Source organism: Thermobia domestica, chromosome 11 (assembly GCF_964235325.1).
Source record: "Thermobia domestica chromosome 11, izTheDome1.hap1.1, whole genome shotgun sequence".
NCBI lineage: Eukaryota > Metazoa > Arthropoda > Insecta > Zygentoma > Lepismatidae > Thermobia > Thermobia domestica.
The window spans coordinates 36,019,826-36,506,844 of record NC_137464.1 but is presented as its reverse complement, the minus strand read 5'-3'; the positions used below and the strand labels follow the sequence as shown (position 1 = coordinate 36,506,844).

Genomic DNA, 487,019 nt, shown 5'->3' with positions numbered 1-487,019 from the left:
ACTTTCTTCTATCTTACTCAATACAAGAGCAAACATTTCAGCGAGTTCACTCACCTGCTCTGTCCCTTTTTCGCTTCTTTGCGGGGACTTAGGCGAAGAAAAATGCTTGGGAGGTGATTCATTCTCACGCTCCGACACTTCAGGAGAAGTATGTGCGTCACATTTAGGACAAACCCAAACAAAAGAATCTGAGCTAACAGCTTCGAAAACACTAGAAGTATCTTTTAACTTAACACAAACAAAATGTGACCATTCGTGACACCTGTCACAAGATATAGCACGTTTCTTATCAGAATCAATTTGTTCCACGGCAGCGAGAGGCTCGCTAACAAACGCAAATAATATCATCTCCATTAGGAGGAAGATTCCTCGACTCAGCCGACATCCTACTTACTTACTTAACTCTTAATAAACATAGACATATGTGAGCTCCATCCAGTATATCTCATCAACACCAACGCGACAGTCCGTATCACTCGTTTCTTCCCGCATAACACGACAACAACCAAATAGTGTAACATTTTTAGATAATAAAATAATCCTACAGCTGGGGTCGCCAACTTGAAACGAGCCAACTTAGTCTAAAAGGTATCCTGGCTGCGAAAGCCAATTTGAAACGCTCCTGGTTGGGTACGTCAACTTGAAACGATACATCCAAGGCTACGGGAAGTCAGCTTGAAAGAAAAAAAAACTATTTATCTTAAGACGTATCCGTAGCCGACGTTAAGGGAAAGGGAAAGGAAAGAAAGAAAAAGAAAAAAATTTGGGTCGCCGATATTATTCCTTTCTTACGCTGTAATTATAGAACAGTAAACACAACGCTACTTAACTCCAGATTCTTGTACACTAATGGCATCGTCAATGTTGAGGAAGAAGAGATAAAAAAAATCATTCAGGACAACACCATATATCTTGCAACTCTGTTTATTCAACTTTCCTTGTAATAACATATAATACTAGACTCTCATTAACATTTATGATCATGGACAGCTGGACTCAGTTGAAAAAAAATCATCTGTATTCAATTTAAGGGACTCTACAAACTTCTAACGCTAACACAACTTAAAGATGAGTAATAACAAGGTTTAAACAGTACCCTTAATAACAGTGGGAGAGTTGTTTACATCTTTCCAATTTAATATTAGCACAAGATCCTCGGTAGGTTACTTCACATAGAGAAAATTACCAATTACATTACTGCTCGTAAATATCTCATTGCAGAGAGAGAGTAGACCTACGGCTGTGTCGATTTACCTTCCCCCTTTAAGTACATAGCATCTCCACTTTGTCCGCATCCAACTGTTAAGAGGGCATTTCCCTCAACATAATTTACAATTAACAGCGGCGGTAATAACAATACACTGTAGAACATTGCGGGGAATACAAGACCAGCCAGTGAAATTAGACTCAACTCCTGACACTTTCGCATTGAAGTGCGAGCGGTATCGTACACCCACCGTCTTAGCGCGCCTCACTGAGCTAGTGAGCAACATTATAGCTAAAACATGACATGAAGGCAACTCGAGGATTTAACACAAATTTTGTGGTGTGGCGATTTAATACATGGATTGTAAACTATATATATATATATATATATATATATATATATATATATATATATATATATATATATATATATATATATATATATATATATATATATATATATATATATATATGTGGATATGAATAGACAATATGGAATACCCGCTACTGAACAGACATAAACTAGCCATCGCTAATCAATCTTTACTTTATCAAGTGAAGTACCTGAGAAATAGACAATACGGAATGCCCGCTACTGGACGAACATGAGCTAGATGGTAGCGAGTAATATGTTATACATCTAAACAACTCTAGGAAATGATTTTATTCAAAGCAAGAAAGAAACGGTGTTGATATCAGACTACCCCGCCGGCGTATGATTCGACTTACTGGATAGACTCACTTTCGTTTACTCGGACATGTTACTGACGAGACTCATTTTAGACAATATTATAGATATTGTGAATTGACGCAGATAATATATAAATGCACTGAAAACCAAGAATTATTGAATGTATATTGTTGTTTACTTATAAACGATCTGTATCAGTAGAATGAACACATGAAGATATTAATTTGACATTAGATATTGTGATCGGAACGATTTGGACGGATTATAAACGGTGGACAATTTTTCTTCCACAACTTCCTGGACGATATCAGTTTCTTCACGAGACGGAATAAAGAATAGTAGACATAATTACCTGGGTAACAGTGACCAAAGCTCACCAACAGCCACTTTCAACACCTACTGGTAGGTGTTGGCACCACAAGCCAGTTCAAAGAGCACAGCTTCGGCAGCATCTTCGGGCAGCGACCAGTCTCCAATGACCTCTCGGGCAGCTCGACACGTAGTAATCGCAATTCTAGCCACAGGTACAGATTGACCAAATGACGACCTTCTTCTTAGTTAACAGCAACTGGAAACACCTCATCAACGTTCACCAGATAGACACAATCGTACCGTATAAGTCGTTGTAGTACCTATGCTCACAACGACGACCACGGACGAAGATCCCACTAAACGATATACTTGGGTCCCACTGAAGCAGGCGGAGTCAGTCGGCAAAATAAAGGACCAAGTCCCAATCAGGAAGAGGAAGACGAGGAGTCACCACTTCAAGAGGACGAAGCCATACGCAATCGAATGCGGTTTGGAGACAATAGAGAAAGGCTATTAAACTTCAGATTCCATCACAGCAGTTATTAACGAGTATTGCTGCCAATCCCAGTAATACGTCAGACACACACACACGCTGAGCAAGTTTTAGATGAATCCCTTATAATTTACTACATGTTCATTCCTCCAACATAATGTTCAACCACAGCGATGCTTAAGAGGGCACTAATAATAAAAAAGCACGATCGTTTACTGCATAATTTGCAGGAAATGTTATGTCCAAAGACATGGACAAATTATGCTTCTCACCACGCTTCCGCCATGTTCGCTAAAAGAAGCTAAAACAAAAGGGGGGGCTCTCCGCAGCCCGCTCGCTTCCTGATTGGTCATTCCATACTACGCATCAGAGCATAGAACGGAAACGACAACTTTAATAAAAAAAAACAGATATAACTAAGTGGGAATAAAAGTTATATAAATAAACGTTTATATACTCACGTTTATAATTAATCTCTCTGTTTAAACGAAACACAAAATTCAAATTATTTTAAACAGTCAGAGCTATTCTCAAAGGCCGCTCAACGCAAAACAAAGACATACAAAGAAAAGTAGCACACTATAGCTACACACACTGGTCCAATTGTCGACCATCTTGAATCCTTCATGAGAGTCGAGAATTGAGAAATATAAAAGAAATAATATTAACTAAGAGCTAATTAAACATTTCCACAAATAATCTCTTTGAGAAAATGTAACGCTCAAAGAGGAACGTTACAATATTTTGGAAGAGTTTGTAACCTTTTATGGACTAACTTACGGTGGATATCAATTAGCCAATTATCTCAATATATGAATTTGAAAAATAGCAAAACTAAATGTGCAAATCTTTAGTTTGAGCCATACAGTGAAAGAGTGGCAAAATCTTTTAACATGTTGTATCAGGACGCATGTTATAATTTCGAACATTAATTGACAAGAGCCTTTTTAAGAAAGAGGTCCTGTTCAAGGTGAAGAGACTGTTTAGAGAAGAACCTCACCCAACAATGTTCTGCGCAAAGTAAAGAGTTAGGCGCGCTATACATTACGAGATCAATCCTAGGAAATATCTTAGGATTTATCTTCGGAAAAATGTTATGACGTATCTTGTAGGAAATCTTACCCTTGTGTGCCATACACGTGAAGATTTTTCCTGTCTGAACGAATGACGTATTGACGTATATCAACATTGTGAAATAGTTCTATTTAATAAAAGTATAAAGTTGAAGAATTACTATGCTAACCACACTGCACATCCCCCTGATATTAATATCAGGCGCTATATTGTTAAATTGGATACCTCTAAAAAGAAAAAAAAAGCATGTCAGAAGGGTGCTGGTATACTTTTGGTGCACCACATTTTAGAAGATTTACAAGTAAAATTTAATACTTTGCATGAAAAGACATATTTATAAGGAACAAATTTTTTGGTAGCAATATAATTAAATACAAAGTAATACACATGTATTTTATGTTTACAACTGTAGGGTTACTAGTGTAAAATCATTATAAATGTTTTAACGACGGTTAAAATAGGTGAGACAATGTTTAGCAGAAAGGGTCCAGCTATTTTTTCTAAGAAATGCCACAATTTCGGTAGTTTATATTCACATTAGTTTAGTTTAGGTTGGTTCAGGTTAGTTACGGTTATGTTACGTTAGATTATATTAGTACATGGGTCCAACACAATTTTCAAAAAGTGATAGAATTTTGCTTACTTCTATTAATATTAGGTTAGTTTAAGCTAGTTAACTTCATTAGGTTAGATTTAGTTAGGTTGTGTTAGGTCTAAGTACTTGCATCTTCCATTTCTCCTGTAAATTTTGTATGTTCTGCTTACTTCTGGACCCCTTCTGCGAAACTTTTACGTAAGTGAGTGCATATGAAAGTTGACCGGTGTTACTATTTTCCACCACCGGTGTATTTCTGCATAGTTTACAGAAGCTATAATTTATGTTTACGAGTGGAGCGCTACTACCACGATACCATGACAAGTGCTGTTCAAACTCGTATCATTGCCAAAACGCACTCGTTTTCACTACATCAACTGACGCGCCTGCTTCCTTCGCTCGCACCCCCTCACTGACGCTCGGGACTCCGCTTAGCCATGCTCTGACTCGGTTAAATAGCATTCGTACTTTCTAGAAACAACCTAGCACAACTTGGTTTGCGTTTTTTGCATTATAGTTTTTATACTATATATATATTGACCCCGTATTTGTACGCGAATCGTAAAAGAATTGTAGTTTATCAACAATTGCTTTTGTTGGTCCCCTTCAGGGATTTTATCTATGCTATGTAAGATATTTTCATGTCGGTCAACGCAAATCATTTAGGAAATAGTGACAAATTATAATTTTTCAACAATTATTTCGAGTGGTACATCTAAAGTAAACCTGCACGATCAGAAGATACCTCATCATTTGTGTTTTCATTTGTTTTGTTTTCACTTTCTCTCACCTGATGTCGCTTAAATCGAAATCTTACGAATTTTCTTTCCGAAATAGAGCGTGCTCTAAACAAGAGAAATCTCATAGGATCGTTCAGAACACAGGAAATGACATGGGATCTGTTGCCATACACGTTGAGATTTTGACTCTAGGATAAATCGTAAGAGATTTCCTAGGATCTATCTTATAGTGTATAGCCGGCCTTATTCTGAAAAATAACACAAACGACTTCAAACCATAGGATTAGTGATGTAACTAGGGGGGCAAACGGGACTTGTGCCTCGGGCGCTGGATTGGGAGAGCGCAAAATGGACCCAAAATTGAGCAAATATTTGGGGGAATGTTTTGGTTTGGTGGTCAGGGGGGATGGATGCTAAGTCGAGTTCTTGGCCCGAGCGACAACTAGCGCATTTAAGTCGCTACATAGGATAGTCTACTTACCTTGCATTTTAGCTACATTTCGTTTCCACTTTTCCGGGTGTCGTGCACGTTTTCTAGACATTTTTTGTGTTGTCTGAACAACAAAATTATGATAATCGCTGCCTACAGTATCGCTTTCTTTCGATGTTGCTTACCCTTGTCTTGTAATTATTAAAGAAAAGTCGATTAGCAGAGAAACATGTCACGAACAGTTAGGCTAAGATATATAGCGTCTCAATTCTCAGTCAAAAAAAAAAAAAAAAAAAAAAAAAAACCGAAAGCACAGACAGCAAATTTTGCCAAATAAAATTTCAAATGATTTACAAAGAGTTGCAATAAACATTCAGGCTACTAACTAAGAGTACGAAAACTCAACTTGTTTGAAATATGGAATTAAGCGGGTTTGATTCTGCTTTCCTCATGAAGTTATCTGATTCTGCTTTCCACATATTTCAATGTCAATTTTCAACTAGTTAAAATTGTCTTTTCTACTGAATACCATCTGGAAATAATAGCTTTCTAACTAAGGTTTCCGGAGCAACCACTGTCTCATTTTTTTAAGTGGATTTAACGGGTTTGGCCATTGGTCTACTCATATATACTCGTAAGCAAACAAAATATGCATCTGCACAAAAATCCGATGTCTAGTTATACCATACAGAAAGAAAAATAACTTTCATAAAGGTTGTTCTTTACTATTATACGAAATTACGAAAAACATTACTGAAGTTAGTTTTGCATTTTAGTTGCACAACATGTGTGTTTTTTAAGGGTCTTGAAGTGCAAGAAAGCATATAAGGAAACTTATCTCTAGGTAAGTTGATGTAAGTTGCTCTATTGTAAACTTTCAGAAAGATAAATAAAATTTTATTAGCTTTTTAAAATTATTGCATATTCGTAACATAGAATAATAGAGATTTGTTCATTATAAAGACACTACAACATTATATCAAGACTGTATTGCCGTAAGGATTTTGTACAAGAAAAAAAAGTGTATTCATCCTAGAAGTACATTTTAACAAGATTTTGCTCATGTGCATATTATGTATCCAAAACACATCTTCGGTACATGAATACGGATTTTCTTGTTATGAAGTAACTCATTAACTTACGTAGAGATAAGTTTCCTTATATGCTTTCTTGCACTTCAAGACTCTTTATAAACATACATGTTGTGCAACTAAAATGCAAAACTAACTTCAGTATTTTTTTTCCGTAATAGTCTTGGTAATAGTAGCAAAGAACAACCTTTATAAAAGGCATTTTTCTTTCTGTATGGTATAACTAGATATCGGATTTTTATGCAAATGCATATTTTGTTTGCTTTATGCATCTCTGTCAAACTTGGTAGGGGTTTCTAACAACAATAATACAGCTCGAATTTGAAGTTTTATAGTGCTTATAAATGCATATTTCAAAAGTTAGAGCATATGTTAGTGCTTAAGAGCATATTCAGCACATTCTAGAAGTTTTTATTTCAGATGTATGCTTATAGTATGCATAGTCTGTATTTTTACAGACAAATTTTAGTCTGTATTTTTAATGCATTTACATGTCTATGCAAAAGAACGGCTTTTTTCATGGGAGGATGGAAGAATGACTAATTTATCGAGGACTAATAATGTTAGAACCGATCAGTAGAGCAAAGACGCTTACAATTATCAAAACGTTAAGATGTTATATTTCACCCACAACATTTTGTCACAACTTTGCTGTACGTTTGAAAATGATCTCTTTTATTGCATTGTAAGTGTACATTTTAACACATTTAACAGCATGGTTGCTTGCATATTTCCTGAATTTTAAGCGCATAAAATTCCGATGTCTAGATGTAACTTCGGAACAAATACAGATATTAAAAGAAGAAACTGACATTTGAAGCGTGTTTGTGTATCTTTTTATCAATTTTAAAGCAGGCTTATTTTAAATTTTATATATGTATATATGTGTGTTTCGTATTATCCCCTGCTGAATTTATGGGGCAGCGGTGGCTCAATGGTAGAGGGTTCACGTCTGGTGCGTGGGGTCCTTGGTTCGATTCCAGCCTGCACAAAGTGAACTTTGTGGTGGACAAACACCGTGTGGGTGGGTTGTCCCAGGGTTCTCCCGTTTCCTCCCACTTTCTTCATTCCACCTTTTCATTCATTTTTCATCACCGTCTCCTTCAGCCTAGCCGGTATAACCGTGGAAGTGAAACGTAAAGATTTCATTTAATTTTTCATATTTTTCCTGCTGAATTTATCCAACCGTAGTGAGATAGAGTTAGAATTTCAAATTCTTACGGAGGCCGCGGTGGCTCAGTGGTAGAGCGTTCACCTCTGGTGCTTGGAGTCCTGGGTTCGATCTCAGCCCCTGCCAAGTGAACTTTGTGGTGGACAAACACCGTGTGCGTGGGTTTTCTCGGGGTTCTCCCGTTTCCTCCCACTTTCTTCATTCCACCATTTCATTCATTACTCATCATTACCGTCTCCTTTAGCCTAACCGGCATAATCGTGGGACGTAAAACTCAAAGATTTCATTTTATTTTTCATATTCTTACGTCTTTTTAAAATTATAAATAAAAAACTTTGTAGCCATAGTACTATCCACGTATACTCTGAGCTAGCAAGCTTATATATATGGGGTGTGTTTAAAAATAAACCTTATTTTTCCAGCGTTAACCAATGAAGCGGGGGAGACTTCCTTCAGTGGAAATGTAGAGGGGACACTCATGCGCAGTCGTTAATTTTTTCTTGCCCGCAGAAAGTGTAAGTCGCTGGCAGGTGGCCAACGTTAAAGACGTATAGTGAGCGGTCGTCGGATTTCAGTTTTTTGTAAAATGACAAACACTTGAGCAGCATGAGAAGTGTCCGCGAAATTTGATTCAGGCTTTCATCACCAAACACAACATTCCTGTGTGTCGTCAGGCTCCCTGCACACCCGACATGTCCCCATGTGACTTTTGGTTTTTTCACAAGCTGAAAATGCCACTAAAAGGGATCCGATTGGAGTCAAGAGAAGATATCATGCGGAATGCGACGGCACGGTTGCTCACCATTCCAGAAGTGTTTCCAACAATGGCATGAGCGCTGGGAGAAGTGTGTGCTAAGAACTAAGGAGACTAATTTCAAGGGAATTAGTGTTTCAGAATTCCAAATCAATAAATGTATTTTTGCCAACTAAAAGTTTGATTCTTTTTAAACATGATTTCGATCTGGCAGATCTAATGGCAATTTTCTTCTGTCCTTCTTAGAAGCACTATCTTCAAATATAAAATATGTTTTACGGAAGGTACTATAATTTTATCACAATAATTGATAAGTTTTTTATTTTTTTTCTCAAATTAAGAAAAGAGTCGTTTGAGTTTACATGTGCCAATTTCCTCTGCTCTTGACCTTGCATTCAACTAATATGAACTATTTTTCCCCTTCGCAAAAGCAGTGCTACTCTTAAACTTACTAGTTATACCTGCTAATATTTTCCTTTCCTGTGTTAGTTTAATTTTTAAAAAAACGTGTTATAAAAACATACCATTCTACAACGTTTTCTTAAGTTGGAAATTGTTTTAAATGTTTCAACAACTTTTTTTCTCGACCCCAAATATTTTAATGATCTACGTTACGTATATGATTCCGCACCTCGTTGTACCCACGTTTCTACTGACCTTTAACTAAGCATAATGTAATAACTTCGGTAATGAAATAGACTTCAATAATTACTAAATGTTAGCAATTGTTATGCTGTGAAAATAAATTTATATAACATTGAAGAGCTAATGAAAGAATCAAGAAATAATTCTAATCAATAGGTAAGTTGCATGGCTTATGTAAATTCATTTAAAAGTGACGCATGAACCATCAGTACAACCGAAACCACTACAATGTTTAATTACATTTTTATCTCAATATGATCATTATCACAAAAAATTTTAAAATATGCTCCAAGACTTTTTCTAATATATTGAAAAAAATAGTGAGCAATCTATTCCTGATTTATCATAAATTGATCGAGCTTAATATGTAGTCAAATTTTCTTCAGTGCCTAATAGTAGAACCAGCTCTTAACATGCCAATCACTATCAATAGGCAATCAAACGAGTTTATAAATTAAATATAAAGAAGTTACTATAAAATACAAGCGTCTTATTTAATGCTTGAGAGGAATTTTACTTCAGCATTTAATTAAGATTTTGGCTAAAACAATCATTAAACTTAGCTTTCTGAAATTACACAATGCTACTAATTAATTACTATGGTGCTATATAACTCTGAATAATAAATACAATATTTGTTTGAAGACTTAACAACTTAGATATTACAATATCATTTATTTTATATTACAATAACACTTGCATATAATTTACTATTCAGTTTCAGCAAGCATAATATATTGGAATGCAGACAATCAATCAAAAACGGTTTGTTCTCTGTTTTCTATTTTGCACATAAAATCACAATCCACCATTAAAACTGGCCATTTTATTCTGGTAATAAATATAGTCGTACGTGACGTTTACCTCCTACGTAAATGTACTATAAAAATCTCGAATATTTTATGGTATTTACCAAAGCCAGCACAAGGACGAAAAATGACATAAAATTATTTTCGAACGATATTGTAGTGACTATATGTTTTCAAACTGACTCCCCTCCAGAATGGCAAATCCTACAATTCGTATCTTTTTAATTGATCCTGATCCCGACTATTTCGGAAATATTACTTGTTTGCATTATGAATAGAGTGATAGTACCCATAACACTTGTAATTATAAGTGTGATTGTATCAACACACACTTTCGGATTACGTTCCATATTTCGTCCAGGTTAGTAAAAGGTTAGTTACCTAATTCGTCAAGATTAGTAAAAAAAATCTCTAAATTTCATTTTTGTAAATATTATAGACGTAACAGTGATTTAATTAAATGTTTTTCTTCGTTTAAAGTGAAAAAATGACAAATGAATTATTTATTGTCTATTATTTTAATGGGCTGAAATTAAAAATGGTATTCCACTAAGTATGGCAAAATATCATCTAAATATTTTCGTGTTTTTAAAAATTCTTAACATTATATCTCTGGTATACTATGGGTTACATGTAACCTTTTTTAGGTTAATTATTATTATTCTGAACACTTTATAATGGACCAAGTATCTGCCCAGAATGATAATGCAATTTCAAGGCAATTACCACATCTGAGCGAAACAGAAAAGTATACTGCTATCATCTGGTAAAAAAATCTTTGAAAATTATATAAATGTTATGGAGACAAACATAACACAACATAACAAACATAACAGAGCACAAACTTTCCTGTGCTAATTGTTTAAAAATCAGGTGCAGAAACACGAGAAGGCTCCTACTAGTGGCGTATTTAGGGGGTGACTATCAGGCTCAACCCCCCCCAAATAAATTTTGTTATATGAATTATTTCATTAAAATTTGTCGGCACCCAAATGTAAAAATTTGTGCTTAAAATTTTGTACACAAAATGACTAAAGTGAGTGGAGGTTGGAGTTATTAGAAATAGTAGCTCTTTCCTCCAGAAGGATTGTTTCCCTGTATGCCTAATACATAGTTAGACAACCAACATGATATGCCAAGATATTCCTCCACTTGAAGCAAGAAAGCATAAATAGTTCAGCAGCACTTAGAGAACCACGACATAGATAGGCAGAAATTCCATTAAGTTCTAGGAGAGGAATTCAGCCAAAGAAAAGAAAACGAAAATAGTAATATAGAAAGTATGAAGGGCTAGTCATTGTGCAGTGCAACAAATTTGTTTTGTTCAAACACACTCAGAGAGAAAGGATGGAAGAAAACGGGAAAAGAGCAAAAAGAGGAGAAAAGAAGGAATTAAAAATAGCGGAAGACATGGGAATAAATTAAATTTTAACGCCTAAGGATACACAATATAAATCTTTACCCCTGCTTTGTATTTTTCTCCCTTTACGGGATAAATCACTTTCAGTAGCAATCGTGAACATCATTTACAACGCTTATTTTCTTAAAGGAAATAATTGGAAATCACGGTCGGAATCGAACTAAGAATCTTCAGAATGAGTCTTATACGCTGTCCACTTAGCTACACAGACCATAACAATCGTTAGTTCTTGAAGGAGCCAGACTCACTAGTAATCCACGCACGAATGACATCTAGTAATGTTACGTAACACACGTGCAGTACAAATAAAAAATCAAAATTTCTACTTGCTAGCCCAGACTGTGGGTCGTTCGTAGTTTGTTGTGAGACGTGGTGTAGTGCACATCCATGGTGAGCTTCGCTGCAAATTTGATTCTGTGTTCGCCTCGATGAACTTGTGTTAGATACATATTTAGTTGTGTGAACCTCACTGTACTTTCTCAGCACTTATTCATAGTTTAGTGAATATCAGTTTTTGTCACTCTACGCCAGTTTTATGCCACTTGATTGAATACTTAAAATACAGACAGGATTGCGTTTGACAAGATGATGCGTAATATTAGGCCAAGTGTAACCAGGATCCAGGCTTTGTGAATTAATGAATTACAATTATAAATTAAAGATGTTGAGGCTATTCAAGTATATAATGAGGACTATATCTTGTACCTCAAGTTTAAATGTCAAGATCGCGTAGGCACCTTCCATCGTCACCATCCAGAAACAATGAAATTTTGAGTATGAAAATGGTATACAATATAGCCGTGTTCGCATTTTGGATCTTTCAATGGAAATCAGTAACGATGAAGTCCGTGCAGTGCTTTGCCCGTATGGACAAATGGTAAATATCGCGCAGAAAATGTGGTCCAGTGTGTTGCCATTTCCAGTTCACAATGGCAATAGACCTGTGGAAATGAATTTAAGGAAATATATTTTCTCCAAAATTGTGGTTCGTGGGTGTGATGCGAGTGTTGTGTATCAAGGTCAACCTCCAACATGTTTTATTTGCCTGGTGCTTACGTACGGAAAGCACCTATCCAAAAATGTTAAACCTCAGGTGATCTCTACTTCTCCCACCACTGAATTTAAGATGCCGCTACCACTAGTTACTGCCTTTCTTCCACGATTTAGGCTAGTTTTAGACGGAAGCATTTATCGTAGCATTTCTCGTACCAGATGTGCTGCCAAAAATCTCGTATAATATTCTATGGCATCAAAAGTATATTGTGCTTTTACACGGTAGCATTTTGATAAGCATTTTGTCGTGACGTAGCAAACAGATCACTGGAGAAGAGCGCAATTATGGCTCCAAAACTAAAAGCAGATATTTAAGTCACTATTTCTTCTGAAGCCCTTTTTCGCATATGCTTATTATGATACAAAGGACTTTTAACGGTGCAGTTATACTATACAGATCCATAGATTTTAAAATTTACAGAAGAAATTTCTAATATTTTAATATAGTATTGTATAAGTAATGGAAATGTGGTGTGCACTTACATCTGAGATGCGTATTTAAGTGGAAATATAGAAATTAAAGTCGAACCTGAAATGCACGTAACCTTCAATAAGCTGCCATAAAATTTTGGCAAGTCTGTAATTTCCTCTGTACCCACTACTGCTACTACTACTACTACTACCACTACTACTCCTACTCTTATTCCAACTACTATTACTATTACTAAGTACTGCTACTGTTACTATTACTAAGTACTCCTACTTCTACTCTTACTACTACTTACTCCTCCTACTCCTATTCCTACTACTACTATTTACTTCTACTATTATTACTCTTACTACTACTACTACTACTTCTACTTCTACTACTACTAATACACCTACTACTACTTACTTCTCCTCCTACTACTGCTACTTATACTATGGATCCATATAGTAAAACTACACGTTGCCACCTGTTAAAGTGAACCTGCACCGGAGAATGCAAGAGCACACCTCAGAAATGATTGCTGAAGGTACAATAAATGAAACGAAAAGTTTTCTTTTTTTAATGAATTTCTGTGGATCCGTATAGTGAAACTGCACGCTTTTAACTTTGTACAAACAAGGATGTTTCTCATATTTTTTAATCAACATAATAATAGTATAACTTCTCTAACTCATTTTTCTTTACTACAATTCAATTTCCCATACAAAACAAAGAGCATGGATATTTGAAACAAAATGTTTCGCTTCCTTTTAACACACCATGGCGCTGCAATCGGAGCAGAAATGCTGGGGAAAATGCTACGAAATAGAGCAGGTTCTATCGACAAGAAATGCCATAGGATATGCCATGGCATGGGAAATGCTATAGCATTTGCTACTTTACACGGTAGGATATCGATGATACGATTTTTGCTACGAGAAATGCTACGATAAATGCTTCCGTCTAAAACTAGCCTTACAATCACCAACGGTTTCTACTGCCCAACCTGGTTTTAGAGTCCCCGTCAACTAAACCTCTTAATTCACAGAATGAAGTAGTCTTCCTCCGCTGATTATCAAAATTGAATCTCTTTATTTAGCTGTATCCGAGAAGCCGAGTAAAGATGATAGTGCCCCTACTGATACCTCCAGAAAGCTTTCAATTACTGTTACAACCATGACACCTTACCTCTCGCCCGACTGCACGAAGCCTGAAATGTATGTTAGGCTACAAGTAAATTCGACATCACCTGTTGTGCTCGAGCCTTAGTTACAGCCAGTGCAAAGTGAATGCGAGTGCAAAGAGGAAAACAAAAATGTCTAAAGAACGGAATGCATAACAAGTGCTCTATCGGTGTGGTCTTCTCGCACAGTGTCTCCTCCAGTCCAGTAAATATTGGTATCAACGTAACCCAATTGAATTCGTAAAAAAAAAAAAAAAAAAAAAAAAAAAAGTTCCAAATTGTGTATATCTTCCTGCGATCTTAGACGTTTCTGACACGAGACCACCAATACACAGAACAGCTTTAGTTATTTTCATTTTTATCCTTCAAGATTCTGATAACTTCAAGATCTGGTGTAAATGTTGAATCTCAGGTAAGTCTTCCGTTATAGTGACTGCAAACCCACAACTTTATTTCCATTTTTCCCATTATATGAGGTTGTGTGAAATGTGCCATCTGTTAAGAAGCTTAATGGGAACACAATTCCCTCCCTATTATTTATCTTCTTATTGTGCGCTCTATCCATTCCGTGCAAGAAGTTCGTAAGTTCAATGTTCGATTGTACACTTCATTAAATCTGAATGCAATTGAAAATAATAGTCATCACAATCTATTACGAAGCTTTATAAACCAATCATCGAATGATTTCATTTTTTGCAAGAAGATGCGTTTACAGAAATTAGCTTTTTACCATAATATTTTGCTATGTAAATATAGGCCCAGCGCACCAGAGTACAGCTATTATGTAAACGAGGTATTAAATATTGTTTATCTGCCATCTGGGGTACTAGCATCATTTGCAACAATATTACCCTCATTAATATATATGTGTATTCTGGCACTAATAATCGAATAGCATGGGAATAATTTTATTCTACTGAAATCCTAGCACTGTTTTTCAATGTTCCGACTAACATAATCCTTGCAGCCGATTTTAATGTCGTCTCTAGAGCAATAGATACTACTGGAAAATTTATTCCCTATTCTGCCGCTCAAAAATTACATTCGTCCATACATCTCAAGGATGTTTGAGTACACCATCGGCGAGATCTTCAATTCATTTTTAAAATCACGAGTATGAATAGTAGACCGCATTTACGTGTCCCCTAATTTAATATAGTCTCTTACTAATATTAATTTGAGATTATTCCCGTTTATTAACCATTCTGCAGTAATTTGAACACGTAACTTTGCGCTAGATGTTTCTATGTCCTATGGAAGATTATCTTATAATCTGAATAATCAATTGCTTACGGACGCCGACACTAAATGTTTCTTTCTCAAAAATTGACGTATTGGCTTCGAAAACGTCACTACTACCTGACACTAAATGACTTAAGAGTTCAATATGTGGAATCTAAGATACGATTTTTTTAAACTCGGAAGTGTCTGAAAAGAAACACGAACAGCAGGAAACCCTAGCATATCTTTATAGAGCTCTTTATCAAATTTGGATCCTGCCCAACTCCCCACAAAATACGAATGCAATTTGCAAAACAAAAGCATGAGTAGAACAAATTCATGCTAACGATGTACGAAAGAACATGCTCATATCCTACCAGACGGGGCTTGTCTGCCTGATGAACACATTACAATTATCACTATATAGCACAATATAAACGTCGTTTTAGGAAGGTGATTGACGTCCTGAATCGTAATAATACCACACTTACGATTCTCTCTTACGATCCAGAAAGTATTTTTGATCATTATATGCCTTATATGCTGCAACAATGGACACTCCGAGCAGATACCAAGATAACTTAAATATTGATCCCAACACTATCGGCAGCCGATAATCAGACCTTAACTGCACCACTAACGGAAGCGGAAATGCTTCACATGCTTAAGCAATGTAATAGTATCTCTAGTGCAGGAAGTGACGGTTTAACTTATGTACTCTATCAATAGTATAGAGATATCATAGGAGTGACCATGGTATCTTATATAATGAAATCTATGCCAACACACATTCTTTCAAAATGATGGTCGTGTTAGCTTCATTCCCGGATATAGTATATAACAGTTCCTCATCATTTCCCGAGGACTCACGAAGTTCAGTCTTTTACGAATTATTCATTGAGGGTCTAGGAACTTGAAAATGGGGTAACAAAGCGACTTTCATTTACTTATCGACTGATATGAAAATAAAAAAGAACGAACCTGTATTCACCTTTGTTGTTCTTACGTGTTGTTTTTCGGTTTGGGGATCATTCCACACAGGTTTTCGTGAAGACTTCTACGTACCTGTTACTTTATGTGCGCCTCTGTAGTGCCCTTGTACTTTATATTTTACTATGTGTGTAGGGGGGGGGGACTTAAACGCATATTGCATGTCTGGTGCTCGTGGCTAGTCCTTACTGTTGTATTACGTACAAACGTGGTGGTATTTCATGTAGAAGTTGTAATGGCACACATAAGAAACGCAGATCACGGTGTACTTATACTGCATATTCCAGTGTGAGTAAACCTGATCTGGGTTTCTTCTGTGTTCTATTACCACTTGTACATGACGTACGACCATTTCTGTACGTGGTGCAAGAGTAAGAACTATCCTCGAGTACGGGACACGATGAGGAATGTTGTATACTATTACCTCATTCCCAAGTCTTCTGATGCCAAGAATGCTACGCAATCACCTAACTCAACACCAATCTTACCAATCAATATTTAAAAACAAAATTAGTTCACTTCAAACTGCTCTCAATCAACATAAGAATGTTTGTTACGCACTAAACAAGATTCGAGATGTAGGTTATTTTACCTTTGCTAGAAAAACGACTTGCGTGATATCACTTGATTTCCAAATGCATTTCATTGCTTATCCCATGCCATTCTTTTTGCTGTTATTTTCCGGAGGCCTTCCTTAATTTCCTTACTCATATTTATAGCACAGTCACGGCTGAGTCAAAACATTGTTTCGCTACTGCTCACACTCCACTACAGAATTGTGTGCGACAGGGTTATCCACTCTCCATGTTTCTTTCTGGTATCTCACCAGAACATTCATTATATAAATTAGCTTCGTATATACAACCGGATCTAAATGACCTTCAAAATATTTCAGTTACTGCCTTTGCAGATGACGTTACACTTAGCTGTACCATTCTATTACAATCTCAACATATTATTGATCATCATATAGCCTCGCTGATGAAAGGGACGTTAAAATCAACTCAACTCAATATTGTTGACCAATTACAACAATTAGCGCTCTTAGTGGCGAAATTCTTAATTTCCGAAAAACGAAAATGTTGCAATTTCATGCTTGAACTATGGATAGCGTAGCACTGATATTTACCAAAATGGAACTGGTTATTAGTGAAAATACTTGGCATCACATTTTCTAATTCGGGTAGTATATATTATGAACATATTTGGGGTCCTCTCATTCAAAATTTACGAATGCTGTGTAAGTTAGAAATTGCGCAAATTAAACCTAATCCAACGTTTTGGTATATCAATAGTTATTTATGTGTTAAATTATGGTACTACACTCATAAATATCCCATCACGAATTTATAAAATTCGTAAAATAAATTCTATTATTGGTTGATTTCTATGGGCAAGACATTATTTTCGTGTCAAGGACACTCTTACCCAACCACTTAACCGTGGGGTCCTGAACTTAATATCAGTTACGGTTAAATGCACTGCATTCTTTCTAGGTAATAATTATAATCAATTTCGAGTTGCTGACCAAATCACCCACCAACGAATTTCCAGTCGGATCTCTTCCCTCCCTGCATCTACTACCCGTAATATAATATACCTAAAACATGCTCGGGTGTATATTCAACACTTCATGTAAAGTTGGTCCTATGTACCTTTATCTGATCCTACCAACTACTCCCATATACGCTTTCTGCCCACACACTTCCACACCCCTATTTGCCACAACATAGTTCCGTGTATCCAACTGAAATTTCCAAAGAGATATTAGTCAAGAATTGGGTTCAATATTAATAGTCTCAAATATCAACGGTCGCGAAGGTCTGGTATACGATAGTAAATGAACTAGTATCTACCAAGGTTATTCTACAACATAGTGGTGTACCATCTACGGATATGTGCCCACACTGTAATTAGAATGATACGCTTGAACACAGAGTGATGTTGTGTGTTCACTCTTCTACTATGTGGGCTAAATTACAAAGCCTGTTAAGTGTGATTTGCTGAGAACCTGCACATATGATTGACCAAACTTATGCATCATTCGCAGAATACATTTTTTTCAATCACAGAAAACAACAGCGTCATGTGGCTACTTGATCAAACGCCTTTTTATTTCATGGATACATGCCCATGTGGAAACGAATATGCCTATATAATATTTCTTAAAACTGCTTGTAAACAATTTTCTATAATGTAGTCGACAAATATTTTGACAATTAATTACGTATGTTGTGTACTGAATATCTGTCCTAAGATGTACTAGATTACTGTAACTATTCTGCAAATGGCAAATAAAATAACTGGGAAAGTGCTTAATGCGCTGGATTATGGCGTGAAACAAGCGGGTTCAAATCCCCCGCGAATGCGAGTATTTTCTTTCAAAAATTTGTATTTGCATGTATTTATTTCTACATGTTCACATTTGTTATTAACAATTCCTTTCTTGTATTGTTCGTAGACTATTTTAAACTAATCTCAGTGGGTTAGTGAAAGTTGGGTTAGGTACGTTCATATCCCATCCGGGACGTGTTGTTAAAGGGATTGTAGTGTGTATAACACGCAGATTTTTTACGAACTAATTGACCGACTTAGATGACATATAGTTCCAACTTCACCTGTGTACATTGTAAATACAACGGACAAAGCAAAATTGGTTGTAGCTTTTGAATTTTACAATTTTTTGAATATTACCTACTGAATCTTCAACGTGAGGTATTTCACCATGACTGTTCATGTTAGTTACTTTTGGATTATTGGTTTGAGCATTTGTTTTCTCAGCCAACAACTCCTCTTACTTCAGCGGCCAGGCCGCCAACACGGACATGATGACAAAAAATGACAAGAACATGATGTGTAGGTGGCCCCTGGTTGGGAAGACGACGAATAAACTAAACGTTATATTGTATTCCTTCACTAGTTTCTACCCAATGACTATAGTTAGCGTAACACATGTGTTGTTGTGTGTTAAGGAGCTTCATAAACCAAATTAAAGTACCGCTAATGTTATCATTTTTCCGTAATCAAACTGAAAAAATAATCGAAAAATTGCTTTGTAGGAACAATAGTCAGCATGAGATACAGTCATCACGAGTAGGCTAACTGCTTTCGTCATGCAGAAATTTGTGCAATTCGCATTAACGAAAGTAGTTAGCCTACTCGTGTTAACTGTCTCATGCACACTACTGTTCCTACAAATTGATTTTTCGATTATTTTTTCAGTTTGATTACAGAAAAATTGTAATATTTAGCGGTACTTTAATTTGGTTCCTCCGAAACCTGGTCCTATAGACACAGGCATTTATTAATCCGTCTGCCTGTGAACGGATTTGTGGTCGTAAAAACCACAAATCGCTGACCAACTCCCGTGCGACATTTTGGCGGCGGCAGACACGTTACCGCTAAGCGGCCGCCTGCGGAGAAAGTAAAAAGTCGTTGGCGGACTGCTGTTGATACTGGCCCGAGGCCCGCTATTTGGGCACTCTTGGCCGCTGGCAACCCGCTCTCGGTCCGCCAGCGGATTGTCAATGGGGAAACTTATCTTCATCGTAAAGTAACATTTTATTCTAATGACATTTAAAATCGAAGAAGTCTATGTAGCTACCAAAAAATTGAAACCAAACAGATATCCTGGGACCCGGATAGAATCCCACAACATGTAATAAAAGGATGTGCTGTTGTTGTTAAACACCTACTCCCTATATTTTACTAAATTTAACCATAAAACTTAGTATATTTTCAGTATAATGGAAGGAAGGTTTAATATGTCTTGATCCAAAATCTCGAAATAATTTTTGATCAGTAGCTATCTTTTTGTCATTTGCAAATTTAATGAACATGTTATATATAACCGACTACTAAAGAATGTACAACCTAGTCTCTCAAAATACTAACGTGGCTTTTTGAAAAAGAGATCTACATCTACAAATGTGTTAATAATTACTGATTTCATTGCAAAGGAACTTGATAGAGGTGTCCAAGTTGAAATAATATAATCAGATTTTCAGAAACCTTTGACTTAGTTGACCACGATATTTTACTGAATTTTTCTTATAAATCCTTGATATTTTTGGATCCCTTCTTACGTAATCATAAACAATGTGTCTGAAAAGTTTACTACAATATCAGGCGTTCCACAAGGCTCAAACTTCTGATCTTTGCCATTCCTTTATTCAGTTATATTCAGTTAATGACATAAACTGAATATGAAAAACTTCATACGTTAGTATTTGCAGATTAATCTGAAATTATATACTTTAGTAAACTCAACTGATGATTGCATACAACTACAAATGAATTTACAAAGTGTAAAGATAAGGCGTGATATGAATAAATTTACATTAAATTCACTCAAATGTAAAACCCTTTTCTTTACTACAAAAGAAAAAAGTGTAAGTTATGACTATTTTATTGATGGAATAAACCTCCATAGACTTGAAACAATTAAAGATTTAGGAGTGTTACTTTAACTCAAAACTACTATGTCTCATCATATTGAACACATCACAACGACTATAAAAATCTTGGCTTCATCTATTGTTTTAGTAAGGAGTTCCATAATCAATCGACACTTTTGAAATTATATTATTCCTATGTTAGGTCAGTTAGAATATGCTTGTTTTATTTGAAACATGAATACTGAGAAATGTAAAATGGTAAAAAGTGTTCAGTGTAAGTTTTTGAAATTTTTATGTATATGAAAACAGGTCTATATCCTGCATTATGTACTAAAGTAATAAATATTGAATCGAAGCAGAAGTCTCCAGAACTTAGTATTTCTTCATAAAATCGTAAAGAGTAATATCGATCCCAATATAGTATTGTATGTTCCAACACCCAAAACTAGAATTAGTAATAGCAGTACATTTTCCTGCATGGAAACAAGTGCTCACATGTTACATAAATAGTTTTTATGGAGATTGAGTACTTTTTACAATAATATAGAAACAGTAGCTCAAGATATTGATATATTTGGAATGAGTGAAAATGTTTTTAGAACAGTGTGCACACTGATGAATTCAGACTAGTAAACAAACCAAACTAATACATGTAAAATTAAGTGTATCTAAAATCTTTCTTGTATTGAACTATTATATAATATTCTTGATTATATGCAACACTGTAATTGGATAGCATACCTGTTGTGTTGAAATAAATGAACAAATAAACAAGTACTTCTTATACCCGCAGCAAAGTTTATTACGTTATAAGCAGTAATTTGATTTTTATGAGTGAAATCGGCGTTTTTTCAGAGAGTGAAACACTCCATATTTAACAACCACTATAGCCCGTAGATCTTAAATGATAGGATTATTACTACTACGAAATAGCACCAATAAATCACTGCTAGCACTTTTTCTACTATTATTATTCCCCTGTGTACTTAACATATATTGCCATGTAACCATCCGGCACTGAACTTTATTGTCTAACTCTTAGAACGCCTACAGGGCCTCTCAACATCTCACATTCTGCATTATACTACATCACAGCCAATATTTTAGTTCTAGTTCTAGTAGTGATGGGTAGTTCCGGAATGATTCGTTCCGAAAGAACGAATCCTTAAGAGGAATGAAAAGAACGAATCTCTGAAAGGAATCAGATTTATTTGGGCGGACTCACTCACGGGGTGGATTCACTCAGGAAGTTTACGTATTGAATCAGTAGATTCGGTTAGTGGAACCAGATGGCGGAACCAAACAACAGACGAGTGGATTGATATGGATGGGACAAAAACAGTAGTAAAAAATAGGCCGACACTACACAACAGAGAAGCTAATAATGCACGTACTGCGCATGTCTGGAAACAAGCAATCTTTCCTACGCACTCTCCTGTACCTTTTCCGCAATATTCTGACCAACGCAACTGCTCACCCAACTGGAGGAGAGGGGGAGAACGGCTGCTAGTCTTACAACTTTCTTTTCTTTCTTTCTTTTTGTTTTTCACTTTTTCACAGGTGTTCAGCGTTATCAGGCCTATAGATTTTTGTTGCAAGACGGATAATAAAACTATTTGCTGTAACACACAAGCTCTTATTCAATATATTCTGATGTAATGTCCAGATAACTCTATACTAATATAAAATTCCCAATTGATTGTTTGATTAGGTTTTAATGCTTATTTCAACACCAAGATAATATGAAAAGAGAAATGAAATGAAATGAAATCTTTGAGTTATGGATGTTAGACTAAAGGAGATGGTCATGATGAGTAATGAATGAAATGGTGGAATGAAGAAAGTGGGAGTAAACGTAAGAACCCCGAGAAAACCCACGCACACGGTGTTGGTCCACCACAAGGACCACACGGCGCAAGCTGAGATCGAACCAGGGACCCCAAGCACCGTAGGTGAACGCTCTACCACTGAGCCACCCACCCCCCTCCGAACCACACGAGTTGCCACTGGAAATACAACTCGAGTCTCCCGCGAGGAGAACCAAAATTTCGCGTAACGTTTATTATTATTATTATTATTATTATTATTATTATTATTATTATTATTATTATTATTATTATTATTATTATTATTATTATTATTATACAATTTATTAAAAAATATGTAATTCTCAAAATCAGGGTAGGCAATTGCACCCTGCCCTCTCCAAATGACACTCTTACCAGTGTTTCTTCCATAAATGTTTTTTTTTGGGGGGGGTTCTGCTACCCGGAGCTCTGAGAGTGGCCCCCCGGAGGAGACCAAAATAATACGTCTATAATTTAATAATAAATAGAATAGTACCAGGAGTGCTCCCCGGAATACTAAGTGTGCTCCCCTGGAATATTTCTGAAAGAACGACTGACCCCTACACAAGGAAGCCCGAGACTTCGTTTGTTGTGGCTGGTATTACGTATTTAAATAAATAATAAGAATGAAAATTATAGAACATTTACTTTTTTGCGTTTAATAGTCATGTAAGAAAATTAGAAGAAGAAGAAGAAGAAGAAGAAGAAGAAGACCACCTGTTACTCTTTAACAGTTTCAACGTGCATTCTCAGCAACACGCTTTAATAAAACAGAAAACTTCAAAGAAACAAACAATATCTGTATCTGCTCTTGTCCTATATGCAATATTATCTCTGTCTTATCTGAAAAAAAAAAATGGAACCTTGTGAACATGTTCACCGCAATCCCTCCTTTTGCTTCTACTCATTCCAATTTCTCACACCACCACACTGCAGCAACTTCTCAGGCGTTAAGAGTGGTTTGACGACTTTGGATGAAATGAGGAATCGGATTCAAAGGAATTGATTCCGGGAAAGGAACCAAACTGCCCATCACTAAGTTCTACTTATCTCCCTTTTGGGAGATTTATAAAGTCCCGGCCTTATAGCCCAGTGGACTGCTTCGCTAAATTTGTTTTAATTGTTTTTGAAAACGTAGATTTGTATAAAATGGCGCGTTCCAACATGGAAGAATTCGCCTGTTCAAAGTAGATTTGTTTTCACACAATTTGTAAAATTACTTGGGGGTTAGAGGCTCAGGACATAAAAAAGATGTAGTAATGTATAAAAATTGTAAAGAAACTAAATTTGTCAAAATTTAAAATTATGTACAAATTCACAATTGCACAATTGAAGGAGCATGATACTCCAGGTGTAAATATGTCCGTCGCCATCTTGGTCTCCTCCAATATTCTCCTGCGTGTGGTCCATAGCATTCCAGTTATCAGTATAATTTATTAAACTACCTCCTCTTATGGAGTTTTATAATTACAAGTTGCAGGCTTCAATCCTTGTTACCGATAATGATTTACAAGTTTTAGTGAAATGTTGTTGGATCGGGTAGTATCGGACACTTAAGAGTATTCCAAAATATATTTCATAGGCTTTGGAGTAGAAACTGAAAACAACTAGTTGAATATCAAGTGCAAACTTTATTCTAACAATACATGTAATTTCCATATGGAAAACTTTCATTTGCACAAACGGGTAAGGAAAATAAAAAAAAAAGGCAAAATTCAAGTATTTCTAAACTTTTGCCGCGTAGTATCGGACACTATACTTACCTACAGTTAAGATCGTAAAACATAGCGCTATGCATTTCTAAGCCATTGATTCACAGTTGTCGCATACGTTAAGCTCTGGACAACGCTCTAGATTGGTACAGTTTTCATGAGCCCACCTACTGCAACGACAACATTGTATCCAATCTTCTTGAAATGACTCTACAAATTATGCAACGCGTATCTTCGTCATCTTGAGCTGTTTCCTGTGGTTCTTTCTGGGATCCATATCGGTTAGTGTGTTGCTTATTTACATTGACTTGTTTGACTGAAATAGACCTGAATCTACCGTTCTCCGTGTTTCGAACCTTTGTAGTTGCAAGACGGACTCTTGCTTCCAGTTGACGTTTATAAGGACTAGATGCCAATATCTTACTTTGCGCAGCACATCTCTTTCGTCGCTTCATCGAGTTCTTGGACGATGTTGGAATGGGAGATACTTTGGTTATGATATGTTTATATAACACAGATAAAGTTTCTACAGCATTTTCATGTATTCCGGCCTGTGAGAGTGAATGTTCACCATTTGTCAATAAAACAGACCCTTGATTAGAACTAATCTGCACATCGGATCCTGCTCTTGAGATGCTGTAGGTTCCTATTCCACTGATGTAGGCCCTGTATTAGAACAAACCTGCACGTCGGATCTCGTTGCTTGCGGTGCAGAAGGTTCCTGTTCCATGGGGTAGACGTTTGTAGAATACAAAAGTTTCAAGCAACCATTGGCGTTTGCGATGTTGAGGGTTTGTCGCCAGGAACATCAGATGGCCGTCTTGCATTCATTTGGTAGTGAGAGAACTTCTGGGTACTAGTAGTCGCAGAAACGTTCGTATTTTTCTTTGTAGCTGACATGTCACCATCTTCTTCAAAGATGTCATCATATGATTTCATTTCCTTGCTAGGTAAAGAATCCAGATCGGTAAAAACATTCGGATTGTATGAATATCTACCGGTTGTCTCAAATCCTTTCTTAGCTAATTCCATTCGGCATACCTTGCTGAATACACTATTCACAAGAGCACTTACTTCATATGCAGTTATTCTACAAAATGGATATTTCCTCATCCACAGTCCACAGGCTTGTTTATATGCCACTTTGAATGAGTGCATAAATGTCCTATGTAGTGGCTGTAGTTTGTGAGTGGTATGAGGGGGTAAACTCAGAAGATGTATTTTGTGTTCTCGAGAAAATTGAATTACTGCCAGTTCTTTGTGGCTGCTATAACCATCCACAATAAGTAGGGCAGGTCTTTCTTTTGGGGACATTGCAGAATTCCTCCATCCATTGCTGAAAAATGTTGCCTGTGATCCAGTCGTTTGGAGAAACTGCAAATAGGCTGGCTTCCAGTGCACCAATAGTCAAACGATTATTCATTCTTTGCCTTGGAAAGATCAAAAGAGGTGACATAAATTGATTTCCTACTGCGTTCATGCACAGTAAGGTGGTAATAGTACGCTCCTTTTCTCTAGACGTCAATTTCCCTGTCTGCCGTTTACCTTTCGCCGATATAACTTTACATGCATTTCGTTGCGCAGAAGACACTCCTGTTTCGTCGGCATTGAAAATTTGTGATGCTGAGAAGGCATACTTGGTTTGTAGGTCATTCAACTGTTGAGAAAACCTAGATACTTGTGCCTTATTAAAACCCATGACGCGCTGTATACTTGTAGGTTGTGCACGACATATGGTGGTTTGTGGATGTCGTTGAAGGAATTCGGCAACGAAATCTTTACCAACAAATTTCTTTTCCCTATTGAAGCGTTGTTTTAGGCTCATATTTTCAGGAAGATCAAACAATAGCTTTGCAAATTCTTAACGATTGAGAGAAAATAGACGATTATCAAGTTCTAATACATGTTTGACGGGCTGTTCCTCAAAACTCTGGGGAAAATGTTGGATTGAAATATCCCATATCAGGTCCCATCTTCAGTTGATTTCCGTTCTTGAGAATTGCTATACTGTCTCCAAGGGTGCTTCTTGGAACATCATGTGTCCTTGCGGCTTCGCGTAACGTCATTGTGTTATTTAACACACTGCCCACAGCGGTTTCCATATTGCTTCCTCCCATTTTCCCCTCATACGGGGTTTCTTCCACTTTTCTTCTCTTGACATTTCTCGTGCCTGTAAAAGAGGTTCTCACATTATAACAACAGCACAATGGGAATAAAGAACAGCACATTTTCAATAAATTTAATGATTTTCCTTTTGTCCGATACTACACGCCAATAAAGTGTCCGATACTATACGATTCACACTTTTGTAATTATTCATGAATTGTGTAGCACATATTAGTTTTGAACAAAAAGTTAATATCTTACTCAGACACAATGTGCGTTTTATATAATGGGCACAATACTCACTCTGCTCTTACCAGTTCTACACTCATGCTTCCGACAATTTCTTGAAAACACACCTCAAAACAAATGACTGCAAGAGTTCGACAGGGTAACAAGTGTTTACTTTTCGCCTGCGAGCAAACTCTAATTATATTAATTTCAGAATAATCTCTTCTGTCCGATACTATCCGACCCTTCTCTCTCTCTCTCTCTCTCTACATATATATATATATATATATATATATATATATATATATATATATATATATATATACTGGCGGATCCAGGATATGATCAAGGGAGGGGCTAAACTATAATTTGCCGTTTTATCCAGTGTAAAGCTGAATTGAAGCCCATTTTATCCAGTGTAAACTTGAGCGTCAAGGGGGGGGGGCTATAGCCCCGTAGCCCCCCCTTAGATCCGCCCTTGTATATATATATATATATATAGATAGATATAGATAGATAGATAGATAGATAGATAGATAGATAGATAGATAGATAGATAGATAGATAGATAGATAGATAGATAGATAGATAGATAGATAGATACTGTTCATAATTATTCTATTACCCGCAATGAACAAACAGTATATACCATCACATTGCAGGGTTGGCAAAAACCATGGGTTTTAATGAAAAAAAAAGCTTATTAGTTTTCCTTATTAGTCTGTGTTAGTAAACTTAGTGCTAAAGAAATTGATAGCTTACAGGTATATTATGGGAAAACAATCAGGAAAAATGTTGGCAGCCTTTAAGAAAGCAGTGTGAGCAACTTACTTTCATAAATATTCAACTGAGAAGCCAACAGATATGCTTTGTCCCAAAAGAGAAAATTTTGGTGTGGATATAACAGATTTCAAGCAACTAGAGGACACTATGAACATAAGAATCACTCCCTGCTGCAGTGATGCATACTGTCAAACCTATCTACAAAGCTCTTGTGGATCCCGCCAGCCCTTTTGGGAAAATGCATGGGAAAACACAGAACCCCAATGGAAGTTCGATGTACTGATACGGCAACGATGTCCAAAAATTACAGTTGCGGTTCTAAAGTCGTAGAAATTGCAGTTTATGATGATGTTCTGTGTTTTAATATTGGTCGTGAAGCAAGAACTAATGTTCTGAAAAAAAAAATAAAAAAAAAATAGGGATTTCAAGCGGTGAATGTACCTCCAAACGACTGCGAGAAATGGACAGAAAGCGAATAACAAAATTTGAGTTGGTAATCGTGAAGCTTACCAAGAAGTCAAGAATGAAGAAAAAAGTGTAGAAAGGATGAAGAAGAGACATCCGAAGACAAAATATCAAAATATATGGTTATGGTGCCTTCTCAAAGTTATGATCTACCTTGAAAATCCACTGTAAATTTTAAACTTTTAATTCCTCAAAATTGCATTTTTGGACATTCATGTACCATTTTCTCACAAACTATTAATGCTAACGTAGCCAAATTTCACATAAAGTTTACTTGTTTTAACAAAAGAGACACTGACCAAAGCTTAATACTTTACTTTATTTTAAATTATAATTTGTTACTGTTTCGGATATCTAGCATATCCTTCTTCAGACACGATCGAAATTAATGAAAATACAGACATATATATAAATGTTGTTATAACAGAGTTTAAATTCTTTAACCGTCGTATACATATTCATTGTTATAAATTTTTTTTTAAATTCTTTTAACAGTCATATATAGAGTCATTGTTGTACTTTTTTATTTTTATCTATTTATTTATTTATTTATTTTTCTTATTTACCTAGGCCTTCAGCCCATCCTATAAGTCTTCGTGTTCACTTTTCAATTAATCACTTCCTTTATTTTTGGTTCTTATAAGGGCTTTTTATTTTTTTTATTTTTATTTATTTATTTATTTATTTATTTTCTCTATGTTATTCAAACTTCCTTGCCATGATTCATTAATTGGTAAGCCCCCTGTCCAGTTCATCAGTTTATCTCTTCCTACCTTCTTTATCCAATCCGCTTCTTTCCACTTCCTTATTATCATTCTTTTCTCCATCTCCAACACTTCCGTCTTATCCCAATTAATTGCGTGATTCGTCTCCTTAACATGTTTGTATATGGCATTGGTATCTTTTTTCTTCCTAACATCATCTTCATGTTGTTTTATCCTTTCTTTCATTCTCTTTCCTGTCTCTCCTATATATGACATATCGCAGTCCTCACACCATACCCTGTAAATGACCCCTTCTTCCTCTTCATTAATCTTTTTAGTTCCTTTTCTATTCTTCTTCTTTATTGATCTTAATAAAGTTTCTCCACTCTTTCTATAAGTTCTGACCCCTCCTTTCTTCAATAAATTCTTCAGTTTCTCCGTTTCTTCTCCCATACTTTCTATACCATGCCATTTTCCACTCTCATCCTCTTTATTCTTCTTTCTCCCTCTCTTACTCTTCCTGCGTTCTTCTTCCTTCTTTAACTCTTTCTTGCTGTAACCGTTCTTCTCTAACTGTCTGTAGAATTTCTGTATGCTCTCCTTCCTTCCTTCCTCTTCGTCCTCCATCATTTCTATTCTTCTTATCATATTTGTTATGAAATTTCTCTTTGTACTCCTATCCACGTTAAAAGAATTAAAAAAAAATATATATAACAATGAATATGTATACGACGGTTAAAGAATTTAAACTCTGTTATAACAACATTTATATATATGTCTGTATTTTCATTAATTTCGATCGTGTCTGAAGAAGGATATGCTAGATATCCGAAACGGTAACAAATTATAATTTAAAATAAAATAAAGTATTAAGCTTTGGTCAGTGTCTCTTTTGTTAAAACAATTAATCCAAAGCCATGAATAGTCTTACTATCAAAGTTTACTTGCATGTATCTCTATTTACTGAACTAGATTATCGCATAGTTCCTTTATTTCTCTCAATTGTTCTGGTGAATGTAAAAAAATCACATTTAAAAAATTGGAAGATTTTTTAAATAAAATAATTATTAGCTTTGTATGTAACCTAGAAAAATAATCCTAGTTTGGTAGCATTACCAGCTAGTATAGGGTGCGTGGTATAAAAATTAAACTAATCCCTTCAGCAGTTTCCAAGAGAAAAAGATACTAAAACTTTGAAAGCGGTGCTTAAATATTGAGCCCATGCAGTATGCGTAGAAGTCAAAATAGAGGAGAAGAAATTAGTACAGAGATGCTGAACTTCAATACACATCTACCGACCAAAAATTAAACTTCTGAAAGCAATAGTAAAGCGTGGGTTGGCAAATTTCTCGTAAGCAACCAAACACTGACATCCCCCCTTAAAGTGGATGCTGCTTAAATGAAGAAAGTTCCATTTGTGATCCTGATGTTAGGACTCTTCTTTTTAGTTCCCTCAGTAAGCATACGAAAGCTTCTAGTTTTACTCCAGATGTAATTATGTATGCTTGTGTATGTAGTGCTTTATTACTAGCTAACTACTAGTCAAATATAAACAAAATTTGATGCGCAAGTACCCAATCATCTAAGGAATAAAGATCACTATATGTGATGGCCGAGCTCGGTCGGCGAAAGGCTCGGTTCGGCTTGCCTTGAATTTTATTTCTCGGTAACTACAGGCCGAGTATCGTCGAAATTTGGGGCGCAGATAGCCCATTGTCTAAAGAATAAAGATCACTATTCTTGGTGGCCGACTTGGCCAAGGACAGGCTCGCCTTTGCTTTGTTTGTATGTGGTACTTTATTTCTCAGTAGCTACTGGCCAGATTGAAATCAAATTTGATGGCCAAGTAGCCCATCATCTAAAAATAAAGATCACTTTATTTGGTGGTCAAGCTTGGCCATATACAGGCTCGATTTGGCAACAGAGGCAGTGTTCCACAGCTATGCACTCTGGGAGCTACCAAGCTCGGTTCACTGACTATGTTCCCCTTGTTATAATCTATCATAAAGAAAAACAAAGATTAGTCATGTTAAACAAATCCTGGAAGCTCTAGGTTTAATCCTACATAAGCTTTCAACAAGTTATTATATATAGTATCCTTCATCTTTTCGATCTCTTTCTCTGTGACATGTGTATCAAAATTTACTATAGTGCGTCCAGTAAGAGAACGTCTCTGACAGCTAGGAGTGACATTGCCACTACTCGCGTGTCAAGGTTTTCTTCGGTGCAACTGTAGTGGCAATTTAATTAATGGTATAAGACAGAGTGATCGTGGTTGGTAACACTGGTATCAAAGTAGGGGTTGCAATGTCCCGCCGCATGTGGTAAGAAACGTCAGAGACCATCTCTTGTTGGCCGTGCTATAACTTCGATTGCAAATAGAGAAAATTAAACAAAAAAATGTATCTTAAAATTAAATATAGACACTAATTTACATTACTGAGCTTGAGTTTAGCCGAATTGTTTGTGCACGCGACTTTGATGTGAAGGGTCGATTACTCCCAGTGGTAGCACTAAAATTATCCAGTGTTAATTCAGTATCATGAGGCAATTGGGGTGCTATCGGAATCAAGAGCTATGAAACTCCAGTGCAGGAAGCCAAAAATAATGGCGTCTGGGCGATGATTGGCTCACCACGCATCCCCGAGTAGAAAGAGTGCTTCTGGCCAGCCAGCGATCTTTATGGACTGTAGCGAAAGGAAGTTTAATACAACTTCTCTCTACCTGTAAGCAAATTTCATCAGTTTCTCAATACCGTGCAACTAAAGAAAACAATATTAGTCTAGCCAGCCACATGGTGCACATAAGTACCGGTGGGCTTAATTTAGCGCCTCGGCTCCAACCTAGGGCCACATATTTGATTCTCTTTCTCCCACCTTGTATATTACAAAACAAATTGATCCACTATATTAGAAATTTCCTGTGTAGGTGTTTCTGTGTTGCATATTATAATACACTGTTATATTTTAGGCTGATCTGGACTATAAACGTGCATTCAAGGTAAAATTTTCTGTGGTCGCGACTAAATGCAGAATTCACTGTGACAACAATTTGATCATTGCAATTTACAACATGAGAACTACGAATATATTTTCTTTGACGGAAGTAGAAAGGACGGAAGTAGTAGTATAGTCTTCGATGTGGGAATGTGTTCATTTGGCCCTATACATGGTCAGTTTTTCGCTTCAAACATCGTATTTCTGACCTTTTCAGGACGGTATATGTAATGACTTCTATATATACTGCTTTGCTCTATATTATGGGCACGTCACGAAATCTTAAGTCTGAATCCAGTAACAAGATCATAGAGTTTTGTTGCAAGATATAATTTATGCAAATGTTAACCGCCAAACTGAAATATCCAGTCACCAATGGCGACCTGGCGATCGAAAATTCCGAGCTGGCAACCAATTTGATACATAGGCGTACATGGTTTGGTCTTAAATTAGTTAGGCGCCAAATTCGTATTTCTAGTAGCCATATATATGATACTTGTGTGTGAGGTCCTCATTGATGAGTTTCTCGCTACGCCACTGTTTTAAAAATATTGAAAAAGTTAAAAGAATATATTTTAATGTTATAGTAATATCAGACCTATGTCTCAGTCACCTAAATCACTGACTTTAGTTATAAGTACGGTAATTTTTTTGAATTAGAACAATTTTAATGTAAAAATTATGAAAATGGTGGACAAATCTCAGTCCACATATTTCATATGAGCTGCCCGGGAGAAGATAATGGTAAGCGACATTTTTTTTAAAACTTTTGAATAAATTCTAAAGAAAGTTCAACATTCCTATGCAATACAATGCAATACCACATACCAAACACGTATCCTCTGCGATGTGCAGGAATGTTTTCGAATTTCAGCAACCTATATACTGTTCTATGATCCATCCCAACCCATTGAACCTAATAATTCGATTTCGATGGAGGTGGCACCTACCATCATCTTCCCTCCGAGCCACTCATATTTCAGAAGTCGAAGTCGCTTCTCGTGAAGAAATGCTTCGTTCCTTATCTTGGGCTTCCATTTCCGACACAAATTTTAATTTAATTCCTGTTTCTTCTTTTCTTTCTTCAGAAAAGATGCTCTCCGTACTTCAAAATGATGCACTTGGACTGGTCTGCCCAGAGCGTCCTCAATTCACACTGTTTAGTCAACCGTGCACTACAAATACTGATTGCCTTTTTGGACATCTTTGCTGCAACACAACTGGAGAGTCACTTTGCCAACAAGGAATACCAGGTATCGCTATCACTATGCGCAAATTATTAATTACTTAAAATATCTGATGAACTGCAGTACCTTACATGTTTTCCCTTAAATAACAATAGATAGGTCTAATATGGACAAGAAACCAAATTTGTCTTAATACGAAGTATTGTGGAATATAATATCGCAAAGTCAGAGTTTAGTGAAGAATAAGATTTATTTTTTCAAGTTATACGTTTCAACTCGTAGTACCTTTAACTGAAGTTACTATTTGTGTAATGTTACCAATGCTTATTTGACTGGAAAGGATCAAGCTCAAAATTCCTTTTAACTTGATGTTTTAATATTTAGAAATTGTTATCGAAGCATTCAATAATTTACTTCAAATTGTTAAGTTCAAAATCTACGGAGAGAGTACACTAGCAGAAGAAACGTTTTCCATATGATTCTTATAAAACAAAAATTAGTACTGGATAATATATTATGTAGTGAATACTGTTTACATAGCATTGGTTACAAGATATCAAGTCGTAGTATAAGAAGTGCTACAACTTTAGTACATGTACATTGCACAATGAAAATGCAAAAATTTTAAGAAGGTTGACCCATTCTCTTAAGAGGCTTCATCCAGGCGAAATTAAAATACCGATAATTTTATAGTAATTACCGGTATGTGATATCTTCAAATAGATAAATGATAATTGAAATGTGGAACAAGAGCGCCCTAGACAATATTATTTTGCGTGAGGTACCGTTATCACAAGTCACCTTGGCTTTCCGTTTCAGCCGGTTAGAAACGTGAAAATAAATGCCGATTTTCAAAATGGCTCGAAATCAAAAGCAGATAAGTGAGTCGCGATAACGGTATCTCGGTATAACGGTAACGGTATCTTTTTGAAGATATCACATAATTACTGTAAAATATGCGGTATTTTAATTTCGCTGGGATGAGGCCTCTTAATATATAAATTGATTCAATTTATATTAAACTAGTAGGCTAAGTATAATTTTATGAGAATGAACGAATCCGTTTGCTATAATATCCCTGGTAATATTCTACCAAGCGTAATTTAAAGATGACTGTTTTTATTTTATTATACCATAATTATTAACATAATTATTTGTCTCTTCGTTTTTATTCAGCTTGAATGTTATAACAATGCGACAAGGAACTTACTCTACTTATTTCACTTTCATTTTTTACTGTGTAATATTAGTTTTCTTCGTATGATGTTGTATAACGTTGTATATGTTTTATATTCTAATACCGTATAAAGTGCTCCATTTTTGCTGAAAGATGTACACGAAACTGAAATTATGATTATTAGGGAAAAGTTGCTAAATATGGATAGTTTAAAGAAACAATTTTCTTGTTTGAATGCAGTTCATAGAAGATATCTACTAGCTATGATAATGAAACCCTGTCTATCGAAATAATGCTTTAAAATAAGAACTGCAACAATAAGCATGTAATATAAAGCTAAGCAAGAAAGTTCTGTCGCTTTTTGTGGAGGTCTGTGTTCAATTGGTCCTCACACCATGAGTTGAATGCGAATGGAGGTAAGCCGAAGGTGAGTTGTTGGTGTGTGTATATCCAACATACTACCTGGTTGTGGCAGTTCAGTTACACCGTGAACTTGAGTAAGGACAGAGTGAGCATTGAACCTCCACAGAGCGTCATAAGAGCGTGTGCTGTACGAGTTCAAACTGGGGTCAAACGCCGCTGCAGCAGAACAGAAGATATGCCAGGCCTTTGGTGAGGGTGTCGTTTTTACATGGACAGTAGTGCAGCAGTGGTTTAACAAGTTTAAGGACGGTGACTAAACACTCGAAGACGCACCACTTGCCGGAAGACCAATACATGTACGAAATAAAGATCTCCAGGCATCAATTGAGGCGAACAGTGGCCAGACGTGTAAGCAACTAAGACTATTCGGCACCATTCGGCACCACCTCCATTAACTTGGGAAGCACTACAAGTTGAATCGATGGATTCCACATGATTTGACTCCGGGGAAGAAGGGAACGTGAGCAGACATCTGTGTTTCTTTGCTGTCCTCGCCTGAGGAAGGAGCCATTTCTGGACAGGATGTTGACGTGTGATGAGAAGTGGGTTTTGTACGAAGCTCCACGGCGCCGTCATCATTCGTTAGCATCCCATGAACCGGTTCCAAAATAGCCGAAACCAGCACTGCACCAGAAAAAGGTCATCCTGTATGTTTGGCGAACTGCTCGCGGCATCGTGCAACAGGAACTGCTACCGGCTGGTCAGAGCATCAATGCAGCTGTGTACTGTCGGCAGTTGAGCCTTGTACAAGAAAAACTCAAAACTCTGGAGCCAGCACTTCTGAATCGCAAAGGGGTCCTCCTGTTACAGGACAACGCTAAGCCACACGTGGCTAGGATGATACCGGACACCATTCTACGCCTTGGATGGGAAACACTATTGCATCCTCCATACTCACCGGATATTGCACCGTCCGATTATCACCCGTTCCATTTCTTGGACAATCACTTTAGAGGACGCCAACTCAAATCCCCAGTACAGGTGTAAAATGAACTTGATACCTTCTTCGCTTCACGGCCCACCAAGTTCTACCGCTATGGAATCCATGGCCTTCCAGAACATTTACAGAAGGTCGTCGATACTGATGGGAACTATTTTTGATCTTCCAGGTACGTCTTAGGTGACATATCGATCTTCAAGGTGGTGGGTGGAAAAGCGACAGAACTTTTTTGGTTACCTTTATAAAACGTCATTGCTAGTAAAATACTAAAGTGCTCTTTAAGTGAACTGATAGCTATTTGTTTTCAACTTTATATACTTTTGTACCCGGCAATTGTGTCGTCATAAACTGCCTGTGTACAAGGGCGGATCCACGACGGACTTTTGGTAGCGGTGGGTTGTAATACTTCTACTTAGAGCTACTTTTAAGAGTTCCAAACTCTGGGATGGGTTTTATTTATATATATAAAATAAGAAAGTTTCGTCTTCTGGGGGGGGGGGATCGCCTGGATCCGCCACTGCTTGTGTACATTTCTGACTTTGTAAGAAAAGTCATGAAAGCAATTATTGGTTTATTTTATAATGTTGTAAATGCTACCTCATTTACTTTCTATTTTTAAAAAGTACTCTATTATCTTTAATGTATTCATTACTTTTTCTTTTCAAAGTGCGGAGAGGATTGAGGACCCTTTAAAATAAGTTTAGTAGGCTGTTATAGCAGGCAGTTCATTCTAATATTTAATTGACAGGTATGCTTCGTGATATTCAACTTGGAGAAGAAATGGTATGTCCTCAGAATCCAGAAGTGACGCTTTTTACCAAAAATTGTGTAGAGCATACGGACTGCAATTTTGGGTTCTTGTGTTGTAACGCTCGAGGAATGAAGACTTGCTCCCAGGCTGTACCGAAAAGTCAAGGTAAAACAAAGTTAAGCAATTTACCACATTAGTTCGTCTTGTCCTATTGTTCAAGTAACGTGGTGCAATAGTAAATACAAGTTATTTTCAAAGAATTTCATTATTATGTCATAATGTATAATTTAGGTTAATGACAACTATAAAGAAAATCATTGACTGATTCGAAGTTCATATTCCTTTTCACCGCCGAGGAACGCGGGATTCGAATCCCACGACTTCTCACGCCGAAGGCTCGTATGCTAACTATTAAATACACGACAGATCTCTATGTAACATATTTATGTTCTTTTAGTATAATGGGGAGCTCTGATTAATGATAGTCTATCCTTGCGTCTTTCACAAGTAGTTTAGATGAGTATGAGATGGTGTATTTTGTGGACTACTAAAGCTACCGGTGGTAGTCCTGACACATTAAAAATGGAAGTTAATATAACACGTATAAACTAATTTAAAAGAGGCCTAATAGGTTTACAGATTACTTCTAATGATACAAGTTTCTATCTATGTTTTACGTAAACATGAATATGTACAGACAGTTATTGAGTTTTGCATTAATCCATCTCGCTTTCTTAAACTGGATGTATCAACGTTCTGTAATACCGCTCTCTATTTTCAGCAGAAAGAATCGCTAACTACTTACATATCCATTTATTTCGCCCTAATAATGTGTTAGCGGATAACGGTTTGGCAGACAGGCAAGTTACCTCTGAACTTATCGGTAATCCGTAGTTGGAAAGACAGAGTAAGTGGCAGCTTTAAACGAGCATTAACAGTCATTTCTGGGGCTATTTGGAACCGTGAAACCCATGCCATAAACGTCGCCAACACCTAGTGGCCCACTTGCAGGTAAATGTCGATCGTCGATATAGCGACGCGTCGAAAGATTGCCGCTAGCGTGCCACTGGCGGCAGGGTTCGTCGACTCGAAACAGATATCTACAGTCGGGATGTTGAAGTTACTACCGCGTAGCAACGAGGGCTTTATTTTGGTCCATGCTCCTTCGATTCGTAGGGGAGAATCGCAAAAGGACTAACACAAATATATACAGAGGTTGTTCAGTCTACATTTGGCCATTTGACTTACCTAAAAATTTTGAATGATACATGGCGCCAGGTCCGTAAGCTCAATGTGTTTCCCTTGGTTCCTAACAATAGCCCGATAGCGTAATTTCCACTGTAATAGGCTTCTCTGAAGAACTGGGAGGGGAATCTTGTCCCATTCCCTTTGTACAGCTTTCCAAAGTCCTTCCACAGTTGTCACACGCCGTTTTCCCAAAGCCCGCTTCAGCAATCCAAATCCACAATAGTTCATAGGACTTGCATCTGGAGATTTAACAGGTACCTCATTGAAAGGTATCACCTGTATACCACTTGCCACCTCCATCTCCTTGTAGAATGCGAGGGACAATCGTGAGGTATGTGATGAGGCCTTGTCCATGTGAATCCGTACCAGATTGGCGTCATTTCCGTACATTGTTGGAATCTCATGCTCGTAGATCGGCCGCATGATCTGCTCCTGAAAATACTGCGAATTTATTTTGCAGTTCTTCGTTACCCTACGAATCTTCAGTTTACTTCGATAACAGTAGCCAGTAACGACCATGAACCCTTTTGGGAAAGATTCTTTACAGACACGGACCCACCTTCTGAAGTTCTTGGCGCCTTTGTCTCGGTACATGATAGCTCGCAGTCGGAAAGGTAAACCCATGCTTCATTGAGCGTTACAACGTACATCCACCTTTGTTTTGCCAGATGCCGTTCGTACAGCTTCCGGGCGTTACACTTTCGTTCCTTTTGGTGGGCATCCGTGAGAAGATGGCCGCGAGCATTCATGATTTTTTTCCAGCTTGAGTTGATGGTGTAACGTCCGGCTTACAGTCCCCAAAGACACGTCAAGACGATTAGCCATACACCTTTTTGTTGGGGGATTTTCTTGCATTGCCATTTTGCGAAGTTTCCTCTGCATGGTGGAGTGGCTTTGGTGCATTCCCGCTTCTTAGACAACTTCGTTGGTGATCTAAATGGTGGAGCTTCGTTGCCCTCGTACTTTTTAATAATATTTTTTATTCCACTTAAACCGATGTTGCAACCATTCTTATTGCACTGTTTTCTAATGACAGGAACACTAAAGTGGGCGTCTTAAGAAGCCGCAACATAGCATTTCCAAAACCGGCTTAGTTTTTGGCGGCATTTTGGTCACAGAGCGGAAATCTACACACTTGGAAACAAATTTAACAATGGTCCTGTTTTGTGCGTTATTGTCGTCCGCGCGGAAAAACAACTCCGTTCCCAGGAAGCCACTGCACAACACTGCAGGACGCCACGAGCCAGGTCGGGTGAGTTCATTCTGCCCGGGAGGGGGAAGGAACGAAATCGGCCAAACGTAGGCTGAACAACCTCTGTATAAGCGATTTAACATATTTTGGGAGAGTAATTTTGTGGTTCATTGGCGTTTCGTCGCGTCTCTGCCGCTGGTGGTATAATTTTCGAAACGAAAGTGGGACCACCGTGGATCGTCGCTGCGAGTCCGCCAATTTTTGGCGAGATGTCGCCAGTTGCCCATTGGTGCTCCACCGACGCTTACGACATGGGGTAGGTTGTAGTTTCTTCAAATTTTACTGGTGTCTTATTTAATATTACTGAAATGTTTCTAATATTGATTCTTTAAACTTATAGCCAACTTCTTCAACGAACTGACGTGTCCAAAGTCATCTTCACTATATTCCTTCTTCAACTGGAAATGCCAGAAGCGTTCGGATTGCAGTTTTGGATATCTCTGTTGTCCTGTGGAAACTGGAGAAAAACTATGCTTGTTGGGGATACCAAAACAAGTTGCAGATGGTAATAACTTAATTATAAAGGAGCAAATTTTAATAGAAAGTATAAGTTTAATTTTATGCTTTTTATATATTGTTCAAAATATTAAAGCAATAATTTTACACAGTTCATTCAATTATGTTCATAAGTTCATATACATACAACTCTTACGTTATTAACAAAAATGGAGGTACTACTAGAGAATCCAACAAAATATATGACGTGACCCTTTTATCAGTTACAAAATGCTCTGGTTATTAGTCTCCTCGTTCGCAATTCTAGTTGCGAAGACAATGACGTAATCGCTACGCTTCCACTTCTTTTTAGTAGTTCTGTTCTAGATGTATGTGCTCCTGTTCTTCGATCTCATGCTATATGTTAAGGAGGCTGAATATTTTCTAGACTCTCTGCCAGATGGTACTTGTGTGGTTGTAAGCTACTATAAATATTTCCCTCAATCTACAAGATTTAGACTAAACTCATATATGATCTTAACTAGTACTTCTTAAATATTTTTTATCGGTTCATTGATATACTCCTTTCCTTTAAATAATAAATATGTAGTTGCTAATACGAGAATAAGCGAGGTGCATTGACTAATTTGAAAATCTGACCAATCTGGCACGAGTTAGCGGTTAGGACACGTCGTACCATATAATTCTTTATAATGCGAACTGCTTGTCTCCTCTTCTTACTGGCCTTTCTATTTACCAGAGATTATACGTAATAAACGATAACTCTCAGTTTCTGCGTTCAAAATGATCTGATACAAAAGCAAAGAATGAACTTGCATTTTGATTAAAACACTTTAACCGCCATCCCTAATTTTGAAATTTTGCCGTTCACGGCATGAGTTATAGAGTTGTGCTTGCATTAATATGGAGGACTGTTATAATCATTTTGAAAATTGAGCATCGGTTATTTTGAACGCAGTTATTTTAAGTTCTCAGCTTAAAAAGTACCTAGTTTTTATTATTATTATTATTTCTCCGAGCCATGCGTGATAAAGTCCTCCACGCCCGGCCGGTCAACCTGAACGAAAAATAAATCTACAACTATGACCACCGGCCTTACACATGTATCCAAAATGAAACCTTCAAACGCCGGTCACATATGACCGATGCGGCTTGAGCGAAAAGCTCTGTGCCGGTCCCAGATGACCCCCATGGCAGACAAAGTGTTAAAAATATGAATACATAATAATTATATATTCAGATTCGGATTGAATAATTATAATAGTTATTTGTCTAAGATAAGTAACGTCTAGGGTAATTACTTATGATATTAACATAAATACTAATACCTAAATCTATATGTTTTCCTAAAACTTTAGATTAATATAATTATAAAATTATAACTGCTATTTTCCTCTTAAATTCATTTTATTCAAGGAAATTGAGAATCTAATGAAATGTTCCTATAGAAAAAAAAATACTTGAGAGGTACCAACTGGGTAACCTTGTCTCTAATTTCGCTAAGATGGTCTCTACGTTTTTGGCTCTCTAAGGTTTCCTAAAATTCTTTAAATAGAATGGCCTGCGGAAAATAAGAGGGTTAGCTCTAATTAAGAGCGCCCTCTATCATCCTTAAATTTCAAAAGGATTTGATTTACTATATCAAATTCCTGGCCTAATCCTATTCAGTGTCTCCCTCAAATTGGAAGAAGCACTTTTAGAGGAAATCAATCTAAGTATTTTAAAAACATAGGTTAAGTCAGTTAAAAATTTCACCTTACAGCGAGGACCCTTATATAGATCCAAAAGGTGAGGTTAACAAAAACCAATTCTCCTATATATATCTAGATCTCGGCTATAAAAGCCGATAGCCCACATATCACAACAATTTTAATTCTGTGAATGAACGAGGCAACAAGCCTCTTCTCCGTCTGTTCAATGCAATTTTTTTTTTTTTTTTTTTTTATTTTCATGTGTAGATGGCAATGAAGGACACGGTGACATGTCGTTCTGGCAAATTTACGTATGGAAAAAAATGTAATTTTTTCTAAACATTTCCAATGTTCTTTACCGATGAAGCATGGGTCAATAATAAGCGATTAATCCTCATAGGTTGCAATGGAAAAAAATGTAATTTTTTCTAAACATTTCCAATGTTCTTTACCGATGAAGCATGGGTCAATAATAAGCGATTAATCCTCATAGGTTGCAAATATTTCTCATAAAATTTAGTAGAATAATTTCGACTTTTTCTTTTGTAAGATATAAATATGCGTTTTGTTTAAGATAATAATGCGTGCTTGAGAGCTACTCGTATAGTCATGGGGGTTATCAAATTAGTGAGAAGGAAGATCACTTACTTCAACAATGCATAGTACATTATAGAAATGAAGTCTCAAATATTCTGTTTCTTCTGAGCTAAAGAAAACGCGGAGATCAGAAATTGTTTTGAACGTGTTAATTATGTCTAACTTTGTTAAAAGAAATATATATATACATATATATATATATATATATATATATATATATATATATATATATATATATATAACTATGGGTTATTGCAGGTAATGATGATTTCAGACAATTTTCCCTGGAGTGCTCTGAATAAACAGAAAATGAAAGAAGCACTGGTAATTCGGGTTGACCACAATTGGAGAAATGCCCAGGAGAGAATTTTGTAGCTCCCAGAAAATTTCCTGGGTCCTCCTGAAATCTCACTAGTTGCAAAGATATTTGCAAATATCAAGTACTTTATGAAAAAACACTGTTATGGGTAGATCAAGAAAAAAAAATGTTTGAATCAGGACTAAAGTACATAACTGAAGATTATAATTCAGAAGATGTACTCTAAACTGCAACTGAACTCTAGGCCTTGGCCTGAAGGCCTTGACGACATAGCCAAAAGGCCGTTTTTCTTTTGAGTATCGCAATGTCAGCATGTATCGACTCACATCAATGTAAAATCGAACTTTCTAGACCGAGTTCGCTACCTCATAATTTACTAGCTCCTCAATGAATAGATCAAGTATTCGGTTGATTTTAAAGAAATTTTCTACATATGGAACTTACAATTATTATTATTTTTTGTAATGATATGAAACCATAATAAAACGAAAAGTTAAAGTTTTCGTCTAAATTACCCAGAATAAGTAGATCAAACGCAAGGTAACGTACTACTGACAATAAACGTGAATCATATACTACCAGCATATGTTCTTTACTTAGTAGGCACTAGGTTTAGAACTTTTGGAACCTTAATACTTTCATTGTCACCGGAAATGATTAAATTAATTGATCATCCATTTCCTCGCAAACAATAAGGAAAATTCTATTTCATAAATGAAGCCAAAATTGAGACCGAGAGAGCTAACCATTTAGTTACATGTGAACAGCCAGTACACCAATAGGAAAGCTGTAACTTATTTTAATTAAGCTCATTCATTGTTTATTGTTGTACGTATATCAGAAATTACATATACTTTCATAATATTTTTCAGTCCAGTGGTCTTTATTACATAGGACCATGGATTATTAAAAGTAGGTCTAATATTTTTTTTTAAATTTATTTATTTTTCCGTTTCAGTTACCAAAGAACGTGTGCGAAAATGTCCTACGAGATCATCTTTCCCTTCTGTCTTCACTAAAAGATGTAACTCCCGGGATGATTGCTTTTTCGGATATTTATGTTGTGGTCCTCCTGGTAAGAAGATCTGTGAGGAAGGGACTTTCGAGGAAGAACAATCACCAGAGGATACTCACAGTAAGTCAATTGCTTTCAAACTTAAAGGGGTTGTTGTTTTCTTACTTGGTGCCGAAGATACGGACTCGATTCCTGGGGCCTGTTTCAAGAACATTTTGTTGTATTAGTTTAAAACTAATGAAAATAAAAATTCCCTCAGTTGTATATAACAATGATAAAAACATATTTAAGTACTCTCAGTATATATCATCTCATTCGGAAGAAATTCACAGCACAAGACAACAAATCACCATACAGTAAAACCTGAGAACTTGGCCACCTGCTCATTTTGACCTGGTTCGTCTTGAACATGCATTTTCCCATAAGACATTCGCTACTTATTACTCTGTAAGTTGGTCACCTGTGTATCTTGGAAGTTGGAAGCATTGAAGCAATGTTTACCCTATGATGATAATGATAGGTTTACCTGTGTATCTTGGCCACGCAAAATACCGTTTTGTTATTTTTCTTAATTCTTTCGTATTCTTATGTGAGACAGATGTTCTGTATTTCTGACTGGAGACAAAGAAACATGGATTCACACGATTTGTCCTTGGAGGTCAATGGTCAGAACACTACCCTGATAAAGGGGTGGTGAAGGAAGATGTGAATGAGAAAAAACAGGTACAGGAATTCAGGAAATGGTTGTACGTATTTGTTTACGCTGTCTGTTTTGGTAAAACCATTAGCTATATCGGCTCCTTTTAGTAACTGCGGAAAATTCTCAAGGTTAAAGTTAACTATCTCAATTGTCAACTATTGGCATCTGACTACTTGTCGAAAGGTAGCGGAGGTGTTGAGATATGAATTCGCTTAAGATTTTCTCAAAATATCTTTTGCTCCGAGGGAAACACTTGTAGCTCATTATCAAAAGGTAGTTAACTACAAAATTAGAATGTGCATATGGGCCAAAAAGAATAAAAGAAATACGTCTAGAATGAACCACCATAAATAAATCTGTTATTAATAACTGATTCGCTATTTTTCGAAAGGTAATTGGTAAGCATCAGCTTACCGTAGAGAGCAGGCTGATCGTAATGTTCATCAGGACATGATCTCACAACATATGTTTCCTCCCCGTCTTCCGACGACTCAGAGTGCCTGGACAGAAAGATCATTTAGGCCACTGCATGAACACATTATCACTAAACAATGAATTGTTGGAGACCTGTGTACATTCCCGCACTATTCTCTTTACAGCTGCTCATCGCCGAGTGTCATTTCGGTGCCGGGCGTGCGCTTGTCTGTGAACATGTAAGTGTACCGGAAAAAGTAAATATTCTGTCCGCCTCTGACCTTCATACAGAGTATAACTGGTGCGGATTACATTTGTAACGTCATCAATCCTGCCTTTTGACATTATCTGGACGCTCTGCGACATTATCTGCTAGCAGGTAAATATGTGCATCACGACAGTATCAAGAGTAATGTAACGTGTTCTACTCAGCACACACCTTCTAACTTGATCTGGTAGGTACTCAGTACATGTGCGACGGTGCCTGAGTACCAGCCAGACTCTAGCAACGATCTTCGCAAAGCAACGGTGATAATAGAATACTAATTACGTAGACAGATGTTCAGCATTTATAAGACAACTGCTTGTACGACCACTTGGAGTGATTACATGTGCTGCTAAGTTGCATTCTTTTTAACGTGTCAAAGATGGCCTTGGGCGTCATGGTAGGATCACTATCACCTACTATTATATCTCCTTGTAAACAAGTTTCGACCGGAATCGTGAATTTCTACTAGGTGTTCCTAAATGCATTTCCACCAGTATACATTGGGTTGGTGCAATTGAAATGTTCAAGGATGTTCGTTACTTTCAAGGATAAAATAATAATAATAATCATAATCGAAAACAACAATATCTGGTTAGTCAAAGTAGTTTCAGACTGCAGCTACATTTTCACATTCGCTCAGCCAAGGATTGGATTCCATGACGAAAGAACTCTTTGAGATTTTCGATAGGAAGAAGTCCTCAATCACACGTTGAATTGTCTGGTCACCAGTACACCAGTAAAGAAGTTCTTTCCTGTCAAGAAGTAATCGAAATACCGGAAGTGATAGTCGTTGGGTGACGGTCTCATACTGCAACTCATGAAGCGTCTGCGCCGTCTTTTGGGCGTGCATTTTCGTGAAAGATGACAACAGTTTTTGCTAACATTATCAAATTCTTTAGTAAAACATTTTTAACGTTGAAAGTTAATCTAATAGATCTAAAAACAATTCGTTGGAAATTGTGTCCACCGATATCCTCTTTCTGTCCAATGGAATGACCGTTTAAAAAATCTCTTCAGAATGCAGTAATTATGTGTTTTGTGTGTGTGTTATAATGGGAAAACCAAATGGATCGCATTTTAATAGGCCTATATCTCTACTGAACTTGAAATATTTATCCACTAAACTAAAAGCCCAAAATTTTTCGGACAAAAAAGCCGCGAAAAAAATTTTAAAAAAAAGCTAGTTTTTGTACTCTTGCATCCCATCCCTATAATCGTAGTACGGTTAAACTAAAAAAAAAATATTTAATTTTATCTCAACAATACCTTCTGCGGATGAACGGTGGTTTTGGAAACAGTCTTGGATGTACGTAGATTACGATCCACTGTTCTCACCATTTACGATAGTCGTAGATCATTTTTCATCTCAAATGAAAGATACAGGAAATATTCACAATTACTCTGTACGCTCGCGACAGTGATCCTTCTTGTCTGGCGTATCAATTTATGTGGCAAACAAGAACTCAATTTTCCACCCAAATGCAGTGTTTATGTTTTCGTGGCTAAATGCGCAGAATATTTCAGTCTGAACTAGTAAAGAACAATCAACTCGCAATTGTGTATTCTCTATAGTGTACTTTTACACAACTCTGTTCAACAACACATTGCCTCCTGACTGGGCACCCCAACCTGTTTTCTAAGCATGTACAGAGTTGGTTTGTCGTTGTATGTGTGACCTCGTTCCATCCATTGGTTGCGTTACATAAGGTGGTTTTCCACCAGATGAAGAATTCGACATTTGAATCGCATCAACTCAAGATACATACTAGAAGTAACAGCACTAGTATTTAACTAGTATTTACTATTCTAGTATTTATACTTTAATCATAAATTTTGTTAAACGGGTCAGATGTGTGAATACACGTAGACCTAACCTGGAGGTATGTTTCGTATTGCTTTGGTACTGAAAAGTGAGTTAACTCTAACAATCTATTATCTGTTGCTCCAAGATCTGAGAGAGAGCTACTGTACAGACTTGTGACCAGTGTTAATTTCTTGAGCACATTAGGATTTCTCTCTGATAACGATGGATATTTTGTAGGACTCGAGCAGGTCTCGCCTACTTTATTCCAAATTATTGAGAATTTATTGTACTTCGATCGTACATTAAGTTTAATCCTGCAGTACGGTCATCAGTGTGGATTTGTCCAAAATAGGTATGAAGCAATATAATAAAAGAATATGTGTTAGTTTTAACAATGACTAATAATAATTAATATCTCTTCATTTTCAGGTCCTTCTTTGGATCGACGCGTTTGTCCACAGACAGCGCCAAATCCTAGTTTTAACAGGAAATGCAGAACAGCCGGTGACTGTTTCTTTGGGGATCTCTGTTGTAGATCATCTTCTGATGGTAAAAAATACTGCCAAGAAGGTGTTACTCAGCACAGATAAGAGTTTTTGTAAAATATCTACGATGGATACATCTATTACTGTAATATTATTAAGCTATCAAAACCTCCATTGTGCAGAATACATTTTCAGTGATATACTTTTTTTTCTTCTTAATTTCCGATCGAAAATTGGAAACTAGAAAAATATAGTACTTCTGACTCCAACAATTCTAACTGCTTATAACGAAGCACGTATTACTGAAGATTAGATGTTAAGAATACACGTTCATACAAACAGAAGACAGTAATTACGTTTTCAAATCAGAGGTCAAATTGCAAGTAAACTTCTGGCACTAGATCGAACACTAAATTACACAATACAAATTTTGCTAAACTAATAAGACAAGTACCTGCATGATCTCAGAACTAATGAAAATACAAATATCACAAACTTTCATATGTGAATATTTACTATACGATTTTAATGTTTTAATGTACTATTTTTCAATGTAATGGCGAAGTTTTATTTCCAATGATAATAAAAAATAAACACACAATGTCTAAGTTTATATTGTTTTCTATCGTATGTCAAGAAAAGAAAATAAGTGACTTTTAGGTGTATTCAAGAAAGCAGAGTTGCATTATCGCCAATAAATGCAACACATCCCTGATGCTTAAAGGATCTTGAACAAGGTTTGGATAATCAGATCACTGGAAAAATCAAATTTGAAATAAGTGGATCCACGGAGAAGAAATAACCGAAAAAAGCTTATCCATAGAAGTCAATAGAACGAAGCGACATCTAACATACGCAACAATTTATACATGTGTGTTAGCCAGTGTTGTAAACCTTCTTGGAATACGATGTTTCACGTGAGGATTTTCTTCGTCACTCAACGGAAAGCGCAGAAGCAGGGAAGAACAATTTCAGTATCGAAGGCGCACAAGCGAGCGCTATAAAATATTCGGGAAGAGCTGATGTGTGCAGTACTTACTTTTTGGGGGATTATAGAGAGACTGCATTATTTCTCCAAAAATTCAAGCTGGTTTTAATTCTAAGGTTTGACTGATTTTGTATGGTCTCTTTTCATAGCAAATATAGAACAACTTCCATTTGAGCATAATTTAACTCATGCTAATGTTAAGCCCGAGGTCTCGTGAAGCATGTAACTCACATGCATCTTTATCTCGTGGTGCGCAGGTGATTCACGTTACCATGTTGTAACGTATATCTAATCGGTTTGTTCTCGAAGTTCTTACTCTATTTTCGTAATAAAACATCTTTTTTTTCTTTTTTTTTTCTTTTCTTTTTTTTTTTTTTTTTGCCAGTGTGGCATTTAATATGTTAAAGAAATTAACCACTTCACTCAAACTACCTAATAAAATTTTTTACGTTTTTTAATATCATGATTTCGTCATTCTTGCCTTTGAAGGAACATTCAGTACACAAAGTAACTTAATAATTACGCATCAACATATTGAAGAATTAATAAACTGATACTCACCTTCTTTCATAAGTTTTTAAAGGCAAAACTTGAAATGATGATAAAACAGTTAAGGTGAGAATGTTTTAGAGACATCAGGAAATAAAACGAATAAAATGTCCAGCATAAAATTTATACTGTCATGATTGCATATCATATTACACAATTACAAAAGTAACTTTTAAACATCTCGACACGAGCATTTCCTTCATATTTTCTAACTATTACACGTAACCATAACATACAAAATTCCGAATTACATGATGCGAAGTTGTTACAAAACGTTTGCCCTGGTAGTACAATTTTACAATCAATGACTTTAAAATGGAGTCGAGATTTAGTAACTTCTACCAAACAACGTGTAGAATTTCGGTGGCCTGTTACATTTAGGATAGATGCATGTATCAGTTGGTTTCAGTTTGGCTGGTTGATCGAACGGGATACATAGCCCTTTAGCTCCCATTGCAGGTGCTCCTGGATCAACTTCCGCATCATCTCTAAAATAAAAAATAATTAGAATTTATTTACACATATTGCTAATAATATTACTAATAAGAATGACACTAACGAAATTATCAATGAACTAGCTGAACCTGCACTCTCCACACAGCGCATCATTCACACATGAGCATGAATCTCCTTGTCATTTCTCACAACATCTATACATGTTCCTCTACAGACACAAGTGAAAGACGTCTTGAAAGAAATCGGCAAGGGGTATCATAAAAAGGAGATTTTTGGGATTATTTTTTCAATATCTCGCACCGTTTGCAACATTTGAGTTACTTCAGATTGGATCCTATATGATCAGTGTTTTCTTTCTTCTTGCATGCAGTATGTAATGAGCAAATACATTACACACACAATTAATTATAACGTCAGTGATATATGGTGTTCATTGGGCAAATAACCCTAAACAATAAAGATTCATCTTAGACTGGAGAAATGGTTATCCTTCATTTTTCATTATCATTTGGCCGGAGATATACTAACCCCGTATACAAATGTGTGGTGTTGGAATGTATAACTCTCTGGATATGATGCTTTACTTTTTTAAAATTTCAACAGTTCCAGTGTACCCCTAAAAAAATGTAATACAGAAATAACAATTTTTCAAATATTCAATTAGAACTAATTAGAACTGAACAACCTATACAAAATTTGCAATCGATCAGTGAAAATGACATCTTTCTAGAGCTATGGTTCCCGAGAACTCACTGGCGAAAGGATTGGCCACAAACATATAAACTTTCACAAACATATAAACCTAGCATTTTAATAGATAGATTATTACATGACTATCCTATAACCATGGATGATATGGCGTTTTTCTTTCTTTTTTGTACACACTCATCCCTAAGATTTTTGATAAATTGTTATACATTCAACGTTATTTTAGTTTGCTTCAAAACCGGGAAAACTTCAAGGAAAGGAACTTCTCGTAAGTACAATAAAATATTTATACCTAATTTTAGAAATGCATTATATATATATATATATATATATATATATATATATATATATATATATATATATATATATATATATATATATATATATATATATATATATATATATAATCCCGAATTTGAAATATAGAAATTTACACCGTAATTCGTAAGATAATTCAACGTAGCTATAGTCAGCACATGAATTCCGCGTTCAGATAAAGAGCAACGTCTCATATATTATTCAATGCCTGAAGTGACGTTAAACTCCAATCCAACCAACTAAACTGTTAGCAAATAAAGAATAAAATCAATATTTATAAATCTTACACAATATATATAATCTTTAATTTATATAAAAACTGGACCGATTTTTAGAAAGTCCTAGATAATAAAGTAATCATATACAAAAAATACATCTAAAAAATCCTTTCAAAATGATTATATATTTAACCGAAGAAAAGAAAAATACTTCTTCATATAAAATTAATGAATCCAATATGGTATCAGTATGTAAGTCCTAATTAACACTATCACTACAAAAATTCATTAACGAAGTCAAAAATGTTCAAAACACGTGATGGCTGCAACAATTTATATCTACCTCTAATATTTTCTTTTATAAAAATTATAAAATAAAGAAGCAATTATAGCAGCTTACAAAAACTAGTTTTTTTTCTTTCATTTCACAGAAAAGTTACCAAATTAATGAACTTATTCCGAAGGAACGGAAGAAACGTTTATAAAATGGGATCACACTTCAGCTAGCGGCTACTCATATGCTAGTCATACAATTATATTTAAAAGAGCCCTAAAAACGAAGTATAGTAAGCAAATTCATGGCAATATTTACCGGTTGTCCAAGAAGTCCCTGTACTCCTAGGTTGAGTATCACAGATAACAATGTCAGTGTATTCAGTTGTAGTATTGTTAACACTGCTTTTATAGTCACCTCCAGCACTGTCTAGTATCCAGGGCGTTCAAGGTCATGTGGAGCATATTTCATTTATGAAGCCATGGCTGATGTGGGTGGTTGCAGTTTTACAGTTGAGGAACAATTAGTGCGATGTGTGTGGATGTGTGAACGACTGAGGTCGAATTAAGAGCAAGTTAAGGGCAAACAATGACACAGATAATGACTGCGTTTAGAGATCGCTTTGGCGAAGACCCACCTCGTGAAGCAATCCTGCTTGATTGGGAGAAACATACGTTAGCTTCAGGATGTCAGAAACAGGCCGCCTAGTGGACGTAAGAAGACGAGTGAGGAAAACATGTGCTGCCGTCGGTCAGTCAATTTGATGTCTCCAATTAAATGTTTTTCAAAAGAGCAACCGAACTGAACATATCGCGCTCAACAATGACCATATTTAAAAACAGTTTGAATGTGAAAGCATTTAGATCAATGTTTGCAAGAGAAGTATCTGAAAATGACATAGAACAGTGTTGCAACAGGTTATCGTGCTTTCTTGACAAATTTCCAAACACTGTTTCGTTCACAAGTACTATTTTCAGATCAGCAGTTCATATAGAGATAATGTGTTTTCTGATGTAGGAAAATCCTCAATATGTACTAAAGTTGGAAAGAATCCGAATCATGTTATGATATGGGCCGAGATGACATCACGATACTTGTTCTTTTTTTTTTTTTTTTTTTTTTTTTTGACATGTGAATGAACATCCTTATTTACAAATGTTGCAAATGTGGTTAATACCTCAGCTGCAAAAGAAGGATATCATGGATGATGTGTACGTACAGCAGGATAGAGCCCTAGCCCATTTTGCTCTTCAGGTGCGAGATTTCGTTAATGACCATTTCCAGGCAGCTAGATTAGGCGTGGTTCTCCATGTTCATCCCCACTGAAATGGCTCGAAAAATCCCGGGTGCAGTAACATTGCTCTTTGTGATACTCAAAACCTAGGAATACGGAGACCTCTCTGACATCCTGTAGTTTATAGTAATTCAAAATAGATCCCTTACGGTTAATGTAACAACGAAACCCTCTTTCAACTATATGTACGAAGTGTAGCAAATTAATTTCCAAAACGGTGTAATAAATTTTGTCTTGTGCTGATTTATTTGGAATTATGTGAGTAAGGATTTTCGTTTTAACTAATGCATGCGCAATGATCAAGACGATATAGCAATTCCTTAATTTGTTATTGCAAAAATGGAGATTATGAGTGAATACTGGGGTAAAAACGAGCGATCGAGAGTAGTAGTACGAATATTAAGACAAGTGTTTGTGAACAAGAAAAAACTTCACTTGATTCATCGTTTATTCACTTGACTTAGCCTCATAAGTTTCGGTTGTTTTCAAATTATAGACTGCGATAAATAAGTTGATATACACAAGAAATTACTTAAAAAAAAAAAAAAAAAGTAAAAATTATATTTCTTCGACAGTATTCACGAAATATTCTTAATGAAATTATTTTATATTCGTTTCATTCTTTCTTTATGCCATAATAAACCCCCATAAAATACATGTGTTTTTGAAATCCTGTCTCCGAACTTATCCATGTTTTATTAACATTTGATTGCTGCGTTCTACCAACGTAGATTTTAGTATCCGCCATACCGAATTTTATGTGACGCCATAAACACAATTTCACTCCTGAGATTATGATAAAACTATCAACAATTCATTCGTTAAATTTATCAAGTCCTTTCTGAATTAAGAAACTTATATAAGATGAAAAGCATTATCGTAACTATTAGCTTCGTCGCCAGGTACAAGAATGGAATTTTTTGATACTGCGGGTAACCACCACTAAACATATTCGCAGAAAATCATTTGGGAGGGGTCTAATTTTTTGGGGTGGGGTGGAGGAGGGGAGTCCAAATTCAATATAAGGATAAATTATATTAAAATTTGTATAGTAAGACTATTCATGGCTTTGGATTAATTGTTTTAACAAAAGAGACACTGACCAATTTCCTTATAAATAACAACATTTATATATAACAAAAGAATTTAAACTCTGTTATAACAACATTTATATATATGTCTGTATTTTCATTAATTTCGATCGTGTCTGAAGAAGGATATGCTAGATATCCGAAACAGTAACAAATTATAATTTAAAATAAAGTAACGTATTAAGCTTTGGTCAGTGTCTCTTTTGTTAAAATAAAATTTGTAGTAAGACTATTCATGGCTTTGGATTAATTGTTTTAACAAAAGAGAGAGTAAAGTATTAAGCTTTGGTCAGTGTCTCTTTTGTTAAAATAAAATTTGTACAATTACTCTTAAAATTAGACTAAATTTACAGGAAAGTCGGCATTTTGGGGAGCAGGTTCCGGACCCCTATGACCCATCCTTTGTGTACGTCCATGGCCACCAACATGATATATGATAAAAGAACTTAAGAACATACATGTAAGTTCGAGGCCCATTTCCGGAATTCGGAACTGTCTAAACAAAATATATGAATCACAAGGGGGTTAATTAGAAGACGATAGTAGCTACTAATAATTACGAACGTATGACTTTTACTAATGTATTTCGGGAATAAGATCGTAATACGTCAAAAATACATTGCTTCATTAAAAAGAATCCAGCCGCGTACCAAACTAATCATTAGTACTTTCGCCGCTGATGTTAATCACAGATCTCTTCTCATATGCTAATATTTTGTTGTATTTTAATACTTTTACATTGTTTTAAAAAGATATATTGGTTTTATAACAAATATATATGTGTGTGATGAAAATTCATGAACGGACGCTCAGGGGCGTCCGTCGCATATGCCATCAATTTTTGATGCCACGTGCTAAGAATATTGGCGGAATAATGATTGCCAAAAGCACAAAGCGCCAATCAGCATCCGCAGAATTAGTGAAATATATCAGACACCGATCGGCATCCTCCGCATTGAACGTGTTAAACATATACCATTTAATTTAAGAAAGTAAATTTAATTCTAACTGGGAGTTTAATGCATTATTTTCTACTGCTGAATGAGACAACTCATTAACTACAAATTTTCGGTATTACTTATTCAACTGAAATAATAATAATAATAATAATAATAATAATAATAATAATAATAATAATAATAATAATAATAACAGGTTTTTCTTTTATATTAAGCTATCACAAAAACTATAAACATCATCTCGTCAGGGACTTTTGGTACCACAGCAAATATATTAGAAGCGAAATGTTTTTACTTATTTAATAGATTTTATATTTAGGAACATACCTGGCACTGTCCTTCTTGATGTTTTCTTCACACGGTATTTCCCCACAGAATGGAGACATAATGATATTCTTGTTGTCAAGGTGTTTGCAGAATTCATTCCAATTGTGAGATATTACTATATGTTTCTTCAAATCCTCTTCAGCCCTGCAAAGAACAACGAATCTTATTTCACAAGATCATTCAGTCTCCATGTAAATGCTAAATTGATCAGTCTGTACTACGGTCGCAGCTCCCTCTGGCGTCTATTTATTAATACTAGTTTGACAGTATACTTAACTTTTGCTGCTGAATATGTGAATCAAAAGTGTGTTACCTCACGCATCCCCAGCCAATATCCGCAAAACAGCTGCACTTGATTTCATCTAGGTAACACAACGACAGATCGACAAAATTGAAATTACGTTTTCTTTTACATGTAATGAATTACTTACAAGAAAATAGTTAAAACAGCTACGTACACACACACACACACACACATACACACACACACACACACACACACAAAAAAAACTATAAGCATTTTCGACTTATTGATTGGTTAGTTTAATGGGGACGTCAGCACCAAGCCTTCTTGATCCCCGTCAAAGTACTTTTGATAAGAAGTTTCATCAGATAGACGGAAATAAAAAGAAAAGGTAACACCAGGGGAAAAGCAGGGCCGATTTTCTATTATGCTATATTCTCCATTGTGAAAATTCAATGAAATTCCGAGTGTAAAAGAGTAACTTGGCCTGAAATCGAACAAGGATATCTAGCTTACAGTGTCGGTATCATTACACTATTCAGTCTGTTTCCATTTTCACTTTTGAGATCAATGCTTAGCAGTTCAGACCAAGTTCTTGTCAAGCTTGGACCCAGGGTCTATGTGAAGGGTAAGGGAAAAAAACGAGGAATGTCCATGTGTGTGCTTTATCGGGTGCTTCGTCCTATCTGTTGGTAACTCTTGATACTATTTGACTGTATATGCCATGCATGTGTAGATGTAGAAATGTCCATGTAAAAAGGGGAAAAAGATTTAACTAACCCTATTCTTTTTACACGGTTTTCTATATTAAAACGATGTTTTCTCGAAAATGCAGTTTTGTGACATTCCTTCTTTTTTTCCCTTATCCTTCATGTATTAACAAACGCCCATTTATTGCTAATTCTGCGGTATATATTCTTAATTTCTTTCTTTTCACTCTCATTGACTTGGGTAATAGTAATCCAATATTTAATTGTTTTGATGGATCAGAAACACATTATTTTTCTCTCAAATAAAACTGTTAGCAATTGAAAAAATATTAGCAATGTATTTTTTTCAACAACTATCCTAATAAAGCCATTGTCGTTTTACACTGGAGTAAACGAATCAATATCTGAGAAAGTAACAACATTTTTAACGGTATTGAGTACCTGTGCTATATTTGGGGATATATATGCAGTTCGAATGCCACGTAAAATTCAAATCTTAGAACATCGCCTTAGTGATGAAATGTTATAGTATTCCTCTTATAGTACTGGAATCTAGAACGTCAATTTCTTTCGTACTCTCAACATCGCTCAAAACAGTTCACTAATCAAAACGTTGTACTGTATATTCTTTATATTAATCGGAACGGATTTAGTAGCAATAACTTAGGCTGCCTCACACCCCCAAGTCCTGATCGTTTGCTTAAAAGAAAGAAAAAATATACCCAATCACAATACCATATCTGTAAAGAAATTTATTTAATATATACGGTGAAGCATCCATGCTTACTCTTTAGAGAGAAATTATAATTAGCTGAGAAAAATTAATTTTCATATTGGATAGATCATCAAAATTACATCCAGATGAATATATTGAGCCAATTAATACAGTACTATAGCAGGGCCAACAAGAGATGGTCTCTGAGGTTTTTTACCACATACAGAAAGAAAATGCAGCCCCTACATTGGTGCTAGTATTACCAACTACGGTCACTCTACCTTACGTCATTAATTAAATTGCAATTATAGACGCACCGAAAAAACCTTAACACGTGAGTAGTGGCAACGCTGCTGCGGGCTGTCAGAGACCTCTTGCTGGCTCCCCTATAACTATATTTAAGTTTTGCAGAACAATATTCTCAGTTACACATATTTTTTTCTTTCCTCAAATATAACAATTACAGTATCGTTGTCAAACCCGTTTTATTTAATTTGTAACTTTGATTTTGAAAAATTTGCGAATAAAACAATAAGACTGCATGAAATTCATAACTCGCCGAATTCAATAACTTATATGTTTTCAAAACAATGTAGTTTTGCAGTATGATAAACCTGAAGCTTCCAAGCGAAGCAAAGTGAAGTATACATCCATACTTAAAAAAAACAACTTACTTTGTGAACATGCTTTGTTGAATAGTGTCCAACAATTTCTGGACATCTTGCACAGCCGAGTTTCGCTTGTATGTTATTTTCTCACCAGTGTCTCGACGGACAGCCACGAACTGTTCCTGTGCCAAATCTTTAGGCCCAAGCTCCACTCTTATTGGCACACCCTGCAACACAAAAATAAAATTTTCTAATAATGTTACAAATCGCCAAGTCGTGTATAAATATTGGTTAATTAATGCTCAAAAGTATTCAAATTCAAAAATCTTAAGAATCTGAGGAATTTAATGTAATGTAACATCACAGTATTAACAGTAAAACTGACAGCCAATGCTAATTACTATTGCTATCAATAAGGAGCAAACCACACATTTATAAGAAAAACAAGTAAAAGTATTAGATACTGTATTAGAAGATTTATACTCGCATTCCTGTTAGTATTCAGTCGCTTCAGTGGTAGTGACGAAATGAGCACATTCATCATATATTCATGCTCTTTGATATACATCATTAGCGATTCTTTGGTCAACAGGAACACATATAATTAAAAACTTTCAAGAAATTCACGTACCTTGCGCAAATGTTTAATGTAATCCTTTCCCCAATATTCCACTTAATATCCTTTAGGTCCTACATGTTTTATCGGAGAGTTTCATCTTATGAAGACTAAACCGAGAATTAATTCACATGTTGGTTATTGCTCTTTCCCTTACCAATATTCCACTGGATGCATTTCTAAAAATACAATGTAAAATTCCTGCAAACCTCGTTAATCATAAAATGCACATTTGTATTCTTATTAAGAATAGTAAATAATTCGATATTCATCTTTTGTTCGATATTATTCTTAATAAGAGTAAAAAATGTACATTTTATAATTGATTAACGAGGTTTGCTGGAATTTTACACTCTATTTTTAGAAATGCATCCAGTGCAATATTGGCGATGAAAAGACCAAAACTAACACGTGAATCAATTCTCGATTTAATCTTCATAAGGTGAGAAATATTAGGGAAAGGATAAAATTTTGATTTGATTTGATTTTAGTTAGCGTCTCTTTCAGCAGCGAGGCTATATGAGACGTGGAACTACAGCTTAATGTGGAATCCGAACCACATGAGCTTCCGCTGGGAAACAAACTTAGGTCTCCCACGCCAAAGGCGCGTACGCTAACCGCTTAGCCACGAGGGAACTCAAAGGATAAAATTAAACAACACTGGCGCAAGCTATGTGAATTTTTTATTACTCTTTATTATACAAAATTTGCGTAAACAATATGATGAAACTTTAACGTATTATGTTATTGCAATAGAATTAACAAACTAGCGCGAGAGATCCTGGTTCGATTCCCAGTGAAAGCTCGTGTGGTTCAGACCAATCATTAAGTTGTAGGTCCACGTTCCGTATCTTTGGTGCCGAAAGAGACGCTGATAATCAATAATAATAATAATAATAATAATAATAATAATAATAATAATAATAATAATAATAATAATAATAATAATAATAATAATAATAATAATAATAACAGACATCATGAAAACAGAACCCTGAACATAATGAAGGATAATCACCATTTTTTTTTTATTTATTTTTTTAAAGGGCTTTTCAAGCCTTTTCTGTTTCATATAACCTTGGAGCTTCGCTTTTTGCTTGTAATGCATCAGTACTTTTGCTTTTACGTTCTACGCCTCTATTCCACACAGTAAAAGAACAGAATGATGATAAAGTGATCTCTGAAATTTGATGGAGCTACGACCAAAATTACGCAAGTGAGCGCTATGCCACAGATATTCCGGCGGAAAACCACAATGATTCATGAATTTTACCTAGATACTTCTTCTACACCTTTAAAGAGAATAAGGTGAAACGAATCTTTTGGTTAAGGTTAGCTGAATATGTCAGCGACTAACCTTCAAAAACTGTCTCCTAATACTGAAATTTCAACCTATTGTAAAATTAGATAAGATTTCAGTTTTTCTTCCTGTTGCACAAGATTTAATGGACAAAATTAGTCTTTTTTTTTTCTCTCTATAGCAATTTTAACTATAAAATTTAAGAGTAAGAAAAATAAAACAGTAAAATGCCTTGTCATATAGTTATTCCTCTAACGGACTATGTTCGATTTAAAATACAACAAGATAGCTTGAAATGCATACAGAATAAAAAACGCAAGCGAAGTTAATAACAAACACAGAACATATACTATAATGAACTGTCACAAAAAGGCATACGAAATCAGATAATTTAAACAAAGGATCAGCACGAGTATGTGAAAAGCGATGTCATATATAAGCTGACCAATCTCCCATTGAAATCAATTACTTAATTCAAATCTCCTTTAGTTATATAGTCTCTACATGCACACACTTACGAAATATAAAACTAAAAGAAATTACCTTCAGTTCCCAATGGTTGAACTTCCATCCTGGTGAATAGTTGTCTCGGTAATCACCCTTCACTCTTAATCCAGCATTTGACATTTCTTTCTCAAGTTGTTCACAAGACTGCTGAAGACGATTTCGATCACTCTCTGACAGGTTGGCAGTGATTCCACATGGAACAATAACAACCTGTAATTCACAGTATATATAATGAATTTATATGAAATAAGAAATTAGCTGAGATTCCAATAACCACGTTTACTGAGACCCATTTAAAATAAATTATAATCAATAACTCTTTTATCAGACAAATGTAATTTTCAAATTACGTAAACGCAACTAACTTCTATTAGAGAGATATTTATAATTATAACCCACAGAAGGAAAACTTCAAATATGAGTGCATAGTTAATTTAATTAAAATTAACTAACATTTAAAATACAATATCTTTAATGTATGTAAGAAGTGCATATTAAAAGTTCGTATGGCTTTGCTCTCATTTAAGAACTATAAAGATTATAATGTCATGAATTAACTTCAGACTTGATCCATTTTTCCTACGTTCATTTGTAAGCGAAAGCCGCATCTGACATTCAGTGAAGTAATGATTTCAGTGCGGAGAAATAACATGCCGTGGTGGTTTCTGTCTGCAGTAATCACGATTCTATAAAACTCATATAGTTTTGTAAAAACGACTACAGGAGTCTGAGCAGTATCATTCAGTTACTTGTTTTTTAACAGATTTTAGATACTGAGTGAGCAATTTCCTTCCATTTTTGGTAACAACCAAACTATCGTACTTTCACTTCTCAATAAGGGATGGTGGAACTTCCGAAATATGTGTTAAATTATAAATCACTGAAAGAAACATAAAAATAATTGTGTCTTATTCCTTATCCTAATTACCTAATTTGACCGAAGTCTTCATGACGAGTTCCTCAACAGCTGAATGGGAAGTATGTGGCTTCCGCTAGGTAATTTATCTTCTGACAAAGAACCATGTTATCAATGAGCAATTGATAAAAAAGATTGAGATCACAACGAACAAAACCTTGATTCCAATCTTCAATTCATGTAAGAAGTAATCAGTCCAAACAAGGAAAACTCTTTTCTTTATCTATAACCAAAAAAGATCCAGAAACCTTAGAATGAAAGAATGGCATTTTTCAGGACCAAACGAGCTTAGTTCTTGCTGATCCTGTATCAAAAGAGCAAAGTTCAGGGGCATAGATTCAGTTTCAAATCAGCGAATTTCCTACAGTGCAGGAACATTGGTTAAACTTCTCATAGTCAAGATTTTCTCTTTATCGAATAACTAGCAGCGTTCACCCCGCTTCGCTGCGGTCACCCCGGAACGCAATAAACTTTGTTACTTAGATAATTTTTACTTTTTCGCTTTCAAGTGATATGATAAAAACCATAGAAGATTGCAGTAAATCTTAACATTATATCGCCTGTCATTTATGTTAACCCGCCCCGCTTCGCTGCGGTCATCCCGGTGCTGGCATATTGTAAAAGTGTCTGTAAAAATAAGCAAATCAATTAAAAAATTTTAAACAGAAGATTCAAGCTATTTTCCGCTGTATATCGCCTGTCATTTATGTTAACCTGCCGAGTGACACGGTCATGCGGGTTGCATATAAATACGTTTATTTTTACCTATGATGAACTAATAACAAAGGATTTGTACGTTATGGACACTTGAATGGTCAATTATCTCAAGACACTGGTAATTAAAAATTAAAGTGATATGATAAAAACCATCTAGGGTCCAAATCCTAATAACCCCCCAAAAATGAAAGAAATTGGTTCAGCCGTATTAGCGTGATGAGCGGACAAATTTTTGTACGTTCTCTTTTATATATATAGATTACTCACCTCGTAAGTCCAGAATTGTGCTAGACTTTTTTTTTTTTTTTTTTTTTTTTTTTTTTTTTTTTTTTTAAATTCAACGGCGTAAGAACATCTAACCACTACTCACCATTTCTTGAACCTACATTTTTCTGTTTTCAAAGTTAAATAATCAGTGCAAAGTACACGTTTATGTTCACAAGTGCCCTGAAACTGCTACTATTCTCCCTCACCCTATCCAACCCACAAATGATTTCTCAGAAGTATTTCATAGCTAGAAGAAGAAGAAAAAAAAACGGCGATGGTGTGTTGGCATAAATAGGATTATGTGGAAATGTAGCAGAGCACTTCTCACTCCATAAAGAAAAACTGGAAACATAGACTTCTGCTATACACCTCGTAGAACGTACAGCTCATATTGATATGCGTAATTATGGTTTGGAATTAAACGTCCCTTTCCAGTGAGACTATACCAGACGTGAAGCTACTGCTTACTAAGACATCGGAAGTAAACAAATAACACGGATCTAATTAGGTTAATTCCGCACCAAAAGTGAGAACCACCAGTTGGTCACAAGAGAGCTCTAAACCTATTTTAATTCGACAAAATCAATTATGCATAAATGACTCATTTGCTTTTAGTTATCTGTGAAGTTTACAAATTATTTTCTTCTCGAGTAATAAAACGGCAACTAAATGACAGATAGAAACAATATCAGAGGGATAATGCAATGGAGACCCAGTAGAATCTGTATCTTCGTACCTGAATATTGGCCACTCTTGGAGGAAGCACCAATCCCTGATTGTCCGCGTGGATCATTATCATGACTCCTGTAAGAAAGTAGGGAAAAAAAAGTTAAATTTTGACACTGAATACTGAAATAGATTAATTAATTTAGATATTCCAGAATTTACTAATGAACGCTATGAGATACGTGTTACATAAAAGACCTGGTTTATTATCTACTTAGGGAGCTCAAATTTATACAGGCACAGTAAACTCAAAGTTTTTGTCATGTATCTAAGGGACCTAGGTTAAACAGAAATTGAGAAATTTGATCAAAAATACTTTAAATGAAATGTATAATAATTTACTAATCTCATAGAGAAAGCCACAATTCAAACACCGTTTTAAAGGATAAAACTACAACTTTTATACTTTCTTTAAGCACATAAATGTCTTATATACAGAGATGTAGATATAATGATGATTTAACACTAACAGTAGCTTACAGCAAATACGTTAGTGATGCTCGTCATTTATAAAGTTCAAGTTTCTAAAAGCGAAACATTTGACGTGAAAAACGGGAACTTTCGTACATAAAGTTGTTTGTTGAAGTCAGCGTGTTTTTTATTATTATTATTATTATTATTATTACTATTATTTATTTATTTATTTATTTAAAGCACAAAGCTTGCATGAATCATGGTCTATAGTTTAATGTTGAGTCCGACCTCTCGCAGGGTACTGAAACCAAGTTTCTTGAATCAATTACGAAAACGTCAACTACTTACCAATCAAGGATCTTTTTTTTTTTTTTTTTTTTTTTTTTTTTTTTTTTTTTTTTTTTTTTTTAATGTAGGGATGAACAAAAATTTTCAAAGTTAGTATTGACAAATAAGTACAGAAATAAACTGACTTAGATAGAGAGAGAGAGAAATATACTATTCGCTAACATAAAATCTCAAAAAAAAAATTAAGCAATTCTCCCATTGGAAACCAATATTTTTCTTTTTAGGATACTAACCTATTGTCCTCGTCGTAAGACCCCACGAATTTTGATAAACAAATTTCTTCTCTTTTGTTTCTGGATCTTCATACACAATTTCGAACATCTTTGAAAAATTCTGTCCTAAGTGGTGGGAAGTACCTCCCTAAAAGAAGGGAAAATTGTATAATATGTACGAGCTACAATGAAATAATAGAAAATATACTAATTCTAGAACTGAATTGGCACAACATGTAATTTAAAATATAATCATAAGTGCTCTGAATTATCTGCAACAGACTGATATCAAATGTAACCACATTTCAAGATCTTCAAGACCAGTAACCACTGAAGTAAATATTGTGCGAGTAGTGAAGAAAAAAAGCCAAGCTCTAAAATTTAAGGAATATCGTCGGAGCAGACGAAGTACAGCATAGTAACAGTACGTCATTTAAGTACGGGCAAAGAGGAATTATTATGTAATTCTCTCGACTCCCTCACCTCTCTCTACACAAGTTTCTATGTAAACGGAAGTCAAGGAGGTAGGATTTCTGATTTTCTTATAAATGATTATTTTTTAAACTTTTCTCCTTTCCTTTTATTATTGACTGATGATGGTCCTTCCATCCTTGTCACAAATGCTCTATTTTCACACACACACTATTATATAGTAAGTTGACAAAATTTCACATGTTACAGGCTTGCAACAGTGACAGTTTTAAAAAAAAAGAAAAAAAAAAGACTATGCAGACAAAGACAAGACGACAGAAAGGATTATTCTCTAAATATCGAACAGCCGTTATACAGGGTGATTCTTTATAGGGTTTGTAACTTCACTCAGTTATAATTCTTTATTGGAACCACATACAGACTTGGTTTATGTGTCATTATACTGCAAAACACTTCAAGTTTTTTGTGACAAATTCATTATGACACAATGTGTGCACCTGCAGTCATCCTAGACACATCCCAACGATAGTCAATTTCCTGCCAAACAGTTACCAGCATTTCGGGGGTAACGTCCGCAATGGCTGTTGTGATGCGATGTTTCAGTTCATTAACATTATCAGGTAGAAAAGGGGTGTACACCTTATCTTTCACAAATCCCCACAGAAAGAAGTCAAGTGGTGTGTAATTTGGAGACCGTGGCAGCCAGGCATTTGGTCCACCACGATCTATCCACTTATCTGGGAAACGCTGATCAAGAAATACCTTTACGTCTATCAGGTAGTGCGGCGGGGCGCCATCTTGTTGCCACCACAAGCGGCCATCGTGGTCATCTTCATCTAACTGTGGAACAAGGAAGTTCTGGAGCATATCAAGATAGGCGATGACGGTGATGGTGCTCTAGCAAAGAAGAATGGTCCATACATCTTTGCTCTGGAAACAGCGCAAAACACGTTTACTTTGGGGCTGTCACGAACCAGCTCCACGTACACATGTGGATTTTTCGTGTCCCAAATACGACAATTGTGTATATTAACTTGGTCGGAAAGGTAAAAAGTTGATTCATCAGTGAATACCACATTGTCCAAGAATGACTCATCACTACTAATGCGATCCAACATGGTAACACAGAATTCATGTCGGATATGTTTATCCGCTTTACTCAGTGCTTGAACCAAGCACAGTCTGTATAGCTGCATGGGCAAACATCTAAGCAATACACACCAAATAGTGGTCTGAGGGATACTAGTTTCTTGTGATGCACGTCGTGTAAATTTTCGAGGACTGCGGACAAAACTCTCCCTAACTGCTTCCACCACATCGTCAGTCACGGGTGAGCGCCCTGGAGCATTTGCGTCGCACAGAACAACCTGTTTCAACAAAAGTCTGGTGCCATTTGTACACTGTTGGTCTGCTGAATGGTTCCTTGCCGTATTGTGTGCGAAACTCAAGCTGTATACTCGTTGCTGACTTCGTTTCTTCAAACCAAAGCACGCACTTAGCTCTTTCCGCTCCAGTGAAAGTCTCCATTTTCAACGACTAACCGATGGCGCCGCGTGTGGTCAACTCCGCAACTACTCACTTCGTGAGTCAAACTTGAAGTGTTTTGCAGTATAATGACATATAAACCAAGAATATAAACCATATTCCAATAAAGAATTATAACAGATTGAAGTTGTAAACCCTATAAAGAATCGCCCTGTATTTATTATTATTAATAATGACAGATGTTATTAAGTCATTTTTAAAGTTGAACTTACATCCACAACTATTTATTTGAATATGTATTCACGATGTTTATATTAGCGGTCAGAATACAACTGAATAACAACCTAGATACTATTGACACACCTGAATGCCTCTCCCACTGGCAGATATGAAAGCTTCTACTGTAGTAGTGTAGTCTCCGCCAGCAAATTTTTCTTTTTCAGTCTTTCTTCCTTTGACAACAGGAACTGCCAACAAGTCTGTGTAGATTTTGGCATACAGATCTGTAACGAAGAGACAAAACAATCTGACTTCGAAATGTTATTCTAATCATTAGCTTACAGATTATGTTATACATAACGCTAGCGGACTCTCACCAAACATGATATTGTTTTTAAAAAAGTCAAATAGAACTATGAAAACTATTGACTTTCAACGAAAATATTAAAAACTAACCTAATACAGAAAATTATCGGTACTGCAGAACACACGTTAACGTGCCTCATATCAACAGTTTCAGAAATCATAAGATTTTATGGTTAATTAAGTCATGCATATGAAATATTTCATTTGCTGGAATGCCGACTTTAACAACTAATTTTCATGATTTTCCCCATTTTTAATTACATCTATAGTCTTGACCAAAAGCACTAAAGAAAACGAAACACTAGGTAAAAAAAAAGACTAATTAAACTTCCTCTATCAAACATACTATACATACATACTTTTTTTTTATAGCACAATACTGGAAAACTGCAAATATTTTTGTTTTGATATATTACTAGTATTCAAATGTGAGATTTACAATTAATATATATTTAATAGTAATATGCACTAATTTTAAGTACTTCTTCCCTTATTGTTCTGTAGATTTCAAGAAAACTTCCCTTAAGTAAATAGTTACGTAAATGACCAAATAATAACCTACTACACGGTGTATTGAAAATAGAATATTACTATTAGCATTATTATTATTTGCTACTCTATTCAACCTTCTATAATATTAAAGCTCTTCACAAGAGGAAATGGATATACGAATAATTTCATTTGCAATACTGTAAACATAGACATGAAGAAAGGAAAACCACATATTAAACGCATATAAAGACAGAACAACTGAGCATATGTATGAGATTTAAAAATAAATTTCTTTTGGAACCACTGAAACTACCATATCACAATTAAATACCTAATATAGCATAAACTTCTTCTTCGGCTTCCTTGTAATCGGCAAACGCTGAATGTCCCTCTTGCCACAAAAATTCTCGTGTTCGAAGGAAAGGTTGCGGATGCTTGAATTCCCACCTCTGAAAATTCAGAAAAAGAAGTCAAATTGACAAAAGACTAAATAACATACAGGACTCCGATAATTCAATACACACTCTTGACAGGACAACAAAAATAGTCTGCTAGCGCTTGCGTCTTTCGTGTAGGTGGTCCAGGATTAAATTGGCGAACAAGTATCTGGTTGGTTTTGTTTATAGTACGTGCAGCTATCTGTCAGACGCCACCTGTCTTTAATCGCATACCAAGACCAACTGTCCTGTTAACTAATACGTTCTTGGTGTGGACTAAATGTTCTAATCTCCTCCCATCAACCTCTTAGTCTTGATGTGAAAATTATTTACTTCAATATGTATAGTTTATCAATTTAATAATCATCTCTCACTCTTGTTTTCTTTAATTACTTCATTCAGAAGACAATTCCTTCTCAATCATATAAACGTAAATAACTATAAAATTGATTTATAAATACGAGGTATGTATTATATAAATATGAGATGATTTATGGTATCTTAACAGTAAATACTACTGCTTTTTATTTTATTCTAACATTTCAGATTTGATCCACAAAACTCAAGAGAGTAGGAACTTTTATTTTAAAGAATTAAAAGACATTTTGTAGTATTGTTGTAGAACTTGAGAAACATTTCATTTACAACTGTATGTTTCACAAATTATAACAGTGCATGGCAAGTTACAAGTAACATCATTTGTATTTGCAAGTGATTTTTATAATTATATTAGTATTTGTGTTCTGTAATATTAACAAGTTGTAAAAAGAACTTGTTAACTACATTCATACTCAGAAAATCAACCAAAATCGAAAAAGGCAGTGAAACTGGTTGTCTTAACCCTTCTTGCCTCAAAACAATTTGATTTGTTCGCAATATACATGTTTTTGACAATATATACATGTTCTCTCTACTTTTATCATTATACTTACAACAACATTATTCCATTGATTTAACTTTATTGGAAGATCTCTATGTGACTGCACCCACTTTGCATACGCAGGATACATAACGGTTTCACTTGTTGGACGAATAGCAATAGGTTCTGCGAGGTCAGAATCACCAGATTTTGTTACCCAAGCAACCTGTAAAGCACAACGCATAACTCAATATGATAAAACATACATCTAGTCCTAAAACTAGTACTGAAACGTTAGTATCTCCATATAGGTTTAATTTCTGACAATGCAGCGAAACTTTACCATTGAAATTCGGTTACGCTGAACTAGCATTATAAGTAGAGTGACCATTACCACATATACAATGTAGTACTATAATTTTCTTAGTTTCTAGAAGGGCCGTAGCTAAAGTACAATCTGTCTCTAAATCTTATACACTCGTTTCCACCAATCTTCTCGTATCTTCTTTGGTCTATATATATGTAGCCAAACCCATCACTTAACTCAGTATGATATGCTTATTCCGTAGAAAATATGAAAACTCGATTTAGGAGCCGTTCAAAAATTTTGTGACCCCTGATTCGAAAACTAATTATTGGCCAAGATTGTAATCTTCTTTTGGATGAAAAGATCCAATATATTTCAATCAAAAATTTTCTTGTAGGCCTTATTTCTGGAGAACTACATACAGTGTAGCCAAACCCAAACTGTAGACAATACGAAAACTCGATTTAGGGGCCGATCAAAAAATTTGTGGCCCTTGATCCAAAAACTCGTTATTTGCCAAGATCACAATCTTTTGATCCATTTTTTGTATCTTCCTAAAATTCTTATAATGATATCCTTGAGGTGTCTACAAAGATAAAGAAACCTGAATGATGAAGCTCAGCAATGTTGAACTGCAACAATTGTGCTTTGTATTGTGTGATTATATTTTGAATTGTGTAACTGCTGCATTACGTTGTTATACAGCGTCCAAGTTATGAAGGACGGAACCTACTATTGAAGTGAGATTCAGATGAACTCCCCCATGGCTATATGGTTAGCGCACGCGTCTTTGGCATGGGTGACCCAGGGTCGATTTCCGGTAGGAGCTCATATGGTTCGGATCCAATATTAAGCTGTAAGTTCACATCTCGTAAATTTCGGTGCTGAACAGGACTCTAAACTCCGAATCATTCAACTATTATTCACGCGTTTACCTCATGCATCGTACCTGGTACTAAGCGAAACCGAAAGCAAGAGTGATAGCCACGAGGATTCCAATTATACTTTCTATTCAGCTAATGCTTGGGTGCCGTGTTATAAACTCGTTTCTGATTTTGTAGTCGGGGTTTGTGAAAAAGACTTATAAACTGTAAGATATAATACAACTTGCTAATATTATCAACCGATTGTCATCATGCCTGTACCGTCTCAGGAAAATGTACGATGTCAGAACCTCTACTTCTCGAAATTCTCAGGCTTATACGATATAAAATGGTAAGTATGTGTCTCCTTGTTTCTTAGAAAGGTATCGTTTTCTTCTTTCACACAACTCCCCAACCTTACCCGCTAACGAAATTTTTCCTTGTATGGAACACTCAGCAATAAAAATAAATATAAAACACGAACTATAAATAAAACACGTATGATATATATTATATAATTGAACATCAACGAATAATTAACACGTACAATGAAAAATGTAAAATGTTATATTAGTTTTTCAAATATCATATCATGACGACATTACCCACAACAAACAAGATTTTATACAGCAGATGATGACAAATCTATACATGGACTGTAAGTAACAAGTTTACCAGGTTCTTAACTTTTCTTCAATTCTTATCCATCTTCTTAACCTTTATCTTACCTTTACCTTTGAATCTTTAATAAAATTCATAAGGTTAATAAAATATTTGACCGACAAAATTGATCAATTCTGAAGACAACATATAATAAGACCTTCCTAACTTCTATTCTTCGTTTAAGAAGTCACTGCAGATATTTTACGATTAGTGTTTTTGGTTGTTTTTTTTTCTCGCCATATAATTCTGACCGCCTGTTGTACATTGTCATAATTGACAAGACAGAAAAATTACAGTGAGAACAATACCTCAAAGAGAGTAAACTGGTTTATTTCATGTCTACAGCTAAGAAGCAGAAAAATCTGATATTGTCTTTTAGATTTTATCGTTTGTAATAAATAAATAATAAAAAAATTAAATTTAAAATAAATAAATACATAAATAAATAAAAAATATAAATATTTGAAATTACCAACCTCTGGTGAGAAATCTGCAATATGTGTCTTTTCCTTTTCAAGCACACGACGAGACACAAAAATAGGGAAGTAACAATTTTGAACACCGAGTTTCTTTATTTCAGCATCCAGCCAGTCTTTAATTGCTTCCCAAATGGAGTATGCCCAGGGTCGGAATATATAGCACCCGCTGACGTCATGGTATTCAATTAATTCACCTTTAGTTATCACCTGTAAATATGTATGTAAAAGAAACATTCTAAATATACGCACATTTTCTTACATACATATTGAAAACAGTGGAAGAGAAATGTCAGATACATTATTAAGATGGATAACAAGTAGCATTTTTAACCAAACAATCGAATTCATTATACAAAAATCATTTAGAGAAAGTTTTACAAGTGGCCTTTCAAAACCTATATAAAGAACTGTATCCCACAAATCTTTTGAGGCACTGCAACCACTCACCACTATAGTTGAAAAGAGTTATGAAGCCATTTTTGGGGTCCGAAATCTTGTCGTAAACAACAGGACTTCGATCATTTTCACTCAACTACAAACAGTTCTCAATGTAATAGTATAATCAACTTTCATCCCCTATACATACGTCTGTCAGTCGTTTTGCACCATTTAATGAAAACAGTGAACAATTTTATTACACAATCCATCCTTTCTTTCTCATCTTCTGTTCATGAGTGATAATAAGTAACCCACTTTGAATAGATATTCCTCATATTCAAATGGTGGTGGTGTATCGTATGAATGCTATAAATATTAATTACGTCCTTTCAACATCTCCACAGTAATGTGATTCCCCCTCCCCCTGTGAATTTCTCTCTTTCTCGTTCAGAACTTTCCGAGGCCGATCAGTGCGAGGATCATCTTTCAAACTCTTCCTCCCGTGCTGAAATGATCGAATGAATCTGGCAACGGTATCAAAGGAATTATACTTACTCCCCATAGAGTCCTCAAGGATTTTCTTAGTTCACCTAGCTTGTAACGTGTGTACAAGATTCGTACCAAAAGTACATGTCATTTTGATGTAGATCTAAAACGCGTGAGAGCATTTTTAGTGAAATTGCACAAGATTGAAGGTATGACTGTACCAAGCTGAATTTTTTTCAGGTATGCCGCTGAAAAGAAGTCCTTTTGGACACTGATGTGAGATATGGATTTTACTGTGAAGGACAACGAGTTGTCATTGTATGAGATGAAAAGACTGTGAAGATTCATTAGCAGCTGAAGGATGTGTGCGGGGACAGTGTATCTATAAATGATACTGTTCAGAAGTGGGTGCATGAATTTACGGGAATGAGCGGATCAACAAATGATTTGCTAAGAATTGGGCGCCCAAGTTGTCCAACAATCCCTTAAAATATTGCCCATATTGAGAACCTTGTAATGGAGGACGGGCGGTGAACTGTGGAGGACATCCTCAACCTAACAGGATTCTCGCACGGCGTTGGGAAATGCATATTGGTTGACTACTTGAAGCTGAGAAAGATTAGTTCACGGCGAGTCTCTAGACAGTTGGACGAGATGAAGAAGACGTGCCATAAAACAATTGTCAGTAGCCTGCGGACAAGTAACAATATTACCAATAGACAATTGTTTTGACTCCGTGACTACTGTGGATAAAACGTTTATTCGTCTGCTCAATCACGAAACAAAACGGAAATCAAAACAATGGAAACATTTCTCCTCACCTCAAACTAATCCTGTATCAAAAGGATATATGATCAACGGGCAGTACCAAGAGTAACTTTTGGAGAAAAGATTGCTTCCTGGATTGCAAGAAAATTGATAAAAACTTGAAAGTTCAGAGTTTCTCCTGCACTGGGACAATGCATCACTACACAGAGCTGAGATCGTCCTAGACTAGCTACAACAGAAACAATCGAATCTCTCCTACACCTACTGTATTCCCTAGATTTTGCTCTCAGTGGATTCTGGCTGCTTCTTAAACAATTTCCTGGAAATCAGACATTTTTATCCAGAAGTTCCACCTGAAATCCCGTATACTAGTATCTGAAACACAAATCCCAAAAATATTTTCCTGATGCCTTTGAAAGCTGGATGAACAAACTGTGACGGTCTATGGAGATGAAAGGAGATCATGTTGAAAAGTGATGAGCAGGTCTCACCCAAATACTGAACATGACCGGAGTCATATGTAAACAGCACGTACTGTTGATACACTCCTCGTAAATTTAAAATCGAACGTTTTTCCATAGCGAAATCCACGTTTAACCTCTGTAACTAGACTGAACTCACAAGCCTGCCTCACTCAGAATGTGCAGGTTCGAATTTGTATTGTTAGATGTTTTCTACGCCGAAGACTACAGATTCCAGCTGTGCTAATTAAAATGCCATAACAGTATTATTCAACAGTGTGGAGAACACTTGTAAAATTATCTGAGCGGTCGTCGTAATGAAATTCTTGAATGCTTTGTACCTAAGATTGAAAACAATTGAAAACATTGTTTTCAACATCCAAACATATTTGAAAGTGCTGAAACACCACACTTCATGACTATCAGATGTTTTAATTTTCCACGTTTGAAAGAAACCGCTAGTTTATTTTTTAATAACTAATTTCATTAATTATTGTTGACCTACCTGTGAATACCATTCAGCCAAATTTTCTTCCTTTTTAACTTCAATTCCAAGCCTAGTCTGTTTCTTTACTTTATCGGCCTAGAAAGAAAGAACTACATGAGTTTTCTGTATTTAACAATAAGACTCAATAAGAACAGTATATGATTTTCTGACAGTTGAACAACACATTTAATTGAGAGTCGGCGGTGGCTCAGAGGTAGAGCAACCTCTGGCGCACGGGATCCATGGTTCGATTCCAGGTCTCGCAAAGTCCGTCTGCGTGGATTTTCTCATGTTCTCCCGTTTCCTCCCACTTTCTTCATTTCACTATTTCTTTCATCACCATCATTGCCGGCAATCTAACTCACGATTTCGCTCATAGGTTTTTACGGGAATAATTTAGTTCGGAAGAAGCAACACCAAGAATGAAAGTTAGCTTGAACTTTTTTCAAGAAATAAGTAAACATGTGAGTTTATATTTGCTGTCATATAAGACGCATCCCTATTTTCTATATTCAGTTTTGAGGAAAAAGTATTTCACTGCATATGGGATATTTTCAACTTAAAAAGTTCGTTACTGAATTATCTATGCCTGTGTGTGTGTCTATTATTTGCAAATTTTTCAATTTTGAACCCTCCATTCGATAGAGCACCAAAAACTATCTGAAAAAGTGATGGAACTTTTCGCGTCACTCTTACCGTTCTCGAGATATTGGCCCAAAAAGTTCAGATTTCGGGAGATTTAAGGAGCCATATCTCGGGAACCGTAAGTCATAGAGAGATCATATTGGTGCTGATCAATACCTAAGACAATGGTGAACATTTTGGTATCAAATAGCACCGGTAGTCACAGGCCAACTGGCTACCGTTCTCCAGATATTGGCCCAAAAAGTTCGGATTTCGCGAGATTTAAGGAGCCCGATCTCGGAAACAGTAAGTCTTACAGAGATGATATTTTGCGAATTTTTCGATTTTGAGCAGTGTAATGATTAATTTCATATTTTAAACAGCCGTTTTACATATTGATTATAAAATTCACCTCCTAAATCTGTTTGTATGTTAATCAAGAGAAACTTTAATTTTTTTTTTAATTTTTGTTATTGTTTTTAGAATTTCAGGACCTTTCTTTGTTTTAACGAAACACAATATCCATATCGTGAAAAAATATCAATACAACATAATATATATTTGTAATTATTATTATACTTTGCAATATTTTGCATATCTGCAAAATCTATTTGTAATGTTTGTTGTTTTCGTAAAATAACATATCGTAGAACTCTCAAATGAAACATGTGGAAAAAATTTAGTACTCAAGGAAATTGTAAATGGATAGATATATTACAAGAATGGTTTAATGAGTGTAATAATAAGCACATAGAACAACTGGTATAAAGCCTGTCGAAGTTAATAATAAAAAATAATTCTTTTCAAGTTCGTTCTGGCAATGCTCTTGGAGCACTCTGGTTATTTATTTTATTTATTATTATTATTTAGTGATATTTTAGCAAGAAGTTACCAATCCTTAACTACATGCAGAATTGCACGCGAGTCTGGGAACGTCTAAAGCGCGAGTCCAGAGTGAGTTTTTAAATTGAGCGATTGATTTGATTTTAAGTTGTAGTATCCCTTTCAGCAGTGAGGATATATGAGACGTGGACCTATAGCTTAACGTGGAATCCGAACTACATGAGTTTTCACTGGGAATCGAATGCGGGTCTTCCACCCCAAAGGTGTGTACGTCAACCGCTTAGCCATGGGGAAGCTCAATTCAGTGATTTATGCAAACTATATGAGTCACTGAATTATACGTCAATGGACTGCTGTTGTATATCGTACGCAAGTAAAGCATCAAACAACACACAACAGTACAAACTTATTGAAACCGCAATAATTAAAATCTTTGTATCGGCGAGTAAGACGCATTCCATTTTTTTTTCTTTCTGAAAGGGAAAAAAAAAAAACTTCGTCTTATACGTCGGCAGAGAAGGTAATTACTTCCATTTAGAACTTGGTGTGGCCCTTTCCTTTACAACTAATCTGAAAGTACGTGAACACTGATATAGGTGTATACTAAAAAAAGATAATCTACATATTTAATGACAAAAGATAACCTTGCATACTTCATAAAAATATAAAAATGAATATACACAACCCTACCAGAATAATGTGATTGCAAAATTATGTCTAGGATCACTTTTTTAGATACGTATATACGTCTTCGGAATACATAAAAGCTGCTTCAATAATTGTAATAAATTAATCCTGTTGTAGAAATATCTTAATGATGTTCGCTTTCAAGTTTTTTTTAGTAACATCTAAACACTCAAACTGAGAACCCTTAGTTTTATCTTCAAGAAAATAAAGGTTACAACTTCGATACAGGGTGATATTAATGATTTAAGATACAAATGATAAAACAGTAAAAGACAAATGAAAGCTGGTATTTCTTCTACAAAGTGATACAGTACAGAATGTATGAAGACTGGGGTTAAACACATTAATCGTTCTCTTTAATACAGACAATGAAATTATGGTTAAGTGGAAATGTCCCAAACTGTTTTTTAATAAAACTGCTCAAACACTTATCTACCAATGTTTGGTCTTGTCGTTTTTAATAACCAATCTTTGTAATTAGATGCTGAAACTCCTTTGAACGTACTGAAAGGCTTAAATAATTTCTGTGTAAACATTTCTTTTCGTCACCCCAGTGTATGACCCTTCCCACTCCCGAATTGATTCATAAACACAAGATGGTGTCGGATTATTTTGTGAAGTAACATACGCTGTTATGTTCTTCTTGATGCTCATGGTTGGAAAGGACACCTTAAAAATCTATCACTGTAGTGCTCCTTTATACCCAGATACTAACAGGTGTGTTTTTTATATATGTGATTTCAGGTTCGGATTCCAGTTTCAGCAGTAGATCACGTCTCCTGTAACCTCGAAATGCTAATTACGCTGAAGTCAAGCAAATTATGCTCGTTAAGCATGGATTTAAAAGGAAACATTAATTCACTTTTGATTTTGATATTTTATTTGTAATTTTATGAATAATCTTGTTCTATCCCATATTAAACAAAAGAAGGATGTTATCGCTATCCACTCATAAATATTTCTCAACTACTAAACGTATTGCAATAGAAAACTATCTCCAATATTTAAGAAAAATGAAGACCTAAAGAAAACATTTACATTCTTCCCTTTGAAAACTTGTGTTAAGAAATATCAAGATTTCTAAACTCACCTGTGCTTCTTGTTCCTTCGTAGGTGTTTCTTTTTCTTTTGGGGGTGTTTTGCTTTTAGTACTCTTTCGACTTTCCTTCTTCGATTGTTTTCCTGATGTAAGATCTTCACCTGTTAGATCCTTGTACTTTGACTTTAATTGCAAGAGAATGCTTACTTCTTTATCTACTTCTTCCTACAAACAAGTAAATAATACTTTCCGTTAATTACAACATAAACAATATTGTTTAACCCAGCTTGAACACAATAAAAATAGACTTCAAGAATAAAAGTAATTTACAACAAATTTCATTTATCAAGTTAATGCCCAGTTCTTTTAGATACATTAGCTCCGTGGTAGAGCGTTAGTGTACGAAGAATACCTGGTTCGGTCCCAGACCATGGGATCTGTGGTGGACAATATCGTATTAAGAGGGTTTTCCGGGATTCTTCCGTTTCCTCCCACATTTTTATTTCTCTCATTCTTCCACAATAATTCATTTTCATTAATCATCCGTACCTTTTAGTCTAAAGAGCATAAATGGGGGACGAAAACTAGAAGTTCCATTTCATTTCTTGATTTTACTATCAAGAAATGTGCTGCTTAAGAATATGTCCTACGTAACCGATCAATTCTGCTTGTTTAAGTGTAGATCTTAAGTTTCTCAACTAAATATTCACCTATTTATCTTACATATGATAATCATACAGTAACCAAATGATGAAATCTTGTTAAATTTTTCCGTAGTGAAATTTGTTATATCATTGTAAAGACGTCGCTACGCCTTGAAAAACTGCTATGTGATATTTCCGTCGAAAATGAATTACAAACTACTACGCGTCTTTTCTTTTATTCCTGTACCTCAATTCGTAATAGTTTTCTTGTAACAAGGGAACAAAAAAATGGCATTTGTTAATAATGTAAATAATGAGAATACAAGCTTTATGTTTTTCCTGAAAACTTATCAGTTCTGCATATAGCAGTTTTTTGAGGTGCAGCGACGATATGCAAAATATACTATACCAAAGCACACAAAATGACTCATTTCAGATTTTAAAGAAAATATATATATCTCAACCTATTCTATGTATCGATTTTGATCGACGTCAAATGAACAGTGATAGAAAGTACTTTACAGAAATCATGGCCGAGTGGGTCTTGTGTAACGAACTGAGTAACTGCAATGCAATTATTCCCCCTTGAACTACTCAATTGAGTCTTCATTTTCCGTTATAAAGTCACCTTACTAAAAATCAAAGAGCACAATGATTTCTATTTCAAATAATTCTAAGGTTATACTTTTCTATATTATCTATCGTTATATCATTACGTGTGATAGTTTCAGAATTAAAAAAAAAAAAAAAGAAAGAAAGAAAGAAAAAAGAAAAAAAAAGAAACATTCCAACAATTTTTCAGAAGTCGTAACTTCTAAACAAAGCATCAACAGACTCCTGTTGATTGGATTTCTCTTCTTTATTTTTGTCTGCACTATATCTTGCTATACTCTACGTGCCATATTTTATATTCAATCTGTATAAGGAAAAAAAAATATATATTGACTTTCTAGACGCATACTAATTTAATAAACTAAAAACAACTTTTTCATACCTTTGGGGCTCCAGATGACTTGAGTTGCCTTACTCTGTTACCCTGATCATCTATTTTCACTTTCAGAGCCACAGGGTCACTCGATTCGTTGGCTGCTTCGACTGGCATTGTGACAGATGAAGAATCTCCAGCAGCTGGCTGTTTGGAACTGGTTGGACTCCACACCTGACCAGTTGCAGATTTATACTCTTCTTTCAAAGCTAGCAATACTTTTACTTCTGCGTCGACTGCGTTTTTGGGAACTTTTTCGGCTTTCAGTGCTCGCACTTTATTTCCCTGTTCAACGATTTTCGCATTCAACTCGTCTGCACTTTTCGGTGCTCCTGACGTTGGCTGTGTAACTGTTTCCGATTTGGGAACACTTACTCCTGGTTTCCAATCTATTCCAGTTGCTGCTTTGAAATCATTTTTTAAACTGAGAAGGATCTTCACTTCCTTATCAATTATGTCCTGCAAAGGAAAGTAGATACGTTAGACAACTCAAACTTCAAAGTAATGACCTGAAATTCTCTTGAAAAAGACAAAGAGTGTAGACAGTGGGAAATAAAAGATAACACTCCACCTTTATGTAACCACTTCACATACTAACCACTATTCTCGATATATTTCTTTATAATGTCCTCAGTTCGATTTCTTAAAGGGGACACTGACATACAACAAGGAACACAACAAAACTGTTTCTTTATTTGTTATTTATGAACTATGTAACAGGGCAATAAATCCTTTTCACTTCACATTCTTAACTGCTTGTTTTTTCGAAGATACGTTTAGCCAATAGCTGAAAGTTTCAGGGCGAGAAACTAACGGTGGATGCAGTGAATAATAAGCTTCCATAGTCATTCTCTTGCTACGGGCCTGCTCTCAATTTATGTTATGGATCTTGATGCAACTATTCTTTGGCAGTGTATCTGATTTCACGTCTTTAATGCTTATCATGGTGCAATAACAGAGTTCCCGAGTTTAATTTCTAAAATAAGAAAACGCCAATAAAAGATATGCTTCTTTGTTAAATGCATCACACATCATTTTACACAAAAATGAGTAAAACATGCTAATTCAATGCAATTTGGTACATAAAACTGCAAGAATTTCATAATTATTTTTGAGTCAATTCAAAACTTCTCTACAACGTTTTGTTTTAGAGGAGGCAATAAATAATTACGGTGAATATCGCCCGCTCTAGCCTCTCCCTGGCTACGGGTCTGAAATGTCGCAAAGTATTTTGAATACTTTTCAACCGGAAGATCTATCACTTTCGGTTTCAATAACGGGATAAGGGCTTCTGGTTTCAACAGAAGAATAAGAATAGACATATAGAGACAGACTCTGTTCTTGGGATGCTTTTATATATACAAAAGTCGAAGTTTTGTACTAGACAATAGGGTTCCTACAGATTTCTGTAAACTGTTTTCCCTGAAACAGTTTAACTATTTCCTTGACAAATGTCAGTTTAATTTTTCTATTTTTTTCGTAAGTCTCACTAGTTAGATATCTAAACTGACGGTAAGGCACTAACTTCCTACAAAATGGGTCGGCTTAGAAAACATGCGTAACCAAATATATATATTCGGTCTACGCGATATGGAATTATATGTGAACATACGCACGGTATTAAGACTAAAAAGTCTTAATAGATCGAATTTTATGTCCCCTTAATCGATTATCCCCATTTGTTCACCGTGTCAAAAATAAATACATATAAAGACATATTCTAAAGACTAGCTGTATGGTCAAAATAGATAATTCTTATAGTATAGGTCGCTAAATTTTATTATTACCTTTTGTTTTACATTTTTTTTTTTTTTCACATTCAAGTTAAAACTGCGTACGTTATTTGAAATATTAATTTGCTTTTTAGTTATCTCAAACTAAAGTTTTTATTTATTTATTTATTCATTCATTCAGCAACAAAGCAAATAAGATACGGCTCGTTTGTTTGTAATTTGACAATTTGTTGTAAATGCTATTCTTAATTTCTTATTTTACTTGCGATTCTTATTTGTTTTATCCTGTCTCTTCCTTTCACTTCGAGGAATTACATATACCAATTCGAAAATTATTGACGACGACGAGTTAAGCTATTTTTATTCATTTATTTCTCATTACGAATGTGCACCACAAAGTCAGTTTTATTTGATGTTCCATGTAGTACAAAACTAAACGTAGTATTCTTTTTCATTACATTTACATAAATCATACCGTTTAACCTATGATGTTAAAAATGACATTTTTAATAACATCATTTCGCTACTGGCTTTATGACTTGTGCACTATGAGAAGTACAATAGCTCACCATTTTCAGTACAGTTATGCTACAAATAGCACCCTTTAATAAAATCTTACAATAAAATCTAATAAAACACTCTTGTACTTACTGCAGAAGTGCAATAAAAAATAAAATTAAATTTAAATAAGTCATATTCTTTGCTCTTTTCAAACATTTCTTACAAGATGTATCAAAAATGTTACCTTCAGGTACAACAGGCTTTCTATATTATGATGAACGCTCGAAGATTACATTACTAAACACAAATGGAAGAACATGGAACAAATCACAATTTTCAGAAAACAGCGTCTCCATCTTCTTCTCAAGTACGTGCCTATACAGCTTAGTTTCTGTGAATGTTCCTCTACAATGAACAATGAATAATGTATTAAAAACTATGACTACCATCAAATATTAGATATACTTACTTTCGCTGCCTTATCGGATTTCAGCTGCCGCACTTTATTTCCTTGTTCTACGATTTTTGCGTTCAATTGTTCTGCATTTGTATCAGTCTTTTCAGCAGGAACTGGCGCTGCTGTTGGAACTTGAACGCCAGGCTTCCAGTCAAGTCCTGTAGCTGTTTTAAACTCTTGCTTCAATGACAGCAAAACTTTCACTTCGGCATCAACAATCTCCTAATTAAAGAATACAATTTCTATTATTCACTTTCACTTATTTTCTTCAAGTGTAACGATAATAAACAATTGCTTACATGCCGTATCAAGATAATGACAAATTTTGTCACATAATTATTTTTACTATTTCATTAATGACGTCGAGTACTATTAGCCCACTGTTTTATATGGGGAATTCTTTTATTTTTTTAACGAACTACAATTTTAATGATGTGGTATTATACCGACTTTTTCAAGCCTAGATTTTTTTTTTTACACGATTTGTATTATTTATAAATTTAATATTACTTACACTGAAATTTGATTATTAAATATTAACATTATATTTAACGAAAACTAATTTTAACGAAGTAAGGGATACTTCAATAGAATTGAAGAACAAGAAAAAAACAATTATTAGAATTCCAGTTCATTTCAAAGAAAACAAACATAATTCCTCAGATAAAATGAATTCCTTCAATTTTACATCCCACGGTTATGTCGTCTAGGCTAAAGGTGACGGTGATGATGAGAAATTAATGAAATAGCGGAATGAAGAAAATGGAAGGAAACGGGAGAACACCTAAAAAAACCACGCATAAGGTGTTTGTCCACCGCAAAGCTCACCTGGCGCTCCCTGGGATCGAACCAGGGACTCGACGCACCAGAGGCGAACGCTCTACCACTGATCAACCGCGGTCCAATTCCCCAGGTAAATCAATGGGCTAAAAAACAAAGCGCAAGTATTCAATGAGATTATTTAGTAAGGGAAACATGAACAATAAAAGATGACAAGGAGAATCTGAATTAAATTTAAACGCTATAAACTCAGCATTTGTTTAGGTGGACAAGAAAACCCAGTCATGATATCCGAACAGCATTAAGGCCCAGATTTTAACTCATGAAGCAAGGATATTAACCACTGCTCGAAATTATTCACAAATGTAAAGCAAGTGTAAATGAACTATTAGTATTCCCCTTAAGCAATCGAAACATCTCTGGTTACAATTCCGCAATTGGTGATCCTGACTAAAGTTTTCTACAAAAGTTTTTCATCTCATCAGGCAAATATTGGAAAGGTATTTTAAATTAGCCCCTACCAGATTTTCTTCCAACATTCCTATCTATGTTTCATTGCTGTTTCCATACCAAAATGTTTCACATCTGTAACCGGAAAATAAGGCAATAAAATAGCAGAGAAAGGATATAATACAATCTTGAAGATATTAGGAATAAATTACACAGGGTATTTAGTTAGCTATCTAACTGCTGTGCATTGGAGAACAAAGTAGACAAACATCTTATTTCCAGAAAATAAGGTATCTTATCTTCTTTACTTTGATCATACCTTAGCTGCCTTCTCGCTTTTTAGTTTTCTAACTTTATCCCCTTGTTGCTTGATTTTATTGTCAAGTTCCTGTGCTTGTTGCGGAGAAGCAGAAACTGGTTGGGGAGCAGAAGAAACTTGAATACCTGGTTTCCAGTCTTGACCTAAAAACAAACAAGAAACAAAAATGGAACTATGTTTATTCTTATTCCTTGTCTGTATATATAATAATAGAAGTTTAAAGAATTTATTATTTCTGACATTATCAATGTTTTGAACGAAAGACAAAAAATACTCAGAAACATGTTCTCCGCCTCTTTGCCCGCTGAGGCCGTGTTCTCAATAAAATAACACGAATATTATATGAAAGCTCATTTCCGAAGAAGGAAATAATTTATCAAATTATTTACAAGCAGATTACAAAAGCAGTTATATAAGTGAGGTTTCGGAGATCCAAGACAATACCATATTTACAGATGAGGACGTTATACTAAATTTTATTGGGCAAAGTCCAGATCAATTTAGGCAAGCAAAGAAAACAATCTTACCTCAGATGTTATTGAATTTAACAGATGTTAAAATTCAGGACAAAGTAAGAAAGAAACGTTTCTTTTGTCCCAAAAAATTCCTGGTCCGAGATACAGACCGGCAAAGATGGCGTCATTTTTCACGTGCAAATTTCTGCAAAATACTAAACTGCTGTTATCTCTAGAAGGGTTGAAAACATTTTGTTGCTTTATGTTTTATTTTAAAGGTAATAATTTACTGATTCAAATTATATCCTCCATTTGGAAACATGAGCTGTAGCCTTCTGATTTTTTATTTTTTTAATTTTATTTATTTATTTATTTATTTATTTTTACAAAAAGGTCTAAAGGTCTATCTCAAAATTGTTTATTTCTTTTTACTGTTGATTACTACCAAACACTACTACACACCCTGAATAGAACTTCTATTTTTGAGTTGAACAAGATTTATAAGCAATTGAAAATTTTGCCATACATTAAACCAGTTTCCGTTACCATATTCTCACACATTGATATCAGATCTAGTCTTATTTGGCATGGCATTTTAATTTTGCATACAGATAACAGACAAAGTTTTCAAACGTATTAAAGCTTCCAAAATATATGTGAAAGATTCAAAACATATTGCCGGTTTCAAAGCATATCACTTCTATGCACTCCGTTTAGAACTGAAATCAGCAATTCAATGAACTAAAAATGTGTTCAACTGCATCAGTATCTTCCTTTGATATTGAGTGATATCTTCCTGTTGAACTAATAGCAACTGAGGCACCTACGCCATAATCTTTAAAACATCGTGAGGAAATAAGCACTGGTGGTGGTGTTGCTGTCTATGAAATTTATAATATCCAGCAGCCGGTCCTTGCGTAGCGTAAAGTTCACGACGATTTCATTTAACTCACAACTGATATCTATAACCTCTGCAAGCACCCAGTCATACACACAGGCCACAAACCTTCAAATATAAAATCATCATCCACACCACGGAAGACTTCTTGTTCACTTAGTGTCATTGTTGATATTCTGTCAAAGCATTTAGAACACAGAAAATCAATTGGAAACATTTTGACTTTTTGAAACAGTGTCATGAAATGAGCACTCTTATTCCCAATCTGAAGTTTTTCTCAAGTCAACACATATACTCTCCTATGGCCCCAGTCAGAAGACATTTTAAGCTTACTCCTTTCCACAAAACATCCTACAACTCAATGAATTAGCCTTAGAGATACTGTTGGATCACAAATTTTGTGAACTGCTCTCTTTGCCAGTTGACAACTCAACTGCGAATACGATGTTTCCCTTTTATATGCTACGCCGAACATAAAATTATCTGGATAGTTGCACATTGCTCCAGAATATTTATCATGATTTGGAAGGTTCTAAGTTAAGAATATCCAGAAGAATAAAAACATTTTACCACATAAAACTTTGTTCCATCGCATTACGTACACTGTGCTCAGAGTGGAATTTTTACAAAACCATTACGAAAAATTCGAGAACCAAAGTAGCGTGTACTTTTCAGGATAAATAGTACGCTTTGAGATACACCTACCATACAATTTTCAGAATTTGGGGATTGATGTTTCTGAGAAAAAAAAATGTACTGTATGGTACTTATCAATAGTAAGTGTCTATATATACAGGGTGTTAATGAACTATACCGACAAACTGTAAGAGGTGATTCCTCACATCAAAATAAGAGAAAAAGTTCATAACAAGGGCTGTCCAAAATCGCGAAAAAGCCAAATTTTAAGAGGCCCTATTTCGAATTCGAGAGACTGAATGGTAGTTCCTATCGGCATAAAGAAAGTCATGCATACGCAATCCAAAAATGCATATTCCATTAGTGTTCAATGGATGTACAGAGTATTCCCTGCAGGGTGAAATTCCCAGACATACCATCAACCGAATTTTGAGATATGCTCTGACTTTATGATTGGTCCAAAGTAGGCAAACGATAAGCCTTGATAGCAGTGAACACGGAATCCTTTGGTGCGATGTCGGAAATGTTAAAGATCGTCAGCAGCACGGTTTCTCGTACTCGGGAAAACGCATGGTGCGATGTTTTCTTTCACGCTTATAAGTGAAGAAATCGTGAAATATACCGTGACGAAATACATCGTATCACATATTATTCCGAACACAAAGGAACATGGAGCTGCCGGTTCCTAACACTTCCGCCTTCCCTCCGAAGCATTGGATGTCCATTGTTGTCAAAGTTTACGTCCTGCCTACTTTGGACCCTTCTTGGAATCAGGGTATATCTGAAAGCTCTATTGAAAACATATCTGAGAATTACACCTTGTAGGGAATATTCTCTACACCTATTGACAATTGATGAAATATGCACTTTTGGATTGCGTATGCGTGGCTTCCTTTACGCTAATAAGAACCACCATCCACAGTTTTTGGAATTCGAAATAGGGTCTATTGAAATTTAGCTTTTTCGCGATTTTGAACAGCCCTAGCTCTGAAACTATGCACTTTTCGCTATAGGTTCATATGAAATTTTTCTCTTATTTTGATGTGAGGAATCACCTCTTACAGTTTGTCGGTATAGTTCAATAACACCCTGTATATATGTAAAATTGGCATTGCCATTTTTGAAATATATATTTGAGTTTTAAAAATAAATAAATAAATAAATAAATAAATAAATAAATAAAATCAAAAGGTTACAGCACAAAAACTTGCCGACACACATTTCCGAATGGAGGATATAATTTGAATTAGTAAATTATTATCTTTCAAATAAAACAGAACGCAAAAGATATCTTGAACCGTTCCAGAAATAAAGCATTTTAATACTTTGCCAAAAATCGCACATGAGAAATGGGACCCCAGACTCCACCTTTGGCGGTCTGTATCTCAAGCCAGATTTAAAAAAAAAAAAAAAAAAAAAAAAAATCTTACTTTGTCCTGAATTTTCACATAACATCTAAGACTGTCAAGGTAAACCCACTGTCTGAATTGATATAAACTATGTAACTAAATGAAATGAAGGTGAGCACTTTATATATAGTTAATACACACAATAACAGGCAATTAGTTAAATACATGATTTTATGCTTTTTACTGTATTTTCATAACACCTTGGTAATTCTACATGTGGCATGAATACATTTTAGAAAATAGTTTTTTATTGCCTTAGGAAAAAAAAAAGTTTCCTAAAACATAATGCTTGAATTTCGTTTCATTGATATCTATAAGCAAGTCAAATAACCTGATAAATGAAGATACAAAACATTCATTCACATTGTATCAGGCATTTCATTGTAAATGGCTCGTAGTGTCGAAATAGCTAAGGGTTATTTACGAAGTATATAATGTGTATTTAACATTGCTATTATTAATACTATTAATTATTATTATATACCTGTAACTCGCTTGAAATCTTCCTTCAATTTTAGCAGATCTTTAACTTCTTTATCTATAATATCCTGAAAAGTGCAAAAAAAGTATTTTAGATTCTTTGTTAATAATATATTTCACGAACATACATTTAAGCAAACTTTAGTTCACTCAAACTATACTACAGAGACTGATTCATTTATATTGTGCTGACCATTGCCCAGCATCGGAGTTTCCACTGCAGGAGACTGCGTTACAGTTGGACCATGGGTATTTCACCCCACTTCTCTTTACGCTTTCCGCAAGCAGAAGACGGTGCGGACTCGACGATGGGATAGGCACCGCTTGAGAAGTCCAAAAAGCACAGCAGTCCATTGAGCTGGCATCTGGACTCTTGACAAGGATGGCGCAATTCCAGTTTCCTGTTCCATATGGCGATAGTATTCTAGCGATGTTTTCACCGTGTAGTTGGATGCTTTGTGCTGGTGCAGTTCAACCTGGTTCACGTCTTGTCTGTACAATGCTAGTACGAAGCATGATTTTGACTTTTTGCTTCACCTTTCGGAGTCGCAGTTTGACCCTGTACAAGAAACCAGCCACAATCATGAATCCCTTTGAGAGACACTGTGCACACTAGCGAAATAATATGTTTCGGGCCTTGGCATCAATAGGTCTGTAATGGTACGAACTTTACCGCAGTCTGTGGGGTAAATCTACGCCTCATCAAGAGTAACAACAAACTTCCGCCGATCACCCACGAGATAACGTTCATACAGCCTCCTGCAGTTCCTTTTCCGCTCAGCTACACACTGTTCTTGTGAACGACCGTGAGGCGTAAATCCCTGTGAATGGCACGGTTGACTGTCGTCTACAATGTGATATTTGCTGACCATCGCATGCTGTGTGTGGGGGGATTTTCGGAGGTTGCCATACGCCAAACCACATGCAATTGCGGCAGAGTCCTCTTCACGAGAGGCCGGTTTGTAGCTACTCGCGTCGGCGTAGTGGGCCCAGGATTCTGCACCGCATATTTTTGTATAATACGATTCACAGTGACACGACCTACACGAAAATTACGCTTTACATATTCTTACGATGTGCGACGCTGTGAACTTAGCGTCGGAAAGAAAGACAATAAACCTTTTCCAGAATCTGTTCAGTTTCGGTGGTATCAGACTACGCTCGACCATACTGCTCTACTGTGTGGCTAACGACATACTGTTGCTTGCCTTGTGGCAATCTCACGGCAAAGGGTCGCGCGTGCGCGGTACAGTTGCACATTGGCTTCGGCTCAATATAAATAAATCAATCTCTGTACTTAAATAATATAATGTGTATGAATTAAAGTAACTACTAGAGATGCACATGAGACAAGATTTGTGGCTGTCTCATCTCGAAAATGTGCTGTAAAAGTGATGTCTCGACTCGAAAAATGTATATTTCTCTATTGGAAGAGCCGTGTCTCGACTCGAATTTTGTCAGAAAAATCTTGTCTCGACTCGTCTCGTGCGCATCCCTAGTAACTACTGAAAAGAGTATTTGTCTTTTAGACAAAGACAAACATAATTAACATTGTTCTGTTGTTTACATTGTGATGGTTTGTGTATTTGTAGAAATAGAGTTTTTCTTATAATTACGCAAATGATTTTAAGATTAGTTGAAGTTCAAATAATTAAATATGAATTGAATTATTGGATGATCGTTTTAAAGTAATGACAAAAAGTTGAACCGTGTATAACATGGTGTTATGAATGAGGAATTGGATTAAGGCCTATCTAATAAGTTAGAGTATGACATCCCTAGTAGTATAAGAAGGGAGCAAGCATTCCACGTCATAATATAATACAATTTTAACATTTTATCATATAAGGAGCTATCTCCTATACGAACCTTCGCATGTTTCAAATTAAATTTTGACTATGAGCAAGATAAAAAAAATACAAAACAATTATTTTTAGTGAATTACTTTGTACTATACGTAACTCACGTTATCTTTTTGTAAAATGAAATATTATATATATATATATATATATATATATATATATATATATATATATATGGTTGGCTGGACCAGATTTTATCGTCCATTTTCAGCACCGAGGCTATATGAGACGTGGACCTACAGCTCAACATGGGATTCGAATCACATGAGCTCCCACCGGGAATCGAACCCGGGTGTCCCACGTAAAAGGTGTTAACGAGAAAGAAAACTTATGATATGCAGGTACAGGCGTGCACCCAAAAAGTTTTAAAGGAAAGTATATTATCTACTCGAAAAGTCGCAAGTATATTATTTAACTGGGAACGGACTCAGTGGACCTTCTGTATAGATACAATATATATTATATTACTTATTTTAATAGCAGTAGAAAACATACTATTGAACTTTACACGCCCATTGACTCAACTGCTGTGTTAAGGCTTAAAACCTCAATAACTTAGTCCCTAATTAAGCTAGGACGATAATTTTGGTATCAATGTGTTTCTGAAAGATGAAGCTTTCCACCGATATATAATTTTATGTATGTGTATGTGTGTGGGAGGGGGTAACACGTCGGAGAACGAATGGTAAAGTTAGTTTTTTTTTTTTTTTCATCTGGTACTTTTTGGAGGAGCTGAGGTAGTTCGGATTCCACGTTAATCAGTAGGTCCACGTCTCATATAGCCTCGCTGCTGAACGGGACGTTAAACTCAAAATCAACTCAACTCTTTTTGGGGGACCATTTTCCCCTTGGGAGTACACTCATACACACATATACGGCATCCCCATTAAATGGCCAGGTTCGATAACATAATTGCACAATAGGTGTTCATTGGTGACGTCCTGGGATTGCAAATACAAGCTGAGAGCCACACAAGAAGATTCGTTGGTTGTTGAACGACAAATTGTTAGCAGCTGCTCTATTCAAATGCCCTGTATAGACACACGTTTTGCAGTGCAGCTTTATTAGAATCGAACGGTGTTTTTAAGCGGGTTTCTATCGGTGCGTTCCCAACAATTTTACTATACTTATTAAATGTTCTCTTTCAGTTTCTTTTAAATTTCATTTTGTGAGTTATTTACAAAAATTTGGATCAAATTATGAGCTACATTATCAAAAGGACTACGATTATCGTATTACTACCTCAAATACATATATCTATCGACAATATGTATACAAACCTTTGGTTGTTTGTTAGCTTTCAGTGCTCTAATTTTATCTCCTTGAGCTTTTATCAGATCATTTATAGCTACAGCATCTCCACCACCAAGTGATAACGCTTCATCCTGAGGGGACTTCTCTGCAATTTTTCCTTTTGCTGACTGTTGTTTCTGCGAATAAAAAAATAAAAAAAACACTATTAAACCTATTTTTTCTTTCTTTTTTGAAGTCTAATTCGTATAACGTGTTTCGTATGTTTAAGCGTGGCTTTGGTTTTAATTAATATACTACTCTAAACTTCGCCTAGTCTAACATAAAAATCTCCATGCTAAGGCAGTCTTAGAAGAGCGCCAAAAATGTGCAAGTTATATTGCTCGATTTTTTCCTTCATAATTAAGACAATTAACTGCTTCTAAAGCATCTTTTTGTTGATATCTTCTGCGATTTTTTCACACTCGTTATTATGCCACTTTCTCCCTCGTTTTAAAGTAACTATTCCTATTATGTTGTTTGAGCATTAACATTTTTAAGAAGATATATATTAGAATTCCATGCTAATGATAATGATACACAAACTATACGTATTTTTATATTACGAAGGATCCGAATATACACAGTATTAATATTAATAATAAATAAATAACACTAATATTTGCAAAGATCTTGTACAGAGTATAAAAATGTTTGGAAGATGTCTGTCACTCAGAACTCTTATTGTAAATACTAGTAAAGAATATTTATTATTATTATTATTATTATTATTATTATTATTATTAAACAAAATAATTAGCATTAGCAAAAACCTATTGTGTACTAATTTAAATGAGCCAACATGGATGAAAGTTTAGCATTTATGCTTTGCAATCTAGGCAGTGGCGGATCTAGCCCGGGGCTGGGGGGAGGAGGCTAGGCCCCCCAGTTTTTTGAGTAACAAAAATAATTCAAGTATTATTCATGTATTTTTGAAAGTTTATAATGGACTTATGATTTACCTATCATAGTCTGGGCTCTTGCTGCCCCCCTTAGTTTTTACCTTCTAGATCCGCCACTGAACCTGGGAGTCCCATGTTTGAACCGCACAGTCAGTCGTCTTGATTGTTTTCCTGGAACTTTCCACCTCGAGAATGTTGACATGACATCTTTAATTATATGCATGATATATTTCCAGGTTGGCTGGTTTAAACCAGCTTTTTTTATTTTTTTCAAAAAAAAAAAATGTTTAAACCAAAAAACGAAAAATGTTCGTAAAAGTGTGTGTTCGTAAAATCTTGATGAACACACATTTGCGGGTTATCACGTTTCACTCCCATATATTATTCATATTATATTTAGACCTAAATTCCCCATTCATGACTCAAAGAGATTATACTACAAAAGCAACTTTCGTTTTTTTTTAAATAAGTTTATGAATGTTTCATTTGTGATTTTTTTTTTTTAGTTTGTTGTTATTATTATGCAATTGCAATCAACGAAAAATTCTAAATATTGTTTCGTTTTAATAATGTTTGCTATTGATAAAATACATCGAAATGGGGGGGAGTCATACAAACCTCACAAGAGGCATTATTGATATCAGAAATATTTTTGGTATCTAATTATGTATAAATGGGTCAGAGTCAAAGTGGACTCAAATAATTCGTATCTTTATTCACTTTTCTTACTGATATGCAAATTAAGTCGTCATATTTCCTTAACTTGGACTAATAAAAGTCGTAGTGAACTCGGACTAGATTAGTTCTTCTGTACTGTGTAGTGTTTTGAAATTGTCCATATGTAATTCTGTTAATAGTTTCTCTTGTGCAAGTTTTTATCTTTTTGTCCTTCTCAAATGACTTTTGACGATTATATTAACTATTGTAGTATGTAAAGATCAGCACAACGTATTTTTATCAGAAGTCCTTCATTGGTGAGTCGGCAGACTTATCCCATTTGTGGCCAATTAGTCCCGGTTTCGAGTTCAAATAGAGGACAATTTCTCTCGGATATAAGCCGAGAAGCGGTTTGGATTCCGCTTTAAGCTTATGTGATCCCTTCCAGCATAACCCGGTTGTTGCATAACACCAAAGCGAAGCAAACTTATTTCTGTCCATATGTGATGTAAATACATAGAGCAAGTTATTTAACCCTTTAAAATTCTTGCCTTTTTCGGCGTTTTTATTGAGTCTCAGATAAGTAGCGACAGTGTCTTCCCTATTTATCCTAGGATCATGGTTTATACCTCGTTTTTCTCAGAATGGAACACCCTTTCAAACGGTACCACTTACATGTCCCTATAATATGCCAGAAGGGAATTATTTGAGAGAAAACCGGGATTTTTTTTACCAAAAAAAAAACTTCTTCAAAGTTTGGGACCCCCCTGAGGCCCTACCGGGTCTGCGCACAAATCTCCAAAAATTTGGAAAAATACTATGTACTGTACTAATTACTTGTGAAAAATTCGAAATTCTTGTCTTCAATAGTAAGGGCGGGAAATTTTTTTACCCATTTCGAGAGAGCATCAAAAAACGCCCAAAATTTCTCTAACATGCACTCTAAAAATTTTTAAAAAATTCTGACACGTCCCTAATGATCGTAAAATTATGGTTCATACGTCGTTTTGTTCAGAATGGAGTAGCCTTTCAGATGGTATTACCCGCATGTCCCTCGGACATCCTTAAGGAGGGAAAAATTGAGGAAAACAGGGATTTTTGCTGAAAAAATCCCTTTTTCCCTGGTTTGGAAGCCTCTGGCGCGACCCTGGGTAAACATAGAGATCCAGAAATCACTTTCAAAATACTACGTAGTATACTAATTGCTTGTGCCAAATCCCAATCTCCTATCTTCAACACTAAGGACGGGAAAAATATTTTCCTCTTCTGCGAATATTCCCAGAATGTCCCAGAATACCCTATATAAATTTCAAAAATTTCTTGACACGTCCCTAATTATCGTAGGATCACGATTCATACACCATTCTCTTCAGAATAGAGCGAGCTTCCAGATTGTATTAACCTCATGTCCCTGGACGTCTCGAAGGAGGGACAAATTGAGTAAATAGGGATTTTTGCCGAAAAATCCCTTCTTTTCCGTTTTCGAGCCCTCTGGTGCGGCCCTGGGTAAACATAGAGATCTGGAAATCACTTTCAAAAATACTACGTAGTGTACTAATTACTTGTGCCAAACACCAATTTCCTATCTTCAATACTAAGGACGGGGTGGGGAAAAATATTTTCCTCTTCTGCGACTATTTCCTAAATTTCCCAAGGATACTATACAATCTTTAAAAATTTCCTGGCACGTCCCTAATTATCGTAAGATAATGATACATACGTCGCTCTCTTTAGAATAGAGTAGGCTTATAGATGGTATCACCCGCATGGCCCCAGGACGTTCCTAAGGAGGTTACAAGTGAGGAAAATAGGGATTTTTGCAGAAAAAATCCCTTTTCCCTGTTTTTAGGCCCTCTGGCGCGACCCAGGGTTAACATAAAGATCTGGAAATCACTCTGAAAAATATTGCTTATGGTACTAATTACTTGTGCCAAATACCAATCTCCTATCTTCAATACTAAGGGCGGGAAAAATATTTTCCTCTTCTGCGAATATTTCCGAAATTTCTCAAGGATACTATACAAACTTCAAAAATTTCCTGACACGTCCCTAATTATCGTAGGATGATGATTCATACGTCGTTCTCTTCAGAATCGAGTAGGCTTTCAGAAAGTACCACTCAAATGTCCCTATCATGTAGCCGAGCGGAGCAAGAATCGCGAAAGTGGGATTTTTGGTCAAAAAATATCCCTTTTTTACCCTTTTGTCCCTTTGAATTCCCCTTTTGTGTTGACGAAGAGATCTGAAAAAATTCTCATGAAAACTAATTGGTCCACTGATTGTTTAGGGAAAATGTTAGGATTCTAGGATTAAAGAGAAGCTCACCAAAAAATGTTGAAGTTAGACCTGGGTAAAAAAAGGGAATTTGTAAATTGATGACGTCATACCCCCCTATGTTCTGACGCTTGGAAGCGTATAGACCCTTCCAAGGCTTTCTTGAATGCCTCCTCTCTTGGAAAATAGAAAAAAAAAACCGGAACTAAATAGCATTCTTAGTTCTCTTTTAATCGAATCTTTAAGACACTACAATATCGGTCGAAAACGACCGAAAAAACTTATAAGGGTTAAACCAGAAAAACCTGGTTTAAACAAAAAAAAAAGGTTTAAACAAAAAAAAACTATTTTTTTTTGTTTTTCAATAAAAAACATTTTTTTTTTTTGCCAACCCTGCTTTTAACAATTTTTGGCTCGAGCCCAAATACTTGCTCCTCCGAACTCAAACCCAGAACCTCGTGAACGATTTCCTTTCCTCCTACACTTCACGACCGCCGAGCCGGCAGTAAATTAGTTTTTAGTATTCAGCTACAAACCGCCTATCTTTCATATTTATGCACTGTGTTGTAATAATAATAATAATAATAATAATAATAATAATAATAATAATAATAATAATAATAATAATAATAATAATAATAATAATAATAATAATAATTAGTATTAGTAGTAGTAGTAAGTATCAATGATAATAATTATATTGTCTCTGTAGGATCCTTGAAAAAAGTACTTAAAATTACACACAGCATTTGGCTCGATATGGCTTGTTTTGACTCGACTCGACTCGAAACTAGAGTGATATTCGAGTCGAGTTGAAGGAAATTTTTCAAGCCGAGTTCTCGAGTCGAGCTCAAAAATGTCTATTTCGAGTCCAGTTGAGTTTCACTGAAAACTCGCTCGAACTTGCTCGTACCTAAAGGCGAGAACATTTGCCACTTGTTCCAGGAAATCAAAAACAAAAGTGCCTGGCAATCCTTCCTTTCACTCCAAGTATGTATCTTCACGATAATCAGATGTGATAGGATCGGAATGCAAAGACTGTGTCAAAATCGTGGCAAACAACACGCCACCATACGATTACAGATGGTAAATGATAAATTTCATTACTATAAAGATACATACAAGAATTATATTGTAACATTTGTTAAATACCTGCGAACAAAGTATTTGAGATTTTCATTGCAGCTAGTATGAATGTGCGCTACCCTGATTCATCAGTGTACGAGAATCGATAAAAGATATATTTTTTTCGAACACAGTTTTACGGTGCTTTCATAGTCTTATGTATTATTATTCCTTATCTTTGATGTCACAGCTATTAATATTTTCAATGATAAGTAACTCCTTGAACAGATTATACAGTACTTCGTATGTCTAGACATTAAACCGCTGTAGAGGCCACGGTGGCTTAGTGGTAAAGCGCTCATCTCTGATAAGTAGGGTTCCTGGTTCGATCCTGGCTCCAGCCGAGGCGGCTTTATGGTGGACAAACACAATGTGAGTGGATTTTCTTGGGGTTCTCAGTTTCCTCCAATTTTCGTCATTCTAGCGTTATCATCCATACCATCACTGTCTCCCTGAGCTTCAGTACATAATCGTAGGACGTTAAAAAAAACTGTAGAGGTAATTTCATTTACATGAATAATAAAATATAATTAGTATTGAAATTTCATAGGGTTAAAGCACTTATTAAAGAGTGACACGGTCTATTTTTACGGGAACGACAGTATGGGTTGAGGGTAGAGTGGTATCTCTGGAACACAAGCTTCCATATTTCCATCCGTGGCCAAACATGACCTGAACTAAGATTGGATTTAGGTATAAGTCTAGGCTCACGTGGAGCATCCCTCTTAGAATAAATATACACGGTGACCCAATAAAATCTCGCAATTTTGATTGGTTGTAGTGCTGTCAATGAAGAGGCGAGAGACGTGTGGGTCGTCACTTCCGCTCACCACTCTCCTGCCGTTTTCAGTTCTTATTATGGTTTGGTCAGAAGCCCAAAGCGCGTACGCAGTCGAATTGTTTTTCAAAACCAACAGTTCTATGATTAGAGCGGAAAGAGTTTTCCGTTTCAAGTTTGCTAATCCACGTAATGAAAATGTTTCTGATCAGAATATGTCTTACAGTGGGTCGAGGATTTCCGAACAATGAGTTCAGCGTTGAAAATATAATCTGGCCGACCTAACAGCACTCGTACACGCCTGAGAGTGTTGAGACTGTGAGATAGTTTGTTTTGGGCGTCATTCACTTGTTCCGTCCCATTTGAATTTCGACACCACTCTTTTCCCCTAGAATTGTGCGCCACCGGAAGTGGGTCAAAATTACCTCAAACAGTGCCGAAAAACCATGGCTGTTCCGCTCCCATCGAATGAGAGATCGTTCCTTTTCTATCGTATTTTGTTGTTTTATGCACTACTTCCTCGTTTTGTGCAACACCAGAGGTGGATCAAAATGACCCATAGAGTGCCGGCGCACAATTTTAGCCTACTTCTGGTGGTGCACAAAACGTATAAATTGGTGTACAAAACGAACAAAATTCAATACAGAAGGAATTATCTCGAAATTCGATCGAAGCGGAATAGCATTAATATGTTCCGCCCACTTTAGGGGTCACTTTTGACCCACTTTTATTGGAGCACAAACGTGGAAATAGGCGCACAAAACGAGGAAAAATAAATAATGTCGAAATTCAGATGGAGCGAAAGAAGCGAATGACACTCAAAACAGACTGTCTCACAGCCTCAATACTCTCAGGTGTACAAGCACTTTTCGGTCGGCCAGATTATTTTTTCAACGCTGAACTCATTGTTCGGAAATTTTCGACCCACTGCAAGATATATATTCTGATCAAAAACATTTCATTACGTGCGATAACAAACTTTAAGCGAAAAACTTTTTCCGCTCAAATCATAGAACTGTTGGGTTTGAAAAACATTTCGACTGCAAACGAGCTTTGTGCTTCTGACCAAACCATAATGATGATTGAAAACGGTACGAGAGTGGTGAGCGGAAGAGATTACCCCCACTTCTCTCGCCCCCTTCATTGACAGAACTACAGCCGATCAAAAAGTGAGAGATTTTATTAGGTCACCCTGTATTACACATCAATGAAAAAAATTAGGCTGAAGTTTTTCAGGGGATCCTAAGCCCTATAGATCTTTGTATTGTACGCGTTTGAATAATTCCGGTCATTCCCTTCCCCCCAAGCATACGAAAATACCTTCCCCCCAAGCATACGAAAATACCTTCCCCTAAGAATTTTTGGCATGAAACCTGTTACACAGGCTATAGATAATTTTATGAACTTTGCATTCCAAATTTCTATTATCTCCCCTGACGACAAAATTCTGGATAAACTGCTGCAATGAAATATGGAATGTTTGAAAGGAACTGTGACACTGCATATGTACTAGGAGCAAGGATGGACTAGCCCGTCACGCAACCAGACAAATGCCCGGTGCGCCCTCCTATTTATGCTCCCCACAAACAACGAAAATACAATGAATATATTTCACTGAAATATTTACATTATTTTTTCTAGAATACACAAATAATTCCCGAATCTTGTGTATCTTCGTTGATAACTTTTCATGACGTGTACGGTTGCCTAAACTGAATTTACTGCTATTTTGCTGAGGAAGTCTACTAGATACAATCAAAAACTCCAACTAAATTTGTTATAGATCAACCATCGCTATAGATGAGATATCTCTGTAGCAACAGGCTTACATGATATACAGTACGTACCCCCTTTTTCAGCAAATCGGTGTGGCGCCCTCATAACATATTGTAATGAAAATCTAAGAACAGAGTTAGAAAAATAATACATGTATATATTTTATGAAAAACATGAAAAATTTTACTCTAATGTTAAAGGGAAAAAAACTCTAAAATTGCAAATATCATTTTTGTATTGTTATTTTGTGGCAATTTAAAAATGTAAATATTAGGTGATGGGAATCTAAATGAAACAAAAAAATTTTTTAGTCTCGGGCGATCACGTATCCTTTTCGTGTCATTTACTACCATCAGGGAAAAAAAACAAAGAAATTATAGTGGACCTCAGGGTTTAGAATGATGCAATTTATCAAATATAAAAGGTACGCGAGAGGACAAAGGGCGTTAAGGTTCACATTAGGACTCAAAACAAAAACTTCCAATAATCGTAACTCAAAAAATGGGTGGGCGTCGGAGAACTGGACTAAAATCCTGTTTAATATAAATTGTATTTTTCACTCACAAAACGCTGTTACTTTTGGTGACCCACGCTTTTAGTTTTGGTTTCCTGCAATAGAGTTAAGTCTCAGAATAATGGCTATCTTTTTCTATATGTAATCATAAAATTACTTTCTGTAATTACCTGTAAATAAAACATTGCATTTTGGCAAAAGGGAAAAATAAAAACACTTGTCTTTTGTTTTAAATACCATCCAATAACTTATTAAGTTAATAACAGGTAATAACACTCATGCTCTCAATAAAATGTAGCCACTATATTACCGCATTATTTAAACAATATGTACCGCCGCTCTTTTTATGGAACCAGTCCACCCCTGGTCAGTGGCTCTTTCAGAAACAATGTTCCCGGGAGGCACACTTAGTATTCCAGGAGAGCACTGCAGGTAATATTCTATTTATTATTAAATACGTATTATTTTGGTCTCCTCCGAGGGGGCACTCTCAGAGCTCCGGGGGGACTGTGCCCCCCAAACAAAAAACGTGTTTGGAAGAAACACTGTCCCTGATTAGTCAGCTGGTGCGACTAAGGAAAACTTCAGAAAACTGACGCATAGCCGGCCGCGGATTTCGAACACGAGACTTATTAGTGCGAAATGAAAATGCAAACTGTTTATATGCATTTATAGCATTGACAGTTGGCTGAAGCAACCTGTGATATAAAGAGAAATTTCTCTTGTAATCATACTGCATATAAACAGCGAAGAAGTGGAGGGTTCTTTCCCTATATTCCCCGTATCTTCGCTTACACTGTAAAACAATCATTACGTTTTCCGTTATGATGCTTTCGTTATTACGTAAGTGGCGCTCACTCCGAGATTTTCTTAAAGAGCTTTAAAAACGTACACGTGGCGACGTTTTCCCCAGATGCAGCAGACTAATTCACGAAAACCGAAGATATTTTATTTTGAATGCAGCACTTCATTAGATGTAACAAGTGTTTCTCTTTATTATCAGTAATTTATGACATACAAAAGGTATTAATTTCTTCAGTGAAGTAAGATAATCGTAATTCTGTAAATGTCACTTCAAAAGACTTAAATACCGTATTGCGAACTGTTTACATCATATCACGCCAATTAAATATTTACAGCATGGTTAATAATAAATTGTTAATAATTTATGAACTATCTAATCACTTTCTACAATGCTATAAAAGTTTTATCAAATCAACGTTATCTTTTTATCGCACATTATTACACACGCTACCTTGCATGCAATACCCAATTTGAGTTCCCAAGGTACATGCACAAATATAACAATTTTAAGTACAATAATAACTGTTAGAAAAGTGACTAGGAAATAAAAGATATAGCTACAGTACTTTCATTACCTTCGAGATAATGCTTTAATGATTAATTTTTGACATACGGTGATATCAAATCCATCGCGAGGGAAAACATACACAGCATGTAACAGCAGACGACTATTTCGTGTCCCGTTACGTTTCTGCTGCGTTGCCACATAAATAAGGTCACCAGAACTTCAGCCGAAGCAACAATACGAAAGGAAATGATGAAATCCTGGGACCAAGATTACAAGCTCTTTCCGTCAAAAGTTAAAAACGCATTAATTATGATCTTCCATCAATTACTTAAACTGTCGAGTCCAGCAAATTGGTCTGTCTCGCTTTTGCATAACGAAGAATAACTTCAGGATCTAGTCACGAAATGTTGTCTTTCACGAAGACTAGGATTACGTGTTGTTGCCTATTATATAGCTATTGATAAAATTCAACTGATAAATTTGTATAGACTTCAATATAATTAATAGATGTGTATCGTGGCACTCCTAGTTTCCCTGTTTTTTTCCCTGATGGTAGTAAATGACACGAAAAGGATACGTGATCGCCCGAGACTAAAAAAATTTTTTGTTACATGTAGCTAGAATGGAAGAAAGTAGAAACGCTTTCGAAGTCTTGACTGGTAGACCCATAGGAAAACGACCATTAGGAAGACCTAGGCGCAGATGGAAGGATACTATTAAGATGGATCTCACAGAGATAGGAATACAAAGTAGAAACTGGATCCAATTAGCTAAGGATAGAAGTCAGTGGAGAGCTTTTGTGAACGCGGCACTGAACCTCCGGGTTCCATAGGCCATAGAGTTAGTTAGTTAGTTAGTTAGTATCGTAGCACTGTATATTTGATATTAAGCGCACAGAACTTTGCTGCTACCGAAATACGTAAATTTTCCTTAACGAAAACATACAAATCTTCTCAGTATGTATTTAAGTTTATTTGAATAATCGATTCTAAGATATCAGCCTGGCATAAGTTTAAGATTAATATTAATCATAAAACTTTCTTCCGAGAAAGGAACATAAAAGAACCGGCCGCCCAACTACCTAATAGAAGGAGCAACTGAAGATTAGATGACCCGCTACTCCGGTCTGTTCAGTGACGTAAGAGCTGGCAAACGGGCTTGTGACTCGGGCGCCGGATTGGAAGGGCGCAAAATGGGGCAAATATTTGGGGGAACGTTTTGGTTTGGTTGGTCAAGGGGCGCCAAGATGAGTTCTTGTCCCGGGCTGGGTTTGCTGTATTTGAATACTGTATTTGCGTCGCTGGGTTTGTCCAATAATCCGGAGTTTTGAACTAGCGGACTTCAAGCATTAGAAGTGCTATTTAAAAAAAAAAAAGAAACAGGAAACAAAGTATTTTTTATTTACTTCAATTGAAAAATGCAATATTATTTTAGTTTAACGTCCTATGATTATGCACCGAGGCTAAGGGAGACGATCATGATGACATATGTGAAAATGATGGAATAGCGAAAGTGGAAGGAAATTGGAGGACCCCAAGAAAACCCGCGTACACGGTGTTTGTCCACCATAAACCTCCCTCGCTGGGAGCTGGAATCGAACTAGGGATCCCACATGCCAGAAGTCAACGCTGTACCACTGAGTCATCGGCTCCTAATGCAGTAATTTTCTTTATCTTCCCCAAGTATAATACAAACTTATTTTTGTTCTTATACTTTTGTGTTTATATTTGAAGTTACTTCTTTTCTTTGCTTTATTTGCAATTTTATTATGAAAATACAGTGAATTGCGAAAACATAAGCCTTCCGATAATCCGTCACTATACTGGTCTGATGTATGTTGGATTAGTGAGAATGTATAGTAATAGTCTTACTATAAAATAATTTTATTTAGAGCAATTCCCACGGTTATGTCCTTTAGGCTGAGGGAGACGGATGATTCATGAATCTAAATGATTATACAATTAATTTTTGTGCTGCTTCTTCCGGGAATGGAACCCAGGACCATGTGCCAGTAGACCAGTGGAGAGAGCTGCAGAAAAAATTTCAGTGAGTGTTGGTACAAAAACTGGCTCTGCACACAATAATTTTAACCAAAGAGTGTAAAATTTGCTCTGATATTTAATTTATATTTTAAATAACACGGAACATTTCGTTAATTTTTGCTTAAAAACAGGACAATTAGGCGCCCCTTTGAGAATCAGAAAAATCGGGACAACGGTTAAGAAAAAGGGAATGTTTCGGCTAAATCAGGATATTTTGATTTACTTGTGGATTATATTGTAGATCAGGGGTGACCAATCTTTTCAGAATTGATAGCTACTTGTCATTCCAGGAATCACTGACAGTCTATTTATTTGTTCACTAACCAGCAACCGAGAATCACAACAATAACAATGATTGATATAGACTAGGGATGGCCAACATTTTCTGGAATCCAGATTCCGGAAAATTTATTTTCCAGAATCGGAAATTTCACTTTCCGGATTTCGGAAAAATTATCGGATTTTTTAAAATTCCGCTTTTTTTCTGAATTCCGGGATTTTTCCGATTTACTTTCCGGATTCCAGAAAGTAAAAATTCCGGAATTGACCATTCCTAATATAGACAGTATGACAACGGATACCGCTGGCTACTTCTCACGACTTGCCGCTCGACGTTGTTGGTCATCTGCTGTACACGGTTCCATGAAAGTAACCTACAGCATGTACTACCATGAGCAAAATAAATGACGCGTCTCTTTATTCTGAAGTTTTTTGAAAATATCTCTGTTTTCTTTATATGTTCGAAATTTCGGAAGGTTTCCCGAGCAGGACGGGTTAATAACAAACCCGTTTTTAATATTTGTGTTAGATATTAGCTTATAATAAATAAATTAGAAGCAAAAAACATTAAATCGACAGAAATCTCGAGAATTACCAACTCTGCTAAAGTGGGAAATTTTCAAGAACGCGAGGGAATTCTGCAGTTCAACACGAAGCAGCGACATCTATATCACTGAGAGAAATGTGGATAAAATCTACAAACGAAACTTTTAACGAAATATTTCTAATATGTCTTATTTCGTGCATTATCTGCAAACTCCAAATATATGAATCTATGCCAAGTATTAACGTAAAGATAGAGCAAAAAGTGGAAATTGTCTATGGAAAAGGACGAATTGGTAGCGCGACCGTAATGAAAAATCGTCTTTACCGTAGAAAAGGGTTAGTTCACGTAAGGAAACAAATAGCTCAGTTAGTTAAAGCAACTAGTCTGTATGCCGAAGGTAGCGGGTTCGAATACAGATGGAAGTGACGTTTTCATTTTTATTATTATGGTTATTTTATTTATTTTTTTATGTGGGAAAGAATCAAATTGTAACATATGTGTAAAATTCATGACGATACCAAAAAAAGAAAAAAATGTCGTTGTCGCACTTGCATTAGCATCCCTAATTTTGTTTGCAAAAAGTTTAGTAATTATTTCCCCTGTGCTCACTGCTCACTATACGTAATGCTCGCTGGCGCGCTGTTTCCCAGTAAATGTTAATCCTAATTTGGAGAATTTTATAAAGTTCAGGGACGTGTAGTGCATATTACCGCTGTTACCGGCGGTAACGGTAAAAATATGAAAGTTTTCGTTGTTTTCATATGTCTCTAAATTTCATCATCAACGTGGGAAGATGTTTACATATTTTCCTTTTCTTTCTTTCTTTTTTTTTTAAAAAAAAAAAGTTTGGACGGCCTATGCCGCATTTACACTGCCAGCGTCAAATAGGAACATACTATTGTTGATACCGTAGATTTCAGAGGTAACGCGAACCCCGATACCGGTCATTCACTCCAGAAGCACCTTTCAGCGTGCCAGCCAGAAGCATCCTGCGCGCTCGTACTTGGATGTCTGGAATGGCCCTTATGTTACCGTTCGGCTGAATGGAACAGGAAAAAATAGGAACATTCCCTGTCAAAACAAGGAGAATCTAGAATATCAGCATGTTTATTCTACTCGCTCTCCTCTCGCTATAGAGGATCGAGCTGGCAGTGTGATTTAACTATACTGTTTCGTTTGCTTCCTAATCCAAGTATGGAAACATAGTTGTAATTTCCGTATTCGTAAAGTTCTTTCATTGTCTTAACAGTATACAATTTCATAGTAAGGATAATTAGAGAGAAGTAAAGATGTTTCCCGGCGCTCCTTCTAATTCGAATATTTATTATTATTTAGGATTTATGCTAATTAAGTTGGAAATATTTTGTTTTTAATTTAATATTTTCGATTCAGCAAATTTCCAGCTTTAGCCTCTAACCTACTATTCTAAAATTCACCTTTAGTTCGGAACAAAGCGGAAGTGAGGGGAAGCGAGTGCAGCGTTGCCGCTGCTTAACGCGAAGGAATGGTGTCGTCTGCTTCAGACCAAGGAGTTCCAATGTCGAGCACTGAACAGGCAGGAAAAAAAAAGAAGAGAAGAAAATAGTTTCATTGTTTTGTTTTCAGATACTAAACTTAAAAAAAAAAAGTCAAATAATATTAATTACGTTCACACTGTAACATTAGTTTCGTAGTAAGTTATCTAACGTGAACTATGAATTTCATAATTTAATTGCATACTGTGAGTTAGCAATAGTTGAATAGTTGAATTTGCACTTTGATGCAGTTTGATGTGTTGAAAGAGAACGGTGCAATTGTCTTCATCATACCATAGTTTGACTGTCCCAAATTGTGTTTGACAGTCTGACTCGTTTTCAATACGGAAAACTTGTTGCTCAAACATACGATGGAGCTTCGGTGAGCCAGTATCCAGGGGGGGTTAGGGGAGCCGGTCCCCGTAGATTTTTGCTACCCCCTCTAAAATTTTCACGGTTTGCTTGGAAATGAACTATAATATAGTGATGAACTATAATAAGGTTAGATAGGCCCCCCTAACTTCAGCCCCCTCTACATTTTTGGGCTGGCTACTGGCCTGTGTAGTCAACAAAAGTATCCCAACAGCCTCAAACACAAGGTGGAACTATAAAAGTAGGATAAATGATGTGCTGTATAGCTTGAAAGATGAACTGTTAGGACTCTAAATCCATGACAAAAACATCGACGAATGAGATTCTCAAACCAGAGTTAGTGCAACAAAATTCTACCAAACCCTTTAAAGTTTTGACTTCAATTTTTTACTTGAACTGTTTTATGTTATAGGATCAAGATAAGAAATCTTGTTCAATATCTTAGAGAAAGAAATTCATGATGTAAGTTTTTGCAGAAAAAAAAAGATGACTGAAGAATATCTAAGATCATTGAGAGACGGTTTCGATTATATTTAGTAAATAATTGAAGAACCTGAAGAGCCACACTTTTCAAAAAGATCAAGGTAAATGAAGTGGGATTTGACTCCCCCCCCTAAAAAATCATTGCCAATGTCTATAGTCTGAAATGATTGATACGCTTAAAGAAAAAAGTGCTAGATTTTCTGATATTGAAAAATTAGAGATACTTGTAATATCAACAACCGGTAACAATTGTGAAAGTGTCACTCCACGCCACTGATAAAGTTTCACAATATTTCTCACTAGATAGTCTTCTATCTACTTGTTTGGATATTTTGATAACAGATTTCCCTATTAAATGTTTAATTTTCCCTAGATGTTTAATTACGGAAAAGTTTTACAATGTATTTGTATTAAATTGAAATTGTTTTGAATTTACCACATGAGATAAGTAGCTCGAAGGAGGAAAACTCAAGTAATTGATATTCTACGTAAAAGCTACCTATTGTAGAATGATGATACTTCTTGCCATCAGCATATAATCTTCACGTTAGAGAGTCAGACAGAAAAAAAATCTGTTTTTTCCTCCCTATGACCACCCATCTTAAACCTCTACATTCCATTGTTCGTCTCACAAAATTTCGGTGCTCCAAAAACATTCATATAATAATAATAATAATAATAATAATAATAATAATAATAATAATAATAATAATAATAATAATAATAATAATAATAATAATCCTGAATATGCCATCCTTACATAATGTAAGGATATCTTAGTTTCTTAGTTTAAATCTTAGATATCTTAGTCTAAAGTGCTTTCTTTAGTAATTATTTGAACAACCATGTAGGAGGGGGTACGGCGTTTTATTTTGCCCCTCTCATTTCAGTACCCTTCCAACAGAAAGTAATTTCTCATAAGCAGGGTAGACAAAATGAATAAGAAATATATTTACAGCATCCTCTCCCCTTTCATGATTGGAATATCACGTAGCATTTTTTTATTCTACCAAAGATGGCCCTGTGCGGTTAGGGGTAGGTAACTAAAGAAATACCTAATATATAGCGCCCCTTGATTGTAATATTACCGCTTCTTTATTTGTACGAGGGAGCCCCAACAAGGTGATAAAAAGAATAGGAAAAATGTCTATTGAATCCAGTGGCGGATCCAGCACAAACTTCTGGGAGGGGGGGGTAGTGAAAGATTCTTTTGATGATGTGAAGCTGTCACAAATTACCACTTAACTAAACTAAACATAATAGTGGGGTGAACTGGAACCCAGTCAGTTTAAATTGATGTAAAAGTTTAATTTTTGGCTTCATATTAAAGTTTTGGTTTCAAATGAAAATTCCAGTCCCAGTGGTCAAGGATCAAATCTCGAGGGGCTCTTCAGTGTAGGTTAATACGGGCCCCTTATGAGAAAAGGCAAAAATATTAAAATGTTTTTAACGTTCGAATTTTTCGTCTATTTTAAAGAATTGTTGGGCTTTGTATTAAAGTGTTGGTTCCAAATGGCAATTTCAGTCCGATGGAGAATGATCAAATCCTGGAGTCGGGAGGGCTCATCAGTATAGTGTGCTACGGCTCCATTATGGGAAAAGGCAAAAATATGAAAATGCTTATAACTTTCGAATTTTTCGTCTATTTTAAAGAAATTATTGGCTTCATATTAAAGTCTTGGCTTCAAATGACAATTTCAGTCCTTGTGGACAATTATCAAATCTCGGAGGGCTCTTTGGTGTAGGGGTTTCGGCTTCTTTATGGGACAAGATTCACGTAATTGGTATTGCAAAATTGTTTTGTATACATTAGTGTAAACTTGCACCATTTGGTTAATTTTACCTCTTATATTTTGCAGATTTCAAATTCCAAGCATAGTTACTTCTCAAAGCTAAAAGGCACTTACTAGTTTCATTAAAAGGAAATGTCTTTTATGAAAAGTTGTCATGGAGTAGACGAACGAACAGGCACCCAAACATTGGTTGAGTCGGACGGTTGAAACTCGTTAAGCTCACTTCAATTATTATTATTATTATTATTATTATTATTATTATTATTATTATTATTATTATTATTATTATTATTATTATTATTATTATATTAATAATAATAATAATAATAATAATAATAATAATAATAATAATAATAATAATAATAATAATAATAATAATAGAGCATTCATGGGGTCCGTGGCTCGACTCCACTTCGCGCCAAGTGAAATTTGAGGTAGACAAATACCGTGTGCATGGGTATGTGTTTTCTTGGAATTTTCCACTTTCCTCCCACTTTCTTCATTTCATCATTTCATTCATCATCATTCTCCCTTAGCGTAGGTGCATAATCGTGCAACGTTAAACTAGATATTCCATTTAATTTTAATTTCAATAATAATAATAAACAATTAATTCAACTGAAAGAACTGTAATTTATGTTGACGGCAATTATCATAAATATGCAACCATTATAAAAACAATGCTTTGAGTAGAAAGATAATCCTTCCCAAGTGTTAACGAATGCGCACGAGATAAGACGTGTCTCGAGAAAGAGACGAGACGCGCTTTGTGACATCCAAAAGAAGACGTAACAAATGTTTTGGACACGAGATAGCTTTTAAAATGTCTCGTCTTGTCTGGAATGTCTCGAAAACAAAAGTCTAAGTTTTAAAATTATTTTTAAAGATCTATTCTCTCAAAAGTAGCTCTCTGCCTTAAAATTAATAACGGCATTTGTGATTTTTTTAAAAAAAATAAACAATGTCTAAAGTTAATAGTTAACTTTTCGAAAAGAAGCTTCATTAAGGGTGAACCTGAAAGATGTCCACAAACTTCGGGAGATGATTCGTGACATCAAAAGGAGACAAATAGCCCTCTTGCAGTTTTCGAGTTCAGCTTCGTTGTCGAGATACAGGGTTGCCAACTGGTCGTGTTTGAGAAACTCACTGGAAATAAATTCAACTCCAAGAATAAGCTACTACAGGTCAATTGACTTATACCATGCTGCAAGGTTAAATATTTGTTTATGAAGTGTGTACAAAATTTGCCAGTGGCCTTTCTGAGAACATCGTCGAGAAAAAGTCACCTCCAAGAATAAACTACCCCTCGTAAATTTTTCTAAGAGAAATATCTGATACTGCAATATAGGGTTGTTAATTAAATATTGATTAATGAAAAATAAACAAAATTGTTAAAACCATTTTGGAGAAAATAGCTTTTTTCGATTTTCGGCTGTTAGTAAACCACACTTATTTTAGGCGGTAGGAAAAAAATGGGAAAATCTCCTGTAGGAATACTATGTAAACCCTAAGTTTAAAATTTGGTGTAGATATGTTGAACGGTATGGCCTCTAGGCGAGTGCACAGAAAAGTGTACCGAACGGACGGACCGGAAGGACGGGTATCGAAAAATCACATTTCCGGTATGTAGACGCCATGAAGTATGTAAATCCGTTGAAATCTGAATTTGATATACTATTTTCACAATCACCATATTTTCTTCTCTCTTTTGTCGCTCGAAAAAGAAAAGCCTGAGTTTACCACAAAAAGCTAGGGTGTTTACCAAAAAATATTCAATTACAGGGCCACCGCACTAAACTTTTTCAATTCAATTTCTTAACTGTGTTAGGCCGCAGTTGTTACTGAAGTGTGTATTTGGATAATACGAAAAAAAATCATATTATTCAAATACATCGAATGTCAGATTATCGAATAAAAAACTTCGATTGAAGAAAATCCACACTACAAAACTAACTCACACTTTGAGCACATTTTCATTAGACATACAATAGAGCAATTAATGTAATAATTGTTTATGAATATGAAAAAATCAAATGAGCCATTTTCGAGAAAGTCGTTCAAAAAGAACACGTCAGAAGTAACCTACCTCTTGTGAATTGTTTCGAACAATGAGTTAAGATATACTTTTGCTTATTAATGAAATATTTATTTGCGAAATTTGAACAAAATCGCCTGTCGTTCGAGAAAATTGTTGGGAAAAACCTTGACCCCCAAAATAATCTATCCGTCGTAATTGTTTTTCATAGAAATGATTTATACTAAAATATAGGGTTATTAATGAAATATTTATTTATGAATTATCAATAAAATTGTCCACGTAAGTTTTGAGAAAATCGTGAGGGAAAAATAACTCCCCGAATAAACTATCTCTTGAGGATTCTTTCAGGGCAAGCGAGTTATTCCATATTATTAGGTTTTTAATGAAATATTTATTTCTGAGTACGAACAAAATTGCTTGATTCATTTTAGAGAAAACCGTGGAGGAAAAACACCCCCAAGAGTAAACTACCCCTCGTATATTTTTTTTCAGGACAAACGAGTTTTGCCATATTGTTCGGTTATTAACGAAATATGTATTTTTGAAATACGAATAAACTCTTTTGAGTCATTTTTGAGAAAATCACCCAGACAACACACTCCACCAAGAATAAACTACCCCTCGCATTTTTTTTTTTTTTAGGACAATCGAGTTATTTATGCCATATTGTTAAGTTATTAATGAAATATTTATTTATGAAATATGAACGAAAACACTTGAGTCCATTTTGAGAAAATCACTGAGAAAAAACTCACCCCTAAGTATAAACTACCCCTTGTAGATTTTTCTCAGATAAATGCCTTATACCACAAAATAGGGTTGCTAATAAAATATTGATTTATAAAAAAAAGAAAGAAAACCAGATCGTTAGAGCCAGTTATGAGAAAATATATTTTTTCTATTTTCATCGTACAGGAAACTACCCTTGTTTTGGGAGTAGGAGGGAAATAAAAGAAACTATAGGAAATACTATGAAAATCTTAAACTAAAATTTGGTGCAGATAAGTTGAACGGTTGGCCTCTAGGCGAGTGCACAGAAAAGTGTAGCGAACGGACGGACGAACAGATGGACATGTATCAAAAAATAACTTTTTCGGTATTAGGGGCTATAATACGTGTAAATTCGTTGAAATCTCAAATTTGATTTTTTTTTTTCGATCACCATACTTTCTTCTCTCATTTGTCACTTCAAAGTAAAAGGAACTCAGAACTACAGATAAGAGACACCTACTTTTACACATAGACATTTATTGATTTAAAACTGTTTTAGTTTGTCATTTCACTTCCAATTGAAAGGTTTTACCATGACTAACGGCATACCAATGACGAGACGGAAGTTTTGAGGAAGTAAATGCATTCAGAAGTCTAGACTACATTACGCCTATCAGCCTGTTTTTACTTGTTGTCAGTTGTAATTTCGTCCAAACGCTACATGAAATAATTCTTGGTTGACGTCATTGTGTTACTATTTTAGTATTGTTCTCTTCAGACTTGGTTGAAGTTTTGTCTTAACGGTTATACATTTTTTCTTTCTTATTTCATCGTTACACATAAGAATAAAATGTTCTGGTGAGTGGATAAATTCGAACCTACGAACATTGAGTTTTCATTCTTCCAACACATTACCAATGGACCAAGCTTTGTCTTCACTTTAACGCACGCTTACAGGGTTTATTACGATTTAAATAAAAATGGCTGGCTGTTAGAGTTTCCTGCCCAAATATTTCGATAAAAAATTTTCATTGCTTCGTAGATACGTAGGGCAATGTTTAGATACACATTTTAGGATAGTGCATTTTAGTGTATATAATAATTTCATGCCAGATAAAAGCTAGATAAGTTTTGATAAAATGTTTCATATGTAGTTCTCAATAATAGGCTTGCTGTTCGGGGTGAAGTTTCAAGGTTCAGCATTGACTAGCAGTTTTTGCTATTAATATCCCTTCTAACAATATTGGCAGTGGACACAAGTTAGCCCGTGTTGAAGCTTTTTGCTCCTAATTTAATTATTTTACTTTATTATTTAACGAATATATTGAAAATTGTCAGCAGGCACGTATACAGTAATTTATTTCGGAAGGGGCCCGACTTCAATATTAGGATAAATTATAATAAAATTTTAAAAGATAATCCCAAAAATTAGGCTAAATTTACAGAAAAGTTGGGATTTCAGAGGGGGTCCGGACCCCCTGTACCCACCCCTAAATGCGTCCTTGTTTGTCAGTAACTTTTCCTCATTTTGAAAGCCTCAAAAACTTCGGATATATAAAGGGAAAATAGTTATTTTCGATAAAATATCACTTCAAGGAGACGCGACAGTTTTATTGCACATGGTGGTATCCAACGTTCACAAGGGCAAGAATTCCTTCCCTTTTATTCTTTTGCTATTGTGCTCTATCGAAAGGTTAGGTTTGTAAAATATTACTCTTACAAACAAGCGTGATTGGCAGATAGGAATACTGAACAGAACTCCACAGAAATGCATGCTGAACAACAACTTATTGAATGCGTTTATAGCTACTCTTTGGTGATTTGGCCTCAAGGTCAGTCGAGTGGTAATTCAGTTCCGTCTCTGTTCTTGAGCCATGTTCGTATTACTTCGAACAGTTTTGCTAATGAAAAGCATGCCTCGTAATATAACAGACTTCTTTCGCGTAAGAAATCGAAACTCAGTTGGTCACAGCAACTTTTGTTACCTAACCATAACGGCCTAGGGTCGTCTTCAGTAGAATAAAAAATGTTACGTGATATTCCATTCACGAAAGAGGAAAGGTTACTTTAAATATATTTCTTATTCATTTTGTCTACTCTGCTTGTCAGAAATTATATACTTTCTGTTGGGACGGTGCTGAAAAGAGGGGGGGGGGAATAAAACTTCGTGCCCCCTCATACATTTTAAATTTTGTTACATGGTTGCTCAAATTATTATTAAAGAAAGCACTTTAAACCAAGATATCTTAAGTTACATTATGTAAGGGTGGCATATTCAGGAATAATAATAATAATAATAATAATAATAATAATAATAATAATAATAATAATAATAATAATAATAATAATAATAATAATAAATGTCTTTGGAGAGCCGAAATTATGTGACACGAATCATTACATGTAGAGCTTTAAGATGAGTGGTCATAGGAGAGGAAAAAACAGGGTTTTTCTCTGTCTGACCAACGTAAAGATTATGTGCTGAAGTTAAGAAGCATAATAATTCTACAATAGGTTGAATTTACGTAGAATATCAGTTACTTCAGTTCTCCTCCTTCGGGCTACTTATCTCATGTGGTAAATTCAAAACAATTTCAATTTAAGACAAATACATGTAAAACTTTTCTGTAATTAAATATATATAGGGGAAATTAAACATTTAACAGGGAAATCTGTTATCAAAGTGTTCAGAAAAGTAGATAGAAGACTATCAAGCGAGAAACATTGTGAAACTTTATAAAATTCTCCAAATTAGAATTAACATTTATTGGAAAACATTCGTTATGCACCAATGAGCATGTAGTGAGCACAGGGGAAATTATTACGAAACTGTTTGCAAACAAAAATTAGAGACACTAATGCAAGTGCGAGAACGGCTTTTTTTTTTTTTTTTGGTATCGTCATGAGTTTTACACATATGTTACAATTTGATTTTTTCCCATATAAAAAATAAATAAAATAACCACAGTAATAAAAATTACAACGGCACTTCCATGGGGTTCGAACCCATTACCTTCGGCTTACAGACTAGTTGCTTTAACTAACTGAGCTATTTATTTTCTTACGTGAACTGCACCTGTTCTACGGTAAAGACGATTTTTCATTACGATTGTGCTAAGAATTCGTCTTTTTCCATAGGTAATTTCCACTATTTGCTCTATCTATACGTTAATACTTAGCATAGATTCATATATTTGGAGTTCGCTGATAATGCATGTAATAAGACACATTAGAAATGTTTCGTTAAAAGTTTCGTTTGTAGATCTAATCCACGTCTCTCTCAATGACATAGATGTCGCTGCTTCGTGTTGAACTGCAGAATTCCCTCGCGTTCTTGAAAATTTCCCACTTTAGCAGAGTTGGTAATTCTCGAGATTTCTGTCGATTTAATGTTTTTTGCTTCTAATTTATTTATTTTAAGCTAATATCTAACACAAATATTAAAAACGGGTTTGTTATTAACCCGTCCTGCTGGGGAAACCTTCCGAAATTTCGAACATATAAAGAAAATGGAGATATTTTCAAAAAACTTCAGAATAAAGAGACGCGTCATTTATTTTGCTCATGGTAGTACCACATCGTTAACGATCACATCTCAATTCACACAGATCATTATTCCACACAATGCATTGTTGCATCGGTTCCATCTCCAAGGGACGATTACACCACTATCTCTTGTAATCCCACTCGTTTCTTTTTGAATTCCTGAATCCAGATAGACACTTCTCTCCATACACTGGCCGCATTTTACAGAAAATGCCTATTGACCACCATTTGACCTACAGACAACTCATACAGTTAGCCGCGCGCAATCGCCGACTAGTGGGTTGCTGTCGGATACCTTTTTGTGCCTTCTTCGCTGCTTTCTACTAGCGAAACACGCGTGCTGCATAACAAATGATGTTTGGTATTTCGAGTTTTGCAACCCCTATTAGTGCAATTCAATATTCATCAGATTTTATTTCACTTTTAGGGGCTCAATAACAGAAAAGCCGGTTTTACATTCGTTTTGGATTCCTTGTTTATTGTGTCTATGGAAAGAGATATTGAACAATCTTGTGATTCGGAACCAGCAACTTTGATTAATCTACCTACTTACAAGGGAACATTCCGATTTGGTTAATTCAATTGCTGAAAATGATTGCTAGCACTAGATTCAGCACAAAAAAGGGGGGGGGTACCGGCAGACCGTATATAGGGTAGGAGATAAGTGAGGGCAAAGTGCGAAGATATAACGTACAAAATGTCTAGAAATGCCATGTTAATTTTGAAACGAGTAGAGGGGATTGAGGTCAAATGTTGGATATGAGGAATGCATGTATAAAGCTCCATTGAATAGGCGTAATGTGAATCATTGGGGAAATCTGAAAAGCCGCCACCTTGGAATTACCGCAAGAAGAATATACGGGAAAGGGGGGTCATGTGACATATGGCTCTTGACGCACACCGTCTATTGAAATCAATAGTGGTCAATAGGGTTTGAGACCTCTGTTTAATTGAAACTGTTCTGGACCTTAAGAATGATTGTATGGTTGATACAAAAATGGAGACAAGAGTGGGCTCGGTTGTTTTTTGGATTCATTAAGTTCATATGATAAAGATACATATGGGCAGATCCTCTATTTTATAACATCCTTGGAATTAACACACAAAAAACTGGTCAAAAACCGAATGAGGATATTAATAATTTCCTGCAAGAAAACTCTCGACTCTCCTCGACTGTGAGGTATTCCAAACCTCGGGAAGATCCGTCCCCACAGCAGAGAACCCCTACATCTGCCAATGCTCAAAACACGGCATTTGTATGCATTGAGACAAGAAGACACGAACAATTCAATATGGCACATCAAAGTATAAACTAGGTGAACCTCTTTGGAGACATCTCATTTTAAAAACAAAAGGTAGGAAAAAATAAAAATGTTGGTGCTGTCAATTTAGAAATTATTTCTACATAACATATACATATAATATATATATATATATATATATATATATATATATATATATATATATATATATATATATATATATAGTGGCGGATCCAGGGGGGCTATAGCACCCCCTTGACGCTCAGGTTTATACTGGATAAAATGGGCTTCAATCTTGCTTTACACTGGATAAAACGGCAAACTATGATTTAGCCCCTCCCTTGATCATATCGTGGATCCGCCACTGTACATATATATATATACGTTCAAAGCTATTCATCAATTACTGTGCATAAAATGGATTTATTAAAGACATCTGCTTTCCAGTGACGGTATGTCTTGATCTCTGAAAAACCAGAGGCGGTATGGCATATCACCGCATACCGTCTCACTTCGACCACTGGTTATATATTTTACATTTTTATACGGGCGGAAGAAGAACACATCCAGTGGTTGTATGAGTGACGTGCAACCATCAGGGATAAGGAGTCGGGTAAGTTCAATAATATCCGGTTTCTGCATCAACTCTTCATCTTGATTGGTTCTCCATGAATCAACGAGGAGCAGCAGTTTTATCTGATCTGTAGAAAGCCAGAAAACGTCAGTCATGAACTCTTTCAGGTTGTCCTTAGTTATAATTGCACTTTTACCAGCATATGAACGAAAATTTGGTGGATCGGGACGTTTGTTGGCTGGGAAGTGGCCTTATTCAAGTTTGTGGTTGTTCCTCATTCACGTCACCTTTTCGACCGTATTACTACATTGCCATGGCGTGGAACACCTCCTGTTATAGAAGTTTCAAACTGTATTGGCCACTATTGATTTCAAGAGCCATATGTCATATGACCACTTTTCCGTATATTCTTCTTGCGCTAAAGCAACATCGAGGCTTTTCGTATGTCCGCCATGATTCACATCACGCCTATTCAATGGATCTCTACATGCATTCCTCATATCCAACATTTGACCTCAATCCCTCTACTCGTTTCAAAATTAACATGGCATTTCTAGACATTTTCTACTTCCTATCCACGCACTTTGCCTTCACTTATCTCGCACCCTGTATACGGTCTGCCACTAAACACCCTCTTTTTCTCTGTTTCTTTTGGTGCTGAATCCACTGCTAGCAATCATTTTCAGCAATTGAATTCACCAAATTGGAATGTTCCCTTGTTAGGATGTCATAAGCTGTTACTGGGGTCGTCAGAAATCTAAAAGAAGTTAAGATGGTTTTAGGCTGTGTGTGAGTGGCGAAGGAAGTTTGATTCTTTATTTGGATGTTGCCGAAACAACTACCTCTACCAGCGAGTCGCGAACACAGCAGTCGGTCTATTTTTTCTTAACCGTAATTTTATATCTATATATATAAAAGAGAACGCACAAATCCTTTGTTACCTCATCACGCTAATACGGCTGAACCAATTTCTTTTATTTTTGGGGGGTTATTAGGATTTGGACCCTAGATGGTTTTTATCATATCACTTTAATTTTTAATTACCAGTGTCTTGAGATAATTGACCATTCAAGTGTCCATAACGTACAAATCCTTTGTTAGCTCATCATAGCTAAATCTAACCGTATTTATATGCAACCCACATGACCGTGTCACTCGGCGGGTCAACATAAATGACAGGCGATATAATGTTAACATTCTTCTATGGTTTTTATCATATCACTTGAAAGCGAAAACTTCCGGGGTGACCGCAGCGAAGCGGGGCGGGTTAACATAAATGACAGGCGATATAATGTTAACATTTAATGCAATCTTCTATGGTTTTTATCATATCACTTGAAAGCGAAAAAGTAAAAATTATCTAAGTAACAAAGTTTATTGCGTTCCGGGGTGACCGCAGCGAAGCGGGGTGAACGCTGCTAGTTATTAATAAAATTTTTAAAAAAGCATGTTTTCCATCTATCTACACAAATGGATAATTATTTTTGTTTAGACCTTGGATGAACAACTGTTACTAAAACTTCTTTTTATAGCTTACAAATTAGTCTATAAAGAAATCAAAATTAGTTTGAAGACATATATAATTACATTATTAACACAGTCGCTTGCACAATATTTTAAAGTGGACGGCACATGTACACTATTACCTTCTACCTCGTAGGCACTCTATCCACGGGTTTACTTTTACGAACGTCTATAATTCTTGCTCATGAAATTATGATGACCAGTACCGAATACAGAGTCTGATCCGTTTCCATGCGAATAAACTCAAGTTGTTGCTTATCTAAAATACTTCTCCGCGCCACCGTCGATTATGCTCGACGTGCTAGCCACCGGTATGAACCACTGCACGACATCGTAGCTTCCACTGCAGCAGACTTCATTGAAGCTGTATCAGGGGGTATTTTCTCCAACTCCTGTTTGCAGGTTTTCCGGAAGGCATTTACCACGTGAACCCGAAGTGATGTAGGGCGTCGTTTGAGAAGTCCACAAACATATTAATTCATGAGACTAGCATTTGGACTCTTAACGGGAATATCTTCGAACGGAATAGCATAGATATCAATTGCAGCTGCCATGCGTCGCTAGAAGGCCAGTGATGTTTTGTTCATGTGATCTGAAATGTTGTTCTAGTGCAGTTCCACTAGAACATCATCACTAGTTTTACATGATGGAAGTCGTTGCCATACAATGTTGGTATTTCGTCTGTGTAAACTTGGTATAGAACACGTTCTTGGTGATAAGCAGTGAAATGAATGAAACGAAATTTCTTGTTTAATGAAACTGAATGAAATAATTGATGGAACAGGGTGCCTACTATGAAAGTTCGTGCTCTTTTTACCAAACCATAAAATTTCGTAACATTCAAAACATAATAACAGTACTTATATTCTTTAGCACTTATCTCTACTTCAAAGGCTGTTCCCTGGAGCGATAAAATCTTGGTGTCTTCTCATAGCTGAATAAACTGGTTGTTGGATGCGTAGGTTGTTTCGGCGATGCGATGCGATTTGCATCGCCACTGCTCAATGATTCCACCTGAAGGACAATCTCAAGAGCGAATTTGGGTGCAAATTAGGCCGAATTTTCATTCATGCGATAGAAGCACGCTTTGCTTGCGATTTAGTAGTATGTCTAAAGTCGACCATAGACATTTCTGGCGGTAAATTTTGACATTTTATTGAACAAAATTTTTCAGTCTCTGCTTATATTTGTACAGATAAAAAAAATCGTAACCCAAAAGCTAAATTTTGTGACTTTTTCTTCACTTTCATGACCGTTTTCTGATTTTATAACTTTTTCGTGACATTCGTGGCTTCCGTGACCGATAGACACCCTGTAGAATGAAAATGTGGGAGGAAGCGGAAGACCCGCAAAATCCACTGACACTATGTTATTCACCACAAAAACATGTGGCTGGGGTTCGAACAGGGGATCCCTTGTACCAGACATGAGCGCTCTACCACTGAGTTCCCGTGCCGCTAAGCACCATTGAGTTTGAAAGTCTCTACACTTATGAATCTTGAGTTTCCCTTCGTAGTAAAACCAGCAACAACCATAAAGCCTAGAGAAACTTTCTCTCCATTGACGCACAAGACATCGGTCTTTTTCGTAAGCACCTCTAGGTAATACCCAGTGACGACGCTAGAGGGGTCAAGGAAGCGTGTGCCCTCCTGGTGGTTACCTCTGTCCCCCCAACATGCATTGTAATATACATGAAGTAATATTAAACTATCCTTTTCGGTATAGAAAAGAAAAGCGCTCACCACTGGTGTAATGGCGCTCTGGTTTGAATCTTCACCACGTAAGTACCTGTATGTGGTGGACAACATCGTGTCGATGGATTTTTCCGAGGTTCTCCGATTTCCCCCGAATTTTTATTCCACAAATTACTTCATAATTGTTCACTTTAATTATTCGTCTTTGTTAGCCTAACAGTTGGATGTTAAATTACAAATTTTAATTTCATTCATTTCATTTACAGATATGCAAAATTCTGTGTTTAGGAACAGTGAGACATGAGTCAGCGATAATGACGGAAGCTACTGATATTTGTTACTTCTTCCATTAGTGGCACAACTGATGATTCCTTCTCCCTGTAGACCACAGTTTCCATAGCCATCTTGAAATTGCTTTGTTCCAGCAAATATAGTCTCATCAGAAGGTCTTCAGAGTACTTCGTAGGTAATCGAAGCGTTACTGTTCAAAAGTACACAAAATTTAATGGTGTAATTAGGTATCTTAAAAGTTTAGGGACAAGCGAACACACACGTGCGCTTCAATCAGATGCTACACAGTCCGCTGTTGTACGTTGTGGTTACAGAACTTCTAAAGGTTTCTGATGAAAGCATGTAGTTCATGCTCGTGCCAAAAAAGGCGAGAAAACTTACTACATATATTATGAGAATCGAGATTGGAGTCTTTATTAGGTTCCAGTGGTTCCTTGATACTTGGTCCATCAGGATCGTCCAAGAGATCATCCACGAAATCCACGGGCTCCAGAAAAGGAGTGGCGGCGCATATGAAAAAAATCCAGTTGGAAACAGGCATCGATGACCCGTGATATGAACATCTCCTAGAGAACCATGTTCAGGCTATTCAGGAATGATTTTGGTCTTTGAGTTTACCGACGGTCAACGGAACACTTTCTGACGTCGTGTTTGAACGCAAGAAAGGCGCAAAGGAAGCATAAATATGAACTTCTTCTTCAGTGGTACACGAACAATATGCACAGACAGATTCTTTTCACCAATTTGAAACTGCTCACTATCCAAGAGTTTCAATCGCCAAAGTAGTAAAATGTATACCTCATCATCTCGTATGGTGGAGAGTAAGCTATGCTCACATCACATATCTTCATTTTTGTAAGAAAGACGAGAAAACCGGGGTTCAGGTGTATCAAAACAATAGGCAGAAATTTATAGTGAAGGACTTGACCACCACCCTGTTGAGCATAGACTTTCCAGCGAGAACCAAGGAATGGCTGGACCACAATGTATCCAACTTCATATCCACTGATGAGTAACCCTCGAACACCCCTGACCTTAATCCCCTGGATTACGAACTGTGGACACTACCTGCAAGAAGAGTCACGCCATAATTGACAGTTCAAAGCTCATTTACTGGCTGCAATGGCGACATTTCTCAGGAACAGAGATACAATAGACGAACAGTCCTGTATGCGTCCTAACAGTGGACATTTTGAAATAAGATCGTTACAAACTGTTACCAAACCATGCATCCTACATATCCTTTATACATACTAAATTTCCTTTCATATTGCTGATTTCCACTTTTTCGTTTATAACTGTATTTATAACCAGAGCAGGTGTATGTCTGGGTGTGTGGGCGAATGTAATACTCATATTTCACCATTAAATGATACAAACATAATAATATAAAGGTAACCAAGAAAGTTCTGTCGCTTTTTGTGGAGGTCCGTGTTCAATTGGCCCTCACGCCGTGAGTTGAATGCGAATGGAGATAAGCCGAAGGTCAGTTTTGGTGTGGGTACAGAGTATATCCAACATACCTGGTTGTAGCAGTTCAGTTACACAATGAAGTAGCGTAAGGACAGTGAACATGGGATCTCCACAGAGCGTCATAACGGTCTGTATGCTGTATGAGTTCAAACTGGGTCAAACGCCGCTGCAGCGGGACGGAAGATATGTCAGGTCGCGGACAGTGCAGCTATGGTTTAACAAGTTTAAGGACGGTGACGAAACACTCGAGGACGCTCATCGTGCCGGAAGAACAATACATTTACAAAATGAAGATCTACAGGCAGCAATTGAGGCGAACAGTGGCCAGACATATGAGGAACTGGGACTACAATTCAGTGTAATTGGAGAAACCAATCTGCAGCACTTCCATCAACTTGGGAATCACTACATGTGGAGTCAATGAGTCCCGCATGATTTGACTCCAGGTCAGAAGGAACGCGAGAAGACACCTCTGTTTCTTTGCTGTCTCGTCTGAGGAAGGAGCCATTTTTGGACAGGGTGTTGACATGTGATGAGAAGTGGGTTCTGTACGAAGCTCCACGGCGCCGTCATCATTGGTTAGCATCCCACGAACCGGTTCCAAAACAGCCGAAACCAGCACTGCACCAGAAGGTCCTTCTGTGTGTTTGGTAGACTGCTCGCCGCATCGTGCATCGGGAACTGCTACTAGCTTGTCAGAGCATCAATGTAACTGTGTACTGTCAGCAGTTGAGCCGTGTGCAAGAAAAAATTCAAAACTCTGGAACCAGCACTTCTGAATCGCAAAGGGGTTCTCCTGTTACAGGACAACGCTAAGCACTATGTGGCTAGGATGAACCGGAACACCTTTCTATGCCTTTGATGGGAACACTATTGCATCCACCATATTCCCCGGACAATTCACTATCCGATTATCATCTGTATTATTCCTTGGATAATAACCTTAGAGGACGCCAGTTTAAATCCCTAGTAGAGTTGCAAAATACACTTGACACTTTCTTTGCTCCATAGCCCACCAAGTTCTACCGCGATAGAATCCATGGTTCCAGAATGTTGGCAGAAGGTCAATACTGATGGGGACTATTTTTGATCTTCCAGGTACGTCTTAGGTGACATATAGATGTTCGGAGGTGATGGGTGAAAAAGCGACTGAACTTTCTTGATTAGCTTATAATAATAGTCGGGCAGGGAACAAATAGTAGAACAAAACACAATCAGTTACTAAAAAATGTTTTATTATACATAGTTTCCTCCAATAAGGAATGCCGACTTGTGGCAGATATGCTTCAGCTGGGTTGCAGTAGTAAGAGTGAAGAACTGCTGGCTTTTGATTTTTGGAGGGTTGCTAGAGACGGGTCGACACCAGACACTTCGTGAGTTAATTTTAAAGACAGGTTATCGAATATGTCTGCCTAACAAGGAATGGCTGGGAATGAAAAATATTGAGCCGCGATAGGTTCCGCGCCACTTCATGGAAATGCAGATATTTGCTAGATATAACGCTGCTCAAACACACTTGGAGTAATATGAGAGCACTGAGTGCAAAAGAGACATTTTAAAGCCGTATGTGTCATCACGCTGGATTAAACATGGATCGTACGAGTCAAAACTGAAACGTCAAACAAGTGGCAACATTGCAGGTCAACACAAAATATCAAAAATTCGTCAGGACCCGAAAAATATGTAAAAGTTAAGGTAATTATCGTATGCGACTGTGATGGAGTTTCCCTAACGTATATCAAACCCCAAGAACACATAGTCAATGCCCCGTATTATTGTTCATTTTTGTAACAATCTGTGACCAGCGTTAAGAAAGAAGTGGCGACTTTCTGCAGAATATCCCATCATTTTACTGGACAATGCTTAGGCGCATATAGGGCAATCTACGTCAATTTACTCGCTCGACGGGGCTGGGAAGTGTTGTACAATTCATAGATTCTTCAAGCAATAAATAGATTGCTCCATTCACACCATAAACAGTACAGACGCTGGTACAAATACTACAACTTCTACTTTGCTGCCAACTAGTTGTATACAACAACGCTGGCAACTACACAGGTCAGTAAAAGCTGCACCGAGGAGGTATCGTTTCTATATAAATTATAAATAAATAAATAGTTGTCACTATTGAAGCTCCAACCCACGTAATTTAGAATAGTTATTAACATGTACGTATTTATTTTTATGTAAAGGAACTAAGTTCTTCTATATATTATTTTGTATTTATTCGTTAACTTATTGGGTTAATTAATTTACTGTTTATGGTTAAATTAGATTTTGGTTCGCTCTTCATTACTTTATACGTATAAGAGGCTGAATTTATGTTATTTTTATTATTTTGTTTCAATGGCAGAATTTATCTTTCCTGGTAATATCTTTAGCCAATTCTTTTTCTTCTTCAGAGGAAAAATGGAAGTTTTATTCTTTTATTTATTTACTTCCTTAAGAGACAGTCAATTATTTGGTTTCTTTCTTTTTTTTCTCTCTGTATTATACAAGGAAGCTAATCACTTTTAGATTTCCATTATTAGTATTAAATTCCCTTCGGACAATAGAGTTGGGTTCTACTGTAATTATTATTAATTTAAAGTACGAGGCACATGTAAATAATAATAATAATAATAATAATAATAATAATAATAATAATAATAATAATAATAATAATAGTAGTAGTAGTAGTAGTAGAAGAAGAAGAAGAAATTTATCGTGATTGATATACAAGTACATACTTTGCTTATTTTTCGACATAGTCACCATGAACCTCCACACATTTCTGGTATGCGAAATTCCCGTATACTCTCTGTATAAAAATCTGCCGCCCGAAAGTGCAGCCGCTCCAGAACTGATGTTTTGAGCACTTTACTGTCGTTGATGGCCGTGTGCACCAACGAAGTTCAATTGTTGAACGAGGGTCATAACCAAGCTTGGTAAAATGTCTGTTGCACCAACAAAGTTCAAGGTTAAGTCTCTGTTAAATGGTCGATAAACTTGGTTTTAGCTTGAACGGCTGAATTTGGGGGTTTAAACTTCAAGTCAATCTGTTTACATAATGTTTTGTATTTTTCCACTAATAAAATTACAATACATTTCTCGTGTCCAGAAAAAAAAAATCCTCATGGTTTCATAATTTTTCCATCACAATTACAATCACTGAAATTAGACTATTCATAACTCTATGCACATAATCTCGAAAGTTTAAAAGACCGGCAAGCGGTATGCTTTCTTCATTTGTTATTTTGTTAAACGAAGATTAAAAACAAAAGACGGCAACCAATCAGAGTCAATTTTACAAATTGACCGAAGTTTACTTAAACGAGATGTACTGAACTTCGACTTTTAATGGTGCAACAAAAGTCCTGGAACAACGTTTAAACTTGAAAGTTTAATGTTGAACGCGTTTGAGTGGACACTCGTTTAAACTTCGTTGGTGCACACGGCTATGAAACGCTTCGACGTAAGCCACTTTTTCAGGTTAAGAAAAATAAAGAAATAGCTGGGGGTAAGATCGGGGCTATAAAGGGGATTTTATATTACAGCAGCCTTTCATCTTACTCACAAGTACGCAACTCCACTCGGACGATTGGCGTAGGAGATTTGGGTTCGATTCCCGGTGGGAGCTCATATGGTTCGGATCTCACGTTAAACTATAGGTCCCTGTCTCTAGATAGCCTTGCTGCTGAAAGGGAAACTAAAATCAAACTAAATCATCAAATCCACTCGGATGATACCATCTTTGTTGCAAGTACCGAATACTAGGGCATGCTCTTGTGATAGGGTTGCCATTCGTCCCGGAAAATCCGGGACCGTCAAAGAATCGAGATCAGCGTCCCGGCGCAAGGGCGCCGATCCTCCCCAAAGCTCATGTCGGCTCCCTGTATTTTTATGAATATGTATTTTTATATGTACATTTTATTGTTATATGTATTGTTATACGTATTTTTTATGAATGACCCCTCCAAAGTTACAGAGAAATCGGCGCCCTTGTCCCGACATCCCAAAAATATTTCTCGGGACACTTAAATGTCCCGGATTTCTGCGAAGAAGAAAGGAAGGAAATATTTGCTTTTTTTCACAGAATTAAGTATAATCTATAATTATTCTCTCTAACTTCTGAGTATGGCAATTCAAAAGTTCAAAAACTTGAATACATAAAACATAGATTTAATTAAGTTCACGATTTAACTACTTTGACATGAACGAAGCGTTCTTTTCATTGGGTCAGGGACAAAAGGTTTTACTGCTCAACCTTATTGTTATCTTTAGTACTCTGTTTCAATCTACATCTTGCTTCTGAAATATTTTAATCAATAATCCCTGACCGTTATTTTTGGTAACTTTCCGCTAACTATTCACGAAGAAAGATTGTTTTAATTAATAAACTGAACAGACTACAATAGGAAAATGTTGGAGTAGTTTTAAAAAAATGTGGGGAAAACGTATGGGGAAGCTTATGATGTGGGGAAAACATATTTTTTTAATCATTTGCAGCAGATTTTTTTTCCTTCTTTTTACGCAACAATGGATACGCGTTTACGTTGCATCTTCTAAGCCACCACTTGAATGAGCCTTGAATGAGCTAAAACAGACTCTACAAGCCACGAAACATAACAGATCCTGAGAAATAAAAAAAATTAAAAAATAATTTTGCTTACCAGGAGGGAGGGGTAAATCATCTGCTTACGCTTGCTTAACTAGGAAAGATAAGGTCTACTAAAATGACTGAAAATGTGATGTAATACTTGAACTCTCTCTAATCAAAGAAAGTAAATTAGTATATAACACTTCCTTCCATTTTAAGCATTTCACAGATTCTCGTACTTTATTAGCGTCCCGGATTTTCATTTTTGAAATATGGCAACCTTATCTTATGATGTTCAACTTCCCTGCTTAAAAAATTAACGGCTCTTTTTTAACATGCGCTTCGTAATTTATTAGTAGAAACAACTTATTCAAAACACTGTTAACATGTACAAAAGATTAACCTACTTCTTTAAAATTTGTATTACTTTAAAAATACCGAGGACCACTAAAATGTCTGAAATGTTTCTACATGTCCAATTTTCCTTTTAAGTATGAGCATATTCTTAATATTTGGGACATGTACAGTACAATTGAATGTAATAAACATCAAAATATATTTTGAATTCCTATGGAAACATAGTTGCTCAACTGGAAGTAAACTAATAAAAGTTAGATTATATTTTAAATAGAGTTTTAATATTTATTTACCAAATTAATAATATAATTAGGTTATTACTACCTTTTAATGACACGGTTGAGCTTGTTGCCTCTTGTAGAGTTCTGGATATCTGGCTCAATATTAGTCAAATTTAGTCGAAGATTAGCACACGTCGATTTCTATATTTTGTTTTTTAGATCAATAAGCGATGAAAATCCCCTTTCACAAAAGATTGGTTGTTCAAAACTGCATGATGATTTCCATGCATCTTCAGATAATTCTAGAAATTCATTTCTCATAGAAAACGAGATCCAAAATCAAGATAAACAAAGATCACGAATTGTATTTTAAGTCCGCTAAAAGTTCAATTAAGGCCTGCTATACACTATGAGATAAATCCTAGGAAATCTCTTACAGTTTTTCCTAGTCAAAATGTCAACGTATATGGCATCAGATCGAATGCCATTTCCTATTTTCTGAATGATCCTATGATATTTCTATTGTTTAGAGCACTTTCTATTTCGGAAAGAAAATTCGGTGAGAGAAAGTGAAAACAAATTTGTTTTTTCCCCACCAGAAAAGATGCTATTTGCGCACTTATTAGTGCATACGAGGATCATACATTTTTATATAATACAAAGTCAACTCTCTATCATAACTGACATGCAAGGTAGAAGGCACTGGAAAACATTGCTGGCCGAATATACGCTGTGAGATCTGGCACCTCTTCGGAGGATGTGAAACAGGAAAAATCGAGTGTATGGAACAAAAGGGTAGGATTTCCTACGAGATATGTAACATTTGTCCTAAGATAAATCCTGAGATATTTCCCAGGATTTATCTCATAACGTATAGCAGAAGCAGACCTATCTGTTTTTGTTCGATAATGAAAGGATCATTCTCATAAATGTACGTCTCAAACAAATCACGAATTCACAGAAATTTCTCATGCGAGTTATTTGGAAAAATGTTTCAATTTTTGTTTTACAATTTTGAGGTGGTTACAAACCCTTTCAAGTACCTTAAGACTCGACAAAAATATTTATTAAAAAAATGAAATGAACTCCTTAGTTTTACGTCCCACGGTTATGCCAGTTAGAGCATTTGCACACGTCCCCGGCAATGCCGGAACCGGAACCGGAACTGGGGCTGCTTTGCACACACATCCCGGTAATGCCGGTGCCGAAAGGTAGTTTGAGTTTGAACGTGAGAGAGAATAGAGTCCAGCAATAAACAACCGATATCTCTTTGCCTTGCTGTACTTGCGGCGAAGAAAGAGGAAACAAAGCAGCATTAGAAAGATTTGGATCCATCTATTGCTGACAGTTCATCATGTGGAAGATTCGTTTTATACATTATATGACAAGCTGCGGAAATGTGATTCGAAATTTTAAAATTACTTTCGCATGTTTAAACAAACGTTCGATTTCTTAGTACTACGAATTAGTAATCATATTCAGCGCTGTTCAGAATTTTTTTTTTTTTTTTTTTTTTTTGCAAGAGCCGTGTAATATTACAGACTGACTTGAATAAATGGAAGGGTCGTTCAATATCTGAGAAATAGCTCAATGCAAAGAACAAGGTTAATTGTATTACGTCAATCAAGTGACATAGGAGCATTAACGTCTAAATTCCCAAATATCTTTTGTTTAGTACATAAAGGTATATTGTAAATTGGTCCGTATACAGGCCTAATCAAAAGCATTCGCAGAAAAACATGGCTAAACTAATAATTTTGACAAGTCACAATAGGTAGTAACCCTATACTTAAACCCACAATCCAATAGTGTCAAATTGTCAAGAATTTGCGAAAACTGGTGGCAAATTGTCCGCTTTGTCGAATTTTGGTGGCAAATTGACCGCTGGTAAATTGTCCGTACCCCGAAGAAAACATCGAAGTGGCCCATTTCTGTCTTCGATTGTACATTTTATTTTCGTTTACATATAATATACATTTTATGTATCAACTGTAAGTAAACAGAAAGCGTTTGAATCACTATTGTTTTATATTATCCTATACATATCTATCGCTTCTTGTTTCTTTTTGTCCATAGTGTCGAAGTCTTGTTCAAGGTTTGTATATACTTCTTTCAGGCTTTCTGCTTTTCGACCTTGTCTTTATATGAGTCTGTAGTCTTGTCCCATAGACAAGGTCTCATTTCCACTAATTCGAAATGAGACCTCATGAAATATCATGAAATTCGAAACATCGTACTGAAACACTTCAGTCATTGTCACTCGATGAACGATGAAATGAATTGTCACTGAAGCAAGACTTCAGTGCACTGCAGAAAACAATCCACTAAATCAAAAAGCTACTTCAAGCGGAAATAAGTAACATATAGCTACACTCACGCAGAAAGTATGGCACTTCTGAATGGTTCCATATAAATGATAAACGTCAGTTTAACCCTTTCGGCATCCGGGGTTTTTGGGGTATTTTTTAGACTTTCAGTGAAGCAGCTACTGCATCGTCACTATTTATCCTAGGATCATGGTTTATACCTCATTCTCTTCAGAATGGAGCTGGCTTTCAAATGGTACCATTTGCATGCTCATACCATATACCAGGAGAGGGAAAAGTGATGTCAAAGGGTAAATTTCGGGGGGAAATTTTTTTCACACTTTGGGCCCCTCTGGAACGGCCCTGTGTGAACGCAGAGATCTCAAAAAAAATCTGACAAATAGTACTTGGTAGACTGAATGTGTGCCAAATTTCAAGTTTCTATCTTGAATACTAAGGGCGGGAGAAATTTTATCAAGAATCCCTACAATGCCCCAAATTACCGCAAAACACCATGATCTCAGGTAAAAAAATTCCTGACACATCTCTATTTACCCTAGGACTATAATCTGCCAATCATTCTCTTCAGAATAGAACTGCCTTTCTGGCGGTACCATTCACATGTCTATATCATGTATCTAAGGTGGGAAAATCCCTAAAAAAGGGATTTTTTGGTCTAAATATCCCTTTTTTCAATTTTTAGCCCCTCTGGACGCCCCTGTTTTAACGCAGAAATCTGAAAAAAAAATCTGTTAAATACTACTCGGTGGACTGAATGTTTGTGCACAATTTCAATCTTCTAGGTGCAAAAATAAGCCTGCAAAAAATACCGAAAATGTCTAATATTTCCCTATACAGAAGTATATTTTGATAAAAATTCCCTGGCACATCCCTAATTACCCTAGGGTCATGTTTCGCCCATCATTCTCTTCATAATAGAACTGCCTTTCAGACGGTACGACTCACGTGTCTCCATGTATCTAAGGCGGGAAAATCCCGAAAAAGGGATTTTTTGGTCTAAATATCCCTTTTTTCAACTTTTAGCCCCTCTGGACAACCTCTGTTTTAACGCAGAGATCTTTAAAAAATCTGATAAATACTACTAAGTGGGCTGAATGTTTATGCACAATTTCAATCTTCTAGGTGCAAAAGTAAGCCCGCCAAAAAAATATATATATACCGACAATGTCCCATATTCCCGTATACAGGATATTTTGTAAAAATTCCCTGAGACATCCCTAATTACCCTAGGATCATGGTTTGCACATCATTCTCTTCAGAATAGAACTGCCTTTCAGGCGGTACCATTCACATGTCTCCATCATGTATCTAAGGCGGGAAAATCCCGAAGAAAGGCATTTTTTTGGTAAAAATATCCCTTTTTCAACTTTTTTCCCCTCTGGATCCCCCCTGTTTTAACGCAGAAATCTGAAAAAAAAATCTGGTAAATACTACTTGGTGGACTGAATGTTCGTGCAAAATTTCAATCTTCTACGTGCAAAAATAAGCCCGCCAGAAAATAATGAACATAGGCTTAATAAAAGAAAATATATATTTTAGAATTATGACGTCATCATCTCCTATGTCTCGACGCAGGAAAGTGTGAAACCATACGTAAGGTCTTCTACTATGCCTCTGGACTTGAAAAATAAAAAAAAACCTGGACGAAAATGCTCAAATAGGAGAGTTATAACGCAATGTACCATGAAACACCCGTATGGTACAGTCACAAACATTAATAAATGGAGACTGAAGCCATTATTTCTTATGGCTCCAACCTCCATTTATTAATGTTCGTGACTGTACAAATTCTACCATCGGATGCCGAAAGGGTTAATCAACTTGACCTTCTTCTGTCCTTGATCCCCTGCGGGCTTGCATAATTGCATATAGATAGACGAATCGAGTACATTCCTGGAATCGAACGGAGGAAACGGAACTAAATTATAATTTTCTTCAGCATAGGAGGATTTTTTCCAGGGGAGATTTTGTTCTAGATAGGCCTACATATGTAGTATGTCCTATATAGCATTCATAGATAACGTTTTGCAATGCATCTTGCACCTTGTAAAACAAAAACATAGCCTATTTCGGCTGTAGCCTGTTGTGTTGATAAGCATTAAATCAAATCATACTGCTATACAAGATACTCTTCTTTATGCATTCCTTTCTCTCTTTCAACAAACACCCCCCTTCCAAATTACGTACTATGATCTTGCAGGAGCCAAGAAAGATAATTCACACAAAAGGAAAATGCTTAGGAGAAACCTAATCGCTATCAATGATTGATGCAAGGAGTCTTGCAAACTATTTTTTATATTTTCCCCTCGGGGGAGACTAAACAGAAGATCGAAAAAACAAGGTGGTTTGCTCTTTGTGTGTGTGAATGTGTGCCAGTGGCGTATTTACGATTTTGTTTCGGGAGGGGCTTTGTCAACTTTCGGGGGGGGGAGCTTTGCCTGGAAATGTGAAAATTCTGCAGGATATTTCCTATACTTTACTATAGTAAGATTTCGGGGGGGCTTAAGCCCGGAAGCCCCCTAAATACGCCACTGATGTGTGCGCACGAGGTATATGGCCTTCTTTTGGTTTCTTTCTCTTTTCTTTTCACTTTTGTTGTCATAATTTTAACATCTATTTAAATTTATCAAAATTGAAACAGGCTGAGATCACGCTATTTATAATAATAATAATAATAATAATAGGTTCTGGAAAGGCAACATTGCGGCTGCTTATTCACCCAGTCCACAATCGTTCTATGGAACAAATGCCAGACAAGATGGATTTCTTGAACATTTTTATTATGATCTATAGGGTAAAACAGCATGTAACCACAAGAATGGAAATTTTCTTGTTCTGTTTGTGCTTTTTTAGTTCTTTCTGTAGTTATGTTGTAGTTTTTATTTACTTTTATTTTATTTACAACCTTTGTTATGCTTGGGAATGCCTACTTCTTCGATTATGATGGAGATTTAAACCCTTGTTTTCTTATTATGAAGGTTATTCATACTCTACATACTGAGTTGCATAATTAATAGGATAAACACTGGACAACTATCCTAGATTCATAATTTCTTCTTATCTCCATTTTGTTCATTTCCGCTATGTTGATTTTTTTAAATTATGACTTCATATATGCTAAGACATATTCTCTATCAAAACGAATCCAACGACCCCTTTGTTTAAATCGTTTAAGTAAGTTTCAGCTGTAGAAGATAAATTAATATACATACATACATCTGTGAAACTCACTTTCCGCGTTGCGTAGTTGGATAATTTAAACAAGATCCGAATTTCCCTTGCTGAGAATTTATGTAAATAGCAAGCAGCTATATTTGTGGTACTTCACAGTCATTTTGATTATTTCATTCTTCATTATATATTCATATGATGTGAAAAAAACAAAACAAAAAAAACTGAAGTAAACAAAAAATCCAAATACAGGAAAAGAAACAAGAATGCACAACGCCTTGCCACTCACTCACTGTAGCTAGATTGAAGAAACCTATCAGCAAGCCGGCTCCGTCTTTACCGGCTGCGTGTGCATCCACGCATAAGAAAACATTGCCGCCGACAAAACCGGAGCCGACACCGACATGTCGGCGGCTAGTACAGCTGCATTTGCCGGTGCCGGGAGTTCCACCGGCTTTTTTGCCGGGTTGGAAAGCGTGTGCAAGCTACCATTTGATTACATTGCCGCAGATTCCATCGCCGGCATTGTCGGAACCAGATCCAGCATTGCCGGGGACGTGTGCAAACGCTTGTTAGGCTAAAGGAGACGGTGATGATAAATGAATGAAATGGTGGAATGAAGAAAGTGGGAGGAAACGGGAGAACCCTAAGAAAACCCACGAGCACGGTGTTTGTCTATCACGAAGTCCACACGGCGCGAGCTGGGATCGAACCAGGGACCCCAAGCACCGGAGATGAACGCTCTACCACTGAGCTACCGCGCGTAACAACACTCGTCCTACAGTTGGAATTAGTTTTGCTTGCATCACTTGCTCTCCTTTTAAAAGTCTCTGTTCTAAGAAACATTTCCATTATTAAAACACTTTTTGAAAATACCTTAAAACTGGAGCCAGCTGAGAGCACACTTTGCCAACTAAGCGCTTCTGAAGATCTACTGAGCATCAATTGATAGAGGAAACATTACTAAATAACAATAAACAACAGTAAGCTTGTTGAAATGTAGATACCACAATTTACTTTAAATGTTTTTCTTCTTTCTGCAATATCAATTGTCATCGCCACGTACCGATGACATTTATTGCACAACGCTGGAACAAAATGAATGCCATTTCCAACGCGCGCACTTCGGACAAGATTCAGCGCAGCACTGACAAATTACTTCAAATTCTCGTCGTATGGATCAGGGTTCTGCCAGTCTTAAGTGCTGCCAACAGTGGTACACATTTTTTCCCCAAACGTACAAATGCGTTTGTATCTTTACTTACCTAACAAGCCTAGAACTTAGAAAAACTACCATGTCGTTGGTAACTAAGTATAAACTTAAGTGCACCGTAAAAGCGAAACTGGAGTTCCATTCCCTATCAATGTCAAGCTCCATCTTCTCCGCTAAGCGGTTAGAGTACGCGCCTTTGGCGTGGGAGACTTGGGTTCGATTCCCTGCGGGAGCTCATGTGGTTCAGATTCCACGTTAGGCTGTAGGTCCACGGCTCATATAGCCTCGCTGTTAAAAGGGACGCTAACCTGAAAATCAAAACAAATCAAATCCTACCAATGTCCTCGTAAGTTTTTCTCTTAACAATGTTCCACATGCAGCACAATGAGTGAAAATGAACACGGGCGGCTCCAGACTCCAGAGTTTTACAAGAGGAAAATTATATCACCGTGGCGGTAAAACTATAGCCCCGCGGCTTCGGCGTGATTTTCTTTTTTTTTTTTTTTTTTTTTTTTTTTTTAACTTTGAAGGTATTTTGTAAATTCAGATGTGAAGCATAAATATTACAGGAAAAATAACCAATATGACACTATAATCGAATATGGCACCTAATTTACTGAATCCCTCGTGAGTGTCCCATCCTTAAACTTATCTCCCGTACATGACTTCACAATTGACTAGTTTCTACTTACGGTATTTCATAATAACTTATTTGAATTACAAGTGTAACACTCATGTATATGTATGTGGCTTCGCATGTTTGCTTTCACAGTAAAATTTCAGGGGAAAATCAATTAAAAATTTAGTTCAAGAACATTCATTTGTTTCTTAAATGCTTGAAAAAAAGTTACATAAACATACATTAGGCGCAATTAAATTCAGAAATTATTACATGCATTAAGCAGGTATTTTATATCTTCCTTCACAATAATTCGTATACAAACGCCGCAAACCACGCACAATCTACTGCGGAGTACAATTCGTCTTTGAAACAATACGTGTCAATTATTTTTTGTGTGACAAGCAGAAAATCCCTCTAATCTTAATAGTGTGAAGCACGCGTCAGCACAGAGCTGAGGCTCCACCATATTTTCTTCTCTTCCGCCTGCTGCAAGAAGGTAGAAAAGTGAAATTTTCCGTCATGGAAAAGTGTGATTACATTTCATGTATAGGCAGGCATTTAAAGGTTTGGTCTATGAGGGTAACGACCACTAGAAACATCCAAGTCAGACCATGTGACCAGAGAGCCCGTGACTTACTCATGGACATCACTCAGAACTGCAGACTCCATATTAAAATAACTATATTTTTTTCTTTGGTTGTTTCTCATTCGTATACAAGAATAAAGTCCATAACAGTCTTTTTACTTCTTCATATTAATTGGGAAGGCACGTGACTTGGTGACTATATTACAGAGCCGCCCCTGACTGTACGTTTATGAAAACAAGCTACATGAGAATTATATAAGGCAAAAACATATTTCTGAAAACGATTGTCAAATAACATTGTTTAATTATTGGGAAAGGATTTTTATTTATTTTTCCGTTTCTAAGATACGCAATTGTTGAGAGCTCTAGTACGCTTATTACGAATTATACTAAATATCAGTGCACCTATATAGTGTCATGATATGCAGATCAAATCTCAAGACCGTAAAAGAGACGATTAGCATCAAAACATCAATGGTAAGTAATTTTATATACAAATACAGAAACAAATTAGAAATAAACTTTTGTTCCAGTGAAGGCAACCGCACCATTATAACAAGATGTTTTATAAGTTATTATATTAAGAATACATCATTACAGATTGCTAGTCACTGTGAACTTAATTTATTGTGAATTTAATATTCAATTTAATTTGATATATTAATTGAGTGAATTTAATATATTAACTGAATTGCTGGAATTAGTTTTATATCTATGTGAGGATACGTTGAGTTTTATTTATTATTATGTTCCTTGCTTAATTTAATGAATACATCGTACAAGAATTCTTTACCTACCCTTATGACTTACAAATAACGTTCTCAGTTTCTGCACGCGAACAATACAGTTTCAATTTCGGCGAAGATATACATATTGCAGAACAGAGATTGAGATTTATATTGCGCAGAGTAAAACAGTAGATTCGCATCTTATAAAACCTCGGTGGTGAAACAGAAATCCAAAGAAACAACAAAATTATACCTCTTTGATTCGAATTTTCAGTATTATATGAGAAAAGTCAGTTTAATACGAAATCTGAATCGGGAAGCGCGCACTGAAAGAGAACAGTTAACCAGGCGGGAGCTCCAAAATGTCACCTTGCTAATACATTTATTTTGTTAAAGGCTATTACGTCAAATTTGCTGTACAGTACTACATGTAATATCATTAGAATGTCTGTGTAAACAAATGGTTAATAAATTTATCTTTGGTGTGTATTAGTTCTACTTTTATTTTTGGGTAACAATACACAGTTTTTTCGGGCATTAGCTCAGCATTGTACGGCAATCGGGTAGCCACCTTCATTAAAATAATAATAAAACTAACACTGATTATGAAAGTCGAAAACAATGGCAATAGGGATAGAGTAAGTAGATTCAAAAGCAGTTTGAAAAGCTTAAGAACCTTGTAGATCTAATGGGCACAACCTTTAGTTTACTTTTATTAAAAACAACTACAGGGCCTTGGAAAAAGATGGTAAGGTTTCGTGGGGGCACTGTGAAGAAGTGATGGCACTAGACGGTTTGATTGGTAACTCCAATTGTTTATTCAGTGCAAATTCACAGCATGACACATGTCCAGGCGATAATCAGTTTCACACCCTATCGAGCATGTATGGCACAATAAGTGCCCATTGCCCCGCTGATTCTTCCTTTCAGGTAGTTCACATCATAGATTTTAACACCACCTATAGGAAAACCCCACATGAACCATACTAATATGCAAACGCATTTTAACTTGTATAGTGGATAGCACTGCATTAGTTTTTGCACTCAACTATTTGAGTTGCCACACAAAACGTTATCATTCAACCACCCAAGTACCATAATTTCAGCACAGCACCCTTACGAGACCCCACCGTTCTTTTCAGAAGACACTATATTTAGTCATCGTCATCCTGCCACCCTTGCCGAAAGTTGTGAGGTCCTCTGCTAACTATTTCGTTCTGACCTTAGTCGTTGCCTTTCTCTCCCTCTCTTATCCACTATCACATACCTAATAATATATCTTCTCAAAGAACGTGCTAATCAGTTTTCATCTTTAACTACTTCTTTCCCCAGCTTTAACTAATACTTCCTCAATGGCTTTTCGTTTCACCCAGTTATTTTTCATCACTATTCTTCAGGAAGCACAATGGCTCAGTGGTAGAGCGCCCTCCTTTGGTGCAAGAAGTCCCCGGTTTGATCTCAGGCCACGTAAGTGTGTGATGGGCAACATCGTGTCCGTGGGTATTCTCGATGCTCTACGTTTGTTTACACATTCTCATTCAACTTTCATCATTATCTTTCTTTTAGCTTCTAAAGTGTACAATCGTAGGACGTAGAATTAAAGACTTTTTTTTTTCGTTTCAAGTTACTTCAAATCCACATTCCAAATGATTCTAGCTGTTCCCATCATCCTGTTGCAATGTTCATGTTCATGCTCTGTACAGTAAAGTACAATATCCCGTCCAAGTACAAAACATTGGATCAGTTTTTCCCATAACTATTAAGACTTACACAATAAAATTTTTCTTCTTTCTAAATGCTTCTTTCGCAATTCCTATCATTGGTTTTATTTTACGTTTCCACTTCACGTACCTACTACTTACGTAACTTAAAACTAGTTCTTCTGTCTTACATTCCCCTCCAACTTCTATACCTGACACAACTTTTTTCGCTCCTATTTTTAATTTCAGATTCTGATAAAAGAATCATATTATCTAAAAAGCAAATATATTAACCCTACCTATCGATATACCGTTTTCCCTATATCTTTGCTAGCTGCTTCTTTGGAGTTAACATCTCTTTTCATCAATCCAAATGAGAAAGAAACTATTATTCGGGTTTGGACCCAGGCAAATACCCAATCGGGGATCGAACCTAGCACACAAAAATACAGATGTTAGCTACTTGACCATGAAGGAGTACTTAACTACTTCCTCGAAACAGAATCTGAATAATCTTATGCATGATAATAAACCTGTCAAGATACTATTTAATGCTAAGGAGATAAAATTACACAGATACTGTCACACAAAAATGGGCAAATTTTAAAATGTTCAATACTATCTTCACAATGAGCAAAAAACAGTGGATCTCTCTCCTGTAGTACTAGGCTGATGTAAAATTTTGTTCAAACAACACTCTTTCCCCTACATCCTTAAATACTTCATGCTCTGGTCAGTAGATAAAATTGTGTTAAATTCATTTTATTACTCTTATATACTTGTATTGAAACTTCAATGTCAAAATACTTACTTGCTAGTGTGAACAGACTGCTTCATTAAGAACCATTTTCACTAAAGAAAACTGTAGATGTATTTTCTATCACTTCTTCTCGTTCACAGCATACAGGTATGTACGTAGGTAAGTTCCTTATTGTCTCGTACAAATCAGTTTTAATCAAGAGGAAAAGATACTGAAAATTACCCTATTTTGTACAGCAACTATGGATTTGGTTCGATTGTCTTAAAAACGCTTTTTTATTTTGCCAACAGATGTCTGATATAATTAGCAGAGCAGTTAAAAACTCACTGGCAATAGAGTGCATTTCGTATACGAGTTTTCATTTTATGAATTCTCTCCGTTTTAGATAGGCAAAGCAGAATTGTCAACCATCATTATATTTTTCAAATATGAATTTACTATCAATATTGAAATAACTCGAAGATACCGAACAACAAAGAAATACCAAATGAAAACCAAAATATTCTGTGTGGAAACATGAGAGCTATTTCCAACAGCATAACTATCGGGACAACCCCACTCGCGAGATACGTGTGAGAAGAATAAAAGTTAAGACTGTGAATGGAGCTGTGATTTACTTCCCTCAGACTACAGGCATGGCGTCACAAAAGAAAATGCGAAAGTTCGGTAGGCTTTTCTTTATACTGGAAATTCTTGGAAATATAGCTCTGGGGCTTTAACAGAGAATACTGAATATTATAATCCTGAACATCTGCAGCAAAATGATCACGCAAACCCTTTCAATGTCCCGACATAATAATAGCCGTGAGTATTACCATACGATAAAATAATATGGCTTTTAGTTTGTGGTTTAGCGTTCCGTTCAGCAGCAAGCATATATAAGACGTAGACCACTCACTCATTTTCATTATCAACCGTCATATTGAAGACGCATGAGGAAGCACGATTTTATTGAAGCTGATTGTATTGAGACAGCATGAGATTAAAGTTAAGGCAAGTCAGTTCGCAAGCAATGTGAAGAACCAGAGTAGATTGTTCTAGACCCCTTCTAACATATCTGAGATCTCAAATTTTTGGTTAATATTTATAGAGATACTCTAGATAGAGAATTCCATGAGACTGAGGTTATAGCTAACTGGCTTTGAAGTGTCATGAGTATAGGTGCCAATAAAAGTGTTTGATAAAAGTGAGGTTTGAGCTCCACCAAGTTCGCTAAAATGCACTAAGCAGATTATTTACACATCTAGATTGAGATTATAATTCACCCCTTCGCCCTTCCTGCAACCATCGATGCTGTGAGCGGGGAGTCACCAAGTGACATGACATTCTCTTCCGTTCTTCTTTCTCACGATCTTACACAAATCACGTCGGGCAAAGATGATCAGCCTCTCGAAAGCCAGTTAGTAGTTGGTAGCTAAAGGCAAAGGAAGGTGAAGACCAGTTCAGAGTGGGCGGATAAGAATAAGTGGATAGCGCTGGCACGTTTAGAACTACAGTGAGGATCAGATTGAAGCCGGAGGGTGAAAGTAAGGAAGGTCATGCCAAATGTATCGTTGTGATAGAGACTCCTGAATACAAAACAACAATTTGAAATTGAGACAAATATTTTCTCGGGAAGTGCGCCACTATGCAAGCGCTTTACGATATGAACAAATGAGATATACCTCATGAACAATCAATGACCTTAAGCTACATTGTCGCATGTTACATTGTTGAGAGTTAACACGTGATGTCGAGTTACGTCGTGATTTCAATGTGGAATACACAAACAACAAAGTTCTGTGCGCACTTGAACAAAATGGTTACGGAAACATTTTGCATCTTGCAGCAAATATATGGCGACAATTGTTTATCTCGTATGCATATCTTTGAATGGCACAGGCGTTTCAGTGAAAGACGGGAATCAATTGAAGACGATGATCATCCGTATGCAGCAAGGGCCGTGGGAATACCGAAGCTGGTTGCTAAATAATGGCAATCATTACTGGAAACCGTAATGTTACACTTTGAATGACTGTTGAAAAGTTAAAAGTAAGCAATGAAACCAAAGATAAAAAAAATGAAGACTGGATGAAGAAAAAAGTCTGTGTTAAATTCGAGCCTCACTCCTTAAAAGTAGAGCAAAAAAGGACGCTAGCGTAGTTGCTAACGCTTCCGGCTTCGAATTTCGGTGGACACACTCGGTCGAAAAAACGTGTTAAAGCTTTTTCAAGCCAGCTATTTTGAGTGTTTCCCTCATTCGCACAAGGCAAATGCCGGGATACTACCGAACATAATGATCCCAGATCTTTCTTCCTCCCCAATTCCCCGGGTAGTATGATCCCAAGGGACATCACTCAAACGTGATGGGCTAACACAGCCATAGGTGCAGAAAACTCAGAAATCTAACCCTAAAAATTTAACATAATTGATCATTGTAAACAGGTGATTTCTACGGAAATTAAGAATTCTAATTTTATGTCTTATATCATGATAGAACGAAATATGGGTTTTCCAATTTGATCTATCGACAAAAATCAGTGCTAGTGAAAGTATCCTAACTCTCTACAAGCCGAAAAGTTGTGCCAGTCAAAATTAAAAATCTAGATTTTGTTCACTGTTTTTTATGGCATTGTGCACAAACAATTTGGAGTATAAACATGTAGGCTAATCAATTGTTTCTAAGTAGGAAAAATGAGTTTTTCCGTGATTTTTTCTTATATCTACGTTCAGCTTCTCGATCATAAATACATGTATCCTTTCGTTAACACGCGTGGTCCTAGATTCGATTCCAGGGGTAAAACCCTATTAGTGCTTCGATTCTCGCTTCAAGCAGTAAGTCCCATCTTATAAAGAATCGGCGTTGAATTCCAATCAATCAACTCAGACGGTCGCGCGCTCGCTTTAGATTATTTTAAAGATCCTTTATTTTAAAGCAGAAAATACTACTTCGCCTTAAATTACAAAAATAATCTTCACTTACCTCTTTTTCACTCATTTCCAGAAGCTTCTTCGGTGGTCCTCCTGTAGGCATTTCCTTCGTGTGGCCGTCAGGAATACTGAAGAGTATTACAGGGCTCTCTCTTCCCGAATGATTGCTGCAAAAAGAATAGCAATAATTAAATCATTGTTATCTCAGGTGTTGCAAATTGAAAAGCTTCTACGCACTACGGTTTCGTATCAATCCTTTTGTGTCGATGTGTGAATTATCTACTCTAAACCGTCCTTCTACTGCAGTCTTTTTCTCTTTTCCCCTATTTTCCTTCTACCTTTCTTCAATCATTTACTTAAAAACAGATTTCCTTTTCAAACCATGTCCTAACCACTCTTATATGGAGTCCTCCCGTAAGTAATGTAGTTTTCTTTAACTACGAAACGATTATCGTTAACAAAAAAAAAAAAAAAAAAAAAAAAAAAGCCATAAACACAATCGTCAGGAATCATAATAGTCTTTCCTTATTTCCACAACCTTCTGCTACCTGTCAACCAAGATATTGAATCCCTTGATGATAGAACACAGGAATTTTAATGTAAAGAACTCGGACACTGTGTGCGGCACAAAACTTCTGCATCCCGTTCTGTTTTTTTTTATGAAGATGTTTCGGAGACGGCGAAACAGACTGAAATTTATTGACATAAGGTCACCTGAATATGAAGCAGGGAAACTTTTCCATCCAAATTCCGTAAACTTGGCACAAGTCGTTCTTACAGTGCATTGGTGACATTGTTATCCTGGATAAGCACAACCTTTCAACTCATCAGTGAAGAACGTTCCTCCAGCAATGCAGACCACAGCTGCTATAGTGCATTAGACATCTGTCGTGACTGTTTGGTTTGGTGGGAAAAGTTCAAAATGGACGATATCATGTATTTCCCATATCACTTTGCGAGAGTAAAGGACATACTTCGCCACTGTCCCCGTTATTATCCCTTTTGGGTGCCCAACGACGTCTTTAACGCTGGAAAAGGATTGACTTTTCATCTTGTCACCATTCCGTCTAGAAGTAGCTCCCTTCTGTGACGGAAGAGCAGAAAACTGAAAATCTTCAGATGTTGCTATTTTTGTTACAAAATCAACTAATGGCATGCCCATTTTTCCGGTTTAGACACATTATCAAGATCCTGCAGATGCTAACGAACAGTCGAATGTACGGAATGGATTCTGTGGTTAGTTCTTCTATCTGATATGGATTGGTTTCAAGGCCACTCAGAGCATCATTGTCTGGATCATTAAGCCTTCCTTGTAGTATATCGGAAAACATTCCGACTGGTATTTCTGGAAATCTCTCTAATATCGAAGGTTTCCTGCCAACAACGGCGTTGATGTTTTCACCCTGCTAATGCTGAACAACTCCGATGGAACTCGTACAGAATTACATGCCGTATACGATTTTCTATCACTGTCATATTTTAACGCACGGCCCTGTTACATAACTTGCCACGAGAATCTCAATCTGCACATTGCTACACTAGGAACTATTCAATCCAACGATACCAGACAACCTTCGTCAACTTCGTCATTCGCTCTTAATATGGTGTTGTTTCTGCGTGCTGTTAGAAAACATCACTTATGGGATAACCCAATATAAGTCACTTGATGAGGGATTAGAGTTCAGATGAAATTTATTCATGGGCGCTGAGCCAATATATAGGCATAAATGCAAGTTCTTGCTATTTATTGCCTTATTTTATAGGGATTAATAGTCAAGCAGAAACAGTACCCCGGTGTCTCAATGGATTCTCAGGATAATAATAATAATAATAATAATAATAATAATAATAATAATAATAATAATAATAATAATAATAATAATAATAATAATAATAATAATAATAATAATAATAATAATAATAATATTTTTTTTTATTTTTTTTCTCGATCTCTTTTGTCGTTCTTTACTTTACAGCGATCAACACTGAAACTGGATTTTTTCCGGTTGCAATTGAGAGAGAAGGGCCGAGATAGAACCAATTCTTAGGGCGCTGAATCCTATCAGAAAAACATTTCTAACCGTTTTCAATCTCATACTGTCGACTTAAGGACACACAAGACATAACACGTTCTGTAAGATTTCTAATGCTTATACACAACATGGTTTAAGTCTAAAACTTAGAACATATATTCAGTACTTGAACAAAGTATAATATTAAGGTATAAATTTCTTTAAAATTTATAAAATCGCTAAGGGAATAAATATAAGTTCTTTCTTCACGCATATATTTTAATAACTGAAGTATTTTGCAGTTCTACATTTCTAAGAAAATTCCTTTCCAACGGGTAGGGTGAAGCATTAAACAAAATACTGTACAGAAGGTTGTTCGCTGTATATTCGACCATTTTGGATTCTATGCTGCCACCTGGCATATAATGCTGGAACTATGCGTTTGCTGGCAGGAGCAGTGTTGCTAGTGAGGTTATCAAATGGCGCCGAAAATCAACTGGTACTGAGGGGTTACGTAATGGCCCTTTTCCATGCTAAGTTTTCGCACGTAGACATTGTGAAACAGTGTCAGGACAATGGGTTAACACTCGGGGTGACTACTGCGAAAGTTATTGCGGCTCGTCACACACACACAACAGGTTCCCTTTGCGAAGCATTCAGCCACGAAAACCACCAGAAGAACGGCTGAAAGCGAAGTGACACCTGTTCTGCTGAGGGGGAATCCGTCGATCACGCAACGTGATATGGGCCACAGATTCCACCTCGCACCGTCAACTGTGAACAAAACAATTCGCAACAGCTTTAGGTTGAAGTGTGTGCGGAAGGTCCGTGTACACCACCTGTCACCGCGTTACATTGCCAAACGTAGGGCGAACTTCAGGAAACTGTTCGAAAAGTACATGGGGGGGGGGGGGTCAAAATGGAAGAAAATGATTACAATGGGTGAATCATATATACATCTCACTGCTAATGGCCACATTCGGGCGATCACATACCGTGACATTACGGCAAGGAACGCAGCAACTTCGTTCGTCAGTGCAGGGAAAGTTTCTCTTGTGGCTTTATGGTTGTTGCATAAAAATGTGAAGGTGAATGCAAGATAACTGCAAGAAATCATTCTGAGATGTATCTAACACGGAAAGACATCCCACAATTGTATGGAACGGATGCGAACTGGGTGATGATCTATATGGACAAGGTTAGAACCATACTACTAGAACATCATTACGTTCTTATCAGGAAATAATAGAGGAATTAGGAATTCGTGTCATTCCGTTTGAAAACATTACTGTGAAAAGCCCAAATGCCCGTCCAATGGATTTTTGTGCATTTAAACTGTTGAAACGACGTTTTCAACATCATCGCCCGCGCACATTGGATGGTCTATGGAAAGCATACAGGGAGAAGTGGAACAAAATTCCCATGCCTATCCTGCGCTGGAGCTTGCTGCAATGGGATCTGCGATGCCGTGTGATACTCCACAATGTTCGGGATCCAATAGAACATGATCGGTGGCGGCGGCATGGTATCTCTTAAGGTGACTACCCGTAGAAAAACGGCCGGATATAAAACGAACAATCTTTTGTATAACACTCATTAGGAACTTGAATCGAAAGATTTATAGATAAAATCAATATCTTACGTATGCTGGTCTCGACGTTTAGTTGCAATAACATTCTGTGTACAGTTTACATAAACGGAACAGGCTGTTGAAAAGCAGCCTACAAAAATAATTTCTTTCTCAATTTATTTACCTTGGTGGTGCATACGGAGAGTCACAAATGAAAAATCCTTTCCTCATTAATTGAATTATATCTGACTTCCGTAAATTCTTGAGTTCTGAATCACCTAGCATTTGCACCTCTATCTGAAAATAAACAGAACGATCTGCATTAAAAGTTATTAATTATTAAAATGTACAAATACGTTAAGCATCGCTAATATTTCCGGGAAATAAACAATATAAAAATAGCTATATTAAGTATTTTCTTAAGCTTGTGTTATAAATGAAGAGAAAGATATATTTCTTCGTGAAAATATCAAGAACTCAATTTTGCAGTAGGCAATAAGTACAGAGTGATTCAAAAAATACTTTACAACTTTCTAAATTCACATAAATTTATTCAGATCACTTACAGAGCTGGTTTTGGTGCCATTTTGCAGCAAAATAAAGTTTTAACTCACATAGTACATTGTATCAAATAGCACCACGCAAGCGTTAGCGACAGTTGTAGCAAAGATTGCTGCCTTTACAGGTCACTAACTAATTACAAGTAAAAAAAATTTGACATTTTTGTTACTCTATCTTTTCGAAGCACCCTGTGTGTTAAACGCATTCTTCATATATTTATTTCTTATTTTGTAACTTCATAAATTGTGCTGGAATTTTTAACTAATTATTAATCTGTTCTTATACATAACGTCTTGTTCAAGTTTTGGTTAAATATAAAAGAATTTTACCTTTGTATTCTTCCCAATGAAATCCTTGAAGTCTTCATCCTTGCCCAACACAGCTTTACTAATGATGTGGTCGAAATAAACACATATGCATGGTACAAGAGGAGCTTTCTCGGTTTCTGCGAGCCATGTAATTTTCGGAGGCTTCTTGTGGTCTTTGTCAGTCAAATTCGTTTCTGCTTCTATCGACACAACTTTGCCATTTTGTCTACAAAATAGAAAAGTAGCAAAAACAATGAACTAACAATCAAAATTTAACATTTATTTATTTTATGTCATAACGAAACGGGTGTTAGTCTATCTAAGAACTGATGGGATTAGAGGATGAAGGTGTTCTGTTACATTCTTGAAAACATGAATTTTGATGGTGGATGAGAATATTGTGTGTTATTCTTGCTACACACCACTTCATTTAAAGGAATTCCTCGTCTAGATGAAGAGGTAAAAAATTGTATATGTGCAGTGATCAACAATTAAAAGCAATCATAAGAAGTTTGACCTAAACTTTCTCGAAATGTATACTCATGTCCAAAATTATTGTCGCATATCTATAACTGTCTTAAGTAATAAGAATAGAATTTGATAATGATTTTGCAGGGTACTTTTAATACTGATACTATGTGTATAATCGGGAAATGTGTATTTGTGGTAAATTTGCCACATGCATGTCTTTGCCGATTATACAAATACTAACATTATAAGAAATACCGGGCAAATTCGTTATCAAATTATATTCCTAGAAAAACATATTTATAGACATGAGTGTACAATTTGTTACATATCGCCTTCATTCTCAAATTCCTTCATTTATTCACACATACAGCACTTTCAAGAGACAAACAAGATTTATATAAAATCAGACAAATGTGTCTTACAACAAGAGAGAAAATAAAAGTTAGCAGCATTATGTTTGGATAATATCAATATCAGGAAGCTTTTCTAAATGGAGAAAATAAAATAAAATCACGTAATTGATTTTGTCTTATCAACTCACTAGTTGTTATGCCATTATCAGAAGAAATGTGAAGACTATGCATCACTTAACTAATGTTCTTAATCACAAAGTTGAGTTCGTACAGCTATTCTACACTTGCTTGTGTTTAAATACATCTACCAGTCGAGTCTTATTTGAAAATGTAAAAAAACTAAAATTATTACAGTGATCGGTTAACTTACTCTGTGTGTCGATACATTCTGATAGACATTTTTGAAATCTACTGTATATACACAAGGTGTTAATGAACTATACCGGCAAACTGTAAAAAATGATTCCTCATATCAAAATAAGAGAAGAATATGGAACTGTGGTGAAAAGTGCACAGTTTCAGAGATAGGGCTGTCCAAAATCGTAGAAAAGATAAATTTCAAAACGCACTATTTCGAATTAGAGAAACCGAGGAATGGTAGTGTATGCCAGCGTAAAGAAAATCATATACGGAATCCAAAACTGCATATTTCATTAATATGCAATAGGCGTGCAAGGGATTCTCTATAGTATAAAATTCCCAGACATGCTCTCATAGTCTGATTTCAAGATAGATTCAAAGTAAACAAAAGTTAATCCCTGACAACAGTGAACACGGAACACTTCGGCAGGAATTTGGAAGTGTTAGGGACCACTAGCCCATGGCTCCTCGCGTTCGGTGCCAATATCTACCAAACCTTTTTGACGGAGTCCTATCAATTCCTCATTAAACAAACTAAAACCTTTTGTTAACATTGGATCAAGAAATGAGAAAAATCTTGCTGTTTTATTTTTCATGAAACAAAGCAATATTAAAAACTGAATTGCCGAGAAGCGACAACTTCCTGCAAATTCACTTGTAGTGAAAAAAAGAAAGAAAAAACAAACACAGAAAGGTCTCCTGGAAGATAGAAACCCCAGCAAACTCCAAACACATTGACTATATTTCCTTTATTATGTGGTCTTCTATTTACTTCGTTTTTTTTTTTTTTTTATTTATTTATTTTTTTTTTTTTTATCTAATCACTGACATTTTACAGTACATTGGCCATAATCCAATTAATGTAATTAACCAAGAATGAGGAGAGACTTAATGGACTTGTTTCAATAATAAAGACTGCCTCCTCCCCTAAAAATACTTTCAGCTGAAAAAAGAATCGCTACGTTACCTACAAGTATCTTATATATCTTTATCACTATAGTTTGATTGAAATACGCATTGTATTCCAAGGTACAAGGGACTTCAAATATTTTCCACGCACACCTATTGTCCCCGTGAGAACAACGGGGATTTCAGCCACAGTAAAAATATGGGAGATCCCTCAAGTATGACACTGACTAGGTCTAGTTCTTTGGAGAACCAAATCCAAGATTGGTTGTAATAGGTAAAAGTTTCAGATCTTGGGAACCTTTAATGTGGGCCTAACAAAAATAAAGCATGTTCTAAACTTTAGCCTTCAACATATTGCTGTTCCATGACAATGGAGACAATGGTTCATATTCGCCGTAAACCATTCATATGCAAATTATATATATATCAAATGACATACTGAACCATTTGCATTGAAACAGATTCTCTTTAAATTGCGAGTTACAAACAGTCTATTTTACTAATGTCTATAATACCGTATGACTTTTTGTACCAACTTTGGAAGTTTAGTTACTAAGAGTCCTAAGCTACGTTATGTTACCATTTGTCTAATTTTAACTTCCATTGTGATCCTCTAATTAAAATAAATTTCTACTTATACAAATAAAAATTAAATAACGTATTATGTTCCTTCATCACAAACAAATCACTAAACAGTTTTTTTTATTTATTTATTTATTTTTTTTAATAAATATATCCTCAGGCCGGGGTGTTTAAATTATTTCACTTTGGTGATGGATTATCATGTTCGCGATAATAGACTACTGAAGTATCCATTGAATTTCAATGGACAAAGGGCAGGATTTTTGTTTATGAGATAGTGAATATTATTAGTTTCCATTTGCCAACGCCTTAGCTGCACTGAAATTCATTTGTCGTGAGATCAACTAAGTTAAGCAGTACAGAATCTGGTCAGAAGACAGGTAACCATTCATACTTATCAGATGTTGTTGGCATTGTGACGTTAATCAAGCGCTGCGAGGGCAATTGGGGAGCAGAGGAAATTCCGGTCTACAAAACTAGCATTCAAGGTAAGGGAAGCCGATGAGGTGACTAAAATCACCCTAAAAGCATGAGTGCCACAAGCCGGCTGGTAGACCCAGAGGAAAATTGCAATTCTTTATGTACGAATTCAATATGGATGATAAAGTTTATTTATAAACGTAAAGTAATTATCGTGTTAAATTTTTAATCGGATAACAATTTATGGAAGCTGTTACAGCTACACCTTCCTTCAGATCGGTCGCACATTCTTCACGTTGCATTAATAGTTGAGTTTATAGGTCATGCAGCAGTCAGAGCTGAAAATGGTTGACTTTAATACACGAATGTTGTTTACAATGAATTATTCACTTCTATCGCTGATTGAACTTCAGTTTCAGGACATTTTTCTAACACTATAAATAATCATATGTTAAACTCACCGATTGATTTTAAGAATCCGTATGTTTCCCCAGTTGATGAAAGTAGCATTTTCTCCTTCTTTCAGAGTTTCAGCATCAGCTCCATCAATGAATACTTTTGATCCCGTCCAGAAGTTCCGAGTACCAACTTCTGGATTTTTCGGGTGTTTAGGTGCTGACAGCTGCTCTTCTTTCGCGTCTTTAATATGAACAGTCACTACATCATCTTTCTCAATTGCAACGTAGCGTGGAGCCACTGGATCTATCACCTAGAACGATAAAAATAAGATAGTTACAAGTTAGGTAAAATAGTTCAAAAAGGAAAAGGAATATATATATACAAATGTTCGCTGATTAATTTTCATAATACAAGAAGTTGAGCGAAAAAAAAACAAAGGCTATCCATTAGAAAAGTCAGATTATTTTTACATTCGTCGAATATAAATTAAATAAGAGTACCTTTAAATACATATTGATATTTTTAATCGTCCAATTGCATTTCGTATAAACTTCTGATTTTAAGAATACTTAAATGCTTCTGACCCTCGATAACTAACGAAGCAGCACTCAAAACAACATTATCTAGAAACCAAATCTTTCAATGTCAACAAAGAAATCGATTAATAACAATATTTCAACCAAAATGTTCTTCTAAGGTGGATTGATTATTTTTATTCTTCCTTTTCAATTAAATTTATTTTATTTAAATTAGTTTTATTAATTAAAATAATTAATAAAAGATACCAGTCCTTTACAAGTAATACATATAAAACACACAATACAAAGTGATACAACTCAAAATCATGAACTTTTCAGGAGAGCGAGTTGAAGATTGGCACTACTTCAGGTTCATATGGACAAATGACAACTGTCCCCTGAGGAAAGGGAGAGGATATGTATCTTTTACCTATTCGATGTTTTAAACACAAAACCTAGCCTATTCTAGCCTTTAGGACCATTTTCAACTTCATATATCTATAAAGGTCATTCCTATTAAAGAAACAATACGATGCATAAACGATAGGGTTAGCTGTACTCTGCACACAAAATCATAGTGGCTCCCTGGTTGAGCACTAGGCGATAGTGCTACAGATCATGGTTCGATCCTAGATTGTGAAAGTTTGTAGTTTTCGTATTAAGAGCATTTTGTCGGAGATTTCCCTCATATTCTCATTCTACCAATTCTTCCATAATCATACATTTTTATTAATTATACTCCATCTCCAGTGTAAAGAGCATAACTATAGAACGTTAAATTAAACATTAAAAATTGAGTTTGTGCATGGCAGCAGTGTCTATACCATAAAATATTTGAGGTATTACAATATTGTATAAGAAAGTAACATTGTTCTGCTCAGTATCTGTGTCTGCTGTGCTATTTGTTTTCTCCTCCGTAGGCGAGAACTCAAAATACGCTGACACACACCAGGTTAGCTACATAAGACACGTAAGGTTTTTTATTATTATATCAACATCGACGAAAGACTCGTATGAAACTAATTCTACTCTTGGCTGAAACAGAATTTATCATTATTAAAAGCTACTTTAAGTAGCAAGATGAATAAAAATTGCAACCTTAATTGAATTCATGTTGTAACGCACTAAAAAGAAAAAAAATCGAAGAACGAATACTGAAAAGCACAGAAACACATGACGTCAAGGTATTTCAATTATTGCCACGGGTACGGTCTCTTCTCGCCTATTAACAGGTTCAATTTGCAACAGTCTCTATTTTTTCTTACAATTTTCAAAAACAGAAAACAAAGAATCTAAAATAAATCATTCTAATTTATATAACCTCAGTATAATATCATGTTTTTAATTATTTCCCCGACGATTGTTTCTCGAGTCATAAGAGGAAATGCATACAACCATTTACTGTGATTAATACACTTAATCAAACTAGTCGCTACCTAACATTATTCAATAATAAAACTAAAAACACTATTCACTACAGACTAGAATACATATAAAGAAGCAACTTCCTATATGGGCTACTGAAATCAGTTTCGATCGTCTGCACAGCGAAAGAACCAATCAACGCTCTCGGTGGGCCGGATCTCTGTCGTCGTGTGTGGATGGCATCGGTCTTGGAACTTGACGTCATGGGTTATCATAGTAACCTGCGAATTGTTTTCGTTTGCTTCGCATCTCAGTGTTAGATGTAGTGCGTTAAGATCAAATAAGCTAATGTTCACTTTTTTTGTACTGTCTCTGGACTGGACGTCCCTTTCCAGCTTTATATATATATATATATATAATTCTTCCTTTTAAAAGAGTTCACTTTGAAAATATTTACATTCCGCGAAGTACGTCAACAGAAAAACTTTCCCCAAATGCAACTAAACGAGCGAAAAAGTAATAGTTTGTAATAAAAATATAGATATTCCTTCTGGAAATGTGATTTGACAAGTTCTTATCCAAACTTGTATCAGTATACACTTAATCCTATGTACATTAATAGACAAATGTGAAAAATATATTTCATATTTAATTATTAAATTTTGTTTTTATAGCAGAAAGATTGTATACAAAATATCAAAAATCTCTCATTATTTTTCTTGAAAGCTGCAATTACAAAATACTGCGTCTGCGTTGTTGTTTAGAAACTTCTTTGAAAGGTGAATACTACTATCCAATGTTACGATTGTATAACAAAATGGAAGAAAAATAAGAAGAAGAAAAAATAACCTAGTCTGTGATTACTTTTGAAATTTCCACGTAGGTGACGTCAGATCGACTGTTTAGTTTCGAGGGTCATCGTGTGTTAGAGGCGCTACTGTCGCCAAATTTCCAGTTTTTCGCTGAGTTGGCGGTCTGTATATTTTAGTCTGTGCTAGTCACGAAAATTCGAAATAACAAACATTAATAAGATTACATACATACCGACGCAGTATAAGTCTTAATCTTAACGCGGAAAACCTTAAGCTGAATTTTCACTTACGTTGCAACCATCGGCTGAGAATTCGTTAGGATTAGTTAAAAGTTTTTGGAACAATTTTTCAACAAGCAGATAATATTTGGAAGTGATCCTTCACAAAATTATTTAACTTTTACCTACAAAGCCTTACTTCAAGCTCCTTACCTATAAAGCCTTAATATTTATACACTACTATGAAGGTAGCAAATATTTTGAAAAAAATACGGTAAGGTAACCTCTTAATTTCAGCAAGTGCTTAAGCTGGCTCAGTAAATTTTAATTTGGCGACTTCTGTGTGGAACCATATGGATATATCCATTTGTGATCATTACTCAATTAGTTGGCCACTTCAAGGTGGACATTTTTTGTGGAACGAAAGGTAACAAACCTAGATTTCATTGTACATGGCTTCATAATTTAACTATCCACTTAAAGACTAAAAATCTGACATAAATCCTTCGTGTTAACGACTTCTACTAACCTTCTTATTAAAAGCCCATATTTTATCCCAATCCATAACTACGACAGAGCGTGATGAACCCTGTGCTATAATGAATTGTTTAAGGCCTTCCACAGTCATTCCTCTTCTCAACACCCCACGAACTGTTGGAAATCGAGGGTCATCCCTACAAAATAATAAAGATTAGTATCAGCCACAACAGACGAACACATTGTATTTTTAAAAACTTCAAAGTCACTTGAAAGAAACAAGTTTTCACGTGTATATATAGACGTGTTGATAACAAAAATCTAACATTTCGCTTCAAACCAACGTTGCCCTTCGCAGTTTTAGCCTGCAAACAAGAGGGAGCGCTCACTGTAACTAATGCGAAGGCCTTTTGTTCGCGTGGTCCTGGGTTCAATTCCAGATGAGAGCTAACATGGGATAAAAACTTAAGTAGTGGTTCAAATTTCAATTTAAGCACCAGATCCCGTCTCACTAACTGCTGAAAAGGAATTGCTGAATTCCCAGCAATCATTTGGAACCAAGAAAAAAAAATATTCAAAAAGAGAATGATGTAAAGGATATGATGGGTAACTGGGTTCTCTTATGCAGTGACACGATCAAACAGCGTGTGTGGATTATATGTTTGGCTAACAGTTGCAGGTAGAGCAATAAGAAGTTGTCGAATTCTTTAGATCAAGTTATTAGATCGGTAAGATCTTCTAAAATCAGGCTTTTGATTTTACTTCTTTAACACTAGAAGAAAAATCAAGTCAAAATATAGATAAATTATTTTATGTCAATACTTACAAATCCACCTTTTCAACCTGAGCTAAAGTTAGACCTGAGTCACTTGAGTCCCTTCAATACGAATTTTAACACGGGGTTGATTAATATTTTTTTATTCGTGAAGTTAGGCTGAACTAAGCTCGTTTACGAATAAGTTTGTTTTTTATGTTCAAAAGTCATGCAAAGTACTCTTCTGTTCCATTGACAGTGAACAGATCAATCTGCTACTTACCAGCCGTCAACCAATCCTTGTTCAACAAACCACGTTAGTTTTCTCTTAGACAAAACAGTATTCATCATATTCAATCGGCTGTACTCCCAAATACAAGGCTTTCTCAATCCTAGAGCATCGATAAACCAATAGAACTGCTCGTCACGATCGTGATATTCCATTGTTCTCAAAGCATGTGTAACGCCTTCAATGCTGTCAACTATTGGACAGGCAAAATCGTAGGTAGGATATACCCTAGAAAAAGATAGTTTAAAAATTATTCATTATTTGTTGTAAATCATTAATGAAAGAGTTACAGCCTATGCTGTCTATATAGCCTCAAATAATAATAATAATAATAATAATAATAATAATAATAATAATAATAATAATAATAATAATAATAAGAAGAAGAAGAAGAAGAAGAAGAAGAAGAAGAAACTTGTTACTAACTCCTCATAATATGCGATTCAAAACAAGTATACTATAGCATTTTGCAATAAATTTAGAAGAACAGCTGACTCCTAAGAACGTTATTTTACTTCGAAATATTCCTCCTCACAATTTATACATTTCCAGCCTTGAAACCTTTTCGAAATGAATCTTTACCAAGCCTTTTATTAAGAAAGAAAGAGAGAGAATATATAATCTTGCATGACAATGCAATCTTTCTAAGGGTAGTGCTCAACATGTCCCGTCCGACTGCAGAAAGCCTCGATTACTTGTTTCTCTACATTGCATCCCCTTGTTGATGGAGCCTCATTTGAAAGATCCACTCCAAAAACGCACATTTTCTTAGGTTTATAATAGCACATACACATCTTATCACTATAGTGATTTAGACAGCTCTCTTGAAGAAAACTTGAAATATACCAATTTCCCCACAAATATGCAACTAAACAAGGTCCCTAACAATTGAGGATTATCTAAATCGTTTTCTCGCCTCTGGAAATGATACGAAAATCTCCTTTTCGAGAGAAGTTCATACTTATTTCGGACCTATTTCTCCCTGCCCTAAAATTGTCCCTACGTAGCTAAATCATTTTCTTGCACCTGAAAACGGTACACTCTAACTCATTTCATTAAAACTCATTAGCCTTTTTCGATCCAGAAAAGTTTTCCAGCAGTCCTTCCTACATCAGAGTTTACAACGATAGTGTCTATTTTTGTATGTATTATCTAGTACAGCGTTTTCCAACCGGTGTGCCGCGGCACACTGGTGTGCCGGGAATGGGCCGCTGGTGTGCCGCGAGGAAATCGAAACAAATTATTAATTCTATAGGATCCAAATTCCAACATATAGGGGAAAATGTATATTTGTATTTCACATTACTATGAACCTCTACTCTACTATAAATCTACAATTTTAAGTTTCATATTGTGTTACTTTTTTGTACATTTTTAATGTTGAAAAACGTATTTATCATTGTCATGACCATTATTGCTTCTTTATTGTTGCAGGCTATTTCGTAACTTGAAATTTTAACATAACATTCAATAAATTCAACAAAGCAAACATGCATACAAATTACCTACATTTGTGTTTTAAAAGTATAGGAGATTTATTTATTTCTTCGTTATTTAGTGATCTTCCCTTTTAGTGAAAGGTTAGATACAGTTTTCGAAAGAGAAAGTGGATTTTTAAAAACCCGAGTCCTATTTCCATTGCAATTGTTTTCTATTTTAAAATTAGAATGAAAAATAAACATAATGATTTACCACGGGGCAAAATCAGTGATCCAGCTTTTTTTCTGTAAGAAGGAGATCAGTAATCACCTAAAAATACCACGGTATTTTATATTTAAAAATAATAATAGTAATAATTATATATATATATATATATATATATATATATATATATATATATATATGGGTGTGCCGCGAGAATTCAAGTTACACCTGTAGTGTGCCGCAACTTGAAAAAGGTTGGGAAACGCTGATCTAGTAGCTCAAGTGGTAGAGCGTTGGCTTTGCATTCGGGAGGTCGTGGGTTCGAATCCCTCTGCCGACCATCCTGACTGAGGTTTTCCAGGGTTTCCCTCAGTCCTACCAGGCAAATGCCGGGATGGTACCTACTAAACAGGCCCTGGCCGATACCTTCCCAAATCCTTTCTATTGTTGTTGTTTGATATCCAGTGTAAAATGGCCTCTGAGCTGTATCTGGTGATTGTTAAATAAATAAATAAATAAGTATTGTTAATATTTACGGGCAAAAGTGATATTTTAAGGACCCAAGCACTTAAGGAGAAGAAGAAAAATATAAAGAAACAATTTAAATATTTGTATCATATCGAGTTATTGTTAATCTCGTTGCTATGACAATTTGTTTATCTGTTTGATGTGGTTGTTATGGTAACTAAAAAACGACAGACAGAACGAAGTGCCATCTTGTATAGACTGAATGTATAATATTGTAAGGTGACAAACACGATATATGTCGGAAGAGAATATATATATTCGAAAGTGTATAACTGTGTTTTGTGATTCATGATAATCTCATGAACTGTATAAATATACATTTCGAATAGGGAATGTAACGTAACAGAAGATATATAGAAATAACGTTAGAAGTAGAAGCAAAAGACCACTCTCTCATCGTTCACCATCATCGTGCAAAATTTGTAACTCAGTCATTTGTTGGCTCAAAGGAATATCGAACTCACCTTATAGCAGCTTCGCATACGCTCAGCTCAGTTTCAGTTTGACTTGATTACTTATAATACAGTGGATGCCTCGAGTTATGACTGCCCCCTCATACAAGTAATCCAAGTTACGAAATATACTACCATGAGCACGATAAAATTTATATATGAGTGTTAAACTGCGTGTGTGTGTGTACATGTGGAAAAGCTTTCCGTATCTTCAACCACAATAATGCTCAGTGATGATACAGTCTGCTGCTCGCCTTCTCAGTAAGACGGGAAGGAGCTTGCATGTCATCTAACGTAATAAAATAAACTACAGGCGAACAAGAAAACTGACAGTATAATCGATAGTTTTGCAGGCATATTACTCATGGATTCATGATTGCACGTACATTGCTAAAACTTGCTCTACTAAGTTGTCTTTCCCGCATTTCCTAATTGTGTTTCTCTCACATTGTAAAACCACGCTTCTAACGTCATATATCAGCCAGTTGGAAATGATTGGGTTACTCACGATTTCATTTTTTTAGATGAAAATATGAACTGTACGGACAAACATTACGTTGTATTTAATGTGCTTTATTGATCTGCTTTTATATTACTGTACTGTATTTTTTATTATTTACGTATAAGAAAAAACATTTTTCTTCTACATAAAACATGTTAATTGACGTTTACATTAATATTTTTTAGGAGTACAAAAAAGCAATCTTAGGGTTGTAAATGACAGCGCTCGTTTTATCATGAGCTTGCTCGTTCTGAAAAATGTGAGCGTGATTGAGATCAGCTCGAAATACAGGTGAGTTTGAGTGTAAAACCACGCTCAATTTCATAAAATATTGTAATTGGCCATTCGTACATATGTCGTTGTTCTATCTCAAAGAAGAGACTTGAAATATTAGTAAAGTCACTAAACAATTGATGCATGGTTAAGAGGACAATGTTAGAAATAACTCGAGAAGACTAGGGGCGTACTTGTATGTGCATTTACTGTAGATAAAGTGACATTTGTTTAGTTGGCTGAATTTATCGTAAATTATTCATGATTGTGCAAAATTATAAGACGACAGTTATGTGTAAACTATATCCTGACTTGTTTATAATAGATATTTTACTTTTAAAGGCGCAAAGTGGGCTTTGTGTCGAACTAACACTGCGTGCTGTTTTTTTTTTTTTTGGGGGGGGGGGGGAGGGTTCTACCGTTTCCTTCTACTTCCTTCATTCTACCATTTTATTTATTCTCATCATCACCATCTCCATTAGCCTACAGGGCATAAAAGTGGGACATAAAGCTGAAAGATTTCACTTTCACTTTTAAGGAGGTTAACAATAATAGAGGTATTGTTTTAATTTGTAAATTTTGTGTGAAAAAACTCATCGGTATCAAAGACCTCACCAATGAATAGGTACTGTCAAGTCCGTAGCCAGCCACAGAAGTTCAGGGGAGGGCGAATACTCAGATCTTGTACGTGCAGTAACCATAATTTTCATTACGCCACTTCACTCTAGCTTCGTACTATATAATAATAATAATAATAATAATAATAATAATAATAATAATAATAATAATAATAATAATAATAATAATAATAATAATCTGTTATTTAAAATCGGTTATTATCGCACTATACATATAAATAGAATTTATAGTTTTACATTCCACGCTTATGACCATTAGACAAAATGAGATGGATGATTAATGAACTGAATGAACTAAATTAGTGGAATGGGATCGTATGACGAAACTTGAGAACCCCGGGACAATTCACGGACACAATGTTGTCCACCTTAGAAGACAGGTATTCTTGCAGGTTGGAAACAACCCAGTATAAATAGTATACTTGCAACTATATATATATATTTTCAAACAAATCTCTTGATACTTAAAATACATTTATTCTGTTAGTGGATTGCAATTTCGCTAAGTGTGTTGCACAAGGATATTTGTTTCATAGTGTATGTGAGTGGCATAGTGTAAGGATGACGTATGCGCAGGGGTGAGCACTATTCGAAGTGACAGTCTAACAGTATTTTAGCCAAGTGCATATTAGATGTCTGAGTACATATGATGTGTGGAATTCTCTTATGAATGCACATACGGTGTCACTTTCATATTATATATGTTATTTCCACCTTATTACTATAATTATAAATTTGTCACTTGTATTAACGAGTTTCCTTACACAGTATTCTTTCTTTGTAAAGTAATAGCTATATTTTACCCTAACATTTACTCAGCAAATAATTAGTGTGTACCTAAAATTTAAATTTTTGTATGCCGTACCCTTTTGAGTCTGCACCACAGTAAAGATTTTTAGTTACAAAATCATCAGACTGTTTTATACTAATCTTCCTAATGTTGAGTGTAGTTCATCTAAAAATTGAAGATGTGTTGAGCGCGCTGCTTATAAAAGAATTTCAGTTTGAGCTTGAGTTACACTCTGAGTTTGAGTTGAGCTAAGCTCGTTTCAAAAGTAAGTGTTTACAGCTCTGGGAAAATTTGATTTGGAGTATAGTATTATCACGATGTAAATAAATTTATGGAATCTCCATTATTTTATATAAGAAAATTTGATTCAGGATAGGAAATTTTCGACATACAAATTACTTTGTGGAACGAACTAATGGGATCTTCATTATTTTATATGGAAAAAATTCCATTCGCGATGTGAGATTCTCATGATACAAGAAACTTTCTTGAACGAATTAGTCTCGTTAAGTTCAGGTACTACTGCTTTTATTTATTTATTTATTTATTTATTTATTCAAGAAAAAATACTTTCTATTACTTACTTGTATTTGGTCCCCGTACGTGGATGAGGCTCGTTCTTGCATCGGTAGATTGTTGGATCTCTCATGCACCCATTCAAAGATTGCATATCAATTTTTGCTCGTACGCAACATTTCTGACCAAATTCTGTACCACGTTTCATCTCTTCCCACATCGCAAGATTTTTTTCCACAGCTGAAATATATAACAAGTAGCAAAGAAACGGACCAGATGTAACATACGGAATGAAGTTTACAGAAGTTTTAAAGTAAACTTTTGTGCATTACTACACCTTCGTTGTAATAATGTTTGTTCCCATCATGTGGTTATGGGGTTCCCGTCATGTATACGATGAAGGAAAGATGGTGTCTAACAATTGAACAAAACATTTGATGCGTTGATGCGTGGAGGCACTGTTGCCAAACGCTCTGCAAAATTAGATGGCCACAAACTTAGAATGTTTAACAAAAAATACTGTTAAATCGTAGAAAATATGACAGGACGATTTGTAACGTATGATTCCAAATAAAATCCCTAGTATTTGGAATATTCATAGTTCACATTGAAATTCTTATTTTGATTCCACTCAATTTTTATGACTAAGTTAATTTTCCTCGATCGCAACACCGCGAACACTATCATTTATGGATAGGTTAGAGAAAGAAACAGATTTTTTAAATCGGCCTCCAACATTTCCATAACAGTCCAAAGCTCTACTTTATATTTATTAAATACAGTGTAAGCTTACTTTCCTATTGTAAACACTTATTATGGATCAAATTTCCCGTATTTAGAATATGATAAAACACTAGTATAAAACAATAATTATACACTAAGGTATCTTTATTATCTTAGAAATCTGAAGATACTCATAAATATTATTATATGTAAACATAAAATATGATCTATCTCTTGGATTATTTACAACAAAACCTTTTTTTAATAAAGCATCTGAATTTATTATTTAATTTGTTCTTTCAAAGCTTAAGTTTTAACACCTTCCGGCATTTCTCAAGCTTCTTTATTTTTAAAGATATTTCTTGTTCAGCCTTTTTCTTATATTCTTTTTGAATTTTTTTATTTTTTTTATTTTTTTTTTTTTTTATTTATTTTTAAGGTGTTCTTCGCATCTTCTGTGGGCAGTTCTAATGTTTTAACATCGCTTAAATAATAGGAACTTTCGTGAAAACTGACTATTTTCCACTGTTCTCTAAGCAACTATATATTAAACGAGAATTACTATCAACCATGGTTAAAATTGCCCATCAGGATATGTACTACAAAGTATAATATTTCTGCATACCTTAGAAATGTGGAAAGAAATGAATTTTGCTTAGAAATCTGGACTCTAGTAATACCAAATTACTAAAACAAAAACAATTACACACTAATGGATTGTGACGATATCTCAGTTAACGAAACATTTACTGCTTACAATATCATTTAAATCATTATTCACAATTACTTACAATTATCACGATTTTTTGAGTTTACTCTCTGCTCTCTTTCCTGCTTCATTACTTCTGGGTCTGTATCATCTACAAAAGCTTTGCCTTCCTTCAGCAGCTTCTCACAGTATTCCAACATAAGATCAAAGTAGTTGGATGTATGAGTAAACATATCTGGCTTTATCTGAAGTAACTCCACGTCTTCGAGAATAACCTACAATATATTACTAAAATCAGTTTATTTTAGAAGAGAAAATCTTTAACAAAGTACATCATTGACAATGAATTGTATGTCCTAGACTACTGATTTGCAGTAATTTGATATCCTAGAACTAAGTGTAGGTGAAAGAAAACTTTATTTATTTTTCAAATAAAATAATTTAGTCCCCCTAACAAGACTTTCATTTCAAAAACAACAGAAAGAACACCTCTGAAGTATACTCGATCGAAGTATTATGATATTTTCTTATATTGTAACGTATGTACAAAAAAATCTGTCTGCAGTGATGTATGTACTTTGTTATCGTGAGAAAAATATATATACACACTTTTCAGGGTTCCCACTTATTTGGCGAGCACGGATTCCCGGACTTTCGCAGGTCAGGCTTTACAAATATACGAAAAAACAACTATAGTTTTCCCCACTAGGAGCTTCCTCATCTTATAAGCATATACATGTATATGGTTTGATGTGTAGGTAGGGAAGAATTGGAAAACAAATTAACTTATTTTATAAAATAATTCCTACCAAATAGCTGGGTAAGGTAAAAAAGAGAAGTGGAGTCTGAAAAGTAAAAATCTCTACCTAAATTCCGTGACGTTTCCAGGTTTTATTATTATTATTATTATAGCTTTTTTGTGAAATTATAGTACTTTTTACAAATAAGCTGAGTTTTTTGACTTTTCCAGGATTTCTAGGTCGGTGCGAACCTTGCTTTTGTCCTTGTGTATGTTATTTTATGAAAATATTTGTCACACATGAACGAGTTTAGGCTTTAACCTTCAACTTAACAGAGACATACAAATACACACCAGTTGTTGTGCTCAAGGGTCGGTCTCAGTTCTGTCGAGCATCGAGCGATACAGATGTGTTACAATATTAGCAAAGAAGAAAAGATTCGAAAGGAATCTGGTCACCACGATCATCCGATTTGTCATTGTGGGGTAGGCATATACGTGGTGTACTAGGATCGATCTAAAATTTATTCAAGAATTTCAGAACTCCATCACATATTACATTCTATCTATTGATCATCAAACTTTGAGTTTTCCCAAACATGTGTAGAACAATTGACCAGTGTCTTCAAGCTAAGGGAAATATTTTGCAACATTTACTGTAGTGGAGTGTTTCTCTCTGTAGGATAACTCACTGCACAGAGAATTTTCGAATGCGTTGTACTTAGCAATAGGCAATCCTCCGGAAGGTTTTACCTAGTCTGATCACAAATACTGTTACAAAGTTTCAGAGGCTGCAACACTGTCCATTCTAAGAAGAATGAATAAACCTTGCGATGGAATGTGCGATGACGCATTATGAGCCCTGCTCCAGAAAAGAAGACACGTAATCTGTACAAGCAGAATAGAACGTGATGATTACCGAGTAGCAGTGATAGTCCACAAAATTAGAAAACAAGTGAGTGAAATCTTGAACACGCTTTAAAGACTGAAAATCAGTCACATGTTTGTGTATCGCACAATCCAGCGGATCCTTGGTCCATTAAGGATAATTAGAGCGAAGGCTGTTCATGACTTGCAAGGAAGTGAGAAACTGTTAAAACACGGTGATAACGTGTGAGTAGAAATTCCGTACGAAAACAGGTAGTAATGGCCTGTGACAGGAACATCTCCATCCAATTTACACACGACCTTGGACTTCGAGCTACCGACAGTAAACGAAATACTTTCTGATGTTGTAGACACAAAAGAAGCAAAAATGTGAACGTCTATTACAGCAGTACGAGAACCATGGGCATAGAAAGATTCGCTTTACTGGTGAGATGTTCACCATCCAAGAATTTCAATCGCCAAATGATAAGCTCTCTCATCTCGTTATCTTAGGCAGTCAGGGTCGAAATTCTGAAAATCCAGAGAGGCCATCGTCTGATGTTAGTCATGATGTAGTGGAAAGTAAGCAATGATGACAGCATTGCTGTCATTTTTTAGAAAAGTCGTGAAAACCGGTGCTCGAACACACTAAAACATTATGCTGGAGCCTATAGTAAAAGACTCGACCACCACCCTGCTCAGAATGCTCCAATCAACTTTCCAGCAAGATTTTCTCCTGCCCACAAGGAGGAATCAACTCAGAGTGGCTAGAGCACAATATGCTCTGACTTCATATCCACTGATGACTGGCTCTCGAGCAGTCTTGACCTCAATCCACTGAATTACAAGCCATGGACATTGCCTGCAAGAAGAGTCACCCCATAGTTGACAGTTTGAAGCCCATTTACTGGTTACAACGGCGGCATTTCTTCTGGAGACGGTGTATGATGCGACAGACGTATGGCTCGCCAGGATCCGAACCCATATGCGTGTTAACGGTGGAAATTTTGAAATATGATTGGTGCAAATTGTCGTCGGACATGCATCCTACATATCCTTTATGCATATTATATTACCTTTCACTATATTGCTGAGTTTCACTTTGTTCTTTTGTAACTATTTATGGGCAGACCAAGTATAATATGATATTTCGTAGTGATTTGCTCTTCCGTAAGCACTAATCTACCAGTGAAATTTTAACCTGTGACACAAAATACACTCTAAATAAATTAGCTGCACATACCTTTTCGAAATCAACCTTCTCCTTCGCTGGATTTGTATCATCGAACCTCATAACCAGCTTTCCCTGGAAACTTTGCTGATAATATTGATTTAGCAACGCTGCTTTCGCATGTCCTATGTGAAGGTATCTGGAATTCATGAAAGAAAGAAAAAAAACTGTGTTTACAAATAGAAAGCTCGTAAGATATTCCGCATACTGAGCTAATTTTAAAATTAACAACATAATAATTTTCGTTTCTGGATCTGCGTTAAAGGATGTGCACACTGTTTCGTATCTTTCAAAATACAGTAAAACCTATTAAGCTGGCCACGCCAATTGTTCATATTTAAAGAAACGTATGTCCATACAATCATGTGTAATTACTACTGCTTAAGAGAGAATCAAGGATGAGCATCTTATAAAGTTTACATGAAACATACGAAAGATAAGGAAAAAAATGTTAAAATTTCAAGACAAGCTGTTTAGTAGTTATATTTTTTTGTTTGAAACATTGACAACGGTTTTGAAATAAAGTTAAATCTGTCGGAAGTAAGTCACCTTTGATTGTACAGAAAAGATACAACTTCCGCGAGTAATGAACTTAATTAGTAATTACTTAAGAAAATAATTATACATGATGACTTCATAGAAACGCAACAAAAGTTAAACACTGTCAAGCCAAAATGAAAGAAAATCTGTAATTGACCGTCCGCCAGTTATGTTCTGTAGCAGACGAATGGCAAAGCAAGTGAACAATGTTAGAATGGTTGCTGGAATAAAGGGAATGGGAGGAAATGGAACACCTCCAAGAGAAGTCGCAAACTTGTGAAGTACATCATAAGATCAGATAACCTGGGTTCGAACCAGGTATCTTTCAAATCAAAATTAAGCACTCTACTGCCAAGTCCCTTCACGACAAGTTAGAAATGAGGTCAACTTAATAGTCTATTTATTTTACCAATAAGTCAATTTGTTGAAACTGGTTTTATTTTAGAATCAGCAACAGCGATTACTATGTTACCTCTCAAACTCAATGACTTCTACATTAAAGACTTCCTATTAAGTTCTCGGCAACAAAATAAGAAGTATGATTATCATCAACTTTACTAGTAAACACAATTCAGGACTCACAGTGTTAGCGCATAATTTGTTCTTTTCTTATTTCAAAAATACATTTACTTGAATAGGGACACGTAAACTCCTTGGTTATTTGTTGATAAGTAAGCAAAGAGAACTACACTAACAGATTCATAATGTTCAAAAGGCAAAAACTATTCAGAATCATGGTCAGAAGATAGATATTAAGAGATCCGAGTCAAAAGACAGAAGTCAAGAAATGGCTATTCGTTGTTTGAAGTCTTACAGCCAATCGCTAAGACCTCTGACGCTTTGAAAGATAACGGTATACCTTTATAATTATTTCTATTAAGTTACTTTTCTTGTTCCTCGGAAACCTTAAAAGTAATTCTCATCCCCATCATGTCCTCGGACATAAGAACATTCTTGATGGATAAGACTAAAAAGAATATTTAATTCGATCTCTATTCTTAATTAACTAACTCATAAGCTCTCTCATTTAGTTTAAGCTATATAAAATCTACTGTTAAGTTCAACGAACTATGCACTTTCTTCAAAACCTTTTATTTCTCGATCCTTTTACATTATTACAATATGTACGAAATAAATGTTGTAGTTTGTTAATAATGAGAGGATAGAGGCATTCCAATCCATTTTTTAATGTATTAGTATCATTTATGTAATCTTTACGAACATAAACACTCACCCACTAGCTTCAGGAGGAAACCGTACAACTACTTTCCCCATTTCGGCTCCTGGAAGATCAATGAATTTTCCTTCCTCCTTTCTCGATTGCGACAATGCAGATTTAGCTGCTGCGGCTCTAGGAATGGCTTCCTCAGGTAGTGAGTCCACGACGGACGCAACATGACCGATCGATCGGATGAAATTAAACCAACGAGACACATTGACTGGTGCTTGTCCCTTTTCTACTATGCTGTTCCACTGAGGATTAGCTGCAACACAGTTTTTAAGTTATGAAAAAACACAGAATATAAATAAGAAAACTACAAAATAAAACATCCAGTACGTGCAGTTAACAGTATTTATAGCACATTCGTTTTGACCCACCAAGAAACATAAGAATCAAATTACTATTTTTACTGGTAGTTTCTTCTTGTAATCTATATAACAACTGTATGTTATATAAACATGTATTACTTTTGTCGGAAACAGAAGCTAAAATAAACGATGTTCACATTCAATCCTCTGACTCCAAGTGTACTGGAGTGATGAAACTATGAAAAACACCAGTTAAAAGTCATCTCAACAGGCAATAGTTACATCGGAAAAGTAGCTACAGATGTCGGGAGGATGTGCTACTCTGACTTGTGCAAGAGGCTAGAGAAATCTTGAAATGCAATTTTTAAATATTTACAGCTCACGGTTATGCCGGTTAGGCTAAAGGAGACGGTGATGATGAGAAATGAGTGAAATGGCGGAAAGAAGAAAGAAGGAGGAAACGGGAGAACCCCGAGAAAACCCACGCACACGTGTTTGTCCACTACAAAGTTCACTTGGCGCAAGCTGGGATCGAACCAAGAAGGACCCCATGCACCAGAGGTGAACGATAGAGAAATCATTTTACTGATTTACTATAAGTTTATTAGCATTCTGTTATGTCTATCAAACTCTACACAACAGATCTACAAGCCGATGCATGCACTTCGAAAAGAGAAGTCCATAGCTATCGTACTTCGACCAGATACCATTCAGATATCTATTATGGCTCATTATTTATAGAAACTTGTTTCGCAATTAGATGTTCAATGGATTTATCGCTTAAGTTAGTTATCGAGATTACTCTTTAATATTTGCTACTTGCATTTGTATAAATAAATAAATAACAGAAGCAAATTGGTACTATGAACAACACTAAAGTACTTACAGAACAGAGTACCCCAAACCACCAGATCTGCAATAGTCAACTTGTTAGCCACTAGGAAAGTGATAGGACCTAGCAGTTTATCCAAATACAGAAGAGCTTCTTGGAATTCCTGTGTGCAGGAGAGAGGCCCAATGCTAAAAGACAACCAATGATCGACCTGCAAGTAAAGACATAATTCAGTTGTTATACATTTAATTAAGACAACATTCGTATTTGATGCTTTTCAATAAAAGCATTTAGAGTTGAATCGGTGCGTGGAAAACGAGAACATTCCACAATAACTTACTTCTCGAAAACGAAAAACAAAATCGCCTACTAGAAATACCGTTGCTTATACAAAAATATTCGTCTGGCACATTTGTAGCATATATTAAGATCTTTCATTTCACAAAATATCAAAACTGTAATGAGATTCGATATTAAGTAGTACAAAAAAATCTATCGCTGAATGTTGTTCTTTATTTTTGGAATATTCTTCTTACACTTACCAATTCACTTACAACTTAAACCAACTATTAGTACAACCATCAAAATTACTATTTGATGCAATTTAAATGGAAAAAAACTTCATATAAAGGAATTTAAAGGGTACTTTTAAGCGTTTTATATTCATTAAATTTATATAATTTACTATACGAACCTAATTTTCACAACAGCCGGGAAGTAAACAATAATGTAAGTCCCATAATCTCCTCGTATTTATAAAGTATAAATTAGCAAACCGATGACGATTCGTCACTTCTACGCAACAGCCAATATTTGAAGAAATTAATTACTTCTTCTAACGGTATTTCCTTAGCACTGCATTACTATAATTTAAAATTTATGCAACAAAAAAAAAAAAAAAAAAAAAAAACTTGCGAGATGAATAGCAACACTGACGATGTCGTTTAAGTCAAGTTCATCCCTATCGGCATAGGAGTGAAAAATAAATGACCAAAATGACTCAGATTAGTGTCAATCCATAGTTTTCGGATCGCTAAGCTGATTGCTGACAGTTCCGATTACACTTAAGCCCTAGTTTAGGCAAGAATGTGTAGGTCTGCTACTCCGAGAATTGACTAGGGCATTCATCCTATTCAGTTTTTATTTTCGAACATTTTGTATAAACATGAACCTTCCCGTACGAAGCCGGGCACTTTTGCTAGTATATACATACTAATATATATATATATATATCGACAACCAATAAGCTTAGAGCTAGAAAGTCTAGAGGTGGCGCTGGTTTTCAATATGTAGTTGCTCGGTTCACACACACACAGGTGGCAGTTGTGTTCAAGATGGTACAGTACAAGAATGCGGCCATTCTGCTGCGAATGTTAAACAGCATAAATGACAATGTTCGACTAAAACATGGTGCTTTATTCAAACCGCGATCATGCCGACACGGTCCTGCAAATGGCAAAGGTCGTGTACCGCACGACTCTACCAGGAGCGTTTTCTAACAGACGCCAACCATCATACAGGATATTTGTAGCAATTTGTCGGGGAGTGTGTAAAACAGGGACCGTACTACCTGTCCATGTGAATGCTGGTCGACTCTCATCGTATACGAACACCTGTTATGAACGTGCGTTGGAAGCTGCGGACAATGAGCCAGGTACGAGGACGAGGAAACTTAGCCGTAAATGTACGTTAGTCACATATCTGTGTGGCGTTGGTTACATGAAAAAGCCTTGGGCTGACAGAAGCAGATTTCCAACCACGTGAAGGATTCTGCCAGTAGTTCATTCAACAGACCAATACCAACATGCTGTTTCAGCATCAGTAGTGTACACTGACGAGACCACCTTTGGAAGGGATGATATCGTCAATATGCATAACACACATAGGTGAAGAGATACCCATCCCTATGGTATAGTAAAATCGCTCAAATCGTCCCCACGCGGCTACAAAGGAAGCGGAACACCATTGAAGAAAACCACATGTTTCTTTGTTACATGGGAGGGATAATTCAACAAGTCGTTCCAGTTGAGGGTGGCCTTCGAGTTGACCTGCTGAAAAAGAAAGCGATGTTGCAATTTTCACCCTCTTGCTTACTGATCCTTCAGTAGTCTTCGCAGAAAGACAGACTTATCTAGTTTTTTCGTTACTCCTCCTTCCTACTCCCTTAGCTTGAAGGGCATAGTTATGGAACGTTAAAGTGAAATATTTCATTTAATTTGAATTCAATTTGGATATGTTGTAATGAAGAGGAAAAAGAAATCAATCATTAGTTTCAGTATATGTGCTTATTTTACTCTTAAATATAGTATATTATTAATATTGTGTAACTTCATAAGGATAACGCTTGTACGAACCAAACATAGTTTGCCCATTTCCCTCCCTCGTCTCCCCACGTAAGGCATCAGTGCCGCAAAAGCCCGATGAGAAAAAGATACAATCTTTCTTTGCCACCCCCAGAAATCCGTCCTTGACCGCCAATGTCCGTACTATTATATTGAATTCTTTTAATGATTGTATTATTATTATTATTATTATTATTATTATTATTATTATTATTATTATTATTATTATTATTATTACATAATGTATCCATCGATAATATAAGTTTAGCGATGGCAACAACGTATCAGTTCGACACCAAACACGTGCCGTTTATGGCTTATTTGGAATGTTATTTATGAGGGTGGTTAGGGCAAATTTTCTGCTTGAGTACAAAGGAAGCCGGTTGGGGACCAATAGAACGTCTCGACTATACGATTGTCACTTACCATTAACACCAATTTGATCTCAGTGTGTGTGGTGTGGTGTTGCCCATGATCAACTGATCGGCCCATACATGCTACCCCGAAGACTGAATGGAGCACAGTATTTGACCTTCCTGCAGGAAACACTGCTCGAATTACTGGGAAATGTTCCCCTAGCGATTCGCTACAACATGTGGTACATGCATCATTGGGCTCCAGTGCACTTCAGTGTGAATGTCCACTAGTGATTGAATAAACACTTTCGAAGACGTTAGATCGGGCGTGGCTGTCCAGTGCATTGGCCTGAACGGTCTCCGAACCTGAATTTACTGGATTTTTTTTTTATCTCTGGGGTCACATTAAAAAGTGTAGTGTATGTACTCCTGTCAACGACTTGGAACAGCTTATCCATAACGCCTGTGCAACTGTTCGCCTCGACTCAGGTATCTTCGAATGGGTTTGCCAATCCATGATCTGGCGTTGTCATACATGCATTGCAGTCCATGGCGGACACTTTGAACATCTCCTGTGACGCGCCCGATGAGCGTACGTTTGTGCCTCTCTGCACGTCGCCCTTCAAACTTACTGTTCCCACGCTTTCGGGTCTCACTAACTGCAAATGTACCCAATATACTCTTAAGTTCATAGGACTTGTTTTATCTCGGTGTCAGAAATCACTTCCGGAGGTTTGTTAAATTAAGTTACACTTCTTTCCTCCCTCCCTCCCTCCCCCTCTCTCTCTCTCTCTCTCTCTCTCTCTCTCTCTCTCTCTATATATATATATATATATATATATATATATATATATATATATATTTACCTTGATTTCTCTTCTTTCTTCTACACTAATATATACAAAAAACTGAAATTCCGTACCATGCGAATATCGATAGAATAATATTTGTTTGGCATACACTCTAATACAACCAGATTAACAGTATTATTAACCAAACATCTATTTTTCAATTAGCACTACGTCAGGTTATTACAAATTTGAAATCTACATGTAAAATAAATACTTACATTTTTTACACTTAGTTGCAAACTAAGGACGCTATACGCTACACAACATTTTGCAAGTTTCTACAATAGAAATAACGGACGAGGTAATGTATATTCAAAGTACCTTAGTGTCCAATACTACGGTTATCATATGACGTATTTCGAACAAGTAGTAAGAAAGTAACACGGAAGTGAAAATTTTACTTCCCTGAAGGAACTTTTATTTAAAAAATGTGCTTAGGTAAGTATCACATCCAATTACGTAGCTCATTTAGAATAGAAATAGCCACTGTTTTAATACAAAACATTTTCGTTAACTTAAAAATAATTGCCACATGTCAAGATAAATACACATAATATATAATATTAATCTATAATCCTATTTAGATTTTTTATGTAAAAAGTTGAAGAAAAAATACCAAAATAACGAATTATAAATAAAGTACACACCTCAGTTTGATCAAGCAATGATGTCCCATACAGATTGTGGGAAGAAGCAATTCTAGCAAAATAACGGCTAATAGTTGCACTTGTTTCGAATGTCACATTCTCCGTGACTTTCAAAGCTGTTTCACGTCCCCATTCAACTTCAACGGGATGGCTTGATTTGATCAAACTTGCAGTCAGCAAACCACCTAAAAATTACGAAAAAAGAAAATGGAAGTTGTTGATTATAAATATCCATCGCATACATGTAAATTGAATTAGACACTTACTCACCTTTCAGATTCTTTCAAATCAATCGGTTTTATCAAATACACGAATTTTTACAATACCGGTAAAAATTTTAAAATATAAAAACAAAATTATACACATTAATAGAACATTTATTTTTTATTACACCGTATTATTGTGTTGAATAACACAAGCTTTAACCATTTCTCATTTAAATATTCTTTTAAAATTATTTAACGCCAGGTAAGTTATGCTCTTTAGGAGCTTATTACAGAAAAGGTTAACCCAAGCTCTGCCCCTCCCCCACTATTATTTTATAATGAACATTATAGGAAGAAATCCTTTTATGCAAGTGGTATTTTGATTAGTTAATAGTTTAAAATAGTTTAGTTTGTCGTAATTCACCCAATTTGGTTTCTGGGTGCTGGACCTGGAGGGAGACCTGTGTTCTAGAACCTCGCCGAAATTCCTATTGATCGAGACATGATGTGTTTCAAAGAAAAAGATCTTCATATCTCATGCTTCTTTATAGTAAAGTAGCAGAAAAAAAAATACATGGTTACTAAAAATTTAATTTCTGCACCCTATATTCGTATACAATATGATAAAATGCCGTTTATCGGGAGAGAGAGAGATGCGTCTCCATTCTAAAGAAAATAAAGATCTCCTTCGAAACGCTATGACAGAAGAAATACTTTCTGCAGTAGCGATGCTCTCTATTCACAGAAACTTGACAACATTCCAGATTTCGGTTAGCAACAGGAAAATTTGCAGCTCGAAAAGAATGAAGGTTGGCGATCCTTTTTAAACAATGTATGGTTTATTTCATTAAATAATTTTGTTTAACTTGCTGAGTGTGTATATGCATTTTTCTTTTTTCCGTAACGATCTTATTCACCTTTCACAACGCGTTTTATGCTATATGAAGTTGTTTTCCCTATCCTAGTTTATACACATACTCACAGTCGGTGACGTCCCTGCTCCCTACGGACGCACATACATGCGAGTTTTCCTGCTGCACTCCTGCTCTGACTTATAACAATCAGACATTTTTAGCGTGGCCACCTAGCACAAGTTTTTTTTATTGTTTTTTTAAAGTTGGTTCGTGTTTTATGCAGCATAGTTTACACGATATATGTCTATACGCTGTATTACTTTTCAAACATGCAACAAGATCGCTCACGAATTTTTGGTAGCAGTTCTGAAGCCATATCTTCTATTGCCGTGAGAAGGTAAGGATCCATTATTTTCGTCATTTGTCAATAGTGAGTAATTTATACCCCTTAACAATTTAAAAAGCAAGAAAAGCAAAGATGGACAAAAATAAGAAACATTTGTGATTAACAGGCAGAGCTGAAGAATGGTAATGAAACAAAATTAACTGTAGCTAAAATAAATGAAAATAACAGCAAATTGTTAGTAATGAAAAATAGATTCATGTGGGTTTCATTCGGAGATCACAAGTAGTCCAACCTATGTGATTTTATGCAATACTAAGTGTTTTCTTGTACTATCCTAGTTTTTGAGGATACGCCCTCATCGCTGATGCGCCTGTTCCCGTGCGGACGTAGTCTTCGCTACTGCTCCCCCCTCCTGCTGCTCTCCTCCCTCGACTCGTTTAGACAGCATTCTCGCATTTCGTGGCCACCTAGTAAAAGCTAATTTATGGTTTGCACAGTCGATTTTATAGCGTACGTCCTAATGCGTAATAACACCAGTAAGGGGAAGTGAATAATGTTTAGCAGACGGGGTCCGACTATTTTTTCTAAAAACTGTTACAATTTCAGTATTTTTTGGTCACATTAGGTTAGGTTAGTTTATGTTAGATTATATTAGTGTAGGAGTCTAGCATAATTTTCTAGGATATAGTATACATGAAGCTGCATCAGTTCCCGAAGGAGCAGGACGCTCATACTTTTAGGGATTATTCATTGAGTATGTACTAACGGCCTATGTTTAGCAGAAGGGGTCCAGTTTTTTTCTCTAAAAAATGTTACTATTTTGGTAATTTCTGCTCACATTCGGTTAGTTTAGGATAGAGTTGGTTAGTTTAAGTTAGGTTAGGCTAGTTTAGGTTACGTTAGGTTAGTTTAGTTTATGTTATATTAGTGTAGGAGTCCCGCATAATTTTCCAAAAAATGATAGAATTTCGCTTATTTCTACTAATATTACGTTAGTTTAGGTTAGTTCAGGTTAGCTTACGTTAGTTTATGTTAGGTTAGCTAAGATTTGGTTACGTTATGTTACGTCTAAGTACTTGCATCACTCATTTCTCCTGTAAATTTTGTGTTTTTTACGTGCTTCTGGACCCCTTGTACTAAACATACTCCGTACTAACTTACAAAGGGGGTAACAAAGCGACTTTTATTTACTTATTGACTGATACGAAAATAAAAAAGAACGTACCTGTACTTTATATCTGCATAAGTAGTGTCCTTGTACTTTATCTATGACTATGTGTGTGGGGGGGGGGGAATTTAACGCATATCGCATGTCTTGTGCACATGGATACTTCTTACTATTACACTACGTAGAAAATGTATGGTATTTCATGTAGAAGTGGTAATAGAACACAGAAAAAACGCAGATCAGTTTTTACCATTTTCTAAAAAAGGACAGAATTTCGCTTATTTCTATTATTATGTCAGTTTAGGTTAGATTTGGTTACGTTGTTAGGTCTACGTACCTTCATTTTCCGTTTCTCCCGTAAATTTTGTATCTTTTTTACGTACTTCTGGACCCCGTATGCTAAACATTTACCGAACTTCGTGAAGAAATAACTGCCTATAATAGGATAGCAGATACTAGAATAACAGAAAGTCATTTCCAATGCACAACAGTTTGCATGCATATTATCAATCTGTACGCATTTAGGCACGCGCCAGCTTAGTAACTGTCCGGAATGCTTTAGAGCAGGGATGCAAATAAGCAAGAACATTTTACTAGCCCACATCCCATAATAGAAATCATTTACACACATTCGGTATGATGTTAAATAATCGCCCGCACCGATGAGCCACTGGTTATTTGCATCCCTGCTTTAGAAAAGTTAAAGAAAAATGTTCTTTTAATTTGAAGGACTATTCTTAATCTGCACTATTTTTTTTTTTTTCTGAGTTGTGCCTACATTTGACCTGCACGCAATGCTCATCTAACCAAACCTACCTTACATTTCTTGGCCTATGTTTAGCAGAAGGGGTCCAGCTCTTTTCTCTAAAAAAATGTTACAATTTTGGTAATTTCCGTTCACATTCGGTTAGTATAGGGTAGGGTTGGATAGTTTAAGTTAGGTTAGGCTAGTTTAGGTTACGTTAGGTTAGTTTAGTTTATGTTATATTAGTGTAGGAGTCCCGCATAATTTTCCAAAAAAAAATATAGAATTTCGCTTAATTCTACTAATATTAGGTTAGTTTAGGTTAGTTCAGGTTAGCTTACGATAGTTTATGTTAGGTTAGGTGAGATTTTGTTACTTTATGTTACATCTAAGTACTTGCATCACTCATTTCTCCTGTAAATTTTGCGTTTCTTACATGCTTCTGGACCCCTTGTACTAAATATACCCCCATTTCTTATAGCACACCTTTGTACACTTGAACTAAAATATTGTTTTGATGTCCTATTGTAAAATCTTTGGTTACGTTCACTCGTTTAGTACATAGGTTTCACGCGGCGGGAGCTTATCTGAACTTAACCCTTATATAAATATTTAAGGTATATGTCTTTCGATGCTGTTTTGAGTTTTAGTTTGTACACCGCATGCTTCTAGTTGACTTCTTAAGCAAGAATACTTACGCAATCGCTGAAAAATGTTCACCATAAATTAACAATATTCTTACCTATTGGAGGGTTTGACTTGCTCGCAATTAATTTTATTGTCATCTTCGTAAAACACTCTGATTAGCTTCTTCTCAACAAGTAATTGATTTAATATAATAATGCAACACCGGCTTTAGCAGACCGCACTAACGCATTGCATATGTGGACGTGCGACGGTGCGTTTACAGAGCTGCCAACCTATCAATTAAAAATTATTGTGCAAGAGAGTCAAAATTATGGTATTTTGAAAGGTATTATGGCACGCTTCAAAAGCTGAGCGTGACATACAGTAATTATCCCCCCCCCCTCCTGCTTATTTGGCAGATGAAAAGCTACTTATTCTCGAGCGCTATTATTTTTTTTTTCTGAATAGGATGGACGTTTTCTTTTAAGTATGGATATCATATCTGAATGTAATTAACTAAATATCTCATTCTTATATGATGCAGTAGGCTACACTGTGTAGCAAAATTTAATAACTACTAATATTCACGCATAGAACACGAGATATAATTCAAATTACTCTATTCGGGGTTCAGATACAAGGAAGATTTTTTTTTTTTTTTTATGTCTCACAGTATTGTAAGGAAGAAATGCTAGGTTCATTATATTCAACTTTTTCAGTTTTATCACGTTGTATTATGAGGAAGGCAAAGAGAAGACGTTAAAATACATGCACACACACGCACACTTTCACTGACAAGTTAACTTCGCATAAAAATTAAAAGTTGCGCAACTTATTTGTGATCCATTTCAGCGCGTCAAATTCTTGTTTCATACACAAAATTAGTACACAACTAACATTTAGTAGTTTTGGATACAACTAACCCCTCTCATTGTAAGTTTGTTTATTTATTTATTAACAATATTTTGAATATAGTAACTGAAAGGCCATTTTACATTTGAAACACAATCAATAAATAGGCTAACTAGAAAAGGTAAATTTCAAAGAAAGTCGACCAGTGTATCTATATATTTAAAGGTTCCACTCGACTATTTAGTTAAGGAAACTGAGGGAAAACGTGCCAGAATCAGTCAAAATGACTGGTTTGGGGATTTGAACCCGGGACCTTCCGATTGCGAAGATTCTACGCTTTAGCATCACCTGCACAAGCTCAGCGCCTATATAATGTCTTAGAAAGATCTTCGTGACTTAAAACTTGAACCTGATTTACGACGAGATTTCGTTAGATTAGGATCACGATAAAAATCCGTAGAATTATGTAGAGTTGTTTTGACGTATGATTAGCGTCATACTAAAGGCCTGACTACAGCAGGAAACATATGTTAATCGCACTCTTTAGTATGGCACTAATCACGGTTCAAAAAGACACTGCATGAGGCCCCTGTCTCTAATATTACCCACCAGACGAGGCGAGACAGAATTTTCGTGAGGAAATAATACGATATGAACAGGCCTTTTCCAATATGAAACAGCTCTTTCATTATACCTTTATATTTCTCTGTACTGAAAGGAATGAACTCCACAAACGTGCTATACTTTAAAAAAAGAAAACGTACGGGTAAGATTAGCATGAACGAAACTGAATGGCTGTACATGTGCTAAAAATATTACATTCTCAAAATAATCATAACAATAATAAATATTATAAAACCTCCTTCATATTACTATTGTATCGTGTCCACTACATTCGTACTTGTAACAATCTAAAACACATTTTAAAAAAATGATTTAAGAAAAAAATCTTGCAACGTGTACAATGGTCCACTTATATCGTTCTTCCCCTTCTCAAATTATATTGCGTCACAGAGCCAAGTAGTAAAGAACAGGGAAAATTCTCATCTGGCGGAATGAAAAACCACCCGTCAGTTGCTTCCTAAGAGCAACAAAGTGGTTCTTTTGGAAAACATGCGAAAAAAATTTAATAATAGTATATGTTTATAGTATCGTACTTCGAAAATTGGAGACAGAATACGTGGGAAGCGACACCAGGACCATATTTTTATCTTAATATTCTACGTGGAAAAGAAAACTATAAATAATCCATAATCGTAATTTTCCAATATTTAAGCGAAGGTAAAAAAGACAGTTGAATCTCCTGGATTATGCTACCTTTGCGTACCATAACGAAAATACTAATGAAAAATTGTAAAAAACACGACATTGAAATTATGGTGTGTCTACAATAATTATGGTATGGTTGGCAGCCGCATTCAAAATCGTGGCGTTAAAAATAAGAAACTAAGTCATCGAGAAGCTCTTTTCACATTTCAAATAATTGTGCATAAAAGTATCAAATGTCGTAACAATCACCTCATTCCGCACTGGTTTGCGGCAACGCTCTCCATCCGTATATTTTGTGAATATCCTTACGAAATGATACCCAAAGTACGAGGGTGCAGGGCCGGCGCTAGCAATTTTGTCGCCCTGGGCGGTGCTTTCACATGCCGCCCCTTTAATCCGCAAACCTTATTTTGACAGATGACGTTCAAGTGTCATTTAAAAACATGTATAAAATGGAATAGTAAAAAATTGAACTACCTTTCTGGAATGCTTACGTGATATTTAAACGACTCTATACTGACACAATATTCAGTATGCTCGATTTCACTGTATATCTGTAATATCTTGTCTACGCCGCTGCAAGGGAAATATTGAACGAAATATGTGTGGCTAGTAGTTTGATAATTGAAAATGAGGAGGAATGCTCTGAATTTCCTGAGAGAGTATTTTCTTGAATGTGAGTGAAGTTCGTCAACGTACCCTTGTGCACAGGTGCGTTGTTCTGGTGAAAGATGATTTTCTTCTTCTTCAAGCCAGGCCTCTTCTCGCAAATTTTGGTATCCAGCTGGTCAAGAAGGTTGGAGTAATATTCGCCTATGATTGTTCTCCCTTTTGCAAGATAATCAATTAACAGGGTCCCTTTCGAATCCCAAAACATACTGGCCATTACGTTTCGGGCCGATTCGATCGTCTTCGCTTTCTTCGGCGTTGCACCACCCGCTTCCACCCACTGCTTGGACTGATGTTTCATTTAGGTGCATACTGGTGAACTCATGTCTCATCCACTGTCACAATTCGCCGCACAAAATCGGTCGGATCCCTTTTGAATCGGTCCAAAGATTGCTGCGAAAACCGTTTTCGTACTTGCTTTTGGTCGGCAGTCAGAAAGTGCGGCACCCATCTTGCGCAGAGCTTTCGCATCCCTAGTTCTTTGTGCAAGATGTTCCGCACCCGTTCCTCCGATATCCCTACACACTCAGCTATCTCACTCACCTTCACTCGCTTGTCATCCTACACGATATCATGCACTTTTTCGATTGTTTCCGGTGTGGTTGCGGTTTTCGGCCTTCCTTCACGTGGGTCATCTTTGAGGAATGTGCGACCACGTTTAAATTCAGCTGCCCACTTTTTAACGGTTGACATGGAAGGAGCAGAGTTCCCGTAAACTTTTGTCAACTTCGGATGAATATCCGTAAGGGTTAATAAATCCAAAACGAAAAGTTTGATTAACGCACGATATTCAAGTTTATCCAGTTTTATAATTAACATGCAAGACGTCTAACTGCAACAATGCCTGCACACAAACTACTTGAGAGAATAAGTTGACACTTGTTATACGAGCAACTGAAAAGCGCTCCCAGGCAAGAACAATAAAATTTTGCTGATTGGTGTGCCATCTCTGGGTCAGGCCGAGAACATTTCACCCCGCCATCGTATGTTTTAAGTCCAGTAGCTAGCTAGGATTACAAAATATTGAGAGGACCATTTGTGTTTGCACACTTTCTATACTTGTATATTGATGTGGATATTTAAGAACGAAAGCGAATTTCACACGCTATGTCACTTCCAAGTGCCATAGACTGGTGAAACTTGAATCATACACAGACAAAAAAAAAAAAAAAAAAAAAAAAAAAAAAAAGACAACTGCAAAAATTACAGTTTCATACAGAAACAATAAAAAAAAACTAACTAATTCTGTGGCCTATGGAACCCAGAGGCTCAATGCCACATTCACAAATGCTCTCCACTGACTTCTATCCTTAGCCAATTGGATCTAGTTTCTACTTTGTATTCCCATTTCTGCGAGATCCATCTTAATAGTGTCCTCCTACCTGTGCCTAGGTCTTCCTAATGGCCGTTTTCGATTGGTCTTCCAGTTGAGACTTTGAAAGCGTTCCTACTTTCTTCCATCCTGGCTACATGATCTGCCCACCTGAGCCTCCTAGATTTGATCACCCCAACAATGTTTGGTAAACCGTATAAATTATGTAGTTCCTCGTTATGAAGTTTCCGCCATTCCCCATTCCCGTTCCTCTTGGGTCCGAAAATTCGTCTCAGGATCTTGTTCTCAAATGCTTTCAGTCAGCGGCGCAAATCTGTCTTCAACATTGGGGGGGGGGGGGCAAGAAAGTTTTTTTTTTTTTTAGCGATGCTCAAATAATTGTGAAGTTGAAAAACAATGCTGTGGAGGGTCAGGGAGCAGAGTTGTCTTCAAAATTGGGAGGCGGCAGATTTGAGGCTTATTCTGGGGGACATATTTCATCTCACGTTCCTTTGTGGCAATCGGACACAAATCATAACACTTTCCCAAAAAAAACACATTTCAAATCGGATTATTGGGGGCACAGTTCCCCCAGATCCAAGATTGGAGGGGACATGTCCCCCTCATCTCCCGGGATTTGCGCCAGTGCTTTCAGTCAATGTTCTTCCCTCAGAGAGAGTAAGCGACCATGCTACGCAACAATACTGAACAACAGCCTAGGACCATTATGTGTGGTATCATTCCAGCATTTGCCTGATGTGTATGAGAAAAACCCAGGAAATTCTCAGTCAGGATGCATGGCGTGAAAAAGCCTTCACACTCTACAACCGTGTGTCCCCACCGGGAATCGGAAACGGAACTGCTCGCACCAGAGAAGTGAGTATTAGCAACTACGCTGTGCTTGGCAAATGGAGTTTTATAACTCCGCTAGTGATGTTGACAACTGCTTAATGGTAGTTGGTGCAACTGGATATGCTGTAAGATGACTCCCATAGCATTCCAAACGCTCTTGGTGGGATTTGTATACGTTGTAATAACCGGTGAGTGTACTGCGTTCAAAAATTTGGGAGATCGGTATGCCCATGCAATATTATGTTTCCCAACACAAAAACAAAGGACCACCAAAATGATCATGTTCGACTATGTTCTTATCTTCATAGCAAGAAAATTATCTCCACCCATGCAGCACTGCACTATAGTGGACAAATAGTGAACCTCCTCATTAGAAACGTGTATTTTGGCGCGTTTCCCCTCCCGATCCAAAAGAATCCGTTGTTTCGAAAGCGTAGGGTTCTGGGTAGGTTTTCCATAGCAGTGTATACATAGCGCCATGATGGAAGCGTAGGCTTCTGGGTTAGATTCTACGTTCGTGGCTATTCTACTCCTACTGATCACTATTGCATTAATTATTATATTTGGAAAGTTTGTAATTATTATAATGTGATGTGATTTTGATTCTCTCTTTTTTTTTTTTTTTTTTTTTTTTTTGCCTTTCATATATATACTATTATATAAAAGAGCAAAAATGAATTACTCAACTCATTAACATAAAGCAGGGGTAAAAGTGAGGGGGAGCGCAGGGGCACGCCGTCACCCACCACCAAAAAATATGTACGGCGGGTTGAGTACATATTTTCCTTTAAAAAAAAATTACAATGTGCAAAGATAGGCAACGGGGAGACGTGTGTCATCATGCTGCCATCTACCGTCCCCCTACAGTTTCAGATCCACTTTTACCCCTGACATAAAGGCCATAGTACTATAGAAAGAAACATAAACATTTGGAAATGAAACTCCTTTTGTTATGAAAATAAGGGATAAGGAAGGATTTTGAAATGTGTCCTCGGGAGACATAAAGCGGGGCAAGGGTAAATTACGTTATCTTACGATAGGAAGATGAAACTCCGCCTGTGGGCTTCCCATGAAAAATAACTGAACACGAGTTTCAGCATTTTTTCGAGAATTCAGGTCTTAAATGGTGAAAAGAGGGCAATTTTTATATTGAAGATTTCGAATATTAAACTGCCAAATCTGAGGATTCACTCAAGTTTAAGGTGTGGAATTCAAAATTTATAATTACTCTTATTATTTTTAAATGCATGTTTCGACATTTTCGACAATTAATCTTCTAATGGGAGAAAAGGCAACAATTTCTACAATATAAAAATTTTCAAATTTTATTAGAAGAAAAAAAGCTCAGTTTGCTATTTAAGTTGGAGGTATGAGGTCCATGAATTGAAAATAGTCGAAAACGTGTTTCAGCTTTTTCAAAAATTGTACCTTAGCATTAAAGTTTTCAATTCTTTATTCAGAAAGTGCCTAATGTGAGGATTCACGCAAGTTGGAGGTATTTATATATATTACAAAATGAGTGAACATGTGTTGCAATGTTTCCGAAAATTCCACTTCTAAAGTGGAAGCGAGAGGAAATTGTTTTCAACTTTCTGGTTGTATTATATTAAACATCATTCTTCTTGTTCGAAGAATGGATACTTCTCTTTGTATTATAAAAAAATCCATTTGCTGTAGTAAATACATTCAACTACCTCATGCCGTAAGCGTCGGCGAACCACCGATGGGCATCTAGCGACATCTCGCCAAAAATTGGCGGGCCCGAACCGACGATGCACGGTGGCCCACTTACGTTTTGAAAATGGGGCCGCTGTGGCTCAGTGGTAGAAAGTTCACCTCTGATACAAGATGTCCTTGGTTCGATCCCAGCTCATGAACTTTGAGCTGGACAAACAGCGCGTGCGTGGGTTTTCTCGTAATTCTCCCGTTTCCTCTCACTTTGTACATTCCACCATGTCATTCATTTCTCATCATCACCGTCTCCTGTAGTCTAGCCGGCATAATCGTGGGACGTAAAACTCAAAAATTTCATTTCATTTTTCCGTTTTAAAATTATACCACCAGCGGCAGAGGCGCGACGAAACGCCAGTGAACCACAAATTTACTCCCCCAAAATCGCCTATATGCACATCGCTTGTGAGGGAATAAATCGTTGAGGTCTTTTTAATTTCGCTAGTCAGAGTGCTCCATTAATCGTGTATATTCGACGATAACAGTTTGGGATCAGAAAAAATCTGTTTGCTACGTAATTTTATAAAAATTGATGCTCGTCTATTTACTTTCTTTCATAGTTCTTTCATAATCACTTTCAAATTATCGACGACAGTTGCCATCTAAATTCCGCATTAATCTCAAGATTTTTCACTTTATGATGTAAAGGCAGGGGCAACTCTTGACTTCCGAAGCATAGATGTTCATTTTACTCCGACCTCACTCACCCTCAACCTCAAAGTGCCAGTTGGCCCTCGCCCTTTTTCACCCTCTTCGCGAAGGGAATTGTCCATCGCCCTCGCGCACCCTCGCTCTTGCAGTAACAGTTAGACCTCTCCCTCGTGCAGGAAACTTATCCTCGCCCTCGCGAAGGGATTGTCTATCACCGTCGCGCACCCTCGCCCTCGCAGTGAAAGTTGGTCCTAGTCCTCGTTCACCCTCGGCCTGGCGAAGGGAGTTGTCCATCGCCCTCGCTCGCCCTCGTGCTAAGACTTGTCCTCGCCCTCGCGAAGGGAGTTATACATCACCCTCGCTTGCCCCGCCCTCGTGTTGGGAATTTCTCCTAGGCCTCGCGCACGCTCGCCCTCACAGTGACATTTGGCCCTTGCCCTCGTTCATCCTCGTCCTCGCGAAGGGAGTTGTCCATCGCCCTCGCGTCATTGTGGGCGAGGAAATTTGAGGGCGAGGATGCCCTTGAGAGTTCCACCCTTGCGAGGATGAACATCTCTCTTCCGGAGCTCACTTTGGGAACAATTCGTCATTTAAAAAATAATATTATGATAAATACCGCATGCACATGACTGGCGATAGTTCGTGTTGGTCCCTTCGCGATTTTCCCCGACGAATCGAAAGAGCGAGGACAAAAATGAAGTCCTAGCTGCTATACGATGGTAACTTCAACACTCCGACTCTATATGTTTGTTTCGACTCGATTAAACCCTGCCGCCAGTGGCACACTAGTGGCAATCCTTCGACGCGTCACTATATCGACGATCGACATTTACCGGCAAGTGGGAAAGTAGGTGTTAGGGTAAATACTTAACAGACGAACACCGTTTGTGGGGGCAGGTCCTATTTGTCCCCCTACCTCCTATGGTTACATAAACTGGGGACGTGTACCCCTCAATATTTATGAAATAATTTTCGTCTCCCTTCCCCCCAATATCTCAAGTAACTTGGGTCAACTATGACCCAAGAGAGGCTCAGCTATGTAGGATTTTGCAACGTTCACAAAACAATGTTAGAAAAAGTAAGTATGAAAAAAGCAGTACAAAAGTATGTTTCGAATTGTGAAAAAAGGCAGTCAGTTTTTGACCCTATGAAGGTGGAGATGGAATAAACTGTAAAGTAACGAACTGTTTTTGTTTAGATAGTGAGTACCAAAGCGAGTTAAGTAAAAAAAAAATCAACTATTTTTTTTTAAAAAAAAAACTATACATTGTTGTGCCTCATTTACATTAGTTGTAAGCTTGTAGGCCTAAAACCTGTTTTCAGAACTGTATTGTTTCTGAGTATTTACTTCACTATCTTTTATTGTTACAGTAAACCCCCCAGTAACACGAATTCCAAGGGACTGAAAAATCAGGAGTTCGTGTTCAAAAAATTCGTGTTAAGCGGGGACCCAAATTTTATTATTTGAATACATTTTCTCCATACATACGCACTACAGTATACAGACTATACATACCACTACAGTTTATTATGTATGTCATAGAAAACACTAGATATGGTATCGAGACGAGACTGAATAGCCTCGGTCTCCTCTCGGTTCCAAATTCGAGACGAGACCAAGACTATTCTCCGTCTTGATACCATCCACAGAATTGTATAGAGACGAGACTGAGAGTTTCAGTCTCGTCTCGATTTCGAAAAGCATGACTCGGTCTCAAATTCGAGTTAAGATCGAGATCGAGACTAGTTTCGGTCTCGGCACCATCCTCTGAAAAGTGAAAATATTACAGTAAGTTTATTATTATATCTTCGAAGATTAAAAAGAAAAAAAGTTTCCACGCAGAAAATTCAGGTCAAGTTATAAAACTGATAACTCCGCTAGCAGGTTGGGCACCGCTAGTAACGGAAAGGCATTTATGACTGCTGTCACCAGTTTGGAGTTACAGGGGATAGAAGATGTTTTGTCTCGAGCTGTCGCCAGCAGCTCGTCTGCCAAGCACTTGCATGTTCAGCGCTTGACAGAGGACAGAATGAACACCTCATAAGAGAGGAAAGATACCTGTTTCTGGTTTTTCTCTTATTTACAAGGCAATTTTCGTCTGTATAAATACTGTATGATAAAAACCGACCTGGAGTGAAATCTGAAATAAAACAAACAAACAAAACAAAACAAAACAAAGGATTGAAAGTTCGTGTTAAATGAAAACCTTACTGACTGAAGGGACTAAAAATTAGTTCGTAATTCGTGCTAACCGAAATTCGTGTTAACCGATAAAACTTCCTATAAGATAACGTACAGTAATGCCGGGACCGAAATTTTGTCCGTCCTAACCGAGTGTTCGGCTTAAGCGAGTTCGTGTTAACGAGGTTCTACTGTATTTTGTTTTTGACACGTGATATCATTTAATTTTCAGTAAAATTGTAAAACAAGGTTGAATGTTACTGTCTGAATAAACGAACAAACTACAAACTATGTGTGAGTGAGTGTGTTTATGTGTGTGTGTGTTTAGTAGCACATTTCCCCTCAAAATGACTATCAAGTGGTAAAAACAAAACACAGAAGTTTATGTTTGCTTTGTAAGTCAAAAATGCTTTAAAATGCAATGTACTAAGATTTTTTTTTTTTTTCCGAGGGAGGACCCCGGCATTGCTTGGGGTATCCATAGTCCCTTTGGCAGTCTGTACCCCACCCCCCAAAAATGTATGTGCTGTCTGACGCCAATGATAGTGTCTCATCTAGACACGTTTCACGAGTACACAAGATACTAAATACAGTATTTCAAATTCGCAACTAATACTAGATTTTCTTTTGCATCTGGAATGATTTAATGTAGCCGTATTGTTTCGTATCAATGAGTAGATCTATGTCAGTGAGAAAATCTTTAAGAAGTGAGCAAAAATGATGAAATCACAGCCTCGCTGTAACTGTAGTTTTTTTTAACGGAATTTATCTAATAGTACTTAAACACATACCGTGAGAAGTTATTTGTTTTGATGTTTAAACTTAGATGAAAAAGTTCTTTCATAATTTATTCTAATTATATGGATATTAAATCAGTGACGATGCCAAAAGAGTGTAAGGGGAACTACGTCTATCCTCCCAGATGTGTTGTTTTGTACACTAAGAAAAATCCGTTTTCCGGACAGCGGTATATTGTACACATATACGGAATCCTCTTGTTTGCTATAGAAATCAGTACGGAGCATACGTTATCCATATGCTACATAGGCACTGGCCTTAGATGTTACATCATGCCGTTGCAGGATGTCTGATATCTAACAGTCTTCCTTATATTACATACATATATGTATATTACCTTCGTCAGCTATATGTTAAATACGTCCATTTATATGTGAGATCCTGACCGCCTAAATTGTTTCATACGGAAAGTACATACAGATGGAACACTTATACAGAAAGTATTATAAAACATGCGTTTTCAGTTATACATTTGCTGTAGGTGAAGTCCAAAAAGATATGCAAATGCAACATACGATTTTACGTACGCCACATACAATATTTTTCTCAGTGTAAGTCAAGTAATGTAAAACTATCCTTTCGGATGCAAAAGAATAGCTGCACATTTGTTTCCCCAACTTTTTTTCTGCTTCTCCTTTCGCCTCCCTTTCCCGAAGAATTAAAACTGACGTCGTCACTGTATTGACTCGTCATAGAGCAAAAATTGTCGGAACAAGAAATATTATATTCAACGTGCCAAGAATAGGTTTAATCTCTGCTCCTTTTACTATATTGCAGGATTTCTCAACCTGGGGGTCGCCAGAAAGTTTCATGGAGTCGCGAAGATAACCGGAAGAGATAATTATAATTGGAATTTAATACTGAAAAAAATAAATATTACTTTGAATTTTGTTCTGATAGGCATATTTTTATTTTTATACATACTATTAAGAACAAAAAAATAGGTCTACTAGACATTTTCAACAGGTACACAGTTGTTTAAAAAACCTATTTAAATGAAAGAGGTACGATATGAAACTAATAAGAACTGCATATTGAAATACCAGAAAAGTACAAATGCAACAAAACCGGCATATTGAAATACAAAAAATTGAAAGCAAATCAGATACCTGAGCAAAATGTGATTTCATTAGTGCGGCAATGTCCGGTTCAATCTTCGTGATGCACATTATCAAGTCATTTAAAATAATAACTTTTTTAACTGTCCAAGTTCATTTTAACGAAATTAGAAATCACGTTATTTTTTTTACCATATGGTCCAAAATTAAAGAAGTTATGAATTTTTAAAGTTTTCAAATGACCTTCATTTTGAAACAGTATGACGGATCGGATTCGATATTTGTAATAAAGTGTGTCCCAGAAAAAAATGTAACAACTTGTTAAAATAAGTTCTTGTAAATAACAAGTAGAACAGGACTCATTTCATTGTGTACTTGAAGCTTGCAGTTGCGAGTAGTGCTGTAGCTAGTAGACGTGTGGCGTTGTCAAACAGTCGTGCAAGATGGCATCAAAACAACTACAGACACGTAAACAAGTGATTTACAAATATGAAGAAAATCCTGAACGGTCATATGCATCCATAGCAAAAGAACTTAAATTGAATAGGAAAACCGTAAGGGACATTATTCTCCGTTTCAAGGATACATTAACGTGTGACAGGAAGAAAGGGAGTAGAAGGAAAGCTGGTGTAAGTGACAGTGCATTAGTGCGAAAAACTGTGAGTGCACATCGAAGAAATCCAGCACGTCTGTACGCAGAATGGCTGAAAGGTATAATACAACAAAGTCAGTTGTACAGAGGATTAAAAAACAGCAAGATTTAAAGTCGTTTCGATCTGTTAAAGTGCTGGACAGAAGCGAGAAACAACAAAATATTGCAAAAATGCGTGCACGAAAACTGTATGCGAATTTGCTTCGCAATTTTCGAGGTGTCTCATTATGGATGACGAAACTTATGTTCTGGCCGACAGTCAACAACTGCCAGGACCAAAATATTATGTGGCAAAGAGTCGAATGGACGTTTCTACAGACGTAAGAACCAAACGCACAGCAAAATTTCCACTAAAGTTCTTGATATGGCAAGCAATTTGCTCCTGTGGAAAGAAAAGTGAGGCGTTCATCACTTCAGGGACAATCAATCAGGATATTTACATATCAGAATGTTTAGAAAACCGGCTTTTGCAGTTTATTAGGCAACATAATGCTAATATTATTTTCTGGCCCGATTTGGCTACTCCTCATTACAGTTGCAGGGCTTTAGTATGGTATGAACACAATAATGTGAACGTTGTGCCGAAAGCTGCCAATCCACCAAACTGCCCTGAACTTCGCCCCATTGAAAAATATTGGGCAGCAATGAAAAGAAAATTGAAGGAGAGCAACGTAGCGGCGAAGAACGTGCAAGAATTCAAATGGCAGTTGAAATGTGCTAGTGATAAATTGGGCAAAAACTTTGTAAATCGCTTTATGTCGTGTATTAAAGCAAAACTCATTCGTTTTTTTTTTTTTTTTTTTCTGGAAGTATTGATTAGTGTTCTTTGGTGGTAGAAACGAACATACACACCCCAACATATGTACAGAACATCTTCTCACATCATTACAATTTTTAGTTTTTCTACTCATGAATGTTTTAATTGTTACAGTTTTTTCTGGGACACGCTTTATTATTTGATTTTATTTGATTTTAATCCATTCGCTTTCAAGGAAGTTACTGTATCCACTATATACAAGAAATGGATTCTACTATTATAGAAATAGATGGATATTGTGAGATCTCCGCAATAGGTATATTAAAAATCCCAGCCAAGCTTATTACAAGCAAGAAATTATAAGGGGGTCGCTGGCAAGAGGATGTGATAAAATGATGGTCGTGATAGGAATTAGGTTGAGAACCACTGCTCTATTGGAACCGGAAATTGTAAATTTCCCACTTCCGGTTTAATATTCCATCCCCATTGAGCTCAAGCAGCATGAAATAGTGACTGAAACTCAGAAGATTTGTTGTAGTTAGACTTTGAGGCGTACAGTGAAATTATGGAAAACAAATGCCGGAGAGGAGTAACCAATAATATCCACGTTCGCCTAAATTAAGTTTGAAGTCAAAATGACAGCAATGTTATCTTTAAGAGCTTACACAGTGCGACAATTAAGAAGGGATATTGATTATGAATTCAGAGTCTCAAGACTAAGTTCCATCTCCAGCTTTATCCCAGTATAGAAACGGACATGGTTCATCTATCATTTCCGATTTCAGTATTGGATCCCCATAAATCCACTGTATTTTCACACTGTAAAACAAAACTCGCTTGTTTTGAGACTGAAAATACTCTTTTCAATCGTAATATCAAATCTCATGAACTTTGCTCGCTTTACGTAATGTATTATATAGATAACGTCTGCCTTAACTCCGCGTTCTGTAATCACACTGTTGAAATGGAAGGTTATGTGAAATTGTGGAAAACAACACCTTCTGTAAATAATTTTATCATAAAAGCATAAGCATTCATGCAGCAATATGTATCCGAAGCTCGCAAAATTGTATTCGTTTACCTCCGGCCGAGGGATACGATTCTATCATACACACAAAGCTGTTTATGGATACAAACCAAAAACAAGACGTCCCTTTCAAGGTATGTTTACATTGTTCTAAAAGCAAATAATATTTTTGTGACTAATCTTTAATGTTTGCAGTTAAAGAAGTGAATAACAAATCTTGATTTTTATTATTTAATATATGCATTTCTAACTATTATACCCATAGTTTGATCTTATTTTGTAAAAATATCTTTCTACAAACTGAACTAACAAGTTCGTATTAGTTTATTAGGAACAAACTTGAAAAATAAACTTTTTAAAAAATACCTTGAAGCGGAGCACTTTTCAATGTGTGAAATGAAGGTGCTAGGTATGAGCTTTAGAGGGGGTTAAGTTCTCAAACTACGGGGATAGTGAGATCACGGGAAATTTCTGTCCTAGAGTTGGTCGATATACAGGGTGGTGCACGAAATGATTGACGATTTTTAAATACAACTTTTATTAGTAAGAACATGGCAATAAAACTAGTATCAAAAGGAAAAACATACTGTGTAGAGAAGTTTTAATGCAGAACATATCCAATATGGTTGTCATTTTGATTTCAAACTTAATTTAAGCGAATGTGGATGTTATTGATTACCTCTTCCCAGCATTTGTTTTCCGTAACTTCACGGTACGCCTAAAAGTCTTAACTAGGATAAGTCTTCTGAATTCCATCATATTTCGTAAAAATCTATTCCTTGAGATACTCTCACAGAAAATAGTCACATGGGTTAAGATCTGAACTGTGAAGGGACAAATATTGTCCGCAATGAAACCGGTCTGGAAACCGACCTGAAATTATCCACATGTTGAAAATCTCGAGCAGGGGTGTAGCCACGGGGGGAGGTGGCCATCGAGGCCAGGCCCCCCAAATGATTTCCTCGCCCCCTCAAATGACCAGGTTTTAGAACATCATCGTAAGATTACCTCGTAAGTTTACATATACTTAATAATTCATGGTAAAATAGTATGGAAAAATAAGATTTTACCATATCGATCAAAAATAGTATGGTATCTCTTCCTTACATCGATCGGAAAATAGCAAGGTGTACTTTTTTGTAACAGCAGATTACTCAATTTACTGCGACTTATATTTGACAGTTTGAAGACAAACAAGGTACTATAAATACTACCATAAAATAATGCTAATAATAATTTGAAAGTACATTATACTTTTTATGTGCTGTAACTAGTGTTTTAAAAAAACATATTTTTATCAGATGAAAATTTCGTGAAAAACAACGTTCTTATTCAGTTTTTCATTTTGGATTTCTTTCGCTTTTTTTCTACTTGGTGTAAAACAGGAAGTAAGATATAGCTGTTATTAACGTAATTGAATCGTTGAGTTCGAAAACCGGCCATCTCCATCGAAGCTAATTTGAGAGGAGTGACAAACAAAATTAATTTAGTCAATATACATTATCGTACCGTACTATTTTCATTTTCTTACGGTAGAACTGACATTTTTCTACTTTCCAAAAGTGAAAATAACCCTATACGTGAGATACCTATTGATTAATTTAGTTTTGTTTGTCACTCCTCTCAAATTAGCTTCGATGGAGATGACCGGTTTTCGAACTCAACGATTCAATTGTTTTTTTTCTTTCTTTCTTTTTCTTTTTTTTTTTTTTTAGTCACGAATAATTAATAAATACTTTTGTCAGGAAATCTTAAAGAAATTAAGTGCAATTTCAATGAAAATCAATCTTATATAGAAAGGCTCTGTGTACAAGGGCACAAATAGTTATGCACAAAGCTATAATGTTTGGTCCTGAGCAGTAGTTCTTGGTTAACCTCGAAATGACAAGCTTATTTCATAACGAATAAGCTTGCGATATTTTATAATGACAAGGTAAGTCTATGAGGCTCGTGTGTATTTTCATTTACTATGCACGCGGATACCTACAGGTAATGTTTCTGTTTTATTATAATTCTGCGTACGTACTTGTTAATAACTCTATTCCTGATTACCACTGTTATAATAGAGTTTACTCGTTTCTTTGATTAAACTTCACTTTTAATGGTAAATGATAAAAATTAGCAATACGTCACATAAAATAATGTATAATGTTTTGATAGTATGCATGCTTTTGGTATATATAGTTTAGAGCAACCTAAAGTTAATCACTCAAAGAGAACGGTTCTCTTCTTTTGACAACGTACACAAATTCTACTCATCTTGCTGAGCTGTTTGCATATATTTTTCTTAGATATATCGAATATTTGTTGCTGCATTCTTGACTTTTTCTTATCACACACATGACAACTTCTATGCTTCTCTACCTCCGTTTCATTGTCACATATCTGGGCACTCTTGTCCATTACAGCAGAGTTCCATAGCCAATTTTGTATCATTATGTAAGCTAATGATGCTAGCTACGTCAATTGATCTGTTTTTATCAATGCTTCTGCTATTGAAATCAAAAACAGACACTTTTAGCCGGTGGTAGTTATATTCCAGTTTGGGTGGCTGTTAGTCCAAATCACGTATGCTCCCACTCCGCAAGCATCCAGAAGATTCATAAAATAAGCAAAATGATATCTATACATTTTCCTCCTGCATGTATAGTTGTGAACCATCTAATCGAAGGAATCAACCAGCCTTTTTGTTTCGTTGTAATATCAGGGTGTTTCAAAACAACACCGACAACGTTTGGGAGATGATTCCTGATACCAAGATAAGACGAAAAGTAAAGACAAACCTAGGTGCACAAATGCTTCCTTTCTGAGTTATAGGCTACCGAAAACGTGAAAAAATAAGGTTTAAAGGTCCATAGCTCCAACAGTATGGGACCTACCGTAGTCGGGTCAAGACTTCATTTTGGAACTACTTTGTGCCCTATCCAGATATCCATGTTTCAGAATCCTGCAGTATTTTCGCAAGTTTTATAGAGGTAGTTGATGAGTGCTTCAAATTATATACCCGTACCAAACTGCCTCTATAAAAATTGTTACGTGAGTACCGCAAGATTTCGAAAATGTATGTTTGGATAGCACACATATTAGTTCCTAAGTGAAGTCTTGACCCGACTACGGTAAGTCCCATAGTTTTGGAGTTATGGGCCTTTAAACTTAATTTTTTCATATTTTCGGCAGTCTATAACTCCGAAAGGAAGCATTTGTGAACCCAGATTGATCTGTACTATCGTCTTACCTTGGTCTGGAAAAAATTAATAATAATAATATCTGGCTTATTGTGTGGATGAAATATTCTTGTGTGGATGAAATTTATTGTCGTGATGCATACTGGATAAAAGTACAACTAGAAGATTTCCATCGGAACATAAGATACAAGTGTGAATTTGTCATTATTAGATATCGGATTTGTATGCACTTAAATTCATAAAATATGCAAGCAGCTATGCTGTTAAATATGTTGAAATATGCACTTAATATGCACTAACAATGCAATAAAAGAAAACATTTTCAAACATTCAGCAATGTTGTGACAAAGTTTTGTAGGTGAAACACAGAGTGGCCCAAAAGTAGGTATACAGTCCCGTACTGATCAATTCATTGCATTTTATATAATTTCTTATTGTTATCCATAAGGTAGACTTAGTTTTTTTATTATTTGTTCTTAATGTCTTTTTACTTATATCTTAAGATCGGAACAACTGAAGTAAATAAACCTATAAACTAGAATGTTTGAAAATGTACTTTATCTTTCAGGGATAGACAGTTACAGTTATATATTACTAACATTTTCAAAACGCACAAACTATGAGATTAAAATAACACACTGATATAAGAACACGATCTCTAGTTCTTCACATTTGTATTTTAGAGTGCATTTACTTTACATGAAATAATACAAGACTCAATTTTCTACACTTACCATTATATATATGATTTATGCCTTCCCATAATTAGCCTTGCAGTATATCACAAGATGCTTTTGTTCCTTTTTGGTGTCAGTTTGTGACATTTGTAGCTTGAAAATGACCTCTTAACATCAATAAATATTACTGGACAATATTTTAGAAAGGAGTAAGCTTAGTATCTATATTTTCTGGTAAGTTGAAATTTAACCCTTGAAGGTATTTCCCATTGTTTCAATTGCTTTGTATTAGGAGTTTCTGGAAATAACATCCGTCAATTTATTTTCCACAGAGCGCCCGAATTTACCAGAAACTGATTGGAGCTCGTGCTGAACATCATCAACTAAAGTTGAGCATTCACTGAGCAGCATTCCTCGCGTCTTTTGTTTCTGAACAGATGTGGACATGATATTACTTACGTCTTTATCATTATCGGATCTCTCTTAACGTCATAACAATTGTAAGCGTCTTTGCTCTCCTGATCGGTCGCTAACAATATTGGTCTTCCATAAACCATGCATTCTTTCATTCTCCCATTCAAAACGACGTTCTGTTGTATAGACATGTAAATGCATTGAATGTGCAAACTAAAACTAGATTTATTCCATACTATAAACACAAATATGAAAAACTTCTGGAATATGCGAAATATCCTCTTAAGCACTAATATATGCTCTAACCTTTGAAATATGCATTTATATGCATTATAAAGGTTCAAATTCGAGCTGTATTATTGCTGTTAGAAAGCCCTACCAAGTTTAATAGAAATGCATAGCTATATGCAAACAAAATATGCATTTGCATAAAAATCCGAAGTCCAGTCACCTCATTATACACAAATAAAGATGTGTGAGTCTCTCTGTGTTGCATAAAATATGGTCACTATCCCTTAGGTGAGCAAATATATACTGAACAGTAAACTAGTGAGAAATAATCTGGATTTTGAATAACCTGCACATAAAAAATACATTCACTGCAATAAGTTCATCTGCCAGTGTTGCCATCTAGTGACTACTGAATATTGTAATAATGAAGAATTTAAAAGAAAAGTACTGACCTTTCATTTCAGCTTCAGAGGCTCACTTTGTCATGATGATTAAGTAAGAAAAAAAAAGCTAGAACAAGTATTTAAAATATCATCCAAGCTGAATGAGGCATATCACGAATGAATATACAAAAGACGCTGTAAGAATTCATAAAATATTATATATCTCCAACTTTCATTAAAGCCACTTCTTAATAAAAATGGTGGTCATCAGGCTGAAACACTCACCTTGTCATTTCTAGGGTTAAACATAATAAGATCTATCTGGAATATAATTTATTGAAGAAAATCAAAATTATTATTATTATTATTATTATTATTATTATTATTATTATTATTATTATTATTATTATTATTATTATTATTATTAATAATAATAATAATAATAATAATAATAATAATAATAATAATAATAAAAATAAGACGAATATAAAAAACGGAAGGAAACTAAAATTTTCCTGTTTTTTCAGACCTCAAAAACACTAGCTGCAACATAATGTTTCTTGCTTTGCGAAAAATGACGGGCCCCTCCAACATAAACCTGCTGGCTACACCCCTGATCTCGAGTAAGAAATCCAACACAATATTGCAGTGTGAGCTTTCGTACCAAGCCGTTTACTAGTGCTTTGCCCATTAATACGTAGTAATTTTTTTCCAGGATTCCATACCACACTGGCGACCGGTCGAACTGGAAATTTCTGTAAGCGTTCCCAAGATCACACGCAAAATTCACTACTACGGAAAACTTTTGTGCCAAAACTAACTTCGCAGTAGAGAAAAATCTGTATCACTTCTTAATTGCCACGCTGTGTAGGTTACTAAAAAATAATGTCTTTTCGGTAGACAGCAGTGGGTTAATTGGATCGGAACACAGCACAGAGGTAGAGCCCTGAATTTCAGATTTTTTTGTTCAAGTGGAGAGAGTAGAAGCAACAGGTGTCCTTATTCCGTTAGATCGATCGTCTCGAGAATTTCTAGACCGCTTGTCACTTCCTCTGACCATGCGTTTGCCCCTATGAGGTCAATGAATGTGCAATGAGGTCAACAAGCTTTTTTATTTATTTTCACTTCATCGCTAACCAGGAAACCTTCCATCACTCTTATTTCTTAATCACTCAAAAAGGATCATTCTTAGGAATATTTTTTCACCAGTCATAATTTCAACAACAGTAAATTTAATTTGAGTGGGATCTGTCTTTAGTTTCATCCCTGATTTATGAAATACACAGCGTGTTGCATAAGTTTCGGGGCTGTTCTTTTTTTTACCGCTTTTCTACCAATGCAATTTTATGGGACATCAATTAAATTACGTAATACTAGGCCTATTTACAAGAATGTAATTCGGTGGTAGTGTAGTTGAAGTAGTTTAGAAGACAAGACGTGTGATTCACACCGTTGTTGTCAGTATGTATTAAAGTGTGAAATGGATAAGGACGAACGACGTGTAGCGAATAAATTCCACTGTAAAGTCAATACGTCTGCAACAGACACATTAAAAATGATTCAGAAACCTTATGGTGATGCAACACTAAGCGGAACCATTTTTGAATTGCACAGATGGTTTTGAGAGGGTAGGGAGTCAGAGACGGACGACGAGCGTAGTGGTTGGCCCACAACAACCCGAACCAATGACAACATCGTCGTCGTCACCAAAATGGTCAAAGAAGATAGAAAAGTGACGTCTCAGTCAATACATCGAAAACTGTAGTTTTTCAAATTTTAACCTCTCGTAACCTTCCGAGTCGTAACCTCTCACCATCACTCTTACTCTCCAGACCTGTCTCCGCCCGATTATTTTAAGTTCCCCAAAGTGAAGTTGCAACTAAAGGGTAAAAAATTCGATATCATCAAGGAGATTCAACAAGCTGTGACCGATCAGTTGAATATGATTCCAACAGAAGAGTTTTCCAAGACCATCTAAAGTTGGGAATACGTGCTCAGCAATGTATTGCTTCAAGTGGAGCCTACTTTGAATAACCAAAATAAAATATGATATTCTTCTTATTTTTCGTCTAATAGCCCTAATCTGGAAACTTACTGTGTATACAGGGTGATTTCAACAACTCAGTGCAAAATATAGAATATCATATTTTCAGTCTATAGAGGAAATTTTTCCATCAGTCAAAATTTCAACAGCAGTATATTTTATCTTGACTAAGATGCCTGTTTTCATTAGTATGATCTCTGTTTTATGGAATATACAGGGCGATTCCAATAAATGAGTACAGAAATATGTAATACTTTCAGTCGATAGGCAATCTGGAGAATAGACAATCCTACCAAAAATCTTTACCATTGGAAGTTCGAAGAGAACAAAATTATGATATTTTTCTAGGTAGACTATTCAGTGTTTTATAAAATTCCGGAGTGAATTATATTTTTGTTATTGAAGTGAAATCTATTGTTTTTACTCTCCACACTGAGAAAAAAATGTATGTGGCGAACGTAAAATCGTATGTTTCATTTGTAAATCCTGTAGTTTTTGGACTTAACGTACACCAAACGTATAACTGAAAACGCATGTTTTATAACACTTTCTGTATAAGTGTTCCATCTGTACGTACTTTCCGTATGAAACAATATAGGCGGTCAGGATCTCACATATAAATGAACATATGAGTAGTAATCGCCCCACTTGAGGCAAATTTTACCGCCCCTGGAGCGTGGCGCCCGCCGCCGCCGCCAAAATTTTGCGCCCCGGGCGCCCGGCGCCCATTTTTCGGGTTACATGGCCCGGGGTCAATGACCTAGGGGGCGCCCACCGCCGCCAAAATTTTGCGCCCCGGGCGCCTAGCGCCCATTTTTCGGGTTACGTGGCCCGGGGTCAATGACCTAAGGGGCGCCCGCCGCCGCCAAAATTTTGCGCCCCGGGCGCCCGGCGCCCATTTTTTGGGTTACGTGGCTCGGGGTCAATGACCTAGGGGTACATAGGACCACTCCTTTTAGATATTGGTAGGAGTACCATGGCCCACCCCCTAAATTTTGGCAGGGGTACATAGGACCATCCCCCTTAAATTTTGGAAATTGCCAAATCTAAAAATTTGGTGTGGTAGCCTAGGACCATAGTATGTACCTCTATCAGTATTGGGTGTCTATGTCGTTCCCTTTCATGGGTAAAAAATTGCCAAAAATTCAAATTTTGGGGGTTTTGACCTAATTTATCCCCTTTGATGAGGTATTATTACCCTATATAGTTATATGGGCGTATACAGGGGTCCATTACCTTTCATAACATATGGGTATATTAATGCACCCCTTGAAAAATTTGGGAGTGGTACCTTGGCCCACCCCTTAAATTTTGGAAATTGACCAATTTAAACATTGGGTATTATAGTACAGGACCCTAATATGTATCATGATAAATTTGGGCGGTCCACCTCGTTTCATTCTAGGGGTACAAAATTGCCAAAATATAAACGTAAGCAATACGTTATACCACGTGTTTGGTCGATTTTATCCCCTTTGATGAGGTGTTATTATCCTATACAGTTATATGGTCATGTATAGGAGTCCATTACCTTTCATAAGATATGGGTATATTTGTGCACTCCTTTAAAAATTTGGGAGTGGTACCTTGGCCCACCCCTTAAATTTTGGAAATTGCCCAATTTAAACATTTGGTATTATATTACCGGACCCTAACATGTATTATGATAAATTTGGGTGGTCCACCTCGTTCCCTTTTAGGGGTACAAAATTGTCAAAAATATAAACGTAAGCAATACGTTGTACCACGTGTTTGGTCTTTTGGCCCAATTTATCCTCTTGGATGAGGCCCTATTACCTTATATAGTTATATGGACGTATACAGGGGTTCATTACCTTTCATAAGATATGGGTATATTTGTGCACTCCTTTAAAAATTTGGGAGGGGTACTTTGGCCCACCCCTTAAATTTTGGAAATTGCCCAATTTAAACATTTGGTATAATAGTATAGGACCCTAATATATATTATGATATCCCTTTTAGGGGCACAAAATTACCAAATTTTACTACAACCACGTATTTGGTATTTTGGCCCAATTTATCCTCTTGGATGAGGTTCTATTACCTTATATAGTTATATGGACGTATACAGATGTCCATTTCCTATTATAAGACATAGGTACATTTGTGCACCCCTTTAAAAATTTGGGAGGAGTACCATGGCCAATCTTTTAAATTTTGGAAATTTTCCAGTTTAAGCATATACTACTGGACTCTAATATGTATCATGATAAATTTGGGAGGTTCACATCGTTCCCTTTTAGGGTACAAAATTGCCAAAATATAAACAAGCAATATGTTGTACCACGTGTTTGGTTTTTTGATCCAATTTATCCTCTTGGATGAGGTCCTATTACCTTATATGGTTATATGGTCATGTATAGGGGTTTATTCCCTATCATAAGACATAGGTACATTTGTGCACCCCTTGAAATTTTTTTGGAATGGTACCTTGGCCCACCCCTTAAGTTTTAGAAATTGCCCAATTTAAACATTTGGTATAATAGTACGGGACCCTAATATATATTACTATAAATTTGGGTGGTCCACCTCGTTCCCTTTTAGGGGTCATTTTGTTCCGCTTTAGGGGTCAACATGGATACCGTACATGTGGTGCAATCGTCCCGAGTTCGATTCTTGGTGCTAGTTTCAGGAAATGTTGAATTTAACGTCTCCGCAAAACGATGATGATAGGACGAAACATGAAAAAAACATGAACTTACTTGATTGAGGATTGAAGCAGGGACCTCACACATTAGTGACAAACGCGGCTGGGATGATGTGATTTTGGACCTAATTAGTAACTCTCGTTTCCGTTCATGGATTAAATAAAAAGATGACTCTTTGCTTAAATCTGATTAGTTCATTGTTCGAGCGATTTTTAAACGCCCAGCATTTATTGATCAGTAAGCGCTTCATTGATGGAAACAATGTTGCCAGATTTTGAAAATCTAAACTGCTCCGATTCTTTTTCGAAACGGTTCCGCTGAGTGCAAGAATTTTCAAAACTAAAAACTTTTCAAAAAAAATTCGAACTAAAAATTTTCAAATAAAAAAATTTAAACAAAAATTGTCAAACAAAAATTTTCAAACAAAATTTCAAATAAAATTTTGAAACAAATTTTGAAAATCTAAAATTTTTTAAACTAAAAAATAAAATCAAACTTTCTGGAACGAAATTTTTTTAAACTTAAAATTTTCAAACTCGAACCGAATTTGAAAACTAAAAAACTTTTCGAACCAAATTTTCAAACAATTTTTTTCGAACTCAGAAAGTTTCAAACTTAAAACTTGCAAATCAAAATTTCAAACTAAAAAGTTTTCGATCTAAAATTTTGAACTAAAAAATCCGAACTCAAAGTTCTCACTAAAAATTTTCGAACTCAGAAAGTTTTAAAATCAAAATTTGAAACTCAAGTTTCGAATTAAAAATATTTTTGATTTACAATTATCAAACTCAAACTTTTCGAAAATCTTAACAGAGATTGAAAGTGATCACTCGTTTCGCGAGCCGTAAGCCGTAACTTTTAGTAATGTAACATAGTTTACGGTTTAAGATTTATATTGTCTTGAGAACGATTAAGTTCGTTTATGTAATGAACCCGTTGGCCAGCCATAGCCTGATTTCACATCGTAGCTCATGAAAGCAATCTTGTTGTAGTTGTGTAGCCGTGACCATTTTTTCTGGACATATAGCCTGTACGATCACCAGGAATGAAATACTACTTAGTTTAGCGACCATTAAGACGTGAAATAAGATTAAATCTGAACCATCAAATGTTAAGACATCCTGCGATAAAACAAACGAAAATGTGTGTTTCCTTACCTGGAGTCGAACCCCGGATCGATTAGAACTTTAAGAAAAGGACATATTTCGTTTAGCACAGCGATTCATATCTTATGAGCTGGGAACTCAGACCTCAAAATCAACGTCTGCTTAGTTGTTAAAAGCAATGAATCAATTTTCCATTTACATTGCCAAACACTTTAAATATTAAGTCAGCTTCTGTCATATTGAAATTGCATTTAAAAAAAAATCACATGCGAAGGCGAAGATGACGAAAGAGAGGAGCGGCTTCTTGCACAAGTTTCGTAACGAAATGAATTTCATTACTTCAGTATCATAGTTTCTTTGTCATAGATGAAGAATGCAGAATTTGCAGTTTTTCTTTATAACATCATTCAGCTCTGTCATATTGCATTCTCTCTCTTTAAATTGTGTTACTGTTGCTTAGTTACTAAGATATCAGTCCTGTGTTTGTAACATTGAACTTGTCATTTACTGCAATAGTTATTACCGTGTTACCTAGTGATGCTATAATGTTGCATTGAATCCAATTTTTCTGGAGCAAGAGGTTTTCAGTTCGATTCCTTTAGAGTGCTTCCCGTCGTTCTTATAGGATTATCAGTTACTTATTTCATGAAAGATCGTGCCAGTAGTGAATGATGCTACATTGAATTCAATTTACTATGGTGGAAGAGCTTCCCTCATAAGATTGTAAATGAAGAAAGAAAAAAAAAAACCCTGTTACGGCTTTCCTTGTGTAAAAGAAATGAACGATTTATCGTTTTGATCTCATATTGTTTTGTACCATGGTACTGTAATACGAGTGATTTGTATTAAATAACATTCACAAGAAGATCGATTCCGGCTGGAAAACAATTTCATAAAAGTGAACAAGTGCATCTAATGTGAAAAGGATTCTAGTTTGATTCTGCTGACGTTCACTATTTTAAGTGAAGTTTTTATACGATAAAAGTATTGCACGAACAGTCTGTGCCTACTGCTAAAACTTAATTACATTTTCATTGAAATCAACATAAGTAATATATTTGTATTTAAAAAATGTAATCAGTATGTACTGTAATAAACAACATTGTCTGTTTGTGTGTGTGTCATGTGTGTGTGTGTGCGTGATGTTAGTCTAAACAACAGTCTTTTTCATGAATGGTTTTTAAATTATTGCTGTGGTATTTGCTCCTCGAGAAAAAGCTGAGGCCTGCAAAATTATCTTCCTCAACTCAGTGACCTTGCTTGTTTCATGTTAAGTGTATCATTATCTGTTTTACGTCGTGATAACTCAATGACAGAAGTGTGTAAGGTCGCTGGTTCGATCTTAGCTAACGCCAAGTTGCTTTGTAGTGAACAAAAAGCCGTGTGCGTGAGTTTTCTCAGGGTTCTCCCCACTATATTTAATCCATCATTACATTTATTTCTCATCATCATCGTCTTCTTTAGCCTAGTTAACATAACTGTAAGACGTAAAACTCAAAGATTTAATTTCATTTCTCTGAATTACCACGAGTGTTTTTTTGTTCTCTTGACAGTACCGAGGACGTAAATCTTGTGTTCCTAGACTGCATAAGACGTGAACGATAAAATCTGAACAACCATAAATGTTTTATGTTGACTTAACAATATCGAGGCTGTATAGGAAGTGGACCTACAGTTCAAAGTGAAATTCGAATCATCATAAATGTAGCTATAAACACCAAATATTTGTTTCTATTTTACGTATAAGATGGAAAGCGTTTATGTCCTTAGGCTGTATAAGACTTGAACGTACTTCTGTGGGTTGTGTACTTAAACCCGTAATAATAACGCCAAAAATCGAACCTGGACTTAGCCACTGAAATCTCAAATGGACTTAAGGAAAGATTTTTTTTTATTGTAATGCATTCAACCTGGAAAATGCTGATTAGCACCTTGACCTTCAAGTGAGAGGTAAGGAAATACTTCCGTGCTAGACGTCACATGAATGAAATTCTGTCCATCTTAGCATTTTTTCGTTCTGTGCTTTGATCAGTAAGCTGTTATTCGTTTCATACAAGTTCAAGTGTTAATGTGGCTAATATTTATTAAATCACATCTTAATGGTCGCTAAACTAAGTAGTATTTCATTCCTGGTGATCGTACAGGCTATATGTCCAGAAAAAATGGTCACGGCTACACAACTACAACAAGATTGCTTTCATGAGCTACGATGTGAAATCAGGCTATGGCTGGCCAACGGGTTCATTACATAAACGAACTTAATCGTTCTCAAGACAATATAAATCTTAAACCGTAAACTATGTTACATTACTAAAAGTTACGGCTTACGGCTCGCGAATCGAGTGATCACTTTCAATCTCTGTTAAGATTTTCGAAAAGTTTGAGTTTGATAATTGTAAATCAAAAATATTTTTAATTCGAAACTTGAGTTTCAAATTTTGATTTTAAAACTTTCTGAGTTCGAAAATTTTTAGTGAGAACTTTGAGTTCGGATTTTTTAGTTCAAAATTTTAGATCGAAAACTTTTTAGTTTGAAATTTTGATTTGCAAGTTTTAAGTTTGAAACTTTCTGAGTTCGAAAAAAATTGTTTGAAAATTTGGTTCGAAAAGTTTTTTAGTTTTCAAATTCGGTTCGAGTTTGAAAATTTTAAGTTTAAAAAAATTTCGTTCCAGAAAGTTTGATTTTATTTTTTAGTTTAAAAAATTTTAGATTTTCAAAATTTGTTTCAAAATTTTATTTGAAATTTTGTTTGAAAATTTTTGTTTGACAATTTTTGTTTAAATTTTTTTATTTGAAAATTTTTAGTTCGAAATTTTTTTGAAAAGTTTTTAGTTTTGAAAATTCTTGCACTCAGCGGAACCGTTTCGAAAAAGAATCGGAGCAGTTTAGATTTTCAAAATCTGGCAACATTGTTTCCATCAATGAAGCGCTTAATGATCAATAAATGCTGGGCGTTTAAAAAATCGCTCGAACAATGAACTAATCAGATTTAAGCAAAGAGTCATCTTTTTATTTAATCCATGAACGGAAACGAGAGTTACTAATTAGGTCCAAAATCACATCATCCCAGCCGCGTTTGTCACTAATGTGTGAGGTCCCTGCTTCAATCCTCAATCAAGTAAGTTCATGTTTTTTTCATGTTTCGTCCTATCATCATCGTTTTGCGGAGACGTTAAATTCAACATTTCCTGAAACTAGCACCAAGAATCGAACTCGGGACGATTGCACCACATGTACGGTATCCATGTTGACCCCTAAAGCGGAACAAAATGACCCCTAAAAGGGAACGAGGTGGACCACCCAAATTTATAGTAATATATATTAGGGTCCCGTACTATTATACCAAATGTTTAAATTGGGCAATTTCTAAAACTTAAGGGGTGGGCCAAGGTACCATTCCAAAAAAATTTCAAGGGGTGCACAAATGTACCTATGTCTTATGATAGGGAATAAACCCCTATACATGACCATATAACCATATAAGGTAATAGGACCTCATCCAAGAGGATAAATTGGATCAAAAAACCAAACACGTGGTACAACATATTGCTTGTTTATATTTTGGCAATTTTGTACCCTAAAAGGGAACGATGTGAACCTCCCAAATTTATCATGATACATATTAGAGTCCAGTAGTATATGCTTAAACTGGAAAATTTCCAAAATTTAAAAGATTGGCCATGGTACTCCTCCCAAATTTTTAAAGGGGTGCACAAATGTATACGCGACTCCAAAAGTGCATTACCACCTGCAATTCTCCCTTTCCTGCAATAGCAGGCAAGCCAAAAAGCTCAGCGCTTGGGTTGGTTGCACATTCGAAAGGCGTTGGACCAAACCTCAATTTTGTTACAAATATATCAGTGTGGCAAACTGCAAATAAGAGAATAAAATAAATTGTTAAGACTTACCATTTTATTATCGTGATGGCAATGGATGACATAAAAGTTACAAAATCATCTTACCTAAGCAGTTCAAACAAGGTGAATGATAAGAAACACACATAAGAGGAAAGCAGTTTCTTTCCTTTTCCAAAAGAAAATATCGTAAAAAAGAAAAAGATTATATAATGTAAAGGTTTAATATAAAAGCCTAACACCCCAAAACAAACATCCACACGACACAGAAAGAGAGAGAAACACAGAATAAGGAACACCAATGGCTTAGCTGACTAGCGGGCCTCTCATACAAGATAAAGAGATGGGACCCTAGTTGTAAACCTAATTATAATAATAATAATAATAATAATAATAATAATAATAATTATTATTATTATTATTATTATTATTATTATTATTATTATTATTATTATTATTATTAAAAATCGTCTACTTTCCCAATCTCTGACTTACCTAAGAGCATGTCTGTATATAGCGGTCATGTGAGTACCTTTTGTCAATGAGTGCCCTAAAGGTAAAAGGGATGCAAATCTCTGAGAGAGAGGAACAAAAAACTTTCTTATGATAAATTCTAGGGGAAAGTTCGAGGAATTGCTTTTGTCGGGGGCGTTCTTGTTTTTCGGGGACAGAAAATTGTATCGGCTAAGAAATTACAGCATTTATTTACAATGCAATTTGAGGTAATAAAGAAATTGAGGACTTCGGGACAAACGACTTGTCAAGTCCAAAAAGTGAAACTATAAAGGAGATAGCTTCACAAGGATTTCTATTCATCTGATTTTCTTCAAACTTGGCACATATATACTAGACCGAAAATAAATGCACACATGTTTTTTTTTTTGTTGTTTCTTACGGAGAACAGGTTAAAGGAGGCAAAGGGTCCCTTTTAAAAAAGGGTACCTTTGATTTAAAAGGACCAAATTAAAGGTACGATGCTCTGCCGATGCAAAGATGACTTCAAAGTACAAAATACGGGTTTTGAAGTTTTTCACAGAGAAGTTTTGCAGAGGCAATGCTCCTTTGAAATGAGAAAGGACCCCGAACAATTTTTATGGAAATTGGATTTCGGTGGAATTGCTTGGAACCGTGTTATGTTGTACATATTATGTTCCTGAGAAAAAGTCTCAATGGACACAACCAAAAATCGTTGGCCGTTTGGCCACCATTAGGCCACTTTCTTAAAAAAAGAGCCGAAGAAAACGACATTCGAGATTTTGGACAAAAATACTAAAACCGTGATGTTGTAGATATTGTGATTCCGAAAAGGTCCTTATGGCCATAACCACCAAACACTGATATTTGGCCACTACAGGGTTACTTTTTTGAAAACAGCCAAACATAGTGATATTCTGGATTTCAATGAAAATCAGTAAAACTGTGATGGGTTGTAGATGCTGTGATCCTGAGAAAAAGTCTCAATAAGCACAACCACCAATCACTGACCGTTTGGTAACTACAGAGCCACATTTTTGCCAACAGCAGAACTTAACGTTATTTTGGATTTCATAGCAATTGCTTGAAACGGTGATATGTAGTAGATATTGTGATTCTGGGAAAAAGTCTTAATGAGCACAACCACTAATCACTGATCGTTTGGCAACTACGAGGCCACTGTTTTGAAAGTAACCGAAGATGGCGATGTTCTTGATTTCGGTAAAAATGACTAAAACTGTGATATGTTGTAGATGTGGTAATTCTGAGAAAAGGTCTTAATGGGCACAAACACTAATCAATGACCGTTTGGCCACAACGAGGCCACTTTCTTGAAAGTAACCGAAGATGGCCATGTTCTGGATTTCGGTAAAATCACTGAAACTTGATATTTTGTAGATATTGTGATTCTGAGAAAAGGTCTTAATGAGCATAACCACTAATCACTGATCGTTTGGCCACCACGAGGACACTATTTTGAAAGTAACCGAAGATAGCCACTTTCTGGATTTCGGTAAAATGACTGAAACTGTGATGTTGTAGATGTGGTAATTCTGAGAAAAGGTCTTAATGGGCACAAACACTAATCAATGACCGTTTGGCCACAACGAGGCCACTTTCTTGAAAGTAACCGAAGATGTCCATGTTCTGGATTTCGGTAAAATCACTGAAACTGTGATATTTTGTAGATATTGTGATTCTGAGAAAAGGTCTTAATGAGCACAACCGCTAATCACTGATCGTTTGGCCACCACGAGGCCACTATTTTGAAAGTAACCGAAGATGACGATGTTCTTGATTTCGGTAAAAATGACTAAAACTGTGATATGTTGTAGATATTGTGATTCTGAGAAAATGTCCTAATGGGCACAACCAATAATTACTGACCGTTAGGCCACTTTTTTGAAAGTAACGGAACATGGTGATGTTCTGGATTTCGGTAAAAATGACTGAAACTGTGATATGTTGTAGATGTGGTGATTCTAAGATAAAGTCTTAATAGGCACAACCATTAATCATTGACCTTTGGCCACTACAGGGCGACTTTTTTGAATGTAACGAAACATGGTGATGTTCTGGATTTCGGTAAAATGACTGAAATTGTGAAATGTTGTAGATGTGGTGATTCTAAGAAAAGGTCTTAATAGGCACAACCATTAGTCACTGATCTTTGGCCACAACCAGGCCACTTTCTTGAAAGTAACCGAAAATATTGATGGCCTGTATTTCGGTAAAATTGACTGAAATTGCGATATGTTGTAACCATTGTGATTGTGAGAAAAAGTCTTAATGGGCACAGCCAATAATCACTGTCCGTTTGGACACTACTAGGGCACTTTTTTGAAAGTAACGGAATATGGTGATGTTCTGGATTTCGGTAAAATGACTGAAACTGTGATATGTTGTAGATCTTCTGATTCCGAGAAAAGGTCTCAGTGGGCACACCCACTAATCACTGACCGTTTGGCAACAACCAGGCCACTTTCTTGAAAGTAACCGAAGATGGTGATGTCCTGGATTTCGGTAAAAATGACCGAAACTGTGATATGTTGTAGATTGCTGATTCTGAGGGAAGGTCCTAATAGGCACAACCACTAATCGCTGACCATTGGCCAGAAGCAGGCAGCTTTCTTGAAAGAACCGAAAATATTGATGGCCTGGATTTCGGTAAAAATGAAACTGTGATACGTTGTAGATATTGTGATTCTGAGAAAAAGTCTTAATGGGTACAGCCAATAATCACTGGCCGTTTGGACACTACGAGATGACTTTTTTGAAAGTAAGCTAAAATGGTGATGTTCTGGAATTAGGTAAAATGACTAAAACTGTGAGATGTTGTAGATATTGTGATTATGAGAAAATGTCCTAATGGGAACATCCAAAAAATTATTGACCTTTTAGCCACAACCAGGCCAATTGAAAGTAACCAAAGATGGTGACATTCTAGATTTCGGTAAAAATGACTGAAACTGTGATATGTTGTAGATATTGTGATTCTCAGAAAAGGATTTAATAGGCACAACCACTACTCACTGACCGTTTCGCCACTACAGGGCCAATTTTGGAAAGTAATCGAAAATGTTGATTTTCTGGATTTCGGTAAAAATGACTGAAACTGTGATATGTTGTGGATATTGTGATCCTGAGAAAAGGATTTAATAGGCACAACCACAAATCACTGATCGTTTCGATACTACAGGGCCACTTTTTTTTTAAAAGTAACGGAACATGGTGATGTTCTGGATTTCTTTAAAAAATAACTGAAACTGTGATATGTTGTAGATCTTGAGATTCCGAGAAAAGGTCTCAATGGGCACACCCACTAATCACTGAACGTTTGGCCACAACCAGGCCACTTTCTTGAAAGTAAGCGAGGATGGTGATGTTCTGGATTTCGGTAAAAATGACTGAAACTGTGATATGTTGTAGATCTTGTAATTATGAGAAAATGGTACAACACTTAATCAGTAACCGTTTGGCCACTACAGGGCCACTTTTTGGATAGTAATCGAAAATGTTGATGTTCTGGATTTCGGTAAAAATGACTGGAACTGTGATATGTTGTAGATCTTGTGATTCCGAGAAAAGGTCTGAATGGGCATACCCACTAATAACTGACAGTTTGGCCATTACACGGCCACTTTTTTAAAGTAACGGAACATGGTGATGTTCTGGATTTAGGTACAAATGACTGAAAAGTGATATGTTTTAGATCTTGTAAGGTCTCCATGGGCACACAAACTAATCACTGACCTTTGGCCACAACCAGGCCACTTTCTTGAAAGTAATCGAAGATGATGTTCTGGATTTCGAAAAAATAAAACTGTGATATGTTGTAGATCTTGTGATTCTGAGAAAAGGGCACAACCACTAATCACTCAACGTTTGACCACTACAGGGCCATTTTTTGGAAAGTAATCGAATATGTTGATTTTCTGGATTTCGGTAAAAATGACTGAAACTGTGATATGTTGTAGTTATTGTGATTCTGAGAAAATGTCCTAATGGGCACAACTAATAATTACTGACCGTTTGGCCACTACCGGGCCACTTTCTTGAAAGTAACGGAACATGGTGATGTTCTGGATTTCGACAGAAGTGACTGAAACTGTGATATGTTGTAAATCTTGTGATTCCGGGAAAAGGTCTTAATGGGCACACACACTAATCAATTTCCGTTTGGCCATTACAGGCCACTTTCTTGAAAGTAACCGAAAATGTTGATGTCCTGGATTTCAGTAAAAACGACTGAAACTGTGATATGTTGTAGATATTGTGATTCTGAGAGAAAGTCTTAATGGGCACAGCCAACAATCACTGGCCGTTTGGACACTACGAGATGACTTTTTTGAAAGTAAGCTAAAATGGTGATGTTCTGCATTTAGGTAAAAATGACTGAAACTGTGATATGTTGTAGATATTGTGATTCTGAGAAAATGTCCTAATGGGTACAACTAATAATTACTGCCCGTTTGGCCACAACCAGGCCACTTAAAAGTAACCAAAGATGGTGATATTCTGGATTTCGGTAAAAATGACTGAAACTGTGATATGTTGTAGGTATTGTGATTCTGAGAAAAGGGTTTAATAGGCACAACCACTACTCACTGACCGTTTCGCCACTACAGGGCCAATTTTGGAAAGTAATCGAAAATGTTGATATTCTGGATTTCGGTAAAAATGACTGAAATAATGGAGTGTCAGTGGGTCAATTGGATTAAGATTTTTAAGTGGGTTGTGGGTCTACAGGATATGACTCACTGCGACACACAACCCACCGTGACCCACTTTGACCAAACAATCCGTTCTGACCCACGCTGACCCACCGAACTACTGTGACTCACCAACCCATTCTGCTCGGTGCATTGTAGACAGCTTCTTCTGAGCACTGGTGAATTTGTCTACGTTTTACTTTCAAGGCCTTCTTTTTTCTTCTTTTTCATTTGTTTCTATTGAAGAAAGAACTTCAGGCACTCTTGCAGAACTTTAGGAAATTGATCATATTTGCAATTGTAATAATAGCAATAAAACTTACTTCTTGACTTTTCAGACATAGCCTAAGAGTTTTTAGAGGAGCTAACTACTTGTTTTATTTTGAATCACCTATAATGTATGAATTATTATATAAAAATTTAATATAACTATGTATGTGTGATCATCAACATCAAAGTCAACTGAAATTACATTTGGCATATACATAGTTAGGTCCTAATCTCAATATCATTTTTAAAACTCCCTTTTGTTGGGGGGGGGGGTATTTTCTATATATAGGATTGATTTCTAAAAATAATCGAAAACGATCGATATTAGTTGACTGCCTAATATTGATATTAGGCAGTCCTTGATATGAACCACCGTGACTGCCATGATATAAATTTAACTTCAACTGCTTCTTCAATGTTCTTCTTCTTTTTAGTTTTTACTTTCTATGGCTAGAGTCGAGGGTGAAAAAAATATGCTGTTCGGAAAATGCTGTTTACAATGCAGTGAGCAGAGTGGGTCATGGTGGGTGATGGGTCACGGTGGGTGGTGGGTCACATGCTGTTGACCCACGTCCCACTCAGAAAATTCGACCCACCGACCCACTCACCCACTCCAACTCTGGTTAACGTTTCGGCGTCTGGAGTAAACAAGTTCTGCCAGGGGAACTTTTTTCTTTCAAAATATATTTTTATATGTTCATATTTATTATTATTATTAAATACTTTCTTGTATTTTTTCCTACATTATCTTAGATTAGTGACCGCGGTTTGGGATAGATTATGTAAAGTCAAATACGGTTATGTATGTTTACATTTTCGTTTTTTTCTTTCAAAATGCACTCCTATCTGTTCACGTAGTCCAAACGTAGGCATACACCTCTGTATTGATCAACTATAACATTCTAGTGTATGAGTTTATTTGCTTCGGCTCTTCTGAGCTTAAGATGTAAGTAAAAACATATTAAGAACAAATAATAAAGAAACTAAGTCTACCTGATGGATAAAAATAAGAAATTATATAAAATGCAATGAGCTGATCAGTACGGTACTGTATACGTACTTTTGGGCCACCCTGTATATTATTAATAATTTATTTCTTGCATTTAATAATAACTAGCTGAAAATAACCACTTTTCGCATGGGTCAGATAAAATATCTATGTAAACAAACTGAACAACGAAACGAAAATATATCGGTAATTTTCTACTACTTTTACATATCGCGGGAAACGCCCCTTGAGACCCCCTGGTTCAAAATTTAAAAAGAACGCCTCTGGCTCCCAAGCGATGGGAGCTGTATTTAGAATGCAACACCTCTGTAAGAATCACCATTCATCTCAGCGACCGTGAAAACTAAGAATTTGATACTAATATAGGTCATTTTGGATTATTTTTACGTGTTTCTGTACATCTCCCCCCTCGCGGTGACCCCGGCCCGCACGCAGTGGTAGCTGATTTTGAAAGTCATTGCTAATTGAAGGGTCACCATTGATCTCAGTGACCGTGAAAACTATGAATTCGACACAAATATCGGCAATTTTCTAATATTATTACATGTCTCGGTAAACGTCCCCCTCCCCTGAGACCCCTGGTTCGATTTTTTAAAATAAAAACCACTTGGTCCTGGTCTGGGGCCTGGACAAAAGTATCTGTTATTAAAATTTAGTAACTTTTTGTCAACTCGTCTGATCCCCAGGCCGCACACAGACAGACACACAAGCAAACTCGAACAGATAGAACAAACAGCGTTCTTTCGCATAGAATGTTGTTGCTTCCACCCAGCCTAAGTGCCGGAGGGCTTCTTTTACACGTAAACATGTCTATTGAATCTTCCTCTCCTATCGAAGTAATGGGTCGCGTGTAGTGCTAGTATTAGCTATTTTGTTGTTATTGACCTTGAAGAACTAACAAATGGTTTCACATCAAGTCACAAGTCGCTTTGGTCCGTGAAGTTGATATACAGTAGAAATGACCTATGCATTACTCACCCGTTGTGAAATAGAAAGATTATGTTGGTGTTATCTGAACACCCACAAATCTGTTATAGCAAGAGGCCTTTCCACAACTACTTCCAATCTAGATTAAGTTTCACGGCTAACTTTTTGAATCATACACAAGAGTATCATTGATATGTTAGTGTTAATAATATTTATGGAACCAAAGACAGGTTTTAAACTACCAAACTGTGCTGTGCATAAAGTCGGAAATCTTATAGAGTGGTTTCATCCGTGTGTCTGTTGACAGAGACCAAAGCAAAGACAGAAAGTGATATAGAGACAGGGGTGGATCCTAGGGGGGGGGGCGATCGGGGCAATCGCCCCCCCAGAATAGGAAACTTTCTTATTTTTTTATATATAAATAAAATCCATCCCAGAGTTTGGAACCCTTAAAAGTAGCATTATGACAACCTACCGCCCCCCCCCAGAAGTCGGTCCTGGATCCGCCCCTGTATAGAGAATTGGTTTTCTGCTATTGATTCTGCATCCAATGAATAGAATAGGTTCCATCTCATCCGTTAACTTTATATTGAACCCAGAAGTGGTTCAAATTAGCAATTTCCGGTTCTAACATTTAACCCATAGATAAAAACGGTAACATACATGAAAAAGTTTTTTTTTTTTTTTTTTTTTTTGTAAACGATTGCGCGTGTATAGGCAACATATCATGGTCATTCAGAATCTCTACTAAAATTGAAAATGGTTTAAATGTATTATTACTTCCGGTTTCAACAACAGTTTCAACTTTCATCGTCATAGCATAAAACGGTAACATAGCGAGAACTGATTTTTGAAAACGAGTTATCATCTAGAGTCAACATCATGGGTACACAAAATATTCTACCGAAATTATAAATGGTTGAAATTTACTATTACTTCCGGTTTCAATTTCCAATTTCCGCCTAATAGAAATAGTAAATGCTTCAAGATGTGGTCTTTTGCAATTAATTCAGTATCCAAAGAATATATTTTATTTCCTCCGTTAACCTTCTACTCAAACCGGAATTGCTTCAAATTAGCCATTTCCGATTTCAACGTTTGTCGATATATAAAGAAAATGATAACGGATAGCGAGAAGTGGTTTCTGCAAACGATTTAGAGTCTAAAGACAAATATCTACAACACTAAATTCGGCTGTAGTTAGAATTTATTATAACTTCTGGTTTCAATAACGGTTTCAACGTTTATCGCTATAGAATGGAAACGGCAGCAGATAGCTAGAAACAGTTTTAAGCAAACGATTCAGCCTCTCAACAAACATATCGTTACTATCCATATAACTCTACTAAAACTGGAAATTGTTCAAATTTACTAGTACTTCCTGTTCCAATACTGATTTCCGTAGAGCAAAAATGGTAAAAGATATTAAAAAGTGGCTTTTTGCAATCGATTCATCGTCTCAAGAATAGCCTCCTCCATTTCCGTGGCAGCTTTGATCAAAGCAGAATTTGTTAAAATTAGCCATATTCTGTTTGAACGTTCCTCGCCATAGAGCAAAAACAGTAACAGATAGAACATTCTTGTCCAAACGATTTACCGTCTCTAGGCAACATACCATAATTATTGTCAACACCCTACCGGAACAGGAAGTGGTTCAAATTAACTATTACTTCCTATCTCAATTCTTTTTTCCATAGATCAAAACAATAGGAGATATCAGGATACGGCTTTTTTTTACGATCAACAGGAAATGGTTCCAATTAACTATCATTTCCTATTTCAATTCTTGTTTCCAGGAATCAAAACAATAGGAGATATCAAGATACGGCTTTTTTAAATATATCAGAGTCGTAGGGAAATGTTCCTCCAAGAATTCAGCATCCCAAGAATACTTTCCACCAATTCCTATTCAAAAAAGAAGTAGCTGAAGTTAGCCAAGCTCGGTTTCAACGTGTATTGCTACATTTTTAATCTATGACTAAGAGTTTCAACTTGTTGCATATATTAGAGGAGTTACCAGTACCAATACCAAACTAAAAGAAGTGAGATCGTTTCACAGTATAAAACGAAGATTTCCAAACAATATGAATTCAATAGTGAAACTTGAAGTAGTGTTATAATCTGTCACAAAAGAAAATGTACGTTTTTCGCGGGATAGTATGTTTCTATCACCTCTCGATTTAATTAAATGTTTTAAAGGACCAATCTCTAACCATAAATCGATAAACGTATTACCTCTCGTTTTGCAGCTCAGACAAGATACGATAGAAATATCGTAAACCTTGATAGAGAGACAAAACAGCTACGTTCTTTTACAAGCTTGAAACTTACGAATATTAGCAGTATATATTTACAGAGTAGGGAGTTTCTGCTACGTTATTCCGTAGTTCATTGGATCCGTACAGAACTACCACCCAGATGCTATGTGAGCTTTGTGGTGGACAAATACCGTGTGCGTGGGAGTTTCCGGGGTGGTCCCGCTTCCTCCCACTGTTTTCATTCCACCAATTCGTCCCATCATCATCCATACAGCATGAGCCGTAGTTACCTAAAGAACGTATGACAAAGTCAAGTACTTGACCTACTAAGTAGAATTTGGTACGCTACCTTTAGACCACGGAGGCCAAAACCGTGAACTGGCGTGCTCATAAGATCAGTGCAATTTGTAGTTATGTTCAATTAGCAAGCCAAATACCAAATGATGTTACATGTTCCTGTATTCTTTATATCATAGTATGATACTACAAATATAACAAAATATTATGATAAAATAAATCATCAAGACGCCAGGGCGGATTAGGTGTTCCTAGAACGGTGGCTCAGTGATTGAGCGTTCATCACTGGAGGATGGGGTCCCTGGTTCGATCCCAGGTCTCGCCAAATGAAATTTGTGGTGGACAAACACCATGTGTGGGGGTTCTCGACGTTCTCCCGTTTCCTCCCACTTTTTTAATTCCACCATTTCATTTCATTTATTCCACCATCATCACCGTCTCCTTTAGCCTAGCCGGCATAACTGTGGGACGTAAAACTCAAAGATTTCATTTGCATTGTTTTGTTCTCGTATTACTAGTAATAGCAGTAGTGGTATTCGCTTTCGTATTAGTATAGTAATAAGTAGTAGCAGTAGTTGCAATAGTAACAGTAGTAGCAGTGGCGGCAATAGTGGAATTAGCACTAGCATTCGTAATCGCAATAGTAATAATAGTATTAGCAGTAGTAGTTGTAGTATTCACATACGGTGTAGAAGTTTTACATATCTTCTCTGTTACTTGTAATGCATTAATGAGTGTAGTATAAGACTTTTACGTCCATGAGCTGTATTATTGTATAATAAACATGGCTGGACAGAGCAAGCACAAATAACAAATAGACAGACAGTATAGGGATATAGAAAACAAAAATAGACAGACAGTATAGGGATATAGAAAACAAAAATAGACAGACAGTATAGGGATATAGAAAACAAACCTTGGGTAACTTTTCACACGATTTTCCTATTTGAGGACAAATAGACAGTGCAATATTATGACGACATATTTCTCATTTTCCATTACATATTGAAGGATTGACTTGATTTATCAACTTGGGGCCGCGGTGGCTCAGTGGTAGAGCGTTCACCTCTGGTGCTTGAGGTCCTGGGTTCGATCCCAGCTCCCGCCAAGTGAACTTTGTGGTGGACAAACACCGTGTGCGTGGGTTTTCTCGGGGTTCTCCCGTTTCCTCCCACTTTCTTCATTCCACCATTTCATTCATTACTCATCATCACCGTCTCCTTTAGCCTAACCGGCATAACCGTGGGACGTAAAACAAAGATTTCATTTCATTCATTTGATTTATCAACTTGGTTGTTCTCAGGCCGGTTACGCCCGGCCCGTTTAGAGCCCGGCTCCTTTGTGCCCGGCCAGTTTAGAGTCCGGCCCATTCTCTGCCCGGCTCGAGATTCGGGCCGGATCGGGTCGAGACGGACACAGAATACAGATCCATCCGTGCCGTCTTCGGGCCTGGCTTTGCAGGGCTCTGGTCTACACACACGGATAAAACCGTTTTATAAGACTTCCAGCATTTATGCACAGCATAGGTTTGAAGGTCATTTCTATATTAACTTCATGAATTAAAGGGAACTTGTATTCCTCGAAAGGCATTTGTTGGTCCTTCAAGGTCAATCGAACAACGAAAAAACTGATACTAGGAGTATTTTAACACGCCACTCACTACAACGATATAACAGAATGCTGCCTCCGGCTGTTAATAAAAGGCCTAACTAGCTGGAACTCGCTAGTACAGGAGCAACGTTATATGCCAAACAACGTTGTACTGTGTAAGAAATGCTAGGGGTTGTTCTGTCTATGTGCGCCGCCTCCTTGGTGTTCCCTGGTTAAAGCACTCACACAAATAATCTTGTCAGGGCGCTGCAGGCAAGATTTTTAGTTTCGAAACATAATAAACATAATAAAATAAATATTTCTCCCTTGACACTATTAAAAAATAAACAATTAAAACATAGAGATGGGAGTTAAAATTTCTAACCTCTAAAACATAATTGATTGTTTCAAATGTGTTTTTGCAAAGGCAACCAAGGAACACACTAAATTAGTCACTTTATACTTTATGTCCACAACAAAATCCTTGCAGGGGGCGCGGTGGCTCAGTGGTAGAATATTCACCTCTGGTGCTTCTTATGATCCCGGGTTCGATCAGTCCCCGCCAAGTGAACCTTGTGGTGGACAAACACCGTGCTCGTGGGTTTTCTCGGGGCACTCCCGTTTCCTACCACTTTCTTCATTCCACCATTTCATTCATCTCTCATCATCACCGTCTCCTTTAGCCTAACCGGCATAATCGTGGGACGCAAGACTCAAAGATTTCATTTTCAAAATACTTGCAAGTTCTTTTTGCAATACCATTAAAATTATTTTCTTTTATGATGATATTTTCATTTTAATTTGTATGAATGTAGTATTTTCTTTTAGTAACGTTTGATAATATCACTGCCTCTTGCACTCATTGTGCATCATGTAAGTTGTTGAAAATATACACTAAATACCACGATTATATATGTTGGGAATATGCATTACAGGAATTAAACTTGAACCCGGGTTTCAACCTGTTTCTTTACGTTTAAGTCAGCCGTGTTACCAACTGAGCTAGGACAGTCCCAACTTATCCTTATATTACCGGTATATTTTACTTTATCACAGCACAGCCCTTTATGACAGTGTTCATAAAAGATTTTAACTAAAAAGAAATCAATCAAAAAATCGAGACTCCCCTGAAAACATATAACTCGTCCCGCCATTTATATGCACCCACATACATTTTGGAAAGTCGGCGCCGTTGGTTCTATCTGTTGTGTTTGAAATCAGTGTTTCTTTCAGAAACTATGTTCCGGGGGGGAGCACACTTCGTATTCCGGGGGCACTATCGATAACTTTCTATTTTTTATTATATTATAGATGTATTATTTTGGTCTCTTCCGGGGGGCACTCTCAGAGCTCCGGGCGGGCAGTACCCCTAAAAACACTTCTGGAAGAAGCACTTTTTTTTTTTTTTTTTTTTTTTTTTTTAATGCTCAGATCCGCCTCTTCAGTTTCGGCATCTGAAGACTTTAACCGAAACGGGCTATCATCATCGCATTTTATTTTTCTTTAGTCTTTTTTCATCATCCTTTATTTGCAATAATTGAAGGGAAAAAGGGAACAAGTAAAAGGGTGGGAAGGACGGAACCACAACACTCAACATCAAACAACAATGAACAACAAACAAAACAAAACATTTTGAAAAACAAAAAGAAAACGAAAAGAAAAACAAAATGGACTTGAGCTATCTCAACAATATTGCTAACTAACAAGAATTTAATTACTATCTAATTCCTACCAAATTTTATTATCATAATATTTAACAGAATTCGATTGCTATCTAGCTCCTACCTAAATCGTCATGTATATTATGTTGATAATTCTTTAATATTTCCAAAATCTACAATTTCTATTTTTGTCTTATTGATTTTAGAGTTCATTAAAATAGCACGAAAAAAATTTTTTTGTTATGCTCTGATCTCCAGTCAGATAATTTCGGTGTCTGCTTAATGCTGTTCTCTTCCTAATCTTGGTTTCTCACCTAAGTGATTTTCACCTAAGTGTGTGTTCCTCTCCTGTGTCATGGTTTCCTCTGTGTGGTTAATAATCACTATGTACACATTACTTCACTAAACACTGCACACACATCACTTCACTGGAAGAAGCACTGTTTGAAATACACCTAATCTAATATAAATAAAATAAAAAGTTTGTTTGTGTGTCTGTCTGTCTGTATGTATGTATCTGTGTGCTGCCTGGAGACCAGACAAGAGGACCGAGAGTTACCAAATTTTGATCTTGGGCACCTTGGCCCAGGTTCCGGATCAAGACGAAGCGTTTTTTTTAAATCGAACCAGGAAGTCTCAGGAGACGTTTACAGGGACATGTAAAAGTAGTAGAAGATAACCGATATTAGTGTCGAATTCAAAGTTTTGGCGGTCGCTGAGATCAATGGTGAAACTCCGATTGCATTAACTTCCAAATTAACCCCACTTAGTTGAAGGTCGGGGTACCGGAGATGATAACTGACATGTAAAAATAATCCAAAATGGCCGATATTAATGTCAAATCCAAAGTTTTCGCACTCGCTGAAATCAACGGTGATACTATAGAGGCGTTGACTTCCAAATACAGCCACCATGCGAATAATGGGTTTTTCTGATTGTTATTAATAAATGCAAGAAATAAATTATTAATAATAAATGGGAACAGATAGGAATGCATTTTGAAAGAAAGAAACGAAATTGTAAACATACATAACCATGTCTGACTTTACATAATCTATCCTAAACCACGATCACTAATCTAACAAGAAGAAAGTAGACTTTGGTAAATTAACTTCGCGGTCATTTTTCGCGAGGTAGTATTGCACATTTAAAATATGAATATTTAGGGATGCGCACGAGTCGAGACATGTCTCGAATCTGGACTGAAATTCGAGTTGACACACTTTGTAAAATTCGAGACGAGTCAAGACAAATTTATTTCACGACTCTAATTTTCGAGCCGAGACACGAGTCGAGTCGAGACTTTTCGTAAAAATCTCGACTCGACTCGAATGTGTCGAAAATCTTTCTATAATTTTTAATAGGGTTATTCCATTATAAATCGTCGAACACTCCCCAGGTGACCATCTGGGATTTTGATGAAATTTGGCACACAAGCACCTACATCCATCGTAAGAAAGTCTGTAATGTTTTATTTTTTAATAAAAACTTACTGGCTCTCTTACAAGAGATGTAGGTACCTGTGTGTCAAATTTCATCAAAATCCCAAATGGTCGACTGGGGATTTTTTTCTAATTTCGATGATTATATATGGACTGACCCAATATTATTTTGAAGAAAGTATTCAGTCAGAAACAGCCTTGAAACCAATTCCAGTATTTATTACTTTAGAAAGGTACCGAACGCATAAACTTAATGGTTAATCTTTCAAAATCAAGATTTAATTTTCAGCTCAATTCCGTTAATTAAAACTAATAATTAATGTCGTGATATTTGATTGTACTTCAAATATAATAATAATAATAATAATAATAATAATAATAATAATAATAATAATAATAATAATAATAATAATAATAATAATAATAATAATGCTCTGGGGGACATACACGTGAGCATGTATCTAGTATAGCTCGAGCAAGGCACAATGACGGCCGACGCGTATCGCACACTGCTTGCAGACTATGCACACCCCTTGATGACGACCATGTTTCCCAACGGTAGTGGCATTTTTCGACAAAATAATGCACCATGTCACAAGGCCAGGAGTGTGATGAAGTGGTTCAAGAAATGTTCAACAATGTTCTATATCTGTTGACGATGTGCGAATTACAAGGGGGATGAGGGAAATCCCCATTGGTAATACTATATGCTCCTATAGCCAAAGGAGATTTCCCTCCATGTCAAAGAACTATGTGCTGTGTAATTAAAATGTATGAGTTGTTTTATCTGTTGTGTGTATGAAATAAATTATTAAAAATGCAACAAATAAATTATTAACAATACATGTGATCAAATAGGAATGTATTTTGAAAAAAAGAAAAGAAACGGTAAACATACGTAACCGTATTTAACTATACATAATGTGACTAAACTAACCGATGGTAACTAATCTAGAATAATGTAGGAAAGATGCAAGAAAGCAATTAATAATAATAAACATCAATATATAGAAATATATTATGAAAGAACAATGTTTCCCAGAAGTAACTTTGTAAATTTAGGATTTAGATTTCTGGGCTTTCGGCATCTGAGACCATTTAACCCGTCACGTTCTAGGGATGACATCTCTAGGCGAACACACTTTCCGGGGAAAGGGAAGGAAGAAAGGATTGGGGAAGAAAGGAAGTGATCTGAAACCTAAGGTATCACCCTGGCATCTTCCTGGTGTGAATGTGGAAAACCAAGGAAAATCTCATTCAAGGTGACTGGCCTGAAAAACTTATAAATTTTTCGACCGAGTGCCCCCACCAGGAATCGAACACGGGACCGCCTTCATGTAACCATATAAACGTATGTTTGTCTATTCCATTACATTGCGAATAGGCGAAATTTGAACAGTGTTGCATCGGACTCAGTCAATTAGTTCGAATAAAATCTGTTATTCATAGCACAATCCCTTCGAGGACATTTCCAAGATCGAGGCAGTAACCCACATGGTCGAAAGTAGTGTTTCCACGAAATGAGACGAGAGGAGACTTCAAGCTGTCTAGTCTCGTGAGACGAGACACGAGAAATGTCTCGTCTCGTGGCAACACTAGAGCGGATGAGGCCCACAAAAAGGAGCTGTTATACAAAGTGGTTAAAATTACAGCTTTTAACCACTTTTGTTTGGTTATCAGCACAACACACAACACGACTACAATCTTCCAATCAGTGTTTCTTTCAGATAAAATGTTCCTGGGAGGGTATATTTAGGATTCCGGGGGTACTGCTGGTATTATTCTATTATATATGTATTATTTTGGTCTCCCCGTGGGGGGTACTCTTAGAGTTCCAGGGGGCAGCACCCCAAAAACATGTCTGGAAGAAACACTGCTTAAAACAACGACTACTTAGTTTCGACCACGGGCGCCCGAAGGGAGGGGGAAGGGGCCCGGCCGCCTTTGCTCACGAAAATATATGTGTAATATAGCAAACTACGTATATTAAATATCAGGCATAATATAGCAATCAAGGAGATGACCCCCTTAAAAATTCTTCGGGCGCCAATGGTTTCCAGTAATGAATTATTACGACAGGAATATTTGTCAATATCGTCGGTACAGTCGAAAGGCAAGCCTTCCCCACTTATTCTGAAATCTTTTTTTCAAAACCTCTGGCGCCACTTCAAAATATAAGAAGGCCCATGTGACTTTCTGATTTCAAAAATGACTGGTTCGAATAATATCATAAAACAATAAAATTTTATTGTCAAACCAGCATCCTTTCAAACTCAGTACAGGAAAAGGCCTACACGTTTCTGCCTTTGTTCGGAACGAGAAAACTCATGAACAATGGTTAGTTGCTGATAAAACTGGCATTAAGAGAACTTGTATTTCTATAAAGCATTTTTATACATAGATATAACCACCAGCCCTCGGAATGAAATATTCTGAAACACTGATCTCAAAGAATGGTTTAACATTTTACTTGAATCTGGATCGGTATCACTAAATATTTAAACTTGAATCGGTTGGAAAATAGAAATGAAAGCTGTTTGTAAGAATCATTTAAAAATAACTTTAGGTCTTCCTTGTTCTTTTAGGATAGTCCTCATTTGAAATAATAAACGCTGGTATACTTTCGAAGGCAATAATTTATTCCGAGTTAATAAATTTTTAAACAATTTCAAAAACTGTCTTTTCATTTTTGAGATATGAGACGATACGAGGCATTTCAAGAGACGTCTCGTCTCGTCTCGGAAACGTGACGGGACAAGTAGTCTGTCTCGTCTCGTGTCTCGTATCAAAGGTTTCTGTCTGGTCTCGTGGCAACACTAGTTGAAAGAAAGAAACTAATGAAATCTTTGGGTTTTACGTCCCACGATTATGCCGGTTAGGCTAAAGGAGACGGTGATGATGAGTAATGAATGAAATGGTGGAATGAACAAAGCGGGAGAACCCCGAGAAAACCCCACGCACACGGTGTTTGTCCACCACAAAGTTCACTTGTCGGGGACTGGGATCGAACCCGGACCCCAAGCATCAAAGTTGAACGCTCTACCACTGAGTCGCCGCGGCCCCAAGAAAGAAACAAATATCTAAGACACATATATGAGTACACACACACACGGATAAAGTAGTCATACATGTATTTTAATCTTCTGACTACTTAACCCCGACTAATTTAAGATTGCAAGAAAGTAATTATTAAGAAGAAATATAAACATATAGAAACGTATTTTTAAAGGGAAAAAAAGCAAACCGTACCAGCCGTGATATGAATCTGGGTTGCCCACTCAACAAGCAGACACCTTACCGAATTATCTGCGGCAGAACTTGCAATTTGTGGTTTTGAAGCTTTATTTATACTGTGTGTGTTACGTAACGACGCTACGGGATGTCATTATTAGTGCGACCACCTCATTCAAGACCCTTCTTGTAAATTGTTTGAGGAAAAAAGAGTGATTTCGTAAATCAACAAAACGGATTTTGTATATAGAGGTTGTAACTAAAAGGTACGACAAAACTTCATGGGTGGATTCCTTATTGGTAGACAAGCAAAAACGTTCCGATGACCATATGTCGGGAAATGCATCGTTCCAGAATTACGGCCTTTGAGCCGACTACTGGTGTGAAATAGTCACATTCTGGTCGCTCCTTAATGTGTCTCAATTTAAACCTCAATATATCAAACTCTGATTAAGATAGGAAGGTAATTTTAGTAGCAACGTGTTCTGCAAAAACTAAGCTTTCCGCTGATATGCATTTTATGAGTGTATCCCCAAGGAATGCCATCTCCAAAATGCTGATGCAAAAATCAAACGAAAAACAAGTAATTACCCTCCCATGTCCACCGTGGTACTCCCACACATACATAAAATATACAGGGTGAGTCAAAAGTCCTTGGACACCTGCATAAGTGAAAATCGACGGGAAAAGTAAAAAGTAATGATGGGAACAGAGGTTTGATGAGGGGCGGAAACTTTTGAAGTGTATGTCATCTTGAAATCTGCCATTTTGGATTCACGTCATTTTTTTAAATGGGAAGGGGGTGTATGACCCATCAAATAACACTAGCTTGAGCTCAGGAATTTAGTGGTGTAATTTGTTTTTCCTATCAAGTACAGTTTAGGAGTTATTAATGTTCAAAAGCGGGAAATTACCTTGATACTGAATGCTACAACACATGTTCTACGTGTTGACCATTTCGTGCAATGCACAACTGTAGTCTCTGCAACCTCTCTGACTGGAGTCTCACACGGAGGAGATGTCTCCTAATGTTTGGTCACAGGCTTGTTGGATGCGTTCCTGCAGATGTCTCAAATCACGGATTGTCTCAGCATATACTATCTGCTTAAGATGTCCCCATAGATAAAAATCAAGGGGCGTTAAGTCAGGGGATCTGGGCAGCCACTCCACGGGACCACGGCGACCAATTTACTTCCGTGACAGTTGTTCATCCAACCATTGACGGACACCAAGTCTATAGTGTGGAGGGGTCCATCGTGCTGAAAATAAGATGGGAAAATGCCGTCAGCGTTCAGTGTGGCAGGGAACACATAGTCCTGCAACAGCACCAGATACTGTGGTGCAGTTAAGGTGTTGTAACTGAAAAATGGCCCAATGATGCGGGTTTCCCATATGCCACACCAAACCATCACCTTCGCTGGACTATGTTCTCGACTCGGGTCGACCCAGATCGGATTTGCGTCACACCAGTGTCGACAATTATGTCGATATACCTCCCCGTTCAAAGTGAGATACGCCTCGTCACTGAACAGTATGCCCTTGACAAACGCAGGATCCAGTTCGTGTTGTTCAGTAGCCCACATGCAGAACTCCAACCGGCGATCAGGGTTATCCTCATTCAGTTTATGTTGCATGTGCAGCTTGTAAGGATGCCACTGATTGGTGTGCAATATCCGGATAACGGAGGATTGGCTTATTGGACATGGTAGGGACACACGACGGGTACTTCGTGTAGGACTTTTCACAAACGACGCAACAACCGCCGTTGCAGTTTGGTCATTGGTGGCAGTCTTTGGTCGCCCACTGCGTGCCCTATCTTGAACAGAGCCCGTCTCTCGGAATTTGGTGATCACGTGAGCCACCGTGCTGTGCGATACCGGTTCTCCATCTGAGTGCCGTCGGTTGTAGTCAGCTGCTATTGTTCGGTAGCTGCGTTCCACTGATATAAGGATGATTTCGATCTTCTGTTCACGTGTCAGACCTATTTTAGATCACCTGGAACAGAGAGAACTGGGTCAGTATCAAGGTAATTTCCCACTTTTGAACATTAATAACTTCTAAACTGTACAATATAGAAAAAAACAAATTACACCACTAAATTTCTGAGCTCAAGTTAGTGTTATTTGATGTGACATACACTTTCCCATTTAAAAAAAGACTTGAATCCAAAATGGCGGTTTTCGAGATGGCGGCCATGAATGACATACACTCCAAAAGTTGCAGCCCCTCATCAAACCTCTTTTCCCATCATCACTTTTTACTTTTCCCGTCGATTTTAAAACTTATGCAGGTGTCCAAGACTTTTGACTCACCCTATATATATAGGCGGAAAGCATCGTCCTTTAGAAATACATAGATATCAAAAATATCTTCCTAGGTTAATTAGGGTCTGAGTTATTGAGGTTTAAATTGAGTCACATTAAGGAGCGACCAGAATATGACTATTTCCACCATTAGGCGGCTCAATGGCCGTAACTCTGTAATGATACATTTCCCGACATATGGTCATATGAACGATTTTGCTTGTCTACCCATAAGGAATCCACCTCTGAAATTTTGCCGTACCTTTTTGTTGCACCCTGTATATATATGTGTTGGTGCAACAATAAGTTCCCAAGAATAGAGATTAATTCATTTTTGATTTTAATCTACACAACAAATGCTTTTTATGAAAGCAAGGAGCCTGCGAGTTAAAGATGGTTAAAGAACGTAAATAAAATTGAAGATCTGAATTGCAGAACATCCGAAGTCCACCGGAGTACTTTTTTGTTTTTAGAAGAAAGACAAGAAGATTATACTTGGAATGCTATTCTGTCTAGCTGAAATTATTTTGATTTTTTTTAAAGTTTTGACTTGGACTTACGTATTATGCAAGTGAATAGCCCTGAAACATAGATGCTAACATAAAAACAGAAAACGAAAAATACGAAGAAAAAGAGTGGACTTGGGATGTTTTGTAATTCAGGTTTTCAATTCAAACTTCAAATGGAACTGGGGTAACTCGCAGACAATGGCTGACTTAACACTTTGATAATAGCTGGTGTAATGGCTGGTTTGAGAACACAATTGATATGGCCTCTGTAGCTAAGTAGACTCCCACCCTTCCCCCTCAACATTGGATACGGAAATGAAAAACTTATTTAGAATTTGATTGTTGATTCCAGTATATTTCAAGCATCACTTCTCGGAATCTGGGCCTGTGATATGTCGATATATCGCTATCATCGATATCTATATTATCATATATCAACATTCGATATCGCAAATATATGGACATGAATATAATCATTCTAAATTTTCGATATCGATATTTGGGGAGTGGGGATGCGAGGTATAAAGGTCCCCTAAGACTTGCGATGGATGAAGAAATTAAACTTACTTTTTGCAAGATTGTTTTCTAATCATAATATCTTTATTATCAAACATTGCAATGTAAATACATCCACTTGCAAATTTGCAATATTATATGATGTAATTTCTTAGGCGCTAGAACTTTTTTGTTCCCTGAAGAAAGAAACAAAAAATCACGTGGAAAAGCAAGTACTTCGAACTTTGAACTAGAATTTACCGTAAGAAAGTTTTTTGTTTCTCTTCCTTGGAGATTTCCATCCCTTTTGGCCTTTGGGACCGCTAATTGACAAAAGGTGCACACATGATCGCTATATGCATTTATGCTCTCAGGCAGAGTCAGAGATTTAGAAAAGGAAACGACTTTTTAATAATAATAATAATAATAATAATAATAATAATAATAATAATAATAATAATAATAATAATTATTATTATTATTATTATTATTATTATTATAACAATGGGGTTTACAACTAGGGTATTGTCTCTTTATCTTGCATGGGAAGGCCGAAAGTCTGCTACGCCACTGGTGTCCCCTATTCTGTGTTTGTCTCTTTTTCGTTTCGTGTAGATATTTGTTTTTGTGCTGTTAGGCTTTTATATGAAACTTTTATATTATGTAACTTTTTCTTTTTATGAGTTTCTTTTTTTTGGGTGGGGCGGGGGGAAAGAGAGAAATGCTTTCTTCTGATATATGTTTCTTATCATTCATCTTGTTTGAACTGCTTAAGTAAGTCATTTTGTAACTTTTGATGTCATCCAACTCCATCACAATAATAAAATTGTCATTCTTAACAATTTATTTTATTCCCTTATTTGCAGTTTGCCAAACTGATATATTTGTGACTAAATTGAGGTTTTGTCCAACGCCTTTCGAATTCGCAACCAACCCAACCGCCGAGCTTTTTGGGTTGCCTGCTATTACAGGAAAAGGAGAATTGCAGGTGGTAATGCACTTTTGGAGTCGTGTATACCTATGTCTTATAATAGGAAATGGACATCTGTATACGTCCATATAACTATATAAGGTAATAGAACCTCATCCAAGAGGATAAATTGGGCCAAAATACCAAATACGTGGTTGTAGTAAAATTTGGTAATTTTGTGCCCCTAAAAGGGATATCATAATATATATTAGGGTCCTATACTATTATACCAAATGTTTAAATTGGGCAATTTCCAAAATTTAAGGGGTGGGCCAAAGTACCCCTCCCAAATTTTTAAAGGAGTGCACAAATATACCCATATCTTATGAAAGGTAATGAACCCCTGTATACGTCCATATAACTATATAAGGTAATAGGGCCTCATCCAAGAGGATAAATTGGGTCAAAAGACCAAACACGTGGTACAACGTATTGCTTACGTTTATATTTTGACAATTTTGTACCCCTAAAAGGGAACGAGGTGGACCACCCAAATTTATCATAATACATGTTAGGGTCCGGGAATATAATACCAAATGTTTAAATTGGGCAATTTCCAAAATTTAAGGGGTGGGCCAAGGTACTCCTCCCAAATTTTTAAAGGGGTGCACAAATGTACCTATGTCTTATAATAGGAAATGGACATCTGTATACGTCCATATAACTATATTAGGTAATAAGACCTCATCCAAGTGAATAAATTAGGTCAAAAACGAAACACGTGGTTGTACTAAAATTTGGCAATTTCGTGCCCATGAAAGGGAACGAGATGGACCACCCAAATTTATCATGATACATATTAGGGTCCTGTACTATAATACCCAATGTTTAAATTGGTCAATTTCCAAAATTTAAGGGGTGGGCCAAGGTACCACTCCCAAATTTTTCAAGGGGTGCATTAATATACCCATATGTTATGAAAGGTAATGGACCCCTGTATACGCCCATATAACTATATAGGGTAATAATACCTCATCAAAGGGGATAAATTAGGTCAAAACCCCCAAAATTTGAATTTTTGGCAATTTTTTACCCATGAAAGGGAACGACATAGACACCCAATACTGATAGAGGTACATACTATGGTCCTAGGCTACCACACCAAATTTTTAGATTTGGCAATTTCCAAAATTTAAGGGGGATGGTCCTATGTACCCTTGCCAAAATTTAGGGGGTGGGCCATGGTACTCCTACCAATATCTAAAAGGAGTGGTCCTATGTACCCCTAGGTCATTGACCCCGAGCCACGTAACCCAAAAAATGGGCGCCGGGCGCCCGGGGCGCAAAATTTTGGCGGCGGCGGGCGCCCCTTAGGTCATTGACCCCGGGCCACGTAACCCGAAAAATGGGCGCTGGGCGCCCGGGGCGCAAAATTTTGGCGGCGGTGGGCGCCCCCTAGGTCATTGACCCCGGGCCATGTAACCCGAAAAATGGGCGCCGGGCGCCCGGGGCGCAAAATTTTGGCGGCGGCGGCGGGCGCCACGCTCCAGGGGCGGTAAAATTTGCCTCAAGTGGGGCGATTACTACTATATGTAACATATAGCTGATGAAGGTAAGATACATATATGTACGTAATATAAGGAAGACTGTTAGATATCAGACATCCTGCAACGGCATGATGTAACACATAAGGGCAGTGCCTTTCTAGCATACAGATAACGTATGCTCCGTACTCATTTCTGTAGTAAGCAAGAGGATTCCGTACATCTGTACAATATACCGTTGTCTGGAGAACGGACTTTTCTCAGTGCATTTGAACCAACACCTATTTTAAAGTGATTTCTTTTTGTCGTTGCTTCTAAGTTATGAGATACTAGCATATATTACCCGCTTCGCTGGATTGAAATAAATAATTTAAATGCACATCTTTGATTCTCATTAATTTTATTGCCATTAATTTTTTATTGTTTGCAGCAACATGTTTACACAGTTTTTGTTAATGTTTGGGAACGTTATGATGTAATAACATTCTATCTTTTGTCTTTTGATTTTTAACCGTAACATATAAATTTTCGGGATTCCCAACTCTAGACATTGCAACATAAAGTTGCCCGTGTGAAAAGTAAGAGGTTGTTAGATCTATTCCTACTGTTCTGGATGTTTGTCCCTGAGATTTGTTGATTGTCATTACAAATGACAGTCTCAAGAGGAATTGAAGACGTTTGAATGGAATAGTGAATTCTGTTGGTGTTAAAGTTATTCTAGGAATGTAAGTTTTTCATTCTTAAATTTTCCTGCTATAATAGTGGTCTCTATCAAATTTCCCTTAGACTTTTCTACTCTTACGCTTGTCCCGTTGCACAAATATGGAGGATTCAGATTTCGAAGTAGCATTACTATCGCTCCGCGTTTTAGTATCACCGCGTTTTGGGGGGAGGTATTCCTGATAAATCTAATGAGATTAGAATTTCTGTACGATCCCCCAAGATGCGGGGCTGAATTTGGATTTAAACATAAACGGCATCAGAAGTGTCACTGTTCATCTCGGCGACCCCAAGAGCTATAGATTCAACTATAATATCGGCCATTTTCGACAATTTATATATTTCCCCTTCTCCATGTTGCGAACCATGGCATCGGAAGTGTCACCGTTCATCTCAGTGACCCCAAAAAATGTGGATTCAGCACTAATATCGGTCATTTTCGACTATTTTTAAATATATCTTCCTCACCCTCCCCCAAGTTGCGGGGTTGAATTTGAACTTAAACGGGATCGAAATTATCACTGTTCATCTAAGCGACCCAAAACTATAAATTCGACACTGATAGTGGCGATTTTCGATCATTTATATATATATATATATATATATATATATATATATATATATATATATATATATATATATATATATCCCCCTCCCCAAGGGGTAGGGCTGATTTTGGATTTAAACCAGATCGGAAATGTCACTGTTCATCTGAATGATCCCAAAAACTATGGATTAGACACTAATATTGGTCATTTTCGATCATTATTATCTATAGCCCCCTCTCCCTCCTCCGTGCTGCGGCACACGGGATCAGAATTGTCACTGTTAACCTCAGCTACTCCTAAAACTATGGATTCAACTCTAATATTAGTCATTTTGATAATTTTCAAATGTTTATCCACCTCCTCTACGTTGTACCCTCCCCCTCTCCAACAATCAGGGCAGAACTTGGATTGAAACAGCATCAGAAGTGTCACTGTTTCTCCCATCGAGCCCGAAAACTTTGGATTCAACACTAATATCGGTCATTTTTGATCATTTTAAAATTTCTCTTTCCCTCCCCCTCCCCTACGTTGCATCGTCAAAGTGAATAGCTTAAAGTAATCACTGCCCCTAAACTCGTGTATGTTGAAAATTTGATTGAGATTGGTTGAGTGGTTCAAAAGTTATTAGATTTTATTAGTTTTTATTTATACGTCCCCTTCCCTCCCTCTCCCCAAGGATCTACCATTAAAGTGAAATTACAAAAATGTTTCCAGATCAGAACCTCATGTATCTTGAAACTTTGATTGAGATTGGTCGGATAGTTCAAGAGTTATTAAGTTACAAACATAGTCACTTTCAGTCTTATATAAATTGATTTTTGTATATCTCCTCCTTTTTCTCCTCCTCTACGTTGTTTCGTCAAATTTAAATCATAAAAACGATCCCAGGTCTGAACCTCATCTATGTTGAAAATTTGATCAAGATCGGTCGAGTGGTTCAGGAGTTATTAAGTTTCATTTATTTTTTATACCCGCTACCTCTCTTCCACCCCTCAGTTCTATCATCAAAGTGAATATCCTTAATATCAGCCCAGCTTCGAACCTCATCCATGTTACAAATTTGATCGAGATCAGTCGGGCGGTTCAGGAGATTTAGAGTCACAAACATAGTGATTTTCCTTTTATATATATATAGATTAACAAAATTGTTTGTGTGTTTTGGCGATAGTTTGTGAAGATAAAAGCTATGGAGGATTTTGCTACGTTACTCCATTACTCGTTTTGTCTTAAAAAAAAGAAAGAAAAAAGAAAGAAAGAAAAAGAAAAAACTGAACAAGACTGATTTCAACGCTTTTTTTTTTTTTTTTTTTTAACAAAACAACATGAGTTTTTAAGCCTCGGGAGTTAAATTACCTTCACGTCACCAACTGTTTTGGATTGGTCCATCCAGAAAGGGTTAATGCAACCGGTCCACTTTCTATCGGTTCACATCTTGACTGTCATAGAAATTATCTTCTTCGGTGAGCAATTCACCTTGTACGAAAGAGAAATTCCGTTCATACTGGGCGTGCAAAACTCCAGACGTATCAGGGGTCCTTTGATAGTTGTTTTTCTATTCGGATCAGTGCCATATGTGAAAAATCAGCGCCCGGGGCGAGAGTATACGACGGTGTTCCCGTACATATGAGTGAGGTCGACAGACAAGCCGCGAAGCGTACGAAATTTTCAAAAATAAACTCCGCCTTGCCTTGATTTTGTGCACTTTTTATTACTTTTTTCTTCCATTTTATATATATATCTTTCCTTTTTTTTCTCCCGAATTTTGTGCCCCCTTACTTCGGGGCCCGGGGCCTTCAACCCGCTTCCCTTCCCCCTTCGGCACGGTACTGATTCGGATACTGAAAATGTGCTACTTTTCGGCATGAATAATCCGTACAATGGATGTCTAACTGATATCCCATTCGATCGAGAGATGTAGAGTTGTAATTATTGTTGCAGTATCCTCGTCAGTTGCACTTTTCTATCCTACGAGGACTATCTCCTATACTCCTTGTTTCGCGAAATTCAGGTATTACATGCGCTACAGCGTTATGTGCAATTGGTCATCTGTTACACATGGTGTTGGGCTTTTAAGTCTGCGGTTATGACATTGAAACTGAACCCACCAGTCTTTAAGCTAAACTCATTCTTCTCTTGTTTAATCAGTGTCATTTTGTTGGTTACCTGCAACATAGAGAGAATATATTAAGTTGTCATATCTATAACTTACAATACAAAAAAAAAAAAAAAAAAAAAAAAACTACTCTAATAGATTTCTGAACACATGCTAGTGTTGTTGTTTGATATACAACATGATCGCTTTCCTATTTTAAAAATGTTAAATTTGTGTCAATATGGCGGGTTTTAAGATGGCAGCCAAAGGATTATAAACGATAACCCCTTTCCAACTTGTGATGGACTAATATTTAATTTCTTTTAGCTTCCTTTAAACAAAAATGTCCAAAGACTTTTATCTATCTTTGCGGTAGCAAAACAGAAGTATGTTTCACATGAATTTTAATCATCGGACACAACATGCGGGGGTACAATGTTGGAAAACGGTACAGTTGCCGAAAAAAGAAGCAGCTCAAACTCCATTTGTTCAGAAATTATTGGTAAGAGAGCATACTGGTATAGTATGCACAGTATTAGCATATATTCACATATATTGACTATGAATCTAAAAGAAATATTAGTGGTATTTTCTCTTTCTTTTGTTTTAGTGTCTGCAGAAACACTACAATCACGAATAAAACAAAGCAACTTTTATAGATTGGTAACAGCGTACAGACAACATGCTCATAAACAAGCAAATATCAACCCCATTGACATATATGGAACAAGGTTAGTTTTTAGTATTATTATTTTTGCAGTGTTAATAGAATGTTATTTCTAGCGTTTGTTTTATAAAATAGTTGAAGTAGATGAAATAGATTTTGTAAGTTCAGAGATTTGATCATTTCCAACTCTGAGATGAGCTTTAACTATTACGTATTTTAGTCTGTGCTACTGAGAGCGAAATATGTGTAAAGCCTAGCAATAAATCAACAATATGAATCAGTTTGCTTAGCACCTCAGTAAAACGAAGTCGAACTTGAGGTTAAATTGGTTTTCTTATCGTCGAGCGATTTGAATTCCAAATAACGCAGGAAAAATGAGTAAATCTCGACTAACACACACAAGCCATGTTTCATTAAAATTATAAAATATTTTCGGAAGATAGTTTGAAAGAAACCTCGGACAAGAAGCTATTGTATCCCCTAAAATTTGATGAAAAGGCACTGTATGTACCCTTTATATTTCCTATCATATTAATGTACTGTCTTGACATAGTAATTACCTTCAATATAAAAGAATTACCTTTGTATTCCTCACCCAAACTTCCAACGTTTCTAGGTCCCTGTTGACAAAGATTTAAAAATCAATACATTTCGTCCATTAGTCAAAATTAAGCTTTCCTTGCTCAGCCGGTGACGCATGATCAGTATACAATATGTATAAATGGTTGTGTGCAATTCTTCGATATGGCAGTTTATTAACCCCGTGATGTTTTATTCTGACTCAGCTACTGCTGTAGAAGTATTAAGTTATTGTTTTATACAACTGTAAATACAATGTAATTTTCATTAAGCTTTATTTTCATATGGGAAAATAACGTTTGCCGCCATCTACATGCTTTATTGTTTTATCCTGTTAAATAGTATTACGTATTTAGTGCGCAACAACTTACAATGTACATGGCTGCTTCTATTAAATTTGATTCGGTTCAGCATATCCTTTTGATTTTCTTGAAAAACTCCATATGAAAGAAATCTCAAGTAACACTAATATCTCTGGCAACCCTGGCAAGTGACTGACGCTACTTGTAAACGAGAAAATTAGTTCTCAACTTTGTTACACGCACAAATAAATCAAACGAGTGATACTTATTGTAAGTTGCTTATAGTATGCAGGTTTCTATATTACATACAACAAACACGGTACAGTTAAACAAAGGAAAGACAGATTGTAAGTACAATACAACTAACGTTAAAAATTATACATGACACTTCATTCATAATTTCAATTTGGACAGTATTACCAAAAATGCTCTCACAAAAAGTTGTTTTAATAGGAGAGGAAATGACTCCAATTTTGAGTGAAAAGTTGCTAGAAATTATTCGTCAAATTCTGTCTATTCCATCTCTATCTCTCCCTCTTTCTGTGATATGACAAGTTTCAAGTCATAATCCTATGCATGTATGCTACAGAAACGAACAACTGAAAAAATAATCGAATGAATTATTGTTACTAACAATAAAATATGCTCAGTTTAGGATCATTTCCACTTTAATGAAATCGTAAATGAGTTTAGAACAGCCCAAAAGTTAAAAACTCTTCAAAGAAAATCTTACATTCACTTCATTTTAACTCACGCGTCTAACAGACAATCGGCTTGCTATTGGTGATGTTGTATGATTTCTGTCTCTCAACAGAAACTCTGTAAACTATAGGCAATTAAGGTTGCAATTGTTCTGCTGTAGAGAACAAGGGATAACAGAAAGCAAAGGGGACTCTGGGGAAGTTGTTACATACTACATACTTGCCGAACTCGTCAATGCTTCCGCTGCTTCAAACAAACAACTACATCTGCTTCTAACTAATAGAACTCCATAACAGGAGGACAAGTTGTTCGTAATACACAAGTTGTCAGATTTATAAGTGAGTCGCTAAATCGTAATTTAAAAATCACAAAAATTTTGCTAATTGGCAAAATTATTTCTTTCTGTCTCTATCCTGAGAATCAAATCCCTAAGATTTAGCGACTTATCCCCCAAATTGGCAACACTGATTCTGGGTTTACTTCCAGTTCATTTGTGTAATTACTGATGGAAATTACTAGACAATAATTTTAAGAATATTGCAATAGAATATGTGGTTTACTTTCAGTTCAGTGGAGGAGTTGGACATTAAAAGATATGGGTTAGAGAAGACTGATCAAGTTTCGTTCAAAGGAATATTATTTGCTCCATCTGAAGGAGGCTCAGTAGAGGAAGCATTACAGTTTCTAGAGAAAGCTTACTGTAGTTCTGTCAGTGCTGAATTCGAGTATCTTGATGTAAGTATTCATACGATATTCTCAGAATACATGCTCTACAATTGCATCTGAATATTTTTATTCCTACAGTATATCGTAAGGGCAAGTCGACACATGGAAACGTTTCAGCAAACCGGTTGCCAATTGTTTTTTTTTTTTCTCTTAACTAAGTTTTCAAATTACAGAAACACTGGAATAACGGCTGAAAAACCTTGTTGAAAAACACATGTTTCTACGATACTTTACATAGTTGGAGAAATTAACGAAAAATTTAACGAATTAAAATTAGAAACTAAGTTGGATAAGTTAACGACAAACTTAACGTATTAAAATTGAAAATTTAAGTTGGAAAGTTAACGAAAAATTTAACGGATTAAAATTTAAAATTTAAATTGGAGAAGTTAACGAAAAATTTAACGGATTAAAATTAAAATTTTAAATTGAAGAAGTTAACGAAAAATTTAATGGGTTAAAATTAAAAAATTAAGTTCGAGAAGTTAACGAAAAAATAATGGATTAAAATTAAAAAATTAAGTTGGAGAAGTTAACCCTTTCAGCAGATACCCTCGCAATTGTGAATGCAGAACACACTGCTTATAAATGTGATTTCCAATATACTCAACAAATGGCAATTTAATACCTGACAACTTATCATTCAGACAGTCACAAATGTGCTTGTAGCTAATTTGTGTACTAAAATCCTTTGATTGGAATTTTTTGACAAATGAAAGTAATATTCACAATTGTGAGGGTATCTGCTGAAAGGGTTAATAAAAAAATTAATGGATTAAAATTAAAAATTTAAGTTGGAGAAGTTAATGAAAAAATTAATGGATTAAAATTAAAAATTTAAGTTTGAGAGGTTAATTAAAAATTAATGGATTAAAATTAAAAATTTAAGTCGGAGAAGTTAATGAAAAACAATTAATTAAAATTAAAAATTCAAGTTGGAGAAGTTATTGAAAAATTTAATGAATTAAAGTTAAAATTTAAGTTGGAGAAGTTAATCAAAATTAACAGATTAAAGTTAAAAATTAAGTTGGAAAAGTTAATGAAAAATTGAACGGATTAAAATTAAAAATTAAGTTTTAGACGTTAATGAAAAATTTAACAGATTAAAGTTTAAAATTAAGTTGGATAAGTTAATGAAAAAATTAAAAATAATTAATTAAACTAAAAAAACTAACGTCAGAAAAAGTAAACAATGACGTTAACTATAAAATGTAAATATTAACTTCAAAATTAATCGATTAAAATTAATATAAAAAATGTCAATTTCCACTATTACCCAATGATCTTAAAGTCCAAACTATTTTACGAATGGGTTTTAAAATATTTCTTGCATCACATAATTTCAAATGGCACACACGAGAATAGAGGAAGTAAAACAAGCCACCGTGAAGAAGGAGGATTGATGAAACATGCTTGTCCATTCGAAACAATACCGGTATCCACTTGAAACAATAACAATAAAAAATGTTTCTTCCTCCGAAAACATTTGAACTTAATTGTAAAACGTCTCCAAACTGTTTCCATGTAAGAATATGGGTTAGTAATAATAATAGTAATAATCTTTATTTTGGTTTTGAGAAACATACACATTTTGTACGGTATCAGGTATGGAACATTGTAAAAGAAAAAAAAAGAGAAAACAAACATCACACATTATAAAGTAAAATAAGTTTCTTGTCGCGTTGTTTAGAATATTCATGCTGGTTAAAAGCAAGCAGAACAAATAAAGAATAATATAAAAATGATCACTTTAAAATTACATTTTGCAGAATATTACTAAACTTATCACACTGAAAGGAATCAAATGTCTTACACGCACATGTTCATACGCTTGACCTAAATTTACTCGTATCTATTGAAAGAAATAGTCAGTCTTGTTAAAATTTTACATTTCAATTGTTCAGAAATTAAAGTTGTACCATTTCTTATACTTTGACTTGACACTTTGAAGATAATGTTATGTAAAATATTCACTACAATATTATCCATTATTTTTTTTATTAAAAACTTTATCAAAAACTTCTCATTTGCTGATGAGGCTTTCTAATGCCCAATAATTGTTCCAATGCTCATAAGTATTAGAAAAATCATTTTATTTTCATTTTATAACATAAGAATCTGACAAAATGCTTTTTCACAGATTCAATTATGTTTGTTAAATTTATAGAAATACTATTTCATATTCTAGATTCGAATTCTAATTTTGGTCTTCCAAGTATCTTATACAGGGAGGCGCAATCAAAAGTACCTCCCATCTCATTTGAATGGAATGCAATATTTCGACTTATGAAATTGAGTGAACACCTACAACAATGGGCAGTTTATTCAGTTTTCGATTATTATTCCTTGAACAATCGATAATATACTGCAATCGACATACAAGAATTATCGATTGTTAGCATTTTTCGGTCAGTATTTAGTTTATTTCATCAGTGAAGTTAGACTTTTCTCTTTACGGTCTGCAAAATGACTTTCTTGATACAAGAAAGAATTGAAATTGTGGAAGCATACAGTATGTGAAAACAGTTCGATCAAGGAAACTCGCGAAATTTTCGAGGTCAAGGAACTGAAAGACAACATTAGTCATGAAGTTGCCGCCATCGATATCCGAACTTTACGCCGGGTGTATCTGAATATGCTTACACGTGCAGAGCTGTGTATTGATGTCGCAGGCGGTCACTTTTAACATCTATAAATGTATTTTTCTCTCTATTTTTCATTGTAAATCAATGGTAAATCCATTTCAGCTCGTCGTTTCTTTAATTTCACTCATTTCCTTTATCCTTATACGGGCTACTTTTTCCTGCGCCACCCCGTATAAGTATATACATGTTCTACCATTTTGAAATGTAGGCCATTCCTTGAAAATGATCCTGTTGCTCTTCTTGATTCTTGAATAATAGAATTTACGTATTGATAAAATTTTAACTGTCTGTTAAATTCCCAGATTCTTCTGTTTTCTCTATTTGAACATGATTAACTTCATAGTTACTAACAACATATTGTGTTTTGTTTGTGTGCGTCATTTTTTACCATTGAATTTCAGCAAATTATTTTTATACCATGCATTTATTATATTCAAGTCTTTCAATAGTAAGTAGTTATAGTCGTTATTAACTATTCTAAACAATTTTATATCATCCGCATACAAAAATATGCTTGAATTACTAATTTTATCTGAAATTATCATTTACACCTAAAGAAAATTAGAAGGGTCCTAAGGGCAACCCTTGTGGTATTCAATTTTTTACGTAACCTGCACTAGAATGTATAAAACAAAAATAGCTCTCAAACTAACGAGTGTACACTGTACAGATCGAAACTGAGTGCAATTATTTGCTTCCTATTTGAGATAAGTTGTTAACAACACCAAGAGAGAATTTGACATATATATATATATATATATATATATATATATATATATATATATATATATATATATATAATTTATAACTATACAGTACCATACATTTATTTTTTCCTGCAGACAGAAGAAGAAAGAGAATGGTTTGCAGAAAAAATGGAGAATCTTGTATATAAAGAATTGGATAATGAGCGGAAGAAACTTCTGCTTAAAGAAATGCTGAAATCTCAAACTTTTGATCATTTTATGGCCACCAAATTTGTTACAGTCAAACGATATGGAGGAGAAGGTGCTGAAAGTATGATGGGCTTCTATCAAGAGCTATTTAAAATGGCTGTTGAAGGTACGTGAAACGAAATTATTTATATGGTCTTGTACTGAACTTAGTGGTCCGCATTCAAAGTCTGCAAAGTTGATTAGGAGTGAATTCGAAAAATTCTATTGAATAAGTCATCGTATTACAAAATAATAATAATAATAATAATAATAAAATAAAATAAAATAAAAATACAAAACAATAAAATAAAAAATAAAAAAGATGATTTATTCAAATTTTAGAAGGGCCAAGGCTTACTGGTACTGGTATAAAGAATATCTTTCCTCTGGGTGCTGACAACCCTCTTTCATCTTATGTCTTTACTTAGAACTTAAAGGCTGGATTTTTGTTTCTGACTTTACACGTATTGGTTGAAAGGGATTTTTGCCCCCTAATTCGACCCTGAAGCGGTCGGTTCCAGAAATTAAAAGTGGTGCCATTGGACACAGCTAATCGAAATCTACATTTGAAACCCAAAAATGCTGAAAAATACGGCCACGGTAACTCTCATTAAACCCACGTATTTTCTACACTCGATGCTAAAGTGCAGTGCATGAAACACACTAAAGAGTCATAGTATTTGTCAGTGCATTTCTGCCATCTACACTACCCTTCATAATTACTCAGAACTTAATAATTAATACTATAGTAGTATCTAGTGTGGCAAAGTATAATATATTAGTTTTTAAAATTTATAAGGTAATAATTTTGAAGTCTGTTAAAACACGAAAAATAACATTTTCGCAAACAGAAATGATTTGAGCATTTTCCGTATTAAGAAAATTATTTAAGACTAATTTTTTGAGTTTGAAATATACAAACCTGTGGAAAAATTTACATTAAAAAAAATTATATATCAATTTTTTTTATCTTACTACAGCATTGCTTATTGGTGAACATTCGTAAGTTTAAATGGATATTACGGTGTTAAGCAAATTATTATTATTATTTTATTTCTTTATTTTTTGGTCACTGTTTTTCCAATATACGACTGTCAAGCTTGTCTTTATTCATAACGTCATCAACATCCATTATTGCTGTGCAAAACTTAATATCAGAAGCCTTTTTCGATTCTGAAACCATAGATAATGATCGAAAACCAAAGAGAACGCACACGAGCATCAATAACGCTCAAGTCAATAAGATATAATCAACAACATTGAGGAAGATGGAACTGGACTATAATGGTAGATAGATGGTTTGAATAGGTTTCTGAAATTCGAAAATTTTTGGAATATTTTATTTCTAATCTGTTTATTTTTAACAAGTTTATGTTAGCAAGATTATTTTATACAAATAATTGAGTTCAGAAAACTCAAGAGCGAGAAACAATAAAGCTACTATTTAAAGAGAAACAATTAAGTAAAGGAAAATCTTCTAGGAGATGGAAGTAACTTCCTCTAATACTAGTTACAATTAGTTACAAATACTATTATAGAAAAGTACCCTACTAAGGCAATTAGTACACGTGATTTCTTGGACTTGTATTATATGGGAAACATGATACAGATCACTATAACTGCGGTACGCAGACCAAAATAATGTTCTCTATGAGTTTTTCTGATAAATGGAGGGTCTCCAGGTATGCCAAAGGAAATGAAACTTCAGAGCTCCAGGCAAGTTAAGGAGTTGCGGTTAGGAACTCTCAGTGCTCCAGGCAAGCAAAGAGAGTGTGGTTAAATACCCACAGAGCTCCAGGCAAGCTAAATGAGCAAGAAACATCAGAGCTCCAGGCAAGCTAAGAGGTATAGGTGTGAAGAGCCGAAACTGATGCCTTCGAAGGTGTTGCTGGTTCTTATATAGCCTATCTCTTGAGTCCTCGTAGAACCTCGGGGTGGTGATGATGTTCGTCCTTTTCCGGATCACATGTTGATGATGATGATACCTGTCGTCTACTTACTTGTAATAATACTAAAGAAGTACGTGGCTTTGTTGACAAATATGAGGCACATGTAGGATATAACACTATACTTATAGACAACTTATATTTAATGCAATTGTTATATACATTAAATAAATTACAACATATTTAGGTCACATATAATGTGAAACATTGAAGAGTTAAGACCATTACTCCAAATAAACAAGATTTACTATTGAGAAGAAAAACATTTAAGCAAGAAATCTAGAAAAATACAATTTACACTAAGTATAATGTACAATTATAAAGAATATTAGTGCTACTGGTAAAACAGACAATCAGGTTTGCACCATTATAAAATACCTCGACTGAGGTGAAGAAAGAAACACTCAAGAAATGGAGCTACAATATTCCATTCTGTATGAAAAAGGAAGAAATAAAGAACAGTCAGATGATATGGACATCCTAATAATAGAAATATATGAAATATAATAAATTAAAATGGACAGGACTTAATAGTGAAAAAGTCTTCCAATATTGTCCTCTCCCTTGTACTTATGTGAAAACAAATAAGGTTTGGAGGAAGTAGAGGAAACATAATTCTTTAAAACTTGTCATAGAATATACTTAAGTGGACCATTAGATCCAAAATTATTGATGAAGTGGTGGAAAATGGGATAAAGAAAGAAGTAACGGAAAGGGCTTTAAGAGAAACAAGGAAAAAATAATCTTCATAATGTAACTATAAATACAAATCGATTTAGGCAACCAAAATTCATGAGGTAAATCTGCAAGAGAGATGGAGTAAATGAAGCTTCAGGAAGCGATCTTCTTATGACGACGAATGCAGTTATAAATATTTTTTTATTATTTTTAGCTTCTTTCGTTAAAGAAATGTTTCAATCTTTATCGTACTGTATTGTCTTATTTAAATAGAAATGACAACTTACTTTTATTTACGTCTTACAAAATTTTATTTCTTTGGTTTTGGAATAAAGCTCATGATTGCCTAAAGAAGATTCGCACTTGTTTGATTAAATACCATTTACAGGTAAGAATAGACGTTTTACAAACAAGTGGTGGCTAATTTAACAACAAGTCTGTACATTTCTTGAAACTTTGAGAGATACGAGGAAGATAAAATTAAGCTTTCAGAACATATTTTATGTTAGTTCTACTGGAACAAGAAACATTGATGATATATTCGTAATCTTTCTGTTAATTGTAATATATTAAATGATTCATTACTTTTTCCTATTAATATCTTTCAGTATTTTAATTTAAAATATCTTATGCATGAGTGTTATAAATATTATTATTTTGTTTCATTCACTGATAAAAAAAAAAATAACCTACTGACTATGTTCTTGCAAGACAATGGATTCCAAGTAAATATCAATATCAATTTCTCCGATTCGTCGTAGATAATCTTGAACAAATTGTTCTCAGTGTGAGTCACCGAGGTCGATTATGTCTTCAAACTGGAATGTTGCAGTTTCCCCCTGTAGCACTCTTCCGGAAGCTTAAGGGTCATTCTGAGTTTATTCCAGATGTAAAAGCAACTGGAGATGTAGTCAGTCATTTGAGTAAGTAAAACTTTGGTTTTCCTTTTCAGAAAACATCATTTTCTCATTTCAATAAGTGATCTATGACGTTGTAAAATACACGAATCTATATAATTCTTACCAACGGCGCCGACTTTTCAAAATATATGTGGGTGCATATCAATGGCGGGACATGTTAGCCTATATATTTTCAGGGAAGTCTTGGCTTTGATTGATTTTATTTTCAGTTAAAATCTTCTATAAACATCGTCATAAAGGGATGTGCTGTGTCAAAGTAAAGTATACCGGTACTATAAGGATAAGTTGGGGCTGCCCTAGCTTAGTCGTTAACACGGCTGTTTTAAACGCAAGAGAAACGAGTTTAAACCTGGGTCCAAACTAAAAGTCTTGTGGGTGCCAGAGCCCCGGAACAACCACGCAGTCGGCGCGCATGATTCTTACCTAAATTAGGTTTACTTAAGTTCTTTAAATGAATTTGATAAACCCTTTTCTTGATATCTCTGATTCAATATTTTATAGTAATAATTAACGTTGATATACAAGATGGACAACAGAAAGCTGAATTAAATAGCTCGTAGTGTGATCATAACTTTCACTTTAAAGAACAGAAGTTATAAAAATGTCTAGATTAAACAGAAGTCAAATTTATTCGATTCTCGAGTAAAATATAGTTGCTAACACTTAGATAAAGTTGCTTAGATCGCATTCACTATTAACAGCAAAACAATTTATATTCCAATTGTAATTTATAGACTAAAATAAATAAATAATTTAATGATGAAAAACAAAATGTTTTGTCCTAGGTAAGGATCAACAACACAACTAACCTATCTTGTGCTCAGTGTAGAACCTCTAAGTACGTGAATATGCTCTCTCCTATACACCAACGGAAAAAAAAAATGGCGAAAGTGATATTGATTAATTTTATCTAACAGGGCAATCTTCTATTTGCTTCAAAGATATGATTACTCAGATGTATGATTTAATTTGGATTTTACATTATTTAAATTAATTTAAACACGAAACCATATTTTGTGACGAAGCGTTTAAGAAAAGCTCTCTGAAAATACTGTGCCTACAATATAAATCTTTGAAGAGGTTCGTTTGGATACCACTTTAACACTATAGGCTGCTTTTTTATCATCTTTGTTGTTGGATTCGTCATGAACAAAAAAACTAAATCTCGAATATTATCCTATTTAAAGTGGGATTGGTTTATTTAAAATATTATTCATATCTCGACTTAAATCGGATGCCTCTAATTTATATCAAGATTAATTTTCTTTAAAATAGAAATAAAGCTCAGTAATACACCAAACTTTGATCTGAAAATAAAATACTGTTTCATGATCCCGATCTAATAATAATAATAATAATAATAATAATAATAATAATAATAATAATAATAATAATAATAATAATAATAATAATAATAATAATAATAATTCGTAAAACCGTTAGGCATAGAATTTCTTTATTTTTCATATATTAATATACATTTTCCAGTGCATTTTTAAATAAAATGGCATTATTTAATTTTTTTCTAGATCAACCTTGTGAGAATGATACTTGCTTTACATTCTTATGCAACAAAGTAATTATGAACTAGGAACCCATTATTTCAAATTTACTTATGTACATCCTGATGTACACTCATGTCCAAAATTATTGTTGCATATCTATAACTGTCTTCTTGTAAGAATAGAATTTGATAATGATTTTGCAGGGTACTTTTAATACTGATACTATGCGTATAATCGGGAAATGTATGTTTGTGGTAAATTTCATAGGAAAATAATTATAAATACGAAAATTAGAATGAGTAAAATAAAATGATGTTAATGGACAAGAAAGCTTTATTTTCGTTTTACTGTTCTTATTTACTGCTCTTTTGACATGAAATTTACCACATACATGTCTTTGCCAACTATACACGCACTAACATTATAAGAAATACCGGGTAAATTCGTTATCAAATTATATTCCTCGAACATATTTATAGACATGCGACAATAATTTTGGACATGAGTGTACATCATGACAAGTGTCAAAGTATATCAGAATTGTCATTAACAGTAAGCTTTGTTTTACCCGTCATTCTGTTGTTTGGCACATTCTGGCACTGATCGAGGCACAAGAATATTCAATATTCAACGTTTAAATTTAGTTTTGCATTCTATTGAATTGTAAATAATAAGAGTATTTTTAAGCCCGTAGTTGATAGAATGACGAAAAATATTTTGCATAGTAGAATATTTATATCGTCTGCACATGTTCGAAATATGTGTTATATTTTAATCGTTTGCACTTTGATCTAGTGTCATTTATCTTTGGTTTTCCTGTTAAAACTATTTTAGCATTCAATAGTCTGGCAAAATCATTAATCCTGTTAAAAGAGCGTTTACTATTTATATGTATTGCAGAAATTATTATTACTTAGCTTTTTTTAACTCTCTCTTAAACACTGACATTTTTCTATCAATTTTAGATGTATTGGGAAGTAATTATAATTTAATTCCAATGAATATCAACAACATTTGCTGCAAAGCTTCCTATAGATATCCTATCTGAAAGTGGAGTCTGAGCCATTACTTGAATTTTTATCCTCAGCATTATACTTCTAACGAGATTTGAACCTGTGAATATGTAGAAAAATAGCAAACAAGAAACTTAATAGCAGGCCACATAAGAAACATTGAATGTAAACTACTAATATTATTTTATGTTGGGGATTAAGAGTTGTTTGCGTTCAATGAATTGTAAACACGTTCTGAAATTGTACAGTTTTAGAAAATTGAATATTCGAAGTAATGCAAAAATCTTGTATAGGAATTTATGAAACATTAGATTACTATCGAAAATAAATATGCATGTGAAATTAGAAGAAAACTGGATTCAAAGAAAAAAGAATACACAATTTGATCTGAACAGAAAAGGGAAGTTCGATAAATCGTGTAAAAATTTGCTAAATCATCGAAGTACAACAATCCTGAGCATTACATTCGTATTTCTGAAAAAATTTTTGTCTTCTTGTGGCTACGAAAACTATCAAGTACACTAGAATTTTTCTTGCATACACATGAGAATTCTCGACATACGCGACTTTGAGTCAAATGTAGGCTTTACCTTTCCCCCTTAGTTTTTATTATGTGATATATGATGGCTCTCAGTTATACAGTATGGCGCTAAATTCGTTGTACAAAAGCAGAGGAGTGATTCCTGAGAGTAAAACAAACAAAAAAGTTCCATTAAACATGGGGCGCTTCTGTGCTTGTCCTTGGTCGGGTCAAGACTTCACTTAGGAACTAGTATGTGCCCTATCCAAAAATGCATGTTTCAGAATCCTGAGGTGCTTCTACAACAATTTTTATAGAGGGAGTTTGATTTCGGGCCTGTGATATAAAGTATTCTCCAACTACCTCCATAATTGTTGCTTGAGTACCTTAGGATTCTAAAACATGTATTTTTGGATAGAGCATATACTAGTTCCTAAGTGAAGCCTTGACCCGACTACAATAGGTCTCATAGTTTTGTAGCTATGGACCTTTAGAATTCATTTTTTCATGTTTTCGGCAACCTATAACACGTAAACAATGGGGTTTTCGCCCTATGTTTACAGGAACTTTTTTTGTTTGTTTTACTCTCAGGAATCACTCCTCTGCTTTTGTACAACGAATTCAGCGCCATACTATATATATAGGGATGATAATTTGTTAAAAGAAAAAACAACATAGAAATAAGAGAATGTAGTTATTGTTAACAAAAGAAAAATTTTAAACGTTACTCTCACGTTATAGTAAAATTGTTGATATCAATATCTACTAAACACACTAAAGTTACATAGTACTTAATAGTATATTAGAGTTTATTAATTATTTTATTTTATTTTATTTATTTTTTATTTACTTAAGTATTCTCTTCAAATTAAGTTTTTATTTTTTTATATTTCTTACCTACCTATTCATTATTCTTGTTTTCTATAGCTTCCTCTGTTGACTTGGATATCAATGGAAAATCCCTTCATGTAACCATGCTGTCATGTCCCTCACACTTAGAGGTAATACAGAAAATATCATATCCATGTTTTATAATACAACGGGGTACGTCAGCATTTAGGAACTTCGGGATAATGTAAAAATTGACTAGAACTTTTGGGTAACAATTCTTAAAGCTACTAGCGCTTCTGTGTTGTCCTAACTTTTCATAGATTTAAAAAATTAACATAATTGATAAACGTTGACAACTTGTATAAGATAGTAAATTAATTAGTGCTAGTGTTTGTACATACTAACGTTACTTTAATTTGAAACTTGAAACATACGTTATTTAAGTACTCTTACATATATGTCTGAAATTATGCCAACCAATGCTTTTAAATGTAGATTTTCTAACCGTTTTTCTACTACATACTTCATTTGTACTTCGTTGCTTCCATGAAAGTTAATACACGAATGCAAGTTTTGTGTAATTTTTCATGTTCACGAGTTCTTTTAATGAGTTCTATCTATTACTGTTTTATTGTATAGTTTTAGAATCACATTTTTCGATTTTAACATCTACGTATTTTATATGATAATTCAATATTTTATTCTAACTTAAAATAATTATATATTTTGCATAAATTCTTTTTGCTCTTTTATTCTTATTTGGATTTGATTATATCTCGGTTGAGTATTCGATTTTATGGTTTGTGTTGTATGCTGTGTATTAAGTCTCTTCTACTGCTTAAAAGAATTATTTGTTATGCATAAATAGTTTCGATTTTTGTATGCTTATTTGGGTATGGTTATATCTCGCTTCTTGAAAAAATGAAATCTTTGAGTTTTACGTCCTACGATTATGCCGGTTAGGCTAAAGGAGAGGGTGATTATTAGAAATGAGTGAAATGGTGGAATGAAGAAAGTGGGAGGAAACGGGAGAACCCCGAGAAAACCCACGAACATGGTGTTTGTCCACCACAAAGTCCACACGGAGCGAGCTGGGATCGAACCAGGGACTCCAAGCACCGGAGGCGAACGCTCTACCACTGAGCCACCGCGCTCCCACTCTCGCTTCGTTGAGTATACGATTTTATGTTTTGTGTTGTACGCTATGTATTAATATAAGTTTATTCTATTATAAATTAAAATAATTATATATCATACGTAAATTACTCTGTTTTCTTTAGTGTTAATATTTAGACATGGTTATATCTAGCTGGGCTGAATATTCGATATTATATTTTGTGTTGTACACTGCATATTAACAAAGTCTGATGTTATTTGAATATCTTCTATAGTAATGCAAATGCACAAAAATTGTTTCCCTGAAGTTCTTTCAAGTACAAATCATATACAAGTTCTAACTGAATGTTAATCACAAATTCTTTTATAATGTAAGATTGAGATTGGTAATTTTGTTTTATTTCAACGTTTTTTATGTTACATCTTAAATCTGAAGCACATAAGATGCAGACTTTTATTTGACAATATAAAATTAGAAAAAAAGATTAATCACACACACATACACTGCTCGGGGATATATATATATATATATATATATATATATATATATATATATATATATGAGCGGCTCGGGAAAAGACAATGCTAAATACCAATCAAGCTTCCTACATTTCTAAAATTAAACTATATACATAGTGTTCGGTGGTTCGATCCCACCCAGTTTCACCGGAAGTGGCGCGTACCATTGTCTTGTCCGAGCCACTTATATATATACAGGATGATAAGAATTTATTTGAACAAACTTCGGGAGCTGATTCCCGACACCGAAATCAGCAAAGAAGCCCTCTGGAATTTTGGTCAGTGAGGGATAACTCCGGCGATTAAGGTGCCGAAACCGTGGGAAAATGAACTTCAGAGGGTTGTAATTCAAAAACAACGTAACGTAGAGAGTGCGGTAATATAACACTCGAAGTCATTCCTGTTCGACTGAAAAATTAATGTTTCAAACCTCCGCAAGATGTGTGCGAGGGATTCTCCAAAGGATCATTGGGATTCCCTATAACCTGGCAACTAATCCTTACATTCCTTTAAGGAATCATCTTGCGGAGGTTTGAAACATACATTTTTCAATCGAGCAGGAATGACTTCGAGGGTCATGTTACCGCACTCTCTACGTTGCGTTGTTTTTGAAGCCCTCTGAAGTTAATTTTCCCAGGGTTTCGGCACCTCATATCGCCGAAACTATCCCTCACTGACCAAAGTTCCAGAGGACTTTTTTGCTGGTTTCAGTGTCCGGAATTAGCTCCCAAAATTTTTTCAAATAATTTCTTATCATCCTGTATATATGCTTGCATGTAAAGAAATCGTACAAACAAATTTTTGAAATCACACATATCCTTTTTATATTCTGAATTTTATTTATTTGAAACTCACTCAATATCTACAAAATTCCTTTCTATCTTTCTATAGTTTTAGAGCTTTTTAAAAATCTTTTTCAGTAGTTAAATTTTGTATCTGGAGAGTTCACAGTGATTTTTGATTTTTCATATATATATATATATATATATATCCATTTCAATGTCACAGGCTTCGGATCCAGTATCAATGGGGAAAACAAGAGGACGACAACAATCACTGAAAGATGGAGACTATTCAATGAACCCTACAAGTAGATGGAGCGATAAAGTGCTTAATGTGCAGGTAAGATTCATGCACAGTGAATAATTACATAACATTGATGGTGAATAATGTAATGTAATACATAACATGCACGGTGAATAATGTAATGTAATTGCATAACATTGATTTTCAAGTTTTTTCTTATCATGAAAATGTGAAAAGCCAATATGAAAACTGTATGCTTTTCAGAAATACCTGTATAGTTTTACGTCTTTTTCCTTTATAGATGACTTTCCTTTATTGAGAAACTTGTTTATTTCATTGTCAGTTACTAGCAGAAGTGGATATATACACTCTACATTTCCTTTTGTAAATAACTACCGAACTAAGTAAACAATTAAAATGCAGTTTCTGCTGTTATACAGAGAAGGAAATCAAAATTGCTGATTGATGTTGTTGGATACATAACTTAAATGGAACACTTTTACTTTAAATCTCGATTTTTGTCTCATTCTAATCATTTCAGTGTTCTTTGACACTTTCTTCAGTGATGTCTAAAACTTGCTAAAGTTGATGCATTATTAAGATTCCTTCCTTCCTATAAAACTCTTCTGAGAAAAAAACATAGACCTCACTCCTTAAGCACTATAGAAATAATATTCTACTTTACATATTTCACAAAATTTTCACTGAGATATCTATAATTTAAAAAAAAAAAAATCTTCTTGAAGATATTCGCAAGTATCATGGATTATGGATCCATGGATCTCATCATGGATCATTCGGATATCATCTCTTTGAACAAGTTTAATTCGCAAATGTACTGTTTCTCCTCAATTGTATATACCTCCAAAAAGTTATACAAAAGAAAGTCCACTACGATTGATTGTCTGTGCTATAAACTCAGCTATTTATACACTAGCAAATATCTGACTATGTTGCTGAGTTCAATTGTGGGAAACAACACATCATATTAAAAACTCTACAGAATTTGTTAATATAATCGATTCTGTGATAATTAGCGATGAGGATTTAGTAACACAATGATACAGAAAAAACTTATTATTTTTATTCAAATTATTGGTTCGATTCTTTATATATCATTTCAATGATGCTTACATACCATATCTAATTTGTTTTTGCACTTTTACATTTTTAATATCATTTTACTTGAACACGATGGGCGATTTCAATTTTATAAGTAACTCCGAATATATATATATATATATATATATGAACTATTTGAAGTTATTTATAACATTGAAATCGCCCATCGTTTTCAAAGAATGAAAACTACTTCGAATATGTGCTTGTTTTCAATGCAAATTATATCCATTTTTTATTTTTTATTTTATTTATTTATTTTACTTTTTATCTGTAGTATTAATATATATTTCCAGACACATGGTGACGCAGCGTTTATTGGTCAAGGAGTAAATCAGGAAATGTTAGCCATGACGGCTGTGCCACACTTCGAAGTAGGAGGAACAGTTCATCTCATTGTTAACAATCAACTGGGATATACAACACCGCCAGACAGAGGACGTTCTTCTAGATACTGCACGGATCTAGCAAAAATGATTTCGGCTCCAGTCATTCACGTGAATGGGGATTTTCCAGAGGTAATATTCAGTAGACATCACCAAATGAAATAGTTTCATTTCATTCAGGCTGATTTCAGTTGTTCAGTGCAAAAACAATAGTCACAATAGATAGTTTTAATACTTTTTTGTTCATTACGTGTGCCCCAGATATCGGACTCAGCAATAGATTATAAAATGTACGTCCAATTTGAAAAAGTATATAATATTCACGTAAAATAAATAATAAACATGTTGAACAGTTTCGAAACTTATTGTGCTCATCTTTACAAATGATTAGAACTCAGGAACCCAGGTGGATATGTCAAAATCAAAATAGCAGGTATGTAACATGATCGTTAGGATACTAACACACTGAAAGAACTAAAGACATCTATAAAATTTTAACTTTAAGAAAGCAAGAATTCAATGAGGATTTAGAGAGTTTAAAGTATTCATATAGATATTTTAATTATATACTTTAACTGTAACTTTGTATTACATTAAAAATTACATACTCATGCTCATGTGAGTATATTTGTAACTTACTTTCCTAAATTATAAAGTATGAAAATCATTAAGAAAATATTTTTTAACATTTAATTAATTGTTAATTAAATTTCTAAGAACTGTTCGAATATTGGATTTATCAAGATTATTATTATTATTTTGTTATAGATGGTTGTGAAGGCAACTCAAGTGGCTGTTGAGTATCAAAGGAAGTTTCGAAAAGATGTGTATATTGATTTAAATTGTTACAGAAGATGGGGACATAATGAATTAGACGACCCTACTTTCACAAATCCTGCAGTTTACAATATCATTAATTCAAGAAGGTAGGTTTACTAGTATAATTTTGTGAATTCAAAACCAAAGTTAAGAGTAAGATAAATATACTGATGCTGTATAATGTGGCTTTTCAGGAGTGTGCCAGATATGTACGCTGAAGAACTCATTTCCAAGGGAATCATTAGTCAAGAAGAAGTTAACACTATCATCAGCAGCCACGCAAGTTGGTTGAATGAAAATTTTAAACAAGCAGACAGCTATATTCCTAAGGTATCTTTTAGTGATAGAATAACAATACTAATATCTAATTTATAATACATACAAATACATGATTACCAAATTCCATGAAGTTAAAAAGAAAACATTTGACAAAAATATTTATTTACAAAATGTAAACAAGTATACGTACCTTTTATGTTTGAAATGACTTTTTTTTATACTGCTTTGCACAACTTTAAGATATTTTAAACAATAATCGTCAGTTCTCGCTATACACATCCACAGATGTTATTACTAAGCAAATTATAGCTGTCTCTTTCGTGCGCAGTATTAGCAGACAAGCATCTTCCAAGCTACGTTCAACTATTTATTATGCACTTCCTTTGTAGTCGAAGATGGTAGAATTGTTGGAAAACCCGGACAATTTCATTGTGGTAGGAAATCCAACCGATCGCTAATTTTCTTTTTTGAAAAAGAGTCATGTCAAGGAAAAAGAGGGCGTTTGGTAACCTTGTATAAACATTGATATAAACATATGTGTTAATATTTTAGGTTTTCGTTATTATGCATGAACGAGCAATGTGCCTGCATATCACCCAAGTAGTCAACATGCTCTGCTCTTTTCCCCGCGTATCTCTTTTTTTGTGTCACTTATACTGAATTCGTGCAAATAAATATAAATCTATTCTCTGTTGCAGAAAGCCCTCATATGTCAGACATTCTACATTTATATATCAATGAAAGGAGGAAACAACCGATTTAAACTCGCTTTTTGCACAACAAATTCTCTGTACGTGTGAATTCAATAAATTACAAAGAGTGAAAGCGATTTGACTAAACCGGGATTCAAACCCGGAATTTTCAGCATACAGTGCTCACGTGTTAACCACTACGCCACCCAATCCGCTTCCCAGAGCAGCCAAATACTCTCTCACTCCTGCATAAAAACTTGTACAAATTTCAAGTTTAGAAAGTAATTTCATAGTTCCCACTGCAAGTCATTTTTGAATATACTGAAAATTGATTTATCCAAGTTAATTCAATATTTATTTATTCATTTATTTTACTTTATTTCTAATTTTCCAACAATATCGAGTTAGTTTTAAATGGTATCCATGTTTTTTATTAAATTTGTAACAAAATTTTGTACACATATATTCTCCTTTTAGTAATTAATTTATAGTTCACGAAAGAACCTTTTTAATTTTTTCCATCTTTCGAATAACGTTAATATAAAAACACTTTTGACATAACTCGTGATTACCTTTGTCTATTTTTAACATTGTAAAAAACTTTCTGTTGTTTGAATTTATACATACTGTACGTTCTGTAAAAAATATTATATTGGAATTTTATTGCTGAAGTTGTTCCTTGCCACATAATAATAATCTAGAAAAGTGGATCATGTTAACCCATTAGAATCTTATTATTAAGAATATTGTAACAACTAACATTGTAATTTTACGAACATTGTTTAATTAATATAAGAGTATAATCTAATTATTTTTCACGTTACTAAGTTACAGTATGTCTGCTTGAAATCTTATAATTGACTTTAACATATTATATTTTTTATTATATAATAAAATATTTAATTTTCCTTAACTTTTATTAACAATAGACAACATTACATTAACATATGAGTACTGCACCACAATAAATACAAAATATATTGTTATAAATCACGGCACAATTTAGTTACATTTCATAACTTTTTAATTTTATAAAATATATTCTCAATTAACCAATTTTTCAACTTGTTTTGATAAATCTTCAAATGGTAACTACTGTATAAAAAAGTTTTAACTTTCTAAACGATTTTTGTCATATATGAACAACTGTTTGTAATGTTAAATAACCTATATTTAAAGGCCCACGCATACTTATAAAATCTAATATCTATCATAGGTATATTTACTCTGTATATTAGTAAGGTTTTTCATTAAGTAAAGAATAAAATAACTATTGCTATCTATATATATAAAAGAGAACGTACAAAATCCTTTGTCCGCTCATCACGCTAATACGGCTGAACCAATTTCTTTCATTTTTGGGGGGTTATTAGGATTTGGACCTTAGATGGTTTTTATCATATCACTTTAATTTTTAATTACCAGTGTCTTGAGATAATTGACCATTCAAGTGTCCATAACGTACAAATCCTTTGTTATTAGTTCATCATAGGTAAAAATAAACGTATTTATATGCAACCCGCATGACCGTGTCACTCGGCGGGTTAACATAAATGACAGGCGATATACAGCGGAAAATAGCTTGAATCTTCTGTTTAAAATTTTTTAATTGATTTGCTTATTTTTAGAGACACTTTTACAATATGCCAGCACCGGGATGACCGCAGCGAAGCGGGGCGGGTTAACATAAATGACAGGCGATATACAGCGGAAAATAGCTTGAATCTTCTGTTTAAAATTTTTTAATTGATTTGCTTATTTTTACAGACACTTTTACAATATGCCAGCACCGGGATGACCGCAGCGAAGCGGGGCGGGTTAACATAAATGACAGGCGATATAATGTTAAGATTTACTGCAATCTTCTATGGTTTTTATCATATCACTTGAAAGCGAAAAAGTAAAAATTATCTAAGTAACAAAGTTTATTGCGTTCCGGGGTGACCGCAGCGAAGCGGGGTGAACGCTGCTAGTGATTTCATAATTTTAAGAATTTACAATGATTATTAAATATGCATCAATAATCCATAATTGTTCTCTTGACAACAATAGAATGTAGTAAATATGGCAACTACTAATATAAAGTTTCATACACATTTAATCATTGCTTATACTGTGTAAAAACAAAAATACTAAGCATAACTTATTTTAACTTTATTAATATTTCTTTTGTTTCATATTCCAGGCTAATCACTTAAAGAAACAATGGTCAGGATTTGTACCAGCACCAGCAGCACTGACCGTGTGGGATACTGGTCTAGACCCTGATCTGCTTAAGTTTATAGGAATAAAATCCGTAGAATATCACAAAGATTTTGTAAGTAATGTTGTAGATGATATATTACTATTAATATTATTCTCATATCAGAACCATAATTTTACAATTTTGTATCCAATACTAGTACTTGATCTGTTTAAGTATATAGGAATAAAATCCGTAGAATATCACAAAAATTTTGTAAGTAATGTTGTAGATGATATATTACTATTAATATTATTCTCATATCAGAACCATAATTTTATAATTTTGTATCCAATACTAGTACTTGATCTGTTTAAGTATATAGGAATAAAATCCGTAGAATATCACAAAGATTTTGTAAGTAATGTTGTAGATGATATATTACTATTAATATTATTCTCATATCAGAACCATAATTTTATAATTTTGTATCCAATACTAGTACTTGATCTGTTTAAGTATATAGGAAGAAGATCCGTAGAATATCACAAAGATTTTGTAAGTAATGTTATAGATGATATATTACTATTAATATTATTCTCATATCAGAACCATAATTTTATAATTTTGTATCCAATACTAGTACTTGATCTGTTTAAGTATATAGGAATAAAATCCGTAGAATATCACAAAGATTTTGTAAGTAATGTTGTAGATGATATATTACTATTAATATTATTCTCATATCAGAACCATAATTTTATAATTTTGTATCCAATACTAGTACTTGATCTGTTTAAGTATATAGGAATAAAATCCGTAGAATATCACAAAGATTTTGTAAGTAATGTTATAGATGATATATTACTATTAATATTATTCTCATATCAGAACCATAATTTTATAATTTTGTATCCAATACTAGTACTTGATCTGTTTAAGTATATAGGAATAAAATCCGTAGAATATCACAAAGATTTTGTAAGTAATGTTATAGATGATATATTACTATTAATATTATTCTCATATCAGAACCATAATTTTATAATTTTGTATCCAATACTAGTACTTGATCTGTTTAAGTATATAGGAATAAAATCCGTAGAATATCACAAAGATTTTGTAAGTAATGTTGTAGATGATATATTACTATTAATATTATTCTCATATCAGAATCATAATTTTATAATTTTGTATCCAATACTAGTACTTGATCTGTTTAAGTATATAGGAATAAAATCCGTAGAATATCACAAAGATTTTGTAAGTAATGTTGTAGATGATATATTACTATTCATATTATTCGCATATCAGAACCATAATTTTATAATTTTGTATCCAATACTAGTACTTGATCTGTTTAAGTATATAGGAATAAAATCCGTAGAATATCACAAAGATTTTGTAAGTAATGTTGTAGATGATATATTACTATTAATATTATTCTCATATCAGAATCATAATTTTATAATTTTGTATCCAATACTAGTACTTGATCTGTTTAAGTATATAGGAATAAAATCCGTAGAATATCACAAAGATTTTGTAAGTAATGTTGTAGATGATATATTACTATTAATATTATTCTCATATCAGAACCATAATTTTATAATGTTGTATCCAATACTAGTACTTGATCTGTTTAAGTATATAGGAATAAGATCCGTAGAATATCACAAAGATTTTGTAAGTAATGTTATAGATGATATATTACTATTAATATTATTCTCGTATCATAATCATTATTTTGTAATTTTATATTCAGTGTATTATATGTATTTGTTATTCTAAATTCAATGCTTTCCCACCGGAAATCGAAACTGGGACCCTGTGTGCCAAAGGCTTGATCTAGCTACTTTACCGTCTGACACGGCAAGTTGAAATCAGCCTTGTTTCTGAGTTAAAGTATCGCATTATATGGTTAAGTAAACCAACTAAACATAATAACCAAATTTACCATTCTATTAATTAGGTTTGCTTTAGTGAATAAGCATATAAAATATATATTTTTTTAATACTTATACAAGGTGGCACATATGGCACGCATGGGTTGAAACAGTGTATAACGTTTGTGATTGTAAATGCAAGTAATTATTCTTGTCACAGGAAAGAAGTACATGTTTGGGAGATTTGAAAACACTATGTGTGAAAAATTATGTCCTTCAAATGTCTGCCATTTGCAGCCTCACAAAGATTGGCTCTTTTCAGTACATTGTCCATAACTTTACGAAGAGTTGCTGACTGTAACGCACGGATCTCTGCCCTTATGTAGTTTTTGAGTTGCTCGATGGTTGTTGGTTTGTTGACATATACACGTTATTTGAGATATCCCCAAAGAAAAAAATCTGGAGCAGTTAAGTCAGGCGCACATTGAAGTGTCGACGGTATGCTCTCTGGGTGAGTATGATTGATCTTTGATTTTCAAAATACAGTTCAATCAGTTTCGTGCGTTGTTCAGGACTCAATTTCTCCATGATGAATTTCCCAGGATTCCTTTACAATCCTGAAAAAGAAAAACTTCTATTAATAACTTACCAAACAAAATATGAGGCATTAAAACCCATGCGTAACATATATATGTCACCCTGTACTTTTATTGTATGTATATCTTAATTGATATATTGTTACTTTCACGTAAACTATAAAATTACATATATTGTTTTGTAGAATATTCACCCCCATCTTCTAAAAACGCATGTCAGTGCTAGAATAAATAAAATAGTTGAAGGAACTAAACTTGACTGGTCAACGGCAGAAGCTTTGGCTTTCGGATCTCTCTTATATCAAGGTATGTATTATTATCTTGTATATCAAGGTAATCCATTATTTAATTTAGTTTTTTTTAATTATTTTTAAGCTTAATAGACTAATACGGTGCAAGATGACAGTGTTTTATATTTAATTATCAATCTCGTCCAAATATAAGGTCTATTTCAAGTAGTTTTTATTTCTAAATTTTTACGTTTTATTAAGAGAGAAAAATTTCACTGTAAAGTACCGTCTCTTGGAGTGACTTTGGCATACTTCATGCATACTTTTTTCATAACTTTTTTCTGTGATAAAACTATTGCATTGTTTGTTATACATAAATACTGAGGGAAGGCTACTGTATCATTGGCTATCCGAGTCTTAAAAGTAGGACTTCTCATTACCCAGGAAAAGAAATAACTACACCATGCCAATCTTACAACGGTATTGGGGTGACTTTGGCACCCTCTCTTTTCTTTGCAGAAATGAACAGAGGACATCATAAGGGTGCCAAAGTCAAAACTCTCATGTAATTCTGATGGCTTACTGCAAAGTTATAGAGATTTTCGAATTTGGGGTGACTTTGGCACCTTCAATTTCATATCACTTATGACAATTAAAATTTAATGTACTGCACTGAGTGCTCTACTGTGCTTCTAGACAAATGTAGAAATGCTACAAAGGAATATAGTACATTGATAGGGAGGGAAAGAAAATTTCTATGCACAAAATATGTACAGAGATGTGGACCTTGAACTAAGGAAGGAAAAACAAAACAATTATTCTAGCGCATGGCTACAGCAGTGTACCCATCCTTTCTCCTCAAAAAAGTAAGTAGAACCCGGACTACAAAAGCAGTCACTTTTCTGCTACATCAATGTCCATTGGAAATTCATATCTTCCCCGTGCCAATCTTTGGTTTTGGAAAACTGGATCAGGTAATACTGTCAGTATATCATGTAGTCCAACTGTAAATTGATCTGATTCAACAATACTGAACACATTTTTTGTATGCTGGAATGTTATCCTGTAACCCTAAGTTCTTCGTCCTCAAGGGTCTCTCTGGTGACACAAACATACTTTTAGGTTTGTGCATTTCTTTTACCCCCTTTGAATGACACTAGAACGAATTTCCCAAGAAGATGATTAAATTCTGTTCGAGCTTCATACTGGTAGGTCTCCATGCTGTGGCTTCATTTTCAGTAGTATCATCATTTAACTGATTATCTGAAGATAAATTTAAATCTTCATCTTCGTCTGTGCCTGAAAAACTTGCAGCCATCACACTTTTCCCTGGATCAACAATGAGTCGTTTCTTTTTTCGTGAAGTTCTAAAACCACTTGAGTTTCCAAATCTTCTTTCTCGTAAAAACTTTACTAATGTAGACTCTACTTGCTCTTGAATTTATTCCTGACCTTTGTGGCTGAAAGTGCTACAAACAAGCAACATTAAAGAAAAAAATAGTCTAGCTAAACTTCCGAGGATGCTAAAGAAAAGGTTAATCTAGTTCAAAGGATACCAAAGCATCCCGGTTCAAAAAGTACGATGTACATGCTCACTCTTGTATGCAACAATTTCGTACTTTTGGGACTGTGAAAGGAGCAGCTAAATAAATAACCATGCAAAATTTGTAACGGATTTTTTTTTTTTTTTTTTTTTTTTTTGTGGTGTGACGTGTGGCTCTGAAGTTCGCAGCCATTGAAAAATGACGTTTTCCTTAGGTGTTTTTAAATAGTGTGTGGAACTGCAAAAAAAGCATCTTGATCCGTATAAATGCAGATGGTTTGTTAGAATAATATCTCTTTCACACACTAGACTCAGCAAGTGCAAAAAAATATGCTGTGTTTGGGAGTACGTTTTTGGTAAATGTGCCAAAGTCACCCCAACTGACGGTAATATATTCAAAAACAACTGTAACATCGCATACTTTAGTAAAAAAAAAAAAAAAAAAAAAAAAAAAAAAAAAAAAAAAAAAAATTTAGCTAAAGAATTTCCCAAAATCTAAATGAGATTAATTACTTTTTACCAAATTAAAAGTACTCAAATCTTTTACATAAAAGCTGGTAATAATATGTTGTAAAATATGATTGAGATCCATTACATAATTTTTACATTTAGATTTAAAAAAGAAAGGAAAAAAAAATTGAAATTATTCATGTGTCAGAGCGGATACTGGAAATCTCAATAAGATATCACATCTATTAGCCTTGAAATACTCAGGTATGAGTTTGCCTAGTTTTTAAAAATGAACTTTATATTTTAAAAAAGAAGTAACTAGCGTTGCCTTATATTTAAGTTTGAGTTCTTCAGTGTGTTTATAGCTAATTACTTCCGTACTAGAACAAGAAGAGGGATTCTCTCTGACGTAACACTATTTCTATATATTTGTTATTGCTTGGTAGCAGTGAGGTAAAGACATGCTAATCGGAGTTCGACAGTCAACTCGAAATAAAATTTTGTCAAGCTTGCTGCTTTCTAAATCATGTATTTATATTACTAAAAATTTCTTGTGCCTAACAAGTCAACATTGGTTTGAAGGATCATGCATATCTTTTTAATGAATTTAAATTTTTGAATGTTTTCTTCGTAGGCTTCAACGTGCGTGTAAGTGGTCAAGATGTTGGTAGAGGAACTTTCTCTCAGAGACATGCGATGCTAGTCGATCAGAAGACAAATGAATTGTATATCCCATTGAATGATTTAGTGCCAAATCAGAAGGGATATTTGGAAGTAAGTTTATTTTATTCAGATTTCTCTCTTTTTTATATTTTTCTTTATTGTTTATTATTCAAAAATATTGTTTCCTTTAATGAAAATTCTTTCGCTAATATATTTTCTATCTATCCACGAATTCAAAAATTTTCCTATTTTCAAAAGCAATATATGTTTTCCCCAAAGTTTTCTAACAAAGAACTGTATAAATGCAGCCTGAGTGTAATGTATAAAATAATGATATGTTGTTGAACTATTTAGCACGGTGAAAATTTAGTGAATAATATATTCTTGAACTATTTAGCATGGTGAAAATTTAATGATTGTACTGCCAATGTGTATTGTATATGTTCCTATTCATAAATTGCTTTTAGTGTGGTTTACTTCTTAAAAATTGTAACTTTTTTTTCATTTCTATCTTTTCTTACCGACCTCTGTGATAAAGTCAGAAAGTCAACTACAACAATTTGTTTGCTAATAACTATTAAGGTGCTGCCATTATTATCTACAGAAAATCAAATTTTTCGTAACACAAAAGAAAACGAAAAGTAATAAAACATAATTACTGTCATTTTTCTTTTAATTTCCAGATAGCAAACGAAGAATAAAATATAGTATTCAATATTTCTTTTCAAGGCAAGACTTTTGTCGCCTTTCTGATTAAGTTTGATCTAACCTTTCTGATTAAGTTTGATATCCAATTATCTAATTTATTTACTAGAACTAGCGGATTGGTGCTCTATTTCTTTCCCCTCCTCCCACATTTATTGTAAGTTCTGAACTCGATTATTTCGCGTTTAATGATACAGTAGATATACTAATTCTCAACGAGGCATAGTTATTGGAGAAATTTCAGAGTTTTAAGTAAATATACTTAAATTCTTGATGGAAATAAATATAGAATATATTGAATAATCTACGAGACTTACTATAAAATTTTTGAAATGACTAAGACTAGATTATTTAGAAAATAAATGAAACAATGACGACAAATAAAAAAGTATGTACGTATATATGTATATATATACATATAAAAATGACAAATATATATATATATATCTTTATTTATAGATAGATATGCACATTTTAATACATGTTAGCCATATGCTTCTCTTCCAAATGGAAGTGAATGGCAGTGGCAAGTCGCATTAAGATGCTCAAAAACCAGCAACACTGACAGAACTTCGCGAAGAAATTGAAACAAATGTGAAGCAGTTCCTGCAACAACTTTGAATAACGTCGCTCAAGTAGTACTGAGACATACTCAAAAGCGTCTGAACGTTCGTAATATCCAATTTAAGCCTTCTTTTGTAGCTGTAAACGCGATTGTAATTATATATATCTTTATATGTTTGAAGACTTTTAGTAGTAAACAATTTAGATTTGTGTTTTCCATTAGTGATTTCTATCTTATTTTCTTGACACTTTTTTTTTATGGGTATAACCTTATATATGAATCGATCATTATTAAAAGGGGATATGTGCAATGTATTTCAAATAGAACATATCTCTTATTACCAATGACCGATTCATATATTAAAAGCATTAAGAATATAGGCGAGAGTTTGTAGTTTTCTTTTCAAAGACACGTTAAACAAAACTAAACAAAGCAAACAAACAAAAATAAAGAAATTTGTCGTATAATCATTTTTGAGCATGTTTCACTGAAACTTCATTTAGCACAAATTAAAATTCTATAATTTTCTGTTAGATAGCAAACAGCATTTTGTCAGAGGAAGCTGTATTGGCGTTTGAATATGGTATGAGCATTGAAAGTCCGAACAATTTAATTATGTGGGAAGCTCAGTTTGGAGATTTTGCCAACGGAGCCCAAATTCCAATTGACACGATAATTACTGGTGGAGAAGGTAAGTTAGCGGTCAAAATCAATAATATTTTAATATTTGTAATTACATTATATATACATACATACATATACGAATACGTATGTAAGAAACCCTTAATAATAAACTGTTCTAAGTTTCGATTGTTTCTTGATCATCCTCAGACAGAAAGAAGAAAAGTAAAAGAAAAGAAGAGAAAAAATAAAAAAAAAAGAACTTCAATATCGTTGTAAATGCGAAACAGAGAAGCAGTTATTACTTAAAATGTACAGACAGATGTTAGTTATTAGTATAATCATTCAAATTTTCCACTTATACTATGATTATCTCACGCTAATTAAAAATTAAATAATAGCCAGGATTCCTATATATGAAAGCAATTAGATGAACGTGTTAAAGAAGGAACTTATCATGACTCGAAATGCTTTTCTGTAATTTCAATATAAATGAAACCTGAATTAAGTCTTATTCTATATTGAATTAATATCACAAATACACAAACATCTTCAAAATTAATTTTAACACAAATTTCTCCTTTTCCTTTTTGTAACTTTCGTATTCTCACCCATAACTTGCATTTTAATACGTCAATTTGCAAGACAGGTTTCAAAGGGATTGCAATAAAACTTATAGCTAAGTATACAGGATTTGTGAAAGATAGATGAGTGTTTTTATATTTTATTATTATTATTATTATTATTATTATTATTATTATTATTATTATTGTACGTAATTCAGCTTCTAATGTGTTTTGGTTAAGCATCTAAAAGACTACAACGATCAACATCTAAAATAAGAACAACTATTCTTTTGTAATTTTTTGTTTTTATATTTCCATTAGTGGCCCCACGTAGTCGCTAATGTTCTCAAGTTTGGTACAAGCGGTCCTGGGTTCGATTCTCGGTGGGGATACTTGGTCGGGAAGATGTAAAAGCCTTTTCGGGCCAGACATCCTGAGTGATATTTTCCTCATTTACACCAGGCAAATGACGGGATGGTACCTAACATAAAGGTCCCAAGCCTCTTCCTTCCTTCGCTAATCCTTTCTTCCTTCCCCACTTCCCCAGATCATCCCTCTTACTTGAAGGATTGTGTCCATAGATGCCGAATGCCCAGAAATGTAATTCCTAAATGAAATCTACATTAAAAATCGACCAGGATTTTCTTAACAATTCTTGGCATAGTCCTATCAACAATACGACTTCAGTTCGATTTATTTACTTATTTAAAACCTCTCGAAGTAAAATTCATATGTGAGATTGTTGTTACTTACTACGATGATTACTTAAGGATTACATACTAGTTTCGGTCACTTAAAAACACTATATTTCAAAATAATTATTAATTGCTTCACAGTAATTCAATATACTTCTATATTATATGATGTTTTGCTGAATTATATCTTGACAATTACTAACAAACAAACCCCTGGTAACGAAAACTGTTACCATGCAACAAGATTACTGTCCTAACGACGAATAAACAAACATTAACATTTAACGAAGAAAAATAAAACATTTACAAATCAATATTATTCATGACATTTCTTATAACATTTCTTCTTCTTCTTCTTCTTCTTCTAATTTGTAGCTAGTGCTAGACAAAATAACATTTCTGCCCTAAATATTAAATAAGATAAAAGAAGTAAATAGGGCCTACATGATAAACACATGTTACCGTTGTAATAACTTTTTAAAAAAAGAAGATTAAGACTATAGTCTTCGAATATTTTTGCCCTTAAAAGCATAACATAAATTGGCAACATTTTCTTCTTATTAACTTATTTATCTTTTCACTGCGTATTGGTATTTTTGCTTTAGTCTGGTAGGTTCATATTATCTTATACTTTTCGATTCTTCATTGATTCTTCATATTATTCTAGCTTACTTATTTTAACGTAATTTCTCGTCCCCGTATACTGTGCACGCATTGATTACATGCAACTTTTTCTACTCGATTTATTCGGAATCGTAAGTACAATGTTTTATCTTAAATGTATCTTTGGTTCATATCTTTTTATCATATAATGATTCCAAAATTAGTTCAATCAAATTGTACTTATAGATATAACTTATTAATGTGAAAACAGATAAAATACATATCTATAATTTGCTTGTAAGAAAATGTATAATAGATCTTTGGTTGTTTTCAGTATAATTTTTGGGACTCTGGCTAAATCACAATCTTTCCTGGGAAACTCAGATATTTTCACTTGCCCAAAAGCTCAATAAAATGTTCTATGCATTAAAATCAATCAAACATGTTTTACAACTAGACACGATTCGTAACTTGTATTTCGGGCTCTTTCAGTCTTTAGTTACATATGGCATAATCTTCTGGGGAAATTCTCGAAAAAGTAATATATTGTTCGTGATTCAAAAAAAGGCTTTTAAGAACTATAGCAGGGGCCAAATAAACGACACATGTAGACCAATATTTAAGGAATTTAAAATTTTGCCTTTACCCTCTCTTTACATATTTTGACTCCTGCTCTTTGTCAAAAACAACATTGACTTATTTAACACACCATCAACACATAAATATGATACCAGGCGTAAGGATAAAATCCCCAGCAAACAACACTGCACAAAGTTATATGAAAGGAATCCAATGTTTATGGGTACCATATTGTACAATAAACTTCCTCAGTATATTCGAAGGACAGAACAGAAAGAGTTCAAGAGGTTAATGAAAACATATCTGTTGCAGCACTGCTTTTATTCTTTTAATAAATTTTTAGATTTGTGAATTAATTTGTCTATTGATGGTTTGAGAAATATATATTGTTTTGTATTGCTTTTATATTGTAGATGTAGCATATTAGTTTAATCAAGCGGTATGTATTTGTCATTACTGCGTATTTTATATTTTAGTACCTTTGACGAGTCTTATTCATACGCACGTAATCGTGCAAAATGTATGACTTAAAAGACGAAATGAATGAATGAATTAAAATTATTAATAATGTTCTTATATTTTAGTGAAGTGGTTAGAACAAAGCGGACTGGTAATTTCTCTTCCACATGGCTATGATGGCGCTGGTGCTGAACACAGCTCAAGCCGAATTGAAAGATTTCTTCAGTTGAGTGATTCTAGTGAAACATCACCTGACGGAGATGATGTTAATATTCAAGTAGTAAATCCAACCACGCCTGCACAGTATTTCCATCTACTTCGGCGTCAGGTAGGTTATATTTTAAGTGACATTTACAGTTCAGTGGAGATCTATTTGTAATACACAGTCCGTTTAATAAGCTCTGGGACTACCTCGAAATAATATACTTATCAATTCCCGCAAAAGTGTATTACCACATTAGTTTCCTATATATATTTCTGCCAGCGCCACACACATGCGGGAGCGGGGACTTCATGCTCTTTTCTAAAGCTCAATTCTGCTTTTAATGTGCGGCGTTTTGAGGATGTTGCATCAATTTAAGCGAATGTTGCGGCAGTGCTGAACGTTTCAGAGCGTCTACGACTGTTTCTATGAGTGTGTACCATGGGGGAGGGATGTATGTAGGAAACTAATATGGTATCATTCTTTTCCTGGTATCGTTAAATGTGTTATTTCGAGGTAGTTCCGGAACTTATTGAACGCACTGGATATAAAAATAAAATTCTTCTTGTTTGTGATCGAATAACGGAAAAACGGCTAAACCGATTGAAATTATTTTTTTGGCGGGAGGAAGGGGGGGAAGAGGAGGGAGACAAAATTTACACAAATAATGAACATTTCCACTTTTTTATTGCACTATAAAATACTTTAGATCTAGCTGATTACGGAAAACACTTCCTTTTGCTCATGCGTTAATGCTAACTAGTTAAAATATGTGTTTGAATTTCGGTTACTTGTGCACTTAAATCAATGATCGCCACGTTTGTACGTCATCTTTCGGTTCAGAAAGAACTGTCTACGCCACTCAATAGGAAAACAGCTTAGAGAAAGAAACGATAAATGTTCTTCAACAGTGTACGACGTTGCAAATGAAACAAAGAATAAAAATGTTGCAGAATGTAAGACTTCTTTAACAAGTACACTATTTGTCTATTTATTTACTACCAAATATTTCATTATACTTGAATACCTAAGGACAAAGTTGCAGTATACTAATTTGTAAGATTATACAACCAAGTATCTAACATTTATCATTGCTTAGTAATAAAGTCAATACATTGGATTTACTAAACGCTTTATATATGTAACTAGCATTATCTTTGTTAGCAGGACAACACAATGAGTGTCTATGAATATACGTACTCATCCAAATTTTGCTGTTCTTTTAAAAGCTGTAATGTAAGCTACACGTGTAAGCACAGAGAGGCTGTTGTGATAGTAATTTTATTTAGTATCGTTACGTAAATGAGTATTGTTTGAAACTTGATGTCATGTTCGGGTCACAAACCGACCCCACGAGGCGAAATTTTATTCATACTTAAGATGATTTTTAGTGTATTTTAAACTAGGAAAATAGGTCTTAATAATACATTATTTTTACATACAATAGATATTTTATTTATTTTATTACTTTTCATTTTCTGTTCCACGAAATTTATTTGTAGTTTACACTAAGAAACTGCATTATAAAAGACTTCCCTGGAGCTTTCAATACGATTCAGAAAGGGGACCCGATATGTGACGTAACGCCAAAACAGCTTGGTTCTATTGCTGTGACCTGAGCAGTGCATTTTACATTGAAACTTTGTATCTTCGTAACTAAGTTTTTTTTTATAAGATTTTTGGTATGTGTTATATTGAAGACTAATTCTGCACAAATTAAATTAAAACTTTTGGTCAGAAAGAAAATGCCCACTGAATATCTCACGAACCAGACAAATTAGGAAGACGAAAACATACTATATAAACTTCTCATTAAAAATAAGGACCCTTGTTCCAGAGTTTTTGAGAATTCCCGTTTTAAGGGGGAAGGGAGGGGTCATTTTCTATAATTTCTTTCTTAACGTTGAAAGCGATGTTTTGCAGTTGTTTGTGATCGAATCATGGGGAAACGGTTGAACTGTTTGAAATAAATTTTAAAGTATGGTAGATAGCGACTCTGACCTGGTTTTTACCGTATCACTAGTTAAAGAGCCTATTCCATGGAGGTTAGAGAGGTTCAAAATTTATACAAAAAGTACAATATTTCACGAGCCTGTCAAGCTAGGAAGATGAAACTCGGTATATAAACTCAGAAATGAGGTGATACGTGCCCTGTGCTTGAAAATTTTCATTTTAGAGGAGATGAATGTTCTATAATTCCTTTCTACATCTTCAAGTGATGTTGCCTGTTGTTTGTGATTGTACCACAGGGAAACGTTGGACAGTTTGGAATGAATTTTGGGACATAGTTAGTACCTATCCTGAGCTAAGTTTCTTTTATCATGTTACTTCTTATTAAAAATAAGGGAAAACATGTCTCATTGTTTTGGAAATTTACGTTTTAAGAAGGGTGGGGTGTGGTATTTTGTAATTTCCTTTTTCATATTGAAATCGACGTTGTCTATTGTTTGTGACCGCACCGTGGGAAACAGTTAACCCGTTGGAAAGGAATTTTGGAACATAAGTAAGTACACTCATGTCCAAAATGATTGTCGCATATCTATAACTGTCGTGTTGTGCGAATATAATTGGATAATGATATCGCAGGGTACTTTTAAAACTTTTAGTATGTGTATAATTGGCAGAGACATATGTGTGGTAAATTTCATGTCAAAAGAGCTGTAAATAAGAACAATATAACGAAAAAAAACTTTTCTTATCCATTTTGCAAAATTTTGCTGTGCTCATTCTAATTTTCGTATTTATATATTTTTTTAATAAAATTTATCAGATATATACATTTCCCGATTATACACATAGTAACAGTATTAAAAGTACCCTGCGATATCATTATGCAATTATATTCGCACAAGAAGACTGTTATAGATATGCGACAATAATTTTGGACATGTGTGTACCTCTCTTAAGCTGGGATTTTTATCATGCCACTAAGATTAAAGGGCTTATCCTAAGGGAATATGAGTTCAAAATTTGTGGGAAAAATAAAGTACCTCATGGGTTTCTATCATTATACTTTCATTGAAATACGTTTCCTAATGGTGATTCAAATGTTTTTAGTAAATCTATTCTGCCCGTTCGAAATTATAAACCCAAGAAGTGATCGTGGGAATAAATTGGACCTAAGTACCACTCTTTGGAATAGTATTTCTATGGTAACACTATTATCTACTCTTTTTGCTAAAGATATTTCATCCATGAACAATTAGCGATCTTGCTTCGAAAGCAGAACCTCGGTTTAAATCATGAGATCGGCAACATAGTAATTACACTCTAAATCGATTATGGTATAGTGCCTTTATTAAATATAGATTCTGGAAAAAATCCTTCCGATAATCCTTCTCACTTTATGTTAATGTATACACAGTAAAATGGCCTAATTACTATATATGGATCTGTCTTAAATGAAGTAAATTCAAGTAATTTATTTTCACTTTGCTTTTCACTGCAGAATTAGCCAGTTCTAGATACTCCCTTAATTCAGTTGTGCATCGGTATATCTAATAAATACCCAAAATATAAACCACTCTTACCTGTAGATCATATTCTAATTATTCTTTGCAGATGGTGAGAAACTTCAGGAAGCCGTTAATCATCATTTCTCCGAAGACTCTTTTGAGATTTCCAGATGCAACGAGTTCTATCAAAGATATGGAGCCTAGAACTACTTTCCAACCTGTTATTGGTAAATATATACTTTGAACATTCCACACTAAAGGATGCTAGTACTGTAAGTTATTTTTGTTGTTGTATATGATGTTCTGTAGTGTATCTTTGGTGCACGGTCATAAGGGCTAAGGTCACTTTTTTGTCGTTTGCAGTTTGTGATACATTTTTGACCAGAAAAACACTATCTGTCATTTAATATTACGGACGTATGTCTGGATGCAATAAGGAAGGTGCCTTTAACCATATTTCGTAACATTTTGTCACTTTTATAACGACACATTTTGAATTTTTTGACTTATGCTCTTATGACCGTGCACCGAAGATATAACATTCTGCTGTAAATGTATTTAAAATGTAATACATATGTGTCACATGAAAAAGTAATTTTCATCATACTTTCTTTGCAGACCTTAAATTATAAACATATTCGACATATTAAAAATTACAGTATGTTTAACATAAACAAACTTGATAATAAACAAAAATGATTTATTTAGTACGCTTAAGGCAGAATGAACATGCTATTTAGACAATAAAGTAGCGCTAATAGATGTCGCTATTGCATTATCGAGCGGTAGGTAATTTGCCGATTTAGAACTAGTATTTTATAATACTACTAATAAAAACGAATCATATACTGTATATCAGTTACGACTTGCATTCACTAATCTTTTGGGTGCAGATAACGCAAATCTATAAATGAAAGACAAGGGTATTTTAAATTACCTACTTTTTGTAACCCTTTAAATATGTTACCATATATATATATGAGAAATGGAAGGAGTCAATCGATTTTTCCTTAGATTGTACCTTTTAGGTGCGCTGGTGGATACCGCTGTACTTAGCGCACCGGCATGGTGAGCCACAAATTGGCGAGAAATTCTCAGCTCATTCGTGATTTTTCATTCTTTAAACTTTCATTATGCTATCACAGACACATCAAAGACCTGATGGTATGACATTAGTACCATGGAAGAAAGGAAAGGCATTGATTTGGGATTTCACATGTTCAGATACTTATGCCCCCTCCAACCTTCAATATTCCTCAGTACAAGCTGGACTCTAAGCTGCTCGAAAAGCAAAAGAAAAAAGGAATAAATATAGTAATCTACTCGATAACTATTGCTTTGTTGCAATAGCAATTGAGTCTAGCAATTCTTGGGAAGGCGGCGGGTTTATAAATGAAATCGGCCACCGTCTATCAATTAAATCAGGAGATACTCGAGCAAAATCTTTCCTGATTCAACGCATTAGCATAGCCATTCAACGTGGGAACGTGTCGGCCATTATGGGAACATTACCCACCGGTAAAGAGCTAGAAGAGGCCTTTCTTCTGTGATTGCAGAGCAGGGAGGTTTTGAGTAGAAACAAATCATTGGTGCAACAATTTATGTAACAACCAAGCAAGGAGTAGGGAGAGAGAGCTCACAGTCCATAAGTTTATATGAAAAATTACGCCAGAATGCTGTACCGTACGTCAAGAAAGTGACATAACATGACCTGTTGGAGCCATTGAAAGCAGAAGATTTAGTATTACCTGCCAAACAGTATGGGAACAAAGGTGTGTATGCGAGCTGTGGTTTCTTGGAAAATATCTCCGATCATGCTGAACGGGTAGCAATTAGAAGAGTCATGTATGTTAGGAAGCTTTCTGAGACCAGCAAAACGAAACAAGAGGCACTACAACAGGCGAATAAGAAAGTAGAGACAGAGAAGAGTTTAAGCGTTCTTGATGTTAGTAAAATTGTAAATCATGAAAAATTATACTAATTACAATAAAAAAAGTTAAATAAATATTTTTTTAAGGAGATTTGTGATGTAGTGAATTTGTAAAGTTATTATTACATCTCTTAGAGCATAAAGTTTTCGTTCGACACCACTGCCAAAGACACAAACCTCACTGAGATGGATGTTTTTGGATGTTGCTAGATCCACTGCCGCATCAGGTAGAAGATAAAAGGGAAAAGAAAAGTAAAAGAAAAAAACAAAGACATAATCTATTTCTAGGCAGTGCTTCTTCTGGAAGAAAAGCTGCCGAAACTGACTATGAATATGCGAATATGTTATTCTTTTTAAAACACATCCTCCAATATATTTCCATTGTCTATAGATTGGCTCTTTCTTTTGATATCAACCGCAGAATGACGACATCAGAGCAATCATGAGTCCACATATGTACTACGGTTAAACTGTGTGACAAGCGATCTTACTATGCTGATGAACTTCAGCACAGAACTTGTCTGTACAGAGATGATCTAGATGAAGTTATTATAAGGTTTATCTGAGAGAACCCACTTTTATATTCGTTGCAAAATATTGCAATTGTACTTTACAGGAAATAATGTTTGGAAATTTATTTTCTTAAATACATTCACGGAAACTTAACGAGTGTAAAACAGTAATTTCAGAACATTTCTTCTCGTGGAGATACTTTCACTACACAGGGAGTGCAAGCAATACTGCAAAGATACTGGTAATCTACGCTAAGCACAATTGGAGTTATGGCCCGGGAAGGAATTCGACTCCACACAATTTTGCTAGTTCCATCAAGATCTCATGTCTTCCTCCTTCATCTCATGGATTCCCACTATTAAATAATTTTATTATTATTATTATTATTATATTTCTGGGAGTGAAATATTATGTCTCCTTTTATTCTTATGAACAATACTATCACATAACATTTTGATGCTTTTTAGGAAATCTAATAAAAATCCTTTTACTTCAGAGAAAAGTTTACAAGAATCATGATGCACATCTAATCGCATATTAATAAGTGAATTTATAAAACAATTCTGTTTACGTTATGCCAGCGTTTCTCGAAATATTTTTCAAATGATTGCTTTATTAGTCAGAATGTTTTACGGACCACAATACTATTGTCTTCTTTAAAAGCAAATTCAAATTTATCAATTCTTAAGATCTTTTGAACATATGTTAATATCGATTAAATTTTCCTTATTTCAATTTGATATTAATAGAAGAAAACGCAAGGTTTCTTTTATTAATTGAAGGCTATTAAGAATATTTTATGTCGTAGATAGGGTATCATAAAATATCAGTCCTGGGAGAAAAAGTGTAAGACGCTTGCTTATGTAATTTCCAAAATACGTGTATGTTTGATACGAAATTTACTTGAACTTTATTTATTCATTTTTGACTAATGTTTAATCTAAGAGGATCACAAAGACAGGAAGATAGTTTAAGGTACAATAGGGCATAACCAGCGATAGGAACAAGGAGGGTACAATTAATGGAGAACAAAGGCCTTCAGCTTTCAAGATTCAGATGGGCAGTTGTGCTGTTTTATAATCAGCAGAATAAAAATGGAATATTTTCTAACCCAAGAACATAATAAACATTTAGTGCTGCTTAAGTCTCGCTTTACCCTTTATATATAACGTGGTAGTGTATGTAAACGAGCACTATGCAGCGTGCAAGACACTACAGGATGTCTATTAAAATTCCAAAATAAAATTTCGTTACTAAGCCATAACATTTCGTAATCATTCTCAAGAGGGAATTTGGATGGGAATTAGGGCAAATTTTCATGCATGCGATAGAAGCATGTTTTGCTAGCTATTTGGCAGCGTCTAAATCCGAACATACACATTTTTGGTAGTGAATTTTGATGTTTTATAAAACAAAATTTTCCAGTCTATACTTATATTTGTCCAGATTAAAAAAAAAAAAAAAAAAAAAAAATCGTGACTCAAAAACTAAATTTCGTGGCTTTTTCTTGACTTTCATGACCGTTTTCTGATTTCGTGACTTTTTCGTGACTTTCGTGACCGATAGACACCCTGCACTATGTAAAGGAAATATACTTGGCTCATTACAATATTTTCTACAGTGTGTTCTTGTCAAGCAAGAACAGTAGATCTATTAAAATAGATAGAAAGATGCTGTGATAGAAAAATGAAACTACGTGTCACAAACGAATAATATCGAAATGTTTAAAAATTAAGTTTTTCATGATTCTAGAACCTACTCTCTTAAAACTTCTATATGTTTTTTTTCAGATCTCAGTTCTTTTTCGTTTATCGACGGCATTTTTAAAGTAAATTAAAATATATTTCATGTTCATTTTTCTTTAAAGTACAGAAAACTGAACATTCTTTTAGAGTTTCTAAATATACTGTTGGATTGAGGTTGCAAAAGTAAACGACTTTTTAAGCTAAATCGATCAATAGACTGCCTGAGAGCGTCACGAAGGCTATTTGTCCTGTCACAATATACCATAAGGCAAACTGGAGGCAAGTTTATTATAATACCAATTCAACTTTGGTAGGAAAATCAAGCGAAAATATACCAATATGTAAATTTAAACTTATGTGTTTCTTGTGTTATGTATTCTATGCTTTTTCGGCAAGATGATTATGCACTTTTTTTTTCTTATTTTCAGCTGATACGGAGGTAGATCCAGCAGAAGTGCAACGAGTAGTGTTTGTTTCTGGAAAGCACTATTACGCTCTGAGACAAAGAAGACGCGAACTTCGAGTGCAGGACATGGCCATAATAAGAGTAGAATCATTATCACCTTTCCCCGTCCACGATCTTATACAAGAAGTTGGGAAGTATAGGAAAGCAAAATGTAAGTACTGTGAAAGTTAATAATCTAAATTTATAAAACAAGCAACAGTGTATACCACGTGAAAAATTACTAATAAAACTCCAACTGACCAAAGCAGTATATATATTTTAAGATTATATATTTGTGTTACAATTTCGGCTATGTAACATAGCCTTCCTCAGACACATTATCTGTTACATAGCCGAAATTGTAACACAAATATATAATCTTAAAATATATATACTGCTTTGATCAGTTGGAGTTTTATTAGTAATCTTGAATTTTTCAAAGCTGCAATGAATAATTTACACATGAAGGAGTTTGGTTTGTATAGTATGATATTTTATCAATTTTTATTGAAACCGGTTTTAGTAAAGATATTAGAGCGAAGATAGAATATATCATTGGGACGCTTAACACGTAGACAGCCATGGGTATCGAATTCCATACATACAGCTCTCCCGTACAGCGCCGCGCGTACGATTTTCTGTACACAAACAATATATTGCATTTTTGTAGCGTTTGTTTTATATATGTGTATCCAACTACATTCATATGGTGTAAAAGTCAAAATTGAATGTCCACGCCGCGTTTATGCAAAATCATATATTTATGCACCTAAGCAAGTATTACTGGGATACTGTTGCCAGTAGTGCAGAGGTGATAACGGTCAACAGATATGGTGGAAGTCAAGGTGTTAATTGATAATAGAAAACCATGTCTCGGTATCTGTTACTGTTTTTATTCTATGGCAATCAACGTTAAAACCAGAAGTGGTTCATTTCTGTCATTTCCGGTTTGAATAGAGAGTTAAGAGAGAAAGTGGTACCTATTTTAGAACGATAAATTTATTCCAATAATGCTTCTCGCTCTCTGGTATTATTTTTGCAATATTTAGATCTATATATTGAAACCGGAAGTTGTAGTGAATTTCTACGACTTCCGGTTTTAGTAGAGTGTTAAGTATGGAGATGAAATGATGATTGCAGAAAACTGTTTCTCGCTATATTACAGTTTTTCCTCTATAAGGATCAACGTAAAAACCCGAAATAGTTGATTTCTAATACTTCCGGTTTGCATACCGCTTCCATCAACGAATTCTACATCTTTGGCAAATTGGTGGTGATACATTACGTAGTTCTTGAGATTTTTTTGTCTCCCGGATGGACACACGGACAGGGTAAATACATAAACGAGTTTTATAAACCAAACTCCTTAGAATCGACAAAGAATATTTGTATCACATATCACTTTCAAGGAGATTACAAAAATCTTTCTCCTAAATTTTCTATTTTTTTTTTTTTTTAAATAATAAATATAGTTTAGGCTCTTACATTTCTTTCATTGCGAGATTACATTCAGAAAAGTACTATTACTATACATTCTAACATTTCTACAAATATAGCATCAGTATTAATTTAATTGTAGAAAGAAACTTACCTAAGAATAGAGTATTGTCTTCCACAGTCACTATCCCAACAGGTATTCCCCAAATCAAGGAATCAAAATTAAAATTCAGTTCACTACACCTCACATAAATTTCATTGGGTTATATTGCTACAGCAACAATTGTATTATTATAGGTATGCTGAACAATGTATTGCTTTTTTGCCAACAATATGTATTTTTTTAAGGACATATATAAACACCTATGATTGATGATTGAAATCACTGAAATTCAAAGAGTAAAATATATATGGCTGTTCCGAGAATAGAACCCAGGTCTCCAACTTACCGTGCCACTACGATACTCATTCCGCTTCCTGGTCAGCCACACATTTTCAGTCTTGAGGTCGCTGCTCAGCCACCGTTGTGATCAGTTTTCAGTCAAGTGATTCCCTTGGCAGACCGTTTAGCAGAGATTGAGAGTTGGTTGGGTTGGAGTTTGAGCGCCGAGGCTATATGAGATGGGGCCCTACATCTTAACGTGGAATTAGAAACATGAGCTCGCACCGGGAATCGATCTCGGTTCTTCAAAAGCGAAAAAACATATACTAACCATATAACCACGAAGAATCTCTGGTAGAGATGGAAAAGTGAAATAAGCGATAGGACAGATGACTATTGTTCGTCCATCATTTTCATTCTTACTTCCCTCAATTTCACAGTTGTAATAAAATCTTGTTTTTTTCTTTTTTAATCTTCATTTATTCACCCTAAAGGAAATCCATTGATAGCTTGCAGTTATCAAGCTGCTACAATTCGGTAGTTCGTGGTACTTTCGTCCAGGTTGTGAAGATAAACCCTAGATTAACTGAGATACCTAGCTCGTCTGGGAAAAATCCAGAAGGTGTGGTTAATTCTTGGGGGAGTTTGTTCCAGTCGATTTTGTTCATATTGCATAAATAAATATTTCATTAGATAACAATACAATATAACTCTTCCCGTTTTCTTTTTCCCGGTCGATTTTCTCAAAATAATAAATAAATAATGTGTTTATTTGTATTTCATAAACATTTAGTTAATAACCCTAATATATAGCATAACTCATTTGTCCTGAAAAAATCCTCAAGAAGTAGTTTAACTCTTGAGGACGATATTTTTTCGAACGATTTTCTCAACGACTCAGGCGGTTCGTACTTCATAAATAAGTAACACTGTATCGCATATTGCGTAGTATACATCTTATGAAAAATTATCATTTTTTTAACACAAAATTTCTTGAAATATAACTCATACGATTTTGTTGATATTTCACATTAACTCTAATACAAGTAATATCTCATGAAATAAATCTACAAAAGTAGTTCACTTGTGGGGATGTTACCTTCGGACAAAGTTCTCCGGAACTGCCTAATAATTTTGTATGTACTTAAGAAATAAATGTTTCTATAGTAAGTGCAGTCCGTTCCTTTTATTTTGTATTATTCTGTAATATTTTAGGTTAATTAGCGGTCTTATGAAACATTTACATTGAGGTAATGTTATGTTCACCAGTTTTTCGGTTGATTTTCTACTATTTTTGCGAATAAGACACCACTGTACACGGTAGACAATTACACTCAGTACAACACCACAAATCAAATAAACAATTAAATTATTGTTCCTAACGAACTAATGTACACTTTCTTTGTAGCGTTTATTTGGAGCCAGGAAGAACACCAAAATATGGGAGCATGGACCTTTGTTCGACCAAGATTTGAAAATTTACTAGGAATAAAGGTACGTGTTTTCCATATTCATTCAGTGCTTACCACATAGATATCAATGTATTTCACATTATTTAAAACAAATTCACAGGACAGTATGAAGTTTCAGTTGTGGTATGAAAATCTGATTTACCGAATTAACATTATGTTCAATGATTACATTCAAGCTCTGACACATTTTGCACTTTGGGAAAATTCCTCCTGGCATCTTAGAATTTTGTTTAGTAACCTTCAAATACAGAACAACTTGTCTCGAGTGCAGTTCAATTGATAGAACTAACGCCCGACAAGCAGGAGATTGAAAAAATGAAATCTTTCAGTTCAACGTCCCATGATTATGCCTTTAGGCTATGGGAGACTATGATTGAAGCAAGTGAATGATGATGGAAGAATTGGTGGAATGAGAAAGTGGGAGAAAACCCACGGATACGATGTTGTCCACCACAAATTTACTTGACTGGGGACTGATTAACTCCACGTGCCAGAGGTAAGCGCTCTACCACTAAGCCACCATGACCTCCCCCCCCCTCCCTTACAGGAGATTGGAGTTAGATCTTCACTAGTCTGCGGCCAGATTTGCGTTATCCCATCGCTCTTCTACCGTATTTCCCCGAAAGTACGATTTTTTTTTTTTTTTTTTTAAAAGATTACTGCTAATATAAGCCCTACTCCAAGAATAACCTGTACCCCCCAAAATATCGTCCAGTAGTTGCACAGAAGCTTGGTGTTTGAATCAGTAGGCAAGAAAATAGCGTAAATTCAATCCCGGAAACGTGAGCATGCACATGTAATAAAAAGTATTTTCCACTACATCTCTTTTCTACAACTTTGAGGTGTACTAGGTTAGTAATTTCCTCATATTTTTATTGTGAATCAATACTGCTGCAATGGCGCCCACTTTCTAATAATGTTTATTTCCATGCATTTCAGTTGCGATATACTGGCCGAGCACCGTCCGCAACACCAGCTGTTGGAATAGCCAATATCCACAAAAAGGAAGCCGAAGAGGTCATAAGCAAACCGTTTCAACCACCAAAAATTGTTACAATCATGCGTGAAAGTTTTTCAGGATAGACTGACTTTTCTATGTGAATTTAAAACATGATAACTAAACAACTTCATTGTGACGAACTTTCTAATAATAAAAATTTTAATGCAATTACGGAATGAAGATTATAAGATCTAAACAATGTACACTGCTTGTTTCTACCCTACATAATTATTAAATTTCATTGCGCAAAGCGTCTTTTAATTCAAAACAAACCTATTCAAGCAACAAGGTAAATTAGCAAATAGTCAAGGTTGAAGTTTCTAAATTATTAAGTTGTCAAGTCGTTTGAGACTTAAATAGGATGTACGATGACGCAGAAATCTTAGTATACAATTTTAAAATCATATGAAGGATGTTAACTTGTTACGTGGAGATTTCAGTAACTGCACTGGCAACACTGTTTCGGTCCACAGCGAAGTAGATCTTAATGGCAGTTCTCAACAAGCAGTCATTATGTTGAGAGGAACTTATTCCGCATAATACTTTTCTGTTTGGAACAATCTGCAATGAATGGAACACAAATAATATGAGAGTATCCAGTTCTGCTATCAAAATTGATAAAATAAATCTAAGTTTTACGTCCCATGGTTATGCCGGTTAGGCTAAAGGAGACGGTGATTATAAGAAATGAATGACATGGTGGAATGAAGTGGGAGGAAACAGGAGAGCCCCGAGAAAACCCACGAGCACGGTGTTTGTCCACCACAAAGTCCACACAGCGCGAGCTGGGATCGAACTAGGGACCCCAAGCACCGGAGGTGAACGCTCTACCACTGAGCCACCGCGCCCCCTTCATCCATGTTTGACTTTCATTTTATTTTCCTAGAATAAAATCTTGAAGGCCTCCTATAATTAACACAAAACATTACGTAACTCTCTGCGAAGTAATGTATAATTTCTAATCGTACTCTTTCTTCATTGAGTCTAATATTTAATGTATTATTAACTGTACTGTCTCGTGTTCCCTGACAGTTTCTTTAGAAAATCGGATAGCTTACTAGCAATCTACCTCACTTGTCAGAATTTTCTCTTGCATTATTTTAATATACTGTAAATTTCTTGCAGTAAGATCTTCCTCTTTTGAAATCGTTTATTTCTGAAAGAAAAAAAAAGGCAGAAATTTTTTTACGAAGACTGTAATTTTGCGCTAGTTTGAAGAAATTTTGTTCACTTCTTATAGTTACTTTGTGAAGATGCTATTATACTTACATCTATGATAATCGTTAATTACGCCTTAAGTTTCGATGAGTACACACTTTTTTTTTTTTTTTTAACTTGCTGTAGCTTCAAAGCATAAAGATATTTACATTATATAGTAAAATACTCAGCTAACTTATTATAAGGTAGCATTATGAATATCTGAATATTTTATCTTCTTTTTGCTGGATTGACGGAAATATTTTTTCATTTGTTTGTGTTGCCAGGTTAAATTAAATTTTGGGTTGTAATTAAATCTTGACATTTCTTTTTGTTTTTAAACCTTATTCTGAGTTCGGAAAAGTGTGTTCAGCTTGCAAAATGACTAACATAGTCGACTTTTTTGTTTTGTTTTAACCTATGTCATTTCTGTGTGTTATAGAGTTAATATGCATATTTGAATATTAGAAGTTATTAATACTGATAAGGAAACTGCATTGCCTATCCAAAGTACTCCTGTCCAAATTCAAACCTGCGTTCCCTATTCTGATGAAAAATGACTCATATACATTTAACATAAATTGAGATGTTTCGCGAGATCTCACATTTGTATATTCGTTTTGTGCGTCTCTAATGTGTCCTTTAATACTGATTTCTATGTTCCTTTTGTCATTGAAACATAATATTCGGAACATTCACAATCTGCCTGATACACTTCTGAACTAGCTGAATACTAACCACAGAGTTTTTGGACTTCACATTATCATGTTAACAAAGAAAATGCAAGTGAAAATTCTGAGAAGTGAGGTGGATTACCATTGAGTTCCAATAAATAATATTTAGACGCAATAAATAACAGACTACGTTTATAATTATACACATGCGTTAAAATTTCATATCCTTAAATAATTGTTTCTTCTAATGTTTTTCTTAACCAATCACACTCTTTAACAAAATTATAAGGGTACATGTAAAAAGCAATATATTATACAATACTACTTTAATATGTTAATGTATTTTTATATGGACTTCGGAATTACAGTAAATATTATCTACATAAAAATTGCAGGTAGTTCGCATTCAAAGATAACAGTATTTTTTCTTTCTTTTTTGAGATTCGGTTAGTAAAACAGCTGCACTCATGTCTTGATTTAAGACCTCATTTAAAATTTTGCTTTTAGGTACAAGTCTACTACTCAGCATTTTCATTAACTGTCATGTTTTAGGATCAATAATGAAAAACCACATAAAAAATGTAAGGAAAACATAGCATTCTTGTTGCCTTGAGCAAAGCACATTCTTAAAAACGCCTAAAAAATCTTTCACATTTGACTCACCTAATGACTTTCGTACTTACTCAACAAATTTTAAAATGTGACCTTAAAACATGAGTACAAACGTAGTACTAGCTAAACGTAATATCTCAAAAGTGAAAAAAATTATATATATATATATATTATATTATATTGGCAAGTTTGGCAAAATGGATATTCACTTTCATGACAGCCAGGAAATTATTTTGATTACTTCCTTAAAAAAAAAGTTATTTTTTCGAAAGTGCGAACTAAAAAAAATGGATCATTGACAAAATTGTTTACTAACTAGATATTCATTATTGAAGACTCAGCCAAATATAATTTACAGGCTATTGTTTCAAAACAATATGGCACATAGCACAGAAAGACAATGTTCACTAAAATTTTCTTTTCTTTCTTTCTTTTTCTTTTTACTTTTCAAACGTATCAAACCATGTATTTTTTTTATTTCTTAAGAACTGGATGGATTTGGAAGGCATTCTTCACCCATCAAAATGAATTCCAAACAAAATCACAGTAAATAAAATATGAGTATTATGCTGCCACTGAAGTGATTTTTTTGTTACTACACAATAGACACACATACTAGGTCAGACACAAGTGTATACAAATTTCCAATAAATTAACAATCAGTTTCTCTTCGTCAACATCGTAATAATTCCTTTAGAAAGATTGGAGTCTCCAGCTGTATGTATATATATATATTGTAATTCCAACTAAAATTTTGTAACAATAAAGGTATGTATAGAATTTTCTCAACACAATACACGATAGCGAGTCAAAGAGAGAAAAAAGAGGTATACACGAAGTTTATCTTTAATAAAGCACAACACAGAATTTCTCAAAGTCTATATACAAGTATTTGTGTCACTCAAAACAGTCTTTATTTCACAGTTGATTATCAAATTAATGCCACAATCTGGCTGGAGTTCGAAATAATATACAGGTCAGTCAAAAAAGTTTTTTTTTTTTTTAATTCTTCCAAAACGTTTGCCACCACACAAAGTAATAATACACACATACTTTTTATTTGTACATACTCAAAATCTCACTCCGATCAGATCAGTCAGGGTTTTTCATATATATATAATCTTTATATATATATATTTATATATTTATGTACACAACACATACACACGGATGCACACATATACGCTTGTTAAAGTTCAGTATCGCATTTTCTTGTGAGCTAAGTTAATCTTCGTAAAAAATGAAAAGAAAATCCTTCTTCACGTGTTGCAACACATCACATACACAAGTATTCACACCTAAAATATTTTATGTAGGTCCACTTTATGATTGATTTAATTGACCATGAGTGTGTGAGATTCCATCGGTGCAGCTGAATCATATAAAGTGTCCGTATCTTGAGTTGGTTCTCCTTGTAGCTGGCACTGATTGCTTAACGTACCTGCACCACAGTCACAGAAGAACCTGCAACACACGATAAACATTAAGACTTGATACTGCTATCAATATTAACATTTCATGCAACAATTCAATATTAACATTTCGTATTTACTTTAGTCGTAAATCAAAAGTATCTACTTATTAAGCTTAAGTAATAACGAAACTAGTATTGAATTACACATGAAAGCACGAATTAAGTTTTTTTTTAATGTAAAATGTAATAAAAAAATATCTAAACTGAAATATAATACAGGGTGGTTCAAAAGTAGGTATACAGTACCGCATTGATCAGCTCATTGCATTTTATATAATTTGTTATTGTTATCCATCAGGTAGACTTAGTTTCTTTATCATTTGTTCTTAATATGTTTTTACCGAAGAGCCAAAGCAAATAGCAATTAAACCCATAAACTAGAATGTTATTCTAGATCAATGCAGGGGTGTATACCTACTTTTGGGCCACCCTATATTTAGCTAAATTAAAAACATAATTGCAGAGTGAGTCATAAGTCATTTGACAAAAATACACTTAATGAATTATTACCTACGAAACGTATAGAATTATTTATTATCAACTACATCATCACATAAGCTAATTTCCGAAAATGATATACTAGTTTACTGTTCACAGTATCCCCATTATTTTCAATACACAATTACCTCTCTTAAACACAGAAAACATTACATTACTAATGTTGGTGAATGATAATTTATCACCCAACCGTTAGGAAGATCCTCTATAGGCACAGTCTGTTCGAATACTTTATTCAGTTAAGGGTTGTTTGTCGAAATGGAGGTTCGGAATACTGGAGTTCGAAATGTATATGTAATAATTCAATCACATGTTGGTAATTGTTGTAACGTAACTACTACTTTTGAATTACGGGCATGTATTCTTCCTTTGACAGCTTTCTATTCATTGTAAATTTACTTAACGCTTGCTCCCATATCCGACCTTGGTCGAGTTTGAATTGAAGTGTATAACCTAGTCAAATTATACGATGTGTACAAAATTTCACAGTATTCTGATTTATCGTGAAGTGTAACTAATTTCAGTCAAAAGAAATTATAATTAGGAAGGTTGGTCATTTAAATACCTTATGCAACGGCTAACAGTGAACGTGTTAATTACAAATATCCTTTATAAAATTACTTCTAATAAGTTATTATTCATGAACATTATAACATATTGTTCACATCAATCAGCTAATACTGTTCTAGTCAACTAAGAACTTAATAATTGTTAGTATCAAGCGACCTATGGCCCAAGCGGTATTTCTTCCGATCAATTTTGAAGGTATTGGGCGGACCTCATTATGAAGGGTAAAAGGATATGGAAATTAAATTCTTCTCTATTATAATACAGAACAGGGTCTAGTGGAAATTGGGTATAAGGAATACACGTTTTGCTTTTTCGTTACGACTTAAGAACGAGTTGACCAATTTAAGATCTTTTTCAAGTAGCTTTCTGCATACACCCTCCATTCCAAAAGAAACCGAACTTTTGAAAACAAATAGTACCACTAGTGCCATCTGTTGTAATATTTTACCGGTAGATGGCGTAGTCCCTCATTGACAACTGGTATAAATGTCATGACATTTGGATGCACGGCAACAAAGTTATTGCGTTTCAACTGTCAGTGTGTTGTGTACATCGGTCGGAAAATGAGTTTCAAACAACGAGCTGCAATTGAGTTTTGTGTTAAACTGGGTAAAACTTTTAGTGAAACGCACCAAATGCTACAAAATGCATATGGTGATGAGTGTCTATCCCGTACGCAAGTTTACGAGTGGTTCAGGCGATTCAAATCGGGTAGAGAGACGCTGGATGATGACGAAAGATCAGGCCGTCCCAGAACCGGATTATCGGAAGAAAACATCGAAAAAGTGCGTGAATTCATCAAACATAACAAAAAATCGTTGGTGAAAGTTATTGAAATGGAATTAGGCATTCCTCAAACAACCGCATACCGCATTTTGACCGAAGTTTTGGGCCTTAAGAAGGTTAATTCGCGGTTTGTACCACACAAACTCACCGAAGACCAAAAAGCTGATCGAATTGCTCATTGCAAAGACATCGTTAAAAGTGCTCGGCAGGATCGAAACTTCTTGAAATCGATTGTAACTGGTGACGAGACGTGATGTTTTGAATATGAGCCCGAAACAAAGCGGCAAAGTGCTGAATGGAGAGCGCCGGATGAAGGAACACCCAAAAAAAAAGTCGCTTGGTGAAGTCAAAAGTTAAGGTGATGCTGATTTGTTTTTACGATTCAAAAGGAATTATCCACAAAGAATTTGTTCAGCCCGGCCAGACAGTCACTGGAGAGTTTTACTTGGGCGTCATGAAGCGTTTGCTGGCAAGAATTCGTCGTATTCGGCCCGAATATCGCGAAATCGGCAGTTGGACTCTTTTGGACGATAATGCATCATCACATCGTTCGCGACTTGTAACTGAATTTTTGGTCAAAAATCACATTATTCGGTTGCATCATCCGCCCTATTCACCAGATCTCGCTCCGTGCGATTTCTATCTGTTCCCGAAACTGCATTTGGCGATGAAAGGAAAGTGGCACGCATCGATTGATGCCATTGAGAAGGCGACGACCGCCGTCCTAAAGACCATTCCAATAAAGGACATGGAGAAGTCGTTTGACAACTTGTTGGAGCGTGCAAATATGTGTATCGATGCAGAAGGGGAATACATTGATTAATAAAAATGATTTGTTCCAAAATGTACATTGCTTTTTTGTTTTTTTAAAACGTTCGGTTTCTTTTGGAATGGATGGTGTAGTACTGAAAATTGTATTTCAATTGGTCAACTCCTCAAAACTTACTGAAGAAAAAAATTACATTCTACTGTTGACTGTAGCAATTCGAACTTGGCTCGTTCGGCACATAGGATACAATGGTGTTCTTTTGTTTCTGTACAATGAAATTCCTGAACCACAGAGTTGGTGAGTAAGACGATAAAAATTATAAAATACACTTAAGAAAAACAACTGACTCTTCACATAATCCTCATTTACCTCTTTTAACATTATTTTCATACTCTTCTACTTTGAAGTTGATGGACGCGCAGTTTTGTCAAAATGATTGAAAGACATCAACAAAACCGAGAAGTACTGTATCAACCTATTAGAATTTGTATAATCTTTACCTTATTACATAACTGTTGAACCTATACCTCTTTGTGATTCTTAACTATGGTATGTAAAACGTGATTCACTTGAATTTTATTTTTTCCGTCTTTTATATATATATATATATATATATATATATATATATATATATATATAAAGACTAATGTTCAATCTAAGGGAATCACAACGGCAGATTTTAAGGACTATAGCTTCAATAACATTGGTTTACAAAAAAATAACTATTAACACTTCATGAAACCAAACATACATATTCTCTCATCATGTTATTCACAAATCACATTGCTTCATCACATGCTTTCTGTGCACATGTTCCCACGTTCGATTCCTGATGGGAGCAGTTTCGGATAAACAACACCTCAATAATGGTTTGGATCCTTTTTAAATTAGTAGATCTCTCTCATATAGCTTCTGTGTTAAGGAGTGCTACACTCCAATGAATCAGTCAATCAACCTAACTTTTAGAAAAATTTTCTAGAAATTATCTAGAAGCAATGATAAATCGACTTTTCCCCCCTCTCATTTAACTTCAAATACACACCTATACACCGCAATTTTCACTCATATAAATAAACGTATGTATCTCTCAACTGCTTACCTATCATGTCTTATAAACTCCACGTCATGTCCTGCATGACAAGTTTTTATGCAATTAACGCATATTGCGTTTCGATCTGTGGTATTACACGTTTGACAGCGATAGAAATCATGCATTGGAAAGGAAGTGTAACTAGAGATCTTGTACAGACATTGCCCGTTTGCAACTGCCTTTTCAACTGCATCTTGGTTATTGAAAATTCTGTTCCCTGTAAAATAGGAAAGGAAAATATATTTATTACATCATGAATTAATAATTAAGTAAGGATATTTGGTTAAACTACTTAAATATATGTAAAATTATTATATATTCGAAAAATATTGCTCAGTTTTTCCGAACAGTCTGATATCCTTTGAATTTATACTGTTGGGGTCAATATTTCTTAATTCAAATTAAACTTCTAACTTTGAAATTCTACTAACACTTTTCGGGTTCGATTCCCGGCGGGAGCTCATGTGGTTCGGATTCCACGTTAATCAGTAGGTCCATGTCTCATATAGCCTCGCTGCTGAACGGGACGTTAAACTCAAAATCTACTCTACTCTACTAACACTTTTCCAATCACGCACTGAGAACAGAACTAAGCACATCATGAATGCTGTTACCAAGATATTTAAGAAATATTTAGCTCACGTGTTTTCTCGTATTTGAAACAGATCGATCGATCTATCTATATCTATATATATATATATAAGGGTAGACAATTACCTTGATACCAAATGAAAAATCTATACAAAGACATTATTAACACCCACATAACTATCAATTTTTGCATATTTCTTGTGACTATAGAGGCCTCCGCTCTCATTCACTTTATCCTCTCCCTCATTTTAGTAAATGATAGCGAGTATGGCAATTACAGTTTGTTACAAAAAAAAATAGCACTACTTTGAAAAAAAAAAAAAAAACTTATATTGTTAATTCCAGCCCTCGTTGGTCACATACTATTCAACTGATCTTTATCTAATGTTTATGATGTGCTACTATAGTACATGTATGAACATTACATAAAAACACTGAGTTTTATTCATTAAGGGACCTTATAATCCAAAAAATAAATTTAATGCATATCTTTTATTATCACACTCTTTGTGCAAAGTTTAACGCTAAACGGTAGGTAAATTATTGAAAGTAAATGAAAAAAGAAAACTGTTTACACCACAATCTTTATGACACTTTAGTCTTCTGTTACACCGCCACGGACAGCTCTTGTTCACAAGTGTTTCACTTAATGTAATATCCAGTTCGAGGAGACAGATTCTAACCAATTCTTCTGTGATGTCTCCTAGACTGATAAATCTTCCCATGTACTTTTTATGACATAATATACCACAAATTCTATATAGGATTCATATCCGAAGAATTTGGTAGCCACCATAATCTTTGGAAATTCATACTTTGAAACCAGTCCGCTACACTCCGCGCTCTGTGTCACGGCGCATTGTCGTCTTGGAAAATGAAACAACTCAAATTAGGACCTGAAAAATAGTCAACATATGGTTGTAGTAACTTTCAGTTCAGAATGTTAATGTGATATGCCGCATTAACTTGTTTATTCCAGATTTTAATTCATCCTACTCCATTTGAAGTAAAGCACCCGCAAAACGTAACACTCTCATCAAATTTCTTTCTTCTGGAAACGTACTTTGGCTTTACATTTTATCCTTTTCTCATTCAAAATTTCACTCTACTGTAATTTGCAACAATCACAAACTTCTCATCCAAGAAAATTACGTGCCACCACTGTTCATCACCCCATGCTACTCACGAGCTCTCTTCTAGCGTTTACAGGGTGCCTACTAAAATTCCAAAATGAAATTTAGTGACTTTTTCGTGATCTTTTCTTTACCAAATCATAAAAGTTCATAACACTCTCGAGAGGAAATTTGGGTGCGAATTAGGCTGAAGTTTCATCCATGCAATAGAAGCGTAGTTTTGCTTGCGATTTGATAGCGTCTAAAGCCGACCACAGACATTTTTGTTAATGAATTTTTACGTTTTATAGAACAAAATTTTCCAATCTGTACTTACATTTGCACGGATTAAAAAAAGATCCAAAAGCTAAATTTCTTGACTTTCATAACAGTTTTCTGATTTCGTGACCGATAGACACCCTGGTTTACATGTTTATCAGTTAAAAGTGGGTTCTTTCTTAGTTTTCTTATGTAACCCTTTTTCATTAAATCTTCTGACAAGTCATTCAGCTTATATTATAACCTGCATTAGAATAAATAGCCACTGCATTTCATGTCCCTGGAGACTCTGTCTGATACAGCCAAGCGAAAATCCTTTCGATCCAATCTTGCAGTTGTTTTCATTTTCTACCACACTGTTCTCATACCATGCTCTCCTTGCTTCTCTATTATTCTACCGAAGATAGTATGATGTATACCTAGAATTTTCGGAGATTTGTCTATTTGAGTAGCCCTCACTTCGCAGTGTCAGAGTTCGCCTTTTGTTTACAAAGGCCTGTGTCACACACTTTTCTCATATTTCGAGTTTCTAGGGAATAACGAGATTCTACAGTGTCTTATTATGTACGTGATGCACTTCCGTTTAGAACGTAAATAAAACATGCACTTTACACCGCTCCAGAAAAGCAAACAAAACAAACATTAACCTTAAGTCTCAACCTTACTTAAATTGAGTACAGAGACACCAAACGTAAGGCATCTGAACTACTGTAACGCAAAATACTGCTCTGATCTTCCTCAAACTTAAAGGTTGTTGGAAACACCAAGTAGATACCAGTATGTTACGGAATGGCTTATTTAAATAGCAAATATAATGAAAAGCTTGCGGTTGCTCGTGCTAATTTTTTTTTTTTTTTTTTTTTTTTGCCAGACTAATTTTGAGGGTAAGAATCCATTCTGAGAGCAAGTGAGGATCACGGATTAAGCCCACCTCTGCCCCAGACTGCCAACTTCCTACCGTAAAACATGGCGATGACTGTTTATATGGGCCACGATTTCGTTAGTACTACTGTTACTCTTGAGAGACAAATCATTGCCAGTGATTATGTCAATACTTAAGTGATCACGTACATCCTATGATGCACCCTACATAAGACTTAGGTGGTGACAGTCCACTATTCAGGGGAGGTTTGAGGAACATCAGAATGTCATCCACTGTTTTTTTTTTTTTTTTTTTTTTTTCAAACACTAAAATGTTGTACTCTGTATTTATACGAGGGGTGTTCAAGTCAATCCGGGACTTGCTTTTTGACAGGATTAAAATCAAATTCCAAAGGTGCGGTAGTACTTGCAATAGGAGCTGGCAACTGTGTCCTGTTACTGGCAGATAGTACTTTCTTTGCACGCCAGTCCGGAGACTGTTATTACAGATGGCGGTCAACAGTGGTGATGAGTAAATAAGGGTACAAACCAGCTGAAATTTACAGAAGACTTCAGTCAATACGGTGATAAGACACTCGGCCACAATAAGGGGTTCGAATCGTAGTCAATGGTTTGAAGGTACTTCAAAGATGATCGTACATCTACCCGTAATGATTACGGTCGTGGTAAGTTACAGCTCACAGCAGCCATTCCCGGGCACATTCAGCGCATTGAACAGCTTACCATTGATAATCGATGCAGAACCTTATCGCAAAATCACAAAGGTGTGTAATTTTTCGTTAGAAACAATAACACAATAATTCATGTCCATCATTTGTTCTTCGGAAAAGTAACTGCACACTAGGTTTCAAAACAGCTTTTTATTTTTGATTGGCACAGAAGATAGTTACAGTAAATTGGCTACGAGTTATTACATCTCTTTTATAGTCTGTACTTAGCGCCAAATGATTTCCACCTGTTTGGCCTCCTAAAAGAATTCTTCAGAGGTAAATATTTTCACAGTGGTGACGAAGTGAAGCACGCTGTTTCAAAATGGTTCCCATGCACTGACACATCTTTCTATGCCGAAATTTTCCTAGTATTAGTTACATATTAGGCTAAATGGTTACCTGTAGGAGGAGTTACGTGAAAACATAAAGGCCGTTTCCACTCCTTGAATGTAGTGCTTATTATTTTTTTAAAAAATGTCTTCGACTGTCTTGAGTTCTCCATGTAAATTCTGTAACTCAAGTATCACTGCGTCAGATTAAATCCTGAATCAATAACAAAGAAATCAATACTAACTTTTCAATGTGGCTATAAAATTTCCACTTACCTCTTACAATTGGTTGCACACCACTTGCAAGACATAGGCCACCAAATCGATTATTAAAGATCTGATTATATTCTAACGTTGCTGTAGCGTTATTGGTGATTTCAACTCCTGCCGCATGACCATCGAATATACGATTCCGCCTCAATATTGGATGACTTTGTGTGGAAATTAAAACACCCGCTTGTGCATTGCGAAATATGTCATTTTCCTCCAATATGCCTGGAACAGAGATCATGGAAATTTCAATTAAGTAATCACTAAATAAATATTTAGTATATATACATATAACATTGTCCAAATCTAACAATTTTCGATTGTCCTATGTCATCGGCAAAATAAAGGATATAATGCAATGAAGAGATAGTTCAATCATTCTACATCGAACGGTACATTTTGTAGTGTCATAAAAATTGATGTAAGGAAGATTTAAAAAAAAAAAGTTAGTTAATTGACATCTCTCTCTCTCTCTAAGATTTCCTGCACTTATTCCCCGACAATCTCTTACTGACATCTAAATGAAAACACTATTCCTAAAATTGAATGACAGTGACGGCAGATGCTACGATATATGAACCGCAGGGGAAATGAACTTGGAAAAGTCAACAGTACTCGTATGTACGGTGAAGTTCGACACTTAAATCCCTCTAACATTTTTTTTTTTTTTTTTTGGGCTAATAATTTCCAAATAAATGGATCCATTTTAATACAATATATAATTTAAGATACCTGATACATTTTAAAACTTAGCCATTTCACTCAGTTTCTGGCAAGAGATATTTCATACGAGTTTTGTCAAGTTTCCAACCTGAGTGTACAAATTTAGTTATCCCGAATTAAAATAGTCAATCGTTATCCGACCAGTACTACACTATTTTATGCTTCATTTCTCAAGTCACCTTAAAAAAATACAAAACTTCGAGTTCATGAAGGACAAGAACCATTCTTCCTTTGAATCACTACTCGTGTTTGTATCCAAAACGTTCTGTACCCAGCAGAGTTTGTATCTGCGACTACGATGAACAAAAATTGAGAGAACAAACCACGAAGCAACACGGGAAGAAGTTAAAAGAAACTTTCTAAAGAAGTTTAAAAATGATTTTCAACTCGTTTACAGAAAATTGAATCTGTTAAAAATATTGCAATATTCCAATGATAGTACTTTCTGACTGTAGGTGAACTGTGGCATTGAAGAAAGATGATCGAGTAAAGATAATTGTACCTGCAGACGAATGGAAGAACGAATGCAGACACTGTTCATTAGTTGTCCCCAGCTTTATAGCCGTTCTGCATTCTTTTACACGTTTAGGATTGGCAATTAGATTTCTGGGCTTTCGGCATCTACGGCCATGTTAGCCCTTCATGCATGAGGGATGACGTCCCTCGGTGACTATATTACCTGAGAAAAGGGAAAGAACAAAGCGGTCTGAGATTTGTATGTTAGGTACAATTCCGGCATTTGTCTGGTATAAATAAAAAAAATCCCACTCAGGACAGCTGGCCTGAAAATCATTTACATTTTTTCGGCCGTATCTTCACCGGGAATCGAACCCGGGACTGTTCGCAACAAAGACGAGAGCGTTAGTGACTACGCTACGTTGGGCCACCTTCTTTTAAACGAACGTTCAAAAAGAAAGAAAGAAAAAAACGCAAATTACAGCGTGGTCCGGAAGTAAGTGTAGCCTAATTGGTGTTTTCTGACGGTTTTAGGTTTTATCCACGTTTGTTTGGTAACGTTGCTTGGCATTGTCTGGTAAAATTCCTGGTCAAAGACACTGTTGTGATACAGCAGGACGGAGCACCAGCGCACTTCGCGATTCACATGTGAAATTACCTGAATCAGACGTTTCCTGGCCGCCGGATTGCAAGAGGTTGTGCATCTTCACCAGCTCCCTTTGCCTGGCCTCCCAGACAATGCTCTATGGGGTTTCACTAAGCAAAAAGTAAGGAACATTCGATATCACACAACGCAGGAGTTACGAGCAGCTATGGAACACGCCTTCACCCTCGTGACTCCGGAGTATTTCCGCAACACATCTGCGAGAACCTGGTGCAGAATTCGGCTGTGTTACAACATGGATGGTGAACATACCGATGCTTATGACTCTCAAAACTCGAAGGTAACTGTGTACAGACATTCTGCCAGTTTACACTTGGTGGCTCATTCAGTATCTTTTATGACACAGCTTTTTTTCTCTCGCCCAACCTAGCCTTCTATGTTCTGTTTACAAGGGGTTACTATTCATTTACATTATATGCTATCACTGACATTTAGTGATATCAACAATAACGCTGAATAGTTTGTATCCATCGTGTAACTGGACAATTTTGATTGTAAACTACTTATATACTGCGCAACGATCAGAGGAAAAGGGAAAAGACTTGTGTTTATAAACAAGTAAATTTCGTTTCACATGAAACTATGTAACTTTCGACCTATAGTTGTCCAACATTCTAGTCAGAACTGATAAAATTGATCAATTCCAGTTCCAATAGGAGCCGGACACTACTCTTAGGATACTGAATGGTATTAAAAACCCATTTCTCGCTCTCTCTCTTACTGTTTTTGCTTTATGAACATCCAATATTATCGACAGATTGCTACTACTTCTGGTTTCAATAGAGGAATTAAAGTCGAGATTGAACCTATTCTTGAGACATCGAATTCACCATTTCTCGCAACCTATTACAATTTTTGCTCTATGAAAATATGATATTAAACTAATTAATGCAACATCAAACTCATATCAAAGAAAAAAAATCCCAATCTATTATCGTTTCTCCTCTATTGAAACTAGAAGCTGTAGTAAATTTACTAACATTTCCGATTTCAGTAAATGGTCTAAGGTAGAAGTGGCATGTTCTTAAAATATAGAATCCATGTAGGAAAAAAAAAAGTTTCTCGCTATTTCTTCAATTTTCGCTTTATGCAATAACACTGAAATCGGACAGTAATTTCTGACACTTCTGGTTGCAGCAGAGAACAGAAATGGAACTTATTCTTGAGAGGCTTAATTCATATCAGAAAATAATTTTTAGTTATCTCCTACAGTTTTTGCTCTCATACCTGCCGACAAAAAGCCGTTCTGTAGGATTTTCTACGCTTATACATAGCATAGTTTAGAAGTCTAAAACATTGATTGATATTTTTCTTTTTCGTTTACTCATTTACTGTCATTCAAGAGAGTATCCCTTGTAATTGTGATACCAAATTAAATAATTAGATTACCTAATCTGATTGTGATAATTAATTATTATTATTAAGAACAGCCTTTAGCTTCCGTAAGTACATAGATTATTATTAATTACATAAAAAATGTATCTGAGTACTATCTTACTAACTTCACATATTTAATATACAATTTAAAACGACAGGACTGGCAATCCTGCAGAACAGTCAACGTCTACACTCGCTATTTGTAGTGAGTTATGGAAGTAAGGGGAGGGGGAAGCACAAAGTGTGTGGCTTTGACGGCACTTTTAAAGTAACAAAATATAGTAGACATCAAGAATATTACGCAGTCCACAAAGTTTTCACGTTGATCATGTCATGTCTGGCAGGCAAATAATGCAATCCTAACAGAAGCCTACTTCTACCATTGACCTTAATTTTGTATATTTACGTTAGATACACGATTTTCTACATACCTTTTCCACCATTGAAAATGCATATCCCTCCATCTCGTCCGTCGAAAATTTTATTACATTTTAGGGTTGGATTACTGTCAGTTTTGATCCAAACGCCAGCCATTGCGTTGTCGAAGATCTCATTTTGTTCTAACAGTCCAAGCCCTCCGTTGTAAACAAGAACTCCACCGTTTTGACCACCCCAGATCTTGTTGCCTCGAATAATAGGATTGCTTCCCGTCCTAAAATTTCAAAAAATGATTTTAATTTTATGAGCATTTTGTATTATACGGCTGCATGTAATACATGAGAAATTGTAACATTACATAAAACTAACAGTTACAGAAAAACTAAAATGAAATAAATTTTGGCGAGAAAGGAACTTGTCCAGTGATCATATGAAATAATTCGTTCACAATAACATACGCCATCTGGAGGCGTAATACATTTAGAAAGAGACTAATGAGAAGGTCATGCTAGAGTTTTTAGAAATGCCAATACGTTTTTGAAAGCTTTTTATCTAAGGGTAAAACAGATTACGAAAGATTATAAACATACAAAATGAAATTTAAACATTTTTTTAGAAATAATAATTTCAAAAGGTACTCACCTTTGCTCATCTGTATTCTATTACAAATTAGTTTAAAAATTTGACATTTGTCACCACTGTCAAGACATAAGTAAGAACAAAGATTTTGGCGAAAATAGGATGTACGGAATTAGATAGGTAGTAACTGAAAATATTTATCATATTTATACTAGTAAACACTTATTTTTTGAGGCTTCACATAAGTCTGAAGTCCTTGTGCTTCTTTGGTACTTAGTAAACAAGAGTGAAAGTTAAGATCAGGATTAGGAATTTGATTTCTGGGCTGTTGGCATCTATGGCCATCTTAGCGAGTCACGTAGAGGGATGACGTACATCGGCGATCACACTATCCGAGGAAAGGGAAGGAACTGGCCTGCGACCTATATGTTAGGTACCATCCCAACATTTGTCTGGTGTGAATGAGATTCACATTGGCTGGTCTGAAAAAGCTTTCACACTTTTTCGACCGTGCCCCCACTGGGAATCGAACCGGGACGACAGTGAAAGTTCCAATGATGTTATTCCAACTTATACCCCGAATACCCAAGTTGGATAATTTAATTGGACGGTGTTATGCATCAATTGACCAAGCGCCAAAACATGGTTCTGAGATATTGAAGGAAACACAAACGTGTTACCATTGCGATCAAGTTCTTGGCGTTTGGTCGAATAGCTTTTCCTGAACGTTTAAGCAAATAGTAGGGTTTCAAACTTTTTTTTTTTTTTTTTTTTTTAACATTATTTACAGTGTCTCCTACTCACTGATGTAAAACGAAAAATGGCGCCTGGTCAATTGATGCATAACACCGTCCAATTTTGAGCCGTTCACCCGAATGAAAGAGGTCTCGTATGCTTGCTTCTCTGAACGATGAAGACTTTTTGATCATTTCCACTTTATCGATGTTGCGCTTTGTATCTTTCAGTTGTCTTTAAATACCCGATGATGGATCATCGTTATATTTAACATCATGAATATATTCTTTCAGTCTATTACATGTGTTCCTTGTCTTCATGCCTATACAAGTGTCTTGCTACGTATGTAAAACTTTGTAGACTTGCAGAATCCAATGGATTAGTGAATAAATTCATATCCTGTTACGTCTTCTTTGGGGGACGCAAATGCCATTTTAAATTAAACTTCCTTCAAACTTTTTGAAACTGAATGAAAGACAGACACTCCTTATCCATCCTTTGGTTATCATCTTTCATTTTTAATACTGTCCTGTTTCAACGATATTTCAACCTGATGTAAGCATTAACAATTGTTAAATGTACTAATGTAACCACTTTTTAAAAGAAATCATTTTCCTTCCCATAGTTTAACAAAAGATTCACTCAGTTTTCCCTGCCATTATTGTTGGAATACAGAATTGATGCTCCGTGAAAGAAGTACTTCCAACGAATTTGTATGTACATATTGGGTGCCTGCTGTATCTTTGCGATAGAACTTGGTGTGAATGTTTAGTTTTCTATTTATGGTTAGATCAGAAACATTTCTGTTATTGTTAATTTCAGTTTACTTCTTTACTTTGATGTTCGCGTTTTGGAGTTTACTCTCTTGATTGATTAGTTAGTTGCTTAAGTTTAAAGGAAACGTTAGCAACGATGATATTTTGTCTCCGTTTTGATTATTGAGTATAAGTTCTAACAGAGTATCTTCCTTACACAAAAATTACGGATAATTCACGAAACGGTAGTGTTTTGTGTATTGTAATTCTGAAGATTTTAAAATTTCGGCTTCAAAATGATTCAGCACTGCATTTGCTAAGAATGAGTTTTCCATAGCTAATCCATCAGCCTATTTGCAAACTTTTTCCGAAAATTAGAGAGCGTTGAGTGTAAGAGCATCAAAACTTGTTTGATTCAAGTTCTTTAGATGCTTTAATCGTATTAAGAAATAATGAATATTCATTCATTCTGAATAAAATGTAGTAAAAATCGAGGTGATAATTAAAGGAAGATGGTTAAGTACTGAGAATTCAATGTAGTTACATACCTCTGAGGATACTAGCAACAAATAACCCGAAACGAACTTCAGTATATAGTATAAAATGCAATTTTATTGGGAAAATATAGAAATATTTTAATTATTATGATCGCTTTATGATGCTACACGACAGTGGTTACTATGTTTAGTTGTTCAAGGGGTAACAGAGTTGTATTAAAAGTTTCTGGACTTCTCATTTCTGAATTTACAGTAAAGTCTGCAGCGATAACAATAACAGCAAGAGTTAAAAATCGGAATCCACTATTGAGATTAATCGCACAGAACTGATTTTTAAATATGCTAGCTGAACCTGCGTTCTCTACACAACGCATCATTCACATATCAGTATGAATCTGCTTGTCATTTCTCACAACATTTGTACCTGTCCCTTTACAGACACAAGTGAAAGATGTCTAGATAACAATCAGCAAGGGGGACCATAAAGGGGAGATTTTTCGATTATTTTTTCAATATCTCGCACCGTTTGCAAGATTTGAGCCTACTTTCGGTTGGAGGTTCTAATTCATGTATAATCAGTGTTTTCTTTCTTCTTGCATGCAGTATGTAACAAATCAGTGATATATGGTGTTAATTGCGCAAAACACTCCAACCAATAAAGATTCTTCTTAGACTGAAAAATGGTTGTTCTTAGTTTTTTATTATCATTTGGCCATGAAACAAACGCCTCAGAGATATACAACTCCGGCATATAGTTATGTGGTGCTGGAATATATAACTCACAGGGTATGATCCTTTACTTTTTAAACATTTTTTAACTCACAGGGTATGATCCTTTACTTTTTAAACATTTTAACATTTTCAATGTATCCCTAAAAATGTAATAAAGAAATAACGTTTTTATTTTTTTTTTTTTTTATTTTTAAATATTCAATTAGAACTGAACAATCTACACAAAATTTGAAATCGACCCGTGAAAACAACACGATTCTAGCACTTGCGGTTTTCAAGATCTCGCTGTCGAAAGGATTGGAGACAAACATTTATAAACTTTTCTTTGGAGACAAACATATAAACCTAGCATTTTAATATATAAATCATTTTGTACTCCTTGAATTAACTTAAAAAGTTCAGTATTAGTTAAAAGATTTATACATACCTGGAAGGATGCAGATACAATACCTTCACATACCCTTACAATTAATATTGATGTGTTATTAGAATTGTCTTTTATCTCAAACCTAACTCAAACTTAAACTATGCTCAGGTTAATTAGGAACAATACTTTGGAATCTGCGATATTATTTTCCTCTCAGTTGTAATTCCTATAACTTCAAATCTGCAGACGTCTGGGCAAAACACGAATTTTAAAGGCATGATAAAGTGATCTTCTACTTCAGTTAAGTTTCTCAATACAATGCAGCGGGAGCTCATGTGGTTCGGATTCCACGTTAATCAGTAGGTCCACGTCTCACATAGCCTCGCTGCTGGATGGGACGTTAAGCTCAAAATCAACTCAACTCCATACAATCCAAAAATCAACTACGCAGAACGACGGAACAAACGTAGCATGACTAATTTTTACGGAAGTTACCTCCTAGTCGATGCAACGAACCTTGAATGCGAAACTGATCATAGTTAATAACCAAATGCTTACGATCTTACGAAAGTTCGAAGTCTGCAAGTTCAAACTAACATACTGTCTTCATGAATTTTCAGTCTGTAGGGAACAACAACTGGAATTTCAAGAAGAGATGGCTCGTCTGGTAATGTTGGTCACGTACCGGCTCCTATTCTTATTATTTTTTACTTCGTAGATCGAAGTTTACTTCTTAATTAAAATGCTGGCCTCAGAATGCAGGGTGAACATCGAAATTCCTCTCGCTAATACAACACGGGACGATACAGCTAGGAGCACTAGTTTGACAGTTATACACGATAGAAAATGCTGACGGTAATAGTAGTATTTATTATTGCAATCTTGAATTTTGTGCGTTGACGCACTTGATAAATCAATTTACTATATGCCAAATGATGAGTTCTGGCAGTAGCAGTGAATCTTCCAAAAATTCTGAAATTATTATAGCGATAGGAATTATGGTGAATTTTACATTCTGGTTTAATATCTTCTTTTGAACACTTTCACTGAATACCAAGACTTCTTTTATTTCTTTTTTCACACAACAAACAAATACATTCTAAATAAATTTTGATACGTGAGCAAGTCCTACTCTTGGGTCGAACTTTAAAACTAACTCTATGGCCTATGGAACCCGGAGGTTCAATACCGTGTTCACAAAAGCTCTTCATTGACTTCTGTCCTTAGCCAACTGGATCAAGTTTCTACTTTGTATTCCTATTTCTGTGAGATTCACTTCAATCTGCGCGGAAGTCTTTCTAACGGTCGTTTTACGATTGGACTTCCAATTAAAATTTTGAAAGCGTTCCCACTTTGTTCCATTCTGGCGACATATGCCCAGCTGAGCCTCCTAGACTTGATGACCCTAACAATGTTTGGTAAACGATATAAATTATGCAGTTGCTCGTTATGAAGTTTCCGCCAATCCCCATTCTCGTTCCTCTTGGGTCCGAATATTCGTCTACGGATCTTGTTCTTAAATACTTTCAGTTTATGTTCTTTCCTCAAAGTAAGTAACCATGTTTCACAACCCTACAGGACAACAGACATGGTTATCATTTTATATATTTTATGCTTCAAATTCCTCGACAGAATTCGCGACGACAAAAGATTTTGAACTAAATTATAACACGAATTCCCTGCTTTTAGTCGACATTTAATTTCTTCATGAATGGTTTTGGTCTGTTGCTATTGATCATAGATACTGAAAAATATTTACTTTATCGAAAGTATTATTTGATATTTTAACACATCCATAATTTGCAGTATTACGACCCTGACGAACTTTCATGTATTTAGTTTTCTCTGCATTTACTTCTAAACCCATGTCCCTGCAAGCGTTTAATAAGACTTCTGCATTTCTTTCTATTGTTCTCCTATCATCCCTTGTTATATTTATAATCAACATATGACATAATCTTGTGAATACGATCTTCTTGTTTCAGGCCATTCTCGACGTGAAAGCTCGTGGACAAGAATTTTCACCCTCGGATTTTACTTCGGGATTCATTTAAACATATCTTAGTTAATCTAACTAGTTTTTTTGGTATTCCAAATTCTGTAAGATTGTTGTACAATGTTTCCTTTCTAACTGAGTCGTAGGCCTTTCTAAAATCAATACATAATTTATGTACGGGGGTATTGTATTTCCATTTCGTTTGGAGTCGAAGGCAAGTATCTGGTCGATAGTTGATCGATTTCGTCTAAATCCAAACTGATAATCTCCAATAGTTTCGACGTCAAATAGATGAAACAATGTGCAACAGTAAGGGGAGATAGCATATATATTGTTCAACGCAATATTGTCAGATTTGGCACATAATGGGACAAAATACATTAGGATCAACATTTATTTATTGAAATTTAATGTTCTTCTCCAGCACCGAGGCTATACGACATGTGGTTATACAGTTCAAGGCTTACAGTGGTGCGTTCGAATTTTAATGTTCTCCCTTCAAGAATCGAATCCAGGATCATATGCGCCAAAGGCGCACGCGCTAGCCACTGAAGCAGCGGGGACGGCTATAGTCAACGTTAAAACAACACAAATTCTCTTATGGACACCATTTATCCATCACAATTTATACATGGCTTTAAAGGAGTCCTTACATATTAAGCTTTATTTTGAAACGTAGTTTTCTAGGCATTTATAAAATATACATATATGATTTCATGATATATCCTACTGTTGAGAATATTACACCCGTAACAGAATTGCGCACTGTACTAATCAACACTGATCACTTTCAAAACACTATTTTCTACTAGGCATTGAGAAAATATTCTCAACTGCAAAATATTCTTTAATTTCCGCAATCCTAATTATAAAAGGGATACTTCTCATCCTTCTCTGTCACGCTGTGTCTACGCTAGTAGATTTCGCAAGCGTCAGGTAATTTACAAATATGAAACTATTGTAACGATGTAATTGCAAGTTAAAAACTGTATTGTTTCACTTTAAATTTTTCAAAAAGGACAAGGGTCATAATCATATGCAGATTTGAACAGTAATATTTACGTAACTGCATGTTAGTTGATGGGAAAGCTAAAAACAATACGTAAAATAAACAAGTTAAATTAAACAACTAAAATTTTTTAATTAAGCATATTTTAACTTATACTGTGCAATTATTCATATTCTCTAGGCACGAATTTCGTAAAGGGTTATCCAGAAAGCGCGCCGGTTTTGGATCGTCTGGCAAATTTTTGTTTCTCGGTTGCCGACATTGTTTTCTATTGTTGCTCTACCCACAAACATTCCGATTGTTGCCTTAGTATGAATTTCTCGCATTTCTTTAGTTTGTGTCTAGACATGGAGCAGTTTACTATAGCCTGCCATGCTGCCCGCGAAGCAACCCAATTGTTCCAAGAGCGGTTTTCGTATCGCCTCATTTCGCGTAATGCTGATTAGCAATGGTCCCCGAGGTCATGCGACATAACTCCTTGTGACCTTTTTCTTTCGGGTGCTCTTAAATCATTGGTATATGTCAATGAACCCACTCCATCCGTGAATTAAAGGAGGAAATTCAGAGAAATTCGACGAAATCCACGTGGAAAATTGTCAGTCATAGCGTATTTCACGAACAATTATTGCATGCCAGCGCAGAACAGGAGGTCATATGCCCGACGTCATTCACCATACCTGAAATCGGAATGTGTGATGAACATATTTATGAATTTTGTTAGTGTTTTTTTATGAAATAAAGTTCATAATTTGATGTAACAAAACCGGTGCGCTTTCTGAATAACACTATAATACAAAATCATACAGACGTGGTCATAAAATGAACTATGTAATACAATTTATATTACACAGCATGCAATTTATTTCTTAAAAAGCTGCAACATATGATTAAACAAATAGAAAAAAATACGTGTATTCTTTTGTGAAAAGTGTTTTAACTATATACTTACAAAAAATTCTCTTGAAATGTCAGATCAGAATTATGAGCTTCTGAAACACACACACACACATATACATTTTACTTACGGCTGCCAACTGCATTCTTGACTCTGTTTAATACTTAGCAAAAATTTTCAGCTTTACATTCCCAAGCTAAAGCCCAACATGCTGTTACTTGCTACTGGATTACTGCTGTAATAATATCTACAATACAGAACATGCACATGTAATGAAAGCCACTTACACAATTAACAAACAACGGACGTATCAAGTTGGAAATTTTACAAGTGAATGACTATGAGTCAAAAGTGAATGAATCGGGAAGTCATTACAAAAAAGCTCGATCACTTACAAAAGTTCTTTCCTGATTGTAGAAATCGAGATACTTATAAAATTCAAAAACTATGCAGCTAAAGAGATCAATACAGTTTCTAAATGATGCAACAAAAAATGCTGAATTTATTCGAAGAACGGAACTTCTGTAAGCGATTGTACAATAATAAACAGAGTAGACTTCCTGTCACCCATTATTGAATAAACTCATCAGTAGCGATATCTATGTGTAAACTTAAATCTCACTATTTTTGGCACAAGGTACTATTGAAATCGGCACATTCACTTGTAAGCTGCTTTGAAAGAAAGAAAAAAGTCAAAGAATGCTACTGTATAGTGCTGAAAGTTAGTGTTAGTGGAAATATTAGAAGGATACGACTGTTGTCGAATACGGAGGATAAAATGGAGTTACAATTTCTTCACGTTCTTTTCTTCACTGAAAACTATTGAAATTAATTGTACATGCATATTTACTACAAAAACAGTCATAATTATGTAACTTAACTTGTAAATCATTCTTATAGACCTGGAAATTTACATATCTTATAGGAAAATGGAATTCTGAAGGTTGAATCAACAGCCAAGGTAGAACAACACAAACATGTTGCAATACAAATTCATCTGAAGTTTTATAAGAACAACTGCTTTATGGGCTCGAGGACGTGCAGTCATAAATCTGCTCATCACAAGAAGTGGCAACGGTGGTCTGTAATACACGCATATGGGCTGTATAATTTTTCTAAAGTGTGTCACAACCCACACCAATAGGCTTACGATAGTTCGTTTGCTTCTGTATAAAGAATAACGGGATTAGTACGGAAAGTACCAGTAGCTAGCCAAATGACTAGATGATGAACAGTGTCAAGTTGCTTCAGCAGAAGGCAACAATCAGATATATGTGGCTATACTATAACTGGACCAGATTAGACAACAGAATACGGTTAGCACCCCACGTGCGGTAGGAAAGTACAGAACATATTCAGAGCACGGAGACAAAAGTACTTAAGATTACGAATGTGTGGTAGCCACATTAAGCAGTGGTCAAAAGTCAAAAAAAGTCGAATTGAGAGATGAATGCCTTCGAGATAGAAGTGAATTAAGAAGGCAAATTTGTTGGTGGCAGAATGTATACATTGAGTTTTTTGGCCAGAAAACTGAAATACTGTCTCGTTCGAGCAACGAACAAGACGATTTGATGTCAGTCGAAGCTGTCGATCATACCGTGAAGGTATCTACAGTGGCAATAAATAACAAGATCGTTAATACAGAGCAGAGCACAGAGATGAACCTGGATCTGCGACAGCAAACAGTATAACATAGTATAACACTGAGAACACAGCCTTGGAAGACTTTTCCTCTGGAAATCGTTCAGGGAAACAAGCTATTACATCAATATTGTAATATAATGTAGATCGTAAAATGTAAAGCAGGATTTCTACTTTTGAACTTTAATTAATACAATATACACTCACCATGGAATTCTATTGGATAATTACAATCGAATCCAGTTTAGAAATTTAGTAACAAATGGTTCGGTAGAAAATTGAACATTCATTCATTTTCATTCTCCTAAGTCGTTTTTTTATAAACAATATTGTTTAAATAGGCTCTGAAAAGATGTGTTCTTCTCTTCTTTCTTTCTTGATATGGAGAAGATATCGCGCCATTTACTTGGTATAATATTCCCAATTCCCATTTATCTTACAAGGAGACTTATGGAAGTGTCACTGAATGAAACTGTGCACACTTGTAGAACATCGAAAAATAACCGACACGCATTTTTTTTGTTTCGGCAATGGTGAAGATTTAAGGGTGGAAACCACCCTTTGAACGCTAGGGGTGGTCTCTAAGTATAGACCGAAAACAACCATTTAATTTAGAAGAAAACATACTGCCAGAGGGTCTTTTAGGGCAGCTGATTCAGAATCTGCGTCAAAATTACAAAATTGAAAATGGCGGATCCAACACAATTACAATTACAAAATGTCTTTTGGTTTGTAAATTATCTGTAGTTAGTAAGAACAATTATAGTTGGCAGATTACTGCGAGGAGGTTGCAGACAATTTGAAACCCCTTTCTGTTCTCATTTTAATGGGATGCTTGATTGAAGTGAGTCTCTTCTTCTCTCACTACAGCGTTTACAGAGAAACGAAGAGTAGGAAGTGCGGCACAGTCAATAAATCTATGACTCAAAGCTACACCATACAGCCTTAAATTTCTGAAAATCGTGTTCTGTTATCACCGGTTAATTATTTTGCAGGAAAAGAACGGAACATTCTTGGCCCTACAGTCCAAAACAACCTCTTTTAATCTGAAAATGTCTTTGTGAAAGCATCAAATTCGGGAAAATTAACACCAGGTCTTCTGAGATCATGAGAAGGGGTCTTTCTCCCAGCGTCTAATGCAAAGTCGATTTTGTTATTGGGGGCCGCGGTAGCTCAGTGGTAGAGTGTTCACCTCTGGTGCATGGGGTCTTGAGTTCGATCCCAGCTCGCGCCATGTTTAACTTGTGGTGGACAAACACTGTGTGCGTGGGTTTCCTCGGAGTTCTCCCGTTTCCTTCCACTTTGTTCATTCATTTCTCATCATCACCGTCTCCTTTATTCTAGCCGGCATAATCGTGGGAAGTAAAACTCAAATATTTCATTTTATTTTTTTTAAAATTTTATTTATTTTTTTTTTCATTTTGTTATTAGATTCGCGGAGTGGTCACAATTAATCAACTTTTTAACCTATTTTACCTCAAAATAGAAACCATTCAGCACTGACAACTGGTAGGATTCAGCCTCTTGATGTGTTCGTCTTTAGGCCGTGGAAAAACTTCTTGAGACATTTTACTGATATTGTCCTCTACAATATAACATAAATTTACATCTCCGTAATAATATAATTTAGATCCAAATCACTGATTCATAATCAGTTTTCTTCTCCTAGATTTGCAGAAGATTGTGTTGCATTTTGTGATTTGTCACAGTTATTGCTGTAATAAGGTGAGCTTGGTGTAAACAACAATTATGCATCGTTATGCCAATATATATATATATATATTTTTTTTTTACCGAAATATCATATTGTGAAGATTTTTCTCAATAAATTCATAATTATAACAATTGAGGATATGTAAAAAAAATTCTAACATAGCGAGAGAACTTAGTATACATAAGCACGCCGAATAGGGAAAGGTACAGGGACTCACTTTAATCAAGCATTCCGTTACAATAAAGGGGTTTCAAATAAATAGCGGGATTTCAAATCGGTCTACAACCTTTTTGCAGTAACCCCTGCCAACTATAATTGTTCTTGGCTAAGTGCAGAGAATTTCAAACCAGAAGACATTTTGTAATTATAATCACTATATTGGATCCGCCATTTTGAATTTTGATGTCAAATTCTGAATCATCTGTCCTGAAACGCCCTTGGCGGTATGCTTTCTTCTATATTAAATGGTTGTTCTCTGTCTATGCTTGGAGACCACCCTAACGTACAACAGTTGGTTTCTACCCTTAAATCTTCACCATTGCCGAAACAAAAAAATACGTGTCGATTATTTTTCGATGTTTTACAAGTATGCAAAGTTTCATTCAAATCGGCGAGTGACACTTCCGTAAGTCTCCTTCTTAGTTATTAAAAACCATTGCTTACCATACAGCACACGTATTGGTCACTTCAGTATTAGAGTATGTTATCATCGGATTCAATTTAAACTTATCTACAATTTCCAGTTTGAGTCGGGATGCCCTCGAAAGAAAATTAACAAATACACAACTGCATTTTCACAAAGATGCTGTCTACAAAAATCCATGCATTGAATGAAAAAAGTAGCATGCAAACGGCATTACACACGTAACAAGCAAGCGTGTATGAAAATGTATTTACAAACAGCAACAAATAACACGAATATCCACACATTAGCAATCCCGTGCTTTTGTTAAATTAATCACACAAGGTAAACGGTTTATTACCTAATCTGTACTCCTGAGTATAGATGATTGAAGATGTCATTTTCTTCTAGTTTGCCATGACCATTATCGTAGAAATATACACCAACTTGCTTTCCACTATGAATGCGATTCCGCCGAAGTACGGGAGTACTACCCGTTGTGATCCAGACTCCAGCTAGCGTGTTGGCATATACCTCGTTCTCTTCAATGAGACCTTGTCCTTTCTCATGAACATATATTCCTCCGTGTTGGCCATGATGGATCTTATTATGCCTAACTATTGGATCACTATTCGTTCGAATTTGTATACCTGCTAATGCATTACCTAAAAAGGGAATAAATGTTTATTATAAAATATTAAAATTTGGTTAAAAAATACGATAAAAATAATGAATTTAAATGTTTTAATTTAGATATAGCACATATGTAGCACCACATGCATGATAGTAATGACACAATCATAATAGATGTGTGACACCATAGTACAAGATAATAGAGAAATGCAATGAATAATTCATTTTCCTATAATTCCATAAAGTTGCACACTAAAAATATTATTCAACGGGTTACTAATGATCCGTACAATAATTATATAGGACCTCTATATTCAGACGGAACAAAGCACAATTAAGTTTGACTTAAGACTATAAAGGTAACCATAAAAGTTCTGTCGCTTTTTGTGGAGGTCTGTGTTCAAGTGGACTTTACACTGAGACTTGAATGCGAATGGAGATAAGGCGAAGCTCAGTTCTTGGTGTGGGTATATCCAACATACTACCTGGTTATGGCAGTTCAGTTATACCGTGAACTTGCGTAAGGACAGAGTGACATGGAACCTCCACAGAGCGTCATAAGGGCGTGTATGCTGTGCGAGTTCAAACTGGAGTCAAACGCCGCTGCAGCGCGGCGGTAGGTATGCCAGACCTTTGGTGAGGGTGTCGTGACTATGCACATAATGCAGCGATGGTTTAACAAGTTTAAGAACGGTGATGGAACATTCGAAGACACATCGCGTATCAGAAGACCAACACATGTACGAAATGAAGACCTTCTGGCAGCAATTGCAGCGAACAGGGCCAGACATGTGAGAAACTGGAACTACAATTCAATGAGAGTGGAGAAACTATTCGGCAGCATCTGCATCAACTTGGGAAGCAGTACAAGGTGGGTCAATGGGTCCCATATGATTTGACTCCGGGCCAGAATGCAACGCGAGCAGACACCTGTGTTTCTTTGCTGTCTCGTCTGAGGAAGTAGCCATTTCTGGACAGGGTATTGACATATGATGAGAAGGGGGTTCTGTACGAAGCTCCACGGCGCCATCATCATTGGTTAGCATCCTATGAAGCGGTTCCAAAACAGTCGAAACCAGCATTGCACCAGAAGAAGATCCTCCAGTGTGTTTGGTGGGGTGCTTGCGGCATCGTACATCGAGAACTACTACTAGCTGGTCAGAGCATAATGCAACTGTGTACTGTCAGCAGTTAAGCCGTGTTCAAAAAAGTCTGGAGCCAGCACTTCTGAATCTTAAAGGGGTCCTCATGTTACAGGACAACGCTAAGCCCCACGTTATGGGACACCATTCTACGTCTTGGATGGGAAACACTATTGCATCTGTCATACTTCCCGGACATTGCACTGTCCGATTATCACCTGTTCCATTTCTTGGACAATCACCTTAGAGGACGCCAGTTCAAATCCCCAGTAGAGGTGCAAAATGCACTTGATACTTGCTTCGCTTCACGGCTCACCAAGTTCTACCGCGATGGAATCCCGGCCTTCCAGAACGTTGGCAGAAGGTCATCGATGCTGATGGGGACTATTTTTGATCTTCCAGGTACGTCTTAGGTGACATATCGATGCTCAAAGGTGATGGGCGCAAAAGCGACACATCTTTCTTGGTTACCTTTATAATTTCATCAAACAGAACACTCCCAGCGTAGAAATGATATAAAAATAATGAGTCTCCTCAGGATCGTGTAGAACATATTCTTCAGGAACTGAATTTAGACATTTAGCGTCCAAACATCACACAGTTTGATACAGTCTTTACACTAAATGTATAAAGACGAGAAAAGACGAAAAAGGATAATGTGGGTTCGACTATGTGCAACTACCAGCCATTTTTATTGTTATATTGGAAGAGCAAAGCTATTATTGTCAAAATTAGGATTGGAGAGGGGAGAAAACATGAAAAACGGTTGTAACATGGCCCGTACATACGTCAGTGAAAGAAAAATAACTGGATGGATGGTAAATACAGAGAACAGAAATAGCTACTGAAAAGTTTTAAGTGAAATAATGAAGAATAAGGTGTTCAGTATATAGAAATACTGAGCTATATATATATATATATATATATATATATATATATATATATATATATATATAAGCTTAACAAAGTGTTTATGTTTGTATCCGATGTCCTCTTTGTCACGGTGCAAAGGTAAGCAATTGATATATTAAGATGTACCCTATAGTGTAGTCCCAGGACCTGCCGAAAGACAGAATACTTATTATTATTATTATTATTATTATTATTATTATTATTATTATTATTATTATTATTATTATTATTAATAATAATAATAATATCTATCACTTATTCCACTATTTGCTTGGCATATTTTGAGGGATACTCAAATAATCTTATTATCTGAGAATCTGGGCGACAGTCAGTGTCTTGAATCCTGAGTGAAATAGGGTATTTTATTCCTATCCTATATTACATAGAATTATATACCTGTTTGTTACTCTACAAATCGAAATATAAGCGAACGCTAAGCGTGCAAAGCGTGTCCTACAAAACGCGGACAGGGCTTTCCTGATTTCCTTCCTGCGATAAAGAAATTCTATACTTTCAAGTGTACAACTGTAATATGAAATTAAACGGGATTTTAAGTATAATACAGCTTTAAATGTATGTAGAAAATATAATAAAATCCAATTTTGCCCAATAAACTCACTGGGTTTCTCAGAATCCTGCAATAGTTGCAACTGCTAATTCAATGTGTACACGAAGTTCAGGTAAATTGTTAGGTAATAGGCTGATGCGTTTTATTTTTATTTATTTTTTTAATATATATATATATATATATATATATATATATATATCCTACAAAAAAAGCCACACGGGATGGTAAAATGAAATGAAATATTTGTTTTACGTCCCACAGTTATGACGGCTAAGCTAAAGGAGACGGTGATGATGAGAAATGAAAAAATGGTGGAATGAAGAAAGTGGGAGGAAACGGAAGAACCCTGAGAAAATCCAGGCACACGGAGTTTGTGCACCACAAAGCTCACTTGGTGCGAGCTGAGATCGAACCAAGGACCCCATGTACAAGACATGAATGCTGTACCACTGAGCCACTGCGTGCCCCCACACGGGATGGTATTCGGCAACCGGAAGGGCCAAGGGAGCAGAACCTAATCTTCACAACTAACCCGTCATATACGCCGTTTTTTTTAAACCTTCTCTTGAGTTCCATCCTGACATCCCAATGCCAATGTGAGGGTGCACCACCCTGTTGGAAAATAAGATTTTCCACGTCCTCTTGCAGTTGCAGGAAAAACCGTATGTGAACATGTAAAGGCAGGAAAGTTCGTTTACACTGTTCTCGTAAAAACATAGAGATATATACTATTTTTTTAAAAAAACTAGTAACTACATAAAACACATTCACCTTGGGAGAATTAAGGATATGTTCTTTTATAACTGTATATATGAGGATTTTTAAAAGCCAAGTTACTTACATATTGTTTATTTACTTTCACCGAAAGGTGAAAGGTGATGGAAAATGATCTGATGGTGGGCCAGTGTAAAAATTAGAAAATGAATGTACTGGTCACTCTGCGGACAGATTCGAATTTTTACATTATATTTCGGACATAAAAGCGTTCCTTCTCAAAGGGGAAAAGAAACTGGTTTAAAATAAAGATGAATACATGAAAGTCATGTACAAAATGAAACTGTAAATGAGCTTTAAAAAAAGTACAACCGTAAAATAAAAAATAAATAAATAAATAAATAAATAAATAAATAAATAAAAAAAAAGTAAAGAGCTCTTCTCGCTACAATGCTATGTATTTATTACTTTTCGTATAATGAATCGAGTTTTTGATAGTTTTAACAACACACACGTAAGAAACAGGAGTTAATGGAGATGGGATGAATGGGAATCAAATATGTATATAGTGTAACCCGTATGATAACATATAACTTATAAAGCACAAGCTGTTTTGAGGCTTCGAGTGAAAGTTTTCCATGGTGTAAAAATCTCCAACCAGCTTTTAACAAACCTTTCTTTATCCGGTAGTAAATATGATCTTATTTCTTTGCGTTTCACGTTCGACTAGTTGATAATCCACTCTATACCTCTCCCTTCTCTTCTGCTCAATATAACGAAGTTCACATTACTGAACAAACATAAAGATATGGAACTAATACCATAAATTATCGTATCCAGAACAAACTCGACTGTTCTGAGACACATGAGTCATGCAGGGATCACACTTGTGTTTCATGAAAGCTGACATAGTTGAGTAGGACCACAGCCTCCTGGTTTTATACATAACACTCATCAGTTCTTGGCTTTCATTGTTAGTGAATGCAATTCCTATTAATAGTATGTTTTCGTCAGCTACAGAGAAAATCAGTCTGAAAATCAAATATGAGTGAAAAGCAAAGCCTCAAAGCTTGCGAAATTCTTCCGTTAATCTTTCCTGTTTGTGATAAGCAGGAAGTATACCCGCCTCCTTAAAACTAACTAACAAGGAAACGAACAACGTAAATAGAAAGACTGGGAATCTTATGTATAACATTCCGAAATTATTAGAATTTAAAATACTCAGACAGCGACGAAATATAAACTGACAGACGATGATGGCACATCAGCAGTTCTAGTAGTGGTGTAGAAAGCACTTCTGTATTCCTAGCATGCTCAGTAATAACATGATTAATATTATAAGTAATAGTGTCAATACTTTTGTTGTAACGTTAAAGGTTAAGTCTACACGCTGGCAACATTGCGCTAAAATTCACGTAACAGTGACTACTGTAGTGATCGTTTTTCATCTAAGAGAAAGCTGTAATGGTCCATGGATGAGCGGTAAGAACGTCTAATTTTACTTACCATAAATATTATTGTGTTCAATAAGTCCTCTTCCTTCCCCAAATATATATACACCTCCTTGATGGCCATTGTAGATCTCGTTGCGTCGTATAGTTGGGTTACTATTCGATGTGATCCAGACACCGGCAAAATTATTTGAGTGAATTTTGTTGTCAATAAATTGTCCCAACCCATTTTCGTGAACGTAGATACCTCCCGTTTGTCCATGATGAATTTCACAGTGAACAACTGTGGGATTGGCACCAGCTTTGACTTCAAATCCTGCTATTCTATTGTTGTGAATGTCGTTAGCTTCGAAATAACCCTGTAAAAGATTTGAGAGAGTGTAAATACAATGCGATTCACATATTGCAAATACCTAGTGCTCAATATTACTGACTTGGTTTATTATTTTTACAAGGTGACACAGAAAATTTAGTATATATTTAATCTTTACACATCGTAATTTATTATAGAGAACGTGGCTTTATTAAAACGGTTACAAGATTCTTTGAAAAAACTTTTTGTAATTTCTTGGCTGAAAATGAAATGAAATCTTTAAGTTTTACGTCCCACGGTTATGCCGGTTAGGCTAAAGGAGACGGTGATGATGAGAGATGAGTGAAATGGTGGAATGAAGAAAGTGGGAGGAAACGGGAGAACCCCGAGAAAACCCACGAGCACGGTGTTTGTCCACCACAAAGTTCACTTGGCGGGGGCTGGGATCGAACCCGGGACCCCAAGCACCAGCGGTGAACGCTCTACCACTGAGCCACCGCGCCCCTCAATTTCTTGGCTGACACAAATTTGGGTACATCATAGTAATGAATTTGATGTAAAAGAAAATAAGATTTAAATACACAAAATAGCTGAAGAGGGAGAATGAAAGTGAAGCTCATATGAGAAACAAAAAAATAAATGAATGTTCATAATGGAAAAATGAAATGAAATTTTGAGTTTTACGTCCCACGGTTATGCCGGTTAGGCTAAAGGAGACGGTGATGATGAGTAATGAATGAAATGGTGGAATGAAGAAAGTGGGAGGAAACGGGAGAACCCCGAGAAAACCCACGCACACGGTGTTTGTCCACCACAAAGTTCACTTGGCGGGAGCAGGGTTTGAACCCGAGACCCCTAGCACCAGAGGTGAACGCTCTACCACTGAGCCACCGCGGCCCCCAATGTTCATAATGGAATTAAACACATCACTACTGAATTGAAAAAAATGTCTGACTCACGATTCAAACGTGCAAGTTACAATTTCACGTTTTAGAATCAATCGGGCTTTATCATCAGGTGGAATATTAAAATATTGGTAAAAACAAATGGGAACAATACATATTTTTTTTTTTATTTAAACAGCATTACTCCAGAATGTGCCTTACACCTTCTGCACACCGGTCTATTAAAGATTTTACATTAGCAGGCTAATTTTTATCAATATATTTTTAATCTTTCCATGTGGTATTAAACCACCACATTCACTATCTTGTCATACAAGAGAGTGATTTTGAACAAGGGAATCCCAAGCACGTATGAAAAACAAATTACTTACCAGAAAATAGTGAAAAATCACACAACACTATAAGCGTTTCCTCTTATCGCTTCACCATACAGGAAGAAAAAGCAAGCACGAAAAAAGCTCTGAAGTGCCAGTTGGGTGCCATATTAGAATACATTAACGTACCAGTTTGCAAGAATTGCGGAAGGAAAGAAATGAGAAATTTATATATATATATATAAAAAAAAAAACTATAAAATAATGAAGTAATGACACTAACAATAGGTAATACAAATGAAAGTGTATAATAAATAATATAATAAATATGAGTGTATATGGAATGGAGTGACGGAAATTGCAATGGTCGGTTAAGATCAGATAAAGACTGAAGAACAGGAAAATATTTCCATCTTTTTCTGAAGGACGCGGAGAGTCTCTGAAAAGCACTTTGAAAATATTTACAAGAAAGTTATGGTCGAAAGTGCTGTTGTGCATTCTAGGCCAGGTACATGAGGAACTTGAGAGCTGCAGGAGTACTGGGGTTCATTGAAGCGGATCGAAAGAGACATTACGGCTTCTCCGAAACAAAAGCTGGATAGTATGAGATAATAGGATCATGTGTTTCCGAAATAAACGGACGATAATATGATACTGAGTGACATTCGGAATACACGATTTGGTAGTTTCTTTTCCCATAACTGAAATGTTTGTGGTTGAAGTTGAGAAGAGAGTTATTACAGACGTAGTCATTGAGAGACGATGTAATGAAACATGGTTTTCCAATAGTCAAGGGACAGAGTAGGACACTTGGATTTGGAATGGATGGGCACTGTCAAAGGTGAAACATTACATACTGGAAAAAAATCTCTACAAGCTAAAAGAGACGATGATTAATAAAAGGAATGATAATGAAAAAAATAACGGTATGGGAATGTAGGAGGAAACGGGAGAATTACGAGAAAATCCACGGATAAGATACTGTCCACCACACACACACTTAAATGACCTAAAAATCCCTCGGACTAGTGTAAGTGCTCTAAAACTGAGCCACAATATTCCAATACTATTACTCAACATAATTTGTACGTCAGTTTCCCGACATCCACATCAAGGAAGGTGCTTGAAGGACAACGTACATTTCACTAGGTATCTATAATACAAACGCATGTAAGATACTTGCACACATTCAACCAAGTTATTATTCTGCTGTGGGCAGTACTTACCAATCCATTATCAAACGTGAAAATTCCTACATCACGACCGTGATGTATATGATTTCTCCTCATAATGGGATTGGCATAATTTTTAACCCAAATTCCGGCTAACGCATTTCTACTGATTTCATTGTCTTCGTAAGTTCCTTGTGCATAATCAGTCACATAAAGTCCTACATTCTCACAATCACTAATATCACAATGTTTAATAACTGGATTCGCTCCAACACCATTTACACAAACTGCTGCACCAACTACAAATAAATTAATATGTTAGAAAAAAATACATGTAACGTTCCAATAACATATATAATCGCAATAATTCAATAAAGGAACTTTTTTTAAAAAAAAAAAAAATAGTACGTTATACACACACAACATCTTCCATTCGTTTACAATCACTGAAGTTCATGGAATTCGCATCTGTATTTTCCTCCTTAGCTCCTTTTAACACCCGTTAAACATTAAAATAATTCATAAATATAAATAAAATCTGAATTTTAAAACTTACAAATTATCTTCTTCATTTGATAAAGACAGTTTCATTTTTCCGTTAAGTTTCTTTTCTTATAGGATATAATCTATATTTTACTTTATTCTACAGCCAAACCAAACAGGTTTGCCAATGGAGCGTAAGGAACACATTTTAAATTAATAATCTAAGCAATGAACTTTATTTATACGTACTTCCACTGAATTCCTCAAATGGTCATTATTTTTCAAGTAGACTCAGCGACTACCTTTCATCAGGATGGAAAAATAGGCTTACATCATTCTGTGCAATAAGCTGATAACGTGCTTGATTATGTAACTCCAGTAGAAATATTATAGCTGATAAAAATCATTATCCAGTTACAATAATGAAACCCACCTACAGTGGGATTCCAAAACACATTCCTAGTCTTTCTTAGCTATTTACGAGTATTTCTAAAACAATTTCTCCTTTATGATGGTCCCGTAACACTTGACCATCAACCCCAACTAAATATAGTTACCAATACGCAACTGCTATAATGAAACCCAACTATAGGTAAAGTCCTAAAAACGCTATTCAACACTGAAATTACATATTTATATATTAACATATACTATCCTGGTCTCCCTTATGCCATTTGAATTGCGTCTTTAAAATTCCGACTATAGCCGATTGTTTCTATCACTTTAAAATAACTGCAACATTTGTACTGGATTTTAACATCAAGCATGTGATCAGCTTGTTGCACTGAATAATATACACCTGTTTTTCCACCCTAATGAAAGGTAGTCGATGAATCTACTCGTAATGTTGACCATTTGAGGAAAGAATCGCTACAGAAATATATAAAAGGTCAGTTATTGTTTATCGAGAGTTCTTCGTTGATAATTATGACATGTGGCTTGGATCTAAAAGGGTAAATATCACTTTTTGGCAAAAATGAGATGTTTGTCAAATTTTAACGTCTATAAATGGATATTTTCTTGTGCAAGAAAAGCAAATGTTAATATGAATGGTATATATACCAAACTATTTCGAGTTGACATTTGCTCTTCTTGCACAAGAAAACATCCATTTATAGACGATAAAATTGAAGAGTATCTCATTTTTGACAAAAAGTGACATTGGTCCTTTTAGACCTAAGCTAGAGTATATACATAGAACAGTTACTCATCAGTAATATACCTGTTATTTTAACGATCCTATTTTAACAATATGTGCTTAACGCTCTTCTTATTACAGAGAACATACATAATTTGTTTTCAAATTATTTCTGTTACCAGTAACCGTTGAGAAAATATTCCCATTATTATTATTATTATTATTATTATTATAAAAAATTAGTTTGACACCAATGGTATTTAATGGCAGGAATACAAACATAACTATGAGCCAAATTCATAAAATAAATGCAAAAGCCTTACCACGATTCACAAGAAAGAAGTTTTAAAACAGTGAAATATGAAAGTGGCATCACAAAGGGGTTTGATATATAACAAGACTGACTTTCATTCGGTGTGTTCCAGTCTAAATTATACTCAATAATGCCTATAATCAGGCCATACCGAACATCACACTGGTCAAAGATAGAACGATGGAATTTAGAAAAACGGTCACTTATGTACAACTCAGTGGTTTGAACACTTTTCCTAAAACTCTTCACTGGACACCAGAAAAATCATTTTGTTACTTACCTGGTAACTTCGATATTTAATAGAAGTACATAATTTAATATGCCTATTTCATCACTCACGCGAACCCTTCCCCTGATCACTTACCAACAGAGGTACTTCTAATAATGCAATGATCCACAGTTGGTGAGCAATTTTCTCCGATTTCCAAACAGTAATGTTTGTGATGGGGAACTGTTGAAGTAACATCAGGAGAGAACTTAAGAGTTATATAACCGACATACGCTTCCTTCGCTCCTTCCACGAACATAATCGTTGACTCACTTTCACGTTCGAGTACAACATTTTCGGCAACGTTCCCAGGAGCTGCACCCACTATTGACACATTCGAGTCTATGACGAGAAATTCACCGCGATAATTTCCGGCATGCAGGAACACTAATACACTATCCTGTTCGTCAGCATAGTCTAAAGCTGCTTGAACTGTGTTAAAGTACGCCAAGTTCCGACCTTGATATTGTTGTGGGAATTGCTCCTGGATTTCCTGATATCCTGGTCGCACATGAACACCACGATACAACTGCCGAAAACTCTCCTTCCATGGATTAGCGTGCTCTGAATCCTCTAGTGAAACGAACTCAAAGCGACAGGGTGCAGGGTTGAAAAGAGGAAGGTCGTACTCATACACATTCTGGTAGAGGTTTTTCCTAAAAAGAAGTTGAGAAAATATTAGTATTTGCTACTTAGCATTAACAGAAATATGATTGACTATAATCCTCAATAACACTTATGTTAAAATTTTATGTTAAATTGCGTAAAAATAGTATCTTACATTGTATGAATTATTTATTGCAGCTTTGGAAAACAGATTGCTAATAAAATTCCAACTGACCATCTGACCAAAGCAATATACATACTTTCTAAAAATACACATACTGCTTTGGTCAGTTGGAGTTTTATTAGCTAAATTGTGTATTTAGATAGTAAAAATAAATTGAAATAACTTTTTAATGTGTCTAATTCATAATCAGCGCCCGTCAATTGTGAGTGAAGCGTTTCTCTAGTTTTAGGAATATGTTTCTCTTTTAAATTATTTACTATTCTATATTCCTATGTATGTTACTGTGCCCACACACATATCTTCAATAATACTAACAATATTTGAGCATACAAAATTTTAAACGATTACTCAACTCCACATCTGTTACCTATTGGACAAATACACCACATTCAGTTTTGGTTTGAAGTACATAAAGGTTTACCTTGACTGGAAGAGTTGGGGAGTGTAATCTGTAAGTTTACTTACCAATTGGAAGTACCAGGTTCAGAAGTATATTCAGCTACTGTTAAATGGGTAATTAGGAGTGCGGGAAGACGGAGCGTAGTACTGCCTACATTATATCCCTACATGCCGCAATACTGTCAGGGGACTAATTCGCCTAACCCCATAAACTTCCTTCTTTCCACTGGAACTATATCAGTGACTTACAATGCAAGAACGTTTTTTAGAAGTCTCAATATATTTGTACAGAGCCTTCGAAAACGGTGGGGTTTTCGTGGTGCTGATGCAGATGCACTCGGGTGAATTTATGACACATTGTTTTGTATGGCAACTTTTAATAGATTATTCTGAGAGAAAAATGTAACCAGAATTCATTACAAATGGGACGAAACACGTTCTATCATTTTTTCTTGAAGACCCTATATATAGGTAAACTATAGACTTCATTTGGGTAATCTAGTGTTCATTATCATGTCCATAACTAAAATATTTAGTCAATCAACACATCTCATTTTCAATGTAAAGTATACCTCACCTTCCATGAATACAATGCAACTAGGAGACTATTACGTTTATAATTCTTCGCAAAAAACGCATATTCGGAACTACATAAATTACCTCATTTCAAACTAACATATATTTAAGACTGTAACTTCACCTATTCAGTGTTCTATCACTTTTGAGTTTCTTGTATTTCACTGCTTTTAACAGCCTGCCACCTCCTCAGAACAGTTAGAGAAGATCAGTTATTACAGAAGATAGACCACAGAGAAAGATAACTTCTCCTGCTATTGAAGCTTTTGCAAAGAAGAACTATCTTTCTGATTTACTTATTTTCTACAGTATCTAAAATTCTCTAACAGCTCTATCTAATTAAGGAGTCAGTGGTCTTGAAAGGTAAGCAGCTTATACTAACACAGAACACTCAACGGGTCAGTTTCTACCTCACATATGAAAGTTCTTACCTTGATTATTATTTCTAGTTATTTTTTTTTCAATCTTTGCACTTCTATAATTTTAACTGATGTAACTGATTTTAGAGAATTCTTCGTATTTTAGAGATTCATAACTTTTTCTTTTTTTAAAAAAACTAACCCTATCCAAACCAACCAGTAACATAGAACCAAGACGATTGAAATAACGTATAATGAAACTTCTATTAAGAGACCACCGCAGTTTCACTAAAACAACGCATTAAGAAATTAAATAGGAGTTAACATTTTAAAATACACCGTTGCAAAGGATTCAAAATACTCACAGTACTGTAATGTAAATGTGGATACCAATTTCCTTCGAACAAACTGTTTGAATTAAAACTCACATATTTTATTCCCACATTAACTACACTAACGTATGTTTGAGTAGTGGTTCGGATCTCACTTTAAACAGTGACTCTCGTATGCTGAAAGGGGATCTAAAGTTAACCAACCACTGTTTTTCACCACCTGGAATTAATCTGACTGTACAAAAACATCATATTAAGCTGTCTCGGCTTTCTACATTTTTCCCGAGTAACAACCCTCCCAAGTAAGTCTATAAGTGTGTGAAATACGTCAACAATACGCGATCTCTCATCGCAGTCATAAAATTGCCACTTGATGTAATTCCTCTACTTTTTTCAGTACGTCTGGCCCACGGGCACTCTCAACCCACTCACTCTCGAAGTCAATGCGTGAGATTGATAGACCAGGTGAGGTTAAAGGGTGATAACAGGTAGTGATGGTAGTAACATTGAGTAACTTTAAAGTGATCTGTCTTCACTATTCTCATTATTTCCATTTGACTTTCTCTTCTAAGGACAAGAAGAAAAATACAATAAGCATTCTCATTACTTAATTTTTTATTTTTTTAAGGAACTTCAGAGTTTGTATGGAACAATTATAACTCTAAGAAAAGATATTTAAGTTCGGTCTATTTCAGCTCAATTTACGAAAAAACTAATATTTGAATTTATTTTCATATTCTAATTCGATAATTTCTTACTTTCTCGACACACAACACTTTTCATCTTGCTGCAACACACTTTAGAACAGAGTGGATGAGTGACCTCCACCCTGTCATACAACTACGAACATTCATCGCTTCTAACTGTTCGTACGTGACTTGCTTGACCCGGAAGCAAAGCAGTTCCAGGTAACAAGCAGGCGGAAATTAGATTAAGTGGTGTTTCGACTTTGCAGAATGCATTTTGCCAAATTTATACATGAAACCAAGAAGTGATCACGAAACTGACCGGTGGTCGTTGAACATAGATTTAAAATGCATTAATCTTACATCGGTTCTTATTAAAAGACCGTAAAGAGAAGTGGTCGCCTGACAGAAGTTTCACTGTAATTTACGTCGTTTAACTTATTTTCCCGTAAATCATTTTACAGTCACAATTTTTTCCCCACAAAAAACTTCGTACAAGATTTAAAACCAGATTCTTATGTTCAGAAAAATGTACAGTTGAAATCAATCACTGGCATTAGTTTTAAAATCATTTTTTCTTTTACTGGACGAACGGAATCGTCACATTTTGTTCCCTATAGATTTATCACCATACCTGATCTTCTAATACTACCACGGAAATCCAGATTGATTTCACACAGTAAATCTTTCTTCTTTGCTTTGAGTTGGCCTCGCAAATCAAGAAATACCTACCAGAGTTCCGTATCATTGGCAATTGACTGGAACCTCTTACACACTTGACTTATTCGACACAAATCTTGTTCCAGCAAATAGCTGAAAATCGTCAAAAGAACTTCATCTGGCAATTCGTATTGTAAATAATGTGCTGCAGTAGGAGATGTGGTAGACGAGCCTAGAAATAGGAAGTGAATATTAAAGGATACGTACAAATAACATACCTATTTGGATCAACAGAAACAGAAAAAGTAATCTTAAGTTCCTTTACTGTAGCTATAAGAGATTTATGATCGGTAAAGGAGGAGATGTTTTGAGGAATTTTTTATAAATATGCATTGCTTCTTTCAAATTAAATACATATACTACTACCGTAATTTTAGATTAAAGGATTACTACTTCTTCCTGAAAAAATATTATAATATTTGTATATTATATTATACAAATTAAAGTAATAATAGCAGTTTATTTATTTAACAAAGTATCAAATTCAATGGAATATGTGACACACAGACATACTGTTCTAAGTCGTCAAAAGCTTTCAGCATGTGCATTGTGCAGCGTTCTCGTTAGTTGGATGCAACATCGAGGAGGGAACGTTTCCTTCGTTAAGGTGTAACTGAAGAATCTGTTCTATTGCACAATACTTTGCCTTACCCTTCTTGCACAATGTCTGATCTACTGTCAATTCAACACCTTCATTTTTACGATAGTATCTCTCATCCCGATCGTCAGTTTAATTTATGTAAGTCTTTTCCGATTTTTACCCTCCAGGTTTCGTTATGCGGTCTGCAGACGGGTAAATGTTTGATTTTGCTAGTGTCACGTCCGATTTGTGTGTTAAAATAAGCCGAATACATTCACTGAAAAATTTATGCTTTCGATACACTAGCAATTTACTTTTCAATAAGAGGCGATTCCTTTCGAATGCACTCCAACTTATCTTAATACGTCTGTTTATTTCTTTAAGTTGTATAATGTTAATAGGCATCTTCTGTCCTACGTAGATTTAGCTATCCACTTTCAATTCCGTACTGTAAACTTAACCTTGACTATCTTGCGAACATCACTTTCGTCTTTTTCATATTCAATTCGAATTCACTGCACTTAAAATTAAGTTGTTCTATTGTACCGAATTAGAAAACGGACTTACTCACAAATGCGTCATGTTTCATTAAGATTCAATACTGTTTCAACGGAAACTTCCACTTTCCACGGTTAGCAAAAAACTTGCTAAATGCTTCTCACATCTCAAGCGTATGTTAGCGTTGTTGGATAAATCGATTCTTTTTATGTAACAGCATAAATCAGTTACGTACATTAAAATATTCTTCTATCATATCTTGAAGTTTTGTGTTGTTGTTCATGAAGAGAACGATGTTATCAGCGAATCTCAGTTGGGTCAGATGCACCCTGCTTACATTTATCCCTTTGCTCTCTCAGTTGAGAGATCAAAATACACATCCAAGTACTTTTGTAGGAAGCTTAGAAGAATAGTATCACCCTATCGTTCTCCCTTCTCAATACCTAAAGCCTTTGTTCAGTCGAACAGTTGGATTTTTCCATTGGCGTTTTTGTGCATGTTATCCATGATTTTATATGTTTCTTGGACATTACTCAATTAAAGTGCTACCGAAGGCTTGACTGAATCGAAAAATACTTCACATCAATGAGCGTTGCTTATAAGGGTAATTCATACTTGTTTGACGACTTTATCAGTTCCCCTTAAGTACTAAATCCAGCCGATGAGTAAAGTGTGTTTTCCCAATCGGAGCGTTAATACCTTGTAAACATTTGTAAATTTCACAGAAAAAGACTTATAGGTCTGTAATTGTATAGCCTCAGGAACTCATCCACTTCATAAACATTTAGTATAAAAGCTGCAATATGAATTTTTCCACTTTTTTCATCAGCTTTCTTTAACACGTCTAATGTAATTTCATCATCTTCTGTTACTTTCTTTATATTATGTACCTCCTCTTCTGCAGGGCAGGGTACCCCTGTTTCTCCTTTATTTTTGCTTTCACTTCCGATTAATTGCTTGCCTATAACTTGCTGTAGAATAGTATAATCTCCTTCAATAATTCTCAGTAGTTTTTAATGATTGTGCTGTCCTCTTTCTTCAGCGCTACTATGTGCTTCCATTCATTGCTGAAGCTCTGCTTTGACTTCTTAAGGCCCATTGTCTTCAATAATACATTTTCATACTGTCTTGCAAAGTTTAAAATAATCTATTTAGTATGTCGCTACTAACCTGCACTCCTCATCTTTGCATCAGATAGTGTGTTTCTCCAGATTTTTTTTTTAAGTTGTATTAATTCCTACTTTCGCAGCTGTATCCATCAGAATTTCTGATATCCTTATTAGCTTCTGGAACATCCATATCTTCTTCAGGGTGCAACAAAACAAATCTTTCTTTCTACAAGCTTCTGTTGATCTATTTCTTTTCAGTTTGATTTTCACATGATAGGTTAAACTTTATCATTCGATGGTTATTTCCCGTGGAGAACCTGTTTAGAACATTGTACTCTCCAATCAAGTATCTTTTGTTCCATATGATATAATCGTTTTTGTTTGCTCTTTTACTTTACACTCATTCCAGCTTACGCGAATTCTACCTTGCATGTTCGTTTCATTCGCCATATCTGAAATTTCCTATTGATTTTTCAGCTGATCCTTGCTATCAGAATCTGGCATTGATGTCTCCTATGATAATCTTTCATGTTTTCTTTGTTATTACATTACACTTTATCCTCTTCGTAGAATTTTTCCTTTTCTGAATGGCTTCTGCTGGAACATATGTTTGAATCACTTGTTGTTGGTATCTCTGTGAACGTTTTATAACAAGTCTTGCAACTCTACTACAGTTACTATTTATCTTCACGATACTGCTTCAGTTTTTCATTGACAAGAAATATAACACTGCAGGTCTTGCTACATTCTGATCATCTGTTTGAGTCCGCTCTTCAATTTGATTGATTGTTCTAATTTTCTTCCTATTTCGCTCTTCCTCCAACTCCTGAAATCTTGCGTTATATGTAGCAAAGGTCAATTATAGCTGGAATAGAAACCCTGAAATGGGCATGGAAAACACTTACCAGAAAACAGAGAAAACTCACTCATCATAGAACATTATAGAAGGATAGAAGGTATACGATAACGCTTCGCAAATACGTTTGGGTCTTTAAAATAAGGTAATATACAGAGTGCATCGAGTAGCTCAGGCTAATTTTTATTTGCAAAATTTTAAGTGCTAAAGATAGTTGTTGAGTAGAAACAATTGATATGGGTAGAGAGGGATCTGTCAACATCGTCCATCACTTTTCAATCATTTTAGAGTTTTCAAACGGGAACAGGATCATGTCATACATGTTGTAAGATCAGAATTTAAGAGAACTCCTTAAGTGAAATTACTTCTGCAAATAACAAATTATCCATTACATAATAATTTGCAATAACAGACATGTCGTGCACTTATTCTCTTTTTATTGCGTCTGGGATTAAACTTGCTCATAAATTTAATTCTAGACGCAATAAGAAAGAACAGAGTAAGTACATAAGTTAATTCTATTATTACAAATTATTAATTAAATAAAAAGAAAGAAAAAATAAGTATCCTTAAATAAGTATCCTTTATATAGTTCTCTTACCTCGAACAAATTTCAAAACTGATTTTCTTATGTACTTCCTATAAATTCTAGCCCTCAAACATTTACCGCAGGACGTTTTCCCCGTTTCAAGAAATGAAGTGATTCGAAATGGTAAATCTTGTTGACTGTGCACCCATAAAATTTCCTGTCACCCATATCGATAATTTCTACATTATAACCATCCTTAACATTTATCATTTTTAAATTAAATGGCCCACTCCACACTTTCAGAAAATCCTGCATCTCTCCTTACATCTCTCAGATTGTATATGTATCTACAAATACATTATACTAAAATTATCTATCTTTACCTCACTAAATTTAATAAGTGCGTAAAAAAATATAGCTACCTTCGTTTGTCACAGAACATGTTCTTCTGGGCCTTTTCCGCGCAGGAAGCATGGAAGCCAAATATCCATTAGGCCCAGTACTAGTACTTGGCTGGGGTCCCTCATGATGAGGAGATTTCCGCCGTAGGTCATACGGCGGGTGATGACTCGTCCCCGTGTTAGAGTTGCCACATCCTGACGATGAAGTTGCTGCAGGTGTTGAACCCGAGGAACCAGCTGCTGGAATGCTCTGATTTGGCACTTGCAATGGCAGTTCACAAGGTTCTGCTGTAAAGAGTAAAATTCAATTTTTAGTTATCAGCATCTCATAGTTTTATCGTAATACTGTTTATTCTTGTTAAAAAATCAGACTTAAGCATTTGAACTTTACAACTTACTAGTTTTTGAGGAAAAACCTAAGGTAAGTCATGTTACCTTGTGTAATATTGTGACTGCATGAAGTTCCTATATAATGTGTAAGTTATAAGAAGATGCGACTAATATCAAAGTGCGAATAGTATCAAGTATTACAAGCAGTTATATAAAAGTGAAACTGATCTTGCGTGTGATCAGATCACGAGAAAACGACTAAACCACATGAAATAAAATTTTTGGATATGGTTATCAACTACATTTAACTGTTTTTATCATATTATTTTGATTAAAATGCATATCCTAAGAAGGAAACAGGTGGGCGAGTCATAATTTATGCGAAAAACTGAGTATCTCACGATCTCGTCAAGTTAAGAAAAAGGAACGGTGTGTAAGTTCTTCATTAAAAGTAAACGGTCATATGTTTCGGCGTTCCTGAAAATTCTTGTTTTATGGGGGGCATTATATATCGTGGGTGTTAGTAAAATTCTGTTAGTGCACTTAATTTAGGGAATTTACGAAGTGTTATATGTCGGAAATAAATACCTATACCACTGGAAAAGATACGCAGCTGTATATATCAAAAACTTAAGGATGAATGTTCAAGCACCACTATTGAGAAAAGAATACAATCTCGGCTCCCACTTATTTAGCAAGCAAGAATTTCTTAACTTTTCCAGCTCATAATTTACAAATTTCCACCTACATTTTTCTCGACCAGAGGATTCCTCATTTAGAATGCATCTACATGTATACGGTGTGTTGTGTGTAGGTAGAGAAGATTTACAAAACAAACTATTTTATAAAATAACCCTACCGAATAGCCAGTACGGCAAAAAGAGAAATAGGTTCTTCGAAGTAAGAACCTGTGCTTAAAATTTCCTTACTTTTCCAGTTATTTTGCAGCTTTTCAAGAAATTCCCTGAATTTTCCAGGTTGATGAGAATCCTGAGAATATAAGAACTAGTTGTAAGAAGGTCTTACTTAAGGTTCTGTATGACTCCGAAGAAAAATGACGGAGTGATTCATTCGATTTTTATATATGTATATATATATATCTTCGTATCTTGTCGCCACATTGAAAGGACGTTGTTGTCTATGATCGCATTACGCGAAAACGTCTGAACAATTTGAACTGAATTTGGAACATACTTATCTTGAGCAAGGTCTTTATCATGTTACTTTGATCAAAGGCTGTATCCTAGAAACTTTAATTTTTACGTAAATTGGAATCCTTTGGGCGAATCTTTATATCCAGAACGTGTGATCTATTTATTTATTTATTTATTTTTTTTAAAGTATGTTACAAACACGTCTAATTATTGTAAGTTTTTTTTCTTTTATATGGAAGAAAATAAATAATTGTTCTCGGATTTTATATATAGCTATATAAATATAATCCAAAAACAAGTAATTACTTTTATCTTTATCAACTGTTAACATTAATTTTCTGATGCATACTATATGAACTTCCTAGGAAGTTTTTTTTTTTTACAGATAATACAGTGTTCATCTACATTACTATATCTACATTACTTAACAAATGTGTTATTTAGGCTAATAAAACAATTACATACATTATAACGTAATATATATATATATATATATATATATATTTATTTATTTATTTACAAAAAAGATCCCACAGCCGTTCTTACCATTAAAAAAAAAATTGAAGTCTCTTCATACATTGACGCTAATGGAAATGGTGATGAAAACATTGAACAAAATAGTGGGGTGAAGAAGAAAATGAGGGGATCCTCTCGGAAAGAACCCACCCGAGAAAATCCACGCGCATGATGTTCGTCCACCACAAAGCCTACTTGGTGTGAGGTGGGATCGAATCAAGGACTCACGCATCTTACTGAAAATATAACCTGCCCACAAGTACACAGTAACTGTGTTTAAAGTTTTACATTGAAAACGTAAAGGCCAACGCACACACTTTCCTGTTCTCATTTCTTAAAATTAAATCATTTATGCTTCATTTTTTCTAATGAAACTGAAGTATACTAATAAAATTGCAACTAGCGGTATCGTAAATGTCTACCTCAAGTCGACTCATTTTACCAGTAAAAGCTCTTGATGGATTCTTCAGAAAGAAAAGAATTAATGCCATGTTCAAATGAAATCATCCATTAACTGCTGCATTCGCCCGTAAATGAGATTCTGTTGCAGAGAGGTTACTATTAGGTAGTCTAAAAATTGAGCTTTTTGGGCGCGAGATGACGCTAATGTCGCAAATCTCACAGTATGGGTCGTTGCGGCTCAAGCTTAATGTCATTTGATAGTTAATTGTAGGCAAGATACGTCAGCAAATGCCTACAGATGGTACAGCCGCTTTCGTTCTAGAAATTTCGATGTCCAAGGTGCTCCTGCTGTGGGCGACCGATCACAGTAAAAGTGGATGAGATTCTGGTAAGAGTCGAGCAAGACTGGTAAGCACGCAGTCATGACATCGCCAAGAACCTAAACACCCATCATCAAACAGTGTTAAATTATTTGGAAAAAACTTGACAACAAAACGAAGCTCGACGTTTGGGTGCCACAGTATCTGACTCCAAAACCTTCACTCGATCGAACTGCTATCCGCGATTCTCTATTGAAACCTAACGAAATTAATCAATCTCTGACGCAATTGATCATGAGTGATGCAAAGTAAATTACGACAACAATGTGCTAAAAAAGATCATGGTCAAAGCGAACAGAAGCTCCACAATCCGCGGCAAAACCCATACTGACGCCTACGAAGGTTATGCAATGCCTTTGATGGAACTGAAAGATCATTGTGAATTACGAGGTTCTGCTGTCAGGCAGAACGACTAGACTCGAATCTATACTGTCAACAATTAGCAAGTCCTAATAATAAAAAAAAAAAAAGTCGGAACTGCTCAACACAAAGTGTGTCTATAACACGCGCACAATGTCAGACCGCATACATCTTTGACAACCTGTCAGAAAATGAAATAACTTGGCTGGGAGATTTTATTGCATTCAACATATAGTCCGTATCTGGCACCGCCAGACTATCATTTGTTTCGGTCTTTTGCAGAATTGTCTAAATGGTGTTAAGTTAGTTTTAAAAGAGGACTGTGAAAACCACACACACACCCCTCCCCAGAAACCACAGAAGTTTTATAGCGACGTCAGTATTATGGTGTTGCAGAAAAATGGTAGAAGTCGTGGAACAAAATAGTGCATTTATGGTTTTGTAAAATATTTTCATATCACAATAAATGTATTTCCAATGCTGATTTCCAAAGGCTTAATATTCTTAGACAGCCTGATATGAAGTATTTACAACCTGATACCGTTAACGAAATACTTATTTGGAAAATTGACTAACACAGTAGTTTCCATTCTTGTATTTTGGTGTAAAGAAAATTCGAATAGTCCCTGGAGAATGTTTAAATTTCGCTACGATACACTTATCGACATTGTTCTGTACATAGGAACGAACAGAATCCTCTTTTTACGCATGTACAGTCTTGAAATGTAAATCCGTCTAAATCTTGAACCTAGTTTTCCTCTACGACAATGACTGACTAATAATGTGCCTCAAAAGTCGGACGAAAAAAATGTAACCTACTCTTTCTCGCCCTTTTCCACGGAAAATTATATATATGAAGTTATTAACGAAAGTATTTATTTATGAACAGTTGTCAGCTTAAGTTGCTGTCGAGAAAACTGTACGAAACAAATCACCCCGAGAGTAAATTTCTCCATCAAGTTTTCTTTCTTTGTTAGATTTTTTTCAAGATAAATGATTATTTTATATCGTAGGATTGTTAATGAAACATGAACAAATTTGTTAAGTTGTTTTTCAGAACATTACCGTAAAAAACTCAACCCCAAGAGAATATTATCCCTTCTGGATTTTCCCAGAAAAACGACTTATATTACAAGGTTTTGTCAATAAAATATCAATCTACGAAATATAAACAAAATCATTAAAGCCATTTTCGACAAAAACGCAAACTACCGTTATTTCGAGGGTAGGAATTCGAAATTCCAAATCCCGAGCCAGAATAAAAATATTGCAAAGAAAGCGATTTCATCATCATCGCAGATAATTCAAATCATTTATTTATTTAAAATAAAACAGAACTCCATTGTAACAGACAAATATCCGAACACTTTTGAAGCAATTTCAAATCTAAAAAAATCACGAATTCAGGGTGTCTACAATTCCAAAATGAAATTTCGTGACCCTTTCCTTACCAAACCATAATTTTTTGTAACATACTTAAGAGCGAATTTAGGTGCGAATTAGGTGCAAATTTTCATGCATACGATAGAAGCACGCTTGCTTGCGATTTGGTAGCATCTAAAGGCAACCATAGCTATCTTTGGTGGTGAATATTGACGTTGTATAGACGAAATTTTCCAGTCAAAAGTGACCCAAAACCTAAATTTCTTGACTTGCATAACCGTTTTCTGACTTTGTGACCGATAGACGCCCTGCGAATTGCATAAAATGAAATAAACATCCTCTTCGACGACAAAGCAGTGTTCTGTAAATTCCGTAATTTCTACTAGCTCTACGTTTGTGAAATATTGAAAGCAGCAATACACTGGAAATTTCCGCTGGATTTCAGAATGTTAGGCTATTCATAATTTTATTTCCTTTTACAACCAACAAACTACACGTCGATAGTGAAGAGACTTTCACTGTCTGAAATCCTGTAATTGTTCTTTTAATTAGTAAACATTAACTTATATTACTTTACATAATGTTCTTATGCTAACTGAAAATCACTTAAAATTTGGACATTTTCTCCAAAGCTACTACTCTGCTGCACTATTATGATTACTGTTGTATCCTAAATACCCAACATGCTAACACTTATCCTAAACGTTTACATTTATCCTAAATATCCAACTCCTCCTATCATGCTCATACTTCAATGTCAGCTAATCAAGATTTTTGTACAAATAATTACTACTAATCCACTGGTCGACTTGAGCCCTCCGACGCTTCGGGCTTGGAAAATAAGTTTAATTCCACCCTGGTATATAACCCGAAAGTAATGAATTTAGTGAGGGGGGGGGGGGAAGCGACGGGTCGACAATTGAATTCAGGACTCCGGCTTACCGTGTCGGTGCGCCAACCACTACACCACTTAGATTGACCCTTGCTCACACTCATATTTTCAGTACCGTATTGAGATCGCTCTTTAACAATTTATGTCAGCTATCACTTGGTTTGCAGCTCTAAATATTACAGTGTACGAAACAAGTGAGTTATTTTCTCAATTTCTTATATAATATGTAACACAGTATAAAATAATAAGAGAAAAAGTAACATACCTTAGCGTTATTGGATTTTATTGAAAAACCTATAGTTTTGATATCTTCAAAATCACTAGCATTTTTGTCGCGGCCAACAGTACCTTTGAAATTGTAAACAGAGTTACCAAATCTTACATATTCCGTCTATGACTTTCTTCATTAAAAAATAATGAACTCCACTTGAAAATTTAGTAACTCTTGCAACCGGGAATCACAATGTACTATAAAATATTTTTAAAGAAGTACTGTGGCACTGCATTGTGAGTTCTCAAGTTTAATATTTTTGATGGAGAAATTGAGATGGAATATGAAAATTTCGTACCGGTAACTCAATTCACAACTTCAAAGGTACTATTTGTCTCAAAAAGATGTCAAGATTGAGGACAGATTCTCAAGACATCGAAATTATGGTCTTTTAATACAATCCAAATACGCTGCAATACATTACTTTATTCTCGTTATTATTTTGCACAACAGTATATTATACAAGAAATGAAAACATTAATTTATTATCTAACATTATAGTTTTCACTAGAACAGTATTTAACTCCATGTCTAGGAAACAAACTACGACTCCAACAGTTACAAAATGTAAGGCTATTGTAAACGCGGGCTCGAAATTCGGCCCAGTCGTGCATTTTTCACTATCATTATGCACGAAGAAATTAATCATACTGATTTCAAGACTAAAGACAAATCAATTTTGTACATATTGTTATATAATTAGAGGTTAGTACGATAAACAAAAACAATATTGTTGCAAAAGATGGAGTCTATTGATGAACTTCGTACAATCAAAATGTAATAGCTTCATGTTAATAAAATAATAATAATAATATATATATATATACGGTATACATTATTTCAACAACGATAAACATTAAAGTACGGTATGTTTTATTAGGACTAAAAATACCTAATTTTGTTGTTCTTATGTAAGTTTTTTCACTATTCAAAATGTCTATTCAAAAATGTTTATTTATTTATAATGCATCAAGCGTACGCAACATCTTCACAGGTGCAGCTATTTCACAAAATTGCATCTACGCGTAGCAAACACAACAGTGTTGTTAACTTCCTGTCTGACAAAATTTAGCATATGTTGTTTTAAGAAAAAAATCAACTCTCGTTAAATTTTCCCCGGGTATTCTGTCTTCAGGCATTTTAGTTCGTTTATCGAAAGCAAATAGAGTCACTACGTCTGTTAACACCAAAAGTCTGATAGCTAGTTCCTTCACATTGGAGACCAAAAGAATAGACTATAAAAAGCTGATGCTAGGAGTCCCAGATTTAATTCCGGGGAACATGAGTTTGTGGAACCAATGGTTTTCACGGGGTTCTCCTGATTCCTCCTGCATTGACACTTTACCGTTTCAGAAACATTCACTTTCATTAAATTCCTATCTCCTTTAGCCTAAAAGATATATTGGTGGGACATAAAACTAAATGTTTTATTTTGGATTTTAGAAAGATTAATCGAAGCGATAGACTGGATATCAGGGTAAGAATACAATATTGGCTATGCATGTTTTTTTTTTTTTTTTTTTTTTTTTAACATACGTGTGAATAAATTAAGTGATTTTATTCACTCGATTGTGCATACTAACAAATACTGACTTTCCCTAAGTATATTACAGTATTCAGCCTTGCCTTAAAAATTTACCATATGCATTACGTCAGACACTGGAATCGTCAACCAATGTGAAAGGTGGATTTTATGTTAATAACTATTTATCTGTTAATCATAACATTTTAAAACAATGAATCCGTTCGGATTTATCGATCGCATACTTATTATCAAGTGAGTGGGAGCTCATATTACTGTTATCTTCCCACAACTGTAATCCCGTCCTTGGCTCATTCCATCAAGCCCGATATTCTATATTACGTAACTGTTATATATAACAGATCTAAAGCTGAGAACTATAGCCACAATTACTCTGAGAATCTCATCCTTAATAAACTCTTCTACTATTATTTCTTAAAAAATAAAATTACGTATTTGTTTAATTAAGATCTGAGGAATAGGTACTAATATTTGATGGATGGAAGGCAGTCCCCTTCAATCCATCAAAACAATTAACTTGGAAGTGATCGCTTATCATGGTTATTTATCCTTTTTATATAATTTTATACAAAACCTTTTGAGATTCTTGGCTTCTAAGGATATTTTTTTTGCATTCTTCTAAACTCCAAGGACAATTTCATTTCGCAATATCAACCCGAGCTCCATTACGTGCTGTTGTTATGGTTCCATCGAATGGAAAACAAGCCTCCCTTATCAAGCTTTCTTCGGCTATTTAACTCTAAATACCTACACTTAAAACTTATAAATATCGTAGTAGAGCCAAGCCACAAATAGGAAAACAGTATTATCAAATTGCAGCATGTCCTGAATTAGCATTAAGCAAAATAGCATTAAACAATGAGCTTTCATCGAACTATAAAATATTATGACTATGGAAGCCCACATTATCTATATACTTACCTGAACTTGTTCGGGATGGAAGAGGAATCCTATTAACTGTTTTTCTTCTTGATCTTCTAACATATGAACGTGATGACGTAAACGAAGCACTAGGCATCTTAGTAAAAGCTACTATTTTCACAAAATACGTATTCTAAACAAAGGAGACACTTCTCCCTGACCAGGCAGCCATTTTCTCATTCAGAAGACGGAAGCGGGACTAGCGAATGGGATGAAGTCATTTGATCACGTGATCAAAGTATCATGTCAGAATGGAAGAAGAAGAAAGTCTTAAAGAATATTCTTGTGTATCGTCTGTAGGAGCATGTTTATTATTATCCATTGTTTATGTTGCGAGTTTGTATGTATGGAATTCTCCTCACAACAGGTATACTAATATCGTTTTATTAGATATATTCCAAATATAGTGCGTATGTCTGTATGAGATAAGCCACTGTTTATGCCGTACAGTGTTGCCAAAAATAGCTTGTATGATTAAAACAAGCGGGCAATAAAGAACTTTTATTTGTTTGGATTTTTAAATAAATGGTAGAATTAAAGTGGATTTCTTTTAGCAATCTTATTCACATTATGCATTAATGATACTGCTTTCAGGAGAAATAGAAAATAATGCTGAAACATAGTCAGGTTTTGGCTCTAATGTAATATTTCTCTTAACGAAATTATAAAATCAGACCAGAGTAGTTCGTGAGATATCATATTAACAAGCATCTTACTAATAAATGCTAAACCAAATCGTAGCCCTATATGTAACGTCAAGTTATAATGTTGTTTTGGCAACTGGAGAAGAAACGTAGCGTGCAGCTTTACTTTACGGATTCATAGTAGAAGTAGTGATAGGAACAGGTTAGTGCCCCGCAGGGATTTGTTGGGTTCTGTTCTCGACATAAAATGTCCAAATTAAAGACTTCCCCAATTTTTTCCGTACAGTGTACAACCTGTGGATCCGTATAGTAGAACTGCACCAAACCTAGTTCTCAATATGAGAGAGAGAGGTAGTTTTATTCATCAGAAAACTATCCAATCATTTATTACTATATACCGGTTGCTATTTATGTGTTGACTGCTTGTAGCAAGTATAGATGTGTTATTTCTACCACAATAATAGATTAAGTGGATACCATAACTTTCGTACATGATAAATGAGTTATTGGAATGTGTTACCTTAGGGCACTTTATTGACCTACGCCATTTGGATACCATGTACGGAAGAAAAGTAAAAGCATTTATGTTCCATTAACTTTCGTTTTTAATTTAATATTTAAGCTTCATTTTCGTTATTCTTTCGCTAATTGAATATCGACTGCAAACAAAAACCTCGTTCTATTTCTTTGTGTGATTATTATATTATTATACGGGTCACAAACTTCAAAGTGAATGCTTGTGGGTACATCATCGTTATGTTCGTTTCACATCAGAATCTGTCGCAGCACGTTGCTGTAAAATGGCTTTTTGCATAGACTTTTACCATTTAGCCACCATAAATATTAAATGTTAATGCTTATCACGGCATTTATTCCGAAGTTGGGCGTCCGCTTTCGCCACGTTTTTTCGCTGTTATCTCCTTTGCACACTTTCTGCAACTTGTTATTAGGTTCATTAATCCGTGCTCTTCACAAACTTTTAAAAGATTTTGCTCGTTATCAACGTATTACTTCACAAATGTTAAAACTGTTAGTTCATTCCCCTTGTACATTCGCCATGTTGATAACATAAATGCTCGTTTCTTTCCCACAATACAACTGTTCGGTTACCTTGCGCCAAGTAGTTCCCTCCGCTTGCCGTATAGTCCCATGTTTATAGCCGCTTATATATAACAAATAAACAGATTTTTCGAGGCTCTTATATATTATCAAGCACACAAACGAACAAATTATCCATATCTTTCCTGTAAATTTTAAAAATTTTGCTGGAAACGGACGCCCAACTTTGGAACTTAACCCCTTATCACTGAGACTACTCTTTTTTTTGGAATAGTTAAGTCATTCCCTTACGTAACTTTTCATATCTTATAGGAGTGATAGTCAACGTGTCTGCTTTTTAGTAATAATAATGATAAGTTCAGTAAATTATTGATTTGTTACTTCTTAAGCTTAGGCGTTATTTTAAGAGCATGCTTAAAATAAAATATAATACAATCTTCAGATTAATGCACGGGAGCAAGGTGATATGATGATAGAGCACTCATCTTTGGTGCTAAGGTTTCTTGCTTCGAACCCAGACCTTGAGTTGATGGATTACATTAAACCCGTCACTTCCCAATCTCTTCGTTTTACAAATTCTTCTCTCACACTTACTTATTGTGTATCTATAACGATTTTTTTTTTTCGTTCTTTATCCAAGAAATTAACACTTCTTTTTTTCTCCGCCTTGCACTCAGAGTATTCTTTCTGTAATTTACGTAGTATTTTTTGCAAATACATCAATAAGTAAATATTTAATGGTTATTTTGTGCGAGTCATTTTTGTGGGTTAACTTTAGAAAACCTGCTCCAATTCGTATTTTTACGTAGGGACAATGGCACTACTTTTAACCATGACAACAGACAGTCGTATTAGCAAAGGTTTGAATAAAGAAATCTTCTTTTATGCGCATACCCACCTGTAAATGCCACACAGGCCTTCCTAGTGCTGTTATAGGTGGGTATAAACATTACAATCCACTAATGCGTTGACGCAGATTGGATGCAAAACTAGCTTGTAGTGATCACTTAGCAAGGTTAGTGGAAGTTTATCACTCGATTGCCTTATTTGAAAGATACAGCAGCACTATCTGTCGCAAAACTGATCTAAACCTGTTCTACTTTTTGCGCCTGTATAAGGACATCAATTGGAGCGTAAAGTTAACCTATTTTTATAAAATATTTGATGCTCAAGTTTGGTATTCCTAATACTTGACAGGAATATTTTTATTATTTATTTATTTTAATGATAAATAATCCAGAAAAAAATCATCGTTGCAATGATTATACTTGGATCTCAATCTCCAGTCATCGCGTATCCAACGGTCTTTTTTTTTTAGTTATTGCATCGCGTATATATATATATATATATATATATATATATATATATATATATATATCTTGTACTTTTTGTATCTAAAGTAAATAACTGTAATTTTCTGCAGGTCCTACGCAAAATTCAGTTTCAATCCAAATGTTGATTCAATTTTTTCTGACTAAAGTAATAAAAAAAATCTTCGAAATAAGTGGTCATGGTGGCTTGTAGAGCACCTCTTCTGGGGAAAGAGGCCAGGGTTCAATACTATGCTGTGTGAGTTCGCATACTGCACGTACCATTACGGAGCAGATCAGGAGATTTGGGTGGGAAACACTTCTACATCCTCCGTACAACCCCGACATGGCACCCTATGATTACCATCTTTTCGATTTTGTGAAGGAACAGATGCGAGACCATCGCTACGAGGCACTGGAGAATATTCGGCAAGCAGTGCGTCAGTGTTTACGTGCAGCTGGAACGGAATTCTATCGCAAGGGTATTTTCAGACTTGCAGAACGATGGGGAAAAAAAATAAACGGAGACTGTAGAAAAGTGAAAGAAAGGTCTGTAGCTTTGAGATGATATATTTGGTTTTACTTACAAATAAGGATTACGGTTGTGAAAAAATGTTGCTCACGACTTTCAGTATGCTCCTCGTATAAGATGAGTCCGTTGGTAGCAGTGAGGATGCATGTGCACCGTCCGGCTGTTTTTAGTGGTATGCTTGAAATCGTCAGTTATACGTCAGGTGAGGTAGAACGAAAGCGTGTTGAAGGAGCTGTGTAGCGGTGGACAATCTAGGAAACCTATATAAACAGGGAACCTAAATTATAGTTCAGCATCTCATAGTTACACCCTTTAGGCTGAAGTGGGTAATTATGAAATTAAATTTGTGGGAATCAGATAGCTTCTTCAAACCAAAGTGTATTGACCTCATGGAAAGTGTACAGAATAAAAAGAATCAGACAAAGCAAAATCACTCAGAAAAAGTCACCGTTCTCGTCTACAAAGCCTCAAGGCGGCTCCGAAATCTGAAGCAGGCAGCCTTCATGATATCCCGAGGGAGAGCTGCAAATGCCTCCTGAATCCGGTCGATCAGCTGGGTCTTTGTTGTGCAGGCAGTGCGGTTGGTTAGTTGCTCTACCACGCCCCACACATAATAATCCATAAGATTGCAATAAAGAAAGTTTGGGGGCCAGATGTCGAGATCGGTGAAGTCGTAAAAATTGTCAGACGACCACTTCAGGGTCTTCCCAGCAGTATGGCAGGGAGCACACTCTTGCTCTCAAGATCCTTGTTCAAAGCCACCTGCATGGTTGACGGGGCAACACCCATTTTTCGCGCTAGAGCCTGGATTCCCTTTCCTGGATCCTCCTTCACATTCTCCTGCAGTTGTTGCATGAATTCCTGTGTGCGGCGGCAATCAGACCGTCTTCTGTGCGCTTTTCTCGCAGCCACGGCTTCGTAGTCCCCGTTGCACTTCTGCATTTCACTGAAAAGGGAGCAGAAAATGATTACAGCTTAACGTGGAATCTGAACCACTTGTGTCCCCATCCGGAAATCGAACCCGGGAGCCTACGATCAGAAGGCGACGAGCGTAAACACTCATTCACGGGGGGGGGGGGGACTATGAATAAAAAGGCAGTAATAATTTCAGGGAATGGTATGCGGGGAGATTTTTCAAGTACGAAATTTTTCTCTGAGGTAGTTCAGTTTTATTAGGACTATTATTATTATTATTTAACCCAGCTACAGTCATAATTTATATCTGCAAAACTGTTAATTTGCTTTCTATTAAAAATAAACGCTAAGTGTAAAACTTCTTAGGCCTACTACTGTTTCATGAAATTTTTGTCGGTACATCAGAGTTCGATTTATTAATTAGATAGATTACTCGTCGAGAAGGAAGCTTCAGCGAGAATGGCTGTAGGACACATTTCATATTTCTTCTTTTATTTAATGTGTATTGGAATTTCTTTGAGAGTTCATAACTGACTGTGATTTGTTAGGTTTCATAAGAGCAGTGGTTTCAGAAACTACACCAGGAAATAGGGATACAGTTTGGTGTGGTGGGTGGGACCAATTGCTTACTTACTGTATCGTCTATTGTCTCGCTAAATGACTAATGTCGGACTCCAGATAAAATTCTTCTCTTTTGTGTTTTTGCTATTGTACAGAGTATGGTGGAGTATGGTCTTTGAGCATTCGGCGTTTTGTTGACGGTGTTTATTTACATACTATGCTGTTCTGGGAACAAAATCGCGTGTATCTGTGTGTGCGTAGGTTCGTGCGTATGTGTTAATATATCAAAACGGAAGAAGTTACAGCTAGCACCTCTTGTAAGCGTAAGAGTAGTCAAGTGTTGAAGAGCGGAGGAAGGGCTATTGTCATGAATGTATATAATTATTTAAACCAGAAAAACTCGGGTAAAATTATTAGTTGGGTCGCGAAGGAAACAGCTTGGACGAAAGACGACATGTGGCAGTGATTAACCTTGCACAATATTGAGTATGTTGAGGATGTGTTAAAGAAAGATTTGATAGATCTAATAAACGTTCATCGTTCTAAATATGAAAAATATAAGCCTGACGAATGGGCAAAAGAACTAGGACACATTGTTTTCCGATTGCCCCCTTATCACTGTGAACTCAACCCTATTGAACTCGTATTGTCTCAAGTAAAACATTATGTTGGGGCAAATAATACAACATTCAAAGTGAAAGACATTGAAAAATTAATTCATGAAGCATTTGAGCGTATAACAGCAGAAAATTGGCAGAACTTCGTGAGGCATGTGATAAACCTCGAAAGTGACATGTGGAAAGCAGATGAGCTGCAAGATGATGTTGAGCCGTTGATTATTCATTTCAGTAAAGATTCCTCTGAAGGAGAATCATCTAAAATCTTCGATGATGATGATGATGATATGTAAGGAAGTAATCCTTTGGAGTGCGATTGATTCAAAGTAGTTTATTATTATTATTATTATTATTATTATTATTATTATTATTATTATTATTATTATTTATTGGTGGATTTTTTATCTTTTACTATGTGAGTTGGCAACATCAGTCGGCAGTATAATAGAAGCGCCATCGGTTCTGCATTTGTTTTTGAATGCTCAACTTTGCATCGCCGTTTCCATAAGACTAGCAATTCATCTTAAGGCTGGTTTTAGACAGAAGCATTTATAGTAGCAAAAATCGTATCATCGATATCCTACCGTGTAAAGTAGCAAATGCTATAGCATTTCCCATGCCATGTCATATCCTATAGTATTTCTTGTCGATAGAATCTGTTCTATTTCGTAGCATTTCTGGTCCAATTGCAGCACCGTGGTGTGTTAAAAGGCAGCGAAAGATTTTATGCCAAGTATTCATGTTCTTTGTTTTGTGTGGGAAATTGAATTGATGTAAAGAAAAATGAGTTGGAGTAGGGATGCTATTATTATGCTGATTGAAAAATGTAAGAAGCATTCTTGTTTGTAAAAAGTTAAAAATTCTTTGTATCATAATAAGCATATGCGACAAAGGGCTTTAGAAGAAATAGCGACTGACACCTCTGTTTTTAGTTTCGGAGCCATAATTGCGCTTTTCTCCAGTGATTTGTTTGCTACGTAACGACAAGATGCTTACCATAATGCTACCGTGTAAAAGCACCATATACTTTTGATGCCATAGAGATTTTTGGCAGCACATCTGCTACGATAAATGTTTCGTCTAAAACTAGCCTAAGTCTGGATAAGCTATACTCATTGTTCTTTTAGCAGTGATTGCCCTGAATTGCTGAGAAATTTTCTTAAAAGAATACCACACTGTTTTTTCTTTGTTTTATATTTTTAAAAAAAAAAAAAAAATACGAGTCTAGTCTGTAGCAGGAACTTTATAAACTAGATTTGAACTTTCTTTTCCAATAATTGTAGTCAAAATTTAAATTAACATGATTAATTATCTTATTGACTATTAATCACCTAAAGTTTTCAGTAAATCTAATAGTCAATACGATAAGAAATCCATGTAGTTTTCTTTGGAACGAGTCTCTGTAGCGTTTCATAGATCTGAAGAAAATAGTAAGCCGTGGTACGCTACGAACTAAGTCGTAGCTCAAAAGGGACTTTCTTTACTATAGAACACAGTTCGACCACTAATGTCACTCCATGTGTGTCTAATTTAACCAAATGCTTGTTGTTCTATAAGATAAAAATGCTTTTTATACCTTTTCCTACTGCAGATTCTATTGCTGGAATATGTAAGCTTTCAGTAGTCATAAGTAAGTGCATTACAGTTTATCTTTAGTCTTTACATCATGGCTCTTAGTACTTGTACTCTACTTATAACCTGAGCTCCTTCGTGGCTAAACGGTTAACGTACGCAACTTTGGCGTTGGAGACCCAGGTTCAATTCCCGGTGGGAGCTCGTGTGGTTCGGATTCCACGTTAATTAGTAAGTCCACGTCTCATATAGCCTCGCTGCTGAAAGAGACGTTAAACTCAAAATCAACTCAACTCTATTTATAGCGTATGATGAACGCGTTTGAAATAAAAATTTTGTCTAGCTTTAAGTACAAGAATCATCAATGTTTATTTACGGTTGCAATTCTTTGATGTATGTGTAGGACTTCAAGATTTAGAACTTTTAGATTTTTAGACTAAACAACAAGGGCACCCTACGCAAATTTACAGTATATTCATAGTTATGTACTTGCTTTTGTTAGAAATGAGCCTACAAGGCTACGGCCATCCAACGTTACAGAATTCTGGCACGTGTCTCTAAATAGAATATTGGTTGCTAGGATAGATACTGTGAAAATAAATCATATAGGATTGCATTCAGATCACGATAGTTTAGGTAATCTAGGAATCTGTTGTGTGTTCTCATGGATTGGAATCTCTATCTCTAGGTATGTTAATATGGTCATGTGAGAATTAGGTGGATTATAATTATTAAAGGAAACTCTCGTGTGGAATTCGAAGTATAATGCAATAAATATCTCTGGAGTAATTTATGTATTCATGTTTGGTCTTGTAAGGTCATGTAAGCCTAACTAAGCTTAGGTACGTACTCTTATGAATGTGGAGGTACTCAGTTGTGAATGTAAGTTAAGAGTAATTATTGACACTTCTGAAGTTTATGCGTTCCTACTTCAAATCTAATATTGGCTTAGGTTCAGTTTATATACTCTCTTGGAAAGTAATCTCGTGTGGGATTAGTCTCTTTTTTTCTTAACTTACATATTACTAACAGCTTTATGCTGAAATATCAGAATTAATAAAGTAGTAGGTTATCAGTCACCACAAGCGAGTTATTCCTATTAGCCTAGTTAAATATTGATGACTAATCAAAGTGTTTTAATATCGCATCAATTACATTAATTTATGTTTTGGAGAGAAACTAGGACATTGAGGATTTTGATTTTTTCTTTGGGGGGGGGGGGGTGAAGATGTGAACCTGAGACTATCCTACGTAAACCTAGACGTCTTGGAGCTCCTTATATAGTGTTTTATATAGACATATTAGGAGGAAGGTCTCTCGTGAAGTTATAGAATCCCACAAAATTTGATGATACACGTAACGATAAATATGTTCTCCCCTTAAAGCTTGAGATCCCCCATCGAAACTCAGAAGACTGGATAAAACACTGCCTATGTATATGTGACCCTGTCAAAAGTTCCTACTGCAAACTACATTATGATCATTGATCAGTCGGTTGCCAAATATGACCAGGACCTTGTTGCTTTTAGCCATTCGTTCTTGAACCATCTGTGCACCGTTACATCGAGAATTTTCTTGTTCACACGAATTTATTTTGCCTTGGGGGTCGCGGTGGCTCAGTGGTAGAGCGTTAACCTCTGGTGCATGGAGTCCCGGTTTCAAACCCTGCTCCCGCCAAGTGAACTTTGTGGTGGACAAACACCGTGTGGGTGGGTTTTCTCGGGGTTCTCCCGTTTCCTCCCACTTTCTTCATTCCACCATTTCATTCATTTCTCATAATCACCATCTCCTTTAGCCTAACCGGCATAACCATGGGACGTAAAACTCAAAGATTTTTATTTTGGCTTGATTGGTAACTCATAGTTCGAAAATATAACGACCGCTGTGTGACTGCAAGGAGTTCATTTTAGCTCCACTGTGCTGCGCTATCAAGTTATCGTATTTTATTGAATACTTTGCACCTGTTAGCAATCCCACTTTTTTGTTATACACGTTGCAAGATCTTGCAGGCCATGTCGAAATTCATAACCATTTGGTGTTCTGCTTTTGTTAGTTCACACTAGCTTCTCTTCCTGATAGTAGTGTGTGATGAAACTGCGATATAATCGAGACAGTGTTGAGAGACGAAAGCCAAGATGCTAAAAAACCAAGTTATTGTTAGACATAAGAATGGAGCTCCGGTTAGATAGAGATAAAAACGCTACCTATTCATTTTCTTCCTGAATACTAAGTTGGTTGTGTTGTTAACAGTGTGTGAAAAATCAGTTTTTTTTTTTCATTAACTTATAAAAATATCTTTAAAGTATCCAGGGCTATGTATGTTTAATTAAAAAAAGGAATAAATCGTTTTACGAGAAAAGCGAGAATGTGTAACGTAAAACGTGCCAGAAAGGCTTAAAACTTATGGCAGAAACGTAAGATCTGGAAACCCTAGTTCTCTTAACAGTATACTAATTAGGGACCGGTATATCTAAAAATCCTAAATGTTCACTGTTTACTTAAACTCACGGAAGACATATTTAACGAGAAATATTCGTTGTTCTGAAGTTAACACCATTTGTGAGCGCACATGGAAAGACATAATCTCAATTGTTCACAGGCGATGGATACACAATGAACAGCGAAGATCTAGACACACCTTTTCGTCTTAAAGAGCACCAGCATAACCGGCTCGCAGAAACAAACTGTACACAACGCGGGAACATCAACCTTTGCAGAAAATATTACTCGTAGCGCACGGAGCACAATCGCTCAAAATTTGATAGTGTTTATATAGGTGTATAGTGAGTTTTTAAATGCACTAATATGAAAACAACAGGAACTCAAGGTGCAAAATAGACTCGCGCTCCGGATACAATAACTTATCATCTGTTCTTTTAGCTTACAGGTCATAACAGAAATTTAATTTTCCATATAAGTATCATACATATGTAATAAATCACAGTATTTGATACAGCTTTCATAATATATATATATATTTCTATTTTATTTACAGGAACCATCCGTCCACGATTAAGAAGAGATTCGTCAGTGTGTTTATAATGATGTTCATCTCACCCATGTTTTTGTATTACTTTTCACAAGAGAGTGTGCTAAAAAAGGTAAACAATATAAGTGTTTTTTTTAAGTACGTAAATACTTCTTGAGGTATAATTTTAGTTATAATTTACATAGAGCATTTTTTTCGACAATCTGAACATTTTTTAAATTAATAAAAGTTATCTATAGTTGTGAATCGAACAGGTGGTCGTGTACCTGCTCCAGTATTAAAAGAAAAAATAGTAAACTTCATGCTTTGCTCCGGTTTGTTGGGACTAGGGGAGATGATTTCCTTCACTTAAAACAATATTGAATTTAGAGTTCAAGAAATGCAATGTTCATTGGTCCAAATGTGGAGAATGAGGTGTTGAACACAGTATTCCGAAGCCTGTAAAAGTATAATTCTTTCCTATTAAGGATATTTGAGGAACAAAAGAGTGTTTAAAGAAAATTACACAATACGATTCATCGCAATAGGTCTACGTATAAGTTTGGCTTAAAGATACTATTGGTTGCATATTATATAGTTAAACAATTACCTCTAAGCATCCCAAAAATTTCTGTACAGCTATAATTCCGTCGAACCACTGTTGACTTTCTCAATGTAAGTGAAAAACTATAGCTTCTGCATCCGTCACATGCATGGTTGCTTCCAACTAAGAGACTATAAATAAATATAGAGAAGTAGAATGAATTAATCCGTGATACACTGTATAAACACGAAAATGTTCAACGTTCACGATCAAAGAACATCCGAGAGACATTAAGGGGACAATCCTCTTCTTTACGGCGGCCATGTTATTTTCAAGTTTCAAATCCGAAAATCAAGGAGATTTTTTTTTAAATATATATATATATATATCAGAGCTGGAAGTCAAAGTTAAATGTGGATAACAGGAACTTTGATAACAGACAGTAAACCAGCAGCGGCAGCTTCGTCAAAACACCCAAGGAAGTAAATAATACAACATATAATATACAGTATTATTGCTCATTTATTTAAGTTTGGAATATTAAAATTATTAAAAATTATTTTAAAAATAAAAAAAAAAAAAGCTGTAATTTGTTAAATAACAGCTGATTTTGTCATCAAAAATCGAATACTTACTGACTTTAAAGTTCGATTTTTCTTTAATTCAGACTTGATACGCATTGGTTGTTCCGTTGCTTTTATTTGAAGTGCTAATGCAGGAGCTTCGTTCATCGATTCTGGAGATTTTCCATCTATTGTCTGCGAAATTCTAATGTTTTACGTCTTATAGAGCTTTAGTTGACTACATAATTTTTAATTCAACGTTACATGTAAACAGAAAAAGTTTCTTGGAGGTTTTTTGGTGATAAAAAGTAACAGTTAATTTTTTTGTAATTTCTAACTAATAGATAAAATAAATAAACACACTGAAATTTTGTACGATACAAACATCAATAGAGGGAAAATTCTGCATTACCTCCGATTTCTTACTTATTGTCTTTCATTAATTGCTTCATTGATTTCCATGTTTCTTTATTCCCCCTATATTACAAATTGTTGTCTTCGTTATTTTGTCGTTCGCTTGCACTTCTACTAACTGTCTCGTTAGTTTTATTTTCATCCACACTATATCAGCTTGATAACACTATCACGGACCACGTGCCCATGCATTCCAATGTGGCGCCCACCTGGACTCTTCTCAGATTTTTCTCTGTTTGATTTTATTTTAGTTACTGATTTTTTCAGTATTTCCTCCTCTTCCTATCTGCTGCATTTATTCAAACTGCTTTATATTGTACTTTTCTTTAATGTCATAATAGTATTTTTACTTCTGATAAGTATATACGAGGGGAGTCCGAAAATAAGTTTCCCCAGGCGACTGTGAACAGAGGTGGGGATGCAAGACCGAAAATAGCATGTGACATTAAAGATCAGACGTATCTTTATTTTTCCACATAAGTACCAGGTACATTGAGACATTTGTCATACCGGTCGATAAGCTTCAAAAAACCCTTCCAGGAAAAATCAGGGCTCTGCATACGGGAGAAGCGTCGAACAGCTTCTGTGACTTTAGCATTGCTTCCAAAGTGCCTGCCGCCTAGAGTCTTCTTCAAAGCCGGGAACAGGTGGAAGTCACTGGGTGCGAGATCAGGACTGTATGGTGGATGGACAAGGCGCTCTCACCCGAGAGTTGCAATATAGTTTTGCGACGCCGTCGCTGAGTTTGGGCTCGCATTGTCATCCAACAACAAAACACCAGATGTGAGAAAGCCAGGCCCTTGTTCCGAATCTCCTCCTTTAATTTCGACAGAGTGTGACAGTACCGCGCAGCAGGGATGGTTCCAACCTCCAAAAACCCCAGCAACAACACCCACATGTCATCCACCATCTAGACATTTTCGTCTGTAGTGGCCGTGCACGTCCTTCCAGGTCTCAGTGTGTCTAGCACTTGCTGCCGCCCCTCGCTAATTGCCGACACCATCTCCGCACCATTTGTTTCGACATCAAATCAGGCCGGTAGACATCCACGAGGCGGTTATGAATTTCTGCTCTTGATACACCATGTGCTGACTCATAGCGGACAACCGCCCGCACTTCTTCCTGTGACAACGACGTCAAAACACGCCTTCTCTGTTTAGCTACCAGACTAAGACTGAGAGATTCGTCTCCGCTTTGCACAGGCGCTGCGGCGGGCGAACGATACCCAGTTGTGTCTGGGTGTATTGCACGTGCAACCGCTATCTTGTTTTCTTCATTGCTGTTCGCTTTCCTGGGAAAAACGAGAGAGGAAACTTATTTTTGGACTCTCCTCGTGTAGTATTTTGGTATAAGCTGGTTATATACTTTTTACGTGCGAGCGATAGTAGGGAGAAGAACGTATGGTAATAGTGAAAAAATCGAAAGTATGATGATAGTGAAAAAATAAAATAATAATAATAAAAAAAAAAAGAACTCGAATGCGAGATTTCAACGGATTTTACACGTTTCATGGACACTACATGCTAAAAAAACGGAATTTTGGATTCTATCCATCCGTTCGTTCCTATGTAAAAAAGATGTTCACTCGCCTATAGGGCGTACCGTTCAATTTATCGAGACCAAATTGTAAACCTAAGATGTTTGTAAGATTCTATAGGTGGCGTTTTTCGAATTTTCTTCGTACCCTCCAAAATTAAGGGTAGTTTACGGAAGGGTGAAAATCAAAATTTGCTATTATTTCGAAAACTGATCAACGATTTTATTCATATTTTATAAATCAGTGATTCAAAATCGCGTAAGTCGTTTTCTGTGAAAAATCCAGACAGGTTAGTTTATTCTTGGGGCTGAGTTTTGTCCAAAACGACTCAGGCGATTTTCTTCATAGTTCAGGAATGAGCGTTTCATTAATAACTTAATAATAATGGCATAACTTATTTATTCTGAAATATTCCGCAAGGGATGGCTTACTCTTTGGTAAATTTTCTCGGGCGATTTTCTCAAAAAACGACTCAGGCGATTTTGTTCATATTTCATTACTGTTACGCAAATCTCACGGGGAAGAAAATATCCACAAGGCTAGTTTTCTTTTCTATGATTCTCCCGAATTCTACTCGTGTGATTTGGTTGCTGTCTCAAACAAATATTCTATTAATAACCCTAACATATGATATGTCATTCCTCGTGAAAAAGTCTATAGAAGGTAGTTTACTTTTGGGGCTGAGTTTTCTTCAACGAAGTTTTCCCAAAACATGATTTTGTTCGTATTTCGTAAGTAAATGTTTCAGTAGTAACTTGATCATGATATTTAGCTAAAAATCTGGAGCGAGAAAGTTTAGTGCTGTGACCCGTACCTTTTTATTAATGTTGTGATTATGCTTTTACTTTTTTCTGGTAAGTAATATAGTATTTTGTTATAAGTTGTTGTTTGTATGCTTTTTTTCTCCTTCATTTTTTCAGGCACCATTATGGCATTTGTTAGGTTTCCGAATATGTGGCCTCCTACCGGCTACATTAATTCCTCTTATGTTAACAATGGTTCTTTTTCTTGGACCTATAGTTATGCAGGGCGTAAGTGGATTGTGGAAATTATATGCCGGTAAGTGTAATGTGTAAACCATGTAATTTCTTTTGTTTAAATATGGTATGAGATTACATTTCATCGAAGCACAGTGGGATTTGACAAAATAATTCTTTTGATTTGAATTATTTTATTTTGTCCTTGTTTCTTGCTTCAGTGACTTACTTTGTGGGCAAGTGCTTAATGAAGTTTCTTTCTTTCTGTTCGAACTTAGAGCAGTTCAGTGTTACATATAAATAAAGTAAACATAACCACAGACGTGGGAGAAGTTATGTTTGAAGGAAAAGGGAAAGAATAATAGAAGAATGCCATTAGTATATATAACTTGCACACAAACAAAACGAACTTTTCTGTAAAAACTAAGATTTAGAAGTTTTTTTTTCTTTCTTTTTTTAATGGAAAGAGCAAGTCAATCTTTCTATGTCAGCTGGTGACAATCGCAGGTGGCTCTCCCTTTGTAACGGTGGGGAAAAAGCTGAGTCATTAACTGTCAGCATGTGGCCTTCACGCCCTTTTAACAGTTTTACTGCTAAAAAAAAGAAAATTGTTTTAGTTTGTAATTCTACTTTAGCTTTAAAACAGATACTTTTACATCAAAGCGAAAGTGTTAGTCACGTTGAGGCAAGTGATCTGCATGGATAATAATAATAATGACGATACACTTAAAAATTACTAAAGAGTAAGGTTGTTTAACTGTAATGATCACTTCGGCGTAGCCATTTGGTCAGTTATATGTAAGGAAATTGTCATCCAGTTATCGCTTATCGTAGATCTTAAGATGTACTGTTCTGTGAAGAAAGAAAGAAACGGAAAAGCAAGACATAACTACAATAGAATCACACTAAAGTTTACAATGTATACGGCTCATCAAACATTGTACAGATGGGAAGACCGCGTTGCTGGTATGAGAAATACACGCACGAATAAATTAGGTTCGAGAGAACGGCGGTAGCTTACCAGTGATGCGCGGGGTTTTGGTTCGATTCCAACTCGTGCCAAGTGGGTTTTGTGGCAGACAAACACTATGTATGTGAGTTTTCTCTGGGTTCTCCCGTTTCCTCTTTCTACCTGCCCATTCATTATCATCACCGTCGTCTCCCTTACCTCGGTGCATAATTGTGGGACGTTAAACGAAAAAATTTCGTTTCAAGTCTGGTTCTAGATGGGGAAATTAGTATAAAAATAGTTTTAGAAATGTGTGTAATATTATCTTAACTGGATTGACTTGGCATAGAATAGCATCCAATGGTGAACTTTTGTTTGAAGTGTAATGAATCGAAATCAGCGCAAGATGGGACCAGAAGTCTAAAATGTGCAAAATAAGATGAAATTAACAACCATTAACCTTTTATATGCCCTGGGTCGTTAGTGGTTGTTAATCTTAACAAAATGTGACAGATTGTATCTGTGTTGAAGATAGTTTCTAAATGTTTATTGAGATTATGTACACTTGCATGTATAGTAACAGATTTTATTTCAGTATTAGCGTGTAAACTGCTAGCAGCTCATTAAGTTTATCACCATACACACATGAACTTGAAGAAATTAGATATTAATAAAGGAGTATGTCTTTTTCCTATCTCTCTCGTAATATTTTGTTAGGATCTTTCACATATGTTTGTATATTACTACACTTGTATGTAGAGTTTAGCACACATAAACTTTAGCACTTGTTAGTTGCTTTTCCCCAGCATACATTAGAGCAAAAAATGTGTTTCGTTTATAAAATATGTACTCTAAAAAGTATTGTAGGCCTGTAGCTCAATTTCCTTCTTGTAGGCTGTATACAGGTCCTGTAATTCCAACCATGGACCCGTCCCCGCTGGTCGAATGGCTAGCGCGCTCTTAGTCTCGGTACTGAAAAGGGATGCTAAACGCCGACAAAGAACAAAGCGGGGAAAGGAGGAATAACATCAATAAGTCACAATAGTTCTCGAACTGAAATAATGTAAAATGCCTTTTTTATATTTCATTAATTTTCATACCTCCATCTTGAAAAAAATAGTGATTTGCTTTTTTTTTAATTTTCTCAAATATGATTAAAATAGTCCTGTTAATGGATGGATTTACTACTGTAAGTAGGAAAGCAGCGTGGTTATTTACATAAGAAGAGCGTTTTCTGCATTAACAAACGTCCTGTCATTTTTTCTTATTTCATATAACCATGAGAGATACCAATGATAGTGTTGTACTAAACTGAATATAATTAATGTACATTTTATTCATTTTAGATTCAAAGAAAAAGGAGAGAAAAGTCCTAACGTAACCTCTAACGCCAGGGGTTACTTATTGGCTGTTTCAATGGCACAATAGAAAGAAAATGCGACTGACAATAGAGGATTGAATAGCGTTCTTGTATCTAATCGGGCCCGCGATTGCCCAACCTAAGTATTTTTCTTCTGTTCCATTAGGCAAATGTTAGAATGGTACCTTCACATTTAAACCTTGACAGATATTTCCAGTATAAAACAGCCTCTTTTTATCTAGAAGTTATTAAGTAAATAACATAATATACCTAATTGACAAATGACTGTTTAAATGATTCAGAACTATAAGATAGCATCGGTAGTATGTGCCAAGGTTTAAATATGCTAAGTTTGTTTCTTCAATCGATTATAACAATGAAACCACGTGGCGGACATAGCTGAAACTTTAGCAGAAGTCTAGTTCGGAATGACACTTACTAAAAGGAAACCTTTTTCGATAACGACTCTCTTATTATACTCAATACTGTATAACTATTGAGGTTAAATGAAAGATTTAATTTTTAAGATTTCTTTATGAAATATTAATTTTCAGCGATACAAAATATATTCTACAATAAGAAGAATAATGAAGTAGTTAAATTTAGTGAGGTTTTTGGCGGTAATGTATGAAAATATAAATATCTCGAGTCTACAAATAATAATGATCCTGCTTTATTAATAAACAAGAACTACATTTTTTTTCCTGCTACAATTGACTGCTGTCTTATATGAAATATTCAAATGGGATGGTCAAAACTCAAACACTAAGTAATATTTAAATACGAATAAATCTTAAACGAATCTTTAACAAATCTATGCGAATCTAAACTCAAACGATTTTTTTTTTTTTATTTCATAGTAACACATAACAATATTTTTAGTATGCCAGTTAAATCTACTCTGCAACTCTTCCTTACAATAGACTTGATTAAAATTAGACTTGATGGTGCTTCCAGAATACAGTTATATAAAGTATTTAAGAAATTATCACATTTAACCTTCAATGTGGAACACACAGAGCCATGTAGCAAATATTTTAAGCCTTCAAGAGAAGGAAACTGTATACATTTGTCCAGCAAAATAATTGTATTTATTGGCGTAACAACACATTCAAATTCATTCGATCGACGTAATATTAAACTCAATCACAAATTCACTGTAACATGATGCTCGATATGAAAGATGAAAATAAGCACAATAAATTGGATACAGTTTCCAATACTCGAATTTGAATATACAAATATGTACTATTAAGAAACACATACTAGAAAATCACTATAAAAGTCACAGTTCGTTGGTTGCTATTTCTTTTTATCTTTAAAAGCAATATTAAATACTACTTCATAGACATCATTTCAATAATCCCTTTTGTACTATATCGTTACCATTGCCTTTTGGTTTAAATGTCAACTACCTGTCTGTTTTTCTTCCAAATATGGAAGCCCATTCTACTTACATGTGCAAGCTCATTACCGTAGTTCGGAACCCTACCGCTACAGCTGATTAACGTTGGTCTACAGATATGCTGGCATAACTATTCGATAATATATATATATATATATATATATATATATATAGAGAGAGAGAGAGAGAGAGGGAGGAATAACTTGATTCCATCTGAAGACTCTTTTATATGGATTTCGATCAAAATAAACATTACACTTCTTGGTTATCCGATCCATGCATACTTGACTTATCTTGATTACATTTCCAGGAATCCCTTACACCTTCTGAGGAAATCCTTTCCGCCGCCATTGAGTGATTTTGAAATGTGAATTTTTGCATAGAACGGAATAGTATGCTTTACACATCTAGGACGGGAACATGCTACCTGAGCTATTCGGGTAGTAGAATTAGAAATATTCAGTTCCAAAGTTTCTTTATTTCACGTTTCGGAAGTCTCTAAGAAAGCGGTATTTGACCTAATTTCCTAAGAGTATTTTTTTTCTTATGATGAAAGCTACCACCTCTTCAATTTATTATTATGGTTACGGATGCTTATACGAAAGTAAGTTTAAAAAAAAAAAAAAAGAACCAAAAGTGGATAGAGGATACTATACTCACATTCACACCCCGAAATATATTTTATTTTTCGGCTAATCGCCCTGTACATTTAAGCGCACAATCTTAACGCCCCTATGTATCTCTCTTCTGTGTGGGTGGGCATTTTCATCTAAGAGAATCATATATGATGACAGGAGTTCAGGATGTTTGTGACATAGCCTGTAGCAGTTTCTGCAGAGTCCCACAATATGATGTCTTGCACGTTCCGGAACACGGTCAGCAACACCTTACTACTTACCCAGCACGGTTGCACTACTTTGCGTTTCTTGACAGTTGGGAATGAGAGATTTCCATCCTATGAAAGATCGCTTTGATTAAGGTTGACAATGGTGCACAACCATTTCGTCTCCGGTTCCGATCTGTACCAAGATAATCCACCCGTTAGCCTTGTAACGAATGAGATGCTGCACGGAGAGACCCATTTTATTTATTTTGTGTTCATCTGGCAGCTGTTGGAGAACAGATTGGGGATACAGTTTATAGAATTTAAGCTGCTCATAAATGATGTAGGCTGTTTCATGAGTAGAACCTCCAGCACGGATTACCTCGTCATTGGTCACACGTGAATTCACATGCTTCATTCTTTCCTTAGTTCCATATTCCACAGAACTCGATGTTTCTTTTTCCTTTTTTCTTTTCTTTTTTTTTCTTTTCTTTTTTTCTTTTTTTTTTTTTTTTTTTTAATTCCTGAATTGAGTTATACATGGTTTCCGTGACATGAACTTTTCACCATACACTGTTCGCATTTCACGATGTGCTATTTCCGAAGACAGCCCTTCGGCCCATAGAAAACGCTTAACCGCGCACTGTTCTTCACTCATACACTCACTGAACGCAATTACCATCTACCATTAACTAATCCCGGGCTATTGGATATGGCCTCTTCGTTCGCGCCCAAGAACTCTGTAGAAACTATATTTGCCTCCGCCGCAGGAGATCCGGGTTCGATTTCCGGTAGAAGTTCATGTAGTTGAGATCCCATGTCTGTTGGTCTACGTCTTACTTAGCCTCGGTGCTGTACAGGAAGCTAAACTCCAAATCAACCAATCTTTCTCGCCTATATACTAGCTCTATATATAATGCCATTCGGCATTTTGAGATTCACGACTTATGCATTGACGTGCCCTTGTACATACAAATCTCATACTTCTTTTCATGGAAGATGTCATTCAAGTTATAGCTTACAAAATCATAATATTTTTCAAAAAACAGGAAAGTAATTTGTGTATCTTTTTTTTCTATCTTTCACTGTTTATAAAAACAATCATTTATAAATTGCTTTGTTCAAAATTTGTTCACCGCTTTCTTAAGCTGTGTATTGTTTTCACAGAACCTATGTACTGGCTGATTAATGCAAGAAACTTAATTTGGCTTCGCAATCACGTTGTGGCCCCATTATCTGAAGAATTCACCTTCCGAGCATGTATGCTACCTCTGCTTCTTCAGTGTTTTCGACCTATGATAGCCATTTTCATCAGTCCTTTATTTTTCGGTGTTGGTAAGGTCATTATTTGTTTCTGGCTTTGTGAGATGGTTTGCATGCTTCTATGTTAGGAATCTGTTATATGGGCCATTTTTGGTATGTGCTTGAAAACGTCAAAAATTTTCTGTATTATGATTTAAATTATGTCACATTACTATTGTTAAAATGAAAATCGTTGTATTGGGGAAGATACAGATCAAATCTTTGTCATTTGACATTGAGTGCACTGAACACACTATGAAAATTATAGCGATACTTATTGGAATGTTTCAAAGAAACAAGAAATTGAATTCTTCACTGCTAATATTTCAGAAACATTAGTTTTCATTGTCCGAACCATTGAAGATATGAGACGTTCAATTTATTACTACTACTATTAATTTTATTTTATTTTGTTTTACATCCTTAAAGAAAAAGTACTTGACCGCAATTAGATAATAAACGATTTTTGTATATTTATTTTTTAATTTTTTTTTAAAAAAACATTTGGCAATTACTCCTTGCGTAATTCATTTTTGTATGGCTTATAGAAATACCTTGCTAACGGGTGTTACTGTTAAAGCTTCGTGAAAACACCGATGTTGATTTTGTTCGTATTAACGTTTCTTATGACACAACACTAGCAATATATAATAAATACTAGTGGTATATAACAAAAGTAAATTGTTAAGATGATATTTTTACTTTGTAAAAACTTTTGTTGTGCGAAAGGGGGAAGAGCAGTGAACCTCAGCACACCGGCTCGTTGGCTTAAGAAATTTCGTGTAGATTGTAAAAATGTGAAAGATCAGTCAAGCTCCAGTCTCTCTAGGGTAACAGATTCTAAGGTCATACGGCACGTCTTTAAGGAAAATCCATCCACCAGCAGACGATGATTGTCAAACCATCTCGGCATATCCGAGTCCACTGTAGTACGTCAACTTCATGAACTTGGGAAAGCCATGAGAAGCTGCCGCATGTGCCACGTAAGTTGACCCTAGGCCCAGAGGAGAGTGAATGTGTGCAAACTTGTCGTGATATCCGTTTCTAGAAACGGATTGTCATATGCGACGAAAACTGGATGTTTTTCCGAAATCCGAATGTGCAAAAACAGTGCTTGAGCAAGAACAAAGTTCCAGAACCGGTCGTTCAACAGAGCCGTTTCGAGCATAAAGTTATGCTGTCTGTGTGGTGGAGTTTTATGGCATCGACCTGATGCCACACCCAGCATATAGTCCTAAACTTGCTCCTTCGGATTACTGCCTATTTCAGTCTATGGCGCACTTCTTGAAATCACAATGTTTTACCAACCAACAGCAGCGACTGACTTTTTGCTTCTAAGGACAGGATCTGGTATCGACGTGGAATTGAGGAATGGGCAGGAAGGTGGCTGTAGGCAGTGCGATACGAGGGATTATACTTTGAATATTAGCATGCTTTCATTGTAGTGTAATAAATAGAGGTATATTGTGTACCAAAATATTGAAAGACTTGTGACTGACCATTGTATTATTATTATTATTATTATTATTATTATTATTATTATTATTATTATTATTATTATTATTATTATTATTATTATTATTATTCCAGTGACATTTTACTGTCATTTATTTTTCTTCCTGTCGTTCTTCCTTTACTCCCAAAAATGGGTAGGAAGCATCTCCTTCCTTCGTTCTTTTCTCTCTACTTCTTCCACCAGTATTGTATTTCTTGCTCTCTCTTTCTCTGTCATATTTCAGTTTTATCTTCCTCTCTTGCTATATCTTTCCTCTAAGTTTGAAGAAAGGAAAAAAATATTTCACCTTTCTATTGACATGAGATGGTTCACTGTGGGTCTCAACTCTTTAGAAAGGAAGGCTGAAATTTTGCTTAGATTAATTAATAATAATAATAATAATAATAATAATAATAATAATAATAATAATAGTAGTAGTAGTCTGAAAATATTTGTTGTTCTGAGAGTACATACCAAAAGAAAAACCCAACTTACAATACTATAATTTAATGGGCTTATATGGATTGGCGCGAGTGAAATGTCCGTTGCGTGTGTCACTTTCAAAGGCCAAAAACAGTGTAATTGTAGTACCTGGTTGATCAATGATTGTATTCCATAAGGAAAGAAGTATGGAATCTGCGAAGAACTCCTCAACCACACGTTGCACCCTCCAGCCCAAGGAAATTCTTTCCTGATAAGAAGGGATCAAGATGTCCAAAGTGAGGTTAATTGGTGGGAGGGACATCAGGAAAATAGATGGACGAGAAAGGATTTCATACTGCGTATCATGGAAAGTTTGTACTGTTCTTTAAGCAACATGTAAACGTGCCTTGTTCTGCAATATAAGAATATTATTGGTAGATGCTTGCGGTCAGTGGTGCATTTTATGAAGTACAACACTATAACGATCCACATGATAATTTCGTGTGATGGATCACTCTACATAGGCCACCATACCAGCAAAATGGCTGCGGGTGGATGGGTGGTTTGGAAACTATTCTCCATTGTCCTGGTAGTTTACGATTGTCGTACAAATCCATTTTTTCATTCGAAGTGGAAGTGTGATGCGGTAAACCTTCCCTGTTATTCCACACACTCAGAAAACTCCAGACCTATAGATAGCAGTCTTTCTTGGCCGATGTCAACTCTTGCTGCATCCATGAGTCCAACTGTTTTACTTTACCGATTTCACGGCGCCACAGCGAGGGGTGTTCAGAAAGTAAGGTTACAAAGCCTGCAGTTAAACGTGTATATATTATTTCATACAACCAATGCAGCCAACAGATAGTACATTACATTTGGTCATTTTTCTACATAGTCTCCATATCGAGTGAAGCTTTTGTCGCATCGAGGGATGAGTTTGAAGATTCTCTCCTGGTAAAGTTTGCGTATTGAGCCACGTTGTCACGAAGTGTTTCATCTCCTCTTCTGAAGCGAAGCGACAGCCTCCTAGGTGCTTCCGAACGACTTTTTCAACTCTATAATTAGCTGCTGTAGCGTGACCCTCCTGTTGTCGTGAATCAGTGCCTCCACACGCGCTTGTTCTAATATGGTGATGTCGTTTTGGGTCGGCCATTGCGCTCCTCGTCGGTGACGTTTTCTCTACCAACCTCAAACTTTCGACACCGTTCTGCGACTTCTAATGATACATTACAGTCTCTCCGTAAACCTCTACCAGCTTCCGGTGAATTTGAGCCGTGATTACATATTCCGCTCAGAGAAATCGAATAACTAAGCAGACTCCTTCGCGAGACCAGTTTTCCAAACGACTCGCCATTTTTGTTTACCCTACAACTAGCGTTGTAGGTGGCAAGTGGGTGAAACTCTGCACAGTTGCCAACTGCATGTATTACAATTACCGCAGTCCTCATATCTCTATATACCAGCAGACGAAACTTCAGAAATGTCGGTCTTGTAGCCTGTTTTCGACCCCCTCTCGTATATGCCTAACTTTCTGGTATTGCACGGACACTTTCGTGAGGATCTTCTTCCACAGTGTTTCTGAGGAGCACATTAGAACATGCTGATCATCAGTGGCCGCGGGGATGATTTTTGCATGTTTGTCACTGACACGAAATTTTAAAAAGTCAGCACCACATAGTGTATTCATTCACCACTCGACTTAAATGCACTGTTGATGTTTTTCGTTGCTACACGTGCGGAATGTCACAGTGTGATCTCGTAGAGAACAAATATTCTCAATTGTGTGTTCTCCATGTGCATTTTCACAGAACTCGATTCAGCAACACACTTCCTCTTGACTGGCTGGGCACTTCAACCTGTTTTTCTGAACGGAATTTGTGACATCGGCCCATTCATTGATTGCGTTATACAGGATACTTGTAGTATACACCAGACGTAAAACGGATATTTTAATCTCACCAATCCAATATAGTATACTTCACTAATAGTGATATTTCTTGTAGGGATGTAGATAATTTACTATTGCACCCTAGATAGAAAAGTCTGTTTCTATAACTTAATGAATTTTCCTTGTGGGGATCGATTTTTGTAGCTTCTTGTATTAGTGAAAATTCAGGTGTATTTTCGTGTTTGTTTTGAAGTTAATCCTGTGAATCATGTACTCTTTTGGCATACAGGTATGTAATGTTATAGCGACAAAGATGCATGTAATATTATTTTTCAGTTGACTAATATTACACGTATAATGTCCTTCATAAAATTATAATTTAATAATGTATGAATTGTTACTTTATTTCAAACTTCACATAAGTGTAAATCAATTTCTCATACTTCAATATTTCTATCCTTTTCTGTTTTAATAATTACTTTTATTTCAAAATGCTGCTTGTTGCGCGTATGCTTACTATCAAATTTCTTTTAATAATTATTGTTTCTCTGTGTGCATTGGTAAAATATGTTAAAATATATTTATAATTTGCCAGTCTCGTAGTTTTGGGTTCATAAAGAGTACTTATAAAATAATGTTATATTACCTCCAGGAGTTGACTTTTGCAGCAACAGAAAAGCGAGCAATGTATTAAAATGTATATACAGGGTGTTTCAAAACAACACCGAACGTTTGGGAGGTGATTCCTGACACCAAGATAAGACAAAAAGTATAGACCAACCTGGGTGCACAAACGCTTCCTTTCGGAGTTAAAGGCTGCCGAAAATATGAAAAAATGAACTTTAAAGGTCCATAGCTCCAATACTATGGGACCTACCCTAGTCGAGTCAAGACTTTATTTAGGAACTAGTATGTGCCCTATCCAAATATCTGTGTTTCAAAATCATGCAATACTTCTGCAACAGTTTTCACACATGTAGTTGGTGAGTACTTTAAATTATATACACTTAGCCGAACTCTCTCTATAAAAATTGTTGCGTGAGTACTGCAGGATTCTGAAACATGTATTTTTGGATAGGGAAAATATTAGTTCCTAAGTGAAGCCTTGACCCGACTGCGGTAGGTCCCATAAGTTTGGAGCTATTGACTTTTAAAGTTAATGTTTTCATCTTTTCGGCAGGCTATAACTCCGAAAGGAAGCATTTGTGCACTCAATTTGGTCTATACTTTTCGTCTTATCTTGGTGTCAGGACTCACCTCCCAAACGTTGTCGGTGTAGTTTTGAAACACCCCATATATATAGGGTGTCTCAAAAGTCCCCTGACATAGAGTAACTGTTATTATCAGAGTTACAGCAAAATGTAAGAGAGGAAGAATATGATGTTTGTAATAAGGATATATTTTTTTTTTTTTTTTTATCGGACGAGCTGTTTGGCCTGTACACTGTTTATGCGCCCAATATTAAATGAAAATGCAACGTTGCTATTTACTTGGACCTACAACATAAGTGAACATAAGTTACTGTCTTGAACACTAACGTGTCGATGGCCAGTCCCCATTTCAAACAGTAACTTCATTCACTTATGTTGTGGGTCCAGGTAAATGGCAACATTGCATTTTAATTTAACATTGGGTGCATAAAGAATGTACAGCTGAAATTACTCGTCCGATAGTCCATTTTTAGCATCGAGGTTATGTGAGATATAGACGCATAGTTTACATAGAGTGCGAAGTACATCCTACCACTGGCAGTCGAATTCAGAACACTTTTGTCAAAAGTGAGAATGTTTGTTATTTAGCCACAAGGAACACAGCAAGCTATTTGTTCTTTTATATATATAATATGTACTTCTCTATTTTAAACGACAGACATTTCGCATTTAACTCATTTTCAGTGTATTTATTATAAATAAACATTTTAATGTCTATTATAAGAATACTCCATTGTTGTCTCTAACAATATGATAAAATCTCTACAGAAACATCTTAGGTTTATTGCTAATAGCTGCTGTAAACACCTATTGCTTTTCGTACATCAATGGTTTTGTAATGAGATTCGAAGTTCTGTTTACCTAGTTTCTTGTTTTAGTCAAAACTTTACTAATTTGTGCTTATCTTCAATCATCCTAAAAGAAAAATAGCATAAGTATATTCATAATAAAGTGTAGGAATTAATATGGATTAAAATTAATTTGAAAATAATATAGTAAAATATTTTATTACCAGTTTAAATTTCTATTTTCAGCTCATTTTCATCATATGTTCGAAAGATTGAGAACCGGCTTGGATTTTAAAAGAGCATTAATGATATCATGTAAGTGATCCAAAATAATATTGGTGTGTAGATACATTACTGTTTTAGTAATAACATTACATTCGACAGGTGACCATGAAGGGTTCTGACCAGCTAATGGCTCAGATGATCAATACGTGGTCAAATTATTGTTTTCTAACTTCTATTTTTCTTTTTTCGTTTTATTTTCTTGATCCACAATTCGTTACATTTTGATTCAAATAGTTCTACAACACACAATAATGAGTTAAAACCAGAAATCTTGTATTCCACAATCGATCACGGGGCCAACATTTTCATTATTATAAGTTTGATACTATATCTGAGGATACTTACTTACCTGAAGAGAGTTTTATCAACGCAATCTCCTTATATCAGTTTTATATTTTTCTTTGTATAATGTTGAAAAATTCTATTATTAAATATTTTATACGATGTAAAACTAGAGTAGTGTAGATTAAAAAAAAAAAAATACTACTGATTTGCGTGGTAGTTTTCCATGCTACAACAATTTTATACTACCTTAAAAGTGATACAAATTTTTATTTCAGGTTTCCAGTTTTTGTATACAACACTTTTTGGAGCATATTCGGCGTTTTTGTTCGTGAAAACAGGTACGTTTAGTGAAGTAATTCGTTGATCTTTTGTTGTTATTAAGAATATTTGTTATTAAGGAAATTCATAATTTATATCGTTTACTAAACATTGTTAGGGTCATCAAGTCTAGGAGGCTCAGGTCGGCAGGTCATAAGCCAGAATGAAAGAAAGTAGAAGCGCTTTCAAAATTCTAGCTGGAAACCCAATCAGAAAAAGACCATTCGGAAGACTAGACGCAAATGGGAGGACAATATTAAGATGGATCTCGTAGAAATATGAATACAAAGTAGAAACTGGGTCCAGTTGGCTAAGGATAGAAGTCAATGGAACTTTTTTGAACGCGGCATTGAACCTCCGGGTCCCATAGGCCATAGAGTTAGTTATTAAGAATTTTTAATGTAAATAGTTGAAATATAATTCAAAATACACACTAATGTTAAAAATGGATTCCCTTTTTTAAAAAGTTATTCTTACTAATTTCTTTCGAATATACATAATATTGATCGATAAGGAGTTACGGACGAATTTTTGGTGTTGAGAGAATCCACATTTGAACAGAACTCTATAATCAGGAACAAAAGCCCGTTCGTGGCTAAATGGTAACGCGTGTGTTTTTTGTACATTTGGTTTCGATGAGGACACAGCCTCGTATAAAACCCAGATAGTGGTAGGGATCTCAAAGAGTCCATTAGTTTCTAACTTTTTCATCTCTCAAAATATAGTAGAAATATATATATATATATATATATATATATATATATATATATATATATATAAGAAAATAATATTGAAGTTCTGTGTTATCTTTTACAGAATATTACGTAGTAAATTAATCGTGTGTTTGATAACCTGCATGCTTCCCCCGTTCATCGCTTAAGCTACGCCGTCGTAATTGATTTAAAGAGCAATCCTTGACAATGAGAAACATATCAACACCGCAACTATCTCATTTAATAGTAGTTTCTAAACACTGAACAACTGCAAAAGAAATTTTATTATTTATAATTAAATAAAAAGTTTAACCTTTCTTGTGCGTAGATTGTTTTATTCCACCAGATATTTCGCCTATCTTTTTTTAGCAAGCTTCATCTGAGGATCAGAGTACTTATGTAGGAAAGTACATCTCTTTAAATTAGATCGTAAATTGTGGGGGGGGAAATGAATAATATTACTGACTGCGACTACACTCTGTAAAGAAAAAATAGCGACATCTCAATTCTCAAAGTAACTTACACAGAAAACCATAGTTGCAGCCGGCTAGAAGAGGAATAGAAGGAAATTATGAGTGTGATAATTCATTTCCATTATTTGTGACACGTATGGTGTACAATGGCGCTTACTAATTATTTATGTATCAGTAATATTCTCTCCAGATGGCACCTGATAGTGTCTCGTAAATTATTGGGGTGAGAATTCTGCATTGCATTTGTGATGTGTAAGCCCAGGTAATTAGCATTTTGTGATTGTTCTATGCTTTGTAATTGTTTGAACAGTGTCAAGTGGCAATATTGTTGTATTGTTGTTATGCAGTGTTGTTTTTGTATGAAATTGTTGCTACATGTGAACTGTAAACAAGTATGATTGGTAAGAAATGTGACTTGTCGTCACGTGAACAAGACATACTTCTTGCTTTGCACAGCTAAGTTACATCTCTAATGGAGATGGCTGGAATACTCAGAATTTACCATTCGACGGCAGAAAGAGTAATTCACAAGCAAAAATAGTATAAGAAATCATCCCTTCGTCAACAGTGTAATAGAAAAAAAGAAAGCATCACCCAGAGCTGATCGCCAAATAAAATCAATGGCACTGCAGAATTAAGGAATGACTTCCCCAAAAATCATTTTGATCTTGGAACTGCAGTCAGTCGTACGACTGTATTGTCTTAACTGTATGAGGAGGATATTACGAAGAAAGAAAGAAAGAAAGAAAGAAAAAAAAAAAACGCCTGGAAAGTCGAAACTAACAAAAACACCGAAGACTTCAACACGTACGTTTGTGAGGCGATATGCTACTTGGACTTATGACAACTGGAAGCATGTTGTTTTCTCCTTTGAAAAAGGTTTAGAATAGTTGGAAACGATAGTGGTGTGAAGTTGTGGATACGAATGAGCGAGAAACTTGATACGGATTTTGTTTAAGAGATGCAAATATTCAGTTATTGAGTGATTGTATGGGCTTGCTTCACTGTCAAAGACGTCAGAACAATGGATATATGTGAAGAGTCATTTGATGTACAAAAATGTCTTCAAATTCTGGTACGTAAAATTCTTCAAACAGCTAAAGGTAACTTTCCTGAAGAAGATATGGACTACTTCATTTTCCAGGACGTAAATGCTTCACGTCAATGAACGAAAATCGTTAATACGTGGTGCAAGAATATGACTATTCAAAGACTCATGTGGCCTCGAAACTCACCTGACATGAATCCAATTGTAAAGTTTGGGTCGATATGAGCAGAAGACTCAATAGACAACTATCTCGGATAGAATGGAACTCACGGAACAGATAATCCGGGAGTGATTCCATGAAATCAAGGTTGCATTTTGCAATAGCCTTGTCACCAAAAGGCCTCGACGATTCTTCTGCAAGTACTAAAGCCCATGGTCCACATACGAAATCTAGTTTGATGTATTGTACCTTTCAATGTTCGTACACAATATGTCACTCTTAAGAAATTACTTTTTTGTTTTGTACTATTATTGTTGATTTTTCATACTTTTATGTATAATTCTTCCCACAGCCATTTTTGCTGAAAACACACACAGCTACTAATATATGCATATAAATTCATTATGTGCATATAAAAAACCTGAAATTGCGGCGCAAGTATTAAGAATGAACTGCTCATTAAGAATATGCATCGTAATATTATCAGCAATTCATGTAAAAACTCATATTGGTTAATGTATGTTGTGAAAACTATATCCGAGCGGGTGTCGCTATTTTTCTTTACAGAGTGTATAAATATAGGGAAAGTGTGCTTGGCGTTTAATGTCTTTTATATCCACTGTTGCCAGCTACCTCATCTCTTTATGTGTAAAGCATGGCACATACAATCATGTAACGTTGGAGCATAATCGTGGGACGTTAAACTAAATAAAATTTATTGATATGTTAAGCTTGCTACATACAAAAGAGATGAGGTAGCTTATATATATATATATATACTGTTTGACTGGTATTACGAACATAAAGAATGGACATTAAATAAACATTTAAAAACTATATATATATATATATATACTTACATAGACTTACCTCGATAAGTAATATGATCCGCAGATGAACCCCGGTATAAGAAAGGTAAGCGAACTATCAAGAGCAATAGCACAATCATACCACAGAAAGGTGCAACTTTTTAATTATATGTACAATTTGCGTAAAATTGAAAAGTGTAAAATTTTAGTATTTTTCGATTTCAGCAAATTTTTAAAAAATGTGAAGTTAATTTTAAAGAAAAAGAAAAGAAAGAAAAGTGGATGAACATCTTCAAGTAGTAGTAGGTCTCTTTTTGTAGCCTCAGTACTGAAAAGGGACATTCAACTCGTCAGTCAGTCAATCCTGGAGAGTAATTCCTTTTAAGATTGATATTTATGTTAATTTTGAGTTAATAAGATTTACCTGTCAATGCTATGTTTTCAAATACTACTATTTGTTTTACTATTTATTTTTATGTAGAAAAATAAGTGAATGTAAATAAGAGGTTTTGGATAAGGATTTTTCTTTTTTAATCCAAGAATGGGAAGAAAATCTCAAGTATTTTGCATTGGGAGATATAATTGTGGCGGTAAAAAACTGTTGTCTTAGTTTCCAAATTCTGAGCGTTGTTAAATTGCTCCTGAAATTAATCTGTTTTAGATTAACTTACTGGTCCTCAAACATGTGATTGTAAAGAAGTTACTTTCGAACTTTCCAATCAATAACATTAGGTTAAATACTTCAGTATGATATGCACATGAATTTAGATTTTAGAATAGTCAAATCTTTACTAAAATGTATTTAAATCGTACTTACAGATCTTATTTGTTCTTCTAAATCATCTAATTATATTAAAACTATAGACTACTCCAAAAGTTATTAATTGAATTCGCGAATGATGTATTTTCATTAAGCATTTCGTCATGCATACAACTTGAAAATTTGTCTTGCTGTCTTCCTTTGGTAGAAAAGTATATATAGTCCCGTTATAAAATAATAATAATAAATAAAAAAAGGAAATAAAAGAAAATATATGATTCTAGTTGATTCTAGTAAATGTAAGACCTATACCGTTCTTCTTCCCGTCGAAGATTTTTCTTTTTAAGGACAGAAATCATTATTTAGCTAGATTATTGTTAAAAATATATTTATTTATTTTTTCAGGTCACTTTGTGGCTCCATTTATAGTTCATGCCTTTTGTAATCACATGGGCTTCCCAGATTTTACCGAGCTGCTCACGTACAAAGATCCACAAAGAATTATCTTAATGACAATGTTCGTAGTTGGTTTAGTGAGCTGGTGTTTGCTACTTACACCATTGACTAATCCATCATTATATAGTAACGATATTTATTCGAAGATTCACTGACAATAACCAGATTTAGGAGTTGATGCTGGTGAATCAAGGAAAATGTGATAATATTCGAGCAGAATTAACATTAACGTTACTTACGTGATATGATTTTGTTATATGTTATTGAATGCACAATCATACCACCATAAACTTTGTATGTTGAGAAATGCATTTCGTTACTTTCCAATGAGCACAAAACGATTGAAAGAAATCATATCAGATGCGGAAAAACGTTGAATATATTGTATGTATTGTAAATAGTGTAAGAGTTAACGTATTTTTTGTAGATTGTACAGTGTTACTAGAGTGATTGTATGTGTTAGATCCATTTTTACTAGTTTTGACTAAAGGTAAATTTGTACATCTAGATACTTGTTTCCATCGTTAAGCCAGTCGTATTTTTATTTAAGTAGTATTAAATTAATATCGATACGTACACGTAAGATATAATTGTTAGGTACTTCGTCTTAGAGGAGCAGAAGTTCAACGTTTTGTATCCGTCTAATGCTATATGCATTTCAGGAAATAGACTGCATAATGTAAACCCCTAATAATTTTGAATCTTTTTTTTTTAAAGCATTTATTGAGCGTAAAGAAGAACGTAACTTTTTGTTCATTAATATATATTTTGCATAATGTTAAATATGTAATGTTCTTAAAGGTGAATTTCTGTATAATTAAAATAAACTACTCCTTATTAATGTTAAACCATTTTGTTGATCTGTATGTAAATCTAAAGTACTCTACTTGCTCTTCGCTGTTGAATTTATTAAGCGGTTGTAGATACTCAAATCTATAAAACCATTACCATGCCTGTTGTTCTGTGTGGTTGCGAAACATGGTTGCTTACTCTGAGGGAAGGACGTAGACTAAAAGTATTTGAAAACAAGATCCTCAGGCGAATATTCGGACCCAAGAGAAACGGGAATGGGGAATGTCGGAAAGTTCATAACGAGGAACTACATAATTTATACCATTCACCAAACATTGTTAGGATCATGAAATCAGGAGGTTCAGGTTGACAGGTCATGTAGCCAGAATGGAAGAAATTAGGAACGCTTTCAAAGTCTTAACTGGAAATCTAATCGGAAAACGACTATTAGGAAGGCCTAGGCACAGGTGAGAGGACAATGTTAAGATGGATCTCGCAGAAATAGAAATACAAAGTAGAAACTGGATCCAGTTGGCTAAGAACCAAAGTGAATGGAGAGCTTTCGTGAACGCGTCATTGAACCTCCATAGGCCACAGTGTGAATTAATTAGATAGTCAAATTTAAACACAACGTGGGCGCTCTGGATTCTAAACCACCATTGATATCTTCACTCGCGCTACCAAGAACGAAAGAAGAGATTAGCTTATAATTTTGCACTGGAAATCCACAGAAAATTAGAAGGTGTCTATGGTTAAGTTTTGTGTCCTAGTATACAGTTGCCAACAAAAATGTGATTAACCGACATCATTTCTTGTCTACTTACTGATATTATGATAATTATTGATACTATAGGATACATTACTATTACACTGTAAAAGGTATTATTCCACCTAAAGCATCCAGTGAAAACAAACTCCAGTAGACAATTTTGAAACATTTCTCCCTCCGTCGTCGGCGCACCAAAAGAAAACTTTCTGCTACATAAATAATGTAATATATGAATTTCTCTCCTTACCCATCGTATGCGATGAAATAAACTTGTAAAGTGTTAGTAGATTTTTCTCCTCTTCCGAACATTTTGACTAAAAACGTCTTGATAATGTCCATCATCCGCTGGATTATGTAGGAGATACTCTAGCGTGTTTAACCTGCGAAAAATTAAACGGGTAATCCTAAGACATACATAGACACCAATAGGTTCATAATGAAGATACTTCTAATATATACTTTATGTAACAAAGACGCACAGCGTAGTCTTCGTTAAGTTACAGCGAATTATACTCAGATTGGCACATTAGAGATTTTGAAGAGGTGCATATTAATTCTCAATGTTAAAGAAGGTTGTGTTGGAGTGGAAGTGTCGAAGGTTCATACAAAACATGTGCATCAACGTGTAAGAATGAGAATAGGAGAAAAATTATGGAATAGGTGACAATTATGGAATGAAAATAAATACTAGAAAGATGAAAGCAGTGGTGATTGGAATGAAAGAAACTGTACCAAGCGCAAAAGAGTAAATGATTAATGTTCGGTATCAAGGTAGTTTTGTGAGTAAAGATCTGAAATGTGGGCGGAAAATTAAAGCAGAGATAGGAAACCGTGAGTCATATGAATCGTTAAATAGATACGGAAAAGACGAGTTAAATGTTTCATGTGGGAAGTGTTTGTACTGTATGGGACAGAAACATGAACATTACGAAAGAGTGACGAGAAAGCGTTCGAAACGGGCTTTGGAGAAAAATGGAGATTAGCTAGATGGAATTAAAATTCGATAAGGAAGTGTCTATAGCAATACCACAGTAGATTTACAAAAGTAAAATAAGCTGGTTACAATATTACTTAAAAAGAATTGTCTTATTAAAGACGTAATAGAAAGTATAAGAGATGAGGGGAAGTAGATGATTAATGTTGGAAAGGGACAAGGAGATGAGTGTAGCGAGCATAAAAGTTCCTACTTTCTGCAAATAACCTGTTCGCGATGCAGATATCCCATCCCACTAACTCTTGTTTTGAAAGTACCACCAGTGAAGTAAACAAAAATTTGACTATTTATGATTAGTAAATTCGGGGTCGAATAAAGGAGCAAGGTGAGTATTTTTGGTTTACAAATAAAACAAGTAGTTTCATTGTGGGAAGAAATACACCCGTGTTGAACAAAATACGAAGAATTCTCATTTGATTTGAATACTGCTTTAATAAATTCTCTTGCACGTTATTCTAGCCGGAACTAGTTTTCTATAATTTATTACACTGGGTACATTAGGAAATGTACAGGAGTAAAAGATATTTAATATTTGTATGTACCTAGCCTAGGGACAAGTGATAAAGTATAAGAAATTCTTAACGTAAACAAATAAATAGAATATTTTAAATATACGTTTGTCGTCTCTGCAGGAATGAGGAAAAGAAGCGGAGTTACTTTTTAGCGAAGTTTTTTTTTTTTAAGTATGCGTGTAGCATGGCAGCAATTACCAACAGAGACTTCAGAATCCATATATGTAAATTCTGTTTTATGAAAGTAAGTCACAGAACTGCGCATTTGCAATCATAAGGGAAAATGAATTAAATTTCGTTTCATAATGCAAAGTTAAAGGCTCTTCTCAGTAGTATTTATTCAAGAATCATGAGGCTGTAGGATGCCTTGTTCAATTGAGAAGTCGCAAACTCCAACGAAAATGATATCAATATGTAATTCGTAAATGTGCTAACTTAAATCACATACTGGAAGGCTGTCTTTCATACATCTGTAATGCCACAAGAAAATTATGTTCAGAATTGTATAACATATTTATGGTATTTCCAAACGACTGCCTTTAATATTGAATAAAGAATTAGTTCTTCCTCTAATACAGTTGTGCAGTATGGTGTGCATATCAATAAGAAGATAACACTCTGGAGAGTTGCTTTAAATCCTTGTTACGTAACACAATGCATTCTTATAACGATAAGATTCAGTAAAGCTGGAGTTGTAAGTGTACCATTACGCACTATGTTTGTGAATTTAATCATTTATGGTTTTGACATATTTTAAATTGTCCATTGTTCTCAAGGAAGTTCGTAAAAAACAAATGTATTTTTCTTGCGGGGGGATATTAGCTTACAATAGAGAAAAGTTTCTCTAGCTGCATTAGAATTATCAAACTTCTATTATACACTTGATAACGTATACATTATAATAATATCTAATCTGGCTTAAGAAAAAATTAAATTGCTTTCATTCATAAAGTGAACGATCTAAATTATGCTAATGTATCTCCATTAATCTGGAAAATATAATAGTAGGATGTAAAACGGAATAGTTTAAAATACTCCTATACTTGTTTTGAAATAATACTTTTTGCTGTCAAAAATATCTAAGCAAATATACAAATAAAAATGTAATTTTTAAATTACTTATCTAATGCTAATATGCGTAGCCACCTCTCAGCCAAAGACCACAACGCGAAGAGACTAGATAGGAAGTATACCAAAATTTGGGAGTAACTTTATAGTGATATTTCTCAAGAAATATGGTTTAACAACAGCAACATATCCTGTATCTTTTCACCTTTTCTCAAACTTTACTTATTGGTTGGGTAGAGTGGATGTGGGATTCATTGATCTTGTGTAACATCAGTTGGTAAATTGTTCAAGTCAAACCCTGCGATGACATTTTTTAAACCGAAGTTGAGGTGTTTAAAAGATATAATTTTTAATTATCATTGTTAGAGGGCAAGCAGATTTCATGTTAAAGTCTGAAGAGTAATTGGGAATTTTGTACAAATCAAATATGTGTAATTTTCAGAAAGAAAATTAGAATTACACAAATATTACTTGAAAAAAAGAAACGGTGTATAAGTGAACATCTGTATATTTTATTGATTCAGCAAATAAATGTTTTATTCCCAATGAAGAACAGTAGTAATGAACAGTTGTGGTCATGACTTATCTTGCATAATAATAGTATACGTAATCAATTAGTCTAAATGCTGGTCAAAGCGATTTTACCGTCATGTGGCCATGTAAAGAACATTTTAAAACTATTTTAATTGTTTTCTGTTGTTGTTCTACTGTAATTTTTTAAAAAGAAACAAATGAATGGAAAGGTGACCTGTTATTTCTTTTCAGAGGTTTTGTAATATTGTATTCTTTTTAATATTTTTATGCATAATTTTAAAGATATTTATAATTTGTATATATCATTGATATTGTAAACATGTTTATAACAAATTGTACAAAAAAATGTTACCACAGTGTTCCTATTTGTGGAAAACTAATGAGTCATTGTCTAAAAATGTTGTTTTAAACTGGAGTGCAGTGAACTAATGAAGTAAAGTTCATGTTATGTAAAGAAAAAAATATTTATTAATAGTGTTAAATTCTGTATTGCTCGCGTATTTTACCCACTAGTTTATAAAGAAATATTTTAATTTTTGCTTTTGCTTCGTGTATTGTACAGACTTCTTTTTTTTTAAAAAATACTTCTAATTCGACCACTGCCTATGGGATTGGTAATCATTCTTCTCGATAAGGTAACTTCTATTCCACGTTATTGTTCGCTTACCAGTAACTCCACTATCTGCTTCAGAGAAATCCTAGATGCCGTTGCTGCAACCTAGTGCCTGCGCTAAGGGCAGTAATGACAGTAAATACTTCAAGATGGAAGTAATAATTATACAGTTTCGTACAAATGAAATGTGCTAAATTTAGCGGAATAGTTTTGCAGCCGTGCAGCAGAACGAGAATTCGGAAGTCTTAATTCCAATGTTCGTTATTGGAAGGTCATACCTTTGGCACTGTCATGGTCCGTTCCGACTCGTGGTAATTTGCGTCTTTCTATGTTCAGAATAGACACTGTTCAATTTAACACGTTACAACTAATAAAGGTTAAATAGAGTTTCGTAATAAAAAGACATTCGTTCAACTTTTCACATTACAGTAGCGTCATTGCCCTGTTATTCATGACTTTCGGCATAAAGGTAAATCTTAGTTCAAAATGGTAAATATTTATGACACAACTTATTTTTTACGTATGGAGTTTTTTCAGCTAAATCCGTGCTTTTTCTGGAGACGAAGACAGTGTTTGTTCTTTCACGGTCAATGTATGTGCCGATATTTTCATATTATTAGCAGGAACTCGTATCTAAAATAGCTGGTATTGGAGAACACTAACTTTTGAGAAACAAAACAAGCATAGCTAGCCTTCATAAACGTTTCTGTAGAAGAAAAATTTTTTTCTTTATTTATTGAGAAATGACTTAGAATGCACACACACACAGAAAATAAATAAATACGAGTAGTTTTCACATTGTGAAACTACGGTAAGACTTGTACAGTATGGGGTTCCAATAAAACTTTAAATACTATTACGTGATTAAAGCAGGAAATGGGATACAGTAGAGATGGAGCCTATTGGGACGCCGAATCCCTATTTTATATACATATATATATATATTAAATGGTTTATTCAACAGTTTGCTTCGACACCTGTCGGCAGACAGACAGATTTGTCCATACTTGTAAGGTTACGCAGCCTGCAGTGAAATGTGCATATATGTTATTTCATTCAGCGATTTTTCGACATATGCTCCATATCGATTGAGGCACTTGTCGCATCGTGAAATGAGTTGAGTTGATTTTGAGTTTAACGTCCGTTCAGCAGCGAGGCTATATGAGACGTGGACCTACTGATTAACGTGGAATCCGAACCACATGAGTTCCCACCGGGAATCGAACCCGGGCCTCCGCATCGTCGAATGAGTTTGAAAATTGCCTCTAGGTAAAAATTATGTCTGCTGGTTCAGCCACGTTCACAAAGTGTTTCACCTCCTCGTCTGAAGCAAAGCAACGTCCTCCTAGGTGTTCCTTCAAGTGCGGGAACAGATGAAAGTCGCTTGGAGCGAGGTCCGGGCTCTAGGGTGGGTGGTCGATGATGTCCCAGCGAAACTGCTTCAACAGCGTGATGGTCTTCTGGGCTGTATGCGGGTGAGTGTTGTTGTGAGGGAAGATGCCCTCAGTGAGAAGTCCTGACCGAGAAATTACAGTATCTCCGTAAACCTCTACCAGCTGCCGGTGGATTTCAGCCGCGGTTACATGTTTCGCCCACAGGAATCGAAGAACTGAGCAAACTTCTTCGCGAGACCAATTTTCCAAACTAGTCACTATTTGTGTTTACCTACAACTAGCGCCATAGGTGGCGAGTGGCTGAAACCTGCACAGTTGCCAACTCCATGTATTAGAATTACCGCACACACCACATTTCTCTATAAGACGAAACTCCAGAAGTATCAGTCTTATAACCATAGCAGGGTGTCTACTAAAATTTCAAAATAAAATTTTGTGACATTCTCAAGTGCGAATTTGGCCGAATTTTCATACATGCGATAGAAGCATACTTTGGTTGCCATTTGACAGTGTCTAAAGCTGATCATAGACATTTTTGGTGGTGAATTTTCACGTTTTATAGAACAAATTTTCCGGTATGCATTTATATTTGTACAGATTAAAAAAAAAATCGTGACCCAAAAGCTACATTTCGTGACTTTTTCATGACCGATAGACACCCTGCTTAGTTTCTGATCACCCTTTGTTCAAACTGAATAGCGAAAATAACCACTTATAACTGGAGGAATAGGTTAAGAAAAATACTCATCTCACTAATACCCATTTTTATCACAATTTATGGATAAAGGAACAAATTTACAAAAACTTCTCAAAACTTAAACTTACAGCATCTATCAGACAAACATTAATCTACTCAACTTGAGTACAAATTAGATTAAAAACCAAGCATTGACCTTGTATTCAGAAAGATTATTTCTTCTTTTTACATAATTACGACCCTCCCTGGGGCCTTCCTGAGTCACGTAGAGAATATTCTTGAAACATCACAACCTTATCCTCACGCATCTTTACTTGTGAATCCAATCTGGTGACTTCAGGAGAGTTGAGTTGATTTTGAGTTTAACGTCCCATTCAGCAGCGAGGCTATATGAGACGTGGACCTACTGATTAACGTGGAATCCGAACCACATGAGCTCCCGCCGGGAATCGAACCCGGGCCTCTCGCGCCAAAGGCGCGTACGCTAACCGCTTAGCCACGGAGAAGCTCATGTGACTTCAGGAGAGTCCATAACAATCGATTCATCATAGCTGCTTCATAGTAGGATTAAATGATAACATTGTTACGATGAGTCTTTGTGACCATGCATGCAGGTGGCGTTCCATAGTAAGATATTCAAACTCTTGAGTTTCTGAAAATTCGATATGGAACGCCACCTACACAATAACAGCGTAATTTTTTACTTTCACTATGAAGCAGCTGATTGGATCAGTCATGTGCAATCTCCGTGAGTTTATCTACAAGTAACACTAAACATTTACTGGATTTTCGCCGCATTCTGTGTTCTCATGTTTCAAGGATGTCCTCTACGTGGCTGAATAATTAAGAAAAGAAAAATAGCAGCACGAGAAAATCGAAATCATGTAACAAGAAGAAATTTTCTTTCTGGCATTCAAGATCATTGCTTATTTTTTAATCTATAAATATTTACCTTGTAGCATTAATTAACAAGTATTGTAGTACAAATCTTACATCTGTAAAAATCGTATAACACCTCACGCATTCTCCACATACGATAAAGAGAAGACAAAAGTACGGTTGAAAATCTCCATTATAATCATTCTAGTATCAAATACATGTTATTACTGGAAAAACTAATCACCCAATAAATGTATCCAAATACCTGTTTTTTCCATGTACATGTTTCAATAAAGAAATTGAAGAGAAAGTATCAGGTTAAATACACTCAGTATACACAAATGATACATTTCAAAAGAAAAATAGACACTTATCACGTAAGTGCATATGTATTTGTGTGTAATAAATCCAATAATCAATACTCATAATCTCTGAACAATTATTTAAAAAAAAAAAAAAAAATCAAAACGCCAGATGATGTATATTCAAACACAATGAACACTTGACACTGCCGTTTATTCACAGCCGTATGGAATCTTGATATGCAGATGTTACGGAAGAGTTTTATCAGCACCTGCATAAAAGGTAACAAATGGTAACATGTAAATATTCATCACAGCGAAATGTATACATTCAGTTATACGTAACACCGATTAGTTATCTCCAAACTCCGTCATAAAGACACGCACCAATGTCTTTGGTACAAAAATTATAAATATATATGCAACATATTTTGGTTTTATCATCTGTAATGTGGTAATAATCGTTATCACAGTTGATAGACTACACAATCTTTTTAATTCCATTGTAAATCAAGCCGTATCCATAACAGGAATTATAGGAAACATCCCCATAGAATGTGGGAATACAAAATAATGAATGAAATGTCAAATGATATGCTAACAATGAACACCATGGCGATCGTCTGTTTCTGCCTCAGCGGGTTCTTGAGATTGATTTAGAAATGCAACATTCGAAGCCTTAATTCTCGCAGCAGCGCTTCCAGCCATTGACGGACAGGGAGAAATACACGGCGTTGAGCAATGAGAATTACTCAGATCACACTGATCTAGAAGCTTCAGTAGTTCTTCTGCTGTTGGACCACCAGACGTTTGTGTGGCTGGAAACAGAGTGATTTAATTGTAGTACATTCACAAAATAACATTATTTCGTGTATAATAAACTATAAGTATTAAATTATCACAAACTTCTATACACTAAGTTTATCAGCTAACATTTTTGTCGTGACGCAGGAGTTTATTTTAATACCAACTATCAATTGAATCAGTGAGTAGAAAAAGGAGAATATTCCCCAACACGTTACTTTTGAAAAGCGAAAAGTAAAACTGCTTACCGGAAATACCCTTGCTTACGTAAAAATATCTGTATGGGAGATTTGTAGCCTACGTTAAGACCTTTCATTTCCAAAAATTCCGAAAACATAATGGGAGTGGATATTTGGTTATAGAGAAATTGTTATCGTGGAATGTTATCCTTTATTTTTGGAATGATCTTCTTTTTCTACTCACCGATTCAATTCTAGTTTTCGTTCCATTACGCCTTCTATCATGACTTTTAGAATATAGTTTCTCCTAAAACAATGTCCTAATTATTGTTCATGAAAACCAATTGCAGAACTGTCTGCTAAATAAACCTTGCCCATCCCTATCCTTATACTGATTTTCTGAAATAATCATTATTTGCCGAAATTAAATCTTTAACAAGGAAAGAAGTTGGATATTATCGATGGGAGCTTAATTACAGAAGAAGCATAATGGTTTATGCGTTGTATACTGTAAATCCAACACTAAAAGCTTCAAGTGTGTGTGTTTGGAAGTGATAATATGTTGGTGTACCTAGTCTCGCATGTGGAATCAATTCCCATCCATCCTATCTTCGTTATTCCTATTTTTCTTTTCACTACGTCTTGGCATAAAATTGACGGTATGACTAGAGAAATTGAGTAATTATTAGGATCAGACTAAACACACCTAGCAAGGCTGTATGATACAAATATATAAAAACACAATCACGTAATAATTTCAACACACTAGCTGTGTCTTCATCTGACTTCCAATCCTCCTCTCAAAAACAAATATAGTAAAATGAAATCTTTAAGTTTTACGTCCCACGGTTATGCCGGTTAGGCTAAAGGAGACGGTGATGATGAGAGATGAGTGAAATGGTGGAATGAAGAAAGTGGGAGGAAACGGGAGAACCCTGAGAAAACCCACGAACACGGTGTTTGTCCACCACAAAGTCCACACGGCGCGAGCTGGGATCGAACCAGGGACCCCAAGCACCGGAGGTGAATGCTCTACCACTGAGCCACCGCGCTCCCAAAACAAATATAGAGTATATATATATATATATATAGTCTTTCTCAGTGTGTTGTGTTTAGTTTGTCAACATGGAAACAAGGCCTGGTAGTTACTAGCATCAGCTGAGAGATAATTTATAAAATTGTGCTGTTACTGTCCGTCCGTTACTTCGTACGATAGCTCTTGAACGGATGCGAAATTTCTATTTTTATTTTATTTATTTATTTTTTGTAATAGATATCTAAAGCGATTATCTCGGCCGAATTCGTTAATGGGGTAAAAATCGCTAACGGATAACGGCGGCTATATATAGCTCATATCCCATACATGTAAGAGATTATTTTTTTTTTTTAGTTTTGTTCCTTGCAACAGATAGCGAGCAATTATTTCGACTCAATTTGTTAATGGGGTCAATCCGTTAACATATTAACGAATAACGGCGGCTATCTGTAGCATGTATCCCATACACTTTTTTTTTAATAGATAGCTAGAGCTATTGTTCCAGCAGACTTTCTTACTGAAGTCAATCTGTTAACATTTTAACGGGTAACGGCGACTTGACTTTAATGGCGGCTATTTATATACGTATGTACACCGAGGTTTGATGCTCTTCCACCGGGAACGAACGCGGGACCTCATACACTAAAGGCACCTGCGTTAGCCACTGCATTAGCGAGGAATGCTATTTCTATTCGTAAAGAAAAAACATGCTTGGAGGCTGACTATTCTGTACTCGTTCAGGTATTTTTTAGTCAAGTATCACATCTCGTTTTGCTTATAGAAGTTCTCTTCAAACATTTCCCTTTATTCCTATTACTAACTGATGAAGGTATTCCACTGACACCGAATGCCCTCATGTTTATATAGACATTCGTATGTGGAGAGCTGCGAGAATTACATAGAACTATACGCGCTTAGTTCCATGTTTTACTTTACATCCTTATGCAACATCGACATGAAGTACCGGACGTCGTAAGTAATACACGCTCCGCTATGGAACTTAAATCCAATGCAGTTGGCCTGTTGACAGACAAAAGTAGGCGATTATCTCGTACATAATACACCCTTTGCCATCACCTATCTCGCCACTAAACAGATTGAATTATGAACTACAAATCTGATTTTCTTTATTAACTCACAAGACAATCATCAATAAACTAAAGAAAGAAAAAAGCTTGAATATTTAATAATAATAATAATGTGGTCACTAACAAATAAAAACACAAGGTAAATATATTGTAAAACTATTTCCATCTTTACCTGGTTCACCTTTAGCCGCCAAATCCAACGCTGTGGTAAGGTCCCACATTTGAATGGCCCCATTGCTATGGCCTGTAAATATGAAACGCCGAGGACGAGAACCCATGCGACTTGAGCCTTCACATTCATGGACACAAAATGATGTAATCGTCGTATTGTCCACTGACTTAATCACACACACACTGCAATAAAGAGGAAAATATATGCAGTCCTGTTTGTGAAAATTGCAACCGACATGAGCATATACATTTCAATGAAGAACAACTACACACACACACTGCTGTTTACGAAAATTACAACAAAAAAAGGAATACCGTGAATTAACAAGGTTTGCACGACAGGGCATGGCGTACGAACAATTACGCGTGTGTGGGCCAACCAGTGCCCTCGGTTCGGTATGCAAAGTATTATTGCAACTGTCAGGTAGTGCAGTTACAGTTAGTAGCGCGTTACTGTCTCCTCAACGTCAAAAGCCACAACACAAATAGACCACTGTGTATGATCGGGGCTGCATGTTCCGTCTACAGGAAGGCGGGTTCTCGCACTGCGAAATCTCTGCGTGTATACGTTATGTCGATACGACAATGAACTGTATGTACAACCAATGGACAGAGGAGAACCATACACGGCGACAATCAGCTAGTGAACTGTGCAATATCCCCACGCCGCAGGATGACAGACATCCGCATCGCCATGACGCACCGTACAGGTCCACTGTATTAGTTCGACATTGGAGCACGTTAATGAGTTTCGATGTGTCTGTATCAACGCTTTGAAGGCGTCATAGCGGGCAAACAGCATTATGATAGTCTGTCATCATTAGGTATAACATGCCATCTCGGCTGCTACACAATGAGGTCAACCTCGCCAATGGCCCTACATCAGCGAAATTCTAGAGGTCGAGGTAACAGCCTTTCTTCAGACAACTCCGGTCAACATATTTCAGCAAGACAACGGCATATCGGTCGGAATGTTCAAGCTTTTTCAAGAAACGATAGGTGTCACTGTTTCCTGGCCTGCACGGCTGTCTGACATATTACCCATTGAATGTGTGGAATTGTTGGTTGACATCTTATTCATCGCAATCTTCCAGTAGATAGTTGTGATGTTTTACGGACTTGCAGTTCCTCAGGAACACACCGAGAGCTTGTTTGATTCACCACCACGAAAATACAGGCTTTGATGGCAACACGGGAGGATTCACGCTATACTGATATCTAAAGGTTAGAGGTTTACAGTTTTTAAATTACAATCATTTCTGTATAGCCATGTAATGAATCTGTGATAGTATAAATTTTATTCCCGTTTCCCGGCGGGAGCTCATGTGGTTAGGATCCCACGTTAAGCTGTAAGTCTACATCTCATATAGCCTCGCTGCTCAACGGGATGCTACACTCAAATAAATAAAATTTTCATTCCATTCAAATGTGTCTTTCCCGGTGTGGCAATTTTCAGAAACTGCAGTGAAATGCTGTTTATTTCAACATTGTTCCACGCATACCGGTATTAAAATGAATATAAAACATTATCATATTTTAATTTACTTTATTTTACTTTAGACTTACACTGTAATTTAATCGCCAATTTGTTCAGAACATACAAATTGTTTAACAGAGAATATACTTTCCAATGAAAGTGTCAACAACGAATGCGAGTACTTTGGAAATAAGCTGTAAGTTTACGTATCACTGCATATTATAACGAAATGAAAGTTAATATATATATATATATATATATATATATATATACAGGGTGGGCCATTTTAATTAATCCACGGAAATATCTGAAAAATGATAAAACATAGAAGAAATTTTTGAAGTACACGTTATATATTGCTAAGGGGGAAAACTAATTCCGCCAAAAGTACCACTCCCGCCCCCCGTAAATGGGGGTAACGGGGGGTAACTTTGAAATGTCAAATGGGAACATGGGTCGAGTCCTCAAAAGGTCTTGGAAAACTAAGTAACGCTGTACCAAAAAATGTTTCATATTGTGCACCAGTTTCAAAATGGCCGCCATGATATGGTTCGGAAACTCCAGTATCCGTAGTATGAAAACCATGGAAGGTAAATAAATGGAACAAAATTGAAATACGTAAATATCATAGGGCATATCGAATGATGTAATCCCTGTGATCCCAGTGGCCTCCCTGAAGGGGTCTTGTGGGCTAACTTCAAAATTTCAATGTCCGACCGGACAACGGTTCGGGCGTACGCTTGACCTACCCAATGCTGTTTGGAAGGCAGACTTCATGCATAGAGATGTGATTTTTAGTTTAGCGTCCCGTTCAGCAGCGAGGCTATATGAGACGTGGACCTACTGATTAACGTGGAATCCGAACCACATGAGCTCCCGCCGGGAATCGAACCCGGGTCTCCCACGCCAAAGGCGCGCACGCAAACCGCTTAGCCACGAAGGAGCTCTTCATGCATAGAGAATTGGTGCACTAAGTTAATGCGAATGGCCACAGTTACATTTTGATTAACTATTAACATTCATGTCATATTGTGAGCTTGAGGGACGAAACGGTGTGTACGTATATCCCCGAAATGCTTTCTGAATAACCAGCACGCATTGCATAAAAGTTTCTCTTTTTTTAGTCACTACAGCGTCATCCTTACAAACAAATGTTTCAACCACACCATACCTATTTGTAAGGTTAGCCTTAATTTACGAATTAAAGTAGAGTTCTCGTTTGAACTTTCACTTTACTTTCCACCCCACTCACATACAGAGCGCAGGGAGAGATTATTTTGCAGGACTTGGATTTCTCTCTATACATCATGGCAATTTTACTCTAATATTTTTATCTCTGTTGTATTATTCTCGAGCCTTGGAACGCCTCCGTGGTTTTCCTATTTAATTTTCGTTATTTTCATTTATGTCTAACCGTATTCATACTATGGGCACTAGACGTTTTTTTAGACACAGTCACCATGTCTTTGCGATCATTTTGAAAACGGTGTCTCATGTCGAAAATTTTCTTACAGAAGCTGTTTGATATTAATTTGTCTGTGTAATGTGATGTTACTCGCTTCAAGCTGCTATTTGAAATTTTCAAGTTGGCCCTTGGAGTCACCCCGACAACACCTCTCGATGTGCCTTACGTCTGTTAGCTACTCCAGTTTTTCTTTTGTTGATTTATCTCCAATCGCTTTCATACTACGGGTACTAAACCTTTTCTCTGACACGGATACTATGTTTCGGCGGCCTTTTGAGAACACTGCCATTTCACATCAATCGTTTTCTCCTGCAATATGTTAGATTTCGCAAGATTTATCGAACGAGGTACCACTTGACTCATGTTACTATTTGAAATTTTGAAGTTAGCCCCCAAGACCCCTTTAGGGAGGCCACTGGGATCGCAGGGACCACACCGTTCGATATGCCCTATGATATTTACGTATTTCAATTTTGTTCCATTCATTTACCTTCCATGGTTTTCACACTACGGGTACTGGAGTTTCCGAACCATATTATGGCGGCCATTTTGAAACCGGTGCACAATATGGAACATCTTTTGGTACAGCCTTACTTAGTTTTCCAAGACCTTTCGAACGAGGTATTACTCGACCCGTATTCCCATTTGACATTTCAAAGTTACCCCCCGTTACCCCCATTTAGGGGGGCGGGGAGGGGTACTTTTGGCGGAATTGGGTTTCCCCATTAGCAATATATAACGTGTACTTGGAACATTTCTTCTATGTTTTATCATTTTTCAGATATTTCCGTGGATTAATTAAAATGGCCCACCCTGTATATATATAGACAGATCCGTTTTGTTAAAATTGTCCAATACAGTTTTGACAGAGCTGCTTGTCTTCCTCAATACGTTTGAAGTTTCTTGCTGAAAACGATCTTTTTTTTTTTTTTTTTTTTTAGTAACTCCGACCTAATTAGGAAAGGCAGCTTTGTCGAGTCAGTGGTGTAGGGCTCAGTGTAGGGCAATCTTAATACCAGATATTTACTGTTTTCTCTAATTATTTAACAAAACCAATGATAAAAAATTATTATTGTTAAGGATAACCAAATAACGAATGAAAACTAATAATTAAAAACCTATTATTACAAAACTTTTCCACATTGGATTCTAATTTTATGACGACCTCGAAGTTCCATCGTCGTAGAAATAAAACCCTTAGTATTGAATCCCATCCTGTATGAAGTCAATTTAATAAGGAAATGTTATTATCCATCCTCCCTTGATTAATCTTTATTATCCTCCCACCATTTTGGCAGGCTTCCAGTGTAAAATTATGCATTTTCCATACAAGCTATGTATCCCTCCCATTTCTGCCAATTTCCATATATTTATAAACAGCTTATTTCTGCATATCGTAAAGAATATCTGTTAATTTCTATTAAAGATTTACAAGTAAGCTATCAGATAGTCTAAAAAGCAGTGAATGAACAAAGCCAGAAACAGAGGGGTTGACAGGAATCCGACACCAAATTTTATCGTGCTCGCAATTTTTGCACCGTTTGTAAACTTATCCTACAGCCAGTAACGATTATCCCCTGCAGTGCAGCAACGCAGCGATCAACATGCTGGAAATTGACAGTTTTCTGCTCGGCCTAGATTCTAACTAATTATATATTCTAAAGCCTATGTTGCTAACCTATTTATCTAGTGCTTGACACTTACTACTATCGTCTTCTATTATTAATGGAAATAATCTAATGCAAAGTTCCCACTCATTTGACGAACATGAATTTCCTGACTTTTCCGGGTCCATAAATGTAAAATGCATGTATATGTATATAGTGAGTGTGTAGGCAGAAGAGTTATGCAAAACAAACTAATTTATTTTATAAAATATCCCATACCAAATAGCCTGGTAAGGCAAATACAAAAATGGGTTCTGGAAAGTAAAAATATGTACTTAAAATTTCTTTTTTCTCTCTCTCTTTCTCTCTGGTTTCAAGACATTCTCTAACTTTTCCAGGTCTGTGGGAACTCTATAATATTCCACGTCTAATTATACAAGTTAAAAAAAATCACATTTGAACTCCGCACATTCTGATCATCTGTTCAAGAACGTATGTAATAGGTTCCAGCAAGAAATGCGTGGCTCGCTACTGTGAATTCAAATTCCATCCACCTGATCTGCTCCCGAATCTAGTACACTATCGAAACAAAAACTATAATGTGTACTAGCTATCATTGATACATGTGATTCCGACAACAAAACTTGATCTCAACAGGTCTTAGCAATTTTCTCGCTTTCTTTGCACTCTTCTAGAAAAATGAAACCTTAAGTCAAGAAATAAGCTTACCAAGACTAAAATATAAATTAAATAAAAATAAAGCTTACTAAAATATCACTTTACCGTTTTCCATTTGAAGCTAATCTCACAAAAAGCTGATCAGTCTCAGGAACAACTTTTTGTACGAACACTTGTTCATCATCTTGTTCACCGAAAGGACCTGAAAAATATTTTGTTTAGTTATCAATTATAAAACTTGTTTTAATGAAATTAACACTATAAATACACATTTTTACATATATACAGAATAGCCGGGAATTAACTCCCTATTGAAAATTGTTTGTAACTTTTTTAATACTTAACCAATTTTCAAGAAATAAAAAGCATTTTGTTCCTTATAATGGTAGAATTGTTATGCACTGCTAAATTTCCACATAAGCACTACCATTATCCATCAGTTTTCGTAAACAGTTCGGGATATTTACGACAACTTTTGCAGATAATCCAGTGGTACCTTTGCAAAAACTTGGCAAATTTACTCCTCCAATTCATAACAGTTTTTGGTTTTGTGCAATAAAATTCCTCTTTCGCCCACCCCAGAGGAAGAAGTTGCAGGCCGTTAGGTCAGAACTCTCCGCTGGCCATTCAAGAAGGCCACGACGCCCCAATCAGCGTCCTGGAAAATGGGTATCGAACCACATACAGGTCGTGCGATATGAAGCGGGACCTCATCTTGCACAAAGATTAGGTCGTTGTAATTGTTTCACGTGGATGACACAATACCGTGAACATAATCTTCATAAGCATAGCGAGGTGCCATTCTATATTCAGTGTCCCGAATGACGTACAGACCCACAACTTTCGAGGATGTCATGCCGCACCACGCTGTGATCTTTGAGAGATGGAGTTTTTAACAACCGCCCTCGGATCCTTTCCTGCCCAATAATAACGATTGTGCCGTTAACAAACCTCCAACTTGAAACATAGTTTCATTTGACCACCGAATATTACCGAAAAGCTCGGACCAGTCTTCATATCAAGCAAATATCATCATCTCATAGTCCAGCCGATGATCACAGTCTTCTGCCGATAATTTCTGGCAGCAATGTGGTTTCCATGGATGGAAATTCACCTCTTTCTTCAGAACAATTCGGACGGCATTGTCTGGTTAAACAAATTTCACGAGATGCCTGTCTTTGTGATTTCTACGGACTTCGAGTGAAATCTCCTGGATAACGTGTTGATGAAGGCGATGTTACCCTACCGAAACGGTTACACAAGTATTTATGTTTGGTCCTTTGGTTAGTTTATTATTATTATTATTATTATTATTATTATTATTATTATTATTATTATTATTATTATTATTATTATTATTATATCGTGAAATAATTCCACAGCTATAATGAAAAGATACAGGCAAATACTTCCTTCAAGGAATAGTAATCGTTAATATCGTTACGAACTGGCACAGGATTAAGTGTCGTTACAAACTGGTACTTAATGATTAGTGGGTTCAATTCGTCATAAACGCAGCTGTGGCTTTAGTTTGACAATCAAGACTGTACTGTTTAAGACAAAAAGAGAAATAAGTTTCAATATTCCTTGCTCCTTAAACATACCAATTTTCACATGACATAAAGAAATACTATAAAAAACAATTTTTAGGTTCGAAAAAAATATTCAGTCCTTTCCGAAAAATACTTGTGGAACCGGAAAGCAATTGTAGAATTTCCGATTTTTTTTCCTATATGAATTACCAACTCATGAAGAGATCTCATTCGAAGCACCCTTATCCTTGCACCTAAAAGATATATGCTTCATGAAGCGAATCGATCTTTGTGTGAATGTCTTAATCTAGTGAGAATGATCACAGAATTAAGTGGTCGATACCGTTCAGGTAAACTGTTATAGACACAATAAATATGATAAAGATATACCTTTCACGGTTAAAAATTAGTAAAAGAAGGAACATTACAGAAAATAGGTGAAACTTAAGAATCGCCGCTACAATGCATTGACAGTTATATGATCCGTTTTCATATATATACATATATATATATTCCAAGAATAAGTTCTAAGGCTTTAACATTTTTAATCTCTTTCGGTACTAACCTTTTAGAACTAATTTTCCACAAAATATAAGTACATAAAGGTGGATAAAGGTATTTTTCATTTCAAGAAGAAATGAACAAAAAGAAGAAAAGGCTTCAAAATGTTTTCGTTGCTTATTCACTACTAACGAAGGCTTGACTCACTTTAAGCCAGTTTTCTCTGTTGATGTGCAGAAACAAGAGCTAACGTAGCACCGCAAGCTCAGCTAAGAAGAAACATTTCGCCTTATTTTTTGTAACATTTTTCATAATTTTATCTTGTGTGGGCTAAAAACTACGTTTCGAACAGCAAATTACTAATTTGATTACTAATATACTGCTCCATAATGAAATTGTATACCATATTCTTAAATTAACTCCATTCTTCTCTGAATGAAAGAATAGAAATAAACTAGTATTCTAAACCTGCGCGACACAGTAAGTCGAAATATTTAGTATTTACTGTATACTTCAAGTACTCACCACAATCATTTCCCGCGGAATAACTAATATTCGGCTCTACTTCTTCTAGTGACACGATTTTGAATGATGCCACAGGAGTTGAACCAGGCTGCGTCGATATCATTCCTCGAAAACGTGTAACACTCCAAGTTCTAACGTGATTATATTCGCTACACACAGACACAAGGAATTTCTCCGATAAAGTGACCTATGAAAAAATGTACCTTTAGTATATAAACATATAAAATGGAAATTATCACATCTAGATCAACTATTTCTTCATTACCTCTGAACTGATTACTCCAGTACAAAGAATAATACTTAAAGAATCAATACTATCTAAATATATTTATAACACTTATGTTTAAAGTATTATTCTCGTTACTAATTATGCACGAACTTACTTTCGTAACCGGGCTTTGGTGGACAGTGAACGTTTGGAACAACTGAGGACCATGCCCAACTGTTTCTGGATGTTGTACTATCACTCGAACTGTTCCTGAGCTCGTGCCGTATGCAATTTCAATCCAATTTCCACACAAACCTGCAAAACCAAATGAATCATGTTTATTATTTGTCTATGTTTATTTATTTTTTGACACTTTTGACTTAAAACAAGTTCCCATGCTTTCCTTAAAAAAAAATATATATATATATAGTTTTCAAGGACCCTTTCATGGCTTTTATATTTTCTACGTCTAAATTATAAATTAGAAATATTACATTATTTAAAAAGCCACATTATAAATTGAGTATTCACTAAAGTGCGACTATTGGTACACACTCCACTAGGAACTGATATATATCGATAGAGATACTGGATGGTAGCCCGTAACGAGCCGACCCAAGTCAAAGCAGGATGTATGTTCCGAAGGGTCCTTTCAAAGTACATTAATGCCTGGAATTACCACCGGGTACTATAGAAACCAGTTCATACGGACATTCATTGGAATGTTCCTCCACCCCATCAAGCCTTGGTGATACTGCATGTTGGCTTCCTGAATGAGGCTGTCCCATGTAGATAGAGGTACCGAAGTCGTCGTGGAGTGTACGTGATACCTTAAGGTCTTACAAACACAGCAGATGTTATACAATGTTACACACACATATTATTGGTCCCAGTCCATACCAACACAAAAAGCACTTCCACCTAATGCAATCGCACCCACGAGTCTATTTATGGCTGTATGTCCACGTCTCAGATAGCCTTGCTGCTGAAAGGGACGCTGAGCTCCTATCGGTTGTCCTGGGTATTTATACTCTACTTTTATACATATACTTTTACTTCCTTTAAATTCGACTCCCCTACCTCCAAGTTGAAAATCGAAAAATGAGCTTCATATGTTATTAGTTCTGGTGAAGGACTATCTGTGTACAGAATTTGATGGCCCCTAGGTCGTTCCTTTCTATGCGAAATTCTGATCACACACGCACCCCCATTATTTTATATATAAGTAAAGATGCCCACCATATCTGATCTACCACACAGCATCTCCGAAGCTTTCCTAAAACTATATGACTAAATAATCAACAATATTTTTCTTTCCCTCGCAAATTCAGCTACACCATATGTTGATGTTATAATTCTTTAAATAAATAAATAAAAAACTTTAACATCCCGCAACTCTGCCCAAACTAGGACGACCATACGTCCCATTCACCGGTACCGTCTCGTCAGTAGACGGAAAAAAGTAGCATTTGTCCCGTTTCATGCAACTGAAAGAAGTAAATAAACTAAGTACCTGTACTACTCGTAAAGGTATTAATAATTAATAATAAAGAGGCAAGAATTGAACTGAAATTCCCTACATTAAACATGATCTATAGTTCGCAGTACTGCTCGAAAGGCAACAGAGGTTATACGGTTGCTTGTTTGTTGAACAAACTTCAACGTGTCTTTTCTTTTTCATAAGTATAGAATTACTTGACCCCACCATGCAACAAAGAGAGAGAGAGAGAAAGGAGGGGGAGCTCTGATATCAGGACGCTGATAAGAACAAAGGTAGGCCTAAAAGTCTAGGCTTGCTAATTCAGCACCAATAGCAATCCTAACCACATTATTTTCACTTCTAGCCATTTTATAGCCAATTTTCATAGTCATTCTTAAGTATCTAAAAATATAGTCTATATTTTATAGCTTATACACCCTCCATTCCAAAAGAAACCGAACTTTTGAAAACAAATAGTACCACTAGTGCTATCTGTTGTAATATTTTACCGGTAGATGGCGTAGTCCCTCATTGACAAGTGGTATAAATGTCATGACATTTGGATGCACGGCAACAAAGTTATTGCGTTTCAACTGTCAGTGTGTTGTGTTCATCGGTCGGAAAATGAGTTTCACACAACGAGCTGCAATTGAGTTTTGTGTTAAACTGGGTAAAACTTTTAGTGAAACGCACCAAATGCTACAAAATGCATATGGTGATGAGTGTCTATCCCGTACGCAAGTTTACGAGTGGTTCAGGCGATTTAAATCGGGTAGAGAGACGCTGGATGATGACGAAAGATCAGGCCGTCCCAGAACCGGATTATCGGAAGAAAACATCGAAAAAGTGCGTGAATTCATCAAACATAACAAAAAATCGTCGGTGAAAGTTATTGAAATGGAATTAGGCATTCCTCAAACAACCGCATACCGCATTTTGACCGAAGTTTTGGGCCTTAAGAAGGTTAATTCGCGGTTTGTACCACACAAACTCACCGAAGACCAAAAAGTTGATCGAATTGCGCATTGCAAAGACATCGTTACAAGTGCTCGGCAGGATCGAAACTTCTTAAAATCGATTGTAACTGGTGACGAGACGTGGTGTTTTGAATATGAGCCCGAAACAAAGCGGCAAAGTGCTGAATGGAGAGCGCCGGATGAAGGAACACCCAAAAAAAAGTCGCTTGGTGAAGTCAAAAGTTAAGGTGATGCTGATTTGTTTTTACGATTCAAAAGGAATTATCCACAAAGAATTTGTTCAGCCCGGCCAGACAGTCACTGGAGAGTTTTACTTGGGCGTCATGAAGCGTTTGCTGGCAAGAATTCGTCGTATTCGGCCCGAATATCGCGAAATCGGCAGTTGGACTCTTTTGGACGATAATGCACCATCACATCGTTCGCGACTTGTAACTGAATTTTTGGTCAAAAATCACATTATTCGGTTGCATCATCCGCCCTATTCACCAGATCTCGCTCCGTGCGATTTCTATCTGTTCCCGAAACTGCATTTGGCGATGAAAAGAAAGTGGCACGCATCGATTGATGCCATTGAGAAGGCGACGACCGCCGTCCTAAAGACCATTCCAATAAAGGACATGGAGAAGTCGTTTGACAACTTGTTGGAGCGTGCAAATATGTGTATCGATGCAGAAGGGGAATACATTGATTAATAAAAATGATTTGTTCCAAAATGTACATTGCTTTTTTGTTTTTTTAAAACGTTCGGTTTCTTTTGGAATGGAGGGTGTATATATATAACGCTATATTACAATATAGATGTATTAGGTGTTGCTATGATAAACAGGAACTAATTTACGCACACTGACTTCTTTTTCATTTCTCATGATTTTTAAAAAGCCGGAACCTGTCCCGTTCTCAGCTGAAAATTTTATGGTCACTCTAGAGTCCAAAGCAATCCAGCCAGAAGTTCAGATGTACAACTTGTCTGACTTGCCAATGTCCCACAACTAAGGAAACATACTTTACACCAATGGGGATTGCGATTCTTCACTCTCTTTATATTCGCTTTCTATGTGACTACGCATGCTAACTGCTCGTCTTCACATCAACAATCACTAATGCTTCTGCATCATAAAATTAATTTGACTATACCCTTCGCCTAAGTTTCCTCATAATCCTTCCCCAAAACTCTTCCACATTCCTCAGAAACAAGAAGAAACCTACAATACCATAAGCAAAATCCTCCCCCAAACCCTACACACACACACTTGTCTTATCATCACCTCAAAAACCTTCCCGCCAGTTTAGTGGCTTGCGCGTATGCCTTTAATGCACTGGTCCTTGGTTCTATTCCCTGTGGGAGAGCAAAAATTTAATTTCATAATCATACACTTTCATTAATCATCAGTGTCTTTCGGCCTACCGTCTCCCTTAGCCTAATGAGCATAATTATGGGACGTTAAATTGAAAGATTTTCTTTTAGCCTAAAAGAAGTAACTGTCAGACGTTAAACTTAATAATAATAATAATAATAATAATAATAGTAATAATATTTCATTTTTTCCGCCTTCGCCTTATTTCATCATTCGGTTTTATATATATGTATTTATACCATTTCTTTTTACTATTTAAAATTACTTTTATGTCATTAATTCATACTTCGTACTTTTCAATTCTTTTTTCTTCATTTTCTCTATTATTTTGCATAATTTTGCTCTCTATTACTTACGGCGTAAGGGCCCGTGACTCCCTCAATTATAAAGATGAATTCTCTCTTAATCTATTCGTTCTCCTGTATTGTTATCGGCCACCCGGTCACTTTAATTTAATTTAATCTTCCTCCACTTAACTCTTTCCACTTTGAACATTCCAACACTATCTTTTGACTGTATTCCAATGTTGTCCACAACTGGAAGTTTCACATCTACTTTCTGTTCATTTTCTACCCTTCTTTCCTTCTCTATCTCATGAAGCATTTAGCCTAATTTACACTATCTAATGCTGTTATATATATATATAGTATATATATATATATACTAGCATTGATTACTCGCTTCGCTGGGTTGAAATAAAATGTCATCGGAAGTGTCACTATTCATCCCCGACCCCGAAAACTATGGATTCTACATTAATACCGGTCATTTTCGATATTTTTTTATATATCTCCCTCTCCCCTAAGTTGTACCGTCAAAGTGAAATGATAAAAAAAACATCCCAGGCCCGAACCTCAATTATGTGGCAAATTTGATCGAGATCGGTCGGGTGGTTCAAGAGATGTGAAGTCACAAACATAGTCACTTTAATTTATATATATATTCTTATGAGTAATTTGCTATTCATGTCCATCCCGGTATGCATAGAATCTGAATTTTGCAATTAATTCTTAATTTCTTCCAGTAACATCTATAATGAACAACATGTAATTAAAACCTGATATGGGAAAAACATCTAAATTTACTATTTCTATTTTAAAACAAACTGTTGATGATTAGGCCTATGTAAGTTAATTTTGTTAGATACAATTTAATTAAGAAATAGGAGTTTATTATTAAGATCTTACGTATTCCAATATCCTAACAAAAATACATTGAGATTTAAAAAAAAAATGTGAAATAAAGAACGTAAGAAATCTACTTACTTGTTTTGGGTGTGAGATATACTGATATGGCAGTAATTGGATCATTTGATGGATCCCGATATAGCTCTGTAACCAGTAGATCGTTATCCTTCATTCGTAGCGGAAATTTTTGCATATCTGGCAATGAAAAATAATCCACATAATTATTTTCTTATTTGTACAGAGGAATAAATATATACATAAAATCAATATAATCGTTAGTTGGAGTATTACTTGATTTAAACGATAATTTTTAGTATACTGTTAAATTACATAATTAGATGCACAAGTTCTTTCCATTACATTAATAATTACTTAGTAAGTTAGATTTATATATTTTTTGTGTATTTCTATATAAATACACGCTGTAAAGAAAATTGAGATTTTTCTTTCTCTTAGCCGCCAGCAAACAATAAAATGTTCTCGAACTTTAAAGCTGAATTTTTAAAAGATTTTGTATGGCTTTACTGTTCAAAATCTTGAAATGTGGCCACTAATTTATTGACGCCTATCACGGATAAATGATAACAATTTCGCTTTCCATTCCAATGAGAAACCAGTGGTCCGGATCTCATGTGAAGCTGTCCACGTTTCCAATAACCTTCGTAGTGAAACAGTATGTTGAACTGGAAACAAGCTTACTTTTACGATTTAAAAAGAACATTTCACTCAAAATATACATAAACACAAAGCATATCAGTGACAGCTGGGATGGTGGGAAGAATCGGAATGCGTAGTAGAAAGTTCCACTATGTCATTTCTCACTGGAACTTATCACAGTCATTCTTTAACGGTTCAAACGTTATTATTTTAATTTACTCCTGCAAGTAGACATGGTATAATAGAACTTTTTTTTTTTTTAAAACAATGGAGGGTAATAGTAATAAGCGACACGCGGTACATCAACAGGTTCTTAAGATTGTACTTAAAATGTGTAATTATTTTAAATATGTATTGTGAGCGAGGAAAAATCTGCGGGCGGGTCCACGTCAAATCTCCTGAAGCCGGTCCGCTCACACGATATACACTTGGAGCCCTCCATGTTGGTCTAGTATCGAGCGTGTGCGTCTTTCGTGAATAGAGTCCCAAGTTCGATTCTCAGAGGGAAAGCCTTGAGAAATTTTGAGCGAATTTCGATTGTTCGAATTCCATCTTGAAACTGTAGGTTTAAGTTTCATACAGCCTCTGTGCTCAAAGGAGACGCTAAACTTCACTAAATGAACAAATACAAATTTGGAAGAAATATCTTCACTTTTATTCCATTTTCAAATCATTGTAATAATTAAAAATAGCATTAGCATTGAAACTAAACCTTTTTCGTTATTGTTTGTTTAGAGCCTCGGGGACTTGAGCCTTTTTAGCCCCCATGAATTGCTTACGACATTCCGAAACATGCGTGCAAGGGAACAACTATCATTTAAGTTTTTATATATATAAAAGAAATATTCCTGTGATGCTAATGTATACACAATACATAATGAACAGACCGTCATACAACAATGTACCTAAACTGTTAACTATAGACTCCATTCGTGTATTTTTTTAATCTACTTTTTTTCTTTGTTGAACAGTTGAACCTTGAGAGTCTTCATCCCGGCGAAATTAAAATAACGCTAATTTTACATTAATTATGTGATATCTTCAAATAGATAAAGATAATTGAAATATGGAACAAGAGCGCCCTAGACAATATTATTTTGCGTGAGGTACCGTTATCACAAGTCACCTAGTGGTTTTCCGTTTTCAGTTGTTTAGAAACACGAAAATAAATGCCGATTTTCAAAATGGCTCGAAATCGAAAGCAGATAAGTGAGTCGTGATAACGGTTTCTTATGTAAAATAATATTGTCTAGGGTGCTCTTGTTCCACATTTTGATTATCTTTTATCTATTTGAAGATATCACATAATTACTGTAAAATTAGCGGTATTTTAATTTCACCGGGATGAAGACTCGTAATAAGAATTACATAACTTATAGTTAGGATGTGAACGTGATGTAATGTACTCAATAACAATTTTGAGAAAATATAAGATGGAGGCGTGGAATGGAGGCAAATATTATGGTTAAAGGATCAGTTCGACTTAGAAATGCATTTTTTACAATTTATTTCCATCTGTAGAGTTGAAAATGCTAAAAGGAATGGTGTTTGTTTGATCGCGATACGTTCAGTCATTAGCGAGTAACAGAGGAAGAAAGATTTTGTGATTACGTCATAGGTGGGCAAGGAGCGAGAGCAGGCTTACATATGCATACTACACAGTGCTAAGCATTTCGTTTGTGAGCAGGGTTTGCTCAAGTGGGCCCAGCCCGAAAAAATCCGGTGGATTTTTTCGGGTTGGACCCACCTGAAAAAACCCACTTTAAAACCCACCTGGGTTTTTGACCAATTTGTTAGTATATTATTGATACAACTAAGATGATTACATTGTAAGTGATTTTTATCACATTTTAGACTTTCCTTGGGTGGATTAGAGGCTTTCACGTTAAGGTATACAACAACATTCAACATAAGACCTTTATAAAGTTCTGAATGCACTGAATGAATTTATATATATATATTTTTTTAAAAAACTTACCTTAGCTTGCGATAGTTATAGAACAAATTAATGTATTTATTATGCTTATAACCTATTTAAAGTAAAATAACCAATTTTGTACTTTGGAAACTATTTTCCGTGAATAGTATGCTTGTCGACTTGGCGACACCGAGGGACATTATCACTCATACGTTTGACGGGTTTAAGGTCATAGGTGCCGGTACTAATAGTACATATGTAAATACATTAGTAAAACTATTAGTATTATTTCTCACCTTTGATGTAAAACACAAGGTTCTTCAACTAAAATTTGGTTTTCCAACAATAACAGTTTAATTCAACCATTTGTTGCTACTCTTAAAATAAGCATTCTGTAGAATCAAAACCAGCAATAGCGTAAAAATTCTTGTCAAATTTAAGAAGCTTAATGCTTGGGGTTCCGAAGATTATGTAACGCTTACTATTTCAAGTGCTGAGTTTAAATTTCCGTACTAGTGAAGTTTTGATGTACACGCCGTGAAAGAAGTGGTCGGGAAATTCCCAAATTAAACGCAGAAGGGTCGGAAATGAATACTTCAACAATAAAACTATTTATTTTACGCTTAAGTCTGCCATACGCATCCCGTTTTTGAGCCCGAGTGTCCCGCGTCCCCGTAAATTTAGTCGGGACAGGGAAATGTCCCGTATTTTAACTCCGTTCCATTTCTTCTATCAATATCAGCTTATTCGAAAAGTGAAAAACAAAAAAATTCTGACATTGGCTGGGAATCCTCTAATTAGTGAATGAACAGTGCGCTGTTGCATGTAACAGTTTCGAGGAAGTTATAACACCACCCTGTTCGACTTGATAGCGAGCGAAATTTGCAATGCTACTTTTTCCATTGCACTTGATGGAAACTAGGATACTCTTCGGAACATAAAGAAGATGGCTTTGATTGTTTCTACATTTACAAACACAGGAAAGATGACTAACCTTTTCTTCAGCAACACATTAGATCAGTTAACAAGAATTATAATCTTTTTCAGAGGCTAGGGGCACAGAATTGTACTTTGGTCCACGTCTTAGAAAAATGTAAATCTGGTCCTGATAATTACACACAAGGAGGAAAATCAGCTTTTCATCAGATTAAACTGACGAACGTAATTTTGGCAGATACAGCCATGTAAATAAATATTGCTCAACGCGCCAAAAATATTGAAAGTAGATTGTACCACTGATTTAAATAATTTGCATATTGTTTTCCTGTAAAGCATTTTTATAGCACATCTGAAGTTTTTAGGCATCTTCAGTCTATACAATTAATTGCAGGGTACGAACAGAGAAAAGCAGCTGCTGCTTAGTGAACTTTCGCCTATTATATTATTGAAAAAAAATAAATAAAATGAAATCTTTTAGTTTTAGTCTCACAGTTATGCGTGCTATGCTCAATGTAACGGTGATGATGAGAAATGTTTGAAATGACGGAATGAAGAAAGTGGGAGGAAACGTGAGAATCCCGAGAAAACCCCACACAAGGTGTTTGTCCACCAGAAAGCTCACTTGGCGCGAGCTGGGATCGAACTAGGAACCCCATGCACTAGAGTTGAACGCTCTACCACTGAGCCACCGCGGCCTATTATACTTTTGTCCAGAACCAGACTACAGTTCATTGCATTGTGTTGGAAAGTTGAGGAAGGGGGGGATCTGAGGTAGCCCATATTCTCATCGAGAAAATATGACAGGTTTATTTACACTGGAAGATATTAATTTCATATAAGACATTTTAAAACATTTATTTATTTCATACAACATGAATTGTATCTTTGTTTTAAATTAATAGACCCCTTTTGGTATTCATATTTGGCGAACGTCAGTCAGGCTTCTGGATGACTTGGTCTACATTTGTTCGTTTGTCTGCCGAGCTCCTTCATGGCTACGCGGTTAGTGTACGCGTCTTCGGCGTGGGACCAGGGTTTGCTTCCCGGAGGGAGCTCATGTGGTTCGGATTCTGCGTTAATCAGTAGGTCCCGTCTCATATAGCCTCGCTGCTGAAAGGGACGTTAAACACAAAATCAACTCAACTCGTTTGCCTGCCTCTACCACACACACTACAGGGTACAACTTTCGACCTTTTAAGTTAAAATTTTCAGAATACAAGCACGAGACACTAAATTTCCTTTATAGATTTTGGCGCCATACCAACGTAAAATTTCAAAATGGCAGCCATTATTTCAAAACAGCGAGTATCCACGCTACGAAGCGCGATTTTCAGTCTTTTAAGTTGAAATTTTGACGGTGGAAGCACGAGACATGTTAAATTTGCTGTATAGATTTTCTCGGCGATCGAATGTAAAATTTCAAAATGGCGGCCATTTTTTTCAAAACAGCAGTAAGTAGAAAATTGTTGCAAGTTGTGACAATGACAATCTTGAAATATAAATCACATTTTAACACTTTTACCCCAAAGACATTGAAATATTTCGAAAAAACCCGATTAAACCCGAAAAAACCAATTAAACCCGAAAATACCCGAAAAAAACCATATGGGCCCAGGTGGGTTGGGCTTTTTCAAAAAAGCCCGGGTTTTTTCAAACTCTGTTTGTGAGAGGTGCGGTGGCACGTTTGAAGTGCGGTTTCCTTTTCCAGAACTGATTGCAAAGACTTACAAATATCATCTGCATGTAGAAAATGTTATCTGATGGTGGGCTGTACAAACGTTCTTATAATATTATAAAACGTATCCTATAAAGAATTAGTTCAGCGTTTAAAAAAAAAAAAAAAAAAAAAAAAAAATCGAAACCAATATGTAAATAGATGGCGGACGAGATTGCTGCAACACCTAAGTACCTTTTCTTTAAGCATTCTTCCGATTCCCAAACATAAATATGTTCTTTTCCACGTTTTGTTGCAATTTTTAACGCTGACCCTATAATTTTGTGCTTCAAGGTATGTACAGGAGCGCAACATATGAGGCAAAAATGAAATAATATCTGTAAAGTTTGTCAGAATACGAAAAACACTTCACCGGTTAAATTTCTTTTATTCGCATAGCTGACCGCGGAACAACTCTCATCACCCATTTCATCATCATTGTCACATTATACAGAGAAATTAAACGATGAATCAATGTCTTGAGGAACAGTCATCGTCACTGATTCCTTCTACAAGCCGATATATTTCACTCCTTAATTCACATTGTATAGCTTATTTCTAAAGCAGTATCTTCAGAATCATGAGTGACATCGTCTCTATTACCCTCTAATGCCTCGTCTTGACTACAACCGTCAATTGCGTCTTGTACGAAATTTGTACGTTGGTAACTGGACATAGATCGGTGCTTGTTCAATGGCTCGGATTTTAAACCTTTCAATAATATGTATACTTGGAACAGCATTCTTTCTCAGCTTGCGTGTAAATAATTCTCCTGGCATTAGCCAGAAGTGAATCTTGACGGTAAAAACTCAAGGGGGGGGGGGGGGGGGTCAGAACCAAGACTATGATATGTATATCATGTTTACTAAAAACTTTCAAAAATATCTTAATAATGGCTTAAATCAATTTTGTCACTCAAAAACTGGGGGCCCAGGCCCCCGGCTCCAGCCTAGATCCGCCACTGGCATTAACTTTTCTTTCAGTGAACTTAACTTCTCGAAGACAGGCTCTTCAAGATGTTTCGAACACGAGTGATTTTATTTGGTACATTTTTTTCACCCTTGATTTTCTTGAGCCATAATTTATATCGATCTGGTGATTTCTCACGACTTAGAAACGTAAGAAAAGATACTTTACGTCCTCAGCTTCAATTGCACAAGAATTACAACCGAAAACACAGCAGGTGTTAGGCATTTCTACTTCACTTCACAGACACAGCACGCGCTGTACTAACACGTGTTTTCTACTTCACACTAGCGTTTCTTTCAGAAAGAATCCGGGGGGTGGGGGGTGGAAGGGACACTTAGTATTCGGAGAGGAACATTATTTTTACACAGTACTATTATATTTATTACATTATAGACGTAATATTTTGGTCTCCTCCGGGGGAATCTCTCAGAGCTACGGGAGACAGTGCCACCCTAAAAACATGTCTGGAAGAAACACGGTTTCGCACAACAAACGTAATTATTGCTCTCTCTCTACTCTTTTTTATACTAATGCTATAGGAAAAACAACTAACAAAAACTTCCCTCAAGAATCAACACAGAGCAAGACTGCTAACAAATCCAAAACACAATCTATTAAATCCAATGCACTATTAAAGGTTTATCAGCTGCGTACAAGGGAGTGGTTGCTGACTCACATTGAGTTTCTCGCGTATCCCACCAGTGACGTCACTATTTACGATTCATCAAAACCAAATGTCTGTAGAAGCTGAACGAGACTGCCTATCAAGATATAAAAAAATACGGGTCTCTTACTTTTTGTTACTCTTTCTATTGCACCAAACTTGCTTTTAACTCGAACTGCTCCTTTAATTTGATCTCTGTTGCTTTGGTATTTCTATTCGTAAATCCATGAGCTGAAGCTTTCGTACCCTATAGCTACTTAATGTGGCAATATTGGATCAAGTTCTCTCTGGCATACTGCACAGCGCTAACAAACGATCTGCTTCCAACTCTAACGGATTCTAAATGCCTCTACAAATCAATGGGAAAAACTGCAACAAATATACATACCTATGTAATAAATTGCTCCATTATTACAGCCAAGTAAAAGAAACGAGCCAGCAGTGTCAAAGGAAGCAATCGGAACTACATCTTGAATCTGCCAGTGCTGCGTCATTGCATGCCACACACCTATTTTACCCGTTGGAGACAAGGCCACCAACTGACTTCCAATGAAGAAAAGATATTCCACTCGTACATGAAGATTAAAAATACCTAGACAGAAATTAATAACATATCATAATTTTTAACATATATAAAATATGAAGTACACGAAATAATAATCATATCAGAATTTAAACGTCAGGATAACAGCGAACAGAAAAGTATTGAAAATATTGTAAATATCTTCTCAAGTCTCTCTGAGAGCGCACAAAAATCTGTGGTCTAGAGGGATCTTGAGAACTTTTTAATGGGATGTATTCTCAAACTGTAAAAAGGAAATCTGGCCTCAACACTAGAATTGAAACTCCGTTATAGGATGACAAAAAGTCACACTGGGGTAATAAGACAATTTTGCACCAGAGTTTCTATCATTTCTTTGGCGGAGATGAAGGGCGTTTCAAGAGACCAGTTCTGAGAATATGTGCAAGTTGTGAATATAGAATGAGCAAGATTTATGAGTTTCTAAGATTTCAGATTTCTGAGCTTTTGGCATCTAAGGCCACGTACATGAGAGATGACGTCCCTCGGCGAGCACACTATCCGGGGAAAGGGAAGGAAGAAAGGATGGGGGAAGGAAGGAAGCGGCCTGGGACCTAGAAGTTAGGTACCATCCCGGCATTTGCCTGGTGCGAATGAGGAAAACTAAAGAAAACCTCATTCAGGATGGCTGGCCTGAAAAGGCTGTTACACTTTTCCGATCGAGTGACCCCACTGGGAATCGAACCCGGGACTGCTCGCACCGAGGGCGAGAGCGTTAGCGACTACGCTACGCGGGGTCCTATTTATGAGTTTCTGTAGAAAATGAAAACTTGATAGTACTAAATGAGGAAGTTTAAAAATAGGAAGTTTTACTTCTTTTTCCCCTATAATTGAATTGTTTGTTAATAGGCCTGAACTTAAAACATCTCACCTCAAGGACAACACCATATTCTACCATTCTGGTATACTTCGAACACACTGTTCAGTCTTGTTCGTCAGAACTCTTACCTTCTCTTCCAAACCGCATTGTTATTGCAGATACTACTTTTAGTTTGTCTGTACCAGTAACTCGTAACAAAACACGGTAAATCCAACCAAAACTTCCCCTTCAATATTATCAAGATCCTTCCTAAAGACTCTTTTACAACCTCTTCACAAACAGACGGAAATACACTTCCAGTCTATACGCAAATCACATCCCTGGTCTTAAATTGTATATAATGATCCTATCTCACAATTCTTTAAGTTTCCCGTATACTTATTTAATCTTTTATTATTTGAGATTAACTTTATCTTTTATCCATTTTATTTTCTCAGTCGACTATGAAGGTGGGCGAGAATGGGGATGTGAAGATGAAAGAGACGGCAGCACTAAGTCTTTGTATACTGAGATTTACCATTAATGTAACGTAACTGCTGCGCAGATTCACTTAATTATGTATCTGCTGTTTTGTTTCGATTCGCTGAAAGTTTTCAACACTTATGTATGATGCGCACCAATTATATTACATTAATGAAGAACCACAGTATACAGTGGCTTTGTACAATTTTTTTAAGGTAAAAAGAAACACTGTGATTCCTGAAACCTTTGGATGAAAAATTAAATAGCATCGATATATACTCTAATTGATCATATATATCAGGACACCATATTAGAAGTCTGTCGCGCATAGTAGGCTACAATGTGATAGGTGAGCAAAATGAGGGACAACAGCAGGCAACAGTGTGGAACAGTAGAATAGGTCGGCCCAGGGAAATTACAGACTTGAACGTGGTGAAATTACCGGTATTGGATGCCACAGGTGTAACAAATCAGTGCGCGAGATATCTATCCTCCTAAACATATCATCCCGAAGTCCATTGTAGCGAATATTACAATAGAAACATGATGGAACCTGTGCAACTGCAAAACGTTCGGCACTCGGGTTGACAGTCAGAGACCACAGAGTTATGAATAGAGTAACACGCAGCAACTGTCAAGCACTGATCACCACTATCACACAGAAATTATCCACTGATCACCACCATCACACAGAAATTATCAACAGCGGTGGGATATAATCCTTGCAGCATGACTGTTCGACGTGAGGTGCGAAATATCGGATATTATGGACAAGCGACAGTCCACAAGCTCCACATCATAAATATAAATGCGAAATGCCACCTCGCATGGTGTACGGAGCGGCGCAACTGCTCAACGGAACAATGGCAAGCCGTGACATGGAGTGACGAATCTTATTGTACCATGTGACGATTGGATGGTCGAATGGTCGGCATGTTCCTGCTGCTTATCGTGGGGAAACAATTACGGGGGCGATGATTGTGTGTTTCAACACAATAATGTACCTACAACACTTCGGGCCGTGTGCAAGAATGGTTTTAAGCCAATAATGTCCCACTTACGGCCTCGTCGGAGTAAGGTCCCGACCTGAATATCAATGAACATCTCTGGGACGCCAACTTCGTGCCAGACATACCGATCTTCTTATTTTGGCACCCCGCGAAGAATGGGCCGCCAGAGCCCAGTATGCTTGCAAGAGTGGAGGCTGTCATCATGGCAAGGGTGGCCCCACACCATTGATCCCAGTGCATTCGATGGAGGACAGTCTCAACTTCACGTCCAAATTCAGGTGGATGGCCAGATATTTCTATTGTTATTGTGAATTTTCTTATTATTACTTGTACTGAAGAAAGGGTCGTATGGGAGCTAGCAAAAAGGGGGTCTTGGTGTTCAAAAGGCTAATAATTACTGTTCTAGGTTAATTCTAAGAAAACGCAAATTGAATGAATCGAGTATAAAGTCATTTAGTACACTGGATTTACGAGTCTTCAGCATTATTAGCTGTTTTATGGATAACGAAGTAATTCAGACAGTTTTCTAATAATGGGAGGACGGAAAAATAGAATTCTACGATAGAGTCAAGAAGCTCATAGCCAGATGGAAAAAGAAAACTGTTGTAGTGACAATAGATTGTCAAGAAATGGTACAAGTAACTTGCAATTCATATCGATAAGACCTAGTCTATGTGACGATATTCACTTTACACCCTTCGTATTTGTGTATTTCATATTATGATGTGAAGCATTTAACAGAAGTTTTAAATTCAATTCTACAATGGAATTTACGACTACAATAATAGGCATTCCCTTTTACCCTCAATTTGTCCTCGCGTTATGACTGTGAGAGAGAGCAAGGGACAGAAAGAGAGAGAAAAGGAAAAAAGCAAGGAAAGAAAGAAGAGAAAAGAATTAACACTTTGAAATCGTCCATAACACTTCAAATTTATTCACGTCCCACAGAGAGAGACACAAATGGATTACCATGCTATCCGCGAACCGTCTCCTCGTCTTAACAGTCTATCTCGACCCCAATCTCATTTCACCAACTATGATCTTTTTAGACTCATTTTTATTTTCACCATTATTTCTTAATTTTTCTGTAATTTTAATTTTTTTGCTTTATTACTTCCTAATTGAGGGGTGTGGTAAAAAAACACGGCAACCTACAAGAATTAAAGTGTTGGATAAAGGCGTTTGAGGTTATAAATTATTGAACAAAACTGCATCTTCTAACGACCTATTCAAATTTTCCTTCTTAATTGCTCTTTACACAAATTGTTAATTATTATTACAATGAGAATAATGACGGTTATCAAAGTTTTTCGACCACAAGCTTAAATTTATTCGTTATTAAATTATATTTTTTAGTTTATTATTATTATTAATTTTATTCGCATATAATTCTCTCTCTTCATTACTCACTGTTCTCTCTATATACGCTTTGCAACCACCCACGCCATTAGTTTTATCTTCTACAAGTTCTCCCCACTTGCAACTTGGCAACACCATCACGAGACTGTTTTAAAATGGCGCCAAATTGAAAGTTTCACAGCGACTTCTTTGCTCTTTAAGTTTGGTTTTCTTCCGACTTCTTTTCCTCAGAATTTGACAACATTGTGTGTTAATGTTCTTGTTAATGTTACGTTTATATCAGATTGATACATTTCAGAAAAAGTTTATCTCCAAACCTATATATTTGAATATTTGTTATTTGTAGCTACAGGATACAAATCGAATAACTCAAGAGATAAAAAGAGCTCAATGATAAAACCTGAAAAGGAAAAGTAATGTCTACTTCAAGTTTTTCACTGGTTTTCTTTTCTGTAACAACATTCATATTTTATTTCTCAACAGGAACATAAGTGTGCCATTTATTACGAACACAGAAAAATATTTAACTCAACCTTCAAAGTAGTAAAACGTCTATCCATATTATACGTACTTTTTCATAAGGCCACGTTCAACACAATTTATGAAATAAGGATTTTATTTACTGATTTCTCTTAATAAAGGATACCCACAAAATGGTAGAAACCTATCTTCACGCTACGATTTCCCTTAATAAAGGGTACCCACAAAATGATAGGAACTTACCTTCACGCTATAATCTATCACCGCAGTGAAGACATCGATAAAGATGAAAGACATTATTGAAACAAGTTTGAAGAAATACTTACTCCCCAGATATAAGGACAGGCTTTTACCTCTAACTTATACTCGAGTAAATTTACTATACGTATATTCATCTGGTTTCTACATACTTTATACACTATATGTATAGTCATCTAGTTTCTAACAGGATCAATTTTGTTTTTCAAAAACCACTGTTTATGGTTCACTTTTCGATAGTTTGTTCCACAAGCAAGAGACTCTGCAGACTTCTTGTTATGAACAGCACCAATTAACTAGTTAAATCGTGACTTATACAGCTGACAGCAGAAATTCCTTCTTATTTCTTGAAACTGTAAGGCACACTTAGGTTAGCCATTCTTCTCAGTGTTTTATACCATTTCAGTAAAATGTACGACGAGAGTTTTAACAACTGGCTGACAGAAGGTCGTGGTCGATTTCTAAGATGATTGCTCATCGTAAGACACCATCAGAGGATACAAATGTCAATTATATTACTTGCTGTGGTGGTAAGAACACAAGACACCTACCTACGTTATTCCTTGTACCATCCTCGGATACAGCCCACAGTCTAACTTGGCTCCCATACGAAATAGCTACCATTTTCGTTGACGCTTCTCCTCCTGAGCCTTGGCCCATTTTCGCATTAATGGCGACTCTTTCGATACAGCTCTCAATATGAGGACTTGTAAACGCATGTTGCCATCCACTGGAATCTTTTAGCCTAGAGGAGTAAAATGAAATTACACGGTAAGTAATACATAACGTGGTTAAAATCACTAAAAAAGAATGTTTTTTTCTGGGAAGTATACACTATCTGATTAAATTCCATTGTTATTGGATCGAAACACACAAACCTACTTCATCTATTGTAACTACGTAAGTTTACCACTGCTTAATCTTAAAACACTTCAGTTAGTTTCAATTTTTAATTTCTTCGAAGATTTTAATGTTTATTAGTATTTAATATAGAAATTACACTTTCTGTTGCACGTAATACAAATTTCAAATGATTGATCATGTGAGATGTTCCGGGTATTAAGGGCAAACTCAACAAAATGTTCCTATCAACTAATAATAATAATAATAATAATAATAATAATAATAATAATAATAATAATAATAATAATGATAATAATAAAAAGTGAATAAATAAGATAAAATTTTAAGAAAACCTGATCCACTGTTCAGTTCGCCCTTACTATCAGAAACGCCTCATATGTCTGTCGAGAAGAAACATATAATGGTATAATATACAGAAAACTCGATTATTTATTTAGAAACAGAGGATATAGTACCCAAAAGGCTAGCGTGCATAACATTTCAACTGTAAGACGGTAAACAAGGACGCATATTAAATACAGCTACTAAATAAAGAATGAAAAAATATAATTTTTATCACTTTGGAGCTTACCAAGTAAGTACGTAGCACTTTTTAACACATTGACTACCATCGTATAACTGAAGGTTTACCTTTTCTATGTCACTGTTCCTTTGTCACTATGAACGAAATGAATATGCATAATATATCAAAACAATTAAATCTACGCGAATTTTTCAACTTTTATCTACACGTCACGGCTGCTTAATGGCCATGTAGTTTTGCTTGAACTGCATATGAATTTTTACGCACAAGGTCCAGAATAAGGATAATGCTTGTGTGTGGAATGGCATATACGCAGCCCAAAAGCAGGATGCCATGTGTATGAAATGTCATACAGATAGCAGTCAATGCGATTCCATTCCCAGATTAAAATTTCTATTTACCTGTAACAAGCTACAAAATGAGCATATGCAGCAACTATCCAGTTATGGTGGGCTTTGATTATTTGAACACGAAGAGGATCAGTCCAACCAGAAACTGAAAAATATAGTGAATTTCACCTCAAATTAAGGATATGGTAACAAACTGGATACAATAAATACATTTTTTTTTTTAAAAAGTATATAATTCTTTTTAAATATTGGAAGATTAAAAAGTAAGTCGGAAAACTTTAAGTTTCCTGTAAAACTCACGCGCAACGAGAAACTTAAATTTAGATACTGCGACATTTTTCTCATCTTTCTGATATATTGTTGTCTCCAAATAAAATTCGATTAAGCTATTCCAAACGCGAACGTAAGAAAGTCAAGCTTTCTTAGATATAAATTCTTAATATTTGGTCTAGGAATTAATTCGTGCGGTTGGTACGCACACATTGAAGCTGTAGTACAAACACAAAATACATAAATACCTTAAGAAAAATATTGTCCATCGCTAGCCACCACTTTCGCCCATCTGTCAGGCAATGTACGGATTCCGTGGCGAAAGAAGTCCTCATCCTTGGAAGCGATCCAGTCAGAGACCCATGTTTCGATATCTTCTGAAGAAGTAAACCGCTGTCCAATCAAATCGTTGTTCATGCAATCGAACAAGTAGTAGTCCGAAGGAGCAACGTCTGGTGAATACGGCGGGTGGGGTAAAACTTCCCATCCGACATTTTCTAAATAGGTTTTGACCGGTTTTGCGACATGTGGGCGAGCGTTATCATGTTGAACAATAAGTTTATCATGTCTGTTCTCCCATTCTGGTCGTGTTCTGGCCAGAGCTTGCTTCAAACGCATTAATTGTCGTCGATAACGTTCTCCATTCATAGTTTCACCCGGTTGCAGTAGCTCATAGTACACTACACCTTTCATATCCCACCATATGCACAGCATAACCTTTGCACAGTGAATATCTCGTTTTGGTTGTGATGGACCTGGTTCACCTGGTTTCACCCAGGCCTTTTTTCGTTTAGGGTTCTCGTAATGGATCCACTTCTCATCACCCGTAATAATTCGATGCAGAAACCCCTTTCTGCTCTGTCGTTGAAGCAGCAATTCGCAAATGGTTTTTCGTCTTTCAACGTCTCTGTCTTTCAATTCATGTGGAACCCAATGTGACATCTTTTGAATCATTCCCATGGCTTTCAAGCGTTTGGAGACTGTTGTTTGATCAACGCCTAATGCTGCTGCAAGTTGTTCCTGCGTTTGACACGAATCCTGCTCGAGCAATGCTGTCAATTCTTCGTCTTGAAATTTTTTTTGGCTGTCCAGCTCGCTCTTGGTCTGCCAAGCCGAAATCAGCATTTCTAAACCGTGCAAACCACTTCTGACACGTTCGCTCAGCTAGAGCATGGTCACCATACACTTCCACCAAAATACGATGACTTTCAGTCGCACTTTTCTGCATGTTAAAGTAATGCAGCAGGACACCCCGCAAAAACACTTTATCAGGCACAAATTGCGCCATGTTTACTTAACTACAAACTGGTGTTGTTGACGCTTTAATCCACTGCCCTATACTACGAACGATACGCGATGACAGGGGTTTGCAACACATGTGTGGATACACGGAACTGTGGGACGCTCCATTCGTTGCGCCATCTCTTGTCCACCCGCACGAATTAATTCCTAGACCAAATACATCCAGAATTCCTGTTCATGAAAGTATTCTGCATTGAGCATTGTTGAAAGAAACTGAATATATATATATTTAAAAAAAAATGAATTATTCTCAACAACAAAAGGAAAATAATACCAAAACTGTCGGACGAAAACCTCGGAACAAGCACAAATATACAAGAGCTGAATTACAATTAAGTTTGGAGAAATTATATTAAAATACGTTACCATCTAATGTAAGGATTACATTAATAATTTTACAGCATCACTAACTACAACAGACATTCTGTTTTCTATTCCATACTACCATAAAGTAAAATCATGCATGAACAGGAACAGAATCTTTACTTAGGAATTTTCTTGACTCTTTGTCAAATTAATTGCAGAATAAAAATTTAAGACAAGAAGGTTCACTATCCGAAATTTTACTAATCATTATTTCTAATAAATAATTACAGTTTTACTGTTGACGAAAGTCTCAACGATTTAATAAATATTTTAATAATTTCAGCATAGTAAAATAAAACTATATCGAACGAAACACATAATATTTAGACTAAATTAAAGAATGTGTTTTAGAAGTTAAGCAAATTACACGTGTTTCCGTTTACAAGAAAAATTATTGTAACTAAATGACAGTAAAATTACAGAACTGCGATATCCCTAATAATATGTATTTTATATTAATAAACAACAAAATTGAATACAGGCTGTAAAATGTTACCTTGTTGTCCCCCAAATAACAATCCCACATCATTTCTAAATAATTTGTTCAGATCTGCTGATGAGTTACGAGCATGTCGAAGATCTAGTGATGCCGTTCGGGAATGACTTGCGCGTCCCATATTTCGCAAGTCTTGTGAACTTCGTGAAACATTACCGGAAACTCGGAGGTCCAATGAAGAATTCCGTGAATGTGAGGGCCGAGAGTGTGAATGGTTGTGACTAAGAGAATGAGATGGAACTGGAGTCAAAGATGGAGTAGGATTTGGAGTTGGAGCTGGTGCAGGCGGGGGAGGAGGAGGTGGTGCAGTAGCTGCTGGGGCTGTTGCTCCTGCAGGTGCTGATGCATTGCTACCATTATCAGGAACACGAACTATAGATCCTGGTCTTGCAGCGTCTGCGTTGCGCGGCGTATGCACATCACTGGAAGAACAAGCAACACCTGGGTCTTGTAAAGGAATGCCTATGAAAGAAAGAAAGAAAGAACATTTCTATTATCAACTCATGTTAACTGTCTACCCATTATCTGATTATACTTTCACCTCCATTACTAGATATTAAACAGACTAACTAAAACTTAACCGAATGGCGGCATAGAAATATAATTTGTCAGAGCTATATTTTTAATTGACAACAAATTTGTCACGGTAAACCCGGACGATATGAAAATAATAAATAAATGTTTCTTTTACGATGCTACAACTGTCCAGTAATTGAGAATCTAGACCATGTATGGAAATATCACATACTGCTTCAATTTTAAATTGTCTCTTTCTACAGTTACTTTCAGTATCTATAAGTTTACTCATTTCTTAATTTCTATCACCAAAAGCATAAAACAATGATATGATAACCTGAAGTCACAAGTTTGCCATATTATATAGTATTATATTGATCTTGAACTCATTTAAGGACTTGTTTCAACTATTTCAACCTTTCAAACATTCCTTAACGGATACGTACTGAAGATGTCGATAAGCAAGCGTTGAAACGTATACGGATAAGTTAAAAAAACACGGATTCTTCAGTAAGTTCAAGATCAATATTTCACTATTCAATATGTATTCTATCACTTCATCAAGAATTATATTCTTTCGCAATATATTGTAACTGAAAAATGTTAGCAAAATATTACTACGACGCTATATGATCACATTAAACTAAATGCAAGGCATGACGCTCTGAAAGGATTAAGCCGACCAGTTAGCGATTTGAAATTAGAGAAGTGTAGCCAGTGTATCGCATTGCTGCTTCTCCTGGTTCTACTGACCACTGTACGCAACTTTTCTCTTTCAGGTAGTTTTCTAATTGTTCTCACGACGCAGGGTTAATACCTCACTGCCAACTATCGCCCCCCCCCCCCCCTATCGTTAATACAATCTGTTTTCCTCCACTGCTAACACCACCTGGTTATCCCAACTGTTAACACCATTTGGTTTTCCTCACTGCTAACACCACCTGGTTTTTTTCCCCATTGCTAACGTCTCATCTGGTTTTCCACATTCCTAACACAATCTGGGCTTTCCCTACTTCTAACACCACCTAGTTTTCCTCATTACTAACACGATCTCCTTTTCCCCTCTACTAACAGTATCTGCTTTTCCCCAATGCTATCATCATCTGGTTCTCCCCACAGCTAACACCATCTGCTTTTTCCCATTGCTAACGTCTCATCTGGTTTTCACGAACAGTCAGATATCGAAGTACCGGTGAGATCCAGCACCGCTTGACTCAGACGACTTCATGGAAATAGGTAGACTAGTGCTATTGTTGCTATGGGCACATTTTTGATCAAGTTTAATTATCTGTTATAAAGAACAAAGAATGCATTGAATTTTATATTTTTTAGGCTGATATTGACCAGACATCCTAATTCTTACAATTATATTTTCTCAAAAAAGTCAATTAAATCAAATTTCAATTTATGTTTTTAAAAATGACGACATCTTCTTAGATGCCATAATGTAGAACGCTCAACAGAAGTCCTTCGTACAGGGATTTAAATGTTATTTTTATTTTTTTTTTTTTTAATACAGTCTTATTACGAATTTGTGAAATAATCTTATTTCCTACTTATTTAAATACAATAAAACTTTCTAGAAGCGGCAAATAGTACAGTACATTTATTCGCACTATTTTTTCAAAGCCATATAGTAATTATAACATTGATCTTATAATATGAAATGCACGAACGACGAGGAAATTTTATACAGGGTGAATTTTTTTGACTTGAGACAGCAAAAAATCTGGAGAAATAAGCATAAGACAAAAAAATAAATAAATAAAAATTTTTAAAAAATCGAAATAAGAAGTTAATATTTTGGAGAGAGAAATTAAACTATGATAAAATTAGCTCTACATTTAGATGAAGGTACCCTGACAAGACTTGGGAATATGGTTACCGAATATCTAATTTAAAGGAATAACATTAATTACCTCAGAATCAGGTAAAAAATGAATTGTGTACGTTGAAAGTTTTGTAGAATTTCTTAGTGTATCAGATCAGAATCCGAATTCTAGATTCAACAGAAATTACGACATAAGATACAACAAGTTACTTAACCTTCATGTGCCCTAGTGAAAAGGACATATAATCACGAGGTGGAATATACACACAGTTCACTATGTTTTAAGACTGAGTTTTCTGTACAAATGTCAGGCGCACTATCTGCCAACCGACGACGGAAACAATTGGCAATAGGTTTCGACGCAGTACAGACCGAGTTTTATGCGCGTGACTTTAGTGTTTGGAATGTGTGCGATTGAACAGACTTGTGCCAAATGTTCTCGCCATGGATTCGAGGGGAGGAAAACACAACAGCAATTAAGTTGTTTTAAAGGCCACGAAACGGCGACAAAAAATTATCGATATAGTTACGCGGATCAAGCATTGTTCCGTTTGAATGATTTCCCTGGACTGGACGATTTCGCATGGGTGAGACGACATTCAAGATGATCCTAGTAGTGGTCGACCAGTTGAGTGTCGAAATGAGAAACCACTATCGATGCAATTCAACCACTGCTGTTTCAAAATCGTCATCTTTCGCTCACAACAAAAGCGGACGAAGAAAATATCAGTAAGGGAACGGCGAGAGGAAATGTTGTGGGAGATAGCCTATACGAAAATGGAAGATTTGCTTGTGGATCATCCCACAAAAGGGCGGAAAGACCGAAAGGTTGCGACTTGTCAAGGTATGATCGACACAGTTAACCGCAATCTTATTAAAAAATAAATTTAAAAAACGCGCGATGAAATCTGGTGCTGCAAATACAATCCTGCCACTAAACGTCAAACGGCCGCATGGATTGCAGAAAATTCGCCATGGCCGAAAAAATGTTGGACTTGAAACTTTTTTTATAACTAAGAGGGCTTTATCCACAAAGAATTCGTACCATAAGGTCAAACTATGAATCAACAGTACTACAAAGGCTTAATGAGCAGGTTTTTTCAGAGATTTCGGCATGTCAGACCGGTCATGACTATTCTTTCTCCGCAACAATGGCCTTGCTCACAACGCAATTGCTGTGACGCAGATATTAAAGCGCGAATATATATAAGTCCAAAGTGAAAAGTCTTGACTCTGCTCCAGAAAGTCAGCAGTGTTTGTCGAATCAGATAAAGACGATTCCTAAAGGGGACTTCTATCGAAGAATCCAAAGACTGTAGGAGCATGTAAATAAGTGTATGAGCTTACGAGGGATGTATACTGAAAAGTAAACAATAGAATTGGCCATTTGTTCCAATAAGTACTTTAGTAGACGCTCTAGGTATCACATTTTACAAGTATATAAATGTCATATAAAATCGGTTATTTCCCCATTCTATGACTCAACTGCCAGAAGTATTCTCTAATGTAGACACTGGTTGTCTATGCACAGCAGTTGTGATACAGCCCAGGTGGTCTGAGTGGCTAAGTTGGACTTCAAGAATGATAGAATGTATGGCTCATGGAGCGGACTGGGTGCCGTACTAGCTAACATACTAGCATGCTAATCCAGAGACCTGGGTTCGAATTCCTGTCCAGTCCTGCATTTTTACTCTTTGTATAACAACGACGGCACCTACGCGTACGTGAAGGGTGAGTAAATGGTTTCACTTTAACAAAAATGTACCAGACACTTTCCTCAATCTTGAAATTAAAATAACAAATTAAAGATCACTAACATAGCTGGGCCAGAGTGCATTTTATGCCGAACAAATGATTTTATCACTGGATGTGGCATTGGAGGAATGGAATCACTGTCACTGGAAAAGGTACGGAATTGGTAATTTTGTTCTTCCTGTTGAGAATGTTGTTTTGGTGTTTTAGCGCTTGGTGGCACTGATATTATCTCCTGTGCTGTGGTTGGTTGGTTGTGTTCATGTCACTGATTGGTTGTAATGTATTCTTGACTGATCATGCTGTATGTTTGAATGTTTTACGTTGAAGATGTGTCAAGCGTGGTCAAGTGTGTTAAGTGAAGTCAGTTCCGATGTCGTTTCATTCCTTTGATATTGTTGAGGATTTAAGTAGATAATTTTCGAGTTTCGTTATTCAGATTCCTTTTTTCAAACATGTCTGCGATACTGAACTGAATTCGGCAGACGCAAATTTAATGTCGGTCGAATGTGCCGTAGTCAGAAGTGGATAGTATTTGCTGTGAAACCAATTAAATATTTTTCGAGTGTGTAGCGAGAACTCTCGCAGTGCTGATTCCCTTTTAGAAATTATTTCTAAGCAAGTATATCCTGACTCCGTTATTATTACTGATTGTTGGAAGGGGTAGGTGGATTTGGATGAGGGACAGTGGGCTCATATGACTGTGAACATTGATCGTCATGCTACATTGATTTATAATTAGGGGTGAGTGTTACTTTATTTTATTTATTTATTTTACTTTTTTGCATTTTTTCCTTCTCACGTTAGATTTACAGTAGTGGTTTTATTATTCATTGTTGTTTTTACTGGTTCTTGAGCGGGGGTTTTGGGGGGCAGAAGCCCCTTCCCCATTTAGATCTGAAAATTGATAGTCACCGTTTCACCTGAATTGATTTCTCGGAATAGTTTAGCATCAATTCTCAAGGATATTTCCATTATTCATACCAATTGAAGAGTAAATTTTTGGTGAGTGTGGTAGATCATTTGGTTATCAATCGTAATCTATTGTCGCTGTTGTGATACACCTTAGTTTGCTGGTGCGAAGTTAGATTACGATTGCTTATTAGGTGGTCTACAGAACTTGTCCAGAATTTATTTTTCGATTGCTTCGATTGATGTGATCATTTTTAGCAATTGATCTCTGAACTATTCCGAGGAATCGGTTCCAATGAATGTTCGGCATAAAGATGGATGTTTGACTCTTACCCATAATTGTTCCCAGAACCAAGAGCTCATTGTGTACGCTTTTCAATTCAAATTACAATAATATTATTTGATTACTTACATGGTGGAGGAAGGTAGCCGTAGAACAATACGTCTCCACAAGAAGATTGGCTCAAATCTTCACAAAGGATCAGTCTCTTTACTAATGGGGCAATTCCGTAATACTCAGCTTCATGTCGAAGTGCTCGAATATCCACGCTCTTCAGATCAATATCTCGTGTCCTCAGATAATTCAGAATAGTGGCAAATAATTTCGGATCACGGTCAATGAATATGGCCCCTGTTTCATCGCGAAAGCTCGATATTCGTCCACTGAGCAATGCTGTGAAAAATGAATCTGGAATCCACATCAAAGTTTGACGAGACGTAGAAAACCTGTGAAGTATATAATATTATATTACATAATTATTAATTCTAAATTGCACATATATATCTACAAATTATCAGAAAGCATCTACATACCGAAGCAGGGTTTCTCACTTATTTGGCGAACACGGAATTCCCTGACGTTTCCAGGTTATCATTTACAAATTTCCAGGTGTAAAAATTTCCAATAGGTGAGGCCGGGGTAATAAGAGACAAAAAAAAAAAAAAAAAAAAAAAAAAAGTGATTGTAATAAAAAAAAAATGAAACCTGCTGATGTACTATATTAACACATTTTTCCAGTTGCTTCTTCATGCAAAAAAAAAAAAAAAAAAAAAAAAAAAAAAAAAAAAAAAAACACGAAAAATTTTGTCAAAGTCAATAGGGGTAATAAGAGACAGGGTTCTCACTGCTCATACAAAAAGAACAGAAAATGGGTGAGAGTTTTAAGAAACATCTTCAGAGAATTCTTAATAATTTACTTTTTTTTCAGATCTGAAATATGTACATATGTTTCCGAAATATCAAGATTTAAAAAATGAAATTCAAAAGTTCGTTCCGAAAATTTAGTTGCCTGAGTATTAATCAAAAACCATTAAAACAAAGTATAGTTGAGTTTTAAGTAATATCGATACATCATGGAAAAAACTCACACTACTAAATAAAAAAGAATGCTGACAAGAAATTTTCTGGAGAATGTCGAAAATGAACTTAAAAATTGCCTAAATTCGCAATCAAGAAAAAGCACCGCATTTGAAAAAGTTTTAGATAACTTAAATGGATTGAAAAAGCTATTAAATTGTAATCATACAAGAATAGAACATTGAAAAATGTTGTAAACTTATTGTTGATCAAATTTTATGTAAAATGCAGCCTATGTAAAAAGAAAATACTTTTTTTCGAAAAATATCTAAGATGGGTAAACCTTTTACGATGTACAGTCGAACGAACATATGGAAAATGTGCAAAAGAGATTGGACATGTTATGCTAGCCTACGTAAACTCCAAGTTAACATTTAAAAACCTCATAAAAATGTATAGGCCAAAAACAACTGTTGGCATATAGGCATGGGTTTAACAAATGTTAAGAATAGTCCTACAAACACCTAGGCCTACCAAAAAAAGAGGAGTCATGTTTAATCTTTCTGTTTTGGTTTCAAAAGTCCTTTTTCACTTTGCTATAAACACAACGAATTTTTTTTGGAGCTATCATCTGGAAATCTGGAATGGCCCATTTCCATTTCCATCCACTTTGAAAGATCTATAAAACACAAATTTGGATGTCACTGTTTGAATGTCATTACAGCCAGGCCCATTGAAACCATTTAGTCTTTTTTTTTTTTTTTTTTTTTTTTTTTTTTTTTTTTTTCAAGAATTTAACTTTGCACGGTCCTTCATCTGGGAAAGCAATAAGCCTCCCAATATATCAGTCAAGATCATAGTACACGGCGTAATACATTTCTAAGCAAGATTCTGCTCTGGTTGGATCAATTTCTCCTGGCAAACTTTCACCAGTTAATGATGAAATTAGTTGATCCAAAGCATATTCTCCACTGTCACTACCTATGTACAGACTCTGACTGGATTGCCAGAGTAGGAATTTTCCTATTTTTTTCTATATACAAAAAACTAGCAGGTTATACTCGTCATATGCGCTAAATAAACAAAGCTGAACTGGGGTAATAAGATATGCCCTCAATTGACCTGAAATGCAATATTTCTGAATTTTTCAAAACTTCACATCAATCTTCATAATCTTAGTGACAAAGTTACATAGCGGTCATTTCCACATTTGTAACTCCCTTTTCACAATAAAATTTTATTTTAAAACAGTCACGAACTTTCGTGGTAAGTTTAATGTGAAGGTATTTTTGCATAGCGTAACAACAATATAAAAACTCATATTAGTTCATAAGTACAAGTGGGGTAGGAAAGTAAAGGTATTGATGGTTCCATTACTAATTTTTTTTTATATAATTTTGATTTGATATTTAGGGTATTTTTGGGCCGTGTCTCTTATAACTCCTGTCTTCCCTACAGTGTAAAAAAAAGCAACTATAATTTTTTTGACCAGAGGGTTCCTTATCTACTATACACGCACTCGTAACAAAAGCAAATTCGCCCCACATCCTTATATTGATAAGAAACAAAATTCCATCGTCATAAAATGAGCAATAAGAAAAAAAGATTACACAGATGGCGAAAGATTGCATTATGTTTTTTCCACTAATATATCCGTTATTCTTGTGTTTAATAATAAACAGTATTCTTAATAGTGGATAAGCAGAATTACAGCTAGGTGGGAGTCGCCCTGTAACTTTCTAAACTATTATTATTGTCTGGAAGAAATATGGTTTATGTGTCGCAGGGTAGATCCAGGCATGTGGGACCTAACCACTCTACTCTCTCTCTCTTTTATATATCTATCTATTAAAATGCTATAATAGCAACAAAAGCGCCTCAACTCCAACCTATAAACTTTGATTTACGGATATTTGTGATTTCACGTTTAACAGAAACAAATATTTTAAACTATGTGTACTTTAAAAAAAAATATTTGAGTATACCTTTTTCACATATAAAATTTATTCTTTTAAAATAATTGTTCAAAGCCTTTGTATTTTAATAAGTCTTTTCCAAAATCAATTCAAATGAATTGTGCTGCCATCTTTGGAGTTCTTTTAAACTATACGTTTGTGGGCGTGTATATGTTGGTGGTCAAACCTTTCGACAATGAGATCTCGGAAACTACAGGCTCTAGAAAGATAACGTTTTCAGTGATCGATTGCAAATTTTGTGTAGATTGTACAATTCCAATTCAATATTTTTTAAAAAAACATAGTCATTATTTCTTTATTACATTTTACGGTTACACTGGAAGTGTTGAAATTAAAAATGAAAAAACTAAAGCATCATATCCTACACATTATATATTCCACCACACAATTGTATACAGGGATTGCATAGCTCTAAGGCCAAATAATAATGAAAAACGAAGGATAACTATTTCTGCACTCTAACAGTAAGTTGAATCTTTATTGTTTGGAGTGTTTTGCCCAATGAACACCATATATCACTGACATAATTAATTGTGTGTGTAATGTATTTGCTTATTACATACTGCATGCAAGAAGAAACAAAACACGGGTTAAATTCCAAAGTTGGGCGTCCATTTCCACGAAAATTTTTAAAATTTACAGGAAAGATATGGATAATTTAATCGTTTGTGCTTGATAATATATAGGAGTCTCGAAAAATCTGTTTATTTGTTATATATAAGCGGTTATAAACATGGGACTAGACGGCGAGCGTAGGGAACTACTTGGCGCAAGGTAACCGAACAGTTGCATTGTGGGAAGGTAACGAGCATTTTTGTTATCAACATGGCGAATGTACAAGGGCAATGAAGTAACAGTTTTAACATTTGTGAATAGCACGGATTAATGAACCTAATAACAAATTGCAGAAAATGTGGAAAGGAGATTACACCGAAAAAACCTCGCGAAAGCGGACGCCCAACTTCGGAATAAATGCCCAAAACACTGATCATACGTGAATTAAAAACTCCAACCGGAAGTAGGCTCAAATCTTGCAAACGGTGCGAGATATTAAAAAAGTAATCGACAAAATCCCCCCTTTATGGTATCCCTTGCCAATTTTTATCAAGACGTATTTCACTTGTGTTTGTAAAGGGAGATGTACAGATGTGAGGAATAATAAGGAAATTCATGCTCGTATGTGAATGATGCGCTGTGTAGACAGCGCAGATTCAGCTAGTATATATGTTAGTCTTAATATGTCGTAACTTCTCTGCGGCACAAAAAACGAAAAAAAAAATGGCAACTTGCGAATTTATGACGATGTCACTTTAGATTAGGCGAAGATCACTATGAATCGTTAGTTTCAAAAATGAAATCTTTCAGTTTAACGTCCCACGTCTATGCCCGTTAGGGTAAAGAAGAGGGGCATTGGGATAAGTTTACAATGTCCGCTCCAGCTGGTATACTCACTAAGAAACGAGAAATCACACACTATTAATTTTCTGAAAATGGATCAAAACTTCCCTACGCTAACCCGTTCCTACCCCTACCGTACTATACCATTTTAAAGTGGCCCCACTTATCGATGCGCGGCAGGAGCGCGTATTGTAAGTTTACCCGGGATACTTGATATGTTCCGTGTGATTAAATGGAGGATAGTTTTCGAAACAAATATATAAAGGTTAATAACTATCTTGTTAGCAGAATGATATAACGGAAGTAAGAGCATATTTAGTGTTTGACCACCTCAAATTGCGTACACGTGATTACAATTGAGCTCAAGTTTCAGACTATTATTCAGCTAGCATTTGACCCAAAGGTACCACAAAAACCTTATCTGGTTAAGTATTTTGGTAAATTACTTGTATTTCTTTCTTCCAACAATAACCTGTTAATCTACACTCCGAACGTCATGTTTCTTTCGCTTAAGTTCAGCAAACATCTTATCGGTTTGATACTTTCCAGGTGATCAATGGATAACCTGTCTCCAAATAAATCGACTTCTTGGAATTTCTCATTCGTCTGTCCTTTAGTCTGGAATGAACTAGAAGTACATAATCAAAAAAGGAATCAATGCACCATTTTAGAAATAATAAATCATTCGATTTTCGATTGCTTCTTACTAAAGAAAAACTTATTTTGATTGTATTATTTATTTAGAAAAGTATTCCAAGTTTATCTAATTCAACAGAATAAGTCACAGGCGTACCTTGTTCCACCTACATTGAGGTGTACAATGTCTCCACTGTAAGTTGAATGTGCAGCCATTGGACGATGTTTACAGTTATTTTATTAAGAGCGGTAACACACTTGTGTGAAGTTCAGTGCAATACGTCATTATAACATGGCATATTGGGTTACCATCCAAGAATAGACAACTTTTCCATAATGTAATTTTAAAACATTTTCAGTAACTATCATACTCGACACAAAATTAATTTAGCTCTTCTTGATGTTTTTCTTATCACATTCAACAAACGAGCTGTTATTGATGCTCCACACTTTCTAATTCTTCCGACATTCCTTTCCTTCACTTAGTACTTCTTCTTCGTTTTCTAATGTTTATAATCCTACATAGTGTTGCCAGTCCTACTAAAATGAAAAAAAAAAGAAAGAACTATGTATTGAAATCTCTAACTGGCTAACTAGAGTGGAATTAATCTGATATTGGGCCATGAGAGTCATTCTGATTCCATTCGAATCAGGCACGTAGCCAAGGGGGGTCCGGACCCCCCTTCGAGACCAGAGGTGGAAAAAAAAATTAAGGAAGGATGAAACAAAATGAAATGAGAAAAAGGAAGATCAGCTTAAAAAAAAAAGAAACAGGAACCTTTTGGTTACTCTTTCTTATGAGGAGATTTGTATTATCTGAAATACATGGTGGCGGGGTGAGCGAGATATCCTGGAAGAGTCAGGGAATTTGAAATTTCTTGAAAAGTTACGGAATTCTCAGAGTTTCTGCTGCTAGTCAGGAAGATTTCAAGCGTCCGAAAGCATAGTGCCGTTGTGTAACAGCGTGGACATTTTTTATCATAATTTTTCGTCATCGCATTCTTGCAGTAATAAACATGTTATTTCAAAAACAATTTTGTACTGCTCCTTTATTAACCTGTCATTTGGAACAGACAGTAGTTGACGGAATAATAAAAACAAAACAAAAAAATATGTGGAAAGAAAGTTCTGTTAACATTTAATTCAACACAGAAAGGAACGGACATATTGTAAAATATTTTACAAGACATTATTGAGTATGTACTTTACATAATAGTTGAGGTCATAATGAAAGGAAAATTGTTATATTTGAATGGACAGAGGAACAACTTAAATATTGTAAGACCTTTTTCAATACTTTTTTTTATACTTTCACTCGAAATTTCTTCATAGTTTGTTATTAAAATACTTAACAACATATCCTCATTTTATTGTTCTAACAAACCAATATATGTTGATAGTAAAGTAGTTTAGATTTATCGAGCTCCTTGGCCTTCAGAGGTTAATGTCATGCCTCCCCCCGCTACGAAATCCTGGCTAAAGAACCAATATATGTTCCAGTAAAATAGTTTAGAATGGTCGAGCTCCTCGTATGGTGCCCACAGTATTTCATGTCACGGACCTTCCCCCTCCTTCACGAAATCCTGGCTACGTGCCTGATTCGAATCTTTGAAAAACTCTGCGTACAACAACGCAAATCAAAAAGTTCAAGAAGTTTCTACAACTACTATGCTGATTACATTAAACGAAATCGCCTAGTTTGTGTTGCGTTGACTCAAACTATTACTGAATAAGGCTCCATCGTTTTCCATAATAGAAACGCAAAATTTTATAACCTTATGTAGAATCGTTTTGACGTAGGATTAGGATCATACTAAGGTCTGACTACTGAAGGAAATATATGTTAGTCGAACTCTTTAGTATGGAACTAATCAAGCTTTAGAACGACTCTGCATAAGGCCCTTAGGCCGTGTCCAAAAGATACAAGTGCGCATTCGAAGTATGCGGAAGTGAGGTCACCTAGTGTGCGTCATAAGGTCCAAGTTCACAAGTGAGCGAGTGCATAGTGCGTAGTGTGCGAGGATGTACACTACGTTAGTATACTTGTGTGCTTAACATGGCGAATTACCTAATAAAATTTTAAAAGGCATATTCTTAATATTTTTGTTGAAGTAAATATATTTGTGGGCTAATTTTATAATAATTAACTTGATAAACATACAAATTAGTGAATTTACAAGTGGGGTATAAAAATATTACGCAAATAACAAATGTATTTACGTTATGTTCTTTGTGTATGCAATAGAATTTAAAATCGTATAGGGAAAACAACCAAATAGTTTCTTTAATAATGCTATAAAGACATTTGTGCTTAAATACTACATGGTTTATGTAGCTTAATTGAAATAATTACACTATCGGTAATGCGGCTATTTGCACGTAAATGACAAATTTTAATGGCGTATGAATTAAAATATTAAGCTCTAGCATAGAGCACCATATCATTTCTCTACGTAAATGACTTATTTTAATTTCGTATGAATTAAAATATTAAGCTCTAGCATAGAACACCATATCATTTCTCTATAGCTGCAGCTACAACAGCAACTGCAAATGTTAATTCGTACATAGTTTTAGTACATAATTTTATAGTTTTGATTCTAAACGAATTCGTTTCAAAGCTACCATATTTCCTTGCACTTGAAAGAGACTGTAATATACGAATTACCATACATTGTGCATTTTTGACAGGTACCGAAAATTGAAATACAGATCAAAAATTCCTTTCTCCACATCTATGAAAGATTTCACAAATTACTCCTGGTAAGTCTTTACTTTGGCCATTTCATTTTTTTTATTCTTCTATTAAGTGATTTGATCTCTCCGTTCCGGTTTGAAGAACTTGCCTCTTAACCCATATACTGTACATAAGTTAGTAACTAGGTTGGTTCCTTTCTGTACCAAAGTTTAATATTTAATTCACATAGTATTGCCAAGCGAGTGTTAGCAAGTGAAGACTGGTTAGAACACTGCAGAGCACTTTCTTTTCGGTCTTTGTTACGAATCGGTCTATTGAACGATTAATTGAAAGAAATGGCCAAAGTAAAGACTTGCCTTCCTCTTAATTCATATAATCCCATTACTGTACCCAGTATGAAACTATTATGAACAAATAATTTCTTCCGTATAGTTGAACAATGAGAGCCATTACATTACATACTGTATTTTTTTCATAAAACCGTCTCTTAATTTTCATAAAATTCTTATTATATTTTAGTAGTTTTTTATGTTTATATTTGGACGAAGGGATTTGTTTCGTTACTGAATAACCATTTTCGCAGTGGGAAGCATCTGGGAGAGAGAGCGGGTATATTTCAAGAGAGATGTAGGGCGCCGAAAGCGTAGTAAAGTGCACGTAAATGTTGAAGAGTATACAATATACAGAACTCCATCAAGCGAGCTTATAAGGTAGTAATCTTACATTTTTTGTTATTTTTACCATATTACTTTAATTAGGGTTATCTACCTTGAGTATACATTATCCTTATAAATTGGAATTTTATAGCGACAAATAGCTTTTTCCTGTAATTTTTGGTCCTCTTGTTGTTACCACTTCTTTCCTTGTCATCCTTCTATGTATTAACTTTTGTTGTAGATTAAGAATACGGAGACACTATTTCGATGATTTCCAGGTAAAATCAATAAATTCACAGTGAATAATAACATCTAAGGAACTTCAATATTAGCGCAATATGGTAGAAATAGTCCAATCAGTATGCCTGAACTGAAAGAATACAGTAAAACTACAACAATTACAGTGTCATTGTTGTGTGATCTACCGTACAGGAAGCAATTATACTCAATATGAACTCTCTCCCAAAGTAATTTTGAGCCACATTATTTTAAATACCGTTCCCCTCGGTGTCCTAACGCTCTTGTAAGTTGCCTACTTTCACTTGAAATAAAATTCCTAAGCTGCTTCACAAAAGTGTCGTCAGCGCCCTAACCACCAGTGCTACTCTTCTTTCAGAAGATTATTAAATATTCCCTAATAAAGTAGAATATCGCCAATAGTTTAGTGTGCTTTTTTTGTGCTGTTACGAGTTTATTGTGCACATAAGACAACACGCACACATATTATATATGTATTTCCTTTACGGTCCGCTCTTGTTAATCTGCGCATGAAAGACCCAAAATGACAAATATTTGCAGGCACGGCAAAGCTGAAGCTGTTGGCATACATGAAAGAAACTCGTAAGTCATTTTATGGTTACCCCATATTGTCAATCTGTACTGTATATTTATCTTTAAAATAATTGGTAAGTCATTCATCTAAAGAAAAAAAGTATGTTAATTTTTTCTAGTACGCGAAATTCTCTCTTCTTTTGTTATATTCCACCACAACGAGGCGCTGTAACAAAGTGGTGATCAAAAGCTAATTTTACGAAGTGTACACTATTTAGTGTGCACTCCATTTGTAGACTTCGAGTGTGTATCCTCAAAGTGTGCACTATGAACTTTTGGACACGGCCTTAGTCTTTAGTTTGCGATAGTCGGTATAGCAGGTACAGGATAATTACTTGTTGCATTATTGGATTAATTATACTTTACATGGTCAAGTTGCGCTTCGATAAGTGGGTTCACTCCAAAAGGAAAAAATGAAATCTTTAAGTTTTACGTCCTACGCTTATGCCGGTTAGGCTAAAGGAGACGGTGCTGATGAGAGATGAATGAAACGGTGGAATGAAGAAGAAAATGGGAGGAAACGGGAGACCCCGAGAAAACCCACGCACACGGTGTTTGTCCACAACAAAGTTCACTTGGCGGGAGCAGGGTTTGAACCCGAGACTCCAAGCACCAGAGGTGAACGCTCTACCACTGAGCCACCGCGGGCCCCTCACTCCAAAAGGATATAGTAAAGTAATGTAGGGTAGAGTATAATGAGATCGGAACTATTACGTAGTAAGGCAGAAATAAAAAGGGATTCGCAAAGAGGATACCTATTTTCAAAGCAATAGGAAATTATTTCCGTAAAAAATTACATTTAGAAAGCCGAAAGCTAATTTCAAACAATTGTCGGTCTTCTACATATAAGCATATGCCCATGCAAAAGTCATTATTCAATATTAATTGCTGCTTTTCCTTTTTTTAAATTTTAGTTGCTATTTAGCTCTAATAATCTTATTTTCTGCTAATACTATTCATTTCCTGCTTTCTACCATAAAAGAAGTGTGGTGGTGATGTTAACAGTTTAAAGATCAATTGTTACATTAATACTCAGTTGCACCAATCGAAGATTAATCCGTGGATAGGGATTAAACTAAAGATAATCATCGAGGCCAATCAAACATATGATATTACATGACGTCATGTCGTGAAAGTTATAGTTTTTTACAGCTTCCGATTATTCGTGGATAAGTTAATCTTTTCTTAAAAACTGTTGGTGCAACGATGTAAGATTCTTATCCAAAGATAAAAATAATCAACGGATTATCTTATTCGATCTTAATCCTCGCTTGGTGCAACCGAGCATTTGAAATATTAAGAATAATCAAGTTTTAACTCGTGTTGTTTTATTTAACTCAGGAGTAAGTGGCAAAGAAAAATAGTGAAAGTTGCACTTATCCAACGAGGGTGTGTGAAACGTAAGCTGTGAAGTTTTAGCAATTAATTTTTAATCACTCTTTGCATACATTTTTAAAAACTAGAATTTGTTCTTTACGTTGCTGATCGTTGTGTACGAGAGGGGGCTGGAATATTAATGAAATCACCCAGAAGAAATAAAAAATTGAAACATATCATTGTAGTAATTAGAAAGGTCATACATTGTGAACCTCTCATCCCGTATATGATCATTTTATCATTGTTATTTCCTTTGTTAGGGTAAAGTCATACCGAAGAGACCTCGCGGTCGAGGTCGAGGTTTAAGTCGCGACTCCCTCGATGTCTAGGTCGCGATGTATGAAAAGCGCACATAGCGAGAAGGTCGCACCCTCTCTGTAAATTCTCAGTTTGAGGAGAAACATTACTGTGACTCGTGTGAAATTATTCCGTTAGTGCATAAAACCACATTTTGAAATTGAAAGGACCAAGCAGTTTATAAATAGGAATGAACGTGAGATGAGACATGAGAAATACCAAAGTATCGTCTCTTGTTTCGCAAAAATATTTGAGTCTGATCTCTTATCCATCTCTATCAATAAATCAAAGACTTTTACATTTAAAAATAAAATCTGTGAAGAAATGCCCTCTTTCAGTACTCAGGCGAGAAATCATTTCCCAGTAAAACTTAAAAAAAATCAGGTATGTGCTTAGTTTTTGAGGTGGAGGGGGTATTAACTTCAGCAAATGAAGTTTCGTCATTGTAATTCCATTATTCGACGTTTCCTCCCTATGGATACATGCCTTCTTTACAGGTATTTCTTTACCTTATATCAGTAACGAATTTAGATTTTTTTTATTAATCTCGGAATTGGGGAAGGGGACCTGGACTATTAACCGTAGATATGATTAACAGTAGCTTATTTTTTCTTTAGAAATTCCACAATTTACGGACTTCAGCCCGAAAGCCCCTTCCCTGTAATCACCACTGCCTTGTATAATAATAAGCGACAGTATAATTCTCAAATAAATATGAATAACTTATCTGACATTCACATTTCAGTTGCTATTTTCTTCCATTCTCTATTTAAAACGCCTATTATGATGTTGTTTGTGCCTCTTATCCCATATTGTTCAAGTATCCACCAACTTCCTTTGAAGTACAAAGACAGTTGAAAATCCCGTGTAGTCTGTAATATGTCCTTAAAGTTGCAGTTCTTGCATTCTCAATTGAGCTTCTTCCCCAAGAAATTGTGTTGTAGGCAATGAATATGGTTAACACTTCCACCAAGGAATTTCGAAAATGGAGGAAAGATAAAGTGGAGTGAATCAATGTTAGCATTTTACTTTTGGACACTCATCAGAAAACCATCAGCAACATAATATAAGCTGCAGAAAGCGATTGCACCTTTAATGAACTTCCTCCGAGGAAGAACACGAAGGTAAGCACATAATACACTTTTAAGGGTATTTGTGAAAAGTCGAAACATTAAGAAATTAGAGCTAAACTTTATTTTAATGACCATTTTGGTGTTCAGCACCCTCGGAAGCAAGTAAGTGTCAGCTGATTTTATCTAACAGTAAGACACAGAGAAAAAGTGAGTTGTTGCTTTGTGTTACCTCTTGAAAATTGAGAATGACAATGATGGCAGAACCTGATAGAATTTGCTTCCTATGCAGGTGACAGCAGCATAACTTTATCGGATATCAAAATAGGATAATTTTATCGGATTGACATCATTCTTATAGTCTAAGGTAAGATTATATTTTTGCCTGTCACTCGAGCAAAATTATGCTCGTTGTAAACATATGCACCATAAATGCTCAAGCTTGTGAAAACTTTATTATATTTATTATAATCTTAATACACTGAAAAGAAAATATATTTCTGTGGGCATAATTAACGTATCATTTGAGTCTGGAATACGACTTGGTAAATCTGAAGCGTTAGGGATAAATTAAACGTAAACTAATGCAATAAACTTATCAGTTTGGCAGATCATGTTTCAGAATTTTCAGGTTCGAAAATGGAAGTGACATTTATTAAATCGATTTCCAAAACAAATGAACTTGTTTTAAAAGAATTGAATAATGAAAAAAATATTCTCATGCAGAAGAGCATTTTATGCACTATATAATTTTATTTAAACATTATGCGTTATGCTGTAAATGAAATCATTTTATGGCACAATGGATTGCACGAAACATAGTGTTGAAAGAATACGTGTGTGTTTCTAAAAATATTTTCAACTAGCTGAATATACCTATTCTTCGCATGGGTCAGATAAAACATCTATGTAAACAAACTGAACAACGAAAAAAAATATCGGTAATTTTCTACTACTTTTATATATCCCGGTAAACACCCCCTAAGACCCACTGGTTCGAATTTTGAAAAAAAAAACGCCTCACCCGATGGGAGCGGTATTTGGAAGTCAACAATTATGGGAGTATCACCATTCATCTCAGTTATGGACTGCGAAAAATATGTATTTGATAATAATATCGGTCATTTTGGATTATTTTTACATATCTAGATGACCCTTTATTATGGCCCCGTTCCTCAGCTGATGGGGCTGTTTCAAAGTAAACACGATCTTCAGTTTCACCATTGAGCTCAGCGACCTCGAAAACTATGGATTTGACACTAATATCGGTCATTTTGGATTATTTTTACATGTCTCGGTAACCGCCAGCCGCAGATGAAGCCCGGTCCGCATACAATAGTAGCTGAATTTGCAAGTTATCACTAATGGAAGTGTTAACCACTGATATCAGTGACCGCCAAAACTGTGGATTTGATAATAATATCGGTCATTCTTTGGATTATTTTTACATGTCTTGGTATCCGCCTCCGGTGATCCCAGGCGCGTAACCGAATAGGGTGAATGCGATCGGAGTTTCACCATTGATCTCAGTGACCTAGAAAACTATGGATTTGACACTAATATCGGTCATTTTGGATTATTTTTACATGTCTCGGTATTCCCCCGGTGACTTCCGGCCTGCAGCCGAATGGGGTGAATGCGATCGGAGTTTCATCATTGATCTCAGCGAGCGCGAAAACTATAAATTGGACACTAATATCGGTCATTCTCTACTACTTTTACAAGTGCTGGTAAACGTCCCCTGAGACCCCCCTGGTTCGAATTAAAAAAACTCTTCGTCTGGGGCCTGGACGAAGGTACCCGTGGCCAAAACTTTGAGACGGACTGATTTTCCGCCTTAGTTAATTATATATTATTGTTCTCTGTACGGAAGAATGCATAAATATTTCAGTAACTTTTACACCGAAATTTCCGAAGCTTGTAAATTCCATTGCAAATATTGCGATTTGCGTTATTCAGAATGTGCGAAAGCACCCGGCGCGAGGCTAGTTTGCGTTAGTCAGAACTTGCGAAAGCGCACCCGGCGCGAGGCTAGTTTATCAAGGAAGACGTAACAATATGAGTTTTTGTACAATATATTACGCACAAAATTACGCTGAAGCAGTGTTAAATAGATTTAATGTGAAGAAACAATAATACGAAAACATTTACAAGCCATACAGAGTTTATTGTGTGTTGAAGGAACGGAGTTACTTATATAATTACAACAATATCGTAAAATATAGAAAGCCGTGTAACATCGACATGTAGACACACGTGTTTATAAATTGCTGAAGTGATGTATCAGTGGGAGTTTGAGTTCTTGGTGGCTTGTTTTACATTTTCCGTCTCTTCTGCTTCATATGCTGGTAAAGTTTAGATAATAAGTCTATTGATATCCAAGGTGTTTTGGAAGAAACTCGTTTTATCTGCATGACCAGTGGGACGAACTGCATGGAAACACATTTCTAATTATATTTGAAATACTGTGGTCTTCATAGAAGTATAAAGAAGGAAATTCATCATCGAATATTCAGAAAGTGATAGTTTATAGTGCATATCATCATCTGGAAATTCTTGAACCAAAAGCCAGCTCTCAGGGGGCTTGTGATTTAAAAAAAAAATGGTAAGGTCCGGGTACTGCTGATTTTTTTTTTTTTTTCATATTAATCCAACGACTTCTTATTGGTGTATTGAGGTAATCTATTGCATGAATCACTGTAATTCAACAAGGGATCTATTTACATGTGAGCAGTCTCGTGGCAAAATATTACAATGAGTGCTTAATTATAAACGTGTTTTCCCGCAGTGAGCTCCCACAACTTCGATAATCTTCATTCCTATTAGCTTAAACGTCCGTCCTCAACCATTAAAAATTCAACAACCAAAAGTATTTGGAAGGAATATATGTATGTTTCTTGGTTGTGTATTGTAAGAATTTCTATATGTCTATTGGTACTTCTTGCTATTATTGGTATTTAATACAGTATATAATTTGCTTCGAAATATTTACGCTTTTATGTTAATAATGTTCTTTTGATTTTGTGTTTATCATCACTACTATTCCGTAAACAAAAGTGTGGTATGTTATTGGAGATGATACCGAAGAGCAGTTCCTCTCAGATAATTTGTCAGGTTCATTCTACGTATTTCAGTGCATTTTAATCAGAATTGGCTTCTGATAAAAGAACGTGTATCTCCTCGATACTCTCTAGTCAAAATTAGGAAAGTAAGCGTTTACCATCAGTTTCGGCGAATCTACCTACTTCAATCTGGAAAGTCATTACGAAATATTTCATTCACACCTGATAGTTTGTTAAAGTGCACCATCAGAGTACAGTGGAGTCCGTCAAGGCTATGGGCATAAATAGATGCTAATACAGTGGAGTTCCGTCTACACAGGTTACATTTTAGATGTATGAAAGGTGAGTGACGGTTGCTGAGTAAATTGAACGTATCACCAGTGAATATATTTGGGTGACGGTTGCTGAATAAATCGCACGTCCCGCTGTCAGAGTAATACTGACTTGTTTTGTATTTTAAAAGTGTAATCCCGTTTGTAGTGGTTCGGAACTAATTTTTGATAGTATTACTATTTATTGTAAGTCACAACGGCTGCGCTGATACATTAATGGTAAAGCAAAGAAGTAAATGTTATCACTCTTACTGCTAATTGTGTAATTAGAACAAATTTGTAGGTGTATTGTTTCACGCTCTTATCAGAGAAAACAAAGGTGTGTAAGGAAAATCATTAATTAATATGTCCAAATTTATAATTGAATGATGTAAAGCAGTATACTTGGCCGGTGCTATTATGTACGTCGTCCTTGTCTTGTGTCCCTGAGAGTGGGTTAGTGCGTCGTCTTTCTGAAGTTGGCTAGAGCTGCATATTATTCCCCAGGTGTCAAATTTAGTCATTCATCACCTTGGATATAACAGACTTATCAGGTACAATTACGTGGAAGAAGATTAAAGGAAACTCGAAGTCTGGAAACTGAGTTGATGCTCACGGACTGTTTTTTTCTTTAACGGTTAAAAATTGACTTTTCTCTTCATTTTATTTTCCTGTTTCTCCAAAGACATAACTTTGTATTATCGAAGATTTGTGAACAATAAACATATTCCAATTGATATATATATATATATATATATATATATATATGTTTCCAAAAATACCGATAGAATAGATAGACTGCCAACGGACTATCAAGGAATTATGTAGTAAGGTAAGATTGATTACATTTCTTATGATATTGTTTATTATAAGTTAGTAATTTCATTTGGTTGCACCAGAATGCAAGAGCCTTAAAAGGTTATTCAAGTCAAACATAACTTGTAGAACTTAAGAGAGTAAGTTACAACTTGGTAACTCTCGGTCCACTCATCTGGTCCCCAGGCCACACAGAGTCAGACAAACACACAAACGAACTGTTTAGTTTGTTTATATTCTATCCTGTGTGGAAAATATTTTTCAGAATTAATGTGAACAAGTATTGGACGTCGAAAACGATCATGGGTTCATGCATATCGAGAAAAGTTTATCAGTGATGATATAAGGCTTTAATTCTGCAGATATTGATATTGACCTGGACGCCACGACTACAAGTTGAAACAAAACTCTACTCCAAACATCTAGTTGTTCGTGAAATTCAAGATAAGTTGTGAGAAAAGTTTTCAATACCAGTATGGGACATGTATGTATATTGTTTAAGTTTGCGTAAGAAAAATATATATTCATATTACCATTTACATACGTATGTAGTTCTTTTTATTTCTGACGACAACACATTTAAAATTTTAGTCAAAGTACGAGGATAAAGGTCATTTTCAATTAAATTTTAAGGTACACCAAAATTTGAATACAAATACATATCTAATACATTGTAAGAGTACACGTATGTAAAACATATTTACAATGATTCATTACTCCCAAAACAATTTCAGAACTGTAACGTTAGGGACCACCTCTCCGAAAATGTAAGATAGTCCTCTCTGGAGCAACTAATGCTCTTATGAAACATCACTTCTAGAGTAAAATCTTTGAGTTCTGATGAAGACGAAAACATTCTCCTTCAAAAACAACAGTGTGGAGTTCGAAATTTATTTATGAAATTTTCTCATTTTTGGTGCTTTTCTAAATTTAAAAAAAAAACTTCCCATTCTGAGCGAAGAATTACAAAATTTAATACTTCCCACTTCCTGCGTCGATCCCTATTCCCTACAACTATCTTGGGGACAAGAAACAATACTATTTTTCAAAAATAAACATTGGTGCATTATAGATATGTTTATTCTTATTTATTTATTTCTTACATTGACTTAGCATATTTATGCTTTCCCAATATAAATATTCACAATACTTCATAAAACTGTATATTTTTTATGACTTTTATATAATCTGTGTACTCAATATTATGCTAGCTGTGAATTTAGATGCATAATTTTAATAACAAAAACACAAACGATTTAAAATGTACTTTTGAAAAGCATACAGAACCTCTCATACTGGATGTTGGTTAAATTACATATATTAACTCACCCTTATAGCTCTTATTTTGTCTTAGTTCTTTACTGTATTTTATTCAAATTTATTATTTTACAACTAAAACTGCAACTAAAGCAGAATCTACTCAAGGCGTGTAAGCAAATATTTATCACATGATTCCTTCTGAACTTTAACATTTGAATTAAGTATATTGTAAGAATTCTGATCATGCAATATAAGTGAATTTATTACATTTTACATATGATTACAAAACAACGGAAGATGGAAATATTGTTTCTTATGAAAATTACTTAGAACAACTCGACTCTTTAACATGTACACAATCGAATTTCGGCAGACGAAAACCATGATTTTCAAAAAACATTGCCGATTGAGAAGTGCTACTAGATCCCAAGATCCAATATTAATATTAAAACACAAAAAGAAAATTAATGGCCGTACTTCTCAGAAGTATAAGTGTACTTTATTCTTGTTGAAAAAAATATTTGAATTATGACTACTGGTTCTTTCCAATTCCTTTAAGGAGAATTCCTTTAATAATTAATTTCAACATTCTGATAGATTAGTCATGTAAGGCATTACCAATAAGAATATTAACAGTTCTAGATGGCAAGCAAGTTACAATAAAATAAAGGCAAAGTTTCACTTATTTTTATGGCAACAATTTCCAATAACTTGATCGAACCATTCCTTAAAGGCTAACAAAGTGAAAAGTGAGAAACTTGGGGCTAAGAAAATATATTTTTAAAAAAGTTTGTAACTTTTCAACTTTTCAAAGTTTGTATCAACTTTGTAAGTGCTCGTGATGTTATATCTACCAAAACTGAATGTTGCTTTTACAACATACAGAAGTAATTATGTTACCACTTTAATATTTCAGTATTTGACTACTTAACAATTGTATAGATTTTTCTTTTTTTAATGCTCTTAACAGAAGGAAAAACAATGTTTGAAGATTTTTTTCTTTTCTTTAAACTGAGTCCTCCTTTCTTTGTATCATTTTGTACAGTGATGTCCTGAATTTACTACTTTTATGTGTCTTAATACAAGTAAAACTAGCATAATGTATAGATAAACATGTTGACAAGAACACTTCCAGAACAGGCATGTCAAACTCAGTACCTCAATTGAGCTAATTAATCATCAACTTAGAATAGTGCGGGACAAAGAACATCATACTTAATGATGTATTTAAAAAGTGAGTAAATACACAAAATCTTACAAATACTGTAGTTCTTTTAAAAATTGAAGTAACATAAGGAAATCCAGATATTAGATAGATGTCTCTTGTTTCTTTCTCGACACCTGACCTCTTTTTCCTAGAACCAGTTTTTGGATGTCTAGTGGCATGTTCCACACATTACTCATTTTCAGAACAGAGGTAAGATGAAAGTCTGTTAATCTGGATATCCCTGGAGACTTGTTCCTTTTCGTAAGTGAGAAATGTTATTCACACTGTGATACGTATTTACTGAGCACGGGAATCACATAAGATATAAATTTTACGGTTTTCTTGGGTATCACGCAGGAAAATATTTGCAAAGTACGGGAATACTCACATCACTGAATTTTTGCTGTAAAGTTGAGCTGCACTGAATTTCTGATAATTCTATCTGTAAATGAGATGGCATTTTCTCAACGTTGGTACAATTTCGTAAATATGTCCAATTATATTGTTGTTATTTTCTCAGGGTGAAACGAGGGCATGCCTGTTCCAGAAGCCTCAAAATATCTTAATATCTATTTTTTGTAACGTTAGAGAAAATTTACAGTAATATTTTTCACATACACCATATTTATTTCGTATTATTCATTATCTTTATCATAAATGAAGTGTATTCAAACCGTTGAAATTAAAAAGATATCAGTTTGATTTTTTTTTGGGGGGGGGCTACCATCCTCACTCATTCTCTTATAGATCATGCAATAAACTATATATTTTAAACTCCAAAAATATGCGTTTTAAAAACTACAACTAAATTTCAGGATAAGCGCTGCCTATGTAGTTTCTACCCTTGTATCTTATAGTATGCGTCCTGACATTAAAATGCTTTCCATTCAAACTGATTGGGCAGTTTGAATCTGGTCTTGCAAGAAAGCACACTGTATATAAAGCCATTTCTAATTCAGGACTCGTTCCAATAAACATGGTTCCCACGTTTACAATATGCTTCCATTTAAATCGGTGCTTCAAAATGGCTCCTTTATGCTTTGGAGAAAAAGAAAAAATAAAACAATATAAATATTAGAAAAGGAAGTTATGAAATATTAATTTCTAAATACAAATTTGGCATTAAAAATATGATTGGAAGAACAAAGATGGATTAAAAATTGGAAACAGTGAGAACAGGGTTTATACAAAAGAAGCTACGAGAATGTACCATGGACTGTGATATATGAAAATCTTTCCTACATTTAATAAGCATAAGATGCTCCTTACGTCACTGTGTAACAAACATACTTGTATTTAATCTTGCATATGAACCTATAATCTGCATTAAACATACATCTTAACTCGAATATACAACAATAACACTAGTCAAAAATAAAAAAAAACATGTTAAACTTCCTTACTTTATACCCTTTTTCTAAAATTATACAGAATTTTAATTTACTAGTAGTACAACGATATTGTATATCTATGCGATAAATTACTTCCATTTTCGTATCTTGATTTTGGACAAAGGTGCATAAAAGTACACAATCTGTTGAGTAGAAGAAGAAGAAGAGAGATAATATGTTGTTGCTTCTACAATATAAAGAAATAAGATTTAATCGTAGTAGCTGAAAATCTATGTTGGTTTTAAATGTATAAACTGTACTCCTAGTTACCGTAACAGTAAATAGTTGTTTAAAGGTTGCTATGACGACCAAAAAAGATTATTATTATTAATGGAGTTGCGAAAAGAATAATAAAAATGTATTAGCGATGTAAGTGACGTGTCTGATTTAGAGTAATTTAATCGTGTTGACATATTTTAAAATCTACACGAAATGTGGGCTAAATGTAACGTGTAAGAATAATAAGTTAATAATCGTTACATTTTAGATGGTTCCTATACGTTACAGTAAACTATATGCAGTTGCTTACAAGTAATTTATGTTCATGTTTCTCTTCCTCGTTCTATGGCCATTTCATTTTGTGTGCTTTCTTTCTACTTTTATGTCAAGAAGGAAGTTCGACTTGAAGAAAATAGCATTGGTGTGAAAGATCATTTATGTAAAATTTGTGCGGTTCTCTAGAATTTTTCGAGTTTCTGGTATTTTTTTTCACATCAAATTTAAATATAAATCTTATCTTCAAGAACTAATATTGACGTAAAAACTGACAACAACATAAACAATCAACAACTAAGGTAAACACACCGGATTTCGACAGGTTAAGGACCTTTTTCAAAATCAATTGCCTATTGTGGCCATAATATTGGTCGGTGTTGGCCCATTTTTTCCCTTGAAATGTACAGTCTCTACTAATACTAAAAGTCATTTCAAGGCTCAAATGCTAATGTTAAATTTTTTTATGAAACTGGAACTCACCAATGGAACCCGAATTCGACACACTTCACCTGGTTTCGACAGTTGCGGTACCTGAATTCGACACCTTCAATTATATCCATGTAAAACATTAAGTCGGCATTATTATTAGTAGTAATCTCTTATCAGCTTCAAATATTGTTTTATTATTATGCAGAAATTATCAGACGGGCAAAAGAACACAACTTAAATTTTCTGAACTGAGTAGTTACTTCGATGATCCTCAATTCGACATGCAGGAACCTGATTTCGACATTCCATATCGAACTGAGGTTACAACTATCGGAGAATTATGCAACAAATAGCTTTATGAAAGACTTTGAACATACTTGTACGTTTTGATATTCAGTTAAAATTATATTTACACTACTGAGCATGAATTCGACAACCTTGTCGAAATCCGGTTCACGTTACAAATAAAGGCTCGTGTTTTCGACAACCCCCCGTTCATGTTACATCACAACCTTTGTTCTCACAGAAAAAAAAAAACAAAACGCACTGATTGAAACTCCTTTACAACATTAAAGTACCACTATTTGCTTGAAGCAAACCTAACTTTAATAAAAGTCTTAGAAAAATAGCCTCCCGTCTTATGATTTTCTTAAGATTATGTGTTTTTTTTCTCGAAGAGTGTATCACACACACAACAATGTACTTCTTTTCTCCATGCGTATGACTCATCTACTGTAACCGCACTTTTGACACGAGAAAAGACACTCCCATAATGTTGCCACTTCTATTCACGATCGCAGGGATGACATCTTACGCTTATTTTACAACATTTAAGCACAGGTATGTCGAATTCGGGTGCCTGTCGAATTCAGGCGCGTTTACCTTATAACTTAAAAAACAAGGAAAACTTATCAAGCAAGAAGAACTTCTGAATTGTGATATAACAAGCTTTAAAATATTATACAAAAACATGAACTATGAACGTCTATCCAACCTTTTAACATTATTTACTTACAGCAATACCAATTACATATAATTAATGTTTACAATATGAATCATTATAAACAGCGATAAATGTAGATTTTTTTTTTAAAAAAAATACTATAAATATTATTAACAAATGGAGGTCAGATTTTCTGTTTTTAGTTTAACGCCCAATGTTTAGGCTCCGAGGTTAAGGGAGATAGTGATTATGATAATGAACAAAATGGTGGAATATAGAAAGTGGAAACAAACAGGAGAATCTCTAAAAAAAACAATGCACGCGGCGTTTTTCCACCACAAAAAACCCTCTTTACGCGAGTTGGAATCGAACCAGAGACCCCACGTACAAATAGTGTCAAAGTTATAAAAATTCATTTTATGTAATGGAACTTATGCTTCATTATGTAAATATTAAGGAACACATGTAAACCATGAAATTATAAGATAATTAGTGAACATTAATTTATTAAGAATCATATCTTCCACTAAAAAAGCAACAACTACAAAAATATATGTTAAACTTTGGAAACTTCAATAGATATAATATTAGGGTCATTAGAAAACACTATTATAGTGCTAATTAGAATTACGACTTTTCTGTTGACATTGGTGAGTAATTTATTTATTTATTTATTGTTAACACAACAGGTTTTAGTCCAATTACAGTGTCGAGAATTATATAATTACATATTTATAACAGCATTTCTAAATTTCTTAGGCGACATATTACATATATCCACTTCATTGTTATTTACACACATTCTATTATACAAAGCTGTTGGTCTCCAGATTGGTGATTTCATCAATATATTAGTTTTAGATTTTTACAGTAATAGAGACCAGTTTTTTAAGTTTATAACAAAGGAACATGAACATTCAATGAAGAAACTAAGTAATGTCCAAAATATTTTGAGTTACTTAATCAGATATGTAACATTATGATGTAAACTTAAGGTAAAATACAATGAAGTTACCATTTGAAGAAATACTTTTCTAAATTATCGGCTTAAAATGCAGCTTGTAAATTCGAGAACTGCTAAAAAATTAGGCCTAACATTTCTTGCATTTATGCATTTCTTGAATATTGTATTCGTTACATTACAGTCATTTGGCCATGGTATCTGTGGGATTTCTCTCGGTTTTTGTCATTTCCTCTGACATTCTCATTCCACTAATTCTACCATGATCATTCACTTTCATTAATCATCTGTCTCTTTTAACTAAATAGAGTTGTTGCTATTTTTAGCACGTACATTGGAAAAGAAGAAGTATTCGTTAAGCTCAAGGTTACTTGTGTATTGCGTGCATACTATAATGTACCCAAGAAAATTATGAAAAATTGTCATTATAATTGTACAATTTTTATTACTCATTGTTAATCTAAATTTGCTTTTGTAACGATAACTTGTAGAAATATGTGTATATTCTTAAGGATAATGGTCCTATCTAATGGTCTCTTCTTTTCTTTTTTTCTTTCTTTTTTTTGTGTGTGGTCAAACATGTAGAAACTTGTTCTTTCTGTATAGTTATATATATAGTATGAAAGGAAGACATAGTGGATGTATGCAAGTTCGTTTATAAAGAAGATTAATTATAAAAACAATAAGTTGAATGCAGAAAATCCACGAAAAATACAGTAGTTCAAAGAAATTCGATTTCTTGTGTTGTCATTTGAACAGTTGGTATATGAATTATTTTTTTTTAAATATTTCCATAATTCTAATATAATGAACTCAGAGCTATTATATAACCTGAGTTCGTTATACTTTGATAAATGGGATCTCAGAGGCAAGACAGAAGGAAAATATAATAAATGTTTTCACTAGCTGCTACCAAGCAAGAAAGTTGAAGACAGAACACAATTTATAACCTTGCAGGAAGGTTGTTTAAAATCAATTTTTAGTTGATAAACTTCAGATAAGTAATGTCTGCAGTTTTAGATAGAAAAGTCATAAATCAGGAATATCTTGGGCAAAGAATAACATGCGGTTAACCCAAGATAACAGAATTTTCAAAATAGAAAGTTTAGTTAAAAATAAGAAAATAACAATGATTTTTAAAGTGTAAACACTAAGGTAGAAAATATTCAGTTAAAGCAATTGAATTTAGTTACAGGATGATCTCTGATTATAGATAGTGACGAAGATCAAGACGGTTCTCCGTCCTGTCTTTAAAATTTGTAAATTTTGCGCTTTTTTTTTTTTAAGCTTCAAGTAAATATTACAGCTACTGTATTTGGTTCAGTTGCAAACGTGTTTATGCATTTTCTAATACTGATTTGCAAATCAACTTACTTTGTAATTTAAACTAACTCAACCTAAATACAAATAAAATTCTAATAGGCCTATTCAGTTCCAAACGATGTGTCTACTCGGTAAGGAAAGCATAGACCGTTGTGGGTTTCACTGGTTTTTCTGTAAATATGTTTCCATATTTTCTTTACCTTTAATGCATTTGTCCTTTAAAATCTCTTCTTTCTGATATTCAACAAACATTGCAATTATCTCTTTTATTATAATATTTTTGTCAATACGAATCTTAATCACTGTAAGTTCCATATGAAGCTCGTCTTGGAATAAATGCTACCTGAAGTACTGCTTGGTCCATCAATTTCATAAAGTTTCATTAACTGTTGTTTCAAAATTGCTATACTATCGACATTCTTTAATTGTAACAATCAAATATTGCAATTGATATATTTTAATACATAATAAAAAAATGCCCATCAATTTGTTGATGACTTAGGGATCATGCAATTAGCTATTCACCAATTCATTTACTGATTTATTATCGTTATTGATTTGTATGTAAATTGCAAAGTATATTTCTTTTTATGAAATAAGTGACTTTTTAAAACTTCTGAACTTACAAACTATGCTATGCATAAGTGTCGAGTCTTATAGATTTTTTTTTGGCGGGGGGTGGGGGGTCGTCCGTCCGTCTACCGACAGGCATCAAAGCAAAAACGGTAAGAGATATCGAGATATAGTTTTCTGCAATCGGTTCAGCATCCCAAGAAAATGTTTCTTCTTCTCTATTAACCCTCTATTCAAACCGGAAGTGGTTCAAATTATCCGTTTCCTGTTTCAACTTCATCGTCATAGAATGAAAACAGTAACAAAGAGTTATTTTAATTTTATTTCATTTTATTTTTGTAAACGATTCAGCGTCTCATGGTAACGTACCATGACTATTTCGAATATCCTACCAAAACCAGAAGTGGTTCAAATTTATTACTACTTCCGGTATCAATACTGATCTTCGTAGAGCAAAAACAGTAAGAGATATCGAAATGCTGCTTTCTGCAGTTGATTCAGCGTCCTAAGAATAGGTTTCACCTCTTCCGTTAACTCTCTATTCAAACAGAAATAGTTCAAATTAACCATTTCTGGTTTCAACATTTATCGCCATAGAACAAAATGGTAATAGCGGAAGCGGTTTTCTGCAATGGATTCATGATCTCAAGAGTATACACCATGACAACCCACAACGCTCTACCAAAACCAGAACGGGTTGACATTTACTACTATTTCCGGTTTCAATAATAATTTCCATAAAGCAAAAATGGTAACAAATATCGAGGTGTAGTTTTATGCAGTCGATTCAACTGCCCAAGAGTAGGTTTAATCTCCTCCCTTAACCATCAATTCAATCCTGAATTGGTTCAAATTAACCATTTCTGGTTTCAACCTTTATCGCATTAGAACAACAATAGTAAGGCATAGCGAATAATGGATTTCTGACATGGACTCGGCGTCCAATTCCAACTAGTTATATATGTGCTATTTCAAGTTTGAGCATTTGAATGCCCATAGTTTTGAAGTCTACTGTAGTTTTACACTGTGAAACGAAACTCACTTGTTTCGTTTTCATTAGAATACAGACAAATGGGTGTGAAACGGGGTTGCTCTGAACATAATTTTTCTAAATTGGAGCAGGGTGCATGGATAAAAATTAAGGAAACTTCTGGCAGAAATGTAAAGGAATCCTCACCACCTCGCAAAAGACGATGGACTCGCTACATTCTTTCAAGCGACCGGGCGTTATAACTTGGAAGGAAGCTAGTTTTTGAACCAAGGGCCGGCTCTATCATACACAGTATGTAGCACGTGCATTTGCACAGAGCGGCAAGTTTCGAGGGCATAACTATAACTATATTATAACTAAACCTATCATAACTATATTATTTAAAGTAAATATTTCTTGTTCGAAACGAACTTCATGAAGATGGTAGTTAAATTTATTAACGTGGCCTATTTGAATACTACATTCATAAATCATGTTTAGGACTCATTAGTTTAAGGTCACATGGACAGTGCTAAAGCAAATGATCAAACAAATCCCAGTATGAAATGCTTGATTGTTATCAAATACAAGAACTCAATTCTCGAACAATAGCGAACACCTGTTACTTTTGGTTATTTATCACAGTTTTGATATGAAACCTAGTCTTGTCTTTGGCACAAATAAGTTCCTTATCATTGAAGATGGAAACAGTTTTCTTTTTCTTAAATAAAATAACAGGTGTAGAAGGAAAATTAAGAAATAAAAGAGCTAGTTGCACTTAAATTGCAAACTGATATATTGAGATTGAAGCTCGATATTGAATTGTATAAAAAGGATTACCATCTTTTTTCCGCATGTGTGTTTGCTTTATCTTTAGCTAACATAATAGATTATATTTTAAAGAAAAAATAGACACAACGAGATTGTATTTGTAGTATTTAGGTCTTTCTGAGTGTGAGTTCCTTTTCCCTGTCCTTCATTGTTCATGATGGGTTGCCTATTTAAAATCGTGGCTTAAAATATTTGTTATTTCTGGGTAAAGGGAAGGGGCGGCAAATAATGCTATTGCACGGGGCGACAAATTGCCTAGGGGCTCCCTGGCCGGACCGAATCATCAACATGGACGAAACTTGGATGCGATTACACTAGCAAGACTTGAAATGCCAGTCCACTGAATGACATTACGCAACGTACTCCTGTCCAAAGTAACTCCACCAAGAACACGAAAATCTGACAGTGATGCTAATAGCAGCGTATGTTGTAGTGGACGTCAAACTCCATTATGCGCTAACCCAAGTCAGATAGGAATATCGTGTACTACCGCCGCACTTGTTCTTAGAACATCATTTTACCCTGTTTTGCAGACGAAAGGACGGTAATTTCAAGTATGTCCATAGTTGTGAATGACAGTGTCGGTTTGTCCCAATGCTGCTCTTGTAGGCGATTTACTCCAACTATGGGTATGGGAAATTCTTGAACATCTACCATGCTGCCCAGAAATGAGCACCTATATCTTTGATCTTCCAACTGAAAGAATCACTCAGAGGACAGCGTTTTTCCATCAGAGACGCATTCAGTATACAATTGACAGCTCTGTCGTGAACATAAATAAAAACAGGACTGCTACTGTCAATGCTTTATACAGTCTTTTTTATTTCGGTGGGGCGGGATCTAAATCTCCAGAAGGAAAACCAAAATCCATAATCTGGATACTACACTTATATCTTCAAAAATTTGGCGGGTGATTCTTGAACTTTGGGAGAGGTTTTTCCTCCTGACATGTCTGGATTAAACGCTGGCTACTGGTGACTAACGTCTTCCAGCAGTGTGGCAGCGGATCATAAATGTGGCTGGGAACTATATTGAAAAAGGCATGTAAACGTTCATCCACGAAGGAGTTTATCAAAAGAAAGGATAACAGATCCACAAAATATAATAATTTTTCAATGTGTAATGTACGAGGCCTGTCTAAAGAGTATCCTATCTTGAATTTTTCCTCGCACAACAATTACGATAGGACGATGCCACTGTGCGCAGTGGATGGAGATAGTTTAATGAACATGCTTGAATTTTTTCTCCACGTTCGAGTGTGCCAGTAATGCCTGCTGTGCGCCAAGTGAGGTTCTGCTATACGTGTTCGTAAGGTTTATTTCTCTTATAATAGCTGAACGAATTGTGCAAAGAAACTGCATCAAATTTTGTCAAAAGCTTGTGATTCTCAACGCAAACAATTTGTAAGGGCCAGCAGGTGTTTAGAGATGATGATATGCGGGTAACACACATTAAGAAATGGTTCGACCGATTCAAAAATGGCGCACATCAGTGGAGACTGATCAGCGTTCTGGAAGGCCACAAACCACTCGGTATTCATCTGTTCTTGTGAGGATGGAAAATCTGATAAAGGAAGATAGTCGTTTGACCATACGAGAGATTGCCCAAGAGGTTGGAATCAGTAAAGATTCACAAATCAGATTTTGCATGCTTATCTGAACATCAAAATCAAGGTGATACTAACTGTGTTATTTGATATCCGTTTAATTGTGTATCACGATTTTGCAGCGGAAGGACAAACAGCGACAAGAGAGTACTACCAACAAGTATTCCGCCCCAAAATTTGATGCAGCATCTTTCATTGTTCAATTTGTTCAGTAATCGTAAGAGATTCCAAAAATCCGACGAACACATATAACAGAAACTCACTTGTCTCTCAGCAGTAAGCGACTGGCATACTCGAACGCAGAGAATAAAATTCAAGCATTCCCATTAAGTTATCTCCTTCGACTGTGCACAGTAGCACCGCCCTAGCATCATTACTACTTTTATCCACATCCATTAATATTTCCATGGTGTATCAATTCATTATTTTATTATTACGAGGGTTGTTACATAATTGCTAAGCCTAAGAAATACTAGAACTAGACATGCAATACTTTTAGCCCGAATTTATCCAACCTTCCTATGATGTCATTCCAAATGAAGAAATTGATGGTGAGATCTGTTATTGAATATCTCCATAAGGAAGGTTAAAGCCGCAGATCCACGCGGACATGGTTGCTACTTTAGGTGATAGTGCCACTTCATACGCCACAATGAAGAAATGGGCAGCCGAATTTAAGAGGAAGTAGAATCACCATTGAAGATGATACTCAATCAGGAAGGCCCGTGGAAGCACTAACTCAGAACATTGACAAAGTACATGAAATCACTATGAATGATTGACGAATGACCATCAGACAGATTGCTGAGACTGGATTTGTCTACTGCAAGCGTTACTGAATGATCACCCAGAATCTGAGAATGAGCAAGGTTTATGCGAGATAGGTGCCAAAACTTTTGACACCTGATCAAAAGCTCAGGAGAGAAGAGAGAATCCTCATTTCTTCCGGGCAAATCCAGGTGCCTTTCGCACTCGATTCATAACAATAGATGAGACCTGGGTCTATCATTACAAAGCAGAGTTTAAACAAAGTTTCAAGCAGTGGAAACACTCCTCATCTCCCTCCGAAGAAGGCCAAGTCGTGCCCTCAGCTGGAAAAGTAATAACTACAATTTTATGAGATTCAGAAGGACAGTGATGGTGGGTTATCTTCCAAAAGATCGAATAGCGACTGGGGGAATATTATACAGGTCTTCCACGACAACTGAGTGATAGTATTCGGCAGAATCGTCGTCGGAAACTGACAGCAGATATGCTTCTCCGTCAAGATAATATCCCTAGCCACAACTCAGTCATCGCAACGGCAGCAATTCACGATCTTATTCGCCTAATTTGGCACCTTCTGGCTTTTCTCTCTTTACAAAGCTCAAACGGAAGTTGGAAAGTACTCATTTTTACACTGATGATGACGTCGTGCATGCCGTACATGAAATTTACTCACCTTCGACGAATCATTTTTTACCAGCGGCATTAACACACTTAATCATCGATGGGTGAAATGTGTTGGCTTGTTAGAAGACTATTGTGAAAAGTATGTCATCTATAAACTCTCTCCTGCTTTGTTCATAGATAGGCTTAGAACTTTTGTAACAACACTCGTATTATTAATTAGCTGAAATACCTGCTCTTTGCACCGAAAGAATAGGGTTATGTAAAATATTCTAAAGGTATATTTGAACCTATCGAAATGAAATGTTTAAAACCCAACTCAACCCAACTATGTTCTAAGATTCATTTCAAGCAAATCAGCCCCGTTCCCCCTTACGATACGCATACGCATTCCATTCAAAATGTGATTATCAAAACACAGGTCAACCCATTTCTTAACTACTTTCAGAAATTCGTTTTAAACAGTTCGATTGTTTTCTTACTTCCGCCATTTTATGAATACAAAATGGAAAATGAAAAGATTAAAAAATTCCCTTCTCCCTCTTTAAAAACGGTGTTTTCGAAAACGCTGGAATCAAGATATTATTAATAAGGAATTTTAGTTATATACCGAGCTTCATCTGCCTAACTCCAGAGACTTCTAAGATACCTTTTTTGGGGTATATTTTTGAACCCCCTCTCTTTCCCCTGTAGGATATGCATTTTGATGAAAGTAACATATCGACTGTTTTCAAAAATTCATTGTAAACGGTTAAACGATGTGAGTTTGTATGGCAGACAAACAGACAAATATTCTGATATATATATATATATATATATATACAGTATATAAGATGATAATATTTATTAACTACAATAATAAACTGGCTGCAATGTGTACACAGAGTCGATATTGACGCAAGCTTACTTCAAATATAAACTAAACTAAAATTAAAATCAGGGATCTGAAAAGGTAAGGGGACGCATGACGTCATGCCGTTCCCCCGTGCCCATCTTTCCCCATTGTGATTCTTTTAGAAAGTAGGCGGACGCCATAGCTATTTTCTGGAAGTGGGGGAACGACATACCTCCGCATTCCCCCTCACTTTTACCCCTAATTAGAATATGATAGGAAAAAGATATACTTACATTTCCCAACTCTAGTTTTCGGATATATCCAAGATAATCTGCTTGTCTCTGCAGTTCTTGATTGTTAAAGTAAACCCAATTGTGAAGTCCTGAAATTTCACCCCTTCTCGTCTCTCCAAGAAAAACGTTTTCAAAACCACTTGATCCAAGAGTACGACCACCTCCTCGTGAATAAAGGTCAAACCATAGTTGCTTTAAAAGATTCTTGAAATCAACGCGTTCACGTCTTACAAAAGCTACAATATTTTTTAAATAAAAAAACGAATTTTTAAAAATATGTTAACGTATTAGAAATATATAAGGAATATTTGTGAATAAAGTGTTATACTGATGTTCATAAGAATAAAATATGGAACAAAAACATGATAATTGAAGTATTTAATGATGAAGTTATAAAATGCATGACCTACATGTGAAGTATTTATAATCTAAAACGAAATACCTTATAAGTAACTAGTCTTTTTTGTTAATACCATAAATTGTATGAAAACTATTCTCTTTTTCAGATTCAGGGGTGCCTCTTAAGTGCCTCTATCCATTACGACTCTGGAACTTAGTAGATAAATATAAATTTTCTGACCAGAGTGATATACTTATTTATTAAAACTCAAATAATATGTTATAGTTTTGACAACTAGCGTTGTCTTCCTCAGACGCTCAGTCTTCCTCAGATTGAGTGTCTGAGGAAGGTAATACTAAGTTGACACAATTGTAACACATTATTTGAGTTTTAATTATTTGAGTTTGAAGTGTATCATTCTGGTCAGAAAGTTCTTTTATTTATAAGATATACTTACGAGACAATGATTTTCATATCTGATGGAATTATTGCCAAAAATGACATACATGTCACTTGTTGCAATTCATAACTTACAACCAATCATAACATGGTAAAAATACAGTATTAAAGAAATGTGTTTTCATGAACCATGCTGGTACATGTGCCATTGTTACCACAGTTAATAATTTAGCTGTGGAATGGATAGTGCAAGATTTTTTTTTCAACTGAACAGTTGTTTGTTGTAGGAACAAGGATTCTGGAGCGAAAATTAAACTAAACCAATAAGGTATTAACAGCACATATATGGTAAATAAATATGTTAACTTATTACAAATATACTTAAGTTATTTATTCTAAAGCTTTAGTTTTCTTCAATAAAATTAAAACTAAATTATATTCTTTTAGTGATTTCTTTAATGACTTTGAAGGGAAATTTGCATAAAATATCTAAATTTATATAATCTGTATTATATATTTTTTGAAGCTAATAAGGAAGGTTAAAATAATTTATCATTTAACTATATTTTATCAAACAAAACTAAAGCTTTTGAATGAGAAACTGAAAAAAAAATGTTTCTACTGTTACACTACTAAAGCACTTAAAGCTGTTTGATTTACAAAAATAGTTTTTTTTCGGTTGAAATGAGATTTGCTTATAATTATTTAATGTCAATCACTTATTATGTACATGAATACATTTGTAAAAATCATTCAATGCATATTCTTTTCTACTTTTATAGCATTAATTTCCTTCGTATGTTATGATCAGCTTCATTTTAGGCAATAAACTCGACGTGATACTTGGAATTCGATTCATTGTGAGTAGCATAGTTATTCTTTAATAAGCATTCTCAAACTCACATTATTGACATAAAAGGTGTAATATGTATTGCAAATAGAAAACAGACACCTAAATAAATGTAGCATGTGGATGATTATTCAATATGACAGTATAGATGCAAAATTATCAGCCAGTAACAACATAGATTTATACATGCATGAAACAGCAAATTACACTATAAGCTAGTAAAGTTCCATCACGAATTTCATTATTTCATATTTGCAGTATTAGTAATAGAATCACAAGTGCAGTGCACTGTATCTTTACCACACAGAATAATAATAATATTAGATGAAGATGTAATACGAGGGCTGTCATACGTAATACGAAGATGTAAAAAGTAACCGACCTTTGGCCAGAAAAAAAGTTGCGAATACCTGACAGATTTGGGACCCTAATCCCCTTCAAAGTAGGCCCCTTGTGCTTCCACACACTTAGCCCACCGATCCTTCCACTGCTGGAAACACCGCTGGAAGTCTTCTTTTGGAATGTTGTTCAGCTCCGTCGTCGTGTTCCGCATTATGTCTTCTCTACTCTCAAAACGGGATCCCTTCAGAGGCGTCTTCAATTTTGGAAACAACCAGAAGTCGCAAGGAGCCAGGTCTGGAGAGTAGGGAGGTTGGCGAACGGTTGTAATTCCATGTTTGGCTAAGAACGTGTGGATCAATTGGGATGAATGTGCTGGGGCGTTGTCATGATGGACGTGCCAGTTCTTCGCTGTCCACATGTCTGGTCTTTTGCGCCGGACTGCGTCACGGAGTCGCCTGAGAACATCTTGATAGTACTCCTTTGTCACTGGTTGTCCTTCCGGTGCGTACTCGTGATGCACAATTCCACGGGCATCGAAGAAAACAGTCAGCAACACCTTGATTTGGCTTCGCACCTGCCGCGCTTTCTTCGGCCTTGGAGAATCGGGATGCTTCCATTGAGACGATTGTTGTTTTGTTTCTGGGTCGTACCCGTACACCCATGACTCATCTCCAGTTATCACGGAATTCAGATACCCAGGATCAGTGTTGGTGGTGTCCAGAAGGTCCTGTGCAACATCAAAACGGGTGTCTTTTTGTTCCTGAGACAACAACTTGGGTACAAATTTAGCAGCCACTCGTTTCATGTTCAAATCGTCACGCAAAATTGCATGTGCAGAATCTTTACTCACTCCAACATCTTCTGCAATCTCCCGCACTGTCAAACGGCGATCTGCCATCACCAAATTTCGCACCCGCTCAACAACAGCTGCATTCCGAGCAGTTTGGGGCCTGCCGCTACGCTGCTCACTCTCGACTGATGTGCGGCCATCTTTGAATCGGTTGAACCATTGTTTAATTTGTGTTACACCCATCGCATCTTCTCCAAACACCTGCTGAATCTTACGAATTGTTTGGCTTTGAGAATCACCTTGACAGAATTTGATGCAGTATCTTTGCTCAATTCGTTCAGTCATCTTGCGAGAAACACTAAATCCGACGAACACTACCAACAGCACCTCACTTCGCGACCACCAGCTCACGACTGGCACACGCGAACGCGGTGAAAAAATTCAAGCATGCGCATTAAGGTTCCTCCTTCCACCGTGCACGGTGGTGCCGCCTGAGAATCACTACTTTGCGTGGAAAAAATTAAGGTCGGATACTTTTTAGACAGGCCTCGTATAAGCCAGTCAACGTGATTGACTCGTCAATTCATCTAATTGTTATTTCACCTAACGGTTTATCAGATGTCATTTACAGCTAAAAGTCACATCTATCATTTTAGGCAAGATGCGAATTTACATTTGATCTAATTCTCATGTCGTCTAACGATCTTGTCAAGAAGGACCTCGTATTTAGATCTGACACTGTTCTCATACCTATAGAAGGCCTTGTTAACAAAGCAACAGTGAAGCCTGATGTAGCTTAAGCTTCCATGGATACGTCATATAGCATGAGAAAGATATTTTATGTGAACAAACATAATCGAATTTTTTGAGTTATTTCAAGAAATTTGCAGTTCGCTTTAAATTGCATTACCAGAGAATTGTAGATATAGTTTGATACTTGAGTTCAACCTATCACGTGGAAATCTCATGGCTTTGGTATGGTTCAGAATACGTCGTAACTGCTTTTGAAATATAACTTGAACAGTTAAACGGAAACCAGATTCGCCAATATTTTCATAAGATTCTGTAAGATGGCCGATTCAGTTTTTCAGCAATTCAATATCTGTGATTTTATCTCCGGGGTGAGCCAACATGCCCTCTATGGTAGCTAAATTGATTGACAAACTACCTACAGTATTTATGATTATGATTGCGAATCCCATTAAAAAAAAAAAAAAAGGATTCGGACGAGGGTGTTTATATCCGAAGCTCATCCTTTCACATACAAATTATACCTTTATTAAGTTGAATAGTCTAACTCACTCCAATGGTTTTCATGAAGTTTAGATTTTCTCAGAAACGCCTAAAACTTCTCTCTATTCCGGCCGAAGTCTTTGGAGGTTATGTTACCACTAACCAATTAGAAAAAGGAAATCTCGTAGTCAAGTTAATTACTTTATTGTTATAATTTTAAGACCTATGAAACTAAACTAACTTTATTGTACAAGAAAGTAATTTACACAAAAGACAGCAATTAAACAATTTTAAAAGTAAGATATGTAATGTTGAATGCTTGTACAACCAAGTTAAACAAATGGTTTTATGACAGGAAGGGTTTGATTCCTGTCTGTCCCTGTGCGGCAAAGCCATTCTTATGACACGATTGGATCGTGTTCCTGTTTGGGCAAGCCATTCTTATGACCGGTAAGTTTCGTGTCTTGTCTGGTACGCCTATCTGGTGACCCAACTGGGTATGATTCTTTCATTCGGACACTAAAAGTTTCATTTACAGTGTGTCTAACGGATGGAACGGAATGAGAAACTCTTTTTGTATAGTAGTGGTTAGAGGTTGTGGGACGAATTGCATCAGATCACAAGTTAAGACGGGTTCGATCCGAGGTGACATATGCGCGTACCCACCCTCGGTGACACGCCCACTTCACATCCATATAATTTTACAACACCAAGTAAAATATTCTTACCGTTCCAGTAGTGATTTGCGTATGAAACTGGTATGAAACAACTGAAATAAAATACATATATGAAATTGATTTACTAAAGCACAGACATTATACATATAACATACATACTTACTGCTGTATTTTGATTAACATGTATATTATTGATACCTTTTGAAGTTTTGTATTTTAGATGTTTCCTTTTATCATTTTAACATATTAAATTTAAGCCCACGAATTTTTATTGGAGAATAAAAAAAATAAAAAAGGAATTTCGAAAAATTAATTCAGAATTATATGCTATGTCGACGAAGCCGGCTCATTGCGTAAGAGACATGATTACTTTGCACATATTGCTCACTGAACACTAATTCACACAACACTTCGATTTTGGAGATTTCAGAAGAAGGGGGGTCAGCGGATATTTTGGAGGGCAATCCTTTTAGATTCTTCTTCCCATTTTTGGAGGGATTTTAGACTTTCTTCATTAGCTCCAATTTCCATTGTCCGGCTGGGTAGTCGACCGTGAACTTACTTATAGTGCCTCTGATTAACAATCTAAGAAGTAAATTTATCCGTCTTACCTACATTACTTTATCACGAATATAAGTAAAATTCAATAATAGATTTGGTATTTGTTCTTGAATAGCAACATTTGCAAGGAACTGAGACAACGTGGTTTTCCTTAATCTCAGATAAGTTAAGTTGTTTTAATGCATTTTCGTTGAAATTCACTTTAACTTACGTAGGTAACGAAATAACATAAGTTCCACAATTCACTGATACATATTTTAGCACAATAACATAAATGATGACCAAATTATCGATGGATTTCCTTGGTAAGTTGTTCACATAATCTCTTTTTGATGGCGTCCATTCGCACAATAGTTCTCGCGCTTTCTCTTTCTAGCGTCTGTATGCTTACGCTTGCGATGACAGAGAGAAATTTTAATAATATCTATACGAAATGTTCTTTACAAGGAATATATATATTAAAAGGTGTTAAATGTATTCACCATTAGAATTATATATCTAAAGTATTAAAAATAGTAAACATATTCTTCGATTAAACTAGATTTCAAGGGATTATTTTTTATAAAGTCACAACCACGTCTCATTCCTTTGTACGATGAACAAAAGATACAAGTCACCATTCACAGTACTGCCAACTCATTAAAAGAGATAAAACTAACAAAGTTTAAGTCGACGTATAATCCATGGAGCCTTATTCCACTTCAGCCAAGAGTAACTGGGAAAATTAAAATGAAATAGGAGTGAGGGGGGGCCACACGCTCACAGTTTAAGATCAGTTGTTAACTGGGGGGGGTCTCAATGCACTCACGAGTTTACTTTTTTGACGAATCATTAGTCGCAGGGAAAGAAGTTGTCACTCACGAACAACATTTTCGGGGTGCATTAATGAAACTAAAGCTAAGTGCTATATGTATTTTCTAGACACACACAATAAAATGTACATCACAACAATACCAACATAATTTTTGTTACTTTATTTAGTGTGTTCACACGCATTATTCTATATCACACAATATTAAATAAAGGATTTTTCTACCAAACTAAATTGAGTATTACTTACAAATGAATTCTCTGCTTGATAATGAGATTGAACACGTTTAATAGAACCTCTTTTTATCGAATGTGATTTTTTAGAAATTATTTAATTTCAGCTGTGTTAAGCAATGACTTTCCTACATCATACTGTATTTTACGGACTATAAAACGCACTTCTTTCTTCGAAAAATTGCCTCCAAAATTCAGGTGCTTTTTCTACTGGACATTAATATAAAAATGTCCAGAGTTTGATTTAAAATTCCCGCCAGTCTTAAAAATGACCATATATTCGATGCCGCGGCATACAGTATATCTCTATCTGGAAACATTGGATTCAATTGGCAGCAGCAGTGCATCGATACGACGAACATGAGTTGTAGGGGTTCACAACCTTCCTAACATTCTCTCTCTCTCCTGCCCCACTATCATAAATCCAGAACCACAGACTAGAATATACAGACCGTAAACTCTGTGGAAAAATTGGAAACAAGGGGAACCGTAGCGCCTCTAACATGCGACGACGGAACTAACCAGTTGATCTGGTAGCCGACAACCTATGACGTCACGCTCGAAAACCGATGTCAGCGCCAACTCACTTACGACGAAACATCGTTCCCCATCAAATGTGCAATCTAATAATAAAAATTGTAAAAACGTTTCGGTACTTTTTTAAAAAAAAAAAATGCTTAAAAAATAAGGTGCGTCTTTTAGTTCGTAAAATATTTTAAATGAAACGCATTATTATGTTGTTCCATTTAAAATTATCATTTTTATTGTCATGAATAGTCAAAAGTTCGAGATTCACTTCCTGGAGAAGAGACACAAATCAGAACCGTTATGCAATTTTGACGGAGGAAGCGGACTCCGATCTAGAATGCCGAAGCCCCGGCCATACATTACTGAGATATAACACTAGAGAATGTATTATTATTGTAATTATACTTACATTTTTGGTGAAGAAATTTGTGGAGTTTATCCATTACAGAAGTGGACAAAACAGCTTCAAGAAAATTGTTTTCTTCTGCTCGTTCTCCTGTTGTGACAAACTCCTCGGCAGAAGAGTCAGCAATGTAGTTATTAAAGAGAAGTCTCAGCTTACCTACAGATGGTGTCAGGAACGCTCGCGATTGCACTTCCAGTAAGCTTTATGGTGATTAAAAAAACAGAAAAAAGAATGTTTAGAACAATATCTTTGTAGTATTTATGAAACATGAGGTTTTTACTTCTTTAAATTCTATAGAAAAAAAAATGATCTATTTCAAATTATGAAGTAATACGCTTTTCGGAAAGTACAATTAACAAAACCCATGAGTAAAGATGCTGAATTGAAATAAGAACTGTTTTTCTTCACATGGCAAAACTAAGAATAATATCATTTGTCATTAAAAAAATAAATAAAATAAAATAATATATTACTGACAGGCAGTGGAGGCGATTGGACGTTATAAGTGGGACAGGGCATAATCTGAATATTTGTACATCAATGTTAGCTTTCCCGGTTATTTCTAACAGTTTTTTTTTTTTTGACGAAAGGTTGTATAACTAATAGGATATTATCTTTTTCAGTGAAAATATCGTATATATTTTATTTTATATTTTATTTGTAACTGTAGAATATCATAAATGCTGTAGACAAAACAATGGAAAAGATGGAAGTTGTTTCCTATTACTCTCCTTTTAATCAATATTCCTTACTATTAGAAAGAAGAAAAGAGATCTTAGAACTGTTAATTTTTGTACAATTAAAGAATAACTTGTGAAAGAGTTTTCTTTTCTTGCGAAATATTCTCTCAATTAGTTGCAAAGCGGCTGGCTAACATATCGAGCCCTTGTAAGAAGAAATGAAATTACGCTGGAATTGTTGCGCTCCAATAGGTTAATTTTTGGGCCATTTTCCGTGGCAATTAAAACGCAATTGCTGTAGCTTTCTTAACTCCACGGAAAGACAAATAACCAATACGTACTCAAGCAACGGCAAATATTATATGGCACTATTTTTTTTTTCTGTAAACCAGTAATACATACAAAAAGTTTACATTTCCAAATGAAACTAAATACATTAAGCAGTCACTTCAAAAAAGTGGGGGAAACTGCCCCCTTCTGCCCCCTAATCGCCGCGCCACCCCTGCTGACAGATAAAGTGGACCCAGTTTGCTCCCAAAGTTTTAAGTTACTTTAACTCTTTGCGCCACTACCGACAAACTGTAAGAACTGATTCCTTACAGTATATCAAAATAAGAGGAAAAGTTCATACGGACCTACGACGAAAACTGCATAGTTTCAGAGCTAGAGCTGTCCAAAATCGCGAAAAAGCCAAATTTCAACAGGCCCTATTTCGAATTCTAGAAACTGTGGATTGTGATCCTTATCAGCGTAAAGGAAGCCACGCATACACAATCCAAAAGTGAATATTTCGTCAATTTTCAATAGGCATACAGAGTATTCCCTATAGGGTTTAATTCTCAGATATGCTCTCATTAGAATTTTCAGATATACCCTGATTTCAAGGAGGGTTCAAAGTAGGCACAAAGTAAGCTATGGCAACAACGGACATCCAATGCTTTGGAGGGAAGTCGGAAGTGTTAGGAACCGCAGCTCCATGTTTTTCAATGTTCGGTATAATGTGTGATTCGATGTATTTCGTCAAGGTAAATTTCACGTTTTATTTTCACTTACAAGCGTGAAAGAAAACATTGCAGCATGCGTTTACCGAGTACAAGAGACCGTGCTGCTGACGGTCCTTAACACTTCCGACATCGCGCCAAAGGATTCTGTGTTCAAGGCTTATCGTTTGCCTACTTTGGACCAATAATAAAGTCAGAGCATATCTCAAAATTCGGTTGATGACATATCTGGGAATTTCACCCTATATGGAATACTCTGAACACCCACTGTAAATTAAAGAAATATGCATTTTTGGATTGCGTATGTATGACTTTCTTTACGCTGATAAGGACCATCACCCACAGCTTCTGGAATCTGAAATAAAGCCTGTTGGAATTTTACTTTTTCGCGATTTTGGACAGCCCTAGCTCTGAAACTATGCACTTTTGGCCATGGATCCATAGGTACTTATTTTGATGTAAGGAATCACCTCTTACAGTTTGTCGGTATAGTTCATTAACACCATATATATATATATATATATATATATATATATATATATATATATATATATATATATATATATATATATATGTGTGTGTGTGTGTGTGTGTGTGTGTGTGTGTTAAAATTAACTGGGTATATTTCTGGAGAGAAGTCAAGCCATGATTATACGATGAATGACTGAAAATATTTTGGCGTGTCATCTAGGACCAAATATCTAAACGATGTCGATTAAGTAATTGAAAAAGTAAATCATTGTGAAAGAACAAGTAGAACGCCTACCAGAGTGATGCAAAATCTGCACCACTATGCAGAATCGTTTTATAAAATTGAGATGCAAAAAAATGCATCACTACACAGTAAAGAGGCGCTTACAAGATTGGGTATTCGTTTCGTACTACACTTCCTCTCTTCATGACCTTGCGAGCATATCTGCTCCGAGAATACCAGTTCGTCAGTCATGATCTTTTACTACTTTTAATTTCAGTTGTGGACAATTTTTTATATGTAAAACTGAATAAATGCTCCTGATACACTTACGGGTTTGGAGCAGCGTCATGGTTGCTTGCAGGATTCGCACGACCCTGGTAGTTGATTCGAATATATTTAGCGACGTTATTCACGTCATTTCTCCATAAGGTTTCACTTAAAGACCGTAGTTCGTTGTCACTGATAGGTGCTCTTGCTGAAAGAAAGAAAAAAAGAAGAATACATTTAACATTACAGAAGAATTACTTTTGCTTACTATTACTTACTTAGCACTGTCACTTACCTTATGTTTATTCTATTATCTATTCTCTCTCTCTCTCTCTCTCTCTCTCTCTCTCTCTCTATATATATATATATATATATATATATATATATATATATATATATATATATATATATATATATATATATATATATATATATATGTATATATATAGTTGCAAAATAATCAACTCGTGGGAGGTGATTCCTGATACTGAGACAAGGAAAAAGTCCTCTTGAACGATTGACCATCGGCCATAGTTTCGGACCTGCAGAAAGCGTGTGAAAATTAATTTTGAACCCCAATATTGCCAAAACTATCCAACCTACACAGCGCGGGTGAAAAATGAACATAGGAAGTCGCACCTGCTCTTTTGGAATATGCATGTGATAAAACGCCACAATGCACGCGCAAGGGATTCCCAGATAGTCTGTCCATGAAAGCTTGGCCTAAGTGGATATGAATGGATAGGGATCCCACCTGGTAACAATAAATTGTGTGTATTAAATCGATATCTTATACAAACACGAAATGTCAGTCACTTACATGACTTACATGCCCGTTGTGTGTGGTTGCATAATCGCTAGGGACGGATGATGGCCAACAGTGACGTTGAGAGTATTAAGTGTAGTCATTTTGTGTGACCGAATGGTCTGGGAAGACATTTGCAGTGTCGGTAGAGTATAACTAGAGGTCTGCGCGGATACAAAATATCGTATCCGCATCCGTACCGCATCCGCAGCATCTCTATCCGCATCCACACCCGCATCCGCAACATCTCTATCCGCACCCGCATCCGCATCCGCAGATAATGAGGTAGCAAATATATACAACTTACATATTCTATAATACACGTAGTTTTCTGAATCAAGCGAAACAATATATTATATCAGTTTCATCCTGATCAAATACCAACTACGATAAATAAAATGCAATATAAACCGTGCAGATACAAATTAAAAATTAATGTACGATTTATATACTTACCCGAGATATTCAAATGTAGATATCGGACCAAAATAATGCCACGTAGGTAATATCCCCTCAATCGACTAGTTTTAGAGCACGTCACTAAGTTTTTAAACTTCATCATTACTCATAAAAAATGGGGGCATTTGTTCTAAACACAAAGGCGAAATAGAAATAATGGTTATTAATAAATAAAAATTAATCACAGGACCGCAAACACATCCATATATCCCGAACTGACACTAGAACCAGTAATTGCACTAAATTTTAAAAAAATAAGTGACGAAACTAACAACACAATACAATGCATGCTTTCACGACCAAGTTCATTCGTGGCTAAGCGGTTAGCGTACGCGCCTTTGGCGTGGGAGATCCGGGTTCAATTCTCGGCGGGAGCTCATGTGGTTCGGATTCCATGTTAATCAGTAGGTCCACGTCTCATATAGCCTCGCTGCTGAACGGGACGTTAAACTCAAAATCCACTCAAGCTTTCACGATCACGCTTTTACTGAAACTGGGAGTGAAAATAACTTCGAATGCAAATAGGAATAAAGACCCTACCGTTAATTTTGGGAAGAAGCAATAGAGGTAGTTTAGAATTTACTGCTTTTCTTTGCAGCCCCCACTCATTGTTGGACACATTTAGGGTAGGAGAAACAACGCATTGGTTGTTCTTTCTTTCTTTAGCAGAGGCCCAGAACATACATACATATACACATACACACAAGAAGAAAGAGAGAGAGAAACAATTGCTGTTACAAAACTCCAATCCCTCGGAATGTTCATTGAGGTCCGTGGCACCTCTCCGAAGAGAGAAATCTGTGGGGTCGCAAATGTGCATTCAGTATCTGCTATACTTCAAAGGAAACAGTGAAGAAGGATTTTTTTTAAGAGAGAGAAAGATGAGCGTATGATGTGATTTGTTTACTATTTCGGTAACCTACGCGCTTCTCCAGTTTGTCACGAAAAGCAAAGATAATTCTGCTGACCAGTTTTCAGTTTATGGAAGGGGATGCGGTGTTTTAAATTAGGGTATTGGTTCCTGACCTCTCAGGCTAGAAGAACTTTATTTGAAGACTTTCTTCCTCTTCAAGACGAATGGTCTGAAAATTTTCAGCTTTGTCAAAGGGGCTTTGGCGGCAATTACTTTTTTTTTTTTTTTTTTTTTTTTTTTTTTTTTTTTTTTTTTTTTACAGCAAATAGCGGTACTTGAGGAATAGCGATGGGGCCTATCGTTTCTTTCTGTTTAGGTCAGAGATGCCATTCACCTACAAAACGGCTGCTAAAAATATTGAAAACAGCAATAAAAGGACAACTCTCTCGTGTCATTTTTTGTCCTTTTGCTGTCACTGAGTCACAAACTTCAAACACACTTGTATTTCGATTTTAGTATTTTTCAACTGGTTTCAAAACGAACGTTTCTAGTGCTCTTTCCACCATTATCAGAAAATTCACAGCATTTTTTTAGGTAGAAAAAATGTAGGAAACATTATCCGCAACTTTATCCGCTATCCGTACAGAAAAGATATATATATCCGCAAATACCCATTTTGATGCGGATATCCGCGGATATCCGCATCCGCGCAGACCTCTAAGTATAACACAAGAAAAGCGTGATTCACAAGTGTGGAAACACGGAATTAAAACTTGCCGAGGAATATATACTAGTAAACGTGAGTTCAAAGCGACTGAAACAAGGCATAGCATTAATAACAAGAAAGGCATTGCCAATTCGTCTATACCAGCGTTTCCCAACTTTTTCAACTTGCGGAACACTACAGGTGTAACTTGAATTCTTGCGGCACACCCTATAGATATTATTATTATTTGTAAATATAGAATACAGTGGTACTTTTTCTCTGTGATCACTGATCTCACAGAGAAGAAAGCTCGATCACTGGTTTACCCCTGTGATAAATCATTATGCATATTTTCCATTCTAATTTAAAACTTGACAACAATTGCAATGAAATATAGGACTCAGGTTTCTAAAAGTAGAATTCCTTTTTCGAAAACTGTATCCAACCTTTCACAAAGAAGGAAGATCACTAAATAATGAACGAACAAACAAATCTCTTTTACTTTTAAAACACAAATGTAGGTAATTTGTATGCACGTTTGCTTTGTCGAAAAGATTGAATGATATTTTAAAATTTCAAGTTACAAAATTGTCTGCAACAATAAAGAATAATGGTCATAACAATAGTCATAACAATGATAACAAATACTTTTTTCAAAATTAAAAATGTGCAGAAAAGTAAGTCAGCATGAAACTTAAAATTGTAGATTCATAGTAGAGGTTCATAGTAATGTGAAATACAAATATACATTTTTCCCTATGTCTTGCAATTTGATTGCTATAGAATTAATAATTTTGTTTCAATTTCCTCGCGGCACACCAGCGGCCCACTCGCGGCACACTAGTTGGGAAACGCTGGTCTATACTATTATCGCAAATCGATTCAAGATGTTGTGCAAGGTTGCATACCAAGAATAGTGCAACACTAGAGGCCCAGTTGCAATTGCGCAAGGGGACGCACAAAGACGTTGGAGAATCTCCTTTCGTAAAAGAAAGGAATTACGCTATTGTGATCACATAATGTCGAGATCGAAATGTAGCAAGAACAATGAGAATGAATGTCAACATATCCCACTTCTGCTGAGACACCTCTCACATGCGAAACAAAGGAAAATAACTGTACATTTTTCCATTACAGATAGACCAAATTCTGGTACAACAGAAAGTTACACAATTGTATCCATGTCCCACTTTTGCTGGGACACTATCCTACAAGTGAAACATAGGAACATAACTATAAATTCTTCCATTACACATGGACCACATAAAGTAACACAATTGTATCCATGTCCCATTTTTGCTGGAACAGCCTCTCACACGCAAAACATAGGAACATAATGTAAATTCTTCCATTAAATATGGACCACTTTCTGGTATAACGGAAAGTAACACATTTGTATCAATGTCCTACTTCTGCTGCCAGTCAACCTAAACCGGTAAATGCTATGTAAACAGTTTGCGGGAGTGAGATGTTTCCAACGATTGCACACATGCAACATACAAATCAACCAACTCGTCTTGACAAAAGAAAGTCATCTGTACCGGAATTAGTCACTTCTAGCCCTTTCCGGATCCTGACTTTTTGGGCTATTTTTTAGACTTTCAGTCAAGCAGCTACTGTATCGTCACTATTTATCCTAGGATCATGGTTCATACCTCATTCTCTTCGAAATAGAGCTGGCTTTCAAATGGTACCACTTGCATGCTCATACCATATACCAGAAGCGGGAAAAAATGTCAAAGTGAAAGTTTCGGAGGGAATTTTTTTCTCGAACTTTGGCCCCCCCTGGACCCCCCCTGTGTCAACGTAGCCATCTAAAAAATCTAAGAAATAGTACTTGGTATACTGAATGTGTGTGCCAAATTTCAAGTTTCTATCTTGAATAGTAAGGGAGAGAGAAATTTTATCAAAATTTCCCACCATGCCCCAAATTACCACAAAACACTATGATCTCAGGGAAAAAAATTCCTGAGACATCCCTAATTACCCTAGGGTCATGTGTCGCCCATATTCTCTTCTGCATAGAACTGCCTTTCAGGCGATACCATTTACGTGTCTCCATCATGTATGTGAGGCGGGAAAATCCTGAAAAACGGGATTTTTTGGTCTAAAAATCCCTTTTTTCCAGTTTTTTCCCCTCTGGACACCCCTGTTTTAACGCAGAGATCTGAAAAAAATCTGATAAGTACTACTAGGTAGGCTGAATGTTTGTGCACAATTTCAATCTTCTAGGTGCAAAAGTAAGCCCGCCAAAAAAAATATACCCACCATGTCCCATTTTTCCCTATATAGAAGTATATTTTTCAAAAAATCCCTGAGACGTCCCTAATTACCCTAGAATAATAATTCAACCGTCATTCTCTTCAGAATGGAACTGCCTTTCAGATGGTATGACTCACGTGTCCCCATCATGTATGTAAGGCGGGAAAATGACGACAAACAGGATTTTGGGAGTAAAAATATCCCTTTTTTTACCCCTTTGCCCTCTGCCCCCCCCCCCTGTTTTAGCACTGACATCGAAACAAAATATCTGGTAAATACTACTCGGTGGACTGAATGTTTGTGCAAACTTTCAATCTTCTACGTAGAAAAATAAGCCCGCCAAAAAATATTGAACATACGCTTAGAAAATGAGAAAAGAAATTTTTGATTTATGACGTCATCACCTCCTATGTCTGGACGCAGGACGGTCTGAAACCATACGTAATGTCTTCTGCAAGGCCTCTGGACTTGGAAAAAAAAAACTCGGACGAAAAAGCTCAAATAGAAGAGAAATAACGCAATGTACCATGAAAAGTGCATATGGTACAAATTGTACCATAGGATCCCCAAAGGGCTAGTATATGGTATCTAATACAGTTTCCAAGGATGAAGTGTTTCCAGCAACTGAAAAAAGCAACATATATATATATATATATATATATATATATATATATATATATATATATATATATATATATATATATATATATATATATATATATATATATATATATATATATATATATATATATATCAATTCGTCTTGGCGAGAGAAAGCGATTGACATTGGTATTAGTCACCTCCGGTCAAACACTTTCAGGACACTGTACATAATACTACAATTTCCGGGGGTGCGGTGTTTCTAGCGATTACACAGGTGCAACATGTATATCCATCAACTCGTCTTGACGGAAGAAAGCGATAGGTAACTACCACCTAACGACTTCCGGAAAGCCGTATGCAATATAGTTTGCGGGGATGGAGAGTTACCAGCGATTAGAAACACATATGTAACATATATATCAATTACGTGGAATGTTGCCTATGTGGAATTGCTCGAAACATCTAACTCCTGGAAACTGTATTAGATACTGTCTACCGGAAGTGACTAATTTCGGTACCGATCGCTTTCGTTATATATATACAGGGTGGATCATTTTAATTAATCCACGGAAATATCTGAAAAATGATAAAACATAGAAGAAATGTTTCAAGTACAAGTTATATATTGCTAAGGGGGAAACCCAATTCCGCCAAAAGCACCCCTCCCCGCCCCCCTAAATGGGGGTAAAGGGGGGTAACTTTGAAATGTCAAATGGGAACATGGGTCGAGTAATACCTCGTTCGAAAGGTCTTGGAAAACTAAGTAACGCTGTATCAAAAGATGTTCCATATTGTGCACCGGTTTCAAAATGGCCGCCATAATATGGTTCGGAAACTCCAGTACCCGTAGTGTGAAAACCATGGAAGGTAAATGAATGGAACAAAATTGAAATACGTAAATATTATAGGGCATATCGAACGGTGTGGTCCCTGTGATCCCAGTGGCCTCCCTGAAGGGCTCTTGGGGGCTAACTTCAAAATTTCAAATAGTAACATGAGTCGAGTGGTACCTCGTTCGATAAATCTTGCAAAATCAAACATCTTGCAGGGGAAAACGATTGAGATGAAATGGCACTGTTCTCAAAAGGCCGCAGAAACATAGTATCCGTGTCAGAGAAAAGGTGTAGTACCCGTAGTATGAAAGCGATTGGAGATAAATCAACAGAAGAAAAACTGGAGTAGGTAACTGAGTAAGACACATCGAGAGGTGTTGTCGGGGTGACTTCAAGGACCAACTTAAGGGTATCCGGAGCCAACTTGAAAATTTCAAATAGCAACTTGAAGCGAGTAACATCACGTTAGATAGCCAAAGGAATATTAAACAGCTTCTGTAAGAATATTTTCGACATAAGACACCGTTTTCAAAATGATCGCCAAGATATGGTGACTGTGTCTAAGAAAACGTCTAGTGCCCATGGTATGAATACGGTTAGAGATAAATGAAAATAACCAAACTTAAATAGGAAAACCATGGACGGTATTCCATGGCTCGAGAATGATACAACAGAGGTAAAAATGTTGAAGTAAAATTGCCATATTGTATAGAGAGAAATCCAAGTCCTGCAAAATAATCTCTCCCTGTGCTCTGTATGTGAGTAGGGTGGAAAGTAACTGTGAAAATTCATATCAGAACTCTACTTTAATTCGCAAATTTAGGCTACGTTACAAATAGGTATGGTGTGGTTGAAACATTTGTTTGTAAGGATGACGCTGTAGTGACTAAAAAAAGGTGAAATTTTATGTGAATGGTAACGCATATCTATATGGCTGAGTATGATTTGATGCGAAAACAGAAGGAACGTTATACGAAAGAAGTTATCGAATAATGCAGTTCCTGGAACTTACAAACGTGTCAATTTGCCAATCTGCTTCGACACAGAAACTTAATGCAATGCGTGTTGGTTATTCGGAAAGCAATTCGGGATATACGTACCATCGTTTCAGCCCTGAAACTCACAATATGACATGAGTGCTAATAGTTAATCAAAATTTAACTGTGGCCATCCGCATTAACTCAGTGCATCAATTCTCTATCCCTGAAGTCTGCCTTCCAAACAGCATTGGGTAGGTCAAGCGTACGCCCGAACCGTTGTCCGGTCGGACATTCTGAGTGCGAGTACCTGTTTTATTAAGTTCCACTAGACGAATGTCAGAATGGAACCATCTGTAAAAGGCCACGGGTTCTGACTTTCCTCATCCGTGCTTCTCTAATCCGGCCTGGGCTTTAGATGACTAAACGTGATAAACTAAATTGAAGTCTCTTACTACCTCACATTGCGCAAGAGCTCTAAAGCTCTAAGCAATACTCTCAACCCCATCTGAAAAATATAGTTTTCAGAAATGAAAAAAATAAAACAATGTTGTTCGACTTATGAAGTAACGAAGTACCAGTACTTTGTACACAAAAACGTTCGTAGTAATTGCGGTTATTAGCGTTGTTCCTGAATCCTCGTGTAGAACGCCGTCATAGAGCAGACGCACCCTCGTTGCCTCATTCACATTGGTTCAACAAACACTTGTGCCCAATACACACACACCGGTACAGTACATGCTGCCTCTAACCTTCGAACCAAACTTCAACAGACGAAGTCTGTTAAATGAGAGACAGTGTTAGTAGCAGATGTGCCAAAACCAAAAGTGTAGAGTGACTACTTATGTAACTATGGATAAACACTTTTTCGTAGGTATTCTTATTATCTCTACGAATTAGTATTAGTTGTTGTACTTCTTACTTTCTTTTTATTGACTGTCTGACATATTGTCGTTCATAAGAATATGACTGATTATACTCCAAACGAAATTGTTGACATGCTACTTATTTTGGGTGGATGTCGCGAAAATTATCGTCAAGCTGCTGCTTTATATCAAACACGTTATCCAGATTGACGGCCACCAAACCATACAATGATCCGACATATTGAAGTAAGAGTGCGTGAGGGTCGCCTGATGCGTGTAAGGTCAGCTCGCAACTACGACGATGATGCACGAATGATAACTATTTTAGCAGCAATTCACATCAATTCCCATATTAGTAGTAGGCAGATGGAGAGGGAAATAGGGATACCTAGAAGAACTGCCCTTAGGCTCTTGAAAAAGGTAAAATATCGTGCCTATCACATAACTCTAACTCATGCCCTCACTGCAAACGACAAGTTACACCGTATGGAGTTTTGTCAGTGGGCACGGGAAACCTGTAGAAATGTTCCTTTTTTTTTTTTTTTAGATATGTCATGTTTTCGGACGAAGCTACATTTCTCAGTACTGGTGAACTCAATAGGCATAACTGTCACTACTGGTCAGATGTCGATCCTCGTTGGCATAGGGCAGTAGATGCTCAACACCGTTGGACTATTAATGTCTGGTGTGGCATTGTCAATGGATATCTAATTGGTCCACACTTCTTCGATCGAAACATAACTGGTGACATTTTTCTAGACTTCCTCAGACACGATTTGCCATTTTTGCTTGAGGATGTGGACTTAGAGACACGACAAAGAATGTGGCTGCAGTTAGATGGAGCGCCACCCCATTGTACGCGGAGAGTGGTGCAATATTTGAACACGCGTTTCAATGGGAAATGGATTGGGAGGAACGGACCAGTACTATGGCCTGCACGATCCCCAGATTTAACCTCACCCGACTTTTATCTGTGGGGATATTTGAAGAACGTTGTATACGAACGCCAACCAACAACCAGAGAAGATATGATAGAGCGAATTCGGTTAGCTTGTGCACAAATCCCACGGAATGTTTTATTGAATACTGTAACACATTTTCGCAGAAGGATTAATTTATGTATTCAAGCACATGGAGATGTCATTGAACACAGTTTAGTTCGTGCATGAATGGTCTGGACTGACGAAGAAAACTACGCTTAACGTGAGAGGCGAGGGGACTCACGAAGAAAAAGCGCCCCGAACGTGAGAGGCGAGGGGACTCACAAAGAAAAAGCACCCCGGACGTGAGAGGCATGGGAACTCATCAGGCGGGTCCCGAACTGATCACCCTTGCTACGTGACTCAAACGCGAAGTTGAGCAATCGGCGGGTAGTGGTGCCCCTAGCATTGACAAACAGAGCTATATCCAACCACATACGGGTGAATATTTGCTACGCCGATAGGGTTATTCGCTATAGTTGTAACCAAGAGGTCCTCCCAGCTCGGACCCACAGTTAGTGTGTCACGACTTGGGGACTCTTGGTGAAATCAGGGGCGAATAACCCTTCAGAGGGCTTGAAGTCCAAATTACATTTTCCGGGTTTTCCGTCAGGGTGGTCAGTGCTCTTACCTCCTCGTGGTCGGGACTGTCCACCATCCAAGGCAATAATTCCTTGTGGATCCCAGGGACGACCGTGTGATCAGTTAGGCTGATCCCACTCTGGTCTCGGGTGACGCTAAAGGTATAAGCTCCTTGGAGGGCTAAAAGAGCTGTACATATCCATATACCATTTCATTGTATCCTATCCCTTTGCCTTTACTTGTACCTTCCTGTAACCCTTTAACATCATATTCTCTCCATAATGAAATTGCCGAAGAACAGCAAAGTAGGGTGCTTGACCAGACTTACCGTGTTTTGTGCTGCTTAAAATGTAGAATGCACAGTTGGTGATTCACACATACTTTGGTTTTAAGTTCGTTAGCGAGATCGATGATTACTTACCGGACACACGAGGTTGTTGGCCCCTCTAACCGTATTCATACTATGGATATTAGGCGCTTTCTTAAACACAGTCACCATCCTGGCGGTCATTTTGAAAACGGTGTACCATGGCGAATACATTCCTACGAAAGTTGTTTAATATTCAGTATTTAACGAACGTGGAATTACTCCCCCAAATTTGCTATTTAAAATTTACATTTTCGCCCCGGATACCATTCAGGCGGCTCCGGAAGTCGCCCCGACATCACGTCTCGATGTGCCTTACGTCAGTTACCTACTCCAGTTTTTCTTCTGTTGATTTATCTCCAATCGCTTTCATACTACGGGTACTACACCTTTTCTCTGACACGGATACTGTGTTTCTGCGGCCTTTTGAGAACAGTGCCATTTCATCTCAATCGTTTTCCCCTGCAAGATGTTTGATTTTGCAAGATTTATCGAACGAGGTACCACTCGACTCATTTTACTATTTGAAATTTTGAAGTTAGCCCCCAAGAGCCCTTCAGGGAGGCCACTGGGATTACAGGGACCACACCGTTCGATATGCCCTATGATATTTACGTATTTCAATTTTGTTCCATTCATTTACCTTCCATGGGTTTCACACTACGGGTACTGGAGTTTCCGAACCATATTATGGCGGCCATTTTGAAACCGGTGCACAATATGGAACATCTTTTGGTACAGCGTTACTTAGTTTTCCAAGACCTTTCGAACGAGGTATTTCTCGACCCATGTTCCCATTTGATATTTCAAAGTTACCCCCATTTAGGGGGGGGAGGGTACTTTTGGCGGAATTGGGTTTCCCCCTTAGCAATATATAACTTGTACTTGAAACATTTCTTCTATGTTTTATCATTTTTCAGATATTTCCGTGGATTAATTAAAATGGCCCACCCTATATATATATATATATATATATATATATATATATATATATATATATATATATATATATATATGTGTGTGTGTGTGTGTGTGTGTGTGTGTGTGTGGTAGGTAACTCCACCGGCGATTTCTTATACGAAATGAAAGAAAAAAGTTCTAATAATCATGGGCCGAAAAATGCCTCCTTTCAGAGTTATGATCCATTGAATATTAGAAAAATCATTTTTCAAAACTCCCTAACGTAGAAACTATAGGACCTATCCCAAACGGTTTAAGAAATTACACAGGAACTAGTACGTTCTCTATCTAAATATCCATGTTTTACCATCTTCCGTTCTCGGTGAAAGGAACTGTGAAAAGGAAGTTGAAATATAAGAATACTCCTTGAAGTACAAATGGTGCGTTCGTTTCGCTGGTACCGGTGAATTCTGAAACATGGATATTTAGATAGAGCGTATACCAGTTCCTGTGTAATTCCTTAAAGCGCTTGGGATAGGCTCTATAGTTTCTAAGCCAGGATGTTTTGAAACGTGGTATTTCAAAATTTATGTAGTTCATAGCTCTGAAAGGAGACGTTTTTCGACCCATGTTTATTAGAATTTTTTTCTTTCATTTCGTATAAGGAACCGCCTCCAAAAGTTTGTCGGTTTAGTTCCTACCACCCTGTATATATATATATATATATATATATATATATATATATATATATATATATATATATATATATATATATATATATATATATATATATATATATTTACATCAGCTAATCATTATCAGAACAAACACAATTCGAAGCTTTCTTGCACCCACTGGAAAACGTGAAGTATATTAATATTTATTTGCATATATTGTTATTGTAGACTGTTCCCATAATGCCCACCGACTTCGATTTTACAAAATTTGAAAAATAAATTTCACTTTTTATTTAGTGGTCAATTTGAAGGCATTTTGTTATACTACCATTAAGAAACCCATATACATCATATTAGGAATCAATCATTATGAAACAATCTCATGTGTGACACGCAGCAGTGGTACCAATCTTTGAGAGTTTCATTTACAACTCTTTTCCTTTTTCTTTTTCAACTGATTTTGTGAGTAATGGTGCATTCAGTATAAAGGTACAAGATATTCTCTCTCTCTCTCTCTCTCTCTCTCTCTCTCTCTCTCTCTCTCTCTCTCTCTCTCTCTCTGTGTGTGTGTGTGTGTGTGTGTGTTTGTTTCTAGTTTCCGGTGGCGCGGGTATATGAAGTATTAATTGGGATCGCGTAGTGCAACTTATCGCTATTAGTACGTACATACAAACGGCTGTTACTTCCAACGATAACTTTGAACGAATGCGAATTTTTAAATTCTGCTTTTTGCAATAAATAAGTAGAGTGATTCTTCTCGAGGGAGTTCCCCTAAATGGTAGCCCCTACCATGTGCAATTGAATCACAAATTGCCGCAATCGTTTGTACATTGTTTGTACAGAAATGTGCAAGCCAAATTTTCGTTTGTACACTATTAGGGGCGCCGCAAGAACGAAAACAAATTGGGGAGTGTCTAACTGTTAGCCCCCCACCAACATGTCCTATTCAATCACAAATTATCGCAATCGTTTGTACTTCGTTTGAACAGAAATGTGCAGGCGAAATTTTCGTTTGTACACAATTAGGGGCGTCGCCAGAACAGAAAAAATGGGGGCTGTCTAAGTGGTAGCCCCCCACCCAGGTCCAATTGAATCACAAATTGTCGCAATTGTTTGTACTTCGTTTGTACAGAAACGTGCAGGCGAAATGTATGTTCGCACGCAATTAGGGGCGCCGCCAGAACGAAAGCAAATTGGGGGCTGTCTAAGTGGTAGCCCCCACCGACATGTCCAATGCAATCAAAAGTTGTCGCATTCGTTTGTGCATCGTTAGTACAGAAATATGCAGGCGAAATGTTTGTTTGAACAAACTTAGGGGCGCCGCCAGAACGAAAACAGTGGGGGGCTGTCTAAGTGGTAGCCCCCCCCACCATGTCCAATTGAGTCACAAATTATCGCAATCGTTTGTACATTGTTTGTACAGAAATGTACAGGCCAAATTTTCGTTTGTACACTATTAGGGGCGCCGCCAGAACGAAAACAAATTGGGGGCTGTCTAACTGGTAGCCCCCCACCAACATGTCCTATTCAATCACAAATTATCGCAATCGTTTGTACTTTGTTTGTACAGAAATGTGCAGGCGAAATTTTCGTTTGTACACAATTAGGGGTCCCGAAAGAACGAAAACAAATTGGGGGCTGTCTAACTGGTAGTCCCCCACCAGCATGTCCTATTCAATCACAAATTATCGCAATCGTTTGTACTTCGTTTGTACAGAAATGTGCAGGCGACATTTTCGTTTGTATACAATTAGGGGCGCCGCCAGATCAGAAAAAATGGGGCTGTCTAAGTGGTAGCCCCCCACCATGTCCAATTGAATCACAAATTGTCGCAATAGTTTGTACTTCGTTTGTACAGAAATGTGCAGGCGAAATGTATGCTCCCACGCAATTAGGGGCGCCGCCAGAACGAAAAAAATTGGGGGCTGTCTAAGTGTTAGCCCCCCACCAACATGTCCTATTCAATCACAAATTGTTGCAATCGTTTGTACGTCGTTTGTACAGAAATGTGCAGGCGAAATTTTCATTTGTACGCAATTAGGGGCGCCACCAGAACAGAAAAAAATGGGGGCTGTCTAACTGGTATACCCCCCACCATTTCCAATTGAATCACAAATTGTCGCAATCGTTTGCACTTCGTTTGTACAGAAATGAGCAGGCGAAATGTATGTTTGTACACAATTATGGGCACCGCCAGAACAGAAAAAATTGGGGGCTGTCTAAGTGGTAGCCCCCCACCATGTCCAATTCAAGCACAAATTTTCGCAATCGTTTGTACTTCGTTTGTACAGAAATGTGCAGGCGTAAAGTTTATTTGTACACAATTAGAGGCGCAGCCAGAACGAAAACAAAGTGGGAGGGCAGTCTACATGGAAGCCTCCTACCATGCCTAATTCAATCACAAGTTTTCGCAATCCTATGTACGTCATTTGTACAGAAATGTGCAGGTAAAATTTTCGTTTGTAGACAATTAGGGGCGCCGCCAGCACGAAAACAAAGTGGGGGCTGTCTAAGTGGCAGTCCCCCACCAACATGTCCTATTCAGTCACAAATTGTCGCAATCGCATGTACTTCGTTTGTACAGAAATGTACAGGCAAAATTTTCGTTTGTACACAATTAAGGGCGCCGCCAGAACAGAAAAAAATGGGGGGCTGTCTAAGTGGTAGCCCCCCACCGTGTCCAATTCAATCACAAATTGTCGCATTCGTTTGTGCATCATTTGTACAGAAATGTGCAGGCGAAATGTTTGTTTGAACAAAATTAGGGGCGCCGCCAGAACGAAAACAAAGTGGAGGCTGTCTGATTGGTAGCCCACCCACCATGTCCAATTGAATCACAAATTGTCGTAATCATCTGTACTTCGTTTGTACAGAAATGTGCAGGCGAAATGTTTGTTTGTAGACAATTAGGGACGCCGCCAGAACGAAAGCAAAGTAGGGTGCTTTCTAAGTATAACCCCTCCACCATGTCCAATTGAATCACAAATTATCGCAATCGTTTGTACTTTGTTTGTACAGAAATGTGCAGGCGAAATTTTCGTTTGTACACAATTAGGGATCCCGAAAGAACGAAAACAAATTGGGGGCTGTCTAACTGGTAGTCCCCCACCAGCATGTCCTATTCAATCACAAATTATCGCAATCGTTTTACTTCGTTTGTACAGAAATGTGCAGGCGACATTTTCGTTTGTATACAATTAGGGGCGCCGCCAGATCAGAAAAAATGGGGCTGTCTAAGTGGTAGCCCCCCCACCATGTCCAATTGAATCACAAATTGTCGCAATAGTTTGTACTTCGTTTGTACAGAAATGTGCAGGCGAAATGTATGCTCCCACGCAATTAGGGGCGCCGCCAGAACGAAAAAAATTGGGGGCTGTCTAAGTGTTAGCCCCCCACCAACATGTCCTATTCAATCACAAATTGTTGCAATCGTTTGTACGTCGTTTGTACAGAAATGTGCAGGCGAAATTTTCATTTGTACGCAATTAGGGGCGCCGCCAGAACAGAAAAAAATGGGGGCTGTCTAACTGGTATACCCCCCACCATTTCCAATTGAATCACAAATTGTCGCATTCGTTTGTGCATCGTTTGTACAGAAATGTGCAGGCGATATGTTTGTTTGATCAAACTTAGGGGCGCCGCAGAACGAAAACAAAGTGGGAGGCTGTCTAAGTGTTAGCCCCCCCATCATGTCCAATTGAATCACAAATTGTCGCAATCGTTTGCACTTCGTTTGTACAGAAATGAGCAGGCGAAATGTATGTTTGTACACAATTAGGGGCACCGCCAGAACAGAAAAAATTGGGGGCTGTCTAAGTGGTAGCCCCCCACCATGTCCAATTCAAGCACAAATTTTCGCAATCGTTTGTACTTCGTTTGTACAGAAATGTGCAGGCGTAAAGTTTATTTGTACACAATTAGGGGCGCAGCCAGAACGAAAACAAAGTGGGAGGGCAGTCTACATGGAAGCCTCCTACCATGCCTAATTCAATCACAAGTTTTCCCAATCCTATGTACGTCATTTGTACAGAAATGTGCAGGTAAAATTTTCGTTTGTAGACAATTAGGGGCGCCGCCAGCACGAAAACAAAGTGGGGGCTGTCTAAATGGCAGTCCCCCACCAACATGTCCTATTCAGTCACAAATTGTCGCAATCGCATGTACTTCGTTTGTACAGAAATGTACAGGCAAAATTTTCGTTTGTACACAATTAAGGGCGCCGCCAGAACAGAAAAAATGGGGGGCTGTCTAAGTGGTAGCCCCCCACCGTGTCCAATTCAATCACAAATTGTCGCATTCGTTTGTGCATCATTTGTACAGAAATGTGCAGGCGAAATGTTTGTTTGAACAAAATTAGGGGCGCCGCCAGAACGAAAACAAAGTGGAGGCTCTCTGATTGGTAGCCCACCCACCATGTCCAATTGAATCACAAATTGTCGTAATCATCTGTACTTCGTTTGTACAGAAATGTGCAGGCGAAATGTTTGTTTGTAGACAATTAGGGACGCCGCCAGAACGAAAGCAAAGTAGGGTGCTTTCTAAGTATAACCCCTCCACCATGTCCAATTGAATCACAAATTGTCGCAAGCGTTTGTACTTCGTTTGTACAGAAATGAGCAGGCGAAATGTTTGTTTGTACACAATTAAAGGCGCCGCCAGAACGAAAACAAAGTGGGGGCTGTCTAAGTGGTAGCCCCCGACCATGTCCAATTCAATCACAAATTGTCGCAATCCTATGTACGTCGTTTGTACAGAAATGTGCAGGCAAAATTTTCTTTTGTACACAATTAGAGGCGACTCAAGAAAGAAATTAATGTGGGGTCTGTCTAAATGGTACCCCGTCCATCATGTCCAATTCAATCACAAATTGTCGTAATCGTTTGTACATCGTTTGTACAGAAATATGCAGGCGTAATTTTCGTTTGTACACAATTAATGGTGCCGCCAGAAGGTAAACAAAGTGGGGCTGTCTAAATGGTAGAGACATTAAAAAAAAAATGTGTCACATTTATGGAATATTTTTCTAACAGGACTTTGTTCACACTTTTGTGTGGTTTGGTATGTTCACACTATCGTGTGATTCACTATATTGATCTTATTCTAACGATGATGGAATTAAATGTTTATTTTTTGTTTATATTTATACTATTTATATTTATACTTACAATCATTATTGCTGATTTAGTTTATCACTCCTTTGCTCTTATTATTAAACTTATTCATTATTTCTTACGTGAGCTGAATCCTTATGAGAAGAATTTATTTTTTTCTTTCTATCTTGCGCAGAAACCGTTATTCTCATCTCGTACAGGAAATTGATAAGTGGAAGATATAACAAATTCACAAAGTAGACTGTTAAAGGGAAAATTATAACACAGTATTTTGTTTTATTTGATCATCTTAATTAAACTCATTTTGCAGAAACTATAGAATGCATGGTGAAGTATTTTGGTGCATTCAGCATTCTGATTTACGAGTAGAGTTGCTAACTGGCCGGTATTTGCTGTGATTTTGATTAAGGCCGGTGACCGGTACAAACTTATTAGCCCCCTTCTGACGGGTATTTTGGAATCTGCAATCCAGAATATAACATTGAACATCGAAATTTTTCAACAGTGCCTTTACAAACACAAATTTCCGTTGTATTATACATTACCGATATTTTTTTTAATGTATGGCAGTTTTTTTATTTATTTAACATAACAAATTTGATAACACTTATATTTTATTGTAAAAGGATTTTATACATTTATTGAGAGTAGAAAATAACTTTCTAAAGCAATTTCCTTTGTTTGAAGTGTAAGTTTATAGAGTAAATTTCATTTTATGAATCAATTATTGTTACATAAAGATTAATATCCAGTATTATTCATCTGTTTCGATAATTTTAAACAAGTGGCAATTGCTGGTAAATAAAATAACGATCAATACAGTCTTCAGTTTCTCATTTGTACAGAGAATTTTGAGGGTGTGTCGGTAATTTTGTTTTCCTGAGTTGGCAACCTATTTACGAGGTTTTGTTTCAACTCTGCTACGTAGTGGATCCGTACTGACACTCAGCATGCAAATAAGTATGTAAGGCTACCATACGCCCCGGTTTCTTAAAATTTGTTCCGGTGTGCAGAAATTTTCCTTCTTGTCCTGTTTTTTTCTTTATTATTATTATTATTATTATTATTATTAATTACATATCAAAATTTCTGAAAAGATAATAAAATCGACATATTCCTTTTGCTTTCAATTCCGACAATACTGTAGGAACAATTTCATTCTAATCTTTATTATTATTCCAATCGCTGCTTCCCCGGATATAACATGCAATGTTTAAATCCTCCTAAGTAGCACTCTTATCACTAAAAGTAAGAATGTATACTCCGAGGTGGCAACAAATTCTTGTGACGTTGCAGACCAGCCCCGAAAACACATTTTTTCTGCTTCAGAAAAACAATTATGCAAATTGCTTTCTTTTAGTTCGCATTTTAGGTTAACAAAAATAAATCAGTCTATTGAAATTTGGAAACAACTTCATAAATCTGGATTTTTTTCTTTATAGACATGTAGAGCATGTAAAGGTGGTATGTGTAATAATATTGAAAATATAATTTTTGCCTAAATATTGTATGTTCACTGATTGCGTTTATATTGTATAACAGCTTCTAGCTTCTATAATAATTTTTAGCACTGTTGATTAAGTATGGACTATATTAAAACATTATTTTAAGTTTTATAACTAGTGCGATACTGTAGTAAAATTGGAAAGATAAAATTAATACAAAATGCAATATTTACTACTATTTGTAAGATGTCCCGTTTTTTCTGTTTTCAAAAAGTGTGGTAGCCTTAAAGTATGCTAAACCATACAAAATAAATTGTACTGTAAATTGTACCCCTCTGATAGTGCTCTCAAACGGGTCGGGTTACGGGTCGGGTCGGGTCGAGTCGGGTTGTCGGGTCGGGTCAGTCGGGTTAGCTCGTGTCGGGTCACTCGGGTCGAGTCGTCACATTCTTCACTTATTTTCTATACGGAATACTATAAGGAGCTTTGTTGTAGAATTCAATTCGAAGTTGGTGAATAAATGATAATTGTGACTAATTGAAGGTGAAATAGTAACAATAGTTTTAATTTAACCCTATATTAACTAATTGGCATTGTAATTGTAATTAATATTACTACTGACTTTTTTCCTTTCTGCGTTTCTATGTCAAGTTGAATGTCACATTAAGTGAAATTGAAAGGAAATATCTAGTTAACGTCCAACGTTATGCAGCAACGCTAAGAGAGACAGCGATGATGAGAAATAATTGAAGTGGTTGAATGCAGAAAGTGGGAGGAAATGGGAGAACACCGAGAAAACCCATGCACATGGTGTTTGTCCACCAGAAAACTTACTTGGTACGAACTGGAATCAATACCATGGATCTTCGGGTCAAACATCTGCCTTTGGGCAGGACACATTATTACTACTATTATTATTATTATTATTATTATTATTATTATTATTATTATTATTATTATTATTATTATTATTATTATTATTATTATTATTATTATTATTATAACTTTAAGAGTGCCCAAGAAAGTTCCGCCGCCTTTTCACCAACACCTTCGAACATTGGTATGTAACCTAAGACGTACCTGGAATATCAAAAATCGTCTCCATCAGCCTCGACGACCTTCTGCCGACGTTCTGGAAGGCTATGGATTCCATCGCAGTCGAACTTGGTGGGACGTGAAGTGAAGAAGGTATCAAGTGCATATTGAACCTCTACTAGCGATTTGAATTGGCGTTCTCTAAGGTGTTTGTCCAAGGAATGGAACAGGTGATAATCGGACGGTACAATGTCCGTGGAGTATGGCGGATCCAATAGTGTTTTCCATTCAAGGCGTAGAATGATGTACTGGGTCATTTTAGCCACGTGGGGCTTAGCGTTGCCTTGTAACAAGAGGACCCCTTTGCGATTCAGAACTGCTGGATCCAGACAGGACACAGTGACAGTACACAGTTGCATTGATGATCTGACCAGCTTGTAGCAGTTCCCGATGGACGATGCCTCGAGCAGTCCACAAAATGCACAGGAGAACCTTATTCTGGTGTAGTGCTGGCTTGGGCTGTTTTCAACCGGTTCATGGGATGCTAACCAACAATGACGGCGCCGTGGAGCTTCGTACAGGACCCACTTCCCATCACATGTCAACACCCTGTCCAGAAATTGCTTCTTCCTCAGACGAGACACCAAAGAAACACAGGTGTCGGCTCGCGTTGCTTTCTGGCTCCAAGTCAAATAATCTAGGACCCATCAACCCAACTTGCAGTGCTTCCCAAGTTGATGGTGGTGGTGCCGAATGGTTTCTCCACTCACACTGGAATATAGTACCAGTTCCTCACATATCTGTCTTCGCCTCAATTGCTGCCTGAAGATCTTTATTTTGAACATCTGTTTGTCTTCCGGCACGGGGTGCGTCTTCGAGTGTTTCGTCACCGTCCTTAAACCGTTATACCACTGCACTCTCCGCGTAGTCACGACACCCTCACCAAAGGTCTGTCATATCTTCCGCCCCGCGGAGCAGCAATTTGAACTCGTACAGCAAACAAGCCCTTATGACGCTCTGTGAAGGCCCCATGTTCACTCAGTCCTTACGCACGTTCACGGTGTATCTGAACAGCCACAACCAAGTAGTATGTTGGATATACGTACTAGTGTTGCTCACGAGACCACGTTTGGGGCATTCTCGTCTCGAAAATGTGTCGTGAAGGTAGTCTCGTCTCGAAAAGTGCATATGTTTCTATTGAAAGAGCTCTGTCTCATCTCGTACCCCTTCATGAAAATTCTGCCTCGTCTCGTCTCGTCCAACAACTGACCTTCACCTTACATCCATTCGCATTCAACTCACGGTGTGAGGGCCAATTGAACACAGACCTCCACAAAGAAACAGAACTTTCTTGGTCATCTTCAGATTATTATTATTATTATTATTATTATTATTATTATTATTATTATTATTATTATTATTATTATTATTATTATTATTATTATTATTATTATTATTGCGGTAGTGATTTGACTTTCTCCGCAATAAAATACTTGCTAATTTTATATAATTTTGCAAATATCTTCTAGATAAATTAATCAAGAAAAAATAAAAGGTAATTCCCTACAGAATGAAATTTCAGTGCAATTAGTTCCTTATGATTCTATCAGACAGCAACGCTGTTTTTAAATAGAAAAATCGGGATGTTAACGTGATGAAACTTTTGTTTGTTACACAGCAAAAAATATTAAAAGAAGTTCTATATGCATTCCTTACTAGAAAATAATGTTGTCTTCAGAACTTTTATTCTTTTAGTCTTCAGAACTTGTCTTCAGAACTCAGTCAAATGTTATTTTGATTTTCGAAGTTGATTGCCTAAATTTTAACCTTGGAAATTTGGATGTGGAGTAAAATAAAGAAGGTTAGCAGGGTAGAGAGGAAAACGAATTAGGAAATGCTGAAAAATGCAAGAGACGAGAGCAATATTAGACGATATAAGGAAGCGAAAAAATGGACGGATCACAAGTTTCGATCTTGCTAAGGGATTGCATTCTGAGAGATGTAGTAAAGGGGGTGATATCAGGAGAGCGAGAGTGTGTAAGAAGGTAGCAATTGATAGATTGTAATAAGGAGGGTGGTACTTTATGTTGGGTTGCGAGGCAGATATTAGCGGGAAATCGCAAAAATGGAAGCTTCTTACCTAGTTCACAGAAACTGGCCTGTCATTAATGGCAGAACACTGAGGAGGAAGAGGAGGATAATTATACTACAAATAAAAAAGCCGAAACAATGGTTTATGCATAAGAATTGGTCAGCACTTTTTTCTGGTGGCAGTTTTGTAAGGTTCTAGTTCTCTCAAACTGATTAGATTGTAAGGTCAGGTCACTCGGTTCGGTTGTCGGGTTAGGTCACTTCGGGTTGGTTCACTCGGGTCACTTTGGGTCGGGCCAATCGGGTCAGCTCTGGTCGGGTTGTCGGTCGGGTCAGTCAATTCGGGTCACGGGACTGTGAGGAAGTGTTATCAGTTATATTTTGGTTGCTGTGTAGGAGACCAAGATAAGAACTGGGTTCCTCACTACATTTGTTGTACTTGCGTGAAACGTCTGACTGGGTGGGCAAATTGTGGACGAAACATGAACTTCGCAGTACCGATGATCTGGAGGGAACGAAAAGATCATTCTTCAGACTGCTACTTTTGTATGACACAGATAAAAGAAATAAGCAGTAAATCTAACCACACAGTACAGTACCCTAATTTGCCATAAGCAATTAGGCCAGTTCCACACAGTGCAGAATTACCTGTACCAGTACCTCTTCCTCATCTTACGGTAAATGAGGATTACGTACTTGAGGCAACTATTGAAGTTCCAAATGAAGATGATGATCCTACTTATGTAGGAAGCACATCTACATTGGATCCCCATCTGATAACTCCGGGTGAACTAAATGACCTCGTACGGGATTTAAAACTCTGCAAGACACAGACAGAACTTCTTGATACTAAACTTAAGGCTGGAATCTGCTCCATCGTGACACTAAAGTGTGTATTTTTCGAAACCTTCATACAGAGTTTCAAAACTATTATTCTCAAGAAAATGATTTAGTGTATTGTAATAATGTCTGTGCTGTGATGAAATGAAATGAAATCTTTGAGTTTTACGTCCCGCGGTTATGCCGGTTAGGCTAAAGGAGACGGTGATGATGAGAGATGAGTGAAATGGTGGAATGAAGAAAGTGGGAGGAAACGGGAGAACCCCGAGAAAACCCACGAGCACGGTGTTTGTCCACCACAAAGCTGTGCTGTGATGGATACACTTGGACATGCACATAAGTACAGAGTGGAGATTGCTTATTGACTCTTCGAAAACTAGTTTTAAGGCTGTCCTTTTGCACAATGGCAACAAATTTCCTTCAGTGCCTTTGGCTTATGCAACTAATATGAAGGAAACCTATGAAAACATCGAAATAGTGTTACAAAACATTCAGTATGAGAAATACAAGTGGACCGTTTGCTGTGATTTACGCCATTTCTTTGTTAATGGGTTTGCAGCTTGGTTATACGAAATGTTGTTTCCTCTGCGAATGGGACAGCAGGAACAAAGCGAAACATTACATCAAGAAGGAATGGCCAACGCATGTATTAACTCCTGGACAGAAGAATGCTGTTTATTCCTCACTGGTGAGCCCTGATTAGATAATTCTACCTCCTCTTCACATAAAGTTGGGGCTCTTCAAAAACTTTGTTAGGGCAATGGACAAAAGTAATGCAGGATCTTGTTACCTCAAGGAAAAAATTCCTCGGGTTAGTGACGCTAGGGAGTTTTGCAGTCCCCCAAATAAGATGTTTGATTCGTGACCAAAAATTTGAGGATCTCTTAACTCTGGTTGAGAAAGCAGCTTGGTGTCCATTTAAATGTTTAACAGAGAATTTTTTAGGAAACAAGAAAGCCCCAAATTACCGTGAAATTGTGAGTGATTTCCGGCAATCATTCAATGAAATGGGTTGCAACATGTCACTTAAAGTTCACTTTCTAGACTCCCACCTGCATTTCTTTCCTGAAAACTTTGGTGTTGTTAGTGATGAGTATGGGGAACATTTTCATCAGGACAATTCCTCCATGGAGAAGAGATACCAGTGACGGTGAAGTTCAAAAATGCTAGCTGATTACTGTTGGATACTTAAAAGAGATGTTCTAGAAACCAAACACAGAAGAAAGTCGACAACTAAAACATATTAGTTGAGGTAAGTAAGTGTCCATTTATTAAGAAGATACCACTCACTTCTATTGTATTATTTATTAAGTAGATATAAAATGCTGACACGGTGTATACATCATTGAAAATATGTTTTATTTCAAATCCAATAAGATATAAACCGTGCTTATATTGTAATGGAAGTTATATGTAATTTTATCTGCACTAATGAATATTGTAAAATGAACAGTACACAAAGCATATTTTTATATAAATATGTTTATTTCTCTAGATAGAATAATGCTACTTAGAGGGCTTACTAAGTACAAATCAAGCTAACATACAATATAATTTGTGTGTTTATATACCTAACGTACCCAAGCTACAAGTATGAAAATGGTTTTTAAAAAAAGAAAAAAGAAAAAGAAAAGAAATTTGAGGGGAAATTTTCCGAAAACACCTCTGTCACGGAAAAACTGAGGGTGATAGAGAAAAACTGATTGCAGATTCGAATTCTACGTGAAAAGGTCTATTAGAATCAGGTATTTTCTTCCGTGTGCCAGAGAAAAAGAATTTTTTTTCGACTAGTGTAATAGGTACCATTTTCAAACTCAGCAACCGTTATTCAAATCGGTTAACGTTGATCGCAAATATTAAAAATACTCACATCCGTATATTATTTAATACAAACGAAAATTTTACCTGCACATTTCTGCACAAACGATGTATAAACGATCGCGACAATTTGTGGTTCAATCGAACATGGTGGGGCTAGCACTTAGACAACTCCCCTTTTTTTCGTTCTGTCCACGCACCTGATAGCGTAGAAAAAAAAAACTTTCGCCTGCGTATTACTGCTCAAACGATGTACAAACAATTGAGATAATTTTCTTTTGAATCGGAGTAGGGAGGTGCTACCAATTAGGCAGCCTATACTTTGTTATCGTTTTGGCGCGCTCGCAATTGTGTACAAACGAAAATTTCGCCTGCACATTTATGTACAAAGGCGTACAAACAAGTGCGACAGTTTGTGGTTGAATTCGACATGGTGGGAGGGCTACCATTTAGACAGCCCATAGTTTGTTATCGTTTTGGCGGGGCCACATTTATGTGCAAACGAAAATTTCAGCTGCACATTTATGTACAAAGGCGTACAAACAAGTGCGACCGTTTGTGGTTGAATTGAACATGGTGGGAGGGCTACCATTTAGACAGCCCCCACTTTGTTTTCGTTCTGTCGGTGCCCCTAATTGTGTACAAACCAGGGCCGGAGCGAGGGGGGTCGAGCCGTGCCACCACCCGGGGCGGCAAGTCTGATGGGCGGCAAAATTTGAAAAAGAAAAGAATACAGGGGCGGCAAAATTTGAGAAAGAAAACAATAAAAGGGCGGCATGTGAAAGAACCGCCCAGGGCGGCAAAACTTCTAGCGCCAGCCCTGGTACAAACGAAAATCTCGCCTGCACATTTCTCTATAACTATATTCAAACGATTGCGACAATTTGTGGTTCAATTGCACATGGTGGGGGGCTACCATTTAGACAGCCCCCCACTTTGTTTTCGTTCTGCCGTCGCCCCCTAATTACGTACAAATGAAAATTTCGCCTGCATATTTCTGTACAAACGATGCACAAACGATTGCGACAATTTGTGATTGAATTGAACATGGTGATTGGGCTATCACTTAGAAAGTCCCCCACTTTGTTTTCGCCCTGGCGGCGCCCCTAAATATGTACAAACGAAAATTTCGCATGCACATTTCTGTACAAACAATGTAGAAACGATTGCGATAATTTGTGATTGAATTGGACATGGTGGGGGGGGCTATCTCTTAGACAGACCCCCACTTTTTTTCGATCAGGCGGCACCCTTAATTATGTACAAACAAAAATTTAGCCTTCACATTTCTGTAGAAACGATGTGGAAACGATTGCGACAATTTGTGATTGAATTGGACATTTGGGGGGGGGCTATCACTTAGACAGTCCCCAATTTGTTTCAGTTTTTACGGCGCTCCCATTTATGTACAAGCAAAAATTTCGCCTGCACATTCTTGTACAAATGATGTAGAAACGATTGCGACAATTTTTGCTTGAATTTGACATGGTGAAGTGCTACCATTTAAACAGCCCCCACTTTGTTTTCGTTCTGGCGGCGCCCCTAATTGTGTACAAACGAAAATTTGGCCTGCACATTTCTGTAGAAACGATGTAGAAACGAATGCGACAAATTGTGATTGAATTGGATATGGTGGGGTGCTACCACTTAGACAGCCCCCACATTATTTTCGTTCTTGCGGCGCCATTAATTTTGTACAAACGAAAATCTCGCCTGCACAGTTCTGTACAAACCATGTAGGAACGCTTGCAACAATTTGTAATTAAATTGGACATGGTGGAAGGGAATACCATTTAGATAGACCCCACTTTGATTTCGTTCTGGCGGCGCCCCTAATTGTGTACAAACAAAAATTTTGCCTGCACATTTCTGTACAAACGATGTAGGAGCGATTGCGACAATTTGTGATTGAATTGGACATGTTGGGGGGGGGCTACCATTTAGACAGCCCGCACTTTGTTTTCGTTCTGGCGGCGCCCCTAATTGTGTACAAACAAAACTTTTGCCTGCACATTTCTGTACAAAAGGTGTAGAAACGATTGCGATAATTTGTGATTGAATTGGACATTTTGGGGGGGCTAACATTTAGACAGTCCCCCACTTTTTTCGTTCTGGCGACGCCCCTAATTGTCTAAAAACGAAAATTTTGCTTGCAGATTTCTGTACAAACGATGTACAAACGATTGCGACAATTTCTGATTCAATTGTACATAGTGGGGGACTACCGTTTAGACAGCCCCCACTTTGTTTTCGTTCTGACGGCGCCCCTAATTGTGTACAAACGAAAATTTCGCCTGCACATTTGTGTACAAACGATTGAGACCATTTCCGATTGAGTCTGATAAGGGGGGGGGGCTGTCTAAATGGACGTCTCCTTTTCACCTCTACTGTAATTAAATTCTTCCTCGAGAAAATCTGTAATCAACACTGTCAGTAGCTACGTCGTCGACTAATATACCTTAACAAGTACAGCTTTATTTTCGTATATTTTTCAACAGTTAACCAATTTAAAACTATCGCAAACAAGAATATGTAGTCAACTTCTTAAATACTTCGCTCGCAGGAACCCGTTCAGCGCGTGCAACAAGCAAAAACAACATGTTTGGCGTCTCACAAATGAAAAAGGGGAAAAAAGAAAAGCAAAAGCAGCACGACAGTGCCTTATCGCAGTCAGAGCTGACAACATAGTTTCGGTCGTTACTAACGCGAATAGACCTACTAGCGGTGTTCAAGAGTTATACAGTTACAATATACGTTGTGCCACAGTAGCGCTACAGGCGGAATGTGCACGAACTACAAATGAATATGTTCCCTTACAAGCATCAGACACTGTTGCACCCTCTTTACATTCTACACATCATTTTTTCTCCCACTTTTTGACCTTGACAAGCAGAAGTACCAGGCTTTCCGAGTTCACAACCATAAACTGTTTGTGTACAGAGTACGTTTTCAGTTCTTCCAATGACTCTGCGCGCGAAGAACAGGGGTGATGATCGGGCTACCGAATACGGCAGTCAGAGACACCCGGTTGCAACTTTAAATGTAAAATACAAATATAGAGCCTTGACAATGCCGTGAGGATGAATATATATATATATATATATATATATATATATATATATATATATATATATATATATATATATATATATATATATGGGGGGGTGGAGTGGGGGGTGGGGGGGTATGTGTGTGGGTGTGCAATCGCTGGAAATGCCCCATTTCCAGAAACTATATTGTACCAGAAGTGGTAGAACAAAAGTGACCAACCAAAGTATCTATCTCTTTCTTTCTTTAAGACGAGTTGATTGATAGATGTATTTCATTTGTGCGATCGCTGGAAACATCCTATCCCAGGAAACTGTATTAGGTACCTGTACCGGAAGTAGTTGGCTGGAAGTAACTCATTCCGGTACCGACCGCTTTCCTTCGTCAAGATGAGTTGACCGACATATATACTCGCAACGCTAAAAACTCCACCGCCGGAAACTGTATTATTCCCAATTACCCCCTAATTTTGAGACTTTTTATATTGATAGTGTCTGCTTTACTAATCGCTGATTTTATTGACAGTGGCTGTTTTACTCGGCCGCTACTTTATCAGTCGATGTTTTGTCTGTAACTTGTATGCATGACGATTATATAGGATTCTTTCGAGGGAAATAGAACCATAAACATAATGTCAAAAAAAAACTTACTTTCCCGGCTTTCTTCCCAGGGGGGCAAAGAGAGGATCATTATGCAGCATTTCATATAAGTACCTTATTTCAAATATGTAAAACAGTAACGACAAGTGGAAAACACAATATACACACATCTTCTTATCTTCATTTTAATTGCTGACTTCAATTGCAATTAACAGTTACAATTAACAATTACGTTTCAATTATCAATTGCAATTAACAATTAAATGTTTCAATTATACCTTTGCGATTGACAAATAACAGTTACAAATTTTAATTTTCTGATGACCAATTAAGAATTAACAATTGACTTAAATTTAATTGCAAATTTCATGATTGAATTCAATGGCAATTGATATTAATTGCTAAGTACAAATGGAAGTCAATTGCAATTGAAATCAATTACAATTAATTTCCAGAGCAATTACTTTCAATTCATTGATCTGATTTTAGTTGATTTTGCTCAACAGTTCTGTCTGATTTGACGCAGACTTTCTCAATTTCTGTTACAAAAATATTAAACAGGCCCTTCTTGTTTGTAAGAATGTTTTCTGTAAAGACAGTTATTTAACGAAATTATTATTATTATTATTATTTTTTTTTTTTTTTTGCTGCAATTTAAATATGTATGTAGGTACGTACACTACACACCATTTTAATTAAATATTGAATTAAAAACTGTTCTTTAGAGTTGGATGGATTAATAGAAGTGCGACAGACCTTTAACCTACATAGACATTTAAAAATGTTAATTCGTATTCAAGCATTTTTCATAAGAATTGTTTTTTTTTTTTTAATATACCGAATCATTTTCTTGGTGACATAATTGACAAAAATTATATACTTTCTGTTGTGAGGAATTTATATAGGTAAAAGACAAATTATACTTGTTTGGATATACTAAATCTTCTTAAAATATGCACTTTATTTCTGTTTATTTATATTTATACTAATATTAATTATCTATGCCCGCACTATCTTCTTTCACGAAGTTTATAATACTGAAATCATCATTTACGAATGTTATAGATACTCCTTTGACATCAAACTGACATTACCTACGCTTGTCACTGTTACTATCTTTTAATCGGGGATGGAAAAAGAACCGGTTCTGACCCGCTTTTAAACCGGTTCAAGCACCAAGAACCGATGCTAAAGATAGGAACCTGTCAGGAGCGTTTTCACAAGAACAGGTCCATTTTCCATCCCTGCTTTTAATACATAATATCAATATCCAAGGCCGGATCCAGGACTTTCTGACAGGTGGTGCACAATAACTACCAAGATATATATATATATATATATATATATATATATATATATATATATATATATATATCTTGGTAGTTATTGTGCACCACCTGTCAGAAAGTCCTGGATCCGGCCTTGGATATTGATATTGAAATATATATATATATATATATATATATATATATATATATATATATATATATATATATATATATATATATATATATATATATATATATTTAATTCGCTCAGCCACGTTACTGTCAGCCGGTGTCTTGAGCATTCAAAAGCGGCGAAGTATCATCATTGCGAATGATTTCTCTTTTGGGTTTATTTACCAAGGTAACCAATCACACCCCATCAGGATCGTGCCGCCTACAGTCGAACAATTTGTCCATGCCGACCAGATGCTGCGGTCGGATTGCCGGTGCCGGACACCGGCGGCTTTCCGCGCGATTTTCGACCGCGAGCAGCAAAAACAGAGTGTTCATCAAAAGAAAACAAAGAGAGTTAGAAAGTAATTTGTTGCTTTAAAATACGAATTAGGGCTTATATTTCCCTGGTATAAAGCTTCTCGAAACAGTCGGCACACACTGCCGGCAATTTCTTGAAAAACGACGTCGGCACGACGTTGGCAAAAGTTTCAATATCGCGCACCAGCGGCAACGAGTCGAATTTTTGAAAATGAATAGAGCCTTCATCTTCTTTAATGATGAAGTAAAAATTGAAACTGTCCGAAGGTTTTTCTTGTGGGTGGACACTAATTCCATTAAATATGTCTTGTGAAAACGGAGTTGGTAGAAAGTCGGCATACAGCAGACGGAATGTCCTCGACAAATGATAGTTGTAAAGACGTCGAAATGATGACGGCGTGCCGACCATAAAAAAGGTAAATGTATGAAAAAATGTAGTAAAGGGACTGCATGTAAAGGGTATATGAGAAGTAAATATTTAAAATAAAATTACAAGTACGAGAGGATCCTTGACAAACATTTTGGAAGAAGACGGCAAACAGCGGACGAGTCGAACTCGGCAAATGTTGTCGGAAAGACGCCGAAACTCTGGTGGCGTGCCGACAAGTAAAGGAGCCGAAAGAACGTCGGCAATCAGCGGACGGACCGACGACGGCAAAGATGCACAGACAGACGCCGAGAGTACTTTGCCGCTGAAGAGCCTGATTAGAGAAATCGTCATCTGGTCGAGCTGCCTGTATGTTCGGTTCACGTTCTTCATTCGTCACATGGTGATACAGTGTGGGTGGACTGCTTCAAACAAAGTTTGTTGATTCTTATAGTCAAGTGAAGGTGAGTTTACAAGTGGGAAAAGAGTTTTGGGTGATAAAAATGTTCATTCGTTGAAAACTGTACCAAGTTGCTGGTTAAGCAAATATGACGAAAATATGATGTGTAAGTGCCCCTGGTGGGAAAGACGACGAATAAACTAAATATTAACCTGCTAATAATATTCCATGTGAAACCTGCGGAATCCTGGCCTGAGTACGAAGTGGAAGAGCTATATACATGTGGTGAGTTAATTTAATATTATGCATATACATTTCAAATTGTTATAAATCAATATGTTGTGTTACATATGTTAATTGTTGCTGCGCATGAAAAAGATTAGGTTATAGTATGTTCCCGCGCACTGGCGTTTTTGGCATGTAAAATTTGGGGGGCATCAAAGAAAGCGATTTAAATGGTACTACCTAGCCCAACCTGATTATTAACTTCGATTGTATTTGTTACCTTTCTGCTTACATTCACGGACCCCCTAAGGTATATCAAGAACTCCATTACAATCGTAGGGGCCGCGGTGGCTCAGTGGTAGAGCGTTCACCTGTGGTGCTTGGGGTCCCGGGTTCGATCCAGCCCCCGCAAAGTGAAAGTTGTGGTGGACAAACACCGTGCTCGTGGGTTTCCTCGGGGTACTCACTTTTCCTTCCACTTTCTTCATTCCACCATTGCATTCATTACTCACATCACCGTCATAACCGTGGGACGTAAAACTCAAGGATTTCATTTCATTTCATTTTTCGATTACAATCGTTTCACAGCCTGAATATTATATTCCAAATAAATATAATTATCATTATACAATATTCTGTCGTTAATAAATAAATTAAATTAGAATAAAATATTGAATATTTTGTACTTCAAAATATTGGGGGGACGCGTCCTCCTCGTTCCCGCCGCCAGAGACGCCCGTGTTTTCACGCAATAGAACGTTGGGTTACTATTGCATAATCGCTCTCAGCTACGCCCGATCAAGACACGCAATAAGAATAAGTGGGTAACACTACGACTCAAGGTACTAGATTTGGGTTAATTGCTGTATCGCCGGACCAATTTTAGGAAATTCATCGGGTCAATTGGAGAATTTGTTTAAGTTTGTGAGGAAGAATGAGTGAAAGTCAGGTAATGGGAATAGTAAAAGTTAAGAAAGTAGTTGTTTTCGATGTAAGCTTCACTGTATGTGGAGGCGGATAGACTATTTCGCGGAGAGGTACACTTGTTACGATATAGTGGCGCGAAAGGCAGTGTGGAAATGGTGCGTGTATGTCAAGGGAATGACATATCATGTGTGAGTTATACAGAACTATTAAAAATAGGGGGCGCGGTGGTAAAACGGTAAAGCATTCACCTCCGGTGCTTGGGGTCCGTGGTTCGAACCCAACTTACGCCGTGTGGACTTTGTGGTGAACAAACACCGTGCTCGTGGGTTTTCTTGGGATTCTCCGGTTTCCTCCCACTTTCTTCATTCCACTGTTTCATTCATTTCTCATCATCACCGTGTCCTTTAGCCTAACCGGCATGATCGTGGAACGTAAAACTTAAAGATTTCATTTTTTTATTTAAAAAAAAAAAACGAGCGACAGTTAAGAAACTGTATTACACCATTTTCTTCTTGAAATTGCAAAAGTTTACAAGCCTTAGTTTTGAAGGTAAGTGGCTTCTAACTCAACGGCAATGTATTTCTCCACAGTGTACGAAAGCTGTATTTTATGTTTACAACTGAAGCGTTACTAGTATGAAACCATAACAAGTGATATTGAAATATGTATGATTAGCAAAGCCCAGATGTTTTCACTACCCAAGCTTACGCGTATACCCACCGTCGCTGACGCAGGGAACACCAGCGTCGCCCTGCCCTGACTCAGTTATATAGAATTCGTGCTTTTTAGTGGCCAACTAGCACCAGGGGCGGATCCAGGGGGCGAACGGGGCGACCACCCCCCGAAAGAGGAAACTTTCTTATATATTAATAAAACCCATTCCAGAGTTTGGAGTTCTTAAAAGTAGCTCTAACTAGCAGTATTACAACCCACCGCCCCCCAAGAAGTCCTTCCTGGATCCGCCCCTGACTAGCAAACGTTGAACAAGTAGATCGTCGTGCCGCCGCGGACGGATGCCGGCTGCCTACCGGCGGCAATCTCTCTTGCCGACCGCGACTTCCTAATGAGGACTGAAGTTCTTCAAAGTGACATCTGACAATTCTTTATCCCTAAAAATGCTGATGCGTAGAGTGGAGAGGGTATTTTGAAGACGATCGCAAGTGATATGCAGGGGGAAAATGTTATCTCCTCCCGGCTTCTGTTTTCTTCCCTACTTGATAAATGGAGCTCCTCTGTGGCTAAGTGGTTAACGTATGAGCCTTTGGCGTGGGAGATTCGGGTTCGATTCCCGGCGGGAGCTCATGTGGTTCGGATTCCACGTTAAACAGTAGGTACAATGTCTCATATAGCTTCGCTGCTGAACGGGACGTTAAACCCAAAATCAACTCAACTACTTGAGAAATGTTATATTGTTTTGTTTGCTGAATTCTTTTCCTTCGACCTACAGAAAATCGACTTAAAGTATTGCTTTTGCAAGACCTTGCTTTCTTTTAAGACTCAACGGAAACATGTCTTCAGAATGTTTCGGAAAGTGTTGCTATTTTTACTACTAGCTTCTCATTTTAGGTAGTGTTCATTTACAACGAAGGGGGTGAATGTGCACTCCCTAAATACGTCCCTGTCAATATCTGCTGTTTGTTGTTGAAGTTTAACATTGATGCTTCTCATCTTTGAAACGTCAACCTACAGTTGAAAATGAAATTCGAACTACTGTAATGAGTTAAAATTTCAGTTCTCTCCCATCGGGAGTCGAAGTTGAGACCTCGTGTGTTAAGGCGCCGCGTTAATCACTAGGCCAGCAAAGAAAGCTATTTCTATTTTTACCATTGATAAAATTGTTTCGTAATTTTATATTTTAATTTTATTTGTATTGATAATCAGTTTGTTTGAAAACTAACTATTCGTAATAATCATTAAGATTACAATAACTTTGAGAGTTTAAAACAGTTCTTATCGCCTAGTATTAAAAATTAATTTTAATTTTAATTTTAACCAAATAATTTTGAAAGTAATTATAGTTTTAATTTAATTTTAACCAATTAATTTTGAAATTAATTTTAATTTCTACGAATTAATTTTGAAATTAAATTTAATTTTAACCAATTAATTTTGAAATCTATATTATAAAATTGAAAGTGACTATGTTTGTGAGTCTTAATCTTTTGAACCACCTGACTGATCTCGATCAAATTTTCAACATACATGGGATCCGAACTTAGGAGTGTTTATCATTTCACTTTGACGGAGCAACGCAGGGGAAGAGAAGAAATATACAAAAATTTATATATATATATATATATATATATATATATATATATATATATATATATATATGTATAGGGTGTTAATGAACTATACCGACAAACTGAAAGAGGTAAAAGTAAATACAAAATGGCGGACACCTTCATGCCCGTTGCGTGTGGTTGCATAATCGCTAGGTACGAATACTGGCCAACACTGACTTCTGAGAATTAAGTGTAGAGTATTTGTACCAAATGCTCTAGAAAGACATCTGGAGTATCGATTCAGTACAATAGATGAAGCAGGGTGATTCAAATGTGTAGAAACACGTAACGAAAAATGCCCAGAAATGCACTCATACTCAGTAAACGTGAGTTCAAAGCGTCGGAAATGGAAGGGATATCATCACGAACATGAAAGCTATGCCAATTCACCAATAATATTCCATCAAATCGATGCAATATGATGTGCACGGTCGCATACCAATAAGGATGCAACAACTGAGGCCAATTTGAAATTGTGCAAGGGGATTCAGAAAGAAACTGGGTAAACTAAAGGAATGCCACTAGTGGGATTGCATGATCGATATTGAAATGTGGCCAATGTGTGTGTTGATATCAACTTGTAGCTAATAGACAAATGTTAACATGTCCCACTACTGCTGGGACACCGTCCCACTTGCGAAAAGTAGGAAAATAATGTTGTACATCATGCTATTACATCTGGTGCACTTTTTGGTACAACGTAACAAGAACACAATTGTATCAATGTCCCTCTTTGTTTGGGACATTGTCCCACAGTCGACACATATGAAAAGAAATCTCTTAATCCGTGGTTAAAATTCTGATAGAGCGTGAAAATAACAAACTTGTGTCATGTCCCACGTCTTCTGAGACATATGACGTACTCGAAATATAGGAAAATACCTCCAGAAACTCGTATCTTACACACAGTGCACGTGTCAAGACAAAGATGAAAATGATTCAATTTGGCACATGTAACACTATTGCTGGAACACCATACATATGAAAAATAAAATGACATGAGAAATAGGAAGAAGTGTCTTAAAGCTCTGATTGTTTACAACTGTGCAGTAGGAATAACAAAATGAAACACACAAGCATGTCGGGAGGCTGTACAAGAGCGCTTGCCAAACTAAGTGGGTACTCCTCAAAGAAATGAATATAGAGAAAGTGAGGTTACCTCAAAGCCTCAGAGATAGAGAGCTCGCTTCGCTTGCATGGTCGCAGTTTCCAATCCCACTGGGAGCCCACAGCCTCAGACTCAAGACCCGAATAGCAGTGTTGGGTAAGTTACTTGTAAAAATGTAACGCGTTACAAGTTACTTTACTTTCTCTTAAAATGTAACGCGTTAGTAAGACGTTACTTGCCTCAAAAAAGTAACTGTTACTTTACTTCGAAAGTAACGCGTTACTTTTAGATCCGAAACTTTGAATATATGAAAAAAAATCTTATTAATTCATTTTTCTGTACGACTATTACTACCGCTATTATTATTATTATTATTATTATTATTATTATTATTATTATTATTATTATTATTATTATTATTATTGTAGCAACACTGTGTATAAACATGAATGATAGGCGGTTTATATCTGAATACTAAAAAAGTAGTTGATTGCCAACCTCGGTAGCCGTGAAGTCTAGGAGTCAAGGACATTGTTCACGAGCTTCTAAATTTGGGTTGAGAGTCTAGGTTGAGAATTCGGGTTCGAGCCAAACATTGTTAGGAGTTTATAGGGCACTGGCCAAATATCTTCAAAACTGCTCGGCCCGGGTTTAGAATTGTCAAGGACTCGAGCAGCTCGGCTCACAGCTCATTCACTATCGACCCAAACCGAGAAGTGAGCCAGCCAACAACTCACCCAACCGAGTCGGCTAGAGCCCTTCGCTCAGTTGAGTCGAACCGAGCAGATGGTTCATCCCAACCAAGCCAGCTCGAGCCGATGGTTCACCCCAAGTGAGCCGGCTCGAGTCATCGGCTCAGTTAAGCCGAGCCGAGCTAAGCTTGTTTTAAAAAATCTCTTGTAGTCTCGCTATCGAGACGAGATGAGATGCGAGCAGGTCCCCTCTCGTGAGCAACACTAAAAGTATTCCATATTACTGTTTAGCTTACATTTCTCATGGCTTTCGCTTTCCAGTGTAATCAGGCCATGATTTCAAAACGAGTTAAAACGAGCGAGCCATTTATAAAACTCGACTCGACTCGAAACTCAACGTCAAAAACAGTGAATCGGCTCGGAACTCGACTCGAGAATATTACTTTTGACTCGACTCGAAACTCGACTTGCATTCGAGTCGAGTTTTAGCTTGACTCGTGCCCGTCCCTATGCGTTAGAAAAAATTGCTTAATATTATTCTGCTAAACTAATTATATAATAATAGCAATGTTGTTATGTAAAATTTAAAATACAGAATATAGAGAAACATTACACTAGAACTGACAAAATGAGAACACATGAACTGGGAGTGGATCAAAACTTGCCAATAACTCTAAAATCGATACATGCTTTTCAAAGCTAGTTGTTCCAAACTCTATAATCAACGGGACTTTAGAATACGCAAACTGATCTAAAATAACTCTAATATACATACCATCAACAGTATATCAATAAAGTAGACCTGCTCATCAGAACACAGTTTATTCATACGAGGGTTGGAACTTAAATAGTGGCAACACTGCTGTGGAGGCACTATGCAATGAAATGTACTAGTGGCGCTGATAGCGCACGTTGTTGACATACCTACCTAACCTCCGAGCAAATAGACTCGCCCGTTGCACGTCACCGGAAGGCGCACAAGCGAGGGAAGCACAGTCAGTTGTGAGCGAGCGGTCTAACGTAAAGGAACCCATCGTGATGCAATTTTGCACATGCCCAGGCGTTCCTTCAGGATGCGAAGCACAGTCGTATGCGCTAATCCGGTTTCGTGGGCGAGCTCCCGAATCGTCGGGCGTCGATCACTATCCACTAACGCGGCAACAGCTTGCACTTCTTGTTCAGAGACGCTAGGACGACCTGCCTGATGCATGTCTGCCACAGTTTGCCGACCTTCGTTGAAGGCTTTTACCCACCGTGCCACTGTTCTGTACGGCAATGCCGATTCCCTACACGCCTCTTGAAGCCCTTGATGACACTGTCGTGCTGTACGACCTCTGGCATATTCAATCTTGATCCATGTTTCGAAAACATAGTGACACCTTCACGTTAGACCGCTCGCTCACAAGTGAATGTGCTTCCCTCGCAGGGCTGCCAACTCAGAAGCTGACAATTATTGTGCGCAGTGGTCAAAATTATGGTATTTCGTAGAGTATTATGGTACGCTCCAAAAATCGAGGTCACACATAGAGCAATTATTAATCCCCCCCCCTTGTTTATTTATCAGTTGAAAAACTACTTATTTTCTGAAACTATTATTATTATTAGTTTTTAAAAAAGAATAAGATGAACATTCTTATATGTATTGGTATAATAATATTTGAATGAAATTATGCATCACCATTATTATTATTATTATTATTATTATTATTATTATTATTATTATTATTATTATTATTATTATTATTATTATTATTATTATTATTATTAACGTTTAACAGAAAAACTGTCCAAGGATCAGACATATACCAATCGATACATCTTGCCGAGCAGAGCAAAGTGATGTGCGTCAGTGGTGTTAAAAGCTCAGGCAAAATTCTTGACTTTTTTTTTTTTTTTTTTTTTTTTTTTTTTTTTTTTTGTAAACTAAAAATTGATGCTGGACGACAACCACGCTACTTATTAAGATGAAACTAATGCTGAAGTATACAATAGTCAAGCTTTTCATTATGGGTACTAGCAAGATGACAGTTCATAGTTAATGAAATATAGCATAAACTTATCATGAACTCTTAAATAGTATAGTAAACTTTAACTGAAATGGTATCCAAAGATAGACGTATATCAGTTGATAGATCGCAATGAGTTTAACAAAATAACATACTTAAGGATAAATTCTGATGGTAATTTCCGAGAAAATCGACTCGGAATTTCATTGAGCTGAACAAATTTTAATCTTTGTTTTCGTGAAAACCAGAATAAAAATTTTTTGTACCGTTAAATATAACGTCACTCTTCCCGAATGTGATGCAGCTGATAGCTTTTATTCTTCTGTAATAGTTTTATTATTAATAATAATTGATGTATAAGAAAAACATAAGCCGTTAAGTAGCAGATTCTGTCTATTGTTTGATTTCCCCTAACAGTGACACACACTTGTAAATTAAATGATTTCATTTTTATATACATATATACACATTGCAAATCACTCCCTCCTAAGATGCATACACCGACTACGTATTTTCGAAGTAAAACTGGTCTTCATTGTCTTCAGACTGAGTAGACCTGGCTTCATACATATTATTCTTATTAAATGAGCTCACTATAGCCTGTGTTGGCTTGAATTTAATGCAGCATGTATTTTCCTTCTTCACACATTGTGAGGCCATAACTACCCCCGCTACATTTTTTGTTATTAAGCTGCTCCGCAATTTAGTTTTTACTAAATTCACTTTGCTAAACACTCGTTCGCAGTTCGCATTAGAATGAGGAATCGAAAGTGCCGTTAATGCGAATATTGCCAATTCCTTGTAAATTGAGTTCCCTTCCGAATTTTTAACCTGGGAGACCTAAAACAAAGGGAAAAAGATTGGAGATCAACATGAGTCTTTCGCAATTTGTTAATTCCTTCAAAAAAAAAAAAAAAATTAACTAATTTAACTTTACGCGTAAAATCAATATTTCTGGATGTTAATCAGCACCGGGCCTATATGAAAGTTAACTCTACAGTTTAAGTGAAATATATCCACTTTTATCTATTCAGATTTCTATGACCTCCTACCGGAAATCAAACTCACAACCCCAAACATTAATGGTGCGCGATCTAGTCTCTAGAGCAGAAGTGCGATCCGATAAAATCAAGGACGTACGCAGGGGAGTGGGTTCTGGGGGTCAGGAGCCTCCCCGAAATTCCGACTTTTCTGTAAACTTGTCTAATTTTGTGGGCGATTTTATAATTTTAATCTAATTTATCCTCATATTGAATTTAAACCCCACCCAAAAAGTTTTGGACTCCACCCGAAATAAATTCCTGAGTACGTGTCTGTATAAAATATTATTAAGTACACTTCCTGTCGCCAGGTCCTGAGACATTTTTTTTTTCCTTTCTTAGGTTCGGATCTGGAAATGTTTCCTATATGTTTTTCGATCTTCAGCTTCCTCTCTTTTGTCTTCTATTTTTAAAATCATCGATTAATTGTGTTCTTCTTCCTCCTCATCTTCGCTTCCCTCCCATGTTTCCCATCAATAGGTTATAATAATAATAATAATAATAATAATAATAATAATAATAATAATAATAATAATAATAATAATAATAATAATAATAATAATAACTGCATATCCCAGATGCAAATTTGAATAGAACAACAGCGCTGGAAATATATTTTAGAGAGGCAATTTATTAGCAATTGATCAGTTTCTAGTATCATAAATAGGTGACCCGCGTATCGTGGTGGCTAATGCTGTCGCCTTTCCTACGAGCGGTCCACGATTCGATTCCCAGTGGGGACACACTGTCGAAAGGGTATAATAACTTTTTCAGGCCAGTCATTCTGAGTGAAGTTTCTCCTGGTCTTTCCTCATTCACAGCAGACAAATACTGGAATGACACCTGTTAACATATAAGCCTCAGGCCTCTTCCTTCTTTTTCCCTACCTCGGATAGTGTGTTCGTCGAGGGATGTCATCCCTGAAACGTGACGAGTCATAGGTGCCGGTAATACCCAGAAATGTGTATTAATAAACAAATAGCTTCATAAAATTTAGCATTCAGAAGTCATCTTGGAAAAGGTACTAAAAATTAATTTACGTTTTTCATGGCAAGCAAACGCAAAAATTTACCCCCCAAAAAAAGTTTTTCTTTTTTTAAAAGTGCTATTCTTGATTGTATACAAGATATAATTTATATTAAACAGCTCTCTGTAATATTGCGATTTGTGAACAAATACACCACTCTATCGAGAATAACTCTATATTCGGTTGCCGATATTTTGATTCTGTCATCGACACTTTTACTTTTGATATTGTGAAATGCAACCAGCAAAAAGCTCCGCGGTGACCCGCAAAAGCTAAGGCAATCTCTGTCTTTCACTACATCTTTTCGAGACAAGACAGGTCGAAATCTCGTCTCAACTTAAGATTACATCTCTCTGTCCTGAAAGGAATATTAAACTTCAATCAAAGAAACAAGTACTTTGAAAAAAGAAAACATGGTGTGGATACGTTTATCACGCACAAAATTAAAAAAAAAAAAACTTTAAACTCCATTCCCATTATAATTGTATATATTTCCTGTGTCCACTTCATTCGTACTTTTAACATCTATAATACATGAATAAAATGACTCTTGAAGAAAATGCAATACAATACAATCCTCTCTACCGTTCCCTTTTTTCTTAATTTCTGTTGCGGTGTAGAGAGAGAGAGGCAATTTCTCATCTGGCAGTAACGGTTCTCGCACCATCCCAGTCGCTTGTTTCTGAAGTGCAACAAAGTTGTCCTTTAGGAAAACAGGGAAATAAAAGCCATTGAGAAACGTGTTTATGGTACCATACTTCGGAACCTGCAGACAAAGAATGCCGGGAGAAGTGAAACCAGTATCGTATTTATAGCTCTATGCTTTATGTGGAGAAGAAAACTTAAAAAAAAAATAAAATAAAATAAAAAAATCCATATCCATCAATTTTTCTAATATTTAAGCGAAATGAAAAGACAGTCGCATCTCCTGGATTATGGTACTTTTGCGTACCATAATGAAAATACTATGGTACATGGTACACGACTTGGAATTATGGTACCTGTACCATAATTATGGTACGGTTGGCAGCCTTGTTCCCTCGCTTGTGCGCCTGCCGGTGACGTGGGACGGACGAGTCTATTTGCTCGGAGGTTAGGTAGGTATGTCAACAACGTGCGCTATCAGTGCCACTAGTACATTTCATTACATAGTGTCTCCACAGTAGTGTTGCCACTATTTAAGTTCCAACCCTCGTATTAACCCCTTACTGTATGTTGTTAATTATGGTACCCTAGTTGTTGATAAATATTTCCCGCCGGGGCACCACTTTACTTTCAAATTCTGTTCACCATCATCTTCAGCTTTTAGGAAAAAGTATTCTTTCAAATGTTCGAACGATAAAATATTTTCGTTCTCCATCTTTATAAAAACAACGTCAATCAAAGTAAAATAGACTACCATTGCACTCGTAGTTCATTCACTGAATGTATTGATTTGGAGCTGTCAAAATCTTCCAGGTGCTTGCAATCAGTACATGTGATTTTCCTGAGGCTGTCCTCATCTTCCAAAAACAGCAAGTGGCACTATATTTTGTTATATAAATAAACAAATCAAATTGTATCTATGAATGTATTTGCAAGCCTACAACATTAAGTTCGTAAGGCGAAACGCGAAAATGCACATCGAGATTTCCCGTTCCGTCTTATATTAAGATGAAAAGTGACAACAGGTTTTATATGCAAATTTCATTGCTAGAGATCATAAGGCGAAACGGGAAAAGGCGAACATTGTTCCATTCTGAGAAATTCACTTCACAGGAAAGAAACATTTGTTTCCGAAAAATATATATATATTGTAGTTACTCATCCGAAATGTAACGCTAAAAAAGTAACGCTAACTAGGTACGTTACTTAAAAATTTGTAACGCGTTACCGTTACAGTTATTTTGGAAAAATGTAACGCGTTACTAGGAAACGTTACTTAAAAAGTAACGCGTTACAAGTAACGCGTTACTTGCGTTACGTTACTTCCCAAGACTGCCGAATAGTTATTTTTCTATTTTTCGCACGTGGGACGGTGTTCCAGCAGTAGTGGGACATGTTAACATTTGTCCATTAGCTACATGTCGATATCAACACACATATTGCCCACATTTCAATATTGATCATGCGATCCCACTTGTGACATTTCTTTAGTTTACCCAGTTTCTTAGTGAGTCCCCTTGCACAATTTCAACTTGGCCTCAGTTGTTGCATCCTAATTTGTATGCAACTGTGCACATCATATTGCATCGGTTTGAGGGAATATTATTGATGAATTTGCAATGGCTTTCATGTTCTAGACGCTAATCCTTACATTTCCGACGCTTTGAACCCAAGTTTACTAAGTATTAGTGAATTTCTGGACATTTTTCGTTAAGTGCTTCCACACATGTGAATCATCCTGCTTCATCTGTTGTGCTCTACCGACACTCCAGATGTCTTTCTAGAGCATTTGAGTACAAATTTGCTACACTTAATACTGTCAGAATGTCACTGTTGGTCAGCATCCGTACCTAGCGATTATGCAACCACACACAACAGGCCTGAAGTGGTCCGCTATTTTGTATTTGTTCCAAATATCGAGTTAATACAAACGAATTATTGTTACCTGGTTGAAACTCTATCAATTCATATCCATTTAGACCAATTTTCATTTGGCAGATTATCCGGGACTCCCTACGTTCCTTTGGTGAATCCCTTGTGCGTGTATGGTAGGATTGTGAAAATAGCAAAATTCAATACAGCAGGTATGAATTCTTCAGTGAATTTTTTACCCGCCCTCTTTACGTTGGATAGTTTCCGAACTATTGGCTTCCGAAAGTCATTTTCCCACGCTTTCGGCACCTTGCAGATCCGAAACTATGTCCGATAGCCGAAAGTTCAAAAGAACTTTTTTTCTTGTCTCAGTGGCAGGAGTCACCTCCCAAGAGTTGTAACACTTATTTTGCAACACCCGATATATATATATAAGTGACTATGTTCGTGAGTTAACTCTTGAATCACCGGACTAGGGATGCGCACGAGACAAGATTTGTGGCTGTCTCGTCTCGAAAATGTGCTGTAAAAGTGATGTCTCGACTCGAAAAGTTTATATTTCTCTATTGGAAGAGCCGTGTCTCGACTCGAATTTTGTCAGGAAAATCCTGTCTCGACTCGCCTCGTGCGCATCCCTACACCCGACCGATCTCAATCAAATTTACAACATAGATGAGGTTCGAACATGGGAAGTTTTTTATTTTTCATTTTGACGGTACATCTAAGGGTTGGGAGAGGGGAGGAGGGGAAATAGATGAAAATGAATAGAACTTAATAACTCTTGAACCACTCAACTGATCTCAATCAAACTTTCAACATAAATAAGGCCTGGGATGTTTTCGTCATTTCACTTTTATGGTGCAACTCAGGGGACGGAGATGGGATAGGTATATAAGAAAAAATGAAAATAAAAGTGACTGTCTTTGTGACTTCATCACTCTTAAACCACCCGACCGATCTCTATCAAATTTTCGACATAGATGAGATTTGGACCTGGGGTGTTTCTTTATCATATCAGTTTCACGGTAGAACTTAGGGAAGGAGGAGAAGAGGAGAGAGATATGTAAAAATAAATAAAACTTAACTCTTGAACACCCAACCGATCTCAATCAAATTTTCAACATAGATGAAGTTTGGTCATGGAATAATTTTTATTATTTAACTTCGGCAGTGCAATGTAGGGGAGGGGAGGGGAGATATATGTAAAAAAAATGAGAATGAAAGTGACTGAGTTTGTGACTTCATCATTCTTGAACCACTCTCTCGATGAAATTTTCAACATAGATGAGGTTCGGGCCTAGGATGGTATTTATCTATTCACTTTGACGATATAACTTATGGGAGGGGGATAAGAGGGGAGATATACGAAAATAAATAAAACTTAATAACTCTTGAACCACCCTTGACCAATCTCGATCAAATTTTTAGCCTAGATGAGGTTCAAACCTGAGTTTTTTTCGTATAATTTTGGCGGTGTAACTTAAGGGAGAGGGGAAAGACATTTAGAAATGATCGAAAATGACCAATATTATTGTCGAATCTATAGATTTTGGATCTTTGAGATGAACAGTGACCCTTTCGATACTGTTTAAATCCAAATTCAGCCTCGCAACTTGGGAAAGGGGGAGGGGAGATATGTTAAAACAATGTAAAATGACCGATATTAGTGCCGAATCTATAGATTTCTAGGTCACTGAGATGAACAGTGACACTTCTGGTTCCATTTAAATCCAAATTCAGCCCTGCAACTTGGAGGAAGGGGAGCTATATAAAAATAATCGAAATAACAAATATCAGTGTCGAGTTCATAGTTTTCGGGGGCGCTGAGATGTACAATGACACTTCGGATGACGTGTCCCGCAACATGGGTTGGGGAGGGGGCTTTATAAAAATCATCGGAAATGACAGATATCAAAGAGCACTAGTAAAAAGTGACTGACTAACGGAACGTATTACTATTTTTTTTCTTAATTTAACCCACCGAAACGGGTAATTGATACTAGTTAATTATAATTTTAACCAATTAATTTCGAAATAATTTTAATTTTAATTTTAACCAATTAATTTTGAAATTAATTTTAATTTTAATTTTAACTAATTAATTTTGAAATTAATTTTAACCAAATAATTTTGAAATTGACTTTAATTTTAACCATCAGTTTTTCCAACATTCATTTTTAATTTGAGCATTATTCTTTAATTTTACCTCTAATCCGTTAAATTTTTCTCTAATTTTTCCAACTATGCTAATTTGATGTCAGTGAGTATACAGACAATTTACAAGAGTTCTCCTCGTTCTCCTCCTAGTGTCTTGGGCACATTTCAACTATTTTGGGAGTTGTATAAGTTCATTTTAAAACAATAAGAAATGTCCGATGATATCTCAATTATGAGAATAGTTCTAAGGGTATGTTAAACCGAATATAATAATAATAATAATAATAATAATAATAATAATAATAATAATAATAATAATAATAATAATAATAATAATAATAATAATAATAATAATAATAATATAGAATGAAATCAGACTGAAAAGTAATTTACATTCACTTCTGGGCATCCTTTTACTATGAACTTTTAAAATTGAATGAAACTAGAGAAAGTTGAAGTAAGTTTTATTCATTATTTTATTTAATTTGTCCTCTTGATTTAAGGGACAGAAATGGATTTTTCATATGATACATTATTCTTCGTTTACAATACAGTATGTGAAAACATTTCGTAGCAAATAACCATGGGTTCCATTTCATGTACTATCTTGGACTTCGTTAGAAACCTTTAAGGTGTATGGTATTAGCAAAGCTAGAATTCACTCAATATCTTTGATCTTTTTAGTTATTTTCCGTGATCACACAGTTTACCTAAGTTTGATTAACGGCAAAATCATCTTGGGCTCATAGTTTGCAATGTTAACGTTTATGTATATTTAGTTCAGTGTTGCCAACAAGTTGATACAAAGAGTCGCTAAATAGGAGATGAAATTACTTCAATTTTGGATAAAAATTCGCTAAAAAAATTTTCGTGGAATTTTGCCTCTTTGATATCTATATATATATATATATATATATATATATATATATATATATATATATATATATATATGTGTGTGTGTGTGTGTGTGTGTAAGATACGTGTTAAATCAAGCCATAGTACTATCTACGCTACAAGAACGTATATGAAAGAATCATATACAACTAACAATAATTTCACTTTTATATATTTTTAACTTTATGATCAATTTTGCTTCAACGAAATCAAAAATGAGTTTAGAAAAACGAACAAAATTAAAAGTCTAAAAAAAAAAAAATCTTCCACACTTCACTTCTACTCACGCTACTACAGATAATCTGTTTGCTATCGGTAATGTGTTATTTGTGCCTCTAAACGGAAGCTCTGTAAACTAGAGGACATTGAAATCTGGAATTGGTTCTCGTTAGAAAGTAAGAGATAACAGCAATCAAAGCGAGAATATAGAGATAAATGTTATGTACTTTTCCAGCTCGCCAACACCTGCACTGATTCAAATAGACAAAAGAAAAATAAACATATATCTGAACTGATTCGAGCTAATAGTACTTATTTTAGGACAAGTTGTTCACAGCACAAAACTCTCGATCTCCCCTGTCTCTCAGTATTGTAGTTACAGACAGGCTTTCATCTTTTGCATAATTTTACAGCTAAAACACACCAACATGAAATATACTAACCTGAGATAGTACTGGAAATGAACAAGTACAAGCAGACACAGAACCACTCTCGTGTCATTCCCGGGTCAAAACAGAACAATTGTAGATGAGCATGCAGTTGTGTCCTATCTGTGCTGCAGTAACTCAAAGTATGAATCTTTTTTTCTTGCTGAAAATTCTCCCTCCCAAACGACGCACATACACCATTGATGTAACGATGCTAAGAGGGATAAGTAGAACATGAGGCCTCAAACACAAGTGATCTAGAGACCATCATTGTAATCATACCTCGTTGATATGCCATGAACACAGTCATTAAATCATTGGTAGCAAGTGGATTGTAATTGTTTGAATGCACAGGTCTTTTTTTTAAACTGCTTTAACTTTGACGATATGGGAAGAATAACGCAGTTCTTATAGTAGAAGGCCAAGGGTTTTAGGTATCTAAACACGTACAAGTTAAAATAAATCAAAGCAGGAAATTAGTCAATCGACTTGCATTTTTCAATGTCAGAAGAAACTAGCGGCGACGTTGAAGTATCGAAAACGGGAACCAGGCTTCCAAAAATCTTCTTTTACATCATATACTGACTAGGAATATTAGTAAAAGTACAAGGTGTTTCAAAATGATTTTTACGATTTCAACTCTTCATACACACACACACACACACACACACACACACACACACACATATATATATATATATATATATATATATATATATATATATATATATATATATATATATAGTGCACATTTCTTAAAATTTTACACATAAATACTGTGTCACCCTGCATGTATCAACTCGATAATTCAATTCCTCCCAAACTCGTTTCAGTTTCTTTTCAACAGTTTGCACTACACCAGAATGTACTCTTGCAGTTCACGGATATCTTTGAGGCAGAGGTGGTTTGTACACAATTTCTTTGAGTATTTAGAAGTTTTTATTTTCTACTTTTTACTGCATTTTCTGAAGTCTGTTGCTTTTAAGTTTGTTTAATTTTACCATTTCTCATTCCTCCAGTAGTTTAGTTACACTAAGAGAAAAAGAGTTATTTTAGTTTAGAAAATCTGAAGAAGCGAACTTTAGCAGGATTCTGTATATCGCAAAAGATTTTCTGTGTCAGGTTACGTATAGGTTTGTTGGATAGCCAGGACCAATGT

At 35.7% G+C, this 487,019-nt stretch overlaps 8 protein-coding genes across 10 annotated transcripts; 4 read left to right on the top strand and 4 right to left on the bottom strand.

The window, feature by feature from the left end:
* Positions 1-10,110: 10,110 nt before the first annotated feature.
* On the top strand, positions 10,111-46,845 carry LOC145664049 (uncharacterized). Its single transcript, XM_081730374.1, has 6 exons — positions 10,111-10,372; positions 32,614-32,778; positions 36,001-36,168; positions 38,844-39,008; positions 42,525-42,701; positions 46,197-46,845. Exons 1-6 carry the CDS (start codon positions 10,282-10,284, stop codon positions 46,355-46,357), a joined length of 927 nt encoding a protein of 308 aa, XP_081586500.1. The 5' UTR covers positions 10,111-10,281; the 3' UTR covers positions 46,358-46,845.
* A 1,052-nt stretch (positions 46,846-47,897) lies between these two features.
* On the bottom strand, positions 47,898-168,986 carry GluProRS (Glutamyl-prolyl-tRNA synthetase). Its single transcript, XM_081730373.1, has 30 exons — positions 168,813-168,986; positions 164,752-164,936; positions 160,610-160,766; positions 159,428-159,677; positions 157,666-157,792; positions 154,899-155,091; positions 153,453-153,624; positions 148,036-148,269; positions 147,051-147,195; positions 143,671-143,918; positions 140,136-140,340; positions 139,430-139,542; positions 135,716-135,830; positions 86,999-87,148; positions 83,861-83,924; positions 79,979-80,121; positions 78,442-78,651; positions 75,748-76,197; positions 74,161-74,334; positions 70,935-71,012; positions 68,334-68,543; positions 66,098-66,250; positions 65,060-65,177; positions 64,015-64,154; positions 61,756-61,882; positions 60,771-60,838; positions 58,171-58,344; positions 55,778-55,938; positions 53,435-53,578; positions 47,898-48,277 (listed from the first exon to the last, which is right to left on the bottom strand). The coding sequence occupies exons 1-30, from the start codon at positions 168,853-168,855 to the stop codon at positions 48,118-48,120; spliced, it is 4,911 nt and encodes a 1,636-aa protein (XP_081586499.1). The 5' UTR covers positions 168,856-168,986; the 3' UTR covers positions 47,898-48,117.
* A 13,415-nt stretch (positions 168,987-182,401) lies between these two features.
* LOC145664043 (putative 2-oxoadipate dehydrogenase complex component E1 homolog) lies at positions 182,402-269,162 on the top strand. The gene is made up of 19 exons (XM_081730367.1): positions 182,402-182,641; positions 224,674-224,794; positions 226,880-227,048; positions 230,527-230,746; positions 234,005-234,166; positions 238,129-238,202; positions 240,676-240,789; positions 242,109-242,330; positions 242,967-243,124; positions 243,212-243,347; positions 246,174-246,305; positions 248,838-248,958; positions 251,510-251,649; positions 253,343-253,499; positions 256,457-256,659; positions 260,095-260,215; positions 264,605-264,793; positions 267,849-267,934; positions 268,852-269,162. Exons 1-19 carry the CDS (start codon positions 182,527-182,529, stop codon positions 268,993-268,995), a joined length of 2,784 nt encoding a protein of 927 aa, XP_081586493.1. The 5' UTR covers positions 182,402-182,526; the 3' UTR covers positions 268,996-269,162.
* A 1,943-nt stretch (positions 269,163-271,105) lies between these two features.
* FBXO11 (F-box protein 11) lies at positions 271,106-322,412 on the bottom strand. 2 transcript variants are annotated; one of them, XM_081730369.1, is made up of 11 exons: positions 322,209-322,412; positions 314,078-314,341; positions 310,096-310,255; positions 306,318-306,877; positions 304,074-304,318; positions 301,371-301,674; positions 296,257-296,560; positions 284,407-284,627; positions 280,762-280,980; positions 276,592-276,799; positions 271,106-272,859 (listed from the first exon to the last, which is right to left on the bottom strand). In XM_081730369.1, exons 1-11 carry the CDS (start codon positions 322,303-322,305, stop codon positions 272,730-272,732), a joined length of 2,712 nt encoding a protein of 903 aa, XP_081586495.1. In that variant the 5' UTR covers positions 322,306-322,412; the 3' UTR covers positions 271,106-272,729. The 2 variants fall into 2 exon arrangements, with proteins under 2 accessions (XP_081586495.1, XP_081586494.1); XM_081730368.1 differs by having other exon boundaries at positions 314,078-314,344; positions 322,209-322,411.
* Sras (Ras converting CAAX endopeptidase Sras) lies at positions 322,332-358,503 on the top strand. Of its 2 annotated transcripts, XM_081730371.1 has the most exons (7): positions 322,341-322,575; positions 332,414-332,519; positions 336,365-336,503; positions 342,126-342,293; positions 348,312-348,380; positions 348,911-348,973; positions 353,322-358,503. In XM_081730371.1, exons 1-7 carry the CDS (start codon positions 322,460-322,462, stop codon positions 353,525-353,527), a joined length of 867 nt encoding a protein of 288 aa, XP_081586497.1. In that variant the 5' UTR covers positions 322,341-322,459; the 3' UTR covers positions 353,528-358,503. The 2 variants fall into 2 exon arrangements, with proteins under 2 accessions (XP_081586498.1, XP_081586497.1); XM_081730372.1 differs by lacking the exon at positions 342,126-342,293 and having other exon boundaries at positions 322,332-322,575.
* Positions 358,504-360,797: 2,294 nt separating this feature from the next.
* On the bottom strand, positions 360,798-405,037 carry LOC145664045 (BTB/POZ domain-containing protein KCTD3). Its single transcript, XM_081730370.1, has 12 exons — positions 404,673-405,037; positions 399,621-399,934; positions 394,198-394,659; positions 391,815-391,908; positions 390,578-390,771; positions 385,446-385,649; positions 378,275-378,391; positions 373,373-373,512; positions 372,990-373,176; positions 370,537-370,633; positions 365,206-365,387; positions 360,798-362,744 (listed from the first exon to the last, which is right to left on the bottom strand). The coding sequence occupies exons 1-12, from the start codon at positions 404,729-404,731 to the stop codon at positions 362,524-362,526; spliced, it is 2,271 nt and encodes a 756-aa protein (XP_081586496.1). The 5' UTR covers positions 404,732-405,037; the 3' UTR covers positions 360,798-362,523.
* An 11,664-nt stretch (positions 405,038-416,701) lies between these two features.
* Positions 416,702-486,087, bottom strand: LOC145663551 (endoribonuclease Arlr-like). The gene is made up of 5 exons (XM_081729661.1): positions 485,876-486,087; positions 440,015-440,159; positions 437,313-437,509; positions 430,140-430,375; positions 416,702-419,138 (listed from the first exon to the last, which is right to left on the bottom strand). Exons 1-5 carry the CDS (start codon positions 485,931-485,933, stop codon positions 418,905-418,907), a joined length of 870 nt encoding a protein of 289 aa, XP_081585787.1. The 5' UTR covers positions 485,934-486,087; the 3' UTR covers positions 416,702-418,904.
* Positions 448,870-449,484, top strand: LOC145664409 (uncharacterized). The gene has a single exon (XM_081731091.1). The coding sequence runs from the start codon at positions 448,870-448,872 to the stop codon at positions 449,482-449,484; it is 615 nt and encodes a 204-aa protein (XP_081587217.1).
* Positions 486,088-487,019: the final 932 nt, after the last annotated feature.

Bases quoted from the DNA above. Each gene is read 5' to 3' on its own strand.
- LOC145664049 (XM_081730374.1), top strand. From the start codon at position 10,282: ATGAATAGAGTGATAGTACCCATAACACTTGTAATTATAAGTGTGATT. The intron at 32,779-36,000 runs GTATCGCTATCA...TTTAATTGACAG, and splicing joins TTGCCAACAAGGAATACCAG to GTATGCTTCGTGATATTCAA. The intron at 39,009-42,524 runs GTAATAACTTAA...TTTCCGTTTCAG, and splicing joins ACCAAAACAAGTTGCAGATG to TTACCAAAGAACGTGTGCGA.
- Sras (XM_081730371.1), top strand. From the start codon at position 322,460: ATGGAAGAAGAAGAAAGTCTTAAAGAATATTCTTGTGTATCGTCTGTA. The intron at 332,520-336,364 runs GTAAACAATATA...TCATTTTTTCAG, and splicing joins AAGAGAGTGTGCTAAAAAAG to GCACCATTATGGCATTTGTT. The intron at 348,381-348,910 runs GTAAGTGATCCA...TTTTTATTTCAG, and splicing joins AAGAGCATTAATGATATCAT to GTTTCCAGTTTTTGTATACA.
- LOC145664045 (XM_081730370.1), bottom strand. From the start codon at position 404,731: ATGGCTGCACATTCAACTTACAGTGGAGACATTGTACACCTCAATGTA. The intron at 378,392-385,445 runs GTATGTATATTT...TTTCATTGCCAG, and splicing joins TGGAGCAATTTATTACATAG to ATATGCAAAAATTTCCGCTA. The intron at 373,513-378,274 runs GTAAGTAGATTT...TTGGTTTTGCAG, and splicing joins ATATCTCACACCCAAAACAA to GTTTGTGTGGAAATTGGATT.
- FBXO11 (XM_081730368.1), bottom strand. From the start codon at position 322,305: ATGCCTAGTGCTTCGTTTACGTCATCACGTTCATATGTTAGAAGATCA. The intron at 304,319-306,317 runs GTAAGTGATCAG...ATTTATTTGTAG, and splicing joins TATTAGAAGTACCTCTGTTG to TTGGTGCAGCAGTTTGTGTA. The intron at 280,981-284,406 runs GTATGTAGAAAA...TCTCTGTTCCAG, and splicing joins CATTTTCAATGGTGGAAAAG to GCATATTGGAGGAAAATGAC.
- LOC145664043 (XM_081730367.1), top strand. From the start codon at position 182,527: ATGTATCCGAAGCTCGCAAAATTGTATTCGTTTACCTCCGGCCGAGGG. The intron at 238,203-240,675 runs GTAATACAGAAA...TCAATGTCACAG, and splicing joins CATGTCCCTCACACTTAGAG to GCTTCGGATCCAGTATCAAT. The intron at 242,331-242,966 runs GTAATATTCAGT...ATTTTGTTATAG, and splicing joins TGAATGGGGATTTTCCAGAG to ATGGTTGTGAAGGCAACTCA.
- GluProRS (XM_081730373.1), bottom strand. From the start codon at position 168,855: ATGACAATAAAATTAATTGCGAGCAAGTCAAACCCTCCAATAG. The intron at 159,678-160,609 runs GTAAGTACTTTA...ACTGTGTTGCAG, and splicing joins GGTTTGGGGTACTCTGTTCT to CTAATCCTCAGTGGAACAGC. The intron at 68,544-70,934 runs GTAGGTCAACAA...ACATATTTACAG, and splicing joins TGGCTGAATGGTATTCACAG to GTGATAACTAAAGGTGAATT.
- LOC145663551 (XM_081729661.1), bottom strand. From the start codon at position 485,933: ATGACACGAGAGTGGTTCTGTGTCTGCTTGTACTTGTTCATTTCCAGT. The intron at 440,160-485,875 runs GTTAGTATATTT...TCTTTCTTTCAG, and splicing joins CATTTCCAGTACTATCTCAG to CAAGAGCACCTATCAGTGAC. The intron at 419,139-430,139 runs GTAAGTATATCT...TTTTCTCCAAAG, and splicing joins GAAAACTAGAGTTGGGAAAT to CATAAAGGAGCCATTTTGAA.
- LOC145664409 (XM_081731091.1), top strand. From the start codon at position 448,870: ATGTTTTCGGACGAAGCTACATTTCTCAGTACTGGTGAACTCAATAGG.